Genomic DNA, 576,716 nt, shown 5'->3' on the forward strand with positions numbered 1-576,716 from the left:
GCAACTTCTGACTGGGTTTTTTGAGGGTATTAAGTGCATATGATGAAGTAAAAGTGCTGGACAGAAAATTCCAGCAACTTGGGAAGACAAATTAATGTGCTATAACAAAAAATGTGCAAAGGCCTGGAGTCAGAAATCCAAATATTAAGAATGCACTCAATCATTGAAGAAAAGTCAAGCCCTGAGTTGACATATTGAAGGATTCTAATAGCAAAAATACTGAATGATCCAGGAAACATCAAAAGAATTTGAAAGGAATACATAGAGAACTGGTCAACATTCAGCCATTTCAAGAGGTAGCAGGTGATCAAGAACTGATGGTCCTGAAGGAAGAAGTCCAACCTGCACTGAAGGCATTAGTGCAAAACAAAGTTCCAGGAATTGATAGAATGACAACTGAAATATTTCAACCAGCCAATGAAGCACTGGAAGCGTGCTGTAAGATGCCACTGAGTTAGCTCTGACCCATAGCAACCCGATGCACAATAGAACGTGACACTGCCCAGTTTGCACCATTCTCACCATGCACTCATCTCTCAGTAACAAGAAGAGATTTTTTTTTTGGTCCTATTTCAAAGAAAAGTGATGCAACCTAGTGGGAAAATTATAAAACATTATCGTTAATGTCACATGCAGAGCCATTGACTGGTCTCCTAGGGCTGTCACCAGGATGGAACAGCGCACAGGAAGCACTTGGCACACTCCTGGCCCCAAGGAAGGCCACAAACACACAGTTTTGCATTCATTCGTGCAATTCTTATCAGCTGTACACCTGCTCACACATCATGCTCATACCCTCCTTGCTGTGCCTCTCATGAGAGAATTTTAGGATCTACAATCAGCCACTCCCTTGTTTTCCCCAATCTGAATCACACTGCTTCCTCTATGAGGGATGCTTTTCCCCCTGGTCCTGGTATGTCTGCAACACCTCCTCATCTTTTCAGTCTGAGTTCAGGCATTACCTTTGGCTTGGACCCCTGAGCACACCGTGATCACAATGTCACTGTCCTCCTCCTGCCTTGCCCAGTCTGTCAGTAACCCTGGTCAGGGGTCCATGAACACGGAAAAAGCTAAGCCACAAGGCTCCACAGCTTTTCAGCTCAAGCATCATTGTAACTGATCCAGCGACCCCTATTGACTTGTTCCAGAAAAGAACATAAGTCTTTCTGGCTCCTTTCTACCTACAGAAAATTTGAGAAGGCTCACACAAGAATTTGACCATATTTTAAAAGTTAATTCTCATTTCAAAGTTGTTTTTTATATTACAAAGGATAGAAATTAGACATACGATAGTGTGTTTTTAAAACTATGAAATACTTCCAACAGACAACAGAGTCGGAGGGAACAGAGTCGTGCTCCCACTTACCCACCTCAGTCCCAGTCATTAAGATTCTCTGTTCTTGTTTCTTTTTCTCCACCCTGAACTTCTGCTACATTTCCCCCTTTTCTTGTTGTAGCTGATGTTTGTTTTCAGTAGAACTTTGAGACCAATCTAGTCTAGAAAATCTTTACTTAATGCTATTTTTTGGTCAAGGTTTACACCGCAAATTAGGTTCTCATTTAACAATTCCTACACAAAGTGTTTGCTATCATTGGTTACAATTTTTTGCAGTGTGTCAACATTCTCATTCATGTTTGTTTTGTTTCCAGCAATAGAACTTTATTGTTCCTGTGCTCTTTTATCTTTAGAAGAATTATCATCAATTTGGTCCTTAGTGTAGTCGTCATAGGTGGTGCTGTTATTGTTAGGTGCCATCAAGTCAGTTGTGACCCACAGTGACCCCCATGCACAACAGAAACACTGCCCGGTCCTGCACCATCCTCACAATTGCTGTGTGAGCCTGAGGTAGGTAGTTTATTATGCCAACCTGGCCGATAAACACGTGGGAGTAATTGAAGGGTAGAGAGATAAATGGTTTGGCGAGCCTCGCCTTTTTTGCCTCTTGCTCTTTGGTCATCGGATCAGTGTGAGGCTGCCTTGCTTGTTCTGTGCCTCCATTTGCAAGCTACACTACCTGTGGGACACCTAACCCATGAACTGTTGCTGTAATTTGAGCTTCCTTCAAGACCTGCTTTGCCACACCACTGGAATTTACATCTCTTGAGCTGGGGACTGTCGGACTCTGTCATCTGGCTGACTGTTGGTGACCTGCCTTGCTGTTTGCTGCCTGTGCCCGGATAGCCCGAATTGCTCTACAGAGGACTACCCAGCGGCCCTCAAGACTTGAAGGATTGCCAGTGTCTCACAACTGTCTCAGGGGAGTGAGTTGCACTGAGCCATTTGTACTGCTTTATAATTTAATTGTTTATTTCTTATGTTAGACATCTGTATAAATATATATAAAATTATTAGCATTCTGGTTTTATTTCTCTAAAGAACCCTAACAGTCCATTGTTGCAGCCCCCGGGTCAACCCCTATCATTGAAAGTCTTCCTTTTTTGCTACCCTTCTACTTTACCAAGCATGGTAGCCTTTTCCAAGGGCTGTTCTTTTCTGAGAGCATGCTGTTCTTTACGAACAGAAATCCTGGGTAACGTTTTTCTTGATAAGCCAATATATTATTTAATCAGAAGATAGCCTTGGGGGATAGTTTTGGTCCAAAATGTATGGAGTATCTTAGGTAGACAATCTCAGGGGAGTCCTCTAGTCTCAGCCATCCGAGTACATCTGAATTTTAAAAAATCATTTTATTGGGGGCTCGTACAACGCTTATCACAATCCATACATCCATCCATTGTGTCAAGCACATTTGCACATTTGTTGCCATCATCATTCTCAAAATATCTGCTTTCCACTTGAGCCCCTGGCATTAGCTCATTTTTTCCAGTACATCTGAATTTTTAAATTCTCATTCTTTCTACATTTGTATCCCCTCTATCAGGATCTATTTATCATGACCCTGATCAGAGCAGTTGACATTGGTAGTCAAACATCATCTGGTTCTTCCTGTCTTGAGCTCTTGAAGGTTATTAGCCTTGTAGACTCGTTTCTTCTCGGAGTGTTTGGCTTCCCTTTGTCTCCCCTGCCGCAGACAAGAAGGGATCCACAGCTGAATCTTGGATGGCTACTCAAGTTTTTAAGATCCTGGAGGCATTACTCCTTAAGCTAAGATGTAAAACATGAACTTTATGAACTACAGTATGCCAATTAATCAAATTGTCCACAAGACTGTCCTAAGGCTTCAAATCCTTTAAACTCCCGTGAGGTGACAGATTATGTCTCAGAGTGTTTGTAAATGCGTTGCCTATGTGCTTTATTATGTAACAAGTATATGTATGCGTACACATGACATATGTAGATATGCATACACCTATAACATATACATGGATACATGTATATACATATGACATGCTAAACCTGTACCTAGATCAAGAGGCAGTCATTGGGAAAGAACAATAGAATAGTATATAGTTTAAAATCTTGACAGGTGTGCGTCACAATTGTATCCTTTCGTCATACTTATCCAATCTGTATGCTGAGCAAACAGTCCAAGAAGCTAGGCTGTATGAAGAAGAATTTGGTCTCAGGCTTATTGATGAGGACTTGAGACACTTGCTGATGAAGATCAAAGGTCGAAGTCTTCAGTACGGATTGAAACTCAGTGTTAAGAAAACCAAAACCCTCACAGCCGGATTGATAGACGTCAGGACACACAGAGGAAAGACTGAACTTCTCCAGGATTTCATTTCTCTTGAATCCCAAATCAATAATTGTGGAGTCAAAACATCAAATGATATCTGGGAAAATCTAGTGTAAAAGACCTCTTTAAAGTGTTAAGTAGCAAAGATAGCTTTGAGGACGAACGTGTGCCTGCCCAAGCCATGGCATTTTCAATCATTTCCTGTGCATGTGAAAGCTGGACCATGAATCGAGAAGGCTGGAGAACTGACACATGTGAATTATGGTGGCAAAGAAGTACATGGACTGTCAACTTAAACAAACCCATTTTGGAAGAAGTACAGCCAGAATGCTCCTCAGAAATGAGGATGGTGAGATTTCAGAGCTCACATATTTTGGACGTGTTATCAGGAGAGACTGGCACCTGCAAAAGGACATAATGCTTGGTAAAATAGAAGGGCAAAACAAAGGAAAGAGGAAGACGCTCAACAAGATAGGTCGACACAGTGGCTGCAAAAATGGGCTCAAATATCCTTGTAATTGTGAAGATGGCACGGAACTAGGCCGTGTTTTGTTCTGTTGTGCACAGGGTGACTGCAAGTGGGAACAGACTGGAAGGCATCTAACAGCAATGGCTAGTGATTATGAACATGTTTTCATGTATTCGTTGGTTGCTTGAATGTCCTCTTTGGTGAGGTGTTTGTTCATGTCTTTTAACCATCCCTCCACCTCCTTAACCGCTGTTTAACTCAATTCTTTCTTTCTGTTGAATTTTTGAAGTTTACTAAATATTTCAGAGACTCAGCCATTAATGGATGTGCCAACTTGAGACTACTAAGAGTGAAGGGGTGGAGTTTAGCCAGTCAGGTCACTGCTTGAGGACCTCATTTGAGGCGCTACAGAGATAAATAGCCTGCTGGAGGTGGAACACACACACTTTCTGCTTGGTGTTCCTGATGACAAGACACATGGAGCTACGCTAGAGCCCTGGAGCTGGAGGAGCCACATGCGTATACCACCACTGGATCCACAAGACTTTCCACCCACTGGCCAATGATCTTCCTGCATTTGGCCTCATTACATGTGTTGTGTGAGTCTGATGAGGGATGTATAGACTGGTATCGGTCATATGGGGTAATAACAGACTTATGGACTTGATCTGGACTGAGCTGGGATGTTTTCTCAATATCCAATTGCTTTAGTATAAAAAGCTTTCTTATATACATGATTGTCTATGAATTTCTCTAGTCAACCTTGACTAACACAGTGGATTTATCATTCCTGAAGATTCCACCACCACCACTTCTCAATCTGTAGGTTTTATTTTCACTCTTTTAATGAGCATAAGTGCTTATTCTTAAGCTTCCAGTTATCTAATTTGTCTTCTACATTTGAAGTTGTGAATTTTAATCTATCATGAGAAAACAAAAAACTAAGTCCCATAATTTTGCCCCTAGGTTTTCTTCCAGGAACTTTAAAATTGCTTGTAAAAATTTTTATTTTGTTGCTGAAAATATACATATGTGTATCTAGTCAAATTTTACATGTATGTTGATTATATTCACAGACTGTACATTTCATCTTCCTTTTCTGAGTTGTTCTTCCAACCAATAATTCGCAGCCCTCTATGGTTCTCATATCATTTTTTGATTATGTCAACTTGTGCTTGTATAAGGGTGAAGTCCAACCTGTCAATCAGGTCAATGCTTGATCCTAACACCTAGGAGATACAGCCTTTTTATAAGACATTGGGGTCCTCCCCCCCTTTCTCTGACCTTTTGCCTTTCTGTTTGCTGGGACTCTGTGTCTGCCTCCAGGGGCGGTGTCATGTGGGCCACCTGAACCTGAGAGCTGCTGGTCGCCTACTGTATTTCCACTGACTTTGGATCCACTCAACTCCACACTCACTGGCCTGTGATCCTCCTCTACCCTGCTTCATCTTTCTGTGTCAGTGATCTGCAGCTCTGTGAGTCTGTAGAGGGCTCTGGCTAGCATCAGGCTCATAGACTTGAGTTGGGATGCTTTCTTGATATTGTTACATCTTGATATAAAGTTTCTTTTTATACACATGAGTGTCAGTGGTTCTGTTTCCCTGGACTACCCAGTGAAACACAAAGGGTCACACAGGCTCAAAGCCTATTTGAGCCTCGGTTTCTAGGGAAGTCCACTATTCAGCCAGCAAATACTTTTCTAGTGGTAGATAGCATGAGGCTGAGGATGGTTTCTTACAGCAGGAGTTTATGCTCCACTTCTGGGCATCAGGGAGTCATGGTGACATAGTGGTTATGCATATGGCTTCAAACTGCAAGATCAGCAGTTCAAAAGCACCAGCTGCTCCATGGGAGACAGATGGGGCTTTCTACTCCTGTGAAGAGTTGCAGTCTCAGAAACTCACGGTAGGGGGGGTGGGGAGTGCAGGGGGGCTTGAGGAGGGGGCGGACTCCACTCTGTCTTACGTATTGCTATGAGTCAGAATCAATTTGATGACTCTAAGTTTTGTTGGGGGTTATAGTCATCCTGGATGACTCAAGACACTCCAGACAGTATGAGCATTTCTTTGTCTTTGGTTTTCTGCAGTTTGTGTATTCTTTGTTTTGGCCTATGCTTGGTGTTCTCCAAGCTCCTGGATCTGTGGTTTGGTATCTGTCATCAAATCAGTGAAGTCTCATTATTACTTCAAAAGTTTGTTCCTCTTTTGGTGTTACAATTGTGTGTATGGTACACCTTTTGATTTTAAACTGTCCTATAGTTTTGCTGGATAGTCTGGATTTTTCCACCCCACCCCACCCAACTCCACATATCTCAGTCATTTTCCCTCTTTGCATTTCAGTTTGGGTAGTTTATCAACCTATCTTCAACCTGATGTGACTCCACCGTGACCAAATAATCTGATGAACTTATCAAAACATTCCCTGTTTTGGTTATAGTGTATTATTATCAAGAATCTCCTCTATGCATTCTTAATTGTTTCTAACTCTGCTTACATTACCTAAATGGTTTTGCATCTTTTCATTTTTCCTTTTAGATCACTTAGCATATATTTTAAATTGTCTGATAATTCTAACATTTGAATCAAGCTTCATCTCATTCTGAAGGCTTGCTTTGCTTTTAGATGTTTTACTTCCTTTGGCAGGCCTTGCAGTATTTGTTGCAAGCCAGACAAGCTGAAGGAGGATGCTTCAAAAAGTTTGTGGACATTTTTCATTATCTTTTAGTTCAATTTTTTTCATGGACTTTTTGAAGTCCACTCAGTGGGAAATGAGAAGTTGGTCTTGCTTCGAATTCAGCTTTAATACTTACGTGACACAGGCTCCAAATTATCCTAGTGTCCTTGTTTGTCTCTTCCCTGTTGACATTAAAGATTCACACTTTTATCCTTTTTTTTCCTCTTTGCTAAAGTCTAGCTAGAGGTTTAGCACACTTAGTGACATATTCAAATCTCAATTAATTTTTGCTTTAAAGGGGACTATGTATATATTTAAAGGTTAATATTTTATTTCCATATTCTACTTATGTCAGGTTTTTATCTTTTTCTAGGCTAAGTTGGAAGAGAATTTTTAAGTGCTATTGATATTTTTAATTTTTAGCACAATTACTTAAGAGCTTTGAGCACCACTTTAGCTAATGCCCCCAAATTTTAATATTCTACATTTTAATTTTCATTAGTTTCACCACGTTTTCTAATATTTCTTGTGTAATTTCTTCTTTGACCCCAGGCATTATTTTGAAGGTTGTTGCTCCACTTCCAAATATTTGATGACTTTTCCAGTTATAGTGCATTTTGATTTCTAGATTAATTCTGCTCTATTGAACAAATTAAATGGGAGTCCTCAAAAAGTTGATGGCAAAATAGAATTGAAAGTAAAAACAAAACGGTAAACATAATTTCTCAACATAAGCTTCATCAAATTCAAGACATTGTTTTTAATCAAGACAAGCCATTTAATCTATATCAGGGTTGTAGGAATTTAACTATGTCAATGCAATCTTTTTTTACATTATTAATTGAAGAAAAGGGTGCCTTTGAAAAGGTGTTTTAAGAAACCACAAAGGAGCCAAAAGGAGTCCATCAGGATGGTAAGTTGGGTGTCTCACGACTTCTCATTGGAGCTCTTGGCAAACCGTCCTTGTTTGATGAGGGATGAATAGGAAGGAAGGTGCATTCTTGTGATGAAGAACTCTTTGATGACGCTTTCCCGGGCATTTTTCTTTTAGAGTTAGTTGACTCTCTTAAAATACTCTCTTGATGTTATTATTCTTTGAAAGTCAACAAGTGAGATGCCTTGAGCATCCCTCAAACTGCTAATCTGTCCATTTTTTATTTGATTTAACCACTTCCACCTCTTAATAGTCATTGACTTTGATTATGCTGTTTTCAGGATACCAATGAAACCATGGTTTATCTCGTTACTCTTCTTTCAAAAAATGCTTCAGGATCTTGATCCCACTTGCTTAAAAATTTCCATCAAGAGCTCTGCTTTTGTCTGTACCTTATCTGTATGCAAAAGTTTGGCACCTATTGAGCAGTAAGTCTGCTCAACTTTAGTTTTTCAGGCAGAACCATGTAAAATGAAACCATCGAGATGTCTATGGTTTTTGTTGTTAATCATCTCTCCTCTTCAATTAGGACATGAATGTTTCTTTACAAATTCACATGATGGTCTGCCTCTATGAGTTTCATCCTCAACACTGTCTGGTTCCTTCTTAAAATGAGAGAATATATTGGAGTAAAAATACCATTTAAAAAAATCTTCAATTAGGGTTTTGTTTACTTGTTGATATTGGTAGGTGTCGAGGAGTCTGTTCTGACCCATAGCAGCCCCATGCACAACAAAACACTCCTGGTCCTGCATCCTCACAAGTGTTTCTATGCTTGAGCCCATTGTTGTAGCCAGAGTCAATGCATCTGGATGAGGGCCTTCCTCTCTTGCTGCCCCTACACTTTACCAAGATGATGTCCTTTCCTAGGAACTGGTCTCTCCTGACAGTGCAAGTTCCCAAATGCTTGAGACAAAGTCTTACCATCTTTGCCATACTTCTTCCAAGACAGATTTTTTTGGTCCTTTTAGTAGTCCATGATAGTCAGTAATTTCCTCCACCACAATTCAAATGCATTGATTCTGATTCTTCTCTGTTTTCCTTATTCAATGTCATTCACATGCACGAGGCTATTCAAAATACCATAGCTTGGGTCAGGCACACCTTAGTCCTCAAAGCAACACCTTGATTTTCAATACTCTTAAGAGGTCTTATGAAAACGGTTTGCCTAATGTAACGCATCTTTTGATCTCTTGACTGCTGCTTCCATGAGCATTTATTGTGGATCCATGCATGACAAAATCTTTTGATAACTTCAACTTTTTCTCCATTTATCATTGTACCTATTGGTCCAGCTGTGAGGATTTGGGTCTTCTTTACACTGAGTTCTAATTCCTACTGAGGGCTGCAATCCTTGATCTTCATCAGCAAGTGCTTCAAGCCCTCCTCGCTTTCGGCAAGCAAGGCTGTATCATGTGCACAATGCAGGTAAAGAAGCCTTCCTCCAATCATGATGTCACATTCTTCTTCATATGATTCTGCTCCTCTGATTACTTGTTCAGCATAGAGATTGAATAAGTCTGGTGAGAGGATACAACCATGCTGCACATGCAATATCCCCTGGTTTTGTTCAAACAACTGCTTATTGATCCATGCACAAGTTCCATAGGAGCACAATGAGGTGTCCTGGAAGTCCCCTTCTTCTCAAGCCTATTCATAGTTTGTTATGATCCACTTGGTTGAATGTCTTTGTGTAGTCAGTAAGACACAAGGAAACATCTTCCTGGTATTTGTAAGTCACCTTCACAAAGTACCTTTTGAGATACTGAGAATCTCGAGGCAATGATCTCCATTGTTATTGTTAGGTGTCATCTAGTAGGTTCTGAATCATAGTGACCATAGTAACAAACCACCACCCAGCCCCGCAGCATCCTCACAATTGTCTCTAGATTTGAGTCCACTCTTGCAGCCACTGTGCCAATCCATCTAGTTGAGGGCCTTCCTCTTTTTAACTGCCCCTCTCTACTCTAGGAAGCATAATGTCCTTCACCAGGGATTGGTTTCTCTGAACAAGGGCCAAAGTATGTGAGACAAAGTTTCACCATCCTTGCCTTTAAAGAGCACTCTGGCAGTACTTCTTCCAAGACAAGACTTGTTTGTTAGCCTTCTGGTAGTCCATGATGCTTTCAATATTCTTCACCTGCACAATTCAAACACATCTACTCTTACTCCATTACTCAGGTCAATAAACCCAGGTTTTCATAATGACCTGGTTTCCCTATTAATTTTGGTGTCCGCTTTGAGATACCTAGATGTCCCTCATAGTCACACAGCCAAGGATCACTTACTCAGAGGACATTCAATTGAAGCCCTCTGAGCTTCCATTTAGGGTTTCCCTATGAGCAACTTTAAAGTAAGTTCAGTTCTATGTCTGAGCTCCGGACCCTTATTTGTTGAACTCCAAGTCTACCTAAACTTTGTCTGTCCTAAGAATAAAGATGCCCCCACCCAAGACATTTCGATGGTCTTATGCATGAACTTGAATTTTCTTTGATAAATGTACTAGTTATCCATTGTTGTGCAATAAGTTACTCTAAAACATAGTAGCTTAAAACAACGAATACGTATTATCTTACAATCTCTGACGATCAGGAATCGGAGTGGGATGAGTGGTTCTGGCGGGCTTCCTGTCTCTAGAGGTTGCTGTCAAGCTGCTGGCTGATGATATGCTCTCACTCAAGGTTTGCATGAAGGAAGGACCCACCTCAAAGTTCACGGATTTATTGGCAGAACTCAGTTTCTTGCTGACTACTGGCAAGGGCTTCAGTCCCTGACCACATGGGCCTCTCCATAGGCTGCCGAGGTCTCCTCACAGCATGGAAGTTGCTTCCTCCCACCAAAAGAGATCCGAGTGAGCAACTGTAGGAGAGGTGCCAAACTTAAGCTAAAGACCCTTATCTTGATAGTGACAAGTCACTGATTCTGCTGTATGCTACTGGTAAAACCAACCAGCTTTGATATGGCATGGAGCGACAATCAGCAATTGGGGAAGCAAATGAGAGGTGAGCTTACAGGTTGTCTACTATAATAAAAGACGGCCAAAGCACTGATTTGCCAACAATCCTGTCTACCTGTTGGTTACTGCTGTCTGTAAGAGCTTTTTAATAAGATCCCTCCCTGTTAAGCTTCAGGAAGCCAAAGTTTGTTGGAAAATGGAATAAAAAGACAATGGAGCTTTTCCACAAACTTCTTAAAAGCCTCGTGGACTCAATCACTGGGAATGTAACAGACCTTCTACAACTCTTGCAAATCTGGTCAGAAGGCAGTGCTGTCCATGTTTACTAAGCATGCAGAAGAGTTCAGCAATCCACGTGGTCACACTTTCCCAAAGCTATCATTTTTTAAAGTCTAGTTCCGTTACTTGTGAACTTTACACCATATCTATTTTAAGACCTTTGAGTTTTTAGTGTTTGTCCCACAGCTGAAATGTCTTTCCCTCACCCCTTAAGCCCAGGGTTTTGAACATCTGAAATTGGAAAGAGCCAATACATTATGACTTCAGATATGGCCAACTTCATAAACATTCTATGTGTACTTGAAATAAATGTTTTCATGTTCAGCACATAAAGCTCATTAAATGAAGCTGGTTAATTATGCTCTTCAAATCTTTTATCTTTACTGATTTTTTTTCTTTTTTGGTCTATTTGATCTGATCTCTGTAGTAAAAATCTCCAGTATAATAAAGGTTCATTTTTCTGCATAAATTTGTATGCATCTGATAATACTAGGTGTATGTAAGTTTTATCTTCCAGGTAAAGTGAATCTCTAACTTTTATAATGAACCTAAAGTTACCTCAGGCAAGGAGCAATGAGGTAGGGGGAGAAAGAAGTGGAGAAGGGGATTGGGAGGAGCCAATTACAGAGCTGAAATGTCACAGATGGCTCTGTATGTAAGCCTTATCCCACTCCTTGCAAAGGGAAGATAATTACCGTATATACTCAAGTATAAGCCGATCCGAATATCAGCTGAGGCACCTAATTTTACCACACAAAAAAACTGCATTAAAAATGGCTGAAAACTCAGCTTATACACGAGTATATACAGTAGTCTTTTGAATGGTCTTAGATTAACAAAATAAACAAACCAAAAAAGTCCTGGTAGCCATTGAGCTAATTACTACTCACAGCAATACTCAGACAGACCTGCCACATAGCTTCCAGGGCTGTGATCTTTACACAAGTGGACTGCGGCAACTTTCTCCCACAGAGCAGCTGATGAATTTGCACCGCCAATCTTCAGTTAGCCCAGTCCTTAGACACTGCACCACTAGGGGTCTTGTAACCTGGATACACCCCAAACCCAACAAGCTTCCATCAAGGCGATTCCAACTCATTGTAACCTCAACCTGGTGGTTAGCTGCCTACCCACCACACTAGCCCAGGCTAGTGCTGACACCTTCTTTTCTACCAGGCCACAGGGAAGAGAGGTGTGTTCTCTCGCTGTCCCTTTCTGTGAGGAAGGGCTTGTTTCAGTGACCCTTCCAATGTGGGCACATCCCACTGGAGTCCCAGCTGGACATGGAGGCTTCCTATGAGAAACACCACCATGGGAAAACCGGGCTGGGACCTTTTCCTTCCATGCTCAGTGAAAAGCAGATGCCCAAGGCTTCCAAGGTCTTTGTTTCATTTTACTTTGAAGTTCTGGGAAACTTTGGTTGTGTGTGTGGGATACTCAGCAATACACAAAGGGTTTTTAAAAAAATATTTTAATGTAATCACTTGAGAGTTTTGTTCAGACGTTCTCTATATTGTTTAACTGTTTAGTTACCATCCACCCCTTAAAACTAAGCTCAAATACAGCTGCCTCTCCTACACTACTCAATGACCACATTCTGTTTTATACATAAGGGAAATTAACAGCATCTTTATGATTTCCATTATACTCTTGTTACCAGGTAACAACAATTACTACACACCATGCTTTTTTTTTGCGGGGAGGGGGGGCCGGCGGGGCGGGGGGCGGGCTTTACACTTGTTAATTTTCTGTTGTCCAAAAGAAAGCAACTCAATAAATGATCTTTGCTTTTGTCCTCTTTGGATCCCCATTCTTGTTCCCCCTCCTGTCCCAAGGAGAGCAGCAAAGTAATGGTGTATAGGCAGCACAATAATTCTTGTAGATAACGTGGCCTACTAATTTTTCCTTGGTTTAAAATTTTCCTTCAAATTTATGCCTAGAAATTCTGACCAGCAAGCCCTCCAACCCTCTCTCACTGGGATAGATGACTAGAGCATCACTTATTAAAACAAGGGGGCTCAAAAAGACAAGAGGTTTTCCAAAGGAGTCTTGGATAGATCCATTTCTCTAATTCAAGATATCATGCAATATCACCAATACAGTTATTGAACTTGGCAGTTAAGCAGACTGACTTGAGTAATTTATTAAATTTGAATAATTTTAAAGTTTTAAAATGAGATATATAATATTAAAACCCCTTTTTAAATGCTAGTCATATGATCAACATTAAAAAATATTCAAGCATTTTCCCCCTCACGTGAGACATTTGCTCAGTCTAGAAACATTAACAGGAAGAGTGACTTCAAGGTTATCTTCCTCAGGAAGGTGTAGGTGGAGAAAGCGGGAGTCAGGCTTGGATAACGGAGAAAAATGCGGACTAAAATCTATACAAAATGTGACTTTTTATGAATGCCACTTACAGTCTTCTATAGTCAGCTAGTCCAGTGTATTTCCATAGATGACACCCATACTCATCAGGGATCATAAGTGAATTCTAGCCCCACCCATCAGAAGATGAAACTTTAGTCAGTTTTATAACAGATAAAATATGTTCACAGAGAAAACAAAGCAAGATAAAAACCCCACCAACCAGAAAAGTTAGCTTCAATGAATTGTGCCAGAAAAACAATGAAGCTCAACTCTTACATTTGAAAACACCAACAACAACAACAACAACAACAACAACAGTATTTTGACTTCTGGGAGAGTCAGTCTTAGCCCCCCTCACCAAGAGGTTCCAAGCCAAGACATCAAGAAAGCAGAGAAGCTGCTTCTCCAAGCCAGTCAAGTGCACTGAGGAAGATATCCTGCTGCTTGCCTGTGCTCCTCATCCGTCCACGTTCTCAGACCTGCCTCACCACAGTAGGGGCTGGGATCCGAGACAGCTTTCCCTGAGAGCGGTTGTAAGTCTCTCAAGGACGCGACTGTGACAAGGAAACAAAATAACAAGGCAGCAGGATCTAACCTCAGCAGCCTTTCTGAGAGATGTCTAGTCCCGAGGACTTTGAGATCTCCAAACTGGTGAATACCTGTTCAAAAGGGGAAAAATAAACAAATGTGTTTACACATTGCTTAAAAAGAAACATTCATAATATCATATTAGCCGAAGGAAAAAAATACGTGTTTCCAAAGGAAGCAATTACTAATATAAATACTAGTGATGTACTTTATAATAGCCTTTTTTAGACTACACCAAATATTACCAAGAACAACAAAAATTCCTGCTTCCGTACCTCTCCGCAGGTGGGGTGAATTCCGATGGTGCTGTCAAGCAGCTGCTTTGTAAGACCACATTTCATTGCAGCTGCAAATCCCTGGGTAATTTCTCCAGCATTTGGTCCAAAGATATGAAAGCCTATCACCCGATCCTTTAATCCAGGCACAAAACAAAAAGAAGCCACATAGATCAATAGTTTGCATAAGAATCTATTCACTTGAAGTTCACAGTTAAAATTTACAGCATCTACTATAGAAAAAGAAGTCCAGTGCCGAACTTATCAGAGAACATTACCATGGGCCACTGTAAGACTCTGTTCAAGAAGCCAGTAAATGCACATCCAGAGTGAATTTGCACTCAAATTTGCAAAATCCAGCAATTTATGGATGGTTGGAAGGAGTTCATTAGTAGGATGTGCATTCCTAAATTATGCAGAAGTAGCAAATAACAACATAAGGAATCTGAATTTAAGTCCTCCACTGGGATAATTCTAAAAGAGCAGCTCTTATTGGAAATGCCACTATTGGTGAGGGAAGCCAGTGGCCTGGTTTCTAACAGGAGTGGTCTACCCTGGGTGGCCCAGAGAGGGTAGCTCCATGTGCCATCACTTCCCATGACAAGATCTCATTCTAGGCCGTCCATTCAAGTGCTTTGTCTTCAGATTGCGCTCTTTCTTGTGACTGTCAGTCAATGTGTGCAACAGAAGACAAAGAACAGAAAGGGGCAATGCAAGTTACAGGCATCTTAGACTCTTCACGGACTGATATTCTGGAAGAATAGAGGGTCAAAGCACCCCACTTCCTGGCCCTCCAAGGCAGTGGTTCTCAGGAAATGCAAAAGGTCACAAGGATGGGGTGTGGGCAAGTGAAAACAGCAATTACAGACCCCACTAATTGAATTGGAATGGAGGTAGTTTTAAACAGACCATTCCTGTGACTGGCCTGGCTATTAACATTTGAATAACACTGTAAAATTCAAAGATGCTTTAAGCTATCTGATGGGGATCCTGAAAAAGGATAGGAACAGCTGCAGCTCAGTGAGGAAACAGCTCTCCTCCCTATCACTTTCTTTCCTTAAAAAAAACAAACAACAAAAACCAACAAACACAGTTAAGCTATTGCAATCATTCCAATTCTCAGATCCACTGTTTCAAAGAACTACTATACTTAAAATCAGCAGAATAGAAGGCCTTTGTAAAATAAAAGTAAGTTATTTTAAGGTGGCATTTTTGAAGCAATAACCAAATAAAAAATATACTTGAAAAGTCCTATGTAAAAATAAAAGTAGCCAATATTTTTATCCATGCAGATTACTAAATGCTACATTATACTGAATAAGAAGCAATGAGATGATACAAACACAACAGAGACAAATAACTTCTACTCTACATAGTAATAGTGACATTTATGCAAGGAATTCCTTCTCTTTTTCACTTCTCAGTGAGATCACACACGGTAGCATGTTCAGCGCTTGAGAAAATGATTCAATTACTCTACCATTATTTCTGTGGAGATTATCTGCCGTATAGACTGTCCACAATGGGTTAATTAATCTCACGGTCCAGCTCACTATCTTCACTACTCAGGCAACAGCAACAACAAAAAAGCACATGCCAATTAGCTATCAGATATGACCTTCATCTTCTGTCATACTGAGAAGATGAATAAAGACCCCACCTGAGAATTAAATCAGATGATTTATTTTGAAACTTCATATAAATGTCCATTGCTGATGTTTAGTTATCTCTTTTTAATGTTTTATCTCCCCAGATATATACTCTTAAATGGGGAGAAACCAAGTTTTCATACTCTTTCATTATATATATTTTTTAAATCACAAGTTACAGTTCTGTTAGGTAGTTAGAACAGGGACCAAGGTGTCCATGGGACATGCTCAGAGATGCGCCCCAGACAGGAAGGAGTGTTACACCTAGGTGGGCGGTACACCTGGACGGGCCCCATCTAGGCCAGGTGGGCCTGATTCAGCCAATGGGATTGACCAGTACCGTGGACCATGCTCCCCAGCACGGGCCCTGCCCTGAAAAGCCAGATATTTTCTGTGGCGCACAGTCTCTCCTAGCGGCTCCTATACGCTTCATGGAGGCCGGGCTGCGGTCCGCACAGCTGTGCCTCCATCTCTCGCTCTGGCTTATGTTTAGTTTATTGCATCTATCCTTGATTTTCAAAACCCATGTGGATCACAAACTACGATGAGAGCAATAATGAACTAATTTGCATTTTCTTTCAAGATGGAATTGCTCATGTTCGTTATTCACCATCTTGCAAGGCAGTTCTGTGTCTTACAAGGCAGTTCTTTATTGCTCTCATCAAACTAGGCTTCAAAGTGAAATCTTTCTTGTGTGAAGCCAAGGACCGAGGTATTTCTCATTGGAGAAACGTTAACAGTTCCAATTATAAGTTGGCTACAATTGTGTTGTTCACCTCAGTTATAAAGAAGGCAAAAACTATTATAACAGATTATCCAACCGATTGCTTCTTCTCTAATGAAAAACTTAACTGGGAGTTAGTAACTAACAAGTTTTTGCTTTGTGTAAGCCTAGCTTTCTAGAGGTATTTTGACATCACCTTCAATTTTAAAAATGCACACAAACATATACCTAAACTGATGACCACAATTTTCAGATCATCAAATTCTAAATTGCCAACTCAGATATATTTGAAAAGAGAATAATTTCAATAATATATTTTGACTGAGAATTATTAAAATTCAATTAAAATCCACTTGTTCAACCTCATTGAATTTGATGGAGCTTCAAAAAGGTTGTGGACAAATTCCATTATCTTTCCATTTCCCTTTTCCACAAACTTTCTGAAGGCCCCTTATACATTATTAACTGGATAACAATCCAAACAATGTCTGCCTTGTTCTCAAAGCTATCTTTAAAGAAATGATAAAAGTACAAATACGAGAGCAAGAGTCACATTTTAAAATCACAGCATTTCAGCTTCCTACCACATCACGTACATTGTCAAGTCGATTGCAAATGATCTTTGCATAACAAGTGTTGTTGTCTCTGTCAGCGACCGTCCACTCGAGAGGCCAGAACAAAGTATGATAGACCTGGAAGACACGGAGAAAGGGGAAAGGCCAAGGTTAATGCAGATTCAAGCCACTCCTTGAAATACCGTTTAATTATATGAAGACAATATTCTCTAGAACAGTTTTTGGAAATTTAAAATTTTATGATTATAAATGTATCTGGTAGGGAAGGGTGTCTGGGCAGCCATGCAAGTATGTTTACCTTTGTCTGCGCTGCTGGCTACCAGCTCAAAGAAGCTATCATAGTAACTAAACCCAATGCTCACGCATCTGTATGAAACTGAAGACGCCCTCAGTCGTTTGAACCTGCTAGCCGCTCCTCAGAGAATGGCAGGCTTTCTACTCCTGTAGAGCCGGGGACACTCCCAGGCTGTCCTTACCCTATTCTACAAGGTCTCTCTGAGTCAGCATGGACTCGCTGGCAGTGCGTTTGTTTTGTATGTCTGCTTGGCTGGTGGTGTAGTGGTTGGCAGCCCGAGGGCCCACCAATGGATGAGTGTGACATGGGACATACAAGGGGGCTTCAAAAAGTCCCTGGAGAACAAAATAAGTAATGAAATTTTTCTATGAATGTTTTAAAATTCCATCATACATGCAAACAATGCTATGAAGAAACACGAGTGTAAAATCATCTCAAAACATGAATCAACCTGGATAACACTGTGCTTACTGAAATAAATACATCACAAATACCGCTTCTTCCAGTGTCCTGTGGCTCCAAACATTCCTACTAACCCCTATTTCTACCTTCTACTTCACATAGCCTTCTCCTTTTGTGTCTTATTGAGGGGACTTCCCAATGGACTTTGGGCCCACTGGAGCATCCCAAAATGACCTTATCTTGAAACCTATCACTTAATTACATTTTCAAAAACCAAGTTTCCAAATAAAGTAATACTCACAAGTTCTAGGGACTAGGATGCACAGACCTTTTTGTAGAAAAAATGTGAAACACTACAGTTGGCTATAATAAAGAGACAGGTAATAGCAACACAGATGGGGCTATGGAGAAAAGAAAACCCTCACATAATGTCTGTGGGATTATAAAACGGTGCCACTGCTTTGGAAAAGAGTCTAGCAGTTCCTAAAAAATTTAAGCATAGGTTTACCCTTATGACCTAGCATATCTACTCCTGAAGAAATGATAATGTAAGCCCACATATAAAAGTTCACAGCAGCATGATTCAAATTAGCTAAAAAAAAAAAAGAGTGGTAACAATCCAAATGCCAATTAAGTGATGAAAGGGCAAATAATATGTAGCAATCTTCATATGATGAAGCATTACTCAGAAATAAAAATAAATGATGTATTGATTCATGCTACAACATGAAAACATGCTCCATGAAACCAATCAGAAGACACACTGAAATCCACTCGTGCATAACAGAGGCATCTACAGAAACAGGAAGTAGCTGAACAAGGGTACAGAGGTACGGAAGTGAGGGGAAATTGAGATCGATTACTAGTAGACATAGAACTTCTCTTTTGTGAATTATAACTCAATAAGGCTATTATTTTAAAAACTGAGCTTTTCACTACTGAACCACACAGTAAATTACGATTACTCTCCTGAACAACTGTTTACTTTCTTTGGGACTGAAGGGTTATCTTATTTTGTCATGAGCTTAATTTTCCATAGATTAACCCCAATTTAATCCCCAAGTCTTTACTAATTATCTAAATCTTCTCTTAAGATATTTAAATATATCAAGTATCTTTTCAATTCCAAATTCATTAGGAAAATCTTCAAGGATCCTTAGCCCAGTTCCATTCAAAACAAACTGCCTGTTAAGACAGGCTCAAGGCCTCAATCTCAGATCCTCTTCAGCGTCCTGAAAACGTGCTGGACCTCTCTCTGGGCCTGTCTGTTTCCTCTAATGACCCCTATCTGTTTTGGTGGAGTCTTTGAGATGGCTTCCTAAAACAGGGTGCAGCAAAGTATTTTATCAAACTTTGAATTGATGAACATGTTCCCAGTCTCCTTTAGACGTAGGTGGTTCAGTAGAACAGAGACGTTTCCATCAGAAACCTGAAGGTGCTGCTCTAGGATTTATCAACATTTAGAGTTGCTATAGGAACATCAGTCATCTAACTATTGATCCTTTGCCCACAGCTCTAAGTGAATTAATCAATTTATAAAAATTTGTAAGATTTTCTATATGCCTTCATGTGTTCTAAAATGTCAAAATCCTATGTCTTAGAATGGACTTAGTATATTGTCATTCACTGAAAAAAATAGCACCCTTCCATGTTGTTGTGGTTAGGTGCCACCGAGTCAGTTTCAACCCATCCTGACCGGTGCACACCAGTACGAGACAATGTACACTCCTGCGCTAGCCTCCTAACTGATCCTATGTCCGAGCCCATCCTCACAGCCACGTGTCAATCCATCTCACTGAGCCCGCCTCAACTTCCGCATATAAGCTTTCTCTCCAGTAGATTTTATTATTTGTAACCCAAAGCTCCTAACTAATGCACTATACTTTACTCTTTCCCCATCTGTATGATTAGTTGTTACAGAGTGTTTATATGATGCTTAATTTCTAATTCTCCTAAAACAGAAACATGATTTCCTAAAACTATCATAGTAACTTATGAAATAAAACATTTCTGTGAAGATAAATGCTTAAATGAGAAATTCTTTAAAATTTAAAAATAAAGGTCTTACTTCTAGATTCTTTTTGCTATATACTTCAACGGCTCTCTCTTCAGAATATCCACAGCAACCATATTCCAAAGGAGTGAACACAGTCGTTGGGACATTGATATAATCACACTGTAAGATAAGTTATGTTATTTTATTTCATGACATTGTTTACAGAAAAAGTCTACTTTAAATACATTTTTTAAAAGGAAAATAAGTCAGTCTTGTTTAGTGTAACTGATTCACATAACACTAAAAATTTCAGGGAAATTATACTGTACAAAATTAGACTAGGAGAGAGTCTGACTCAGAAGAGAATCCGCAAACAGGCCCGAAATCACTGGATGGGATCAGATCCGCCAGAGTCAAAACTAACACATCTGGTCCCACGGGGATGCTCCTCTGCAGTGGGGCCTCTGGGTTCCATACCCGGGCATTTCTCTCAGGGAAAAGATAACGATGCCGGTGCGCTGAAAGCGGAGCCCATCCCAGAGCCATTTCACAGTCCTCGGGCTACTGAGCAGTAAGGGAACAGTGACCATCAGGGGGAATGGCATGTGTGTGGGGAACAGGGGTCTGACCCACTATGGGGGCTATAAAGGGGATGGGTTATCTTTCCATTTTTCACAGGTTCATTGAGATATAAATCACACACCACCTAATTCACCATACAAAATGTACAATTCCGTAGCCTTCCTTCTACTCAGATTATGTCCAACTGCCATCACATTTGAGAATATTCTGGGCCCCTCAGAAGCAACTCCATACCCTTTATCTATCATCCTCCCACCCTCTACCCCACCACCATCTCAAGTAGTCATAGATCACACTCTGTTTTCGACAAGAGTCCTGGACTTCCAGGTATGCAGAATCAGAGTGTAGAAGACCTTTAAAAGTCTCACGCTACAGACAGAACCCCCGCCAGACTGTGGGAGAACACAGCTGAGTGTCACCAGAAGACTGGCGGATGTGGTGCAGACGGGCAGCTTTTGCAGCAGCTCATGTGGCGGGGTCTGTGGGAAAGGACCGTGACTGCAGGCGGCATCCCTGCCAGGGAGGAGAGAGAGCCTTTGTGATGGTCAAGGTCAGGAGGCGGGCACACTGTTTCAAGTGCGTGCATGGAAAGAAAGCTGAATGTAGGTGACAGAGGAAGGGTGGAAGGCACAACTAGAAATGACAATCATTAACTACTGCCAGACCATGGCCCATTCAGAGGGCAGCACTGTGCACGGCACTACATGTCCCTCTAAGCCTTGTCAGACACAGGTGTTGAGGTCAGAGCTAGGCACCAGGAAAAAGCTACCATGGAATGGCAGGAAAAAGCGAGCAGTGCCGATCCCATTCTTTCTGGCGTATGATATGAACGCGGAGCGGAGAAAGACTGTGCCAAGCGGCAGGGGACAAGAAGAAGCATGCCCACAGAATTACAGCCAAGTCCCGCTCCGGAAGAGCATCTGATAAAGGCCTCCATCTGCTGTCGCTGACATCTCAGAACAGTCATGCCCCCCATTTCCAACTTCGGTGAGACCTGCTCCTATCAAGATTCTTGTTCTCACAGACAGAAGTATATTTAGTATTTAATGGAATTAACAAAATGTTTCATTTTGCCTGGCTTGCATAAGTTTCTATTATTTGTTATTCAAAAGCAAAGCAAAATGAACCACCACCACCAGGTGTATCCCTAAGTCAATGATAATGATTTATATCCAACATAGAATATTTTCGGTTGTTATAAAAACTGCATGGTCCCACAAAAGCTGTTGTGAATCATACAGTAGGAATTGTTCCAACTTTTACCTTACTTATTGAAACAAAAGGGAACAGTCTGCTAATAAGGAAGGGAAGCAGCTCTGGTTGCACAATGGTTACACCACTCAGCTGTTAACGGAATGACTGGCAAACTGCATCCACCCAGAACAACAGCCCTGGGAATCGGCTCCCCGCAGAGTAGGGTCCAGAGAGTCTCATGGGTCAACTGGATTAACTTAGTCTCCACATCCTCGTATATGCTAAGTAGCATCTGGAGTCTTGGAAGCTTGTGAGTGGACATGCAACATACAACTATCTCTACTTGTCTTGAGCAAGAAGGAAACCAACGATCCAAAGAAGGACCTCGTTTACAGGATCAGCTGCCTACTCAAACCATCCAAGGCCTCATCTCTCCAGGGACCAGAGAATTAGATGGCTCCTGGCTACCACCACCAACCATTCTGAGCAGGGACCCAACCCAATGGGGAAAATTTACAGAACACAACACAAATTCTTAAAACACAGACCAGATGTACTCTACCAATAGTAGTTACAGGAATCTCCAAGGTCACTGTCCTGGAATACCCTTTCAATGTTGAGCCGACACTACTCTCAGACTGGCTCAGTACAATCAACAACATTAGCTGTAAGCATGTGACACAGTGGCTGCAACAATGGGTTCACACATAACCATGATTGTAAGCTTGGTGCAACGGGCCTCTGTGAGTCAGAACAGACACCAGGCCCCTAACAATAATCATAGATAATACCCCCCAAGAAGTTCCTCAACTGACCTCCCTTTCACCTGCAACGACTTTTCCACACAGCTGACTCGCTGCTTCACCTGAACTTGATTCACAGTCGTTCCTACTGCTGCCTTCAGCTCAGATTCCTGTGGGAACCGGATGCTGCACAACATGATGGATGCAGCTAATGTCACTGAATGGTACATGTGAAGAAGGCTGAGATGAGTCCTGTGTCTTTAATTTCTTTCTCTGCAGCATGTGAGTATTACACACCTTTCTAATTGTCTTCCCTGTGATCAGCATGATGAACTTCCCAGGTAAAAGTACATTTTTTCGCCCAGAAAGGTCTTCATTCACTGCATGACAAGCCACGTGGTGTGGAGAAATGAGAAGCATACAGTATCTTATCAGGACTCTTTGTCAAAAATGTTGAAGCGCAGACAAATCCAGAATATGGGACATTGTCTCCTAATGTAATTGGGACTGTGGATGGCGGACTCATGGCTTCCCACGTGGCTTTTGGAGCTGGAGCCATGGACAATCTTGGGTGCATGACCCAGCACAACATGTTGTACAGAGTAGACATTGAAATGAAATTGAAAAATTAAATTCTACTAGTAAGTAGTAAGTCAGCTATAAATTATATCTATAAGAAGCCCTTTACGTGGAAATTAGCACACAAGTTTTATTTATGCTGATTTCTTAAAGTTTCATCTAGATATGTTCCCAAAAGCAATCGTGAGAAACTTACCTTTTGTAAACTGCCCGCAAAGAGTCTCCGTGCGAGCAGCTTGCCCGCCTGGATGGCTACAGGCGTGAGCTCTGGTTTACCCTCCAAAACGTCCCCCACAGCATAGATGTGGGGCACGTTGGTTTGTTCCACATCATTTACTGGAATTTTGCCACTCCTATTTGTTTGTCAGTAGAAAAAAGATACACACAGATTATGTTTTTATCCTGTATTATATTCAACCAAAATAGATAATTACATCCACACCCACACCCACACACAATAGAGAGAGAGATGCTTTCATGTCAGAGTCCTTACCCATCAGATCTAAACACTGATCAGAGAAGCTATCAAGGGAGAAAAGGCAAAGCGGAGATGGATTTGGAGTTTTTGACAAGCACATTCATTGCAGACATAAGAGTGTAAGTGTGGGGATGGGATGGGTGGTGTAAGAGGTGTACACATAATCATAACAAAACAATATTTAATGGTTCACGGGGATGGCAGGGTGGGGGAGGGGGAAAAAGAGGAGCTGAGATCAAAGGGCTCAAGAAGTGAAATTGTGATGCCAACTATGTGCATGTCCACTTGACAAAATGGATGTATGGATTGTTATATGTAAACGCCCCCAATAAAATGATTTATTAAAATAAAATAAAGGAAACACCTATATGAAACACACACATACACACAAGAGGAAAAAAGGTGGCTACCTACATACTGCTGGATGGCTAACACTATCCTAGCAAAAGACTAATGACAGAGCACAAAGGACCCCTAAGTCCTCCAGGCCCTCTAGCCATAAAAATTCTCTAACGCCAATGGCTTAGAAAATAACAAGGGTTTGTTTCTACAGCTCAACAAGAGGCTGTCTTTCTGATGTATGCGGTGTGGGTGCCTTGGATGTCTTCAGACTTTCCCCATAGTCACATTACAAAATTTTCAAGGAGGAATTGTTCTCCTTGCTTGACCAAGGGCTTAACATGTGACTCAAAATCAGACAGCAGACAAATATGTTCCCCTATCTTAAAAAAATTAGTTTACTGTAGGAGCTGCAGAAGCACACAAAAAAGAAATACTGATTGACTGAAGAGAAAACTGATAATAAATAGAGAGCTAGACCAGTGTTTATCACAAGATCAATGTGTTACTGCTGTGAGCTGCCGCGGTTCCTAGCTGCCATCTCTGACGGACAGCCAGCCTTTGCACAATGGCCCAGCCTACTCCTGTGCCACCGGATGGCTGGGCTGCATACAGGATCATTCTGATTCAGGTGGCTTTCTCTGGCTGATTCTCAGAAGAAGACCACCAGGTCTTTCTGCAGAGTCTGTCAGCGCTGCTGAAACCTATTCAGTACCATAAAAGCACGCAGGCCTCTGCTGACGGACAAGTGGGAGCTATAGGCCAGGAAAGAAACCTGGTCCCTGGCATGAGAGAGAATTCCACCACAGAACCATCACTGCCCATAAAATGCACTTAAACAGAAATTTCCAAGAGGTAATCTGTTATAAAGTGTTGGTTTGTGTAGTCATAGTTCCATGATCCCGCACAGACTTACCTCTCATTAATCTTGACACCGATCTTCTCCAAGCCCAGTTTTCTGGTACAGGACTCACGGCCAATTGCTAATAAAACCTGTATTTACAGAGATCAAAAACAAATGATCATCATTAGGAAGGAGAGAGAGAGAGAGCATTGTTCCTATGGGCATTAAAGGGATACTGACAAAGGAGCACAAATATGTATTCTAAGTAATTTAATATTTAAAATGAAATCGATGAATTTGTGAAAGACACAATTTACCAACTTACACAGACACAAAACCTGTGTAACTCCACATCCATTGAAGCAGCTCTAATCACAATTTGGAGCCCTGGGAGCCCAAAGAGTTAACTCATTCGGCAACTAGCTGAAAGGCTGTCAGTCTGAGTCTACTCAGGAGCGCCTTAGACGCAGTCTGGTGATCTACTTCTGAGATATCAGCCACAGGGGACCCTATGGGTGGGACGCTAGTCCACTCTGACACACATGGGGTTGCCGCGAGCCACGGGCTGACTGAACAGCAACTTCCTTTATTCACAATTTCAAATGTCTCATGAATTAAATCAAATCCCAGATGGCTTCAGCGGCAAAGTCTATTGAACACTTCAGTGAGAAACAGTACTAATAGTACCTAAACTCTTCTAGAACAAACAGTAAGAAGGGGAATGTTTTAACAAAGATAAAAAAAAAAAAAAGGGGAACTTTTGAGTCTTTTTATAAGGCCAACAAACCCTGATAGCAAAATCAGACCTGGTCATTTTCAAAAGAAAAACAGACTGATACACCTTATGAACACATACGTAAAATCCTTCACAGAATGCTACGGAAAGTTATGTATAATAATATACAAAAGGGCCATTATAAACAAGTGGCATTTGTCCCCAGAATTACAAAAATGAATCAATGTAATTCATATTAATAGAACAAAGAATAAAAAGAATAAAACCATTCCAATGTTGTTGTTGCTAGGTACCAGAGTGAGTTCTAACCACACAGCGACGCTAAGTCCACAGAATGAAGACACTGCGTGGCCTGCACCGGCCTCAGAAGGGTTCTCACGCTGAGCCACTGTCACGCATTGCATGTATCCAGCCATCTCCTGGAGGGCCTTCCTCTTTTCGCTGCCCTCGACTTTACCAAGCATGATGTCTTTCTCCAGGGACTGGTCTCTCCTGACAACATGTCAAGAGAGGTTGGCAGACTTGCCATCCTGGCTTCGCAGGAGCATTCTGGCCGTACTTCCTCCAGACAGATGTTCGTTCCTTTGGCAGCCCATGGTACTTTCAATAACCTTCACCAGCACCACCATTCACATGCATCCAATACTCTAACCTGCATGATTTCTGTTCTCAGGCGAATACAGGTCAATTTTTGCAGATGTCCAGATTGTGTTAATTTTGCTGTTTTCTTCTTTTTTCACATGTGCACGTATTAATCTAAACTGCCCCCACACACCGTAAAGCTATGTCCCAAGGGTCCTCAAGAGATTTCTGCCAGTCTAGAGGGTGGTAGGGGCCAGTGACCACCTGATAATCCAAGTTCTGTTTGCCAGAAGAGGCAGAAAATACCAGCCTACCAATGTGGGGGCGGTGTGCGCCTGGTGCATAAGCAAGTCTCCACAGGATGACAAACTGGCGGACAAACGGTGCTTAGCAATATCAATGAATACTAAATCAACACGCAAAAATAAACAGGTTTTCTATACACCAGTAGCAACCAAAGATTATGACACTTTAAAAAATGCCACTCATAACTACATTAAATTATATGCAATATCTAAGAATGAATCTACAGATGTTCTTGACCACTACAGAGACATTTATTAAACTTTCTTGACTGACAATCATTTAGACTATCTAAATCAGCGATTCTCAACCTGTGGGTCGCGACTCCTTTGGGGGTTGAACAACCCTTTCACAGGGGTCGCTCAAGTCATAACAGTAGCAAAATTACAGTGATGAAGTAGCTATAAAAATAATTTTACGGTTGGGGGCAGTCACCAGAACATGAGGAACTGTATGAAAGGGTCTCGGCATTAGGAAGGTTGAGAACCACTGCTCTAAATGAATGTTAAAAGATGTTTAAAATATGTTAAAAGATCTAATCAAAATCTCAACAGGATTGATCTTTTAAATTTTCGTTTTTACTTTGGCTTTGTTGATTCTCTTTTAATTATGCTTATTTTTAATGTTTGACAGTTATATATATGAAAGAGTATATAAAATGTAAGCTGTAAGTTAAAAATTACATTTTAAGAAATAACTGTTGTCATTCAAATACTAGTAGTTAAAACACTGTTCCTATCCAAAATAGACCATAATTATTTGTTTTGTCAGAGATACTTTGTATTTTTTTCAAAATGAAAAAACGCTTCATTGGTGTTTTGATTATATTAAATATTCCTTGTTTAGCTGGCATTACAAAGGGGGCATCAGTTTGTGAAAAAATTCCATGATCCATTAATTCCATTTTTCCATAAACTTTTTGAAGGCCCTCTCTATATTTCAATGGGGAAGCATAAAATACCTAATCCCTCGGAATAGTACTACTAATAATAGTTGGGTATATGTGCCTCCAGATTTTGTTCTCTGTACAATAATATGCACACGTTTATCAATATTAATAAAGTTTTACGGAAAACTGTTAAATGTGAGCAACCCAATTATCTTCATATTTATCATACTGTTGGAGTAAAATGTTCTTAAGTCTAATACAGTTTTTAAGCTTAATCTGTACTCATTTATGATTGCATCCATTTACTCTGTGTCTAAAACAAAAACTTACCGTGTTATATATGTCTTCAGTAGTTTCCTGTCCTTCAGTGGACTTGGCCACTACTTTCAGTTTTCCAGGTGAACCCCTCTCCAACTGTTGAATCTACCGGGATACATCATGTAAAGATGAGAGAAAATATACGGGTCACAGGACCCAGACATATATGTGTGTAAGCACATGTGTGTGCATGCACGTCTTAGACTGAGCAGTGAAGAAGACATCTGTCATAGCCACATTTTGAAAGTAGAGGATTCACCTGACTAATTCAGATTAGAGATCACCTGCAAGAATAAAGGCTGCTTCCTAGGGGATGGTTTGATAAATTGTGGGGACAGTGGTACCGTACCCTTAGTCTCAAGATGGGTCAGAAAAGTTAGCAAGAATATACATTTCGGTAGAATATCAAGAATTTCAAATTACAAGAAAAAACATTTAGAGAGAATATCAAAAATTCCGAGTTTTGTCCTTACTCTGTTGAAGTGTTTGAGGACTTCACGCAGAGATAACCAGTAGGCAGTTGTACAGATGAATGTGGCCTTTAGGCGCTATGTTTGAACAGGAGATGTAAGTCTGAGTCTTGTTAGCATTTAGATGGTATTTTAAACTATGAGCATACAAAAGACAACTGGGTAACAGTACGGAGAGAGGGGTCAGGGTGAGCGCAAAAGAGCTCCGATATTCACAGAGTGAGTTGACGTGGCGAGGACAGCCATAGGCTGTGGGCTATGAACACTGAAAGAGGAAGACAGAGGCAAAGGCACGACCACTGGACCCGGCAGTGGGAAATACGCTGGAGAGCTCAACAAGTGTGTTGTAATCATGGGACGGAGGTAGCCGAGAGCGAGCTGAAGGATGAAATGCAGGAAAGAAGGCAGCAGCAGCATATGCAGACTTTTTCTAGAGACAGGAAAAAGGGAAGGGTGGGGAGAGAGACACAGCAGAAGGAAGAGCCGGCGGGGTGGCTTACCGTGCAGACGAGGGTACTAGAGGGAGTGCAATGAGGCAGAGGGAGAAAAGTAACTGGCTGTGCACAGGGCAGTCTAACAAGGTGAGGGGAAGGGGAAAGCTGATGACAGGGTAAGCATGGGTCAGGCACACAGGCTGATGGTGGAACAGTCATTGTTAGAGTTTCCTGATGAAGACATGCTGCTTTATTTAATGAAATAAAAGTAAACCGAGACCAAAAACCCAGCCAGTGTTAAAGTCAGCTCCAAGGCCCGGGGCCCCGCCTCGATCTCCCGAGGCCTTGGCTGCTCAGGAGCAGACCGCCTGGTGGCTTTGAGGGGCAGTCCTCATCGTTAGCAATCCGAACTCCCCAAGAGCGCCACCTAAGCCAGCCAACAAACTCACTGCTATCAAGTCGACTGGCTCTCTGCGAGTCTACAGGGCAGAGAGAACTACCCTGTGAGGACGGGCAAAATGAAAAGCTAAGTCACGGCCAAGAGAGAAAGCACAGTGTGTGTCAGCTGTTACTCAGACTTACCATCACAGGTATGAATTTTCGTAAGAATTTAACACCATTTTTTTCCATGAAGGAGCCCACTTTCTCTGCCATTTCTTGATCAAAGCCACGAAGAAGGATGGAGCGCACCATCACGGTGACATCTAAGCCAAGGCCGGCCAGAAATCCTGCGCACTCCAAAGCCACGTAGGATGCACCCACAACGAGAGTTTTGCCGGGGCAATAACGCAGAGAAAAGAGGTCATCGCTGGGGAAACAAACAAACAGTGAAGATGAGGTATGTGTATTTCGATGTGCAATGGTCTTTCGTTGGGCGAACAGCAATTTGGTGTTCACATGAAGACATGCTCAAAAGAAACACTTCAGTTTGTCATTGTGTTTACGGTGGAGAGAATTTAAAGGAGGAAACATGCCTCAGATGACTCAGAAATCAAATGAATGAATGGAGCAAAAAAAAAAATAGCACAGATAGAAAATATTAGACTGTACTATGTGTGGTGAGCCGAAGCAAATCCACTGTCATCAGTTCAACACCGAGTCATAAAGAAGCCTATAGGACTAAGCTGAACTGCCCCACAGATGTGCGAAGGGCTGAAGTACTGGTGGCGTCGTGGAATTAGCAATTGGCTGCTAACCACAAGGCCTGTGGTTCAAACTCACTGGCTGTTCCTCAGGAGGAAGATGAGACTACCTTACATCCTATACAACATTTAGTCAAGTAAATCCTAAAAAGCAGCTCTACTTTGTCCTGTTGGTCCCTATGGGTTGGAATCTACTTAATGTAGAGAGTCTTTTTATCTTTACAGGAGCAAACGGACCTATCTTTCTCCTACAGAATGGCTGGTGGGTTCAAAGCACCCATCTTTCCAGTAGCAGTCAGGGCTCAACCACTGCACTCCAGGGGTCCTTCCCGTATGCGGAAAGCATGAACAGCACTTGTTCTGGATGTCCAGACATTTATGTCTGCTCCTCTGACCAATATTACAGTGAAAAATAGATTTCTGAGTCACTGTACTACAAGGTTGTCTTTATGACCATCCAGGGAAAATTCCTGTTTAATCAGAAAATTAGGAATAGCCATGCTTCTCCTGATCAGGCGATTCCCTATTATCACATAGAAAGTAAACTCTAAAGTTCAGTGTATTTACTTTGTTTTGCAAGCTAAGAGGCAAACTCCCAAACTATAGTCTAGTTATTACACAGAAATAAAGAGCACATTTTCCTATACATTTTTATAAATATACTTGTGATAGGTAGGTTTATTGTGCCAACCTGGCCAATAAAAACATGTGGGATTAATAAGGTTGCAGTTTGATTGGAGGGCAAAGAAATAAATGGCTTGGCAAGCCCCACCTCTCTCTCTTGCTCTCTGATGATGTTCTCCTCAACATGTGAGCTACACTACCTATGGGACAGCCAACCCATGGATCTTGTTGCTAAAGTTTGCGGTTCCTTGGAGACCTGCTTCACCACATTGCTGGTGCATACATCACTTGAGCTTGGGGCTGTTGGATCCTGTCGTCTGGCTGACTGTTGGTGACCTGCCCTGCTGTTTGCTGCCTGTGGCCAGACTGCCTACATTGCTCTACAGAAAACTCAGCTGACTGCTTCGTGACCTTGGACCCAGCGGCCGTTGTGAGTTGAAGGACTGCCAGTGTATTAACTGTTGCACGGAAGTGAGTTGAATTTAGCCCTCTGTACTGCTGTGTGGCCTGATTAGCTGTTATATTCCTTCCTGCTGTAATATCTATCCTCTTACATTTACAGATATAATCACAGGTGTCCTGGTTTTGTTTCTCTAGAGAACTTAACATTTTACCACTGAACTTATCCTTTATTTGCCTAAACTTATTTTCTCTTTGCATTATTACTTTCTCTTCATGGGTTGTATATACTTTTGCTTGCCATTAGTTTGAAGTTCTCATGGAATAAGGAAGAGTAAAACTAAGAATACATAAAGACAATACAGTTTAGAGTTAAAAGAGAATGTCAACTAGTTAGTAATTTTTAAAAACGACAAGAAAATAAAAACCATAATGAGATACCACTTCACTCCCACTAGGATGGACAAGATACAAAGAAAAAGGAAATAGCAGAAACACAAATTGGAACTGTTAGCCACTACAGCGGAGAACTGTGGAACATCGAATGGCAGTTCCTCAGAAATCTCAGCACAGAGCTACCATCTGTGCTGGCACCTGCACTCCTGGGATCTGGAAGCGTAGTCAAGCAGAGACCAGCGTTCACTGAAGCACTATTCACAAAAGCAAAGAGATGGAAACACCCTAATGCCCATCAGCAGATGGACACATAAGCAAAATACAGTCAATACCTACAATGAAATGCGTGACTACCTGCTTCCAGGAACAACTGCCTCCTCTGTCCTGTGATCAGAACTGAATGGTGCCCAGCTACCATTACAAAATATTTTGATCAAAGATTCCGCAGAATCAAAGATGCATATACAGAATTTCACAGTTTCATCAACTCCAGACTCCTGGAGCCATAAAGGCTGGATGAAGCCCTCAAACTCTTGCCACAAAATCTTCAAACCTTTAAACCCAAGGCATCCAGTGACATCATCTTAAACGGAACAACAATTTCCCTGAAGGAGTTTAAAAGAAGGACTGCCTTGAACACTAAGCTCTTTGAAGAACTCTCTCTGTGGGATCAGACTGACAACAGCAACTGGAAAGCTTAGATAGGGGCAGTGAGCTGATGTTAATGACGGAAGAACCCGAAACAGGGGTGAGAGCCGGTGCAACACTCTGAAACCACACACTGTTGAACAGGCGAGTGCTTCCCGGAGGAGACGCTCAACCATGCAAAATGCATTTGGAGAGACTGCTCCTGACTCCGACTCATGACTTCCCCACATGCACCGGATTAGAACTGAGCGCCACAGATGTTTCAATGGCTGAATGTTTGGAAGCAGATCACCAGAACTTTCTTCTGGGGTTCTTCGGGATGGACTCACACTTCTTAGTTTTCAGCTATTAGGTGAATATGTTCATCATCGAGACAATGCAGGGCCTCTCGTCTTACCTAGTAATACAGTATTCTTTATCTCCTGGAATTCCTAAATACCGTGGCCTTTCCCCTGTTGCTATGATAAAGTTTGCAGCAGTAAAACAAGCTTCTTGTCCCTTTTTATTGGTTGCCTTGAAAAGAAAACAGCAAACAAACAAAACATTTCACTTAGTCAACAGAATATCAGACACCCATACAAAATAGTTGTTACCCTTACAGAGCTTCAAATTCAACAGAACATGCAAATACTAGTGCAAAGTGCTGAGCAGTAACATAGAAGTCGTTATAAAATATTAAACAACAGACGAGATTGGGACGAGACAAGAAAGCTAGTCAAAGGACAGCTTAAAGAAGATATTAAAAATGATATTTTAAGGAGACATGATAAAAATGAAATTATTTCACAGAGGCACTCAAGACCAGGAAGAGAGAGCAGACAGGGATAGAGCCAGTGGATTCTGACCCCGGAGCCCTATTTTTGTCAAGAGTATGACTGTGCTTCATGGGTCCTTCAGTGACTCACGGGAGGCCTTTGTGGGCAGAACTGAACTGCCAACCATGCAGTGAGCAGCTGCGTGCATGTGTGTATAGGGGTGTGTGTGTGCATGTGCGTGTGTCTGCATGCACACATACAAGTATGAGGGTGCTTCACAAAGCTCGCAGGAGGAAAGAATGTTCAAATAAAAATTCCATTATCTTTCCATTCTGTTTTTTTCCATGAGCTTTATGAAGTCCCCTCATATACCTACTGATACACATCCAACAAAGAAAAACAACCCACACGTGTCATCTAGCAGAGTTCAACTCAGAGACCCTGCTGACCAGAGTAGAGCTGCCCCCGGGGGGTTCTGCAGACTGTCACAGCTTCCTCCCCTGCAGCAGCTGGTTGGTTTGAACCACTGACCTTTTGGTTAGTGGCCAAGTGTTTAACCACTGTGCCACCTGAGTTCCATCTATACACACAAGGGCCTGAAAGCAGTTGGTATTGGGAAACAGCAAGTGGCCAGAAGTAGCGGGAACGTAAGCTATGTGTGAGAGGAGAAATAGAGATTTCAGCAAAGTATAAAGTATAAAGAACCTTACATACCATCCTACACATACATCCAGTATCTGGGGTACCAACAAAGGCTGCCCCCTGTTTGTCTATGGTTAAGTACATAAGTAACTCGTAAATATATTTTCATTTTAAAAATTCCAATGTCAACGAAGGGGGCGGTAGTACCACATGAGGGAAACGGCAGAAAGCAGACCAGGGCAGGAGCTACAGAGAGTCAGAAACAGAGCCAGAACGTGGCAGTGCCCTGACATTCCTTCATTAACATCGCTACCTGGGGAAGTAACATGGGGCAGGCTCCATTAAGGAGACAATCTCATCCAACAAAATGTGCCCACTGTATCACAATCTGAGAAACACAACTTGCTGACCTGTATTTACCACTGTATCACAATCTGAGAAACACAACTCACTGACCTGTATTTCTACCATGGTTCATATGAACGACGTAATTCAAACTGGCTCATGAACTAATTTAAAGGGATCATCTCACACCTTTTAAAGTTAGAGATAACACAGGCCTCCAAAGTAACTTGTCATCCTATCAAAATCGTCTCACACCATGCCACAGCACAACAACAAAAGTATCAACTAGATTTGGAGGGTCCAATCCTAACTCCAAACTCCATTTTGTTGTGTCCAAAGGGGCTCACTTTCCTATGCACTGACCTTATAACAGAACAGCCTAAAAAGGCCAGAGCCCTGTTGTCAAGCTGCTCTGACTCCCGGCAGCTCCACAGGGCAGAGTAGACCTGCCTCCCAGGGGTTCAGCCTTGATGGAAGCAGACCACCACAGCCTTCTCTGAACAGCACTGCTGGGGTGGGACTGCCGACTTCCCAGTTGACAGCTGAGTGCTTTAACCACTGCCCCACGAGGGTTCCATTATAATAACGCATAAAAAATATATTCACAAAACATACGAATTTTGGTACTACGTGTCAATACCATACATTGGCATTCTAGTTAAGTCACGATTTTTAAAAGGATTCCACTGCTAGCATTTTTATGCAGCCTTTTGAACTATGAGCCTTTTCTTTTTTTAAGATGGCTGAAATCAAAGTGCAAATAATAGCTTTAAATAAAGTGTTCTTTAAAATGAAATTTCTTCAATTTTCCCAGGTATTTGGGATCAATAAACAGTGGAGGGTGTGCGTTAGTGATAGTCCTTAATGCCCAACACCGAATTTTACTTAAAGGTAGGTATATAAGCAATGATAAGGAAAGGTAATGATTAAACAAAAGAATTCAAACAGTACCTTTATTTTATGATCTGCAACAAATTCTCCATAGGAATTGACATAGGTCACAGCTTTTTCCCTCAAAGATGACTTGTAATGCCAATTTAAAGAGCCGATGTGCTTCTGAATCGCTTCTATCATGGTCTTCCAGTTGTGCTTAACTGGAAATACACAACTAAGTTGAAACCATAAAGTGAATTTACTTCATGGTAAATTATATGTTACCACATGAACCACACTACATACAGTTTAACACTCAAGAAGCGGATCGAAGATCATTTCCATTATAGCAGTTACGATGGTAACTTCTCACTATTTTTATAACACAGCATGTACAAAAGAGAACTGGGGAAAAGGTCCATGGCAGACAGACTGGGGAAAACGGTTCCTCGCGTGCCCTGATATGACGCGGGAAGACCGCCTTGACTTGGGGGCACGCCGGAATATTCTAATTAGGGGAACGGTCTGAAGACAGTGAGTACTGCCTTACAAGATCCTGCATACCACTCCACTTCATGTTCACCCACTAAGTTTTATCATCCCTAATAACTTATGTTTCTTTATAATAGCACGCTCACTGTTGCTAATATTATTATAATCATTTTATTGGGGGCTCGTACAACTCTTATCACAATCCACACATATATTCATTGTCAAGCACGTTTGTACGTTTGTTGTCATCATCATTCTCAAAATATGTGCTTTCTACTTGAGCCCTTGATATCAGCTCATTTTCTCCTCCCTCCCCGCCACCCCTCCTTCATGAACCCTTGAAAATGTATAAAATATTATTTTCTCATGTCTTAAACTGTCCAACAGCTCCCTTTACTACCCACTTTTCTGTTGTCCATCCCCCAGGGAGGTGGGTTATATGTAGATCCCTGTGATCGGTTCCCCTTTTCTACCCCACCTTCCCTCCACTCTCTAGGTATCTCCACTTTCACCACTGGTCCCGAAGTGATCATCTGCCCTGAATTCCATGTGTTTCCAGTTCCTATCTGTACCAGTGTACATCCTCTGGTCTACCCGGATTTGTAAGGTAGAATTGGGATCATGATAGTGGGTGGGTGGGTTGGTGGAGGGAGGAGGAAACATGAAAGAACTAGAGTAAAGTTGCATGTTTCATCATTGCTACACTGTACCCTGACTGGCTCATCTCCTCTCTGTGATCAAGGGGATGTCCAGTTGCCTACAGATGAGCTCTGGGTCTCCACCCTGAACTCCTGTCAGTCACAATGATATGGATTTTTTGTTCTTTGATGCCTGATACCTGATCCATCTACCTGATCCATCATATTTACACAGGCTGGTGTGCTTCTTCCATGTGGGCTTTGTTGCTTCTGAGCTAGATGACCACTTGTTTATCTTCAAGCCTTTAAGACCCCAGATGCTGTATCTTTTGATAGCCAGGCACCATCAGCTTTCTTCACCACATTTACTTATGCACACATTTGTCTTCAGTGATCGTGTCGGGAAAGTGAGTATCATGGAATTTTGATAATATTTTCTATGAGAAGTTTCAGTCATTTCTTTTTGAAACTGGAGTGAGATGAGACTGAATTGGGATTTCTCCTCATCATTCCTCTAACTCAGTGGTTCTCAATCTGTGGGTCCTGACCCCTTTGGTGGTCAAACAACCCTTTCACAGGGATCACCTAAGACCATCGGAAAACACATATTTCCAATGGTCTTAGGAACCGAGACACTACTCCTCTATCCGTCTCCAGGAGGGTTCGCCCACATGCAGATATGCCCACCTATGAGTGCCTGGGGTGAAGACTATTACCCATGCTACACCATGCTTCAAGGCAACATTTCATTTATTTGTAATTAGAAATAAATATTTCACAATATACAATGACATTGTTTTTGTGATTAATTACTATGCTTTATTTATGTTCAATCTGTAACAATGAAAACATATCCTGCATATTAGGTATTTACATTATGATTCATAATAGTTGCAAAATTACAGTTATGAAGTAGCAACAAAAATAATTTGATGGTTGGGGGGGGTCACCACAACATGAGGAACTTATGAAAGGGTGGTGGCATTAGGAAGGTTGAGAACCACTGCTCTGTCTTCAAGGTACAATTTATTTCATGGGGTTCACCTGAGGCTGATCCTGTGACAGAGGCACAGACGTGTGCCCAACGGGAGCACTAAACATGTCTGACTTTGGGTTCAAGGTGTAATCCAGCAAATGGAGCAAAGGCCACATCTGGAGACTCCCTGTCCATCCCTCCTAAGAGAGGCAAGCCCCACGGCTCATCAGGGAATGAGGGCGTTACAGTGCCTACTCCGAAAAGCATGCAGTTTAAAACTGATCAATTGCTTATTTCTGGGAATTTCCACATAAACTTCCCATGCGTGGTTACCAGGTTCTCCACTTCTACTAAGACTGTAGGAAGTGAAAGCACATGTGAGGAAGGACAGCCGTACACAGGAAACCCCCATGGTAGCAGGCCAACACTCATATATCGGTGCGCACAAATAAGCCAGCAAAGAGAAATCTGAGAGGAGAGGGGGAAAAAACACCCTCGAACAAAAGCAGGTAAGAAATGAAAATATCTAGGAATAAATGAAGTTTATAAAATTATAAAAGCCTACCAAAAAGAGTTGAGAGGACCTAAATAAACAATGACATCAACAACAGTTCAACAGTCTTCTTTATGGAAATAGAAAAATCAGTGCTCAATTTTCTAAGGAACGGCAATTTGGCCAAAGTCCTGAATCGCTACAGGCCTTTTTAAGAACAAAGAAGAATCCACACTCTCCGACTTCACAATACTGCCGCAGTCAAGACCGCTAGGTACTGGTTTCACAGAGACTTGTGCTGGTGGCGCCGTGCTGTCAAGCTGATTCTTACACTCAGCAACCCTGTATGTCACGGAAATGGGCACTACTCCCACAGCCACCAAAGGCCACTATGTCCTGGATATCCCTTAGGGGAAAGCCAGTCCCTTCTCTGACTCAAAGGAATGTCTGCCAGTGCTTCCCCTGAAAGTCAGTACACATATAAATGGCTCCCACAAAGCAAGGGTGCTGAGCAAATTGGCGAATACCTAGTCTCAAGAGTCTCAGTGGGTGCTTGCTTTCTGACGGAAAATGTAGTCTCACAGAAACCATGGGGGAAGGAAGAGAGCAGTCAATGTGAAATATGAACTTAATAGTCCTTCGTAATTTAACAAGGAGTCATGAGAGGGGAAGGGGGAAAAGGGGAGCTGATACTAAGGGCTCAATAAAAAGCAAATATCTAGAAAAGATTGATGGCAACATATGTGCAAATATGCTTGATGAATTGATATATGGATTGTAATAAGAGTTCTAAGGCCCCAATAAAACGATCTTTTAACTTTAAAATTTTTAAAATAAAATAAAAATGTGGTCTCAGAAATAAGAAACCAAAAGAGGGAAATAACCAAAGAATGCAGTCTGAGGCAGAGTAGTGGTCAAGAGAAAGATGAGACATTCTATCCTGACAGTTACAATCTCAAAAAACAAGAGGGGCAGTTCTACTTGGTCCAGCTAGCAAATAGAACCCAGCATCCCTGGTGGTACAGTGGGTTATACATTGGGCTGCTAACAGCAAGGATGGCAGTTGAAACCCACCAGCTGTTCTACAGGAAAATGATCAGGTTCTGCACTTGCTTCAAGATTTACAGGCTCAGAAACCCACAGGGATGGCCTACCCCACAGGACCTATAGGGTCACAATGAGCTAGAATCGAACTTGGTTTCAGTTTTTAAACCGAGTCCAACAGCATATTGAAAGAGTCAGACATTTTAACCAAGTGAGATATCTCCCAGGAATGGAAGGGTGGTTCAACACTAGACAATCCCCCAACATGATACACCACCAGATTAATCGAACAAACTAGTCTCTGTGGATGCAGAAAACGGCGTTTGGTACAATCTAACACCCTTGTGATGGACTGACAGAGTGGCTGGCTCAGACTGTTACCCATGCTATCCTTCCATTGGCTCTAGGGTCGCTATGAGTCGGAACTGACTTGACAGCACCTAACAGCCGCAGCAACATCCTTTCTTAATGGAGACCTCGGGAGATTGGGATAGAAGGGAAGCTCCTCAATATGACGCAGGGCACAAAGAAAAAGTCAACAGCCGGCTTATACTTCATGGAGAAAGACTCACAGCTTTCCCCTCGAAATCAGGAGCAAGACAAGGGTGCTCATTCTCACCATTTCTACTCACTCGTGTATTAAAAGTCCTCGGTCAGAGTATAAGACAAGAAAAATAAACAGAAGAAATATATGTAAAAACAAGTAAAATCATTTCTATACTAATAGGAAATTGGGCACAAATTAAGGGTAATGGCTGTAAAACTTGATTAATGTTCATTGATATCACTGTTACATATTTAAAAAAACACTTAATTTGGCAAATGTATTTCAAATCATTTTAAAGATGCAACGGCAGCAAAGAACAGCTGAACACCATATGGGACGTGTTTCCTACATTCAGGAGACGGTCCCATCAACTGGCCCACAATCAGTTTTAGTGATTCTGGGCGGCCACCATATTCACGGTTTAAGTGACTGAGGTCTTAAAGCTTTCAAGCAGTCAAAGTGCAGCCATTTCGCCTCTAGTCCTGCTGTTTGTCTGGAGCAGCAGAGGAAAGGGACAGTCAGGAATCCAAGGAGGAACGAGCAGGAGGAGTCTAACTGTCTCTGCGAACTGCCTGCCTTGTCAGGAGACCAATGCCTAAGCACGGCTAAGCCCCATTCCGTGTGAAGGCTACTTCTTAGTAGAGAACCCTCACAGGTCCTCATTGTTAGTCAGGGCGCACCCCACCTGCCATGTCCTGTATCAGAGCTATCTCCGCTGGGAAAGCTTTCTGAAACCCCCGCCAGCAACCTCTGAAGTGGATGCACAAAGCAGAGCCAATAGCTACAGTGTGCTTCACAATGAAGACACGGTCTTGTCTATCTCTTTCCAGCCTACTGACAGTGAATCAAAGACCAGCTAATCCGTGTGTACTGGACACGTCTCCACTTCCCATAAACCAAAGACATATAGAACACTGATGAAATAGGTGTTAACACAGCAAATGGATAAAATTCAAGTGACTCTTATTCTTTACAATTGAAACAATTCTGAACACAGTGACTACCGTATATACTTGAGTATAAGCCGAGGTACCTAATTTTACCACCCCAAACTGGGGGGCTTTTTCAGCATAAAAAAATGTGCTGGAAAAAAAAACCCAGCTTATACTCAAGTATATATGGTATTTGTTTAGTCCGCTATAGATTTGGGATTGCTTTAGCTAAAAATCCTTTCCATCAGCTGTCAGACCCATGAGAAAGGGTCATATTTGAAGTGTTTATCTTTGAGCCTTTGGTGCCGGGCTAGCATAGTGGGTGCTCAATGAATATTTATTAAATAAATTTGCATCTCAGTTATGAAGACGCAAACAGCAAGTGATAGAAACGTCATTCTTTCTCCTTTCCCCCAGTCTATCCTGTTACATGCACCTACTCACCTTGTTGATTACACTCCCAGCCAAATTTCCTGGAGTCTTGTAAGGCCTGTCCCAGCAGGGCAGCCTGATGCATCAGTTTCTTAGGAATACAGCCTACATTTACACAGGTACCGCCAAGACCTGCGAAAGAAAATCACACTTTCAATGGGGTGTGCGTGTGCGTGCGTGTGTGTGTGTGTGTGTGTGTGTGTGTTCTGATCTCCTCTGGCTTCTTTGCCCTGACATCAGCTGATCTTCCCATGGCATTCTGCTTCCATGTGGGGATCATTGCTTGATGGCAATGGCCACAGAGGCCACAGAAAACACTCATGGTTATGGGGATTCGTTGGGGAAGCTGATAGTTTACCACAAGTCAGGAGCAGTAAAGAGTATTAGATACAATCATTGGTCCACAGCAGCGTCTCTTTTCAACCAGCAGCCAAGTTACTGGCCCTCAGCCTCTCAGCCACTTGGTCCCTTGGTTTGTCTGCGAGCCAGAATGCTGGTCTGCTGCTCGGCCTCATAGTCCATTGGTCTCAGCACTGCTCCTCTGTTCTGTCCCATGGTCCCCATGCCAGCCTCTGGTGCCTCTGGTCATGGCCTCCACCACTTCAGACAGAGATCCATCCACTAGTGGTTCTTCTCCCAGTGGCCCTGTGTGTCTGAGACAGCTCTTCTACACAGAGAGATGGCTTTGATGGAGGTGTGGTTTTGTCTTTTGACAGACCATACCCCAAAAGAAACAAAGGGCGGTATAACCTGTCCATTAGGAAAATAGAGAACGCCTTCCAAATGGGATTACAACCACAGGCACGGAGGGTAAACTGAGAGTACACAACATAGGGACTATGGCTAGAAGGGTCATATTAATTGGCTACATCTCAGTGTGGTTTTACAGATCTACATGGTCGATGTTATTAAAACATGTAGAAATGACAATCACAGATAGTAGTGGAGCCAACACCAGACCCCAACAAAACTAACACAAGCTCTTAGTCCAAAGTGTCTAACCAAGAGTCCCCAGAGGAACTCCACGGATGAGCAAAATGTATGCTCTATGGATGTGTACCAGAACAGTTTCCAAAAACTCATTTAGTCTTAGGGATCAGAACTTGATTAATTAGATACATACAGCACCAAAGGCAAGACCCTCAGTATCCATTTTTTTTTTTTACTTTATATGGCTTTATGCCTCTTCTAAATTAGAATCTCTTCCACTTCAGGCTGCATAATGACATCTACTTTGAATCTTGAACAATATATCAGTCCTATATCAGTCAAAAGATTTTGGCAATGGCAGGAGTCTCTCTGGTTGCCAGAGAGTAGGCTATTTGTGGGCAGGAGTGGGACAGGAAGAATTGAGAGTGTAAAAAGAGGAGAAAGAAGAATAAAAGAGGTAAGGAGGGAAAATCTAAAGGCCAGTGTACACAGACTCAGGAGAATTTTATTAGAAAAAAATCAAGGTAAATTAGCTTTGCTGTATGAAATTCTCAGCTAAACTTTTTTTGTGTCAATTTAAATTTTAAAAACCATATTTTACCAAACAGGGTTCTGGGCAGGTAATAGCATAAAGACAGGACTTGCCAAGGTGTGGGCAAGCAAAGCGCAGGCAGAGGGCACCGGCGCCCATTGCTGTGCGGAAGGAGAAGGAAGCCTGGGGAAGAGCCTGCTGAGGGAGAGCGGCTGGACAGAGCCGTGGTCTTCCACAGTACGATGCAGCCCTACAGCCACCCAGCATAACGATTTCCATTTCACTTTCCTTCCGCCTCTGTTCTCCTAGTTCCCGAAAGTGGTCAAAACCAACCCAAAGACCGAGGATAATGTGGCCAGCTGGTCAAGAGCAAACAGGCAGCATGACATCTATGTGTCCTATTAAATACCCTGGGAAGGTCAGTAACCTAAAGTACACTGGGCAGTAGTGCCATGGAGCTGAGACCACGCCATCCTCTTCATTAAATTAGCTGTAAGCCTGCACATACACTAACTCAACAGACTATCATATAACCATTACAATCATCTTTGAAACTGAAGCACATATCCAGAAAAATGTCCACAGCAAACTTTGCGGGATACAATAAATAACGTGGTCACAATGACATGAAAATACGAGCATGCACACACATCACAACTGTTAAAATACTAGAGATTGTAGTTTTCCTTCTTGAAAAATTCTCTTTCCAATTTCACCACCTGTTAACTTTGCCATCTTAGACCAGTCCCTTAACTGTGCGGATAATCAGGAGGGTTAAAGACTATAATACAGATGAGCAGAGAGCAGTATCTATCACGTGTCCCCTAAGGTGCGTGTCAAACAGGCTAGGTCATGGTCCCTGAGGTTGTGGGGTCGCCCTCTGGTTTGTGGTCTGTCTTCATTTAACACATTGAGGAGGCAGGGTCAGTGTGGGGTGGGGTGGGGTGGAGTGTGCCCTAAAGTCACAAACTCAGAAGAGGGCAGGACTCAAATCACATGCAGACTCAATGGCACCCTTACGAAAGGCACATGCTATCTCAAGCCCTATCCTTGCTTGGGGCACATATTTTAGGGAGAAACAATCCGGGAGAAGAAGGATCTCACAAGCAAGGAAGAAGAGTCGGGATCAGCGCCTGGGGCCCCTGTGGGGGAGAGCTCCTAGACCCAGGGCAAGATGGACCACATTCTAGGGAACACCACACCCAGATGCTATAAGGAGCTGACATTCTTCTCCTAGGGCTGACACCCTAAATTTGGGCTTCTTGCCGCACAAACTGTGGGAAAATAAATTTCTGCTTGTTAAGGCCACTCACCTGTGGTCTGGTCTTCTTGTTAAAACAGTACAGGAAAAAACAAAACAAAGTACAGGATAACTAAGACAAGCAACACTGACACCAACAAAGAAAAGGAACTCACCCCAAAATGTGCCCTGAGGTGATGGGACCACAAAGTCTAGCACCATAACTTTCTTCCCCCAAATGGCAGCTTCCTGCAAAGAAGGTGACATACAAAGAGGGTGTCATTTTCCTGACATGCTCCCGATTTTCTTCTCCCCTAAAGGAACAGAGATTATGTTTGTGCGACAGGGCAATCTTTTCCCTTTCTTAAGCCGGTTATTATAATAAAATGTAGACGGCAAGATAATAGGGTTTGGGGTGCTTGTTTTCTCTTAAAGGAGAAGACATGCAATGTTGTGAACATTTATCTACACGTTTCATTTGTCTTCATACCTTAGCACACGAAAGGCCACCAGAACCACCGCCGATGACAATGAGGTCATAGTCATATGTAGACTCGTGTGACTCTTCCTGAAGGAGCGTCTGTAATAAACCACTCTGATGTGCCTACGTTCAAAGTGAGAGGAGACAGAAGAGAGCACAATTTGTTGAGATGCACCCAACCAGGATGCATTCCTTTTAAGATCTATGACCCACATAGGGCGGCACTGGAAATTTATTTGAATGATGCCCTAACCGGCTCTGGGGACATGTTTGTATCCAGCGTGATCTGATAGCGAGGCAGCTGTCAATCAAGTGCTGTGAAATGATAAAGTATCCTTTTTCAAAATGCTCTTTATTCTACTCACCTGGGCTATCCCCATCGTTTTCAGAAAACAAGTCTTACCCACCACCAGTTATATACATTTTAGTTTTACTGTTGTTTCATGAATGGATCTAATTTTACATCTGTATTAGAAACTTCCCACACAACTTTATTTTGTGTTTTCTTTCAGTGGTGGTGTCACGGGGGCTACACACCTGATCACCTTATCCATCGGCTCCCTCTTGTGACCAGAGGAAGGAGCTCGCTGGTAGTGACAAGAGCTCTATGCTGAACAGCTAACCCCAAGGTTGGGGCTCAAACCCACCAGCTGCTCTGCGGGAGGAAAATGAGAATTTCTCCTACTGGAAAGGTTGACCACCTCAGAAATCCATGGGGACAGTTCCACTCCGCCCTTTAGGGTCACTCTGAGTCAGAAATCTACTCAATGACAGCGATGAGATCAGAGGTAGCGTGGATGAGGTGAGAAGGTCAACAGGCAGGTGGCTTACCAACAGTTTGTTTTATTCACAATTGAGTTGCTTAACTCCATTACCCTGACTTCAGAAACACTACGCTGGAGTCAGCTCATCCTGCCAAGTACTATAACTGCTTTGTAATTCACCAGATACTGTACAGCCTGTTGAAACATTAGTACATAAGCCTCGTAGCAGCACCACAAGAAGGACCCCTTTGATGTCTTTACTCCCACTAGGATGGCTAAGATAACAACAACAACAAAAGCAAAGATTAAAAAGTGTGCATGAGGATCTGAAGAAACTGAAACTCGTCCTTTGTTGATGGGGATGCAAACTGGTACACCCTGTGAAGAGCAGTTAGTTTCTCAAAAAATTAGAAACATTAACAACCATATGACACAGAAATTCTCCTCCTAGATATATACTCCAAAGATTTGAAAGCCAAGACCCAAAGATTTCTATGCCAATGATCACTGCAACATTATTCACAACAGCCAAAAGGTAGACACAACCTAAATGCCCATCAATAGGTAAATGGACAAAGAAGAAATAGTCTTCAATGTCTTAGTCTACATAGACTACATAGTAGCCGTCATAGTCTACAAGAAACATTAGTACGCAGGAGAAATGAAGATCTGATACATGCCACAATATAGACAGAAATTGAGAACATTATGCTGAATGAAATAAATCAATCACAAAAGAACAGATTGATTTCTGTTTATATAAATGACCTCATTTATATATAAAAAATAAGGACATCTTAGTGGTTACTGGGGCAAGAGGGAGGGGGATCACGGTAGTTATGACTGCTCATGGAATACTGAAGTTTGGTTTATGGGGATAGAAAAATCTCACGAAGGGCCGGGCTATCACAGTCGATCAGTGTAACTGCTGTCAACACGTTGTGCACTGTAAAAGCTGAGTTGTAAAAGTTGTACAATGGAATTACAACAATGATGGGGAGTAGGGGAGAAGTTGAAAAAGATGCTTATATAAAAACAAATCCCTCATAAGTTTTGATTCGTAGTTTGGAAGTTTAGGATCATGGGTTCCTGGGACATCCTCGCTAACTGGCCTGCTTAGTGTTCTGATCTAAGTTCTAGTTCACTGTATTGTTCCTAGGGTCTTGGAACCTTGCACGCAGCCATCCAAAGCACAATAACTGGTGTCTATCTGCCTGCAGGGTGCGGACCGTGAGAGCCGAAGCTTCCCTGGGGAACTGCCTCCTGTTACGAAGCTCCAGGGACACAGCCACCACGCCTGCACATCTTGACCAGAGAGTCTAGAAAAGAACCCTGATCCAAAGGGGGAAACGCAGAAGAGACTTTCAAGTTTTTTTTCCGGAATTCAGAATTTCTGGACACTTAGAGGCTACTCAATGACAGCACACGTCATCAAATAATCTTTAAACCTTACACCAAAATAACTTCCTGAGTCTTACTCAAACCAAATTTAGCTGAACTAGCAAAGACTGTCCCTCAAGCATTATGCTCTTGGTAAGAGTTACCTGTGTGGGACCAAGTCGACGACAGTACCTTACAAGAGCATACAGGAACTTGCGGAGGCAAGGCAAAAAAGCAACCCTCACCACCACTGAGTCAACTCCAAATCATAGGGGCTTTTCTATGAATCCGTTCTTTAAAAAAAGAAAACCTCTTTATGAGAGTAGAAAGCCTTGTCTCTCTCCCACAGTAAACTTAAATTAACAGGGAAGAACTCAGAAAAGGAGGTGAGAATGGGGCCACAATGCGAAGAATATAATCAGTGTCACTGAATTATACATTAGAAAAAACTTGGTGTGTATTTGTTTTTGTTGTGTATGTTAACATGGACAAAACACACATGCACACCCCCCCCAAAATTTATAAATTATCAAGGGTTCATGAAGGAGGGAGGGTGGGGAAGAGGGGAAATGAACTGATGCCAAGGAATCAAGTAGAAAGAAAATGTTTTGAGAATGATGATGGCAACACATGTACAAATGTGCTTGACACAATGGATGCATGGATGGATGGATGGACGGACGGACGGACTGTGATCAGAGCTGTATGAGGCCCCACTAAAATGATTTTTTTAAATTTATTTTTCATATCCTCTTCCTAGCTTTTGAAGTTGGGTGTGCTTTTCCATATTCCAATCTTCCAAAAGACAAATGAAACTCTAAAAATAACTCCCCCCCCTACTTGTAAATACATTTTCAGATCATCTCCACAGCTCTGAACAAGACAGAATACTATCATCACCTGGAGAGTTCTGTCGCATCCACCCATATGCACTTTGTTCACAAAAATATTGGGCACGGTTCTCTGATTGCTGATCTCTGCCAGGACTTCTTGAACGGTGGCCCCGTTGTCTAAAGAATAAACAAAGAAAAACATGAAAAGGACCCCGAACTATTACTAGTTGAGCTGAAGTGTCACACCTCACAGAAGCTCACCCGCAAACCCTTGAAGAGTCATTACATTATATGAGTACATGCACTGATGGATGAGGGCACTGTGTGAGCGCATACACTGAGGGGTCAGGGCCAAGCTCTTCTTTCCTAAGAGGGAGATTATGTTTCCAGCAGGACTTGTGTCCATACCTTTTCCTGGGCCAGTTAATGCTCCGCTTGCCGACATTTACAAAATTCTAGTCTGTTCTGAGATCACCTCCCTGACCATGACTGAGCCAGACGGAACTGCTTCGAAGCTCTGTTCTGTCCACCACATAATCCCCTGCCCCTTCTCAACACCTGCCTATGTTAAGGGAGGACTGAAGGAAAGGAAGACTAGAAACTCAAAACCAACATGCTAAAAAAGCAGCGTGTTTCCTCATGTTCACACAACCTACACGTAGTAGAGACTACTTTCACTTATCAAAACTTAACGTATTTTACTAGAGTTGATAAGATCTATCTGAAATCCCTAAAATACTCCAAAGAAGGAGCTTCTGTGGTCTCTGCTTTCACCTCAAATACAAAATATATCTTTACAAATAATCTAAACCAGTCCCCAGTAAAATGATTTTTTAGAAATTTTATCACATATGGGTTCATTTTAGCTATGATTTAATATAGAACAGAGTAGCTCATCAAAATCAGAGATAAAACTAAACTGAATAGGAAAAATTAAAAAGAATCCAATTTCCCCCCTCCCCCCACTATCATGATCTCAATTCTCCCTTACAAATCTGGCTAGACCAGAGGATCTACATTGGTACAGATAGCAACTGGAAACACAGGGAATCCAGGACAGATGACTCCTTCAGGACCAGTGATGAGAGTGGCGATGCCTGGAGGGTGGAGAGAATGTGGGGTAGAAAGGGGGAACTGATTACAAGAATCTACGTATAGCCTCCTCCCTGGGGGAGGGACAGCAGAGAAGAGGGCGGGGGAGACATCGGACAGTGTAACATATGACAAAATAATAATAATTTATGAATTATCAAGGGTTCATGAGGTAGGGGGGAGTGGAGAGGGAGGGGAAAATGAGCAGCTGATATTAAGGGCTCAAGCAGAAGGCAAATGTTTTGAGAATGATGATGGCAACAAATGTACGTATGTGCTTGATACAATGGATGGATGTATGGATTGTGATAAGAATTGTACGAGCCCCCAATAAAATGCTTTTTAAAAAAGGAATCCAATCTATTAACATAACCAATAAACTCTATGCAGAAGCCATCATACATACCGATTTGATCCAGTTCCAAGATATTAAATGCAACTCCCAAAGAAGAAAAGAGTTCTTTAACCTGAAAGGAAATATAGGCATAGTAATGAGAGATGCCTTCCGTACATTTTCTTCAGGAATATGAGTTCTGCCCCATATGATAGTTTCCTATCCTGCCCACACCATGGTACTGTGGGTTAGGATTTGGGCTACTAATCACAAGGTCAGCAGTTCAAACTCACAAAACCCATGGGAGAATATGGCTCATTGCTCCCATAAAGACGTCCAGTCTCAGAAACCCTGGATATGGTTGTTTGAGTTGACACTGACATGACAGCAATGGGTTTGACACACACACATTCCCAGAATAATCTCTGCCAATCCCCTGTCTTCTTTTATCAGCTGGATCCTCAAAACACCAATCTAGAACCTGTCCCAAGTCTCGTCTGAACGCAAGGTAGACAAGATCCGATTGTCCACCTGGATATCCAGCAGACTGTTCAGACAGGGCATGCTCTACATGCAGCGTGTCTTCTTCCACATGCTCTTTCCTCTGCGTTTCCTTTCAACATCCACTAAGGCATTCGTCCATCACTTACCCATCAATGACCTACTCTGTGGCATTCACTGCTGTAAGTGCTTACAGTGTGACAATGAACAAGACACAGTCCCTGCCCTGGAGGAAGACAGATAAGGAAATGGACAATTTCATTATAGTACCATTCACTTAAGGAAGCACCGCCAAAAGTCGGCAGAGGAACAACGGCTTGGACATCACTCGAGAGTGGGTTAGAATGCAGTATCAGGCCCGGACTCAGAATCAAGAATTGAACCACTTTCAGAAGGCCACCCTCTTCCCACCCACACAGACACTTCCCATCCATCCAATTTATTACGAAGACTTAACGATTCTCTATTTTCAACAAACTGCTCTAGGTCCTCATGGCTGCTATCTTATTTCACCACCACCATCTACTACAGGAACTGACCAGGAACATCTAATAATGCTGTCTGCATCCACTGTTGTCCCTTTAAGTTCTACAAACTGCAGCCAAAGTGGGCCTTTAAACCAACCCACTTTTTACTGGAATACTTAGAATTCTTCAATGCTCTCGGTCCTCGAAATAAAACCCAGAGGTTCCACTTCTGGAGTGGAGGTGTGCAGGGCTCCATGGACCCACTGCTCTCCCAGACAATCACAGCTGCACAGGCCTGCAGGGGGCTACTGTCAGTCAGCACTGACTCAATGCAGGGAGAGGTGAAAATTCTAAAAACTACTCAGATTCTCTGCAAATTGTCCTAAGGTGATACAGGGGTAAAAAACAAAACAAACAAAAAAACCTGTTTACTCAGAGAAATCTAATAAAAATAGCAAGTCCAAGGCACTTGAGTGTCAACTAACTCCCCTGGCCCTAGATGGTGCTGGTTTTAGTTGCCTGGCATCATTCCAACTCCATCACGAGGCAGGGATCCAGGACAAAGGTCCACTTCAAGTGGACGTGGTCAGGGGGAAAATGAGCTTCCCTGTCCCCTCAGCTCCCAGCTAAAGGATTTGGTATCTCACCAGAAGGGCAGGCCACAATACTGCACAATCTCCCCACACCTCAACTCTGTGTGGCCAAGAGGCCGGGATCCCTTCTTCTAACCAAACCCTGCTCATAGGTCGCACCCTCTACTCCACCGGCAGAAGGTGGAAAATAGCAGGACCCTAAGGACCCTCGCCCCAGATTACTCCCAGGGTGAGACTCCACTCAAGGCGAGGCAATGCGAAAAGGTGAGGTGCTGCCACTGTTTACGGTTCTCAACCTGTGGGACCCCTTTGGGAGTCGAACGACCCTTTCACAGGGGTCGCATGATTCATAACAGTAGCAAAATGACAGTCATGAAGTAGCAACAAAAATAATGTTATTGTTATGGTTGGGGGTCACCACCACATGAGAAACTATGAAAGGGTAGCAGCCTTAGGAAGGCTGAGAACCACTGGCTTACACGGTCCCCGCTCACAAAGCAGGAGTGTTACTCTGATTTTAGTGGGACGCTATCTCAGCCCCAGCCACCGAGTGGAGACTCGCGCGCGTTTAACTATGGAAAGAGGCAGTCAGTAGGAACGGAGATCACTAAATTCTCCCAAAAGTTACTGTGAGGAAGTTCAAACCTAAGAAAGTTCTCAAAAGCCATGGGGATTTTGGTGATCAACAATTATGGGTAGGCTGGTAGCAACAACAAGAACCAAAGAGAGCAGGGGGAATTGAGTAACTAAAACTAGCCCTCCTCCAGTGAGCACAGACTTCAAAGAACTGTCCCAAATGCTCCCCCTGCAGAGAAGTCTGGGTTTAACTGGATCAGGCTGTACAACCTAAATCCCAGGGCATTGTGAAAACAATAATGAGCCTGCAACGAGTGGAACCTAAGAGCCATGTGTGACCAAGAGGCAGACAATTAATGAGAGGCATGCTAAATCTCCTGTCATCCACGGCGACCATGTGCACACCCAAGGCTGCACCCTCTAACAAGCAGCATGAGAAGCTTCCCCTTGGATTAGACATAAACCTTCCTGAAGCATGATACAAGAGCATTAACCTGTGTGGACCATAACAAACTATCTACAGCCTTCAGAAGAAGGGAATTGCAGACCACACCACTGCGCTCATGCAGAACCTGAGCAAGAGGCAGTTGTATGAGCAGAACAAGGGAACGTGCATGGTTTGAAACCAAGAAGGGTGCTTTACACCAGAGTCGCATCCTCTCCTCATCCGTATTAAATCTGTATGCTGGGCAGGTAATCAGAGAAGCTGGACTAGATGACGAACAACATTATCAGGATTAGAAGGCAGCTTACTAACAACTTGCAATATGCAGATGACACCACCTGGCTTGCTGAAAGTGAGGAGGACTGGAAGGGCTTGCTGATGAAGATCAAGGATTGCATGACTACTCAACGTGAAGCTAACAGAAAGGTGGGTGAAGGGAAACAACGGACAGTGCAAGACATGAATGAAATAACAATATCTAATTGATCAAGGATTCACAAGGATAGGAGGGTGAGGGAGGGGGTGGGGGGTGGAGAGGAGCTGATAGCAAGGGCTCAAGTAGAAAGAAAATGTTTTGGAAATGCTGATGGCAGCATATGTACAAGTGTGCTTGATACAAGTGAATGATGGCTTGTTATAGGATTTGTAAGAGCCCCTCAACAAAATGATTAATTTTGTGCAGATGCCAGATTTAACAAAGAAGTCATGATAAATATGTTAAAAGAATGAAAATACAAAAATAGACTTCAGGCTAGGAGAAGCAGTTCCCAGAACCTCCCAGGATTGGTGGGGAAATAGTCATAAAGTCCAGCAGACAGGCCTGGAATTATGCATGCTTTTTCAGGGCTTTTTTTTTTGGGGGGGGGGCTAGTTTTTAATCTTTTTTTGTTTTTTTCTCTTTCTAGCCAATCTTTTGTTTTCTTTTTGTTTGGTCTCTGTTACTGTTTTGCTTACCTACATAAGATGGGCATGGGAAGCAAGCCGAGGAGACAGCAACGGGACCAATGGTTCCAGAGGGACTTGGGGAGAGAAGGAGGCGGGGGAAAGGAAAGAAGCCGTGAAAAGGCAGGGGAACAACTAGAGAGTTAAAAGCAACAATGAGGAGGACATCGTGATCTTGGTGGTATTAGAGCAACAGCAAGCTAGCTGAGAGGTATTACTAAGAGGCAGAAGGGTGAGCGCGATGGAGGGGCAGGGGGAAGGTGAAAGGAAACAGCAGAAATATCTAGGAAGCAAAGTTATGGGCTATGGATAGAGGTATAAACATAGGTGTACACTTATGTAAATATATTAATTCATAAAAATAGAGATATTGGCTTATGTACATATATTTATATGGCAATACATTGAGAAAGTAGACAGACTTTGAGCCTCTGCTCTAGCCCTCCCTCAAAACAAAAACACTTTGTCCTAACAACCTTGCATTCTATGATGCTCACCCTCCTGACATGATTGCTGGAGACAAAATGGGTGCATAAGCAAATGTGGTGAAGGAAGATGATGGTGCCTGGCTATCAGACGATATACTGTCTGGGGCATTACACACTTGAAGTTAAACAAGCGGCCATCTAGCAGAGAAGCAACAAGCTCACATGGAAGAAGCACACCAGCCTGTGCAATCATGAGGTATCAATAGAATCAGGGAACAGGCAGAAGGACCCCCCCAAAAAAACCCAAACATGTTGTTGAGATGAGGGGGGTCAGAGATGAGACCAAAAACCCATCTGTAGACAATGGGACACTTTCTCACAGAAGGGTCAAAAGGAAGGGATGAGTCAACCAGGGTGGAGTCAACAGGGTGCAATAGAGCGCCAATGAAACACACAATATTCCTCTGGTTCTTTGAGGTTTCCTCAGCCCACACCCTGCCAACACTAACACGATCCCAGTCTTTCCTTTCAGTTCTGGCTATACCAGAGCATGTACACTGGTACAAATAAGAGCTCACAACAGGTCAGATAAACCCCTCAGGAACAGAATGGGAGTAGCAATACCAGGAGGGTGGGGGAAGGTGGGGAGAGAAGAGGGAATCTATGAGATGGACATATAACCCCACTACCAGCAGGGGCACCAATAACAGAAACATGGGTGAAGGGAGACAGAGGCTGGTATAAGATATGAAAATAATAATAATTTATAATTTACCAAGGGGTTATGGGGGGTGGGGAGAGAAGCTGATACCAAGAGCTCAAATAGAAAGTAAATGTCTAAAAAATGATGATAACAACATATGTACAAATCTGCTGGATACAATCGATGTATGGAATGTTATAAGAGCTGTAAGAGCCCCAAATAAAATGATTTTTTAAATGAATGAAACTAAACTAGGTTTAAAGAAGTAAAGGAAGGTATTATGACAATGCTTCATCCAACAGGAAATCTTGAAAATGAAGCAGTCCAAGGAAATGGTTTCACTACACACAAAGAACCTAAAGATTAGCAGCTGACTTCTTATCAGAACCAACGGGTACCCAAGGCAGGTGGATGAAGCATAAAATGTGCTGGTGGGGGGCAGGAGGTGGTGGTCACCTCAGACTTAGAGCCAGCAAAATGACCTACCAAAAAATGAAGGAGAGAAAGCGGTTTTGCAGCTCCTCAAAATGTTCACATTGGCTGTAACAGCACAAGGAGATGAGAAACGAATACCGCTGTACCAGGGGAAGAAATGAGTAGCAGATGGTAGCATAAATCCACAAGAACAAATAAAAGATATGCATACATGGCAAGAAAATTAATACATTAGTCTCCATCAGCATTAATGGCTTCTTTCTTCTCGTTTAGGGCTTCAAAAGACATAAAACCATATACAATGATGACCATAGCAAGGCATCGTTCGCTCTGCAGCCTATATAGATGTGATACAGGAAACGGGGAAAGACGGGGAAAGAGTGAACACAGAGGAAAGTTAATAAAATTCAAGTTAGTACACATTTGAAGCACACTGGTAAGTTAAGATGTACGCAAGTGCTAGAAAATTACTAAAGATAATACAAATTTCACATGAACCTTTTAAAGCCCCCTAGTAAAAAGGGGGGAATTTAAATGAATTAAAATGTTATGCTAGAATGCAAAATAAAAGCAACAGAAAATGAGGAATGGAAGATCAGAAAACATGAGAAATAAAAACAAATAGCAAGTAAAACAAAATGGTAGCTAGAAATCCAAATCCATCGAGATTCTGTGCGAATGAATTAAACAATCCAAATTTTTTTAAGGTCCAACTATATCTGTGCTGTCTGCACACTTTAGATTGAAAGGAGAAATGGACAATCTGCAATGATAGCCGGAGACTTCACGATACCACTTTCAATACAGGATAAAATGAAGCTGAAGGTCAAAAAAAGACACAAAACTATGACCAACTAGACCTATCTAAGGATCATGTCAGCCAACAGAATACACATTCCTTAAAGTACACATGCAAAACTGTGAGCTTGACACAACTTGTTACTAGCCTAACCCAATCGTTCGTGCGTTTGCTAGTTATTTCCCGTGGATCATGATTTTGACATTGTTAAGTTTCAAAATAATAAAGGTCTCCATCTTGTAAAGGTTCTAAGTGACTGTGCTTAGGATCAGGACACATTTGCCCACAGTCCGTCCGTGTTTCTCCCTGGTCCCTTAAAGGGAGCGTGCCACATAGCTGACACTACCCATCTCAGAGCCTCACAAACAGTCTTTCGCTTCACTGAAAAGCTCAGGGAACCAAGGATCCACGGAATGCTGTCGCCAGGTCAAGGCCAACCCAGTTTATCCCACAAGTGGGAAGGCTTGCTCCCGCGGGAGTGCCGAAGCTCGCGCAGAGCAAGGGCCCCGTGCAGTGGGCGCGATCGCACCCTCCGGAGCTGGCCTTCCCGAAGCGACCTGGCGCCCGGTGCAGTCCAGGGGTGCGCTCCACCCGGGGTGGGGCGAGGGGCGCTGGAACCCGGCGAGCCTGGCTGGGGGGCGAGGGGCCCGGAGGGCGGACGCGCCGCGCCTCGCCTACCCGCGCGCTGTGCGGACAGTAGCTCTTGCTGAAGATCATCACTCGGTTGTCGTCGATGAGACCCAGGACACGGCGCCGCAGCTGCTCGCGGGACTCTCCGGACAAGTGGCTGGTGTCCGGGGGCGACATGCGGGCTCGGCGCCCGGGGGGCGACGACTTGGGGGCGCCGCGAACGCCGCCCGGTCGGCGGTTGGGACCCGTGCCCAGTTTGCCCTGGCCAGCCGACGTCTTGGCGGGCGACAGCGGAGGCTGCGCCATGACTTCGCCGGGCCGGGTTTCCTCAGAGGCGGAGAAAGGGAGGGCAGCGGCCGCAGCACTGGAGGCGCGGGAGTTAACCACGGACACCAAACTACGCCTCGCCCTCCGGCGGCCGCTCGCCCCGCCCCCGCCCACGCCCACGCCCCTGCCCGGCCACGCCCCCGCCCGGCCACGCGCACGCGCACTGGGGCGCCGGTCGGTTCCGCGCATGCGCTCGCCGCTGGGCAGGAAGGGGCGGGGCTCCCGCTCTCCCTCCTCTCCCGCGCGTCGCTGCACCTGTGGTCGGTGCGACGCCGCCCGAGGGGCCTGAGGCAAGTTTCCACTCCGAAACGTCTCCACCAACCCCACAGGGGCGTTCTCGTAGAAGAAAACAGGCGACTTTAAGGACAGATGTGTCATGTATAAACTCACTGCCGTCGAGCTGATTTCGACCCTATAGAGCCGGATGGAACTGCCCTGGTGGGTTTCGGAGACGAACTCCGCAGGGGTAGGAAAACCTCATCTCTGACCGATCAAGCAGCATTTTGGATGAGTTTCCTAGTTGTTCAACCCCTCTGGTGACCAGGTAGAGTTTAAGAAGCTCCGTGCTAATCGGCCGTCCCCAAAACAATAAATAACAATTTCACTGGCACTAGGTCGCTTGCGACTGGGAAGGGGTAGTGTTTCTCAGCCCTATAAAATAGCTAGGAGTCGATAATCAACTATGTCGTGGCTTAAATATCTCATCTATGGAGCCATCTGCGGTCTATTCAAAATTAGCCCGATGGTCCGTCCCCGGGAGAGAGAGGTTTTCTATTCCTGTGAAAGATCTCGGAAACCCGCAGCGGCAGCTGTACCCTCTCCTGTGGGGTCGCCCTGAGTCAGCATTGAGCATCCTCCAACCCAGCCGTGTTCTGGTTCCTTGGAGAGGCCTTTACTGTTGTTTGTTGGTTTCTTTATGGCGTCCTCCCATCACTAGAAAGTCAGGTCTCGGGGTGGGGCTGGGGAGACTTACTGTTTTAATTCACAACTGCAAGGCGTGATGGGTGTTGGAAAGGTGAACCCAGCTGCCCTATTGGCCACAATGAATGTCAGGGCAGAGAAACGAAAGGAAAATTCACACGGAGCCCCCTCCCACCTTCTTATTGTTAGTTATTTATCTTCTCCATCTTTTCATCAATTTTACCATCGAGCTGTTTATTTTACTTATATTTTTCAAAGTATTTTTCATTGTACTGTTCAGATCTACTTTACCGTTTTTCTATTTTTAATTTCTACATTTACCCTCGTTAATTCTTTTGTTTAGCTTTCTTGCAGTCCACTTTGCTTTTTCCTATTCATAAAAATCGAACATATAATATATCTCCCCCTTGTTTCTTTTCGAAAAAATGTTAATTTTGCAAAAATAATACATGGTCATTCTTTTTCCAAAACCTCAGGCAATATAGAAAAGTAGGGGAAAAACTAAGACTAAGTTTAATACTCCCCTCTCAAATCTCAAATGATGAACTCAGTTGAACTCTTGTGGCTTTCCTTAGCTCAGATGAGCCAGGAAACAAGGTGATAAACTTAAGTAACAGCTTGTGTCTAGGTTGCCCTGGTACATTTGTCTCTTCAGCTGTAGCTGAAGTCCAGTAAAAATGTTTTTAAAAACTCTAGTAAAGAAAGTTAAAACTATCTATATTCAATGTATTATGACTATCCTTTCATGTATGTCTATAACATTTAAGCAGCTACAAACATATACGAGTATGTAAATTGTGCCATACAATCATGCTAATTTTTAAATGAAATATTAGAAAATTAAAAGAACTGAATCAAACTGGTGACGTTGTTTTTTAAATAATCATTCTTCCAGGAATAAAAGAAACTTTTTTTTATGTTTTCAGGCACCATTTCTAATAAAAATGCAGCCTCATTTTCCACCCTTTAAAGTACATTCAAAAACTGGAAGAAAAAACCCCAACACATCAGAAAGCCAACCGCACATATGTTGGATTTCTTTTGCTTTCATATGTATTCTTGCTAAAATGATGAAGGAGCTATCGTGACACTGTCAGGTGTTTGCTCACCACAAGGTCCACAGTTCAAACTCATGTGTCGTTTCCATGGGAGAAAGTTGTGACAATCTGCTCCTGTAAAAATGTACAGCCTTAAAAATCCTCCAGGGACACTATGAGCTGAAATCTATTCAATAGCAGTAATAATTATTGCTATAATTTTATTGTTCTTTTATCCATGTTCTATTAATTTATATTTCTTCCAGCTTATTTACTATGTCTATAAATGTTTTCCATTGTATTTATTCTATTAGTACTATTAACTACACGTATTTTTTGCTATTTGAATGTGGGTTATACACTACATTTCCTTTATTTTATTTTTGCTTACTTTCCTCGGCTCTGCAGCTTTTTTTAAATCATCAGATCACTTTCTTTGATCTTGTTATCTCTTCTTTGAAATTCTGTACCTTTTTTTTCCTGAGTGCCTTGTCCTTGGTTGGTGTTTCTTAAAAAAGATATTTTTTTCTCACGTTTTAAAAATCATAGAGGACTATTTGTGTGAGTTCACCCAAAGCTCATCTGCATGATTTGTCTGGGATATGTTTTGCATCTACAATTTGTTTATGTGTTCTTCTCATCCTTTTTAGTATCACGTATGTTTACATCCTGCAGTGCCTCCAACAGCTGTCACAGATTCAGCTTGGCCATCAAACTCATAGGCCACAGTCAGTTTAAATCTAATAACATGCTTAGACCTCTGTATAGGTGGACACAGGACACCATAATCCACATGTGCGGCTGCAGCTGAGAGACAAATGTATATGGGCCACCTTGACACTAAGAAGCTGTTACTTCAGTTTATCACCTTTGTGTGTGTGTGTGTGTGTGTGTGTGTGTGTGTGTGTGTGTGACACAGCCTGACTCACCTAAGCTAAGAGAAGTGAAGCCACAAGAGTACAATTTATTTCATCATTTGAGCAGTGTTGAGGGGGAGATTCGCTTCCTCCTCTCCAGAGTGTGAAGGCAGCTAAGGGCTAAGACTGAAGCTCTCCAGGGAAAGAAGAGCTACCTTCCCCTTCCCCCATGGAGTTTACCTCCCATGGAGGTTCGGAGGGTAATGAAAGTGCCTGCTCAAGCGGAAACTTCAAATTATGCCAGCTGCTCCCCTGTCTATGAATGGAGACCTTAAGTCACCTTGGAACAGATTCACCTTATTATCTCTGAGTGGTTTCGGTAAGTCATATAAATGCAAGGCAAGTAGGCACTGGTTTCTTTTCTCTCCGTTTCTGTGTTCTGTTTGGTTTTGCTTTGTTATTGAGACAGGGTATTAATGGATGCTTGCTTTCTTTTGCCTTTCCCTCCAATGAGCCCTTAGTAGACGGAGCCAGGGAAGAAGTGGCGGCAATTTTGCACTGGCTCCATGGGCTTGCTGAGAGAAAGAGATTGGGACTCTGAGGGTGCCTCTTATTGGAACCAGATCTTCTGAGAAATTGGCATGACATCACCCACGATCCCCTGGCAGGAACAGGTTGTAGTGGTCCAGAGGGGAATCCTCTGTAAGCAAAGAGCAGAGACTGGCTGAATCTATCTTGGTCCGGGCTCTCTAGAGGAACAGAACCAGTGTGAGAGACGAAAGTCATTGATCAAGTTGGCCTCAGACACATGCACAATGGATCTCAGTGCTGCCGGTTCCTGCACTATGGGGATCAGAGGATTGTTATCCAGAGGACTTTCATTGGCTGGTTTTTGGAAGTAGATTCACAAGCATTTCATTGTCATCTATATTAAGTCTGGAAGTTTTGTATTAACCTGAACAGAAACATAACAACACATAACTCTCCACTGACAGACATGTGGTAACCATATGTGAGATTCATTGGCTAGGAATCGAACCCAGCTTTTCTGCTTCATAGGCCAAAATTCTGTATTGAGTCCTCAATGCTCATATCCACGTATGGTGAGATGTATATGAAGAGAGAAACTTAAAGAGGGAGATTTATTTATTTATTTATTTTTTCTTATTTGGGATTTAATACATATATAATATTCCATATTTCAGTCACATCAAGTAGAATTGTACAATTATTACTACAGTTTCTGAATAATCTTTTTCTATTTGGACTCCTTGACATAGTCTCCCTTTTACTCCAAACCACCCCCGCCCCCCCACACTGCACCCAGAAGAGAGAGAGAGCTGTTTTGAAGAATGACTTGGGAAGCTAGCAAGTCCAAACTCTGTGGCTGGAAATTCCACCAGTCTGTGCCCCAAACTGGTAGGGCTGTGGTCAGGGAGTGAGAGGAATTCTGGTAGAATGTTCAGTTGTAGTCTGGAGGTAGAATTCTCCTTTGGGAAACCTCTGGTTTTACTTCTGGGGCCCTCAATTGATTAGATGAGGCCCAGCCACATGATGGAAGGTAGTCCACTTAACTTGAGGCCAGCTTGTTTTTGCTGCTGCTGTTGCCGTTAGTTGTGGCCAAGTTGGTTCCAATTCCTAGTGACCTCGCGGGCAGCAGCGCATACCCTGCAGCATCCTCCCCATTGTTGTCATGGCTGAGCTCATTGTGGCCGCGGTGTCAGTCCACCTCCTGAAGGTCTTCTTCTCTTTTGCTGCAAGCCTGATGTCCTTTTCCAGGGTCTGTTCTCTTCTGAAAGCACGCCAAGAGAACGTGAGAAAAAGCTTGCCATCCTCACTTCCAGAAGGCTGTGCTCTGTCCAAGACAGGCTTGTTCTCTTGGCCATCTAGGGTACTTTGAATGTTCTTTGAGAGTGCCGTAGTTCAAGTGCATTGATTCGTCTTCAGGCTTCCACATGCAACACCCACTTTCACATACATACGAGGCAGGTGAGAATGCCATGGCTTGGTCGGGCATACCTTTGTCCTCAAGTGTCATCTTGGCTCCTGAGCACTTTAAGGAAGTCTCTCGCAACTGCAGCCTTACCCAATGTGGTAAGTCATTTCATTTCTCGTCTGCTGTGTCCATGAGTACCCATTGTGGATTCAAATCACATGAAAGTCTTGACAACTTCAGTCTTTTATTTGTTTATCACGATGTTACCTTTTGGTCCAGTTTGGGGGATTTTTGTCGTCTTTATATTGAGTTGAAATCCATACTGAAGGCTGCAATCTTGATCTTCATCGGCAAGCGCTTCCCCTTCGCTTTCAGCAAGCAAAGTTGTGTCATGAGCATATTGCAGGTTATTCCGGTTATTGATAAGTTTTCCTCCAATCCTGACGCCGTGCTCTTCTTATATTTCAGTTTCTCAAATTATCCTCTCAGCACACAGATGGAAGGAGTAGAGTACACGATTCTGGCGCACACCTTTCCCGGTTTTAAACCACGCAGCATTCCCACGTTCTGTCGCACAAACTGTCTCGTGATCCGTGTGCAGGTTCTGCATGAGCAAGTGTGGTGTTCCAGAGTTCTTAAGACTACCCATGTTTCCGATGGCCCACACAGTTGAATGCCTGTGCGCAGTCAATAAAACACAAGTGAACATGTTTTTCCTGGTCTTCTCTGTTTTCAGCCAAGATCCATCTGACATTAACTGCTGTATTCCTTCTTCCACACCCTTTTCTGAATCTGGCTTGAAGTTCTGGCAGATCCCTGTCCATGTACTGCTACCACCATGGTTGAATGATCTTCAGCGGAATTTTACTAGCATGTGATATTGATGATATTGTTCTATAATTTGAGCGAACTGTTTGGTCACCCCTCTTTGGAGTGGGCACAAATATGGATCTCTTCCAGTTAGTTACAAATTTCTTGGCATAGGCGAGTGAGCCCTTTCAGTGCTCCATCAACTTGTTGAAATTTTTCATTTGGTAATCTGTCAATTCCTGGAGGCTTATTTTTCTCTAAGACCTTCCAAGCAGTTCATCTTGAACTTCTTCCTTCAGTATCATCGGTTCTTGATTATATGCTACCTTTTGAAATGATTTAATATTGACTAGTCCTTTTCAGTGCAGTAACTGTGTCTTTCTTCCATCTTCTTTTGACACTTCTTGAAGCATTCAATATTTGGCCCATAGACTATTTTAATATTGCAACTCAAGGCTTGATTTTTTTCTCCAGTTCTTTCTGCTTAGGATATGTTGGGCTTGTTTTTCCCTTTTCAGTTCTCTAACTCCCGATCTTTGCACATTTTATTATAATGCTTTGCTTTGGCTTCTTGAAAAATACTTTACTTTGTTTTAAATAAGACCAGCTATTTAAAAAAATAGTTTGTTTTTAAAAAGGTCAAGTTATTTAAATGTCGATCACATGTAAATATTTCAGAGCAACATCTACCCTCGTGTTTTATCAAACAAGTAGCCAAAATGACACATAAAATTAGCTATCACAATCTATCCCTTGCTAAGCTGACACCCCTGCACACCTCACAGTACCATACTTAATCTCCAAACAAATGTAATGACAATGTAATATAATGTTGTGTGCCAGTGAGTCAATTCTACCACAAAGAAACCCTACATGACAAAGGCCAAGGGTCCCACCGCTGCCTAGGATGTAATATTGTTGAGAGCAGGTTGCTAGGTCTCTTCCCTGTTATAGTGGCATGTGGGCCGGAGCCACCCACCCCTCAGTTACCTCAGTTATCAGAGGAGTGATTAACCATGGAACCACCAGGCTTCCTTGGCATGATTGAATTCTCCTTTCTGCAAGCTGTGCCCTCCAGACTTCACTGGGTACTCACACCACGTGTGGCTAAGGCTCTGGCCTTGTGACTAGGCATGAAAAGAGTCTCAGGCGAGAAACCCTGCCTCTGCACGTCCTTAGAGTTACAAACAATGTGGGTAGGGAAGATTTCGGGGCCGAGCTACAGGATGTCTGCCAATTGGAGTGAGTGCAGGATGAAAATAATGAAATGAGATGGGAAGGCGTGGGCACTTAACATCGTTGACTCACATAGCTGTTCTCTTATCTGGCACCCACATCTCTACTTCCCTGGGATCCCCTAAGCCCTGGGGCTAAGGCAGGTTCTCCTCCAACCCTCCTGGCTCAAACTCCATCTCTCTTGCCTCCCCAGAGCTGGCAGGACCCAGGATCTGCCAGCAGTGGGGATTCCTGCACGGATTCAGGGTGTTTCAAAGCATTCTCAGCAGCCCATCTCCACTTTCTGCTGGATAGCCAGTTTTATTTTCCACCCAGCTGGAACTCTGGTGGTGTAATGGGTTACTTGTCCGGCTGGTAACCAGGGTCAGCTGTTGGAAACCACCAGCCTATCCACAGGAGAAAGATGAGGCTTTTCTATCCGGGAAAGATTTACAGTCTCTTAAACCCACAGAGGCAATTCTTCTCTACCCTATAGGGTCACTATGAGTCCGAACGCACTTGATCGCAGTGAATGAGTGACTGTGGAGTCCTCCCCGCTGGAAGGAATTCCTCCATTTATCCGAGCCACGCAGAAGTCACAGTATGCACTTCGAAACCTGGCCACTAGATGGTAGCGGGACTTCTTGGGAAAAAGAGTTCTCAGACAGCTGCTTTCTCAGGGAGCTGCTCAGCTTCCAAGGTTCCCCAGGCGCTTCTTCCTCCTTGCTGTCCAAGGGCACGTACTGAGGGGAGGGAGGACAGCGACCACACCCCTTTTGACCAATGTCTATGGGCTGCCAACAGACAGCGCGCTGCCAATTTGAGGACAACCCTCACCCAACGGATCCCAGGGGAAGGTCAGAAGCCCAGGTCAGTTTCAACTCAGTGACTGCCTCTCCCGGGCTGGATTGACTTCCTTCTCCTTGACTTTATTTTCCCTTCCCTTCCCTATTTTTTCTTGCCTGCCTGCCTTGTTTTATCATTCAAAGAGATGACAACAGATTCCCTGGGGTAATTGTTATGAATACACATTGCAAAATGTCATGGGACGGGGCAGAAGTGCCAGTCAGGAACATCAAACAATTACAATGGAAATGGTTTGAAAATGATGAGGGCAAAGAATGTACAGATGTGCTTTATACAATTGTTGTATGTATGGATTGTGATAAGAGTTGTATGAGTCCCTAATGAAATATTAAAAAAAAAAAAAAGGAAATGAAGGGAAGAGGGAGTCTCTACTTCTAAAGAAGGTAGGGAAGCAATTCCGGAGAACCATCATCCTGAGCCAGAAGGCACATGGAGGAGTTGTCGAGTAAAATGTTCCAGAGACCTTGTTCTGAGGAGGGAATGATTTCAGACAAACAAACAACAAAGCACCCAAAAGTCAAATTAATGAAAAGTCATCACAACCCCTTTGACTAATTTTGAGCGACTTTGATTCCCTATTCTTTTGGAGATAGGGAGCATGGAATCCAGAGAAGTTGTTACTTTGCTGGAGTCTGTATTAGCGCTTTACTTCTCAACAGTTGGTTTACGGAAGGCTACTTTTTATGGTGGGAGCCCACTCCATTATGTGTCTCGATGTAAATTATCTCTCCTTGGAGTTGAGTCCCACTCTTAACAAGCAATGTGAAAAAGCTTTGCCTTCAAGCCCTGTGATTTTGAAAGTAGATTATGGTCACCACACATCTAGCCATCCCAAGGAGGGGCAGTCTTCCCTCTCAGGGACTGGCCTGGGTGAGTCATTAATGGAAATTGGGGTCTCCGACTCCTACGGAATCCTGAGTCCTGTCACTGCCAAGATGGTGTGGGGCTCCAGAACCAATCTTGCAAGCTTTTCAGATCTGCAGTGGTGAACATCTCTCAGTCACGGCCCCTGTCCTGCTTCCATGTCCCCGCGCCCAACTGTAATGAAATGATCTGCTGTCAGCCACAATTTTGTGACAAATTTCCTTAGCTTTCTCTATTCTATTGTTACAGGGCACCAAGGAGACCCCCAAATCTCAGATATAATTTAAGGAGAACATGTATTCAGCTTGAAACAAGGCAAAGACAAGATGCAGACAAAAACATCATCTGGACCAGGGAGATACAAGGGCACAATGGCAGAGATTCAGGGACCTATAAGGGCCCTCGGAGGGCAAAGGAAACTGCCACAGAGGCATGATCGGTGGCAGATGAATGCATCGCGGTTGCAGGTGAACTGCAGAAGTGGGAACTGGACTGTGATTTGGACACACACAGTATGCTAGGCAGCAGACCTTGGCAGTCAGGGCAGGACTCATGACTTTGTAACCCAGTATGGTAGTCTCCTTGAAAGACACGCCAAGGCAAGCCTCTGAGGGTGATTGCTTCTCCCTGGGCGGGTTAGTGGGGTGGAAGCAATCCACTCTCTAATGCACTCTGTCAGAGGACAAGACTGTTCACATCCTTGTTAACGGTCAGAAGGAATTCAATGGAGATTTAATAAGTGGGGGAGGGGGGATGGGAAGGGGGTCTCTTTAAACTGATTTTGGGCTTTCTATAGCACTTCTGCAAACCGATTGCTCAGAACTTCAGCTCCAATCATTATAATTAGCAACATGGCTGTGAATCCTTTGGACAGTACTATGGCCTCATGCTGATGATCTCCCTCATCCAGATGATTAGTCTTTGTTTATTCTGCGTCCTGTGTAAGACTTCATAAAGGGATCTTTATAAAATATATTTGAATTTAGGGGTCTTTCCCCCATCATAGGACCAGTCCACATGTATGCATTTCTATATCCTGGCTTGGCCATCTCCTCAGGAGACTTAGAGAAAGATTTTGAAGAATTGATCAATGTGATTATGGCATCATGTGGTCAACACAGGATGCAGAAGTGAAAGTAAGGACACAATAGGATATGAGACAGATGGATTTGTTAGGTAGCTAGATTCAGGGACAAGGTGGGGTTGTCCCTCCCATGCCTGCACAGTCCCCATAGAGGAGGTTGGAAGGAAATCAGGCTACCATTGGACACCTATGAAGACCCCCAAACTGAGCATGCTCAAATTCAAGCCCCTGAGCCAGGTGGGAGGTACAGGCAGCCCAAACTAGACCCAGGCTCATAACATCACCCAGGTGTGCTCAACCCAGCCATTGGGGTCAACCAATACCTTCAACCTCTCATTCCCCTAGCCAGTGGGTAGGCTAGTAATAAAGGCAGGAAGCACATTCTGGAACTCTCTTTCAACCTGTGCTCTCTCACCCTTCTTACTCTCCTGTTCTTGCTGGTGCGTCAACCTCTCTGGCCCCAGTTCTGCCTGTGTGGGTGCGCTGTACCATGAGGTTGCCCGTGTTCAGTTGTGAACTTCCATGCAGTTTCTGCGTGGCTTGGACGGCTTCCCAGGGATTGCTGATGCTCTTTGAGACTGTAAAACCTGAACCTTGTCCTGTACTTCATAAAAACCCACATGGATGACAAAATAGGCGGGCTTTGTTGTGAATGCTTTCATGGTGTGAAGCCAAGAATTGAGGTATTAGCCACTCAAGAAACCTTACAGGTTCAGGTGAAAGAAGTAGAAAAATTATTTTAAGGAGAAGAATGCCATCGTGCAGCCCAAGGCCACCAGCATGGCAGGGTACCAGCATGGCTCTCTCCCTAGAGGCCTGGGCTGGGGGCCTGGCTCCTTCCTCGTTGGCTCACAGTCTCCTACCAGCCCAGTGAAAGTCATTCCCCGGTTATGCTCCTCGGACCCTGCTCTGCATTGTCTTCTTTGCATGTACCATGGTTACATGATGTATTTGTGTGGTGATCTGATCACTGTCTGTCCCCTGCCCCGAGCCTCAGACCGAAAGCTCCAGAGTGGCAGGATGCAGGTCTGGCCACTCTCCATGGTGTCAGTTAGTGCCCAGCAGTGCTGGCACATGGGTGATACTCAGTGCCCATCTGTTATAAGAGACGCAACAGAAAGGCCAGCCCTGAGCCTTTGGGGTGGGATTTGTGCAATTATTTATTTTATTTCCTTTCCTTTCTCATCCCTGGACTCCATCTCTGAAAATACACTAGTCCCTTCAGCTTGCAAGAGCTAGAGAGATGCTCCCTAGTTACAGAAAGGGTCCAGAGGGAAAGAGTGAGCAAGGCTGATGTTTTAAGGTCACATCCCGTTTGTTGATGCCTTGGCTGCTGCCTGCTAAATGCAGCCACTCTGTGTCCCTGTCACCTCAATCTCAGGACACAAAGGGGAGCTGGTAGAGTTGGTTGCAGTTAACAGAAGAGTTCTGTGTGTTTGTGAGAAAAACTCAGGGCACTTTTTCCAGGCTTTCTGGGGAATGTCCTCAGCCCACTGCAGCCAGTGTTAGCCTCGGAGATTCGGTTTCTGTTCACTTGCAAACAATCTGTCTCCTTCCTCAGCAGCTGTATGGCAGGAAGTATGGCGGCTGCAGATGCGGAGTAAATTACCACAGCTCCAAGGGGTTTCTTCAAGTTCCAGTCTCTAACTGGGAAAGCCAGTGATTATTAATTATTAAAATCCTGGTGGCTCTTACACCACTTTTTTAATGTTTCTTATCCTAGTATGAGGCTTTTGAGCCATTTGGGGGGGAAATTACATTTTATTTCATTTCTTTACGAACTTTTCGAAACCTCTTCATAGGAGACACAGGGGAAATTGACTGGCAGGGAGTCTGGACGCATTCCCTGCCGTGGCGTTTCTTCTCTTTAGGGTATAAATGAAATCAACCAACAGAACACTGTACATACTGCTGCTTCACAAATGGAACAGATTTGTAGTGCGTCTCCGCAGATAGAACCGAAACGAAGCTGATAAAAGCGTCTGGAAGCACCTCTCTCATCAAGCTGTGATGAGGGCTGTCTATAAGCTCTGGGCAGAAAACACAAGCAACCAAGGAGCGCGTTTCTAAATTGCAAACGTTATCAAGGCAGGACTCTGAGAAAGATCTCGATTCCCAAAGGACACAGGACTGAAATCTCATGAAAGAGGAAGGCGTGGGCATCCATGAAGGGGCTTTCTCTAGACCCATGCTTCAGGAGTTGGGTGGCGCTTGGAGTTCGTCTCCATCCCACGACCATTTGAATCAATGCAACCTGCTCTCTAAGCCGGAAGGTCAGACATGCAGACTCAAGAACAGCAGTTATGGGAACTACCTGGGATCAACTTCCTTTTTCTTCTTTAAGATCACTTTACTGGGGGCCCTTATAACCATCCATACATCAGTTCTATCAAGCACACTTGTACATATGTTGCCATCATTATTTTCTAAACATTTACTTTCTATTTGAGCCCTTGGTATCAGCTCTTCTTTTTTCCTTTCCTCCCCCCTCCCATCCTCGTGATACCTTAATCAATGATAAATTATTATTTTCCTATCTTACACCTACTGCTGTTTCCCTTCCCCCACAGGTTCTGTTGTTCTCTCCCTGGGAGAGGTGGTGTGTTATGCATTGATCATTGCAATCTGTTCCCCCTTCCCCTGTACTTCCCCCACCTTCCTCTTACCCTTCTGGTATCGATATTCCCATTTCTGTTCATGAGGAGTTTATCTGACCTAGATTCCATGTGTCATGAGCTCTCAACTGTACCGGTATACATGGTCCAGTCTAGCCAGAACTGAAAAGCAGGGCTGGGGTCATGCTGGTGGGGGCTCAGGAAGTCTCAAAGAACCAGAGGAATATTGTGTGTCTCATCGGTGCTATACTGTGCCCTGGTTGACTCATTCCTTCCTTGTAACCCTTCTGTGAGGGGAGGTCCTATTGTCCACAGATGGTTTTGCAGTCTCTGCTCTGACCCGCCTCATTCTCAGCAATATGTTTTTATTTGTTTGTTTGTTTTGAGTCTTCTGATACCTGATCCCATCGACACCTCATGAGTGTGTAGGATGATGTGCTTCTTCCGTGTGGCTTTGTTGCTTCTGAGCTAGATGGCCGATTGTTTACCTTCAAGTCTTTAATACCCCAGATGCTATCTCTTTTGATAGCCGGGCAGCATCAGCTTTCTTCCCCACATTTTCTTGTGCACCCGCTTGTCTTCAGTGATCCTGTCAGGAGGGTGAGCATCACAGAAAGCCAGGTTGTTAGAACAAAGTGTTCTTGCATTGAGGGAGGGCTTGAGATCAAGTTTCTTATCTAACTGCTTCCATGCTGAGTCTTCCAGACTTGGGCCTCCCTTTTCTTTTCACTATGTTCCCTAAATAGTAACAGCAGGAAAGAGATTCCCCAAACTCAATCAGCAGAAGAACCCATCAGAGGAATCAACATTAGTAGTAAAATCAGAAAAGAAAATTTGAGTAAGTATAATGACTTCAGAAACATGCCTAAGGATCCAGCCAGCCAGGGGGAAGGAAACAATTATGCAAGCTTAGGAATCAAAGGCACGTGGTGTGTGTAAATAGAGCAGTCTGAAGTGGAGGCTGCGCGCCCATCCTAAAACCTCAAATAGAGTCTGGAATGCATGTTGAATTTTAAAAGCTGCCTTTCCTAATAGCAGTTCCTTTCACCTTGATAGACCTAACCACAACCTTGAAGGAGATGTTCTTCTTCCCAAGGCCTGGCCGATTCAGGAGTCCACAATCTACTCCCAGACGACTTTTCTTCTAGGGTCCAATGGATGCAAAATGGAATAGCCTATACCAGAATGACCAATAATACATCTTTAAAATGCCACCCCAGAAATGGGCATGACCAAGGAAGCAAATTTTACATCCGGTTACCTGAGAAGCTTGTCCTGTGACTGTCCTGTAATGATCAGAAGGACATGTGTGCTTACAATCATGGACCCACAACCAGTCATGGAATCCCAGACACAGTGATACCTTGGTTGTCGAATTCAATTCATTCTAAATTTCTGTTTCAGACAACATATTTTTTTCCATAAGAAGTAATGGAATCTTTTAATTAAAAAATATTTTTAAGTAATGAAAAATCAAAGCATTGGTTCTGAGGCCCAAGACTACACTTACAAATTCACTTCTCCAGCACTTTAAATCCCTGTGGAAGCTTTTCAGTCTTCTCACACATCACTGCCTTGGGTATGTTATCACTATCGAGTTGTTTTTGATTAATTCAAATCTCCACCTATTGGAAGGGCTAAAGTCTTTGCTTCGTGGTTAACGAGGTCACACCTTTTGCTACATTAACCCCTTTAATCACACTTTTCCTCAAAAGGTAGATAATGCTGCCTTAGCCACGTTGCCTTCAGCCTCCAGATGAGACAATCGGCGGCCTGTTTCTAACTTTGCAATGATTTCTTTCCTTAACTCTATTGTGGTTCTCGCAGTTTTCCTTCTTGGCTTTCTTGCTGGTATCGCGGACTTTCTTTGGAGCCATGGTTACAATATTTTATGCAAATAAAGTGCACAAAAACCCCACCCACAATGACGAATGTTTGAACGCACTTTCACAAGCGCTAGATGTCGTCTGAGCGAGAGCACCGCTTAGACTGTGGTTACTTTCACTTTAACCAGCCTGCCTGATGTGGCTCTATACCTATGAGTTGATTGATCAATTATGAAAAACAAAAACCTAATAGGTGAGATGATAGAAAAAAGAAGAAAGAAATATAAAGGTGAGTCAAAAAGTATTGCTACCGAGTTCTTCGTTCATAACATGCATGGGTTTATTCCAAACCAAGTGTGCTGAGACATGCCTTTGCAGTTAGTGATGGCTGCAGAGGGGCTGCCTCAGCGATGCACTTGTTTGAGTCTCCCTCGCGTGCCTCTTAGCTGAGAGGGTAAACCAAGTCATGCCCATTGTTTTCTTGTGGGTATGGTCTACTGAAAGACAAAAGACACACCTCTATCAAAGTCATCCCTCGTTGTATAAGAGCTACCCCAGACCCACCGGGGAAAATCCCAGGGCCGTCGGAAGGGAGCATGTTTTAAGATCTGTCCAAAGTGGCAGAGGCCAGAGGCGACAAAGACAGAGGCGAGGAGACCATGGGACAGAATGGAGCAGCAGTGCTGAGACAGAGACTATGAAACAGAGCAACAGGGTTTCCTGGCCCACAGAGACAGAAGCCATGAACGAGAGGCTAAGGACAAGAGGGGACAGGCAGACCTGGCTGCTGGCTGAGCGAGGCCCGGCTGAGGACCAATGAGTGCATCCTTACCGCTTTCTGATCCTGACTTAACTTCCCTGATCAGCTCCTGTAACAGTGGGTTTTGTCTGCCGACAAATGACTGGTTGAACCCAGCAGAGCGGTGGAGTGGCTGGAAGGCAGGGTCGGCGGCAGAACAGGTAAAGAGGATTCAGGGTAGAGCAGCATGTCTGACCCCTGCCTCGTGGCCACAGGGAAGCAGGAGGAACTCAGACAGGGCTCTGCACTGTTTTCCACAGTAACCTTTACGGTATACACTCCATAGCCTTGGATTTGGCCCTTTCAGACTTCTTTCTGCTCCCCAAACTCAAAGAACCTTTAAAGGAACAGGATTTGATTTCTTTCAGGATGCCCGGATTCCTGTTTTGATGTGTGTAAATCAAGAGGTCATAAATTCTGTGGGGAAGGGTCGAGTGATGGAGACACCATCTTCAGAAGTCCATAGACCTCGCTGGAGGATATGTTGAAACACGAAAGCTTGACATTTTGATATTTTTGTTTAATAAGGTTTTTTATTTTTGTAGTGATACTTTTTAGCCTACCCTTAATCAGCTAAAGATCAAATAAGTAATATGGAGACTCAAACTGAGTAGGACTATGGGTTATCTCTGAACATGACATAAAAAGACAAGGAAATAGAAACCAGAAAACAAAAGTTAAGGGACATGGAAGACAGAGCAATGGCAAGAGGTGCTAATTAGAAGTTCCAAATGAGGAAATAAAAGAAACTTTCTACTAAAACTAAAATGAGAAATGCATATATGGAACAATAGATTTCTTTATGCAACTTTGTGCCTTGGTTCTGTGAAAGAGGGAGAAAAGGGAAAGAGTGAGATTTCCTACCATCCCAACCGCCACGCCAGAGCCCTGGAGAGTGGTTACAGTTACTCTAGTTCTTTGGAAAAGCTAACTTTTGTCCAGGGAGGAAGCCAGTCCCTGCTGGTAGAAAATCTCAGCCATTATGCAAATAATGGAGTCACTAGGGAGAGGATAGACCGGTTTAGTCCAGGGAGTGAATTAGTCAGTCAAGCAACAACAAATCCACCCAGGAGGATGGAGTCACTTGTCTCTGTGAGTACCCATCCTACACAGGTCAGGGGATGCATATATTAAGCCTGAGGAAAGGGTCTGGCCCACAAGTAAGGGTCTGGCAGCAGCACCCCTCCGCCCCCCTCCTCCACACACAAAATGTTCTGATCAGAGCGCTGTATCCTGAGTTATTCCTATTACTTCTAAATTCATCCTGATCCCATGTTACTGTGCTAATCAGCCATCAAAATGTGCGTGTGGGCTCTGAGTTATGTCCGGCTACTACAGTGAATTGTTGAACCTAGCAGAGAAATAGCCAGTGCGGCGGGGCCTTGGTGTTAGAATTGGTAAAAAGGTTGGAGAGTAAAGCTATTTCTGCCATGCACCTCATAGGAATAAGCTTTAAGCTGATGCTGCTGGTGATTCTCATTTCTCTGAAGTTAGATGAGGGATAGCAAGATGACTACCTCATTACAGCATAAATGCTGAGATTGATAGTGCCTGTCAAGATATGAACATGATGATGAAGCAAGAGCTTCCGAGTTCTGAATGAAAGTCACTTGGAGCCTATAATTATATACCCAACCAAACTATTATAAAACTATTCTTCATTGCAGGGGCAACGTGAAGACATTTTCTAACATGCCAGAACACATAGGGAGCATAGTTACAGAAACTATCTAACCATCGAGACTAAGTTATTAGACTTGAAGGCTTGGGCCATAGTCTCAGGAACAGAGAGGGAGCATCTAGTCTCACTGGGAAAGCATGATGTATGAAAATAATGTTCAGAATCCTAGTCTGGCGCTGCTGTGAGGTAGATCTCGAGTGAAAGCAGAGGATACCAGAAAGATGCTCACTTGTATTTTGTTGACTATGAAAAGCATTTGACTGTATGGCTCAAAATAAATTAAGAATAACACTGAATAAAATGAGAACTCCAGAATACTTCCTTCACTGTGCTTATGCAGAACCTTCACAGAGATCAAGAGACAGTCAATGGAAGAGAACAAGGGGATTCTGTATAGTTTAGAATCAGGAAAGCCGTGTGTGAGTGAGGGCTGCGTCCTCTCACCATACTTAGTAAGTCTGTATGTTTAGGAAATAATATGAGCAATTGGACGGTAGGAAGAAGAATGTGATACCAGGGTTGGAGGAAAGCTCATGAGACACAGATGGCACAAGCTTGCCTGCTGAAAGCTAAGAAGACTTAAAGCACTTACTGATGAAGCTCAAAGCCTATCGTCTTAAGTAGAGATTATACTTCAAAGTAGAGAAAACAAATCACAACTGGACCATTAGACAACTTTGTGATGAATGGAGAAAAGATTGAAGTTGTCGAGGATTTCATGTTAGTTGAATCCATAATCAACACTCATGAAAGCTGCAGTCAAGAAATCAAAGCATTGGACTGGGCAAATCTGCACAAAGCAACTCTAAAATATTAAAGAGCAAAGGTGGCACTTGGAGGGCTACAGTGCCCTTGACCTGAGCTGTATCGTCAATAGCCTCATGTACACAGGAGCACTGCACAAAGAATTGAAACCTTTCAATTATGGTGGTGACAAGCATACTGACAGGAACATGAGCTACCAGAAGAATGAACAAATCTCTCTGTGAAAAAGTGTGTAGCCAGCATGCTCTTGGACATGAATGGCAAGCTTATGCCTAATGTTCTATTGTCAGGAGAGACCAGTCCCTAGAGAAGAGATCATCATGCGTGGAAAAAGAGGAAGACGTTCAGTGAGATGAATTGGCTTTATGACTGCAACAGTGACCCAAAACACACTCATCATCATGATTGTGAGGATAAGCGGGACTGGCAGTGTTTTGTTGTGCACGGGCTCCCCAGCAGTCAGAATCCACTCAGCAGCATGGACAATAGCAGCAATTTCCTTAGCAATGCAGAAACTTTACAAGGCAAAAGAAGCAGGATTCAGAGGTTTATCTTCACAGTAAGTCTCAAACTTCCGTTTGTCAAAAGGTGCTACAAACAAAGTTAACAAAAAGGATAGACTGGTAGAAAATGTTTGCAACATGGGATAAAAGATGAGTAATATCCAGAGCATGCAAAGAGCTCCTATAACTCAATAATAAACTTACCAAATACGTGGGCATAGGACATGAAATATACATGACCAACAAATAAATGTAAAGATGGTTACCTTTAGATATGATCTAGTCAGGAAGTTGTAAATTAAAATTAAAGTAAATTTTTTTCTTTCTCACACTGATTAAAATGAAAAATTAACCTCATGGAAAGGGTTCTTTCCCCCCTTAAACAAAACCGAAAAAGCTCCACTGGGCAGAGCGTTTGTAGTCAAATTTTTCCCATGAGGCAAGTATCAAGCAACTCACTCTGAGTTAGTGCACCCAGTGGTGTCACCTGGGAAGGTTCTCTCTGGTCACAGTGAATTTTTCATAAAAGCATTTTCACTTGAACCTAATTTTTTGCGATGGTTGATTTAAGAGATCAGCGTGAGGCTGTGAAATTTTGTTTCCCGCTCAGGAAAAATGCCATGGAAACTTGTGATGTTGAACACAGCTGACAAGAACAGCGCTGTGGGAAAAACTCAAGTGCACCAGTGGTTTCCTCACTTCACAAAAGGTGAGATGTCGATTGATGACAAACTTCATTCTGGATGTCCATCAACTTCCCTACGGGCAAAATGTCGACTCATAGTGCATTTGGAGTTCATTCCACCGGGTCAGACTGTTCATCATGCTTTCTACTTAGAGGTTCTGCACAGTGTGCGGTTAAAAAAAAGGCATAATTTGTGGCAGATGGGGGGACTGATTTTGCCACCATGATGATGAACCTGTTCACAGAGCCATCAACTATGTCAAGAGGAAGCGTATGAACAGGACTTGATGGTATTGAAATAAGAAATCTAAGCTGCACTGAAGGAATTACCAAAAATATGGCTCCAGGACCTGACAGAATAGCAACCGAAATGTCTCAACCAGCGAATGAAACGCTGACAGCACTCACCGGTCTGCACCAAGGTATTTGGAAGATAGCTACCTGGCCAACCACCTGGAAGAGGTCCGTGTTTGCCCCCATTCCAAAGAAAAGTGACCCAACAGAGTGTGGAAATTATGGAACAGCATCATTAACATGACCTGCAAGTAACATTTTGCTGAGGATCATTCAAAAACAGCTGTAGCATTGCGTCTTGACAGGGAACTGCAAGAAATCCAAGTCAGATTGCAGGAGAGGATCTGACATAAGGGATCTCATTACTGATGTCAGATGAACCCTGCCTGAAAGCGGAGAATATCAGGAACATGTTTACTTGTGTCTTGTTGACAATGCAAAGGCCTTCGAGTGGGTGGCTCATAAAAAAACAATGAATAGCATTGAGAAGAACGGGAATTCTAGACTAAATAACTGCTCCTGCAGAAGCTGTACATGGAGGAGAAGGCGATCCTTCCAAGAAAGCAAGGAGGTATTGCCTGGTTTAAAATCAGGAAAGTGTGTGCCAGGGCTGTATCCTTTTACCATGCCTATTCAGTCCACACGCTGAGCAAACACCCTCAGAAACTGGACCATCTGAAGAACAGGACATCAGGATTCGAGGAAGGCTTGTTAACCTGAGATATGCAAACAGCAGCCTTGCTTGCTGAAATGCAAACACATTTTAAGTTCCAAGGGCATTTTGTTTAGCAGGAATGAGACAGGGGTATAGACTTTATGGGAGAAGGGAGAAGCTCCCTGTCATCCGTGATCCAGTCGAAGGCAGACAAAACTTCCAACTCTGGAAGAGGTTGAGGCAAGACCTTGCATGCAACTGACCTGCTCTTCTGCTGACTGCTATTATCCCGGTGTGCACTCTGCCCAGCCTCCACTTGCAGCTGCTACTTGCACATGGTAGACCGGAGGTCGAGCTTCCCTCCCCCTGCTAATAGATGCAAAATGATAGAACGCTATTTTGCCAAGTAGTCAGTTAGAATTACCACTGGGCTCTCGAAGGAGTCGTGGCAATTTGTAGCTCCTATTACAGCCCAGTGCTATTTCCTTAAAAGTTTGCGTGCACATTTTAATGAATTCATAAAACCTGACTTTTAAGAGTCCCTAGATGGGAACAGGGTGTGAGGCAGCTTAGGAGCTTTGCATTTGAGCTACGTGGAGCTTGAAAGGTATTGCTTGTGGTGTTGCTGGCAGGGGTACGAGTGGTTCACGTGGGAGGCCGCTCCCAGGATTGCCCAGACAATCTCACTATGGACACAAGGGTCTGGATTAGCCGAGTGCCACGCCCTCCTGCCCAGCATCCCATATTTTCTCCCCTTACGCTGTGGGTCCTGAGTGCCATTCACATGACTACCCCTGCCCAGCTTCCAAGGGAGTAACGAGGCCTTGCCGCCCTAGAAAGGGTCCCCGCTTCTGTACCACAGCATAGTATTCAAATCCCACCACTGTCTCCTTCTAAGGAGTGACCTTGTGTGTGACCTTGGCCAAGTCACCTTCCTAGCTAAGCTTCAGTTTCTGAAAAGTGAAAATCACTCCTTTTGACAGGTCTCTCAGGATGATGTACAGAATAATAACAATCACCATTGAATGTGTTCTCTTTCCCAGTATTGTTCTAGATCCAGCATGGACATATATTCATGTAAACTCCCCCTGAACCTCGGTGTAGGCAGTGTTGTTATCCCTGCTTTAAAGAGGCGCAATCAGGCCCTGAGAGAATTACTATGGTGAAGATGACACAAATAGTTCAAGTGGGGTTGAAAGGCAGGGCTTCTCGCCCTAGAGCCGCGGTTCTCAACCTGCAGGTCACGACCCCCAAAGAGGGTCAAACAACCCTTTCCCAGGGGTCGCCCAATTCATAACAGTAGCAAAATGACAGGAAGTAGCAACAACAATCATTTTATGGTTGGGGGTCACCACATGAGGACTGTATGAAGGGGGTGTGGCATTCAGAAGGTTGAGAACCACTGCCCTAGAGCTTTTCTCTTAACCCTGCATCTCTTTGGCTCTCTAAATGGGGAGCACTTGGCACGTCACAGGGGAGCCCCCACATATTTGCTCCTTCACTCATTTATTCGCCAATTTCTTAGTACCAGTTTCTTGATGCCAGGCCCTATGTAGATGTCATGAATTCAGTGATGGATTTAGCCGGCAGGGTCTTTTTCTCTGAGGTTTCTATCTTAGTAGGTATGTGTGCATGAGTATGTGACAGTGTAAGTGTATGAAGGTGAGAGTGTGTGCATGTGTGACAGAGTGGATAAGAGAGATTAAGTACATGGTGGTTGTGAGAGGGAGTGTGTGTGTGTGTGTGTGTGTGTGTGAGTGTATGTGTGTGTGTGTGTGTGAGAGAGAGAGGTGGGGGGGTTCGCAGGGAGACTACCTGGAGACATGGGCATGCAGGGCTGAAGGAGCCTTGCTCTTGGCACCATCATTCTCCCCAGCTGACTGGTCCATGACTCAGTGGTTTCTTGAGCCACTCCTTTCTCTTCACCCTGAGACTTTTGCCCATCCATGTTCTTGCCTTGCTAGCCATTCAGTAAGGGGTGACCTTCTTGGAGGGAAGCCCTGGGGAAGCTGCAGGATGCCCCGAATCTTGGCTCCAGAGAGCCCTCTGCTGTTGTCCTCTGGTTGTTTAGTCTGCTAAATGACTTTCCTCTTTAGCATAATGGTTTAACGCTGGAGCTTACAACTCGGAGAAGCAAAAAAGGAAATTGGGACCAAAGAAGCTGATCCTGACTTTTTATTTGAGTCACTTATGATTTCCAGCTGGTCCGTGACATCTGGAAGTTTTGTTTTGCACTGGGAATTTCGTGGCTTTAAGGAGAGCAGGTGGGGACCTGAGCCAAGGGCCCGAGAACAAGAGAATAAGCTGCATTCTCTGGGCATGCTCTCGCCCTTTCTGCGGCTGCGTGGCCCCCACACATGCGAATGCAGCAATCCTGCGCCAGTCGATCTGGCAGGTAACAGGTGGCCGTGCTAAGAGGGTACTAGAAGAGGCCTTCATAAAGGGGTTCTCAACAAAGGGAGACGCAGGGCTGAATTCTGACAGGCGATGCACCAAGGCCAGGGAATGATGGTACTGGTCTAAACCAGTCTTGGCCATCCGCTCCCCTCTGGCAGGACCTGGGCTAGGAGAGGGGAGGTGACCCACCACTGAAACTTCAGGAGACAGCTACTGGCTCCTGAAATCGCTTTTCCTAGGTGATAGAAAGGAGCGGTATCACCACCCACGACCCCCACAACCAAAGGATCCCTTTATGCACCCTGTGGAGACACGGAACCTGGAGCTGAGGCTAACACCAAACATCCTACGGGCAGCGGCACCAAGCTGCTGAGCAGAGTGGGGAAGAAAGACAGGCCGAGCTGTTAGGTAGCACAACAGGGACAAGGGAAAGGGTAGAGGTGAGGGTGGGGGGTGTCCCCCTCCATGCCTGAAGGCCCCCTACAGGAGGCTGGAGAAGAATCAGGTGAGCCTCAGCCAGCCATAAAAACGTCTGGGCATGTGCCAATTCAAGCCCAAGCCAGGAGGGCAGTACACCTATGTGGCCCAAACTAGGCTCGGGTGGCCTTAATTCAGCCAATGGGATCAATCAATACCTTTGACCTTGCCTCCCAGCCAAAGACCTCAAATATCTGGACCTCGAGACTGCCTCTCTAGCCCTTCTGCTCAGCAATGCCACAGTCTCTCTGGCCTCAGGCTGCCACGTGTGGGTGTGCGGTTCCACGCGTGAGATTACCTGTGTTCAGTGACTGTAAAACCTGAAATTTCTTTCGTCCTTTTAAAAACCCACCTGGATCACAAACCAGGCTTCGGCGTGAATTCTTTCTTGAAGAACAGAGGTATTTCCCACCCGAGCAACCTAACAGAGCCATGACCCTTTAGCACATGCCCCACACGGGAAGGCTGACCTCAAAGAGAGAAAACTAGGAAGCCACTAAATGCTACATGCAGAACTCCTGATTTCAAAGGGGCCAAGCATGAATGGGCCAAGTGTATTACCCTCATGAGTATCCCTCCCTATGGAACCATGAAGCGGGAGAAAGGCTAGCCCTCAACCACCAGGACTTTTGAGCAGTCAGAGGGTTAGCTAGTAGGTGAGTGGGCACTTCTCACAGACTTGGATCTCTCACTTTGACACATTACGTCGGGTCTGCTGCATGACACTTCTTTAAAGAGCAAGGCAGACACTTTGAGGACCATGGTGTTCCTGGTCCAAGCATGACATTGCCAGTCACTTCATAGTGATGTGAAAGTTGGACACTGAATAAGGAAGACCAAAGAAGGATCGATACGTTTGAATTATGGTGCTGGTGAAGAATATTGACAGTACCAAGGACTGCCAAAAGTCTTGTTTTGTACGGTGATATTGAGGTTTGTCATCTTCTCTCCCCACAGTTGTGGTAAATTTGATTCCTTTGCTTTATATCTAGCGAGGTCCATTTGTATAGGCATCATTTGTGTTGAGGAAAAAGATAATTGAGGGAGGGTGGGTGGGGGAAGGAGGGAGAAGAAATGGGGAGCTGATATCAGGGGCTCAAGTGGGAAGAGAATGCTTTGAAAATGATGTGACAAAAAAATAAATAATAGCAGCGTATGTGCAAATGTGATTAACAGTGCTTGAATGAATGGACTGTGATAAGAGATATGAGCCCCCAATACAAGTATGTAATTAAAAAAAGATATTTGAAAAAGATGTCTTTGGTCTTGTAAAATTGTATTATGCTGTGTTAGTCCAGGTTGAGTAGAGAAACAAGTCCAGGAACGTTCATATATGTATAAGAAAGAGCTTTATATAAAGAGCAATTACATATTAAGAAAACACCCCAGCCCAGATCAAACCCATAAGTCTGACATTACCCCATGTGTTCGATACCAGTCTATAAATTGCTCTTCAGACTCACTTAACACATGCAACGATGCCGAATGCAGTAAGATCACGGGCCAGTGGGTGGAAAGTCCTGTGGGTCCAGTGGTGGCGGAAGCATCTCGGCATTGGCTTGGGTCTCCACGTGGCTCCTCCAGCTCAGGGCTCATGCTGCCATCAACATAGCTCCATGTGGCTTGTCAACAGGAAAGTCAAGCAGAGAGAGAGGGAGGAAGACAGGGGTTCCCAGAATCCTCAGGAAAAGCCCATGTCCACACAGAGGTCTCATTGGCTATGACCTGATTGACAGGCTAGACTCCACCCCTTTGCTCTCAAGTTGACAGGAGATGATGTCACTGCCACATATGTGATTTCCAGTTTTGTTTCTGTCACCAAGATCAGATTTTCCAATTATAGTTCCTTTTTGTTTCCAACTTTCAAATTCCATTCACCAATAATTTTCAACGTATTTTGATTTCATAGTTGATCAGTTTCAGACTGAAGAAATTGTTAAAATTCTTCCATGTGTCATCACTAGCTTTAGTGTTTGGCGTATAAATTTGAATAATAGCTGCATTAACTGATCTTCTTGGTAGATATTATTCTATCACAGACAGCGTTGTACTTTAGTATAGATCTTGAGATGTTATTTTGACTGTGGGGGAAAAGCCAGCCCCCACAACTAATCGCAGGTTCAGTAAGCGCAATTGTACGCTTGAGAAATATAAAGATTATTATAAAGTCATAGAGCATGAGTGAGATAGGAGAGAGAGTAAAATAAAGAAGTCAGACACATATCATGGTAGCATGCTCTCCTCAGCCCCGCTTGCTGGAGAGAGAGACTAGAAGCCAGGAGAGAGGGGGAGGGGAAAAGGAACAGGGGAGTGAGGATCAGGGAAGAGAGTACAGGAAGAGGAGAGAGAGAGAGAGAGAGAGAGAGAGAGAGAGAGAGAGAGAGAGAGAGAGAGAGAGAGAGAGAGAGAGAGAGAGAGGCGAGGGCTTATATATCTTTGGGGGACATGCAAGCCCACTAATTACAGGTAAAGACATACATCATGGGGAGGGGTTGTGCTATAGGTAATACAGTAAGGGGAGGGGGTGATCTAGGGGTTCATATGCTATTGGAAGGGGAGGTCATATGGGCACACATGTGACAAGATGGGCGGACCCTAGATTCATGATGGCAGCCTAATTTTGGAAGTCACTGAGCAGGTTTGACCTGTTCTCTGGCTCACTATAAAACCATTATCATTAGGGTGTAAACCTCACCTACAGGGACCAGACTCATGGCTGCAAGCCTAGGGAGAAGTAGCCCATGGTCCTTAATAGCAGGGAATGGGCCCTACTTGTGGTGGGACCAGACAGTAGTCTGGCAACTGCCTGCCTTCAGGCATGTCTAAGCATCTGACCTCCCACCATATGCTGGCAAAGAGCCTCTAATGTTTGGCATGTCTTTGGGGGAGAATAACCTGGGGGAAAAGTCTCTTTATAATCCCACATTTGACCATGAATGTGTTGCCATTTCTCTTGAATTTGCCGTTCCCTGTATAATAAACCAGAATGGCCAATACCAATCCATTTCAGCCATTAATTCCAGCCATTAATCCTGGATATTTAGCTGTATGTGTTCCATTTCATTCTCAACAACTTCCAACCTTCCTAAAGTCATACTTTGCACATCCCATATTCTGAATCTTAATGGGTATTTGCAGCTGCTTCTTCTATTTGGAATATAGAACAGCAACAAGTAAACATCACAAAATCTTCGCTACATTACGTCACTTGGGTTGACTCTCCTTTAAAGGAGCAGCTTTTCCTGAGTCGCATTTCGAGTGCCTTCCAGCCGCAGGGGCTGGTCACCTGGCAGCACGGTCTCACAAAATATCCTGCTGTTAATCACAGAGTTTCCAGTGCTTAATCCTCAGAAGTGGACAGCCATTCCTTCTTGCTTGGAAGCATCCTTGACACCTGCTCACCACAGAGACCCTGCTGATGTTTGAAATGGTGAGGGCATGTCTTCCAGCTTCATGGTAACATAGAAGTCACCACGGTACACCTCTGGTGGTCACATTACTAATGATGCTAAATTTGGCTCCGGTAATGACTGCCAGATCTTTTCATTACAATGTGCAATTCCAATTGTATTTCACTAGAAATCTGTCATGTGACTTAAGACCAGATGAGTATTTTGTTCCCTAACAACCTTCCACCCAATGGCTGTAGAATCCATTGGTGATTTTTGCCTGAATCGCTGAGGGTGGTGGTGGTGTAGGTGCCTCCCAGTTGCTTCTAACTCAAAGCAACCCTCTGTATAACAGAATGAAGGATGGGGGTCCTGTGGTGTCTCCACAATGGTTATGCTTGAACCCATTGTTGCAACCACTGTGTCCATCTAGCCGGTTGAGGATCTGCCTCATTCTCAAGGACTCACCACTTGACCAAGCATGATGTTCTTTTCCAGGGACTGGTCTCTGCTGATAACCTAGCCGAAGTCTCGCCATCCTTGCCTCTAAGGAGCATGGTAGCTGCACTTCTTCAGCAGTCACGGCACTTTCCACATTTTTCACCAGCACCATAATCTAAATGCACCCGTTCTTCTTCGGTCTTCCTTATTCTATGTCAACGTTTACTGGCGGTAGTGGCGGTGAATTCCTAATCCAGCATTTCTTCTGCTTTAATTTATTTTCTCTAGCTACTGTAAATCTTTTTAAAATTTTTGTTGTTGAGAATATACACAGCAAAACATAAACCAATTCAGAGTTTCTACATGCACTATTCGGTGACGTTGATCGCATCCTTCAAGTTGTACGACCATTTTCATCCTCTTTTGCTGCATTGTTCCTCCCACAATAGCATCTACTCATTGCCCTCTAAGATTCCCATCTGATCTTTTGTGTTGCTGTTGTCAATTTGGTCCCATATAGGTAATTCTTAAAAGAGCATAACACTCAAGGCAGATTTTTTTACTAGTTAAGCTAAGCTAATGTTTGATTTTAAGAATTTGGGGGATACAGACATTTTAAGAACTCTATCAGGGCAATATTTTCAGGAATGTATCCAACTTTCATGGCTTTGAAGTTCTGTTATACATTTCCCTCCCTTCAATCAGGATTCTAATCTTTGATTAAATCATTTAGTTCTTCTGGTCTCATGGCAAAGGAGGCAGTTGTTCATGAAGGCCATTGGTCATGCTTTCCACAATTTCTCCCTATGCCCGACTCTCCTTTCTCTGTTGGTCCAGGAAAATAGAGACAAATTGTCATATTTTGGATGGCCACTTGCAAGCTTTCAAGACTTCAAAGGTTACACACAAACTAGGAGGTAGAAGAGAAGCACTAAGCACGTGTTTGGGCCAATTAACTGTGATAACTACGAAACCATGGCCCTAAACCTCTACGTCCAAACCAAGGAACCAAATTTCAAGAATTTTTTGGTTGTACATAAACAGCCCTAGCAGACACTCTTTTGTCATTGTAAATAAATCACAAAAAATTTTAAAATAATTCATCTTTTTAACAGTAATTTTAATAATCAGTCATATAACCCTACCCTTAATCAACATGATTTTGCAAGCAGTTAGGCCCCCTTTTTGCCTTTCCTCCCACCTCCGTGATAACCACTAATAACTCTATACATTTGCCTTTTGCTATTTTTCTATATATACGAGGTTATGTTTGCCTATTATGTCCATTTATTGATACTCAACAAAACATGTTCAAGCTCCATCTATTTTGGAGCATGTATCAAGATGTCATTCCTCCTACTGACTTCATAGTTTTCATATTCCATTTATGCATCAGCCACAATTTTTTAATCCGTTCTCCTACTGATGGGCATTTGGGTTGCACTCAGCATCTTGTTGAGAAGTGTGCTGCAGTAAACATGGGACAGCCTAGTCTGCTCATGTTCTATTTCTCCTATCTTTGGAGTATGTTGCTGCATTGTATTGTATTTCTATTCCCAGTTGTTTTACGTAGTGCCATATCACTTTCTACAATGGTTGTACATATTTACAAGGCCACCAGCAGGGTTTAAGAGTTCTCATCACTCCGCACCCTCTCCAGCGTTTGTTATTCTGATGTCATGTGATTCTTCCTAGAGACCAGCTCCTCTGATTATTTTCTCAGCATACAGATCAAATTAGAATGGCGAGAAGATATAACCCTGATGCAAACTTTCCTTGATTTGAAGCCATGTGGTAGTCCCTTGTATGAAGCAACATGGAAAAACCAATCCATCCTCTCAGTATCCTCATGGCTGGTGAAGGGTATCATAATATAAATTCAAAAACACCCTGCCTGAGAGCAAAACGTTTTACATGGACAGATAATAGTCAGAGTGAACTCAGCGGAGGTTAAATTAATGTCAGAACTCAAAACGAAGTCAGGATTCCCGCTGTAAACTGCAGCCTTCCACAAGGAGGTGCTTAGAACTTAGGCTCAGACAGTCAACGAGAAGAACAAAATGCAAACAGCAGGTGTCGGCAAGTATGTGGAGAGACTGGAGCGCGAAGGGTGTTGTTGGTGGGGATGTAGAAATGGTGCAACTGTTAGACAGCTAGCTTCGGGACAAGTGGGTTTGTCTCCCCAAGGCCTGCAAAGGCCACATAGAGGGGTTGGAAAGAAATCAGACAGCAATTGGACACTGATGGGAAACCAAAACTGAGCATGCACAGACTAGAAGAACCCCCTAGGCCCAGTTAAAACCAATACCTTGGGCATACCCACTTTAGTTACATCACACAGGTGGGTCTGAACTCGGTCAATGGGGTCAAAATACATTCCACCTCGCCTCCCCAGCCAGAGGTGTTAAATATCCCAACTGCAGGAAGGCCAACTCTCTTTGTGCTCTGGTCTTGCAGCAGGTGGGAGACCTGAGGTATACCTGAGTCACCAGGGTATGCCCCCTCAAGGCCCTCATGCACTTGGGCTCTTAGTCTCTTGTATTCTTGACCTCTTGACTTCTTGGTCCCCAGGGATTCCCCAGATCCACACGCGTGGGTGTTATTTCCCATGTAGTTTTATTCTTTTTCTTAAACCATTTTATTAGGGGCTCATACAACTCTTATCACAATACATACATACATCAATTGTGTAAAGCACAGCTGTATATTCATTGGCCTCATTATTCTCAAAACATTTGCTCTCCACCTAAGCCCCTGGCTCCTCATTTTTCCCCCTCCCTGCTCCTCCCTTCCTCATGAACCCTTGATAATTTATAAATTATTTTCTCATATCTTGCACTGTCCGACGTCTCCCTTCACTCACTTTTCTGTTGTCCGTCCTCCAGGGAGTAGGTCACTTGTAGATCCTTGTAATCAGTTCCCCCTTTCCAACCCACCCTCCGTATACCCTCCCGGTATTGCCACTCTCACCACTGGTCCTGAAGGGATCATCCGCCCTGGATTCCCTGTGTTTCCAGTTCCTATCTGTACCAGTGTACATCCTCTGGTCTAGCCAGATTTTTAAGGTAGAATTGGGATCATGATGGGGGTGGGGGGAGAAGCATTTAGAAACGAGAGGAAAGTTGTATGTTTCATCATTACTACATTGCACCCTAACTGGCTGTCTCCTCCATGAGACCCTTCAGTAAGGAGATTTCCAGTGGCCTACAAATGGGCTTTGGGTCCCCACTCCACATACACACACCCATTCACAATGATATGATTTTTTGTTCTTTGATCCCTGATACCTGATCCCTTCAACACCTCGTGATCACATAGGCTGGTGTGCTTCTTCCATGTAGACTTTGTTGCCTCTGAGCTAGATGGCTACTTGTTTACCTTCAAGCCTTTAAGACCCCAGACACTATATCTTTTGATAGCCGGGCACCATCAGCTTTCTTCACCACATTTGCTTATGCACCCATTTGTCTTCAGCGATCATATCAGGGAGGTGAGCACACAATGATATGTTTTTTTATTGTTTGATACCTGATAATTGATCCCTTTGGCACCCTGTGATCACGCAGGCTGGTGTGCTTCTTCCATGTGGGCTTTGTTGCTTCTGAGCTAGATGGTCGCTTGTTTACCTTCAAGTTTTCATTTACGAACCCCTCATGGCTTCCATGCAGCCCTCAAGCTTTCTAGAACAGAGTGTACCCCTTGGATACTGTAAAAGCTGGAACTTGTCCTGTCCTTCATAAACTTGGTTGGATTACAAAACGTTCTTTGGTGTGAATTATTTCAGCGTGTGACGCAAAGAACCAAGGGACAACCCACCCCAGAAACATAACAGATCCACTCTGGAGGTCCCTCAAAAGGTTAAGAGAATTGCCATGTGACTCACCCAATTTCACTCAAGGTATACACACAAAAGAATTGAAGGCAGATACCAATCAAATAGACATCAATGTTCATTGTGGATTATTTACAATAGCTCAAAGGTGGAAACAACCTGCTTCTCCATTCAGTAAATGTACTAAGACACAAGGATAATTATACAGGCCATAAAAACCCCTTTTGATACATGGATTAAACCTTAAAGACATTATGCTAAGTGAAACAAGCCACACACGAAAGGAACCCATTTCTATGAAATATCATATGGTAGAGAAGGCACATACAGAGAGATAAAAAGTAACTAGTGATCACCAGGCTCTGGGAGGAAGGGTGAATGGAGTGTTATTATTTAATTGAGATAGAGTTTCTATTTGGGATGATAAAAAGAGGTCTGGAAATAGATACTTGTGAGGCGACACAACATTGTGGATGTTGCTAATGCCACTGACCAGTACCCACACTGCGTGTTTGTCAATTTGTCATCCTGTGGTGACCTGCGTGTTGTTTGACACTGGCACGTATGTCACAGTATTTCAATTGCCAGCAGGATCACCCAGGTGAGCAGGTTTCAGTGGAAGTTTGTGATGAGGAAGAGAGGACCAAGAAGGCACAGGCACTTGGCTCCGAGGCATCGATCACTGGAAACTTTGTGAGGAGCCGCAGAGCACTGACAGATAAGGTCCTGGGACTGGCCGGAGCCTCTCAGCATCAAAGGCTCTCTAATGAAGGACGAGGAAGCTCTTCTCCACGGATGGAGCTATGCTTTCTAGACTTTCTTTTGCTGATGGGGTAAGGCTTAAAAGGACGAAGTAGCCGCTTCCTTGGTCCCCAAATCCCTAGGGGGATTTTGAAAATCTTCCACTGAGCTGTTCTCTGCCTCAGGGGTCTCACTGCTTTCTCTCATCCACTTCTTCCTCCACCTCCCTGCCTTCCAATCTTACCAAAAGTGTGCTCCCCAAAGCTTCTTGTTTCAGGTAGCAATCCAGTGTTCCCCAGTTCTAGACGTCACGGCCAGTTTGGGGGTGTCTCAACTCAGATGAATGAACAAAGTCGTTGAGGCTGACAACAGCCATCAACATCTATCTGACTCTATGAGAAACCAGGTGAGTGCACTCCTCGGAAACGTATCGTCTGCGCGCACATCTTCTCCGTCGTGTATGTATAGCACAAAGAGCACACCCGAATGGCTTTAACAAACAGAAGGTTATTTTCCCACACTGAAGGAGGCTCTCAGGTCTGCGTTGTTCAGGTGTCCCTCTCTGTTAGCGCTGGGAGAAGGGTTTTGTTTCCCTAGAGTCCATTTCCAGGTTCCTGGGAGATCCCTGTGGTTGGGCAGCTATCGCATCCCATTAATGTTTATTCCCTTCTTTCTCCCCAATCTCAAAGGAGACTAACTGAAATGCCCTACAGCAACCCTGCCTCGTTAATATAACAAAGACGGCCCCTTCCCAACTGGGGCTCTAACCTAGTTAGGGCGCAATTCAAACACGGGAGTCAATTCTTTGTTTCCATAAACAGCTATTCACATGGGAATCCAGAGGGACCTTGCTAGGAACGCGCTATCTCAGCCTCAGGTTCTCGTCTTTGCAAAATAAAGATTTACTTTGAGAGGCACAGAATGGGGCCTTCCATAGAGAAATTTTATACCGACTCTCCCGGGAGGGCAAGCGAAAGAAATCACCACATTCGCCCCTGGGACAGGTTACAGGGCACTGTTCTCCTGCCCAGGTGCAAGCAGGGTTTTAAATATTAGCGGGGGTGGAGACAAAATTCTGTTGTAGCAAGGGTTTGTGGGAAATGTAGTCCCAGGATATTGCAGGGATTCAGGGGCTGCCCAGGGCACATCTCCATTTTCATTCCCTGGCTCCACCACGGAACGTGTAAAGGGCGTTCAGTGGGGTAATGGGGGCTGAGACAGAGCAATGACCTTTATTCTATGGGGATTTCAGAACCACCACCGTAAGGTAGTGAAACACCTTCCTTTTAGGTGGTTTTAAGGGTTTGAACAAGACTGTAGCTTATAGGGGAGAATAATAAAAATGAGTCATACGATGTGTCCGAGTGAAGGGGTGGGATTCAGGACAGGTACCTGAACCTGAACCAAACCAAACTCATAGCCATTGAGTTCACTGCGACGCAGAACAACCCTATAGCGCTGGTAAAACCGGCCCCAGTGTTTCTGAAACTGCAACTTTTATGGAGTAGAAAGACGTGTCTTTCTCCCAGGAAGTGGCTGGTGGTTTTGAACTGCTGACCTTGAGGTAAGCAGCTCAATGTTTAATCCCTAAGGCACCAGGGCTCCCAATCCAGAACATGAATTTTTAAGTAAGGAAACTAGCACCGAGCTCATCCCATGGACACACACACACACACACACACACACACACACACACACACTCCATGTGCACAACACACTCCATGTGCACAACAGCTAATTTGATGAGCTACCTATGGGTAATTTTAGGCCGCTGTGGCCAGTGAGGCTGGGTTGGGTTAATGATCAGGATTTGTGCCAAGACTGTGCCCTGTGAATGACCTCAGGATGGTTCTGATCGCCACAGCTGGCCGGGAAAGAAGATGATATGTTACAACAAGGAAATCATTAATGTGAAGAAGAGACTTGGGTGATAGGCGAATGAATTTCATGCACTGGAATAAAGTCTCTATATTTTAAAAAGGATGATGTGGTGTGTCAGAGAGTAACTTTGGAATTGGATTGGCCCCTCCTCTTACTTTCCCCGAGGAGCCCTGGTGGCGCAGTGGTTAAGCACTCTGGCTAACCAAGAGAAAGGTCAACGGTTGGAATCCATTTGGTGGTGTCTGGAAGAAAGACCTGCCAGTCTGTTCCCATGGCAATTCCAGCCTAGGAGACACCAGGCAGCCGCTCTTCTCTGCCCTGTCGTGTGGTTGTGGCTCATGGTAGCTTTGAGTAACGTCTCCCAGGGTGTCCTGATGTAGTTTTCTGTTTCTAGCACTCAGTGTGAATGTTGGACATGGAATAAGAAAGAGCGAAGAAGCAGCAATGCATTTGGATTGTGGGGCTGGAGAAGAACACTGAAAGCACCGTCAACTGCTGGAAGGACAGACAAGTCTGTCTTGCACCAAGTCCAGCTAGAGTGCTCCTTAGAGGCAGGGACAGGTCAGTAGACACCAGTCCCTGGAGAAGGACATCAGGTTTGGTAACATAGAGGGGCAGAGCAAAAGAGGAGCCCCTCTGTGAGCTGGCTTGCAATCCCGTGATGAGGTGGCCCAGTGTAAGAACAACGTGGAGAGGATGGCACAGGACCGAGCCGCACTCCGTCCTGTCGGGCATCATGTTACTTTGCATGAGAACTGACTTGATGGCACCGAGCAAGACCAGCCCTCCTTGGAGGGGTCAGTTCAAGGACAAGCTTGTTTCTGTGGATTTTTGTGGGTCGGGTTGGTTTTCCTTGGCATTGCCATCTCCCGAAGGCAGGCTCGGCTTTGTACAATGTCCGATTAGTCCCCAGAATCACTTGTTTGTCAGTTTGTTGTACTGAGGGGCTCAAGCACTGCTGTGAGGTGGGGAGCGACACAAGAGATCATTCAAATGTCCGTAGGATCTTCCATGGTGGACCAATTTCAGTGGAACTTCCAAACCAAGACACATTAGCAAGGAGGACTTCCATAAATACTCAGGGGGGAGGGGGAGGAAGGCTAGTGATAACCATAACAGCAGAGTTTCCAAAGTAAGACAGACCAGGAAGAAGGAAGAGGCCGTTGCAGTCTATTTCTGAGGGATCAGTTACTGAAAACCTTATAAATAGCAGCAAACCTTTGTCTAATTATAGTACCAGATGATGACCCTTCAGGTGGGAAGGCACTCGGAATGCTATTGTGGAAAAGCTGCCTCCTCACAGGAGAGTCAACCTGAAAGGTGTGGATGGAGCAAAGCCTTTGGACCTTCATGTTACGTGTCTGTCAGTGCTGTGCTGCACCCTGACTGTCTCATTCTTTCCTTGTGACCCTTCTGTGAGGAAATGTCCAGCTCTTTACAGATGGGCTTTGGGTCTCCACTCTGACCCCTATAATTTGCATCGATATGACTGTGTGTTTTGAGTCTTCTGATGTCTGATACCTTATCCCGTGGACACTTGGTGATCCCGCAGGCTGGTGTGCTTCTTCCATGTGGGTTTTATTGCTTCCTGCTAGATGATTGCTTATTTAACTTCAAGCCTTTAAGACCCCAGGCACTATGTCTTTTAATACGTGGGCACCATCAACTTTCTCCATCACATTTGCTTATGCACCCAATTTGTCTTCAGCAATCGTGTTTGGAAGGTGAACATCACAGACTGCCAGGTTATTAGAACAGTGCTCTTGCATTGAGGGAGTACTTGAGTAGAGACCCAATGCCTTCCTGCTACCTTAGTACCTAACATTTAAATATATGTACATAGACCCATATCCCTATCATTGTATGTTAATATATTTACATATGTGCAAAGTATTGATCACTTTAAATGGGATGGTTTACTAAGCTGGGAACGATGAGTTGAAAAGGAATGGTACCACATTAATCGTCAAATGAACACTTCATCAGTTATCTTTAAATACAGTCTGATACTGATGAAACATGCAATCAAGTTGCACTAATAATTACTGATGATTGGAATGTAAAATTTTGAAACAAAGGATTGGTAGTTTTGGTGCTAAAGTTAGGCTGGAGATTGCATGATAGAATTTTGCCAGAGAACCCCCCCCCTTTTCAATGACATAAATGGAGACCATCCTCATAGACCTCAGCAGATGAAATATGCAAGAATCAAAGGGACTACGTCTGTGGGATGATGCTATGCCCAATATCAGTAACCAAAACAAGGCCAAGAGTAACTGCGGAAGAGACCAGCAACTGCTCAGGTTGAAGCTGAAGAAAAAATTCAAAGTCCAGGAGAACTAAAATATCGCATCTGAATTTAGGGCTAATCAGGAAATTACACATGAGAAAGCAAAAGGTCATTAAGAAGATAGGAAAGCAAGAAGAGAACAATTTGGATGTTAGAGAAATTCAGAAACTTGCTCTTGAACATACCTAAAACCAATGAAAGAAATGATGAAGTAAACAAGTCAAACAGACCATTTCAAAGAGCAGGTGGGGACAGCAAAGTAAAGTGTGATAATGCAATTTGCAAACAAACACCTGGGATTAGAACCAATGGGGAAGAAAATGCTGAATATTCCACCACCTGAAAGAACTGAAGAAGAAAAAGAATTGCACTGGGAGAAACACTAAGGGCATGCCACAGAGCTGAAAGGGGAACAAAGCAATGAAGTCCCCGGGGAACATCAAAAATAGACTTTGCGGCCAGGGCACCCCATCAGACTGGACTGGAAACACTTCTAAAGGTCACCAAACAGTCCTTGAACTATTTATAGGCTTTTCTTTTTATGTCATTGTTTTGTTTTGGTTGTTGTTGTTTTGTTTTCTTATGTTGTTTTGTTTGGCTCTGTCTTGTTTTTGTGCTTATTATTGTCTCTGCATGTCTATCTAGGTAAGATAGGTGGGATAAATAATCTGAGGGGAAAACAACGTGGGGAGAGATGAGAGAGTGGAAGGCGGGGAAAAGGAAGTGGGTATTAACAAACCCAGGATTAAAGGAACAAGTGATCCAAAATCAATGTCGAAGAGGGCGTAGGATGCCTGGTAGGACTTGATCAAGGGCAATGTAACTGAGAAGGATTACTGAAACCCAAATGAAGGCCGAACATGATAGTGTGAAAAGAGGAAAATAAAAGGAAATAGAGGAAAGAACTAGGAGGCAAAGGGCATTTATAGAGGTCTAAATACAGGCATGTATATATGTAAATATATTTACATACAACAATAGGGAAATGGATGTATGTACATATATTTATATGTTAAGTATCAAGGTAGCAGATGGACATTGGAGCCTCTACTCAAGTACTCCCTCATCGCAAGACCACTTTGCTTTAAAAACCTGGCATTCCGTGATGCTCACCTTCCCGACACAATTGCTGAAGACAAAGCGGGTGCATAAGCAAATGTGGTGCAGAAAGTTGATGGTGCCCGGCTATCAAAAGGTATGGCGTCTGGGGTCTTAAAGGCTTGAAGGTAAAGGCTGATGCATCCCTGGAAACCCTCACTTGTTTGTGCTAAGAAATTTCAAAGGCAATTAGTTGGACAACTGACTGAAAGAGGTCCATTTTGGGTGCCCATTTCAAAGAAAGGTAACCCAATAGAAGGTGGAAATTATGAAAAAATATCATTAATAACACATTTAAGTAAAAATTTGCCAACTGTAATTCAAAACATGTGCAACAGTATATCACAAGGGAGTTGCCAAGAATTCAAGTCAGATTCAGATGGGAGGCATGCCATTGCTGACGTCACATGGACATTGGCCCAAAGCAGAGGATAACAGAAAGAAGTTGCGTTAGTTACATCATCTGTTTTCAACCTGAGACTGTTAAGAATGAAGGGGTGGAGTTCAGCCTGTCAATCAAGTTGCAGCTTTATGACCTCATTTGGAGCCACTAAGGAGATAAATAGCTCTCTGGAGGCGGGACACATACTCCCTCCCTCCTAGACATTCCTGTTGAAAGCCACATGGAGCTATGCTGATGGTAGCCAGAGCCTTGGAGCTGGAGGAGTCACATGGAGACCCATGCTAGTGCTAAGATTCTCCCATCTCCACTGGATCCACAAGACTTTCCACCACTGGCATGTGATCTTCCTACACTTGGCATCATTGTATGTGTTGCGTCAGTCTGAAGAGGAATTTACAGACTGGTATTGGGCATATGGGGTAATACTGGACTTAAAGACTTGATCTGGACTGGGCTGAGATGTTTTCTTAATTTTTCCTTCATATAAAATTCTCTTATACACATAAGTATAATGAATTTGTTTCTGTGAATTTGTTTCTCTCGTCTACACAGAATAAAACAGAAAGTTACTTATGCTTTCTTGACTCTGCAAAGGCGTTCCCATCGTTCACGATGTTAGTTTGTTATGATCCACACAATCGACATTATAAATGATGGAAAACACTTAAACTCATGCAGAACCCTGACAGAGATTGAAGCAGTTATTGGAACAAGGGAATACTGCGTGATTTAAAATCAAAAGAGGTGTGTATCAAGGTTATAACCTTACCATCCTTATTCAATTTACATGTTGAGAACATAATTTGAATATCGAGAATTCGGCAGTAGGATCAGAGGAAGGATCTGCACGCAGCCTTGCATGCTGAAAGCGAACAAACCCTGAAGCACTTACCGATGAGCATCAAACTATAGCCTTTAGAAGACATTACACCTTAATATAAGACAACAAAAATCCTTGCAAATAATGAAAAGTATGGTAAGTGGGGAAAATATTGAAGTTGTTAACTATTTCATATTTTACTGAGATCTAGAATCAAGTCTCATGGAAGCAGCAGTCAAGAAGTGAAATAATACATTGCCTTGGGAAAATGAGCTGCAAAAAACCTCTTGAAGGTGTTAAAAAGCAAAGATGTCCCTTGGAGAACTAAGATTCACCAAGGTATTTTAATTGCCTCATATGTATGGGAAAGCTGGAAAATGAATAAGGGTGACCAGGAAGGGTTGCTATCTTTGTATAGGTATTTTCCAAAGATATTTTTTCAAAGTTTTTAATCATTGAATGAAGAGCTGATTTGGTGCTCAGGAATACTGAACATCTAAGGAAACTACTCAAAACCAAACAGAACCCAAAGTTGACCAGTGACTGCCATGGGTGAAGGAGGTAGAGTTGATGCTTAGGGGACACTGAGTTGATGTTAATGGTGGTGGAATAATATGGGAAAGGATATCAATAATGGGTGCACAACACCAAGAGCATAATCAATGGCACTGACTTATACACGTAGAAGCTGTTGACTTGGAGAATGTTTTATTGTGCATATTTTGAACAATTAAAAAATTACACTCCAAAGCTCACATGGAGGAAGCACACCAGCCTGTGTGATCAGGAGGTATTGATAGGAAAATGTTGTGAATGAGGGGGAGTGTGGAGTGGAGCCCCAAAGCCAATCTGTAGGCAACTGGACATCCCCTTACAGAAGGGTTGTGGGGAGAAGACAAGCCAGTCAGGGTGCAGTATAGCACTAATGAAATAGACTGGTACAACTTTCCTCTAGGTGTTTAATGCTTCCTCCCTCCCAACTATCATGATCCCAAATCCCAATTCTACCTTACATATTTGGCTAGATGTACACTGGTACAGATAAGAGCTGGGAATCCAGGACAGATAAACCCCTCAGGACCAATAATGAGAGTAGTGATACCAGAAGGGTAAGGGGAAGCTGGGGAAGAGAGGGGGAACTGATCACAATTATGTACATATAACCCCCTCCCTGGGGGACACAACAGAAAAGTGGGTGAAGGGACACACTGGTCAGTGTAAGACATGAAAAAATAATAAATTATAAAGGGCTCCTGAGGGAGGGAGGGGAAAAATTGAGGAGCTGATACCAAGGACTCAAGTAGAAAGCAAATGTTTTGAGAAAGATGGTGGCAATGAATGTACAAATGTGCTTGACACATGGATGTATGTATGGATTGTAATGAGTTGTATAAGTCCTCAATAAAATGATTAAAAAAGAATTTAATATGAGGAAAAAATTACACTCATAACAATGAGTCCAAGGAGGGAGAAAATGTTCCAAAATTTGTTGTGGTAACAATTACATAACTCTTCTTTAGAAAGTTGAAATATTGAATTGCATACTATTTGGATGAAATACCAATAAAACTTAAAAAAAGAGAGAGATAAAGATCACAATAAAATTTTCATTAAAAACATTGAATAACTCATGGATTGCTAAAAGACAGAAAACAATCGGTTTTATAAAGACAGCCAGGATGCTCTTTCCGTGGAAGGATGATAGGCTTCTTTGGCTTTGGTCCTTCGCAGGAGGGTACACTCCGCGCATAAGGGCATCATGGTTGTTAGAGGGTAATGGAAAAAGAGCAAGGGCCTCATCGAGATGCATTGACACGGCGGTGCAGCCTAAACCCAGCACAGATTATGAGGATGGCGTAAGGTTCCATTCTGTCGGTGTGAGTGGGAAACCTGTCCGTGGGTCCTACCAACAACAGAATGATGCTTGCTTCCCGGTTAGTGAGTGCGCCTGTTTGTTGAAATGAAGATGAAATGGGCCAGGTAGCCTCCTCGACGGTCTCCCGATCTCACAATATCACCCTTGGTTCTGCTTCGACGGTGGGCTTTCCTGGGAGCACACCTGACCTTCACTACCTGCTCCTAAGACAGGCTTGTTGCATAGCCAATTCTACTATTTTCAGGACCTGCACGAGGCGCGCAGCCCCGCGCTACCTCCCCAGTTACCAAGGGGCAGGCGGACCCGGGACTACAGGTCCCACAAGCCCTGCGGCTGCGCGGTCGCGATTGGCTGAGCGTCGAGCAGTAGCCAATAGGACGTCGCTTTGTAGCTGTGTGCCGGTCACCAGGAAGCGCAGGAAAGTGTGGGGCTCCGGAGCCGGGTCCGGTTGCTTTGGCGCCGGACAGTGAGACAGGACGCCGCCGCCGCCGCCCGCCTCCTGCCATGGGGAACACCGAGAGCATCGAGGGCCGCAGGGTGTCCTTCGGGATGGACGAGGAGGAGCGGGTCCGGGTGCTGCAGGGCATCCGGGTGAGCGGTGCTGCTGGCGGGGCGTCGGGGCGGCTGGGGGCGGTGTCCGAGGGGGGGCCCCTGGGCTCGGCCCAGGGTCAGAACTGAACTGACGGGCTGGGAGAACTCCTCACCTTGGCTTTCGGGCACGAGGGGAGGCGAAGGCCACGAGTATGCGAGGGGACCCAGGGTCCCAATGCCAGTTCTGACGGCTGAGCGTTTCTGTGTCTTGAGCTTGCCTGTTATCCTCCCGCCCGCCCCTGCGCATCTTTCATGCGTGCCCCGAATCTTCCAGTGAGAGCAAGACCGCGCAGCATTTTCCACACCGCAGTCCAAAGCAAAATGTGTTAAGCAGATCATAGACTCTAATCCCCTTCTAACTCGCCTATTTCTAACCGTTCCGACGAAGAGGCAACACTTCTGTTTGCCTTGCTTTAAGGAGTTGTGGTCCCTGTTTACCTCTGACCACCTGCCATGCCAGTTACCCTGCCTTCCACTCCGCCCCCCAGCCCCGTCAGGAACCCCACAGACCTTGTTGTACCTTGAAGACGGCCTCTTGCTTCAAGCACAGTTCTCCAGCATTTCTCCTTTTTTTCACGGACTCTCATTTTAGTCTTAGCATTTACTTTCCCCACACCACTCTTGGAACTGCCTTCCTGTAAGCACACCAGCAGTCAGGGCTGCTTGAGAGGCTGCCCCCTGTATCCCCATGAAATAGCAGCCTGGGGAGAGCACATGCCTCACTCAGGCAGCCGGGGTCCAGCATTTCTTAAACATGGCGCGGCCCTGTCATTGTAGTGATTGCTCAAACATCATCTCGGCATCTCTCCCTGACAACTTAGTTTCCCACCTCCATGATCACATGTGTCTGTTATTATTTTATTTTTAAACTACTTTATTAGTTCAAACTCCTCAAGGCCAAGGCTCTTGTGTGGTTCCCTACTTTCGTCCTCAAAAGCTACAATTATAAAAGCAGCTCACATCGCAGTACATAGTGGGAGCCATGCATTGTGCTCTCTATCCTTCACAGGTGTCATTTAATTGTCAGCAGTCTGATGGATTAAGGAAAGCTGAGGCACTGGTAGGTTAATTTATGCAGGTCAGTTAGTTAATGAGCCAGAGCGCTGGGGTTAAAGTGAGCCAACTCCAAGTCCTGGAACAACCATGGTGGACATGCATCTGTGCATGGGACACGGTGGGGGTTGTGGAAATCACTGCTAAGTGAATAAATGAATTAACCTTAAGTGAGACAGACCAAGTTTAAGTGGAATGCACAGAGCTGGTGTAGATGAATTAATTAGGGAAGTGGCTCAGAAAAAAGACATCAGGAGGCAACATCTAGGCCCAGATGATAATTAGCCGTGTGATCTTGGGTGACCATTTAGGGTTTAAACCTCATTCATCTCATGAGAAAACAAAAACAAGAGCGTTGGTGGTAGCGGTGATAACTTTTGTTCCCTAGGATAAGATGAAGGTATATGGGAAAGTGTTTAGAAAAAGCGGAGTGTTTTGTATGGCTTTCTATGAGCCCAGCGTGTTTGGGGCTTGATCGGTATTGTTTGGCCTTATTAACCTGGCTTGCCAAATGATACATTGAGACGCTGGAACCGGAGTTGTCGTTCAGAATCGTCAAGGATCCATGTGGTTGCTCACCCACACTAGTCACCAGGTCTCCTGCCTTTAGGAAGGTTGACGGTTGGTTCAGTTCAAGTCTCCTAAGGCTCAGTGGAGATCCCTTAGGAGGTAGCTCCATCTGTGCTTACACAGGAACATCATTTTTAGTATTACATCAGACATTCATGTATGTATTATTTCTAGTCCCTTGGATTCTGCAAAGTATACTTCTCTTTAAAAGATGGCGGATCAGGCTTAAATATGGAGCGGGGTAAGGAGCCCTGGTGGCATAGTGTGTACACATTGGCTGCCAACTGCAAGGTCAGCAGTTTGAAACCAGCCTACCTGAAGGAGAAAGATGAAGCTTTCTATTCTCACAAAGACTTGCCGTCTCGGAAACCTACAGGGGCAGTTCTACTCTACTATTGGGTGGTTCTGAGTCAGAATCGACTCAGTGGCTCTGTGTGTGTGTGTGTGTGTGTGTGTGTGTGTGTGTGTGTGTGTGCGCGCGTGTAATTTGAGTTTTGGTCAAGGTACCACTTGAGTAACTTCTGGGATCTTACTCCAGATCTTTCAGCTGCAAAAATATCACCGTTTCTCTCTGCTTCCTGCTGTGCTGTACAAGACAGGAGGAAAAAGTGGTGACAGTGCCACCACCTGTCTTGACAGGGAGACTGGTCCTCCACTCAGTTCTAGCCAAGACTGTTACATTAGAAGGAAATCTAACTTTGATATCTGTTTGATCACAGCCTTTTCCAGGTGAGAAAACAAATCAGAGAATAACTGACCTATCAAGAAGTGAGGCTCATGACCCTGTGTTAGAGAGCCCCCACACCCCCTTTGGCTTGTGTGTCTTATTCGGCAGCGGGAGAAGCAGGAGATAGGAGGGTAATGATATTGAAGTGTTTTGATATAGGAAAAGTGAAGTTAATTGGCTGGCAAGCCTATAACTTGGTTGGACAGTAAAAATCAGTAGAAACGATCATCAGATTAACTGAAGTGTTACTAAAGTGAACAAAAAAGCCCCAAATCCATGGCCGTGAAGTTGATTCCAACTCCTCATGACCTTGAGTAGGATCTCCTAGGCTGTAATCTTGATGGGAGCAGGTAATCACATGCATTTCTCGTGCAGTGGCTGCGAGGTTTGGACCCCATCCTTGCAGTTAGCAGTCCAGCGCTTACCTAACAGCCCTGTAAAGGGAACAGATGAGAAATTGGTTTAATGGAAGGTTTACAGCAAATTTGAATGTTTGCCTTCACTGTGAGTCAGCATCGACTCGATGACAGTGACTTTTGCTTTTTTTTAAGAAGAGAAAAATAAAAACATAATGACTTCAGGAGCGTTATATAGAGACAGTAACTGGATTCCTGGTTTCTTAAGGGGATGACAAGGGAGGCTGGGGGGAAATGGGGAGCTAATAATGAGAACAAGACGGCAGAAAATGTTCAAAATCTGATTGATTGCTAGGGCTCCTTCCAAAATGTTGTAGTCCCCTTCAAACGAAGGCTTAGGGCCTTGCTTATCTACATAGTGATTTGCATGAAATTATACAGGGAGGTTAAGCCCTAACTCCTTGGAAGGTAAAATAAATTTAATAGATGCAAAACACTGCAATTATATTCAGCTCCTGTTTTCAGAGCAAGTTTGTGTGAGATGCTAGTCAGTTCGACTTCTTCCTCTGTTAAGAGAAGGCACACAGCACCATGTCTACGTCCACTTCGCGTCTTCAGCCCACGTAAGCAGCTATCTTTGAGGAGCCAACTGAAGTTTGTTGCTTCTCAGGATCCAGACTCCTGATTGTTCTTTACCTTCCTCCCCCTTCTACCTGCTGGGCTTTCTTCTGCTCCTGCTGTTCTTCAGCTTTGTCCTCCCGCTCCTTACATCCCTCGAATCTAGATCAGATGTGCCATCATCCATTCCTCAACGGAGCGTGATTCTGTACCACCACTTAGGGAGAAGATACCGAAGTCCCCAGTCCTACGTATAAGGGGCAGTCCCAGGACGCGCCAGTGCCAGGGAGGCTGTGCACTGGAAGACGACACAGGTAACTGCCACGCAGTCATCACTCGAGCAAACACTTACTGAGACCATGTCCTTGACAGGCACGCGACCTGGCCTTGCAGAGGCCACAGGAACCAACCACAGGACCGCTGCCTCCTGGAGATGTCACCCTAGATGGGAGTGTGGAGGTGGGGAGAATCTCAGACCATCGAGCAAAAAGGTGCAGGGAAAGAATGGCTAGGAAGATCAGAAAATAGGGGGTGCAGAGAGGGTAAAGGGTGTTATTCACCTGAAGAGGGGGAAGGACTGGGTCTTCTGAGGAGGTGACGACATGCAAGATAGGGCTTACGCCAGTCATGCAGTGAGTGTCTTCACGTGTTTATGCCAAGCACTGGGATGGGAGCCCTGGTGCCACTGCGGGTAAGTGTTGGACCGCTACGAGCAAGGCGGGCAGTTCAAGTCCACCCACTGTTCACGGAGTTCATGGTGAGGCTGTCTGCCCCCATCCACATCTGCAGGCTCGGAAGCCCTTCACAGGGTTCCCGTGACTCCGAATTGACTCGATGGCAATGGGTTGTTGGCCTAAGCATGATGCTGAGTGCTATGGGAGCGTCAGCTCAGGCACTCAGCTGGCTAACGAGTGGATTGCCATCTCCGGGTCAGTGGGAATAGGTTTGGTGACACTTAGACAAGGTCTGCAGCAAGTTAGTTGTTGGAGCTGGAAACTCACGCGTTGTCCATGTGCGCGAGGAGGTTAGAGAAGGCTGGTCAGTGGTTGAGGCCAGATCGTGGGCCCTGAATGCAAGGCAGGCCATTCTCCCATCAGGAGCGGAACTTTAGAAAGAGTTTATCTAGTAATGCTGACTTCTTAAAAAGAAATTATTTTTTCGCTGAGTTGTAGTTTATGTCATAAAATTCATCCATTTCAGGGATTTCTTTTTTTTAGTAAATTTATAGAATTGGACCACAATCCAATTTTAGACATTTATGTGATTCCCACAAGACATTTTGTGGCTCATTGTAGTCACTCTCCAGGTATGCTTTCTTAAATTCCCCTTTTCTGGCCATTTCATGTAGATGTACACACATAAGATATGATGTGTAATATTACACATAGTATATAATATTTGGTGCCTGGCTTCTTTCATCAGGGTAGTGATTTCGAGATTCATCCGTGTTGTAGCATACACCCATACTTTATTCCTTTTACTTGTGTATCCAGTCGTTTGAATGGGACAGTTCAATGGTCCCACTTTGGGCTACTATGAATAATGTGGCTATGAATACTTACCGGTATGTGCAAGGTTCTTGTTGTTTTTAGTGGACATATATTTTCACCTCACTGAGGAATGGGATTACAATTTATGAGATTGTTAGGAAAAGTTAACTCTAAATTGTGAAACTATTTTGTTATATCGAAAAGGTTTTGTTACATGGGCCATCTCAAAAATTGTCTCCATATATAATTCAGTGAAATTGATTCTAGTCTTAAAGTTGTGCACAATTCTCCCAATCCCTTTCCAAATCATCCTCCCCCCACACTCCCCACTACCCCCCCCCCCCCGCCCCCAGTCACATAAATATTATGGCTCCAAAGGACCAATACTTCCTTTGCCCTTCCTCTCCACCTCTGGTCATCCCGAATCGTCTTTGGCTTTTGTGTATATATAGTTCCTGTAAGAGAAATCGTTCAGCGTGGCGTTTCCAAACTTCACCCATGCGGTGGCAGACACAGGACTTCATTTCTCTTCATGGCTAAGTAGTATTCTGCTGAGTGGGTATACCACATTTTGTTTATCCAGTCATCTGTGGATGAGCATTGTATTTCTACCTTTGGCTGTTGTGAAAAGTGCTGCAAGGAGCATTGGGGTGCGTGCTAAACTTTTCTAAGGTGTCCTATCACTGTATAGTCACATCATCGGTATATGAGGGTACCCGTTTCTACGCTTGATCTTAGCCAAAAGGTCAAGAAGCGATGAGGGATCCTATTTCTGCACGTCCTCATCAATGCTTGTTATGGTCTGTCGTTTGGTGATAGCAAGTCCAGTGGATGTGAAATGGTACCTTGTCATGGCTTGACTTCACATTTTCCTAATAGCTAATGTTGCATATCGTTTCATGTGTTTGTTAATTATATATTTTCTTTGGGGAAATGTCCATTCAAATATTTATCCCATTTTATTATTAAAGTATAATTACTTATTTTGTAGATAAGTCTTCTACCATATTATGAGTTGCAAGTATTTTTTTCTAGTAAGGAAACCTGGTTTTTCAGTCTCCTGGTTTTTAAAACACAAATGTTTGTAATTTTGATCAGACTTAATTGACCAATTTAAACAATCTTTCTCCGCCCCCCCCAGTATTTCTTTTTTTAAATCGTTTTATTCGGGGCTCATACAACTCTTATCACAATCCATACATACATCATTTGTGTAAAGCACATTTGTGCATTCATTGCCCTTATCATTCTCAAAACATTTGCTCTCCACTCCAGCCCCTGGCATCAGGTTCTCAATTTTTCCCCTTCCTTTCCCCTCCCCCTCCCTCATGAACCCTTGATAATTTACAAATGATCAGTTTGTCATATCAGTTTAAACATTTTTATGGATTGTGGTTTGTGTCATAGCTCAGAAGTCTTTGTCTTACCCAAGACTCTGGGAGTTTTCTCCTAAGAACTTTACAAGCCAAACCAAACTAAAAACCTCCTGCCAGTTGTTGTTTAATCCATCCCAGCTCACATTGCTCTTTGGCACAAATTTCAGAGTAGAACTGTCCCCGAGAGGGTCTTTGTAGCCTTGATCTTTCTGAAGCAGATGGCCAGGAATATCTTCCATGGTGCATCTGGCTGATATAAGTCTTATCAGTGGTGTCCTGCTGGTGTCCCGCTGTACCAATGTTAAAACCTGGTCACCTTAGTTAGTAGCCTGGTGCCTAACTGTTTGCACCACCGAGGGACTTCTTAGAATTTTGTAGCTTTGGCTTTTCTATTTAGATTTGTAATTCATTTTGAGGCGCTCCGGGGGTTACTTGTTGGGCTGCTAACTCCAAGTGCAGCTGTTTGAAACCATCAGCCGCTCCTTAGGAGAAAGATGTGGCTTTCTACACCTGTGAAGAGTTACACTCTCAGGTCTGTCTGCTGACCTTTATGACTATCTCCCCACTGGGGCTCACCCTCCTGGCACAATCGCTGAAGACAAAATGGGTGCATAAGCAAATGTGGTGAAGAAAGCAGATGGTGTCCGGCTATTAAAAGATATTGTGCCTGGGGTCCTAAAGGCTTGAAGATAAGCCCCCATGGAAGAAGCACTCCAGCCTGTGCCATCATGAAGTGTCATCTGGACTGGGTAACAGGCATCAAAAGACCAATACCAAACAAATCATGAAAAAACATCACTGAGAATGAGGGGGCTCGGAGCAGAGACCCAAAGCCCATGGGTAGACAATGGAACATCCCCCCACAGAGGGGTCACAGGGATGGGATGAGTCAACCAGGGCGCAGTAAAGCTCTGATAAAACACACAATATTCCTCTGGTTCCCTGAGGCTTCCTCACTTCTCATGATCATGAACCCAGGGCTGCTTCTCACTTCAGACTAGACCCGAGCATGTACACAGGTATAGATAGGAGATAAGAGAATCCAGGCATGGGAATAGCGATACCAGAAGGGGAGGGGGAAGGGTAGAGAGGAAGGGAGAACAGATAGCAATGATTGACGCATAACCACGCACCCCCACCTACAGGGGGAAGAGCAACAGAAACCATGGGGGAAGGGAGATAGTGTTCGGTGTGAGATATGAAAATAATAATTTATAATCTATCAGTGGGTCATGAGGGTGGAAGGGAGAAAAGAGGAGCTGATAGCAAGGGCTCAATAGAAAGTAAATGTCTAGAAAAGAATGATGGCAAGGTGTGCACACATGCCTGATACAATTGATGTATGGATTGTAATGAGATGTAAGAGCCCCCAGTAAAGTGATCTTTAAAAGGTAAATAAATCAGATTTGAGTTGTCTAGGGGGGCAAAAATGAGTTGCAGTCTCAAAAACCCACGGGGGCCATTCCACCCTGCCCTATAGGGCGACTGGGTTGGCATCAACTCAATGACAGTGGGTTCTTTGGAAATCATTTTGAGTTCGTGTTTGCATATATTGTAAAGTCAGGTTCCACAATTTTCTGGTGGACTTGATAGGAAATACTGTAGGCTCTGTGGACCAGAGGGCCTCTCAGCTTTACTACTGCCGCTGTAGGGCGAAACAGCTGTTGGCAATATGTGAATGAGCGTGGCTGTGATCCAATCATGCCGGATTTACAAAACCAGGTGATAGCCTAATCCAGCTGTTTCACATGAACGAGCCAATGATTCTAAACTGCATTTGTTGAAAAGTCTATCCTTTCCCCGTACAACTGTCTTGGGACCTTCATGAACATTTCACTCACTGCCATTCACTCAGCTGCCCTAGAGGACAGAGTAGAACTGCCCCTGTGGGTTTCCGAGACGATTAATCTCATTTTCCTCCTACAAAGCACCCGGTGCTTTCGAACTGCCGACCTTTGGGTTAACAGCCCTCCGTGCGACCCCCTGTAATCAAGGCTCCTTTAGGAGCATCAGTGGCCTGAGATTACGTGAGTTTATTTCTGTTTCTCGCTTCAGTGCAGTTGCTCTGTATGTTTATCCTTAAGCCACATGGTCACAATTACTGTACTAAGTGTAGAAATACTGTTTTGTTTCTTCTGGGTCTTTCACAGTTTCATATCTATGTGTTTGTGTGTGTCATGTGTAGGTTCCTATGTGTGAATATGTACGTCTATATGACTTAGTTTGTCAATGTTTATAAAAGTCTTGGGATTTTGAAATGGGACAATTCTACTCTGTCTGAAAGGTCCCTCTGAATCAGAATTGTCCTGACAGCATTTTTGGTAGGTTGCATCTGTGGGTGACTGGGAGGAAAATTACCACGTTAACAATAATTCATGAACTCGTATTTTTGCATTTACTTCACTAATTTCCATAGCAATGTTTTGTAGTCAGCACACAAGTTTTGCAACTTTAAAAACACTTGTTTTCAAGTATTCTTTTTGATGCTATTATGAATGGAATTAAAAAAACTATTTTGGGGTTGTTAACCTAAAATGCTGAACTTTCATAGAAATACAATTAATTTTGTGTATTGATGTAGTGTCCTGCGACTTCCCAGGACTGGTTTAGTATTTTGGTGGGCTCCTTAGGATCTTCTTATGTAGGACCATGTCTGCAAATAAAGACCGCTTTATTTTTTTCCAATCTGGATGCCCTCTTTGTGTTTTTTATTACCGTATTGTCTTGACTACAACATGAAGAACCATGTTGAATAGAAATGGTGAGTGTGAACATCCTTCCCTTCTTCTCAACACAGACCACGATCAGTCTTCTGTCATCCACTGCAATGTTCATCGACCGCTTCTCGTAGCCGCCCTTGGGCTGCTGGCTTCCTCTTGATATTTTTAATCACCCCTTCCTTCCGTCCATTAGCCCCGTTTTAAATTTCAATGCTCTCAGGCAAAGATTGTCTTGTTTATTGCTGGGTTTAGCTTATTGGCATGTATATACTTGATTAGACACTTGTATTAATGAATTAACAGTATTTCTTCTAGCCACGCTGGCACCCTTGTGGCCTCTGTGCATGAAAACCTTACTCTCTTGCTTTCAGGCTTTAACCCAGTTGCGCTCCATATTCGTGTAGCACTCTTCCTTTTCCAGCCTGTTACTGGCTAGAGCCGCACCTTGAGCTCGCTCCGTTTCGTGCCTCAGCATGACTGCCGATGCCCCTGATGTTGCGGGACATTAGTTTTTCCTGTGCAGTATCCTTCTTTTGTTCTTGTTAGATATTAACCTGTACGGCTATTAGTTGTTCCTGGCCTCTATTCTTCTTTTGTGCGTTCGATGTTAACCTCTGTGGTTGGGATTCTGTCCCTCTGCAACGCCTGTTGGTGTTTTTTCCAATTGCGTAGTCCATCTAAGTAGCCGCCACTAGAGGCAGTGTGGTGAACCCAATCTGGGCAAAGACCTGGGCTTGAGCCCTGACATTTAGAGGGATACGTCTTCTCGGTTCTTTCCTATGTGGTGCACTGGTTCCAGCCCCTGTAGCTCAGGTCCCCCAAAATGGGTCACGCCCCAAGCCCTCTTCAGTCGTCTTCAGTTTCAGAGGCCTCGCTGCCTGACTGTGTGAGTGAGTGCGTGTGGCGAGGTTACACCAGAACATGGCAGCCTGGAAAGATGGGACACAGGTGGTCTTCTCTCGACAGCTTTCCACTGATCACTGCCGCAACATGAATTTCCAATCTAGCAGACTTCGAGTTTGTGCGCTGCGCCATTCTGTTTGGTGCTCCCCAAACACATCCCGTCTACTAACAGGTGTTAGGTCTTAGCAACCCAATTGGGACAAATTCGCCAGTGAAGCCGGACATTTTAGATCTCCCTGATGATCTGGATGACAGGGTGGTTTGACTGCCCGGTCTGCTCAGACATTCTCTGGCTTAGAATAAAGGGCTGTACACAAGCCAGGCTGGACACCATGCATAGACTCGGGCAGTTTTCAAGAGTTTCTTTGAATATTTCTTTTTCATCGTACAACAATGTCACCAGGAGAAATCCCAAATAAGACCCTCAGATAAGATTGTTCCTGGTAAGGTTTCAAAACAAAGTGCACCCCCCCCCCCCGCACTCCCCCTCCACAGTATATCAAAGTAGGAAGATAGCTTCTATAGGCAATGCTGCCAACGCCGCCTCCTAGCAATTTTCGGGCAAGGTTCTTAGACAATCTCATAGGGTGTCGTTTCAAGGTGGGACATTGAAACAAAGATCTTGGGAGGGACTTGCAGCTGGGGCCGCAGAGTATGGTGACCGGGTGCTTGCACTGCCGGTCTTCCAGGACAGACTATTGCTAGGGCCTCAGGGAGGGCAAACAGTACTATTATGGGATAGGGAGCATGAGCCGGGTAGCCAGTTCCTATTGGTTTGAGTTCCCTGCCTGGATGTTCATTCTCAGACTCTCGTTAGGTCCCAGGTGCTCGATCTGCACATGCCCTCATGGTCAGTTTGAGCTGCTTTATTGGTGATTATAGCTGTTTGGTAAGTCAGCTGGAACACAAGTTAACTTGCAAGGATGTGTGAGCTTAAGACATTCCAAATTGAGTCGATAACAGAATGTGGAATATGTTAGGGATCAGTATGTCCTGGCCTGGAGCCAGTGGGGTTGAGCAAATCTATGCATATACTTGCCCTCTGCCTGTTCTCTGAGCAGGTGGTTTTTGTTAGGTGCCGTGGATGCAGGGTGACCCGCTGTACACCAGAATGAAGCACTGCCCTGCTCTGCACCCTCCTTCTGCCCATTGTTCCGGCCACTGTGGCAGTTCACCTACAGAGGGCCTTCCTCTTTTTTTTTGCTGACCCTCTACCAAGCATGATGCCCTGCTCCAGGAAATGGATTTGATAACATGTCCAAGGTAGGTGAACTGAAGTCTGACTCTCCTTGCTCCTAAGGAGCACGGTGGCTGTGCTTGTGCAAGACAGCCCCGGTGCGTCCGCTCTCCTTCACCATCGTGCAGATCCATACGGGAGCAGCGGTCCCGGGCGTTCCTCTGTGCCCAGCACTTCGCCAGAGCCTGGCATGGGTCAGCAAAATGCTTGCTGCTATTACTTGAATTAATTACCAACATTTAAACAGTGACGAGGCTTCACCTAAGTTTAATTTGGCCAAGGGCTCAAGTAGAAAGAAAATGTTTTGAAAACGGTGATGGCAACAAATGTACAAATGTGCTGAACACGATGTACTTTGAAAAGAGCGCTATGAGCCCCAATAAAATGATTAAAGAAAGGAAGTGCTGGTCCACCTTCCCTTGGGCAGCCTTTTTCAAGAGTGAGGTGGCTGCCCTTGTCGCTGGGGGTGTGCTCTCCGGCTCATCACCGCGTTGTCTTGTAGTTTTCTCTCTTTCCTCCCAGGCCCACTTTTTCCATGTTGTTACCTGCCTGACCCCTGTGGGCATTTGTGTGTGCCACACTTGTTGTCAGTGGTCCCCAAAGGGTTTCTGGTGCCAGTACTCAGATTTATATCTGGAGCGAGCAGCCATGCGTGGATCTCATTTGAGCTCTCATAAATGTGAAGGACCAGAGAGGAAATTCTCCCAGGCACGGAGACAATCATTACACTCACAAGACAGCACCTCCACTGGGATTGAGGTGTCTGGTCACCACTAACAGTTTAAGATTGCCTAGAGGCTACCGTTTCTGGAAGTCGGCAGCATCCCTCACTGCCTTGGTTGCTCAGCCTAACACAGTGAGATGGTTTCCATAGGCGATTAGGGGAGCCAGGTTGAGAGAGGACCAAGCCCAAGCCAGACTCACTGCCATCGAGTCCCTGCTGACTCATCATGACCCCCTGTGGGTTTCAAAGATTGTAACTGTCTATGGGAGTAGACAGCCCCGAGGAGCTGCTGGTGGTTTTGAAGTGCCGACCATACATGTAACAGCCCCCCTTGTAACCACACCACCACCAGGGTTTCTTTGAGAGAGGACAGTGAGCTGTTATTTTGACTCTCCCAAGTTATCACAATCAGAAAATGATGCACTGGACACATGGAGCTGTGATTGTGTAGGCCTAGCTTGACTATGGAAGTCCTGTAGCCATTTCCTGTGGCCCCATGCTTCCCCACTCCTCGGGCTGCTGCACATACACAGGTGGTACCTGTGAGCTCACTCGGTGAACAGTCAAGTGTTCACAACTGAGGCCATGTCAGATGTCCTCTGGTGACAGAGGGAAAAGGGGAACCCAACTCCTCCCTAGTTCAAGACCTATTGCCAAGAGGCAGAGGTCAGACATGCCTCCTCCACCTTCTGCCCGTCCTTTACCCTATTCTGTTCCCCCCATGACACTCCACTTCTCTGTTGGATCCAGCAGTCTGTTGCAATGGCCACACAAAAATCAGACAATACTCATGATTCAGGGAGTTTATTAGGGAAATTAACAGGTACCACAATCCAGGACCACAAAACACTAAGATACAGCCGGTCTACAACAGCACCTTTCTCCAGCCAGCAGTCACGTCTCTCTAGTCTTCAGCCTCTCGGCCTTGTGATCGATTCCTTGGCTTCTGCTTCCAGGGGCCAGGAAGCCAGCTCGCTGCTTGTCCTCGGAGTCTCATAGTCCCAGCACTCCTGTCCTGTCTCATGGTCTCCTTGCCTTAGCCTCTGGCCTCGGCCTGGCTCCCTTGCCCTGTCCCATGGTCTCCAGTGCCTCTGGACTGGGTCTCGGCCACTTGAGAAAGAGATCTTTTACTTGCTCCACCGGAGACTCTTCTTTGATGGCCCTGGGATTTCCTTCCCCCAGCTGACTCAGTGGTAATGAGTTACAGCAGCTAAAACTGGCCCGTCCCTTCTATCAGTGTTAACACACACCCTATTTGCATAGCCCCGCCCCATCATTGGAAGGAGTTAGAGATGTGGGTAGAAGAGCCATATTCACTGCAACACCCTAATTCACGTAAACAACAGTGCTCCGCAAGCTGCCCCCATGTGGCTACTTCTCAGATGCGCCTGTATGGTAACATTTTAAAGGCTAAAGTTGTGTTAATGTTCATAAGGATGTTCTGTTAGCTTAAGCAGGAACATAGATGCTGCCCCACCCCACCTGGGACACAATGAAGCATCAGTGAGGTCAAACGTGACTTGAAAATATACTTTATTTGTCGTGACTTAGTCCCTCTGTAAAAATGACTACTTGTCACTCAAGAGTAGCTCCGTATTTCTCCTTCACTTGTTCAAGTGAGGTACCTCCTGATATTTTAACGCTTTATACACCTTCACCTTTATGAAAGACCTACCTTAGTATCTATTTCTGCTAATAGAAGGAAACCCGGAGAGGATGCTTGCTTTTATTAAAAAAGGTGAAAGGGAAACTAGCGTCTAGTGTGTGTATTGCAGCAAGCAAGGAGGTAGCGTACACTTGGGGAGTGGGTTGCCCACTCCTTCCCTGAGGACTGTAGTGTATGAATGCTCTATTTTATGTAGGCTGTGCATTTCTCATCATTTCTGCCTTTACGACATGTTATTTACTAGGTTATTTTTTAATAGTTTTATTAGGGGCTCATACAACTCTTATCACAATCCATACATTTGGTAGGTTAATTTTGGGGTCTGGTAATTCTAAAACGTATTTCCCATTCGTGTTAATTGCTGCTTCGCTCTTTGTGCCATCTCGGCTTATGAATGGTTTCATCAGAATTTTCTCCTTTTGGCGAGCAGGGGAAACATGTCATTGTTAAGTGCCCCGGTTTCAGATCTGAAGCTCAGACCAAGCACTTGATTTTTCTGTGGTCTTGTTAGATACCTGCCTTGACTCTGGTTTCTTCCACTGTTAGACTAGACTAGCCTCTATCCCCTAAGGAAATCACTTACCATATATACTTACGTATAAGCTGAGTTTTTCAGCACATTTTTAATGCAGTTTTTGTGGTAAAATTAGGTGCCTTGGCTGATATTTGGGTCGGCTTATACTCGAGTATATAGGTAAATGAAGGCCTGTTGTTTTTGTCATTCCTTTTAAACAGGAGTCCTGTCCCCAGGGATGGATTATGCAATAAACAAGTCAAGTGCGTTTTGGGGGCATCAACAAAACCAAGAGTACCGGTCGTCCAAAGCAAACATCCATAGATGCCAAGCAGATAGGACACATAAAAAAGCTAACCCTCTAGTGGAAGGGACCTGACAGGCATCAAGTGACATCGATACCATTTTGTGGCTTTTGTCTATGATGACAACTGCGTTTGCCTTCCCATTTTGGACCATTCAGGTGCAACCTTGTATGCAGCTCTCTCACGTCAACCACAGAAGATGTGCCAGTGGCACGTGTTCACTTGGCTTGTGAAGTAGCTGGTCCTATGCAAAGGGAGCTAAACTATGCCTTCCGAATGTGCATCCCCTGGCATTTGTGTCACGCTCTTCCCGATTGCTCTTGCCCACTTGGATAGGAGCTGGTGTCCGCAGTGGGCTCCGAAGATGCAGCATCAAAGACTGCAAAGTGAATGTGCAAGTTTTCAAGTATTATTTCAAGACAAAAACCACTCGCAGCGATCTGCAAAGGGTCTGCCAACAAGCACTGTATGGGAAACTAATGAAATTATTTCAAACTGCTTTGTAAGGATTGTTCTATGTGAAATGCCATGTTCCAAATAATTTTGTTTGTTCGTTTTAATCATTTTATTTGGGGCTTATACAACTCTAATCACAATCCATCCATACATCAATTGTGTAAAGCACATTTGTACATTCATTGCCCTCATCATTCTCAAAACATTTGCTCTCCACTTAAGCCCCTGGCATCAGCTCCTCATTTTCCCCTCCCTCCCCGTTCCCCCTCCCTCATGAACCCTTGATAATTTATAAATTATTATTTTGTCATATCTTGCCCTGTCCGACATCTCCCTTCACCCATTTTTCTGTTGTCTGTCCCCCAGGGAGGAAGTTATATGTAGTTCCTTGGAATTGGTTCCCCCTTTTTACCCCACCCTCCCTCCACCCTCCTGGTATCGCCACTCTCACCACTGAAGGGATCATCCATCCTGGATTCCCTGTGTTTGGAGTTCCTATCTGCACCAGTGTACATCCTCTGGTCTAACCAGATTTGTAAGGTAGAATTGGGATCATGATAGTGTGGGGGGTGAAAAGGGGGGATGAAGCATTTACTGTATATACTCGTGTATAAGCTGAGTTTTTCAGCACAAAAAATGTGCTGAAAAACTGGGGTTTGGCGAGGTGTAACATCTTGCTGGGGCACCCCTGAGGTAACGGGATGAGTGCCCATTATCTCGCAGGGATTGCCGTTTCTCCACTATTCATTCAAAGCCCCGCCTTTGAATATTTGTTTACTCATATCTAACCAATCCGAGCCATCCTATGACGTGTCTCTTTGAATAAGCCTTTTAAAGACTGTGTGCGAAGGATGTGGCATGAATGGATGTCATCTGGTCAAGCCCAACTAACCAAAGGAGGAACTCTCATGAACACTGACATAGAGTTAATAGCAAAGTGGGTTCGAGATGCATGGAAAGACATTCCAGAAGACATGGTGCGACGTGACTTCCAGAAATGTAGTATTAGTAATGCTATGGATGGCAGTGAAGACTGTGCTTTGTATGAAAATGACAGCAGTGATGGTGATGACGGCGATCTCAGTGAGGACAGCGTCTATGATGACCTCATACCAGCTGAAGCTCTGCATTAGGATATGGATGATGATGAGGAATCCAGTTTTGAAGGATATTAACTCTTTACATTTTAGCTTGGTTGCTGATTGAGCTCAGGGACTAATACTCTTAAGATATCATTGTTGATACCTATTTTCCACTTACTGTGCTGGTTTACTAATGTAAATGACTTGTCCTTTTATTTAAAATAAATATTTAAATACTTTACCCCACTGATGTCTCAATATTTAGTCATTTTATTTTCATTTGTTTTGATTATTGAAACTCACCAATAGCTTCTGCATTTTCCACCCTAGGCTTATACTCGAGTCAATCGGTTTTTTCTGGTTTCCCAGGTAATAATTAGGTACCTGAGCTTATACTCGGGTGGGCTTATATTCGAGTATGTATGGTAGGAACTAGAGGACAGTTGTATGTTTCATCATTGCTATGCTGCACCCTGACTGGCTTGTCTCCTCCCTGCGACACTCTTGTAAGAGGATGTCCAATTGCCTACAGATGGGCTCCACTCCACACTCCCCCTTATTCACAATGATAAGACTTTTTGTTCTGATGATGCCTGATACCTGATGCCTTCAACATTTCTTGATCACACAGGCTGGTGTGCTTCAAAATAATTTTTTTAAAACTGATGAATTTTCAAATTTCTTTTTGCTACTGTCCAAGTTTGCTTGTACAGTTTATTTTGTAAATGTTAAGGCATCCTGGCGGGGCAGCCGTTACAAAGACTTGGCTGTAAACCGTAAGATCAGCAGTTCGGATCGTTCAGCACTCTGGAAGAACCATGTGCCATTCTCTTCCATGAAGAGTCACTGTGAGTTGGAATTGACTGGATGACAGTATGTTTTCTAATTTTTATTTATTTTCAATTATTCATTTCTTTGCTATGGTAGAATCAAGTTTGAAAAATGGAGATTTTCTAAACAATTCCAAAGTTAGCTTTCTTTTAAAAAAGTAATGAATCAAAAGAGACCTCTCCCATTGATCAGTTGAGCTTAAGGGGTGTACAGTGTTGCATTCGTAATGTGAGTGCTGAAATTAATTCAGAGTAACACTATTACAGCAGAATTTTTCTCCAATTCTGCCTTTATTCTTTGCTGTACTAAATAATAATGCTGTGGAAAGTAGAAGAACCTGAGAATATGAGATTGTTGCATCTGCAGATCCCACGAAATACAGATCTTGCTTTGTGGTATAAATTCTTCTTCTAATGATGTACATTATTGAACGGAAAAAAGCCAAGTGATTGCCAACATCACGATGAACCATTTGAAAATGTTTGACAGAAATCTGGAAATAAACACATTTCTACAACCAGAATATTTTCCTCAGGTGCAAAGCTAATGGTGAAACTGGTAAGAGGGAGTGGGTACTGCACTCCCCATTGCTCATTTGTGTATGTTGTTTTGCTTACAAACTGTTGAGTCCTGAGTCACTTAATTCTTGACTTGTGCTACAGTCGAGTATGACTGATAACATGAAAGCAGTTCACAGAGATGGTATGTTGCCAGAGTTGACCAAAGACGTGGTTTTGGCTTAACCTAAGTTGTGGAAACACACATTATAATGGACAGTGTCAGTATCGGAAAGCCGTATTGCAGCGCGCTGCTGCTGTCGTAGGAAGAAATGAAGAATGTGAATTGCCACAAAATGGAAAATAATTTTTTTGTTGGGGGCTTTAGTTAAACTTACTGCTCGGTTTGCTCTATTTTTAGCAGGTCACGTGTCGAAATATGGTAACACAAGAAAGGACAGCCCATTGTCTATGTCTCAACAATGGGAAGAAGAATGAAATTTAATTGGTGATAAAATTCAACTAACTACTTTTTATAAAATAAAAGTAGCTTTAGTTGGTCTGCAGTTTCCATTACTTACATTTCTCCTATGGATAAACCTAAATACTATATATCGCCAACAAACGGAAACCTTGGTGAATGATTGTCATTTTGTACAGCTTAAAAAGTTTTCCCAGCAAGTCAGATACTTTATTATTTATGTGAAGCTTGCGAAATTGATTTTTCTAGATGCAGAGGCTGGTCCTATACCATCATACTGCCAATGTGTTAGGATGTTACAAAGGCACCACCCTGAAAATTTTGAGTGTATCTTTGTTTAAAAAAATAATTTTATTGGGGGCTCATACACCTCTTATCACAATCCACACATACATCCATCATCTCAAGCACATTTGAGTTTGCACCATTTTTTTAACCGTGTGCTGCACATTCACTTAATCTTGTAGGACATGGTGTAGTAGATTTTTGTCCATAAGGAACTGAATTTCTTTCCAGCCACTCCACAATTTTTTTGGGGGGGGCACTTCTCACTATTGAACAGTTCTAAGGACGTATTTAGGCAACAATTATTAAAATGCCCATCTAGTACCTGTTGAGAAGTGCATGCAGTAGCAACAAGTGTAATCCTAGAATTGTACACCGAGATTCTAAATGCCTTAGACTACTCCAAAGATGAGACTCAAGAAGGAGCTACCCAAAGAGACGCGACAGCAGCAAAGTGCCATCACTGGATTATGCACGCAGGATCCCTGGTGGCACAGTGGTTACGTGTTACTACGCTGCTAACTCCAAGGTCAGCATTCAAAACCACCAGCTGCTCTGTGAGAGAAAGAAAGATGGGATTTCCACTCCTGTTAACGGTTCCAGTCTTGGATACCCTCGGGCAGTTCTAGCCTGTCCTACAGGGTTGCATCGACTCGAAGGCCATGAGCTTGAATTTGGTTTGAGATCATGTATGAATTTACTTTGTTATATGGAATAACATTGCAGCATTTTTGCGGGGTGGTGGGGAACCAAACTAAGCAAATTTAAATAAGTGCATAAAAGTCTACCAGGCATTAACAGGGCAATTAAATAATTTAAGAGAAGATTTTGAAAACCCTTCAAAACAGATACTGCGAAAGCACGGATGACCAAGCAGCCTACCTCGCAGAAGCCGTCCAGGGAAACCGTGACAGTGCTCCAGGAATACTCCTGACTGCCGGGCATTTCCTCGAGCCTCAAACTGTGCCATCGTCAGTGTCCTTGAATCTTGAGTCAAAGAAGGGTGAGAGGGTAGGGAGTTCTTTCAAATAGATGTTCTGTCTTCCTGTGAATGGACCTGGTAAGAACTCCTGAAGGCATCCAAGAAATCAGTGCAGGCTCATATACAAACCTTGATGGAAAAGCGCCAGTTTCATTTTACATGAGAACTGAGCCTACAGGCTCAGGAAAGACAGCTTTTACTCACATGGGTATGTGTGAAGGAGTTCTGATTGTGAAGCGCATAAAACCTTGGGATAATACACAACCCACCAGCAGATACTCAGGAGAAAGATGAGACTCTCAGCTCCCATAAGAATTTACAACCTGGAAACCCAAAGGGGCACTTCTACTCTGCCCTGTCGGAGTCAGCTTGATGGCAGTGAGTGAGGTGTGTATGATTCTAAAATAAAATACTAAAATGATGGCAAGATATGTACAAATGTGCTTGATACAGTTGATGTGTGGACTGTTATAAGAACTGCACGAACCCCTAATAAAATGATTAAATAAATAAATGCTTTCCAATGTTGAAATTTCTTTATGCATATCCTAACTATATCGATCACAAGCCGTACAACAGAATGCTCATTTTTGCCACTAAAGATAGAAGCCCTCACTGTACATCAGGGCTTCAAGAAAGACTGGGTTCACTGAGCACCCAGTTTGCAGAAGGCTGTGGGTGACAGTGAAAGCCCAGCGTCCACATGCAGGGTCCCCACTTGGTTAAGCCTACGATGAATCCCACTGCCCTTTGACCAGGGGTGTGGGCATCCTTGCTATCAGACAGTGCATTAGAAAGTGGGCTAATGACAGATGTAGTTAGATTAAAATTAAACACCTTATCATTTGTTCTCCCTGTTAACCCTTTTTAAATTTGCTCTAGTTTTTATTATTTTCTGTGACTTTTTAACTGAGGGTTTCCTGTTTTATTTTGTTATTATGTTTTTTACATTTTTCTCTATTTGAAATCCTAGATAAGTAAATCTATACAAATAGTAACTTGATTAATATTTTCCTGGGGTTATGGCAGAGGAGGAAGGGGTGAAATGAGCTGCTAATGAGTACAAGGGAGAAAAAATGTTCTAAAATTGATCGTAATGATTGTACAACTCTTTTTACTATGCTTAAACTGCAGTGTATGATGTGTGAATTAGATGTTAATAAAACGTTAGATTAAAAAAGACTCCATTCATTATCCTAACTTTGTATAGAGGTAGCTATTGCTCAGCAGCTACATATGATAAAATCATCGAACAATTTGTCAGTGCAAAGAATAGGAGGAAATGTTTGTTACATTAGAAATGAAGGAGTTATCTCAAAACAAAAATATAGTAATTTGTTGTAATATTTTTCTGATTATTAAACATTCTTTTATGACATTTGCTGTATTCTGAAGCAAGCATCAAACTTGAAGTACCCCTCTAGTACATGTTGCCAAGCACATGCATGCTCTGTTTAAAGCAAAAGCGATCATTGTGGGAGAGCCACTGAATTTCACATTTATTATTAGACACCGACCGGTTTTCTTTATTTTAGACAATCTGGAATATTCTTTTTGTAGAAAACGTGGTCTACAGTAAAAATCTTAGTACCTCACATTTACAAAAAATGTTTCTAATCCAGCGCATCTCCTTCTGCTAAAATGGCGTACACTCCTTTGGTGCTCAGTTGCTACTGTGTTGCTGTCGCTGGTGTCCCAGTCTGTTGAAGCACCGTCTAGTCCTTGCTGTGTTGATGGAGCCCGTCCTGGTAGCCACTGTGCCAGAGCAGTCCTTGCTGCTGCTCCACTTGACCAAGCGTGATGTCCTCCTCCAGGGACTGGTCCCTCCTGGCAACATGTCCAAATATGAGACACAGTCTCGCCTTCCTCACTTCTGAGAAACATTTTCGTTCTACTTTCAAGACGGATCTATTTGTTTTTCTCATGTTTCTTGGCCAGCACCGTCGTTCCAACTTTAAAGGGAACGAACGGTTCTTCAGCCTTCTTTAGTCTTTGTCTAGTTGTCACGCGTGCGTGAGGTGACTGAAAACTCCGTAGCACGCCGGGAGCCCCTCGTCTTCAGAGTGACATCGTTGCCCTTTAACTCTTTAAAGAGATGTTTGCAGGCCTGTGTAATACATTTTACGACTTCTTGACTGCTGCTTCCCAGGGGTGTCGGTTGTGGGGCCAAGTAAAATGAAATCCTTGACAACGCCAATCTTTCATGTATTCATAATTATGTTGTTTATCGGTCGGGTTGTGGGACTTTTTATTTCTTTAGAGGTATAAATGATATTGATGCTAACTGTGATCTTCATCACTAAGTCCTTTAAGTCCTCTTCACTTGCAGCAAGCAAGGTGGTGTCAGCTGCTCCTTGCAGGGTGCTCATGGACTTTCAATCCCGATGCTTTGTCACATAGTCCAGGTTTGCATTGCATTGAGGAAGGCTAAGACAACACACAGGTTTGTAAACAAGGGGGGGCTACGCAGCGTAAGAGGAAAATGGAATGGAAAGATACTGGACCTTTTCAATGAACGTTTGGAAGCTCCCTTATGTATAATTCATTTTGTTAATCTGTTTCATTAGCACTTCATCCACATGCCATGCAATTCAATAATTCAACCAGATAGGGAAGAGTTGCACGGTTACCACCAGCACATTGGATTCTGGACCAGTTTCTCCTTGCTGTCCTCATGGGCCACTCATGTCTCATGAATGCAGGAGTCAGCAGAGTGAGGAGCACCGTCGATTATCAGTGCGAGGGCTCCCACGTGCCATAACCTGGTCCTAGGTGGTTGCTAAACAAAAGGTAGGGCCTTAGACCCACCAGTGACTCCAAGGGAGTAAGATGTTGTCCATTTCCTTAACGATTGCAATCTTGGAAACCCCGTGGGATGATCCTGCTGTCCTTTAAGGTCACTATGAGTTGGAATTGACTTGGGTGTATGTTTGGTTTTGGCTCACCAAATGTTTCAGAGTTCCTTAGTGGTGCTAAGGCTTAGGCATTGTGCTGCTAACCACAAAGTCATTGGTTCAAAGCCACCAGCTGCTCAGAGAGAAAGGCTGTCAGCACTAGAAACCCTATTACGGGTCCTTACAAGTGGATTAATTGGCTTTGGAGTTTTGTTAGTTTGTGTGTGTGTGTGGGGGTGTGTGTGTTTGTTTGTTTTTCTGCCTGCTGCTCCAGCTGTGAGCTTTGTGGCCCTCTTCTGGAGTGTTGATAAATTACACCCTTTCAGCCCCATGGCTCTGGTCAGAGTCCCTATTTTCAGTTCAGATACAATGTGTTGGCACTCCCTATGCAGCTTGTCTGTTTGCCTGTGGTAGTGATGTGCTCCGACGGATTCAGAACTCCGAACACACACAGAGCAGTGCAGCCTTAGAATTGCCCATTCCCTCTTTCTCTAAGTCAAGCTCGGCCTTGCGGCTCTCCCCCCCATCTATTGCTTCAAGACTTCTTGCAAAATGCACCTTATTTTCAAATGCCAACTACTTACAGTCTCACGTGTGTCCTTCCAGAGACTTCCAAAGTCTATATTTGCAAATGCACGCTCTGCTTTTTTACAGCACGAATAAGATGATGTTACATATCCTGTTCTGTAAAGTGCTTTTTCTACTTCCCCCTGCATCCAGTCATGCATCAGGTCTTTGCTGACTTACTTCCTTGGTTTATTTGAGGGCGCTTCAAAAAGTCCATGGAAAAATTCCATGATTTTTTAATTCCACTTTTCTATGAACTGTTCAAAGCCCGCTCATATTCCCTGTCCTTCACTCCCGCAACTGTCAGCAGTTTTCTGTCTGCTATGCAGATTTGCACCAGCATGGTAACTGCCCCGCCTTTTACCCCTTCAAGACCTGTTGGATCCTGCTAGATAAGATCCTGATTGAGGTTCTGCTCAGAAACAATCAATGAATCACAATTGACTGGAAAATAAGGTTCAGATTCCTTAACTTGATATGCGTGGCCATCAACTAGTGGAAACACCCCTCCCCTACCCCCATAGCCTTTCACTTCTTTATTTGCTTCCTGGGTGTCTTTTCCGCCAGCTGAACTCCGGGACTTCCTGAGCTTCCTCATTGCCTTCATCATTCATGCTGGTCCCCTGACTGGAAGGCCAAACCCACTTCGCCCCGTTTGCTTCATCCTGTCAGGCCTAACCCAGATGCACATCCCATCTAGCTGGAGCTACCGGTTTCCCTATAAAAATCCCTGGGCGCTGTTCCCACACATCTCTTAGCTGGCTTGTGTTCTGCTTGCTGGTGCGTATTCTCATCGTATATTGTACCCATCCAAGGAGATCACACTGAGTAAAGTTCGTGTCTGTTCCATACTGTCGGGCACTGGTTTAGTAGATGAACCTGGGCCTTTAATAAGCATTTACCTAATTCATGCAGACCACAGCGATTGGGCCCTAGAGATAGGTGGTGGTGCTGTCATATCTGATCATAGTGACCTGATGAACCAGGTACCGCCACCGCAGTCCTGCATCGTCCTCACGATTGCCCTTATATTGGAGCCCATTGTCGCAGCCACTGGGTGAATCCTCGTCAAGGCTCTTCCTCTTTTTGCTGTCCTTCTGCTTTCCCAAGCATGATGTCTTCTTTCAGGCTCATCTCTCCTGATAACATGCCCAAAGTATGGGAGACAGCGTCTCGCCATCCTTGCCTCTAAGGAGCATTCTGGCTGTACTTATTCCAAGACAGATTTGTTTGTTCTTTTGTCAGTATATGGTAAGTTCAATATTCTTCACAGCACAATAGTTCAAATGTATCAGTTTTTCCATTTTCTATATTCAGTGTCCAACTTTCACACGCATAGGAGGCAATTGAAAATACCATGGCTTGGGTCAGGCACACAGTAGTCTTTAAAATAACCTCCTGGCTTCAACACGTTAACGATGTCTCGTGCAGCAGATTTATCCACTATAATGTGCCATTTGATTTCTTGACTACAGCTTCCATGAGCATGGATGGTAGAGCCAAGCAAGCTGAAATTCTTCACAATATTAAACTTTTCTCCATTTATCATAATGGTTCCCTCTGGTCCAGGTGTGAGGATTTTGGTCTTGTTTACATGGAGCTATAATCCATTCCGAAGGCTGCAATCCTTGATGTTCATCAGCAAGTGCGTCCTTTGCTCATTTATATGTTGTGTCATCTGCATGTAATAAGCTTCCTCCAATACTGATGCCAAATTCTTCATACAATCCAGTTCCTCTGGTTATTTTCTCAGCATCCAGATTTTATGGTGAGAGGATACAACCCTGATACACGTCTTTCCTGATTTTTAAACCATATACTATCCCCATGTTCTCTTCACACAACGGATCGGAAACCACACAGTACCCCCTTGTTCTGTTTGTACAACTGTTCTGAAAAAGCAAAGCAGAATTCCTGCTGCAACAGAGTCTGTATTCTGGTGGGGGTGACCGGAACCAAGCCATGGACTAGAACCATGTCAGGTGACCATGCGGCTGTGATGAGACATGAAGCGGTGTCGGGGAGAGAGCATTTTTAGTTTCAGATGTAATACGGGAAATGAGTGATGCTCCCTTTGGGCCTGTGATTGCAACCTACTATGAATTTGGTTGGGTTTCCCCTAGAAAATTTTATTTCTGTTTATTGTTTTAGCTTTTGTAATAGTTGTCTCTTAGAGACTGTTGTGGGCTGTGAGGGCTTTGCCCTCACCGTGGGACGATCACCCTTTGCTCCGCACCTCTGTGGCTCGATGCATCCTGACTTGCACCCTCATAGCCTGGGCTTGGGCGGGTTCCTTAGGCTTGGCCTCCTCACCTGGAAAGTGGGCACTGTGTTGTCAGGACTAAGATAATCGGTACATAATGAGAACGGAAAGGGTGTGGAGCAGTGGCATCGGTAGGGTACTGTATGTCCAGTGTTTTCTACTGTAATTTTCCATGATGTTGGCCCCACACTGCCTGTTTCTATCCTGTTTGCCTTCCTGCTTTCATATCTTTCAGAAATGTAAACATGATTGGGACTGTTACATCAATGTAAATGCCGACTTTAAACTTATTTATTTATGAATTATGGACCAGGGCTTCTTAAACTTTTCCCACTAGAGACCCCTTTTTGCCCAGGAAATGTTTATGCGACCCCGAGTATTTAAGTATATAAACTAGGTATATAAGCCAAACATTTACTGATATTAAAGCATAAAGAAATTTATGTTAAACAATTCTTTGTTGCACATGTAATTTCACTATTTATTAAAGATTAAAGCAAGACTGCATAATAATTAGATGTGCCTTTTTTACATAAAGAATTAAATCTTGGTGGAATATTTGATACTGCAGGACGTAGAGCACCATCCATGCTTTTCAGAGACGATTGATATTTTGAGTTTATAATCCTCGATGCTGAGAACACCCCTTTGCATAAATATGCAGTACAAAATGGCAGAAGTATGTTTAGGGCCATTTCCGAAAGAGCTACAAATTCTGTCTTTATCATAAGCCAGAATTAGTTTATTGAATTTTTAGGAAAGTAATTTCTCAAACCTGTGTTGCATAGCAAATTCTTCTTGAACTTTTAATGGCAGATGGTTCATGTTTTTTACTTCATTTGAATATGGTTTATGAATCCAACTCAGTTTTTAGAATCAGTATTGAAGGAAATTATCTCTGAAACTGTGTCCTGCCCTTCAGATGACCGATTGTAATTTCTTTTTTAATTGTTTTATTAGGGGCTCATACAACTCTTATCACAATCCACACATACAGCAATTGTGTAAAGCACATTTGTACATTCATTGCCCTCATCATTCTCAAAACATTTGCTCTCCACCTAAGCCCCTGGGATCAAGTTCTCATTTGTTTCCCTCCCTCCCTGCTCCCCTCTCCCTCATGAGCCCTTGATAATTTATAAATTATTAGTTTCTCATATCTTGCCCTGTCCGACATCTCCCTTCACCCACTTTTCTGTTGTCCGTCTCCCAGGGAGGAGATCACATGTAGATCCTTGTAATCGGTTCCCCCTTTCCAACCCACCCTCCAATTATAACTCTTACAATTAAATCTTTGGGCAGGTTATTTTTAGTTTATAGTGGTAAATATATCTAAAGAACAATTTTTCTTTTCTATTCTTTCATGTCAACTTTTTTAGTAAAACTTTCAATTTTCTCTGAATATAATTATGTTATAATTTTCTTCCTTTAAGTGACATGTTTAAAAATAGAGGTTAAAATTTTGACAACAGTTTTGAAAGTCATAGTCATTATGAAAAAATTAAGAAATCAAATTTCTGTTAAAAATATAGCAAGTTTGTCTTTCAATTTCAACAATCTGTTTGAACTTACCCTTTCTGAGAGCCACCTTACCTCTGCATATAGTAATAGACTTCATGCAATAATCATGGCTTTAATGAAGTTAATGATTTTTAAAAATTATTTTATTGGGAGCTCTTACAGATATTATAACAATACTACCACCATTAGTTTCAAACATTTTCTTTATTCCTTCCTGTACCCTCAGGGAATCATTACTCCTGTTACTGTTTCTGAAGGGTTATCTCTCTTGGCTTTCATGCATCAAATGAACACACACAGGTCTAAAACAAAGACCATAATAGTAAGGGGTGGGGATTAAAGAACTGGAGGATAGTTATGTGTTTCATCAGTGGTATACTGCACCCTAAACTTATCATCCCTTCCATGTAGCCCTTCTGTAAGGGACTATCGAATTATTTTACAGGTGGGTTTTGTGTCTCCACTTTGTCCACGCTCCTTTGTGTCAATTTGATTGTTTGTTTTGGAACTTCTGATACCAGTTCCCATCAACACTTTATGATCACACAGGCTGGTTTGCTTCCTCCATGTGGGCTTTGTTGCTACCCTGCTAGATGGCTGCTTGTTTAACTTCAAGCCTGTAAGACCCCAGACACTATATCTTTTAATAGCTGGGCACCATCTGATTTTTTCATCATATTTGCCTTCAGCGATCATGTCGGGAAGGTGAGTATTATACCGTGCCACATAATCACACAGTGGCGCCCCGATCTTGTCTTGAGGTAAGATTCAAGTAGAGGCCCAATGTCCATCTGCTTCCTTGTTGTATTTACATATATATATACATACATAGACAAATATACCTATCTATATATTTACATATATACTTACTATATTTATACCTATAAATATAATTTTTACTTTTGAAGTGAATGGTTTTTATAGTATTGTGAAACAGCCTCTAACTGGTGATATGGTTTTGCCCACAAGTGCCCCCGGACAGATCATACAGTGAGTAACAGTGATAACTCCGTTGCTACCAACTTTAACTTTTGCTAGAATCCCACCATTCTCACCCACTACTGCTCCAGCATCCATTGTGCTGACCCACTGCATTTTTTCTACTGTAAACCTTTTGTGAAAAGTTCATCAGCTTTAAGATAGATAGCTTCCCCTCTTAGGTGCTCTTCCAAAGAGCAGCAAAACAATGCTTTATACGTGCTTCCTTTGTAAGCACATCTTCTACCTAGCAATAACTGTGCCATGCCAGAAATCGCAGGTGCTTCCTCTGAGTGGCAGACCTGGCAATATGCTGCTGGTTACTACCAATTTCAGAAATTCTTTTGAAAACATCATTTGATGAAGGAATTTTATGAATTTTGTCCCAACCCTGTCCCATGAACTAGTCATGACATTTAAATAGCATTAGGTAACATGAACACTCTTATTTTTGCAATCGAATATGAAGTTTTGTAAGATGGAAGTCAACACTTTTCATTGACGGTAACCTTTCTCAAGACGTTTTTTGTTATTGGATGGTTTAAAAAGTTGTTCGAAAGATTCCTATGGTGCACTACTGAGCACTGCATGCTTAGTGTTACACTGTCCTTTTAGTTTGGCTGGTTTCAGCTCCCCTGCAGCCAAAGCTTCATTACAAATTAAGCAAAGAGGTTTTTCCACACCATCATCATTATTAGAGGCACATCCATGTTGCAAAAGAGTTTCGACATATTATAACCCAGTGTGTCTAAGAGCAGAAGGAAGGCCATGGAGTTGGAAGAAGCCTTGGGAAATCAGCAGGGGAGGGTAACACAGCCAGTGTAGAGCAGGGTGAGGCTTCAGTGTGAGGTGAATGTGAGAGGAAGCTAGGAGAACACCGCAGGCGGGTGCCTGGCATGGTCTGCCTTGCAATGGAACAGCTTTCCATTTCTTGGTGAATATTCTGCAGAGCACGAATGGTATGGCAATCCCCGGGTGCCGCTAGCCTAAGTCCACCCAGAGGTGTCTCGGAAGAAAGGCCCGACAATTATGACCTAAAAATCAACCATTGAGAGCCCTATTGATCGCATCAGAATTGACTTGTGGTAGCTGTCTTTTGTTGTTGTTTTTTTACAAATAGTTTAATGTACCTTCCATTTTGGTCAAAAGACAAGAGATTCTATAATCTCTAAATACCAAAGTGACATTTCTTGTACTTTTGAAATATTTCTCAGTGGACTTTGTTGGGACTCTTCCTATAGAGACAAAACTCAAGAGAAAGTTGTCCCCAACAGTGCTCCCAGTGCCTGAAGTAGAGAGGCTGCACAATAAATATTTTTGGATATTGCATAAGGGAACACATATAAGAGACATTAACAAAGCGTATACTTCTCACTGATTCATTCTTTGAGGGAAAAATCACTTTAAATCAAATAATGTCTATATGTGTGATCACAAATGTGTATTTTAACTTGTGATTTTTCCGGATTCTTTTTGTTGAAGCAACTGATGTATATTAATAAAATTTTTGTAGAGTACATTGTGACACATTCTTTAATGCGCACATAGGAAAAGAAGTTTATTCAATAATTATCGAAGGAGCTCTGGTGGCACAGTATCTTACGATTTGGGCTGCTCACCCTGAGGTTAGCGGTGCGAGACCACCAGCGCCCCATGGGGATAGATGAGGCTTTCTACTCCCATAGGTCATTCCAGATTTGGAAATGTCCAGGAGCAGTGTTATCCTGTCTTATCGAGTTGCCTTGAGTCAGAATTGACTTGATGGCAGTGCACTTGGTTTTATAACCCAGTAGTTGAAGATTCCACTACATTGTCATCAGTATTTTTGCCTCTTTGGCCTAAATGTAACCACTTATCCACAATTGAAAAATACCTGAATATAAATCAATATTGCTAACAATATCTCAAGTAAATACTGGCAGTAATTTATGAAATTATATTTGCATTTAATTTTTTAAAATGATGTTCACACGCATGCAGCAGTGATGTAGAACTTAATGGTGACAGTTACATGAGTGTGGTTGTATAGTGGTTGCCGTTAGTGCATGCCGGTTTTCCTATTACCAACAAGATCAACAAGATCACTATTCAGTGAGTGATTTCTTCTCCCCCTCCCCCACCCATGTAACCACTAGTTACCATTCTTGTCATTTCATGCACATGAGACATGACAGTATTAGTCTTATGTGATTGATTTATTTTGCTCGACATATCGTTGCGGTTCCTTCCTGTTGCAGTATATTTCAGAACTTTGCCTTTCATTAATATCGACTAGTTTTACATTGTATGTTTGCAGCACATTTTCTATATCCGATCACCTATTGGTGGGTACCTGGGTTGTTTCTCCCTTTTTGCTATTGTGATTAATGTGCATTCATGTCTATGTGGGGTATCTTCAAAAAGTTCGTGGGAAAATTGGATGAAAAGATAACAGAATTTTTCCACAAGCTTTTTGAAGCCCCTTCATATGCCTGTCAGTGTTTTCCCTTTTATGCGCCTAAGACATGTCCTTAAGATTGAAATTGCAGCATCCTATGGCAACCCTGCTGTTTCCCAATTGTTGTGTCATTTCCCCTTCCCGTCGCCATGATTAGGGCTTTCAGTTAGCCCTACCCCCTCCGTTGCTCATTTTTGTCTTTGTTTTGCTTTGTTTGTATCTTAGCCAGACCAGTCGAGGTGCAGTGGTTTCTGCCTGTTGTTTGGGTTTGCATCTCCCTCGTGACGAATCATGCTGGGTTTCTTTTCTTGCACTTGCTGGACAATTTTGTATCTTTGGAGAAAGGCCCACCTATTCAAGTCCTGTGCCAAGATTTTTGTCGCTTTGTTAAGAGGACCATTTTGATTAGTCGTGCAGTTAGGAAATGGGGTCTGGGTTTCCCGGCACATGTGTTAAGACTGAAGGAGTGAGAGCTCTGTGCATCTGTGAATCACAGCTTGAGTGTGGGCTTCTCTCTGGTCTCCCCTGGACTGCACTTGCCTCTGACCTCTCCAATATATCTTTTCACCCAAGCGTGCCGAGCCTTAGCTGAGATCTGTGGCTGGAGAGAGGAGGGGAGAGAGTCTCTCTAGGGTCCCACTGGAGACTTGTGGAGGCCTCAGCAAAATGTGTCGTCGTAGTGAAAAGGATCCCATAATGTTCCCAGGAGGAGGGCAGTTCTGGGTTTAAGCCACAGGGTATTAGAGCTGGGGGGCACTTTATGAAGAAGTGAGGCAACTTGATCTTTTCAGATTTTGGAATGGACTCAGGGGAAGAGATGAAGGTTATAAAGCTGTGCACGAAACATGAAAAACAGCCCTTCATTCATAGTACATCGTAAGGGTGAACTATTATTTTTTACATGCTCACGTAAGTAAGCATGTTTTTAAGTACATTTCACATATTTTCAACATGGAGTATGAGTATGGGTGGACTAGAGAAACAAATTCATATGTGTGTAAGAGAGAGAGTTTTATACCCAAGGGCAATTGTATATTAAATCATCCCAGCCCAGGCCAGATGAAGTCAGTACGTCTGATATTAACCCACATGTCTGATACCATTGTATAAAGTCCTCTTCAGACTCACGCAACACATGCAATGACGCTGCAAGCAAGAATATCACAGGCCGGTAGGTGGAAAGTCTTGTGGATCCAGTGGCAGTGGAAACATCTCAGCACTGGCGTGGGTCTACACATGACTCCTCCAGCTCCAGGGCTCTGGCTCTCATCAGCATAGCTCCATGTGGCTTGTCAACAGGAATCCGAAGCGAAGAGAGTGTCTCCCACCTCCAGGGAGGAATATAGGAGTTCCCAGAATCCTCAGGAGAAGGTCATGCCCACACAGAAGCCTCATTGACTGTGACTTGATTGACAGGCTAGACTCCACCCCTTCGCAGGTTGACAGGAGATTAGGCAACTGCCCCATATGGGCAATAATTGATCTTTGTTTAGTGCTTTGCAGTTTCCCCTGTTTATTCTGCACCAACGCTTTATGAGTCTTGCTTCATATAATCCTCACAGCTGACTTATGGTTGGTATCATTAATTATTTCAATTTTACAGATAAAAAAGGCTGATTTAGTTGTAAGAAATCACTAGTAGGTTACAAGTTGGGCTGCTCACCACAAGGTCAGCAGTTCAACCTCCAGCCACTCCGTGGGAGACAGGTGAGGCTTTCTGTTCCCATAAACATATACTGCCTCAGAAACCCCAAAGGGCAGTTGTATATTCTAGCCTGCAAGGGTTTCTGTGATTGGAATCTACTCAGTAGTAATCTGCAGATTTGTTGGGTTTCAACCCAGGCCTGTCTAACACCAAAGTGAGTTTTTCATAGTCATTCCAGCCTTTAGAGAGATCCCAGTTCACAGTTGAGGAAAGCGGGTCCGCCGAGAAGCCTAATCCCAAGTCAAGCTCTCTCACCAGAGTACCTCTTCCTTGATGCACTGCTCGGGGTCTGGCTAGTCACTCCTTGACTCCAAAGGGCCTTGTTTGGCCAACTCACAGTGACCAGTGAGATGCTGGCACTGAGTTCTCACACACGCCTTGCTCTGGGCCCTCCCTTCTAGGGCTGTTGGTAAGGAAGCACTGCCCAGATGGTGTTTATTCTTGCATGACTACTATGTGTGTATGTATATTTGTTGATTAAAATATTACTTGCTGTATTTTGTAGCAACATTTAAAAAATAGTACACAGTTCTCTTTGCCAACAAGAATGTTGCCAATATTTCCCTTAACCTGTCACTTACCAAATTTTATGCCACCTGGCCTGGGATCAGTAAATTGGTCTCTGCTGCTAACCTGTGTGGAATCCTCCTGTTGCTTCCCCTTGCCCTGGGATCATATTTGAACTTTTAATCTTGGCCAGCCAGGCTGGTACAGCCTTGCCTACCTTGTGCCCTGACCATCTGGTGGTCTTTGCATTCTCACTCAGTGCACTCCAGCACACTGGCCTCCTGTCAGGGTCCCTGGACATGCCAAATTCACTTCTGAGAGATTTCGCACATGCTTACCCCTCTGCTTGGAAAGCAATCCTTTTCTCTTAGCCCTGAAGATGTAAATGTGGTTGGGCTTGTTGGTAATGACTGGCTTACTTGTGCTTACTTACTAATCTGTAGTGATCAATATGACACTTTTTTTCTTAAAAAATTCTACCAGGTATGGCTATTGTACATCTTTTTATGTGCTCATTGGCTATTTGTATATCCTCCTTTGAGAAACTCCTATTCATGTCCTTTGCCATTTTCAGTTGGTTCATTTTTATTATTGATTTGTAAGAGGAACCCTGATGGCAGAGTGACAGTGAGTTTGTGTTTTGAGTTTGGGAAGCGTATTTTATGTAGATTCGTAATGCAATTTCCTTTTCAGATACATGATTGGCAAATCCATTCTCCCATTCGATAGGTTGTCTTTCACTTCAAAAAAGACTTTATTGTGGTGAGAGATATATTACATAATATCTGCCAAACCCAGTGCCATCGAGTCAGTTCTGACTCCTAGCAGCCCTGTTTAGGGCTCCAGGGGCTGTCAGTCTTCATAAGAGGAGGCAACTCTGCATTTCCTCCATGGAGCCATTGGGGAGCTTGAACCACCAACCTTGAGGTTAGCAGTGCAATGCTTACCCAACAGTGCCTCCAGGGCAACTCTTATGTGTATGTATAGACATATATATACATGTTTCTGCATGTTGTAGTCATGTTCATATATCACACACAGGGGGGCATAGTTACACAGACTTCCTGGACTGGTTTACTGGATTAACGGCTCTACAACCACAGTCTGGTGGGCCAACTTAGTCAACTGACATCACATAGTTCATAGAGATACTTACTGTTCTGCTCCCAGTGAGTAGGTGCTCTGGAGCCATGATGATGACATGCTGGACTGCTAGCCCCAAGGCCAGCCATTTGAAACCACCCGCTTCTCCAAGGGAGAGAGAGTAGGCTTTCTCCTGTCAGAGAGCTCCAGGCTTGGAAACCCGCTGCAGCAGTTCTGCTCTGCCCTAGAGGGTCGTTATGAGTCTAGCCAAGAGTGTCTGGGGTCCTACAAGCTTGTAGACAGCCCCAATTGTCTCTGTATTCACCTGGACCAAATGAAAATGAAGGAAATCAAAGGCTCGCAAAAGAAAGCAGCCCACAAGACTAATAACCCACGTGAGCTGCAGCCTCTTCTAACCTGAGACCAGCGCTAGAGGCTGCTTGTCTGCCACCATCAACAGTTCAGGCCAGGGATACAAAAGAGGGCTCTGATGGAATGGAAGAAAAATGTAGCACAAAACAGAAGTTCCTAAAAAAAGACCAGAGCTCCTGGACCCACAGAGAAGAGGAAAACACGAGACAATTACCTCACGATTCCTTTTGAACTTGGCATAGAAGCTTTTCCTGGAGGCCACCTTGCAGCCAAACCATGAATTGACTTACAAGGTAAACAGTGGTACCTGTGAGTAGTAACGTGAGACCTCAATGTTTGCACAAAAGCAAAGGCAAGGATGGGAAGGGAAGCTGTCTCCATGGAAGCAGAGCAAATAGAATGGGAATCAGGATGCCTATACATGACAGTTGTAACAAATGTCATGGAAAATTTATATAAAAATTGTTAATGGGCACCTAATTTGCTATGCAAACTATTTAAAAATATATTTAAAAAAGACTAATACAAAGTAAAGAGACAACCTACCTACAAGGGAAAAAATCTTTGAGAATGATGTAACTGGTAAGAAACAAATATCTAAATTATATATATAGGAAATTTGTGTAACAGCACAAAAACCCGTAACCCAATGGACAAAGACTATGAACAGACATTTAACCAAAGAGGGTATTTAAATGGCTAGAAGCAACCTGATAAGATGCTCAGCGTTAGCTCTCAGATAAATGCAAATGTAAACTATAAAGAGAAACCATTTTATTCCTCCCAGGATGGCCAGTGAACCTTGGTGATAGCGTGGTTACGAGTTGATCCACAAGGCCAGCAGTTCAAAACTACCAGCAGCTTCAGGGAAGAAAGCCAGACTTTCTAACTCCTGTAAAGAGTGACAGTCTCAGAAACCCACAGGGCAGTCCTTCCCTGTCCCATAGCGTCACCGGGAGTCGGCATCGACTCGATGGCGGTGAGTGAGAGGATGGCCAAGCTTTGAATAACAAATTGGAGGGAGTGTGGAGAAATTATTGGAACCTTCACCCAGTGTTGGTAGGAGTGTACGGCCACTGTGGAAAACGGTCTGATGAGCCCCCAGAAAGTAGAGGTTGTGCCGCATGATCCAGCTGTTTCACTTCTAGGGAGATGCAGGGACAGTAACTTATTCCATGTGACTTTCAGAGCCAAATTTTTCTACCTCCAATCAAATGACCTTTTCCTACATGGGTGTGGACAAGAAGGTGGGGAAACACACTGATAAATTCCCCTCTGAGAAATAATTAACAGTATTCATTGTGATTGCATCCTAAAAAAAAAAAAAGTGGGGGTGGGTGGGAAAGGAAAAAAAAAGAAGAAACGTTACCTCACTGCCTTTGCCTCAATTCTGACTCATAGCGACCCTATAGGACAGGGTCGAATTGCCCCTGTGAATTTCTAAGACAGTTATTATCTATGGAAGTAGAAAGCCTCATTTTTCTCCCAGAGAGCAGCAGGTTGTTTTGAACTGCTGGTCTTGCAGTAAACAGACTAATGTGTAACCCGTATGCCACCACGGCTCCTGAGTGTCATCCTGCTGGGTATAAAATGAGCCCTCCCAGGAGCAAAGTGGGAAGATAACCACTCCCAGCGAAGAGACAGGAGTCGAGTGCGGCCTTGGGCCCATGAGGGGCCTGTGTCGTAGGTCTCCTTCACTCAACAGACAGCTTCGACATCTGAGAAGTGTCAGAGTAACAGTGTGGAACTCGGAACCAGAACATGAAACAGTGGGGGACTTCCCAGTCCGAAAAGCAAGTAAAACTGACTGCTTTGGGGCAGGAGACTGGCTGGTGAAGTGGGTGACTCTGGGCACTTGAGTGAGGGAGCTGGGCTTACTGACTCACCAGGGTGGAGCTGAGTGCCTGCAGGATGGGGTCTACTGGAGTGGGGTGTCCCTTGTCATTTAAGGAGCTGGGTTCGCTGACACAGTGGGAGCTGGGTGCCTTTGGTGGAGCGGCATGCCCTCTGAGCATTTATTAGCAGCTCTGAAAGAACTTTGGAACATGTCTTGACTGGACCACTCTGTTCTGGACATTTCTCACTGGCATTGTCACTGTTAATGTCCTTAATAAGCTCTTTAAGCATGGATATTATCTGTGAGTTCTGTGTGCCCATTGCAACGAAATAAAGAACATCGCGAAAATGTAGAGAATGCTGTGGAAGACAGAACGACACAAAACAAGAATGCTGAGAGCCACAGAATAATTGAGACCCCAGAGATCTTAACGAGTGACACCACACATAATGTGCATCTGTGTTCTTCGCAGGCAGCGCTATTCACAATAGAAAAAATGGGAATAACCTAACAGCCCACCAACGGAGGAGTGGGCAAGTCAAATGTGGTCATGAAGACAATGGAATACTCCCCAGCAATCAAAACGGGTGCCCCACACTGGGGAGCATGGATGCACCTTGGCAAAATATTATGTTGGGCAAAATAAATACTGTGTGTTTTCCCTTATGAGCTGACATGAGCAAGTACATGTTCAGAAACGAACATTCATTAGTGGTTATCAAAACCAATGAAACCAAACTCACTGCCATCGAGTGGACGCTGGCTCATAGTGACCCCATAGGACAGGGTAGAACTGCTCCTGTGAGTTTCTGAGACTGTGACTCTTTATGGGAGTGGAAAGCACCATCGTGCTGTTATTTTTGGTGATGGGAAAGGTAACCTTGAATTAGGATGAAGTGTACATAGATTGACAGACCTAAGTGGTATCATTGAAAATGATGCCTCACAAGAAAAAGAGGACCTATTTGTAATGGCTCTGGTGTATATAACTGTGAAACAATAGCAAAACAACCAGAAAGTGTGGGTACATATGTAGATACATAGGCATATGTGTGTATAGATATGTATATATGAAGAGGTTTTTTAAAAAGCTCATAGAAAATGAAATAGAGAATGGAATTAATCATGATATTTTTGAAGATTGTGTACATGCATCTGTGACACTTAAATTGATATATATAATAAAGTTCATAGGGGCATAGTTATGGGTACTTCTTAGATCTAGCCAGACATCTCCAGGGAGTAGATTTCCTGGTTTGAAGGATTGGGATCATAGTCTCATGGGGAATCTTGGTCAGTTGGTATAATACAGTTCTTAAAGCTATGTTCTACAGACTAATTTGGTGAGTCATATCAGGTCTCAAAAGATTTAAGTCCTAAAAGCTTGTGGCTATCTGAGATACAATTATTGGGCTCTATTTGTCTGGAGCAGAAGAAAAAGAAGGAAACCAAAGATTCGAAGAAGAAATTAGTCTACAAGACCTGGCCTTGTCTGTCCTGAGATCAGAAGAACTAGATGGTGTCCAGCTACGACTGCTCTAAGGAGGGCCAGAAGAGATGGGCTCTGAGGGAGCGGAAGAAAAGTGTGGAACAGAACCTTAAATGTCCTAGAAACAAGAAAAGAACAAGAAAACCAGATAGACTGAAGTGGTTTACATTGGAGGATTGCTGAGACTTTTGCCCTAAGATATTCTTCAAACCTTAAACTGAAACTGAGAAACGAACCCCTGAGGTTACCTTGTAGCTAAGGAACAAATTGGCTCACCATGTCAGGACTGCCCTCCTTTAAAAAACAAAACAAAACACCTGTATGAGACCAAACGATCAGCAGTGACTGTAAACAGAAATGTCAATGTATAAAACCCACACCGTTGACACTGAGCGGAGTCTGACTCCTCCTGTCCTTCAGGACCGAGTGGACTGCCCGCAGAGGGGCTCCAGGGCTGTGAGTCTGTACAGGTGCACGCAGCCGCGTCTTTCTCCACAGAGCAGTTGGTGGGCTTGAACTGCGGACGCTTAATCCACTATGCCACAATGGCTGCTTGGAGAAGGTCAAGGAGCCAAGGGGTAGGGAGAGCAGATTAATACAAACAGAACCAGCAGAATGGAAGAATGACATTGTTCCTGCGCTGTGAAGAGTATAACCAGTGTTACCAGACAGCTTGTGTGGAAATGGTTGACTGGGAACCTAGACTGCTCTATAAATTTTCATTGAAAACACAATAAAATTTTACTTAAAAAATAAAACAGTGGGATTTTTTATCTCACTTTCAGGGGATAACAGTTGTTGACTTGTTCAGCTCTGAACAGATATGTCAATGAGGATGTATGCCTCTATGTGCAAGTTAAGATGTACATTCAGATTTGTGAATGTGTACAAGCATCTATTTTTGTTCAGCTGCATTTATGTTGGTGTGTAAGCGTCTTCACAAGTGTTTGTATCTTTTTATGTCACTGAAATAAGCATTCTGTGATTTTTAAAAATCAGTATATCTGTGATGGTTAGGGATTAGGTCAACCAGACATTTCTGGGTCAGGGTAGGGCAGAGCCCAACCTATCGATGAAGTCACAGCCTAATGACACCAAAGAGGTGTCATTTTTTTTTGTATCAGAGAGAGAGAGAAAGAGAAATCGAGCAGAGTGAAATCCTCTTTGGTCCTTTGCCGTCTGTTGGAGCTGGATCTTTCTCAGTCTCCTCTTGTGTCACCTGCTGATCCCAGATGCCATCAACGGATGGCTAGTGATAAATTTCAACCGGCCAACTCTGGACCTCTGCGCCCACCAGCTTGTGCCCCCCTTGGTCTCTGCTTGGTGACTCTGCTTCCTGTTTGTCTGCTTCCAGCAGTCAGGAGAAGCCTGACTGGAACCGGACTAGACTTACCTATCGTCCCATACATTTTGCCATGTCAGTGTGTACACGCCTTACCTCATTCTTCTTGTGGGTTGTGTCATATTTCACAGAATGGATGGGGCTTTATTTCTTCAACCAGATCCTCATTGTCAGGTCTCTGGTGTTTTCAAAAGAGCCATGGTGAACATCCTTGAATGCTTCTTTCTGTGTGTGTATATTATTTTTTTTCTGCTAGCTAGCTAGAAGTAGACTTGATGATCATGCTTTCTGTCCGAAAGTAATTTTTTATCTCTTTCTAAGCTGTTTTATGTCTTGCACTTATTAGACATAAAACAAATATTTGCTGAAATGAGTGCTGAAGAGTTGTTATTCTGGGTTTATCCCTAGCCTGCTATTTTATCTCCTTAAGTTGTTTGGGGACACCCTCTCACCTGTCTGCCTTCCTGTGAAATGAATACAAGGTTTGGTCGTCTGGCCTTCATGAGGGAGAACCAGAGTTAAAGGAGCCAAGCAGCCTGTTGATTCCTTGCTGTCGGTGTGCCCCTGGCTGGTATAGCATTGAGCGAGCTGTAACTCTGCCCTCAAGGGCTTGATGAGCCATTAGGATGGAGCACAGAGGAGATGCTGCACGTCCCTAAAAGGCATACCTGTGATCACGAGAATTTAAGACTAGAAGACATGATTCTTGATGCTCTTAGCCAAGATTTCACGGAGATGGGTGCACCGAGAGAATCTTACAGGAAGGGTGAGATTGAGACAGGTGGGCATGGCCGGAGGTGGTGCATAGGGGGCATGGGTGCTGGTTCTTGGCAAGAGGACCACGTAGGGGCATGCAGAGGAGGTGAGAAAAGTGAGTGCTCACAGTCTACTGAGCAGAGCACAGAGCGGATTGGGAAGTGGAAGGAGATGAAGCTGAAAAGTCTGTGGAGGACATGCTGTGTTAAGCCTGGCATTCCAGGCGTGTGCGTGTGGCATTGACGTGATAGGCACTGCTGACCATGTGCTTAGTAGCCCACAGTGCCATCAGGTCTCCTTGGGTACGGCTAAGGGGAGTCTTCATTTCCAGAGGTTCTGATCTCCCCCGCTCCCTCTCTGACTCTCCCCACAGCTGTCTGATCATGTGGTGAACCGTATGAAGGGTTCCAGTCAGCCTTCGGAAGTGAAGCAGTCAACCCTTCCCCATAGCACTCCTCCTACACCTGCGTTTGATGCTCCAGAAGGCAACGCTAGAGCCCCTGCGAAAGGTATGTGGGCGGCAGTGATCCCACAGAGAGGCTTCTGTAGTGGAGGTGAGAGGGGAGCACACGCTTGTCAGAATGCATGGACTACGACTGACTGCAGCTCCAGGCTGCCCTGAGTGACGTGACTAGCTCCTTTCTGATACCGGCTTTCCGGGGGAGCACAGCTCCCCGGGTTTGATAAGGGCTGCAAGGGCAACGAAGTAGCACGCGGTAGTCAGAGCTCATGTGATTTCAGTCAGACTCTTCTCTCTCTTTCACTTTTCTCCATCTGTAAACACCGAGGCCGAAGGACTTGGTTTGATCACTCAGGTAAGAAGATGCTCTTAAGAACCTTTAAAAGAAGCATGACTGTCACTGCTGGCTTTGTGCAGTCCAAGGAATGATTGGAATTTTTGTGCTTTGGGCCAAATAAGCAGGAATTGAGTCAGCAACCTGGGGGTCAACCTTTGCATCTCTAACCTAAAGTGTATGTGGTCCCGGTGTAGCACCTGGCTCAGATGTTTCAGTCTCCTTAGGTTATTCTGATAGATCATTATCATCTGGGGAAACTTGTTAATAGAGATTCTGATTCAGTATATCTGAGGTGGGCATTCAGATGAACTGGGGTGAAGTTCCTGGTAGTGAGGCTGGAAGGCAGTCTCTGGTCCAGTGTCTCATGTCAGCACATGGTGAGAGATGAGACAGAGGTGTCCTGTGTATGCCATGTGCAGCTCTAGTGAAGGGGCCAGGTATGTAACCCAGGAGATTGGGTGTCCTGTGAGAAGGCAACAGTGGAAGTATGCATCGTTTCCAGGGTATTAAAGAGGAGAGAGTGACCAGCTACTTAAGAGAGAAGCCTCTGTGGAGATGCCCTTTGAGAGGCCATTGAAGAACACAACTGGGGGTACAAATGGTTTGAGCAGAGGCACAGGGGCTTAGTGCATCCTGGCCTGTTGGGGGCCTAGAAGCAGTTTGCTGTCTCTGGGTTACAAAGCACAAGGGGAGAGGGAAGGGTGTGTGGGAGAGGTTGCAGGAGACAGCTCATGGAGACTGGTATGGTATCCAGAAAGCCAGGCTTCCACCTCTGTGCACCAGGGCTCTCATCTCCAGCATTGCCCACTTCTGGGCTTCCCACACACATCTGAATCAATAAGTACCTGTTTTTGGACCTTGAGGTCTTTTTGACCATCAGCCAGTTAAGAGGCTTGGGTGAGATTCCCAAAACCCTTACTCAATGCTGTTGTTCTTCACCCAAAAGGGCTAACTTTCCAGATATTTCTAGCCGCAGCGAAGAATGACTGAAGAGGGCTTAAGTTGACCCAGTCCACCAAATCCCCCTGACTCATAGCTTCCCTGTAGGACAGAGTAGAACTGCTGCATAGAGTTTCCAAGGAAGACTGCCACATCTTCTCCTGCAGAGAAGCTGGTGGGTTTGAACCACCGACCTTTTGCTTAGAAGCTGAGCACTTAATCGCCGCACCCCCAGGGCTTTTCAAACTTGACCCAGTGTACTTTTAGAAACTGGACGAACTGGTTCCAAACCCAAAACCAAACTCACTGTCATCGAGTGGCTTTGAGTCCTGACACCCAATAAGACAGAGTCGAACTGCCCTGTGGCTTTCTGAGATGGTAAGTTTTTATGTAGAAAGTCTCATCTTTTTCCCTACGTGCTTTCAAACCGCTGGCTCGTGGTTAGCAGCCTATCTATCACTTAACTGACTACATCTTCGGGGATTTCATACCAACCCCTATAATAAATGTCAAAGGAATTAAAATAATGTGAAACTTAAAGCCATAAAAGTATAATTTTAAAAAGCTTATAAGTATGCTTACAAGTGCATATGCATGTAAGTGCAATATCAAGTGAAAAGCCTTAAGTTCTGATAAAAATGGTTAATAAGACTGTAAGAAATTTGAGACCACATAAAAGAATAGAGAAGGATTGATAAACTAGGAAAAAATAACAAAGTGTTAGTAATGTTAATATGTAAAGAGTTCTTAAAGATCATTAAGAAAGAGAGTAGAAAAATGTGCACCTGGTCATAAACATTTGAAAAGATTCTTAATGTCATTAATACTTATAGAAATATACATTGGTTAGCTTGAGTTTTCTAGAGAAACAAGTGACAATCATATATGGATAAGAAAGAACTTCCTATCAAGAAAGACATTTACATCAAGAGAGTGGCCCAGGCCAGTTCACCTCAAATTTATGAGTGGGATGCCACCTGGAGACTCTCAGACTCCCACAGCTGCGAGGGGATGAAGCGGGAAGCTGGGTGATCACAGACCAATTGGTGAAAAGTGACATATACCCAAGGTTGGCAGGAACAGGCAGGGCAGCACAGCCCCAGGATCAGCAAGGCATGAGCCACCAACCCTGGAGTCAGACATGCAGTCCAGGCAAGCAGGAAGGCATGGGGCTAGAGAGAGTTCAATGCTGCTCAGCGACTCTTACAAAAAGGCTTCACCTGATAGATAGGTTGGACTGTACCCCTGCCTTTACCGAGGCCCATCAAGTTGACATAATGGACAGGTTGGACTGTACCCCTGCCTTTACCCAGGCCCATCAAGTTGACATAATGGACAGGTTGGATTATACCCCTGCCTTTAACCTGGTCCATCAAGTTGACATAATGGACAGGTTGGACTGTACCTGGGTCCATCAAGTTGACATAATGGACAGGTTGGACTGTACCCCTGCCTTTACCCAGTCCATCAAGTTGACATAATGGACAGGTTGGACTGTACCCCTGCCTTTACCCAGGCCCATCAAGTTGACATAATGGACAGGTTTGACTGTACCCCTGCATTTACCCAGGTCCATCAAGTTGACATAATGGACAGGTTTGACTGTACCCCTGCATTTACCCAGGCCCATCAAGTTGACATAATGGGTAGGTTGGACTGTACCCCTGCCTTTATCCAGGTCCATCAAGTTGACATAATGGATAGGGTGCACTGTACCCCTGCCTTTACCCAGTCCACAAGTTGACATAAAATCTGGAGAGAGCAGAGAGGTTTGTATCCTGCAGGGAGGCGTAGATGAGTGCCACATTTCCTGCAGGAGACAGATAGGCTTTTTGCTATAAAGAAGGGAAATTCTACATAGAGTGAAACCAAATAGGGTAGATTGCACCTCAGTAAAGCCACTGTAAGCTAATAAGGATGGGGAAGTTGTAATGTTGACATAAAAACTGACAGCATGTATTTTTTATTCGTCATTGAGGACCTGGCAGCGTTACAAAAAGCACGTTCAAGGTTCTTCCCTCACAGGCCAGAGCACCGCCATTTATTCCTGTTCCTTCTGGAAGTGGTGGGTTGGAAGTACAACCAGTTCTGGAGGTGCCTCCTGGAAGGATTGAGTGTTAGGGTGTCTGAGTTCACTATTCCTTAAGAAGCCTTGGGAGTGGGGAGCATCTCCTTACATAGTCATTCACAAAGCCCTGTTCTTTTGTGTGACGTGGTTTTGAAATCGATGATGGACATGTAGACAGTTCAGAGAGGGTCACAGAAAGGTGATGCATGAGCTTTGACGGTAAGATAGTTTGGAAGGAGGAAAGCTAGATGGAGATGGTGGGTGGAGTAGTCACAAAACCTTAGTACCAACAAGTGGTGGAGAGGGTAAATTGGATTTGCTCAGAAATTCAGAATGCAGCCTTATTGTAACAAGTTAAATAGCTCAAGAAGACTAGAGATGCTACTGTTTAAAGTAGAAGTGGGTTTAAAATGTAGGTGTTGACATTTAGGATGGTGAATCTGTGGAATTGGGTGTCTAGAGTAACACGATGGAATGAGACCTCCCAGGCCCCCATTCCCAAACCTCACCTCTGAGACTCCTGGGGAAGCCTCCGTAGCCACCTCTGGCCTTTGCTTCCATGCTCGAGCAGTTAAAGAGTTGTGTGATTCATGGGGATGGAGTTGGAGCAGTGCTGTTGGCGACCGACCACACGCCAAGCAGACCCTCCAGACTGGCTGGACCGAGAGTTCAGGCTGCCTTGAACCACCTTCCTGCACGACTGCTGTTACCTTGTCGCCGAGCCCAGCATGTTACTGACAGGCCCTTTCTTCTCTTTCCTCTGTAGACTCCAAACCACCAAGCTCAGAAAAGAATGGGGCGCAGCACCCCTTGGGAGCAGCAGATCTGCTCAGGAGGTGAGACCCGGTTCCTCTCATTCATCCCTGGCCCTGTCCTCTGACTGACCTCCTCTTCCTCATGGGCACCCTTCCCTGGTCTGGTTGGCTTAAGGATGCACTCTGATATAGCTTAGCTTATTCAAGTCACGTGACAGCCCTCTGGTACAGGTACCACTGTTTAAAGACAAAACACCCAAAGGTGTTGGGGGAGGCAATGGGTATATCTGAAAAACGAGTTTAACAAACTGGGACCCAACAATTGAGTGAATGGAGTGTGTGTGTGTGTGTGTGTGTGTACACATACGTACCTGGATGGAGAAAGTGAGCCTGCATGCTTTGAACTGTAGTTGGCCGGAGACCTCCTGTCCGCATAGGTGATGGTCCCAGAGAGCCAGGCGCCCGTCTGGGAGAGGACAAGTCCTCTTTGCTGAGATCTTGTAAAGAGCAGTGGAGGGCACAGGCGCTGACTTTGCTGCTGGGTTGTGTCTGGAGGGGGGGCGTGCTCGCTCTGCGACTCTGACAAATACCCCCTCCTTCTGAGCCTTTACAGTGGCCATTTGAATTTCGGTTTTATTGGGTGTATAACAATTATTTGACGGCGGTGTCTGATTTTCTCTGACTGCAAAAGAAAGCAAATGAAGATCATTGCTTGCGTGCGCAAGGCTGATGTCAGAGGCAGAGGTCGGAGAGGCGTTCGCCCTTCAATCTCTTTACCAGTTCTTACTCCAGCTGCCCTTGTTTTCCCTAGAAAACGCAGTCGAACACGCCATGGCATTCTCTACGAGGGGCCTTCCCCAAATCCGGCGGAACATTTTTATTATTCTTTAACCCTTTTTCTGGGAACCTTTCAAAAGCCCCCTTATAGTTCTTTGCTGAGTTTGGTATTTGGTCAGAGGCCGAATCCTAGAGTACTAGAGCTGAAATTCTGAGCACCCTGGTTTGTAAAGTTGATAGATGGCAGTGACGGCCCAAAATCCATGCACAGAGTCCCCACATGGATGAAACCTCCCCGAATGCTTTCTGATAATTTACCCAAGGATGTAGATCATCCCGCCCTTAGGCAGAAAGCCTTGGAGAGTGGGTACCTCCACCCTGCTCTAGCGAGCCCAGAGAGGGGCAGTCTCTCTCTTGGGGCTTGCCTAGGTGTGTCCTGTGCATGTCGCTGTCTTGGGCTCATATGCCGGGTCCCTTGGTCAGGAGTCATGCCCTGTCAGTCTCACCCTGACTGCCTTTGGCGGAAGGCCTTCGACCAGTGGTTCTCAACCTGTGGGTCCGCGTCCCCTTTGGAGGTTAAATGACCCTTTCACGGCAGTCGCCCCGTTCATAACAGTATCAAAATGACAGTGATGAAGTAGCAACGAAAATAATTTGATGGTTGGGGGGGGTCACCACCACATGAGGAACTGTATGAAAGGGTCACGGCATTAGGAAGGTGGAGAACCACTGCCTTGGACCAATCTAGTAAACCTTCCTATCTGTTGATGTACACGCTCCAATCAAGGTCTCATTCCTGCTTCTGTAATTGTGATGTTCTGATGTGCTGCCAGTTGCGTGTTTGTGACAGGTTCCTTCGCCCTCCCAGGCCTCTTCTTCAAGTGTTGTATTTCAGCAAACCCTTGGGCGCCACTTTGACCCACTGTTGGTGGCATCTGGCATCCAGATGACGTGTGTGTCTTTGTCTCTTTTAAGACTTCATAAATGTTCTCTTTAAATTACCTTTGAGATCGGGTCTCTTTAATACCCCTTTTAAAATACCAGACACAATTCACAGACAGTACTTGATTAGGCAAGTAACAGAGGTGAGATTTCATGAGATCAGAAATGTTCAGGATACAACTCTTCTCAGCTGGCCCCTCTTCCTGGTCTCTGCCCAGAGGCACTCCACTTTCCTGCTCTGTGGACCAGAAGGCCCGCCCACCACTATATCCTGCTGATCCCTTAGGCTGCCCTGCTGCCGCCATGTCTGCAGTTTCTCACCACCTCTGCTGTGTCTATCGCCCTGCTCTGTGTCTTCTTCTGGCTTTAAGAGCCTCTTAGCTCAAGGATCCTGGGACCAAAGGATGCACTCCCTCTTGGTTCTTCTTTCTTGGCAGTCATGAGATCATGCTTTGGCTCATTTTAAGCCTAGCAGTATGGTAAAATGGACCAATCTCTGTGTTATGGTTCCATATACCTTATTTGCATGGTTATGTTACACAACAGTTCCATGTTATTTACATTATTGGAAAGCTCTCCAGTCCCCTTAGTGCGTCACAAGCACCTGGAATTTACATAGTTATACTCAGGTATGTGGTGGGAGTTAGAAATACTATGGCTAAACCAAGCCAAACCCACTGCTGGCAAGTCAGTTCCAACTCAGGCTCGAGTAGATCTGCTCCAGCGCATCTCTGAGACTGGAAGTCTTTCTGGAAGCAACAGCCACAGCCTCATCTTTCTCCCATGGAGTGGGGGATTTGAACTGCCAATCTTGTGGTTAGTAGGCCAATGCTTAGTCCATAGTGCTACAAGAGCTCCTCATGACAGAATTGATAAATCTAAGACAAATGGTGTCAGACTCGTCATCAAAAGGAACATTTCAAGATGTATTCTGAAATAGAATACTATCAGATCAACATACAATGAATAAGACCAGTTCATACCTACAAACTGAGAAACTTTTTTTTGGCAATGATGTATTGGATAAGGGACTAATCTCTAAAACTGATTGAGAACATCAACCCCGTAACAAGAAAAAGACAAACTATCGGATTAAAAATAGAGGACACGAGCAGATACTTCGCTGAAGAAGACATTCAGGTGGCCCCCAAACACGCAGAGAAATGCTCATCAACATTAGCTACTCAGGAGATACAAACAACAACAACAACAGAAAACAGCCAGTGCTGGTCACGGTAGAGAGCCTGACCTCCCGCACACCGATGGCAGGATTATACAATGGCACAGCTAACAGTACACCGTGGATGGTGCTGCCTTAAAAAAAATGTTGGGACTAGACACACAATGTCAGTAGTAGGTAGGTACCCTAGGGAAAGAAGAACAGGGGTGTCTATACCCAGGTTCATCAAGCCTCATTCACAATAATAAGGTGGAAACAAGTGTCACCAGCGGGCAAATGGATAAACAGACGATGGTAGATGCTCATGTGGGGAAAAGATGCAAAATGTCAAAGAACCAGGACAAATGAGCAAAACACCTCCTCCCGGATGAGCTTAGAGGACGCCATGCTGACTGAATTTAGTCAATCCCCAAATTATGAGACTAATGTAGTCCAAAGCCAAGAAAAGGTTTTCCCACGGCAATTCTTTGAAAGCTACCTTGGGGGAAAATCACTACCTACGGGGGAGACAGGCATTAACTAGGTTTAAGGAAAAGGCTATTGCAATAAGGGAGAAATCAGCCCAGAATGTCCAAGACAAAGGAAGACACTCTCAGGAGCATAAAGAGTAAAAGGCAGCACAGGTCAATACTGTTATATGCCCAGTCTTGTAATAAACAGTAGTAGTCACCTGGGAGTGGGTACATAAACAGCAAGCTGAATAGGGGCGGGGAGGTCAGTGAGGCTATACCCACAAATATGTATTTATTGGTTCACAAAAGGTATTCCTGCATGTATGTTTATATTTGCTGCAAATATTTACATGAATGTAATAAAGCATACAGAGCACAAAGTTGTGAAAAATTCTTAGCCATAACCAAACTCCTTGAGCCTAGGAACCAGGAACAACTCAGCAGGCAGGGAGGGATCAGAAAGAGGGACAAGTAGAGACTTGGTAAGCAAAGGGATAGACTGACGCAGTGGCTGCAACGATGGGTTCAAATACAGCAGAGATGGTGAGGACAGGGTAAGGCCAGGCAGTATGAAGTTCTGCTGTACAGGACCATCTTCTCAGGGGCACCGAAGTCACCTGGAGTGGCAGAGTTCCCTGAAATCATAGTCTCCACCCTATTTCAGTGAGTAGCCATCTCAGGTGCAGCTTGTGATCTCCCCCTGTCCAGAGCAAAGACAAGTGACCAGGAAGGACTAATGGACCCCGTGGCTACTTCTCCTGACCACACAGAAGGGGATCACAATAGGAGGTCCTGGATAGAGTGGAAGGATAACAGAGAACAAAACCCAAAATAATAGTAATGCAAAGACTGAGCCTCCTGACCTGGTGCATGACTGGGGTTCAAGCCTGGAACTGAACTCAGCCCTGGGAGTCAATTTTCAGCCAAACATTAGATTAGTGAAGAATACTACCATGAAGGGACTCAGTCCCTAGACCTATGAACCATTCAAGCCAGAGGGAAAGGGCAGCAACTCAGCAGGCAGGGAGGGATCGGGAAGAGGGACACGTAGCGACATGGTACACACAGGGATAGACCGGCGCTGTGGCTGCAACGATGGGTTCAGATTCAGCAGAGATGGCGACGGTGTAAGAGCAGGCGTGGTGAAGCTCTGTTGTACAGGGCGTTGCTCTGAGTTGGACCAACTTGGTGGTCCCGAGCACCAAGAGCGACGATGACGACATACGGTCAAGTGATAAAGCACGTTGGCTGAGAGGCTCCAGGGCCAGTGTCTTTGGGCTTGGACTCTTCCGTAGGTTGCCTCGGTCTGGTGTGTCCCATCACCGAGTACGTGTGACTGTGTTCCCTCAGCTCCTTCTGAGAATTTACCCAGCCAGCCTTTCCAAGACTGACTAGCCTAGTTATGTTTTTCCTTTTCACTTCAAAAGTTTAAAAATATTAACAGAATAGATATTAATGGCAGATTTAGAAAACATTGAAAAACCACCCATGGACCCAGCGTTTTAAGACATTTCCTGTTAATATTTTGGAGTAATTATTTTTCAGATCTGTTTTTCCCCCTGCTTAGGGCTATTTTTTAAAAAAAACCTACTTGTCATCACACTGCACACATAATTTCACATCTTGCTATTTTCACTTCGTATTATAAATAGCTTTCATTTGTTACACCTGGTCTGTAAACATTTCTAGAGTTAGGGGTTTTGTTTATTGCTTCATAGTGTTTGGATTCAACTTGTGGAAGGGCCTTCAAAATATTCCTGGAGGAATCCATTATCTTTCAATTCCATTTCCCGGAGAACCTTTTGAAGCCTCCTCACGACAGTGTCACATTTTCTTTAGCCCACGAGTGGTGGATGTTTACACTGCTTGCATTTCCCCACTATAATGATTAACACTGCTAAGAGCATCTTAGAGCGAGTATATTGTTTTTTCAATCTCTGTGTTTGATCATTTTATGGAGCAGAAGGCGAGAAACGGTCAAAGGGTAGGAACATGTTTAGGATGAAGAGTTGAGTGTCCGAGACAAAGCTCTGCTGCTATCTAAAACCTTCACAGTCTCAAAGGAAGCACGGAGTTTCTGAGCGGCTGGCACAGGGCGGGATCCTGTGGTTGCCTGTCTGAATCCTCACCTTGTTGCCTTTTCTACTTCGGTTCCTAATGTTGGATTATCTGGGCAGAGTAGGTGTGGCTATGTTCCTTTACCTTAATGCCACTGGTGCTTGGCTTTAAAGGAGTACAACAGTTGGTGGGTGGGTGATGCAGGTGACAGAGGACTGACCTTTCTGCTTGGTGGCATATGTCTTATGTGTCACATTAGCTTGTCCTTCCCTTGCTAGCCACAGAGCTCCACTGGCTTCCAGGTACCAGCCGCTCCTGCCAGCTCAAGGGAAACCTTTCCCTGATGCATTCTGCCAGTCATGCCATCTGCTTCTCTTCTGACACAGGTACGAGCAAGAGCAGGCCGTCATCCAGGATGAGATCCTGCAGCTGGCTCAAAGGGAGAGAGAGGCAGCCGCCAAGAACGTGAATGTGCCCCGGCAGCAGGAGGGGAGCAGCAGTGACCAGGAGAAGGAGAAGGCAGCCCAGATGGTGAGTGCAGCTCTTGCTGAAACGGCGTTTTATACTCCTACAAGCACCTGGGCAGCTGTTCACTGTGGTCAACTTCAACCTCTGTGGGAAAGGTACCCTTTGAAACGCTAGGCCCTGGGGTTCTGCTAGCCTTGGCTCCATTCTTGATTTGCTTTGCCTCCTTTGACATGGTTTTTGTTGTTGTTGTTGGGTTTTTTTTTAAGTCTCTGTGGGCCTCAGGCCTATACAGCAAGTAACTGGATCATTAGGCAGTCTTCTAGCTTTGAATCATCATCATTTCAAGTGCTGTGTTAAGTGCCTGTGTGTCCAGACGATGTGAAGGGAGAGAGATCCAAGGTTTGGGACTACACAGTTGAAGAGAGGACGAGCCTAACAGGCAGCCTGGGTGCAAGTTCTGTTTTTCCCCTTGGTGGCTGGGACACATTACTGAGCGTTGGTGAGCCTCAGGTGGTGTTGTTAGGCGCCATTGGGTCAGTTCCAACCCCTAGCAATGGTCTCTCTGCACGGCAGAACGAAACACCGCCAGGTCCTGTGCCATCCTCGTCATTGTTCCTATGCCCAAGCCAATTACGCTGCCAGTGTGTGCGTCTATCTCACGGAGGGCCTTCTGCTTTTTTTCTGCCCCTACATTTGACCGAGCATGCGGCCCTTCCCCAGGGACTGGTTTCTCCTGACTCATGGCAGGGACTTGAAGCTAGCATGAGGTCACCGCGCTGCCCAGCCACTGCCATTCGGGCTGGGTTTCAGCCGTTGTTGACTCGTTTGATTATTTTGCACAAATGGTTCTTGAGTGACTCCCAGGTTCAAAACATGCAGTTAGTCCATTAAGAAATCGTAGCTGAACCAGGTCTCCTGGAAATGCAAACAATTTAGAATCCTCGCCTCAGGAAACTGCCATTAGTGAGGGAAACAAACTCAAACCCCCAATTTTAGAAAACACTAAATCTTACTAAATCAACTACATGATTCCAGCCTATAGCTATCTCAAAAACGTCTTTTGAGGCCGTAAATCTTTCTGGGAGCACATAGCTTTATCTTTCTCGTTGGAGCGACTGGTGGGCTTGAACTGCCAACCTTGGGATTAGCAGTCCATTGCTGATCTAATAGCACCACCGAAAAAAGCCCTCAAAACTCACTACCACCAAACTGATTCTGACTCAGTGACCCTATAGGACAGGTAGAACTGCCTCTGTGGGTTTCTGAGACTGTACATCTTGATGACATAGACAGCCTCATCTTTCTTCCGGGGATCAGCTGGTGGTGTCAAACTGCTGACCTTGTAGTTAACAGCCCCACATGTCACCCTCTGTGCTACCCAGGCTCCTCAACAGCACCACCGGGACTCCTGAAATCACATGGAGATAAGGTTGGCATGATAGGGAAATGCAAAGAAGTGGTCAAGTGGATGAGATGGCCTCTGACTTGAGTCTTTTTTTCTTTCATTAACCAACTTTTTATTGTGGTTTCAGTGAAGATTTACAGAGAAATTCGTTTTCTATTAAACAACTCATATATGTTTTATTTCATGACACTGATTGCAAGTCCCTGTAATGTTACAGGAGTCCCACCAGGCTCCATTCAATCAGCATCTGGTCTTTTATTCCCCCCCTTCTTTTGTGTGTTGGTCTATGTTTTCCTCCCCTCCACCCAGGACTTGATTGCTGTCCCTTGTAAATCAGTCGCTGGTGGGAGCTGCTCATCACTCAGTCCTTTCTTTGGTCTTGGGCTGGTGGAGACTGAGATGCGTGTGGTCCAGACGTCCTTTGGAGCCAGTTTCCATTGATTCTCTCCACTCTTCTTTGCTCCGGATGGGATTAGCCTGAGCTTTGAAAGATTGGTGGCATCGGGGCTGAGGAACACGGAGGTGAGACACAGGGTGGGTGGAGAGAGGTATGACAAGCGAGCTGGTGGATTTTGAAAGTGGTCGGTACGAGAGCGCGGTGCCAGATTGTAGCAGGCATCGAGGACCTCAAGGTGTTACCCCATAAACTGACCTACAGTGGTCCTGTGAGAGCAGATGGGCCCTCAAAAGGTTTCAAAGATGGGAGCGATATGAGCCAACTGGGGTGTTAGCACCCTGTGATATCCGGGTGAAGGGTGAAGAATCGGTTGACGCTGTGAGACACCGGGGCAGGGACTCTGTTTCGCAAGTTTGTAACCCATCTGCAGGCAGACTCACGTCCAGTGTAAAGGACGCTCGTTTTGGAAATGAAGGGTTAATCTATCTGGAAGAAGCAGAAAACGTTGGCCACATGGGAAAGACATCGAGGGATGTAAAATCACAGCCTACAGGTGTGGGAGCTCTTCATTCTCACCTGGAACGTGTTAATTACAGAGAAAGAGAATTCACAGTTTCTCTTCCCTTTACCTCAAAGAGGAAAGTTGTGCTCTGTCCCGTCAGTGCTGTGCCTAGGAAAGAACTTCTCTTTGACTGGAGCCTAGGGGACTGGCAGGTACACTGGTGTGTTTGATGATGAATGACTTGGGAATAAAGGTAAAGCACCCTCCCTTGATGTTGTCCTAGATCTCCAGACGGATAATGCCCCTTTCGGATCCAAACTTTCCAGGAAATAGGGAAGGGAGTTCCTTCCTTCCTTTGAAAGGTATTTTGGGATGTTCCCACTTTTTGACTGCTCAGCGTCCATTTCTCCGTGCTGGTGACTCAGAGCGACCCCTGTGAGTTTCTGAGACTGTAACTGTTCACAGGAGTAGAAAGCCCAGTCTTTCTGGTGGTTTAGCACTGCCGACCGTGCGGATCGCAGACCAACACAGAACCACTACACCCCCAGGGCTCCTTGGGGTCTTGGCTTTGCCTATGAGTGCTAGACCTCTTCATCCCAGAGCCAGGAGCAGTCAAGTAAACGCAGCGTGGACGCTGCAGCACGCCAGTTTTAAAGAAGGCGGCTCCCTTTGGGCTGGTGTGGTTGGCAAGTGCTTTCCATGGTAAAACCCCTGAACTGGACTTGGGAGAATTTAAGTAACAGGATAAAGTTGCAGAGAAAAACCTTGAACAAAAAGCATGGAGATTTCCCTTCCAGTATTTGAGTGTTCCACCTGTAAGGTGAGCTTAGTTAGCAGCCTGCCGGGCAGAGAGCCCTTTTGAGGCTCCTACGGTCCCTGGATGGTGCAAACGCTTTGCACCCGACTGCTGACGTCTGCATTAGAGGTTCAGCTCTACCCAGCAATGCCGAGAGGAAAGGCCTGGTCATCTGCGCCCGTAAAGATTGTAACGAAGCAAAGACTGCGGAGCATGTGTCTGCTCTCCAGCACGTGGGGTCACCGTGATTCAGAGTCGACTCCGTGGTAATGAGTTTGATACTGAATTTTTCCGGTGTCTCATAGCACCTCCTCCCCACCACAAGGGGGCAGGTTGGATCCTGGAAGGGCCCTAACATGGTTAGAGGTTGTAATAGTTACTTAGATAGTAGTTAAGTAATAGTTAGGTTTTATGTCAACTTGAAGATGTATAAAAATGTCAGGGTGGAGGTCAACCTGTCAAAACCCTGGTACCGTCTCCTTGCGGGTGTGGACCCCAGGACCCTCCCTGTTTCTCTCTACCTTCACCTTCCTGCTTGCTGGCCTCCCTGAGAGATGCTGGAGCTCTGCCATGCATCCACCGATGTTGGACTCACAAGACTCTGCACCCACCGGCCTGTGAGCTCCCTGCATCTGCATCACTGCATGTGGCTACATGAGGCTGGAGAGGGACTTATGGCCTAGTATCAGACTGAGAGACTTGAGTGGACCGGACAGGGATGCTTTCTTGATAACACAAGTACTTCTCCGTATAAAGCCATTTTTTTCTTATAGGTATGTGAATGCCACTGGATTTGTTTCTCTAGTTAACCAAGCCGAACACAGTGGTCTAATGAGTTGGCTATTCATTTCTCCTTTGCTGTATTCTTTGGCCCAATGCGCATAAGCCCCAAGTCTCTGAGCCTGTAGCCTTGTCAGGAGGATTTCCTCTCAGGTGTACCGAGTGTTTGACATTTATATGCTTTTCTAACCGGGTTGCTTGTGATTGTAGCAGTACAGATGTATTTTATCCTCTTTTGCATGAGGGAATGATTCAGTTGCTTAGTGGGAAGAATTCATAAAACTAATGACAAGGAAATGTAATGATGTATATCGCCTACTTTGATTATGGAACTGTTTCTGTTCCCAGTTGGTGAGAAGTGATGAACTACTTTTTGGATATGTGTATGCATGTATCCCATCCATTATAAACTGATAGACCCCGAGTTTTAATGTGGGTGAAGGCCATATATGTCATTGGAGCCCTCGTGAGGCATGTCTCTCAGAACTTGCAGAGGAAGTTTGGTGTCTATGAAATGCCCTAGGTAGATTTGAGGAAGAGCAAAGCATTTGTTGGTTGAGTCTTGTGGTAGTAAATGTTTAAAAACCAAATAGATTGAGTAGCAGGTGAAGGTTTATATTGGGTTCATACGAGATTATTAAAAAGTACCTTTATAGAAAGTAAACATTTTCACTCATTTTTTCGTTTTGGTGAACAGCTCCTTTGTTTTAAATATATGCCCATTGTGGCCCTGTTTATGTTAAGCAATGGGTCAATTTTGTGATAAAAACCAATAATTGAAATACAGTTCATGTATTTGGGAAGATCCGTTGGGAGAGTTAAATGATCTCAGAATTGACAATACATTGTGAAACATGTTGTAACAGAGGTACAAGCAATGTACCAGGGAACTAAGGAGGTAGCAGTGATTGACTCTTCCTGGTGTGGCCAGAAAAGCTTCTAAAGGAGGTGACACGTGAACTAGATCTTGACGAACAAATTGAGGTTTGTTATGTGAAAAATAGGGGCAGAGAAATGATACTGTAGGGGCAACCGATCACAAGGATCTCCATATAACCCTCTCTCTGGGGACAAACAACAGAAAAGTGGGTGAAAGGAGATGTTGGACAGTGTAAGACATGACAAACTAATAATAATTTATAAATCATCAAGGGTTCACGAGGGAGGTGGGGTGGGGAGGGATGGGAAAATGAGGAGCTGATGCCAAGGGCTCAAGTAGAGAGCAAATGTGTTGAGAATGATGATGGCAACAAATGTACAAATGTGCTTGACACAATGGATGGATGGATGGATTGTGATAAGAGTTGTACGAGCCTCCAATAAAATGCTTGAAAAGAAATGATATTGCAGATAAAGGAAACTGCAAGAGAAAGGCTAGGTGTCGGGTGAGGATGTTTGCCAGGAAGTAGGTAGCAAATGGCAGGCAAGAAGGCAGAAGAGCACATTCTAGGCGTGGACATGGGGTGATACTCAAGTTAGGGGGTCCTTTGAGGACGTCTAGAAGGGGGCTTTCCTCAGAGGGAAGTTTTCACCTACTCAGACACACAAAAGGATCGTCTGCCTCCTAGGAAAAGTTTCACTGGTAGGCCATGATGTGGGGGTGTCCAGATCAAATTCTTCCACTGAGCTGGGGCAACTAGAGAGTGAGTCTGTACCTGGATATGTGCAGTAGACGCTAAGGGTTCAGGAAGAGGGGTTTGTTCCTCTCAAACTTCTCCGAGAGCATTCTGATCGATTCCATTTGCCCTTTCTAAGAAGCTGGCACCTAAGCTATGCGAATTATTTCACGATTTTAAGACAATATGGGAGTGTGTGAGTACTTAGGAGTGTGTGCATTGCAATTTTCTAAACTCATGAACAAAATGGATACTTTGATTTCGTCTTGTGAGAGCCACAGCTTTGCTACTCTATTGTTGTTAGTTACCAGGGAGGTGGGTCCAACTCCAGCTTACAGAGTAGAACTGATAGTCATGCCGTTCTGCCAAGCAACTTCTGCGTGGGGACTGGCCTCGTAGTCAGCCGACAGGGCCACCATGGACTCCTCTATCTCCATACTGCCTCCTGTATGTTTTCTAAGTCTTGTACTTCCAACTACATTTTCACATAAGCACTGTGGCAGGATCCCTTTGATCTTCCTGTGTAATGTTCAGCCAATGGTAAATGAACACACAGAGAAGAGACTGTTCATTAAATGGAAAATCTTGGCGGGAAAGGCTGAAGTGGTGCTTAATCCTTTGAAGATGACCACTCTCCTGCAGTGCTTTCTTTCCTCCACATCTCACCGCAGTGAGCTTTGGCAAAGAGCTGAAAGCAAGTACCCAGCTATTGAAGAAATCAGTCTAGGAGGCCTGGTGGTGTGGTGGTTATGGGCTGCTAACTCAAGGCCGGCCGTTTGAAGCCACCAGCCTCTCCAAGGCATAACGACAGTGCTTTCGAAGCCCTTAAAGAGTTGGAATCTTGGAAACTCACAGGAGTCGCTGTACCCTGTTCATAGGGTTGCTCTGAGTTGGCATCGACTTGATGAAAGTGAGTTTGGTTTTTTTGATTTGAGAAGAGATAACCTTGCAAAGGCCTGACCCTTGTTACACAATCAAAACAAAACAAAGGTGTGTGTATGGGAGAACTCGTTTATGATAATATGTCTGGAAGTCAACCAAATAGAACTTTACTTAATTCCCAAGAGAATGATATACCTTACTTTGTTGGGAACAAAGGAGAGAGTGAGGCTCTGGTAACTCCAACCTAAGTGTGTGAAGTACCTTACTACCTGAAAGTCAGTTGAAGCAACCCTGATAGCTAAAGCTACCAGGATAAGTAAGGCAGTAATGCTACCTGATGATGCTGGGGCAGGAGAAAGGTAGAAGGAAACAGAGGAAAGATCTTGGAAGCTACGCTATGAATAGAGGTATAAGCATAGGTGTGCACATATATAAATACTTTAATTCCTAAAATAGAGATATTGACCTTATGTACATATATTTATATGGCAATACACTGAAGTAGTGAATGGACTTTGGGCCTCTGCTCAAGTCCTCCTTCAATGCAAAAACACTTCATTTTAACAACATGGCATTCTGTGATGCTCACCCTCCTGGCACAATCACTGAAGACAAAATGAGTGCATAAGGAAATGTGGTGAAGGAAATTGATGGTGCCCGGCTATCAAAAGATATAGTGTCTGGCGTCTTAAAGGCTTAAAGTTAAACAAGTGGCTCTCTAGCAGAGAAGCAACAAGCCCACAAGGAAGAAGCACACCAGCCTGTGTGATCATGATCATGAGGTATAGACGGGATCATGTAAGACTCAGGTAACACATCAGAAAACTCAAAGAAAAACCATATTGTTGAGAACAAGGGGGGTTGGAACAGAGACCCAAAATCCATCTGTAGACAGTGGGGCATCCACTCACAGAAGGTTCACAAGAACGGGATGAGTCAGTTAGGGTGCAGTACAGCACCATTGAAACACACAGGATTCCTCTAGTGCCTTGAGGTTTTCTCACACCCTGCTAATGTGTCCCTAGTCCTACCTTTCATTTCTGGCTAGACCAGAGCATGTGTATAGGTTCAGATAAGAAATACGAGCTTAAGATACACAGAATCCAGGAACAGGAATGGGAGTAGTGATACCAGGAGGGTACGGGGAAGGTGGAGAGAGGAGGGGTTGAAGAGTGACCTGCAATGATCGACACATAACCCCCACCACTCCCCACCCAGGGGGATGAACAACAGAAAATTGGGGGGGGGGAGAAGAAAACAGTCGGTGTAAGATATGAAAATAATACTTTATAATTTATCAAGGGGTCACAAGGGTGAAGGGGGAAGGGAGGGACAAAAGAAGAGCTGATACCAAGGGCTCAATAGAAAGTAAATGTTTAGAAAATAATGATGACAACATATGTACAAAATATGCTTGATGCAATTGATGTATGGATTGTTATAAGAGCTGTAAAGCCCCTAATAAAATCATCTTTTAATCAAAAAAGTATTGCTACAAAAATCATAAAATTTGTGTTAAGCAAAAATGTCAAAATGGGATGTTACCATTTTACAGCATACCTTCTAATCTAGGTCTGTACACTTTTCTTTAGGTCTATACATTTCTGAAGGTGGTGGTTACACCTCTATCATCCTTTCTGCTTCACTTGGTCTCTTTGCTACCTGTGGCTGCTAATTTTAGAACTCTAGGGACCTGACTATCCTGGTGCCCTTGTCCTTATGTCTCTTCCTTTTGGAGGTATAAAGAATTGATAAAGAATAGAGAATTGACAGAGAATCTTGAATTTCTACTGGGTTCACAGTAGCAGCACCTAAATCACTAGTCATGAAGTGAAAGTGGAAATGAGATCATGACATTTTTAACTCTTCTCTTTGCTCGCTTCAGTCTCTTTGGGGCTTTGTTTGTCTACCTCACTATATCTTGGATTAGAATAGAGGCAGACAACTATTTATGCACAGGGCCAGGTAGGGAGCATTTTAGGATTGGAAGGCCGCGTATGGCTTCTGTTGCATATTCTTTGTTGTTTGTACAGCCCTGAAAACATGTGGAAAACATTCCTAGCTTGTGGCCATGCAGGCTGTGGGTTTGATTTGGCTTGTAGGCTGTAGTTTGCTGGTCCCTGCACTAGACAGGGCGATGCCTCACACTTTAATTTTTAAGTCTTCCTGTGTGCCTAGATGCCTCAGGAAGATAGAGGTTGGATCTCTAGACGATTGTCCCAGTTTCTTTATGGTTTTTATCCCCTGTGAGAGGTCTCTAGATGAGGTGGTACCTAATGCCCTATGTCTTCCGATCAGTAAAATGTGGATTTTTATGGAGATAGTCCAGGGAGTTCTATGGGAAGAGTCATGAACTTCCTTTTTAACTCCTGATTATTTTTCCATTTGACTTTTTTTTCCTCTCCTCCATCTCCTTACTCTCCCATCTTGGCCTCCTTGTAGCCTTCAAAGTTAGCTGCTTTCAGTATGAAAACCATTTTTTCTTGATTTTGATAAGTAGTCCCATCCAGTATTTTTACCCCATACAGTAGTTATCTTTATGAGATTGACTGATTTTGCTGAGCATAGTGCCTTTCAAATTCATTAATCATGAGGTGTTTGATAGTTTTATATTGTTTTTAGGGATGCATAATATTACATTGTATGTTCCAGTGCCTCTTTATTTAACATTTATTTAAATGTTTAAGTTTTTGAGCAAAACTTTTGAAAAAATAATTGAAATTTTTGGTTGTTGATAATACACACAGGAGAATATACCAAGTCGACATTTTCTACATGCATAATTCAGTGACATTGATGACATTCTTCAACTTGTACAACAACCCCCTCCACTGTACCAAACACAGTGTCCTTCTCTGGGGACTAGTCTCTCCTGATAAACATGTCCGAAGTCTGTAAGATGAAATCTTGCCCTCCTTGCCTCTAAGGAGCGCTCTGGCCTTACTTCTTCCACTCGTTGGTTTGTCCTTTGAGCCATCCATGGTACTTTCAATATTCTTCTCCGGCACCACAGTTCAAATGCCCCTGTTCTTCTTCAGTCTTCCTTATTCACTGTCCAACGTTCACAAGCACTTGAAGCAAAGGAGAACACCATGGTGTGGGTCAAGGGCACCTTAGTCCTCAAAGTAGTATCCTTGCTCTTCAGTACTCTGAAGAGGTCTTGTGCAGCAGATTTACCTAATGCAACATGTCTTCTGATTTCTTGACTGCTGCTTCCATAAGCATTGATTGTGGAGCTAAGTAAGACAGACTCTTTGACAACTTCAACCTATTGGTCTAGTTGTAAGGATTTTGGACTTCCTTACATTGAGTCGTAGTCCACACTGAAGGTTGTAGTCCTTGATCTTTATCAGCAATACTTCAATTCCTCTTCACTTTTAGCAAGCATGGTTGTGTCATCTGCATCCAAAAGTTAATAAGCCTGTCTCCAATCCTGATGCCACATTCTTCTTCATATATCTTGGTTTCTCTGATGATTTGATTGGCATATATAATGAATGAGTGTGGTGAGAGGACACAACACTGATGCACACCTTTACTGATTTTTTTAACCTTTCCTGATCTGAAACCATGCAGTATTCCCTTGTTCTGTTTGCACAACTGCTTCCTTCCCGATCCATGTACAAGTTCCACATGAATACAATGAATTCCCATTCTTCTGAAGGTCATGCCCAGCTTATTATGGTCTATGCAGTCGAGTGCCTTGGCATAGTCAATGAAACACATTTAGACATTTTCCGAGATCTGTCTGATATCAGCAGTAGTGTCCATTGTTCCATGTCCTCTTCTGAATCCACCCTGAACCCCTGGCAATTCCTGGTTAATGCATTGCTGATTACACACCATAAAAGCATGTCAAACTTATTTCTCAGATATTTTATGCAAAATCTAGGTGGAGGGAGGTTGTAAAAATCAGACATGATGTCTAGTATTGGACTGAGTTTTGCACCTCTGGCTGGATTGCCCCATATCTCAGCATGACTAGAATCATAATGTCTACATTGTAGGTTTATTGCAGAATGAAATGGGAAGACAAATAAACATAAACTACCTGATACACAGGTGCTCAACAGAATGCCATTGTTATTCTGTGAGAGAGTAATGGATGGAATTCTGCATGTTGGGGCCACAGAGCTGTGTTCCAGCTGACTTCTCCCACTCTAACTATTTAACTTTTTTGAGCTGTTTTCCTACAAAATTAGGGATAGAGATTACATTTTTATGAAAGTTAAACTTTATTTCTTCTTAGTCTTTTCTTCACTTCCACTCATGCAACACAGAGTTGATGTGAGTAGATTCTTGGAACAGCAGTGTATTTTGAGAGTAGAAAGGGGCAGGAAATAAGTGAGCGCCACGGAATCTTCTTCTAAAACCATTTCATTGGGAGCTAATCCAGACGTCATAACATTGCACATTTCAACCACATCAAGCAGTACTGTACACTTGCTACCAAATCAGTTCCTTCTTGAGCTCCTTGCTATCAGCTCCCCTGTAACACCGCCTCACTCTCCCCCAATCATGGAGCCATTTGATTATTTCTGAGAGATGCCCCAATAATGTGCACTCCAGGAAACCCATGCAGAAATACATTCATTTTGGGTGAATACTGTTGACATTTTCGAGGATTGATAGGGGCCGAAAAAAGCTCCACGAGATCAGCTGTGCCTCACTTACCCTTCTTGGCTCCTTTGATCATCTCTTCCTGGTGCCTAAACCTGGCTGTGCGTGAGGTCACCTGGGGAATGGTTAGAGATACACGTAACGGAAGTTTACATGGGAAGCAGCAACATTAGAATCTTCACTCGAATCTGTACCATCTCATGTACAATCTCATGGGATGCTGGTCCAGCAAGCCCAGTGCCTGCCCCTGGGCTGACTTAGAATGATGTTGACCTAAGAGTGACTCCTGGTCATTTTTGCTGTCAGGGACAACTGAGGGATGTGGAGTATTCCCAGCAGGACGGTGGCTCACCGAAGTCCTCAAGGAACACATATGTGTTCCGACTGAAGAATACTCCAGGTGATTCTGAGAATGCCTTCCACCTAAGCCTCCCCACTCCTGTCCCTAATGCAGATGGCTACTTGATCAATGGCTTAGTCAGACTGAATGACCTCAGAGAAATGCAGGTGTTCTTTTCTTCACTAAGAATAGCTGTGAAAGAGAATCAGCTGTCTAGTGTTACCACTCCCTGTGAGGATCCAGCAAGCTGGACTCAGCGTTTCCTGGGGCTGGCGGTCAGAGCAGAGGTGATGCCTTTACGACATGGTTGGTTGGTTTTTTAAAATCATTTTATTGTTGGCTCTTACAGCTATTAAAATATTTCATATATCAATTGTATCAAGCATATTTGTACCATCATTATTTTCTAAACATTTACTTTCTATTTGAGCGCTTGGTATCACTTCCTCCTTTTTTCCTCCCTCCACCCCCCTCCCACCCTCGTGACCCTTGATAAATTGTAAATTCTTATTTTCATATCGTATACCGACCGCTGTCTCCCTTTCCCCATGGTTTCTGTTGTTCTTCTCCCTAGGGGTGGGGGTGGGGTGGTTATGTGTCAATCATCATGATTGGCTCTCCTTTTCTACCCCCCCCCCTTTACATCTCTCCATCTTCCCCCTACCCTCCTGGTATCACTACTCCCATTTCTGTACCTGAGGGACTTATCTGACCTGGATTCCGTATGTCGTGAGGTAATATCTGTACCTGTGTACGTGCACCCATCTAGCCTGCAGTGAAAGGCAGGACTGGGGTCATGATAGGGGGGGGGTGGGTAAGAAAGCCTCAAGGATTGAACCAGAGGAATATTGTGTGTTTCATCAGTGCTATACTGCACCCAGGTTGACTCATCCCTACCTTGTAACCTTCTGTGAGGAGAGGTCCTATTGTCTACAGATGGGTTTTAGGTCTCTACTCCCCACCGCCCCCTGCCCCATTCTCAACAATATATTTTTGTTTGTTTGTAGTCTTCTGATGTCTTACTTGAGTCTTACCTGATCCCATGGATATCTCATGATCGCACAGGTTGATGTGCTTCTTCCACGTGGGCTTGTTGCTTCTCTGCTAGATGGCTGCTTGTTTATCTTCAAGCCATTAAGACCCCAGATGTTATATCTTTTGATAGCCGGGCATGACCATCAGCTTTCTTCGCCACATTTGCTTATGCACCCATTTTGTCTTCAGCAAATTCCAGGATGTTAGAACAAAGTGTTCTTGCATTGAGGGAGAACTTGGTCAGGGGCCTGAAGTCCATACACTAACTGAATGTATTGCCATATAAATATATGCACATAGGCCAATACCTCTATTTGTATGAATTAATATATTTACATATATACACACCTATGTTTATACCTTTATCCATAGCTTAGCTTCCTAGATTCTTCCTCTGTTTCCTTTTACCTTCCTCCTGTCCCACCATTACACTTGCCCTTCTTCTGCCTCAGTAATTCCTCTCAGCTAGCTTGCTGTTGCTCGAGCACCACCAGGATCTCTATGACCTCCATGTTGTTGCTTTTACTTCCCTGGTTGTTCCCCTGTACATGGCATTGTTTGCTCACCACTCCCTTCCTCCACGTTCTCCTCCTCCCAGGTCCCTTCAGAACCATAGGTCCAGCTGCTTTTTCCTTGGGCTTGCTCGCATGCCTATCTTATTTGGGTAGGCAAACCAATAATAACAGAGACCAAACGCAAAGACAACAAAGGATTGAATAAAACGGGGAAACATAACTAGCAAAAAGAAATAAAAAGCATATATAGTTCTAGGTCTGCCCGCTGACCTTTATGACTATCTCCCCAACCAGTCCTGGGGGATTCTGGAAACTGCCCCTCCTATTCTGCAGTCTATTTTGGGGGCTCCTCAGGGGCTTTGTGGCTTGAAGGGTTCAGATTGGACTCACTCCCACTATGTGTCCCCAGTATTGTCCTCTGGCTCAGTATGCCCCAGGGAGGGGACATCTTGGCCCAAGTTGTGGTCGGCCCTACAGTCCTCTCTGTGCCTTAGCAGCTCCGTGCAAGGACATCTTCCTCAGGGCTTGGTGTGCCAAAATGGGGTCTAGACCCACACTCTCCCTTTCGTTCTAGTGCGCTTCTGTGTGGGTGTGGCTGGCCAGCACCTCTCCCCAAGAGGCGACACAGCTATCCAGACTCTCAGCGCAGATTTGCCCTCGTTTCTTGCAGAAGCAAGTCTTCCTGTGTCATTAGAAGCATGTTGTACAAACCAAAGAAAACCGTCTCAAGGCCTTGTTGAGTGCCCAGCAAGCCTGGGCTTAGCTGCTTGCAGGAGCCCTCGAACAGCTCCCAGTTGGGCTGAGCTAGCAAACCTGTGGGCCGCAGGCCCGGAATTACCCCCAAGAAGCTTGTTAGTTTCTCATTCCACCTGCTCGTCCTTGGGTGCACTGCGATGGAATTCCCTGGCTGGACAAAGCTGTTTTTCCTTGAACTGTTTTAGGGAGGTGGTGGCAACCCTGGTAGTGAGAAGGACGAGGGTGAGGGTGTTTGTGATGGGCTGTGTGGGGAAGGGCTCCCAGGGGCCAGGCGGCTCCTCTTAGCAAGGTCATCGAGTGTGGCACTGGGTGAACATGACGAAGGTGAATCGCATCCTAGTAGCAAGAGGAAAGTGTGTTGTGTGTGTGTGTGTCTTTAAAAGACGCTGTTGCTCAGTGGACTTCCCGGCTAAAAGCGTAAGGGCTGTAGAACCTGACTGCCTCCGAAACATTGGAGCCTTGCTGTTGGAAGGATGACCTGGACACTTGATGCTTTGGAGTCTCTCCCAGCATCCCTGCTGGATCGATGACTAGGATTCAGCAGGACTGCCTGCCTCCGGCTCGAGTTGCCGCAGCTGTCCCCGTTTCCCCATCTCTGGCTGCCGTGCGGAGCTCAGGTGACCTCTGCTGTGTGCTGACAGAAGCTGGAAATTCTCATTAGCTGCTAACTTTGTTAGGCAAATAGCTTCTTGCGGTTCCATTTCTGGTGTCATTGCTTCTAATTAGAAGATTGCATGTCTACGAAAATGTCTGTTAGCACCAGGCTTGAGCTAAGGAGGCTGACAGCTGGGACTGGGATCTGGAGAGAACGGTGAGAGAAGCATTTTTCTCTTAAAGTTCTTGAAGGACTCTGCTGTCTGACCTTCATTAGACTTCTTGTCCTCTGGGAGCTTGGAAGGTCTTCTGGGGGAGTTGCAGGCTTCCTTTGAAAAACCTACCCCTGGAAATAGATCTATGTGTATAAATTTATAGGTTTAGTATTAAGGTAGCCTTGGACATTGAACCTCCACTCTAGTACTCCCTCAATGCAAGAACACTTTGTTCTATTAAACTGGCATTCCATGATGCTCACCTTCCCAACACAATCGCTGAAGACAAAGTGGATGCACAAGCAAATGGGGTGAAGAAAGCTGATGGTGTCCAGCTATCAAAAGATACAGTGTCTTGGGTCTGAAAGGCGTGAAGAAAAACAAGTGGCCATCTAGCTCAGAAGCAACACAGCCCACATGGAAGAAGCACACCAGCCTGTGTGATCACGTGGTGTCAAAGGGATCAGGTATCAGGCATCAAAGAACAAAAAATTTTACCATTGTGAGGGAGAGTGGGGAGTGGAGACCCAAAGCCCATCTGTAGGCAACTGGGCATCCCATTTCTGAAGGGTTGTTGGGAGGAGACGAGCCAGTCATGGTGCAGGATAACACTGATGAAACATACAACCTTCCTCTAGTTCTTTAATGCTTTCCCTCTCCACTATCATGATCCCAGTTCTACCTCACAAATCTGGCTAGATCAGAGGATGTACACTGGTACAGATAAGAACTGGAAAGACAGGGAATCCAGGACAGATAAATCCCTCAGGACCAAAATGAGAGTAGTGATACCAGGAGGGTAAGGGGAAGGTGGAGTAGATAGGGGGAACCAATCACAATGATCTACATATAACCCCCTACCTGGGAGATGGACAACAGAAAAGTGGGTGAAGGGAGACATTGGTCAGTGTAAGACATGAAAAAAATATATAAGTTATCAAGGGTTTGTGAGGGAGTGGGGTGAGGAGGGAGTGAAAAAAAATGAGGAGCTGATACCAAGGGCTCAAGTAGAAAGCAAATGTTTTGAGAATGATGATGGCAACAAATGTACAGATGTGCTTGACACAATGGATGGCTGTATGGATTGTGATAAGAGTTGTATGAGTCCCCAGTAAAATGATTAGAAAGATACTTTTATTGGGGGCTCTTACATCTCTTACCACAATCCATACATTCCTCCAATGTGTCAAGCACATTTGCACATATGCTGCCATCGTTTTCAAAGCCTTCTCTTCCCACTTGAGCCATTTCTTCCCACTCCCTCCCCTGCCCACCTGCCCTCATGAACCCTTGATAAGTTAGATTATTTTTTCCATATCTTACATCATCCATCGCCCCTCACCCACTTTTCTGTTATTCGTCCCCCTGGGAGGGGATTCTAGTTGATCCTTGTGATCGATTCCCCGTATCTACCCCCACCCTCCATAACCATAAAATGATATTTTTAAAAAAGAAAGAAAAACCTCCCCTTGAAGAGAGGGCTGCAGCAGCAGGGGGCGCCAGTGCCAGCCCGTGCGGTGCTCCTGGCTGAGGGATTTTTTAGGGCTTTCTTGTTCTGAGCAGGAAGAGCCCTGGTGCTGTTATGTTCTGAAAGGTCAGCAGATTGAAACCACCAGCCGTTCCTCAGAAAGATGGGCTTTCTACGTTCTGCCCTGTCTTGTAGGGTCACTATGAGTTGGCATGGACTTGGTGGCAGTGAGTTTGATTTGCTCTGAGCAGAGGAGCTTTGGTGGCATAATGAGTTACGAGTTGGGCTGTGAACTGCAGGGTCAGCAGTTCAAACCCACTGTCTGCTTGGCAAGATAAAAATGAGGCTTTCTACTTCATCAAGACTCACAATCTTGGAAACCCATAGGGGCAGTTCTACTCTGTCCTATTGGGTAGCTATGAGCCAGTACTGACCGATGTTAGGGAGTTTGGTTGTGGTTGTTCTGAGCAGAGGCTCTTGCGCTGGGATGGGAGGGAAATGGGACTTCCGAACTGGGGTCATTCCTTAGAATTCGAGTCATCTGGTCCACACTTGCTCTTATGGGTACCTCTAAGGACTTCAGCCAGTCAGAGTAAGCCACACTGCCAGCATCTGTACCAATATCGGTCAGCTCCCTGCTTGGTAAGCACTATGCCCATGGATTTAGTTGGGCTGATCCTAGAGTCCTGTGTTATTATGTTGGTCCTGCAAGGTCAGCAGTTTGAAACCACCAGCTGCTCCTCAGGAGAAAGATGAGGCTTTCTATCCTGTAAAGATTGATGGTCTAGGAAAATGACAGGCAGTTCTACCCGGTCCTATAGGGTCCCTGTGAGTCAGAATGGACCTGCTAGCAGTGAGGCTGTTTTATTCCCGAGAGCTCGGGTGACACTAAACTGGGAGCAGCCCACTCTCTTCGTTCCCCCAGCATTCCAGCAAGGGGGGGCGGGGATTGGAAGGCAACATTTCAAATCATTCACCTAAGCCTTTGAGAAGCTGCCATCTTGCCTTTTTGTGGAAAAAATGACTGAGGATTGTCAATTAAACTGATGCGCTTATCCTCTTGGGTACATTCCATGGATGGCTTCCAGCAAAGTGAACAACCAAAAGGGGGCTATTTGGACAACAAACTAAAAACGTGGGGAAGAAAATCTTGACTTTTTACCCTTGCTCGTGTGTCCACCCTGGCTGATGGGTGTCCAGGATTCATGTTCTTGGATCAAACAACATGTGTATTACCGTAACTAGGAGTCTACTTGACTGGGAGCAAGTAGCTTTCCCAGATGAGAAGATTCTCATGAACAGGACGTCTAGGGGCCGGTAGTCCAGGTTTGAGATAGCAGCTCACTAAGGCCAGGAAGGATTACCTCCTCCCCCTCCCTCCTTCTCCTCCTCCTTCTCCCTGCTCTCTCTCCTCTCCCCCACCCCTCACCAGCTCTCCTCCTGGTTTAGGGTGGTGACCGTGCTTCTAGGCAGCAAGCCAGTTTTCCAGTTGGGAAGAAGGCCCAAAGGCTTTTCCTGGTGGCGTTGTGTTACTTTATATGGTAGCGATACCATTCCCAGGGACTCACATGGGCAGAATGTGCAGAGCCGCCACTCACTGGAAGGGGTTGGGATCATTCATCTTTGCCGGGTGCATGGCTGCCCCAAAGGAAAATTGGAGTTCTGTGATTAAAGAAGAGGCGTGGTCGGTGGCAGCTTCCGTAGCCCTGGCGGCAGAGAAGGACCAGATGCAGCTGCCTCTGTGAACCTGGGCAGGCTGTTTATCTTGTGAGAGCCCTGGTTTTCTCCCTTGCCAAATGGCAGATGGCTGGGATTCTTAGGATGCTTTGCTGACATGGTGTAAGTAAAGGCTCTCACCAAGGGCCTGGCCGATGGAAAGCACTAGCAAATACTATTTCTTTCTCCAAGTCCCCCAGAATGCCTGAGAACGGAACAGGTGACGAGCCCAAAGGTGAGATTTGGCACCGATTTCCCAGCATATTGAAAAGAGGTAGGGCTGGTTGGAGGGCAGACATGGCAGCTAGGACTGGGCTGGTCATGTTTGTACCATGCTTCCCCGTGCCGCCCAGTTTGTCGGAAGTCTGGTCCAAAAAAGTCCCATGGATGACCTCATTCAAAACCACACCATCCAAGCCCCTGGGCTCATCCTCTTCTGACGCCCAAGGTGAACCTGGAACTCCTGGCGATCACTTTCCAGGTTTATGCTCTGCTCTGTGACCAGAGAGGAGTCTTTTCATCCAGCGAGGGCTTGTGGGAAGGTGGAGGGAGTGGGCAGCTGCTCCTGGTCGGCTTGACCCGATGTCAGTGGAGCCAGTGTAGTCCACTTGCGGCAGTCTTCCTCCTTGTCTAATTCCGCCTTGGAAAGACACTAGGGGCTGGTTCTCTGCCAGGACTGGGGAGCAGAGGCTGGCAGCGAGAGGGAAATGTTGATGAGCGTAGACCTGTAAGCCAAGGCCGCCTCTGTGATTCCCACCATGAGCTCTGCCCTGCCCACAGGGGAAACACAGCGGAGTCTCAGCGGCCTCCCCGGTCTCAGTCTGTGCTCTGCCTCTGTGTTCTTTGTACTTTCCACTATTGATTTTACACCCTTCCCTAGTAGACTCAGCCTTCTGTTTTTCTTCTTATTCTTGTTCTGCCTTGATCCCTCCCTGCCCTCCCCTCCCCTCCCCCACCCGCCTTTCCCCACACCTACACCCAGCCTGTGATAGTTGGTGTTTAAGTGCTCTCGGACCGGATTAACGGAAGAACCTCCGTTCTTGGGGCTCCCAAGTCTCAGACAATGTTGAACATGGGGCCCTTTCTCTAGTTGACTGGTCGGACACGATGTCGGCGCCTTATCTTCACGCTGACACACACTGGACATTAATAGAAATGCATTGCGAAGGTACACGGGTGGAATTTCAAGCAGCTGTGCTGGCTGGTGCTTTCGGGAGCCTATTGTGTGCTTAACCTCTTCCGCAGAGGGCTTTGATGAGCAATGAATGCGACTGTTAACTCCTAGGCAGCAGGGCATGTGTCAGATTTTCCTACTCGTTCCTTCTTTTTTTTTCTTTCAATTCATTGCTGTTTCCTCAATCTTCACTCTAGTGGAGTGGTTTTTGCTGCCTTAGGATTTTTTAATTTAATCCATTACTGCCTGAGCCGTGCTCTGACGCTCTGCTGGGCACCGAGAGGAGGGCTGAAGGAGCCTTTGTGGTCCGCCGGGTGGCCCAGTGGGCGCTGGGAGAATCTTACTTTGGTCAGAATTGCATAAGCTCAGGTTTCTTCGCATGGCACCACATCACATGGAAGTTGCTTTTACATGCCTGGGCACCGGTCTTTCTCGCCAGAGTTCTAAAGCTGCGGGAGTTGTTTTCTGTGTTCTTTCTCTTCTCATCGCCCTCTCCCTCCTCAAGAGCTGTTGGGGAGGCCGTGAGGCTCGTGATGTACAACCCGGAGAAAAATGAGTGGGTGACCAGGCGGATGTTTTAAGAGACTCTCGTATCTGCAGCTCATCTCTGCTGCTCACCCTCCTGGAGACTGTTGTTTGCCTTTAGTTTTTCTAGCTGTTGAGCCGAGATAAGGAGTCCTGGTGGGGCAGTGGCCAGGCGCTCAGCTGCTAACCCAAAGGATGGCCATCAGAACATGCCGGCCACTTCTTAGAAGATAGACGTGGCAGTAGCTTCTCTAAAGACTGTAGCCCATCCCTGAAAAATCCTGCAGGGCAGCTCTACTGATGGGTCAGGATCAACTGTTGGCCACAGGTTTTTTTTTTAAAGTGGAGCTAACGATGCCTACACAGTAGAGGGAGTAATGAGGTCTAAATGCAATACTACTTTAGCGTCTCAGAAACATCTGAACTGCAGGAGGCCTCCAGCACAAATTATACATGTATTTTCTTAGTGATGCTTGAAGCTGACAAGCATTCATTACTGTTAGTTCCAGATCCTGTTGCTCAGCCTTCTTTCAGCATGGCTGTTCTTTAACCTTCCAGTTGGTATTGTCCTGTTGACTATGTCGGAAACACAAAACAAAACCTCCCTCCACCCCATCCCTGATCACTTCCACGAACCTGTGTTTGTTATGCCTCATGCCTCCCTGCCAGATTCTTGAACTCGGGCGGCTCCTGGCTTCCCCGTGCTCTCCTTTTCTGGCTGGAACTGCACTGACAGCCGATTAGAGCCACTGCTGCCCTCCCCACTCCCTCCATTCCTGGGTCCTTCCTCCATGCCTGCTTTGGCAGATGTCAGCCGTGGGTAAACCCTACCATCTGCTCTCTCTGCAACTGGGCCTGGGCTCCTGAGGGCCTCTAGAAAAAGCTCCAAACTGGGTTGATTGGCTCCACTGCTAGCCATGCGTCCTGACCTCAGCAGTGTACGCCCACACCGCCGCTGGCTAATCCTTTTATTCCTTCCTGATTGAGTCCTGATCGCGCCCAGTGTTCCCATTCTATAACCTTTTCAGTCTCAGTTGTTTTAAATGCTCGCCTCCCCACTCCCTCCCATTTCTGCTCAGCCGGACACAGTGAGGCCAGCCAGCATGGGCTCTCCGGAGGTCCTTGCCTCTCCACTCTTTCTCTCTTACCTTCCAAGTTTTCTTCTTCCTTTTAAAAGGCCCTGCTTCCATTTTCTAGTGCCCCACCTGGGTCCATCCGCTTTGATGTCACCTAACAACAACAACTGTAACACAAATACCACCAAGGGGTGACTTTCCAGTACAGAATTGTAAATTCTCACAGTTTAGGAGGCTAGTGATCAAAGGCAGAGCCTGGGTCCTAGGGGAAGTCTCCTTTTGCTCAAGGGGAAGATTCTTATCTCTCTCAGTTTCTGCTCCTTAGTTCCTATCTTTCCCCATTGTGCTTGCTAGGGTGTCTAATCTTTCTGTATCTCAGAAGTGATTAGGTTTAAGACATACTCTCTGCTGATAAGGGTCTCATTAACATAACAAAAGAAACCCGTATTCAAAATATTACTTTCGAAGATATAAGGGGTAGGATGCCAACACATATTTGGGAGGGACAAGATTAAGTTCAAAGCTGGTACCTTACCTGTTTGTGACTCAAATCTAGCCCCACCCTATCTCCTGTAGATCTCTTCTGTTACTTCCTGGCCGCCTATGCTCAGTTCCACCAGTCTGAAACCCAGACCCCTGTGCCAAGCAGTTCTTTAGTTTGCCACCTGGCATTTCTCTTTCCTTTGTAACAAAAAGTCTTGGAATCCTGTTAACATCATACTCCTGTTCCTTCAACTCATCCCACTTTGAATTTCATCAGCAGCTCTTCCAGTTCACCATGATCTTCTTTTCCGTGAATGGGATGACTTTCTTTTCGTTTTCTTCCTGCCCAGCATTTCCTTCATAGGGCTCTCTGACGCCATGGATCTAACTCTCCTTCAGACCCTTGATTTCTGTTGACCTTTGTCATTTAGCTATGCTGCATATCCTTCAACACATTCTAGCTAGCCCTTCAGCAAATAGTTAACTGAGGGCTTACTGTTGTCTGTACTTGTGGGGGTATGGAGCGGACACATCCCAGGTGAGCTGGAGCCTCTGGTCTAGTTAGAGAAACAGACATTGCACGTGCACAGTAGGGACCGAATAACTGAGACTGAGGTCAGGAAAGCTGCTCTGAGGCGGGGCCACTGGGGCCCAGGGATAGAGGACGAGTGGGGATTCGACCAAAACCAAAGAAGAGGAGCAGCCTGCACTCGGGTGGAAGCGGCTGATTAAAGGCCTTGGGCAGTTGCGGGGGGTGTCGTGGCACCCCCAGCTGACCACCTGCACCTTCACTGGGGGAAGAATCCGACTCCACAAGGATATTTCCCACGAGGAAGACGGAGGTCACAAGTGCCTCTCCCCACCAACCTTCCTTATCCTAGTTGACACCATCCATCCAGTCCTCCCATGCTTCTCTGCTGCGCTTGATAACCCATTGCAATGGCTGCATAGACCTCACAGCTAATACTTAGATCGATGTGGCTTATTAGGGAGGCGGACAAGTTTCCAAGTCAGGATTAGAAATGTTAAAGATACAGTTCTTGGGCTGGATTGCCTTTTCTCAGCCACGCCTAAAGGCACATTTGTCTCTGGTCCTTGGTCTCAACCCCCTTGGCCTCTTCCCTGTTTGAACAAGTGTTACCAAACTCCATGAGCGATGCCCAAAGCCATTCTGCTTTACAAACTCCGTAAATTGGGAAGGCCACTGCTCTCTCGTGTTCTGGCTCTTGGTTCTGCTGCTGCCCAACCCCTCCTTTCGGGTCCTTGGGTATCACTGCTCTGTTGGGATGGGAGAAGCTGAATGGAGGGATCTCAGCAGTCTGAAATACATGCTTTCTTCCTGCCTCTTCTCTTCCTCCTTCTGAGATGGGCCACTTTGTATCCAAAGGAATGCAAAAGGGATCAATGTCTTCCTTAAAATGCCACACACCCTATTCGCATGTTCCCCTCCATTCTATTGCTGGGAGTTACACAGATTATGTATCAAAGATCCACACTAAGTAATTCAACTGCACCACAGCAGGGAAGAAGGTAGTGAGTGAAGAAAACTAAGAAATGATGTAGACCAGTGAGCACGGGCTGGCCATGAAGAGTCTTGTAGGCTTGTTGGTCAGATCGGCTTGGTCTCCACCTTTACTCCATCCTAAATGGTTGTGTTCTTGTCTCGGACTGAGCTGCTGGAACAAAGGCCCCCAAACACAGTGATTTATATAAGAAACTGCCTTATGTCTCCCTAGTTCCTATAGCTGTCCAGGAGGAGGCCTGGTTGCACAATGGGTTACGCATTGGGCTGCTAACCATAAGTCATCAGTTCAAAACTGCGAGCCACTCCTCAGGAGACAGATGAGACTTTCTATTCTCATAAAGAATTTTAATCTCAAAAACCCACTGGGGAAGTTCTACTCTGTCCTACAGAGAGTCACTGTGAGTCAGAATGGACTCACTGGCATGAGCTTGGTTTGGTAGTGGTCCAGAGAGAGAAGGGTAACCCAGTATTGATACTGCCAACCTCAGCCTCTCTGGGACCAAGGTGGTTGCTTCATTTCCCAGCCAGCAGGAAAGGGGGGAAAGAGACCAAGTGACATTCATCCATGCCTATTCAACTATCTTAAGGTGGAGGCCTGGGAATGGCCCTTGCCTTTTCTGGACCTGGCTTATTGGCTAGGAGGCAGTCAGGTAGCCTCCTCTAGCTGCAGCTTGTCCAGAAAATGTTGCATGCCCAGCTGCAATTCTTTCACAGTGGAGGAGAAGAATGGGTTTTGGGGCACAATTGGCCGCCTGGCAGTATCGTGTGTGATTGCTTCATATACCCTCATCCCAAAGGCTGCCATACCTATTTTTTTTAAAAAAAGAATCATTTTATTGGGAGCTCTTACAGTTCTTATAACATTCCATACATCAATTGTATCAAGCATATTTGTACATATATTGTCATCATCATTTCCAAAACATTTTCTACTTGAGCCCTTGGTATAAGCTCCTCTTTTTTCCCCCTCCCTCCCCTCCCCTCGTGAATCCTTGATCAATTATATATGGTTGTTCTTGTTTCCTGTCTTACACTGTCCATTGTCTCCACCCACATCGCCACATCTGTTTTTGACTTGACCTCTGCTCCGGGGTTTCTATTTGCTGGTTGGAAAGATCCTTCATGATGCTGCCAAGGGCCTCAGACGGAGCTCATACAGACCAGGACCCCGGCCCAGCCTCAATCACTTACAAGCACTTTTATTTATTTTTATCATTTTAAGCTTAGTTTATTTCCGAGCCATGAGTTTGTGCTTCTTCAGTTTCTGCAACCTCCTCTTCTGGTTTGGGAACGATCTGTTCCTTCTCAGTCAGGATCATGTCAATGTGGCAGGGGGAGCACATGTGTGGACTGATCCGTCCATGAGCTCTGTCAGTCAGGCGGCGCATCTTGGGGGCTTTGTTCACCTGGATGCGCTCAATGACCAGATAATCCACATCTAAACTCTGAAGTTTAACATTACTTTCTGCATTTTTAAGCATGTGAAAAATTCAGCCCTCTTTTTGGGCCACCGGCCCTGGGTCCAACCCCACTGTTTGGCCTGGGCACATCTACCAACGCCACCATTGTACCCTCGGAAGGGCACACCCTGCTTCTGCAGAGTGACGTCTTTCAAGCATTGTGTGGCTTTTGGAAATGCATGCTTTTGGTGGCCTGGGCAGTTTCACGGGTGTTCTTGAAGTGGACCCAGAGGTCCGACCCTCTTGATTTGCAGGATTTGGTAGGGTTTTCTGGGTCAAGTGAGTAGTGAACCATTTTGGCAGGTCACCCACCTCAGGCTGCTACAGTTAGAGCCAAATACTTTTACTAAGTGAGAACTGATACCACTTCTTCACATGTAATTGTAAAGACACACAGAGACCCAACAGAAATGACAGTGATAGCAGTTGTGCCCCCCCCATCCCCCCACCCCCCCAGCACTCGTAAGATGTGTCTGAGGAGCAGGGGGGCAGTGCTGCTGGCCTTGACTTCATTCTCTCGTGGTCAGCTGGCCTCCCAGGCAGCTGAACTAGGGGCTTCCACTGAACCCTCAGACATGTGCCTCCGTGGTTTTGAAGATCATTTGTCAGGAGACGGAATGTAGCAAGAGATCCAGCTCTGCCTCTGGCCATCTGTCCAAAGTGAGGCCCTAGCCAAGCCTCACAGAGGGGATGGTATTTTCCAGCAGATCAGCCGGAATTGGAAAGCCTTCAGGGAAAGCCCTCTCAGGAATTTGGAATGGGATGAGGAGGATGAGGACCTGGGTTGGGGTCCACTCTGGCCTGGCCTTTGCCTTGGCTGGGGAGAGTGTTGCTGGGTCAAAGTGTTCAGGGGTCTGTGCACCCATGAAATGAGAGGCCCCTGAGTGACTGCCAGGACTCTCTCCCGAGCCCTTCCTAAACTTGAGCAATCCTACCCAGTTTCAATGTTAATCCCCCCTCCCTGAGCCTGGACTTCCCAAGCCAGCCCATTAGCACTGCCCCATCTGTCACCGTAAATAGGGAATTCTAACAGGTGGGCAGGCAGTCCTGCCTATACTAATGAGAAATCTATGAAATGCCCCTAGGGACTCCAGCCTTTGTTCTTCCTCTGCTCAAAGACAGCTGTCCAAGGGCAGTTGGTGCTCTGGGCCGACCCTAGCATGACCCCCCTGACCTGCAGAGGCTCCCGGAGGTGGGGAGGGAGAGAAATGGTAGCCGAGGGGCTCTGATCTCTTTGGCCCTCTCGCTTTCCCAAGAGCCACCAGGAGGGCCGGATGTGCGCTTTCCTTTGCTCCAGGTTTCTTGTTGGGGGTTGGTCCTCTCCCTGGCTTCTGATAACGTTTCTTTGAACACAGAGGGCTCGCTCCTTAGTAAGCACTTGCCTGCATCGGTTCCACTGGCCTCTTGAGCTTTCATCCCCAGAGATTCCGGATTCTTTGCCTTTCCCAAGCTGTCTGGCTTTGCGCAGACCCAGATGTTTAAGGTGCAGAAGTTTTTATGTTGTTACTTCTAGCTGCTGGAATTGGGAGCCAGATTTCTTACAAAACAAACCCATTGCCTTTGCGCTATTTCCAGCTCATATCGACCCGTCGGAACAGAGGAGAACTGGCACCCACCGTTCCCATGGTGGTATATCTCTATGGTAAGCAGAGTGCCACATCTTCCTACGACATGGTCATAGTAGCTGAGGGCTCGACCATGGTGCCGCCAGGGCTCCTGTGGAAGCCTGAAAGCACAGTTCACACCCCACTACGGGACTGGTCGTGCTTAGGGAAGGCTTTCAGCCCTAAAATGGCATGGGCAATCGTACCTCATCCCCTAGATAGATTGGTGTAAGGCTTTCTTTAGCTAATATATGTAAAATACTTAAACCGGTGCCTGCACAAGACTGAACCTAGCAAATTATTCAGAGCTAAAGGGACCATATCCAGATCCCCCGAGCTGGAATCTGAACAGCAACTAACAGCCGCAGCAGCCACTGCTTTATCACACACTCCTCTCCCCATCTCCAGTCGCTGCCCAACTTGGGGAACCCTCCTGGAAGAGTGCTTTCTGTGCGCTTGAGTCTCTGAGTAGGAATTTTCAGGTATGCTGCTTTCCACCCAGCTGAACCTGAACCTGGGGTGGGGGGTGGGGGGTGGTGCCCAGCTGGGGTGGAAGTAGGTGGCACTCTGGGCCCAGAGTTTTGAAATTGGGCTGCGGCCTTTTGCTGTAGCTGGCCTCAGAGAGGGCAAGCTCTGGGTGCTTGAGCTGCCGGCCTGGGGGTCAGGGCAGGTGAGGCAGAAAACCAGGTGCTGCTGATCGCTTCCAACGATTTTGATCCGTCACCTAGCGGGTTGGGTAGTTAGTCTAGCCAGAGAGAGTCCAAGTGAGCATTGTGAATGAGATCTGAGGCCACATCTTCTTGGCGCTGCAGATGGAGTCCTTGTTTTGCAAGCAGTCTCTCTAGGCTTGCTTTCTCACCTTTTTGTTTTGCAGTTGCACTGCCAGGCGCGCTGCGTGCAGAGCCCACTAGGTGGCAATACTGGGCCGCTAGTTGGCTGTGAAGCAGTGGGCCTGGAGTGCTGGGCTCTCCTTAGAGGGAAGGGAGGACTCTGCCCACCCCTCCTCCCTCCTCCCTCCTCCCTCCTCCCTCCCCCACCCCCAGTTGTGCTTCATTTATGGGAGTGTAGCCTTGTAACTGTGGTGACAGACTGCATCTAGTTGAGAAGCCTTGTAAGCCCTGTTATCCTGGGCCTGGTCTCTGACCTCTCTACCTTTGGTTGGGAGAGCCTAGGGCTGGCCATTTGTCTGTCTTCCCACAGCCTCTCTTTGTTGTGCCTGCCTGCAGGGGGTGGGTGCCGAGCTGGGGTTGTAGAGCCCTGATGAGTTAGAATGGCATCTGCTTCTTCCGGCCTTCCTGTGGGGGGCCGAGGGGGAGGGCTCCCCTCTTCTCTGGCCTTGCCCTATTCCTTGTCCAGAGAGGTGCTGATGGCTGGACACGTACACTGGAGAGTGTAGGGGAGAAACGGGTTAGGCTGAGAGAGCTGGGGAAATGTTGGGGCTTTAGGATGGGTTGGGCTAGGGCGTTAACTCCTCAACTACAGTTACTTTCTTCCCACCCTTAGTCACTCACGTTTCAAAGGCCTGGGCTTCAGACCCAGTTCAGAGCTGAGTCTGTGCACTTTTTCCATGGTTGGCAGACTGGAGGGAAGGCAGCATTCCTTCCACATGCGGCTCTCTCCGAGGCCCCCTTCCTGTGCTTTTCCTTAGCGCCTTTTGCAAAGGGAGCCGATTCAGACTTTCTGGTGGGTGCTGGGGCTGCCACGGTGGCACCCAAGGACATTTTGTCAGAGAGAAGAACACGGAGGCATTGGCGAGTATATTGGTGGCTTAAACTTTACATGGCAAAGAGCTATGGGTCTAAGAGAACCTCCAGCAACATTTGAATCCCGCGGCTTGTTCCTTTCATTGAGAAGCTACAGTATGGTGGTGGGGTGGACCCTGCTGTCTTGCCCACCTGGGGTTGGAGGAGGGGAGGGCGGGCACAGGGAACCAGGGGGGCTGGCAGCAACTCATTCAGGTGACTGTGCGGTGAGCCTGTTGCAGCCTGCCTGCATGCCTGCCATAGCTGGGCTGGCGTCCCATTGCAAACACCGGGCGCCAAGCATCCTCAGCTGTATCTGGGCCCTTAGCATTCTTCTCTCAGATAGCCATCAGAGGCCTTCCTGCCTCCACACCCACTTGTCCTACTGGCTCCTTTGCCAAATGCCTCCCAGGCGGCCTTTCTGCAGCAGTGGGCCAGGGGATGCAGCCCTTTGCCATTCTGCTCTGTGGCCATGAGCACTGGTGTGTGAGCCTCAGCATATACATGCCGATGAAATTGGGTGGCCCGCAGAAGCTCAGGGCTGGACGCTCTTTGTGGTAGTCTAGGTACTTTAAAGAAACAAATCCACAGAAACTTATGTATAAGAGAGTTTTATATATAGGTTAAGTGTGCATCAAGAAAACATCCCAATCCAGTGCTGCCCAAACCCCCAAGTCCAGCATAAAACCATTAACCCATATGTCCAACACCAGTCCACAAAGTCCTCTTCCATCTCACAAAACAGAGGCAGTGATGCCAACTGCAGGAGGAAAGCCGAGTCTGTGAACATGTAAACATCTCAGCACTGGCAGGGATCTCTACACGGCTGCTCCAGCACCCAGGGCTGCATCAGGGTAGGTCCATGTGGCTTCTCCTTAGGGATGTCTTGCAGGAAGTGAGCCTTGCCAGCTGAAGCAGGGAACTGGCTAAGGCAGCTGCACCCTGGTCAGACCATCACAAAGCAAGAGACCCGAGAACTAGAAAGGCCAGGCTCACCGAGCCATTTTATCCCTCAGCCCTTCAATTAAACCCACATGTGTTTAGTGGCCAGGTTGGCACAATATACTAAGTCACTCTTCCTAAGGGAGGCAGGGAGGACAAGCATGGCAGGTCTCACCTGTGCTGTGCAAACGATGCTTTGAAGACCAGGTACCATTCCAGGTGGAATGAGGTGTCCTACGAGAGCTATCCACTCCCACTTTAAGGAGTTTGTAGCAGCTTAGACATCCCCATGGGCTCTGGTCTGTAATCTCTGGTTTATAGGTAATTAAAGGAAGTCACCTATTCTGTGTTCGTCAATAAAAGCATTGTAGCAATTAGAGATCCAGCTCGTTTAATCCTCGTCTGAGAAGAGGGAGCCCACAGCCATTCAGAATCCATTCAGAAAACAGGGTTTCCATAGCTGGAAATCTTTATGGGAACAGACAGCCCCACTGTTCTCTCGTGGAACTGCTGGTGTGTTTGAACCACTGACCTTGTGGCTATCAGTACAGTGCTCCCCCCACAGTGCCACCAGGGCTCCTTAGAGGAGGTTGTGAATAGGAGAAAGATCCCCAACAAATCTCAGCTCTGTTTCTTAAATAACTTGTATGGCGTTGGGCAAGTGTTTCTGAGCATCAGTTTCTCCATCTGTAGACTGAGGACAGTAATATACCTACTTCACAGAATTGTTGCAAAGACTGAATGTAAAAAAAAAAAAAAGACCGAATGTAAACATCATTAATATGCACAGCCGTGTGCTACTTGTGGACTCATTCCCATACATGAGATAGTGCCAACAGCTGACTTGTGGTCAGCACATTGCTCACCTGCAACCTTTGGACCACGTGCGCATCCCCTCTGGAGTCTACGATTCAGTCGCCCTAGGCATCCTCTGTTGCAGGACCACTGCCAGCCTCCGAAAGAACAGCTTTTTCTAAGGTGCTAGCTGTTGGCAGAAGAGAGAACCAAGGAAAGGATATGAGCCTGTCCAGGAACAATCTTCCTGACATTTCCTCTCCAAAGTAGGCGACTTCTAACACTCAGCTGCTAAAGTGAAAATCCTGCATGCTCACCGTAATTGGTTTTCAGGGGAGATTGATTTTTGCCCATGTAACTGCTGCTAGAACTCTGATGTCTCCCTCCTTAGGGATCCTGTACCGCCAGATGAATTTTGTTTTTAGCTACCACAGAGTCCGTCCACCACCGTTCTCTAAGGATGAGTTTGGGAACCCTGGAGATGAATTGGTTAGGCATCTTCAGCCTTTGGCCTTCATGGCTAGTACCTTAGACAGTCCCCACATTAGAGAAACAGACAGGCAGAATGGGACCTGGTCCTTACGAGTATATGAGACTGCTCTCTGTCTTCTCGGTGATGGTAAAGAGTGGTCCTCTTCTATAGTCCTGGGGAAGGGGGCAGCCAGAGTCAGAGCCCCTCAGGTAGGTGATGGTTTGGCAAAGTGTGGGCCAGCTGTTCCCATCCCAGAGCAGACAGGGCGAGGAGACTAGACTAAGTGAACTAGAAGACAGAAGGAGTGCAGGGGGAACATAAAGGTTGAGTAAAATGCTTCTCTCAGCTCTCTCTTCTCCCAGGTGTCACCTGCCTGGAAGGCAGCAGACCTGATTTAAGTAGGGAAGGAGATGTGCGGTGTTAGTAACCTATATGGGCTCCAGAGTCTAGCCGGCTCCCCGCTGTTGGGGTGTGGGGGAACAGGCCTAGGGAGTTCAAGGCTTGAGTGACGGCCATGTTGGAAAGACCTTGGACAGTTGTCATGGGATATGTCGGTGTACGCCATGGAGCCGGAGGGCCATCTCCGAGGCTCTACAGTGCGCCTTGGCACCAAAACATGTCGGCGCACACGGTTCCTTGAAGCCCTGGCGTTGCAGTGAGCTCCCCAGGGATTCTGCAGTCTATCTGTGCTTGAGTCACTGTAACTCTTCTTTTTTTGGCAGCCCGATTATTTAGATCTGACAGGTAGGCACAACTGTCTCATTAGATGCAGATAGATAACAAGTGGAGCACTCCATTTTTCTAACAGAAGGAATGCTGGCAGACCTTTATGTTCACAGTTGATTGAGTCAGAATTTGTTGTCACTGCATTTATGAAATGGGAACAAAGTCATGACCCCGTACTACTCTGGATGTTCTGTTGCAGGCATGTGTGTGTGTCGGGGGCGGGGTGTGTGTGTGTGTGCCCACGGATTCATATGCATGGACCCGGCCAGGTGCTTCTCCTGTCTTGTCTGACTTAATCCTCACATGGTCACGGTGAGAGTGGGACAGGCTCACCCCTGTGCGACAGGGGATGAGGCTTAGGCAGGTTCCCTAACCTTCCTTCCTTCCTTCACGTTAGATGGCCCAGAGGTGGTGGGGATAGAGATGGCAGCAGCGGGCTTGCGTTATTTTGGAAAGGCTACAGATGAACATTGTTACAGTGTTTTCTTTGGCTTACAAAAGAACGGCTGGGGGAGCTGTAGGCCACTGGATAGCTGGGGTCTCTTGCAGGCCAGGGTGCTGGCTCCGCTGGGATTTTTGCCATTTCTGGTTTGTAGACTATAAGCCGGTGAGGAATGGGACTTTGATTTCGCCTGCCTTATTCTTTCGGGATTGCATCCTTGTGCAAGCCTCATCTCCTTCCCCTCTGGCATTCCTTCGAGCGCTAGTGGCCTGGATGAGCTGGGGCAAGTTACAGACCTTTCTTGGGCTGTGGTTTCCTCATCTGGCACCTGACACCTTCACAGAGTATCAAAGTGCACTGAGAAATCACGCATTCACGTATTAATCTCCCACATATTGTTTGAGTGCTTTCAGTACCCCTACTCTACTCTGGGGCGGCGGATACAGTTCTTACCCTTTGGCACTTGTGTTCTGGCTCTGGGAGATAAAGGGTAAACCAGTAAGAAATGGTTGAAGCGGCAAGTGTCATGAGGTGATGGAGGGTAATGATGGGCAGCTGTGCTCCTCCTTTCTTCTTGTTTTGAGATAAAAATTCATGTCATAAAAACTTAACTATCTCCAAGCATACAGTTAAGTGGCATTTATAGATTCACATTGTTGTTGTGGAGTTCAATCTAGTTACAAGATGCTTTCATCCCCCCGTCCCTCAGACACCTAGTCCTAGCCAGGTGTGCCATCTCGCACAGGAAGAGGGAGCACAAGCAAGCGCTTTCCAGGGGGAGGGTGGGAGCAGCAAGTACAGGCATTGTCTCGGGAGAAGAGAGGAAAAGCTAGGAGGCTAGACTGGAGCCCAGTGTGGTGGGAGGGCTGTGGGAAGGGACAGGAGAGAGATTTAGGCTAGCGGGCCAAAGGAAGGAGAGGGTGGGGATACGAGGCCCCGTGACATTCTGGCTATGTGACAGGAACCCACTCTAGAGCCTTCCTGTTGGCCTCATGCTGGTCACTTCTTGGCATAATCAGAGTCTGGTGATCTGCATGGTGATTTGGTTTATGGCGACACGAATCATGTCGCGTGTGTTGTTGTCCCCTGTATCTAGGACACTAGTAGCATTTATAGATGTCTATCTCTCTCCCCCTTCTATTTCAGCATGGGACCTTGTTCATCAATCAAACGAACAAACACAAATTCATGTTTTCCTGGATAAAATTGCAAGTTATACTTGGGGGCCCTGCTGAAAGAAAGAAAGAAAAAAAGAAAGAAAGAATCTATCTGGAGAAGGCCCAAGGAAAGGACGTAGAGTTAATAAAAGAGGAATTAGTTGGTTGTGCAGCAAGGGATGGGAAGAGAGAAAGAAGAGCTTCCTTTAAAAATCAGTTTATAAGGCAAAGGCTGCATTGAGGGAAAAGAGGGAGAACAGAGACTCACTCGCCAAACCAAACTAGAGTTGAGTCGGGAGGTACTGCTTGAAGGCTGAAAATAGGAAATGCTCCCCTACGTAGTGCTTGGCTCTGCCACCATGTGGTACCGTCTAGAAACCCAGCTCAGTGTTTAGGAAGATTTAGCTCAAAAGGTGCATACTTCAATACCTTCTAGAGCCAACTAAATCCCAGGAAGGAATGGGGGAAAAAAAATCCAAACAAAACCCAAGAGAGCCTGTTGAGAGTGGATAGCTTAGGCCCTTTCTCAGGAGCAGCCTGCTGCTGGGTGAGTATGGAGACCCAGGGGTGCCAGAGCTGGAGATAAGATATTAGATATTAATTCAGACTTACAAGGAGGAAAAAGCTGAAGAAAGTTGACAGAATGTTGTGTACACAAAACAAATCATAAGGCTAACTGGTTCCTCAGCTGGCCCAGTTAACAACTTCCAGTTTGCATGGAGCCTGGGATCTTTTGGCAGGAACGCAAATTTTGCATAAGATTTTGGCATGGGATTTGGGATCGGCTGAACCCTTGAGCTGCCCTCCTTTGGGTCTGCCGATAACCTCTAGTTTGTCCAGTATAAAACAAACCACCCCCAGCTGCTTGCTCAGTGGGGGAGGGCGCCCTCCCGCTGACCGGGAAAGCAGCCCTGGTGAGGCCCTCTCTGTGCCAGCAGTGCCCATCAGCAGGTGCCACCCCACAGCTCCTGAGGCGGTCTGCTATTTCTAGCTTTCCTGTAACTTCATTAACCATGTCCACCTCCTCGTGACACTTGTCTGTATGTTTAATTATGTAAATGGCATTACCAATCATAGTGGTGTTGAACTACATCTCATTTCTCACAGTAAATCAGAGCATATCACACTGTGTCTTGTTGACTATCTCTTCAGACTGCAAGCAGGCTCAGTGGAGTGACCGCTTTTCTTTTTGTGAAAAAAATGGATGTCTCCTTCAAAAGGATCTCATGGGATGATGTGGGATTACGGCAAACTGCTGAATTTTTTCCCTGTAGCTCAAGATGTGTGTTATTTTTATTTATGGTTTTGGTGAAGCTTTACACAGCAGATTTAGCCCCCATTGAACAATTTGTATGCATACGATTCAGTCACATCGGTCAACATTCTCATTATTTCCATCTGGTTGCTCTGTTTTCATTATTCTAGCTTCCCTGGCCAGCACCCCTTTATCTTCTTTGTGTCAGACTAAATGTTGAATGTGTGGTCTTATATATAGATATATTTTCTAAAGCTTCAGTTACTCACTCGTATTCTTTTATTTTTGTGAGCCAATCTGGGAGTGGTGGCAGGATAGGCATTCCCTGAGTTACAAATGAGACCAGTTCCTCATTGTGTCTTTAAGAATATGTAGGTCAGTCCGAAGAGAGGAGCACGTGGTTCTTACTCAGTCTCATTTAGTACAAGAAAAGACTGTCAGCCTTTTCAATGATTTAAAAGTTACGCACGCAGCAATCGAAGGTGATTAAGTTGGGTTGGGTCAGTCATTTTAAAGTAAGAGGAAGTTTACACGACAGTAAAGCAGGCCATCAGTGATGACAGTGCCCAGCTCAGAGGCAGCCAGCCGTACTCCTATGAATGGATGTGGCTCTCCAGTCTGCCAGTAATCCAGTCTCATGCATCAGGCTTCTGAAAGGGCTTGCTAGGCTGCTTTTGAAGCTCCAGTTGTAGGACTTTGTAATATTTCCATTCTGGTTACTCTGACAAATCACTCAGTTGTAAAATTCTGGTCCATTCTTGTTTTGCTTGGTTGACCATGAGAAGAATCAGTTTGAAGCCCTTTCAGAAGCCCGAATAATTTGTAACTGCGGATGAATCTTGGATTTACCAACCCAGAGGGTATAGTCCAATTAAAACAGTGGTTTTACGGGGTGTCTCTGGACCAGTTAAAGCCAGGCATTATGGTGATTGTTTGTTTTGGAACCAAAAGGGGTAATCTTGATAGTTTTTCTCAAAGGACACTTACACCCACCCCCTACACCCTGCTGTCCTGATCTTCACCCTTCAGACATCTTTTTGCCCCCCAAACTCAAAGAATATTTAAAAGGAACATGATATGAATTCCCAGAGGATGCCAAAATTGCTCCTTCGTGTGGTGTAAATGGAAGCCTGCAGGATTTGTGTGTGTGTGTGTGGGAGGCACAGAGAGATGAAAACACTGCCCTCAGTATATCGACCTATAGGGAGGGGATGTCATAAAACTATAGCTTTCCATTGTGCTATTTTTGTTTAATAAAGATTTCTGTGGTTTTGTAGCCATATTTTCAACTCATCCTCGAGTAATTATTTTTGTCATTTTTATAAAAGTGAGACGATACAATAATTGTCCTTCTGTGATTAGCTTGTTTCCGCTGCAGTGTGGGCTCAACATAAGGATTGTGAGGATGGCATAGGACCAGGCAGCGTTTTGTTCAGTTGTGCATAAGGTTCGGTTCAGTTACAGCTGACTCGATGGCACTGGCTTAGGCTAGATCTTCTAGAGAAGTAAAACCAATGATGCGCGCGCACGCGCGTGTGTAAACTGACACGTAATTACTCAGTGAGAGTAAAATTGTCTCTCTGGGTTTCCGAGACTATAACTCTTTATAGAAGAGAAAGCCTCATCTTTCGCCCACAGAGCTACCGGCGGTTTCAAACCTTGGGGTTAGCTGCTTAATGGGTAACCACTAAGTCCCAGAGTTCCTATATGTTATATTTTAAAAAAAGACGCAGAGTTAGAGAGGCAGGCACGTTCCAAGGCTGTGAGTCAGATGTCAGGCTCTCGACTCTATTTTGACTCAATTAACTACAGACCACGATGATCTCAAGATCAGCAGGTCTGCTGCAAAGGCTGCTAGGTCTGAGGTAGACAGTCTGCTGATAACTCCTAGGACTGGCAAGCAAATAGCAGTCTGCTGACACAAGAATAAAGAACTGGAAATTGGAGGGCCAGCCAGCTGCAGGATCCAGAACCAGCAAGAAGCCAGCAAGCTTTTCCATAGTGTCCACTTATCTTGGAAACAGGCCACACCACAGAGAAACTTCGTTTTAATTTTATTTGATCAGGGCTGATTTGATGTGCGTACAAAGAATTGACTGCTCATAGCAGATCCCATCATGGAGGTGATTCTACTGTGTTAGATCATACCATGGAAGATTACTAGGTCTTAAACAGCCAAACCACTGAGAATCAGCCAAGCTGAGACACGACTTTAATTGTCAAAGGCACCTCACAACACCACCAAACAATGGCTAAGGATCATGAGGGTTCCTGATGTTTGCTGCCCTTTGAATGTCATCTTCGATGCAGTGTCTGCTCATGTCCTTAGCCTACTTTTAAATTGGATTGTTTTCCTTGATGCTGTTGAAGTTTTCTGTGTATATTATTAGAAACTAGACCCTGGTCAGATATGTTCCTCCCTGATGGGTTCTTTTTCACTCGATTGATCATCTTTGGATGAGCACACATATTTAATTTTAAGTAGACCCCTGGCTTCAGTTGATCTTTCATTTGCAGTTATGTTTGATAACCTATTTCTGAACAAAAATTGGGTACCATAGTTTTGCCCCTTTGTTTTCTTTCAGGGGTTTTATAGTTTTAGGTTTAATCTTTAGGTTTTTAATCTATTTGAGTTAGTTTTCATGTATGGGGTAACTTATGGATCCTATTTCATATATAAAATCATTTTATTGGGGACTCATACGAGTCTTATCACAATCCATACATATATTCATTGTGTCAAGCACATTTGTACATTTGTTACCATCATCATTCTCAAAACATTTGCCTTCTACTTGAGCCCTTGGTATCAGCTCCTCATTTTTTGCCTCCCTCCCTGCTCCTCCTCTCTCACGAAGCCTTGATACTTTATAAATTATTATTATTTTGTCATATCTTACATTGTCCAATGTCTCACTTCACCCACTTTTCTGTTGTCCTTCCCCCAAGGAGGGGGTGATATATATATCCTTGTAATAGATTCTCCCTTTCTACTCCACCTTCCCAGTATCGCCACTCTCACCACTGGTCCTGAGGGGTTCATCTGTCTTGGATTCTCTGTGCTTCCAGTTCCTATCTGTACCAGTGTACATCCTCTGGTTGAGCCGGATTTGTAAGATAGAATTGGGATCATCATAGTGGGGGGAAGGAAGCATTTAAGAACTTGAGGAAAGTTGATATTTCATCATTGGTATACTGCACCCTGACTGGCTCATCTCCTTCCTGCAACCCTTCTGTAAGGGGATGCCCAGTTTCCTACAGATAGTTTTGGGTCACCAGTCTGCACCTCCCTCATTCATAATGATAATGATTTTTTGTTCTTTGATGCCTGGTACCTGATTCCATTGACACCTTGTGATCACACAGGCTGGTATGCTTCTTCCACGTGGGCTTTGTTGCTTATGAGCTAGATGACCGCTTGTTTATCTTCAAGCCTTTAAGACCCTAGATACTATGTCTTTTGATAGCCGGGCACCACCAGCTTTCTTCACCACATTTGCTTATGCACCCATTTTGTCTCCAGCGATTGTGTCAGGAAGATGAGCATCATGGAATGTCAGTTAAATAGAACAAAGTGTTCTTGCATTGAGGGAATACTTGAGTGGAGGCCATCTGCTACCTTAATACTAAACCTATAAATATATGCACATAGATCTATTTCCCCATCTTAATATTTCAATATATTTACATATATACATGCCTGTATTTAGACCTCTATAAATGCCCTTTGCCTCCTAGTTCTTCCCTCTATTTCCTTTTACTTTTCTCTTGTCCCACTGTCATGCTCAGTCTTCATTTGGGTTTCAGTGATTCCTCTCAGTTACATTACCCTTGATCAAGCCTTACCAGGACTATTTCATTTCTTTTGGAATAGAAATCCATTTTTTTGCTAGAACCATTTGTTAAACTGTTTATTTCCCATGTAATCAAGATTTTTGACATATGTTTGTGTTTCTCTAATAAACTAGTTCATTGCATACTCCATTTTAGGACTTGGCTTTAATTCTCAAGCCACCAGTCAAGTTAATAATTTAAGTAGTCTTTAAAATGAAAGAAGGGAATGAGTGGGCAGGTAGGACTGTCCTCTCGCCTATAGTGTATCAAAAGAAATGCTGTGAATCACAACCTTACCCTTTAATTTGCTCAGTGACTTACCCTACACTTCCAGAAAGTCTTTTTCCCCCCTATCTCTCCTGGATTTCTTGTGATTTTTAGCTCATTTTATTGTATTTTTTTATCTTCACTAAAGAATAATAAGTGGGGAGACCCTAGAATGATAGTGATTGTGAAAAAGTATGGACAAACTTAAGGGCATACAAACATGACATAAATGCATCATCAAACACTAAAGCATATACATACCATAAGACAAAATAGATGAATTTCTAATGTTTGTAATTAGAAATAAATATTTCACAATGTATAATTATGTATTGTTTTGTGATGAATCACTATGCTTTAATTATGTTTAATTTGTAACCATGAGAATACATCCTGCATATCAGATATTTACATTACAATTGTTAACAGTGGCAAATTTACAGTTATGAAGTAGCAATGAAAATAATTTTATGGTTGGGGTGTCACCACCACCTGAGGAACTGTATGAAAGGGTTGCGTCATGAGGAAGGTTGAGAACCACTGCTCTGTAGCACAGGCTTAAATATCCAAATGAAACAGAGAAGGATGGCAATCCTAGACTCCTTCAAAGGAAAGGATAAACAAGTAGATGAAACACCGACTAGAAGAAGAAATGTTGCAAAAATAGTGACTAGGGAGGCATATGGAGCTTGGCCATTTAGAAATTTTGTCAGCATTGTTCTGATTGGGGCAGGAACAAGTTCATTGGTGCTGCTCACCCAGGACTACCCCAGCACCCACACTGATCTTCCCCTTATTCTCGCCCTCCTGCTGACCCCAAGTATGGTACCGCCCTTCCCACCCCCACAATCTGTGACTGGTGAGGCTCCTCTCTGTGCTGCCTGTGCTTTACCTGAGGGTGGAGGTGCACCCCTGCATTTGGAGATACACATTCCAGCCTCTCCCTTAGGCAAGTAGGAAATCTCTTCTGGCCCAGATACCTTGGCCCTGTTGGCTCCTCCACTGGAAGAACTAAACAAGGGCCTGAACCCCTAGTTTTCTTCTTCTCTTTTTTTCCCTTTACCTTTTTAAAAAAAAACCTTTACCTAGTTATTCTTATTAACTTTTTCTTTTAATCTATTATTTTTCCACTTGCTTTTTTTTAAGCTCCTACCTAGTTTTTGTTATATTATTTTGCTGTCTTTTAAATATTAAAAAATACCATTGTTAGTCTTTTGTTGCTGTTGTGTGGATTTATTTCCATTACTCTTTTCTTTTTGTGTCACAGGGCAGGAGACATCAACTGTGTCCACACTGCCCATCTACAACCGCACCTCCTACAGCCCCATCCACTGGGCAAGTGCCACCACCGGCTCTTGCACCACCAGGTCAATGACACAGCGGCTAACACCAGCCCAGCTCGCTGTCAACTAGTCTATACGAACAGTGGAGAGAGAGCTGTGCACCCATTCCCATTCTCTGTCACACCCACCAGGAGAGGTGGTGACACTTTAAGTGCTGCCAAATTAGTGAGCAGAGTGACACACCCACACAGCCTGCTCTGATGGACTCAACACAATAAAGCAAAACAAAGCTTTGATGAAAGACACCAAACCAAAACTTGTATGAAACACACCAGTGTACAGTCATTAATCAAATACACATATAACAACACTACAATATCCTAGAGACGACAGACAACAACCTCAGTTCACAAAACAACACCAACAACAAACTAGACTGTGTGACTCAAGGAAACATTCAAATGAATGAGCCAGAACACTTGCTGAGGTAGAATTGGCAGTGGAACCCTCCAAGTAAGGATTTAAAAGGATTCATATTTGGTACGTTCAGTGGTTTGAGAAAAACATTAAGGAAAACCAAGACTAAACGCTGGAAGAGTTAATGAGAACAACGTAAGAACAAATGACAAAAGAAATGGAAATTTAGAGGCCATAAAAATAGCAAGTAGAAATGAAAATGATCAAAACTCAGATTTTAGAAATAGATAACACCTTAAAATCGCAAAAGAGTAGAAATGAAGGAAAGCATTCATGAGATAGAAGGGAAAATCAATCATAACTGATCTGTTTTATGAAAAAAATTAAAGTTTAAAAAACAACAAAGGGAAAAGCTAAGAATTGTATGGAAAACCACAAAGAGAAATAATTTTTGCATGATCAGAATTCCAGAAGAGGAAGAGACCCTCTGAATAAGTAGGCCCAGAAAAGTGTCAGAAGAATGTTGTCATAAAAGATAAGAAGATATGCATATACGAAGCTCCATGAGTGAAAAAGAAGGGACCTCTCCTAAAGAAAATCATCTGAGATAAGATATAAACAAACTTAAAAACAAACAAAAACAACCCTCGATTATGAGAGACTACTGCAGTTCACGCAAAGTGAAAAATTACCTATAAAGAAGAACCAGTATGACCAAGGTTTGATTTCACAGTAGAAACCCTGCAGCAAGACGGCAATGGGATGACGTCTATAAAACTCTGAAAAGAAAAAGGCTCTCCACAATTATATACCCACCACAATGGTCCCACAATTGTGAAAACGAAATTAAGATAGATTCAGATAAGCAGACATTAAGGGAATATGCAAAAACCAGTCTGACTTTACAAAAATTATTAAAGGGAGTTCTTTTCACAGAGAACCAACAACATCAGACAGCAACCTGAGGCTAACACACATGACAGCATCACTCAGAAACCAACGCCAGTTATAGCCTACTGCCTTTGAGCTGAATCTGCCTCATAGGGACCCCGTCTAGGGTTTCCAAGAGTGCGAATCTGTACAGTAGACGGTAGAAAGGTTTCCCCTGTGGGGCATCTGATGGGTTTAAACTGTTGACTTTGAAGTCAGCGGCACAACACCAGGGAATCAGACTAGGGAAAATAATAATAAATTACAAGGTAACTTCAAAGAGAAGGAATTAATCTTCTCACTACAATAAAAAAGAAGGAAATCACGAAGGCTCAGTGAAAATGAAAACAGCCCTTGCTAGCTTGAAACTGTCTTGAATTCTTCTGCAGGTGGAAGCTCTGTAACTATACTAATTACTTCCTCATTTTGCTTTGTAGGGGTCACCATTCACAGATTGGTAATTTTGGCTTCCTATTTTCAGTCTTATAGGTTTATTTTACTAGGAATATTTGGAAGGTTTAAACATGGGAAGGAAATAAATTTCAGGCTAACCTCAAAGAAAATAAACATTCTCGTCAAAATGAAACTGAGGAAAATCATGAGCATTCAGTAAACACTAAACAACAATATTAAAGAAATTGATAAGAGAATTGATCAGCAAAATGAACCCAGCACGGAAAATTCTATAAAGAAATCAGTACCCCCCACATCATTGCCAACAGAATGACAGCAATAAATATTTGTTAATAATGACATTGAATGTGAACAGATGAAATGCACTAGACAAGAGACAGTACCAGGAAGGATAAGACAACAGAACCTTCACCAGGCTGCTAACAAGAAACACACCTTAGACAAACACAAAAGCGCAATACAAATCTAAGGATGGGAAAAAATACCAACCAAAGCAGAAGCGAAAACATTGATTCCTGGTAAAATAGATTATGTGGTAAAAGCCAGCATAAGATGAAAGGAAGGACATTATATAATGATTCAGCGTCCATATAACAGGATAACACAATCATAACAATTATCTTTACAACCAATGAAAGATCCTCGAAATACATACAGCAACCTTTAACAGAACTGAGTAGAGGAATAGAAATCTCAAAGAAGTAGGATACTTTAATGCAATACTTTCCATGACGACAGAAGAATAAGAAACTCAACAAAAGCACAGAAGAACCAAGCAACACAATCGACCAGCTTGAACACAGAGGCAAACACCGAACACTAAACAATACAATGTTCATTTTTTTTCAGTGCACATGGAATATTTCCAGAAATAGACCACATGTTAGGCCACTAAGCAAGTGTCATTAAATTAAAAAAAAAACATTGAGATAGTGTAACTATCTTCTCAAATCAGATTACAAGTCAGCAATGGGAAGATCAAAGAAAAGCAATTACGTACGCGGAAACAGAATAACACCTTAAAAAATATACTAGATAATAGAAGAAAAAGTTAAAAACATGTTGCAAATTCATTTAACAAATGACAATGAAAACTACATAGTAAAACCTTTGGGACACAATAAAAACCATGCTCAGGAGGCAGTTTGTAGCCATAACACGTCAAAAAGGAAAGAGAAGAAATCGAACTTTAACACAACAGCTCCAATAATTAAGAGCACCAAGATACGCTTATACTGACCAGAAGAAAATGACAAAGATTGGAACAGGAATAAGTAAAAATGGAAACAGAAAAACAATAGAATGAATCAGACTTGAAATTGATTCTTTGAAAAGGTAATAAAACTGGAATTTAACCAAATAAAACAGGGTCTGATAGAAATAGCATGAATAAGAAACGAAACGGATAATGCTACAAAGAATCGGAAATAAAGGGTAATAACGGAGTACTGTGAAGAACTGTGCTTCCACACATTTGGAAACCTGGAAGAAATGGATATACACTACCTCCCTAAACTAACACAGACCGAAGCAGAAAGCTCTAGTAGACTCAACAAAAGAGAGTGAGCAGGTTATTAAAGTTCCCAATCATGGTGATAAAAGATGAAGCCCAGACAGCGTCACAGGCAAATTCTACGAAGTGGTCGGGAAATAACACCCCCAAACAGACCAATTCTGTTCAAACTATTCCAGAGTATAGAAAAGGACAGGACACTCCCATATTTATTTGGCATACCCCAAATAGGCAAAGATATCACTAAAAGAGAATTATTGTCCTCCTGAACACAGATGTAAACACTCTCAACAAATCCTAGCCAATAGAATCCAATGGCATATCAAAAAACTCATACATCACGAGGAAGTGGAATTTATACAAATGATGCAAGGATGGATCAGTGTTAGATAAACAATTTGAGTAATACACTGCACAAATAAAGCAGAAGAGCCACATGATTATGTCATGTGAGAAGGTATCTGATATGACAGAATCCCAGCCCTGATCCTGATAAAACTCAACAAAATAGGAAACCCCAAACCCTGCTATAGAGTTGATTCTGACTCATGATCTTTGTGGAAGCAGGCGGCCTCATGTTGCTCTGTGAAGGACATGATGGTTTTGAACGCCCGACTTTATGTTTAGCAGCACAATATCTAGCCTACAAATCACCAGAGCTCCTTCATAAAGTTTTGAAAGAAAGCAAATTCCTTAACAAAGTATAGGCAAATATAAAAAACTATGGCCAATATTAGTCTTAATGGAGAAAGCACAATATTTCCCTTGTGAATGGGTACCATACAAGGACACCCCTTGTCACCATACCTATTTTTTATTGTATTGAAAGTCATAGCCAGAAAACAAGTCAAGAATGGGAAATAAAGCCACCACTTTGGCAAAGAAGAATGAATACAATCTATTTGCAGATGATGTGGCAAGAAACTTATTGGAACGAATTGAAATTTTCAGGGTTAACAGATCAACATAAAAAACCCAGTTGATTCCTTTACACCAACAAAGAGAACTCTGAATAGGAAATTAGGGAAACAACACGGTTGACAATCGCCACCCAAAGAATGAAATGCTGGAGAATAAATGTAACCAAAGACACAAAAGACCCATACAAAGGGAAGTCCAAAACACGACTACAAGAAACCAAGAGACCCGTGTAAATGGGGAGAATAGACCATGTTCATGGGTAGCAAGCGATTTATAGATAGAATGCAGTCCCAATCCAGCTTTCATCATTATTCTTTAAAATGTATAAGATGGAAAAACAAGTAGAGAGGAAAGAGAGCTCTGGATAAGCAAAGGACAAAGTAGGCGGCCCTAGACCTCCTGATTTCTAAACCTACCACACAGTCACAGTTGTTCAAACAACCTGGTACTGGTACAATGAAACACATATAAACCAGTGCAACAGTATTGAGAATCTAAGACATATGTTCCCAAACTTACTTGGCCTACTGTCTCAGGAAAAAAAAAATTAGCTCCCCACTGGGAATTAAACCTTTGTTCTATAGTCTATAATCAAGGATAACGTGTGGGTATCTGCTTTTGCAGCCCCCTGGATTATTTCAGCAGCCCCGAGGGCAATACCGCTTGCTTTGGGGAACACTGGTCCAGAATTTTATAAATGTGTTCACCTGTGGTCTGCTGATTTTGCTTCGACTGGGGGTGGGAACCCACTAAATAGGAAAAGATAATGTGTTTAATAAATAGTGCTGGCCAAACTGGATATCCTTGTGCAGAAATATGAAATGCAGCCAATAGTTCATGCAGTATACAAAAACCAACTGAAGAGGGATGAAAGACCTAACTGTAAACTCTAAAATATAAATATTGTCAAAGATAAACTAGGGGCAAACTTGTGTGGCATAAATGTACTATTAGGCATAACTAAAAATGCACAAGCAGCAGAAGATAAACTAGATGACTGAGACCTCCTGAAAATTAGACCTTTAAGCGCATCAAAAGGTTTGACCAGAAGAGTGAAAAGAAATTTGGAACAAAATTTAGCAACAATATTTCGGACAAGTGACTAATTTCTAAAGTTTAAAGTAAACTTCAACACTTCTAAAACAGAAAGGTTATGGAGCAGCAGCTCTCAACCTGTGGGCTGCGACCCCTTTGGGGGTCGAACAACCCTTTCACAGGGATTGCCCAATTCATAACAGTAGCAAAATGACAGTTATGAAGTAGCAACGAACATAATTTTATGGTTGGGGGGTCAGCACCACATGAAGAATTGTATGAAAGGGTCGCGGCATTAGGAAGGTTGAGCACCACTGCTCTAGAGAATCTCACTAGAATGGGCAAAGGGCACGTATTAGATCCTCACCAAACAAGATATTCAGGCAACCAACAAACACCTGAATGAAATTCTCATATTAGTCAGTCGATGCCAATAAAAACAACAATGAGATATCATTTCACCAAAGCATGACAAAGCAAGTTAGAAAAACAAACAACGGAAAATAACAGATGCCATCTAAGGTGTGGCGGGTCTGGAGTACTCATTGACTGCTGGTGCGACGTGGTAAAGGAAGAAAACACTGTGGCATTTTGAATAAGTTAGAAATAGAACTACTGTATGATCCAGCAGTCTTACTGCTCTGTATGTATCCTACAGAAATAACAGCCATGACACAAACAGAAATATTTACACCTGTGTTCACCGACCGCTCTTCATGATAGTGAAAAGAGGGAAACAGGCTGAATGCTAATCACAGGGTGAATGGATATGCAAATCATGATATGTGCATACCACGGAATACTCCACAGCGTTCAAGAATAACATTGACTCAGCAAGGCACTGTGCACATAACAGGATGGATCTGGAGGGCATGATGCTGAGTGAAAGTGATGACTGAATCACCAAAGGACAAATGTGGTACGAGCCCACCATGATAAAATGTCAAGAAATGATATTCATGCAGAAAGAAATGGGTGGGAGCCGAAGGGAAGGTAACTCACCAAGGAAGGTAGATATGTATTAACTCAGGTGACAGGGAAGGCAGCATGCAATAAAGGGAATGGTCAGCCCATGCTGCGATGGCAATAATCCACAGTACATACATAGACACACAAGCTGAACAGGTCGGACATATATAGTTTCATGAATAGAATAAAGGACATAGGGGGGAAAGTTAGGAAAACTTCTTAGCCACAACCAACACTTTTGAGGAAGTCACTGGGTCTGGGGGCTCAGGACCATCATCTCAGGGGACATCAAGGTCAACTGGCACAACACCATCGACAAAAACAATGCACTCCATCTTTGGCTAGTAGCATCTGGTGTCTTAAGCTTCCCAGCAACCGAGTAAGGTCCAAATATAGGTCTTTCCTGTCCAGAGCAAAGGAAAGGAAACCAAAGGCACATGGCGTCAGTAACGCACAGAACTAGTGGACCACCTTCCATGACTCAGGCCAGAAGAACTTACTTCCACTCAGCACCACTGACCCGTCTGAAAGGGGTTACACTAGAATGTTCTGGACAGAGTTGGAGAAAATTGTAGAACAAACTCAAAACTAGGCTTAGTGGTCAGTTAGATATTGGTGGAGCCTCCAAGTAGATGAGCTCCTTAATATCATCAACCCTTTGACACCTGCAGGGTAGTATTCCCCCAGGACCATGGTCAGAGGCAGGAAGGAATAGGAAAGATGCGAAATGGAAAAGGGAGAAATGGGATGCAGCTGTCAGTGGCATGAAACAAACTGTTTACCCATTGTTCAATAGGAACCTGATTTTCTCTGTACCTTCATACAAGTCGCAATAAAAAGTTAAAAACAAGCAAACATACAAAGATAACATTACTTGGGGCTATTGTATCATCCCACCCCTAAATAATTTAGCACATAGCTCAGCACCTAAGAGCAATGATCTTCTTGTACACAGCCACAATAAAATCATAATCTAGAGCTTTGACATTGATTTAGCTACTATATAGTCTCTCTACAACTTTTGTTGTTGCTGTTTTTGCCCCAGCAGAGCTTGTTGTCAAAAGTGCAGGGCTTAGTCAGGACCATCCGTTCCACATGGCAGTGCCTCTCTCAAACATGCAAGCAACAAACTCGCTGCCATAGTCGGAACTGACTCATGGTGACCCGATCAGACAGGGTAGAACTGCCCCTTCAGGTTTCTGAGACTGATTCTTTACAGGAGGAAAATGTCCCATCTTTCCCCAAGCAGGGGCTGGTGGTGTCAAACTGCTGACCTTGCAGCTCACAACCCAACACATAGCCACTGCACCCCCAGGGCTCCTTGTGCCTCTGAGTTTCTTTTAATCTAATAGCATAGTTAGCTGGGTTTTTCTCCTGGTCTTTTACGACATTGTCATTTTTGAAGAGTCCAAGCCAGTTGTTTTGTAGAATGCTCTCCTTTGCTATGTATCTTCTCTTTTTCCCAATCTCTGATTCAATTTAAACATATTTTTTTAAACTAGCATACAGTTGTTGTGGTGTTCTTCGTGGGATCACATCAAGGTTTAAATTAGGGTCTCCCAGATTTCTCTATCCTAAAGGTATGCTTTCCTCTTAGAAATTAATCGGTGGAATATCTTGCTTTCATTCAGTTATTTTTCATCCGCTGATGATTCGTACCTATTAATATGCTGGTGGGTGTGAAATGTTGATTTTACATTTCTTTAGTTTTTTTAAAGATCTCTTGTGGCACAGTGGGTTATTAGCTGGCTTGCTAACTACCAGGTCTGCAATTCGAACGCATCAGCCGCCCTGTAGGAGAACGATGAGCGTTTCTGCTCTGGTAACGACCGGCCGAGGAGACCCACAGGGCCAGTGCTGCTCTGCCCACGGCCAGAAGTGATCGGATGGCAATGAGATTTTTTAACAAATTGATAATTTCTTCATTTTTGGGTTAGAATTATTCTACAAAAAAGAGCTTTGCTTTCTGTGACCTCTATTATTCAGTTTGTATCAATATAGATTATGATATCTGCACAGCTTATTTTAAAACTAACTTGTTTGTTGCTCAAGTCTATTTATATATAATAAAATTTATGTATGTTCAGGTCGATAACTTTATTAAATGTAGATGTCATATGACAATCTCCTCTGTTAAGATGTTAGAACATGGTTATCTCCTCAGAAGTTTCTCACAGGTTTTTTTGTAATGGCATATTTGAAAACACATTTTTCAAATCATGGATTTTTTTAAAATCATAGATTTATAGGTTGTTACCAAGAGAGTAGATAGAAGCTCTATAGACCGACCCTACACTGAGTTTTCAATAGTGCATCAAACTAGGAAATGGTACCGTGCTTACTTACAGTTCTGATATTTTATCACATCCGTAGCGTCCTGTAACCATCACCACTATCAAGGCAGAAACCAGCTTGACTAAACTGTAGAAAGCTTGCCTCCACCAACCCTCTGTTGTTCTCTAGTTAGAATCTACTTGTCATAAAAATTTTCCAGTCATTATCTTGAGAATCATATTAGGTCATATTATATAATTTTATTTCAATCATCAAACGAACTTTTGAAAAACTCAAGAAGTAAAGGAAAGGTTGTTGCCTTTATCTGTATCTTTATCTTTTCATTGTTGTGTCTTTGTGATGGGCTCGGGTCCATTCCTTTAATATATCCTTTCTTCATAGAGAACTTTCTCTAGCTGTTCTTTTAGGGTGGATTTGTTGGCAACAAATATCTTAATGTTCCTTTATCTGAGAATGTCTTCTTCTTTAATCCCAAAGGATACTTTTACTGGATATAAAATGTGAGCTTGGTAGTTGTTTCATCTCAGCACTTGAAAATGTTAACACTGTACCTCCTTCTGGCTCCATGGTTTTTGTTGATAAGGTGCTAACACTTCAGATTTTTTCTCTATACATAAGTTAGTGGTGCTGTGCTTTAGTGTGAATTTTATTTTTTTAATTCTGCTTACAATTCATTCATATTCTTGAATTTGTAGGTTTATGTCTTTGGCCAATTTGGGGGTATTTCCAACTATTATTTCTTTGCATACTTTTCTAGACTTGCCCTCTTACCTTCTCCTGGAAATAACCCAGTGGAATAACCCGATGTTAGATCTTTTGGTGTACTTCCACTGTCCCGTGAGGCTCTATGTATTGTGGTAGCATCAGAAATCTCCTAGATTTCTTTGGGACAAGAACCAGGGTCAGCATAAAGCTGGTGACTGTGAGGTGGAGGTTACCTACACCTCCACTCTCCAATTTTTCTCACCATTTCTGACCAGCCACAACCCCAGTCCCCAAATGAAACTTTCTAATTAGCTGAGTTCAGTCATTTGTTGCCGTGGCTATGCAGAAGTTATAAACGGAAGTGTAATTGTATTTACAGTTAAATTATGTAACAGGAATAACGCGGTACAACTTGAGATTGGGATCAGAAAGCTTGTTGGCAAGTCTGGAAGGTTTCCAGAGTGGAGAATATATCTGTCCCCCTTCAGTGCAGGTCAGTTTTCTCAGCCCCTCTCAACCATGCAGACAATCAGGCCTTTCTTGCTGCTATGGAATGGCAGGCTCTTCTTTCTGTCATGCATACCCCCTCTCAGCCATGCAGACTTTCTCTTGGCCACAAACATTCCCTCTAAACCCTACAGACTTTTCACCTTTGGCTTACCTGATATCGGCTCTCCGCTGCTAACAGACCCAGTTCAATCCCAGTGTAGTACTTTGCTCAACCCTTAACTGCTTTCCTAGCCATTGGTTTCTGCCACCACCAAGGACTCTACTGCAAGGCCCTGTCCAGGGCTCTAACTGTCTTCAGTGTTACAGTCTTGACTCCTGCCAGCCCTTTATAGGAAGGTCTTCACCCAACACCCCTTCTTTCTCTCTCTTTCTGCTTTTTCTCTCTTCTTGCCTCTCTGAAACCTGTGGGGGTGACTGATTTTATAAGCTAACTCCTTATAAATTTCAAGACACAGCCCTCCCAACAGGGTCACAAACTGACCAGTCCCCACAGTGGACTGTGAGGCATTCTGTTTACATAGTAAAATAAGCAATTCTTATAAGGTGTGTAAATTAGACTAATCCTATGGTAGATTGCAGCCCAGTGGTTGGCAAAAAAGTATCAAACCATCAAGTTATGATCACTTTACCCAAGAAATGTAAGTCAACATGGACAAAAGTGGCAAACCGTGTGGGGTAGAAAACAAGGACAAAAATAATCCCTCAAGGTTTAGAGGAAATAATCTCTCAAATTGTTTCTCCAAGAACCCAGCAAAAGCAATCCCTCCACCATATTTATTGAATCTATATATTAAGCAAGTAATCCCAGACACTGGACTTTCTGAAGTAGAACAGAGTCAAGATAGTAAGGAAAGCTTATTAAAAACTTCAATATACAGACTACACAAGTTGACTTGCTGAAAACAGAGAGACTAAAACGACTTAGTAATGAAAATCAAAGACTGCGCCTTCAGTAAGAATGATACCTTCACATAAAGAAAAAGACCATCTTCACAGTTGGACCAGTATATACCGGAGCCCTGGCGGCACAGTGGGCTAGCACGGGGCTGCTCAGCAATTGAGACCCACCATCTGCGTCCTCTGCAGGCGAACGAGGAGGCTTTCTACTCCATTAAAGATCCACAGTCTTGGAAAACCACAGAGAGTTTTACACTGTCCTCTAGGGTAGTTTGATAGCAGTGAGTTTGGACCCAGACATAACACCATGCTAAATAAAGGATTGCAGTTGTCAAGGATTTTATTTTACTTCTATGCATAGTCAATATCCATGGAAGCAGCAGTCAAGAAATCAAATGGCATATTGCACTGGATAAATATGCTGCAAAAGAGCTCTTTGACATGCTAAGGAGCACAGATGTCACTTTGGGGACTGAGGTATGTGGGACAATGGGATTTTTGGATACATGCATAGTAGCCATTCTGTACACATGAAAGCTGGACAATGAATAAGAAAGCCCAACCCAGAAAGATGCTTTTGAACTATGTTGGCAGTGAATACACATTAAATGTACACATATTGGACTGCCAGAAGAATGACCAAATGTGCTTTGAAAAAAATACGGCCAGACTGTGCTTGAGAAGAAAGGATGGGAAGACTTCATCTCTTGGATACATTATCAGGAGAGACCAGTCCCTGGAAAAGGACATCAGGCGTGGTCCCCAAAACTCCACACTCACTGCCATCGAGCCAAGCTGATGCAGAGTGACCCCCTGTGGGTTCCTGAGGCTGCAACTGTTTTTAGGAGTAGAAAGGGCCCAGTCTCTTTCCCTTGGAACTGCTGGTGGTTTTGAACTGGGGACCATGTGGATCGCAGCCCAACACATAACCACTATACCACCAGGACTCCCTCAAGCTTGGTCGAAGGTCATCAAAAAGAGGAAGACCCTCAGTGAGATGAATCGAGACAGGACAGTGGCTGCAACAATGGACGCAAACATAGTAACTTGTGTGGCCGGCCCAGGGTCCAGTAGTGTTGCCTTCTCCTGTATACAGGGTCACGACATACAACTCAGCAGCTCTTAATAACAGCGTGTCAGTGCACATATCTACCGAGGGGTAGTCTTGACTTGTGGAGGTAGCTGTGAATATGCAGCCACACTGATTGTTTGCTGATGAGTCCCTGCCACCGGTAAGGTTGTAAGCCTTTTGGTTTTATTAGAAAGACATGTGGAGGAGGTAGTTTCATAGTAACACTGTTGTGTGTGTGTGACTTAGGACTGCTTTTATTCGCATGAGACCGAATACACAAGTAGCAGAGCCTGAACAGCACTAACATGCATTATCATCTTGGCCGAGCAGACTGACGGCAGCTGATTTTGGTGAGTGTGCTGGCCTATCTGTACCTGGGCACAGTTCTGCACAATATGTTGGCCTTCCCCCGATGGCCACGCGGTTTCAACTCCTCACACAAGCATCTCAAGCAGGGACAAGTGTCTGTCTCTTTTTCCAGGGAGGAAATTCTTTAGGGACTTATTCACAGGTCTCATTGACCAAAACCAAGAAATGTGAGTCTCTCAGACCAATGTGTGGAAAGGAGATAAGAGAACACAACTCACTCCTGGGATGAAGGAGGGGCCTGCCTTTCCTGAGATTCAGCGCTTGCACTTCTTCAACAACCTAGGATCCGATTGACATGAGCAAAGGTAGTGGAGCTGGGGGAATGGTGGTTGGAGCGCCAATGGACCATGCATATCCAGGATTATTACAGTAAACGTGGTGAAAGAGGCCGAGACAGATATCCTTGCATGGAAGAACTTAGACTCCCATGGCCACTTCTGAGTTTAACAGCTAGAAGCTTGAGGCTGTGTGGCTGAAATACAAATATGAGTCCTTACCGCCGGTTCCACACGGCACCACTAAATGTCTGAAGTTTTTGTCTTTAAAGGTTCTTCCCTAGAAATGCATCCTTCGGAGTACTGTTGCTTCATTCTTCTTGCTAGAAGACGGAACTGCGTCTGCTAGCCTCAGGCGTGGAGATGGATTCTTGCAGTGAGATTGAGCAACTGGGTCCCCATCCAGCAGTCAAAGCTGGAAAAGGGAATTACGAGACTCTAGAAAGAGTGACGTCAAGAAGAGGCAGACCCGAGTGCTCCATGCCCGTGCTAAGGTCTCAGTTCTTCAGGTTTCTCTACTCTCTCCCTCGCTTAATTCTCTTTCTTTTCTGCACTCCTGCCCATTTCTCTCTCTCTCTTTCCTTTTCCAGCTTCTTGCAAACTGAAAGCTGGAATTTGAATTTAGCACCTTAATTTCTAGGGGTCCAATTCCTTCCTTCCTTTCCCTTTCCCCCCTGTGCTGCAAGTCCTGTTAGGAAGCCCTGTTGTTTCCCCTACGAGGGTGGAGAGGAAGAGGGCAGAGGAATGTCCTAGGAGAAATGAGAACCAGATGTCCGGACTGCATGCAGGGAGCTGTCAGCGGAGCTGCTAGCAGGGGGAGGCCAGAGAAGGCTGGTATTTGCTGGTCAGATTCATTTGTGTGTTTAATCTTTCTGTGGCTTTACTAGTGATCATGGAGCAAGCAGCTCCCAGCAAGGCAGTGAACAACAAGGCGATGATTAATTGCCCTTTTAAAATGATAATTATGTCACTCACCAGAACCCGTGAACATTAATTCTCGATTTGCAGAGTGAGTAATTGAATAATGAAGGGGCTGCCTGCCTGTTGTGCTGTACTCTTGCCCTTGCATTTCTACAATGCCAGGCCTTTCTGTCCCTCAGTCTTGGGACGATGCCCACCTCCTCAGTGAGTTTAGTGCCTGGCTCGGCCTTGCCTTCTGACTTCAGGCTGTCTGGCAGTACTTTTTATGGACAGATGGGAGGGGTCTGGGTTCATGTTTCGTGTTTTGGGACAGGGAGACCAGCCCTTTCTGATTCCAGTCTGATGCTGATTTTTCTAAGCTGGCCTCAAAGAGCGAAAGGCCACTTGAGCGAACTAAGCAAAAAGGGCGTGGCATGACTGGGACGTTAAAGGAAAGTCCCCAAGGTAAAGGGCAGGCTGAAGAAACAGCCCTTGGAGAAAGGCATGAGGGCCAACTGTGTTTCTATCCAGTAGATGTTGAGTCCTTCCCTACGTAGTAAATTTCCAGTGTTATAATTCTGTCATTTCATGCTGTTTTCAAATTTCTGAGCTAGTTGTACCCTTGGTCAGTTTGATTGCCTATTTCACCAGTTGGAAATAGAATATTCCGCCCCTGCCCACCGTCCTCCAATCCATAGGCTCTTATTAGAATGGGAAATGAATGTCGGGGCAGGTACATAAAACATGCGCCCTCTCCAAGTGCCATCTTCTGCCTTTTGCTATTCATCTTTTCTCTACTGTTGCCCCAGGAAAGAGTTTATAGGGAGAAATGATAGTTCATCTTCTGGGCCCAAAGATCTGTGTCCAGAAAGCTCTGTCTCCCCCCCCCCCCCATGGGCTCCATTTTGAATGTGTGTTCTTAATTGTTGGTCTTGGAGTACAGGGAGTAGTCATGCTCTTTGGCTTGGCTATGCCTGAGGCGCCCACGGAAATCATGTTGTGTGTGGTGCTGGGAGTTCATACGCAGATTCGTGGCCATCTTAGCCCAGGCGTGTAATAAAGCCTTTGTCTTTCAAGAAACCCAGTGGGGGTCCTGCGACTATGTCCACTCCTCTGCATCTTGCCACCAAAAGAACCACGAACTCGATTTGCTCGTCTAATTGTACTGTTGACCCACCGGCTTCAGATCATGAGGAAAATTGCCACTTTGTATGGAGTCACATTCAGTTTTCCCCACTCAGTTCGTACATGCACAGGTTTATTCCAAACAATGTGTGTTTACAGATGTTTCTCTTATCGGTGAATGCCTGCTGTCAAGTTCTGTCAGTTAATATACTCGTCTTAATCTCAATAGGGTACCTTAAAAAAAGTGTGTCTTCATCCTGGCCCACCAAGCCCTAAGGACGATAGTCCTGCTCAGAGCAGACAATGCACAGAGAGGACCATAGGGCCGGCCCCACCATGAGACACGGCATCCCTCACTGAACCATAGTGCTTTGGGGGACAACACTGGAGAGACAGTACAGGGATTATGCCCAATCTGACCCCATCCCACTGGGGGGAAACACTAGCAGTATGCAACAGAGCAGCAAGGGGAGCAAAGTGATGAAATCCCCTGGGAATTCCAAAAATAGACTAGAGACACTGCGGCACCCCATCAGACTCATCTGGAAAACACTTGTGAAGGCCAACAAACAGACCTTGAACTATTTATAGACTTCTCCATTTTTGTCAGTGGCTTTCTTCTTCTTATTTTTTTGTTGTTCCTGTTGTTTTGGTTTTGACTTCCTTTGTTGTTGTTTTTTTGGCTTTGTCTGGTTTTTGCACTTATTAATGTCTCTGCATGTCTATCTAGGTAAGATAGGCGGGATAAATAATTCGGAGATGAAAAGAATGGGACCAATGGTTCCAGGGGGATATGGAAGAAGGGGAGGTGGGAGAAAGGAAAGGAAAAGGGAACAACAAGTGAACTAAAATCAACAGAGAGAAGGGTGTAGGATGCCTAGTGGGGCTTAATCAAGGACAATGTAGCAGTGAGGAATTACTAAACCCAAATGAAGGCCGAACATGATGGTGGGACAAGAGGAAAGTAAAAGGAAATAGAGGAAAGAACCAGGAGGCAAAGGGCATTTATAGAGGTCTAAATACAGGCATGTACATGTTTAAATATATTTATATATAATGAGAGGTGAATAGATCTATATATTTATAGTTAAGAATTTAAAAAAAAATTTTTTTAAGAATTAAGGTTGCAGATGGACATTGGGCCTCGACTCAAGTATTCCTTCAACACAAGAACACTTTGTTCTAACAATCCGGCATTCTGTGATGCTCATCTTCCCTACACGATCGCTGAAGACAAAGCGGGTGCATAAACAAATATGAAGAAAGCTGATGGTGCCTGGATATCAAAAGATATAGCATCTGGGGTCTTAAAGGCGTGAAGATAAACAAGTGGCCATGTGGGTCAGAAGCAACAAAGCCCACATGGAAGGAAGCACACCAGCCTGTGTGATCATGAGGTGTCGATGGGATCTGGTATCAGGCATCTAAGACTCAGAACAAAATCATACCCAGTGTGAATGGGGGTGGGAGGGCAGACATAGAGTGGAGACCCTAAGCCCATCTGTAGACAATTGGAAATCCCTCACATAATGGTCACAAGGAAGAGATGAGCCAGTAAGGGTGCAGTATAGCACTGATGAAACACACAACTTTCCTCTAGTTCTTTAATTCTTCCTTCCCCCCAGTATCATGACCTCAATTCTAACTTACAAATCAGATTAGACCAGAACATACACACTGCTACAGAGAAGAGCCCGCAACACAGGTAATCCAGGATAGATAAACCCCTCTGGGCCAACAATGAGAATAGAGATACCAGGAGGATTTAGGGAAGGTGTGGGGGGAAAGGGGGGACTTGATCACAAGGATCAAAATATAACCCCCTCCCAGGGGGACAAATAATGGAAAAGTGGGTGAAGGGCAACAGAGGACAATGTAAGATATGGAAATAATAATCTGTAACATCAAGGGTTCATGAGGGAGGGAGGGTAGAGGAGGAAGGGGGAAACTGAGGAGCTGATATCATGGGCTCAAGTAGAAAATGCTTTGAAAATGATGGCAGCATATGTGCAAATGTGCTTTACACAATCGATGAATGTATAGATTGTGATAAGAGATGTAAGGGCCCCCAATGAAAGTATTTAATGAAAAAAAAAGTGTGTCTTAAAAAAACTCTGATCAAAACTGACATCTGAGAAGTTCTGCTGGGCTAGTTAGGTGAGAAGGCTATGACAGTGTGTGTGTGTGTGTGTGTGGGGGGGGGTAATTCCAAAGTAGTGATTTTTTTTAATGGTTTAAATGTATTACAAAAGTGCTGTGCAGTTTTCTTCATTCTTGTATCAGTTGTTGTTAGCTCCCCAGCCTCCCCTGTCATAACCTTCTCCACAGTTCATTGCCATCAAGTCCATCCTGCCATGGTGGGTTTCTGGGACTGTAACCCTTTACTGCGGCAGAAAGCCTCCTCGTTCTTCTCGGTCTGTTTAGCTAGTTGCTGTCTCTGTAGACTTACCTATGCTGGATTTCTATAAAGAAAGTTACACACAACCAAAACAACATCAACAACAGCAAGATAAAACAGAGATAAACTTCAAATTAAAAAAACCCCAAATAATACAAACTACAACAAAGTTAACATTGGGTCAAGAGGGAAAATAAATGATGTGTTAAGTTTTAAGCTAACTATCTACATTTAGAAACCTTGTTAAGCTTTGGACTTCAATTCCTGAGGTCAGCAGTTCAAAACCACCAACTGCTCCAAGGGGAAAAGATGGGGCTTTCTAATTCCTTAAAGAGTTATGTCTTGGAAGCTCACAAGGGCAGTTCTACCTGTTGTACAGTGAGAGGGAAAGCTGCAGTGATCCATTTTCCATTGTACTCTGAGGATAAAACTATTCACATTTCTGGCTGATGGTCTGAGGGAGTTCAGTGGAGACCTAATCTGTGTGAGGAGTCTGCCAATGGATTTTGAGCTTTCACTATTTCCATAGCCTTCTGTAAACCAGGTGTTCATAATTTAAACTGCAAGACAACTCCCTCCTCTGCGCTTGGATTTTATTATTTGCAATTCTTGGATCACAAGGCCTGGTGTGCTGCTTCTGTGTGGGCTTAACTGATACCTCACTTAGATGGACGCTTGTTTTAAGACAAGCCATAAGACCCCAGAGACTATACTTTCTAATACCTGTACACAATCTGCTTTCTTCACCATATTTTATACCCATGTTTCCAGGGATTACTTCATGAGGGCAAATATGGAGCAGGGCCAAATCATAGGAATGGATTGTTCTTAAATTAGGGCTTACAATGAAGTGTGAGCTCAAAATCCATTCACATACTTAAACTTTATATGTATCCCTGGTCCACTTTAGAAGCAGCATTATTAGCTTCTTGAGAAATAATATCGGTAACCTGGAGGGGACACTCAGTATTTCTAATAATATTACCAGTTAATCTAGTCAGGTTCTCTCTAACTGCACGCCCCACCTCTGGCATGAGTAATTCAAATTACTAATGAGTAAAGAAAAACATGCATTTATATGAAAGCTTATTGGGATAAAATATATGGAACATTCACGCATATAGATTAAAAAGGTAAGTGATTGAACACGGCTTGAGAAAGCAGAGGGAAGACAGAAGGCAACATTTTTTATAACACTTATTCACTGTGCCTTAGAACTAAGAAAGCAAAGAGAGTATGAAAATAGCAACTATATGTTGCCTTAGGTTGTCAGTTATTGGGCCACCTTGAAAGCAGGATATTTTAACCCAAGTCCAGTGATTTTTAAGACCATGACATTAGGATAATAATCTTTCTTTTCACCTGAGAGTGTTTTAGGCTTAGGTTTAAGTTAAGTTCGGTTAAGTCCAAAGGAATGTTTCAGTTCCTTTTATCTGCAACAAGTATGTTTAACATACAGTCCAGTTCATTTAGAAGGGCATCCAAGTCAGATTCTTCTGGCCCATAAAGAATGCTGTACACTTCAAAGAGCTGAAGTCTAAAGTCCGGGTAGTCTATAGCACAAGGCCTGGTTCTGCAAGGGCAGACGTTTAGTCAAAAGTAACATGATTAGCAACATACTTCCGGGTTGATTCTCTCATAGGGGTCTATACAAGTATTGTTAAGCAGATTCCTGACACCTTAGCGGGTCACGCAGGTAGGTGTCGTGGGGTGGCACAGGCTAATAATGCACAGATGGGGGGCATTTGGGCCAGGTGGGCAGGGTGTGCAGGTGGGGCTGGGTGACTTGGCAGGCAGGCAGAGGAGGGGCTGGTGCCATGGTGCCCATGGGTCAAGGCTGGACTGTGCAAGGAAAGATGGGGGGGGGGTGGTGTGGCCCATGTGAGCGGTGGCAGGAGGTGAAGAATGCCAGGGTAGAGCCAGGCATCTCGGTGCAAGGCTGCACACCAGGGTATGATGATGCATGGGAGTGGGGTTGGGTGTATGTGGATAGTGCCAGGTGGGGGGTGGCATGCAAGGGACAGTTGGTAGCAGTGGTGGGTGGGGTGGGACACCAGCTGGGCAGACGCCTCCTGGTCAGAGGCATCCAGGGCAGGTTCCCAGCAGGCAGGCATTGACGGAAGGGTTGGGTTTCTGCCCTGGAGTGGAAGTGCCCTTGCACTGGGTGGCAGGAGCTGTTAGCTATTTGACAAGGGTCACCAGAGGCAGGTGCTGGGCTGGGTGGGTGGGAGGGAGAGGTAATAGAGGAGGAGAGGCTCCTCTCTGAGGATCGGGGGTGGGGTGGGGACGGTGGGATAGTGTGTTACAGGGGTGGGAGGTGTCCGATTGACAAGGGTCACTGATAAATGAGGAAGGGAAGCCATAGCAGTACAGGTGGCTCCCAGTGGGTCACACAACTGATCTGCCATGTGTGGAGCTGCATTCTTTTCTCACCTCTGGGAAGAAGGGAGGGAGAGAGGGAGGAACCCAGGTTCACTTAGCTCTAAAGTTGTTCTCCTGGTTTCCCCTCTCACTCCGCCCCACTTCCCCCACCCCTCTGTTGAGGGGATCCCTTTGTGCTTGTCATCATCCTGGAATTTCTCACATACAGTTTTTGCTTGTTAGGTACCAGGGAGTCTCTCCAACTCACCGTGAACCTATGCAGGGCAGACCAGCACACTGCCCAGACCTGCACCAGCCTCACAATTTTCCCTTGTGTTTGAGCCCATTGCTGCAGCTGTTTTTTCATTCCATCGTGTCCAGAGTCATCTATTTTGTCACCCCACTGCTTTGTAGATTATCATAATCTCATGCTGAACCTTAACTATAAGTGATTCCAGGATTTTCTGATATTCCAAAGAAAGGAGGAAATTAAGTATTCTAGAATTCCATTCTTAAGATTACCCATAATTCACTGCGATTCACATTGTCAAATTGGAATGTTTTGGCATAGTAAATGAAACACAAGTAAAAATCATTCTGGTGTTCTCTGCTTTAAACCAAGATCCATCTGACATCATCAATAATATCCCTTGTCCCACAGCCTCTTCTGAATCCTGCCTGAACCCGTGTCAGCTCCCAGTCAATGTACTGCTACAACCGTTGTTGGGTGATCTTCAGTGACATTTTAATTGTTTGTGATATCAATGACATAGTTCTATAATTTGAGAATTCTGTTGGGACACCTTTCTTTGGAATGGGTACAACTGTGGATCTCTTCCAGTCAGTTGGCCAAGTAGCTGTCTTCCAAATTTCCAGACATACATGAGTGAGTGCTTCCAGTGCTTTGTCGGCTTGAAACATTTCACTTGGTGTTCCAGCCATTCCTGGAGCCTTGTTTTTACCTAATGCTTTCAGCGCATGTGAACAACATCCATCAATACCACTGGTCCTTGCTCACATGCTACCTCTTGAAATGGTTGAATGTCTACTAGTTCTTTTTGTGTACATGATTTGTGATTTCCTTCCATCTTCATATGATGCTTTCTTTTTTTAAAAAAAAATCATTTATTGGGGCTCATACAACTCATCATAATCCATCCATCCATGTGTCAAGCACATTTGTACATTTTTTGCCATCATCGTTCTCAAAACATTTGCTTTCTACTTGAACCCTTGATATCAGCTCCTCATTTCTCCCTCCCCTCCCCGCTCCCCACTCCCTCTTGAACCCTTGATAATTTATAGATTATTACTATTTTGTCATTTTTTTATACTGTCAGACATCTCCCTTCACCCACCTTTCTGTTGTGCATCCCCAAGGGAGGAGGTTATAGGTAGATCCTTGTAATCGTTTCCCCCTTTCTACTCCACCTTCCCTCCACCCTCCAGATATTGCCACTCTCACCACTGGTTCTGAAGGCTTCTTTTGATGAATCATTCAATCTTTTGCCCATTGATTCTTTCAATATAGAAACTCAAGGCATGAATTTTTCTTGTTTGTTTGTTTTCCAGTTGAAGCTATGCTGAGCGTGTTTCTCCTTTCTGGTGTTCTAACTCTGGGTCTTTGTTCATTTCTTTTTTTATTTTTTATAAGTCATGTTTTGGGGGCTCATACAACTCTTATCATAATCCATACATACATCAATTGTGTAAAGCACATTTGTACATTCATTGCCCTCATCATTCTCAGAACATTTGCTCTCCACTTAAGCCCCTGGCATCAGCTCCTCATTTTTACCCGCTCCTTCCCCACTATCCCTTCCCACATGAACCCTTGACACTTTATAATTATTTTGTAATATCTTGCACTGTCCAACATTTCCCTTCACCCACTTTTCTGTTGTCCGTCCCCCATGGAGGAGGTTATATGTAGATCCTTGTAATCGGTTCCCCCTTTCTACCCCAACCTCCCGGTATCTCCATTCTCAGCACTGATCCTAAAGGGATCATCGGCGCTGGATTCCATGTGTTTCCAGCTCTTATCTGTACCAGTGTACATGTTCTGGGCTAGCCAGATTTGTAAGGTAGAATTGGTATCATGATAGTGGGGGGATTGGGGTTGGTGGGGAGGAAGTATGATAGTGGGGGGGGGGGAATATGGGGGAGGAACTAGAGGAAACTTGTATGTTTCGTTGTTGCTACACTGTACCCTGACTGGCTTGTTTCCTCCCCATGAACCTTCAGTAAGGGGATGTCTAATTGCTTACAGATGGGCTTTGGGTCCCTACTCTGCACTCCCCCTCATTCACAATGATATGGTTTTTTGGTTCTTTGATGCCAAATACCTAATCCCTTCGGCACCTCATGACCACACAGGCTGGTGTGCTTCTTTCATGTGGGCTTTGTTGCTTCTCAGCTAGATGGCCACTTACTTACCTTCAAGCCTTTAAGATCCCAGATCTTTGATAGCCGGACACCACCAGCTTTCTTCACCACATTTGTTTATGTACCCATTTGTCTTCAGCAATCATATTGGGGAGGTGAGGGTCTTTGTACATTTCATGATCATTTTTTACTTTGTGTTCTCAGCGGCCCTGTGAAGTTTTCTGTTTCTCTCTTTGACCTCACGTCATCCATTTGTCTTAGCTACTCTACAATCAAAAGCAAGCTGCAGGCTCCTCTGGCATATACCTTCATCTTTTCTTTACCTTGGAAAACTTTTCATTTTCTTCATGAATGATATTCTAGCTGTCCTTTTTCTGTCGTTAGTGTTTAATGCATCAGATCTGTTCTTGAGCTGATCGCAGTTCCAGTGGGATGGCCTTAAGGTCACAGTGTGGCTCTTGCGGACTTCAGCCTAAACTTAAATATGAGCGACTGACGATCTGTTCCACCGTCAGCCCCTGACCTAGTTTTAGCTGCTGATACTGAGCTTCTGTATTGTCTTTCCCTCAAATGTAGTCAGTTTGATTTCTGTGTATTGCATCTAGGGAAGTCCATATATATAATTACCTTTTGTGTTGTTGAAAAAAAGGTACTTGCTATGAACGAGTTGTTGATCTTACAAAATTCTATCATGCGCTCTGCAGTTTCGTTTCTATCACCAAGACCAGGTTTTCCAACTATTGTGTTCTTCTCTTTCTTGCCAACATTTGCATTCCATTTGCCAGTAATTATCAATGCATCTTAACTGCATGTTTGATCAATTTCAGATGGAAGATATTGATAGAATTCTTCAATTTCTTCATCACTAGTTTCTGTGGTTGGTAATAAATTCGAATAATCGCTGTATAGGTTAGATTCCCTGTATGACCTAGACGTTGTTTTTAGATGCCATTGAGTCAGAGATCGAGTCAGAGACCGACATCGTATCATGAAGAGCCCTGCTCTTTGAGGTAGATTTTGAGGTTTCCTTTCTGGTGACGGGAGCAATGCCAGTCCTCCTCACGCTGTCACTCCTGGCGTAGTAAGCCAGATGGTTTTCTGATTCAGAGCGACCAAAACAAATTGATTTTAGTTTGTCAATCCCTAGAATATCAATATTTATGGATTCCATTTCCTACTTAGTGACTTCCAAGTTTCCCTGGTTCATACTGCATATATTCCATGCTCCTGTTATTAATTGATAGTTTCAGCTGCTTCTCGTTGTGAATGAAGATCCTGGAGACCTTCCTCCTGCAGGCTGTCCTCTGGCTCTATCCCTGTGGTTGACCGCACTTTGAGAAGGCAGCCCTGCCTCAGTCATTTTGAGTGCCCTCCCACCTACAGGGGACTATCTCTTCTGACGCTTCTGGCACGACCTTTGACAATATTTTGCTATTATTCCTGAGATTTTCCAATAACTGATAATGCCTTAATGCTATCCATAGGATTTCAGTGGTTAATGCATCTGAAGTGGACAGCCTATTCTTTCTTCATTGTCTGTTCTTAGTTTGGAAGCTTTGCTGTAACCTGTCCACGTTGTGTGACCCTGCTGTTTGCAATACCGGTGACACACCCTCGGCTCTGCAGCAACACACAGGGCTCCCAAATGGATCAGACATGCGGTGGCTTTTCATTAGCATCCACAGTTTGCCAGTAAGAGATGGTTGTGTGCAGTGGAGTGCTAGCCGTGACCAGGATCAGGCCCACTCTCCTGCCATTTTAGACACAGGCAGGTTCTCCAGCCCATGTTGAAATCAAATTCATGATAGTGGCCTTGTCACGGAGCGTGAATCAGAAATGTAATTCAGTACTTTTGGGTAGTGCCCACCCCAGCACTCAGATCGGTAGGGGTAATAATCTAGGGAGAATTTTCGTTCTCTATTGGAAGACACCGTGCCTCAAACGAAGAAAAATCTTGAAACCTGCTCACAGGTTCTGTTGCAGCTGGTGGGTTTGCTACCCACAAATTAGAGGGGGTTACGAATCCATGTCACACTTCCAGATCTGCGGTTTCCTTCTCCTTGTGGATTTCCCTCTCCACTCCCCTTCAGTCATGCAGGCCTCAGCGAGCCCTCTTCTCTTTGCGTTGCTTCCCCTTCAAGATCTTGAGCCATGCAAATCTCTCTCTGGCCATCTTTCAGCTGCCTTCCTCTTCCTGCTTAACCGTTGCTCCTGAAACCCTTTCCTCTGATGGCATTGTGAAGGTGCCTTGTTCTCCAAGTTCACAATGGCCTCTTTCCTTGTCTTCCTACCCAGACCAGACCCCTGGCTGCATATTTCAGGTTGCATTTCTACTCATTTCAGCATTGATTATTTAATTACCTCCACGATCCTCCTTATAAGGAGCACTAGTGGCACAGTAGGATAAGCACCAGGCTTCTAACTGTACAGCCTGTGGTTCAAACCCACTAGCCACTCCTTGGGAGAAAGGAGAGGCTGTCTGCCCCCGTAGATCTGGAGCCTTGGACATCCTAAGGAGTGTCCGACTCTGTTCAACTCGATGCCAGTGGGTCTGGTTTCATTTTGCCTTGTTTCTGCTTTTGGTAGCCAAACCAAGAGATAGGATTTTGGTTTTGGTTGGTAGAATATAGATTGCTCTATAAATGTATGCTGTCCTGTCTTAGCCAAGCTTCCCCCTACACCGACATTCCACTTCATTTGAGCCCAGCAGTTCTCATGCACCTCTGTCCCTTCCAACCATCTTTCAGTCGTAACTTAAAGACACTTTTTCTCTGAACTCTCTCTCTTCCTTTCACATTAGTTTTTCTGCCACTTGGTTCATATCATTCCCTCTCTCACCTGTGATTTGGACTGGAGATTGGGTTTCCTCTGAGACTTTGAGCTGCCATTTTCTATCCTCTTGCTTATATTTTTATTTTCTTTGCTATTCCTCATAGACAGTTCCTTTAGGTTCTATCATTTATCTACTTGCTTATCTTCTAGCACTCCCAAGCACTTTGATTCTTTTACCGCCTTCTAATGATCTAGAACCTATGTAGCTTTCTTTCCTGTAATTATGCTTACATTTGTTGAAAATGTTCTTATTTTGTAACAATTTTAGGCTTCCATGGAAGTTACACAATTGTAATGTCATATGCATTTCACTGATTGTCTCCCAGTAATGGCACATTGTGATAAGCATTGCACAGGCTTTTCAACCTCAGCTTATTAAGATTTGGGGCTTTGTTGTTGGGGGCTGTCCTGTGCACTGTAGGATGTTCAGCAACATTTTGGGGTCTCCCCACCAGCCACCAGTACCATGGCCAGGTGTGGCAACCAACATTGCCTGCATATATATGGTGTTCCTGGTTCCTTGGGCGGACAAAATCATACCCTGTTCAAAATGACTGTATGAATTTTTATTACTGCTGTAATAAATGAGTATAAATTTAATGACTTTAAAACAACTTGACCTTATTATTTCAGCATTCTGAAGGTCAGAAGTCTCAAAAATGTGGCTGGATTCTTTCTCAGGGTCGTCCTGGGTTATAATCAAGTTATTGACCAAGGTTACAGTTTTTATGTTAGAGGCCCTTGGGGAGGAATTCACTTCAAACACATTCAGGTTGTTGAGGAAATTGGTTTCCCGTACATTCCTTCCTGTGGCGTGAGCACGGATGATACAGTGGTTGGGTCCTTGTGCTTCCAGTCCCTCGGATTCGCTCTTCTGCTACCAAAGGGAAACCAAAGTTCTCTCCCTTTAAGAACTCCTCTGACGACATTGGGTTCATCCAGATAACCTGGGATACTTCCAGCGTCCTCACAGAGACGAGAGTGTGGACCTCTTTCATAGACCATCCTTCGTCCCCTGCACACTGCCGCCGTGCCACGATACAAGCAGGCCATTGGCACAAGCGGAGTCTACCGTGAACTACACTCGAGGCTCATTTGATGCGTTTTCACTTATGAGGCCACTTCAGAAAGTCCGTGGAAAACTCCTTTCTCTTTCAGCTCTGTTCTCCCCTGAATATTGTGACGTTTACATTTTGGGGTATATCCCATCGCCAAAGAAGCAATCCTGACTCCTGGTGACGGTGGAGGACGGAGTGGACTTGCCCCACAGGGTTTCTGGGGTTGTGATATTTAAAGAAGCTTGCTTCCATTTCCGGGTCCTGCAGAGCGGGTGGTGCTTTCAATCCGCTCTTCTTTCAGCTAACAGCAGAGGGGTTTCCCACTGTGCACTGGGGCTCCTTTCCGATCCATTGGTTCACTTGATTTTCTTGCCTAGTCGTGGAACCAGGACCACAACTCATTAGCCCCAATGAAATTCCCCTGGGAACATTTTGCCAGTCCCGGCACCACTGAACTCTTTTCTTTTTTGATCATTTTATTGGGGGCTCGTACAACTCGTATCACAATCCATACATACATTGATGTGTCAAGCACATTTACACATATATTGCCATCATCATTCTCAAAACATTTGCTTTCTACTTGAGCCCTTGGTATCAGCTCCTCATTCCCCTCCCTTCCCTGCTCCCCCTCCCCCATGAACCCTTGATAATTTATAAATTATTATTTTGGCCCTATCTTACACCATCTGACATCTCCCTTCACCCACTTCTCTGCTGTCCACCCCCCAGGGAGAAGGTTATATGTAGATCCTTGTAATCTGTTCCCCCCTTTTCCCTCGCCTTCCCTCCACCTTCCCGGTATCACCACTCTGACCACTGGTCCTGAAGGGATCATCTGCCCTGGATTCCCTGTGTTTCCAGTTCCTATCTGTGCCAGTGTGCATCCTCCGGTCCAGCCGGATTTGTAGGTAGAATTGGGATCATGATAGTGGGTAGGAGGGCGGAAGCATTCAAGAACTAGAGGACAGTTGTATATTTTGTCATTGCCTCCCTGCACCCTGACTGGCTCGTCTCCGAGGTGAGAATGCTGTCGCAGTGGCCTGGAGCCCTGATGCCGCAGTAGGTTACTAATCACAAGGGAGAAGAACTGTTCTGGGGGAGAAAGTGGAGATTTTCTCCTTCATAAAGAATTACACTTTTGAAACCCCTGAGCAGTTCCCCTCTGTCCTTGGGGTTTGTTAGGAGTTGGAACTGACTCGAGAGCAGTGAGTTTGGCTTGGAGTGGGACATGGCATCATACAGTATGAAACATTTGAGACGGCTTTTAGTTCCTTTTGTTTGATGCCCTCGAGAGCAATCCAGGTTGTTATGTGTGTCCAGAGTTCCATCCATTTTTCCCCCTAAGTCGTATATCACTGTGGGACATACAGCGGTTCTTTCTCCTGTCACACCAAGGAAGGTTGCGTTCTTTCTAGTTTTGACTTTACACATAAAGCTGCTACATACATGCATGTAAGCAATTTTGAGTCAACCTATGGCTGACGGTATAGGAGCTGACCAGACCATTTCCCAGCGTAGTTTGTAGCATTTGACAGATATGTAAAAAGAACTGCTATAAAACAGAAACTTTTCTTAAGTGAAAATATCAAAATGGGAAGCTATTTAGTGAAGCATGTCTTCAATGTAGGTCTATATGCCTCTGAAGGTGGTGTCTCCATCCCGTTAACCTTCCCCAAAGAATTCTGGTTCTTTGCTTTACACCATGTCAACCAACAGTTTTGGCCTCCTCGAGAGACGCAAACCTCGTTCCTTTTCAGTGTTCCTTGCATTTTAGAGATAAAGGAGTCTGAAGGGGAAAGATCTGAACTATAGAGTGAATATTGTTTTCCAACAAAGTTCTCCGAAACAGTCCTTGCTACCCTCCAGGACTGCGCAGGTATATTGTTGTGATGGAAACAATTCCTCGGTGTAGCTCTCCTGGCCTTTTGTCACCAGCAATTTCCCTGTGACAATGTTGTTTTGTTTGAGAACACCTATCAAGATTGTGCCTCTGGAATCCCCCCAAAGAGTTGCCATGACCTTCCAAGCTAACCGCTTTGGCTTGACTATACTTGGCCCAACACAGCCCCTCAAATGCCACTGTTATGGCTCGGCATTTTTTTTTAAGATTCCTTAATAAGATTCGAACAAGTATATTACTGAGAGAACTTGTGTGCAGCCATCCACTGATGGCAGAGACGTGCTTGTTTGGGATAAACCTGGATATAGGAATGGGAACTCTAATAATAATACTTTTTGTTTTACCCTTGTACATTTTTTTTAATGACCATGTTTCTAGGTATGTGCTACTTTGGGTTGACTAGAGAAACAAATTCATAGACACTCATGTGTATATAAAAGGGTTTTATATCAAAGAGTAATTGTATGTTAAGAAAACATCCCAGCTCAGTCCAGAACGAGTCCATAAACCCGATATTAGTCCATATGCCCAATACCAGTCTATAATTTCCTCTTCAGACTTCCGCAACACATGCAATGACGCAGAATGCAGGAAGATCACAGGCCAGTGGGTGGAAAGTCTTGTGGATGCAGTGGTGGTGGAAGTATCTCACGCCTTTACTCTTAATAGTCTCAAATTTACATTAGATTATGTAACTATCACAAGGTATTTTTAATTTTTTTTAACATTTTAAATTCAATCATCTCAAAAAGAGTTTTACAATGGTCGTATTCAATTCTAGAACATTTTCTTCTTTCTTATAGTCATTGTTATTAATGTGTTTTCTTTCTAATTGTGGCAAAAATGCACACAAAAGAACATCTCCAAATTCCACAATTTCTACTTGCATAATTCAGTGTCATTGATTACATGCTTCATGCTGTACAACCATTATTGATATCCTTTTCCAAATTATTTTACCACCATTGACATGAACTCAATGTCCCCTATGCAAACACCCTTTCCCTTCACCTATGATTACGTTTGGTTAAGTTTGGTTTCTTTTTTCCCTCCCCTGTGGTTTTCTTGATATAGTATTAACACATTATATACTTCCATGTTTAAATTGCTTTTAAAATGTGTTGTATAATCACAATCAGTTCTAGTGCTCCCTCCCCCCTCCTGCATTCAGTGTTTGCTCCCTAAATCCCCACACTCTCCCTATATCCCTCCCATCCTTTACCCTCTTCATCCCCTATAAACCCTTGCATCCGTTATCATCACGATGTATCTACTCCTGTGCTTCACAAACTGGGGAATCCAACAGAAACAATAAAACAACAAAAGGTGCTAGGGATAAAATAATAATAACATAAAGACAAAAATACAAATAATGAGTAAGAAAGAAAAGATACCATCAATATTTAAAAAGCAAGGGAAGAAATATTTGTCATGAACAAGTAAGAAATACTTGCACCTAGAATAAGTTCAGATTGGGTCAATAGGGAAGTCAGCTGACCAAGTATCAGGTTTGATCCAGCATCATCAAGATGACAGTGATCTCTATCTGATAGTGAAGCTGTTCAAGGTCCTTGCCTGTGGCTTGAGGGGATCTGTCAGTGGCTTAATCTGACTACATCCTCTGCAGATGGGTTTTAGGCTCCCAATGTCCTCCATAGACATCTATAAATTGGGTGTTCACAATTTAAGCTCTGATAATTTCCCCTCTGTCACATTTGAATTTTGTTATTGTCATCTTTGGATCACACAAACTGGTGTGCTTCTTCCATGTGCACTTAGTTGAATTCTTCCTTAGCTGGCTTCTTGTTTGATTACAAGCCTTTAAGACCCCAGACACTATTCCAGTTGATAGCCAGGCACCATCTGCTTTCTTCACCACACTTTGCTGTCGCACCCTTATTTCCAGTAATCATTTCATGAAGGTGTATATTGAGCAGGGCCATGTTATCAGAACTAACTGTTCTTGGATTGGGGCCAGAGTTAAGTGGGAGCCCAGAATCCATCTGCTTGTCTATGAGTTATGCACAACTCTAGTTTATTTGGGCTGTTGTATTATGACAAAGTATAAATCCCATAAGATCAACTACACCAATAACAGCAACAAACCAACCAGCAAACAAACAAAAACAAGCAAAAGCCAGGAAAACAAAAACCCATAGAAACAAAAAAAAAAAGGGGGAAACATGTCAATCATCCCTGTGTGGCATAAGGCTGTTTGCACTGAAAACAGCAACCAATTTTCCAATGACACAGCACTCTGGACACTGTGATCACAGTGCCACCGTGAGCTGCACCCCATGAGGTGTTGCCCTGCACAGTTCCATCTCCCCCTCGATTGAGCTCTGCTTACCCTAAGCACGGGGATTGGTGTCGGGGGGGAAAACTTGCTGTATCAGTTTTTCCAAGTGCAGATCCCTTCCCAACGGATCAAACCCTGCCACATCAATGCACGGGGCCTGCAAGGGACTAAATATATCGTGATTCTGGGTCCGTTTCCTTCCATCAGACACCCACCAAGCCAGGGGTTCCCCCAAAGACCCAAGGACTACCCCATCCACAACCCCGTGGCAGCCACTCTGCTTCTTCTCCCATCAGAGTACTCTAGTTCTCAGTCCAAGGGTACAGGCAGCTTTGGGGCAAGGCTCAAGTTCATCCACCCAGGCCTCTGTGTTCAGTGCTGATTACCCTTGTAAATTTTGTTGAGCTTTGTGTGACATTACATCACCAGGGGCTGCTACAAGAACAGACATCTATCTTGGAAGAAGTACAGCTAGGATGCTCCTTAGACGTGAGGATTCTTAGACTTTATCTCATGTACTTTGGTCATGTTATTAAGAGGGACATTCTATACATTGGACGGTGTAAGATATGGCCAAAAAAGTAAATGATAATAATATTTAATATAATAACAAGGGTTTCAGGGGGGAGGGTAGTAGGGGGATGGGATAAAGTGGGGCTGATATCAAAGAGTTCAAGAAGAAAGAAAATGTTATAAAAATGATGGTGGTAGCAATTGTATAATTATGCTTGATCTAATTGAACTATGGATTGTTATAATTTCTATAAGAGCTCACAATAAAATGTAAAAAAAAAGGGATATCCTGGAGCAGGATATCATGCTCCTTAAAGTAGAGGATTATCAAAGAGATCGGTAGATACAGGGATTAGCTCAAACGCAACAGCTGTGAGGCTAGCACAGGACTGGGCAGTGCTGCTCTAGTGCATACGGTCGCTATGAGTTGAGCTGACTCAATGGCCCCAAATAACAATGACATGCATGACATCGCCACTTTTTCTATATCCTAGCCAGTACTAAAGTGTCTTTTATTTTAGCTAGTCTCATAGCTGTGTTGGAACTCTGTTGGGTAAATGTTGAATTGTAAATCATAATGCAAGTGGGTCAAACCCACTAACTATTCCATGAGAGAAAAATGAGGCTGTCTGCTGCCACTAAGATTTGTAATACTAGAAACTCTATAGAGCAGTGGTTCTCAACCTTCCTGATGCCGCCACCTTTTCATACAGTTCCTCATGTTGTGGTGACCCCTCCCCCCCATCCATAAAATTATTTTTGTTGCTACTTCGTAACTGTCATTTTGCTACTGTTATGAAGCGGGCAACCCCCATGAAAGGGTCATTCGACCCCCCAAAGGGGTCGCGACCCACAGGTTGCTATGGGTTGGGACCAACTGGATGGCAGTGGGTTTGAGGTGTGTTTGTTGTTGTCTATTGAATACGTGTATTTGCTCTTGTGGCAGTCCATGGTCTATACAGTGTTCTTTGTCAACGCTGTAGTTCAAAGGCATCCGTTCTCCCATCTTCCTTATTTATTGTCCAACATTTGCATTCATACAACGCGATCGAAAATACGATGGCTTGGATCAGATGCACCTTAGTCCTCCAAATGACATTTCTTACGTCATTTTAAAGAGCTCTTTTATAGCACTCTGCCCACTACAATGTGCCTTTTTTATGTCACAATGCAGCTTCTATGAGCGTTAATCCCATGAGGCAGACTGTTCGTTTGAAGAGAGGATGGCAAGACTCTGTCTCACTGGTTGAATATGCTGTCAGGAGGGACCGGTCCCTGGAGCAGGACGTCCTGCCTGGTAAAGGGAAGAAGAGTAAGACTCTTAGTGAGATGGATTGACCCAGGGACCCCAAGCTGGGCTCAGACATGGCAGTGATTGTGAGGCGAGTGGTGCCGGACCAGGCAGTGTTTGCTTCTGTTGTACACAGCGCCACTAAAACACAGAATGCAATGCACAGCCATTGAGTCCACTCAGAGTCACATTGAACCTGTATAGGGTTTCTAAGACTGACAATCTCTGAGGGAGCAGGCCACCTCAGATTTCTCCTGCAGAGCAGCTGGTGGGTTTGTACTACTAAACTTGTAATAAGCAGCCCACTACCTAATCCATAGCTCCGCCAGGACTCCTTGCAGGGTTGCTACGGAACAGAAAAGAAAGCAGCTCTCTTATTCCTTTCCTTAAAGGGTTAATAGCTCTCAGACTCAGGCTCCAGCAGCATTGGGTCCTGGGCAGTGCTGGCTCTGGGTTTTGCACCTTGGGCGGGTGGGCAGCAGAGGCAGGGTCTGTAAGGCAGAAGCCCTGCTCTCTTTGGCGGGTGGGGCTGCATTGTTTCCCTTCCTCCCTGCCTGCTTCCCTTGCTCCATTCCTCAGGCCGCCTTCTCAGCTGGGTGTTCCTATTATCTGCGCCTCCAGCTTCTATCAGCAACTCCAGCAGCAGCGGTGAGGATTACTGTACGCTGGCCCCTAGGGGTTTAATAGGCCTTCACACAGGGTCCAGATCCGAGAGCGCCCTGCTTCATGTAACCTCGCGTGGACACCACGTGGCACATCCCTCTACAGGGTGAGAATTCTGTCAGTGCAATGTTATTTTTTTTGCTTGTTAATTAAAAGAGAAAGCTCAAGAACAAAGGCGCCGTGTGTTACGTTTATCCACATAATTCTGTTTTCCTTCGCTTTTCTTCACTCTGTCGTTCACTCTTTTTAAAAAGCTTATCATTTCCTTTCTGAAGAACCTGCCTTAAAATTTGAGCAGACTTTCTACAGATAAAGTCTCTTCATTTATCTTCACAAAGTACAGTTTTTGACCCCTAGAACTTGAAAAATATTGTGCCTTTTCCTTCTAACATCTTGGTTTCTGTTGAGAAATTCTCTGTCATTTGAGTAATTATTGTGTGTAAGTAACGTGTCCTTTCTCTCTGGCTACTTCTAAGCTTTTTTCTGTGTCTTTAGTTTCCACAAATTGGGTTCTGTGTTTGGCAATGTATTTCCTTGAGTTCATACCTATTTGAGGTTTGCTTAGCTTTTTTGAATCTGTAGAGTTTTCTTTTGCTAAATTTGGGGTGGTTTAAACTGTAATTCTGCAAGTATGTGTTTCTGTATCACACTTTCTCTTCTTCTAGTATTCCAATGTTGTTGTGATTTTAATTCCGAATTCTTATTTTAAGAGAAAGAGATTTTATTTACATAATTAGGAGTCACATTGGCACAGTGCTTATGTTTTGGGCTGCGATCAGCAATTCAAAACCCAGCTGCTCCTAGGGAGAAAGATGGGGCTTTCTACTCCCATAGAGAGTTAGTCTCGGAGACTCACAGTGGCCCTGTCTTATAGGTTGTTGTTAGTCTGGGTAGACTAGAGAAACAAATCCAGGGAGACCCATATGTGTATAAGAAAGAGGTTATATACAAAAGCAATTGAATATCACAAAAACATCCCAGCCCAGTCCAGATCAAGTCCATCAGCCCGATATTAGGCCGTATATCAGATACCAGTCTAAGTGCAATGAAGCCAAGTACAGGAAGCTCACAGGTCAGTGGGGAAGTCTTCTGAATCCAAAGGTGTTGTGAGCATCTCAGCACTGGCTCAGGTCTCTACGTGGCTTCTCCAGTTCCCGAGGTCTGGCTTCATCAGGGTAGGGCCATGTGGCTTCTCCTCAGGGATGTCTCGCAGGGAGTCAGCCTTGTCAGTAGAGTCTCCAAGGGAGTGAGCAGAGAGCCTCTCCCACCTCCAAGGAGAAAAAACAGATCTCCCAGAATTTTCATGAGAAAGGCATGCCCACATCGAGGCCTCAATTGGCTATGATCCGATTGACAGACTAGACTCCAGCTCTTTACTCTTAATCCTCTCAAGTCCCAAATTGACACCAGATTATGTAACTACCACAGTTGCTATGAGCCAGCATCGACTTGATAGCAGTGAGTTTGGTTTTGGTTTTTGGATTAAGGGTGTTCCTATCACTTTAAGAGGTCTGCTGCACAAGATTTCTTTAGAATATATATATATATATATATATATATATATGGAGCACTTCTACTCCACATCCATGGGGTCAAGATGGGTCAGAATGAACTGAAAAGCAATTGGCAACACTAACAACCACATTTACACTCCTAATATTTCTTCTTCTGCTGTTGCTGCTTCTACATCATTTTATTGAGAGGTTCTTACAGAGCTTATGACCATCCATAATTCAATTGTATCAAGCACCCTTGCACATATGCTGCCATCATCGTTTCCAAAATTGATTTCTTATTCTTAAGGTGAATTTTGGTGGTGCTGTGGCTTCGGCACTGGCTTGCTAATGGTTAATGCTAAGCTAAGGGCTTAAGCACAAAGCTGATGGTTCAAACCCACTAGCTGCTCCAAGGGAGACAGAAGCACTTGCCTGCTGCTCCTGTAATGATTTACAGTCTGGGAAGCCCTATCTAGGTGTCACTGTGAGTGGCAATCAACTCACTGGCAGTGGGCTTGATTTTTGGTTTATTTCTTATTGGGTTCATTTCGTATTTCGCTGAAGCATTTTCTCAAATAGTTCTTTAAGAAATAAATGTGTACATTGTAAACGTTATCTCTTTATCTCTGAAAGCATATGTTGTATTTCAACTAGTATTTTAGGCTTCAAGGGCAAATGAACTTGCTCTTTAGCACTTGAAGAATAGTGTTCATTGTCTTCTGGCATCTGGTGTTGCGAAAGAGATCTTACAGCATTTTATTCTTTCCACTGCTGTTGAATTTTCCCAACCAGCCTTGAGTTGCTCTTGGTTGTATCTCCTTTGGTTTCCCCATTACAACTCACATGTCCTGAAAGCAGGGTCATTGTCCTTTCGTCTTTGTTCTCAGCGCCTGTTACCCTGGTGACCCTCAGCGCCCAGCACTGTGGTGTTGGTTCAGTACTCAGTGAAGTGGACATCCAAAATGTTTCCTGATGAACAGCAGTAACGTGGGTGAAGGGTGACAGTGGGCGGCATAGGAGATGAAAATAATAATACTTTCTAATTTATTGAGTGTCCATTAGGGGGGGGAGCAGATCTGCTACCAGGGCTCAATATTTTGAAAATGATGATGACAACATATGTACAATGTGCTGGACACAATTGATTGTTGTAAGAACTGTAAGAGCCCCCAATAAAATAATTTATTAAAATTAAAAACAAACAAAAACCCAGACAAGCCAAAATCACTGCCATTCAGTCAATCTTGACTAATAGCTACCCAAAAAGACAGGGTAGTTTATGGGACTACCTACAGGGATGGGTTTTCAGAATTGTAACTTTTTACCAGAGTAGAAAGCCTCATCATTCTCCTACAGGGAACCTGGTGGTTTCAAACTGCTAACCCAGCGGTTAGCAGCCCAATAAATAACCACTATGGAACCAGGACTCCACAGGTTGAATAAGTATAGTAAAACGATAAGCACTCTAACGCACACTTTTCCTGCTTTAATTTACGCAGCGTTCCCTTGTTCCATTAGAATGACTGCCTCCTGTCCTAGGTGCACATTCTTGTTCTGTTTTCAGCAGCATGAAATGTTCTGGAATTTCCTTTCTCCTCAGTTTTATCCACACAGTCCAACACCTTTCCATAGTCAATCAAATACAACTAAAAATATTTCTGGTATTCTCTGCTTTCCGCTCAAATCTGTATAACATCAACCATAACACTCCTCTTACCATGTCATTTTCTGAATCTAGGAATTTCAAGTAGCTTCCTATCAAAGTAGTGCTGTAATTATTTTAAAATTATCTTCAGCAAAATTTTATTTGCATGTGCTATTAATGATATTGTTCAATAAATGTATGTTTGCAAAAAAAGTATTGATTTGAGTTGAAATGGGGGAAACAGATATGTCAAGAGAGGCCTGTAAACTGATATATGCTATCCTCCGAGGGTGTTGCTTATGGGTGGTGCTAATTATTTTTTTGATACTGAAAATATTATACTGATATTTAACTGCAGAGAAACGTGCTTAGCTTGGGGAGTTTAGGACTGGGGAGCACAGTTTCATTCTTCAGGCATGCTAAGTTGTTGTTGTTGCTGTTTTTTAATGATGGTGGCCGTGGCTGTGACAGTGAATTTGCTCACCAGGAACTTGGCTTATGGTCTGGTAAAGAAGAAAGACTTAGAAATGAGTTGCTAAAGTAATGGCCAACCACAGTTTAATTCTCAGTGCTGTCATTTATAAGCAGTGTCTTATAAAAGAAGGTACTTGATCGGTTTTTTTACCTCAGTTTTCTCTTGCATAAAATGAAGTTAGTAATTCCCATCTCTCTGGTATTGGAAGCATTAAACAAGACAGCCTATATAAAGCAGTTGGCATGTAATCGGCCTTCAGTGAATCTTAGTTGTTTTTTTTTCCTTTTCGTATGAGTTAAGAATTGGGCAGATCAAATTTTCCCATCTCCTTAGAATATTTCAGGGACTCATATAACACAAAGGCAGAGGAATATAGTTAATCCTTGAAGAACACCACTGACTTCTAAGATTCTATGATTTGGTGATATTTTTTAAAGGAAAGTTCCCTTTTCAAGCTGAGACTGGATTTTCATGTCAAGTGCCTTCTTATTTGGCGAAGTAGCGGAGTACATTGAGGGTTAAGTACTGACCGTTAATGCTTACAGGGTGAGTGGAATAGCCGTGCGAGGGCTCTCCAGCTGTAGACAACCAGGCCAGGCATTCATTAGCTCTTTGGTTCCTCTTCTGAGCGGCAGGTCGCTGTCTTCCACCTACCAGAGAGAGCATTTTCCAGGGAAGCCAGCGTGGTTTAATTGCCCTCTGTCTGAGCTCTCCATGCCTGTCAAGACGGGCCTTCTTACTATGAGCTAAAAGAACATACATGTGTGTGCACACATACGTGTAGAGCAATGACTGGCATGACTATTTCAGCTTGGGTTTTATGAGCGGTATGGGCCTTCATGCAGATAGAAGGGGCTGGTGGATCTGCAAGGAACATTGCCACTTGACAGTTTGCTCTGAGATCATCTGACCCCGGCTCTTCTATCCTTCGTTCTCTTGGAGCCACTTCTTACCTGTTTCCAGTAGAATGCTCAGACATTTGTTTGGGATCATTTGGAGGTGGGGGTGGGGGTGGGGTGGGTGGGAGATAACAGGCAGATTTCTCAGAAACAAGTGTTTCCTCTGGGGAGATAGAACTTCCTCTAGTACAACTATGGAGTGTTTGGGGGTCAGGAGGACTCGAGGACTGGTAAGCTTCTGGGGCAGCCTCTGTCTCAATCATAGTCCTAGGTCTGGGATCCTGCTTCTTATGTGGTTGATGGTAATGCCTTCCATCAGCCTTGTCGGTAGAGCTGTAGAGAGGCTTTCTGCCCATGGTAGACTTTTCTGCACATGTACGTGGGGCTTTGGGCTGTGGATCCACTCTCACTCAGGTTTCTCTGTCTGGCTGAAGTCGAACATGCCTGCCGTATTGCCCATCTCCTTCAGTCTCCCAGTGGTCCAGAGAAAGGAGGAGGGGGTATACAGAGTTGGGCCCATAGGCGTCCCCTTTAGTGGCAGCTCTATGCAAGCTGCTCTCACGGATTTTTTTCCTCTGGTCTGTCTCCTATGTCTTGCCCAAGCCTGAGGCTTCCAGCATCTCAGAGACTTAGGTGGATGAACGACATCTTCATTCTATACCACCTGGAGGTAGAAGAGTTAGGGATGGCTTCTGGGCCACAGCTTTCACCAGGGAGCTTCTCCACTGGGCGTTGTTCCTGTGGCATCAGCTTCTGAGCATGTACAGCTGGACAGATAGGTAGACAGATGGCTTTCCATCCGTTGTTTTAGGTTTTAGTGGGAACAACCAAAGCTCCCTTCTTTTGCAATGAATGTTAAGACAGATGATGATTTGGGAAGGGATCTTGTTGAAATAACACAGGAATAAATGAACTCCTCACCCCACCCCCGAGGAAATAGACATGTAGCCCTTTTTCAATGTCTTTAAAATGCTGAAAAATATTTCGAGTCTCTAGTTTGAGGTTGGGAACCTCTTACATTTGTCTGTTCCAAGCCTCTTTCCCCCACTTATTTGTGAATAGAAAATGAGGAACACCAAATGTGAGGAATACCTTGAGGCTTTCAGGGACTTTTATTTTTTGAAATCATTTTATTGGGGGCTCTTACAGCTCTTTCACAATCCATGCATACATTCATTGTGTCAAGCACATTTGTACATGTGTTGCCACCGTCGTTTTCGAAACATTTTCTTTCTACTTGAGCCCTTGGTATCAGCTCATTTCCAACCCTTCCCACCTCCCTCCCTTATGAACCTTAGATAATTTATAAATTATTATTTATTTCATGCTTTACACTGACCGCTATCTCCATTCACCCACTTTTCTGTTGTTTGTCCACCTGGGCGGGGGTTATATGTCAATCATCGTGACCTGTTCCCTCAGGGACTTTTTATTATTGCTCATCTTGGGCCCCTTTTCCTCGAATATATTCTGGTAAATGCATTTGAGTTGAGGGCTGGAGACAACTATTGAAAGTTTCATGGACTGCGGAAAGGGCAAACTGATCTGTCTTGATAGAAGGCTCACCAAAGTGCTCCTTGGAGGCAAGTATGATGAGACTTATGACATGCTTTGGGCATGTTGTCAGGAGAGACAAGTCCCCCGAGAAGGACATCGTGTCTGGTAAAGTAGAGGGGCAGCAAAGGTGAGGCAGGCCCTCAATGAGGTGGATTGACACACTGGCTGCAACAATGGGCTCAGGCATAGGAACAATTGTGAGGATGGCACAGGACTGGGCAGTGTTTCCTTCTGTGGTGCATAGGGTTGCCATGGCACCTAACAACCACAAAACATGTTCATTAAAGAAGAACAACACCCCCCCCCCCATAAAATCCCATAAGGGTTTGTCTCTCCCAGTTTCTCCTCCCTCACTCCCATTCCGACACTCTCTTCTACCCTGCTCTCCCCAGGATCACTACATAGGCCAGGTCAATGAGAATCATTACGGACTTTCTTTAGCCGTACCCTCCTGTGGGCTAGAGACCATCTTGACTGGCCATCTTCTACCCTCCCTGCATTGACCCTGGTGCAGGGACACTTCCTGGGGTGGTCAGTTGCTGTGGAAAGGGAGGGGAAGGAGAGGGACAGGGCAGCTTTGGTCCAGGGTCTGACTATAGCCCTCTTTGTCAGGAGAGGATATTAGGAAGAGATGTATAATATTTTCACAAATGTGCCTTTTCCTTCTCAAACCCTGCGCTGTATATTGCTAATGTGTATTTAATGACTTTTCACGCACACACACACACACACGAATTTTTGCTTCATGGTTTGAATAACAGAATTTTAATGGAAGGCATGGATGGGGGGGGGGGAGGGACCGAGTGTCATGTGGGAGGTTCCTTGAGAATAGCTCAGTAGAGATATGGGGCGGGGATTCGCCTTGCCTCTTTGCCAAGGTGTGTGCACAAAGTGTGTGAAGCACCCCTGAAGAATGAGGCCCAAGACCTCCCAGTCAGAGAGATTTTTAACACTCCACAGGCAAATGGAACTCCAGAGTGCTGACTTTCCAAGTGGATTTTATTCTTTGAACATCTATTTAGAGGCAGACAGAAAGACATAAGCCTGTTAAAACCTTGCTATTCTTAAACCAACAAAAAGTGGCTTCCAGAAAGCTGAAGCTCAGCTGAAGCAAACCTACTAGGTTTTATGTTGTCAGTTGCCCTTCCCTTGCTTTCCAAGGCAACCGCAGTTTGATCTGGAAACCAAATTTGCCCATTTTGACTGATGCTGCGTTTTCAGTCAGGCTGTCTAGAGAAACAAACCCAATGACAGTCATCTATGTGTAAGAAAGCTTTATGTCAAGAAGTGATTATACATCAAGAAGGCAGCCCAGGCCAACTCAAGTCCATAAGCCTGGTGCTAGTCCATCAGTGCCCTCCGACTCAGGCAGCCGCATGCTAGTGATGCAGGCTAGTGGATGGACTGGGAAGCAGGAAGGTCACAGGCGGGCGCAGAGTTGCACGGATCCAAAGTCAGTTGGAAACATGGCAAGGCTCCGACAGCTCTCAGGGTCAGTGGCAGAGTCCCCGCCAGCAGGAAGGCAAGGGAACAGAGACGCACAGGTTCCCAGGGCCCCTGCTTATAAGAAGAGCACACCCCAAGGAGGCATCACCAGGCTGTGGCATGATTGACAGTTTGGAGTCCAACCTCACACTTTCATAAAAAGCCAAGTTGACATAAAATCATCTAACTGCCACATCGTATCACTGGTGACGATATTCTGCCATTGTGACGCAAAAGGTTAAACAGTGGGCTGGTCATTGAAGAGTGTGAGGTTTGACCTCACCAGCTACTCCATAGGAGAAAGATGAGTCTGCTCCCCAAAACAACTTCACCCTTGGAAGCCGTATGGAGCAGTTTGCCTCTATCCTATTAGTTGGAGTTGACAGGAAAGCAATGGGTTTTAGTGGATTCTCTTTTTTCAGGCTGTTTTCCTTTGTAGCAAGTTTCCTTGAACAAGTTTGCAAGGGTGTGAATATTCGCTCGTGGTTTTCTGAAAATCTAAAGCTCTGTTACTGAGTAGTTCACACTCTACCTTTGTGGGTTAATTCCTGCATCATCACACTATCCTGTAGCCTCTTGATGGTGGAGCTATGTCTAAGTCACCCCTCTGTCTCCCACGGTCTAGCACACTAACTCCTGAACTCTGATGGTTATGGAGGGCCTTTGATATTAACAGATAAAAGCTACCCAGTCACCAGAAAGAGGAGTCTGTGATGGGCCTTGTGTAGTTCAGCCTGGTGTTGCTTCTTGCTCTCTATGCGCCTCTTACTGCCTGGTTCATCAGGACTGAAAAGACAGAAATATTCTGAACATACAGAGTTATTTTAGTCACTGGGCAGTTGCTCCTGTATCCTGGAACGTTCCACTGATTATCTACCTCGGGGTAACAGAAATCTCTGTTTCAGTTTCGGTGGAATGGACTCCAAGGGCCATCGTGTGTTCCCAGGGCTGGTAGGTCTTCCTTTCCTGTATTCATGCACCTGCCACCTGGAGTTTGCTTCATTGCATTGCTTACCTGGTTGCCTTTCCCATTACCGGGAAGTACAGAGTTCTTGAAGGCAGAGTGGTGTTTTAGTCATCTTCAAATTTCCCCTAGCTTTTAGCCAGGAACGTGGTGGGATTTCAAAAATTAAATCAAAGTATTGAGTGGATGAATGAATTTTTTCTTTAGCAGCACTCATTGAATAGGTGAGGGTACAGTGACCCATAGAATGTATGTGCAAGTGAGGGTCACCAAGAGAAGGTCACAGATGAGAACTGGTAAGAGAGGGTCTGAGATACCTTGACATATTAGGCAACCCTTTCACCATGTAATGCCTGGGTCTCCATGCTTTACTTACCTGTGCTTTGATAGTCATCCTTTGGCACAAGATAATAAAAGATGGCCACAGTGGTATATGTAGTTGGAACCAGAGGTGGGAACAACCTTGTACTGATTCCTGAATCGGAAATTGACACAGACTACCGTGGTGGTGTCCCCGAGTCCTTGTGATGGCCATTGCTACAGGCTTGAGTGCGTGTTTGCTATATTAGGGCAGAGTTTATGGCCAATAGGTGGTGTTTCTAGGTCACCAAATCTTGAGAGGGAAGGACTGAGAGAGCAAGCTGGACAACAGAACAGTGAAATGAAGAAAGTGCACACCCAGAATTCCATCATTTAGTGAGAGAGAACACAGAGGACACCTTGGAATGGCTTTCCAAATACACATCAAAGTTTTAGATTGTGCTTTATATGCTGCTTTGCCAACAAGGTTTACATTCAACCAAACTTGTGGCTAATTTTCCTATTAGTAAATAAAGAGGAAGCTTCAAAAAGCTTGTGGAAAGATTATTTTTAATTCCATTTTTTTCAAGAGCCTTTTGAATTCTTGTAGAGGTCTATATTGTCATTTTAAAAGGCTATTTAAGATTTTATAAGTTAATATCCGTAACTTCTTTAATAAGTTTCCTTTATGTTTAATATATTTTCAGTTTTCAATGCTGAAGTTAACATGTGCCAAATATGCATCTACATTTTTTTGCTGCTTTGGCCCGTTATTCCCTTCAGTCTGCATTTCTAGAATTAGCATTTCTTAGTCAAATGATATGTGCATTAAAGATTGTGACAGATTGTTAGATTATCTCTCGAAAATTATTTTTTCCTCACTCAAGGGAGTGCTCATTTCCCAACATTCTTGTGAGTGCTGTCAGTCTTTTAAATTAATCTTTGCTAATCTGATGAGGAATATTACCTCAGCATTTTCAGGTCTTGTAAATTATGGACTAAGTGAAATCGCTTTCCATCTGTTGATTTTCCTTTGTGAACATCTTCATTGAGATTTGACCCTCCGGACCCCGTGGGTGTGCCTGCCTTATTGATTCCTTTCTCTCCTACACGTTGCCAATAACTTTGTAGTTCTTGGCTTCATTAAAATCTGTGATGCCCTCGCCTCCAGAACTTTAAGATTTATGTTTAAACAATTACCCACGCACACAATTTTACAATAAGTATTTTGTAGTTTTATGGTTACCTTTAACTCTTAAATTTACTTGTAGTGGAATAAAGTTGGTGGTCCACTTTTTCCCAAAATGGATTAGTAGTTGTCTCGGTATCATTTTCAGATTAAAGTTATGCTTAGTTAATTGTCCCCTTGATTTGATACACTCTCTTGTCATAAATCCCCAAGTTTAGTGGAGGCTGTTTCTTTGTTGGTTCACTCCTTTCGTCGCCCACTCCAGCAGCTCCCTTCAATGTATTCAAAGATGCTTGAACGTCCCTATTTCATTTCCGTGAGTAAAGTCTTAAAGGTCAAAAGTCACAATGTTTTCCTAATATACAATTAAGGTTCTCCATCCCATGCTGTTCCTCATCCAACCAATTCCTACCTTCGTCCCTAGTTGACTATTATTAGTCATTTCTTGTGTGTTTCTTTCAGAGATTTAAAAATATGCATTCAAATTGGAGATGCCCTCACAGTAGAGTGGTATATCCAGGGTGCAGTAGAGCACTGATGAAACATAACTATCCTCTAGTTCTTTAATATTTCCAACCCCCACTATCTTGGCCTTAGTTTTGCCACACTCATCTTGCTAGACCTGAGTATGTATACTTGTACAATCAAGATCTTTCTATGCATGAAATCCAAGATAGCTAAATCCCTCAGAAATAGTAATGGGAGTAACGATTACCTGGCACCATGGGAAGAAAGGGAGGGAGTAAGGGGCTAAGGAGGAACTGATAGCAATGATGAGTTTATAACCCCACGCAAGGGGAATGGACAACAGAATTGTAGGTGAATGGATACATTGGATAGTGTAAGAGGTGGCAAAAAAAATTATATAATACATTAAGGGTCCATGGGAGTGGTAGGGTGGAGGATGGAGGGGGATAGAGGGAGCTGCCAAAGAGTTCAAGAAAAAAGAAAATGTATTGAAAATGATGACAGCAATTGTACAATTATGCTTGATCTAATAGAACCATGAATTGTAATAATATCTGTAAGAGCTCCGAATAAAATGTTAAAAAACATACAAAGTGCATTCAAGCAAGAGCGAAAATTTAATTCATTTTCACCCCTTTAACACATGTAATGGCATAATGTTCTGTACTTTAAAAAACTTAACAATATCTTAGATTTCTAAAAGGGTTTAATGAACATAGCTATATAATGTGTTACATTATCTTCTAAGACAAAGCCTGACCCATTCTTTAAAAAACATCCTAAAAAAATTTCCCCTTATTCTTGTATCGTATTCATTCTGTAAAATTTAAGACTTAGTATTTCTAGTTGAAAAAATATTTCAATTTTAACTGATATCAAAGTTTATAGTTTCATTTGGGGGAAAGTGACACTTTTGCAATTTTGAATGCCTTAATGTTTAAAGATAGAATTAGTTACATAAGCCTTCTGTCATACTGATTTGTTTAATCATTCATCAAATATTTACTTACTAAGTTCCATCTAGAGGCTGGGATCAAGCTGTGACTAATACAGACATGTTCATTTGCCCTCCTTGGAGTCTCTGGGTGGCGCTAATGGTTAACACACTCAACTACTAAACAATGGATGGCAGTTTGAGTTAACCCAGAGCAACCTGAGAACGTAGGCCTGCCTCTCTACTTCTGAAATTCTGCCACTTCAAACCCTGCTGGACACAGTTCTATGCTCTCTGAAATGCTTTGGGTTACCCTGAGTCAGAATCAATAAAAGCTGCTTTAAAGCATTTACACTGGGGAAGAATATGAGAAATAACCAGGCAATTATACATTGAAATGTTACGGAGAAGGAATGTATACAGAGTATCCACGAGAGAAATACAAGGTTGGGTTAGGAGGAAAAATGGAGAGATTGTCAAGAAAGAGATCCACAATTAAGTAATGTAGAAGTTGAGACCTTAATGGTGGAGGTAGAGTGCAGGTAGAGTGGGTAGGGTCAGAGAAGTGAATTTAAGGCTAGAAGGAACAACTTGAACACAGGCCTGAAAGTGGGAAGAAGTATACAAGTTTGCAGTATTAAAAGATTCTGGATAAGACAGGCTGGATGAACTAACTGGAGGAAAAACAATGGGACTGACAGTTCCCGGGGGACTTGGGATAGGGGGAAGTGGGGGGGGGGGCTAAGGAAGTGGTGTTAACAAACCCAGGGACAAGGGAACAACATGGGATCCAAATTGGTGGTGAAGGGGAGGTGGCAGGCCTGGTAGGGAATCATCAAGGGTAAGGTTACGTAAAGAAGAGGTATAGCTGTAACCCAGGTGGGGCCGGAGCATAATAGTGGGGCAGGAGGAAAGTCAAGGGAAATAGAGGAAAGAGCTAGGAGACAAAGGGCATTTATAGAGGTCTAGACAAAGACATGTGCATGCAAATATATATATGAGGATGGGGAAATAGATCTATGTGCCTATATTTATAGGTTTAGTATTAAGGTGGCGGAAGGACTTTGGGCCTCTACTCAAACACTCCCTCAATGCATGAATACTTTCTTCTCTTAAATTGGCATTCTATGATGCTCACCTTCCCGACACAACTGCTGAAGCCACAATGGGTGAACAAGTAAATATGGTGAAGAAAGCTGATGGTGCCCGGCTATCAAAAGAGATAGTGTCAGGGGTCTTAAAGGCTTGAAGATAAACAAGTGGCCATCTAGCTCAGAAGCAACAAAGCCCACATGGAAGAACACACCAGCCTGTGTGATCACGTGGTCCCGAAGGGATCAGTTATCAGGCATCAAAGAACAAAAAATCATATCATTGGCTGCACACCTCCATGATACTATCACTGAGGACAAACGGGTGCATAAGCAAATGTGGCAAAGAAAACTGATGGTGCCCAGCTATTAAAAGAGATAGTGTCAGGGGTCTTAAAGGCTTGAAGATAAACAAGCGGCCATCTTGCTCAGAAGCAACAAAGCCCACATGGAAGAAGCACATCAGCCGTGCGATCACGAGGTGCCAAAGGGATCAGGGATAAGGCATCATCAAAAGAAAAAATCTTACCATAGTGAATGAAGGGGGAAGTGAAGAGTGGAGACCCAAAGCCCATTTGTTGGCCACTGGAGAACCCCTCACAGTGGGGTCTAGGGGAGGAGATGAGTCAGTTCAGGGTGCAACGTAGCACCGATGAAGAATACAGTTTTCCCCCAGATCCTGGATGCTTCCTCCCCCCCCAACTACCATGATCCAAATTCTACCTTGCAAGTCTGGATAGAGCAGAGGTTGTACACAGGTGCATATAGGAGCTGGAGGCACAGGGAATCCAGGGTGGATGATACCTTCAGAACCAGGGGTGTGAGGGGCAATACTGGGAGAGTAGAGGGTGAGTGGTTTGGAAAGGGGGAACTTATTACAAGGATCTACAAGTGACCTCCTCCCTGGGGGACTGACAACAGAGGAGGGGGTGAAGGGAGATGCCAGATAGGGCAAGATATGACAAAATAATAATCTATAAATTATCAAGGGCTCATGAGGGAGGGGGCAGTGGGGAGGGAGGGGAAAAAAAGAGGACCTGATGCAAAGGGCTTAAGTGGAGAGCAAATGCTTTGAAAATGATTAGGGCAAAGAATGTACAGATGTGCTTTATACAATTGATGTATGTATATGTATGGATTGTGCTAAGAGTTGTATGAGCCCCTAATAAAATGTTTAAAAAAAGATTCTGGAAGATGAAGCACAGGAGCATATTAGTAAGAATTGAGGTTGACTAGATCAGAAGTAGGTGCAACTGTGAAACCAAAATGAAAGAGTTTTAATTCTACAAACAATAGAAAACAATCAGACTGTTGAAGCAAGAAGAAATAAGAGGTATCTATCCTCTCTTTCGAATTCTGGAGCTCTTTGGAGCTCCCTGACATGACCAGCCCACTTCTGGGCTTCTTCCTCACTGCAGGTTTGAGGTTCAATTTTCTGGTCTGTGTAGTCAGTGACCCACTCCACACAGTCGAATGCCTTTGCATAGTCAATGAAATACCAGTAATAATCTTTTTGGGATTCTCTGCTTTCAGCCAAGATTACTGCGACCGTTGTTGTATGATTTTCAGCAAAATTTTACTTGCATGTGATATCAATGATGCTGTTCTATAATTTGAGCCCTCTGTGGGGTCACCTTTCTTTGGAATGGGTACAAATGTGGATCTTTCCCAGTCAGTTGGCCAAGTAGCTGTCTTCCTAATATTCTTGCATAGATGAGTAAGTGCTTCATTAGCTTGTTGAAAATTCCAGTTGGCATTCAGTCAATACCTGGAGCCGTGTTTGCGGTTAATGCGTTCAGTGCAGCTAGTACTTCTTTGAGTACCATTGGTTCTTGATCATATGCTACCTTCTGAATTGGTGAAATGTCGACTAGTTTTTTGTATATTAACTCCGTGTATTCTCCCATCTTATTTTGATGCTTCCTGTATCATTTAATATTTTGTCTTTACAATTTTTCAGTATTGCAACTTGAGGCTTTATTTATTTTTAGTTCTTTTAGTTTAAACATGCTGAATGTGTTCTTTTTTTTTAACTCTCAGTCTTTGCACATTTCATTATAATATTTGACTTTGTCTTCTCAAGGTACCCATTGAAATTTTCAATTCAGCTCATTGACATCATTTCTTGAGATGGCTTTAGCTAGTCTACTGTTTTTGTTTATGCTACTCTCCTATTAAAAGCAAGTTTCAAAGTGTCTTCTCATTTTTGCTTTGATATTTTCCTTCTTACCAATCTTTTTAATCACGTTTTGCTTCCTTCCTGAATGATGTTCTTATGTTCTCTCAGCGCTCATCAGCTCTTCTGTAATTAGTGTTCAGTGCATCAATTCTGGTCTTGAGAATATACTGGAAATTTAGACTGAACAGACTCAAAGGCATATTTTCCCTCCTGTGGACTTGTTTTCATTTTCTTCACCTTTAACCTAAGCTTACCTATGAGCAATCGAAGGTCGGTTCCCCAGTCAGCTCCTGGCCTATTTTTAGCTGCTGATAGTAAGCTTCTCATTGTCTTGCAAACTTCTATCATGCGATCTCTGGCTTCATTTCTATCACCAAGACCATATTTCTACCTACTCTTACTTCCTCTTTGCTTGCAACGTTTGCATCCCAGTCACCAATAATTATCATTGCAATCTTGATTGCATGTTTGATCAATAGACATTGGTAGAATTCTGTAATTTCATCACTGGCTTTTGTGTTTGGTGCATAAAATTTGACAACAGTCATATTGATTGGATTCCCTTGAATTTGGATGGATATGATCCGATCATAGAGTTGTATTTAGAGATTGATTTGGAAACATCTGTTTTGACAGTGTATGCAAAGCCCTTTCCTCTTGATTTTGTCATTCCTGGCACAGTGAACCATATGATTTTCTGAATCAAAACGGCCAACACCAGTCTACTTAAGCTCACTAATGCCCAGGGCATCGATAGTTATGCATACCATTTTAATTTCGACGATTTCCAGTTTTCCTGCATTCATATTGTGCACATTCCAAGCTCCAATCATTGATAGATTTTTACAGCATTTTCTTCTCATTTTGGGTCACGCCCATCAACAGACAAAGAGCTGGGAGGCTTCACTTCCCTAACGTCACCGTGGCCGACTCCACCAGCTCCGCTCCGAGAAAGCAGGTCTGCCTCAGTCACATTTCGAGCATCTTCTGACCTGAGGGGCCCATCTCCTGCGACGATCTCGGACCATGTTCTGCTTCGTTCATTCGGCTTTAGCATCACACCATGTTCTGAAGTTATGCATAAGGTTTTGAGCCGGCAGCCCATACCTACTTCATTGTCTGTTTTCAATATAGAAACTCCACTGAAACTTGTTCACTTTTGGTGATCCCAGAGCCTTTTGAAATACCAGTGACATAGCTTCCAGTGACAAGCCACCACCGTGTGACCAACAAATAGACAGGTGGTAGAATGGGAAGTCAAACAAACTGACCAAAACGGATCCTAAAAGTTTTCAAAGCGAGGAATATATTAGTTACTACTTGAAACAAGCAGCTTAGAATGAGGAGGGATGGTTTCTTTTTTCATCTTGAAGTAATTTTGTCTCGTAGGCCATATGATCTTTGTTCAACTGCTTAACTCTCCTGTTACAGCGTGCATGCAGCCATCGACAATACCTAAACAAAGGGACTGACCAGAGGTGGGATTCAGCTGGCTAGCTGGTTTGCCCCTGTGTGGCAGAACTAATATCTAATATTTTGTTGAGTGTGGTGAACCAGTTCTTAAAATGGCACTCGGAATCAGGGTTCTTCTGTAAGGTGGGCGGCTGGGCAGCTGCCCCAAGTGGCAATCAGAAATTTACATTCTTTACTCTTTTTTAATGCCCATCTGTCCAAGTGTGTCTTCTAATGTCCATTCTGCTCTAGTAATGGTCATTCTGTCTATAGGTACAAAAAAGTAGATGGAACTATGCTTGCAATATTTAGCTATTCATTTCATAAAATTCATTATACTTTTGAGGAAGTACTGTTTTTATTCCTTTGCACTTGTTACTTCAGTACACAAATATAAATGTAAAGTTAAAATATGCCAACAACCAGAAGGTGACATGCTGTCATTCATTTCAGCTTTGTGTTAACCCCCAAATTCCCATAAGATAAATGAAGGAATTACAATTCCTGAAAGTGCTCAAAGAGCTAAAAATTTTCTCAGAACAATTTGTAAGTACAGCATAAGCAGAGAGGGGATTTTCAAAGGTGAGCATAATCTGTTCAGAGAAAAGAAGCCGTCTAACTATTTCTAACATAGCACACACAACAACGGTTGTCTGATTGGCCCACCGCTGAAGGAATGAGCTCCTACTCCTCCAGTGGAAAGGCGGTGATGGATAAATCACACAGATAAAAGTGAAGACGATTGCAGGCCAGTTGCCAATAAGAAGCAATCGGGAAGAAACTTAAATAACAGTTTTATTGTTTTGTATCCATATTAATATTTCCATTAATATTTTAAAACTTCTTATAGCATAATCTGGTGTGGGTACCTCTTTTGTTCTTATTTAAGTATTAGCTATATGAAACAATAAACTACCTTTCAGTACCTCTTTTTTATGTACTTAAAGCAGTCACTAGGGAAGTGAATGGGTTAACTTATTGGAAGCCCACCACTGAGCATGGCTGCTCCCAAAACACGCTATTTCCCAAATCACGTGGCCAATGTAGGGCTGCAGTTTGCTGACGCCTGGCTTCGAACAACCTGTTTTATCTCACAGTTTATATGGACTTAGCTGGGCCCTTTCACTCGGGGTCTCTCAGAAGACTGCAGTCAAGGTGTGAGTTCAGGCTTGAGTGACTGGGCCTCGCTCTGCTTCCACGCTCACTCCGCTTGTCAGCAGAATTGGATTTAGGCTCAGGTCTTCCCACTTACAGTTTGGCAGCTTGTTTCATCAGTGGTAGCAACAGCTATGAAGCCACTGTCTTGTGTAACCTGATCCCATTACTTTTGTCACATGTTTTTTATTTAGAAATATGTCACTGGGTCTACCCTACAGTAGACGGACTTACCTTTACAGGCGCTTGAATACCAGTGCACAGGGATCACCGAGGGCCATCTTTGAAGGCTGTATGCTCAAGAGGGAAAGAAAGAGTTTCCTGCCAAAGTGAGGCCGTGTGGCGCCCAAGCCTGTGGACCTAGTATTCTAGGCTAGAAGATTAATCTAACGTGGCAGGACTTGGACTTTATCCATTGATGCCAGGACCTCTGAGGTTTCCTTTCAGGTATTTGCAGGTGTTTTTTGTGCTTTTCCCTACTACCACTGGACTGGGGCGGCAGGAGGAAGAGCTGTGCTTTCAGTCTCAGAAGCCAAATACTCAATCCCTGTCTTGAAGTTTAGAGAGCTGCATGTTTATAACCTTGTCTCTTGGCAGGTTTTCTAAATATAGGCATCATACTGGCTCTTTTAAAATCTATTTAGCCATGTCCTCAGTCCTCCATGACTTCTTGGAAATATTTAATTTTCTGGAATGCATTTGACCACTTTCTGCACACACATTTGAAAGGACAGATCTGATTTCCATCTCATTCCTTCTCTATGGCAAACAGTAAATCCCTACATCTGAGGTGGGGGGGGGGATAATTGGGTTGATCCCCATCATGTCTGCTACTACGAGATGTCACCTCAGTCGAACCATGCTGTTGTCGTGAGCTTGGATTTTCACATCTTGTTAAAAGGAGATGCTGGCCCTACCTACCTTGTCTGCACTGGGTTGTTCTTAAGGATCAGATAAGATCAGGGTTGAGCGAGCAGCTTAGAATCAATGCCAATAAGTTATATTGTTATTATTTTAAAACATACCAGAGCGGTTTGCTGTTTTAAGAAAATGTGGGGTAGACACATCTTACATCTGTGAGTTTTCCTGGGGCTGAACTGTCTATGCGCTGTGCTCCCCGGTGAGAGGAAGGGCTGAAAAACAATACTGAGCAGCTACTCAGTGCTGTCCAAGATGAGGGGACTTCACCTTTGAGAAAGAAATTATTGTTTCTAGCTACAAAATCAGAAAGAGGACATACCAGCAGTTCAGTCGAGACTAGCATTGATCCCAGGACTAACCCCATTTAGGGTGGCTGAGCTGGCACATGGTGAATCCAGTGGCCGCCCTGCCTGGTCTTGCTTTCCTGGTAGTGCTGGGTCCCTGTGACAATTTGAGAGGCATGGGACGGGGCTAGACAGGGACCGGGAAGGAGGGCGTCTGCTCTGAATGCACCTGAAAGGATCGATTAATGGTAGGATAGTATCTGTGCCTGGGGGATCTTCCAGGGAGCTTTACGTTCTAGATCTTATTTCAGAGTTCGCATCCAGGTAGGAGACTAGCTTGGGGAAAGGCCAGATCCAACTCAGCTTTTGCAGAGTATAGGATGGAGCTCCGCCCCCCCCCCCCCCCCCAGTAATTGTTCTGAATCCAGCCGTGGATATACTTTGCTTTGTTAGGCTTATTGCACCAAGAATACTGATTGAAATGCGTGTGACTTTTATGATGTAGTGTTTCTGGACTGAGGTACATTTTTCAAGGGTGGGTTTTTGGCCTGAAAGCCTAGGGTGGTAAAGAAATGAATACAGGTGGGGAGCTCTCTCTCAGGAGAAAGCAAGAGGAGGAAAGACACGGGTTTGGAAAGGGTTGAGGTCAGCTCCTTGTCAATACCTCGCTTTGCTTTTAAGGTCCAATTTGTCTCTGCTGCAGTGCAGACAGGAAGGAGTGTATGCATCTCACCCAAACTTAGGGAGACTTTCAGCTCGTTGATGATGAGCTTTTGAAAAAAGACAAAAATAAGCTAGTTACTAAGCCCTTTTATTGCAGGCTTATGTTTTCAACAAAGCTATCTTACTATTTTCTACCTGATTCTTAAATGTTGGTGTTCCCTGGGGATTTATCCCATTTGTATTCAATAGACATTTTCTCTCTGAGTAATCTCCTTCCGTCTCATGATTTCAACTCTCTTCTGTATGCCAGACTCCTAATTCTGCATTTCCAAATATATACTGTAGCACGTCCAAGACGGAACACTTTATCTTGTCTCCCCAATCTGTTTTTCCCAGTGTTCTTGAGCCGAGTGTACAGCATCCGCATCCCCCTTGGAGTCTCAGCTTCAAGCATCCTTGACTCCTTCCTCCCTCGTTTCAGAGACCACAAAGCTGATGCATTTTCTCTCTCAAAATCAACCCCTTTTCTCCTCCCCACCTAGCCATTTTCCTGGTCTAGGTCTTGTTATTCCTGAAGGCTCTTAACTCTTAATTAATCTTCCTGTCATTACTTTTCCTTTCCTTAGGATCCGTCTTCCATTCTGTCCTAGAATTATTCATAAATGGTTTTGCTTCTCTTCTGGTCAAGAATATATCGTGTGTTTTATCTTTCTACCTGTGGCATCTCCCAATCCGACAGTGTAGCATTGAAGGTACTCCACAGTGCCTCTGCTGGCCTCATCTCCAGCTGATTCCCCAGGAGGACACACCTCCCCTTGTGTCATCACCTTCAACTCCTCACCATTTGCAGAAAATCCAATTCTTTCATTCTTGTTCTGTGCTTAGGCGCCTCTGGGTAGTGTTGGTGCTTAGTGCATGTGGCTACTACCTGAAAGGGTGGAGGTTTGAGTCTACCCACACATACTTCAGAAGAGAGCTCTAGTGATCTACTTTTGAAAAATAGCCAGTGCAAATCCTATGGGGCACAACTTACTCTAACACACAGAGGCTTGTCATGGTTTGGAGTCAACTCAATGTGCCTTCCGCTTAGACTGTGTTTTCCCTCCCCTTCCTGGGGAAAAGATGTCTGTTCTCAGCCAGCTCCAGTGCCACGTCTCGATAGCCTTTCTTGATCTCCTCCTCTTCTGCCCCCTCTCCTTCCTCCCTTTTCGGCCTCCCCTTCCTTATGATCATTCTCCTTTTCCTCTCATTTCCCCCACCCCTCTCTCTAATTTCTCCCCATCAACAACACCCCTGCTCAGGGCTCTCAGAGTACTTGTGTGTCTGTGTGAACCACGTACTTGAAAAATACTTGCGGGGGATGGGGAGAGAGCTAATAGAGAGATGCAGTGTGTAGCAGCGTCCATGACCAAGCATGGCCAGAAAGAGCCCGCATTCAGGAGGCTGTACAGATCACGGAGTCCTTGTTTGGCTGTTTGTGTGTAACAAGCTGGAGTTCTCACAGCCCACACTTTCCTAATCAGCTGTCACTGGTAAGGAGAGCCTGTCTCCCCTAAGGAAGGGTCTAGCGTCTGGAGGCTTGCTACGCTGGAAGATGCTGCTATGGGCCTGACAGGTTGCTGGCGAGAAGTGCTTGAAGGCTCAGGAAAGAGGAAGTCCACACCAGCTCTTTCTGGAACTGGTCCTGTAAACAGACTGACCACAGCCTCCGAGGCATGAATAGAATGCTGCTTTCAATGCTCTAAGGGCACTTAGCCTTTCAAGGAGCCCTGTTGGGAATGCTTTTGTAAGGCCAGAAGGCTTTTGAACATTTAACAATCACCTGTGCTCTGAGTGAGTTTGGTTTGGGAGCTTAGCGCCCTAACGCCTCTGCAAAGCCTTGCCAGTTTTAGTGGCTGTAGGCCGGAGGCAGCAGAGCCTTATAGACAGAGCAGTGCAGTTCTGTTGTTTTCTCTTTATAAACAAGTACCTTGGGGGTTTGCCAGATAGATTTCCTTCATGCCTTTTTGTTTGTTTGTTTATTTTAATGAAAAGCTCTCCTGGCAGATGTCAAAAAGCCACTTCTAGGTCATCGATAGCCTCCTCTCCCCTCCCCATACAACAACACCACTTCCTCTTCCATGCCAGCTGACTGTGCATTTCTCTGCCCCACATCTGTGCAACCGTCCAGCAGATTCCGTATTCTGCTGAAGCCCTAACCTTTGCTCTGTAAGCAGCCCCTCGACCCTTGAGATTTGTCAGCAGGCCACAATGAATAGGCAGCCTCTTCTTGAATTTGTTAGTAGCTTGGTTTCCTTTCTTTCTCTGATGAACCTGATGCTGCTCCGAACTACCTCCCCGGAGCGCAAGCCTTTTTAGGGCATGGTTGCATCTCTCCCGTGCGCTGTGAATCTGTATCCCAGCTGTCCCGAGCTTCTCTCAATGATGGCGCTTCAAAAAGTTCGTGGAAAAATCCTGTTCTCTTTCTATTTCATTTTTCCCGTGAACTTTTTGGAAATCCTCCCTTCTTCTTTGCCCCTTACTGTCTTCTTCTCCTCCTTTTCTTAATGCCACATTTCCTTATGGAAATGCAACCAGTCCCTGCATATCTAGGTGAAATGCGACCAGGTGAGCAGTTCAAAATCACCAGTCCCTCCTTCTACCCCCATAAAGGGTGACAGTCTCAGACACTCCCGTTTTCAAGGCTCGCTGGGAGTCTGCATCCACTTGATGGAGGAGAGAGTTTGCACACTGTGTACTCGGACAGTTCATCTCCTCTCTCAGAATCTCTGTCCCCACCGTCTGGGGTGGACCGTTACAATCGTAGGGTTTCTATGGCTGGCTCTCATAAGAAGATCCACAGGCCTGCAGTGCAGTGACTTATTTAATATGACTCTGCTAGCCATAGCCTTTGTTACGCCTCCCCAACAACTTTCACTTTCCTGGTGGGCCTGGGTGAGAAGGGGGGGGGGGAGAAATGCTGACTTGGACAGTCTGATTCGGCTGTGAGTGATTGTTACTAGGGTTACTGGTAATTGCCATCCTTATGGGTATACAATCAGCTGTCCCCAAAGCAGGAGGGAGGGAGCCCACTGCCAGCAGAAGAGAAGAGCCAGGGGGAAAGTATGTTTTCTGGACAGCAAGGTCCCTGCCCATCGAGGATCCTCATTCCAGGAGACAGCTTTGACACCAGAGGAGAGGCAGTGGAGCAGCACCCGCAGAACCAAGAGCCAGGGCAGGAGACACAGTGGTGGGCTTCCTGACCCACAGAGCAAAGACAGCTGAGTGCTGCTTTGTGGAGGCCGATGGGTGGAGCGGGGTCCTTTAGGCACTTAATGGAGGAGCTGGATCTGCTAATGCTGGAGCTGGAGCTGAGCTCAAGCCTTCAATTGACAATGAGTGGAGTAACATGACCTTTGGGCATGTATTGGAATCCCTGAAAGGGCTTTGTAACATTGCCTGAGCAGGACAAATACCAGGCCAAGAGGCTGGGGACCAGAGAGAGAGAGGCTTGTCTTCAGACAAGGTAGAGGAGAAACTGCTCTGACCGAACTGTATTTACAACCTGAATTGTCCTATTAAACCCCACACTTGTGAGCACCTCCTGCGAGTTCTGCATGTCTTGGCAATGAATTATGCTGTGGGAAGGATGGGTTGGCATCAGAATAGGATATAAAGGATGGAGAGTGGAGGCATTTCTGACCTTTGCTTTGTGGCACTTAACCTTGGGAGCTGGATGAGGTCAGAAATGATTCCTCACACTGTTTATCCAAGGTCTTTTTCTATATTGTCTTAGTCTGTTCAGCAACTTGGAAGCCTCTGCTGACTGATGAGTGGTGGGTGTGCGTGAGGGTCTGTTCAGCAACTTGGAAGCCTCTGCTGACTGATGAGTGGTGGGTGTGCGTGAGGTGACTTGACCAGGAATTGAGTCTGATCTTCTGAATGGAAAGCGAGAATGATGCCACGGAGCCATCAATGACACATCTCCCCGCATATGTCATTGCCAGGTACCATTGAGTTGGTTCTGACTCATAAGGACCCTGCATACAAAAGGCCAAAGCACTGCCTGTCCCTGGGCCATCCTAATAATTGTTGCTGTGCCTGAGCTCATGGTTGCAGCCATTGTGTCCATCCCTCTCATCTAGGGCCTTCCTCTTTTGTGCTGACCATCTACTTTACCCAGCTCCATGGCCTTGTTAATGAGAAAACGTCTAAATCAGAGCCTGGCCATTGTGCGTATTTGCCTTAGAATGGGTCTTCTAAAGAAGCAAAACAAAGGGAGACAGTGGACGGTGTAAAGATATGAAAATAAAAAATATTTATTAATTATCAAGGGTTCATGAGGATGGGAGGGAAGGGAAAAGAGAGGAGCTGATACCAAGGGCTCAAGTAGAAATGATGGCAATTATATACAAATGTGCTTGGTATAATTGATGTATGGATTGTTATAAGCTGTAAGAGCCCCCAATAATATTATTTATTAAAATTTAAAAAGAGAAGTAAAACCAGCAAAGCTTTTAGATAGTTGTAGAGGCTGACAAGTCCCACGCCCATGGATCAGATGTCAGGCCAGAGACTTCTCCTGACTCATATTGCCAACAGGAAGGATGGACCCAAGATCATCAGGTCAGATAGCAGGCTCTGGGTCATAGACTACAGAGACTAAAGAATCCCCACATCAGCAAGTAATATGACAGGCTGCTGGCCCAGGGTCCAAAAAGCAGAAATCCGATGATGAGCGCCCAGTTCATGACCCAGAGTAAGCAAAGTAGGCTTTTCCAGAACATCCATATATTATCAGTATAGGCCACGTCCTCATGGAAACTCCCTTTCAACTTCTTGGCTGCTCATAGCAAATCTTAACAGGAGGTGATTACCGTGTATTAGGTCTTTTTATGGGAGATGACTACATCTTAACTGCCAAACCAGAGAATCTTGGCCCAGCCAAGTTGACATACGAGGGGGTGTCCAAAAAAAAAACACCCTGGAATTCACCCCACCCCAAAAGTTATATATGTAAATTAAAAAATAAGACAACCTTCAAAGTACTCTGTATTACACTTAATTCATTTGTCAAATCTGCGATTCCATTTTTGGAAACATTTTTTTCAAACTCATCTGTTTGGATGGCTGAGAACCTCCCTCATTTTTTTCTGTACCTCTTCTACGTCATCACATCGCTGTCCTTTCATGTTCCTCTGCATTCGAGGAAACAAAAAGAAGTTGCACAGAGCGAGGTGAAAGGTGCTTGGGACAAGAGAGGCATGCTGTTATTTGCCAAGAACTGGCACACTGAGATGGCTGCATGAGCAGGTGCATTGTTGTGGTGGCAAAACCAGTCCTCCATCTGCCACAAATCAGGCCCTTTTGTTTTTTAGTCATGCACTGTTCTGCAATTTATTCAGAATCTCTAAATAGAAAGCTTGATTGACAGTCTGACCTGGTGGAATGAACTCCAAATGCAGTACAGGTCAACATTTTCGTTCATTCGAGAACTTGACAGACGTCCAGAACGAGGCTTGTCATCAATCAACATTTCACCTTTTCTGAAGCAACAAAACCACTCATACACTTCAAACTGGTCAACATCACAGCAGTTTCTGTGGCAATTTTCCCGAGCAAAAAACAAAATTTCACAGCCGCACACTGTTCTCTTAAATTAACAATCACAAAATAATAAGGTTAGAATGAAACTGCTTTCACACAAAAATTTTTTTACTGTGACCAGAAAGAACCTTTCCAGGTGATGCCACTGGGTGCACTAACTCAGATCAAGTTTGTTGATGCTTGCCTAGCGGGGAAAATGCATACTGCGAAAGCTCTGGACAGTGGAGCTTTTTACTGATGTTTGGGGAGGTACCCCCTCGTACAGCATGAATCTTCAGTGCTCATAAATGTTTTTCTTTCCCCCCCCTTTCATGTAGCTCTTTTCTGATCTTACTGACTAGAAGGAAACTTTGCCTCTCTAGGATTCTTATGCATTTGATTGCCTTTAGGGCTACAGGTACTCTCCACATGTACTATAATTATTATAAGTGAGCTTTATTCTTCTATAGACCAGGAAACTGTTAGCAAAGGGGCAATGGGTAGTGTTTGGCCCTTTGTCCTGCACAGTGCCTAGCCCAGTGCCTTGCCTGGGTTGGTGCTCTGTGAGTGCTGTTGAGCATATGGGCATTCTACTCAGAACTTCTAATATCAATCTTTCAACAGTGATCAGATCCCCATGGAGACAGCCTGCCTGCCTACTTGTCTTTCATTATGCTTATTACTAGCAGTGGTTTTGCTATATATGCAAATGTATTTTTAAGAGGAAATAAATGAAGGCGTAGGCCTTAACATGTGGGTCCCAAAGTTCTCTAATACAAATCGCCATGGTAACATAGTGGCCTTCACATTTTACCTGTTAAGAAGATGAATGCTCCTATTGACAGTGGAGAGTGGATTAGCCACCATTGTCCATTGTTGTATGAAGCATCCCTTGTACTGAAAGACTGTTCTTCATTACCAACAGACCTTTACTCAGCAGGTGATGCATTAGGCGGCAGCCCTGGTTTCTGCACCACCCTCTTGCCTGATTCTATTCTCTGCTTTCCAGGGACTAAAAACCTTGTTTCTCCTGAAATAAATCTTATGACATTACCAAGTAGGCTGTAAAATAGCCCAGTGTGAGCCGCTGGCTGGGCTGTAGCAGTGGGGCTGGGGGCTGCACACCGCACTGGGTTGGTTCCAGGCCTACAAGAAAACTAGAGACATAGGAACATATCAGTAAAGCTTAAATGTAGCACGTCAGTTTGAAGCTGCCTGTATGACATCAAATGGCTCTGATTGATCTTCTTTTGACTTTTGTATCCACTAGCAGCCCACACCTAGTGCTGCCTGTTGATGACAAACATTTACCTCTCTCACTGTATAATTGGCCTGCCCGCGGAGTTCCTTCTATACTGCAGCATGATGGAAAGACAGAGGTGTAAGGTACTGTTTCTGGCTGGTTTGTTTTTTTTCAGATTACTATTGGTCACAAGTTATATTTGATCACAGAATACACTGCAGGCACAGTAGCCCTAAATGTTGGTAGTGACCCAGGAGGGCATCACTCCCAGGGGTTACTCCTTATTCCTGGAGTTTTGTTTTTCCTTTCTGGCTTTTCAGACCAAAGAGTGCCTTGTTAGTCAAGTTTCTGGATGTTGTGTAAAGTTGGTCCAAGCTGATAGGTACTGACAAAGCTAAAATAGTCTTAACAAATCAAATCACGGATTGAGACTTTATCTAGGATCTGTGAAGCTGTAATTCTTTATGGGGAACAGATAGTCTTGAAGAGACAGCGCTTATGATTAGCAGTTCAACACTTAGTCGACTGAGACACCGTAGCAAAGGACAAATATATGTCCACCCTATGGGTCCTTCTCACTAACAGGCCATGCATACAGTAGTATGACAAACTCAACTGTGTTTGTCCCCTAGTGTTAGGCCATAGACTATAGATGGGCGTTAGACTATAGATGGGCGTTGACCATCAGGTTGTTGTTTGGTGATATTGATTTTGTTCCAACTCATAGCAACCCTGTGCACAACAGAATGAAACACCTCTCGGTGCTGTGCCATCTTCAGTGTTTTCTATGTTTGCGTCCATTGTTGCAGACAGTGTGTCAACCCATCCCATGGAGGGCCTTCCTCTTTTTCTCTGCCCCTCTACCAAGCCTGCTGTCCTTTTCCAGAGACTGGCCTCTCCTGGTAACCTGTCCAAAGTGACTATCGTAGAGGTATGGAAGCCACTAGCCAACCCTGCACAGTCCAAAAGAGAACAGCCCTCCTTAGCCCTGAATATCTGTGAGACGGCCGAGATGCCTCATCTCATAAAGGGCTTTTATGACAGATGAGTCTCTGAATCAGCGGTTCTCAACCTTCCTAATGCTGTGACCCTTTAATACAGTTCCTCCTGTTTGGGTGACCTCCCAACCGTAAAATGATTTTCGTTGCTACTTCATAACTGTCATTTTGCTGCTGTTATGAATCAGGCGACCCCTGTGAAAGGGTCATTTGTCCCCCAAAGGGATTGCGACCCACAAGTTGAAAACCGCTGTTCTAAATAGATATCCAGATGCTTGTCAGAGAACATTTGTCTCGGCATGCTCATGGGGAAATTTGACCTCCTTAGTCCGGAGTCATTTTGGCATAGAGACATCCAAGTCCATCACGCTCAGATTGAAATTCGTGCTGTGCCATCAGCTGGCTTTCTGAACCTTCTTGGACTTTCTTTGAAGGAGAGCTGTCTGTTAAGGAAAAGCAGACTTAGGAGCCTGGGAGCCTTTTGTTTGAACAGTAACCTGGGCCTTGCACCACCCTAAAGCAGTGCTTCTCAACCTGTGGGTCATGACCCATTGAGGGACAAATGACCTTTTCACAGGGGCCACCCAATTCAAAACAGTAGCAAAATGACAGTTATGAAGTAGCAAAGAAAATAATGTTATGATTGGGAGGTCACCACAACATGAGGAACTGCATTAAAAGGTCACGGCATGAGGAAGGTGGAGAACCACTGCCCTAGAGGAATCAGGATGGCTTAGGGCAAAGCAAAGGATTCCTAGTGGCATGGTGGGTTAAGGATCGGACTGCTAACCACACAGTTGGCAATTCAGGTCCTTTAGCTACTCCTGAAGAAGGGTGAGGCACTTGGCACTCATAAAGATTCACATCTTGGAAACTCTATGGAGTACCGTATATACTTGTATATAGCCGAGTTTTTCAGCACAAAGAAAGTGCTGAAAAACTGGGGTTCGGCTTATACACTGGCCAGTGGTACCCCAGTGAGATGTAACATCTCACGGGTGATTTCCGTTCCTCCGCTGTTCATTCAAAGCCCCGCTGACACTGCAGGGCTTTGAATGTTGGTTTACCCACAGAGCTGTCCTATGACATGGACGGCTCCAATTCGCAGAAGCACCCGTGGTGGTTCATGTACGCCGGCAGCTGAACTGGTAAGGATGTGTCTGTGGCTGCGCTCCATCTCTCCCCTCTGGTCTCTGTGTTAATTCACATCCTACATTTCCCACCCTAGGCTTATGCTCGAGTCAATCAGTTTTTCTGGTTTCCCAGGTAATAATTAGGTACCTTGGCTTATATTCAGGTCGGCTGATACTGGAGTGTTTACGGTAGTTCTCTGCCTTGGAGGGTTACTGTGAATAGGAATGAATTTGATGGAAGTGGGTAGTGCAAAGAAACTACTTTGGGGACAGATCTGGTTCTCTACTAGCACTGAATTACTGATAAGGGGCACAGTTTGAGGGAATGTCCAGCTCAAGCTGACATGTCTCCAGACTGTAACCTTGCTGTACGGCGCCATTGCATCCTTCTCCTGGGAACGACCATGCCCCTCTACAGAAAGTACTTATTCTACTGAGAGCTCTTTAACTTCTTACTTTGGCTTCCTTGGTCACAGTGTAGAGTGTCCTTAATATTTGTTTTTATTGGTTGTAACTTACACAGAGTGTACCTATCTTATATCTGCATTTTCATACATTTTATACAGGTACAATTACCACTTCAATTCACACACAGAATAGCTCTAGTATCATAGAAAGTTCTCTTGGGTCCTCTCCTTTTAGTAGTCCCTACAGATAACCATTATTTTGACCTTATAACCATGGATTGTTTGTGCGTATTGTTGTCATTCATATAAATGTAAACACGTAGTGTAGTGCTCTGTTCTTTCCTGCTTCTCTAACTGTATATTAAATTCATGAGTTTACCTCTGTTGTGCTCATATTTAGCAGTAGTTGGTCATTGAATCATATTCATTAAATGAATATATCATAATTTTCCAGTCTACGTGATAGATATTTAGGTTGGTTCTAGTTTGCACTGTTATTAATAATGCTACAATTAACATTTTTATGTATGTGTTTTGTGGACATAAGTACCATACTATCTTGGCATAAGTCCAGGAATGAGATTTCCAGGTCTCAGGGGATATATATCTTTGCTTTCGTAGATACTACTAAACAATTTTCTGGAGTGGTTATACTAATTTATATTCCTTCTAATAATATTTGAGAATTCCAAGTACTTCACATTTATACCACTGCTTTTCGTTGGTGTTGTGAATTAGGTAGGGTGTTTACATTTCAGTCCATCAACTTAGAATATAACAGTTTAAGCCACTCGTCAGCCTCCTCCCCTCCTGTACACTGTGCTGCATCTCCCCTCTCCTGATGTCTGTGCTAACCTCTATGGACCTCCATCCCCACTTCACCCAAGTCAACCCTGTCGACCTCTGAGCCCATCACTGCATCTTCCTTCTCTTACCCTCCCTCTCTCGGGAATCGCCAGTGTCTATTCCTTCCCTTGACAACATTTCCCACTGGTTTGAATTCAGTATGCAAGTCTTTGTCTTGGATCTTATCCTTATACTAGAGGTCTCACACAATATTTGTCTGTGCTTTTGTGATTGGCTAACTTCACTCACGTAATGTTCTCCAGGTACAGCCATGTCATGAGGTGTGTCATAGTTTCCTCCTAGATTTTCAGAGATGCCTAGTATTCCATTGGGTATATGCATTAAGGTTTCGTTATCCAGTCTTCGGTTGGCGAGCATTTGGGCTGGTTCAAATTCTGGCTATTGTGACCAGTGTTACAGTGAACATGGGAGTGCGTACGTCTGTTCTTGCTGGGTCTCTTGCTTCTCTAGGGTGCCAGGGCTACTGCTGGATTTCAGGGCATTTCCATTCCCAGCTGTTTGTGGTAGGCCCATGTCACTTTCCACAATGGTTCCACCAACCCCGCTGTTTTCCTGATGGCTGTTGAGTGTTGAGTATTTTCAACTGTTTATCATTTAGGTATTATTTTCTTTTATGAAATGTTACTTCAGGTTTTAAGCTCATTAAAAGTAATTGCTCTTTTTCCCTCTGAAGTTACAGGTCTTTTTGAATGGACTCCTTTACTGCGCTTGCACTCTGACTGGCTCGTCTCCTCCCCATGACCCTTCCATAAGGGGATGTCCAGTTGCCTACAGATGGGCTTTGGGTCTCCACTCCGCACTCCCCCTCATTCACAGTGATAGGATTTTTTGGTTTTTGATGCCTGATACTTGATCCCTTTGACACCTCGTGATCACACAGGCTGGTGTGCTTCTTCCATGTGGGCGCTGTTGCTTCTCAGCTAGATGGCTGCTTGTTTTAAAATTTATTAAGGCTTGCTTTGTGTCCTTACCAAATGGTATATTCCAGAGAATGTTCTATATGCACTAAAAAAATAAGATGTATATTGTACTGTTGTTGGGTGAAGTTTTATGGATATGTCTGAGGTCAAATTGATTTATTACATTGTTTAATTTTTCTGTGGCCTTATTGAGATTCTCTATTTTATGTCATTTCAGATTCATTTAATAATGACTCCTGTTGTTATTGTAGTATGGTCTATGTCTTCAACTCTCCTATGAGTTTTAATAATGCATATGAGGATCTTTTATTTGGTTTATTATGATATATTATTATTATTTGTTTATTATGTTTATGCTTTCTTTAATCGTAGGATTAAATTGGCTTTTTCCTTGAAGTCAATTTTACCAGATATTAATATTGCCACTCTTACATTTTTTTACTACCTGTAGCTTGATATATTTTGTCCTTCATTTTATTTTTAAACAATTTTTGTCTCAAGTCTAAAGTGTGTTTCTTGTAAGTAATATATTGATGGGTCTTTTGTCTTATCCAATATGCTACTGCTTGCCTCTTGACTAGTGCATTTAATTCATTTACATTCAATGTCGTTATTGCTATATGTGGATGTACACATATTTTGCTGTTATTTTTTGTGTATGTTTTTTGTGATGTTAATGGTTTGTTTGTTTTCAGTACAGAGTTCTGTTTGTTTGTGAGTTTTTCCTTTTTTCCCTTTGCTGCTATTTTACAATTTACTAACTCTCTATGATTTTTTTTATTGTAATGAAGCTTTCCCATTTTCTTGATATTTATTGATTATGAGTTGGGCTGTGAACTACAAGGTCAGCAGTTTGAAACCACCAGGTATTGGGTATCCCGCCGGGGGAGAGAAGAGGTTTTCTCTTCCTCTGAAGGGCTACACTCCCCAAAACCTGCAGGGCAGTCCACCCTGTCCTGTCAGGTCATTAAGAGCCAGAACGGACTCGATGGCAGTACGTCGATGGACCCAAGGTTGAGATCTGTTCTCTCTTGCAAACTACTTGACTTTCTTCCCACTCAAATATGTGTATCTATGTTTTCCTTGATATGTCTTTATTGCAGATTCATATCTCTGGCTCCCGATGTCCAGTCTTTTTTTTTTTTTTTTGAGGGCTGTGGGCTCCCACAGGCCAGCGGAACTTGAGCTCTCCCCCAGTGTCCAGTCTTATATGTTTGTTTTATTTTGAATATTGCTTCACATCCATTGATTTCTTTGTGGTCATTTCTCATATGTTGTTCTCAGGTTTACGTCTGCTATTGTTTTTTATTCTCTGTCCAAATAACTCCTCTTTGCATTTTTTGTAAAGTTGACCTTTTCTCTTCTTCAAATTTAATTTTTTCTTACTCTGAAAGACCTTTATTTGCCCTCATAGCTTAAGGATTATTTTGCTAGAATATAAAATTTTTGCTTGACAATTTTCTTTCTGTCACAGCTTTATGTCATTCCTCTGTCTCTTGCCTGAACAATTTCTGCTTGCACAATTTTTGCAGAAAAAAAAACAACACAAAAACCTGAGCTGCTTCTTAATGGTTTTCCCTTGTAGGTAGCTTTTCTTTTTTCCCCCTGAATCTTCTCTCAGGATTCTCTCCTTGTCCCTGATATTTGAAAGTTTGACTATAATATGTTGCAGTGATTTTCTTTTGTAGTCTATCGCGTTTGGGTTCTTTCCACTTTTTTTTTCTCAAATAATTTTATTGGGGGTTCATACAACTCTTACCACCATCCATCCATCCATTGTGTCAAGCAAATTTGTACATTTGTTGCCATCATCATTCTCAAAACATTTGCTTTCTACTTGAGCCCTTGGTATCAGCCCCTCAATTTTTCCCTCCTTCCCTGACCCTTTCTCCCTCACAAACCCTTGATAATTTATAAATTATCATTATTTTGTCATGTCTTACACTGTCTGACATTATCCTTCACCCACTTTTCTTTTGCCTGCCCCCAGGGATGGGGTTATATGTAGATCATTGTAATAAGTTCCCCTATCTACCTACCTTCCCTCCACCCTCCCGGTATTACCACTCTCAACATTGGTCCTGAGGCATTCATCTGTCCTGGATTCCCTGTTTCCAGTTCCTATCTGTACCAGTGTCCATCCTCTGGTCTAGCCAGATTTGTAAGGTAGAATCTGGATCATGATAGTGGGAGGGGTGGGGAGCATTAAAGAACTAGAGGAAAGTTGTATGGTTTTTCATTGCTATGCGGCACACTGACTGGCTCATCTTCTTCCTGTGACCATTCCATAAGAGGTTGTCCAGTGGCCTACAGATGGGCTTTGGGTCACCACTCCACACTCCTCCTCATTCAAAAGGATATGATTTTTTGTTCTTTGATGTCCGATACCTGATCCTATCGATACCTGGTGATCACACAGGCTAGTGTGCTTCTTCCTTCTGGGCTTTCTTGCTTCTGAGCTAGATGGCTGCTTGTTTATCTTCAAGCCTTTAAGATCCCAGATGCTCTATCTTTTGATAGCCGGGCACCATCAGTTTTCTTCACCACATTTGCTTATGCACCCACTTTGTCGTAAGTGATCGTGTCAGGAAGGTGAGCTTTATGGAATGCCAGTTAAGTAGAACAAAGTGTTCTTGCATTGAGGGAGTACTTGAGTAGAGGCCCAATGTCCATCTACTACCTTAATACTAAACCTATAAATAGATGTATATAGATCTCTTTCCCCATCATCATATATAAATATATTTACATATGTACATGCCTGTATTTAGACCTCTATAATGCCCTTTGCCTCCTTGTTTTTTTGTCTCTATTTCCTTTTACTTTCCTCTTGTCCCACTATCATGCTCAACCTTCATTTGGGTTTCAGTAATTCCTCTCAGTTACATTGCCCTTGATCAAGCTCTACCAGGCCTCCTACACCCTCCTTGCCATCAATTTGAGATCATTTGTTCCCATGTCCCCTCTGCCATCCCTTTTCCTTTGGCCCCCAGAACCATTGGCCCCGTTGTTTTTTTCCTCCAGATTGTTTATTGTGCCTATCTTATCTAGATAGATCTGCAGAGATAATAATATGCACAAAAACAAGACAGAGCAAAACAAAGCAACAAAAGAAAACAAACCACCACCAACAAAAAACCAGTGCCAGAAAAAACAAAAGCCTGTAAATAGTTCAAGGTCTATTTGTTGACCTTTAGAAGTGTTTTCTGGTCAAGTCTTATGGGGTGCCATCCCCTGGCCCCACAGTCTATTTTTGGTATTCCTTGAGGACTTCGTTGCTCTGTTCCTCTTGCTGTTCTGTTGCACGCCCTTAGTGTTTTGGGTCAGTGTGGTGGGGTTAGATTGGGCACAAATCCTACACTGTCTCCAGTATTGTCCCCCATAGTGCTATTGGTCAATGAGGGGTGTCGTGTCTCATAGTGGAACCGGCCGTCTGGTCCTCTCTGTGCTTTGGCTGCTCTGAGTGGGAATCTCATCCTCAGGGCTTGGTGGGCCAGGGTGTGCTCCACTCTCTCTTCTCCCCCCTTCATTTGCTCCTGTGTGCTCTGATCAGACATGTCCCTCTCCCTGAGCTGTAGCTTCAATGCTGTCTTCTGAAATGAATTTTTCTGCGAGGAGGGGGGTTCTTTCTACTTAGAGAATATTTATTTTTTCTTCTTTTATGGTGTTATGGACGTTTTATTCCAGGCGTTTATGTACTATTTTGTCTACAGACTTGTGTTTGCTGCCTTTCCTGGAATCCTGATGAGATGTCAGCAGTTCCTCTGGGTAGTATCCCACACAATTCCCCGGCTTTCTTCAGACGTTTTTCTCTCTTTTCTTTGATCATTCATTTTATAGATTTTAAATTGAGAACTTTTTCTTTAAGCTCACAAATTTTGCCTTTCAGTGCTTGAATTCTATTGTGTTGCCCTTTTAAAGTGTTGCCTCATTCTGTTATTTCATTATTAACACTGTTTTTCTTTTTGTTGTTCAGTGGTTTGCAGTTCTACCTTTAGCTTGCAGCTCTACTTTTATTTTTTTTTCCCTGTAACTATCTCAATTTTTATCTCCATCAGTTGAACTTATGTGAACATCATTCTTTGAATTTCTTCTCTGGTAGCTAAATGCCTTTTCTTCAGCAGGCGTTTGTTTGTGGTCGGTGTATTGGTCACTTGTTTGTGTCAGCTGTCTGTTTCTTTAGATCCTGTGAGATTGATTTCTGTCTCTGAAGCACTGTGATGCAACTGTTAGGTGGTTGGCTCCCCGGTTGGGTGGTGTGGAGACAACTGACTCCATCAAGTGGTGCAAGAAAGGGCAGTGGAAACAATAGAGTAAAAAGCAAACAGCAACAACAACGATAGCAACAACTTGGAAAAGAACAGAGTGAAATAAACTTGTGAACAACCACATGAAAATAACCCTACAGACAGCTGTCCAGCATACCTGGAGCCAGCAGTCGCCTTTTCTTTCTGACACCAGTGTGTGCGTGTTTCAGTCCGTGTGTATCCACCTATGCTTGAGGGCGGAACCAAGCATCTTTTTTCATCAACAGCGACTGTAGGAGAGTTAGGGCTTATTATTTCTCCCTCTCTTATGTCCTGTTTGTGGCTTATTGGGAGAGAACCACATGAAAAAAAAATGGCTACCTTTTTTATTTTTTAAGACTCCTGTCCTGTGGTTGACGTCTGTGGATATTCGGAGATGTGAGTATGAGCGTTGGTTTCTCCCCTGTTGTGAATGGCACAATAAAGGACGGTAGCAGGGAAAAGAAAACTAGCCAACCAGCTATTTTTTGTCAAAGCCTCTGCCAGAGCTTGGTGCTGGAGACACGTGGGTGGTCCCAGCCTCTGATGTCTGGAGTGCTTGTCTAGGCACCCGGGAGGCAGCCAGGGGAGACCCAACATGTTTCGTTTCAACATGCTTCTTCCCTTACTGTGCTGCTTTCCTGCCTAGCCTGCACCTCTGCCAGGCTGCCCCCGCTGCCTTGTGTGTGCAGAGGTAGGGCACAGCCAACTCCTGGGTGCTCCAGGTTGGTCCAGGCACTGCCTATTCATCTGGAGGGTGTGGAGAACCAAGGGGTGCCCACATCTCTCTCATTGGCTCTGCAATGTGGTAAGAGCCATTTTGCTGGCAGTGGGCCAGGAGGTAGGTCTGGGGAGCTGGTCTAGCCCTCCAGACACAGTTGCTCGATCCCAGCATGCAGAGAATTGGAGAATCACTGACAACTACTTGTGCATTCTGCTGCCTGAAATGCACATAAGTGCGTGTGGCCCACTCACCTGCCTTTACCTCCGAGAATTAGGGCTCCCAGTTTCTCTGCTCACTTTCTGACTGCTTTGTGTAGAGTGAGCAAATCGTACATGTGTCTACGCTGTCTCTTTTACAGGGCACCTGGAGATCTATTTTGAATTCTGTGCTATGTATACCCAAGAGCAGAATCGCTGGGTCTCTGGTAACTCTCTGTTTAACATTTTGCAAATCCGTTAGGCTTTTTTCCAAATTGACTGCGCCACATTATATTCCCACGAGCAGTGTATGAGGGTTTCAGCTTCCCCACATTCTACCTGTACTTCTTGTTCTGCCTTTGGATGATAGCCATCGCCCGGAGTTTGAATGGTATCTCATTGTAGTTCTGACTTGTAGTTCCTTAGTGACCACTGTTGCTGGACATCTTTTCATGTGTTTGGGCATTTGTACATCAGTTTTGGTGAACTAGCTCGTAAAGTCCTTTAACCATTTTTAAATTGGGCTATTTGCCTTTTTGTTTTTAAGATGTAGGAGTTTTTTATTCATGACACTAGACTCTTATAAGACATGATTTGCGGATGATACCTTCAGGACCTGGGGTGTGAGGGGTGCTGCTGGGAGAGCGGAGGGCGAGTGGGTTGGAAATGGGGAACTGATTACAGGGGTCCACGTGTGACCTCCTCACTGGGAGAGGGACGGCAGAGAAGGGGGGTGGAGGGAGACTCCGGATAGGGCAAGATATGACAAAATAACGATGTATAAATTACCAAGGGCACATCGGGAGTGGAGAGCGGGAGGGAGGAGAAAAAAAAAAGAGGACCTGATGCAAAGGGCTTAAGTGGAGAGCGAATGCTTTGAGAAAGATTGGGGCGGGGAATGTATGGATGTGCTTTATACAATTGATGTATGTATATGTATGGATTGTGATAAGAGTTGTGTGAGTCCCTATAAAATGTAAAGAAAAAAAAAGAATGACGAGGGCAACAAATGTATAAGGGTGCTTCGCTCAATTGATGTATGTATGGATTGTGATAAGAGTTTTATGAGCCCCAATAAAAATATTTATTAATTAAAAAAAGACATGATTTGCATAACTGTTTTCCCTTTTTGTAGGTTGTCTTTTCATCTTTTTCATGATATCTTTTGATGCACAAACATTTTTAATTTTCATTAAATCTAATTTATTTTATCTTTTGCTGCATTTGTTTTTGGTGCCCTATCTCAGGACCCATTACAAAACCCAAGGTAGTGAATATTTCCCCTATGTTTATTCTGATATTTTTGTGGAGTTAGCACTTACATTTATGCTGTTGATCTATTTTGAATTAATTTTTGTGTGTGATGTTCAACTTCATTCATTTAATGTTAATAATGCAAATGATCCTTTTGTTGAACAGACTATCCTTACCTTATTAATGGCCTTGTTATTCTTTTCAAAAAATCAGTTGATTGTAAATGTAGGGGTATGTTTCTGGGCTCTCACTTATCTTCCATTGATTTGTTTGTGTGTCTTTCTACAACAATATAATACTGTCTTAATTATTGACTCAATTCAGTATCTCCACATGGACCAAGAAGCAGTCATTCAAACAGAACAAGCAAATGCTACGTGGTTTAAAATCAGGAAAGGTGTCTAACTGGGTTGTATTATTTCACCATGCTTGTTCATTCTCTTTGCTGAGCAAATAATCTGAGAAACTGGGATATATGCAGAAGAATGCAGAATCTGGATCGGAAGCATCTTACTAACACCCTTTGTTACACAGATGACACAACCTTGCTAAAAGCAAGGATGACTTAAAGCACCTACAGGTGAACATCAGAGACTGCAGCCTACAGTATGGATTGCATCTCAGTCTAAAAACAAAAATCCTCCTAACTGAACCAGTAGAAAACAATAAAATGGAGAAAAGACTGAAGTTGTCAAGGATTTCAGCTCGCTTGTATCCACAAGGCTCATAGACGCAGCAGTTGAGAAAACAAATGCCACATTGCATTGGAAAATCTGCTGCATGAAACCTCTTTTAAAATGTTGAAGAGCAGGGATGTTACTTTGAGGACTAAGTCGTGCCTGACCCAAGTCATGGCATTTTCCATCACCTCCTTTTACCATACTTGTTCAATCTATATGCTGTGACAATAAATAAAGAACGGAAAAGAATTGATGTGTTTGAGTCATGGTATTGCAAGTACTGCTGATTGCTAGAAGAACAAACAAATCTGTCTTGGAACGAATCCAGCCAGAAGGCTCCCTAGCAGTGAGGACAGCAAGACTTTGTCTTACATACTTTGGACATAGTATCAGGAGAGCCCAGTCTCTGGAAAAGGACATCGCACTTGGTAAAGTTAAGGTCAGCAAACTGAAGGAAGGTCCTCAATGAGGTGGATTGACCTGTTGGGTATAACAATGGGCTTAAGCATGACAATAATTGTGAGGATGCTGCAGGACCAGACAGCGTTTTAAATTAAATTTTAATAAATCATGTTATTGGGGGCTCTTTTTTAAACATTTTATTAGGGGCTCATACAACTCTTATCACAATCCATGCATATACATACATCAATTGTATAAAGCACATCTGTACATTCTTTGCCCTAATCATTTTCTTTCTTTCTTTTTTTACATTTTATTAGGGGCTCATACAACTCTTATCTCAATCCACACATATACATACATCAATTGTATAAAGCACATCTGTACATTCCCTGCCCTAATCATTCTCAAAGCATTTGCTCTCCATTTAAGCCCTCTGCATCAGGTCCTCTTTTTTTTCCCCTCCCCTCCCCACTTCCTCCTCCCTCATGAGCCCTTGATAATCCACAGATTGTTATTTTGTCATCTCTTGCCCTATCCGGAGTCTCCCTTCCCCCCCTTCTCTGCCATCCGTCTCGTTATTGGGGGCTCTTACTGCACTTATTACAATCCATACATCAATTGTATCAAGCACATTTGTGCATATGTTGCCATCATAATTTCCAAAACATTTTCTTTCTACTAGAGTCCTTGGTATCAGCTCCTCTTTTTCCCTCTCCCTCCTTCATCCTCCCACCCTTGTGAACCCTTGATAATTTATAAAGTATTTTCATTTTCATGTTTTACACCGTTTGCTGTCTCCTTTCACCCACGTTTCTGTTGTTTGTCTCCCAGGAGTGGGATGGGTGGGTGGAGGGCAGATTGTATGTTGATCATTGTGATCCCCATTCTCCCTCCACTTCCCCCCACTCTCGTGGTATCACTATTCTCATTATTGGTCCTGAGGGGCTTATCTGTCCTGGATTCAGTGTGTTGACAGCTCTTATCTGTACCAGTGTATATGCTCTGGTCTAGCCGGATTTGTAAGATATAACTGGGGCCGTGATATTGGCGGCGGGGAGGGGGAAGCATTAAAGAATTAGAGGAAACCATATTAGTGGGTGCCCACCTTCCTGATACAACCACTGAAGACAAATGTGTGCATAAGCAAATGTGGTGAAGAAAGCTAATGGTGCCTGGCTATCAAAAGATATAGCTACTGGGGTCTTAAAGGCTTGAAGATAAACAAGTGGCCATCTAGCTGAGAAGCATCAAAGCCCAAATGGAAGAAGAAAACCAGCCTGTCTGACCACAAGGTACAGAAGGGACCGGTTATCAGACATCAAAGAGCTAAAAACCATATCAGTGGGTGCCCACCTCCCTGATACGATCAATGAAGACAAACGTGTGCATAAGCAAATGTGGTGAAGAAAGCTGATGGTGCCCAGCTATCAAAAGATACGGTGTCTGGGGTCTTAAAGGCTCGAAGATAAACAAGTGGCTATCTAGCTCAGAAGCAACAAAGCCCACATGGAAGAAACACACCACCCTGTGTGACCATGAGCTGTCGAAGCAGAGAAGGCGGCGCGGGGAGATGTCAGACAGTGTAATATATGACAAAATAATAATAATTTATAAATGATGAAGGGTTCATGAGGTAGGGGGGAGTGGGGAGAGAGGGGGAAAATGAGCAGCAGATATTAAGGGCTCAAGCAGAAGGCAAATGTTTTGAGAATGATGATGGCAACAAATGTACATATGTTCTTGACACAATGGTTGTATGTATGGATTGTGATAAGAATTGCGGCTTTGTCGATGTGCTCTGGCTGGCTCATCCCTTCCTTGTGGTCCTTCTGTGAGGGGATGTCCAATTGTCACAGATCGGCTTTGGGTCTCCTTTCTGACCCCCCTCATTTGTATCCAAATGGCTATTTGGGATTTTTTGATACCTGATCCCATGGACACCTTGTGATCATGCTGGTTGGTGTGCTTCTTCCATGTGGGCTTTGTTGTTCCCCTGCTAGATCGCCATTTATTTAACTTCAGGCCACCAAGACCTCATATGCTATCTCTTGTAGCAGCCGGGCACCATCAGCTTTCTTCACCTCATTAGCTTACGTACCCATTTTGCCAGACAGTGTTTTGTTCTACTGTACACAGTGTTGCTTTCAGTTGGAACCGGTTTGATGGCACTTTAACAACAGCAACATGGTAAGTTTTAAGATTGCGAGATGTCAATCCTTAATTTTTTTCTCCAAGATTACCTTGTCTATTTTGGTTTCATAGCATTTCCATAGGAATTTTTAGGATCATTTTATCAATCCCTCCCACCCACCACCCCACACTCACATACAGCAGCTGATATTTTGATAGTGAATTTGCTGAATCTGTAGATCAATTAAAAATACTTTTCACTTATTTCTCTGGCCCAATTTTAATTAAATTTTGTATAAAATGTCAAGTAGTGATAGCCATTTACCACACATATTACCCTTTGCTTGCTAAATTTCAGGAGAGCCTTTGTCATTTATCAATTGACTTTATAAGTGTGGGCTTTATCTGGACTCTATTCAGTTTAGTTCTTTTTTTTGACAATCACTTTTATTAATTATCATAGGTTTATGTTGTTATCAGGTGCCATTGAGTCAGTTCTAACTTAGAGTGACCCAGTGTTCCAGGAATGCAGCTCTGCCCTCTGGCGCCATCTTCACAATTGTTCTTGTGTTTGAGCTCCTATAGGTTTATAAGAAGTCTAATGATGTGCTTTAATTTGTCCTCCAATATTGTCTGTTTCAAAACTATCTTGGCTTCTCTAGGCCTTTTGCATTTCTGTATCAATTTAGAATTAACTTATTAGATTATAAACTGTAGATCAAATGGAAATATTTGATATTTTAACACTTTGAGTCTTGAAGTTTATCCGTATGAGCTTTCATTTGTTTAGTTTTTCTTTGTTTTCTTAGCAGCGTTTTTTTCTGTATAGTGATTTTACATATTTTTGTTCAATTTGTTAGGTATTTTATATTTTTAAGTACCAATGAAAATGGTATTACTTTTTCATTTCATTTCTTATTTATCACTATTATATAAAATAAAATTGATTCTTATATATTGACATTGTATCCTGCAGCATGTGTATTTTCCTCAGGTTGTTTACATTCAAAGCTGTGTCATGTGCTAATGATGGTAAAGTTTGGAAGTTTTGAAAATTTGAAAACGTTACCTATATTCTAGTCTTATTCCACTGTTGCTTTGTTGCACTGGCTGAAACCCAGTGCAGTTTTGAGTGGGGATTATGATAGTGGACATGTTTCTCTGAATCCTAAACTTAGAGGAGAGATATTTAAAACCTTTCCATTCAGTATAATGTTAACTGTCGGTTTTGACAGCCTCTTCTGTGTTCTATTAGCGTGGTGAATTACTATACTAGGATAGAGGGAGGTCAGGATTATTGAGCTATGCTTTACATGAAGTAAAATTTTGTGTATCTTTCTTTGAATTTTAACAAGTGTGTACAGTCATGTGCTCATCATCATAGTGAAGATAAAGGACATCCCCCTCGCCCAGAAAGTTCCCTTGCGGCCTTTTGTAGGCAATCCTTTTCCCACACGGCAGCTGCTCCCAAGCACTAATCTGTTTTAGCTTGCCTTTATCAGAATGTATAAATAGAGTCGTTCAGAAGTAGTCTTTTGAACCTGCATCATCTCTCTTTTATGTAATGCATTTGAGATTTATCTTTGTTGTTTAATGAATTAATAATTCATTCCTTCTTATTGCTGAGTGCTGTTCTATTTTACGGATGTACCTTAGTTGTTTGTTTGTTTTTTTTTTCAATAACCAGTTAAAGGTTATCTGGGTTGTTCTCAGTTTGAGGCAGTTTTGAGTACAATTATAAACATTTGTATACAGGGGATTTTTTGTGTGTAACTTTCCTCTCACTTTTCTTTGGTAATCAAGTAAGTAATAGTGGGATTGCTGAGTTCTGTGGTAGGTGTATTTATTACTGTATAAGAAACTGCTAAACTGTTTTTCAAAGTGGCTACTGTTTAGCATTTTACCTGCAATGTATGAGAATTCTGTTTACTCTGCATTCTTTTTAGCACTTAACATTGTTCTTGTTTTATATAGTATTGCTGGCTTCAATTTGCTATATGTTCATTAATGCTTCAAAGATCAGTTATCTAATGGATCTAAGGTTCATGTTTTAACATTTTTCTTGTGTTATTTATTAATTTGTCATTAGTTTGGTAAATGGTATTTTTCAGAGAATTGTTCAATTCATCTGATTTGTCAAACTTTTAGGTGGAAAAAGATTAAGACATTACTTAAAACTATTTTGTATGTGAATTGTGAAGTTTTATAGAGTATATCAGTTTTTCGTTCAGCAGCTCATACACATTTTGTTTCATTTCATTGATTACAATCTTCACAGTGGAACACCACTAATCCCACTTCCTTCCTGTGTTTCCCATTTCCATTCCTCCCACGTTCCTAACCCATCCTGCCTTTTGAGCTTTGCCCTTGGTCAAATGCTGCCTTTTTTTATCTCAGATGGTTGGTTATTCTAAGACATGTGTATCTCCCTCAAACTCTGCCTGTCATCAAATCAATGCTGACTCATAGTGACCCAATAGGACAAGGTAGAACTGCCCATGCATCTAAGACAGTAATTCTTTGCAGTTGAAAGACCCTTCTTTCTCCTGAAGAGCCATGGATAGTTTTGAACCACTGCCCTTGCAGTTAGAAGCCCAGTGTGTTACCAATATGCCACCAGTGTACCTCTCTAGTTCTCCGTACAGACCTGTGTATTATCTGGCTGAAAACTGAACCTAGAAGATAGATTCAGCTCCAGACCTAAAGGATGACAATAGTCTCAGTGTTTCATCATCTCTATTAAACCAACTCTTTTAAGATTTTGAAGTGTTTTTTTTTTTTCCTCCTCTATCCAGACCCTTCTAACACGATCCCTTTGGTGTAGTTGATAATGGAAACCGAGCACCATCCAGTTATTCTGGTCTCAGTGTTGTGGAAGCTGGGATTCAAAGACATTGATTTTTTAATATGTGTAGGGTGTTTAGTGATATGTTCATTTTTAGTTATTCTTGATTTTGGTTACACATATTTGGTTATTAATTTTGGCTAATAATTCATTGTTTTTTTAATTCTGTTTTTCCATGAATTATTTGAAGCCCCACCTATATAGTTTTCCACATTTATCTGCCCCCACAATATTTTCTAAGAATCAGCATTTAGCTTTTTAAATTTTCTTAATTGCATCTTTTTTTCTGTTAAATTGATATATATTCTTAATTATTTACTTAATTTCTCTTTGGAATTATTTTTCAATAATGGAAGGTTTTTTAGATAATTGATTTTAAACCATTCTATTTTTCAATTATAGTTTTTACAGCTGTAACTTTAAACATAGCTTTTGATGCATTCCATAATTTCATAGCATATTATTATTCAGCACAAAACATTTTATAAATGTATTGTTCTTTTAAAATTTGAGCCATGGATTTTCCAGCTATTGGAGGGGGCAGGGGTGGCAATAGGAGTGGTATCTTTCTGTAGCTGACTTCTAGTTTGGTTCTTGAGAACATTCTTTATATGATTTAAGTCCATTGAAATTAATTAAACCATGATTTATGATCTAGTATTTGGCCTGTTCTAGAAAATGTTCCATTACCCTTGCAGAGAATATGTTCTTTTGTAGTTCCAAAGCATATGTCAATTAGAACAGTTCATTAATCATCCTATTCAGATTATTTATCTTTACTAATTTTGGGGGGATGGGTCTGCTATTTGTTTTTTGGGGGGTCTGCTATTTGTTACTGAGCAAGTGCTCAGTCTCTAGTTATGTTTTTGCTATGTTTCCTTCTTCCATCTGCCAACTTTTGTTTTAAACAATATGATGGTACATTATTGGATATGTATAAATTTTGGGTGTTAAAATATATTCTTGTTGATATTATTCTTTTGTGTTATGAACACTCCATCTTAATTTGTAGTAATACTTCTTGGCTTAAAGCCGACCTTTTCTGGTTTAATATAATGACATTAGCTTTTTTGGTATTTGTATAGTATATGTTTTCAAGTGTTTTGTTGCCTTTCTAATCAAGGTGTGCCTTTTGTAAATACTATATATTTAAATCCTCCTCTTCTCTTGAATTCCATGTTACCATTTTCCAGACAATGCAGTATATTTTCCCTTTCCAGTATGGTTTATTTCTTTCTAACAATTCTGGGCTTCCATCTGGATCATTTCCTTCATCTTAAAGAACTCTCTTGAGGATTTTTTGTAGTGATGTGTTATCCCCACAGAATGACTCCCTTCACAATTTCTAGCTTTGGTCGCCTTGGTAATACACATTTTTGAGGAGCCCGCATGGTTTAGGGCCATCGTTGTCAATCTTCCTAATGCCGTGACCCTTTCATACAGTTCCCCATGTTGTAGTGACCCCCAACCATAAAATTATTTTCGTTGCTACTTTATAACTGTCATTTTGATACTGGTATGAATTGTCATGTAAATATCTGATATGCAGGATTTATTGTCATTGTTACCAATTGAACGTAATTAAAGCATAGTGATTTATCACAAAAACAATATGTAATTATATATTGTGAACTATTTATTTCTAATGACAAATGAATGAAATGTTGCCTTGAAGCATGGTGTAGCATGGGTAACAGTCTTCATGCCGGGTACTCGTAGTTGGGTGTATTGTATCTGCTTGTGGGTGGACCCTCCTGGAGACAGATAGAGGAGCTGTATCTTGGTTTCTAAGACAGATGGTCATAGGTGACCCCTTTGAAAGGGTCGTTTGACCCCCAAAGAGAACCGTTGGTCTAGGGGTTACTCATTGGGCTGCTGTCCACAGGGTCACCTCTTTGAAACCAATGCCTACTCCATTTCAGAGATTCGCAGTGTCAGAAACCCACGATCTTATTTGTGTTTGAGGAAGAAGATTATCTTTGGTATTTGAAGAAGGTTCAAGAGCAGGGTAAGTCTGGAGGAAGGAAGAGTAGTTAGGGGCTGTTCTAATGTAAAAGCCAGCTAATGTGGATTGAACCAGAATGATTGGTAAGGAAATAGTATGAAATGGTTTAGAAATAGTTTATAGGTAAAATCAAGCACATTTAGTAGTTAATTAGAAGGAGGATTTGGAAAAGGAGGCATCAGAATTGCTCCCAGAGTATGATAAATCCAGAGTGCAATATGGCACTGAAGAACCAAATAATTATCCTCTAGGTTTTGAATAGTTCCTCCCCTTACTATTATGGTTTTATTTGTTTTACCTTGATAATCATGTTAGATTTGTGTATGTTCATTTGTATATTTAAGATTGTTTGGTGCATGAAAGTCAAGATATATAACCCTTCAGAAACAGTAACAGGAGTAATGGTTCCCTGAGGGTATGGGAAAGAGGGGTGGCGGGAAGCAGGAGAGTGGGGAGCTGATAGCATTGATGGCTGTATAACTCCACTTGATTGGATAGAACAACAGAATTTTATGTGAATGGATATACTGGATTGTGTAAGATATGGTACACACACACACACAAATCCTATTATAAGGGGGAAAAGGGAGGGCTCCTGGGATGTATGCTGGTGGTTGGAGGGATAAAAGAGAGCTGATATCAAGGAGTTCAAGAAAAACGAAAATGTTTTGAAACTGATTGTGGTAGCAGTTGTACAAAACTGCTTGGTATAATTGAACTATGGAATGTTAGAATATCTGTAAGAGCTCCCAATATTTTTTTTAATTGCTCCCAGACTGATGGGCAGGGAATTCAGGAAGATAGAAAACTTTGGTTTAAGAACACTTAGTTCTGATAACATGGCCCTGCTCGATACTCACCTTCATGAAATGATAGCTGAAGATAAAGAGTGCTACAGCAAAGGATGGTGAAGAAAGTAGGGGGTGTCTGGCTATTTATTGGAATAGTGTCTGGGGTCTTAAAAGTCTTGTATTCAACCAAGCAGCCATCTAAGTAAGGAGTCAACTAAGCCCTCACAGAAGAAGCACACCAGTTTGTGTGATCCAGAGATGATAATTACAAACTTTGAGTATGGTGAAGGGAAAAGTATCAGGTAAAATTATGAACACCCAATTTATAGAGCACTACGGAGGACAGTGGGAGCCCAAAATCCATCTGCAGAGTATCAAGTCAGACTGAACCAGTGGAAGATCTGCTTTAGCCACAGGCAAGAGGCTCATACGGCCTTGCTGTCAGGCAGAGACCATTGTAACCTTGAATATGCTGACTCGAACTTGATACTGGGCCAGATGACCTTCCTAAGTGTGCAAGTATCTCTTACTTGTTCCAGGACAGAACTTTCTTCCCTGGCTTTTGGAATGTTAATGAGGGTCTTTTCTTTCTTACTCATTATTTGTATTTAGTCATTATTATTATTTTAACCTTATTTCAAATTTGATTTTCATTGTTTCTGATGGGTTGGTTTCCCAATTTGTGACCCACAGGAGGAGTGGATGCATAGTGATAATAACTGATACAGTTGATAGGGGATGTAGGGATGGGCATGGGTGCTAGGGAGGGGAGGGGAATTTCGGAATTGGGACATGAAGACGGGAGCGGGAGGGAACACTAGAACCTACTGACTGCACAACTCATTTTAACGGCGCCTTAACCATGGGGTGATGGGTTGTTCTAAAATGGATATGGTAATGATTGTACAGTTAGTTCTCCTTGATTGATTGAATGGTTGAACTATTGAAGTGTATGCTATGTAAATTATGTGCCAATAAAACTGTTAAAGAAAGGAAAAAAGAAAACCTTGGGAGACATCAGGTATGAATCTTTTGGGTGGGGAAGGGGGTGTATACAGGTTTGGACAATTTTGAGAAATCAGTGTTAAGTAGGGACCTGCAGATCATGAGAGAAATCTGGGTGGGAAATCTAGCCTGGGATTACCAGGTATAACCATCGGAATCTGTGGCCTAGGTGTGCTCATGTATGTGCAGGGTGTAGACATTGATGCTGGGACAGACCTCCAAGGAGCCCAATGTCTAGTAGGTAGACAGAGGTGGATGGAAATGAGTGAGGGTGATTTTTTTTTCAATACTTAGCTGTAGGGGGCTAAGTTAAGAGTGGAATATGCATACTGGAAAAGTTTAGTCAAGTTGATTTTGTTTTCCAATAAAAGAGATTCATGTCCTTTTAAGTGCAGATGATAAGATCTTTGTGGTAAGATACAGGAAGGAGATCCCAACATAGCCAAACCCACTGCCATAGAGTTGGTTCCAATGCATCATGATACTGCAAGGCAGAGAACTATCCCAGGCTTGCCAAGGCTGTCCATCTGTACTGAGGTGGATCGCCCCATCATTCTCCCACAGAGCACCTGAAGGGTTCGCCCTGATAATCTTTCATTAACAGCCCTGCACTTCACTCACTGTGCTGGCAGGGATCCTTACAGAAATAGAAATGATAGTTAATTGAACAAGAGTGTGAGAAATTGGGAGGACCAAGTTCAGCCATACAAGTGGAAGAATTCACCTTAAATTACATTCTAGATTGTACCTGTTGGGAGAAAGGAGACCAGGCTGACAAGTTTCAGGTGACTCTGTAGATTTGGGTGCAGGAAGTGGAGGGTATTTTTTACCTTCTGTTTTCTCTTTAGAGAGGGAGGCTTGATTGGAGGATAAGCGTGAAAGAGTACCGTCTGCTATCATGTGGCATGGGCAAGAACGTACCGTGACAAAGTGAAGTTTGCCAGCATCTTAGATGCTGAATGAATAGGGACCCCAGTTTGTGTGGCTGTGAGGCTTTTCTCTGCCTCCAAATAGATGTAGACTCCTAGTGACCCTATAGGACAGGGTAGAACTGCCCCAGTGGGTTCTCAAGGCTGTAACTCTTGACAGGCACGGACAGCCCCATCTCTCTCCATGGAGAAGCTGGTGGATTTCAACTGCCAACCTTGCGGTTAATAGCAGCCCACCGTGTCACCCCTTAGGCCACCTGGGCTCTTTACGTGGAGCTTAGAGGAGGGGAGTGTAGAAAGTCAACTAGTATTGGAGTTTCTCTCACTGCTGTTGAGTCTATTCCAACCAACAGCGGCCCATAGGACAGGGTGGAACGACCCCTGGACGTTTCCAAGACCGTCATTCTTTACAGGAGTAGAAAGTCTCGTCTTTCCCCGCGGCTAACAGTTAGTAGTCCATTACATAAGTTTAGGCCCAGCCATTTCTCTCCCGCCAGGATCCCAGATGCTAGCAAGAACACAAAGAGACAAGTGGAATGACCACATGGAATCCAAAGTTGACTTGGTGAAATAGTGAAGCTGGAGTGGAGACTTTTTACCTGTGGTCTGCCCCTGGGCAGGAAGGGGGCTCTGTGGCCTAGCACGGGAATGGCAGCAGTGGCCTCTCCCTGGCCTGCAATGCTGCTACCTAGCGGACCAGAGAGCTTCATGGAAGGCAAAGGCAGGAGGCTAGCCTAGTCGGCCACCCCAGCAAGGCTTAGGCAGCGGTTCTCAACCTTCCTAATGCCGCGACCCTTTCATACAGGTTCCTCATGTTGTGGAGACCCCGTCCCAACCATAACATTATTTTTGTTGCTACTTCATCACTGTAATTTTGCTACTGTTATGATTTGGGTGACCCCTGTGAAAGGGTCATTCAACGCCCAAAGGGGTCATGACCCACAGGTTGAGAACCACTGGCTTAAAGCAAAAGGGTGTCTGAGCTCCTAGTACTGCTCCAGAGCACAGGGAACATTGTGAAGGACAGCCCCTTTGTTGCTCGGGAGGCACAGTCACCCCGCCCACTGCAAGCTTGTGCTCACCTGACTGTTCAAACGAGCTTCCCGCCTTTTCAAGTAGCAGGAGAGCAGCCTGGTGGCTCAGATCTGGTACCACCTGTCTACCCAGTGTGGGGAGGACACTAGAGGTCCCAGCGCTCTTTCTCTGGTACAGCAAGACTTGGGGGAATGTAGACTGCTTCCTAGCACCAGGTTGTCATCTGGCCATGTGGGTGAAGAAGGCGAGCCCTGGTCTTGGCAGGGGGCGTTGCCCTTCAGCAGTGGTCAGCCCCGTCTCATCCCCCTGAGGGGTGCTGTCCACCACCACTCTGAACTAAAATGCCTGCTGCTTGATAAAGACACCTGTCACCTGCTCATTGTGCTGTTCCGTGCTCCATGAAGCCACCTCTTCAGGAGAAAAGGAGATACCATTCCAAACGTCAAGTGAAAGCAGAGGTGCTCTGGTTGGCACTGAACTGGGGGGCCCTGGGGCTCTCAGCCCCATGCTCTGAGCTGCAAACCTACCAGGGAACTTGGCCTGGAAAGCCTTAACCTGAACTGGTGACTTCCAGGGAGAGGATATCATACCTCTTAACCGTCCTTAGATTCTGATACTGAGAACCTCTTTTCTCCCTTGGCTTCACAGATGCCATTTTCATCTTATTCTTCTGCCTTGATAGCTCCTTAGCGATTTCTATGTTCATGTTTTGTATTGTCCCTGAAAATTACACCTCGTCTCCTGGTCTCCCTCCTTAAGCCCCAGGCTGTGTGCCGGTGGTCTGCTTGATATCTAGACCTGGGTGTTTCATAGGTCCTGAGACTTGGGACTTGGCTTGGTCTCTACTTTGGCCCCCCCCCCCCCCCCGCCTCTCACCTGGCAGGGATGAGGCTTATTCTTTGTTTCTTTCCTAGTTTCAGTTAACAGCGGTGCTATTTATACATGTTTTGTTTTGTTGTTTTGTTGTTGTTCAAAGTCCCTTCTCCCTGCCTTGGCACAACAACAGGGATTGGCTCTTGTGTGTCACCTTGCGTGTGACACTTAGGGGCACCCAGTCATTGGGGTGGCAATAACAATAAGAATAACCTCACAACCTCACTGTCTGAAGACTCGCTGAGTGTTACTCCCTGTACTTGATATGTCTTGCCTCAAAGATGGATTAACTAAAATGGAGCTTTGCAAAGTGTTTAAGGTTTGCACTAGCCCCTGGCCACCGGGAAGAGCATGGGCAAGCACCGAGAACTTCCAATGTGCCAGACAACAAAGCAAACCCATTGTCATGGAGATTCCAATTCATAGTGACCTTATAAGGGCAAAGGAGATCTCTAGCTTCCTAAGGTTTCCAAGGTTGTAAATCTTTACAGAAGCAGACTGCCTCATCTTTCTCCCTCAGAGCTGCTGGTGGATTTGAACTGCCAACCAAATGAGCAGCCAAATACTTAACCCACTGCGCTACTGGAATCCCTCTAGGGTGTGCCAGCTGCTGCAATCACCTTTTTGAGTGCTTGATACTTTGTGGGGATGAGCCTTCCTCGTGGTGCAAGTGTGTCAGTTGCCTGAGATTGTATAGCAAAGGCTCTAAATAGGACTTGAACTCCCTCCTATACGCTGCCTAATGGATGAGTGAGTAACTGAATGGATGAGCAGTTAGCCCCTACCATCCTCATTAGCCCACCTGTGAGCTTGAGAGTGGGGAATATGTCTGATGCTCATGCGTCTGGCACCGGGTACGTGCCTGAAATATGTTAACAGGAGAAAGTGCTTAGAACATTGAACTTGGAATCAGATTTTATTCCCCAGTCCTTTTGCCTTAGAACTGCTTCTCCGCGTCCTTCCTCCTTTTGTGTTGTGTTAAAGAAGAACTCCGCGGCCCCCAACCCCCGGTAGAGTAATTAGATAAGCTGGCAACACTCAGTCCAACAGTGTGCATGTTTGAACTGTGAACAACGTTGTGGTACTGTAGGGGATTTTGCTGGTTCATCTTTTTTGAGCTATAAAGTTGATTCAACAAATCAACCAGAGGAGAGATGGGGTAAGAGAGAAGTCAAGGCGCATGAAGAGCTTCCGGGAGAAGAAGCCCCAAAGGGACAAGGATTTTCCTCCTGGGTCAACAAAGCCTTCTCTCAGAGCCATCGCCTGGATGTTGGCTACTAGCTTCCTAGACTGTGAAAGCGACCCATTTACAGGATTCCCATTACAGCAGCACTCAGTGAAAAATGCCGAAGAGTGTGGCTGGGGGCTCCCAGAATGGATGGGAGCTAGAGCCTCTAGCTTGGACAAAGGCTGCTCAAGGGCCCAGGAAGCAGGGGCTCCTGTTGTGTCAGGACCATCAGGTCAGAGTGCTCCCCAGAACAGGACAGGGTGCAAGCCATTGAACCACTGGTGCTGCTGCTCTGGATTGTCCCCACTTCAGTCACATCTGCTCTTGGCAAGGAGGGGAAAGGTTCTCTTTGGGAAGGGGAATGGATGCTGGTGGTTAGAATGTTTAAAAGTGTATTCTCCAGCCCCTTTTATCCAGGCTCTGTCTGCATGTCTTGCCAAAGAACATGTTTCCCTGGGTGCTTTGCTCTCTGTAGGCCTTCTTTCATGCTAGAGACTGATAGTCTATATTCTCCTTTCTTTCTTGGTCAGTCTAGTTAGGACTGTATAAAATATATTGATCTTTTCAAAGAACTGACCTTTGACTGCTAGTTTTTCTCTATTGTTTGACTGCTTTCTATTTCATTGATTTCCACTCCAGTTTTTATCATTTCCTCTCTTCTACTTATTTGAATTTAATTATCTTCTCCCAAAAAGCTGCTTCATGGGAAACCATACATCATTAACTTGGCACCTTCTTTTCTAAACTCATTTCTGTTTAATTTGAGGAGAGCTGGACCACAATGGCCCGTCTCGCCTCTTTCGCTTGTTCTTATTTTTTTTTTGAAGTCCATTTTTACTAATAGCAACCCTGTAGGACAGATCAAACTGTTCCTTGGGGTTGCTGAAGGTGAGAATCTTTGTCCAAGGAGACAGCTTCATCTTTCTCTCTTGGAGCTGCTGGTGGGTTCGAACTTCTGGCCTTGCAGTTAGCAGCCCGACACATAATCCACTCTGCCACTAGGGCTCCGGTCTTTTCTAAGAAAGGTGTTGGAAGCTGCCAAGTCCCCTGCACCAACCATTTGAGATATCTGTCACACATTTGGCCCTACATACTTGTAATTGAGGGGCTAGCCAGAGATCTGCATAGAATTTTTTTTATAGAGGATGTGGGGATATCAATTCTGGGGTACTCCCTCTCCCTGTGCTGTGATAGCCCCGAACTCTAGGTTCTCTGTTTCTCCTTGTGGTACCAACTGGGGCTTGTTCTTAGGCCAAAAGCCCCCAAATGGTCACTTTCCTCATTGCTGTTTTCTCCTTCCATGTGCTGATCCCCTCCAGCTTCTGCCTGCCTTTGGGTGTTTTCCAGTGATTTTGGAGGCTCATTTAAAACATATTTTGTCCATAATTTGTACTTTGTATCTGCAGCAGGGCTGGTCTGGTTGGAGCCATACTGCATGCCTGTACTGCTAGTTGGCATCGTGCCAACTTGGTCAGCGATGCTCTGGAGCTCGGACTCGATGCTGGGAACTAAAAGGAGATCTACAGATCTCTCCCTCTTGGTAGCTGCAGGCCTTCTCCCCGGTCCAGCTCTGTGAAGGCATGCTGTTGGTTTTAGCCAGGCTTCCTGCCTTGTGGCTTCAGCTGCTTCTTTTGTCCTGAACATCCCTGTCATTGTTTCATACTTTTGCTGGGTGCCTGCTGGGTGCTTGCTGGCGCTCTTAGGCACATGCACATCCCTGTGTTTCATACCACCTTGCTCAGCATGCCTTCCCGTTGTTTTTTCCTTGATGCCAACACACTGGTACCAGCACGCTTTCCTTTTTTGTAGTGCTTTCGCACCCGTTCATTTCTCTTCAAAAGAGGACCTTGTCACGGCCAATACTGTTCTTTCTGCCCTCACTATCTCTCGTCCTCACCATGTTGGGGACATGCGCTTCTTATACTCTCCTTCCCCTCCCCCATCATTAAAATCCTAACCATTGCTGCAAGTGTGACCTTAGGAAGAGACAGTGGCGAGTATGAATACCCCTCATTAAAATTACAGTGGCTCTCTGCTACCTGTAAGATGGAAGCTCTCATCCCATAGCATTCAGGGGCCCCTGATCTGTTGCCCCATCCTCTCCTTCTGCGCCATTACTCCTCCTTCCCTTGAGCCTTGGCCACACATAGGACAGACCATTCCTGTGGGTAGACTTTCCCACGCTTCAGCTGGAGTATTACCTCCTCTTGCCCATTCCATGGTCATTAACAGGCTGAGTTGGCAATTCCCTTCTCCACATACCTTTGTGATAATGTTGTTGCTACCATATGATGGGTATTTATGTTTATCACTCCAGCAACATTGACGGGCAAGGCCTTGTCTCATTTGCCTGTGTTCCTAACACCGGGTCCAGAGCAGAGTTCAGAAGGCTGTCGGCCCAGAAATCCATAGGCATCAAGACCTGACTTGGTAGTTAGCACTGTGGAATATTTGTATGTGTACTGTTGGGCTCAGCAAATGTACTCCGTGCCCATCGAGCTGAGAGACTGATTTATACTCAAGATGTATACTTTAAATTAATCCAGAATCCCCATGAGAAAGGCGAGACTCTTTCCAATCCCGAGGAAGTGAAACATTTAGTCATCTTTGACTATCCTCCCACCCCCGCTTCCTCCGAAGGGAGAACAATGTGTTTGGCTTAAGGTCCAGAGGGACCATGCTGTTGATCTTAACTAAGTGATGAACATGCACCACGTGTGCTGTGGCGGGTAGGGGTGGGGTACGAGGGAGCAGTCTGTGGGTGTTTCTGCTGCCTCGAGCCCTTCGTATAGAAAGGGCTCAAATGTAGGATAAATGCTTTCTGATGGTATTTCAAAGCATTTGGCCAACCGGTGCTGATGAAAGAAGAGAAAAAGGAGAGTTATGATTATTGAGTTCTTAAGATGTGCCAGGGGCTCTTAGTTCATGATTTTGTAAATCCCACCACACTATAGAGAGAGAAACTGAGGCATAAAGAGGTAACACAACTTTTCTGAGATCATACACTGGCAAAGTACAGTATTTGAATCCCAAAGACTTCCTTTATACACTGGTAAGGTACAGTATTGGAATCCCAAAGGGAGTCTTTTTGCCTCCAATGAACTATTGAGTTACCTGGCTTGTGGCAGGCATTAAATGAAATTCCCCTCTCTCTTACTCTCATTCCATGTATCTATGGTCTGTTTTGTCGTGGGTTGGTCGTATCTGGAGACCAGAGTTGAGGATCCAGGATCCGGTCAACGTGGTCAACAGGGCAAGGATGCCTTTGTATGCTGGCTCTCTCTGCTGCCTCTCCTTTACGCCTATAGCCTCTAGCTCAGTGCTAGTCATGCAGAAATGGCTTTTCAGTATGTGTGGAAGAGATGATGAAAGCTGGCAGAATTCTCCCTGCAAACGTGGGCTATTTGTTTCCTGCTTTAAGGATTCTGAGCTGTGAAGTCCTTAGGGCTTGCTTGACAAAGAAGAATGGTCCTTTTCTTGCCTCTGCCAAAAGAAAGAAAAAGGGTGAGTGGAGAGACTCTTGGAGTCTCTGCCCTCATCTTTCAGTGTGTTTTACTTATTCCTTTCCCAGTTAGTGCCTCCTGGTAGTCTGACTGAGGGAAAGAGGAAGGGTTGTTGTAGAACCAAAAGCAATCAGTGCCAGATTCATGAAGGCCACCGCACTGCTTCTCAGAGGAAGAGTTGACAATGGGAGGGGGCTCCACCGTGCCAGCTCTGCAGGGATGAGGGTGTGCAGTAGCATTTTGCTTTCCTAGCCACAGGGTCTAGTGGTGTTCATGAAAGGAGAAGAAATAGCTGGAGACATCGATTGGCCATTAGAATGTGGAAAGCTTGAATCAGGAAAATTTGAGGTCTTAAAAAGATGGATTGCATAAAGATTAATAACCTAGGCATCAATACTGAAAGACAGCAACAGCGGCCATTGTGAATTGGACACTCGTATGGCCTACGAGGCTGGGAATGAAAATTTAAGAGGAATGTCATCACAGTCATTCCCCCAAAAAATAGTTCCAAGAGCTATCCCAAAATATAACTCTGCTAGGGTTAGGATAACATCCACACGCCTACCAGGAAGACTACTTATAAAACTATTATTCAAATTTAAGAACCAATCACTAAGGCCAAAAATGAAGAATTTGAAGAATGCTACCATTCTGAAATTGATCGAACCATTTGATAGAAACTCAAAAGAGAGAAACAATCAAAAAGGACTAGTAGTTTGAAAACAATAGCCTGCATATGTACAGAGAGACCTTAGAACAGTGGTTCTCAACTTGTGGGTCACGACCCTTTTGGGGGGTTGAATGACCTATTCACAGGGGTCACACAATTTATAACAGTAGCAAAATTACAGTTATAGCAACAAAAAGAATTTTATGGTTGTGGTCACCACAAGATGAGGAACTTTATTAAACGGTCGCAGCATTAGGAAGGTTGAGAACCACTGCCATTGAGAAACTCAGTATCATTAGTCAGAACAAGGTCAGCGACTGACTGCAGAACAGACCACCAATTGCTTATGTGCAAGTTCAAGTTGAAGCTAAAGAAAATTAAAACAAGTTCATCACCAAAACACATGACCCAAACCCAGACAAGTTGTAGGATAATGTCAAAAAGATCATTCGTGGGAAAGTCATTAAGAAGACAGAAGAGGAAGGAAAGGCCAGAGTGGATGTCAGAAGGAAGTCTGGAACTTGCTTTAAGTGTAGGCTAGCCAAAGCCAAATGCAGAAAGGAAGTACAGGAGCTGAACAAACCCCTCACAAAGACAAAGGTAACGTAAGTATTGTAATGACATGTGTAAAGACCCAGAGTTAGAAGACGGAAAGAACATATTCAGCATTTCTCAGGTTGAAAGAAAAGAAGAGAAAATTCAAATCCAAGTTTCAGTATGGAAGGATTCCTTGGGCTGCTGCAGAAAGGACGAATCTGGGTTGGAAGAAGTACAGCCAGAATGCTCCTGAGCGCATTCTAAAGTAAGGGAGGGTCGGAGAAAAGGGGAGAACAGTCAAGAGATGGTTGACTGGCATAGTGGCTGCAACAGTGGGCGCAAGCACAACAACACCTGTGAGCCTGGCACGGGACCACCGTGTTTTGTTTTGTTCTGTTGTTCATAGGTTGCTACGAGTTGGAACTGACTCAGTGGAAACTAACAGCAGGAACGGTGTAGGAAGCATCAAAAGAGGAGAGGAAAACACAGAGTCGTTATTTAAAAGAATCAGTCCCTCTTCAGTCACTTTTGGAGGTAGCATATAATGAAGAGAGTATGGCCTCACGCGCTACTCAAAACATTGGCAAGAAATAAGACACCGAGGGTTGACAAAAAAAATTAATGGAGATATTTCAACAAACAGAAGCAGTGGGTTTATTAACATGTTGAAAGGCGACTGGATAGTAAACAACAACTGAGCATCTGGACAGAACCTTGAAGAGTCTGCTATGTTAGCAGGCAGGATATAGAGAAGAAAACATTTCTCTTTCCTTGACCTAGTTACAGAAACTTTTGGCTTTTTCAAAAAGAATTTATACCTTCCCTTAATGATTAAAATCTTGCTATTATTATAGGTATTAATGTGTGCATTCTAAAATAGTTTCTAAACAATATTTTTCAGAGCAGTTTTGTCAGAACAATATACGCAACGTCTTGCATGTAATATTTCTTTAATAAAGAAATTCAAATTTAAGATCCAATGAAATTTAATAAAGATCTATTGTGAAGCAGTGCGTGAAGATGGAATGAATGTGGGTTTCACAATCCTATAAATCTGAGTTCAACCCACCAAGCCTTGAGGACAATATTCTCGCTCAGACAAGCCAATCCACAGAGAGACCCGACATCCCTCACTGACCCATAGCCTACAGGGGACAACAATGGAGACACAGTGTGGGAATTCGGCCCAATCTGATCCCACCACACCGTGGAAAAACACTAAGGGTGTGCAACAGAACAGCAAGGGGACAGAGCAACAAAGTCCCCAGGGAATACCAAAAATAGACTTTGGGGCCAGGGCTTGGCACCCCAACAGACTTGACTGAAAAATTCACCTAAAGGCCAACAAATGGTGAACTAACTACAAGCTTTTCTTTCTTGTTGTGTTTTCTTTTTGTGTGTGTCATTGGTTTGTTGTTGTTGTTTTGTTTTCTTTTGTTGCTTGGTTTTGCTCTGTCTTGTTTTTGTGCATATTATTATCTCCACAGGTCTGTCAAAATAAAATAGACTGGATGATCAATATGGAGGAGAAAACAACAGGACGGACAGTTCCGGTGGGACATGGGAGAGGGGAAGGTTGGGGGAAAGATAGTGGTGTTAACAAACCCAGGGACAAGGGAACAACAAATGATCCAAATTGGTGATGAGGAGGGTGTAGGAGGTCTGGTAGGGTGTGATCAAGGGTAATGTAACTGAGAGGAATTACTGTAACCCAAATGAAGGCTGAGCATGATAGTGGGACAAGAGGAAAGTCAAGAGAAATAGAGGAAAGAGCTAGGAGGCAAAGTGCATGTATAGAGGTCCAAATAAAGTCATGTACATATGTAAATATATTTATATATGAGGATGGGTAAATAGATCTATGTGCATATATTTATAGGTTTAGTATTAAGGTAGCAGATGGACATTGGGCCTCCACTCAAGTACTCCCTCAATGCAAGAATACTTTCTTCTATTAAACTGACGTTTCATGATGCTCACCTTCCCGACACAATCACTTAAGGCAAGGCAGGTGCATAAAAGCAAATGTGGTGAAGAAAGCTGATGGTGCCCAGCTATCAAAAGATATAGCATCTGGAGTCTTAAAGACTTGAAGGTAAACAAGTGGCCATCTAGCTCTCAATCAACAAAGTCCACATGGAAGAAGCACACCAGCCTGTGTGATCACGAGGCGTCGAAGGGATCAGGTATCAGGCATCACCAGAACAAAAAAATCATATTGTGAATGAGGTGGGGAGTGCGGAGTGGAGACCCAAAGCCCATTTGTAGGCCACTGGACATCCCCTTACAAAAGGGTCTCAGGGAGGGGAGGAGCCAGTCAGGGTGCCATGTAGCAAGATGGAACATACAACTTTCCTCTAGTTCCTAAATGCTCCCTCCCTCCCCCTCACTATCATGATCCCAATTCTACCTTACAAATCTGGATAGACCAGAGGCTGTACACTGGTACAGAAGGGAACTGGAAACACAGGGAATCTAGGGCAGATGATCCCTTCAGGACCAGTGGTATGAGTGGTGATACTGCGAGGGTAGAGGGAGGGTAGGTTGGAAAGGGGGAACCGATTACAAGGATCTCCATATAACCTCCTCTCTGGGGGATGGACAACAGAAAAGTGGGTGAAGGGAGATGTCGGACGGTGCAAGATATGAGAAAATAATAATTTATAAATTATCAAGGGTGCATAAAGGAGTGGGGAGCGGGGAGGGAGGGGAAAATGAGGAGCTGATGCCAAGGGCTTAAGTGGAGAACAAATGTTTTGAGAATGATGAGGGCAATTAATGTACAAGTGTGCTTACACTATTGATGTATGTATGGATTTTGATGAGTCATCTGAGCCCCCAATAAAATGATTTAAAAATATTTGAGTTAAAATCCAGCTTGGTCACCTCCTAGCTCTGTGATCTTGAGTTCAGGACCCTCACCTGACATCTACTCAGAAATGAAATTTATAGTACTGAGTATCATTTATTGAATGAGGCACCCTAATGTCATAGTGGTTTGCACATTGGACTGCTTGCCACAAGGTCAGTGGTTCAAAACCACCAGCTGCTTCCCTGGAGAAAAATAAGACTTTCTATTCCCATCAAGGATTCATCTCAGAAACCCACAGGGCAGTTCTGCCTTGTCCTATAGGATTGTTATGAATCAGAATTGACTCGATGACAATGGGTTTTCTGGATTATTTGTTGGAGTATATATAACCTCCTATGAAAATTCTCAAAGATCATAACAACATTGTTTGAGGTGGCCTTATTTATGCTTAAGGGCATATTGGTGGTGCATTGGGTTAAGCATTCTGCTGATAACTGACTGTTCGGTGGTTTTAACCCAACAGCTGCTCTGTAGAAGACAGACGAGGAAGTGTGTATCCAGAAAGATTTTCAACCATGAAAACTCTATGAAATAGTTCAATTCTGTCTCCTAGCATCAACTAGATGGCAAGGGGGTTAGCCCTGCTTTTGTTGAAACTACCAGTCCCCCCCTTATTTTTACAACTGTGTCCTATATGCATGAATAATTAATTAATGAACTTTCAAAGTAGAAATTCCTTTCACCATGCATTTATTAAGCGTATACCTACCTGCTAGGTGCCATGCTAGGAGGAGGGTTATAAACTGAAGCAACTCACAGCTGCCTCTATAATGAGCTTCTGTATTTGTATGGGGATCAATAACTATAGATCAATTAGTAGAATAAGAACATATATGTCCAGTGAGAATATAGATGAGGGGAATAATTCTGCTTGGATCGGGGAGAGAAGAAAATCTATGTCAGTCAAGGATCTTGCTTGCAACCATAGAAACCAGCTTTGGCTATGATTTTTGTTTTTTTTTGAAAAAGAGAATTTATGGGAGGAATGTTAAAGGCTGGCTGTATTGATGTGAGGCTGAAGGACTAGAATGGGAATGGGATAGAAGCAAGGGAGCTCCTAGAGGGACTTAGGTTATGGATCCATAGCAGTTGTATCCTCCTGGTACCTCTGCTACTGCTGCTGTCACCGTGGTCCCCATCAGTCCCTCGACTCATTGTCATTTATATGGAACAGCAACTGTGTGAGTCTGTCAGGTGCCTCCTCAGACTAGTCCAGAACAAAGAATGTACGGATTTCTGGCCTTCACTGAGAAACATGAGAGCATCCAATTTGGAAATAGGTCAGTGTCTCCTTGTGGACTCTCTGATGCCTGGTTTATTGGGGTGCCAAAGGGAAGGGGGTCGGTGGTCCTAAGACACACACACTGGGTTAAGGTGTGGTTTGGGCAATAAGCTTATACCTCATTCACAGACTAAGCCTCAGGATTGAGAATCCGTTTAGGCTGAGGAAGGATTTGGCCAAATGCCCCTGGGCCTGGGCTAGAGGGCAGCCCCTGTGCTTTGGCAGGAGCCAACCTTCAGTTTGCCTGTCTTGTTTACACACCTTCTCTGAGCTGCTCCCCTTTGGAGCTGCACCGCGAAGCAGCAGGCATGGGAGTTGGATCCCCAGCGCCTCTTCTCCCTCTTCACCGCCCTCTCTTCAGCCTGCACATTTAGATACACATGGAAGCTTGGCTGTTGGTCGCCTCTTGCTCATTGTAATTGGCATGTTGTTAGCCTGCACCTGAAGCCATGCCTGCCTCACTCACGGACAGGGATTGTGTGTTTCCATCATTATTTTTAAAAGGTGTTCAGCTAGAAAATTGCATATCATTTCCTCTGCAGAGGTTTGTTCCCGCTCGCCTTTGTGAAGCATGCAGCTGTCATCACCACGGTGGACGATCCGCGTGCCGCGTAAGCAAGAGCACGGTGCAGGAAGAGAGATAATCAGGCCGGCCTCTTGGGCAGCAGCCTCCAAGTTTGGCTTTCATGAACTGAATTTTAAAAATATATAAATCAGATCATATCAATCTCTTGCTCGAAGCTCTCCAGTGGCTCCCTACTGCTCACAGACTGCGGACGCCCTCCCAGCTCTGTCAGGGCCCCCGCACTGGCCAGCTCACTCTTCCTCCCACCCGGCTCCTCTCCGCTCATTATGTTTCAACTACACAACCTGCTCCTGTCCCCTGAACATGTCACATTTGTTCCCATTAATGGGCTTTACATTGGTGTTTATGCTTCTAGGAATTAACCTCCTCAAGATCTTGGTTGGCCTGTCTCCTTATCATGTCGGCCTCAGCTCAAACATCACCTCCCCTAGAAGGGTCTTCTGTGGCCACCCAGAATAAATTAGTGCCTGCCCCCATTGTTGGCCCATCACCCCAGGCTGCCTAGCCGGGTATCACTGCCTGGAATCCTACTTGATTAGTTTGAGTTCATCTAACCACCCCCTGGAGAGTGTCAGCTTGGAGCTAGCCAGGAATTTGTGTGTCTCTTACCTCATCACACCCCTCATCCCTAGAAGAGTCCTGGCTGCACAGAATTGCATGTTCTTGATGGGCAGGCTGGACAAAAGAATGACATGCGTGGCAGGGATGTGCAGAAGCCCAGAGCAGTTATTTCCCGAGGAGCTAGGAAGTGGTGGACACTTAGACAGGAGTTGGTGGTGTATGAGCGGGTTTGGTGTGCCTGTCCATACCTGGGCTCAGCTGTTTTGGCTGGGTCAGGCACACACTGCTGAAAGTAAGCCAAACTCTATGATCCTGGGCCTGGAAAGGGAGCAAAGAGGAGGTGGTGGTTTGGAGGGGAGGGGGAGTCGGGGTGGGGTAGGGTGTTGACTGTGTTGTGTTCCCTGTCTGCAGAGGAGCAGCTTCTTATCCCTGGTCAATTATTGACCTGTCTTCTACTTTTACATGGGAATTTCTTTTTAATGTACAAATTTCAGTTTAGTAAATGCAAGTGTGACAGAGTCAATTAAAATCCCCAATCAAAACCCACCCAGCAGACCAAGAATAAATAAGGTCATACAGTTCATAGGTCACATGCCTGACTCTCTTCTTTTTATCTCTTCCCTCCCTGCAGCACACGTTTAGTGACCCTTACCACGTGTCGCTCGGTGGATTCACGTTCCCTGCCCTCAGGGAGGTTATGATCTATGACCATGTTGGTGACAGATGAACAGTTTAGTGTCGTGCAGGTCAATGAACTCTGTGGTGAACGAGGATTGGAGGGAAGATCAGGGAAGAGTGCTTGAGCTGTCTAGTGGTCTAGAGGAGGTGCTGGCTTTTGCATTAGGCTCTCGTTAGGTGACAGGTTCGAACCTCAGACACCTGTGCCCACCCCACCATCCCACCACCACTGTAGGGGCCTGGACACCTGAGTGGTTATGTTTCAGTTCCAATCCTTATTCTTTCTGTGCCTGAGAGCAAAATTAGAAACGGCAAGGGTGATATCAGGGCTTCTTAACCCAGTCTTATTGGGAAGTGTGTGTGTGTGTGTTTTTTTTTAAAGCAGGTAGGTCTTTATCGTTTCAAAAGGTTTTTTTGTTTGTCTGTGTTTTTAGCAGGAAGGTCTTTATTGCTCCTGGACTTTATAGTACCAGGAACTTTTGACTGTGCCACATACGTGGGAAACTATTCCTGTGTGCCTCGTTTTCCTCCTTTTAAAATGTTTTAATAATAGTTCTCTGTGGCAAAGGGCCCAGGTGGGGCAGTCGTTAAGCACTTGGCTGCAAACCCCCAAATTGGTGGTTCAGACCCACCAGTGATTTACTCCCACCTGGCGATTTTCTCCTGGTTGGAGCCACCAGTGACCTACTCCCAGAATGATTGCAGCCTAGGAAACCCAGTGGAGCAGGTTTCATGGGACACAGCAGCACATTTATGGGGCTGTTGTAGAAATTAAATGAACATTTATTTAATTATTTATTAAATGTAATAAGTGGCCACTGCTGCTTTTATGAACATGTTCTGTTTCTGTTTCATTAGACTTCTTCAGTTCTCTCTCTCTCTCTTTTTGCTATGACCTAAGATACTTTTCACCCTGACCAATATGTAGGTATTGCCTAGAGGAGCACTGTTGCAGAGAGCCTGGAAATCACTGGATCAAATGTGTTAGACACAGAGAGATTGGCACCAAGACTTTCCCAACGTCTTATTGTCTGTTTTTACTTGGGGTCTCTGATGGAGAGCAGGTTCGGGTTGCCTTGAACACCGTCTGTTCTGGGATCCTGTGTTCATCCAGGGTTGACCAGAGAAACACAGCTAAAGACACTCATGCATGTGTACAAGAGAGAGTTTTATATCCAAGAGTAATTGTATGTTAAGAAAACATCCCAGCCCAGGTGTGGGGGTGGGGGAATAGTAGATACCTACCTGAAATTTACACATGAATGATCATAGTAATATTTTTGATAGTCAAAAATGGAAACAATGCCCATCGTTAGTGAATAGATGAACAAAAGGTGATTTAGCCATAGGCTTCAGTATTACTTGGCCATTAAAAAACAAGAAGTATGGATATGTGCTGCAGTGTTGAACCTTGAAAGCATTGTGCTAAATGGGGGGGGAAACAGACACAAAAAAGCCACGAAATACCTAGAATGTGAAAATATTTAGAGATAGAAAATCAATTAGTTGTTTCTAAGGGAATCTAGGAAGGGAAAGTAGGGAGTACGTGCTAATAGGTTTGGGGTTTCTTTTCTGAGGGTGATGAAACTGTACAAGGATTAAATAGTGGTTGTTCAACCTTGTGAAATATCCTAAAAGCCATAGAATTGTAGACTTTAAAAGGATGAGTTTTTCTTAAATCATTTTATTAGGGGCTCATACAACTCGTGTAACAATCCAGACATACATCAATGTGTGAAGCACATCTGTACATTCATTGCCCTCATCATTCTCAAAACATCTGCTCTCCACTTAAGCCCCTGGCATCAGCTCCTCATTTTCTCCCCTTTCTCCCCCCACTCCCCCATCCCTCATGAACCCTTGATAATTTATAAATTATTATTTTGTCATATCTTGCCCTGTCCAATGTCTCTCTTCACCCACTTTTTTGTTGTTCAGCCCCCAGAGAGGAGGTTATATGTAGATCATTGTAATTGGTTCCCCCTTTCCATCCTACCCTCCTGGTATCGCCACTCTCAGCACTGGTCCTGAAGGGATCACCTGTCCTGAATTCCCTGTGTTTCCAGTTCCTATCTGTACCAATGTATATCCTCAGGGCTAGCCAGATTCATAAGGTAGAATTGGGATCATGATAGTGTGGTGGTGGTGAAGCATTTAAGAACTGGAGGAAAGTTGTATGTTTCATCGTTGCTACACTGCACCCTGACTGACTCGCTCCTCCCCGCGATCCTTCTGTAAAGGAATGTCCAATTGCCTACAGATGGGTCTTAGTTCCCCAACCTGTATTCCCTCTCATTCACAATGATTTGATTTTTTGTTCTTCGATGCCTAATACTTGATCCCTCTGACACCTCATGATCACACAGGGTACTTCTTCCATATAGGCTTTGTTGCTTCTGAGCTAGATGGCTGGTTGTTTACCTTCAAGCCTTTAAGACCCCAGATGCTATATCTTTTGATAGTTGGACACCATCAGCTTTCTTCACCACATTTGCTTATACACCCATTTGTCTTCAGCGATCATGTCAGGAAGGTGAGCATCATGGAATGCCAGTTTAATAGAACAAAGTATTCTTGAAATGAGGGAGTGCTTGAGTGGAGGCCCAGTGTCCATCTGCTGCTAAAAGGATGAGTTTTATGGTACAACGGGGCTTCAATAGTACATGGAAATCATCTACTATCTTTAAATTACTTCCCCCAAAACTTTTGGAAGCCCTTCATCTAAGTTATATCTTTAAATAATATCATAATTTAATAAATATACAAACATTTTTAAAAAGAAGACTAGTCCAGTTACTAAGGAGCGGCATATTAAGATAAAGAATCTGCAGATATAATGAGGAGGAAAAACCACTGCTAAGTAGTCAACATAAGATAGAAGTCGACATATAACATTCTATAATGTCTCAGTTCAAGCACAGAGATTTTCTGAGATCATCTCAAAGTCATATTTGTCTTAGTGATTTGCTTTTTTTCCATTAAAAATCAGCTATCCAGTGTGGTTGCTGATAGACATTTTCTTTTCTGGTTGAGGGTTTAACAGTAAAATTTTGATTGCTATTTACCCTATATACTTAAGTATAAGCCCACCTGAATATCAGCCGAGGTACTTAATTTTACCACAAAAATTGCATTAAAAATGTGCTGAGAAAACTTGGCTTACACGTGAGTATATCTGGTATTTTAATTAAAGAATGTGAAACTGGTACAGTTTTTAGTGCTTTATATGCATCATCTCATGCAACCTTTCACAACAACCTCATGAAATTCATTTAGTATCGATGGGTCATCATATGGATTAGGAAAATGATGTTTTAAAAAGGTCTGACTTGACCAAAGCCACACAGCTAGGAAATGATAGATCTGGCATTCAAATGTAAGTTTTTCTTGCTCCCAAAGCTGCTCTTCAATCACTATATTATTTCTTAAAATTAGAGTAATACTATCATTAATCTAAAATAAGATTTGTGTAGGCCATAATCCCTCATGGATCTTGCAGGCTCTTTGAGATATTGTTATAAGCAGAATTGATCTTTCTAAATACACAATCCCATGCTCGGTTACTCAAATAACATGTGGGAATTTGTTAGAAATGTAGGTAATTTAGGGGCCATCTCTGATTTACTTATTCAGAATCTGTATTTTATCAAAATTCCCAAGTGATCCCAATGCATTCTAAAGTATGAGAAATACTGATATAACGCATGTTTCCAGAGATCCTCGGTTTGATGAGTAGTAAATGATTTTATATTGCTGAAGCACATAGCCCCCCCTATTCTTTTCTTTCTTTATTTTTTTAAAAAAATCATTTTATTGTGGGCTCTTACAGCTCTGATAACAATCCACACATACATCAATTGTATCAAGCATATGTGTACATATGTAGCCATCATCATTTCCCAAGCATTTATTTTCTATTTGAGACTTTGGTATTAGCTCTTCTTTCTGCCCCCTCTTCCCCACCTCGTGACACCTTCTAAATTATGAATTATTACTGTTTAATATCTCACACTGACCACTGTTTCCCTTCACCCACGTTTCTGTTGTTCCTCCCCCTGGGGTGGGGGTATTATGCATGCACCATTGTGATAGGTTCCTCTTCCTTCTCCTCCCCCACCCTCTCCCCCTCCCCTCCTGGTATTGCTACTGTCATTTCTGTTCCTGAGGGGCTTATCTGACCCGATTCCATGTGTCCTGAGCTCGTATCTGTACAAATATACAGGCTCCAGTCTACTCAGAACTGAAAGTCAGGACTGTCTTCATGATGATAGGTGGGGAAGGTAGGGGGGGGGGAGGGAGGGAAGCCTCAAGGAACCAGGGGTTTCATCAGTGCTATATTGCACCCTGGTTGACTCATCCCTTCCTTGTGACCCTTCTGTGAGGGGATGTCCTATTGTCTACAGATGGGACTTGGTTCTCTGCTCCAAACCCCCTTGTTCTCAACAACATGTTTTTGTTTGTTTGTTTGTGGTCTTCTGGTGCCTGTTACCTGATTCCATTGATAACTCATGATTACAAAGTCTGGTGTGCTTCTCCCATGTGGGCTTGTTGCTTCTCTGCTAGATGGCCACTTGTTTAACTTCAAGCCTTTAAGACCCCAGGCATTACATCTTTTGATAGCCGGGCACCATCGGCTTTCTTCACCAGGGTGAGTATCACAGAATGCCAGTTTGTTAGAACAAAGTGTTCTTGCATTGAGGGAGGGCTTGAGCAGAGGCCCAAAGTCCACCCACTTCCTCAATGTATTGTCATGTTAATATATGTGCACAGGCCAGTAACTCTATTTTTATGAATTAATATATTTACATAAGTGCACACCTACGATTATACCTCCAGCCATAGTTTTGCTTCCTAGAGCTTTCCTTTTACCTTCCTTCTCCCCCACTATCACGCTCACCCTTCTTCTGCCTCTTCATAATTCCTTTCAGCTAGATTGCTGTTGCTCCAACTCCACGGGACTCTCTACAGGCTCCTCATTATTGCTTTTAAATCCCTGTTGTTCCCCTGTCTGTGGCATTGTTTGCTAACCACTCCTTTCTCCTCCTCTCCCTTCCCCCAGGTCCCTCTGGAGCCATTGGTCCCATTGCTTTCTCCTTGGGCTTGCTTCCCATGCCTATCTTATATGGGTAAGCAAAACAACAATAACAGAGACAAAACAAAAAGAAAACAAAAGATTGAATAAAAAGAGAAAAAAAGCAAAACAAAACACCTCCACCCCCGAAAAAAACACGCATATTTTCAGGTCTGTCCACTGACCTTTATGACTATCTCCCCACTGGTCCTGAGGGGTTCCGGGAACTGCCCCTCCTAGCCTGAAGTCTATTTTGAGGCTCCTCGGGGGCCTTGTCACTTTGCTTCAGTTGCTGATCTGTTATGATCCCTTTTAGGCTCTCTCTATTGTGGGGTGGTCAGACTGGACTCACTCCCTGCCGTGTGTCCCCAGTATTGTCCTCTGTCGCGGTGTGCTCCCTCGAGCTGTTGTTGGACCTACAGTCCTCTCTGTGCCTCTAGCAGCTCCGTGCAGGGCTGTCATCCTCAGGGTTTGGTGGGCCAATATGGGAGCTAGTCCCTCGCTCTCTCTTTTTCCTTCTTGGTTTGCTTCAGTAGGGGTGTGGCAGGCGGAGCCCTATCCACTACTGTAGGTTTAGTGTTATCCTCTGTAGCACATACTTGTAGGGAGGGAGTCAGTTTGGCTTTGATTGGGCCCAGGAGACTGAGGGGCCTGAGCTCTTTCTCTGTGTCATTGGTAAGAGTGGTTTCGGGGACTAACTGTGGCCTTCTGTGGTGGTGGGTCAGGCTGCTGTGTAGGCTAAGTGTCCAGGTGACTCAGTGGCCAGAGGCTATGCAGGGCCTTGGAGGGTGTGCTGATGCCCAGGACGGGGACTGTAGGTCTGCTACTAGGCGGAGCAAGCCTGCAGTCTGCAACATGGACTCAGGTCTGGTCTGGACTGTCTGACCACAATTTGCATTTTTAAAAGACTCTGTGGAGCCCAAAAGTGGATGAGCCAGTTTTTGGCTTTGGCTGTGGCTTTCATTCTCTGATTTTTCCTCTTGTGTTAAAATCCTAGCCTGTGCTCTAGGGATTAGAGTTCTGGCTGTTTTGTTAAGCTAATATTATGCTAATAAACCAGGACCAGGTTTCTGGTGGCTTAAATTCAAAGTTATGCAAAGGAACACCGCTTGGAATTGTGTTTAATTTTTTTTCTTTTTATAATGGGCTTGTGGGGCCCCTGTTATCAGGGTTGTGGTGCACTGTCCTCCTGGGAAGGGCTGCCAGATTAGCTGAGTGGTTTGTGAGGCCGCCGTATCTGAATTCTCCCTCGGCTTCACTCTACTGTGTCACTTCTGGCTTTCCTACACAACTATGTCATGGGTAAATATACCAGGGCCTTCTCAATTGCTGCAAATTAGTGACTAATTATCTAAAGTTACCCAGGCTGGCAGGCACAAATCTGGGGAGAGAGGAAACGGGGAAGGCCACTGAAGTCACTCTGTTTCCTGCCCTGCCTAGTGGTGGCCAGGAATGTAAAGTCTGAGAATGCAAGGATGGCAGAGAGGGAAACGGGGTGTGAGGTCTTTTGGCTAGTTCTTAGAGGCTCTCTGAGATCCTGGGATGATGCCTAGCTTTCGACAGAAACCTGGGATAATCAATGCATGCTGCAAGTCTCCTGCCTTGGTTGTAGAAGGTTGTGGCGGACACCATCCGCTGGATCTGGTGATGGATTGGCAGAGCCTGTGGCAGGTGTGGTGAACTCAGAGCCTTTCTGTGAGTTCTCAAATCGCTCAGAGCGCGAGATGTGAACCAGACCCTAGCACACGGAATCTAATTTTAGCACTCAGTCTCCCAATATTGGCCTCCTTACCTCTAAAATTCCTGATCTAACATCAGGAGTACTGGGCAGGTGATTCTACCTGGATGCCATCTTGAATCCTCCCTCCTGAAACATACAGTTTGGAAAATAATACAATAGCCTCATATTAGTGTGATGTTGGTAAACTAAGAGTCTGGAAATCTGTGTTCATAGTCCTATCACTGACCATTTATTTATGTGTTATTTTATGAGTCCTATTGTATCGAAATATAAAGTGAGTGATTTCTGTCATTGATGCTTATTTTTATTTTCTTTCATAAAAAATACCTTTGTGAATTAGGTTGGGACTTTTATTTCAGATCATCAATATTGTATTCAACAGTTTAAACTACTGATCAAATACCCTTTCAGCTTACCCTACTTTTTTGGTTGCTCTTTTCTGTTTTGTAGATTAGTATCGTCTCCTTTACGCAAGTCAATACCTGTCAGTTTCTAGTCTAAACACAATAGAAAAAAATCAAAATTTCCCATAATTCCAGCATATTGGCTCATAAATTTAATTTCTTCTGGAGTGAATTTATATTCCATGCGTTAATCGTATTTGGCTTTTTAAAGCATTTCATCTCTTCACATATGCAGGGACTTCAAAGTTTGTGGGAATAAGGAATTAAAATATTACAAAATACAAAATTTATTTCTCAACATAAGCTTCATCACGTTCAAGACACTTTTGTGAGCAAGGATACCAGCCATATAATCTAGTCCATCCCTAAAGAACTGAGAGTCCTGGAATTTAACTAAGCCTTTGCAGTCTTTTTTTACATTATTAATTGAAATAGATAAATGCCCTTTAAAGATATTTTGAGATTAGGAAACAAAAAAGAAGTCAACGGAACCAAATCAGGACTGCAAGGTGGATGCTTAGTGATTAACCATCAAAGGTCTCTTACACATTGCCCTGTGTGATGAGCGGAATGAGCAATAGCATTGTCACAGTGGGGAAAGACTCTCTGGGGATGCTTCCTGGGCATTCTTTCTGCTGAAGCTCTGGCAAACCTCTCAAAACACACTCATAATCAGCAGATTCTATCATTATTTGATCCTCCAGAAAGATAGCAAGCTAACTGCTTTGAGCATAACTACTAGCAGTTGTCATGACCTTTCTCTTGACCCATCAGCTTTTTACTTTGACCCGGCCACTCTCACTCCATTGTGACCTTTACTTTGATTGTGCTTTCTCCACAGGGTCAGAGCAATAAAGCCATCTTTTATCTCCTGTTACAGTTTTTTCCCCAAGAAATGCTGTAGGATCTTGATCTCACTTGTTTAAAATTTCCATGGAAAGTTCTGCTTTTATCTGCAGTTGATCGGGGTCCAACCATTTTGACACCCCACTGAAAGAAGAAGGGTTGCCGAACTTTAATTTTTCAGTCAGAATCCTGTATATTGAACCTAGTCTGTGGTGTTGGCTATTATTTTTTGCTATTAATCTTTGCTCCTCATCAATTAGAGTATGAGTAAGATTGTTTCCACTCAAATTGATATGATCTATTACAGGTCTCATCCTCAAAATTTTCTGTTCCTTCTTAAAGTGCACTATCCATTTTAAAATCAGTTATCTGCTGATTTCACTGGGACACTATCCCCATAAACTTTTTGGGAAGTGTTAATGACTTCACCATTTTTCTACCCTAGCTTCACTGTAAATTTTATGTTTGTTTCAATTTTAGCAGAACTCAATTTGTTCTGATAGTGTTTTTTTCAAACCAATGTCTTATTCTTAGTGCCTAAAAACCAGATCCTATTTATGTTATAACAAGGTGGCGTTATTTTTATTTTGGTGGAAAAAAATGTGAAACCCATGCATTATTTTTCCCAGAATACATATTTTCCACAAACTTTTTGAAGACCCCTCTACATGAGATTTGGTTTGCAAATGTATTTTGAGTGGAAAGGTTTTTTGTTTGATTGTTTTAATCTTGTTCTGCTTTGCTGAATTTTCTCTCTGAATTTTGCATGGTCTTTTCTCTTTGTTAAACATTTTAGCTGTTGCTTATACCTGCTAATGGTGCTAAGCAAGGTTTCATGTGGCTTTCTGAGATAGGATTGGTCAGGAACAGATTCTGGTTCACTTGTTGCCTAAGAATACATCTGGGCCCCAAGATACTTAGGATTGCTCACAAACAAACAAACAAACAAACAAACAAAACACACTGCTGTTGAGTTGATTCTGACTCATAGCAACTCCATTGTTGGGACTGCTGAGTTAGTTCTGACCCCAGCTACTCAATGCACAGCAGAAGGAAACATTGCCCTCTCCTGCATCATCTTCACCCTATGCTTGAGCCCATTATATAGCCACTGTGTCAATCCTTCTCCTTGAGAGCCTGCCTCTCTTTCACTGCCCCTCTACTTTATGATGTCCTTCTCCAGGGACTGGTCTATGCTGACAACATGTCCAAAGTATGTGAGATGACGTCTCGCCATACTTACCTCTAAGGAGCACTCTGACTGTACTTCTAATACAGATTTGTTTGTCCTTTCAGCAGTCCACGGTACTTTCAGTATTCTTAACCAGCACCATGATTCAAATGCCTCAATCCTTTGGTCTTCCTTATTCAATGTCCAATTTTCACATGCATATGAGACGATCGAAAATACCAATCACGGCTTGGTTCAGGTGCACCTTAGTCCTCAAACGTCATTGCTTTTCAATGCTCTTAAGAGGTCCTTCTAGGGGAGGGTGGGGGCAGAAAGGGAGAATCAGTTACAAGGATCAACCTATAACTCCCTCCCAGAGGGACGAACAACGGAAAAGTGGGTGAGGGGCGACGGATGATGTAAGATTTGAAAATAATACTCTAACTTCTCAAGGGTTCGTGAGGGAGGGCAGACAGGGAAGGGAGGGGAGAGAAATGGGGAGCTGATATGAGGGGCTCATGTGGAAAGAGAATACTTTGAAAATAATGATGGCAGCCTGTGTGCAAATGTGCTTGAAACAATGGATGACTGTATGGATTGTGATAAGAGATGTTAGAGCCCCCAATAAAAGTATTTAATTAAAAAAAAGAGGTCCTTCCTGTGCAGCATATTTACCCAGTGCAACATGTATTTTGATTTCTTCAGTGTTTCTTCCATGAAGACCATCTCACGGTCTTCCTAGCACATATGACAATGGGAAGTACATCTGTGTGCCTGTCATTGTAGCGAGCATTCATGAAAGCAGAGACTATCTCATGTTCCTTTGACAGCCCAAATCTTTTTTAACAGTATTTTTCACATGGTATACCATCAATGAGTAAGATTTTAAAAAATCATTTAACTAGGGGTTCATACAACTTATCACAATCCATACATACATCAATTGTGTAAAGTACATCTGTACATTCATTGCCCTCATCCTTCTCAAAACATTTGCTCTCCACCTAAGGCCCTGGCATAAGCTCCTCATTTTTCCCCTCCCTCCCCCCTCCCCCCTCCCTCATAAATCCTTGATCATTTATAAATTATTATTTTGTCATATCTTGCCCTGTCCAATGTCTCCCTTCACCCACTTTCCTGTTGTCCGTCCTCCAGGGAGGAGGTCACATGTAGATCCTTGTAGTTGGTTCCCCCTTTCCAACCCACCCTCCCAGTGTTGCCACTCACACCACTGGACCTGAAGGGATCATCTGCCATGGATTCCCTGTGTTTCCAGTTCCTATTGGTACCATTGTACATCCTTTGGTCTAGCCAGACTAGTAAGGTAGAATTGGGATTATGATAGTGGGGCTGGGGGTAGGAGGGAGCATTTAGAACCTAGAGGAAAGTTGTATTTTTCGCTGTTGCTACATCACACCCTAACTGGCTCGTCTCCTCCTCAAGTCCCTTCTGTAAGGGGATGTCCAGTGGCCTATGCATGGGCTTTAGGTCTCCACTCCGCACCCTCCCCCTCATTTACTATAGTAAGATTTTTTGTTCTAATGATGCCTGATACCTGATCCCTACAATATCTCGTGATCTCACAGGCTGGTGTCCTTCTTCCATTTGTTGCTTCAGGCCTAGATGGCCACTTGTTTACCTTAAAGCCTTTAAGACCCCAGGTCAGCTTTCTTTGCCACATTTGCTTATGCACCCATTTGTCTTCAGCGATTGTATCATCGAGGTGAGCACACAATGATATGATTTTTGTTCTTTGACGCCTGATAACTGATCCCTTCGGCACCTCGTGATCAAACAGGCTGTTGTGCTTCTTCCATGTGGGCTTTGTTGTTTCTGAGCTAGATGGCCACTTGTTCACCTTCAAGCCTTTAAGACCCTAGACACTATATCTTTTGATAACTGGGCACCATCAGCTTTCTTCACCACATTTGCGTATTCACCCGCTTTGTCTTCAGCGGTTGTATCGGGAAGGTGAGCATCATAGAATGCCAATTTAATAGAAGAAAGTATTCTTGCATTGAGGGAGTACTTGAGTGGAGGCCCAGTGTCCCTCTGCTACCTTAATACTAAACCTATAAATATATGCACATAGATCTCTTTCCCCATCCTTATATATAAATATATTTGCATATGTACTTGTCTTTATCTGGACCTCTATAAATGTCCTCTGCCTCCCAGCTCTTTCTTCTATTTCCTTTGACTTTCCTCCTGCCCCACTATCATGCTCAGTCCCCACCAGGATTTCAGCAATTCTTCTTGGTTACATTACCCTCAATCATGCCCCACCAGGCCTCCCACACCCTCCTCACCACCAATTTGGATCACTTGTTGTTCCCTTGTTCCTGTGTTTGTTAACATCACTGCCTTTTCCCCCACCTCCCACTCTCCTGTGCCCCCTGGGAACTGTCGGTCCTGTTGTTTTCTCCTCCAGATTGTTCATCCAGCCTATTTTATTTAGACAGACCTACGGAGATAATAACATGCACAAAAACAAAATGAGCAAAACCAAGCACCAATATGCAACAAAACAACAACAAACCAATGACAAACAAAACAAAATACATCAAGAAAGGAAAGCTTTTAGTTAGTTCAAAGATTGTTTGTTGGCTTTCAGGAGTGTTTTCCAGTCCAGTCTGTTGGGGTACCACGCCCTGACCCCAAAGTCCACCTTCAGCATTCCTTGGGGACCTTGCTGCTCCATTCCCTTGCTATTCTGTTGCACCCCATTAGGGTTTTGCCTCGGTGTGGCGGGATCAGATCGGGTGCAATTCCCACACTGTGTCTCTGATGTTGTCCCCTGTAGGGCTATGGATCAGTGAGGGGTGTCATGTCTCATAGTGGGGTCGGCTGTGTGGTTCTCTCTGTGGACTGGCTGCTCTAATTGGGAACATCATCCTTATGGCCTGGTGGGCCAGGTTGTGCTCCACTCTCTCCTCCTCCCTCTTCATCTGCTCCTGTGTGCTCCTATCAGATATGTCCCTCTACCAGAGCTGCAGTTTCAGTGCTGTCCTTTGAAATAAATTTTTCTGGGGGGAGGGGAAGGTGTCCACTTAGTAGTTGGGATTGGGGCCAGCCCCCCAGACCTCTTCACTGGTTCCCTACTCCACACCAGCATGTTGGAGTACATTTTTAATCAATAAATCAGTTAAACCTTCGTAGACTTCCTTAATTCCAACAGCATGCTGAAAAATGCATGTGGTGTGGCTTCTCATGAGTACCATGAAGTAGGGTCTAGGTATAGAGAAATCTAATATTGACTCTTGCATTCATTCTGTCATTTAGAAGGGCATACTTAAAAATATATATTGTTGTTAAATATGAAGGGACTTTGAAAAGATCATGGAAAACTTGACTCGTAAGAAAATGGAATGTTTCCCATACAACTTTCCTATAGTTCCTGAATGCTTCACCACCACCACCCCTCCACTACCATGATCCCAATTCTACCTTACAAATCTGCCTAGTCCAGAGGATGTACACTGGTACAGATAGGAACTGGAAACACAGGAATCCAGGGCGGATGATCCCCTTAGGACCAGTGGTGAGAGTGGCAATACCGGGAGGGTGGAGGGAGGGTGGGTTGGAAAGGGGGAACTGATGACAAGGATCTCCATATAACCTCCTCTCTGGGGAACAGACAACAGAAAAGGTGGTGAAGGGAGATGTCGGACAGGGCAAGATATGACAAAATAATAATTTATAAATGATCAAGGACTCATGAGGGAAGGGGGAGCAGGGAGGGCGGGGAAAAATGAGGAGCTTATGCCAGGGCCTTAGGTGGAGAGCAAATGTTTTGAGAATGACGAGGGCAACGAATGTACAAATGTGTTTTACACAATTGATGTATGTATGGATTGTGATAAGAGTTGTAGGAGTCCCTAATTTAAAAAAAAAAAGAAAATGGAATGCTTCCATGAATTCTTTGAAGGCCCCTCATATATGTTTTCCACTTTCACCATTTTGAATTGTACAATTCAGCAACACTAATTGCATTCTGCATGTTTTACAATCACCACTCTTTTCAAGTTTTTTATCACTCCAAATAGAGAGTAAGTATCCCTTAGACAGTAACTTTCTATATCACATTTCCTGAAATCCCTGGCAACTCTTAATAAATTTTGGTCTGTATGCATTTGATGACTTTAGATGTTGTCTATGGATGGGATCATATGATACTTTTCCTTTCATGGTTGGCATTTCACTCTGTATAGTGTTTTTTGAGGTTCATTTATGTTGTAGCCTGTGTGAGGATTTGAGATCTCTTTATCGCAAATATTACACTGTACATAGTACCAGTGTTTTGTCCATTCATCTGTTGATACGGTCTTATTTTCCCTTTGGCTGAATGAACATTGGTATACAAGTATCTCTTTGAGTTCCTGCTTTCATGTTGGTAGGTATATATATAGGAACTCTGGTAGTATAGGCTGGAACTCTTCTCATTGAGCTATGAGTGGTTCAAATCTGCAATGTCAGTGATTCAAATCCACCAGCTGCTCCATAGGCGAAAGAAGAGGCTGTCTACTCTTATAAGGATTTATAGTCTCTAAAACTCAAAGGGGCAGTTCTATCTATAGGGTCAACATTAGTTTGAATCAGCTTGATGGCAGTGAGTTTTTTTTTAACTACCCAAGAGTAGAATTGCTAGGTCACATGGTAATTCCATACTTACCTTATATACTCCTGTATAAGTCAGAATTTTCAGCACATTTTTAATACCCATTTTGTGGTAAAATTGGGTGCCTCAGCTGATCGTTGGGTCAGCTTATCCTCAAGTATATATGGTAACTTTTTGATAAACCAGTAAACTGCTTCCCACAGTGTCTGCACCATTTTACATCTCTACCACCTCACCAATTTCTCTCTTCGCTCACGAACACTTTTTATGTCCATTTTCTTGGTGCCAGCCATCCTAAGTAGGTGTGATTGGCATCTCCTTGTAGTTTTCCATTTGCATTTCTCTCTGGACTATACGTGGAGCTCTGGTGGTGCTGTCAGCTGCCTCCTGGCCTGCTGATGTCCAGGGTCGTAATTCAAGCCCACTAGTCACGTCTCGGGGAAACTATGATTATCTGCCCCACAAAGATTTACAGCCTTAGAAACTCCCTGTAGGGTGTCTTTGAATAGAAACCGACTCAGCAGCAGTGGGATTGGTTAGGTTTGGCTTTTGAACATCTTTTTCATGTGCCTTTCCCCATATGCCACTTCCTGTCCATGGCTAATTATTTGGGACTTTCTTAGAAATCTGAGACAAACATTTAGTGTTTAATAGTCAAGGAAGCGGAAGAAGCTGACTAATTTGTGATGGAGTGATCGTTTTGGGGGGACCTGGTTCGGGTTGGGCTAGGTCATCGCTGTCATAAGGCTTTCATGCCAGCCAGAGAGAGACTTGTCATTACTTTCTGCCTTGATAATTGGATTGGCGAGTTGTGTTACATATTGATGTTAGGTAGAAGGGAGCCTTTAAACTGAAATGGAGGCTCAGTATCCTCATTATTTCTTCTTATGTGGCCTAATAGCCCCTCTCCCTTGAGGAAGCTGTGTATGGTTGGAAATCTTTCTTCTGGGTGTTAGCCTGGCATCCTATTCCTGACCAGTAAACATCCGTGTTGGTGTGGGGCCATGAGGGTACAAGCTGAGCAGTTAGTTCTGTATCCTTCCTCCAAAGGAGGCTTCCAAAGACATCAGTGGGATGGGTGCCCGTACACAAGAATGACTCTCCTGTTTGTCCCAGAGAATAGAGCGTGAAAGCCCTCATGGCCATTTTGCTTTCAAATGTCACTTGCCTGCTTGCTTGGCAATCAAAAACAAAGAAAGGAAAGAAGGAAAAAACAGTCACTGTCAGAGAGTCAGTCCTAACTCATCGTGACTCTGTAGGACAGTCGAGCTGCTCCTATGGATTTCTAAGACTATAACTCTTTATGGGCGTAGAAAGCCTCATCTTTCTCCCAGAGAGCAGCTGGTGGTTTGGAACTACTGACTTTGTGGTTAACTGTGCAGCACATAACTCACCAGGCTACCAAGGCTTCTTGTTTGGGCATACTGGCCAGAAAATGGCAGCTCCAGAGCCCAGAGAGAGATTTCTGAACCGGCCGCTTCATTGAACCCCACTGGTTTGTCCTTCAGATGCACAGGTGCTCCAGCACGGACTAGCCATTCTTGAACTTGGGGGCCACAGCTTCCTATGAAAACAGCTTCCTATGAAAACTCCACTGGTCATACAGTTGGCACGTGGCTTTTCTGAAGTGTTGGCATTCTAATGGAATTATTCCAGGAGGCTTCTCGGTCATTTTTGTGTATTTTAAAGTCACTTTGGAGCCCCCAGCTGCTCTTTCCCCATTGTATAGCTAAGGAGGAAATACACAAGGAACCCATAGCCACTTGCTGCAGCTTCCAGGCCACTCAGGGATAGAAGCAGCGCCAGGTTGAACTCGCCAGTTTCCAGCCTGTCGCCAGTGTAAGCTGGCAGATTTCCAGGGGAGCAGTGCTGGCCTCCCTTCCCTCTGGACCTTTCCTCTTTTGCTGGGTTCTCCCAGGTTCTTTCTCGAAGATGGTCAGCTCCTCATTACTGACCACCCTGCTGCTGCTTCAGAAAGATTTCATTGCGAAGGGAATAACATCACCAAGGGAATGGGCTTAAAACAAAAAGTAGTTCCCGTCTTTTCCTTAGTTTTTAATCGTTCACGCCCATGTGCAGACACCATGTTGTTGGAGTATCATCCAGTTGGCTGCAGTGCATAGCCACTCTATGCAGACGGCACAGTGGTTTAAAAGAAAGTAGGACTTTGAAATCATCTAGTCTGAGGCTCACAGTCCAACTAATTTGTTGACTAAGTTCCTGACCTTCGGGTGTGAAAATTTGTGGAGTCAGGAGCCCAGAGCTCCGCCTGCAACACAGTCAGCACTTCGCCTGGACAGATGGCAAGCAGATGGGCTTATTCCGCCACACAAGCAGGCACCCAGGTTGCTGTGGATCTGGGCAGTGGAGGGAGGTGTTGTGCTGGGCGGAGGCTGGCCTGGGGACCATGTCCCAGAGAGACTCTGGACCCACGGATGGCTCCCTGTTGTATGACCCTGTCTTCTTTCGCTCGGGTTTCTTATCGCCTTCTCAGAAGTCCTATGCGGTGGGCACTTCCTTCCACGTGTACACTTTTGACCTAAATAAATTGTTCAAGGTATTTTAGGGTACAAAAGAGCCCCCTCAAATCTCAAATTTAATTTTAAGGACAACAGTTATTAAATCAGTAAATTTATTAAAGCAGTAAAGGACAAGATAAAGACAAAGACACATTATTCTGATGAGGGAGACCATTAGCACAAGGTAGTAATAGTGCCCAAGGGTTTGCAGCGATTCAAAGATTTAAAAAGGACATGGGAGAGTAAAGACATTATAACGAAAGAATGATTGATAGAAGATCAATACATCACAGTTTACAAGTGGGACTATAGAAGCAGGGACAGAACCATGATTGAGACACGAACATTATGTTAACAGATGAGTTTATAAGATTGGCTCAGGGCTTTCCGATCATGGTTGTGGGACACTAGTACCCTAATTCCATGAACAGCACACCCAGACAAAGTGGTTAAAGGCTATGCTTCATGTCCCCAGGCTGAAGTAGGGTGGTGACAGCAACCTACTGTATAATGTACTTTGCCTGAGGGCAGGACCACTCACACTGCTGGCTGATGGTCAGAAGGGATTCACTTAAGGCTGAATTTACATGGAGACTCACACATGGATGTTATGCTTTCACTGTGAACTCTTGCCTTTTGCCTAACTCAGTGCTCAGAAAGTTAAACTCATACAATCCCGTCTTCTGATAATAGATTTTTGTTAAAAATCTGTTGATCATTTACAGGCTGGAATGCTTCTTCTATATGACCTTATTGACATATCTGAAATAATCATTTCAATACAAGCGTTTAAGAGTCCAGACACTCTTCCTTCTGATAGCCAGGCACCAGCTGATTCCTTCACCACACTATTGCTAAGGTGATCTTCTCACAAGGGCAAGGCCACATTATGATAACTAATTGTTCCCAGATTAGAGCTTACACCTAAAAATTCACTCATCGCTGTGGACACACACACACACACACACACACACACACACACATTATTAGCTCCCTAAGAAGTAATATTATAAGTAACCTTCTAGCAATAATAACATCATTAGCCTAACCAAATATATGGAGAAAGAAAATATATAAATGTAAAGGAAAGCCTTTGGGCTGAGATACATGAAAAGGGTCACTTACACAAGTGAACAAAGCTTCAGAGAGGGTACTGTGTAAAAATAGTGAAAGAGGCACACGGCTAAATTTCAATAACACTCATTCAGTAAGACAGGATTATTAGCCTGCAGAATTTAAGATGCAGCGAAGAGCAAAGTCTATGAAAATTTACAGTAGGTCTGAAGTTGCCAATTATCGGGCAACCTCAAAAGTTCGACCGAAGCCCAGTGACTTGATGACTTTGAAGTCCATGACCAAGGGAGATCTGTCCGCTGCTCCTGCCCACACTGGGTGTTTCGGCTTTAAATCCACAGGAGTACTCGAGCTTCTTTCCCCCCCGGAACAGGTGTGTGTAAGGTAGGGTTCAGTTTCATTGTAGTAAAGCAGCCATTTGAGTCCTTGTGATGCGAGGTGTGAATCGTGCTGTCCTCCTTGCAAAAATAAACATCTGAAAGCCAGGTCATCTTAATGAATGACCTCAAAGGCAGCAGAGAAGCTTGGTTAAGAATACAAGGACATGTTTTCCTTCTGGTTGTCTACAATAAGCATATTGAGAGGCGGCGTTCAAGCTGTCTTCCAGTTTACCCACCAACAAAAGTGAACTCCCCTGCACAGACAGAGGGGATGCTGGTATATATAATTTGTGTGTGTGTGTGTGTGTGTCCGTGTGTCCTCCCCTCTCATCAGGAAACCCACTGATAAGGGTTGTAGGAAAGTCCACTAAAGTTGAGTAACTGCTCGGCAAAGCCATATTGGGGAAACGATTTGGTCTTTCCTCCTTTCTCTCAGAAGGAAGAAGCGGAGGCGAGGCCTCCTCACAAGGGCGAGTTTGAGTTTTCTTCTTTCTTGGAGTCTTTTCCCATAAATGGACTGAGCGAGTGAATAAAACACACCACTCTGAACACAGTCGTCTACTAGTTTCCCTGGACTATTGCCCAAATACCAACTAGCCATCAGACACTAGTTTTTGTTGTTGTTTGTCACATTGTTAGGTTGTTTCTTTTTTCTAAGCCCCAAGGTTTAAAAAGAGCATCTAGGGGCAAAAGGCTGATATGGGTTACCAACAACAAAGCCAAGCCCAAAGTTTGAAAATAACTTACAAAGCTGGAATAGTAAGTACTATGAGGCATTGTTCATATCTAAATAATGCCAGTAGTCACATAATGTGAAAACCTTAGGTTGTATATGAACCAGGAGATGAATACGAACACTCAGTCATTTACTTGTTAAGACACAAAACTGTTGAGTTGAGACTTAGCAGGAAATCTCATAGCTATTGTACTTTGTAAGCCATAGCTTAAATCTCATTAGCTCTCCTATGCACTTAAAAAAGTGAATTTGCTAAATCACTAATTAAAGCTTTCAATTTGAGAGATCTAATATCTATAATCATTAGTTAGAGAATATGGGAGAAATGAGCAATGTAGTTACTTCTATGCAGAAAATATGTTGGTTAAGCACTCACAATATTTCCACATAAAGAAACTTATAGAAACAATTATTTAATTTAGTGACTAATTTAAATTTTGGTGATATTTGGATTATAGTTCATGAACTCCCTAACATTCTAGAGTTCTAGAAATCTTGATTTAGTTTGTTGAAAAATTTTGGTCAGATATCTTAAGTTTACAAAACAAAAGCTTATTTGTAGGTGAAAAAACTTGATGTGACCATGACTGAGATAGTTACTTTATTGTGCCAACCTGGCCAATAAACACATGTGGGGTTAATTGAAGGGCGGAGGGATAAATGGCTCTGTGAGCCTCGCCTTTCTAGTTCTCTGGTCTCTTGCTTTGTGATGGTCGTCCTAGGGTGCAGCTGCCTTAGCCAGTTCCCTGCTTCAGCTGGCAAGGCTCACTTCCTGCAAGACCTCCTCAAGGAGAAGCCGCATGGACTTACTCCGATGCAGCCCTAGGTGCTGCATCGTGTGTAACTGCCATGTGGAGATCCCAGCCCGTGCTGAGATGCTTACATGTTCACTTATTTGGCTTTCCTCCTGCAGCTGGTGTCTAGTGTGTGTTTTCTGAGATGGAGGAGGACTTTGTGGATTGGTGTTGGACATATTAGATTATTGGGTTAGATTTGTGGGCTTGGGCAGCACTGGGTTGGGATGTTTTCTTGATGCACATTTAACCTTTATATAAAGCTCTCTCTTACACATGAGTTTCTATGGATTTGTTTCTCTAAAGTACCCAGACTAACACAATGACTAATTTGTAATCATATATACATTTTTATCCTCCTACCCCTCCACCCCGGCTCTTACCCCCTCGCCCCACCAAGTATTATTCTCATAATAATATATAAATTTTAAGTGAAAGACTTGCTTGAGAAATTTCAAAATGAATACAAAGTCCAACAAAGTTAATTCTAGGTCCGAAGGACTGTTATACAAAAAATATCCTTGCTTGATAGAATTGATGTATGGATTGTTATAAGAGCTGTAAGAGTCTCCAATAAAATGATCTTTTAATAAAGAAATAATAAAATGATATAACAACCAACCCAACAACTATATGTATATATACATATGTATATCTTAACACACAATGATTAATCTTATTCTTAAAATCCCGGATATAATGTCAAACCTTCAAGTTACTAAGGTTCTCACTCTCTTTTTTATTTTAATCCCAGCTGTATAAGTTTTTCAAAAATCATTTGCACTGGCTAAATATATTTTGACCTGATAATTCACACTTACTTGAGTTGATCATCAGTCTGAACTTGCCGTGGTGTTTGGTCTACCTCCCTTACTCCCCTTTAAAGACTAGGGACTCACTGCTCTTTTGGTAGCACCAGGGTGGCATCTTATGAATGATCCATCAAAACGGATCTAATATCACCACGTCCTATATTCTATACCAAAGCAAGTAAAATTCACCTCCTTTCAAGCCTTCTATAATGGCCCGCACCCCCTCATGTTAGCCTTCACTGCTTTCCCCCTTCTAGAACCACCGAACACGCTGCTCTGAGACAAAACCACTTTCCCCCTTAACAACAACAGCAAATAAAACGCTCTCTTTCAGCAAGTTTGTTTTCATTTTAACTTTTCAGTTCATGTTAAAACGTTTTACTCAGTTCTTAGTGGTCTTCATTCAGTAATGTAGAATGTAGTATAGTCATTTCACGTGGGGTTCCCACCCTGTACGTGACTGTATATACTGTGCACACATTTTAGACTAAGGAAGAATCCCGTCTAGACAGCTTAATTTGAAAAGACATTGAAAAATTTTTTTACGTACATCTTAAACCTGTAGGTAAATGGGTAGATTAAAAGAAACTCGTTAGCAGTTGAAACCATTAAAATGATCATTTATTAGGTAAAAAGGATGATCACAAGTTGTAAATATCTATTCTAGCTATTAGATAAAATAGTAAGAATAAAATGTTATTTGATTAAACAATTTCCTTGGATGTGTTAATGAATTTCTGAGCACAATAAGTCTAGACTTCTCCAGGCCCAAATCATCCAAAATGGATGATTCTAGGACAACCATGTCTGGCGTAGAATAATACAGAAAGTTAATTTTTTAAAAAGCCACAGAAGTTAGGTGAGCAACAAGATAATAAGGAAGTAAGTCTAAGCTACTTGGCTAGCCAAGACGTTTAGAATTGTCCTGAGTTTTCAATACCCTGGAGTAATGACCTATGAGCATGAGCCTTTTTCAAAATCACGTGGCTTGCTGAACCTAAATTGCCCTTGTTTTGGAGACCAGGCGATCTAAAGAATGGGTTATATCTTCAAATTAGTAATAAAGAAAACATGTATTTTTTTCTTATTTCAATGGCAAAAATGAAATTCTCTGTTAACACCATATAATATGAATGCTCCCCCTCCAACAATTAAATCATCACACTGTCAGATGAGTAAAATTTTGACAATATCAAATAAATGTATCCTTCATGAATCCTTTAAACATTATTCTTAAACATCTCTTCTAACGCTTTAAAGGAAAAAGGAACACACTTTTTAGTAGACCTGACTGTAGATGTCCTTCCTTAACAGGAGACTGACTTGCAATGAAAACAAATATTTGTTAATGTAATAGTTAATTTAATAAACTTAGTAAATTACTTAAAGATCGTAAAATTATCTGTGTGCCACAAGACACTACTAAAATATTTAAATCGTTTTCAGTTTTCTTTCTTACCCACTTTATCCAAATTTAGCTCTCCAAGATTCTTTTCAAAAGTCTGCATTTTATTAAACAACAACTGGTTATTGGGTTGATTCTGACTCATAGCAACCTCACAGGGTAGAGCAGAAACTGCTTTCCAGGGCTTCGAAGACTGCGAAACCCAGGGGGAGCAAGCCCGGCCGATCTTTCACCGGTGTCCACTTGACTTGGGCTGCTGACATTTGGGTGGTCAGCCAAATCCTTGACTCAGTGTGTACTGGGGTCCTTTCAGACTGACTCTGAGGGAAGACATTCCCTCCCCAGCCCCTTCAAAATTGATTTCCCCGAGGCCAAATGAAACTCAGACTGTAACTTTTCTTCCATAGCCTTGTTTCTTTAAAACTGGCTCAGGTGAAGAAAGAAAACAATACAAAGTTGGTTTTAGTTTCAAAATCACTTCTCTTTTTTTTTTCCCTAAGGGAAAAACACAGTCTGTAATAGCTAATTGAAGTTGCTTGTAAAGACCTAGATTCTCAGGTTGAGTGTTTATATATATTCATTTAACCTGGAAAAAAATATATATATATTCAACACACACCAAACTCACTGCCACCAAGTCAGTGTCAGCTCATAACGACCCTTGGACAGAATAGAACTGCCCCTTGGGGTTCCCGAGACCACCATTCTTTAAGGGAGTAGAAAGTCCCATCTTTCTCCCTCACAGTGGCTGCTGGCTTTGAACTGCTGCCTTTCCAGTTAACTGCCCAATGTGTAACCACTATGCCGCCAGGGCACCTACACACACACACACACACACACACACACACACACACCCCTAACAAAATGAATCCTTTTATGAATCTTTCATAATATTAAGACAGTTTAATTCATAAGCATATTTGTCATGAAATCAAAACTGAGCTCTTTGAAACAGAAAAAGTGTAGTTATTTCATCTTATCATAGCGCCTAAAGGTAAATTGTATATTTTATAAACATTTTGTTTTATAGAAAGGCCTTGTGATACCAATCAGAAATTTAATAGGCTTTTCTACAATGCACCCTTTAAAAGGACTAATTAAAGATCACAAAAGGCAGTTTGTTAAACAGAGTGGGGAAAGAAATGCAAAAAATGCAAAGAATGTTCATTGTAAGGTTGAAAGAGAAGCTCATGGTGGACTCTCATCCACCAGTTTTTACTGGTTCACAAGTTTAAATCATCCACCCTTCTGCACTTGGTCTTCACTGCCAGTGGGTGTCATTTGGGGTGTAAGTCGAATGCTCACTCTCACAGACTATCACACAGATGCCTGTGTTTCCCTTGTGGTATTGTCACGAGGATTCACACTAACTACACAGCACGCTCAACGCAGTCCAGCATTCTCACAACCACACAGACACGCAAAGGTAGCTACCTGGCTTCATGTTGCTGCAGTTAGATTAACCTGTTTCAAAATGACTAACGTGTTTTTCCCCAGGTAGCCTGCAGTATTCTAATGGGTCCTGGGTAACAGAGTGCCAGTCGAGAGGAGACGTTTTACCCCCCAAGGCTCAAACACAAACCTGTGTCCCAGACAAAAGGGGAGCTGTCACTTGTCCCAACACTGTTCACAAAGTGCTTGCAAAGTTGCAGCATCGGGGATGCGGTGCCTTGGATATAGATGTGCATATATACACTCCCAGACTCATCGCCATCAAGTTGATTCTCGCCCTACAAAACCGGGCAGAAGGACGCCGGTAGGTTTCTGAGACTAACTTCTCCTCTTTCCCCTGAGAAGTGGCTGCTGGGTTTGAACTGCTGGCCCCGTGGTTAGCAGCCCATAGCATTGGCTCTTTGAGGAAATAGAATCACCTCTCTCAAACATCCAAATCCAGACACAGCAAAACCAAGTACTGTTTTCTTGGTTTCTCTGGGTCACAGAAAGAACCTACCACATCATCAGGATGCCTCTTTATAAAGACATTTATTTTTTGTTACCCCCACAAGATGTGCCCACAACAGTGTGAGCCCAGAGCGCCTCCCAAAATTGGAATGATCTCTGATAAATGCCAAACCTACCTTCAGATGATATCTGGGCCACGCCAAGCCAAGGCAAACAAAACCAGACCCCCATAATGAAACAGCAAAGGCAGTCGAATGTTTGCAAATAGGAGAGAAAACGAACTTTTAACCATTCACATCTGAGAAAACATATAGAAAGATGAATAAGACTTAATAAAGTTTCTAAAAGCCTCAAAATACAGGTTTATTAATTCCAAGAAAACTCGCTTTGTATGAATCTCTAAGGCATTATGGAAAGGTGAAGCAAATCCCCCCTTTCTCTGGCACCAGTGTCCTTGACCCACATTTAATCCCCCGGAGATCCCACCAGGAAAGACAGCTGTGTTAGACAGAGTTCTCTAGTTTAACAAAACCAGAATGCTAATAATTTTTTATATATTTATACAGATAGATGTATAACATAAGAAATAAACAGCTAATTAATTTATAAAGCAGTACAAATGGCTTAGTGCAACTCCCTCCCTTGAGACAATTGTGAGACACTGGCAGTCCTTCAAGTCTTGAGGGCCGCCAGGTAGTCCTCTGTAGAGCAATTCAGGCTATCTGGACACAGGCAGCAAACAGCAAGGCAGGTGGTCTGACAGTCCCCAGCTCAAGAGATGTAAATTCCAATGGTGTGGTGAAGGAGTTCTCAAAGGAACCTCAAATTACAGCGACACAGTCCACGGGCTAGGTGTCCCACAGGTAGCGTAGCACACTGATCCGATGATCAAAGAACAAGAGACAAGAAGGATGAGGCTCACCAACCCATTTATCTCTCCACCCTTCAATTAATCCCACATGTATTTATCGGCTAGGATGGCACAATCAACTATCTCAGCAGCTTTGGAACTCTGCCAATGACATCATTGGTTTTAGGGGACAGACCGAAAGTATTTCAGTCTGAAACAGGAAAAGACAAGCCACATTGACTGGATGAGGGAAGGGCAAGGGAGGCATGGTGTCCGAGGGTTTGCAGAGATTCGGAGACTCATAAAAGGACACGAGGGAGTGGGGCCCAGGAAAATGTCGCAAAGCATGATTGACAGCTGATGGGTGCTTTGCAGTTTATGGGTGGGTGGGACTATAGAAGCAGTAATGGGTCCAGGATTGGGGCTCGTATATTATGCTAGAAGAGCGTGCACAATTGGTTTCAGGGTCCTCTGGGCAGAGCTGTCCATACATGATATACATGACCGTGGGACCCCAGCACCCCAAATTCTAGAGGCACACTCAGGCAAAGTCCCTGGAGGCGATGCTGCTTCTCCCCAGGTGTACTAAGGGAGTGACAGCCACTGACCTTCTCATGCCCGCTGCCTGACAGAATGAATTCCGCTGGTCAGAATGAATTCCGTGGAGGCTGAATGTCTGCGGAGACTCCTACATGGATGTGGGGCTCCTGCTGTAAACTATTGCCTCTTGCAAACTCAGTGCTCAGTAACATAAAGGTGAAAACAAATACCAGTTAAAAGTAGTAGGGTTGGGCTTGCCCCCCACATCGGCCAGGCTGCAGATGGCCTGCTCTTTAGCTGAGCCCCAGATTTTCCAGAAGCTGGTTGGTAGCCATGGCCGTGCTTGCACCCCAGGAATTCTGTACCTCCAGGAATGCTGGAGCCACCGGCCCAGGTTCTAGTGCTCTTATAGTCACCCATAGGGGGCTCCTCCTTCACATCCATCTCCCCTCCCACACACACTCCCACCGAGGCAGGCAGTCTGTCTAAAGAAAACAAGGCTGTCTTGGAATCCCAGCATTCCAGCGCGGAGTCTGAGAAGGGGCACAGGGTGGTGGCCAGTGTAAAGACTCCCTGGCCAGCAGAGCAGCCCTGGCCCTCTGAGCCACCCAGGCCTCCTAGAGCAAAGCCTCACTGGCTGCATGCCTCTCCCAGGAGGGCCCAGCTTCCTCTTCCAGCAGCGTGCCCTTCTGAGCAGTTATCCAGCCCCCTGCTGTACCCCCGTTTCCTCATCAGTCTCATAGGGGACCACAGCAGACTGACGTATCTCATAGGCTTGTTGTAGAGATCAAATGACACAGCATGCGTGGGAAGCACTTAAAACAGCCCTTGGCATGTTAAAAGCCTTCCGGAAATTCTAGTCATTTCTGTCTGTAGTAGTCAGAGGAATTACCCACCTTGAAGGATCATTGTGAAAATCAAATACAACATGTATCAACTCGGGCATGCCAGAGGTTTCTCATCCATGGTGGCCACCATCCTTTGTGTTAATGTTGTTGCTATTTTATTGTCCTGATGATTCAAGGAAGAAACCCGAGATCCTGCAGGCTTGGTGGTGAGTACACGTTGTCAGGCAGGTTTTTTCCCTTCTGAACCCAATCTTTGTTCTCCCTCCTCTAGGCCAGAGATCTGGACCACATAGAGGCTGAGCTAAGACGCCATGACACCTTCTATAAGGAACAACTGGGGCGCATTGAAAAGAAGGTAAGGTTTCTGCTGGGCTGGCTTTCTTCCGCCACAGATCTTAAAGCCATCTGACAGAATCCACCACCATTGTCACAGGAGAGGGGGAGGACCCGTCCTGCTGGGCGGCCCTCCCTCTTGGACCCCATTCCCCCCCCCCACCGCCCATGGATGGCCCCATGCCCCCCACTGTGTTCCACAGCAAGCACCCAAAGCCCAATTGTTCAACAAGTTGCAGTCAAAGAGATAATTGGTTTTTAATTGCCTTGGTTTTTTTTTGTTGAATTCCGCTGGCTCTGTTATAGTTCAATTTTAGAGAAAAAATCACTCTCACCACAGGGCGGTGCTGAGAACCAACATACCTTCCTGACTTTAGTTAAGCTGCATTGGATAAAAATAATAATAACGTGAGGGCTTGCTATACAAATATATTAAAGTTATATTATTGATCTTCTCCAGGGAGTTGGAGAGATCAAGGTGCATCCTGCTAAACACTGTCTGCTTTTCTGAGGCTAAGCCTTTGAAATGAAGGAGACTTAAAGACACACCATCACGCCTCTTCTTTTCTTTTTCCTCCTCTAAGTCGGCATCAACTCTCGATAATTCATTGGGTAACCTGCATACTCTTTTGGGGGGGCAGGGGAGTGAATGCTTAATTTGGTGATCATGCCAGATTTTTCTAAGAAAAGGCTTAAAACGTGGGAGGGACCGGTTGGGAGGGTAACACAAAGTATTCACCCTCATGCCCGAGACTATATGCCAAGCAACCGAGCCCTTATTGCCGCTTATTGCAGGCAGATTTTTGCAAATCATTTGTCACGGTCTAGAGCTTTGACAGTTTGCTTGAGGGGCTTGATTTCCATAGAGGTTTTTCTCCTGTGGCGAGCCACTGTGAAGCCTGTAGAAACATGGATTGCTGGATTTCCAGGCTGTGGGGACAGGTGGGGGGAGGGGGGCCCACCCTCTGTAGGGTATTTGGGGGCTGGTGAGAACCGATGGGACAGGAACATGAAGTGCTCATGGTGACCTCCAGGAAGGCCTGGAGAAATGGGGCGCGGTGCATCTGGGAGCCAAGGACAGAATTGGCCCTTCAGCCGCAAATGCTGTTTCCTGCAGCAGTTTCCTAGCATAGGTGGGGCTAGAGCTTGTTGTGGCAGGGACTGTGAATTGCCAGCCTAGGAAAAGGGTAAGAAATATCCACCAGCCATAGCTCTAATTAGCACAGACGTCCATATGTTCATGAGCATGGATTTTTTGTTATTATATGCACAATTCTCTGGTCTCCTGCTGTGCTCCTCTCCTGTTTTTCTCTGGATTTGGCGCCTGGAAGCTTGTGTACATGTGTGTTTTTAGCGTAGCTTTCCTGCATTTTCCCTCCAGGAGAATCTCTTCCCTTTGTCCCTCTCATCTCGACTCCTTAAAAACATTCTCTGTAGTGCAGAAGGAGAGCGAATTCCCCTGGAAGAGCACTCTTCCTAGTCCGTCCTTCCCCATAAAACACAGTCCCAACTTCTGACATATGCAGATGCTTTACAGGGAGGTTTTCCTATGTGATTGTGAACAGTTAGTAAATGCTTCAAGAAAGGTTTAAAAAAATTATCCCCCCACCCCCAGACTCTTAAACACTAGCATTGTGCTAGCAATAGTGATTTTTTTTTTTTTAAAGAAGAAAGATCCAGTTACATCCCAGGAAATGGAGATTGGTGAGTGCGATTGGGGGATGAGGAGTCACCAGAAGACCAGGGAGAGAAGAGACATGCTAATCAGGCTTAATTGTATTCGTTTTGGGAAAGGTTTTCCGTCTTCACCCTAGATAATTTTATTCTTGTGATGACTAGGAAGATGGGAAACACAGCGTCTGACTATCTTTTTTTATTAGCTCTTGCTTTTATATCATCCCACTTTCATTTGTTGAATGCTCCCAGACCTTGACATTTCCAGCTTGAGTACACACTGCTTCGGGATCTTCCAATCACCAAGCTCCTCTCCTTCCTCCCCCCACCCCCACCCCTAGTTCCTTTTTAGTTTAGAAATAAATGGTGGAAGCCTGGTTGGAACAGCTGCCGCCTCATCCTTGACCGAGGACCACAGCTCAGTGTGGCCAGGGTAAGACAGTAGGCTGACAGAGGCCAGTCGGTGGCTTTTGGAAGAGATGTGCTAGGTCCAGGGGCCTCTTGGCTGGAGTCCTGCTGCCCTTCCTCCCTGAGAAACGTGTGTGTTCTGAAGTACTGTCCCTGCCCCCTCCTGTTCGCGGTGACTGGCAGTGGGGGCAGCACTCAGAGATACAGAGGCATGGTACAAGAAGAGGAGCCTTTCCGCATGTGCCGCGGCGTCGATTCCCTAGGTGACTTCTCTCGAGTGCAGAAATCACATTTTGTAGGACTTCAATACTTGATAATCTCTCTGAGTAATTGTTCCTCATGCCCACACAACAAGACCTAAGTGAAGATGATTTCTTTCCTTTCGCCACAGAGAACCATGAGCTCCAGAGGGAGGCAGGAGCCCCGTGGAGGGAGGGTGTTGGAGAAACTGGTGTTCACAGACAGGCTGGCATGTTCAGCTCAAAGAGCTTGGGCCAGTCTAGGGGGGCTCGGGCTTGTGAGCGGCTTCAGCATCATGATTCTGTTCTACTGCAAGTAACAGGCCTCTTTAAAGACCAGTGTTGTCATTGGGTAACGGAGAAAACAGTATGTTTTTGTTTTTCCAGGTGTCTCTCCCCGTTCCTCTTACCCGCTGCCACCCCCACCATCTCTGAGCCTCATGGGGCTGGGGCGACACATCTGCTGAGTTGTTCTCTGCAACTTCTTGAACCCCGTTTTCTCTTTCCCGATGCCCTCCCTCCTGGTTCTTGGAGAGGGATTCACTCACAGTGTGACCAGACAGCCATTGTAAACCCCCGCCCCCGCCCCCCGTCCATTTGTTTTTTTAATTTTTGTTAGTTTGTTTTGGCCATTCTGATCAGTGTGTATGATATCATGTGGAATTGCCATTTGCATTCCTCCCCATGAGGATGAGTGAGCTTGAGCCGTTTAATGTATTTGTGGATCACTGGGTTATCTTATCTTGAGAAGTGAAATTGCTTGTATTTAACCCCCCCTCCTCTAAGCACCTTGAATTGCTTTTGTTTTTCTGACCAAGAGCTGTTTGTCAATGAGGAGACCGGTGGGCCTGGGCTAGGCAGGGGCTTGCTGAGTGCGGTTAGGGGATGGCCATGTACGGCTGGCAGAATCTGGTGATAGTCTATCTTTAGTAGATAGAGGCCTCAGTAGAAGCAAAGCATTGGGAGGAAGGGTGACTGCTGGCAGGAGCAGTGACACCTGAGAGGGAGGGGGCAGGAAAGGAGATCAACGTTCTTCAACAAAGAGCCCTATACTTGGAAAGAACACAAAGTCTCTCTGACTCAGTCTTGAGGCTAGGCTCTAGAAACACCTGCCCACTCCCCCGCTTGGCAGAAATTATGATTTTAAAAGGTGAAGCAAGGCCCCATAAAGAGATTCTGGTTACAGGGCATCTGCCTCCTCCTAAGCTGGTGTGGGGCTTCTCAAACTCTTTCAGCCTTCTTTCAACTAGACTGACTTTCTTAAGGCAGGAGCCTGCTTTCTGAGCCTTTCCAGGCCCAACCATCTTATTGTGGTGGTTCGGTGCCGTGAAGGCAGGCCCAGTTGACAGTGACCTTCTGTACAACAGAATGAAACTGCCAGACCTACAGAACGAAATCCACGTGAGAGCAATGAATGGAGAGGCCTCTTTTATGAAAGGAGGAAGAAGCGGATAAAAACGTAACATAAAATAGAACCGAATACTTCCATGTCAGGTTCTCTCCGGATTGCTTTCCATACATCACCACCATTTCCTGAACAATCGGCTTTAGTTTTAAAGCCCCCATTTCAAAGATAAGAATGTAAACAGCCTGCTCAAGAGTCATAGACTGTTAAGTATTGCGCTACAAGGGAGAATGGGGTCAGCTTGACTTCAAGGGTCCCCTGTTCCTGCCGCCCACTTGGCTCCATCTCTAGCTGTGGGAGACAAGCTCTGGGCAGGTCAAGGCTCTGCATTCAGAGAATGTATTTCAAGTCTCTTCAGAGGCACTCGGCACCACAGGGGTCTGTTGTAAGGTGGAAAAAGACTGCGCTGGTTAGGAAGAAACTCATCACTCTTAACACCAAGAGAACTGAATCCAGAGGTGGTGTGGCTAGGGCCTGCGAGTGTTTCTTTGTCTCCTGTCTCACTGCCATTGCGCAAGTCAGACTCCTAGCCGCCCTCTAGGACAGAGTGTGGGGCACTCTATGCCATAGGAGGCAAAGTGGCAGCTCAGACCAGAAGAGGATGGGCAAGAGGTTCTGGGAGAAAGCTCTGCCTGTGGTAGGTGGCAGAGCATCTCACCTTTCTGGCCCAGCAGTCAATGCAAGGAGATGGAAACAATTCCACAGCCTACAACTGTCAGGCATGTGGGAAACATCCAGTGTGAACAGCCCACGACCCAGGCTACTTTGCATGGACCCATTTTCTCCCACTGCCTAACCAATAGTGCCCCTTGCTAGTCATTCGAGGCAAGCGCTTTAATAACCACTGAGAAGGTTACCCCACCCACCAGAGAATATCAACCAGAGCTAGGTATTTTGATAACATCTATTTCAATATGTGTTCATGTGCACGTGTGTGAGCGTACACACACACACACTCCCCATTGCGTCTGAGCTAGAAACACTGTGATGTGACCGAGGGCCATCTCTTGACCAGGGAGCACCCCTTGGCTGGGAAGTGCACAAGTCATAGGCCCCTGTGCTTAGATGGCTCCATAGCCTCATGGGGTTCCAGCTGAGTGCCAGCTGTCTTGAGCACCCTGGCCCCCTGCTGACCCCACCCCCAATCAGATGACCTCAGGCCGTCCAGAGCCACAGTCTGCCCTCTGAGAAGACTTGCACTCCTCCTCACCCTTAGACCTTCCAGAGAAATGGCCTTTCCCCTGACACAGCTCCCTCTTTCCCATCCCCTCTCAGAGACCATCTGAATCGCATGAGTCCCACCCCTCTTACCTGGGCCACCTGAATGCTATTACTTCAGCACAGTCAGCTACCGTTAGCCCACTCCTGCCTCCTTAACCACATGTTCTCAGTCTCTTATCTCCTGAAGCCCCATTCATTGGACCCTCGCCTCTACTCAGTCTCTATATAAACTTAGTGCTTTCGGTCCAAACACCCAAATGGGTAAAGCCACTCGCTCCCAGGGACTGCTTCCAATTGCTCAAAGGATCTCAGTCCCGCACGTTCTTGAACTCTCCCAGGACAAAGTTTAGACACCCCCCCCTCTCACACCAGATTTTTTTTCCTTCTTTCCTCCCATTCTTTACAACAATATCGTGTTTTTATTATATATCTAACCATCAGTACTATCCTTTTGTACCCTTTGATTCAAATATTTTTCTACCATTTCTATAATCCTTAAGTCAGCAACGCCCTCATCTCCAGGCAACCCCTCATTTAAACCGCCCCAGGCCACTCAGAGCATTGCCCCTGTCCCCTGGGCCATCCCAATAAAAGGTGCCAGTTCTGCTACCTCCTCCTGGGGTCCTTCTCAGAGCCCACTGCCTCCTGAGCCGGAGTGAGTCTCACTTCCTGCTCATCCACCTACCCTAACCATTCTACTTCCCAAACTGCAAGACGCCTGGTCTCTTTCAGCACAGCCCTAACGAGGCCCCTCACCTCTAACCTGGCGTCTACCAAACCTGTACCTGCCAGTCCAAGCACCCAAATGGGTGGAGCCAATCGTTCCTAGGCACTGCTTCCAATTGCCGAAGTAATCTCTACCCTGCCTCTTCTTGAACTTTCTCAGGACAGAATTTAGATGCCCCCCAGCTTCTTTTTATTCCCCCTTCTTTAACTCACCTAAAATCAGCGCTATTGCTTCTTTTGTTCTTCTTAACAAACATTTCCACCACTTGTACAATCCTCAAGTTAGCAATACCCCCATCTTCCAACCAGCACCTCATTTAGACCACCCCAGGCCATTCAGAGCAATGGCCTGCCCCAGGGACTGTTCGGACCCCTTCCTCTCTCCACTGGAGTATAACCATAAAAGATGCACAGCTGTGCCATCTTCTCTCTGGTCCTTCTCAGAGAGCCTTGGTATGAGCCCCACCCATTCCACACCCACTCAACCCCAGACTTCCCCGAGAGACTTCTCATTTCCTGCGGGCCCCCTTGGCCCCCTCACCTCCACGCCATTGCAAAGGCCTAGATACATTCCAGCCACCCCAAGTACCTGCTAGGTAGAGTCACTCACCCAGAGATTGTAACTGATCCTCATCCTTGGTGTTTCCAGCCTAGGTCCTGAACCCACCTGGGTTCCCACCCTTCTCCTGTCAACACACCTTTCTCTCACCCACACCAGATACACTGTGGCTGTATACAATACTCCAACAGCCAGCATTGTGCTCAGTGGGGGAAAGCTGAAAACATTTTCCCTGAAAATGAGAACCAGATAAGGATGCCCCGTATCGCCACTCTTATTCGACATCATGCTGGAAGTCTTCTCTGGAACCATTAGACAACAAAGAGAAATCAAGAGACAAAAAGTAAACTCTTATTCTCTGCTGATATGGCTTTTTGCTATTTGCAGATATGATTCTATACAGAGAGACCCCAAAGACTTGGAAACAATCGAGGGGTTTTGCAGAGTAGCAGGATACGGGCCTAACAAGCAGAAATCAATTGGGTTCCTGTATATCAGTGAAGAGAGCTCCAAAAGACACCAAGAAGACAATACTGTGTACAGCAGCCCCACAAAAGATGAAATACGTAGGAATAAACCTAATCAAAGAAATAACAGACCCGTACAAAGAAAACTACAGAGCACTGTTACAGAAACCAGAAATGACCTCCATATTGGAAGATTATCATATGTTAATGCATAAGCAGACTTAGTGTTGTGACAATGTCAGTGCTTCCTAAAGCAGTTTATAGTTGCAATGCAATCCCAACCCAAATTCCAACTTCATTCTTTAAAGAAATGGTAAAACGAATGACCAACTTCATATAGAGAGGGAAGAGCCATAGGATAAGAGAAAATTCCTTAAAAAGAAGAACCAGGTAGGTGGTCTTGCACTATCCATCTCCCAAACCTACTAAACAGCCACGGTAGTCAAAATAGCCTGGTACCGGTACCGTGTTATATACACAGAACAGTAGAACAGAACAGAAAACTCAGAAGTAAATGCCTTCACCTACAGACAACTGATCTTTGACAAAGGACCAAAATCTATCCCATGGGCTCGGGCCAGCCTCTTCCACAAATGATGTTCACAGAATTGGATTTCTTTATGCAGAAGAATGAAATAGGACCCATTCCTCACCCCATGCACAAAAAATGAACTCAAGATGGATTAAAGACCTAAACGTAAATCCCAGAGCTCTAAGGATCATCAATGAGAAAATTGGGACAAACTTAAGGGCCTTATTGCAGGACATAAACAGAAAACTAAATATAATAAAGGAAGCACACATGGTAGAAGACAAAATAGATGACTGGGACCTACTAAAAATAGAGCACTTTTGCACATCAAAAGACTCCAACAGATGAATAAAACGAGAGACCACAAATTGGGGGCAGAGGAGCTTAGCAATAACATAATGAACAAGGGTCATGCTATCAAAATCTATTGAAATCTACAACACTTCAATAAAACATAACAAATGACCCAATCATTGAGTAAACGGAGGAGGGGCAGCATGCCATTTGGGGAAAATGTTCAAGATTAAGCATAAAGACCTCCGATGTCAGAATAAGGTTGGTGTCATGCCCCTCATGGAGCACTTTTGGCATAGTTTATATCAGCCCTTGGTGACCCAGGTCACCAAGAATTGAGACTGGTCTTTCGAGGTGCACAAGATCCAGAAGGATCCTATTTGGAATTCACCCTAAGAGCACTTGACTTTAACCACACTGATAGCAGATAAAAGGAACTGAAATATTCCCATGTGCCTAAGGCTAAATTTCTATCCAAGGACATGGATGTGGGAGTCACTGGACTGTGGTACACAATTCTTGCACTTACGGTGTCCAATAAGTGGCAACTCAAGACTACCAGTTATGTGATACTTTCATACTCCCTTTGCCATTTTATGATACGTTTAGCCATTTTATGATACATCCTGCCTCTGTGAATGAGCATTTTGAAAGCTTTAAGAGCCCCAATAAAATACTTCATTAAAGACAAGTTTTGCCCTATTCCTAAACCTGATTGTTAGTGTAAATTGTGTCCAGTCTATACAAATCAACAATCCATGTTTTATGTAAAAAATGCATGCATACTTTCTTTTTCTCAGCAATGTTTTAAATTCTATATCACTGGATAAATTAGTAGTAAAATTAAGTGAACTATTATATTTACCATGGGAATAATTTTAATAATGTTCTTCAGCAAAATAGTAATAATGTTTTCAAAGTGAACCAGGGACATACATAAGCCACAAATGGATTTTGAGCCCACAATTAATCAAAGCCCTAATCCAAGGACAATCCATTCTTATGACATGGCCCTGTTCCATACCTAACCGTATAAAGTGATTATTGAAGATAAGGGTCCTATAGCAAAGGATGGTGAAGAAAGCACATGGTAGCCAACTATCAGAAAGAATAGTATGTGGGGACCTTAAAGGTTTATCTTAAAACAAGCAGCCATCTAAGTGAAACTTCAGCTAAGTCCACACAGAAGAAGCACACCAGTCCATGTGATCTAAGAATTGTAAATAATAAACCCCAAACCTGGAGGAGGAAATGGTATTAGAACTTAAATACTGGAAACAGGGTTCCAGAACGCTTGGAATGACAGTGAAAGCCTCAAACCCATGCGGATTATTATGCCTCTGGTGAGCCCGCTGGCCGTGGACCAGAGAGGGGAGGCCGCGCTAACAGAGAGGGCACCTTGTAGCATACATGACTGTACTTGTAGGTAGGTCACAGGGTGACAACTTGTCATTGTTCTCCCTCTTGATCCAGCATATAATTGCCCTCGTTTTAATACTTTCTGCTTTGTTTTCAATTGAGGGTTTACCTCCTTTCATTCTGCCATTGTTGGGCTGTTTGTATTTTGTCTTGATTTTGTATGTTTTTCTGAATAAGAAACCCAGAGTAGGGAAACCTATAGAGACAACAACTGGATTAACAGTCTCAAAGTGAGGCTGGTGGGAAATGGGGAGCTAACAATGAGTACAGGAAGAAGAAATGTCCTAAAACTCATTGTGGTGATTGATGGGTTGCACAACTCTTATGAATGAGATTCAACCAATAAAGTGTATGATATGTGAACTATATGTTAGTGAAATTGTTTAAAATAAACTAAAGTTTAAAAAGTTAAGATGGACCATACCAAGTGCTGGTAAGGAGGAGATTAACCCCGACTTGCACACACGCTTGGTCAAGGTGTGCACTGGCCCAGCCACTTTGGAAAATTATTGGAAGAGGCCTTCAAAGAGTTCGTGGAAATCTTCTATGACCTTTTAATTCCATTTTCCCACAAACTGTTTGAAGCCCTCTCATGCATGATCTGTGACGCAACATTCCCTATGTAACCACAGTGTGTCCATATGTTCACCAAAGACTTTCTCTAGGATACTCACCGCAGCACCCATCATAATAGCCACGCAACAGTCAGACATCAGAGCTGGTGGACAGGACTGAGAATGAACAGTCTGTATGTTGGCGTCTACAGGCAGCAATGTATGCATGCCATGCATGTAGGAAGCACGTAGATGCCATTGACAAATTCTATATGGAACAAAAGAAACTGGACATGAGAGCATGCGGATGATCTGTTTCCCTTTATTTAAAGTTCAAAAACAGCGTAACGAGTCCATGGTGCTAGAAAGTCAAGTGTTATTCTCTGAAGGAATTAGTGACTAGGAAGGCATTTGAGGGGCTTGTATGTGTGGGTAGAAGTAAGGGTCCATTTCTTGAGCTAGGTACTAGTGACAAAGGTGCGGTCAGTTGGTGAAACTTCATCAAGCTCAGCTCTTCGAGTCTGTGTGCTCGTCTGTCAGCCCACTGCACTGAATGAGAAGCAGGGTGGGGCGGAGGGAGGCAGGGCGGCACTGAGAACACTCTTGTACATCTTGACTGCTGCCCTTCCTGCCCACGCCGATCTCTCTTCTAGCCCGTGGGGCCCTGAAGGGAAAGCTAGAGGACGCCCAAGGCCGCGTGTGTGCATTTTGTTTTCTCCTCTCTTTATAACTGTGGGCAGATGCTGTTATTCTTTTTTCATCAGTAAAGAAGCCAAAAATGAGAGAGTTGACGTCTCTTACCCAAGGACTCGCTGCCACAAGGTGGCAAGGCCAGGCCATGAACCTTGGTTTGGTTGCCTTCGGGCTTCTTGGATCTTGCCTTCTCTGAACTCCTGTGACCCCAAGTGTCTGCACTCTGCTATTGGTACTGGTCCATGTCCAGCCCTCTGTGGTGAGTCACACCAGTGAGTGGGGCGATCACCCAAGAAACGAGGAGAGCACAGACCCACTTGTCCTTATTTGCTAATCTAATCTGTGGAGAACAATTCCATAGAGGTTTCACCCCAGGTAGTAAAAGCAGGTGAAACCACTCCTTTCAGGTAGCCTTGCTTAGTGGGTCCTTGATCCTTCTGAGGGATTGTAAATTCCAGGAGACTTTGGTTCCGTAGCAAGGTACTATGAAGTTGGAAAGAAGACAGGTGCCCACCATACCTAAAATATCAATATCTTGATGTGGTGAAATTATTAGCTACCGATAGGCAAGTAAACACAAGTAAGCTTGTGCTAACCTGACATCGTGGTAATCCAACACTACCAGTGGATATATTGTGCTCACAGACTGTCAGAGGCTCATTGTGGAACAGAGGCGACTCACACAATCTAGTACAGCAAGTGCCGAAATACCTCCAAGACGGGGACACAGAGCTGCAGAGTGTCAGCCAGCATCCTCTCCACACCCATGCTGTCCTCTGCCACAATACCTCGCATACATTCAAGGCTCTAACCACCCTTGGGGCAGCGAAAAAGAGGAAGACCTTGGACAAGATGAACTGACGCAGTGGTTCACACCGAAGCATGACTGTGAGGGAGCCAGGACAGGGCGGTACTTTGTGCCACTGTACACAGGGGTTGCTTCGAGTTGGAACTACTCGTGTTGTGAAGACGGGCACAGACGCCATACACTTTCCTGGCAGAGAGCAGATGCTCAGAAATGTCCGTCTGGAGGAAGAAAGGCGTGCACAGGCCTGAGCAGGAGACAGTGAGGCAGTGTTGCTTCCGAGGACACGGAGGAGAAGGCTTCTGCTGGGAGGGCCTCCTGGTGGACGCTGTCTTTGGAGAAGGATCAGGATGTCTGTGAATAAGCAGTGGGGTAGCCTAGGGAGAAAGGGCTTCCGGATGGAGGCAGCCCCCTCCATCGAGGTGCTGCATGTGCGGGGAAGGAGGTGACAAGATGGTTAACAGAGTCTTGGGACCAGATGGTGAGAGGTCGTGGGTGACTGGTTGGTAAGTGCAGCCTCTATTTCAGATAATGTTGGGGGAGTTCTTGAAGGGCTATAAGCAGGAGAAAGAGCTGAGCTTCAATGCCCAGCAGAATAACGGTGCTATTAAGAAAATGGAAAAATTTCAAGTGAGCCACTACACTTGCGGGAAGGCAATGCGTTTTCATCTTGACATGCTGATGAGATGATTTAGAAGTGCCGGCCCTGGAAGTCTGTGCCGTGCAAGTGAAAGTCCCTCCCGTTTCATGAGCATATGCTATGTGCCTGACACTTTGCCTTACGGTGGCACTTTGGCTTCTGTTATCACTCACCCTCGCAGCAGCTCTGCAAGGTAGGTTTATTACACCTTCTTTCACAAATGAAAGGACTGGGAATGAGGGTCAGCAGAGCGGCTGCCAGAAGCCGCACAGCTGGGAATGGAGTCAGCTCTGCGGTGCTCCAAAGTCAGTGCTCCTCCCGCTGCCTCAGGAAGAAACAATTCCAGAAGGATGTGGTCAGCGGGGCCAAAGAGAACATCGGGATTAAGAAAAAGGGCCTTTAAAACTGTTGTGAAGGACACAAGGGCCATGTTGAGAGAACCTCTTCAGAGTTTCAACAGAGGCGGAGGGGAGATTACACACTGGCGTGAGGGCCCGCGGTGCATGGGAGAGAGGTGGCAGGCAGATTCACCGCCTCTGCAGCAAAGACCATTAGCGGTTTCAGACGCAGCAAGACTGAACTATGAGAACTGATGTAAGGAGAATTCCTTCTGAACCTCGGAGAAGGGAGGTCATGGAAACTGGGCCCAGACCCCAAAGGGGGTAACAGAGAGTATAGGGGACACTGTCTCTTTATTTTAGAGAAGCAGCTTCAGAGGGCACAGTGGGGTCGGGCTCTGGAAGAGTGAGGGCTGCCTTGCTGGAGGATTCTCCCCTCTCCCACCTCCTTGGAAATGGCCACGACTCACTTCCACCTGAGTTGGGAGAGTTATTTTATTTTTGTGTGTGACAGGACCAAAATTAGAACGAGAGAGAGACTTGGAGAGGGGCTCATCACCAAGTATCCACAGCAGAGACCCAAACAAGCTTCCCTCCAGAGAAGCCGCAGGAGCTATTGTAATTCCCAGGAGGCGCTGCTAGCACTGAAACTAGTGCAGCAAGAAATTGGCCCGTGTGGAGAAAGGGCCCTCCTTCTGATCATGTGGAGCGCATTGTCCTAACAATGGTGAGGTAACTGCTCGCAACTCACAACTTTTGGACATTATTGAGTTCAGATGACTTAAGGCTAACCCCCCGCCAATTACCCCCTTGTCCCACTTCTTGGTAATGGCACCTTAATAAAACGCACCACTTTCTAGGTCCTTGATATCAAAATTATAAATGAAATAGTATGAGGTGGTAACCCCCACAAACCCAAATTCAGCTGGACAGAGCTGAGCTTTCATAGAAACTTGTTCTGAGTTAGTGCACCCAGTGGTGTCTCCTGGGAAGGTTCTCTCTGGTCACAGATTTGACAAATGTATTAAGTGTAATAGAGGGTACTTTGAAGGTGATAAGGTTGTTATGTAAAAAAAATTGAATGCATAGCTTTAGGGTGGGGGTGGGGGAAAATTCAGGTTTTGCGGGGGACCCCTTAGTATTTTGCTTAGAAATTTGTGACTGCCTTAGCAAGAATTAACTTTCTTGACTGTCCTGTGGGCCCAGATCTTTGATAAGAGTTATCTGTGAAATAAGTAATACAAAGAAAATGAGAACCATTGATCTAATACAATTATTTTTACAGATAAGAAAACAGCCCCACAAAGTTATGAACACGTTTAGATGTAATGAAGTGCTGGGAGGAGGCTGCTGCTGAGGAGCCTGGTGGGGGTTAATGCATTGTGCTGCGATACTCATGGTTGACAGTTTGAAACCACCAGCAGCTCCATGGGAGAAAGGCTGGGCTTTCTACTCCACAAGTCTCAGAAACCCACCGGGGGTCGCTACAAGCCAGCATTGACTTGATGGCAGTGAGTTTGGTTTATTTGGGGGAAGGGAGTGTGCTAGGAGCCCAGGACCATAGTCTCAGGGGACACCAAGGTCAATTAGCATAACAATTAGTTATTAAAAACAAGGCTCTATATTCTACTTTGGTAACTAGCATAGAGCTCTTTAAGGTTAGTGAGCAGCCATCTAAGAAGCAGAGTGAAGATAATTAAAGACGCATAAATATAATTATCGTATATGCTCGAGTATTAGCCGATCCAAATATCAGCCAAGGCACCTAATTTTACCACAAAAGCTGCATTAAAATGTGCTGAAAAACCTGGCTTATATAGGAGGTTATGCGGTAGCCGAAGGGGCCAGGCAAACATTAATGTCCACAACCCGGAGAGTAGAACAATTGGATCAGTGTTCCAAAGTGGGTGAGCCTGCCCCCTGGGGTGCTGCAACCCTCCAGGGAGGCTGCACAAGCAGGTGCTGTGAGGTGCCCTGGAGCCAGTCCTGACTCATAGCAGCCCTACGTGCGAAGCACTGCCTGGTCCTGTGCCAGCCTCACGGTTGTTCTGTTTGAGCCCCTTGCTGCAGCCACGGTGTCAGTCCACCTTGTCCAGGGACTTCCTCTCGTTACTGCCCCTCCTTTACCAAGAATGGGGTCCTTTTCCAGGCTCTGTTTCTCCTGACAACACGGCCAAAGCATGTGAGACAAAGTCCCACTATTCTTGTTTCCAGGGAGCAGTCTGACTGTACTTCTTCTGAGATCAACCTGTTGGTTCTTTTGGCAGTCCACAGTTCGGTCAATATTCTTTACCAGCACGGTAATTCAAATGCATTTGCTCTTTTTAAAAATTCGTTTTCTTGGCATATACTTCATGTATCACACAATCTAATCCATCAGTCATCTTTAGGAGATTTGTGCCGTCAGCACCACAATCAATTCCAGACATTTTCTTCCCTCACCCCTGTTGTTAGCTTCCATTTCCCCCATCCTCCTCTGCCATACCCGTAGGCAATTATCTACTCACTTGCCACCTCTATAAATCTACCTCCCTGGATTTCATGTACGGAAATTCATACAAAACACAAACAGGAAGCCCACAGACATACAAACAAACCCCCAACAACAATGAATAGACGAAACATAGAAAAACTTTAACCAAAAAGGAGGCAGAAAATATTAAAAATTGCTACAACTTTAAAGTGAGGCACAAGGAGATCAAATGATAAGATATTACATTTTAACCTGACCACATCGGCCATCTTACAACACTGTCTGATAGCAAGGCCATTCGCATCCCTAGATAATGGTCAGAGGAATTCACTGGGAGCTTGCTCCATGTGGGGACCCTGCAAATGGATTCTGGGCTTCCGCTGCCATCCAGAGCCTCTGCATGCTGGGTGTTCACAATTTAAGCTCTGATCCCAGCCCTTCCTTTGGATCTGGAGTTTATTACTTACACTTCTTGGATCAGGTGCACTTTTTCCTTGTGGACTTAGTTACCACCTCACTTCGGTCTGCTTGTTAAGACAAACCATTAAGACTCTAAGCACGATTCTTACTGATAGCGGGGTTTCTTCGCCACACTTTGCGACAGCACCCATACCTTCAGTGATCTCACCTTGGAAGTAAGCCTGGGCATGCCATGGTCTAAGAACTAATTATTCTTAGATGGGGCTCGAATTTAGTGCGAGCCCCAAATTCATTCAGACATCTATGGATTATATACGTCTCTGGTTCACTTAGGAGATACTAGTATTACTTTTATGATAGAAAGCATTATCAATGATCCCCCTGGGGCATCAGGTAATTTTATTGATAGTGTCAAGAGATTAGCCAATGAGAAAGACTTTAAAACACTGCAGAGAAAAGGAAGTTAGGTAAGTACAGGCCAGCTTCAGACCACAATCCATGAATTGTTGACTTGCATCGATTTACACTTAAGGGACCGGACACATTTACACAAAAACAATGACTATTGGTGGCAGGGAAAACCTTTCAATAACACGTTTTCTGTAAAGCAGAACCACACCTAGCAGATTAATACATATTATAAGAAAGTGGGGCACTAAAACAGTAAATAGACGGTCGTCCCGACACCTTACTTTGGGCACCATCAAAGCAAAAGATAGGAACCAAGTCCAGCGACTTCCAGCTCTCCAGGGTTGGGATGGCAGTCATTGCTTCTCACAAGGCGGAGACTCCCCAATGTGAGGAGTCCACTATCCTGAGATTATGTCACTGATGCCATCATTGCCATTGCCACCAACCCCACCAATCTCTCCACCGCCACAGTCTCACCTTCCCTGCTGCGTTTTGTTTCCAGCATGTGTACTAAACATGTTTCTTTGCTTCAGAGTAATATACTTTGAATGAATTTTCCTTCTTTATCTCACAATTGCCTCTGAGGTAAAGCGGGACTAGAAACCACAACCTCTGTTTTATGTTGGAAGTGCTGTTGCTTTCATGGAGCCAGGCTGCTTTACCATAGAAATCTGACCCAGCTGTTGCTTCTGCTAGACATGGTGCCTTATTTATACCAGTTAAGTTTCATAGCAGCATGGAATGGGAATGGGGTACAGAGGGACTTCAAAAAGTTCACGGAAAAATCCCATGATCTTTCAACTCATTTTTAGTGAACAGTTTGAATCCTCCGTATGAATATCATGAATGAAAACACTGACATTCTGAGACGTTAAGGAATGACCCAAGGCCTAACAGGTACCACACAGCACATCACAGAGTGAGCCAGGTCTTTCTGAGTCTATCCAGAATATGTACCATTTATAGAAAATAGGAATATTACTGGTTCCGCTCCCATACAGTCTGAGAATTAAATTAATTAATACAATATTACTAAGTCTCTGGCTTTCTGCCTCCAAAGTTGGCTTTGCTCCCAGTAGCTAACATTTATCGAATGCTTTGGATGTGGCGAGGCACTAGCGAAACGCTTTGCCAGGATTGCCTCCTTTGACCTTCAGAATCACCCATTGAGTGGTATAGTCAAAATAACAACTGACATGTGAGCTCTGCCTGCGAAAGGGCCAGATGTTTCTAAGCACACGGCCATATATTGATTTTGTGTATCCTTAAACAACTATCCTAGGAGGTTAATACTACTACTCCTCCCGAATTACAGAGGAAGAAACAGACTTTGAAATTTGCAGCACATGAATGATTCGAGATCTGAAAAGCACTCAAAATTCACTACCCATAAGCCCCAGGACGCTAGAGTTGGGGTGTCAATTATTTACCGAGTGGAGCAAGCACTGGGTCAGCTACTAAGGGTAATGCTTGAGTCCATATTTAAAATATTTACCATGAGGTTTATTCAGGAGAGTACAATAAATAGTACAGTGAACCTTTATATCCTGTCTCTGTTTATACTTTGGCTACATTTTCTTACCTTTTTCCCCTTTTTTTTCTCTCTGTTTGGTTAAGTACCTTAAAGCAAAGTGTCCATGACGGTTCACCTCCAGATCCCCATCTGTGTCCACATGCATGTCCAAAAAGCACAGTCATTTTCTCACATGACAATAATTTTGTGATATCTCTGGAGAGAATTAGCAGTCATTTCCCTGATTGCCTCAAAAAGATATTTTTCCGAAGTTGATTATCATTTCATTTTGGTCTAAGTTCAATTCAACAGAGTCACATTGCGTTTGATTGCTTAGCTTTTGTCCCCAGAGCAGACCTTACCTCCTTGTCTCCATGCAGTGGCTTATTGCAGACTGTCTGAGATTTTCAGAACTTGCTTTGCTTGCATTGCATGGAGCATGGTCCCAAGAAGTAAAGGTAAATGCTCTAAGGAAAAGAAAATACATATCTTGTTAGGTGAAGTGAAATTACCATACAAGGTGTTTTCCTCCTAAATGGAGTTGTGCCCCCCCCCCAATATGTCAATTTTGGCTAGGCCATGATTCTCAGTATTGTATGCTTGTCATTTGTTTTGTGACTTGATGTAATTATCCCGAGTTAGTTGTAAATCCTAACCTCAATGATCCTAATGAGACAGGATTCGTGGGGCTTCAAAAGTGAATGTTAATGAAGAAGGATACAATCAACAGGTTAAGGTTGTTTATTGTGTCGATCTCTTTTGAGATATAAAGGAGATTAAACAAGCAAACCAAGATCACAGGGTTCAACCACCACCAAGAAAGAAGAGCTGAGTGCAGAGCAGGTCATTTGGACCCAGGATCCCAGTACTAGATAGCTCCTAGATCCAGGGGAAGCTCAATGCCAAGACCTGTGCAAGTCTCCCAGGAATGCCAGGCCCACAGATGGAAAGGAGACGAGACTTTCCCCCAGAGCCCACCAAGAGAAAGCTTTTCTCTAGTACTGTGGACATGTTACCAGGGAAGACCAGCCATTGAAAAAGACACCATGCTTCATGAAGCAGTGGGTCCCCGAGAAAGAAGAAAACCCTCAATGAGGTGGATTGACACAGTGGCCCCAACAATAGGCTCCACCATAACAACGGTTGTAAAGATGGTGCAGCCTGGGGTGTGACTTCATTCTGTTGGAACCAACTCACTGGCACCTCACAACAACAGCCTTTTAAACAATGGCAGATTAAATTTCTGCTTGTTAAAGTCAGCCACTAGGAGTATTTCTGTTATGGCGGCACCAGAAACCGAGACATAAGTCCAAGGGTTAACCTCAGCAGATAAACTGCTGCTGCCGATTTATGTCATTTCCCCCATGAATGTAGCTAGGGCCCTTTTAACCACACGCGCAATGATTTTCTCCTCGTGAGGTGCTTTCTGCATCATTCCTGGCAGTGGCTGCATTAATATGCGGTGTTTCCTGCCCCCAAGGTTATTGTGTGTGGCTCCTCCCCCGGTACATTAAGTCTCCTACAGAGAAACGTGCAGGTTGAGAAGAGGTGCCCTTCCATCAGCTGTGCAGGTTACAGCCTGTCCCTGCTGGAAAAGACCCAGATAGACAAATAGTTTTAACTAAATAGGGATTTCTTGAGCCCTCCCTGGCCTTTCTGTTCTGATCTCCCCCTTCAAGCCCTGAGCAGTGTGGTATGACCAGGTGAGTCCCACTTCTACTTTGTATCAGCCTTTGGCACCTGGTGGTATGTGCTGCTTAGCAGGTTGATATTTGGCCTCTACTGGGGTTGACCAAAATAAAGGTTTACACACACACACACACACACACACACTCACTCCACTGGTGACACCGTGTGGCTTTGTCTTTCACGCAATTCTCACTTGTGTGCTTCCTTTGTACTCCTTTTATAAGTAGCAAGCCCCTTGCTCATATCTCACTTGAACTGAAACCTTAACCTCCCTGTGTGTGTGTGGGGGGGGGGAGGAGGGGGTCCATCTTGCCAGACTTGCTCCTGCAGCAGGATGATTCTTTCTGAAGTTACCGTTGCATTCAGAAGAAAGCTCAACCTGGCCTGCAGAGCTCTCTATGGCATGGTCCCAGGCCCTTTTCCAGTACCACCTGGCCTGCTCTCTAGCCATATGGCCTCCCTTATTTGGCAAGCACTACCTACTTTAGGTGGTTTGATTTCTCCTTAACCTCCTCGGCTTTCGAAGGCAGCAGGACATTTGGCCATGCCATATAAATCCCTTTTTGCCCTCACAGTTCACCTGTATGCTTGATATGTACTTGACAGATACCATGGCTGAAGGGCAATCAAGACAGGTTACCACTTAGACCAGTGTGGAGTCCAGGCCCAAGTGAACAGCAGACAGAAATTATTCCTTGGGTGTAACTGAGTGTCGCTTGGTCCCAGCTAGACCAGTATTTCTTAACCTTCCTAATGCCACGACCCTTTAATACAGTTCCTCACGTTATGGTGACCCCCCTCCCCCCACCCCAAACCATAAAATTATTCTTGATGCTTCATAACTGCAATTATGCTACTGTTATGAATCAGGCGACCCATGTGAAAGGGTCATTTGACCCCCAAAGGGGTTGAGACCCACAGGTTGAGAGCCGCTGAGCTAGGGGGAACAAAGACCTCTTGGCTCCAATTGTCGTTAGAAGCTTGGCATCATGGGAGTTTCTAGCCATCACCTTGGGGGTTACCAAATCATTGGGCAGCACTGCCTAAAACAAAATTGCGTATGTCTACTTTCTAAGTAGCACGTGTGTTAGTCTGAGTTTTCTAGCGAAATAAAACAAATGACACTCACCTATATGACTTTTATATAAAGAAATCAGCCCAGTCCAGCTCACATTCATGGGTCAAATGATAGCTGGGGACTCAGAATTGCTGTCAGATAAATCAGGCGGGCAAAACAGGAAGCTGGGAGATCACAGACCAGTGGGGGCAAGGTTGTGTGGGCCCAAGGTCAGCAAGAACACGGCAGGATGCCACAGCTCATGGTGTCGACCGGTCACAGGGCCTGACAGAAGCACAATTCTGAGGAGGGCACAGGACTGGCCAGTGTTTCATTCTGATGTAAATATGGTTTCCACCCCTTGGAACCGACTCAGCGACACCTAACAAAACCAACAACAGCATTGCCAGTGTGAAGTGGTGAAGCGATATCTCACCGTTGCTTTGATTTGCCTTTCTCATATGGCTCATGGTCATGAGCATTTCTTCTCATGTTTGTTGGCCATTTTGATGTCCTTTTTGGTATGCTGTCTGTCCATGTCCCTTACCTACTTCATAATAGGATTATTCATCTTGTTGTTGCTATATTAAAGTTTTCTATAGATGCTTGCCAATTTCCCCCCAGTCCACGTTTTCTCTTTTCACTCTTGTGATAATGCTCCTTGATGCACAGAACTGTCACAGTATTAGTAGGTCCCAATGAACAGCTTGGTTTTCTACTGTGTTTCCTTCGTTGTCTTTTATCATTTGTCTTTATCGCTTTTGGATTTACATTTAGATCTTCTATCCAATTTCAGTTCATTTCATACAAGGGGTGGAATATAGATCCTGTATTATACTTTTCTCGATGGGGATCCAATATTTCCCCGGAATGACTTTTGGCCCATTGTGGAAGATCCGTAGGTGGATGAGTTGATTTCTTGGCTCTCTAGGCTGATCTGTTGGTCTATGGATCAATCATTGAACTAGTATCAGGCTGTTTTAACTATTGTGACGGTATAATGGGTCTTCAGGTTGGGAAAGGAGTAGTCTCCTACCTTGTTCTTCTTAAACCTTGAGTTGCAATCTTGAAAACCTCTGTGGGCAAAATATTGAATGATGCGGGCAGCATCTGAAGAAGATGGAAAGAACCCACAGGGACACTATCAAAGAGAACTTGTCAACATTCCACCATTTCAAAGAGGTCGCATATGAGCAAGAACCAGTGGTGCTGAAGGAAGAAGTTCAAGCTACACTGAAAGCATTAGCCAAAACAAGAGTCCAGGAATGTATGGAATACCCATTGAAGTGTTTCAACAAGCTGATGGGATAATGTGGTTGATATACATGCGAGTAAACTTAAAAAAATACTTTCATTGGGGGTTCATATAGCTCTTATCACAATCCATTATGTCAAGCACATTTGTGCATTTGTTGCCATCATCATTTTCAAAACATTTTCTTTCGACTTGAGCCCTTGGTATCAGCTCCTCATTTTTTTTCCTCCTACCCTTTCATGAACCCTTGAGAATTTATAAATTATTATTACTTTTTTCATGTCTCACACTGACTGATGACTTCCCTCACCCACTTTTCTGTTGTCCATCCCCCTGTGAGGGGTTTATATGTAGATCATTGTGGTTGTTTCCCCCTTTCTCCCTCCTTGTTTGGGGTGCTCTGGTCGTGGGAAGGCTGCCTGAGCTGCCTTCAGGCCACTTTCCATCTCACTGCATGGTTCAGCCTCAGTGGCGTCCTCTCCCTATGATGCGTGTGTACGGTTCACGTTGGTGACCCAAGCATAGCGCATTTGTTCTCTGCTGCAGAGTAGATGCTGACTCAAGACGCTCTGAGGATGGAGCTGAACTGCCCCTGCGGGGTTCCGGGACTTTAACTCTGTACGGGAGTAAAAAGCCTCATCTGTTTCCTTCAGAGAGACTGGTCATTTCAAATTGCTGACCTCGCAATTAGCAGCCAATCATAACCCACTATGCCACCCTATTAATTGTAATCTTATTAGAATAACAGAACTGTTGCTTAGCTTTTCAGCATTTGTTTGGATTCTGATTCTGTTATTTGGCCAACGTACTACAAAGGGGGTACCTGTCCCCCACCCCCACCCCAAACACCAGAATTGTGTTGGGCGGAGCTGAGCTTTCATAGCAACTCGCTCTGAGTTAGTATACACAGTGGTGTCGCCTGGGAAGGTTCTCGCTGGTCACAGTGAATTTGTTTTGAAAAGTTTTGCTCGAACCTAGCTTTTTGTGATGGCTGATTTAAGCGAACAGCATGCGGCTGTGAAATTTTGTTCCTGCTGGGGGAAAATGCTGCAGAAACTGTTGTAATTTTGAACACAGCTTCCAAGGACAGCACTATGGGAAAAACTCCAGTGTATGAGCGGTTTTCTTGTTTCAAAAAAGGTGAAATGTTGATGGATGAGAAACCTTGTTCTGGACATCTGTCATCTTCCCTGAATGGATGGAAATGTTGACTCTGTGCTTTTGGAGTTCTTTCTACCAGGTCAGACTGTTAATCAAGCTTTCTATTTAGAGCAGTGGTTCTCAACTTGTGGGTTTTAACCCCTTTGAGGGTCAAATGACCCTTTCACATGGGTCTCCCGATTCATAGCAGTAGTAAAATTACAGTTATAAAGTGGCAACGAAGATAATTTTATGGTTGCGGGGTGGGGGGCGGGGATCACCGCAACATGAGGAACTGTAGTAAGGACCGTGGCATTAGGAAGGTTGAGAACCACTGATTTAGAGGTTCTGAAAAGATTGAGTAACTGTGTGACCAAAAAAAGGCCTGATTTGTGGCAGAAGGGGGACTGGTTTTGCCATGACAATGCACCTGCTCACACAGCTATCTCGGTGTGCCAGTTTTTGGCAAAAACAACATGTCTCTCTTGCCTCCCACACCTTACTGACCCGACCTTGCTCCATGCAACTTCTTTTTGCTTGCACAAATGCAGAGGGCCATGAAAGGACAGCGATTTGAGGAACTCGAAGAGGGGAAGAAAAAACGGAGGGAGGTGCTGTCAGCCATCCCAACAGATGAGTTCGAAAAATGTTTTCAAGAGTGGAATCACAGATTTGACAAATGTTTTAAGTATACATTTACTTTGAAGGTGATAAGCCTGCTTTGTTAAAATATTTAAATGCATAGCTTTGGCGGAAATTCTGGTTGGGGGGTTGGGGTGCCCCCTCGGAGTTAACTTTCCTCTGAGCTTCATGTCACCTGTTAATTTGGTCAACATGCCGCCTCCACCTTCATTCAAGCGAGCCAAGCAGCAAGGAGCAGGCCATGCTATGGTCTATTTGCTTATCTTCTCTCACAGGCATTTTCAGAAATCGAGTTGTGCCCATCTGGACGGCATGACCAGCAGAAGCTCCTGTTGTCCTAGCAGCTTAGGGTCTAAAAGGGAGGACTGCAGGTCTGGTTGTGTTTTCCATGGGCCCAGGTCTGGCTACTGGTCGCTTCCTTTCGGAGTGCTCACGGAACAAGGAATTCTGCCAAGGTTCAGTGTCAGGTTCACCAACCCAGAGTGTGCAAAAATCTCCCTTTTCTCCCTTTTGATAAATGGGACATGTCCTCATCTTTGGCATCTCCCCTTTCCCACTGAATGTTGAGATTGCTAGCAGCAAGCCAGCAGTCTTCCCTGTTAGTCCATTCAGAGCTGAGACGTAATTCATCTGGATCAGAAGATTTGAATTCATTTAGTGTGACAAGACGTTCTCTCACAGTCTCGGCCCCTGACTCTCCTATCAAGGTTTGCTCCACACTTCTCTCTATAAAGATTGCTCTCCTTGATAGAAAATGGGAGTTTAGTACTTTCTCATCATCTGCTAGCTGAGCATCTTTCATTCCAATATGGACCTATCCTTCTTGTTCCTATTGCTCCTAAACCAATTTTAACCCCCCCCCCCTTTTTTGTCCTTAGCATTTTCCCAAAAGGCTCATCTGGTTCTGAGCCTCAGCCCTTGTGCTCCTGTTCTTTTATGCCGGGCCACCTCCTAATGCTGCCAGCTGGTTCTGTGTCCCTGCCCTCAGTCCGATGTAGATGCTTCTATGATGCACCTTGTACGGGCATGTTGAGACCTTTCAGGTTGGCAATTCTCAGCAGTTGTACGAGCTTATGATCTAACAGTTCTCCCAAAGTATGTAGCAGAAATCATCTCTGAATGTGTCAAATGATAAGCTTCCTTCCTTCCTCCAGGATTCGGATACACCCTCAGAAAGAGTGTGTGTGGTCCCCATCACTCACCCCAGGAGCAGTGAGAAGGGCGTGTGTGAGTTTATTTATTTATTCAATCATTTTATTGGGGGTTCATACAGCTCTTATCACAATACATCCATATATCCATAGTGTCAAGCACATTTGTACATCTGTTGCCATCATCATTTTCAAAACATTTTCTTTCTATTTGAGCCCTTGGTATCAGCTCCTAATTTCCCCCCTCCCTTCCCTACCCTCTTTCCCTCACAAACCTTTGATAATTTATAAATTATTATTTTTTCATGTCTTACACTAACCAATGTCTCCCTTCACCAGTGTGCGTGATCTTCTGTACACCAGGACTGTACAATTCCGTTCAATGATCATCCATAGTTATATTTCCTAGAAATGTTCCATTTTTCTCTTGGGAGACTTGTTTCCCTGGCTGTCCTCTCCTTGTAGAAAAGTGGTCCTCAGCTGGGGATTTGGGGCCTCCAGGGGACATCGGGCAATGTCTGAAGACATTTTGCTGGCCATGATTGTGGTCAGAGGGAACCTGCTGGTGCCTAGTGAGGAGAAGCTAGGATCGTTGTGGAACATCTTACAAGGTACCATGGCACAGCTCGCCACAGAAAATTGTCCACCTCAGTGTCAAGAGTTCTGAGAGGGAAAGATGGTTCTTATACCTTGTGTGCATCAGAATTGCCTGAAATGCTTGTGGAAAAAATTGCAGATGCTTCTGCAGAGCCCTGGGCTAGGCTGGGGCCAAAGACTCTGCACTGCAATGGGCATACACTGGCGATTCTGAGACAAGCGTTTCAGGACCCATTGTTTTCGACTCTTGCTTCATAGTCTTAGCCTGAAATTCCTGGAAAGCGTTCTTTCTGGTATGAAAGTACAAGTACTTCCATGTTTGGATTCTTCCTTTCCTGAGCTGCCAGGTGCTTTCTTCCTGGGTGGCCTGACTTAGCTCCAGCACCCTGTTTCTTTGGAAGCCCCAGGATTTCATCCCTCTTGTCTAAAACCTAGGGCCATGTGAGACTTCCTTTATATGAGTAAACAAACAGTCCAAAGTCCCACCCCATCACCACTGGCGGTTCCCTGTGCTGTGATCTGCTCGTGGAGAACATGAGACATTTCTGTAAAGGGCCAGGGATCCTTCTGAACCCCCCTCTGTTCTCCACCTCAGTTCCTGTCTCCTTTGATCTAGAGCAGCAGGAGCATTTTAGAGGGTTTTTATTCTCAGGTGTGGCATCTTAGGAAAGGCATGCATTTTCCTGTTAGGACTGCAGGGGAAGCTCATGATTTGGGAACAATTGAACACGGCTGGTCATTGAGCGGGGCTGCCTGCTTCCCCTCACCGCATCCCATCAGTGAACACAATGAATGGATGATAAAATGTTTGGGGATGAAAGACATTTTCAGCTGTTCGACAAATAAGTAGAGAGAGGCTTTGGCAGCCCTGGCATAAGAAATCATGTCGGTGCTGGGAAAAGACCCCAGTCATCTTTTCTGTGCTTCACGGAACCCCCACGAGACCTGCTGGTTTCTCAAGTGCATTCAGCACAAGGTTCATCTCCTCCCCCCCCTCCCACCCCCTTCTTTCTCCTGCAGCCGTGTCTCCACCTTGCTTTATTTGTTCGTTCTTTCAAGGGCATAGTCACCGCATGCTTCACTGATATGATGCTGGTGTTGGCAGAGTAAGAGCCAAAGAGGAAAGACTTCGTTGTCTGGGGTCAGAAATACTCCCAGTGCCTGGAGTTGCCTTTCCTTTCCTACTCCTGTTGACTCAGGGATGTGAGAGGCCATTTCAACTAGTTCAGGTTGATCAGCCACAGAAGCCTAATCTACGTGGTTGCCTTCGACAGGGGCACAGTGATAAGACCTGGCTTTATTTGGCCTCTGACATCCAAGCCCAGTCCTCACTCCTGTAGAGCTTTCATGGCTTCTGCCTGAGGCCAGTGGCCTCGCTACTCTCTTCTGCCTGCATCCGGCTGACCATCCCTAGCCACCACCGTCCAGGAGTCCTAGGCACTACATCAAGGAGGTGTTTCTGGCCAGCACATAACTCCTAGAAGGCATAATAAGAATATGACCATGCTTATTGTCCTGTGGGGACTGGGAATCCCAGAGAGGGTCGGTAAGTGGCGCAAAGCTGCACAGCTTAGTAAAATGGCCTGGCTGATGTCCAAGTCTTTATTTTTCCTGCACCATTTGAGCTATGGCCGGTTTGCCTTTTCAAACAGACTGCATGGCCAGAAAATAGACTTTCAGAACAGAGTGTGGCCTGCCACCCGCCCGGCAGGGCTGGGTGTACTGCTCGGTTTATTTTCGGTCACCGGGCAGATAGTGAGCCCTCTGGACGGATGGTTACCCTATCCCATGCTTGTGCTGCTTTTGCAAGGAGCTCCCAGCACCTCAAGACCGTCTTCCTGAGACAGCCTTTGGAATGAAGCACTTTTGTTTGTGTTACTCACAGACTGTGTGTTCGTCTGGGATGACTAGAGAGACAAATCCAGGGAGACGCATGTGAGTAAGAAAGAGGTTTATATAAACTACAAGATCAATTGAATATTGAGAAAGCATACCAGCCCAGTTCAGATCAAGTCCATAAATCCGATACTAGCCTATATGTCTGATACCAATCTATAATGTCCTCTTCAGACTCATGAAACACATGCAATGATACCAAATGCAGGGAGATCACAGGCCAGTGGGTACAATCTTGTGGATCCAATGGCAATAGAAGCATCTCAGCGCCGGCAGAGATCTCCACATGGCTTCTCCAGTTCTCCAGGCACAGGGGTCTGTCAGTATAGTGCCATGTGTCTTCTCAATAGAGTGTCTCTCAGGGAGTGAGTCTTGAGTCTTGTCAGTAGAGAGTCTCCAAAGGAGTGAGCCTTGCGAGCGTTGCTTGTCAGCTAGGATGTCTCACAGGGGCTTGAGCAGAGAGAGAGAGAAGTGTCTTCTGCTTCCAAGGAGGAAAAACCAGATCTCCCAGCATTCTCAGGAGAAGGCCATGCCCACAAAGGCCTCATTGGCTATGATCTGATTGACAGGCTAGACTCCACCCCTACACCCTTAATCCTCAAATTGACACCAGATTATGTAACTACCACAGACTGTGTATGTAACATGAGATAGATTTTTTTTAGTGTTCACCTATAACATGGTTTCTGCTCCCAGGGATCAGTTAGAGCAGTGGTTCTCAACCCTTTTACAGGGGTGGCCCGATTCATAACAGAAGCACAATTACAGTTATGAAGTAGCAACGAAAATCATTTTATGGTTGGGGGCTCACCACAACATAAGGAACTGTATGAAAGGGTCGTGGCATGAGGAAGGTTGAGAACCACTGAGTTAGAGTGTTAAACGTGAAAGGAAGGGGACCTGAAAGAGACATTAGGAGCAAGAGTAGAATCATTAAGGTGGGAAAGCCATGGAGTCAGAGGTCAGGGAGCAAATACCTGAGTGTGGGGAGATCAGCCAATGTGAGGCTCAGAGACGCAAGCAGGACAGGTGGTCAAGGCAGCAGCATCAGGTGACTTAGACCAAGTCCATGTGAGATCCTGGCATTCAGCTGCCGTTCTCTACCAGGCCACTCTGAGAGCTCTTCACCTCACATGAACCTGCTTCCATGAAACTCTGTCCCTGGAGATCAGCCTCCCTCTGCTTCCCTGCCGTACACTGTCCCCCACCCTCCTCACTCCAGGTCCGAAAGCCCAGTGTATCGTCTCCCTTTTCTTTCCCTCTACCATTGCTCGTGTTTCTGAAACTTTGCAACCTGCCCACCCTTTCCACCCCATTGCCTCAGTCCAGCTCCGCCTACTTCTTGGACGAAAGCCGTCGTCCCTTCATGAGCTTCTTGCTTTCCGTGTTCCCCCTGATAATGTGGATTTCTCACTCCCTCCAACAGACCCTGTCATATCACTGCTCCAAACGTTAGTCCTCACCCAACCACCGGTCTTTCCTGGGCCACCCACGAGCCCCATGCCATCCCCCAACAGAACTTCACCTGTGATGCTTCAGCAGCCGCTGGTGTGCCTTCAAGTGGCTGTTCCTCCTCGTTTGACTTCCGCTTCTCTTACACTGCCCTGGGTGCACCTGGCCAATGCCGTCTGCCCTTTCGGCCTCAGCTCAGTGTTTCCTGGCTCCCACCTTGGCCCCCACATCCTGAGATGATCTGTCTCTTGCCCTGATTTGAGATCTGAAGGTCAGGAAATGATTCTTAGTCACACAGCACAGCACCCGATGTGTCGAAGTAAGAACGGGTGGGGGGCTGTGTTCTGAGGGCAAGTCCCCGCCCCATGTGGGTCACAGCCCTGAAGGAGCCCAAGGCCCCAGGTGTCTCCCAGCAGGGATGCTAAAGAGGAGGCTTCTGATTAGCAACAGCTCCAGCTCATCCCTAGAAAGCGAGGGCTGTAGAGGAGGCATGTGAAAAGCTGGCGAGGCACAGGCTCACTGCATAGCAGGGTGGCATTGAAAAGCCACAAGAGACCCTTCCCTTGTTAACTCAAAATATCAGCACTAGCGGTGGAAAGAGTTTTGAAAGAATGGAGTTCTGCTTTTAATTAAAGACCCAGGCTCCTAATGAGGCATCGTACTATTTATGACACCATGCTTTTTTTGTTGTTTGTGTTTAAAGAAAGAGATTTATATTGAGAAAAATGGCTCACACAGTTGTCGAAGCAGCTGGTCCAGTTTGGTTCAAGTTTGTGTGTCATAGACAAAAGCTAGAGGCTTTTCTGGACGCGGGTGGCTGCAGGGACGAGGAATCCAGAAAGCCAGGGCCAGGAAGATAATAAAGCCGGCAGGGCCAAGACTGCAGGCTGGTGGAGGCAGATCAGGCGGGTCCAAGGCAGGCAGCTTGCCAGGCTGCGAACAGCCACATGGCTGGCTGACGACCCAAGCCCCAAGGAACCAGGTAGAGAGAGGCTCCAGACCAGCAGGAGGAAGAAGAGAGCCAGTTCTGTGTGTCACATTGTGTGACATCATCTCTTCATGGCACTGTTCTTTATACTGTTTTAAATAAACTTAAGATCACTTTACATGTGTTTTAATGTTCTCAGAATCCTACAATCACAGATTTTATACACTGCTGCCAAAAGATTAGATACTTATCCAAATTAGAAGGCTTAGGAGAGGGTCCCATACTTTGTTTTGTTTGAATATAAGAAGTTTATGCATGCTCACACACTCTCTGTAAGGAATGTCACCTTGAACGCTTAAAAGATTCTAGGCTTTCTGCTCTTCTCCTGGAAAGACTAGAGGCTGTTTCATGACGCTTATTACAATGTTCAGATTCTCCAGTTATTTATGATATAATAACGGCAGCGAAAAGAGCCTCGATAAATGGATTGACACGGTGGCTACAACAGGGGGCTCAAACATAACCATTGTGATCATGACGCAAGACCGGGCAGTGCTTCATTCTATTGTACATAGGATCCCTATGAGTCGACACTGGTTCAACAGCACCTAACAGCAACAGACAACAAAGGCATTTGTTAGGGTTCTCTAGTGAAACAAAACCTGGAAAGTTATGATTATATATGTATAATCATATATATACATGCAGAGGGCTCAGTTCAACTCACTTTCATAGAACAATTAATATACTGAAAGTCTTTCAACTCACTACTGGTCCAAAGTCAAGGAAGCAGACAGCAGAGTTGGCCTGCAGGCAGCAGACAGCAGTGTGGGTCAGCAACAGTCAGTAGCGCAGGAGTGTAACGACGCAGCCCCTGATGGGGTCTCAAGGTCTAGTGATGTACGCACAGTGACACGATCCCCCAGCAGCGTGGCAAAGCAGGTCTCAAAGGAACCTCAAGCTCTAGCAACGCACACAAGGCTACATGATCCAAGGGTTGGCTCAGCCCACAGGTAGTGCAGCACATGGTGGAGGCAAAGAATGAGTTCAAGCAGCAGCATACCAACCCAGTCACCAGGGAGAAAGAGAAGGGATGCTGGCCTCAGAAAGTATTTATCTCAGTTGCCCTCCAATCAAGCTGTGACCTGATTAAACACTGTCCCCTTGTTCCTATGGAGTCATGGTTGGCACAGTAATAAACCCAACTATCACAGGTAGTTATTAATGAGAACACCAGCTATAGATAAAATACAAGCTAACATAGAATCTGCTAATTTACTGGTGGCCACTGGCTGTTAATTGGTAATTTTGCCTATCCTGTAACAATCCCGAACACACTGTCATTGATTGGATGCTGACTTATAGCAGCAACCTTAAAGGGCAGGATAGAACTACCCCTAGGAATCTCTGAGACTAATTTTTTTTATTGGAGTAGAAAGCTCTGCCTTTCTTCCCAAGGAGCCGGTGGTGGTTTTGAGCCACTGACCTTGCAGTTGTCAACTCAGTGTTTTTCCGCTGTGCCACCAGGGCCCCACCTGTAATAACAGCTAATGTTTATTGAATCTGTACTCTGTGAAAGAGCCTGTGCTTAATATTAGCCCATCTAGCCAGCCATTGTGTGGTTACTTGAATGCTTGTTGGATGAATAACAGGAGCCCTGGTGATGCAATGGGTTAAGCATTGGCCTGCTACTGGAAGTGCTGTGATTCAAACTCACATCCTGAGGGAGAAAGAGGAAGTTGTGTGCCTCCCATAAAAGTTCATGATTTTGAAATCCCTAGGGAGCAGGTGTACTCTGGCCTATAGGGTCATTATAAGTTGTAATCAACTCACTGGCAATAAGTGGGTGTGATTGAAAGAGTGAGCAAATGAAGGCAGTTCCCTGCAGGCTCTGGGGACACTGGCATATATATATATATATTTGGCTCTTACAGCTCTTACAACAATCCATTCATCAATTGTATCAAACACATTTGTACCTTGTTTCCCCCAAAGTAAGACATCCCCCGAAAATAAGACCTACTTACAGTTTTGCCTCTTACTGAAATATAAGGCATCCCCCCAAAACAAGACCTCCCCAAAAGTAAGCCCCCCCGAAGCTACCACAACTCTGGACCATAGTGGCGGGCGCCACAGCCCAGCTCACTGTTGGCCGCAGCGCAGCTGGAGTGGACAGGAAGTGTGAGGTCTCTTTAAAACAATAAACAATAAATGTGTACCGTATTATTCTTCTTCATGAAAAAATAAGACATCCCCTAAAAATAAGACCTAGAGCATCTTTGGGAGCAAAAATTGATATAAGACACTGTCTTATTTTCAGGGAAATGGTACATATGCTACCATCATAATTTTCAAAACAGTTTCTTTCTGCTTGAGCCCTTGGTATTAGCTCCTCTTTTTCCCCCTGGCTTCCCCACCCTCATGGACCCTGATAAATTATTATTATTTCCATATCTTACACCATCCATTCTCTTTTTGCCCACATTTCTGTTGTTCATCTCCCTGGGCTGGGGGGTTTATACATGTCCCCTTTCTCCCCCCACCTTCCTCTACCCTCATGATATCACTACTCCCATGACTGTTCCTGGGGGTTTATCTGTTCTGGATTCTGTGTGTCCAGAGCTCCTATCTGTACTAGTGTACATGTTCCAGTCTAACCGGATTTGTAAGGTAGAACTGGGATCATGACAGTGGAAGGGGGGAGTGGGGCATAAGAACTAGAGGAATATTGCATGTTCTGTTGGTGCTATGCTGCACCTTGGCTGACTCAACCCTTGTGACCCCTCTGTGAAGTAATGTCCAACTGTCTGCAGATGGGCTTTGAGTCTCCTCTCCAACCCCCCTCATCTGCATCAATATAGTTGTTTGTTTGGAGTCTTCTGATACCTGATTCTGTCGATACCTCATGATCACACAGGCTGGTGTGCTTCTTCCAGGTGGGTTTGTTGCTTTCCTGCTCGATCAAGCCTTTAAGACCCCAGACGTTATATCTTTTAATAGCTGTACACCATCAGCGCTCTTTACCATAGTTGCTTATGCACCCATTTTGACTAACACTATCATGCTGGGAGGTGAGCATCACAGAATTCCAGGTTATTAGAACAAAGTGTTCTTGCGTTGAGGGAGTACTTGAAGTGCCTGCTTTCTGATCAAGTTTTTACCAACACCATATCTAGAAGCAAGCCTAACTAGTATTATGGGTGTGGGGCAGGCCCTGCTGGCAAGGAATGGAGAGTTCAGATGATACAAAAAGCAATAGTAAGGTCTTTGGGCACAGTCTTACTGTGAAAATTGCTGGAGTCTAGTGAGAGGAAACTCAAGATAATTTGCCAAAACTCCTGGGACACATGCCTGCATGTGGGAACTAGATGTGAGGTAACAGATTAGTCTGCCAGAGATGTGACAGTGCTGTGTTGTCATTTTTTGGTATTTGTATTTTGTGACATTTTAAGTGTGGTGAAGTATGATTGCTAACATTTTATGTTTTGTTGGCAATATTTTATAGAAATACCTCACTCCCCTCACAAGCATGTGATTTGAAGAGCACGTTGCTGGGCGGCATAGAGTCAGTTCCAACTTAGAAATGTAAGTCAAAAAGTATTGCTCAAAGATCAGAGGCACCTTTATTAAACAAAAATGCCAAAAGGCAAAGCTACTGTCTCTCCAGATAGCCTCCACCTATGGCTGCACGCTTATTTTTTTAAATAATATTTTATTGTGAATTAGGTGAAAGGCAGTGCTTCCCGCTCTCTGCCTTTGCCCTTCCCCCTCGCCATACTTGATCTGCAGCTGAGTAAATCATCAACGAAGCCGGATTCTATGAAGAAGAATGAGGCATCAGCGTTGGAGGAAGGCTTCTTAACAGCCTGGGATCTGCAGAGGACACCACCGCACTTGCTGAAAATGAGAAGAACTTGAAGCACTTGCTGATGAATAGCAAGGACGGCAGCCTTCAGTATGGATTAGCACCCAATGTACAATTGGACCAATAGGGGGCATCACGATAGAGGAAATGACGTGGTTAAGGATTTTGTCTTGCTTAGATCTGCAGTCAATGCTCCTGGCAGCAGCAGTCAGGACATCAAATAACACATTGTATTGGGTTAATCCACCGTGCCAGACCTCTAGAGTATTAAAAAGAAGGCAGGTTACTTTGAGGACTAAGGTGTACCCAACGCAACCATGATATTTTAAATGACCTCATATGCATATGAAAGTTGGGCATTCATCAGGGATGACTGAAGAAGACTTTGTGTATTTGAATTGTGGTGCTGGAGAAGAATGTTTAAAGTACCATGGACTGCCAAAAGGGCAAACAAGTCTGTCTTGGAGGAAGTCTGGTCAGAGAGTGCTCTCTAGGGGCTAGGATGGTGAGACTTCACATTTTGGACATCTTGTCAGGAGAGAACAGTCCTTGGAGAAGGACTTCCGGGATGGCAGAATGGAGAGGCAGTGAAAGAGAGGAAGTCCCACAAGGAGATGGAGTGCCATCGTGGCTGGAACATTGAGCTTCAAGCATAGCACCAATGGGGAGGATGGTGCAGGACCGGGCAGGCTTTAGTTCCATGTGCACAGGGTTGCCACGGGTCAGACTGCCTCAATGATACTTGACACTAACAACAACCCTTCCCTGAAGAAACCCGTGGTCTTAGATTTACATCACATTTTCAACATCGCTGAGAGATTCACATTATGTTTCTTTTTAAGAACTTTGAGGTTGGAGAACAAAATGAAGTCGGAAGGGGAACCATCAGGATTGTGGGGGCTGAGCTAAGGTTTCCCAGTGAAATTCTCTTATTCTCCGGCATCATCATGATAGGGGGGAAAAAATCCCCCAGGCAACTTTCCAGGCCTTTTCCTTACGGATCAGTTTTCCATTTTCTGTTAACTTCTTCATAAGAAGTCCTTGTGACTGCCATGTGTCCTTTGAGAGTATGTATCCTTGAAGCAATCACCCCTTTGGGAGTCCTCCAGACAGTCAGCAGAACCGCCGAGCCAGCCGCTCAGCCCTGAATTTCAGTGGCCCAGCGGGCTTCCGTGCAAGTCCCTGTTTTGATTGGATAATGCTCTCTGGATCACGTTGGGAAGTCCATAAACTCGTCTTCATGTGCTTGGATCTTGCTTGAAAGGTGGATGGGAAGGTCAGCCCTTGGAGCTGGCTGATCTTCAAGCCACCCTTTTGGCGTCCATTGAACCAGAGGCTTGCTGAGGCCGAGATGCTTGCTTAGAATTAAAACGCCAAACCACGCGAAACCCCAGCTCAGCAGCTGCCACGTTTGTGGTAATTCTTTGGATTTCTTGCACCAGTTTTGGGTCTCAGCCACAGTCTTGAAGCTGGTAGTCTAACCCCTCTCCTGGCTCCTCTTCCAGTTCGTGCCAGCCTCCCTGAAAATGCTCGCTTCATCTAAGAACCATTGCTTCCTGTGGGGTCACATTCCTGCAAACTTGTAAAGCTTCAAGGATTTGGGAAGATGACCCGCTGCGTTTGCTTGTGTTTCTTAGTTTAGTATTAGCCCTGACCTCAAAATTATTTTTGAAGTCACCTTCCCAAGACTAAGACAAGTATGTCCTGGACGGGACTTGTCTACAGCCATCCACAGATCATGGAGACATGTTTAAATATGTTTTGTTTGGAATAGACTCATGTATGTATGAACTGGAAAATTATAAAACCCTCATCTCTGGACCCCATGTGATAGGCTGTGTTTTCTCGTGGGTAATATTTATGAGAGCATATGGCCAAGTCGTCCTCTCACTGAGAAAGCAGCTGCATAGGTTTGCACTAACAACATTTTGATCAGCAATCAAATACAGGTATCATTTTCCAGTGCGCTGCTGTATCCTCTAACCACGTTCCCCCCTAAAGAGCTGTGATGCTTTTCATTAGAACATGGGATTCACTTCCTAGAAATTAATTTTACAGCAGACTCTTGATAGGATGGTTGTTAGTCTAATAAGGTAAACAGTTCCTTTATATTATGATTATTAAATCATTTTATTGGGGGCTCTTGCAGCTCTTATCACAATCCATACATGGATTGTATCAGACACATTTGTATATAGGTTGCCATCATCATTTTCAAAACGTTTTATTTCTGCTTGAACCCTTGGTAACACCTCTTTGTTCCCTTCCTCCCCTGCCCTCCCACACTTGTGGACCCTTGATAGATTATAAATTATTATTACTTTCATATCACACCATTTCCTTTCTTTTGTTCATTTTTCCTTTTTTGTTCATTCCCCAGGGGAGTGATGTGTTATACATCAGTCATTGTGATTGGTTCCCCTTTTCTCTCTCCACCTTCCCTCTATCCTCATGGTATCACTACTCCCATTACTGTTCCTGGGGCGTTTATCTGTCCTGAAGTCCACGCGTTGAGTGCTCTTATCTGTATCAGTGCACCTGCTCTGATCTAGCTGGATTTGTGAGGTAAAACTGGGCTCGTAATGGTGGAGGGTTTGGGTGGATGCATTAAAGGCCTGGAGGAATGTTGTGTGTTCTGTCCCTGCTGTCCTGTACCCTGGCTGATGCGTTCCTTCCTTGTGACCCTTCTGTGAGGAAATGTCCAATTGTCTAAAGATGGTCTTTGGGTCTCCACTTCAACCCCCATCATTTGCATCGATGTATTTGTTTGTTTTGGGTCTTCTGATGCCTGATACTTGATCCTGTCTACACCTCGTGATCACACAGGTTGGTGTGCTTCTTCCATGTAGGCTTCGTTTCTTTCCTGCTGGATGGCCACTTGTTTAACTTCAAGCCTTTAAGACCCTAGATGCTATATCTTTTAATAGCCACACACCATCCGGCCTCTTTACCACATTTGCTTATGTACCCATTTTGACTTTAGCTGTCATGTCGGGAAGGTGAGCATCACAGAATTCCAGGTTATTATAACAAAGTGTTCTTGCATTGAGGGAGTACTTGAGTAGTGAGCCAATACCTTCTGCTACCTTAATACCTAACAGTTAAGTGTGTGTACATAGACCTATATCCCTATCCGTATATATTAATACATTTCCTTATGTGCGTGCCTGTATTTATTCCTCTAAAAATGTCTTTTGCCTCCTAGTTCTTTCCCCTATTTCTTTTTACTTTCTTCCTGTCCCACTATCATCGTCAACCTTCATTTGACTCTCAGTACTTTCTCCCCCCTACACTGCACTTGATCAAACCCCACCAGGCATTCTAGGCCCTCCTCCTCATCGAACAGGTCCTTTTAAAATATTGACTCTCAAATGTGTAAATGATTGAAGGAAGAATACTAATTATAGGAGAGATTGAAGAAAACTGAATAAATAAAAAATTTTAAAGGAAAGCAGAAAATCTTATCAACAGATGGAAGAATATAAGCAGTGTAGAATAAGAGAGGCATCAGAAGGGGTTTGGATAGGAAGAACATCTAGAATATGAAAACTTTTCATCAGTGAAATATGAATTATCAAATGCTGAGTTCTGGAGCCAAATATATATATATATATACAGAAATGTAGGCATCTGCTTATTCTTCAAAGGCAACTCAGAAAGGATTAACCAGAAATTAATGAAATGTTTCTTTAGGAGGTGGGCAGAAATGGGATTGAGAAGTCAGGGAGGCATAGGGCATCTCTGAATTTATTTTTCCATAGACATCTCTCCTTTTGAACCGTCTTCATGTTGCTCTTATGCAAAAACTCTATCAACAAGGATCGGGTTAATGCACATAACTTTCCAAACGCAGACAGGTGCAGTAGCCCATCTGAATAAATAGTGGTTCAGTGTCAGTGTTAGGGAGGCCCCAGGGGGTTCAGTCCTTGTGTTTTGGTATTCTTGGGAAACAGAATTTGTCCAAGAGACCCAGCATGTGGCAAAGCATGGGAAATTTTTAATACACTTGATAGAGGGTCAAACAGACAACTCAGGAGAGAGAACTGGGCATCCACCTGTCTGGTGGGCTTCCCTTTTTTTCCCCCTAACCCCCTCAGTGAGGGCCGTTTTTTAAACATGCATTAGCTTCTTTGGGGTGCTTTTGCTGGTCAATTTCTCATCCCCAACACCAGACTCCCTTTCCTCCCCCCCCCCTTTACCTAACTAACAGTAGAATTCTTATTCCCGTACAGGACACTATTCCTGGCCAGTGCTCCTCAGGCTCAGACACCACTTGTCTGTCTTTGGAAGTTTGCATGTTGCTATAGTGCTTACAGGTTTCAGGAGAGCTGTCAGGCTATGCAGACTAGAAGAAGGCCCAGTGATCTATGAGTTCAAAGTCAACTAATAACACCCCTGTGGCCAAATAGAGAACAAAACTCAAAATGATAAACAAGACCTGACTTCCTGGTCGCATCGATAACCCTGAATCTATGGCCCTTAGTCAGCCTTCAGGTCTGGCTATTAACTTTCCTCCAATGCTCAGTTTTCACCTGAACAATCGAAAAATGCCCGCAAGTGGAGGAATAATGCTAGGAAAGTCCACACATCTCAGAATAATTAAACATTTGAGCTATAGAGGATGGCATTCACCCCAGGACAAAGTCCAAAAGTGTTAGGGAACAAGAAAGAGAGAGGCAATGAGATGTGATGATACATTGTAGGATTGCGTTCAATGTATATGAGTTGTTGAATATAAAACTGCTCTGCTCTGTAAACCATATATACATATTGTTTACCTTGTGGCTCACAGTGATACAATTCAAAATGGATCATGGGGTGGTGGAAGACCAGGCAGCGTTTCGTGTCACTGTGCAGGGGATTGCTGTGAATCAAAATGCTGGCAGCTACCACCACCCGCAGCAACTAGATATCATCAAATAGGCAGCATATACATTAATTAAGGTGGAATTATGATCTGGGTAAAATGGTCAGGCACAATTCACCCAACTTTATCACCAAGTACAACTATAAACTCTGGAAATAACTCAGGAGTTATTTTATAATAGAACTCTGAAAGGAGAAAGAGGGTGTCAGACTGACTGGGGACAGGAGGATTAGAGGAATGTGCTAGTCTGGGTCGACTAGAGAGACAAACTCATAGACACTCACGTGTATAAGAAAGAGCTTGATAGAAAGAGTAATTGAATATTAGGAAAACATCCCAGCCCAGTCCAGATCAAGTCCATACGTCTGATATTAGCCCATCTGTCCAATCCAGCCTCAGAATTCCTCTTCAGACGCATGCAGCCATGCAGTAATGCCAAATGCAGGAAGATCACAGGCCATCGGGTGGAATGTCTTGTGGATCCAGTGGCAGAGGAAGCATCTCAGTGCTGGCAGGGGTCTCCATGTGGCTCCGCCAGCTCCAGGGCTTTGGTTCCATCAGCGTTGTTCCATGTGTCTTGTCAACGGGAAGATAAAGCAGAGAGTATATCTGGCCTCCAGTGAGCTATTTATCTCTGTAGCACCTCCAAATGAGGTCATCAAGCTGCGCCCTGATCGACAGGCTAAACTCCAGCCCGTTCACTCTCAGCAGTCTCAAATTGACACCAGATGATGTAACTACCACAAGGAACAACACAACAGCATGCATGCCGTACAGTTTCCACCCTGTGAGAGAAAAAAAACTCAGCTCTACCTGATTGAAAGGGAGGTCCAACAACAATATTGGGCGGGGCCTACCAGCACCAGTGAGAAGGAGCTAGTGGGAGCCCCACTGTTATCACTTGCTCCTGAGGTCTTGAAACTTCCCTCCCTGCCTAAGATATGCAATAGCTCAACAGCACTGAGTAGGGGTGGGTTGGGGGTAGGGGGGCCCAGCCACAACAAGCAACCCTGCTCAGTAGACTAGATAACTGTCAGAGACACCCTTCCACAAGTGTCCTAGACATGCTCCCTGTCCCTTGAAGGCTGGAGCCTCTTCTCCCTCACCTTGAGACACTGGGATTATGTGACACCTTTCCTTTGGACACTTCCTCAGGAGGGTTAGTCGCTAAAGGAGGACATCATGCCTGTTGAAGTAGAATGTCATAATCGGTGATCTAGGTTGCCACGGTAATTCCAGTTAGCACAACAGCGTCAGCCGTGGACTCAAACATACCGGTAATCGTCAGGATAATGTTTTGTTCTGGTATAAACCCGAAGGCAATTGACAACAACAGAGACACTTATAAGTCTGTCCCTGGCAGGAGAAATCCCCCAGTTGTGGGGGAAGCACTTTCTGTACCCCTGCCCCAACCCCACTCTCCAGGTAGTTCAAGAGGGACCAGCACAAGTGCCAGGGGCTTCAGATTCCCCCAGCAGACCAAACCAGTGCAATTGTTCCAGAAGAGGAGCAAACCTAAAAAGAAGAAATCTATACCTAGACTCATACATTTGAACTTTAGGAAACTGAAGATAACGGGAAACAAACCTTGAAAGAAAACCAGTGTATTCGATAGAAAGTATTCTCAGTGATGGTAAACTAAGAATTGCTAGCAGACCTATCCATAAAAATCAGCTGGTTTTGGACAGAAAGAACATCAACAAGAAAGAATGAACAAGGGAAAAAGCAAACACATGATAAATGGCGTATGAGATTGTTCGCCTCATAAATTAATAAAATAATAATTTCTGATGGTTGAAATAAAAAGTTAAATCATCTCATGGAGGGCTCGGTGCATTTAGAAGAAAAACGCAAGGCAAATATATTACACAGTGAGGAGGATAAATGTACCTAAGGGGAAGTAAGGTTCCCCTACTTCACATTAAATGGTAAGACTGTGATACCAATAGGTTGTGGTAAGTTACATTTGTATATTTTAGTGCTGAGAGCAACCACTACGATAAGTATATGAAGAAAGTTACTCAAGAAAGCTACAGTTCAGGTAAACCACAGGAAGGGAAGAAAAGAAAAATAGAGACTGAGAGAAAGACAGTAAATAACATTATAAAATAGTAAAAGTCAGCTCTAATGTGTTAATAATTACCTTAACCCTATAGCACCTGAATTTTTAATTTCAGGAAAAAATTTTTGTTTTTATTCTTTACTTTCATAGTTATCAATATATATTTTACTCTATACATTTAATTAAACGTTACAAAAATGTCACGCTCAGCGTTATAGGGTTAAAGGTAACCCACTAATTAAAAAGCAGAGCTTGCAACACTGGGTTAGCAAAAAGACTCCCTACTGTCTGTAGGAAATTTACCTCAAATGTAACATAAGGATGTCAGAAGTAAAAGGGCGAACCAGAAAGACACCATGCATACACTAACCCCCCCAAAGTATCAAATAAAGAACTAAATGATAAAAAGGATCAAGCCACCTAAACAAAATATCATAACCAATATGCAGACCAAACCACAGAGTCTATAAAAATGGAGCAAGAACGAATGCAGCTCAAAGGAGAAATAAGCAAATCAACAACAACATAAAAAATCTGAATGACACAATCAACCAACAGTGTCTAATTGGCACCTATATAGCAGTCTGTCCAACACAGAAGGATCCTGGTAGTATAGTGAGTTATGTGTTGGGCTGATAACCATGAGGTCAGCAGTTCAAGCCCACCAGCTGCACCATAGGAGAAAGATGAGATTTCTTGCTCCCTTAAAATTTTCAGCCTCATAAACCTGCAGGGGCAGCTCTGATCTGTCTTATAGGGTCACTATGAATTAGAGTCAACTCAATGGCAGTAAGTTTACCCAGCAACGGCAAAATACATATTTTTCCCAATCCCTGTGGAACAGTCATCAAGATAAACCATATTCTAGGCTAGGGTTGGGGAATGGCTGGCCTGTTGGCTATATAAGACCCACAAAACTCTCCAGACCAGCTGACAGCACAAGCCTTGCTAAAGGGAAGCCGTTCTGGCTATTACATTAGTTAAATGTTTAATCAGCACGAGCCGAGAATGATGTTATAAATATCCAAATGGAACCTTGACAGAAAAAAGTTTCCCTGCCCCTGTCCTCGGCCGTAAAATAAACCTCAACAATTTGATAAGAATTGAAATCAAGTTATCACAATATGCAGAATCGAGCCAAAGCAATGCTGACAAGGGAAAATAACAGCAAGAAAGGCTTTCAAATCAATCATTGACGTTTCTACCTGAGGACACTCAGACGGGAAGAGTGAAATAGCCCAAAGAAAGCAGAGGGAGGAATGCAAAGAGAAGAAATCAGTGGAGCGGTAAACAGGGACACCACAGAGAAGCGGAATGCAAAGAAGGCTGGTTCTCTGACAAGATCAATTCAATTGTTAGACCTGCAGTAAGACCAACAAACAGAAAAGGAGAGACGCCAAGTCACCAAAATGAAGAGTGAGGCGGGGCCAGTGGCTGCATCCGCAGTGTAGTGGGGCAGCCAAGCTGGAAGCTTTAAGTTACTCAAGGCCACGGGAGCAGAAAGCTGCATGTAACAGTGGGCCTGGTTACGTGGGCACTTGTTTAGGAGGTCATGAGTGACCAGCAGCGACCACTGTCCCTCGGGATACAGACAACACTATGCTAGGATGGCATTTGCGAAGGCATTCAGTGACTTGTTTCGTATCACCTCCTTCACTCACACGCTTCACTGGGCACAGGGTTCTGAGGGATTGAGGCTGGCGAGAAAGGGAAGACTGATTCAGAACCAGACAGTGGCCATATAGGTGATCAGATTCTTGGCACAGGACTTAAAGTGTGGGTCAGACCTTTTGCTCACCTTTCCTGGAAATCAGACCACAAACCAGGAAGAGATCAGGAAAATGCCAACTCCATTTTTGTTGACATTTAGGGCATGCCTGGTACCAGTGAAGCACGAAAACCCCAGGTCAGGAGGGGATGGAGGAGGCTCGCTGACTGTGGGTCAGAGTAGTTGTGAAAGTGGGTTGAGCCACTTAGTCCTGCAGAATCCCAGGGAAAAGAGTGAGGACTGAAGGCTTCCCAGGAAGCCATGGAGCACAGTCTGAAAACAGAAGGAATGTTTAGGAGTTGGGATAAGGAGCATTTCCATCCTCAGTAACCAAGTGGTCCTGGCACACTCTCCGGAACTGCAGGGTGATGCAATGTACATCCTCTGTGGAGGGCACCATGCACCTCCACCCACCCCCCAAAATCCCTGCCTTTAGGTCATCAGAGGTCTGTCCAACTGTATGGACCTCTGAGGAAAGACCCAGAGAGATTGAGTCTGGGGGCTCCGTCATAAGCAAGAAATTGGGAATAAAAAGGGAGAGAAGCTGAAAAGCTACGGACTGGTGCCTCCAGAGCCTGCATTTTCTCCCTCTGACGCTGTACGCCATCTAATTATGGAGTGTGTGGGAGAGGCATTTTTTCCAGGCATACGAAATCTCCGAAATTTTAGCCTCATAACCTTTCTTAAAAGGCCGCAAGAGCATGCGTTCTCTCCAAACCAGGGGCCAAGCCAAGAAACAGGAAGAGCTGGCGTCTGGGGTTAAGAGCCCCAGGGCAGCCAAAGAATGAAGAGGTCTCGGGACTGTGATGATGTCGCCTGGAGATCACTGGTGCCATGGGGAGAAATGACAGAGGCTTTGGGGGAAAGGAAGGCATCAGCCAATTCTTGGACCCCCTCACCAGCCACACATTATGAGAGGCTGTTGAGAGAGTAAAAGGTAGAGATGAAGAAAGTCTAACAGATATTAAAATGAGGGAATGATTTATTCTGGGGGGTGGGGTAGGGATCAGAAAAGGAAATGTAATTTTGGCTCACCACATGGCTCAGCAGCAGGCAATATTTACATAGTCGCAATAATGGAAAGACTATTGATTTAGCAAAAAAATGTGTAACAAAACTTCTGTGGGAAGAGAACAGAAGTGCACTCACCCCTCGTTGCCCATCACAAGAAATCAATCCGTCACTTCTCTAACCGGGGGACTCACAAGATAGCGATAAAAACATATCATTTAAAAGCCCAGAGGTGCCCATCAGAGCCAGCGCCTGAGAGGATTGAAAGCGGGTTCCCTGGGGAGAAAGGTGGCAGTGGGATAGGGTACTGCTCCTTCATGTGCAGGTCTCAGCACCGCTTGACCATTTTCAATGGCGTTTGTGCACATGTTTCTTGTAAAATAGAAACTCAAATTCTTTAATAGATAGGCACTCAGAAAAATAAAAGACAAAGTACCATGGGAATATGTGGGAAGCTCTGGAAGCTATCTTGAAGGACAGTATCCCAGAGGCAGTGTCTCTCTGCTAGAATGTAGACCATAGATTAAAAAGGGTTGGGTGGGGCGGGTGGGGGCACAGCAGATAGGGCAGCACATACAAAGGCTCGGGTGCTGCAGCAGACAGATGCAGGAGCAGCCGCTGGAAATAAGGGCTCGGGTGATGCCCAGCTGTGGACCGACACATCCAGACCCCCAGGCGAGCAGGTGATTGAGTCAATGACAACCTAGTAGATGTGGAGGTCTTTGAGCCTGGGGTTGAACAAGGTGAGGCACCTGAGAGAGAGGTGGGACATTCACCTGAGAGATGAGGATGCTGAGTGGGTGGTCCAGTGGCAGGTGGATGGGTGGGCATGGAGCCCTGCAGGACTGAAGGTTGACTGTGGCCTAGTTAGGACTCTACTTTCTCATGGCCCAAGGGAGTTCAGTGGCAAAAAGAGGGACCCTACTGCTTGGGCCTTGCTTACAGGAAAGGCCAGGGTGAGGTAGGTTGGGTGTACTGTGATCAAGGCCCTGTTCCAGTCACACCTGAGTTGGCACACATTGCCTGCATTGCTTTTGCATCTCTCGTGCCTCAAAGGTTCTCTGCATGCCCCAGCAAGGCCATTCTATGGGAATCCTGGGAAGTTTGATGGCTGACATCACTTCTTATGTCTTCTTACAAAGAACAGGAAAAACGAAATGATGAATTTAGGGACTTGTGTGTGTTGAAGTACACACGGTACATACCCTCCTGCCAAACCCCATTGCCTCCGAAGTGGCTTGGTGAGCCACAGACCTCAGAGAGCTTGGGCTCTGGCACACCCACGCATAGATACCTGCTGCCTCACTGCCTCAGATTCCAATTCTGATGGGTCCTGGAGGATTTCATATGAGGCGAGAGAGGCCAGGATAAGTAGTAGCTCTCCCTGTAGAGAGAGCCAGAGCACCACTTCTAGCAACGGGGCACATCGGTGTCCAAGGCAGCACTGTTCACAATAGCAGATGAGTGGATAAAGAAAGCACACAACATCCGTGCAAGTGCAACATGACTCAGCCCGAGGGGGAAGTGAAGTCCCGAAGCCACAAGCTGGATAAATCTGGAAAACATTCTGCTAAGTGAAAGAAGTCAGTCCAAAAAGGACAAGTAAGTTCTCACTTAAAGAAACCATGAGAGCCCTCTTGGTGCAGTGATTGTGCATCGATGGCAGCCACTCCGTGGGAGACTGGGCTTTCTAGCACACAGTTACGGCCTTGGAAACCCTCGGGGGGTCACTGTGAGTCAGCACTGACTCGATGGCAGTGAGTTTATATAGAGAGATACATCTCTAGAATAAGTGAATCCATACGGTATATACTTGAGTATAAGCCTACCCAAATATCAGCCAAGGCACCTAATTTTACCACAAAACTGCATTAAAAATGTGCTGAAAACCTCGGCTTATACACGAGTATATACGATAATCACAAAATTAGTCGTAGTTAGGACGGGGAGGGGGGTAGGGAGGACCAGGAAGTTACTGTTGAAGGGACTCAGCTATTTTTTAGGGTGATGCAGATCTTTTGGGAATGGATGGTGGTGATAGTTTCGCAGCATTGTGTGAGAATTGTCACCGATTGTACATTTTAAAACGGCAGGATTTGGGGTTATATATTGGTACTTGCAGGCACGTACACACACATTGAATACCTCACCTGAGATGGTAACAAGATTTTGAGTTGTTCAACTGAGAAATTTCTTTCCTTTTGTCCATGCCATCCATCTAGCCTCTCTTGTTATGTACCAAGCAACGGGCAGGGAGCTGGAGATACAAAGGCGAGTAAGATGTAGAACCTTCCTTCTCTAATTGGCCACCCAGGGTCCAATAGAGGAGCCAGGTGCATTACTCATTGACCACAGTGATGCTAAGAAGTTTAAATTCAGAGACAAAGGTGTCAATCTGCCTGAGGAAATTTTGGAAGGCCACGTGTAGCAAATGGTTGGCCTGCAAGGCAGGTCCTATTTGGCTCTCTGTGTATATTTCCCAAATCTTAAAAATAAATATATTTGTTTATTTAAATATGTATTCACCTATTTTTATGTAAATAGGAGCAGACCGTGGATAGTGTTCTTGCCAACTCTTGATTGTATAATTTTATATCCTATATATTTTATATATGATAGGCATCTTTCTCCGATAGTGTTAAATAATATATTTTCCTTTTTAAAAACCAGTCTAGTGAATTTATTCTTGAGATGTACCATAATGTAGCCAACTCTGCCCTTACTGATGGTTCCTGGGTTTTGGCAATTATAAAGCAAGCTGTCATGAAGATCCGGGACACGCATCTCTGGGTCGGTAGTTCCCACATGGCTCCCGGTGACCTGGTAGAAAGATGCATTGCCGGATGGATCGTGTGCTGTCTTCACAAACCCTGGTGTGTTTGAGTCCATGTTGAAGCCATTGTGTCTACTGCATTGAGGAGTTCTGTCGTTTCACAAGCCCTCTTTACCAGTTTCTAGCCACTGGTCTTTTTGAATGATGTGTCCAAACCTGAAGTCTCATCATCCTTGCTTTAAAGAACATTCTTATTGGAGTTCACTTAAAGCTAATTGGTTCATTCTGCCGGCAGTCCATGGTATATTGCCTATTATCACCAATGCCATAATTTGAATGTATTGAATTTTCTTCTGTCTTCATTTTTCATTCTCTGCGGTTCCCAGACAATCAGGTGATTAAAGCTTCTGGCTTGGGTCAGTAGCACCTTCATCATCAAAGTGACATATTTGCTCTTTAAACCTTTAAAGAGAGCTTTTGCAGTAGATGTGTCCAATGCAAGACATTGTTTGATGTTTTGACTGCTGTTCTGCATACTTATTGATTTCCATAGGATAAAATATGCTCATTAAAAATGCCAATACACATTGCCCTCTAGAAATGTTTTGTGGATTCACCCTGCCCCTCATGAGCCATATTAGCCCGTCTGTTTTTGCCAATCGGATAGACAAAACCTACCTCAGTTTTATTTGCAGCTTTTGGAAGACTAGGGAGGCTGAGAGTCTGTTTGGACACGTATTGGTCGTGTGTGTGAGTAGGATCTGCAGGTAGCAATGCTGGGCTTAGGGAAGGTGGAGTAGTAGGATAGGACAGGAAGGATCAGTAGCCCAGGAGATGTGAAGAGGCACAGCGCTTTCTGGAAGGGCTGTTGCTTTGTTTATGTCTGGGTGTGGGCATCTGGTGAAGCCGTGAAGCATAAGCTTGGTTCTTGGCTAGATGAGGAAATGACTAGAGTGGCCCACCAGTTGGGGCTTTAATCCTGATTGTGGTAAAGGGCCATGTATCCATTTCAAAACTCCCCATGTTGAATGTTTTCTTGCTTCTGGATCTGCATGTGTCTTTCTTATTTCAGTTCGTGACCAGCTCACCCCTACAGATGCAGTAGGTGCCAGACTCAGAAGAGTCAACAAAGCCTTAGCCCCAACTCTCGGTCCCTGAGCTCCTTAGAGCTCCACGCTCTCTCTTCTGATAATAGCAGACAACATGAATGACCCACTCCCAAGCGTAAGAGGCAGGGTACACTGGGTAAGACAACAGTTACAGAAATGAACCCCGGGTTCACTTCTCAGCCCTGCATCCTACTAACTAGTGCTATGGGGATAGGGGTGTTGGCCATGCCATTTCTCTTGAGCTTTGAGTTCATACACAGAAATGTTTCCCCATAGAGTGGTTAGGATACAATAAGCATGCGGCAAAAGTGCTATGGGTATTCCTTATGGTGAAAGTAGACGAAGTCTTGGAGCTCTGTGTGGGAGGTCCTCTGCCGTATATTTGAACTCTGACCTCAAATCTTCAATTTGTTTATTTAGATGCGTGTATACTATTATTCTTGTGCAAGTCACCTCCTGTTGTCATGACCCATATAAGACTCATATCAGAAATGATCTCCTTTTACTTTTCACAGCAATGCATTATAGACTGGCTCGCTGACCTGGAGTCAGTGCTGACTCGTAATGCCCCCTGTGGGTTTCCAAGACTCTAAGCAACTGTATGCAGGGGTAGAAAGCCCAGTCTTTCTCAAGGGAGCTGCTGGTGGGTTTGAACTACCAACCACGCTGATCCCAGTCCAACATTTAATCACTATACCACCAGGACTCCATTATATACACACGCGCATAGATTTGGACTGTATACACATGGGGTCACCATGAGTCAGAGATGACTTGACGGCACCTGGTTCCGTGTGTGCTGTGCATTCATGTACGTATGCAGGCATGCCTGCATGCATACACATTCTACCTTTTAGACAAGAGCCTTACAAAGGCAACATCTCCTGCTCAGGGCAGCATAGCAGGTTTCCGGAAGACCCCAGACTAAATCTAATGACACCAGTCCCTATCTTTTTGGAGGTATCTGCACTCTGCTATATAGAGGACTCCTTGGCAAAGGAAGCTGGTATGGTAGGGGCGAGGTTGTTATGTGCCGGTAAGAGTAGCAGTCTTCAGAAGGCACTCCCATAGCCTTCCACACAGGCATGTGCAGCTGCACGGCCAGCCTCCCTACAGGTCCTGCACCCCTGGTGCTGGCACCCCTGCTCGTCCTCCTTTGGCCATAAAGAATGCCGACCTTCCCCACTAAGACTGCAGGCTGTCGTTTTTTAACTCAAAACCTGTTTGCGTTTGGTTTTTTTCCCCCCACTTCTAAGATATTCCTTATTAGCTGTATGTGCCGAGCTTTATTTGTGGATATGAAAACAGAACCTTTGAGAAAATACTTTTTCTTAAAATCCCCCAAAGGTGAAGCCCATGTTAGCCCCTGTGTGGGCCTTTTCAGTCCTTGTGACATTTCCTGTTTGCCTTTACACAGCTCAGGGAGCAAATACCCACTGAGGGGCTACAGCCCTCTTTCTCTTGTAGCTTCTGGAATTCACCTCTTACCGCAAGAGCAAAACACTTCTTTGAGTACATTATTTTCTTTTATATCAAACATATAAAAAATTTTCTCTGGTGGAGAAAAAGCACAGGCAATATAACTAGATGTGGTTCTTACTTTGCTCGTTGGCTAGCTCTTCCCCTGATCTTCTCTGACTATAAAATGGAGCAAGGTGCCAGTGTGAAACAAAACAAACATCTGCACGTGATGAGTCAATTCTGACTCTTAGTGACACCAGAGAGGGTAGAATTCTCTTTGTGGTTTTTCTGAAGCCAGAAAAATGATGAGAGTAGAAAGCCTCTACTTTCTCCCACAGAGCGGCTGGCGGTTTCAAACTGTGGACCTTGGAGTTAGTAGCTCAATGCCTAACCCACTGTGTTACCAGGCCTCTTGCTTTGGAAAAGACAAGCATCTTTGGGTTGCTCAAGGAAGCATCTTTGGGACTGGTGAATTCCTGTTCCTATAGGCTAATTAACATCCTGCTCCAAGGTAATTTTTTCCTGGAATGTTGTGTAAAACATTTAGTGAGCATTTACAAAGAAACTAAATTGCACAAGGGTAAGTTTAAATACATATTATAAATATCAAAACGGGAAACTATTGTTTCTCAACGTACCTGCATTTAGCTCTGTACACTTCTAAAGGCTGTTTTTCTCTTTCTAACCATTCTCTGGTAATGTAGTAGGTTAAGCACTGGTTTGCTAACCACATGGTTGGGAGTTCAAATCCATCAGCTGCCCTAGCAAAGACAGGGGAGGCTGTCCTGCGACTCAAGAACACTTTGTTCTAATAATCTGGCTTTCTGTGATGCTCAGCTTCACAACACAATTGCTGAAGACAAAGTGGGTGCAATAAGCAAATGTGGTAAAGACAGCTGATGGTGCCAGCTATCAAAAGATATAGCATCAAGTTCTTAAAGACTTGAAGGTAAACAAACAACTATCAAACTCAGAAGCAACAAAGCCCACATGGAAGAAGCACACCAGCCTGTGTGATCATGTGGTACCAAGGGATCAGTTTATCAGTTACCTGATATGATTGCTGAAGACAAATGGGTGAAGAAAGCTGATGGTGCCCAGTTATCAAAAGATAATAGCATCTGGGATCTTAAAGGCTTGGAGATAAACAAGCAGCTATCTAGCTCAGAAGCAATAAAGCCCACATGGAAGAAGCACACCAGCCCGTGTGATTATGAGGTGTGGAAGGGATCAGATATCAGGCATCAAAGAACAAAACATCAAATCATTGTGAATGAGGGGGAGTACAGATTGGCAACTCAAGACCCATCTGCAGGCAACTGGACATCCCCTTACAGAAGGGTCGCAGGGAGGAGACGATCCAGTCAGGGTGCAGTGTAGCAACAATGAAACATACAATTTTCCTCTAGTTCCTAAGTGCTTCCTCCCCTACCCCACTATCATGATCCCAATTCTACCTTACAAACCTGACTAGACCAGGGCATGTACACTGGTACAGATAGGAAATGGAAACACAGGGAATCCAGGACAGATGATCCCTTCAGGACCAGTGGTGTGAGTGGCAGTATTGGCAGGGTGGAGGGAGGGTGGGGTGGAAAGGGGGAACCGATTATAAGGATCTTCATATAACCTCCTCCCTGGGGGGCAGACAACAGAAAAGTGGGTGAAGGGAGATGTCAGACAGTGTAAGATATGACAAACTAATAATAATTTATAAATTATCAAGGGTTCATGAGGGAGGGGAAACAGGGATGGAGGGGGAAAATGAGGAGCAGATACCAAGGGCTCAAGTAGAAAGTAAATGTTCTGAAAATGATGATGGCAACAAATGTACAAATGTGCTTGACACAATGGATAGATGGATGGATGGACTGTGATAAGAGTTGTATGATACCCCAATAAAATGATTTTTTAAAAGAAGATATAGCGTCTGGGGTCTTAAAGGCTTAAAGATAAACAAGTGGCCATCTAGCTCATCAAAGCCCACATGGAAGAAGTACACCAGCCTGTATGATCACGAGGTGTCGATAGGATCAGGTATCAGGCATCAAAGACCCAGAACAAAAAATCATATCAATGTGAATGAGGAGTAGGGGAGTTTGGAGTGGAGACCCAAAGCCCATCTGTAGACAATTGGACATTACCTTACAGAAGGGTCACAAGGAAGAAACAAGTCCATCAGGGTGGAGTATAGCATCGATGAAACACAACTTTCCTTTAGTTCTTTAATGCTTCCTTCCCCCCACTGTCATGACTCAATTCTACCTTACAAATCCAGCTAGACCAGAGCATGTTTAGTGGTACAGATAAGAGCTGGAAACAAAGGGAATCCAGGACAGATACACCCTTTGGGACCAATAATAAAAATAGAGATACCAGGAGGGAAAGGGGAAGGTTGGGGAAGAAAAGGGGAATTGATGACAAGGATCGACCTATAACCCAACCCCATCCTAGGAAAATGGACAACAGAAAAGTGGGTGTAGGGAGAGAGCAGTCAGTGTAAGACATGGGTGGGAGGGGTTAGAAATTATCAAGGGTTCATGAAGGAGGGAGGGTGAGGGAGGAGGTGAAATGAGGAGCTGATATCAAGGACTCAAGTAGAAAAGAAAATGTTTGGGAAATGATGATGGCAACATATGTACAAATATGCTGGACACAATGGATGGATGGGTTGTGATAAGAGCTGTATGAGCCCCCAATAAAACGATTTTAAAAGAACAAAAGAAAAAGAGGAGGCCACCTGCACCTATAAAGATTCAGGCTCAGAAGTCCCGTGGAGCAGTTCTTACAAACTCACTGCCCTCAAGTCACTTCCAGCGCATGGTGAGCCTGGAGGACAGTAAAACTGCCCCTGTGGGTTCTGAGACGGACTCTTCCCCGGGGTGAAAAGCCCAATCTATTTCTCCTATGTCCTATGTGGTGGTTGTGAGTCAGAATCGACTTGGTGACAGTGGGTGAGTGGGTGGTGGAACCCTTCTCCAAAGAGCAGATCTGCTCAGAAGCACCCGCTTTGGATTTTCTTTTGTAAGACACCCCAAGGAGACGAAAATACACACACTACTGAGAGGACTTATCTGCAGCCTTCCACTGATCGCAGCCGCGTCAAGCACACTTTGTTTAGATACATTTGTGTAGGTAGGCACTGGAGCCAAGTGGCATTACTTTTTGACTAGTCTTTGTCCTTTATATTGAAATGAGCTAATTCACATATTTTGCAATGAGAGAGGGCATTATTTTACCTTATGTAGTAACAAATACTACATATGTAGTGAGCCGTATTGTCTCCACAAATGTTAGCTATCTACCAACATTTTGAAGCTGCTGTAAAATTAGAAATTGGAATTCACAGGAATTGACAAACCATGAAGAAAAACCATCAGTGTGAAAGAAAGGAGAAACAAAAGCAGCTTTAATACTTTCTTCGAGAAGTGACAATAGGCATTAAACTTGTTTCCAAGGATTTTGGGTAGCAAAGAGGGTTCATGGAAAAAGTAGAAAGTTTTATTGAATAGTTTGCCACTTCCTTCTATGACTCCCTCTTTGGTTTTCTTAAAAGTTACATACATATATATTTATATAACTTAAGAAGCTTAACAGGATGGGCTAAATTGTAGTGTACCATGGGTGATTCCAAATTTTAGTATTCAAATTTTAGTTATTCAAAAGTCCATTCTCTTTGGGGCACATGTAGTTTATTCAGTTACTAGTGGCCTTTCATCCTTTAAACCCTGGACTAGCTCCACTCCACCTTCTTGTGCCTCCGCTGCTCACCATGGAGGGCTGCTCGCCCCATTGTGCCGAGCACCGCAGTGTCGGCACACACGCCTGGGATAGGATACTTCAGCCAAAGTTCATTTTAGTCCATGTATTTCAAAATCAGTGGAATCTCCGTTTGAAAATATTTTGTGGAACATTTCCTGAGAAAAATGTAATTGTTTGTAGTAAAAGCATATGAATTATTTCAGCGAGTAGTATAAGATAATATGTGTGATTTCAGGATGACAGAATATACCTAAATAAACTATCATAACTCTGGCAACATTTTGTCTGTTTTAATACGCTCTTTAAAGAGAGCTATTGCTTATTCTTGAAGTGGAGTGGAGGGCTACTACCGAATGACTCCTCACTCAGTAAAACGGAGCAGAGCTTGCTTGCCCTCTGTCGCCCTACCGGGTTCCTTTTCTTAGGCCCAGGGCCAGGCACTGTGTCGTGCTGCTGTCCATGGGGTCTCGATGAGTCTGAACTGACGGCACCCCACAGTAATTACACTATCAAAGTGATAACGAGGAAGTCCGCCTCACTGCTATCCAGTCTGTTCCAGCTCATAGTGACCCAATAGGACCAAGTAGCATTGCCCCGTGGGTTTCCAAGACTGAACATCTTCGTTGTTTGTTGTTTTTGTCAGGGGACATTGGGCAGTTGTGACACATAGCAACCCTGCACCATCCTCACAATTGCCCTTATATTTGAGCCCTTTGTTGCAGCCACTGTGCCCGTCCGTCTTATCAGAGGTCAACCTTCCTTGCTGCACGAAGCCTCTGGAGAGTGCTAAAGAGAGACAGACGAGGACAAAGGTGTGCCTAACCCAAGCTACGGGATCTTCAGTCGCTTCACATGGATGTGAAACTGGACAGTGAGTAAGGAGGACCACAGAAGGGTTGGTTCATTTGAACTTGGGTGTTGGCGGAGAGTCTTGGAAGTACCATGGAGTGCTAGAAGAATAAGTCTGTCTTGCAAGAAGTACAGCGAGACTGCTTCTGAGACACGAGGAGAGTGAGACTTCATCTCTGTAGTCGGGACATGCTATGTGAGAGTTCAGCACCTGGAAAAGAACATCATGCTTGGTCAAGTGGAAGGTCCGTCCGTGAAAGGGAGGAGGACCCTGAGGGAGATGGTCTGACACAGCGGTGTAGCGAAGGGCTCAAACACAGTGCTCGTGAGGACGGTACAGGGCCTGGGCAGTTGTTCATTTTGTTGTAGGTGAAAGCACTGTCAGTGAGAATTGACTCCGTGGCATCTAACAACAACACCAACCGGAATAAGACAGGAGTCACAGATATGCACGGTCAGAGTGTAGGCTTCTAGAACGTGGACCACGAAGACCATGGTCTGCACCTCACTTTGGTGAGTAGTAACTGGGGTCTTCAGAGGAACAGCGCTTGAACTCACTCTACTTGAAGCAAAGAAGAGGGAAGAAAATCAAAGGCAGTTGGAAACTAAAGGAGCAGTAGAGTCACAGCATCCGTGGCCCCAGGACCAGAAGAATTAGACACCCGACTCCACCACCAGCTACTCTAGCATCCCACAGTCTCCAAAAGACTGGAGGGACCTCCCAAGGAGCCCCGTGGTATAGAGGTCATATGTTCAGCTGTAACCTTAACGTCAGCAGTTCAAAACCACTAGCTGCCTATCAGGAGAAAGGTGAGGCTTTCTGAAACCTGCAGGGGCAGTTCTGCTCTGTTCTTTGGGGTTACTATGAGTCAGAATCAACTTGATGACAGTGATTCCTTCAGATGTTTTGGTTGTTGTTTGTTTGGGACACCCCCCCCCCCCGCCCTGCCATAGCTATGGCCTTAGTCACCCTCCCAGCCTGGCACTGAACCCCACCCCCCACCTCCATTTCAGTTAAAAAAAAATACCCAACAACCCATATAACTATAAGGTGAACAGTAACCCCAGGGGGGTACAAACTCCAATCAACCATAGGAGATCAAAGGGGCATCATTTGCCCAAGGATAAAGCTTAGACAGCAGGAAGACGATAAGAAAGGGCAGGAGTAAGCAGTAAAAAGACATGTGAGAAGAGTGCTGTCATATTATGGGGATTGTGGTCACTGTCAGGAAACAAACACGTATAAACTGTTGAATGGAAGACCAGTTTTCTCTCTAAACTTTCATCCAAATCACAATGGAAAGTAATAAAACAACACAAAAAGCTGAAGTTAGTTTGAGGCTGCTAAATTTTATTGACTTATTTAAATGCTTCCTCTACGAATATTGGTGATATACATTTATTAAACACCTAAATTTAAATATTGTCATCAAAGCCCATTCTGTTTAGGAAAAGAAGCTCTTTACTCAAGACTTGTAAAGAAATAAAGTTACGTGGCACAGGAGAAGCATGCCAACCCTGCCTCTACTTACAAAGGCACGCCTCCCACACTGGTACTTTAGAACGTCCACCAAATGGACTCGGGAGCGATGCTTTAGAATACATCTTCTGCATTTATATTGAAGAGCAGGAAAAATGAGTTCCCTCCGATTTCCTTCCCCGTCCACTTTGGTAGGCAAACTAAGTTAGGCTTTCAGCCTCACATATTTTATAAGATGCTTGCCTCTTTTGAGTTATGTCTTTTAACTACACTCACGTAGGTTCAACTGTTCTGAGAAGGTTATAAATGAACATCCTCAAAGCATTGCTGTGTAGACCCAACAAGACTAAACGTGCATCATTGGTCAGTCTGCGAATTTCCAAGTGCACTCGACCTCCAGCTCGCTGCGGAGACAGATGGCCTGGGGAAGGAAGTGGCAAATCATTCAAACGCCTAGATTTTAGCAACTTGTTCCTTTGTTCCCTGGTTCTTTCTGGGACCAGGAAAAGGTGGCCATGACCGGTTTGTTTTCTTCCACCTCCAGCTGCATTGGTCTCAGACGCCCTTGACACAGACTCAGAGGCTGTGTGGCTGTACTGCCCAGGCTACGTGAGGACGCTTCAGATGACTCATGGGACATTTCTACTATCTTTTAACACCATTTCTCTATAAACTGTTTGAATCCCCCTCATGGCTCAAAGGGACCAGGACCACTCTACCATCTGAGTTCAACCATCACCAGCACTTGTGACGCCCCCGCTCAGTGCCAGGCACTGGGCCAGTTGCTGGAGAGCAGTGGTCGAACCTTGTGGTGGGTCGATGGACTGATACTTGCAGCACCGTGTAGGGAGTGCACCCGTCGTCAGCAAGGCAACTCATTGGAGGCCATGCTTGGAAGCCTTCCTGAAGGAGAAGACATCGCCTCTGCCTTGAAGGACCGCTGAGTGTTTGCATTTAGTCATAGAAAGTGAACATGCATTGGATGCTCAGGCTAATATACCAAGGGCTAGTGAGAAGCCTGGGACATGGCTTCTGCCCACAGGAGCCCTGGGTCTTAACCATTGATGTGATGTGTGGTGTGGCACCTGCTAGAAGTCCCTCTGGACTCTATGGAGGGGTTCTACTTTCGCAGAGGATCACTAGTGAGTTCAATACTAAGCCTTATTTGGAGAAGTGTCAACATTCGATAGAAGCTGGAGCTGAAGTGGAGGAAGATTTGGGAGCATGGAAGGCCTGGGCATCCAGAGGTATAGGGTCCACAGGGTACAGGGAGGATAGGGGATGCTAGACATGTTGGGTCGGGGGAAACCTGGAGGCCTGGCCCCCACCCAGCATGTCTAGCATCCCCTATGCTATAGCTTGAGGTGGTGAGAATGGAGTGGGAACAACAAAAGGTGGTCAGAGGATAGGTAGGCTGACAGTGCTCATACACCTAGGCTGACTGTCTGATCCAAACATTCGGTATTCATAGGATTCAGAGGAAGCTGGGAGAGTGAAGCTTGGCGTTCACGGAGAACCAGGGACATGCACCCAGGTGCTTTGCTCCTGCACCAAGGCGGGGTGTGTGTGTGTGTGTATGTGTGTGTGTGTGTGTACAGTGTGAGCAGAGACTGGTATGTAGCTGTCATTAGGCAGCATTCCCAAGGCTCAGTTCCGTGGAGTGGAGTCAGGTGCCTTGCTTGGTACATGCAGGTCCATGATCAGTGTCCAAAAGACTGTCTAGTGGGAGTAAGTGGCTCTGGTACTGAGGTCAAAGTAGAGGTTAGAAAGGGCAGTGGATGCTGGACAATTAGAGGCCCCCTCCTCCACTTCTCACAGAGAGCATCCTCTCACTTAAGATGGATGGCCTCCAGCAACACCTGCATTTTGGCTAGCTTCCCCTGCTACCTGAGTGTGGTCGTTAGATAATCTGGTGTCCACTTGAGACTATTAAGAGTGAAGGGGTGGAGTTTAGCCTGTCAATCAGGTCGCAGCTTGGTGACCTCATTTGGAGGCGCTACCGAGATAAATAGCTCACTGGAGGCCAGATACACTCTCTGGTTCGTCTTCCTGTTGATAAGCCACGTGGAACTATGCTGATGGAACCAGAGCCCTGGAGCTGGAGGAGCCACAAGAAGACTCACGCCAGCACTGAGATGCTTCCACCACCACTGGATCCATAAGACTTTCCACCCATGCATGGCTGAATACTGTGCTTTTTTATCCGTAATCTACACAGCCAGACACCATCCCACAGTATCGTCTCCCCTTACGTACTTCTGGTTTGCTGTGTCTTCTTCATGACAGATCATCTGTAAAGGTGAACACAAAGAAGAAAAAAAGAGAGGAAAAAAAAGACTTTCCACCCAGTGGCCTGTGGTCTTCCATTGCATGTGTTGCGTGAGTCTGAAGAGGAATTTATAGAGTAGCATCAGACATATGGGCTAATATCGGACTTACAGACTTGATCTGGACTGGGCTGGGTTTTCTTAATACATGACTACTCTTTGATATAAAGCTCTTCCTTATACACATATGAGTACCTATTAACTTTTTTCTCTAGTCATCTCTGACTAACACACGGAGTGTCTCTAGAACCCCATGTTGCTTGGTCCATTGGGAGGAGAGGGTGGACCTGCCTGCCTCAGGATGGTGCTACTACTAATTGTTTGGAGCGGGACTCCTTACACACTTAAAATGTACTCAGGGCTCCGCAGAGCTTGTGTTTCTCTGAGTGTTAGTCTTCCATCCTTGAAATGGCCACTGTTGATAGTTTTCCAATGGAAGAATAGCATCGAAAAATAGTTCACTTATGTATATTAAAGCCACAGAAATAAACCTTTTCCATATACACACCGTATATCCTCGAATAGAAGCCAAGTTTTCCAGCACATTTTTAATGTAGTTTTTGTGGTCAAAATTAGGTCTCTCAACTGATATTTGGGCTGGCTTATACTCGAGAATATACTATAACCCTTTTAAAGAAAAATATCTTTTTCAAAACAAAATTAGTAGGAGAATGGTGTTTGACATGCTTGTAGATCTCTAAAGAGCTGGTTTGATAGGAGACAGCTGGACTCTGAACTGTGTCTCTAATTGCTTGGTCGAAGTATATAGGGGAAACCTGGCCTTAGCACACAAGTGATTGAAAAAAACCCTTATGGATTCCCGGATGGGATCTCAGACTTTGAGACCACTTCCCTAAGAAGCCCTTTCTGAAGGCTGTGTGCTTCTCAGATCAGTGATGGGCTTCCCCTTTCTTGTTTCCCCATCAGGCCCTGACTGTCACTGGCCCTTGAAAGCCTGCTTCCCTCTGCTCACAGACTGGGGAGCTGGCTCAGCCCTTCTTGACCACGTGCTGCCCTGAACGCTCTCCTCTCTCCTTCTTTCCCTCAGCCCAGGAGGCTGCTTGCTTCTCAGCGCGCCCTTATGTAGACAGAAGGGGTGTAGAATTATGAAGGAAGGAAATATTCGCCCCCTTCCCTTCTGTCTACGCACTCCCCGAGCTTTCAGGAGTTCATAGGAAACCCAGGATGGAAGACGCACTTTCTCACCTGAGTCCTAGCCCCCCCTGTCATCACTGGAGCAGGCCTCCAGGTGTTTTTGATCCTCCCTTCCCCTCTCCCTCCTCCCAGCCTTACTCTCCCAGGGCCCTGAGGCAATGCTCGCTCTCCCACTTGTCAGCGGCCAGAGCTTTGCTTTCAACCCCAGCGCCCCCTTTCACTTGGGGCTCTTTGGCATAATAGGTTATTAGTATTCATAGGTTTTCACCTAGAACTGGCCTCACGCTCCTTCTCATTTTTTAATAGCAGGAAAATGTAACCTCCCCAGAGTTTGGTAAGAACCATCTGTCCGGAGTCTCTCCAATTTGGTGTCTGCACAGTCTGTGTAAACTTTCTGCTGCTGCCTGGCCTTCATGTGGTTCTTATCAAAAGCCTGGCATCCTGGAACTGCGTCCGCCTCCCAGGGGACCTGGATGACAGTCTCAGCACTGCCATTTCCTCTACGGTGTGACCTTAGAAAGATACCTGTCTCTTCTAGCAACATTGTTTTTCAGTCTTTACAATGGGCAGCTTCTGTGTGACAGGGTAGTCACAAGACAAGAATGAACTTTGCACCCCAGGGCAAGTGCTTTATAAATGGAAACTTGTGTTCTTATCATTGTTTCTTGCTTATTTTTCATTAAGAAATTTCCTGACTTTTTAAGTTGAGTGCCAGGAGCCCTAGTGGCATAGTGGTTACACAACAGACTGATAACTGCAAGGTCGGCCGTTTGAAACCCCCCTCTGCTCCATGGGAGACAGACGGGACTTTCTACTCCCACAAAGGAGGACAGTCCCGGATATCACAGGGGCAGTTTTACCCTGTCATATAGGGTCGCTGTGAGTCAGCATGGCCTCGGGGGCAGTGAGTTTGGTTGGGCTTTGGTTTGAGTTGAGATCCACTGTTTCTATCAGCATCATGGAAGATCTAGAAGCCTTTCAGCTTCTGGGGTTATGCGTGAGGAGAGAGGAGTTATGTGAGAGAAGCTATAAAACCAGTACATGGCTAACAAGCTGTGCTGAAGACCCATGAAGATGACCCCAGAGAGCTTGGTTAGGGGCTGGTATTCTGGGGCCGGAATTGGGCCTGGAACCAGGTGTGATGGCCCTGGCCTCTCATTCCCACCTGCCTGAGTTCTTAATTTCACGGGACCCAAGACACTGGAAAAACACCAGTGAGGTCTGCGTGGCACTGATTTTCCCAGGAGTCTCTGGAAAACACTCTCTTCTGAGCCAGCCACGCCTCCCAAACATCCTGAGAAAGGCAGGCAAGTCGTTTGCTCCAGCCTTCCTCGCCAGAGCATCTCCTGCCTTCAAGACTTTGGGCTGAAGGGGGACATACAACAGTGTGAGCCTGGTCAGAAAGGACTGGATGCCATTTCCACGTCTGTTCTTGCTTTCTTCGTGTTACTTTTGTGTAGCTGCCTTCAGGTTGGCCCCCAGCTCATGGTGACCCCAGGCCGGGTTGTTGGAAGTAGATTTCTTGGCATGTTTTTCCTAGTCTTGAGTAGTCGGGAAGCTCCACTGAGACTTGTTCAGTCTCACAACAACACACGCCCCTCCTCTGGCAGACAGGCAGTGACCGTGTGGGAGATGCCCTGGCTAGGACTTGAATCCGGGTCTCTCCTGTAGACGGTACGAATTCTCCCAGTGAGCCACAGTACCCCAGGCTTGCTGTTCAAGTCCAGAATCTCGTGAACGCAATTCCCAGCCTCTCCTGCAGCACTGAGGCCATGTGGCCAAACCTGTCACAAGTGTCTGTGCTGTATGAAGGTTCTGGGAAGGCTCCTAGCTCAGTTGGGATGCACCCTCTTGACCCATTCCCACCCAGCTCAAGCACCCACACCCACCACAGAGAAGCGACCTTGATGCTGGGAGCCACCACCCAGGATGTCTGAGTGGAAGGATTGCCCTGTCACTCGGCACTGCTGCAGCTTGGCTTCTCCTGTGAGAGAGAAAGCGCCGTCCCTGCTGTCTGAGCCACTGCTACGGCAAGTTTTCTATTAGCTGCAGCTGGATCTAATCCCAGCTGATAAAGAGCCCCTAGAAACGATTCTCTTATCCAACATCCGAGCTGAGGCACAATTAAGAATTCCCTTCTGTTGAATCTAATTATATTTATGCACTCAGCCATTCCTCATTCAGCAGATATTGTATTACCCTTACTTACGAGGTACTATGCCAATGGCCGCTTTCCACTTAATATGTTGAAAATTAATAAGAGATATATTCATTGCCCCCCCCCCCCACACACACACACATTCTTGGTTTTGAGGCTTGTCACTTCCTATGTAAGATAAGACTTCCGGTTTCTTCCCTAGGCCACCGGTTTCTTAGGCCCCTGTGCAAGAGGATCACCCAGGGGTGGCAGGAAGAGGCAGCAGTTGCGCTGAGGCTGCTAGGGGGGGGCAGAGCAAGCACGGAGCTAGGAAGTAGAGGCAGGCGATGGATTTGGTCTGTCTCGATCCCACTGGATCAGTCCTGAATGTCTGTTGTGTGGCTGGAACAACTTTGTTTAGGAAACAGGCAAGCTCGCTTGTTCTCCACCCCTCTGCCCTCCCTGTCCTCTCCCTTCAGAGGCTTAACCCTTGGAACGTTGAACTTGTCAGGGTCCAGAGAACAGGAGAAGTGCGCCGCCCTGCTGGACATGGAAATCACCAGCGTTTTCTCAAAGTCATTTTTCCATCAGGGACAGGAGTGCATTTTCAGGGCGGACAGAGATAAAGGTTTTCCTGTGTTTTGTCTCGTCATTACTGATGGGGTGGCTTTTGTTTCACTTATTTATGGTTTGTATGCTTCTCTGTAGATGGAATCCAGGGTAGCTAGAGCTACAGGCGCAGTCATGGAGAGGGCCATTTGCAGGGGAGGATGGGGAAACGGGGCGCGAACAGCAATGACTGGGAGAAGAAAATGTCCAGAAATTGCTCATCGGGACGATGGCACCAATCTGCTGAATACGATCTAGCAGTTGAATTGTATGGTAGGTGAAGTATGTGCCAACAAACCCACTTTAACAATTAACCAGAAAAATGAATGAGTTTGCACAGTACTGCCTACAGCCTCTCTCAGCCTAGGGTGGGGTTCCGCTGTTCCCCTCCGCAGATGGCTGAGCCAGGACGTAAGCCTGGCAAGGCACTCATGTGTGAAATTGATCAGAGGATCAGCCGGGGACTTCCATCCCCCAGAAGGAACGCCGACTCCCCCAGCACAGTGCTGATCAACGGGCCGCTCCCCTATGGGGAGGCGGTTAGCTCATCTCTAAAGCGGGATGTCTCGTCCGTTCAGTGAAACATTTCTGAGAGCGTGCTCTGAACCAGAACGCAAGGAGACAAGGAAACATGTTCCGCAACTTGCCAAGAACTCACGGCCTCGTGAGAATCAGACAGGTAGCCATTGTGTGTGAATGCAGCAGGGAAATGTATGCTGGAAGGGCCTACAAAGTGATCAGCCTGCTCTGTCAGTGAGGGGGTACCCCACCCTCAGACCCAGGGACTGGTACCAGTGGGGTAGAGATTAAGAAGGACCTGCAGCAGAGGGGGCTCCTGGGAGCATCACTGAGGACTGGAGACCATCCTGGAGAGGGGGTTTGGAGGAATTAAGCCGGAATGGTGATGGAGGGCGGGGCGTTTCAGTGGATTCCATGTGTTTGGTGCGAAGAGACCAGGGGTGATAGCACTTGGGCGTGGACAGTTCAGAAGCACGTCGCCTTCTGTTCTGTGCTCGTCAGACACTGCCATGGCTCCTTCTGGTGACTCCCCCGTGTCACTGTGCTGCTCACCCGCCTCATCAGAAGGGAAGGCACACCTGCGCTGTTTACCTCCGCAGCTCCTCGAGGGCCTATGTTTCCCTCTGGGGAGGGTATTCCCTCGCCTCGCCACTCCCCGTCTCTCCCTCCGCCTTCCTACAGAGTGCCGGCCCTCCAGGAGGATTGGAACATCATTTGTGGGAAAGTGTCAGTTGCCACAGCAACCTCGGGGAAGGGCTCGGTGAATTGTCTGCAGGCTGTATTTCGACCGAGGGGCAGCCTGCAGCCAGAACCTTCCCGTGTGTCCACAGGTCTAGGGGTGTGCACGGTGGCTTTTAGTCCTGAGGCTTTGCAGACAGGGCATTTCCCCAGTGGCAACTTGACCTAGGGACAGAGGACAGGCCAAGGGGCTTAAAGGTGCTCTGGCTAGGTGCTGGGTGAACCTGCCTGGGGCTGCCCTGGAACCTGTGCCCGCAGCTAGGCAAGTGGATCCTTCTCCTGAGGCCACCGGGAGGAGCCCTGCTGCTGGCTGCGAAGCGGAGAGCTGTCAGCAGCGGGTGATATGACAGCCAGACAAAGACTCGAGTCTCCAAAATGCCCAGCCCTGCCCTTTCTTCCCTGTCTAACTCTGCCACCCAGGCCTGTAGTGCCAGGCGTCGCAGCACACAGCTCCGTCCCCATCGGTAAGGAAGGGGGGTGGTATGCTCCGTTAGGCCAGGTCCTGACGTGTCCGTGTAGCTCAGGGGTCCCGTGAAGCTTCCTTGGAGTGGCAGAGGAGGCTCGGAGGCTCGGTGGAGGAGACCAGGACTGACTTGGAGTGTCACCCCCTACCCCCACCAACTGCAAACCAAGCAGCGCTGCTTATCTGGCTCCAAACGACACTCCGTCTAACAGCAGCTCTTCTGCCTGAAAGTTTGAAAGCCACCGAGCTAGACACTCTTTCAAAATTCTTACAATTTTTTAAAAATTTTGCCGTTGCAAATAAGTGCAACAAGACCCACAGGATTCCCAGCGTTTCTCTGATGCAGCAGCTCTGCCGTGGGGCGCTCTGTGTTGCGCAGTCATTGCCCTCCGCCGCCGCGGTGTTCCTTGTCCGTTCGCACGAAGGCCCTGCCACCTAACGTTTCTATTTGATCTTTCAAGTTGCCGTTGCCAGTTTGATCCCATGGAGAACCAAGCCAGACCCACCACCATCGGATCGGTTCTGGCTCATTGTTACCGCCCCGACAGGGCAGACCTTTCCAAGACGAGAAACCTCTAACAGCAGACCGCCTCCTCTTTCTCCCGTGGGGCAGCCGGTGGGTTGGAACTGCTGACGGGTGGTTAGCAGCCCAAGGCTTAACCCCCTGTGTCCCCGAGCTCCTTGTTCCCACCTAGATAAACTTTACAAGGGCAAAACCATGCTTCAGACAGATACCAAGTATGTGCCTGGGCAGTGGTTCCCAAGTATTTCCTCTCTCTAACGCAGAATAGACTCATCGCCAATAGGAATGAGTCTGACGTTGACAACGGGGTCCACTCATGCTCGATGGGCTTACAAAGGGAATGGCTGGCTCTGACAGGGGTTCTCAATGTGCTGGCTGCGTTGGCTATGGCTCACGGTGACCTTGAAGGTGTCCATACGTTTGCCAGGTTATGATCATTGGGCTGTTTGAATCCACCTGTAAGATAATTGGACAGCCCCTCTCCGAAGGCCTTCAAGAAAGGGTTGAGAAATCCAGGGTGCAGTATAGCACTGGTGAACCCCATAATTATCCTTTAGTTGTTTAATATTCCCTCCCCTTTACTATTATGGCTTTTGTTTGTTTTACCTTATTAATCATGTTAGATTTGCGTATGTTCATCTGTATATTTAAGATCATTCGGTGCACGAAAGCCAAGATAGATAACCCTTCAGAAACAGTAAGAAGAGCACTGGTTCCCTGGGGGTACAGGAAGAGGGAGTTGGGGAATAGGGGGCAGATAGCACTGACGACTGTGTAACCCCACTAAAGGACTCGAACAACAGAATTGTAGGTGAATGGATACATTGGATCGTGTAAGATATAGCACAAAAAAAACCAACCCCAAACTATTAAACTGTTATTGAAAAAAATGACAATAAGTGTTCCTGGGGTGGGGAGGGGTTAAAGGGGAGCTGATATCAAGGAGGTCAAGCAGAAAGAAAAGGCTTTGAAACTAATTGTAGTAGCAATTATATAATACTGCTTGATGTGGTTGAACTGAGGATTATCATGATATCTGATTAAAAATGAAAGAAAGGGGGGGGGGGCGAAAGAGGTCTTGTGCAGCTGATTTGCCCAGTGAAATCCGTAGTTGGGTTCCTTGCTTGTTCCTTCCATGAGCATCGATTGTGCATCGAAGTGAAATGAAGTCCTTGACAATTTCAGTGTTTTCTCCACTTATCATGATGCTGTTCTTGGGACAGTTGGGAGGATTTGGGTTCTCGTTACATTGAGTTGTAATCCATACTGAAGGTGCAGTCTCTGGTCTTCATCATTAAGTGCTGTAAGCCCTCTTACCTTTCGGCAAACAAGGTTGTGTTATCTGCATATTGCATTTGTTCATACACTTTCCTCCAATCCTGATGCCCCATTCTGTACCTAACCCAGCTTCTTAGATCATGTGCTTAGCATACAGACTGAATCAGTACAGTGAAAGGATACACCCCTGATAGCAGTTGTGAAGAGATTTGAAAGAACAGATTTGTCGTTGTTTGGAGGTGAGTTTGCACATCCAAAGGACAGAAAGACAATCAATGCAATGGGCCAGTGCAAGAGGGGACTCAGAGCAGTAGGGAAGACGAGTAGGAGAACCGGGCCCAGATCGTGCACTGCCAAGTTGTGCGCTGAGAGCATCGGAGCCAAGCCGGACTGGTCAGGATGAGCACGGACGTGCAGCTCGCCGTCTTCGCCAACATGCTGGGCGTGTCGCTCTTCTTGCTTGTCGTTCTCTATCACTACGTGGCCGTCAACAATCCCGAGAAGCAGGACTGAGTGGCGCTTTCTCAGCCCCAGGGTTCCAGGACCTAGTCTGAGGCAAGATGGAGGGGTCAGGGCCCGCCCTCACCCTTCACTTCATCCCTTCTACCCCTCGCAACATACACAGCAACTACACCTGGAGCTTTCCCAACAACTTTTATTTCCTCAAAGTCTTCCTTAACCCCATGGAACAAGAAGCTGCCACTGAACAGGACCCACTATAGGGGCTGCTGGCTTTTCTACCCCCAATATAAAAACATAGATACATATTTTTGTGGTTCCACACCCCAAAAAAAAAGAGTAGGAGAAGTTTGAGTTTTTGTTTTTTCTGGAAGAGATGGGAAACTACTGGAAGTTCTATGTCAACATAACTTTCCATTCTGGAAAAATTGTTGTGGGTGCCCTGCGGGGGATAAACTAGTAGGACAAACCTGGAAGCAGTAACACCTGGAAGTAGTGGGCCATTGTTTGCCATCCATCTGGACAGTGATGGTGATTTGGATCATGAGGGAGGATGATAAAAAACAGTTGAACTTGAGCTTTATTATGGTTAGAGATGATTAACTGGTGTTCTAAGAGATTCTGTTCAGAAGAAGAATGGAAGTAAGCGTTTTAGGCTCTTGTCCTAAACCACTGGGCTGTGGCATAATGATAGGAAACAGGATGGGCTGAAAGAGACTAGGAGGAGAAGAGGTGAACTCAGGAGAGAGAGAGCAGTTTGAGGCAGGAGGAGGGGAGGGTTGTGTTGTTAGGGAAGCGTGTCTGATTCTAGTGGGAGTGACTGAGTGTAAGTGAGGACATAGAGCCCCCAGGAGAGAAACCAAAAACCCAGCACACTGCTGCGAAGTCAACACTGACTCATAGAACGATGGCAATTCCAGGACTGAGGTCCTGGAGAGGCAGGAGCGCTGGCTTCAGGGGATCCCACACCACATGTGGACACACACACACACACACACACACACACACACACACACACACACTTGACACATAAGATTGTTAGCTCCCTGAGGGTGGGCCTTTGCCTGCCTGCCTTGGAAAAGCCAGTGGGCCCAACAGAGTAGCATGTGCTCAGTGAATATGTGTTACCAGGAACAAGGAATGAAGGGCTCTCTGGTCTTAGTGAAGGCCTTTTCAGGGATAGTCCGTATTCTCCTGGGCCCTTACTTCCCTGTGGACGCAGTAGAAGCATTTGGGGAAAGAGGGAAAACCTGGGTGTGTCAAGGTCACAGGGGTTCCCACCTTTGTTCCAGGACTCAATACCATGTCCTCTGACCATCTGCTCTGTAAGGCTTCCAGTCCCTCGATTGTTAAACACAAAAGTTAATATAGAGTCTCTGAGGGTCTCCCAGCTCTGTGTTCCAAATCTGACCACCGTACAAAACCGTGTACTTCTTGAGGCACACAAGGGAGCAACAGGACGCTGCTGGTAACAATAGCTAATATTTCCTGAGTTCACATCGTGGGTTCGCCTCACAGTAACTGTCCATGCAACAGACCAGGAACCAAGCACAGAGTGAGGTGGGCTTTGGGAAGGTTCATGCTGAGTTAGTTTTGTAGGCTGATCTCGAACCTTGTCTCGAAAGCAGACTGCCCTGTCCACATCAGTCTGGCAGCTTGTCCTCTTCCAGAACCTTCTCTCAGGGTCCAGCTCCAACCCTGCTGCTGAGCCACGTAGGTCTTCGGATGTCTCGTGTGTTCTGGTGCAAGACCACCTATGTCAGTGGGCATTTGGGAAGCATCAGTACTGGCAGCCATGCTAGCATGTCCCTTTAAAATCATTTTACTGGGGGCTGGTACAACTCATCACAACCCATACACCCGCTAGTAATGTCCTTGGCTCACAGGCTCAGGCCAGCTACGTCCTGGTGTCTGCTTACTCAAATCGGCCCCCAAATCCCCGCCTTGAACCAAACAGGAGGATGATTATTTTGTTCTTGTCCCATCTCACTCACTCCTTCTCTGGAGACCTCCTGGCACGATCCTGGTTAAGTTACCTCCATCCACGGGCCCTGTGTCTCAGGGGAAGCTGGCCATTCTTCAGTTGAAGAAAAAAAGAGACAATGGGACCTGGGTGAAGGATTGTGTAAACTGCCGCCACACTAGGATTCTAAGCTCTAGCTATCAGTTGGCCAAGCCTCTAATCATCCAGCACATTCATCTGCAGTGTCCCCAGCAAGCAGCCCCTGGCCGTGGACCTTTCCCCCTTAGTGTACTGTACACAGCACTTCACAGCACAGCCCGTTGCTTTGTTCTAGAGCTCTGCTATTTAGAACTTTCTGATGGGTCCTCCCTTCTGTAGGCTCTTGTTCTCACCTCCACAGGAGGCATTTTCAGAAACTCAGTCTTCCAGGTTACCATCTCGCAGATTTTGTTCCTCTTAGATTTGGAGGCCTAGAAATGAACCCTCTGCTGCAAAGCTAAGTGTCCATTCCTTGTCCCTGACACTTCTTTCTCCTGTCTTGTCCGTCGAGGGGAATGGAGTTCTGATTAAGAGAGATTTCCCTTGTCTCATATAGCTCTTATTTCCTGAAAGTCTCTTTGGCTGATTTGTATTTAATTGAGTGATCTCTAAGCCCTGAATAGAGATATGTGTTATCATCCGCATTCCTGCATAACGCACCTCCTCCCCCGTGACTTCGTGCCATGGAGGCGTCTGCCATCCTGAGTAACTCATTCATATTCCGGCCATGATCTAGCTCCTGGGAAACTGGCAGCGCTGCTTTCGGTGCTCTGGTCTGCCGTGGAGGCGGTCAAGCTAGATATTGAGCATGTCTAATAGTTTCCATTTTTTTTTTGCCCAGGAATTCTTAATAAAGGCCATTAATCCAATGAGCCTTGGATCTTTATTATTATTACAGAAACGAAAGTGATGCCAAGGCAATCATAGCAGGGCTCAGGTTGGAGGAGGGTGAGTGTCTAGAGCCAGCAGAGACCTCTCTAGAAAGACACTGAGCTTCTCTCTGGGGAGGCGGTTTAAAGGATGGTTTGGGTGGGGGCAACGGAACTGATGTAGTCGTTATGAATTGGGCTGCTAATCTTGTGATCAGTAGTTCGATTCCATCAATTGTCCCTTGGGAGAAAGATGAGACTTTCTACTCCCACAAAGAGTTACAATCTCAGAAACCCAAAGAAGCTGTCCTCCCTGTCCTGTAAGGTTGCTGTGAGTCAGAATCAACTCAATGGCAGTGTGTTTTTTGGGGGGGACTCCCTCTGAGCAAAGATGCAGTGACTACCCCAGGGGTCATGCACACCCTACTCTGAGGATCTAGGAGATGTGCCCCGAGAACTGGTACCTGAAAGTTGTGAAACAGGGGGCCAGCTTTGGACAGAAAGGTACACTTACCCTGATCACGTTGTACCCTGCCTGATGGCCTTGAGGGAGCACTTGACTGTAGGACACCTTGCCTGAGATCCAGGTGCTGCTGCTGCTGCTGCTGGATGTCTGACTGTTGTGTGGAGGGTGCCTGTGAGTTCACCCCTCAGGCCCCACCAGCCAACGAGTGTTTGGGAGGCTGAGCCTAGTGGTTACTCGGCCACATTTGTGTGATATTGACACCTTGGTGGGTGGCTTTCCTCAAAGAGAGGAACCGCTGTCCTAGTAAAGCCTCCCTCTTTAAGGATGAAGGCTATCGGTATCTATGTTTTCCTCGGGCACAAAATGGGACTGACTACTGAAGAGCCCCTCCACCCACACCCTACACCCCCAAATGGCAGGAACTGGCTGTAAGCGCATATTAAGAGCCCTGGATTCCAAGGAGATGAATCCACAGTCTTTTCTGACAAATAACTCTGCTGCTCCTGGGCGGATGGAGGCTTGTGAGCTGCCTGAGCCTCAATAAGACAGAGGATAGACATGATGCTCAGACAGCCGGCAGGAAAGGCAGGGAGCCATAGTGAAGAAAGCAGCTTGGCTGGAGCTGCATTGGAAGAGTAGAAGGGAAGGGGCAGGAATAGTCCATTCTAGCTACCAGTCTCCTGAGGCCTGTGCCCTTGCCAAGGTTCTCTGTGAATGTCACTTTAAGAAAAGGAATGTGTGAGAGAGGTCAGGGAGGCAGCCGGGGTGGGGAGGGCCGATTTTCCTCTCCTACCTGGGGAAAGCAATCGAGTGAGCCAACTGATGATCTAGATCAGGGGCCCTCAAACTTTTTAAACAGGGGGCCTTTTTAAACACTGTCCATCAGACCTGTTGGAGGGCTGGACTATAGTTTTTAAAAAAAACTGAACAAATTCCTATGCACACTGCACATATCTTAATTTGAAGGGAGAAAAAAACAAAGCGGGGCAAAAACACCCGGCGGGCCGAATAAATGTCCTCGGCGGGCCGCATGTGGCCTGCAGGTCATAGTTTGAGGACGCCTGATTCTAGACGATGTTTATAGACCAGTGACTAAAGGGGCTTTTGGGTATTGTTCTCCAAGATGCTTGTGGCCAACCTGTAGGCAGGACTGAACAGACCGAGTGTAGTTTCAGAGCAGAAACAGCACTATCTTCGTGTGGGTGATGGAGAGGAGCGATTTGGGCACGCTGCCAGGGTTGTGGAGTGAGCGGTTCTTGCTTTCTCATTCAGGTATTGCTTTAATTTAAAAAGTGACTTGTGCATATGGTAAAATACAAGTACTTCTGGCCATGTAAGATCGAGTACCTCTATTTGGTCAACTCTAATCCTACTTGGCCCAGAGCAGCTACTGATAACACTTTATTGTGTATCTGTTCAGAAATTTTCACAGCGGATTCAAGCATATATTTTACCCAAGTAGTATCCTGTATTGTTCTGTAAAGCTTGCTTTTCCCCTTAATAATATGTGTTAGAGTGCCTTCTCTCTCGTTATAGGCACCTATAAACCTTTCTCATTCTTGTTAATGGTTGCATAGCTAAAAAATCACAGATTCTTCGTGTTGGAAAGAACCTTCGAATCAGTGTGATCTAATTGGCTCATTTTCTAGAACCTGGAGAGCAGAGAGGTCTTGCCAGAGGGCATAGTGAGTTAGTGAAAGGCCAGGATTCCTTGGAGAACTCTTTAGAGGGAAGTGCTTCAGGAGTGGCCTGGTATTGGGGGGATGAGAGATATAAATAGCCATTACTGGCCAGCTTCATCAGTATCATCAGCTACATTCACCCTTCTAAGCGGTTTTCAGCTGGGAAAGGGCAGGAGGAGAAAGCTGTGGGGGAAAGGAGTGGGGATTGGAAAGAGGAAATGATATCCCTTGTGTATGTGGTGAAGTTGAGTTCACAAGAGGTTTGAGTGGAAATGTCATTTGAGCCAGTAGAAATGAGTGTTTAAGTACTGGTTACAGACTCCCTGCCTTAGCCGACAGAACAAACTGTCTGCCATGTGGAGAGCAAGCATTTGGATAGAACAAGATTTGGGGTGCATTATTCTATAATTCTTATTAGGCACTGCAGTCTATCTTGTTGGGGGTGTGGTGGGGGGAGAGAGATGTTGCTGTGATTGGCTACCAACTTATTTCTTTGCTGTATTTGCCTCCCCAGTTCCCAACTACTGCATACAGCACTCTACCACATGGCATAGGTCTGTCTGTAGGAGAGAGGAATGAACGTCTTGTAAAGGGATTTAATTAAGGTCACACCTGCATATGGTAGCACAATTGCCCACACTAAAGACATGTCAAAAGATGGGACCTCTTGCTTCTGAGGTGCATAGGAATAGATATTCCTATGGAATAAGCGCACAGGCTTCCAAGATGCAAGTGAGAGTCACAATGGCCCTTCAGCTGCCCCCCAAATCTGTTGCTCTGACTGATTCTGACTCATAACGACCCTGCAGGACAACTGGTACTGCCGCACAGGGTTTCCAAGGCAGTAATCTGCATATAAAGACGGTTGCGTCTTTCTCCTGCAGAGCCGTTGGTGGGGTGGAACTACTGTCTTTCAGTTAGCACCTTAACTGCTGTGCCACCCGGCCTCCCTGGGTTGGCCCTTAAAGACGATCTTACTCCAGCCGGCATCTGCGTGCTTCCAGAGATGCCCATTTATTTGATAGGGCACACGATATGAAAATATATGCGGAACATCAGTTTTACATGGAGGTTTGGGGGGGGGGAATGCTATTTCTATACTAAAGCAAACACTGACATTATGCAATAATTTGGAAAATTCAAGTTTCTTTTTCAGGTAAAACAGGCAATTTCAAAGCAATTTATCCTTCCTTGCCAGAGGCAACTTGAGGCTTTATTCGCCAGACCCTGGAGGGTATGAGTCCTTTCCCCTCTACAGTGTGGGACTTAGGAGAGACTTGTTTTATTTGGGTTGGGTTTTCTCCAGAAAACAGGCCTTTATCTTAAAGACGCACTTTTAAGGACTAAAAGCAGGAAGCTGGCAGGGTTCTAAGCAGTTCTGGGCTCTGCTTTCCTCTGGGCTAGGCTTTCCTTGCTGCCTACTACCTCGATTCTCCGTTCCTTGCTCTGTTTTCTCTGGCCAACCAGAACGTCTTTCACATGTCTTTAGTTTCTTTTAGCCCTCAGCCCCTCGGATGACTTCCTTTTGTGGTGCCTAGATTGCCCACAGGCCACTGGCCTCTCTGCTTATCCCCAGGGAGAAATCAGATTGGCTCAGCTATTTTTTCACATCAGGTCATTGCTCACCGCCCAGACGAAGGACTGGCTGCCTTTGGTTCTATCAGCCAGAGTCAGAAGTGCAGGATTATCTCCTACGAATCGTGTTCCTTTACTTAAACCTTCGCTCTGAGGAGCGGGACCATTGATCCTAAAAGAAGATCTTGGCCAGTGTAAAATGATTCTGATCCAGTTCGCATGTGGCGCAGAGAGGAGACTGAGGCCCCTGGAAAGGAACCAGTCAGTGTCCACCCCCACAGATCAAAACCCTAAGCCAACTCATGAGCACCCACCTCCTTCCTGGGCCCAGCTAGTAGACATAGCACTTTTTAACTCTTCAGAACTTCGGGCAGTGTAGACTCTCCCGACACAAACATACATTGCCTGCTGTTGATCCTACAGGACAAAGTAGACCTGACCCATAGGTTTCCCAGGCTGTAATCTGTACATCAGACTGCCGCATCTCTTTCTACGGTGAAGCAGCTGGTGGGTTCAAACCACTGACCTTTGGGTTTGCAGCCAAATACTTTAATCACTGCACCACCAGCCCTCTTCCATACAAACAAGTAGCTGAGAATCAGGAACAAATGGAATGGGAGGGGAGAAAGGAGTGGGACCTGTGGGGCACATGTGCTGTCGTGTGGTCAGCAGAGCAGCGGCTGCAGGCCACCCCTGCTATTCTGCAGCGGGATGAAGACCACGCTGGCCGTCTTCTCTGCAGGCGAAGTGCATCGACGCTGGCAGAGTTCCAAGAGCCATTAATCCTCTGTGTATCTCCCAGGGCTGTGACCACAGACAAGGTTCTCATCGCAAGAATGTCATGCTAGCGGAGATAACAAGTCTGAATTCCTTTTGTTCTTCTGGATGAATCAAGTGGTGAGGCTGTGGGTTAACATGCTGGAGAGAGGGTACGACTTCTTTAACTGGGACAGTATTATCAACAGAACAGATCTGCTCTTTATCTGATTGAATCTGTTCATAGCCTCGGCTCACTTTGGAACCGAAGGACTTTCTAAACACCCTCTATTCCTGGGTGGAGAAAGTGGAGAAAACTTGTGGTTTTGAAGCATCTTGCCTTTCCTAATCCCTGGCTCTGTGGCCCTGGACAACTTTCCTAATCTTTCTGAATCAGTCTTCTCATCTATAGTGAGGAGATGATATTTCTAGGCTTTCCTGCTTGGTAGGATTTAGTGAGTCCACTTCACCGCTGCCTGGAGAACGTCTGTGTGGAATGTTCTTCCTCCCCCCATGGCCCGGATAATTTATCTTAGGACACAGCTTAGGCACTTAGGCTCGGAGCCTTCTTGGAGTCCTGGTTTTCCTCCCTTGGGCGAGCCTCTGCTTCGTTGTCAAACAGGACACAGAGGACCCGCCTTCCAGGATTAGTGCAAGAGTGGCCGACAAGGCACAGCAAGCGCCTTACAAGGGGCTCCCGCCTCGGAGGTGTTCACGCGCTCTCATTCTTTATTAGAGCTTCCATAGGGTCTGTTCCTTGGGGAATAAAGACTCTCAGACCTACAGGGCCTAGGACTGCCTCCATAAACCTTTCTCACAGGGGAGCACCCTTCCAGTCTTCTGGATGACCAACACAGTTCACATTTCCCCTCATTTCCTTCAGAAGCCGTACGAGGTCTAATTGCATTTCATTTGGAATGAGTGCATGTGTCTGTGAACTGGAACCTAACAGCAATCCTTCCCCGCCCCCAACACGTTTATTGGCACATAATTTACATATCATACAATTGAGTTGTTCAGTCATATCAAGGGGAGTTGTATAATCACCACCACATCTATCTTAGACCCTGCCCCCCCCCATGGTCAAATTGCTTTTAAAATAAGTTGTGGAATCGTGATCAGTTCTAGTGCTCCCTCCCTCCTGCAGCCTTCCTTGTTGGCTCCTGAAATCCCCTTTTGCTCCCTGTCACCCAACCCCCAGCCCTGCATTCCCTAAACACGTTGGATCAGTTATTATCATTGTACATTCACCCCTCCTGTGCTTCACAGCTGGGGAACCCCACAGGAGACAATGGAAATCAAACTGCACTAAGGTGTTTAGGATAAACTCATATTAGGATTAAGACAAAAATGGAAATGATACTAAGAGGGAGAAGACCCCAACATTCAAAAACCCAGGGAAGAAATTTTTGTCATGGAGCAACTAAAAGATACTTGCACCCAGTACAAATTCAGGTCATGTCTGACGGGAGGTCAACTGGCCAAGTATCGAGTTCAATCTAGCACAATCAAGATTACAATGGCCTAGTCGTGCTTTTTGACTTTTATGTAATCGTGAGCCAGAGAGGGCCGTAATGTTAGATGTAACTCTTATCCAAATTCATAATGACAGAAAAAGCTATCTTGAAACCTAGAACTCCGACAGTGGCTGCGGTGCAAAGCCCACGGGTAGCTCTGAGCACGTGTATGTTCTGCATTAACGATGGTTCTGTGGAGCGCTAGAACTGCCACCTGCCATCAAGTGGACATGATCCGACGGAGAAAGCCAGTCCCTCCCTGACCGCCAGGATGCTCCCACTCCTTTGCAGAGGCCCGCCCTCACAAGTAGCCACTTAGAAGGCAGAGAGAATGACTATTCTTTAAGACTTTGAAATAGCATCTCATCGTTTCTGCCAAGATTTGGGTGATGTCTAGACCATTAGGGTATCCACTGTAGGATGGTTACGTGCTTGAAGAGGACAACTTGAAGTTGGTAGTCAGCCGTCGTTTCTTGGCCTTGTGTCTCTTAGGCATACCAGCTCAGACTAATGTAGCTCATATTTGCACCTGAAAAGAATGTCTGTCTGGGGGACAATCTCTGCCTTGGTCATGAGAGCTTGTCCCTTACTCTAACCCAGGAAGGCATGATACAGTAGAGCTGGGATACACCCTCTTAATCTCAGGCCCAAGGAAGCTGCTTTTGCACCTTCGCCCAAGCTTTTAGCAGTATTTTACTCTTTTGCAATAGTTAGTTGTTCATTATAGAACATTTATGGGAAGAGGTCACATCAATGAGGACTCAACTTTGCATGTAAAAGAAAACACAATCCTAAATGCTTAGTGGTATCAAAAGAGAGTCTAATTGGCCTACACAACCACAAATGCCAGGGACCTGGCTTTAAACACATCTTGATTCAGGAATTCAACAATATCTTGAGAGCCCTTCTTTCTACGGTGCTTCATCAGGATAGGCTCCATTCTGAGGCTCCACAGGGTGGCCCTTGGCAGTTTAACGTTCATAATATCACAGTAACCCAGAAGCATGAGCGCGCTTTCCCATCAGAGGAAATCAAAGTCCATAATGGAATTGCATGATGCTAAGGGCTCAGAATGAAATCACAGCCCTGTGACAAAGACCTTCAAGGCTGGCTGGCTCAGTCTTGGTTTCTGGCCATATTACCTAAAGTTCTTGGACTGAAGAAGAGAGACTGGGTCCCCAGAGGTAATGAGGGTGCAATTACTAGGAGGAATAGAAACAGAGGCAAAAGCAACCGCTGCCACTATACTAGTTGACCACAGGATGGAGGAGTTTGGCTTTTTTCCTTAACCAGGATGTTAGCTTCACATTGCGACATCTGTGATGTAGTGGCTCATCTGCAATGACTCCTACTCAGTATTCAGGGGGAGGGAAAGGCCAATGTATTTTCTCCCCTGGTGTATTCTCAAACTTGTTGATGGATGCAATTATGTAGTTTAAGAAAAGATTTTCGCTCTCATGCCAGCATAGATCACAGAGATAGAGGCTGGCAGGACCGAACGACGATGGACCACTGAACCCAGCCTGCCAATCGCTGGTAAAACATGAAGGGTCTGAGCAGCTCTTGGCCTACTGGCAGCTTTCTCTCTCAGAAGTCTGAAGAGAAATGAGAGAAACTGTCACTGAAGAGTTCATTCTGAGCCAAAAAGGATCGGAAGCCCTGGATCACTCTGGCCACAGTGCCTGTGCCTCATTAGAGGCTCGGGATAGCTCTGGGAGGAGAGGCAAGATGCGAAGACACCCACTCTCCTTGTAATAGAGATTCAGAAAAGAAGGGAGAAGGAAGAGCCGTCTGAGGACTGCAGATAACCACCCAATCCTAATATCCTAGTTTTAAAAGGGGAGCAGAGAGTGCATACGGTCTGCCTAAGAAGCTTGCTGGCCTCTCCTGGCAAATTTTTCAGTAGGTAACTGCAATAATGGCCTGGGAATGCTGCGCTGACCCTGGGGGCGGGGCGCTCAGAGGGATCACCGCCGTCACCTGTCTTCATTCACCAGATAGTCCCGAGCACCTGTGATGAGCACAGCATTTCTGTCTTCTGTTAGAACCTAGTTCAAGAGCAGGAGAAAGCACGGCGATGGCCTCTGCCCCGTCTCGTGCATCCACTTCTTTAGTAGCCTCCTCGGTGCCTTGAGCCCCAGGGACTGGCAGTGTTGTACTTCATGCATGCCACCTGGCAGTGGAAAGCCCTCCGCAGTTTCCCACCACATTTAAAATAAAATCCATATTCTTCATCATGGCTGATAAGGCCCGGAAGGTTGTGTTCCCCTCCTGACCCCTCCTGCCATTCTCTCCCTCACTTACCTTCTTCCTGGTCCTCGAGCACAGGCCTCATGTAAGACCTTTGTGCTTGCTATTCCTCGGGAACCCACTTTCCCAGATCGTTCTCTTTCACGGGCCATTTAAATCTCCCCTCCCCTCCCTTCCCTCGCCACCATATATTACCCTGCTTTATTTTCTTAATGGCACATAGCAATGATCTTAATTTTTCTTGCCTCACTCCACATGGGCCATGTGCTCCTCAGGGGCACCTTGCTGGCTCAGGGAGTCGGAGAAGCCCTCAGGAGAGTGCAGGAGTGTGTGTGCATGCCATCAATGGTGGACATCAAGGTGCTATCACCAGGGTACCCCTGGCCTGCAGTGAGACACGGGAAGGTCTCTCTAGTAACCTGCTCCTTTCCCCCCTCTTTTTCATAGCCTGTTATGTTCTTTTTATAATATTTTATTTTTGCTGAGAATATACACAGCAAAATCAGACCAGTTCAATCATTTCTATATGTATGAGGGAGCTTCAAAACATCATAGGAAATTGGAATGAAAAGATAATGGATTTTTTTCCCCTGAACTCTTTGAAGTCGCCTTATCTAATCCAGTGGTATGGATTATGTTCTTAAAGTTGTACAGCCCTTTTTCAACGCCCCTTTTCAAATCATTCTACCTCTATTAATGTCAGTTCATTGCCCCTAAAATTTTTTATCTAACGTCTTGTGGTACTGTTGTCGATTTGACCATGTGAGGATCATTCTCTAAAAGAACACAATGCTCAAGCTAGACATTCTTTTCTAGCTAACTTATTGCTTGGTTTCAAGAGGACTCCAGGGCGTTAAGGTGTAAAGATTTCCTTAGGGTAAAAATGTTTGGGGGCAGGTGACAAGGATCATCCACTTTCAGTGGTTCCATAAAGATTGGATTCTATGAGAATTTGAAATTCTGTTCTGTATTTCATTCTTTTTGATCTGGATTCTTCTATAGACTCTCTGATCAAAATATTCAGTAAGAGTAGTGGGGACCATCTGATTCCGGTCTCAATGCTAAGGCAGCAATTGTGCATGGAAGTAGTTAGGCACGCCTTCTAGTTCCTTATTCAGTTTCCTATTCTTCCTTCTTCGCTGTTACTCCAAAGAGAGACCAACTGTTGCACTTTGAATGTTTGTGTTTGCAAACTCTTAGGACTCCAGACACTAGGCAGCAAGCTAAGAGAGAGCGGGAAACATGGCAAACAGTATTAGGTCAGCTGACTGCACCGTTCTCTGAATATTGTGTTCCTTTTTATGGTGTTCCTACTGTTTCTTGCTCGGCTCTTTTCTTCTCTGGTCTTTCCTGTGATCTCCAGGTAAGATTCCCACTCCTGATCTCCTTAGCCATCTTCAGACAACTTCCTTGGCAGAGGAAAGGAAGTACTACTTTCTCAGAGACTCTTCCAGGAAGGGCAGCCTAAGTGTGGTGGGCCATTTTCCGAAAATGGCCAGCACAGGTGGTAAAACTAATGCCGTGGACCTACCAGCACGGAGCAGCGTGCTCTGATGGGAATCTACAAGGAAATGATACTGGAATTGAATTGTGTGAACTAGAGTAAAGTCTGTGGAGAGCTGCTTCTGAAAGAATGCACCTGAGGGAATTCCTGAGGGAATACCCCTTCTTCACAGAGGTGCTGCTTCCCGATAGGCTGCGGGCCGGCACTGGACAAGGTAGGAATGTGCGTGCCGGTTGGGAATGGTCTCAGTTTCTATAAGTTCTGCGGAGTTGCGTAGCTGCAGACAGACTCAGGAGACTCGAGAGCAGGTTCAGCGAGCCTGCCAAGATGCCCAGGCTTTGCTCGAGAAGGTGATGGTGAGCTATGGGAAGTGTTTTGGCAGAAGGGCAGCAAGATTAAAGTTGGGCATGTGCTCGCTAACAAAGATACAAGGCTATCCTGATTGTCTTGAGAGCAGACAGAGGATCTTGAATGAAGTATCTGAGAAAGGAAGACAGAGTTGAAAAGAAGGGACTTTCCATGTTTCTAACAGAGAACACCAGACGGTGGTCATTCTCAAGGTAAGGAGGACGTGAAGAAATGACAGTCTAAACGATGATTGGAGTTACTGAGCTAACAGAAAATAAGCAAGATCGGGCACTGAATGCGGCGGCATGCATGCCGAGGAGCCTCTAGGCATTTGGGGCCACACGCAGTTGAATCTCCCAGACGTTCCTTACTAGAACCATGGCTTGACAAAACCAGCACTCAGTTTTCAATGGACACTTTAAGACTCTCAGACGAACACTTCCAGTTTAGATATTTAAAATTGTGAACTATAACAGTAGCGGTCTGAAGTAGCTTAGACTCCTATTCTGTGTTTAGTGGGGCTGAGGACAAGGTTTTAGGTCAGGTGGCTAAAAGTTCAGATAATCAGGTTTGGGTTTTTTTTTAATTCATTTTATTGGGGGGTATTACAGATATTATCACAATCGATAAATCAATTATGTCAAGCAAACATACGTATGTTGCCATCGTCATTTTAAACCCATCATCTTTCTACGCGAGCCCTTATTATCCACCCCTCTTCCCCCTCCCTCACCCTCATGCACCCTTGATACATTACATATATCGATTTCATGTCTTATACCATCTGCTGTATCCCTTCACCCATGCTTCTGTTATTCATCCTGCTGGGGAAGTGGGGTTATACATCCATCACTGCTATCAGCCCCCCCTCCTCCTCTTCCCTTTCCCTCATAGTACCATTTTCCCCTTACTGTTTCTGAGGGGTTTCTCTGTCCTGGCTTCTGTGTGTCAAAAGCTCTTATTTGTACCTATGTACCTACTCTGATTTAGCTGGATTTGTAAGGTAAAACTGGGATTATGATAATGGGGGGGATCGGGATGTTTTATAATAAGCCTTACTTACCCTATTGGATAGATACTAAGAAACAGGTCCTAGAAAAGGCCGGCGGCATGATCACAGCCTAGGAGACCCTCAGGGACAGTTCTCCTCTAGCTGGTAGAATCACCAATCGTTCCAGTCTACTCTGCAGTTGTAGGTTTGGGATCTGCAACCTGGTCTGTATGTTGGGTGTGAGAAATAGAGAAGGCCAACAAAAGTTTGGCCCAACAAGGGAAACTCCCAGAAGAAGCAGGCTTGGTGGGAATTGAAGGGCAAGTTTCATGAAGGAGGAGGAACATTCAGGACAAGTAAAAGCTCTCAAACCCCAGAGCAGTGGTTCTCTACCCTCCTAATGCTGCGACCCTTTCATATAGTTCCTCATGATGTGGTGACCCCCAACCTTAAAATTATTTTCTTTGCTAGTTCAAAAAAAAAAGAGAGAAACAGGTCCACATCAGCTCAAAGGAGTTTTCATTCTTAACTGGTTCATATTTTTATTAATTATTTAGGCAATGTTAGAAGCATTATGGCTGTACTTCTTCCAAGACAGATTTGTTTGTCCTTTTAGCTGTCCATGGTACTTTCAATGGACAATTTGTATGCACTGATTCTTCTTCGCTCTTCCTTATTATTCATTGTCCAAATTTCACATGCATGTGACGTCCACCTTTCCTGATTTTTTAACCATGCAGTATTCCCTTGTTCTATTCCCACACCTGCCTCTTGGCCCATGTACAGGTTCCACATGACCACAACGAAGTTCAAGTATACATCCCACTCTCATGGCAGGAGTGAAAGGTTCTGATGACATAACTCAATGTAGGCCACAAGAAGAGCAGCTCGGGGTCTTTGGAGAAAGGTGATTCTTTAGATCTTAGAGCACGCTTCGTTTCTTTTGTTCATTCATTCATCCTCCCTGTTAGTACAGTCCTAATATACTTCCATAGCCCCCAGGAGCCAGGCTCTGTTTTCCTGTTGCAGATGAACAAGAAAGCACCTAGAGCCCCAGAAGCTGCTGGCAGCCAGCCCCTAGCTGTATGGAGAGCCAAGCTGAGGAGGAAACAGAGTAAAGAAGATAGAGTGGGAGTCTTAGCTAATGCATTGCTGGGCTTAGGATTTCTATATCCAGTAATTTTCTCTCTAATTGTTCAGACCACCTTCGGTCAAATTTTCTATTACTCGCAACCAACAGTGTGTGCACTGTCACAGTGATGAATCTTTCTCCGAAGAGCTCACCAGATCCCATCAAATTTGCCATTGAAATGTAGCAGGAACAAATGTTGGGCTTTTTTACTCTGTTCCAGGAACTTTACTGTATGAGTGTTCGTAGCGACATGAAGGAGGCTTTTACCACGGGTTTGACTTGGCATTAAGCTCAATGTGATATGGAGCCAGAGGTAGACCCGATTTTAATTCCAGCTTTCTACCTCTGTGAACTTGGCAAGTCAGTCACTTGACCTTTCGCCATTTATAAACTAGACACAGCAGCTCCCTTTCAAAGACTGAAAGAATCAAGTGAGATCCTGGGTGCCACTGACCCAGCCGAGGGCTTGTGGGTGCTGAAGAGACAACCAGTGGTGGGAGCGTGGGAGTTATGCATGTATACTTTCAGATGCGAAACCCCAAACCAAAAGTCTAACTCGCCCGACCAATAAGGAACCATGTGCGCACCTGTAGGGGCGGCCTTTGTTGTGGACTTCATCCCCAAACTCTGCCTCTGTTCTGTGTGATCCTCTTGGTTTTGCAAGAGACACCTTCTGTGTCGCGCAAGTTCCCATCACTCTCCAGTCCTGGGGCCAAGCCATGGGAGTTCACGAGGTTGGCTTGACCTCAGTCACATACTGCATACAGACCTAGCTAGCTTATTTTTCTAGAATTAGACGGATTCCACAGCAAGTGATTTGAGAGAAAGAAACGGAACTGATACTACAGCAGCCAACAACCATCTCAAATGAAATTTCCCCCAAAGCTTATGTATTTAGCTTTGGCCATACGGGGATAATCTATATGAGAGAGAAGCTTCCTAGTTAGACTGTGGGTTACAATGACGTGTACTCCCTTCTGCAACCTAGACCAGCTGACGTGCTTCCAAAGGAGTGACACTAGGATTGGGGGGGGAAGTTTGAAGCCGTGTCATGTAAGGAACTGTTCAAGAGCATGTGGTGTTGGTCAGAGAAGACTTGGTAGCATCATGATAACCAGAAGGTGACGGCTCTTCCCCATTGCCAACCAACCACCCTGCCATCCCAGTGATTCCTTTTCATAGTGGGCCCATATGATCGACTGGAACTGCCCATCGGCTTTCCAAGGTTATAAATATGTATCCAAGCAGGCTCCCTTACTTTCTCCTGTGGATAGGTAGTGGGTTCCGACTCCAGACTTTCCACCTGGCAGCTGAGTGCCCTAACCACTGTGACACCGGGGCTTCACTGTCTATGACCACATGAATGAACAGTGCATTCCTGAATGCTTTCTGTGTCACCGGGCACTTATTTTACTGAGTTCTCCACAGCATCACTTAAGGGAGGGAGGGGCCACTTATACTTGGCACACACTCCCTATTGCCCATGATAGATGAGGTAGATGGGGCCCAGGAAGGTTCAAGAACTTGCCAAAAGGCCCAGGGTTTAAACTCCGATGTCCAGCCCAGGTTTCTCTAACCTTATAAATGGTTCTCAACCTCAGCTGTTAATTAGAATCCCTTGGAGAACTTTCTAAAAATTCTAATGTCTAGATCCCTCCCCAGATTAATTACATCAATCGGAATCTCTGGGGAGGGACTCAGACATCCTCTCAAAATTTCCCAGGTAAACTCTCAGGTAGAGCCAGGATTGAGGTCCACTGGCCTAGAGGGTAAACATGGGGCAAGGCCCACCACACAGCTACGTTCAAGAACTCCAGGAGAATGTCGAGTACGTTAAGTTGAAGGTATAAAACTACAAGACACTGATGAATTGAAGACAGCAGGACCCACCCAGAGCCTTCAGGAAATAAGAAATACAAAACTATCAAAACAAAGCACATTTGAGTCCTACACTCTGCACACCCACTCGTCCTATGAGCTAGCTGGGGGCTTGGTTGATTGCAGGTTTGTTAAGAAGCTGGTATGGGTGGGCCTGAGGTAGTCTGCATTTCTCTGAAGCTGCTGGTTGGTGAATACAGCCATACTGCCTCGGACTGGTCACACTGCTCTTGTGTCAAAAGCTGGCTCACAGCTCAGTGTGAGGGGGAAGTTCCAGAGGAGTCAAGGGATCCAGAATTGTTTCCTCCTTTGGAAACTTCCCGCTCCTGGGAGTCATCAGAGAGGGACTCAGACTTGCTCTCAGGATGCTCAGAGCCCAGAGCCTCACCTGTGAAGTAGCATGTCATGCAGCAGGCCTGGAGAGTGGAGACATCTGCAGCAAACACCTCTGGCTGAAACCTACAGCCCCTGAAGGCGTGTTACACCGAGAAGCCTACTATGTGTCCCCTTGGCCTCACCCTCATTATTCAACCACCTAAGGCCCAGCCATGGGAGCTTTCCAGCATCCCGATGGGGATTTTTCCTTCTTTTACTCTTTGTTGCAGAGAAATGTAGCAATTCTCAGTATCAAGACCCCTGTATGGTTTACGCAGGGTCGTATCACCAGTAAGTAGCAGAACTAGAACTAAACATCATGGCTTTTGATTCCCCGACCCTTTTACTTCCTGTTGTACTAAGAATTTTGTTTTCAAACTATTTGGATATGCATTTAGAAAAAGGTGTTTTTACCAAGGCAAAAAGAAGAACCCACAAAAACACCTCACCAGCAGCTTGAGAGGTGTGGCTGTTGCCCTGCATTTCTGTTAAAGCTGCTGCACTGCTGACTGGCTGGCCGACTGGTGGGGGTGCTCCGCTCCCTCCAATCCTGCAGTAGGATGATTAAGGCGCTAGATTACCTTGTCAATACTGTTTACTCCAAGCACACCATGGAATTCTCTTCCTGTCTATCCGCACATGGCTTCTGTCCATCTTCGTTAACTGTCAGCTCGTTAAAGCTTTCTGCCGCCCTTCTACTTTACTACCCACTCCCTAGCCTCCGTTTGGTTCTGTGAAACCACATCCTGGTTCACAGACCCTGGGCCCAGCTAGGTGATTTTATTTTCCCTACACCATAGCAATTAGGGAAAAAATGAATAGAGCACTTTAAGTGTAGCTTGGATCGTCATCTATCTAACAGACTTTCTGTGAAATTCCCATGAAATTCTGAAAGCACAGTAGACCTTGTGGCTTGGACAAGCAGCTTTTATTGGGAATCACTAAGATGGTTTATTTAAAAAACTACATAAACTGGCCAGCCTGTGTTGGTCAAATTGTGCAGTTGGCTTTTTTTTGGGGGGGGGGGGTTTGTTTTGTTTTTTAATGGGTGTGTGCCCTATCCAGTGAACTCTAGGCTCAAAGACATTGTGTGTGTGTTTGTGTGTGTGTGTGTGTGTGTGTGTGTGTGTGTGTTTGAGCATGCTTCTTCAGCCTGTGGCACGCAAGGCAATTGCTCAAGCACGCCAAAAGGTGAGATTCTCTTCCCACAGGCTACATGTCTGAGCTACACTCAGGGAAAAATCGCTTGTAGATGAAAGATCAGAAGTTCAAAACCACCAGCTGCTCCTGGGGAGAGAGAGGGGGCTCTCTACTCCGATAAATAGCTACAGTCTTGGAAATCCACAGGGGCAGTTCTACCCTGTCTGACAGGGTCTTTATGAGTCAACATTGACTCAATGGCAGTGAGCTTTGAGTTGGAGTGCTTTATAGAGGACAAAGTCTGTGTGTTCACATACATACTCATATACCGATGCTTTCATTTTTTATCTACCTTATAAAAAGAGAATAATAAACCTCCCTGTCCAAATACATGCACCCCCCCCCCTAAAAGCTACCAGAATGTAGGAAACCTCAGCCCAACTCATGTCTTGGTAAAAGCATGGTCCATAAACCCTAGCCTTGCACTTCTCATTGTGATGGGGGGAGTGGGGTGGTGGTGAGGGGGAGCATGGAAGAATCTTTTCGCTCTGCCTTTTCACAGATGCAGCTGCTAATAGGAAGGGTTTCATCTAAATCCACCCTTAGGAACTGGCTAGTTAGCACTGGCAGGACAGCAAGATGTAAATGACCGTAGGAATGTTAAGAGACAGGGCATTGAAATGAGTGGGGTGTCCTGGAGGAGGAGGAGGAGGGCACAGTGGGCTGTGCTCTATGGGGAGATTGTTTTGCAGCCAGATGGAGGGTGAATTCAAGGAGGGTAGCACAGGGAGGGGAGATACACCAAGTATGAAGTTGAGCTTCCATTAGGTCAAGTGCAGCGCTCAAGGGCTGAGCTGGCATACTACTAGTGAGGCTAGGGAGAAGGAGACAGTTAAGATCCAGAATTCGCCCAGGACGAATTCCTTAATTCGTTCTTCTAGTGTGGGCTTGTCAGCTATAGTATTTGGCCCAGCATTAGCAATAAAGGGGGAAAGATCCTGAACTCAAGGAATCCCTAGTGTAAGTTGGGAGACAAATGTATTGCGATGTGTTGTAAAAGGTGCTGCTCATATGTTATGTCTTAGTCCAGAGCCCTGAGAATGGAGTGATTAATTTTGCCTGAGACTTGGGAGAGAGATGCGATTGCCCAGCAGTTGGGGTTGCTCAGTGCCAATGAGCACATGCCAACTCAGAGCAGAAGGAAACACTGCCCAGCCACGCACCACCTTCACGTTGCTTAGTTTGAGTCTACTGCTGCCAACACTGCGTCTGTCCATCTTATTGAGGGTCCTCCTCTCTCACTGAACCTCTGCTTTCCCAAGCCTGCTGTCCTTTTCCTGGGCTGACCTCTCCGGGTAGCATGTCCAAAGTATGTGTGACAAACTCTTGCCATCGTCACTTCTAAAAAGCATTCTGGTTGTACTTCCTTCAAGTCATCATTCTTCTGGAAGTCCATGGTACTTTCCATTTCCTCCACACAGCATAATATAAATGTATCAATCCTTCGGAGGTCTTCCTTATTCATTGTTTAGCTTTTCATGTGTATAGGAGGTGATGTATAGGAAATACCATGGCTTAGGTCAGACACACCTTAGTCTTCAAAGTGACATCTTTACCCTGAAACATAGGCCACACAAAGATCTTGTGCAGCAGATTTGCCCAATGCAATAATATGTCTTTTTTGTTTTTGTTTTGCTTTGTTTTAACTGCGGTTTCCATGAGCATTAATTGTGGGTTCAAATAAGATGCAATTGTTGACAGCATGGCTCTTTTCTCTGTTTATCATTTGGTTCAGATGTAGGGATTTTTGTTTTCTGTACATTGTGTTGCTGTCCATACTGATGGACTACATCAGCCGTTGGTCTTCATCAGCAAGTGCTTCAAGCCCTCCTCACTTTCAGCAAGCAAAGTTGTGTCATCTGGATATCACAGGTTGTTGACAAGACTTCGTCCGCTCCTGATGTCCCATTCTTCTTCATTTAGTCCAGCTTCACAGATTATTTGTTCAACATACGGACTGAATCAACATGACTAAAGGATACAATCCTGATACATACCTTTTCTTATTTTAAGCCATGCGGCATTTCCTTGTTCTACTATGGCATTCCCATTCTCCCCAGTAGAAAGATGTTACAGTAAGGTCTTAAAGCATGACTGTGGATTTCTCGGGCAGATAAGGGAAGAATTAGCGGAGAAAGCCATGCTAGAGCAGGATGGGGACCTCTACAATGGCAAGCGTGTATCGGAAGTAACCTTGGCTCAGTGTAGTGGAATATAGAGCCTGTCAGGGTCAGTACCAGGAACCTTGGTGGTGTAGTGGCTACTCATAAACAGTTACTGTCTCAGAAACCCACAGGGAAGTTCTGTGCAGTCCAATTGGGTTGCGATGAGTAAGCAGTGGGAAAGGGTCAGTACTGAGAGAACTGTATTAAAGAGGGCCAGGTCTTGACTGGAGCCTTTGCTAGTACTCTGCTGACAGACAGGAACTTTGAAAATTATCAAGGGAGAGATAGTTGAGTATTTCTGGAAGAGCAGAGTGGAGCCGGGGAGCAACACAAGTGTGTGGGGGCGCGGTTGTGGGGGGGACAGTATAGAATATGTATCACCATGTAGTCATCATACTCCTCCCGGCTTACACTCTTTCCTCCCAATGAGCCAGTGTGCTTTAAAAAACACATAGCCCCACCGATGAGACCCTCCCTTGGCTTCCTTCTGTTCTTCGAATGGAATCCAAGTCCTTACTCTTGCCTAAAAGACCCCGTGTCAGTGTGACCAGGCCCTGCCAGCTGACAGCACCATTCTCAGCCTGGCAACGTGGAACGGAAGCTCATTTTCCTCATCCACAGCCTCTTAGTTAGCCATGCTCGTTTCGCTCTTCCAAGAATCTGCCTGCCATGGTCAGGATCTCCCCCTCCCCCAGCTTTAGGGACGTCCCTCCTTTAGACCCCTCAGACCTCTGCTCAGCTGTCACACCCCAGCAGAGAGGCTTGTCTGGTCAATCTGTTTAAAATGCCACCCTCATCTCATCATTCCCCACCCCTGTTACCTGCAGCATTTGGGTACTTAGTACTGAATGAGCTTACTCATTTATTTGTTCATGTACACACACTGCTAGCTCTGTGGAGGTATGCACTTCATCTCTTCTGTTTATTGTTTTCCTCCGATTAAAAACCAGAGTTGTTGGTAAATAGTAAGCACGAGGTAACTGTGTTAACTGAATGGCAGGAATGAATGATCTATGCTGTGCTTGGCAACGTGTCAGTGTGTTTTATACATTATTCTATTGAACCTCCAAAAGATTTCTGAAACAGATGTAAGCATTTTTCCCATTTGGCCAGTGAAGAATCTGAGATTGTGGGATAGTAAAGTTTCCCTCTTCTACAGTGTAATCAAGTACACTTGATTCCAGTCCTTTCGAGACTCCAGTTGAACATCAGAACTTCTCGAATGTTGAAGGGATGATAGGCGTGGCCATTGTACAAAGTGCTATGGTGCTACCTCAAACAATTGGGATTAGAAATTCCACATGATCCAGCCATACCTCTGTGGACATATACCCTCAAGAAGAAAGAGCCACCTGGAATTCTGTGATGCTCATCCTCCTGACATGATAGCTGAAGACAAAGCGGGCACATAAGCAAATATGGTAAAGAAAGCTGATGGTGCTCGGCTATGAAAAGATATAGTGTCTGGCGTCTTAAAGGTTTGAAGGTAAACAAGCGACCATCTAGCTGAGAAGCAACAAAGCCCACATGGAAGAAGCACACCAGCCTGTGTGATCATGAGGTGTTGATGGGATCAGGTATCAGGCATCAACGAGCAAATTATCATATCATTGTGAATGAGGGGGAGTACGGAATGGGGACCTGAGTTAGTTTATTGTACCAACTTGGCTGATAAATACATGTGGGGTTAATTGAAGGGCCAAGGGATAAATGGCTCGGTGAGCCTTGCCTTTCAGTTCTCGGGTCTCTTGCTTTCTGATGGTCAGACCAGGGTACATCTGCCTTAGCCAGTTCCCTGCTTCAACTGACAAGGCTAACTTCCTGCAAGACATCCCTGAGAAACCACATGGACCTATCCGATGCATCCCTGGGTGCTGGAACACACTTGTGGAGACCCCTGCCAGCGCTGAGATGTTTACACATTCACTGACTCAGCTTTCCTCCTGCAGTCAGCATCATAGTGTCTGTTTTGTGAGATGGAGGCGGACTTTGTGAATTGGTGTTGGACATATGGGTTAATGTTGGACTTGTGGGCTTGGGAAGCACTGCGTAGCGATGTTTTCTTGATGTGCACTTAATCTGTATATAAAACTCTCTCTTATACATGAGTTTCTGTGAATGTGTTTCTCTAAAGTACCCAGACTAACACAGGACCCAAAGCCTATCTGTAGGCAACTGGACATCCTCTTACATTATTAGGATCGCGGGATGGAGACGAGCCAGTCAGGGTGCAGGTGTAGCAATGATGAAACATACAACTTTCCTTTAGTTCTTTAATGCTTCCTCCCCTCCCCCTTTACTATCATGATCCCAATGCTACCTTGCAAATCCAGCGGTAACAGAGGATATACACTGCTACAAATAAGAGCTGGAAACAGGGAATCCAGGACAGATAGACCCTTCAGGATCAGTAATGAGAGTAGCAATACCCGGAGGGTAAAGGAGAAGGGTAGGGAGGAAGGGGGAACCGATCACAATGATCTACATATAACCCATCTCTGGGGGTGGACAACAGAAGAGTGGGTGAAGGGAGACATCAGACAATGTAAGAAATGACAAAATAATAATTTATAAATTATCAAGAGTTCGTGAGGGAGGGAGGGGGAAAAAAAGGAGGAGCTGACACCAAGGGCTCAAGTGGAAAGAAAATGTTCTGAGAATGATGATGGCAACAAATGTGCTTGACACGGTGGATGTATGTATGGATTGTGTTATGAGCCCCCAATAAAATGCTTTTAAATATAAATGAATAAACTTTTGAATGCAGAATTGATGGTTTGAAATATACCCCCTCGCACACATATACCCTAACACACAATTCACACACACACAAACACACACACAATTCACATACACACACAAAATTTAACATTAAGTACTACAAGGGACTAAAGGGCCTGAGACTAGAGGTCATGGGCGGGTCAGCATGCTGAAGTCAGAATAGCAGAAGGGTGACTTGGAAAAGGATAGCCACTGTGTGAGAAACCGAATCAGCACTGCATTCTGGAGAGTGAGAGAACCTGGCCCTGAGCACAGGTAGCCATGCTTCTGCCCGAGGAAGAGGAGATTGTGGAAGGGAGGCATTAAGGAAGGGTGTGCGAAAACATTCTCCTCTAGACCACCCTCCCTTCAGACACCAGCCATAAGTCCCAGGATGCCCAGGGTCGTCTTCAGTTTACATTAGCTGGTTCTATGTCCAAAGGTCCTTCTAGAGTCCCTCTGGCCCAACAAGTCCCTGCATGGCTCAGAGACCTCAGTACAATGCTATACTTAGGATTGTAGTTTTACTAGAGGGAAGGGCCACCTATGAGAAATAGCCAAAGAAGAGTACCCGGGATGGAATCTAGGAGGAAGCCAAACATGAAACTTCTAATCACCCGCCACACATGGTGTCTGGGACAGCGTTACCTTCTCCTCGATTCCATGTGTTCCCCAACCAGGGAAGCTCACCCCTGCTTTGTTGTACAGGATTTTTATTGAGGATGTGTTATCTATACAGTGATATCCCTTGAGGTTGCCTCCAGTCTCCATCATCCCCTCCCTGTACTTTGACCTGCTATAGCATGACTCACAGGCTTAACCATCTCTCTGACTTAGCCTGTCCCAGTCCTGAGCCACATCATTCGCATAAACTCTCAGGTACAGTCCAAAGAATGAGTCACGAATAAGCACTGCCCACCTCCAACTGAGGAAACCGCAGGGGTTTAGAAGTCACCTCCCAGGAAGTTGAGACAAAGGCCAGAGGTGTCCTTGGGATGAGACCCAATTCTTTATTACACAGAGGGACTCTGGGATCACAGGGTCCCCGAGGGGACTGAGTGGAAGATCGCACTGGCCAACGCACATTCTTTCCCCCTTTTTTCTTTCTTATTGATTGGGATTACTACACATATTAAATCATTCCATAGTTCAATCACGTCCAGCCAATGGTACCTTTGCTACCACAATCCGTTTCCAAACATTTTTCTATATATGAACCCCTTGATGTCATCACCCCTTGACCACCCCCATCCCCCCAACACCTCTGTACCCACCTTTTGCCCAAATCCTTATTCTACTGGCTGACTCTATACTTTCATCAGTACTGGTTTCCATACCCTCCAAAACAAACAAACAAAAAACATACAATGTAATTTCAAGAAGGTGACCCCCAGTGACATAACATTTCTCAGATACCCCTTCATATGTACACTCTAACACCACACAAAACAATCTATTCCCCAAATACATACCAATTAGAAACCAGATCAGGTCTAGCAAGCATCCTAGGGGGTATCTGCAAGTTTTAACTGTTCAAGTCAGGCTTATGCCTTTGACCTTCTATATTCAACTCAACAATGCACTCTGTTTCATACCCACTTTCCTCCTGTCCCTCAATTGTGGACAGAGGGAGTTCACTGGAGGCTTTCGTCCTACAGAGTTCCACGAATGAATCTTGGGCTCCCACTGTCAAGCACAGCCTCAAATGTTAGCCTTATCACCTTCACAGGACTCTGCAGCACACTTAATGCGTTTGTCAAATCTGCGGTTCCAGTCTTGGTAGCATGTTTCAAACTCACCTGTTTGGATGGCTGACAGCACCTCTCTCATTTTTTTTTTCTTCTTCACCTCTTCTACATCTTCAAACTGCTGTCCTTTCATATCCCTCTTCATTCATGGGAACAAAAAGTTGCATGGAGTGAAGCCAGGTGAGCCAGATGCAAGAGAGGCATGCTGTTTTTTGCCCAAAGCTGGTACACTGAGATGGCTGCGTGAGCGGATGTATTGGCATGGTGGCAAAACCATTACCCTGCCTGCCACAAATCAGGCCTTTTTTGGGTCGCACTCGGTTATTGAATCTTTTCAGGACCTCTAAATTGCTTGATTAACATCTGACCTGGTGGAATGAACTCCAAATGCTCTACAAATCAACATTTTCCTCCATTCGGGAAGGTGACAGACAATGAGAATGAGGTTTGTCGTCAACTGACATGTCACCTTTTTTGAAATGAGAAAACCACTTGTACAGATGAGTTTTTCCCATAGTGCTGTCCTAGTAAGCTGTGTTCAACATCACAACAGTTTCTGTGGCATTTTTTCCCCAAGCAGGAAGCAAAATTTCACAGCCTCATGCTGTTCTTTTAAATTGGCCATCACACACACACACAAAAAATGAGGTTTGAGCGAAGCTACTTTTACCAAAAGAAATTCACTGTAATCAGAGAGAACCTTCACAGGCAAGGCCACTGGGTGCACTAACTCATAACGGGTTGTTGGATGCTCAGCTAGCAGGAAAAATGCATACTATGAAAGCTCTGCCCGGCAGAGCTTTTTTACGGGGGGAGGTGGGGGGGTATTACCCCTTGTATGCTATATGACACTCTTCACTCTGCTCCCCTGTCAGGGGAGCCAGCCCCTAACAAATCCTCACAGGCCCGGCAGGCACAATTGTACAGTGATAATATATCGAGATTATAGTAAAGTCATAGAGCATAAAAGAGATAGGAGAAAGAATAAAATGAAAGAGTCAGGCACATTTTATGGCCACCTCAAGCCCACCTGATGGTCCACATGGAGATCTGGAAACCAGAGAGGAGCAGGAGGGAGCCAAAGAGGGGAAGGAAGACAGGGAGAGGGGTCAGGGGGAGAGTGGAGAGGGAGGACAGGGCCAGAGAAGGGACTGGGAGAGAGAAAGGGGGAGAGAGCATCTTTATTGTTTTGGGGCTATTTGTAGGTAGCTATAAGACATGCATTTTCAGTAGTTACGTACTTCACAAGGTGAATGGTAATCACAGTAAATCTCTGAGCTCACAGGTGAGGAAACCCAATACCAGCATTGGGGGAAGACATGAGGAGGGATGGGTGCCTCCGTGGGTGGAGATAACCAGGGAATGTCTGTCTCTACAGGGAGACAGAATCCACCAAGTGCTCACTTCAAGGAAGCCCAGCTTTAAAGGGAGAATCTGTGGAAACGATAGTGAACACAGGAAAATGTACTTGGACTATATCTTCAACTGACCAGAGTGGTGGCTTTCCTAACCATGGACTATTAGCCTTCCAGATTCCCTCCGTACCAATCAGGGATAAGTCCCAGTTACATCTCCCTCAGTGTTAGTTTCCCACACTCACCCATTAGAAAAAATCAGGATCTTTTAATGTAGTGTTAGTTAGCCTGACACAGAGGAAGGGCACACAGCTTCATTTTAAGTAGTTTGTGTTATACTAAATATTTAAGTCAAGCTATACGTCACATGGTATCCTTTGATCCATAGATCTAATTGAAAAGTGCAAATTACATGGACTTGGAATTGACCCCAAGTGTTATTTCACTTTTATTAAGAACTGAATAGCAGGCAGTTCCAATTCGTTATCTTAAAAATCAGTCCGGAGTCCCAGAATCACCATCTATTTAGTATGTCATTGTCCCCCTCGCAGTGACATGACAGGTTTTGATCTGTTGGGCAAGGATCTTCACTTGGAAGAAGATCCAGCAAGTTTCCCCCTGGTACCACTCCCCATGCTTAGGGTACGCAGAGCTCAATCGAATGGGAGATGGAACTGTGCAGGGCAACACTTCATGGGCTTCGGCTCAAGGAGGACCTGTACGCACACAGACTCTGCAGACCGACAGTGGCCAGAGAGCTGCGTCATTGGAAAAACTGGTAATGTTCTCAGTGCAATCACCTTACACTCCAGGAGGATGACTGACCATGTTTTACTTTTTTGTTTCTATGGGTTTTTGTTTTCCTGTCTTTAGTGGGTTGGTTTTTGAGTTTTTGTTGGGTGGTTGGTTGGTTGCTGTTGTTGGTGTAACTGTTCTTAAGGGGTTTGATTTTGTCATATTACAACAGCCTATGTAAACCTGAGTTGTGTATATCCAATGGACAAGCAGATGGATTCTGGGCTCCCACTTAACTCCAGCTCCAATCCAAAAACAGTTAGTTCTGATAACATGGCCCTACTGAACACTCACCTTCATGAAATGATCACTGAAGATAAGGGTGCTTCAGCAAAGTGTGGTGAAGAAAGCAAGTGGTGCCTGGCGATCAATTGGAATAGTGTCTGGGGTCTTAAAAGCTTGTAATGAAACAAGGAGTCATCTAAGAGAGGAGTCAACTAAGTCCACATGGAAGAAGCACACCAGCTTGTGTGATCGAAAGATAACAATAACAAAATTCAAATGTGACAGAGGGGAAATTTTCAGAGCTTAAATTGTGAACACCCAATTTATAGACGTCTATGGAGGACATTGGGAGCCTAACACCCATCTGCAGAGGATCTAGTCAGATTAAGCCACTGCCAGATCCCCTCTAGCCACAGGCAAGGGCCTTGAACAGCTTCACTATCAGATAGAGACCATTGTCATCTTGATGATACTGGATCAAACCTGATAGTTGATCGGTTGACCTCCAGCTTGACCCACGCTGAATTTATTCTAGGTGCAAGTATTTCTTGCTTGTTCTATGACCAATATTTCTTCCCTGGCTTTTAAAATATTGACATTTGTCTTTTCTTTCTTGCTTATTATTTGTATTTTTATCTTTATATTATTATTATTTTATCCTTAGCACTTCATTTGTTTTTGTTTTTTATTGTTTCTGTTGGGTTTTCCAATTTGTGAAGCACAGAAGGAGTACACGCATAGAGATAATTACTGATGGTCGGGTTTATAGGGGATGGAGGGGAGGAGGGCTGGGAGATAGGGAAGGTGAGAGGATTTGGGGGACAAATAATATATTCAGGAGTGGGGAGGGAGTATTAGAACTGATTGTGATTACACAACTTATTTGAAAAGCAATTTAACCATGAAAAAAAAGAAAGAAAGAAAATGTTCTAAAATTGAAAAAAATCAGAAATAATTCATGGTAACTCATTCATGATCATTAATATGTACCCACCTGGCCACTGCGGTCCATGTACTGTGGTCCTTGGAAGTCCCTTAATATCCAATTCATTTTCAATTAGACCTTATCTTTTTTGTCTTATTCTGTAATTTGTAGATCTGGATTTTAAAAACTCGGGTGATAAATTAATAAATTAGTATAACTTAATAGCTGATAATATAGTGGAATGCTATATCTGAGAAACTAGAGCCGATGTGATCGATCCCGTATGATGTTCTGAATCACCGCCCCCACAGAACCCCAGGAAGAGGCCTAAAAAGACACACACACACACAATGTGATGTTGGGATGTGTTGCAGTCTGAGCATTCCATCCAGGTAAGCTAAGGGACATGCAGGAAAGTGGGGTTTCACTCTCCCGACAACAGCAACAGACATAATCAACTACATTAATTTTTAGGACATTTTTAGCAATAGTTGTTGGCTAAAGGACTAGTTCTAGCAGATTGGGTTTGGGTGCAAGGAGCAAAGAGATATAACTGAGTAATGTGAAAACTTGGATTGGTGTTCAATAACTAAGTGTCGAAGGGAATAGACTAGAGCCAGAAGGATGAAGGAGGGAAAAGTAGTTGATCAACTTCATAAGTTTGCCAAGAACCAGTTGTTGAAGTACTTATGAAAATTAAAAATGTTTTGAAAATGATGAGGACAACAAATGTACAAATGTGCTTGTCACAATAGATGAATGTTTGAATTGTGATAAGAATTGTACGAGCCCCAGTAAAATGATTTTTTTAAAAAGAAAATTTAACTTTTTGTTTGAGTTGTAGCTGATTATATGTTCTGATGTTTTGAATGGTTTGTATTACATTTTCACACTATTTTTAAAATGTTCATTTTTATGGTCTATTATTTTCACGTAGATTCTTTCTTTAAATACTAACTCGGTTCTTTTTATCTCCTCTAAACTGAGCTCTGAGAAGCTTTAAGTAATTAGACTAACGAGTTCACAGCTGCCCCAGATGACCAACATTTGCCGGTCCTGACAGCACTTTGGCGCTGAGTTTGCCTCTCTTCAACCTGTTTCTCGTTGACGTGGTCGATTCACGGGAGCCTTCACTGGCCCTTTTCCAGCAAGCACTAATTTTCCTGGGAATCTCACCTTGGCTTTAGGCATCTATGATAATAGGCTTCACATTTTTCTACATGTAGTCATGTACTGTCATTATGTCTCCTCCACATGTCCTTTTAATTTATTGTCTGTCTACCCCAGCGCTGGGGCAGTGAGGGAGGGGGGCTGGGTGGGGGACAGCTGGGCATGCAAGGTAGAGCAGGGCACCATGTTGTAAGTGAATGGGTCTTTCCTTGGGCCCTGCCTCAGTTGCTCCCTGTGACATTCTAGGCAGGCCCCTTTGCTTGCTGATCCGAGTGAGGATTCCCACTGTGAAGTCTTGTTGAGGGGGTTCATTTGCATCGTCAGTGAAACACAAGTAAACATCTTTCTGGTATTCTTTGCTGCTTTGAGTGAAGATCCATCTGATGTCGGCAGTGTTATCCCTGCTTCCATGTCCTCTCTGAATCTGACTTGAATTTCCGACAGGTCATTGGCAAACCACTGTGTAAATTATCTTCAGCGAACTTTCACTTGTGTGTGAAATCAGTGATAAGTGTTTGCATAACTTTGCATTCCGTTGGACCACCTTTCCTTGGACTGGGCAAGAATATGGATCTCTTCCAGTGGTTGGTCAAGGACCTGTCTTCAAATTTCTTGGCATAGCTGAGTGAGCATTTCCTATACTGTATCCATTTGTTAAAGCATCTTAATTGGTAACTTATTGGTTCTGAAGCCTTCTTTTTGTCAATACCTTCAATGCCATTTGGGCTTCTCTCAGTAAAATGGTTGAACATTGCCCAATTCTTTTTGGTTTAGCAGCTCTGTGGATGCCTTCCATCTTCTTTGGATAGTAACTGCATGGGTCAGCAATTCATCCAGGGAATCCTTCAAAATTGCAACTCAGGGCTTGGATCGTGTTTCCCAGTTGTCAGCTTGACCCCCTGCTGGTTTCATTCTTCACGCAAGCCGTTATGTTTCACCTTGTCTCCTCAAGGTTCCCTTTGAGACCTCTTGTTCAGCAGCTTTACTGGCCGTTTCTTCCTTTCCCTTTTCCTGTTCTACTCATGTTCAAGAGCAAGTTTCAGAGTCTCTTCTGACAACCATTGTTTTTTTCTGTTTTTACTTTAATGATCTTTTGCATTCGTTGTGTATAATGTCTTAAATATCATTCCACAAATCCTCTGGTCTTCAACCATTGGTATTCAATCATCAAATCTGTTGAGATGTTCCCTAAATTGAGGTGGAATATATTCTATGCCACATTTTTATTCGTGCGAGCTTTCCTAATTTTCTTCAGTCTTAACTTGAACTTGCAAAGGAGCAATTAAAGGTCTATTCCACTTTGGGCTCTTGGACTTGTTTGGACTAACAATATGGAACTTCCCCAATGTCTCTTTTCACAAATGTAGCCCATTTGATTCTTGTATATTCCATTTGGCAACTTCCACAGGTGTAGTTGCTGTTTATGTTGAAAAATGTTATTTGCAGAGAGTTAAGTTGTTAGTCTTGCAAAATTCAATCCTTGGCCTATTTTGGTCACCAAGACCATGTTTCCAAACTCCTGCTCCTTCCTCGGTTCCATTTTCATGTTCTACTCACCAGGAACTGTCTATTTATCTTAATTGCATGTTGGAGTAATTTCAGATGGGAGACATTGTTTAAAATCTTCAGTTTGCTATCTTTGCCATTAGTGGTTGGTGTATAAATTTTAATAGTCATATTAACTGGTTGTTAGTCTGGGTTGACTAGAGAAACAAATTCATAGACACTTATATGTGTATAGCAGAGAGTTTTATATAAAGCAGTGGTTCTCAACTTTCCTAATGCTGCAACCCTTTCATAAAGTCCCTCATGTTGTAGTGACCCCCCCAACCAAAATATTATTTTGTTGCTACTTCATAACTTTAATTTTGCTACTGTTATAAATGGGTGACCCCTGTGAAAGGGTCATTTGACCACTCAACGGGGTCACGGCCCACAGGTTGATAACCCCTGATATAAAGAGTAATTGTATATTAATAAAACATCCCAGCCAAGTCCAGACCAAATCCATAAGTCTGATATTAGCCCATATGTCTGATACCAGACTAAATTCCTCTTCAGACTCACGCAACACATGCAATGATGCAGAATGTACAGGCCAGTGGGTAGAAAGTCCTGTGGATCCAGTGACAGGCACTAGTGTGCGTCTCCACGTGGCTCCTTCAGCTCCAGGGCTCTTGCTCCATCAGCGTAGCTCCATATGGCTTGTCAACAGGAATGTCTTGCAGGGAGTGTGGGTTTGGTCTCCAGGGAGGAAGACAGGAGTTCCCAGAATCCTCAGGAGAAGGCCTTGCCCACACTGGGCCCTCATTGGCTACACTCCTTTCCTCAAGTTGACAGTAGATTATGCAGCTACCACACTAGGTTTCCTTGTAGTTACGTGGGTTTTATCACTGACAGGGTTGTGTTTTTGGATAGATCCTTTTGGACAGTGAATGTGATATTCTTCCTCTTCCTTCCTACTGTAGGCCAGCTGATGATGAAGTTCCATATGGCCAATACCACTCCGTCCATTGCAGCTCACTGGTGTCTAGAATATCACAGTTTATCCTTTATATTTCATTTATAATGACTTCCAATTTTCCTATAGTCCCAACCTGCAGACATTCTGATTATTGATGGTTGTTTGCAGCTGTTTCTCCTTAACTTGAGTCATGCTACATTAACAAAGGAAGATGCTAATGCTTTGCTCATCCATGTCAGTCATGTCTGTTCTACTTTGAAGAGGCAATTCTTCCTCGGTCATATTTTAGTGCCTTCCAAAATGAGGGGTTCATCTCCTGCCACTGTATCAAATAGTGATCCACCAGTATTCATAAGGTCTTCAGTGACTAGTTTGTTTGAGTCTGGAAGCTCCGCTGAAACCTGCTCACTGTGGGTGACCCTGCTTGTATCTGAAGTGCTAGCCCCAGTGTCACAGCACCACTGCACCACCAAACCGAAGTCACTGCCATCAGCTGTCCCTGTGGGTTTCTGAAACGGTAACCTTTTACAGGAATAGAAAACTTCCTCTTTCTCCCAAAGAGTGGCTGGTGGTTTCAAACTTGTGACCTTTCGGTTAGCAGCCTGAATCGTAACCACTACACCACTTCAATACAGCATGCCCAAATGCCAGCTGGTTAAACTCACTGGTTAAACCGCTGGTTAAACTCACTGGTGTGGGGGAAGTCTGAGAAGTCCTTAAACGGGCATGGGGCGTTCACTGGGTGCCAGCACTGTTGTGAGCAGTCCGTGTGCATGCACTCTCGTTCATTTCCCCAGAGCCCTGTGAAGGAGATGCTCGTACTGTCCTTTTACAGACAAGAAGCCGAGGAAACACACGGGTATGAGCACTTTCCTATGGCATATGCACTAGTGTGAGATGGGTCCTGGTCCAATTCAGACAGTCCAGTTCCAGCAGCCATACCGGCCATTGGTGCCATAGGCCGCTGCTCCATTATCCTTGGTTCTTCACTTTGTTTGTTGTTAAATATCAATTCCTTCTTAGAATCTTTATTTCATGTGACACCATGATAGCCTGTGCACAGACAAGCAGTGACTACATGCTCATGACTGGTTGCCGTTTGGAGGTGCTCCAGCTTAGAGGGTGCAATCAGGAGAGCTGGCAGCATGGACTGCGTTATAGTTATCAACCTCGCATGCTGGCTTTACACCAAGGTGTCTTCCAGGGCGGATGCACGCCCTTGTTACCTGAACATGTGGCGCTTACGCATCCTCCCTCCTGAACTTCCTGTGCCCGGCTCTTCTCTGCTCCAGGAAGGAGCGCAGGGCCATATCTCTGGTCTGCAGCAGGCTCCTAGTCCCCTTCTCACCACCCCTCCCCGCGCCATCTCTTTTGATCTCTCAGACACAGGCCCTGGAGAAATCAGACAATAAGAAAACTGCTTGGGAAATCATCACAGAAACACCGTGACTCTTGAAACCCACAGAGGCCGTACTCACACCTTCTTACTCACATTATTTAATTCTTAATGATAGTTTAATTAACGGAGACTGGCTCTTCTGGCTTCAGAAATGCGTGTGTGGAGCAGCTGGAGGGGGGGGGGCAGGAGGACGGTGTTTATAGGACAAAAGAAAAGACTTTGCAAAATGTGGAATACTGAAGAGCCTGATGGGAAAGAAAATGACCCAGCAATAGCAGTCTGCGACCATTGGCTGCTAATTAATGTGTGGACATTCAAGACAATGCACTTGAGAAAGCTTTTCCAGTGGGTTCTGAGTGGGTAAGAGAGCTCCTTTCCGGGAGCCAGCACGCCCAGTGCTTCTGCAGGGCTTTGTGCCCTCCCAACACTGGCGAGCTACTTGTGAAGACTTGGACTTCATTTTGCAGACAGCTGCCAGAAGGTTATTTCTAAGATACACATTTATTCTGTCATTTTCTTGCTTTAAAAAGCAGCCTTTAACTCCCAATTCAGCCTGCATGTGGGATCCTCCGTCTTCTGGGCGCTGATTCTCTTTCCAGCCCATCTCTTACCTTTGACCTTGTGCTGCAGCAGCACCACACTCGGTGTCACTGCCATGCCACACAGCCCAGTGCTCCCTCATACCGCTGCTTCCATCCTGAAGACCCTCCGCTCATTTCTGTCCAACCAGGAAGACTAGGTCCATTCAAAATAGACATGCCACTTGGCCATAATACATTCCCCTTCTAGAATGTATTCTCCGGCTAGACTCTCAGTTTCCAAAGTTGTAGACGCAAAGATGCCTATTGTTTAGAACATCGGAAAACTAGGAATACTGTTACATGTCTACAGATGAGGAACTGGTTTAAGTGAATTAGAGAATATCCCTTCACACAGTGGAATACTATACAGCTGTGTAAAAGATGAGGTCTCAGAGAATTAAGTGAAAATGAAAGGTGTGGTTCTTTGTATCTACCAACAACCACAAACTCAACTACCATCAAGTTGATTCCAACTCATAGTGACTCTACACAGGGTTTCTTGGGGCCTGGTGAAGCTTTGTAAGAACAGACACCTTCATCTCTCTTCCTGGGAGCAGCTGGTGGGTTGGAGCCGCTGAATGGCAGCTAGTAGTCCAACAGTTATCTGCTAGCACTATAGCACTCGTCCAGTACATAGAGGACACTGTGTGTTTCTCAGATGTGGGACACGTGCACTTACTTGTATATGCACAGTGGAATCCATCAAAGGATGCACAGCAGGAGGAGGATGGAGGACAGGGAGTCCAGGCAGAGGAGGTGCTTACTTCCTACTCTGTCCTTGCCTGAACTATCTTTCGCTTGTTTTTTAAACCATGTTTAAGTATTAGGTTTTTAAAAAATAATTTTAAACGCTTTTATGGGCACTTCATCCACATATCATACAATTCACTAGTTCAATCATATCAAGAAGAGCGGTACAATCATCACCACAATCAATGTTAGAACATTTTTTTCTCTCTTGTACTCATGGTTATTAATGTAACTTTCTAAAGATGGTGGCATAAATATGCACAACAAAATATTCTCCAATTCAACAACTTCTACATATATAATTCCGTGCCATTGATTGTACTCTTCCCGATGTACAACCATTATTGATATACTTAAAAATAATTAAATTTTTTATAAAACATTTTATTGGGGGCTCTTATAACTCTTATAACAATCCATACATCAATTGTATCAAGCACATTTGTACATTTGTTGCCATCATCCTTTTCCAAACATTTTCTTTCTACTTTAGCCCTTGGTATCAGTTCCTCTTTTTTTCCCTCCCTCCCCAAAATAATTCTTAATGTAAAAAAGTCTAGGCCTTGATGGTGTCAGCTCCTAGGAAGCCCCTCTGAGCTGACGGTTTATATTGCTCTGTGTCAGATCCAGCTTCAGCATCCTGCTACAGCTGCAGGACCCTGCCTTGAAAGATGCTCTGTCACCCAGGATCGCCAGGACCATGCAAGTGGGTCATGTTTCCTGCTGAATCTCCTGTGCTTAGCAGATTTTTCATAGGAATGTTTATGGCAGAATATCCCATCTAGAATGCCCAAGTCTCCCTGAATATGTGGTCAAGGAGTCGGCTAGTTGTGGGACCACTCCAGAAAAAAGGGGTTGGTGCACCCTTCAGCACACTCAGGAAGGCCCTGTGGACAGGAAGACCCATGAAAACAGGAGTTAATTCACCTCTCCCCAGTCTATGGCTAAGGGAGCAAAGGGTGGAGTCAGTTTCTGGTAGTCTAGCCCTTGGGAGTCTGCTAAGGCAGATTGGAGGTGAGGAGCGAGATTTGGGTCAGGACAGGAAGAGGGTTCTCTGAGTCAGATTAAGAAACAATAGAGGAAGCTACAGTGGGGGAATTACAGCCCCTTCTTGCCCTGCACGTATTTCCTGTGACAAATCTAGCTGACCGCACGTTCAATCTGAGCTCGCCATCCAGCCCAGCTGCTTGCCAAGTTCACACAGCCCAGGCTGCAGTCACCGAAATGGTATCTAGAGCAAAGGCCTTACGGCCTCCTATCAGCCCACAGAAGAGGAACATGGAGGGTGCCTGGAAGACAGTGACCACCATTGTCAAAAGTCAAGCAAATATGTTCACATGCTGATGTTTTCCAGGAGGCAGGGGGGGAGGAGGAAGGAGAGGGAGAGTAAAACACTGGCTAGAGGGTAGATGCGTGTTAACTTGGGTAAAGCGGAAAGCACCACCCAATCAGAGGGCAGTCAACCAGAGGAGGCAGGGGAAGACACTGACAAGGGCCAGAGTCAAAGGCAGCAGAGGAAGCCGTACTATGTACACAATCCTGCAGCACAGTGATGTAGGGGTAGCTGTATGCATGCACACACAGCTGATGGACACAGGAGTACCTCCACAAATATGGGCTGGATGAAGGATGTTTGTACCTGTGTGTTGATATTTGTGCAAATATGTCCTTTAGTATATATAATACAGTAAAGCTCAGAAGGCCAGTTGTGAAAGTATTATAGACATCAACAAACACCTTGAGGGTACAGTAGGCCACTGGCCCTGGGGAACACCGAGGTCAATGGTGTAACAGTCCACAAAGACAATGCTCTACATCCTCCTTTGGCGAGTGTGACCAGGGCCTTAAGAGCTGGTCACCAGCCATCTAAGTGGCCACTGCTTGTCTCTCCCAGTCCAAAGGGTAGAAGAATAAAGAAAATCAAAGAGGCACCAATCTTCATGACCCGAGACCAGGGCCCTGCCACCACTAGACAATTGAACAAAATTCAAAATCATAAAGCAAACAACAGTAACAACAAAACAGACTTACTGGTTGGGTTGAGGCTGGTAGAACCCCTGAGAGATGATAGCCCTTCAGGTCTGGAAATGAAGTCACCTGAAGGACACAATTTCAGCCACACAGTAGACAGGTCTGTAAGAGACCAGTAAGCCTAGGGGTGTACACACACCTTCGAGCAGTGGTTCTCAACCTTCCTTAGGCCGCAACCCTTTCATACAGTTCCTCATGTTGTGGTGACCCTAACCATAAAATTATTTTCGTTGCTACTTCATCACTGCCATTTTGCTACTGTGATGAATCAGGTGACGCCTGTGAAAGGAACATTCAAGCCACAAAGGGGTTGCGACCCACTGGTTGAGAACCTCTGCCTTAGAATGATCAACCATCTAAAATGGCACACCTTGGTGACCGTCACATCCTCTGACTCTAACCCTCTCTCTGAGGACCAGCGTAATCAATCCTGATGATTTCTCCTACAGGCCAAGCTACCTGTGACATGGTGGAGAGGAGAGAGCCCAGCATGCCTGCAGGTGGAACCTCACCTCCAGGTCACAGGCACCTAAACAAGCCTTTTAACCAACCTTGCAAGCTTGTGCCAGTCACTGACTGAGCCATGCCAGTGGGAGGCACCTGGAACACCAGTTTGCTAATTGATAAAATAGACTCAGAACCCCTTCCTGAGATTCTAGGAAGGGAGTGGCGTGGCCCAGCATGTAGGCGGTAGACTCTGTGTGGCATTTGCTCAGGCTTCTTGCACGAACGCTGGTGAGGTCCTCGTTGCCTGCCTGTTTCCTCCTGGTACCCTGGCCTCTTCCTGTCTCAGGGCCCACAAAACAGCCTCTCACAAAAGAAGTTAGCTGCCCTCATATATTTGTCCATTTGTAAGCTTTCCTCCCATCTGATGGGACGTGGGCTCAGGAGATGGTATGAATGTTGATCTCCTTGGAAAGCTGGTGAAAAAGTTGGGGACATGACACGGGGAGAGCTGGGTTCTGGGTCAATGTGGCTTTGGACTCACCTCTCTGATACAAAGAAACTAAGTATCCTAGGGCCACACAGAGGGGAAGCCAGGCTTAAGTCCTGGCTCTGTCTGTGTCCTAGGCCTGGGCTCTCCCTACACAGACCTGTCTCTATCGGTAGGACAAAGAGCGTTGGAACTGCCTACAACACCGGGCCAGTGACTGCTGTGCAGGTGAGCACGTGGTTATGGTAGGCAGCAGAAGGTATTCGCCTGGGAATGCAGACCCTTGGGTTTTAGTGTTGATGTCGCCACTTGCTCTGTGACTTGCAGTCGCTTCACTTCTTTGGGCATCAGAGGGGATCTTTAAAATAGTCATTGAACCATATCACCCCCCCCCAAGTTTTTTTTAAGATAATGTTTTAGCCTTCGCAGGCTTTGTAAATTCTGTCGCAAATCCTCAACTTTACTGCTGTAGCTAAAAGTAGTCCTAAACCATGAACAGGGTGCCTCTCTGAAACTGTGCTTACAACCCCAGGCTGGACTTGCTCCTGGGTCCTGGTTTGCGGAGTTCTGGCCCTGACTAGCTGATCTCGTCTTCTCTCAGGGCTACTGCAGGACCCCCAGGCATCAGTCTCTGCATATGGTGGACTGGAGCCCTCTCTGTGGCTTCATCGCCAGTCTGCATTGACCCTGGGTGCTTGCGTCCCAGGTGGGAGCCAGGTTGTGGTCGTTGGTAGCCAGTCTCTTTTTCTCTCTCTGTCTAGAATGCCGAGATGTATAAACTGTCTTCACAACAATTCCACGAGGCCGCTTCCAAAATGGAGAACTCAATAAGGTAAGACGGCGTTTCTCCTCCTCTGGCAGCTGGCACTGTGTTTGGAGAATGCCTGCATGCGCCCTGAAACCTGCTACCTCCGGCCCGATTTCAGACTTCTGTCACCACTCATTGAGCCATCTGCTCCTGATTCTCTCACCTGGAGCCATGGCAGCCAATGGTGCTCCGTAAGTGACCAAATCAGCCCTCCACCCTGCAGCAGCGCCTCGGTAAACTGAAGTGGGGCTGAGGCAGGTGACACAGCAGAGGTGCTTTCAGACCCGTCTCTGGGGGGCAGAGGCGGCCTTTTGTATTCTAGGGTGGGAGCAGCTCCCAAGAGATGACAGAGAAGGAGGTGGTGTGCCTGGCCATCTCCACGCCCTTGCTTTGTGGAGATGCCTTCTAGAGCAGCCTACTTACCTCCCACTTGCCTGTGCTAAGCAGCCCTTGTATCTTGGCACCAAGGTGGGGCTTCGTGAAGCCTTGCCTGAAGTCTCCCAATGGGTTCTCCGTGCCTACACCCAGAGCACGGGTTGTACTTCAGGGTACTTACCTTGGTGCCCTGGGTTGATCTTTATCCCTCAGGGATGGTCACTCTCTGAATGTACGATTGCCAGCAGGATAGGTGGGGGAGAACTTCACTAGGCTCTGCAATCCCACCCCTGCCCTGCCACTGCCTGGCTAGGCACCTTGGCATGAGTCCCTTCCCCTCTCTGGGTCTCAACTTTCCCATCTGCAAAACAGAGGTGATACCCCCTTGAATGCTCTAAATGATGGAAAGAAGACCGACCGAGGATACCACTGATTGTTGTTGGTGATTAGTGTGACTGCTGGACTCAGATCCCCATGGTCAGCAGTTCAAAACCACCAGCAGCTCTATGGGAGAAAGACTGGGCTTTCTATTCCCGTAAACAGTTACAGTCTCAGAAACCCACAGAGGGATCCCTGTGAGCCAGCATCGACTCGATGACAATGAGTTTGTTTGGTTATTAGTAATGACTGGCATTTATATCACTTTACAGCACAAGGTTTGGTACAGAACAGAGCAAATTCGAGTAGTAAACTGATCAGTATGTCTTTTCCCAACTGGGTTAAACAGGAATATGTGCAAAGTCGGAAATTATTTTGTTTACACCCTCTTAGGTGGGTGGAGGGCCTTGATTAGATTTCTTGGATTAGCAAATGACTAAATTGCGTTGTGCCGTAGAAATAAAGCACATTGCTGTCAGCAGTAATAGTGGGGAGTCTCCTTCCAAGTCTATGGGGGCCCTTAACAACGTTCGAGAAAATCAATAGGTTACTCAGATAGTAAACTAGCGCCCCATGTATTCATCCATGCATTTAGCACACACGTATTGAGTGCCTACTGTTTTTCAGGTACCATGCTAGGTACTGGAGATATACAAGACAGCTTCAGACCCTGCAGCCAGTCGCTTACTGCATTTGGGGGATAACAAACAATATTTTTTAATTAATTGCACAAGAAGCAATTACCCCGTTACTTAATTACAGTAATAAATGCCACGAAGAAGAGTTGGAATTAAAAAGTAGATGTCAGAGGAGCCTGACACAGACTGGAAGGTTAGGAGGGATTCGCTGAGGGAATGGCAGGGAGAGGAGAAGCGGGCCAGAGGAAGAAAAAGCCTGTCAAACAGAAGGCTGCCGCGCAGTCACCGTCCCGAGGCAGGAAGCAATTTCGCATCTTCCAGCAATGGGAAGGAGGCTCGTGTGGCTAGAGAGTAATGAATATGCTGTGAGAGCTCCAGCAAGTCCACAGGAGCCAGATCGGCAGGATTTTTTTTTTCTTTTGTACTGCATTAGAGACTTTAATTTTGCCCTAAGAACAGTGAAATACCATTTTCAGCTTTATTTGCATCTAAGGTTATAAATTCCTCTCTACACCCAGATTTAGCTACACTCTCCAAGTGTTGGTGTATTTTTATTATAATTCAGGTCAAAACTTTTTCTAATTTTTATTCAAATCTCTCTTTTGATACAAGCTGTTTTGAAAGGCATTGCTTAATTTCCTAACATTTGGGGGTTTTCTCACTCTTCTTACTTTTGTAACTAATGTTGACTTCAATTGCACTGTGACTAGGGAACATCCTCTAAATTTAATGTCCCTTGAAATGTGTCGAATATGCATTATGACCCAGTACATGGCTTGTTTTGGTAAACGTCCCCGGTGTGCTTATCAACAGAATGGGCCAGGCAATGCTGTGTTCTATGCTTGGCAGTTTTAGTCCGTCAGGTTCAAATGTTCGATATCTTCCCTGATTTTCATGGGTCTACTTGTTACTGTATATACTCGTGTATAAACTGAGTTTTTCAGCACATTTTTCATGTAGTTTTTGTGGTAAGGTTAGGTGTCTCGGCTGATATTCGGGTCGGTTTATACACGAGTACATACAGCAGTTATTGAGAAAGTGTTTGTGTCCCATTCTGATTGTCCTGGTGGCATAGTGGGTTATGGATTGGGCTGCAAACTGTGAGGTCAGCAGTTTGAAATCACTAGCTGCTCTGTAAGAAAGATGAGGCTTTCTCCTTCTGGAAAGATTTACAGTCTCAGAAACTGAGATAGTTACAGTCTATTGGGCCAACCTGGCCAGTAAACACATGTGGGGTTAATTGCAGGGCGGAGAGATAAATGGCTTGGTGAAGTCTCGCCTTTCAAGTTCTCGGGTCTCTTGCTTTCTGATGGCATACGGACGGGCTAATGTTGGACTTGCGGGCTTGGACAACACTGGATTGGAATGCTTTCTTAATATACACCTACCCTTCATATAAAACATATATATATATATATATATATATATATATATATATATATATATATATATATGTATATATATGAGTTTCTGGGGATTTATTTTTCTAATTTACCCAGACTAACACATTATGGTACTAGGAGAGAGGTAATGGAGAAACAAATCATAAAGATGGAGAATGGATGGTGAGGTAGTTAGTTTATTGTGTCAAACTGGCCGATAAACACATATGGGGTTAATTGAAGGGCGGAGATAAATGGCTCAGTGTGCCTCGCCTTTCTAGCTCTCGGGTCTCTTGCTTTCTGATGGTTGGACCAGGGTGCAGCTGCCTTAGCCAGGTCCCTGCTTCAGCTGGCAAGGCTCACTTCCTGTAAGATATTTCTGAGGAGAAGCCACGTGGACCTACGCCGATGCAGCCCTGGGTGCTAGAGCAGCCGTGTGGAGACCCCTGCCAGTGCTGAGATGCTTATACATTCACTGACTCGGCTTTCCTCCTGCAGTCGCCATCACTGCCTCTGTTTTGTGAGATGGAGGAAGACTTTGTAGATTGGTGTTGGACATATGGGTTAATGTTGAATTTGTGAGCTTGGGCAGCAGTGGGTTGGGATGCTTTCTTGATTCACACTTAACCTTTATATGAAACGCTCTCTTATACATGAGTTTCTGTGGATTTGTTTCTTTAAAGTACCCAGACTCACACAGATGGTTGTCTTCTGCCTCTTGGTAGTGTTTCTTCTTTGGTTGGCCAGAAGTCAGATGTGTCCATGAAGTTTACTGGGTTATTTTCTGGAAAGAACATGGGAAGTTAAGTTTTGATTGTTATATTTGGTTGTAGTCTTTTGTTACTCCTGTTTAAAATGGTGAAAATGAATGTAATTAATGTATATTTTGAGCTCAAGGGTAGAAATCGCCATGTGTATTTCTCAGAAACCATGATGCTTAAGGAAAATGGCTGGCAGAAGGTCAAAATGCCTGACAGAAAGCCTGGGCCTGGTTTAATGCTCTCAGAGACCTGATCCCATATTTTTGTATAAATAAAATAGTTTAGATAAGGATTTAAATAAGCTAAATAAGGATTGAACTTGACTTTTTTAAGAGTTGAGTTTAGTATCTGATTCTATTTTTGTTTGTACTAATTTCTTCTACTTATTATCAATAAAATTATTTTTGGAAATGTTTATTGGGAAGTATGAAAATAGAAAGTTTGCAAGCCCACTTGCTTTCAGTCATTAAAGTTGATTTTTAGATGGGTTTAGAACCACACCTGCAAAGAAAACTTTGAAAAGAATGCCCCACCCAGTGATTTGGAGTACTCGGGAACCAGTGGTCTTTGTCAGAGTTGGAAAAAATCTGGAACCATGAAGAAAACTCCTCTCTGGACTGAATGTTAAAGGGAGCCTGTGAGCAGGCTGAAATGCTTGCTAGTGACCACCTGGATCTCCTTGTTGAGTGAAAGTGGGAGAAATGCAACAATAAAGAAACGGGTTGAATTTGGCCACTGACATTTGTGGACTTGGTTTACAGGGAAAAAGAGGAGAAGACGAGATCGGGTTAACTGGTCTGCAGTTCATGACCTAGCACGAGGGGACTAGGCTTGTTGAGTATTGGTGAGAGCCCACAGTCTAAGGGCAAAGGGACCAAAGGGCACCCTGGGAAGGCTAAGTGAGGCAGCCCTGATTGAGTTGACCAGAAGCCAACCAGATAGAGCTTTTTGAGCCTGTGAACTGGTGTGTATTTTTGTTGCTGACTTTATGGATGGCCTGTCCGGATTTGACTTTGCTTATGGATGCAGACTTCACAAGATTCCAACTGGAATGAAGACTCTCCGTGTTGAAAAATATGATTGTCTCCTCAGAACATTGGGTTTGGTGTAAGTGGACAGTATAGAAATTGGATACCCAAAATTGGGGGGATAGAGGCATGAAGTGGTTGGCTTACAAACTTTCATATGTGGGGGAATATATTCATAGGATTATAGGATTGAGGTATAGGTGTTACTTAACTGCAATTATTAGGCTAAAGAATTATGTACAGGTGCCAAATTGGCAAGGGGGTAGATTGAGATAGTTAAAGTTTATTGTGCCAACCTGGCCAATAAACACATGTGGGATTAATTCAAGGGCAGAGCGACAAATGGCTCAGTGAGCCTTGCCTTTCTAGTTCTCGGGTCTCTTGCTCTCTGATGGTCAGATTTGTTTCTCTAATTTACCCAGACGAGCACAGAAACCAGCAGGTTTCTGCCCTGGAGGGCAGTTGTGCCCTGCCCTTTAGGGTTACAACGATGCAGAATCAGCTTGATGGCAGTGAGTGGAAGAGTCATAGGGGCAATTCGACCCTGTGCTGAGAGGATTCCTATGACTCTGTGACTGTGAGTGAGTTTGATGACTCTCCTTTTGCTTCTATCAAGTTTTGTTTTTTATATTTGTAATCTGTATTATTGGTATATACAAATGAAAATTGCTACACACTGCTAGTATACTTGTCTTTTTATCAATATGCGGTTTTATTTGTAATGATGTCTCTTGTCTTGAAATCTACCTGGACAGTTGTTGGGTTACTCAACCTTTCTTTTGGTTAGTGTTTGCATGTGAGATCTTTTTCTGGCTTTTCACTTTCAGTCTTTCTGTATCCTTATGTGCAAGATATGTCTTTAATGGCAAATATTATAGCTGGGTTTTGGTTTTGTTTTTAATCTTGTCTGACATCTTTGGTTTTATAATTAAAGTATTATTATATTTACACTTTAAAGATTTTATACTTTAGGTTTATAACCTTAGTCCTTCTGTTTGTTTTGGTTTGTACTCTGCTTTATGGGTGGCTTTTTTCTTTTTTGTTGCTGCCTTTTGTATTAAGTATTTTTATTGTTCCCATTCTCTTATATTATCTTGGCAATTATGCATTCTTATGGTATTCTTTTAATGGTTAGCCTGGATATTATAATATGTATCCATGACTAATTAAAGTCTAATATATATTATTTTTATCACTTCCCAGGCAATGCTATGAGCTTTAAAAGGCCTTAATATTCTATACCCTTCCTTTTTGTGTAATTATTTTCATACATTTAATTTTACCTGTATTTTAGACTCCATAAGACAGCATTATATTTTATATAGTCAGATTTCATTTCTCTTTCCCCACATATTTATCTTTGTTCATATTGTTCTTTTTTTCTTTCTTTTTAAGAAATTTTATTAGGGGCTCTGACAGCTCTTATAACATTTCATACATCAATTTTATCTAGCATAGTTGTCCATATGTTGCCATCATCATTTCCAAAACAATTTCTACTTGAGCCCTTGGTATAAGCACCTCTTTCCCCCCCCCCCCTCTCACTCTCGTGAATCCTTGATCAATTATATATTGCTATTACTGTTTCGGATCTTATACTGTCCATTGTCTCTCTTCACCCACATTTCTATTATTTATCCCTTCGGGAGAGGGGGTAGCTGTATACCTGATCTTGTGATGGGTTCCCCCTTTCTCACCCTCCCCTCTCCCTGACCATGCCCCTACCCTCATATCACTACTCTCACTACTGTTCCTGAGGGGTTTAGCTCTCCTGAATTCCACGTGTCAAGAGCTCTTATCTGTACCAATGTGTGTTCTCCGGTCTAGCCAGATTTGTAAGGTAGAACTGGGTCATGGTAGCGGGGGGAGGAAACATTCAGGAACTAGAGGAATGATGTGTGATTCATCCATACTATACTACACCTTGGTTGAATCATCCCTTCCTTAGAACCCTTCTGTGGGAGTTATATCCAATTGTCTAGAGATGGGTTTTGGGTCTCCTCTCCAACCCCTCGTTCACTTTGATATAGTTGTTTGTTTTGGATCTTTTGATCCCTGATACCTGATCCTGTCCACACCTCATGTTCACACAGGCTGGTATGCTTCTTCCATGTGGGCTTTGCTGCTTCCCTGCTAGATGGCTGCTTGACTTCAAGCCTCTAAGACCTCAGACGAAATATCTTTTGATAGCCGGGCACCATCTACTCTCTTCACCACATTTGCTTATGCACCCATTTGTCTTCAGTGATCGTGCTGGAAGGGTGAGCATCAAAGAGTACCAGGTTATCAGAACAAAGTGCTCTTGTGTTAAGGGAAGCCTTGCGTAGAAGCCCAAAGCCTGCCTGCTATCATAATACTTAACATATAAATTTATGTACATTACCTCTATCTATTTAATTATAAATTAATATATTTACATATATACCTATCTATAAATAGGCATATAAATAGCTTTTAACTCCTATTTGTTCCCTCTATTTCCTTTCACCTTCCTCCTATCCCACTATCATGCTCACCCTCCATTCAGCTCTCAATATATCCTCTCAGATACAATGCTCTTGATCAAACCCCACCTGGCATTATGCTTTCCCCACCATCAATTTTAGATCCCTTTTGGTTCCTTTGTCTCTGAGTTTGTTGGCTCCTCCTCTCTGCCCCACTCCTCTCCCATGCCCCCCCCCCCCCGGAACTGCCAGTCCCATTGTTTTCTCCTTGGGATTGTTTGTCCTGCCTGTCTTATATAGGTAGACATAGGGTGAAAGAAAAGGAAAAACAAGAAAACAAACTGAACAAGAAAACAAAATAAAACAGTAGATAGTTCCAGGTCTATGTGCTGACCTTTATGTATGTTTTCCAATCATGTGTGATGAAGTGCAAAACCCTGTCCCCCAAGTCAGATGTCTATTTTCAGTATTCCTTGGGGAGTTGGTTACTTTGTTCTCCTTGCTGTCCTGTTAAAACCCATTCGTGTTTCACCCCACTGTGTATGGGGCAGACTGGGCACACTTTCCACACAATGTCTCCAATGCTGTCCCCTGTAGCGCTATGGGTCAGTAAGGGAACATCGTGTCTCCTGGTGGAGCCAGCCCTACAGTCCTCTCTATGCACTGACTGCTCTGAGCAGGGATGTCTTCCCTGGGGCTTGGTGGGCCATGATGACTCTCTGGCTCCTTTCTGCTCTTAGTTCACTCCTGTGTGATCTGGGCAGACCCACCTTTCTCCCCGGCTGTATCTTCAATGCTGTCCTCTGTATTGCCTTCCTCTGGGGAGAGGTCAACATCGCTTGGCCTGCGCTTCTTCTTCACTCCTTCCTGCACTCAGTGTTTCTTTCTGAGATCATGGTCCTTTTGACTTTAGAGCTCCTTTCAGAACTCCTTTGAATTGACGTTTACTGGTTCTCAATATTTAGGTTGTCTGGGATATCTTTATTCCACCTTCACTTTTAAAGAAGGTGCTGGCCACTTCTTTTAGCTCTTTGAAGATATCTCTACAGTCCATTTGATATTTACTTTTCTCTTTGAGAAAGTCACCATCCCTATTGTTAATACCACATTTAAATCACTTCTGCGTTCTTTTACTATTTCCACTCTGTCTTGGGTTTTCCGTTGTTTTACTGTGGTGTGCTATGCTGTGGGTTTCCGTCCTTCTCTCCTTTGTGCAGTTCTTGTCTTGATATCACGGTTGAGTTTTGGAAGTTGCCCAGCCATGATTTCTAAAATGGAAACCTTAACCTCCTTTATCTCTTGGTTACATGCATTGCTGTGACTCATATCATCGATGCTCTGTTTGTTGTTCTGCTTGTTATCTCCATGCTGTTTGTTTTTTTAATCACCATGAATATACTAATTATAGATATTTTAAAGTCTGTGTTTCAACAGTCTAATAACTGGTCACCTGAGGGTCTACTTCTATTGCAGTTTTTTGTGCAAGGGGAGGGGACGTGGATCTATTTCTTGGTGTGCCTGATAATTCTTGTCTGAATATCGAGATGATGAAGAGAAATTAAAGACGCTCTGGACCATCCTAAAATGCTGGCCAACTGAATGAAGGCAGATCTTAACTACATGAGGGAGTAGGTTGCCTGGAGGTTAGCTGCAGTTTCTGTAAAGTTCAATCTACTTTTCTTCCTTCCTGTTCTTAGGTGTCGCTAGCCAGGACTCCTCTTTCTTGGTAACCCCTAAATCCCTGTTTCACCTCCCCAACTCTGGAGACTTCTGAAAACGGTACTGTGCTTCCCAGTAACTTTTTACTTGACTACTTAATCTCTTGCCAGACTAGCTCAAGAATTTGACAAATACTTTACAATACAAGGGGAGCTCTTGAACCTCTCCCCTCCAGAATCTTGACTCCTGACGTCTTGATGGCCTTGGCAACTCAGACCCCTGGAGATTGTTGTCTCCATATGTCCCTGGAGATTCCCAACATCTCTGCTGCTTCTCTGCCCTCCACCCCGCCCCTGCCCCTCTCTTCAGGCACCCACCACAGGCCGCCGCCAAGGAAAGTGGCACCATGATGAGCACACACTTCCCGGCAGTTCCCTAAGACAACTCATTGTCTGAGATGCTTTGCTTCCTGAGACACCGTCAAACATATTTTTAAAATCCGACTTTAAAGTATTTTCTCTAAAGGGAGCATAGGTTTTCCACAAGTTCCTCCATTATGGCTGGAGGCCGAGGTTCTGACTTAACCTTTGAGGGATGATTTTCATTTGCCAAGCAGTCAAAGGGCGTCCTAAGCCAAGGCGTCAGTAATGTCTAAGGCAACTTACCTCAAACATGGGTCATTATTGTAGCCTTAGACATTCGTGGCCTGGTAATGCCTGCCACATATTTTTGGTACCACCAAGATTTACTGAGGCCCGGGCCAAGCCTAGCATATACACAGAATCTCAGAAGATTCTGCATAGGATCCACAGAGTGCTCCCAACCAAGCAGAAGAATTGCCACCGAAGCTGCCTCTCACAGCTCGAGTACTTTTGTTTAAGAAGAATCCTATTTCTGGGAAAGAAATGAATATCAAGAACAGCGGTTCTCCGACCTGTGGGTCACCACACCTTTGGGGTTCCAACGATCCTTTCACAAGGTTGCCTGATTCACAACAGTAACAAAATGACAGTGATGAAGTAGCAATGAAAATAATTTTATGGTTGGGTGTCACCACAACATGAGGAACTGTGTTAAAGGGTCACGGCATTAGGAAGATTTAGAACCACTGATCAAGAAGTAGATATATGCTCACGTATACACACACACTCACTCACAAAAGCACACACGCCTGCCTGCCTCACGTCTACCTCACAACAGCACATCAGGCAGAATTGTCCAGGTTTTCTGAAAGAAGTGATTAAGATTCTAGGGAATAATATCCTGCACTTACTGTGTCACGGCTGTGTTTTATAACAGCCTGCAGTCTTCGTCCTCTGGGATTCCTTCAGAGCCGGACTTAGCTTTTCATTGTCAGGAAACGTGTATTGTCCTCACCTTCCCTCAGAGAGCCATCCCTCAAGGAGGGTAGAACAATTGAGTTGAAGGAAGAAGGTTATTAACTATTTCCTGAAATTTAGTCATAGTGCTCTGAGGACTTTGACCCAAGGACTCCCTTGTTTGGAACCTGCCAGAGCTGAACTGCTATGGTATGCTTTGACTCCAAGTGGAAGAAGCCCTCCGTTATGAGTTGGTTCTGACTCATGGTGACCCTACAGAAGAGAGAACTGTTTCCATCACGTTCCTGTGATGCTCAGAAATGCACAAGGGAAGTTCTGCCCTGTCCCATAGGCATTGACTCAATGGCAGTGAGCTATTATTTGAACCCTAAATCACACAGCTTTCTAAACATTGTTTAACTCGTGGAATGTTCCAGTAAGATATATACATAGCGTACTTCTCTTTTAGCTAATCTTTTAAAACAACCACTTTCTATTCAGAAATTTACCAAAATATGTTTTAATTATATATTTTTGGTGAAGTTAGCAAAAGTCATTTAATACATTCATTAACAAATTATAGATCCAGTTAGTGCATTTGTTTACCAGTTCCTGACCACTGAGCATGGGCCAGCTGTCATGCCAGGGCCATTTACAATACCTGATCTCTAATCTTCGCAAGAAGCTTAAGGCAAAGGCCTTTTGTAACCCTATGTTAAAGATGTGTAAACCAAGGTCAGTTATTTACTTTCCCACCACTCTGTAAAATAGGGAGAGTGGCAGGGCCGACTTCTCTCAGGTTTCTGGGAAGATGAGATACAAGAGTCTGCATGGCTAATGCTTCAGAATGCACAACCCCGGTGGCAAGGACAGATTTGAACCTAGATCTGTATGAGTATAAACCCAATCCTTACTTCTATCCCAAGTTACCGCTCTCTCTCTTAAGACAAGGGGACTACAATTGTGCTAACCAGGTGACTGACTTAGCTCCCAGGCTCTCCGGGCCCTTCTTGGGTAGCATTTCCTTCCCCTGCAGCCCATCACTTCTGTGTGTGTCTCCAGCTGAGAGGCCCTCTCCAGAGTCTGTTACTGCCATCGGGTGCTGGCAGAGTACAGTCTATGCGAGGTTCCAGCAAGGGAAACAGGTGCGTAGAGAGAGTATTGATCCACAGAGGTGAAGATTTGTGCAGTTCGGGGGCATGGAACTCCAGAGCCCACACTACTAGACCCCAACGTTTTCTCATGGGCAAGCCCCAGGCGGACTCCATGGGGAGCAGGGTGAGCTTGCCATCACAGAGCCTCTGTGGCTGCCTCTGTAATACGAAGGTGGGTGCTTGTTGCTGCTGTTCCATCCTGAGCGCTTGGCCGACTTCAGCCACGGGCCCAGCAGTGTGCTCCCATTGAGCTCTGTGGTCCATCTTGCTTCCCGGCCGATGCAGCCCTCAGCCAGCCGACGTCAACATCCACATGAAACCTCTTTGCCATACCTGGACCGGACGCATTCCAAATACGTGGCTTTACATGATGAGACTCCGTGCTTTGTCTCTTCTCTCCGCACAGGCTGTGTTCTGACTAGAATGCCCTGTCCCGTTTCTCCTTACAAGTGATAGTCCCCTTTCAAAAATCTAACTTAGGGGTCTTTTGTTTCTTGTTAGAATGGATGCTCACCAGCAAGCACAAAGAGCAGCTGGACTGATGACTATTGCGTGGAAGTTAGGGGTCGGAGTTAGAAAACAAAGAGTTGACTTTTGTCCAGTAAGCATCCCCTTGACGGTGGCTTCAGAGAGCGGCTGCACCCTGGAAGAGGGCCTCAGAGCTTGAAGGGTGAAGTCCTTATGCTGCTACCTGGTGCCTGCCCCCAGTGAGAAGACACTGACAGCCACCTGTCTCATCCCTGAAGGGTGTTGGGAGGGAATGATGAGGTAATTTATCGAGCCTCTACCCAAGTGTCTGTCACTTGGGAAGCACACAAAGAAGGGTACTTACATCCTACTCTGAGTTGGAATCGACTGGGGGGCAGTGAGTTTAGGTTTTGGTTTGGTTTGGTGAGAAGATAGAAAGTGGCATTTCAGTGCGTGACTGGGGTAGACGGCAGAAGAGAGGGCACACTGCAAGGTCCAGGGAACGCATCCCATGGTTGCCTGAATCTGGAGCCAAGGCCGAGGATAGGAGAACCGGGACCTGACAGTTCTGCTTTCGGAGACGGTCATTTGCGTGCACATAGCTGTGGACAAGAAGGACCCTCGCCGCCTGTCCATGAGTCAGCGGACAAGCAGACTGCACCTAGCCCTGGTTACCAGCCCACAGGGAAAAGTGAGCCATCGGACTAGGTGAAAAGCAAGTGTACTTAATCTGTACACATACAGGGAACACACATGCACGCTAGATCTTGTCTGTGGGCGTGTATACGCTTATGCAGAGAGAGAAACCAGTTAGAAAAGAAACACTCCAAAGGGACAACAAGCGTTCCCTCGGGATTGGTCAAGGGAGTTCAGCATCCTTGGGAACTGTAGCTGTACCTGAAACCGTCCAGACTGTAAATATATGCGCACGCATACGCATGCACGAAGGGACCGAAGAACGTTTGTGGGAAACTGTCACGGAAATGTTCCATGAGCTTCTTGAAGCCCGCTCATGTGTGCTCGTGTACACGCGTGAGTGCAGGTGCACTACTTGTGAATGCACTTGTTAAAACGAAGAAGATGGGACACTTGCAAGGAAAGGAAAGGTAATGACTTACCTCACAGGAGAAAGGCTTCCGGTGTGGCTGGAAGTTACCTCACCAAGCTAAGCTCACACCGGCTGCCCGGAGCGGGGAGAGTTGGCCCTGGTACCGGGCCTGGAGTTGTCTGAGGGTGTGCGCGTGAGGGAAGGCGTCCGTGATGGGTGTGCGCATATGCGTGTCAGTGTGCCTGTGTCAGTCTGTTAGCGGAGTATCTGAATGAGTGAATGTGGCAGGTCAGCCCTCAGTGGGCCCACAGCCGCTGGTGGTTCCTGTGGAGACGCTGGTCTGCCTTCGCCCCAGAGTAGGGAGATGAATCAACAACAAGAGATGAAGTTTGATGTCGTCAGTGGAGCTTTTTTGCTGGCAGGTATATTCCCCCAAGAAGGAAGCAGCCGCTTTCCTGGAGCTGATGAAATTTAGGAGTTGGCCACCCACAAGGGGCAGTCCCACCCTGCCCTGTCACGTCACCACGAGTCAGATTTGGCTCCGATGGCAGTGAGCTTGGTTTAGGGGAGAAGTATACTGTTTTCCAGGAGCCCCCGGGTGCTGTCAAGGCTGGGAGTTCAAACCCACCAAGAGGCTCCATGGGAGAAACCCGAGGCTATAAGATTTGCAGCCTCAAAAACGCCACATCGGGCCTCTTTGAGTCAGAATCAACTCCATTTTGTTTTGTTTTTTATAAACTGTTCTCCACGCTGCTGCTGGGCACTGGTGTGTCCTTTGAGGCGGAGCTCCGGAGCGTGTGGAGTCACGGGGCGACAAAGACTCGCGCACAGATTCTTTGGTCCGTTGACTGGAGAAGACGCGAGACTACCAGTATGTGCCAACAGAAAAGAGAACCGACCTGAATTATTGTGAGCCTCGAACCTTGGGGCAATCAAGCCTTCAGTTAGCTCTCCTGGCATTCAAGGAGAGATTAGAACGTGTGACCAAAGGAAGCTCTCCGGCTGTTATCTTCCTCTGGGCATTTTCAGAGAACGCGTTGGCATTACTCTGACCAGGGGCGGCATCCTCCCACCCTCGGCCCTCTTGCGCCACAGTCAACAAAAGGCTACTTCCTTCGCATCAGCCCTGGCGTTCTCTGGTCTCCTCGGGCTGGCAAACAGCAGGCCGCTGCATTCCTCCCAATCAGTTTCTAAGTGGGGTGATCTTGAACCCTGTTTAGAAGAGAGGCTTTTTCTCCTTCTGGTGACTCATCCATACCCCCTGCTCTGCAGCGTGGGCAGCCACCCGCAGAATATAATCCGCACGGGGGTGGTTTTTATGTGCCTCGTAGCCTAGCCTCCTAATTTTTCTTAACCAATGGCTACTTGGCATGTGGCCTCCGTTCAGGAAACCTTTGCCGATGCTGTGTTGGAGCAGGTGTGGGGGCGGACAGACAGTCTGTTCCCTTGGGAGCAAGTCAAGAAGGCTGCCCCTCCGCCCGCTGTGTCTCTTCTGTCCTCACCTGGCCGACTTGCCTCTCTCAAGCCCCCTCTCAAGCATCCTTTCCTTCTAAAACGACCTTCAGAATCCCCCCTGCTGGTGCTGAGAAAGGTATAACCAGGTCCCCGTGTGTCCTCCAGGTTCCCCGGCTCCTCCTGGACACCCAAGCAGCCCTGCATTGCTGCGATTTGTTCCAATATAGCATCCTACGAGATGACAGACGGGAGCCGTGCCTGCTGTGTGGGCAGGACCGCGTTTTAGTCATCTTGTATCCTCACGATACTCAGCTCTCAGTGCCTGTTGAGTGGTGGAAAAGCCGCAGTGCATGGACGAAGCACCCCCTGGCTCACCCTGAACCTTTCATTCTGCCAAAATACAGAGACGCATCAGAGAGGATCTGGCATTTGACGGGGCCACTGTGATGTGGAGGGCGCTGCTCTGCAGACCTGGTACGGCAGAGGCTCAGGGTGCCTTGCTTTGTACGATTGTCCTGAAAGGTGGGCACTGGGTTGGCCGCATCTCGCACGCATGTATCCAGCTCTGGGCAGGCAGGCAGGTTCTTTCTGTATGAAGAGCCTGCGCTGACTACTAAAGAATGTGGAATTCATCCTACAGGCAGGGACGAGTCACATGGAAGCTTTTACAGGGAGAATTTATATGCTCCACACTGGTGCTTTCAAAGCTAACGGGGAGGATTTAGGAGAATGAACGGAGCAGCAGTGATTTTTCAGGTGCAACAGGAAGCCTACCAGGGAACCTGTTGCGGCGTAGTAAGCAGGGTGACCCCGCCTTTCATTCATAACCACTGCCTCCTGGGCCCGGGAACTTGGGGCCCACAGGCCACTGAAGCTGGTGAAATTGTCAACTCCAGCTTGACCTCACAAAGAGAAGCAGCTCCAGCCACCACATTCGGGGTGAGTTAATTAAATGTTCCACTAGTAGGCCTGTGATAGTGTTACACATACCCAAATGGCACTTGGCAGAAAGGTTTCCTACCCCTGTTCTAGGGAGAAGGCCTGAGCAGGGCGGGGCTAGCTCTCACAAAGGACAACAGAAAGTGACCAGGGACAGTAGCCCAGAAGACCAGGTTCTCAGCAGTGAGGGCAGGCTGATTCTAGCAGGACTCTAACCATTGGCCTCGTCAGCTGGAGGGTAAGAGAAGGAGGGAGGTGGGGCGGGACAGATCCTGGAAACGCCACACATACACCCACACCACCACCACCACCACCCCTGGCGCTGGGATCTGGGCTGAGAGGGAGGGATGGATGTGAGCGCTGGGGTTGTGTTTATTGCTCCATAACTGGCCTGGCCCCTGACCAAGGGGCCACAGAGTCATGACTCTTCACATGCTGCTGAGTCTAAAGTGCCCTATTCTCTCACTGACTCTCCACTGGATGTAGTTCCCACAGCGGCCGCCATAAGCTTAAGGGACAAAGCAGCGTGGGCAGCCTCAGCCCCGTCCTTTCTTAGTGCTCAGAGATCCATGACTCAGAAACTGGGCTTAGAGGTGGCAATTTGTTAATCCCCTCCCCTCAACAAAGACTGGAATGGCATTTTATTCCCAGCTTATTAATTGGTTCACTTTGGGAATAAAGCCAGAATCCCCAAAGGGAGTGATGGGGGCACTTTTGTTTTCTTTGGAGTCTTACATTTAGATTAGCTTCTGGGGATTAAATGTTATTACAGTAGAGGGATTTTTTTTTAATCAATAGGAGGTGACAGCTTAGCATAATTTCTGGTAAGATTTATTTTTCCAAGTACCATTGCCTTCACCCCTGTTCTTTTAAAAGTTGGTTAGATGTCATCTTATGCTTTTCTGCTTTGGGAAGAAGTCCTTTGTCAGAGGCAGGTACTTTAGACCTGCCTAACTTGGCATAGCAGTCACGCATTAGGCTGCTAATCACAAGTCAGCAGTTCAAAACCACCAGCTATTCCTCAGGAGAAAGAGGAGGCTTTTGACTCTTGCGAAGAGTCACGGTCTCAGAAACCTACAGGAGTCCTTCTACCCTGCCCTACGGGGCCGTTCTGAGTTGGCATTGACTCGTCGATGGCAGTGAGTCTTGAGTTTAACTACCCTGAAATCAGAAAAACTAGATGGTATACCCTAGATTATCAGTTCTTCTCATCCAGGCACCATAGATGCACCCGACAGAGAGAGCAATATGGAAAAGAATCCCCAATCTCTAACAAAAATGAAAGTCAACCCCCTAAAGCAATTGAGACTAAATACTGCCCTGTGATAGTCTTCAACTTTTGAACCTGAACCGATCCCTAAGAGCATTTTAGCCAAATACCAGAGTGGCTCACATGGTAGTTGAGGTGACTTTATGTCGACTTGAAGATGTGAACGATGGGCTTTCTACCCCATAAAGAATGGCAGTCTCGGAAACTCTGGGGGCAGTTCTACTCTGCCTTATGCAGTCACTGTGAGTGGGCCTGGTTTTGGATGGGAAGGTGTAGGAGAAGGATAGGGGTTAGAATCTGACCTGTCAATCGGCTCACAGCCTGATGTTGCTTCCTTGTCTATGTGGTCTGCTTAGAAGGTGGGACCACTGGGAACTTCCCCCTATCTCTTTGCCCTTTCACTTTCCCCCTTGCTGGGACTCTTGCTGCTTCCAGGGGTGGTTCCTTGTGGCCCCTTAACCCTGAGGGCTGTCAGCCCCCTGCCATGTTTCCACCCACTTGGGAACTTGGGAGCCCGTGATCCTGCACTCCCGGCCTGTGATTTTCCTGCTCCCCCCACCCGCTTCACCTTTCTCCGTCATATGCCTGCAGCAACATGAAGGTGTACAGGGCTCCGACCAGCACCGCTTCTTGATATAAAGCGCTTGCTTACACAGGTGAGAGCCACTGGATTTGTTTCTCTAGACAACTCAGCCTAACACAGGTTACCGAAAGGACTATCACCCGTGAGTACTTTGCATTTTTATGAAAAAGCACAAATAAAGCCAAATGGTCAACAATTGCTTTCCAACAAAGATGAGCATGTAAGAGGGCAGGAAACCCGCTTAATGGAACCAGAACCACCAAACAGAAATAATGAAAATGTTCACGCACGGGAATGGAGGCCACCACTTTCCCTGAGGAACGTGTGTAGAAATTGTTGGCTCTTCCGAAAGCACAATAAACTATCATACAGAAACGTGACTACACATACAACATGAGTGTGCGTCCAGAGTTCATGGGAAATGGAGTTAAAATATAGCAATTCTTCTATGAACTCTTTGAACCCCATCTTATAGCTATGCCTGCCACCCCTGCAGGTAGATATTTGAAGGGGAACATGTGCCGCTCCCCCCCCCCATCTTTTGTTTTCTTCAGCTTTATCCTGCCAACACTAACTTAATCCCATGAATCTTTCAAGTTCTAGCTCCCCTGTTAGAAGTGGGGCTCTGTGAGCCAGATCATGCTGACCAGCCAGAATGCTGGTTTAGTCACCAACCCCTCCCTTGTCTGGAGATGGGGCTCCTCCTGACAGCACACTCACGGGACCCACTGCCCCAGAGGAACTGCTGTTGTCATTGTCTTGTTAGCTGTACCTTCTGACGACTTGTCTAGAGCTTTTGTCCCCCTAGCCTCCATGCACTGCTACCAAGTGCTCTGCTTTGGCTTTGGATTCGGGCTTTATTCCAAACATTTGATTTCAGAGTGCATTCTGAACACTGTCTCCGAGCCTCCAGATTCTCTGCCCCCTAGCAGATCCACTACCCCTCCTGTCTTCCAGAAATGTCCTTCTCCATTGTCAATGAACTCATTGGTGAAATTAAGCTGCACGAGGCTGAAGCTAGACCACCAACAGAGACCTCCCTTCAGGTTGGCCAAGTCAAGGTGTGTGCAGTGAGTCACTAGTTACTAGCTTATTTCCCTGGATGTCCACTTTTTGGCCAGGCTGTACATGAAAGATCTTAGCCAATAAAGGCAGGCAGAGGCTGGGGCCGTAAGGCTCTGGCATGTCCCCGGTCTCCTAGACAGGGGACCTTTCAGAAGAGAAGCAAGTGAGTGGAATAACATGTTTCCAACGGACTGATTCTATTCCTATTGATTTCTTCTCCCTTTTCTGTGTACTCTGCAATTAGCACCTTTGCTCAATCTAACTAGAATCTTACCTGGGCTCTGCCTGTATTTTATGGAGTTTACCTGCAGTCCCGGGAATTGCATGTATGTGGCCTTTAGAACCGTGTTCTTGTAGCTCCCACAAAGGGATGGGCTAGGACGGTGCACATAAAAGGATCCCTGGTGACTCGAGTAAGTACTCTGGGGCCAACTGCAAGGTCATTGGTTCAAACCCACCAGCTGCTCCAAGGAAGACAGACGTGACAGCCCATTTCCTTAAAGATTCCAGCCTTGGAGACCCTGGGGGCAGTTCTATCCTGTCCTATAGGGTCACCTTGAGTCTGAATTCACTTGATGACAGATGAGTGAACGATGCAAAAAAGGTTTGTTAAAAAACTCTTACAGAGATTGGATAGCAACTGTGCAAATCAGGGACCTGTGGCCTCCAGGGGATTGTTCAGTGTGCCATTCTGCTAAGCTTAAAAGAGCCGATCTTGTAAAGGTGGAAGGGTACCTCACGACCGTCAAAAAGAAGAACAAGGACTGTCCTTTAGACCTGGTCTCCTGTGCTGGGAACCTCCGAGATCCTGGACACATAGCTCTGGCAGCAGCTCAGGAAGCCAGAACTAAGACTGGCCCAAGGGGGCTGTGGTGGGCTTCCCCGCCCACAGAGCAAGGCTGCGGTGGGGTCGCTGACCCAAGGGACAAGAGAGCCTTTGGGCAGGAAGTTCCCGGCAGAGAGGGTTGCCTCCCGGCACTTCTTAGAGGAACTGAGAGCTGTGACCCTAATCTGAGCTAGGCAGACTGGGAGCAGGAGCCAGCAGCAGGCAAGGCTGGGCGTGAGGCCTGTCTGCTTGCAGGCATGGCGGAAAAGGAGCTGACAGGCTGGAAGCTGTCCTAATTGACGCACCGTCTCTTATCCCTGTTGCTTCCAAGTTGATCCTGGTCCTGGATTATAACCGTTACCTCCCTAATAAGTCCCGTGGTCGTTTAGTGTGGTCGATACATTCGTGTGGCCTTTACAACACAGTATCAGACACAGCCGAGAAAGGAAGAATGACTGGTGTAGGAAGGGTGGAGGCTCGTCTGACGCCCGTCACGTAGGTATCGGCTCTGGGTTGATGGCGGTGATTCCTGAGCCTCCTCGTTAGACCAGAGCGGAGCCCACCGTGGTACAGTAAGTACCAGCTGACAGGCTTACGTAAACTTAAAGACGGTTCCCTGCCAGTCTTCCAGTGCCTCTCATTCTTGAGGAGTCCATAAAGCTCGCTCACAGGGGCTGGGTGGTCTAGGCCAGTGCTTGCCAAAGTGGGTGAAGCCCTGTCCTGCGGGTGCGGGCGCCACGTAGGAGCACTGCAAAGGCGGCCACTTCTCCTTTCTGCTGCATGCTGGGCTGTAGCACAAACGGTTTTCTTTGCTGATTAATCTTTTTTCATTTTTCCTGGAAAGGTGGTATAGTAAGCCAAATGCATTTGGGAACCTGTGGTCCTGACCAGGGTTCTAGACGCACACTAGGGCTCTCAGGCCACAGGCAACTCTTTGGGTCCATACGCGTGGCTCTGAAATAAAACGGAAAACGTTCAAAGGCTATTACTCAGATCATGGTGATTTCATTGTCTTGTGAAAACATACTGATGGCTGCGGAATCATTCTGAAACTGTCGTGAGGGCCAGGGCCGCTTCTTCCACCCCACAAGCTTGCCAAGCCCTGGTCTGGACCAACTCGGAGTGGCTTTGGTTTTCCTTGGTGAGAGTCAGTGCCCACAGAGTGGGGGTGCTCCCCACCGCGAAGGCTTTCCCTGCGTTCCCTTGGCTAGCATCTGTTCTGACTTTGGGAGGTAGCAAAGCATAAGAGAAAAAGACCTGGGCTTTGAAAGCAGAGAACCCCCAAGCTGAGGCCGGGTTCTGCCTCTGGGTTGTCGTGGAAAGCTGCCAGCACCCCTCCTTTGGTCTCCTCCGTGAAAGAAGGCACCTCTCCGTGGTAGCTCTCATGGTTTTGTCCTTAGGGCCGAATACAAAAACCTACGGTAAACATGTATGCTAGGAGGTCCGCGCCTCTTCTTTTTCATCTGTTGGGGAACCGAGCCTGCTGCGGACCAGGGACTGCAGTTTCTCTGCCGTCCAACCCATCACAACGGGACCCTTTCCCTGCTTGCCCTCAACATACCTCATCCTGCCTGCGCCTGCCCTTCACAGTGCCACAACTTGGGGTGCCAAGCCTGAGAACCCCAAGTTGTGGGACTGTAGAGTGGAGGAGCGGAGAATCAGAGGAAGGCCTTCAACAAGATAGAAGGGCAGTGTGGCTGCGAGAACAGGCTCAGGCACAGGAACATGGCAGGGGCCCTGCAGGACCATGCCATGCTTGGTTCTGCACAGAGTCACCACAGGTCGGACGGACTCGCTGGCACCTCCCAACCCCTAGCAACACCCACCACCACGGCTGCACGCCAGGCCCACAAAGAAGTCCACTTAACGGGAGTCAAAGCCTTGGGGATATGGTTGCCCCGTCACCTTGGGTTTCCCAAGGTGAGTTTCTTCTAAATTCCCAGGGATTTACTAGACTCCGCCCATTCCTTGGTATTCCCGTATGCAACTAAACAACAGCTTAGTCTTTCCTTTCGGTTCCGGGCCCAGCACTGAGGCACTCAGCACTTTCCGAATTGATCTGAGTAGTCACAGCTGACTGGGGTTCCTCAAACACACCCGCTGGTCTCCACGGGATTGATTCCTGGAGGTCTGTTCCTTGTTTCAATTCAACCTCATTCCACGAGGCTGCTCACTAGCCTCGGCTGTGTGGCCCTCTCACCGCTGGCCGCTTTCCGTCTCTCCAGCATCGTATCAGGTGGACGTGCCTTAGTGAGACTCAGCCCGCCCCCCTTCCCCACCATCAGCCTCAGGCCACACAGAAGGAGTCCAGCGAGCCCAGCCCTAACCACTCCCATTCTGAATCCTCAGTGCCTGAGTGGGTTTTTGGGAGAAAATGTGTCTCATTAAAACCCATTTTTATTCGCGAAAGCAAGCTTACAGGCTTCAGGTGTTGTCTCCACCTGAAAAGAGGGGCCATGACAAACTGCTAAACAGCAGCCAGAGGGAATGACCGAGAGGCCTGCTGTGTGCGCCTAAGTACCTCCATGACCCGGAACACCTGCTGTAACGGGCAGACTTGCCCATCCTCGCCTTCCCTGACGAGGGAGCCTAGGCTCTTCAAGTCACTGGGATTCAGTGGCCTAAGGTTGTTCTTCCAAGAAAGGATGGGGCCAGGATTCCGCCCGCCCTCCTTCTCTCTTCATGGAGTGTATTCTGACTTGTAGCGAATCCATAGGACAAAGTCGAGCTGCCCCTTTGGGTTTCAGAAGCTGCAAATCTTCACAGGAGCAGAAAGTTTCATCGTCTCCCAAGGAGCACCTGGTGGTTTTGAACTGCTGACCTTGTAGTTAGCAGCCCAAATGGCACCCTCCCAGGCCTCCAAGGCTCCTTGTTTCGTCCCCTGCAACTTTCTAAAACTCTAGTCACTAAAGTGAATTTTATAGAACAAGAGAGAGGCTGGCGCAGTGTCTGGGTGGTGACTTGCTGCTGGTGTTGTTGGAGAGGAAAGAGTTTATCTCAGACCCACCGCTGCATCCTTCCTACCTGGGGGGCGCCTCACCTGATAGCCTGATAACACTGTGTTTGTAGATCTGCTTGTCGGTGTGGTCAGAACCTTAGGTTGTGGTGGACCTAGGTCACTTGCCTTAGAATCACATGGGAGATTGTTGAAATGCAGGCTGCATGGTCCCACCCTAAGAGTAAATCACCGGGAGACTTCGGAATCTGCATTTAGCATGAGCTCCCAGGTGATCATTATGAGCCCTGAAGTTTGGATCACCTGCTGAAGTGAATGGGTTCTAGCCAACGTGTGAATCCAGTCCTCAGAAACACCCCCCAGGGGAGGGGAGGGGAGGGGAGGGGAGGGTCACTAAATCTTAGGCAGGCTTCTGAGTCCCTGGAGGGTGAAGGGAGCTGTGGCCTTTTCCTAAAGTGTGAGGTACCACCCTCCCCGCGGTCAGGGTCCCCAGAGAACTTACTAATTAGCCTGGATTCTGGAGAGCTGTGCCCACACTCCCATTTACTCCTGTTCCCCCAAAGACAGACACCAGCTCCGTCGGCTGCCCATAGACCTGCCCTGCTGCCCAGCTGGCTCTGCAGTGGGGCATCTGTGCAGCCACTCTGCTTCCCACCCCCACCATCACCCCCAGGGAGTCATTGCTAAACAAGCCCAAGGCAAGCAGACCACCAAACCGCCCACCTCCACCCTGATCCTGCAATAGCCGCTTGGCAATGTGAGGTCGCTGAGCCCCTGCCCTCTAAGGGCCCTGGATATCTGGCTCAGAGAGGGCCATTGTTCTGCTGGAAGTTGAGCTGCTCCTGGAAAGAGTAGAGGGGGCTCAGAGAGGGAACTCAGAGCCCTTGACTAGTGACTCACATCCCACCCCCAGATGGTTTCCTCATCTGGACCAGGAGGAACTTGGCCATATGATCTCTAAGGCCCTTCCAGAATTTAATCTCTGTCCTCCTGGCCTTCTCCCAGAACCAGTGGTCTGTATGCCTTGTAGGGGCACTTTAGCCCCCATTTCCTACCATTTCCATGGCCAAAGTTATAAGGATCAGCAAACTTTGGGAGGAATATTAGATTTTATCTGGGTCAGTGATAGCACCAAATACTCAAACCAAACTCACTGCTGTCAAGTCCATACCGATTCCTAGTGACCCCACAGGACAGGGTGGACCCGCCCGGTGAGTTTCTGAGACTGGGACTCTTTACAGGAGTAGAAAGCCCCATCTTCCTCCCAGGAACAGCTGGTGGTTTTGAACTGCTGACCTTGTAGTGAGCAGCCAAACACATAACCACTACACCACCAGGGCCTCTTGGGTAGGTGATAATAAAAGGAGTTAGTTCTTCAGTTAAAAAAATGTTTAACTCAAAATTCATTTTAAATGTTTTTTAAACATTCATCAATTCTAGACAGCGGTTTAACCTGTTCCTAAAATACTCCCCAACAAGAACAATAGCAATACTATTTTTTATTGAAAAAAACGGGCTTTTTAAAAGGTTTTATAAGGAATGAATACAATCTTTAGAAAAGTTTTGCTATTTTTGTTGACCTTTTACAGAAAATTCAAGAAGAAATGCAGTTTCAACACACACACACACACACACACACACACACAGTAGATTGCTTCCATTCCATGTTGGAATTCTAGAACTGTGACTGTCGTCAGTCTGTTTCCCAGTCAAGGACAAGGGCTGTGAATATTCCTCCAGATTTAAGGTCTGAGAAACTGGATTGAACCCAAAAGAAATCAGACCAATGGAATGGAAATGTGCGTGGGCCTGTGGTGCACACATCAGCTTGCTGCTACTGAAGGCAGCATGCGGATGCTCAAGACAGGACACTCCCGCCAGCACACTCCTCCAGGTCGCTGTACTCACTTTTGTCCTCAGAAATGACTCGGTTTTCTAAGTTCTTTCTTTGAATTTCACAGGGTTATAGGAATTACCTTCTAGACTTTTCCATTAGGACCGCAGCCAGGAATTCCTGGGAGTTTTACTTAGGCAAACAAATGATTACCCCTCCCATTATTCTACAAACAAGCCCCTAATCAGTGAATTGGCTAATAGCCCTTGCCTTCAGGGTCATTAGCCCTGACAGACAGCTTGGCAGTGCTCTGCGCACGCTCGATGGATGTCGCTGTCACTGAGCACATCCACTGTCAGGCCCTGCTGTGGAGTCAGATGCTGGCTCACGGCTGTGCTTGCTGCTCCCAACCCCCCCCCCGCCCTTTTTAACCCTGCGTTATCTTCTCAGGACCCAAAGTCCAGCCTCAAGTAGCTTTTGAGATTCCGTCTGAAATGAACGGGGAGAAAAAACATCACAAAGATCCATACACTTCATAGAAGAAAACCCGGTTTTTAGGAAACATCATTCCTTGTTGTTAAAGACAGACCTACGCAGATGGGAGACTCCTTTGCCGAGGGTGTGTGCCAATGCCACAGGGTAGTTCTTTCAGTCACCGTGGCTGCCACTCACCTGGTGTGTGCTCCTGCTGCACGGTGCCTCTGGGAAGACTCTCCCTCTTGAGAGGAAGCAGAGGGTGTTGAGTGTGTTGCAGTTGTGTCCCTCCTCCCTCGGCATCTTTCCCCAGCCTTTAGGGGGCCTGCCTCCCCCAGAGGAGCAGGTCCGCTGGACTGCCAGGGACTGTGACCTGCAGGTGCTGTCTCTGCAGCATCGGCCTGGCCACCCTATGCCTCACAGTCACAAGTCTGTAAGCCACAACCCCCCAACTCCAGGTGTGATGACAACATGGTGGTGGGTGAGCACTAATGTTTCAGCCTGAGCAAGACTGTGCAGAGGGAGAGAGCAAGGCAGGAAATTACTGGGCTCGGAAGGCGTTTTGCATTCAGGTTTTGCTGCCATGCAAATTCTTGCCACATCAGCGCAAAGCCATGTGCAGCTTAGTCTAAATGCCTGTTTAAGCAAAGGCCAAGAGTCTGTTTGAAGATATAAAGGGGGGAAACAGGGTTTTCACAATACAAAGCGTATAGCCGGTGACACATGTCGAATTTGGGGTGCTTTCCACGTGGTCAACACAAGGAAAGCGGCATTTATTCATTCAACAGTAGCAGAAATGTATCTTGAAGAATGAAGGAAAAGGACAAAAGATGATTATACAGCACAGTAATCTTTGGCATGAATTAAGCGAAACTGTTTAGGAAATATTAAGGATGGAATTATTGCACCTCCCTCCCCAGTATTTGTCGTTAAGTTCTAACCTCTGCCTGGGCTATAACTCCATGTGGGAATGAGGGGTTTGGGTGAGTGTCAGGATTCCTGTATCTTGAGTCAGCCTCCTGTGAGACTTGAAAGAGCAGTGAGAGAGTCTGGGCAGGACACAGGAAAATCTTCAAGGAGCCAGGAAGTGAAGCTGCCGGACTTTCCGCAAAGTCACAAGGAGCTTTGTCCTGGAGCCAGCACCCACATTGGACGTTCCTTGAAGCCACCCATCTGCTTTTGGTGTCTCTATTATCTAGGGCTGCACTAGATAACTAAGACAAAGGAGTGGAGTGGTTACACACTGGGCTGCTAACCACAAGGTCAGCAGTTTGAACCCACTAGCTGTTCTTTCCAAGGAAGATCAATGATGCGTTCTGTACCTGTACAAACGTAAGAGTCTTCGACGCCCCCAGGGCCGTTCTACCCTGTCTGTCAAGTCCGTGCAATAGGGGTTGGAGTCAGCAAGGTGAGAGATAGCTCAGGCAGGGCGCAAACTGCCCAGTGCACATGCATTTCTTTTGTGTGTGTGTGTGTGTATGCACGCGTGTGTGCACGTGCGCATGCATTTCAAATGAAGGAACCATGCTGATGTGTGACAACTGCACTTCTGCTTTTGCTTAGGGCTGGTGCCACGCGTTGGGCTTGTAACCCCAGGGTCAGCAGTTCGAAACCACTAGCCGCTCCAAGGAAGAACACAAAGGGTTTCTGCTCCCACAGAGCGTTTGGTCTTGAAAAGCCCCAGGAGCAGGGCTAGTCTGTCCTACAGGGTCGCTCTGAATCAGAATCATGAGGATGGCAGGGAGACTGGCTTGGGGAATGGAGCAGGAAGCTGCATTTTCATGGCCTCGGGAGTCCACACAAATGGAAAGACCTTGGCAGGCTCTGATACAGGAAATAGGGACTTGACTGATACAAAGTCTGGATTAGACACAATATTCCCAAACCTGACAGTCACCTGCATCTAGGATCCCACTGCATGCCGCCTCAGCCCTGAGTCCAACAAGCCCTTCTCTGTGCACCGAGCTCCAAGAGGAGCCCTCTGGTGGGTTGAGAGCCTGGTGGAACCTCCTGTTACGTATGAGCGCTAGGATCCGGAGCAAGTCACACCCCTGCTGTGAATCTGAGTTTCCCATGTGTACAGAAGGAAAGTGAGACTGCGCTGGCAAGGATCTAGCGAGATGATGCTTCTATAACACCTAGGACAGAACTCTGGTGGAGCTATTGGGTAAGCATCGGGTTGCTAATCACAAGACTGGTGGTTCAAACCCAGCAGCCACTCTTTGCGAGGACACTGAGGCTGTCTGCTCCCGGAAAGGTTAGCAGCTCTCAGGCACCCTACGTGAAGTCACTAGGCGGTGGAATCGACTGATGGCAGTGCGTTGCTTGGTGGCTTGGTTGGAGGCTCTGAGTTTGGCCCACAAAACTCTTAGCCCTGTCTAGATACTGTCACCACTGGTCACACTTGAAAGGAGGAACGTCCAAATGGAGGCATGCTGAAAGTGCATGCCCTGCCCGCTGGATTGCAGGGGGCACAGATGACAAAGTAGCTCATGTAGCTAGTCTCATGCTGATTTTATGTTGCTGTAAGATTGAGTGTGCATATTTGGTTAAATAAAACACATGTCAGAACTGGTCTTGTCTGTCTCTTTTCACCTGTTCAAACTGGCTACTAAAGGAAAGCAAACAACTGTCATCAGGTGGATTCTGACTTATAGTGATCCTACCCACAGTGTCTACTGAATGATGTAAAGTTACGAACATAGATTATTACATCCTTTGTCTACTGGGTGTGTTGGTCGTCCCTTCTTATCTTGTCCCCTGCCTTGTGTCCATTAGCACTGAGCAGAACAGCATCTTCAGCCATTTTTATCCTGACCAGCCATCCCTCCCACCCGGGATCTAACTCCCGACTCTGCTTTCACCCTCTTCTGCCCTGAGTTTGTTGCTGTTAAAACCAAGTTTGCTTGTTGAGAATTAGCCCAATCTTGATCATCTTAGATAAATGGCAAGACATCAAAGTCAGAAATTAAACGAAAAAGGTTGGTGAATGAGCTCTCTATAAATTCCGCATGGAAAAATTTTGTACATAAAGTCAAGGTCCTAAAATTCCTCATCCTTCTTTATCAAGAAATACCAAAGAGGATGGTGGAGTTTGTATGGACTTTTTTTTTTTATCGGAATCTCTTAGGAAAGTAACAAGTCGGGAGGAAATAGTTATACCCAGTTTCAAACAATGGTTAAGTCCCTTAAATATACAAACCCCGAAACCAAACCCACTGCCATCAAGTCTGTTCCACCTCACAGGGCCCAAGACTGTACATCTTTACAGGAGCAAGCAATCTTATCAGTCTCGCGAAGAGGAGCTAGTGGAATTGAACTGCTAACCTCATGATTGGCAGTCCAGTGCCTAACACACACAGATTTTCTGAATCAACAGCAGTGGCCAGTCACCTAGGAAAACACACACACACACACACACACACACACACACACACACAGCGCTCGCAGCAGAGTTCCCGGGGAAGACACCCATGGCACATCCAAACCAGAGCACAGTCCACCTGACCCACGATGACAAAGAGGTGCCCGCGAGGTGCGGTGCATTCCTGCCTATCAAATTGTCAAAAATGGAAACATCACTAAGATCCAGTACGCAGAGGGCAGGGATAGCGGCCAAGCCATAGGCTGTTGAGAGTATAAATTGCTGCCATTTGGGGGTGGGGTGGGGAGTTAAGCAGTGTCAGGATTTTAAGTTCACTTGTGTTGTTTACAGGATGTCTGTGGAAATGAATCAGGCTCTGTTCCTTAAAGCATTGTTTGCAGGAACAAACGCTAGACACGTGTGCAGCGTGTTCTGCTGGAGGGGTGTCCAGGAAGTGTTGGTGATGATGGAGAGAGCATGTGGGATCCAGGAAGGAGGCCTTCATTCTCGCTTGCTATTTCATATCATTTTGTTATGATTACCTTTTGTGTTCTCCTAGTGTCTTCTTATTTGACCTCTCTGGTCTCTAACATCCACTGGGATTTCTACGAAGAACTCGCGGGCAAACTGTGCGATGACAGAGAACAGGAGCACGGTCAGCAAGTAGTCACGCCGACGAGAACTGCTCAGGGTGGTTGCTTACCAGGACACATTACACAGTTTCAGCTCTGCTAATAAATGCCCAAAGGGGCTTACCACTCTGCGGTGGCTCTCAGCTGGAACCTCCGTTAGTCAGGCAGCTCAGCTTCCTGAATTAAGTTCCCAGAGGCCGCCCGCTCTGGAGCCAGCCTCCTGCACGGAAGCACTCTGCTTAACTTGCATGGCGGATCCAGCAGCCCATCCCTCTGTCCGTGCTCTGACCACGGGTTCTGCAGCCGCTCCTCTGACGATGGAGCCCGCGTTTCGATTCAGGGCACAGGGGTCTTAGGTCCAGAGGATGTGCCCCACTCCTGCTCTTGCTGGTAATGAGATCCCTCCTCTTGCTTCTCAGAGGGCTCATTTTGTATACAGCAGATTCCTGTCGGCTGCTACTCACAGGCGGATCCTATCAGCATCTTCTCCCACCTTCTTAGCTGATCCAGGCAGGGAAAGGTCGTTTGGTGGGAATTAGAGACTTTGGCTACAAGAGTCACATTAAATAATGTACTGCCTCTGTACCTTTGCCTGTGGGCTATTTGGACCATGTGATCGTCATTTGGTTGGATCCCTTCATGATGTCTCTTGTTTTCTTTTTTTGATTAACTAAATGCCAAAATATTGAGCCATTTCTAGCTCCGGGCAACCCTATAGGACAGAGTAGAACTGCCTCTTCAGTTTACCAAAGCTGCAGATTTTTACTGGGGTGGAAAGCCTCATCTTTCTCCCAAGGAACCACTGCAGATTCAAACTGCTGATCTTGAGGTTGGCAGGCCAACACATAACCCACCACACCACCAAGGGACCCTTAGTGTTTAATGAAAATATTTAAAAATGAACATTTTCCCAATTAGTCTCATAGGAGGAAATCGAGTCATGCAGAGTGTGGGTATGTGTTGTGCTTGCACAGATTCACTTCTAGAAACAGCTGCAGGGTCCCTCTGACCTCGACTTTGTACATACTACATGCTGGGCTCCCCTTCAACCCCACTGTGTACAGGTGCACACACTGAGGGCTTTGCTCAATACCGTTCAGGTAGAAAGGGGCAGAGGGCAGAACCTTTTCTTCAGAGCCCCCTTTCCTTCTCCATTGTAATAAGAGGAAGTCACCAATGAAATCCATTGTCCCTACAGGGTCAGAGGCCAACTTTTTGTCAAGTTGGGGCCTTAAGAACAAGTCTTTCGCCTCCCATCCGCTGTGATTTCAACCACTACATACCACCACTTAAGCCACTGGCTCAAGTAGACAACACCTAACCTGATATTGAGCTTAACCTCCATTCTAAATAAGAAATATGAAGCTCCTAAGGACCACTGAGAAGCAGCCTACGTAGGGCAATCTACCATCGGGCCTTTGTGAGAGCCTGAGATTGCTGTTGGGGAGCTAGACATGCTGGTGAATTTCCGTGGCTGGTCTGAGAGGAGGCTGGAGGAAAATTATTCCGTACGGTGATTGTCCCGGGAAGTGTGTGCGCTTTGGAGGCTCCGCTGTTGACCTTGGGCACACTGCGCTATCTCTGTTAGCCTCGGGGCCTTCAGAGATAAAGTGGGTGTGTTTCCTCATAGACCTCCTGTGAAGATTAAACAACTCCTTGCAGAGCTTCAGCATACGTTAGCTCATTCTACCCACGTCCTGGGGGCTCAGAAGCCACACATGGATTGTTTTTTGAGTCAGTGGCCCCTCAGCACTGTTCTGACACAGAGCCTATGAGGTGGTGATGTGGGTTTTTTTCTTTTGCTTTGTTCGTCAACTCTCAGACTGACTCCGATTGGTAAGAATGTGGACAGAACAGGAGGCATGTAAGCTTAAGAGTTTGGGAGGAATGTGCGGAGAGACTTGTGTTTTTGTCAGGTTAAAATTACAACCCTTCACCCCACTCCCCACCCCCACCCCAGTGCTCCAGGCCACGGGGGTTGGGGGGATCCTGTGGACTGGAATTTTAAAGGTGTCTTCTCTCAGAGCCACTTGACTGAGCAAACTAGGGATTCTCAGACCATGGATTTGGATTCCCCAACCTGCTTCCTTGGGCTCTGACAGCCGAGGGCCTGGAGCCCCAGCACACAGAGGGCAGGTGGCCATGATCGTGACAGCACCAGGAAAGCAGGGTGGAAGCAAACAGCTCTTCTGAGGCAGGCCAGTTATTGCTCTCCCTCCTCCTGGATAAAAGTCCAGATCCCAACAGAATCCATTTCCTTTGGGGAAAATGGACAAGAGGCTTGTTGAGCCTTCTGACTATTGGCCCAGAGGCAGGAGCAAGCATGGTAAAATTATGCACCAAATGGCCCCTTCTTCACTATGTCTTTCCGATGAGGTGAAGGATGGTGCCAACCTGGGTTCCAGCCCCAGGCCCACTGTGGGAAAGCCCTGTGCCTTCGGCCCAGCTCTGCACATCTGTCTCCCCACAGCCGACGTCTCTCGTGAAATGGGAGCCGTGAAGCGCGACGGGTCACGTGCCTGCACGAGCGTTTGTAATATGCGGTAGTAAGCATAGCTCCTGGCGCAGAATAAGGATTCAATAAATAATAGCTGCCCTAATGTATGACTACTATTGGCTCTGTTGGAATCTAGCATTTAGTTCAGCGGCTTCCAAGTTTTCATTCTTGTGCTGTCAGCTGCATTGAAGAGAACGATGCCAATAAGGCTTTAAAATGAAATGGCTCTCATAATTGGAGCTGCAACCCAAGTGACGAAAGTGTTCCTGTGTTTAGTCAGGGAAACGTCTTCCTTCTGGGGCCGTGCCATGTGGCCCGCAGCCACGGCTTCTCTCACCCTGACAGCTTTCCCGAGGGCCCTCCTCCCTCATCGCGTCCTTCCTCGGTGGTACTCTGGAACCCTCAATGCCAATCCCTGTGCACGAGGCTCCCCCAGAAGTGCTACCTCGCACCACGAAGGGCAAGGCATAACAACTAGTGGCAGGGACATTGTTCTTAGGGATTTTATGGGGCTAATCAAAAACGAATGCTACAGAAAATTCATAGAAGCCTGTATTAAACAAATGTGTCAAAATGTGGAGTGACTGTTTCTCGACATACCCTCCTTCTAGGTCTGTACTCTTGTGAAGGCTAACCTTGCCCTGAGGAAGAACGACCGCACTTTGATTTACCCCAAGTCACAGTGCCTGCTTTGTCCTTCTCTGGGGCTCAAATTGTGTTCTTGTTGAATGTGTACTGAGCTTAGGAAACAAAACTTAGGGGCAAGATCTGGGTCATCAATTAGATGGAGAAAGGTTTCTTAATGCATTTCACACAGAACAACCCTTACTACCTTGGAAGAACGAGCAGGGGTCTTTTCGTGATGGGGGAAAAAAAATCCTGAAGACAAAATGGATGCATAAGCAAATGTGGTGAAGAACGTGAAAGTGGATGGTGCCCGGCTATCAAAAGATACAGTGTCTGGGGTCGTAAAGGCTTGAAGTTAAACAAGCAACCATCTAGCAGGGAAGCAAATAAACCCACATGGAAGAAGCACACCAGCCTGTGTGGTCATAAGGTGTCCACGGGATCAGGTATCAAATGATCCAAAACAAACCATTATATCAATGTGAAAGAGGGGTGTTGGAGTGGAGACCCAAAGCCCATCTGTAGACAATTGGACATCCCCCACAGAAGGGTTACAAGGAATGGATGATTCAACCAGGGTGCAGTATAGCACTGATGAAACACACATAATTCCTCTAGTTCCTGAATGTTCCGTCCAACCCCATTCCTGTCACCCCCTTTCCCCCCACCACCACAGCACTACCACAACCCAGTTCTACCTTAAAAATCCGGCTAGACCAGAGAACACACATTGGTATAGATAAGAGCTTTTGACATTTGGAATTCAGAACCGATAAAACTTTCAGGAACAGTAGTGGGAGTAGCGATATCATGAGGGTAGAGGGATGAGGTGTGGGGAAAAGAAAGGAGGAACCCATCACAAGATTGGATACATAGCTCACCCCCAGGGGCACAAATAATAGAGATGTGGGTGAAGGGAGACAGACAGTGTCAGACCCAAAATAACAAAAATATATAATTGATCAAGCATTCACGAGGGTGGGATGGTTGGGGAGGAAGGGAAAAAGAGGAACTGATACCAAGTGGTCAAGTAGAAAGAAAGTATTTTGGTAATATTGATGGCAACATATGTACAAGTGTGCTTAATACAATTGAATGATGGATTGATTAGTAAGAGCCCCTCCCCCAATAAAATGATTAATTAAAAACTAATTCCTCAGCACAACTTTCCTGGCCTTTTTTCTCACCAATACAATTTTCTTCAAGTTTCTTTATAATAAGCCCCCAAGATTGTCCTGTGTCTTATCAAGCTCACCCTCGTGGGATCCCCCAAATCAGTAAAAAGACATGCTTGAACACATGGGGGTGGGGGGAAGGCCTGTGCATGTATTAACTAGAAGCCTCATAACATTAATTTTTTACTTACTTTCGTAGTCTTCCCTGAACTTCTTACTCGGTGGGTAACTTCTTGCTCTGTGAATTCCTCTGTCATGTGTTCACTCACTGAAGTGTTTCCGTGGACGGGAAAGAAAAAGAGCACTCTTGTATCTCTCTATCTGACCTTTTCTATGATCCAGGCAACCCGGCACTTGAAAATATTGTGTATTATAGCGACTTCCAGACAATAAAATTGAGAGTCGCTGGAGGTAATGGGCTTGCCCAGGATCATGTAGCTCATGAGTGGGAGAGGCAGATTCTAATCCCAAACAATCTGCTTCAGAATCTATCACAGAGGAAAACGTGGCTCGGGGATGAAGCTTGCATGAAACTGGAGAATTTTGAGCACTAGGAGTCTAGGTTTTATTTTAGCACCTTGGAAACCGTCACAAGGGTTTTGGCTTTGAAATGATCTGATCAGATCCATGTGTCAGGATGAGCACTCTAAAGTATGGTGCCTGGGTCTGAAGCCTGTAAAGACACAGCTCTCCATCTGATCCTGGTGCAGCTGGCTACTTTTAAATCCAAGTGCAGGAGATTCTATCTTCCTTTTCCTAATTTCATACTCATTTCAGCCTGTTGTTGCAACCTGTCTCTGGCGGGGTGGAAAGGGGGGGGGATGTGTATAAGCCAAGAAAAGAATATCTAGAAATGGCTTCCTGCTAGACAGCCACTGGCTTGTGTCAACTGTGAACTCATAAAACTGTGGAATTTTATCTTTCCCGTAGTTGGGCAATGATCGCAGATGAGAGGCTGAAAGGGCACGAACGACCATTTCACAAACACCCCCCAGTGTACAATTACTTCATGGACTCGCTGAAGAAATTGGTAGGAACTTCTGTTTGGGGAACCGCCGTGTTAAGTAGCTCCTTCAAGCGCTCCTCCTAATTCGACGAGTATTTATGGACTTCCATCGTGTATGAAATGGAGCCCAGGTGGTAGAGGGCTTAGCACTCCGCTGCTAACTAAAAGGCCAGTGGCTTTAACCCGCCAGCTATCAGTGGGGGAAGAGGTGGCCGTCTGTCCCTGTAAAGGTGTCCAGCCTCGGAAACCCATAGGGAAGGTCTCCCCTGTCCTATAGGGTCACTGTGAGTCAGAGCAGTGCGGCTGGTTTTGGACTGTGTACAAGGACCCTTTCCCTCTATGTTTCATACCCATCTGTCTTTCTCGTCTTTAATAAGAATAATTTTAATATCAACTAGCGTGCTAAGTCCACTTGATAGGGGAAGACGGGTCTCTTCAATAAAGATGTGAAAATTAGATTTCCTCATGTAGAAAAATGAAACAGGAAACGTGCCTCACCCAAACCAAACGGGTTGCTCTCAAGCTTCGTCCGACTCATAACCTGACAACCTGAGAGTTGAAGTGCCCCATAAAGGGTTTCCAAGACTGTACATCTTCGTGGAAGCTGACTGTTATCTATTTCTCCCGCAGAGCAGCTGGTGAGTTCAAACTGCTGAGCTTGTGGTTACCAACCAGGCACTTTAACTGCAGCTCCCTGGGGCTGCCTTCCATGCTTCACACTGTCCACACACAAAAACAAACCCAAAATAGATTAAGGACCTAAAATGATTAGAAGATCTAGCAAGGGCAGTGCTGTCTGACCGAGGCTGTAACAATATAACGGACACACAAATAGTAAATAAATAAACAAGATAAATATTTGTTCATCAAGAGACTAATAAAAAAGTGAAAAAGACAAGCTACTGATTGGGAGACTATCTCCAGAAACCATCTATTCTACAAGAACCCAATGACCAAAATATGAGCATTCAAAAGTGTATGGGAAAAATCCCATCGTCTTTCCATCCCATCTATCCATGAACTTTTTGAAGCCCGTTTGTAGATAGAAAACCAACAAATAACAAAAGACAACCCAATCATAAAATGGACAAAGGATTTGAATAGATACCTCACTGGTATCCAAATGGAACATTCAAATGACTGACAGACACATGACAAGATGCTCTCTCTCTGGCCGCAGACATCAGGAAGATGCAAATCCACCCCACTGCTTTACTCCAATAGGATGTGCGCCGATAGAAAAATCAAAGACCGTGACAAGGCTTGGAGAGGATATGGGCACTTTGGACCCTTATCCCAGGCGAAGGGAATGCAAACTCGTCCATGTCCATGATGGAGTCAGTGTGGCATTTCCTCCAAAACTAGACACTGAGCCGCTGTCGTTAGGTACCATCGAGTTGATTCTGACTCCCAGCAACCCCAGCTACGATGGAACAAAGCACTGCCCAGGCCTGGGCCATCCTCACAACCAGTGTCGCGTTTGTGCCCATTGCTGCAGCCACTGTGTTCATGTCTTTTGTCAAGAATCTTCCTCTTTTTCACTGCCCTTCTACTACGCTATGGCCCAGGAATTCATTTCTCATTCTCAAGGTAAATACGCAAAATACTTGAAAGCAGAGATTCAAAAAGAGATGTGATCTCTACCTATATAGGACAGGCAGGATAAGCAATCCTTGGGAGAAAACAATGGGATCAGTGGTTCTGGGGAGACATGGGAGAGAGGGATGTGAAGGAAAGGAAAAGGGGAGCCAATAAACCCAGGGACAAGGGAACAACAAGTGATCTAAAATCAATGGCAAGGTGGGCATAGAATGCCTGGTGGAACTTGATCAAATGCCATGTAGCCAAGAAGAATTACTGAGAGCCGAATGAAGGTCAAACAGGATAGAGGGACAGGAGGAAAGTAAAAGGAAATAGAGCAAAGAACTAGGAGGCAAAAGACACTTATAGAGGTATAAATACAGCCACGTACACATGTAAATATATTTTATATGATAGGGATATAGGTGTATGTACATATAGTTATATGTTAAGTATTAAGGTAGCAGGCGGACATTGGGCCTCCACTCAAGTACTCCCTCAATGCAAGAACACTTTGTCCTAATAACCTGGCATTCTGTAATGCTCACCTTCCTGACATGATTGCTGATGACAAAAATAGGCAAATGTGGTGAAGAAAACTGATGGTGCCTGGCTATCAAAAGATATAGCATCTGGGGTATTAAAGGCTTGAAAATAAACAAGTGGCCATCTAGCTGGAAAGCAACAAAGCCCACGTGGAAGAAGCACATTAGTCTATGTGATCACGAGGGGTCAACGGGATCAGGTATCAGGCATCAGAAGACTGAAAACAATCAATGTAAATGATGGGGGCTGGAGTGAAGACCCAAAGCACATCTGTTGATAATTGGACATGCCCTCACAGTAGGGTCACAAGGAAGGGATGAGTCAGCCAGGCTGTAATATAGCACCGACAAAACATGCACAATTTCTCTAGTTCTTTAATGCTTCCTCCCCATCACTATCATGACCCCAGTTCTACCTTACAAATCTGGCTAGACCAGAGCATTTGCACTAATACAGATAAGAGCTCTCAACACATGGAACCCAGGACAGATAAACCCCTTAGGAATAGTACTAGGAGTAGTGATTCCATTAGGGTAGGGGGAAGGTGGGAGAGAAGGGGAAAAAGGGGGGAACCAGTCACAATGATCAATGTATTACCACCACCACTACCACCCTACAGGGTGACGAACAACAGAAAAATGGGTGAAGGGAAACAGCGGGTGGTGAAGATATGAAAATAATAAGTTATAATTTATCAAGGGTTCATGAGGGCGGGATGGTGTGGGAAGGGAAAAAAGAGGAGCTGATATCTAGGGCTCAAGTAGAAAGAAAATGTTTAGAAAAGGATGATGGCAACATATGTACAAATGTGCTTGATACAATAGATGTATGGTTTGGTATAAGAACTGTAAGAGCCTGCAATAAAATGATTTATTAAAATTTTAAAAGAAGATGTGTACACTGATGTTCATGGAAGCCCTACTCACAATAGCCAAAAGGTAGAAATAACCTCAATAAACTCCAAATCCATCAACAGACAACAAGACAAACAACATCTAATACATTCATGGAATTCAATACTAATCTGGCAGGGAAAAAAATAAAACAAAATCTTCATTCTACAATAAATATGAATAGAATTTGAAGGCATTATACGGAACAAAATAAGCCAATCCCCAAAGGACAAATATTGTATGATCTCATTTTATCTAAATAAAGAAGAGGAAAATGTGCAGACACCAAAGTTTATTAGTGGTGGGCAGGGGCAGGTAAAGGTGGTTGAATGGTGAAATCACATTCCTTAAGAGTGGAACTGCACTGCAAATTATTTTGATTGCTGTCAGGAAGCCCTGTATCTGTAAAGAGCTGAACTGACAAAAGTGTATGAGATATACTTATGACAACAACCAAAGCGAAAGAGAAAGGGAGCCACCGAGGCTGCTTACGTACAGCCATACTCCTTGGGGGATTTGTTTGGTTCCTTGGTTTGGAGAGTTTGGGAGTCTTGGCTTACTGGTACACCCCATAAATTGGCCTAATACCATGGCTAGTGCTTCTGTTCTTCCTCCTACTTCATGTGTGTTGTCTGGAGTCTTGAAAGCTCAAAAGTGACCAGGCAAGGCACAGTGATTAGTGTGTATTTACTGAGAGCAAGGGAGGAAGGAGAAGAAGCAGGCCATGAAAGATGAGGCTTCATGAACAACAGGTACTATTAGCGAACATTTTGATCAAGGATTCCCTCGAAACAGCCTGATGCAAAGCAAGGGTGGGGAGCAAGCCAGAACTTCAAATTCTCATGGACACCAGACTGTTTGGAGCCATGAAGGTTGGATGAACCACTGAACATATTACCCTGTAAACTGTAAGCCAAAAATACTATATATACTCAAGTATAAGCCAGCCCCAATATCAGCTGAGGCACCTAATTTTACCACAAAAACTGCATTAAAAATGTGCCGAAAAACTTGGCTTATACACAAGTGCAAACGGTATCCCTGAAGTCATTTTTTTTAAATGACTCACTCTGGTTTGGGGAACAAACAAACAAACCGAGCAAACACCCTACATTGATCGTTGTGCTCATTCAAGAACTATCTGATGGGATAAAATGGAAAGCTATAGCATTGGAGATTAAATAGGAACCTGAGCAGGCGGGGGTTGATGTTAATGTTGGAGAAACAGTTCATAGAAGGTGAGTGAGAATGGTTGCACCATGGAAGAATGTAAGCAGCGTCGTGAAGTTATACCTCTAGTGTGCTAGTGTGAGCCCTAGGTGGGGCCACAATGCTCAGGGATTTGCCAGTTAAGATATAGAAATCCCCCATGATGTGACCTAACACCGTATGCCATGAGCAGCCAGTCAGTTATAAGACTAGGGTAGGGTGCAACAACCTTATTCAGATCCTAGCTCCGTTGCAGTCAATTTCAAGGATTCTTCCTCAGAGGTACGTACGGACTGCTTCCAACATAAGTAGATTCTGTGGAAAGCTTGATTGCTTTTTTATTGGGTCTGGACCATGCTTCTGGCTCATCTTTCTGCAGTTTTTTTAACTTGAGCCAATAGTTATATACTTGCTGATCCCAGGAGTCATCAACAGTCTGCCATCTAACCTGACCTGCTGACCTGGTATGCATTCACCTCTGCAACCACAAACTTGTTGTCTTCTTGCCAATCTTGGTTTCATCAGCCCCTGCAGCTACTCAAGTCAAGAGAAGCCTTCAGACTTGGAACCTGCCAGGCTTTCTACGAGTCTACTTCTTCAACTTAGGTCAGGCACACCTTAGTTACTTTCAGTACCCTAAAGAGGTCTTGTGCAACTCAGGCACCTAATGCAACTAGTCTTCTGATCTCTTCATTGTTGATTCGATGAGCATTCATTGTGAATCTAAGCAAGATGAACTGCTTAACAACTTCAGTCTTTTCTCCAATCATATTACCTCTTGGTCCAGCTGTGAGGATTTGGGGTCTTCTTTACATTGACTTGTAATCCACAATGAAGGCTAAAATCCTTGATCTTTATCAGCAAGTGCCTTTTGGCAAGCAAGGTTGTGTCATCTGCCTATTGCAAGTTGTTAATAAGCCTTCCTCTGATCCTGATGCCACATTCTTCTTCATATAATCCATCTTCTCTGATGGAAATGATCAGTATACAGATTGAAGAAGTACAGTAAGAGGATACAACCCTGTCCCATACGAACATCAACATGAAACTCGGTTATCGAAAGTATTAATTATCTGGAGGATCAGGTTTTTCTCCATTGATTTTTTTCAGATTTTGGAATAATTTTTAAACTCCCTAGTCCCACTCTCAGCTGACAAAATAATAATAAAGAGAAAAGAAAGTCTTATTGATATAAGCACATCATTTTGAGTATATCCAGGCCTATCCAGTCTCCACCCTTCTTATTTGTTTTATTTCAAAGTAATTTCAGTGCCGTGGAAACACAAGAACAAGACAAAGGATCCTTGCATCCATTAACCAAGACCCCTTAGTTAAGTGGTTCTCAACCTTCCTAAGGCCGCAACCCTTTCATACAGTTCCTCATGTTGTAGTGACCCCCCCCACCATAAAATTATTTTCATTGCTGCTTCATAACTATAATTTTGCTACTGTTATGAAGCAGGCAACCCCAAAGGGGTCACGACCTACAAGTTGAGAACCGCTGCCTTAGTTGTTTACATTTTACTGCATGTGCTCCATCGCCTCTTCTTCCTTTATAAAAAGAGGTTCCTCATTTGATACAGTGACTGGGCACCTCTAAGGCCTGCAATCCATTGTGTATCTCCATTACCCACCCAGCCCTTCCATTCAACATCAATTAAATACGATAACATCCTCATTCCACCTGCTACCCTAGTAACATCTCTTTATACCCTCTGGCCCAGGATCCTATCCCAAGATGTGTTGTATTTGTCATCATGAGCCATCAGCCTCCTTTAATATAGAGTAGTTCCTTAATCTCCCTTTGTCTCTTAGGACTTCGATGCTCTCCGATCTCTCTGCCCAGCAGCCTTTCATTCTGTAGGGTGATCCTTAAACGTGATCAACCTATGTCTCCTCATGACCAGGCTCAAGCTGTGCCTTGGCATGAAGTCCCCAGAACTGGGGCGGTGGTTTTCCCAGTGCCTCACCCCAGACTCCTCTGCCAGGATGTTGACATTGACCCCTGCCACATTGGCATTGGTTTGGTCTCTCCACTGGAAAGACCCACTCCCCCTAAAACTGGTATTTTCGGGGATATCTCCAATATCATGCTAGTAACTCCCTTAGCCCTCCTCCCAGCACCCTTCATACCTCCTGATGCCTCACCCCTGCACCGGCCATCACTGATTGCCAAGCGGTAACTCTTTCCATCACTGCTTACACGTGTATCAGTTGATCTTCTGAGGCAGAGTTCCCCCGTCTCTCCCATTCCTTGAGGTCATCGCTGATTTGTTCAGGCGAGTAAGGAGTCATTGGGGCTACTGTACACATGACACTCTCATTTTGTTGGGCAAAATGCCCTAGGTGTCACCCTAACATGGATTCTTCTGGCATCCTTTGGACATATCTCTTTGTTCCACAGCACGCCGCTTCTTCCTGGGGTAGGGCATTCCAGGATTATGTTGTTCTTTCTCTGTGCCGACCCTGTTGGAAAATAATATGAGAAACCAAAGCCTGATGCTCTATCAAGATGCTCTATCAATGTGCACTCAGGAGCTCCACAGGAGCCTCTCCTGAACCCTGGTGGCCCTGTGGGATACAAGTTGGACTACTGACCACAAAGTGGGTTGTTGAAACCCACCAGCTGCTTCTCAGGAGCAAGATGAGTGCCAGTTCCTGCAATGATTTATAAGTCTCAGAAACGTGTAAGGTTGCTATGAGTCAGAGTAGACTCCATGGTAATGGGAAGGCTCCTGCATCTACATGTTCTAAGTGAGTAGAACTAGGAGGAAGCATGTGTGTACACACAAACAGACGTATCTCTGCACATACCCTTGTGTGCATTTCCATATCTCTTGGTGTATGTTATTTTTTTAAATCCCTGGAGGTCATATTGACACTTCCAGTTCAACATCCCACATATTTAGAAATTCTTTCTCAGGGAGCTAGGAAACTGACACCGATGCTATTTAAGAAATATACCCATTTGCTTAATTTGCTCTGTGGAACCAGTTTCTCAATCATTCTGGCTGCCTTTTTACCAGCTACCTTCCTTCCACCATCCCCCACCTGGCACTGCCTCAGCTGTCAGGCCCTCCCCTGGGCCCGGTCCACCCCATCCCACTTCCCCACATGCCAGGGGCCAGCTTGGCCTCACTGCAAGGGGAAAGGAAGATAGGAAGGAACTGCTTTCACCATTTGTTTTTGAAAGTAGTCCAGGGTCCTTCTGTGCCTTGAGTTGATGGGAGTGAGAAAATCTAGACATAGCCTCTTCTTATCATTACATAGCTGTGGTTTACCAAGTTACTTCCGCTTTCTGAGCTTATTTTCTTCCCCTGGGGTCAGGCCGTGTCAACAGCCTTGCTCAGCTCCTGCCACCTTCCCCAACCCTGATAATCAAACTTCGAGAAAAGTGGGTCTGGCCCTAGCTAGGCAGGGATGAGAGGGTACAGAGATGGCACAATGGCTCCCCCCTCGTCCTTGATGGTCACTTGTCAGTGCGGGAGGAGGTGGACCTAAGGAGGATTTGCTGTGGTGTTCCCGGCAATGTGGGGAAGTTGGACTGTCATCTTGTGACTGGAGGGCCACCTCATCTGTAGGCTTTCCCAGTTGTAGTGTGAGTCCACATGGGTGGGTATTCCCAGCTACGTGAGTTCTGTTGACTCCTTTGTCTGTTTGTACTGCAACCTGGCCCAGCTCAATCCACCCTAACAATGAAGGAGGGACAGGCAGACCCGAATTTCAGGCTCTTGATTAGATGACCCCCGATTTACTCACGAGGAGACTGGCGTGATTTTTCATACAGTTCTGTGTTTCTGAGTCTCCTTGGTGGAGACCAACGGGGAAGGGGAAGGACAAAGGAGTAGGGCCCTCTCCAAGCACCCACCCCAGCCCTGTGCTCCTCTCTGTTCATTGGGACTATGTGTAAAACTTGAGCTGATAGAATCATTTTACAATTTAAAACCCAGTGAATAAAAGCACTGTTGAGGATGGGCGGAAGGGATCCGGTTAGAAATTGCCCTTCACCTTAGGGTCAGCTTGGGCATCTTGATGGGGACCTGGGGTGGACAGGGTACAGGAGGGGTTCTTGTCAGTTGTGGGAGGCAGTTTGAGGGAGGCCCCAAGTAAGAAGCAGAGGCGATCACAGTGGTGCCACAAAAAAGGCTATCTCTGGACACTTGAGGGGCTTCCAGGACGTCCCCAAGGTCTAGATCCTGAGTCTGGGCCTGGAAGGAGCCTGTAACAAGCAGGCGTCAAGGAGCATGCTGGTGAATTTGGAATATAAAGGACTCAAAACTTGGATTTGCTTTCTCGATGCTAAGGGCACACAGGAAGTCCGAGTGTGGAAGGATGGATGGATGAGAGGACCGCTCACTGGAAGGGCTCGAGCGGAACAGACGTGGCTCCTGCCGTGCTGTGGCCCTGCTGCCCATTTGAACTACTGTCTTTGGGGTTTTCGTTCTTGGCTTACCAACTGAGCCCGGGGTTCCTTCTCTCCCTGCCCCATGCTCCTTGAGGGATGCCGAACTTCTCCCGATAGCTCCCAACATGCCACCCGGCCTGCCTTGCCCTTGAGGGGCAGGCCTTTGGGACCCCCGTGTTTAGGGTATTACCGTCGCCCACGCTGTTTCTTCCGGTGCTGTGGAGCACAGCCTGGGACTGGCCAGACGTGGGTGGGCCGGGAGGGGTTGTAGGTGGCCTGGAAGGCCACTCCTGAGCACATGCCCTCTCTTCTGTCCATCCAGCAGTTACTGAGCCCCTGCAGCTACGAAGGGCTCCCGGAGGCCCTCATGTCCCATCTTGGGATGGGGTGGAAGGTGGGCCAGGGCCCTGATGGCAATCCACTGGGCCCTGGGAGTATGAGGAGGCGCTGCAGAGAGTGAGGGGGCAGCTAGCAGCAGGGAAACGAATGAGCTCAGCATGCGGGGAAGTTGGAAAAGACTGCACTGCCTCCCTCCTTCAAGGCAGTCACAGCTTTTAAAGAGGCCCTGGGTGAGCCGCTTGGACTGGGCCCTCAGATTCAACTCCCATGCCTAGCCATGCCGGCGCGTGCTGCATCGGTTGGATGGGCTCCCCAAATATATAAGCCTCAGATAACTCGGCCCATCGATTTACTGAACAGCCACTTCACATTCAGTTTGATGAAAATGCAAACAACGATGTTGAAATGGGGTCCCCGCCCTGTACGGCTGTCGGCACGCAGGTCCAGTCTGCCCTGCGCAGATGGGGTAGCGGTCAGCATCAGGACCCACAGAAACACCGCTCCCCCTCTTCTAGGCATTCGGACGCCGAATGAGTGTTTCTCTCCAGCCAGACCAAACAGTCGCAAGGGGCCCAGGGAAGAGCCAGCTTTCCCCTGCAGGGTCACATGGTAACTTGGAAAGGGAGCAGGGAGGAGACTGACCAGAGAAGCAAGGGTGGGGCCAGGATGCAGCCCACAGAAATATGGGCAGCACTGAGAGGAGGCCAGGAGCTTCCTCCTGCCTGCAGCGATGGGGTGCCAGCTGTGTGCAGCACTGATCGGTGGTAGGAGTGAGTCTGGGGTAGGGAGTTTACAGGCCAGAGAAACCACTCAGTGTGCCACAGACCCCCACCATCAGAGGGGTCTACTTGCCTCCCACCCATCTCTGAGACCACGGAACCTGTAGAGTGTCCTCTCAGAAGGCCAGTAGGCTGGCTTGTCAGGCCAACTGAGGACCACGCCACATTGGCACAGGTCCTGAGGAAATGTGTAGGCTCAGGAGACAGCCACAGGCCCTCCATGACAAAGCAGGAAACACAAGTGGAGAAGCTGCGAGAGACGGTACAGAGAAGCAGGAGCCAAGCTGTGAAGGGCGTAGTCTTCCATGGAAAGGGAACTTGATTCTATCAAATAGGGCTTAAAAAAAAAAAAAAGCAAAGGATCAGAAACTGAGGAGCGGCTACAGTCCAATTATTTTAGTCATTTTGGTGGCAGAATCGAGGGCAGATCAGAGGGAGCCGAGGGACCATTAGCAAGCTATGGCAGAATCCAACTCAGAAAGGATGGGATTCCAAATTAGGGCAAGAGAGACAGAGAAGTTTGAACAGATTCCCAAGAGATTTCAGAGCCAAATCAATGGGATTCTGCCTTTCATGTGTCCCCTATGAGGGTCTTCCCAGATTCGGGACTGTCCCCGCCCTTGTGCCTCCTTCCACAGCATTGGTTGTGTTTGTGATTCTCCCTCTGCGGTGTGTGGTTTTCTCCACGACACTGAGAGTCTGTGAGGGCCAGGGCAGGCCTTGGTGTGCTCACTGTGGCCCTGCTTCCGTCCTGGTGTCTGGCTCACAGCGAGTGCTCAAAGGCCGGTGGTGGGGGGTGCGGGGATTGGTGAGCAGAGGCCACACAAACCCAGCAGGTGCAGGGGCTAGGGCAGGAGGGGCACCGAGGCATAGAGTGTTAGACCGGGGGCCTCCAGGGAGAAGAAAGCATGGGACACGCTGTGACTTCTGGGTGGGGTCAGACGGGATTGAGAGGCTAGTGGAGCCCTTGGAAGGGATCCAAACATAAAGGTCAGGGGAGCCGACTTGGCGGGGTGCTGTCGGCTCTCAGGAGCTCGGAGTGGAAGCTGCTGGAACCCCTAAGGAGGTCTGAGAAGATCCCCCAACCATCACCATCTGGAGGGCAGCGGGAGTTTCTTGTGGGCTTGGAAGCCGCTCCTGGTCTCATGAACAGTCACACCAGCCTCTACCCTGCACCGGAAATGACAAGTGACCTGTCCTGCCCCCACGCCCACCCCAGGCCCATTCTAACCCAGAACTGCACAGGGACAGGAACCAGGGCCTGGGAACCAGGGCGGGGCTAGGCCGGCCACCAACTGTAATTTGTTAAGGTGAATCAAGCCACGTTTCTTTTTGGTGAGATTGGGGTCTTCTTCCGTGGACACAAACCAGGAAAAATCCTGGGTGGTTTTTGTACGGGGGTATCTGGGTCAGTCAGCTAGGACCTGGACCCCAGTTTCCACCAGTACCTCCTCTCTGGAAGCTAGTGCCACCAACTGGGTTCGAGGGCCCCAGGTTCCCTTCTCCCTATGGCCCTAGGACGTTTCTGAGGTAGAATCACCCACCGTCATCCTGGACTGTAAAGAAGAGTACTCTGGGCATTCCAAGAAGGGGGCAACTTCCCTGAGACTCTCCAGGGCGGGTGAACAGTACACACAGAAGAAATCTGCCTCAGCATCCTGAGCACCCGAGCCCATCCCTTGGGGGTGTCCCAGCTGTCTGCGGGCATCTCAGCTTCCCCTCATGTAGATGGGCGTGGGATCCAGCCTCAGCCCTCGCCTGCATGTCATGTCACAGCCAGTGCTGCGGTGTACCTGTCTGGGAACCCAACCTGGCCCTTCTTCCCGCCGAGTCCAGGGATTTCGGCCTACATAACTTGGCAGGTGTGGCCGCTACTGAATCTCCTGTCAACTCGCAAAGGGGTGGAGGCTAGCCTGTCAACCAGGTCATGGTTAATGAGGCCTCTGTGTGGGTATGACCTTCTCCTGAGGATTCTGGGAACTCCTTTCTTCCTCCCTGGAGGCGGGAGACACTTTCTCTGCTTTCTCTCCCTGCAAGACATTCCTGTTAACAAGCCACATAGAGCTAGGCTGATGGCAGCCAGAGCCTTGGAGCAGAGGAGCCACGTGGAGACCCATGTCAGTGCAGAGATGCTTCCATCACCACTGGATCCACAAGACTTTCCACCCACTGGCCTGTGATCTTCCTGCCTTCGACATTATTGCGTGGTTCCATGAGTGTGAAGAAGTGTTCATAGACTGGTATTGAGCAAATAGACTAATTAATATCAGACTTGTGGACTTGATTTGGGCTGGGCTGGAATGTTTTCTTAATCTACAATCATTCTTTGATATAAAGTTCTTTCTTATACACACATGAGTGTCCTGGATTTGTCTCTAGTCCACCCAGACTAACAGCAGGTACTTGCCATCCTTTGCCATGGGCCTGGGTGCTCTTCTTGGTTGGCATGGGTGTTCTTACACCTTGGGGGCAGCAGCTGGAGGTGAGAAGGGATGTGGTCTGGGAGCCAGGAGAGGTGTTGAGGTGTGGGAGAAGTCGAGAAGCGCTGCAGCATTTGCTGGGGAGGTGATGGCCCTGAGGATGACACTGAGGTGCCGCCAAGTGTGGCCCTGAGACCACATCTAGCAGCAGGCCTTCCTGGGCCCTTGGGCCTTCAGGCTGTGGAAGAAAGCACCGATTCCACCTTAGGGCTTGCGGGGGGGGGGGGGGTTGGGGCGGGATGGGGAAGTACCCTCAGGGGACACTCAGCAAGTATGTGTGCCCAGAGTGAATGGCGTAAAGCGCGGCACAGAGCCATGGAAGTCTTTAGTCGGGCACAGCAGAGTTTTACCCTGGAGATGGCTCCATGTCCGGAGAGCAGGTCACGGGACAGGCAGCCAGAGTTGCGCAGACGAGAGAAAACCCGTGCCAAGGGAGCTGGGTCAGGGTGGTGATTCAGAGGAGGCAGTGTGACCAGGTGCTGGGAACCAGGCTAGTCAGCACAGCTGAGGGGCAAAGCACAGACCCGGGACCTCGTGTGCTACAGGACTGGGGGTTCACAGTAGATTCAGAGATCGCAAGAAGGCGGGGGTCCAGGTGGAAAAGGAGGACAGGGACTCAGGAGTGATGGGAAGTGTCTAGAAGATGCCTAGGACAACCTGGGAAGGGGGTGGGTGGGTGGGGGGAGAAGTAGCCACCTCAAGTCTGTGGGATCCTGGGGCCTTCAAGGAGTGATTCACTCCGGGCAGTAACAGAGAGTTACGGGGTCTCGCCTGGCTTCAGGATCCGGGGGTTTGAGCATTGTAAAGCTGTAAGATTATGCCCCCCATTGTCTCCTGCAGCTGAAGTAGTCTCCCATGTCCTGTGCTCTGAGCCTGGTCCACTGTCCCTGGAGACCGCAGATGCTGGGTGACCACTGGGGGCTGGGGGAGGGGGCGTCTCTTATGAGCAGAGAGAGGCCCAGGAACTGCTCCGGAGGCCACTGCCCTGACCTCTCTACCCCATGACTGCACCCTCTTGTTAACCATCAGAGATAACCCTATCCTTCCTCAGCTCCAAAGACCAGACCGCACCAACACCATGGCCATCTGCATGTGCGTGTACTTGGAGGAGTTCTTAGGCGAGTCCCCATCCTTTCAGTTTAACAAAGAACTCTGACAGGAATGGCCTTTTCCTCATTCGTGCGTGTGCATGTATGTGTGTGTTTAAGAGAGAGAGAATTGGTTGCAGTCCCCAAAGAGACCCTATCGTAAGGCAGCCTCTCCTTCATTGAATAAGTGGTAGCCAGGGGCCAATTTGTGTTTCATTTCCTCTTGGGAACAAGAGCATTTCCTCAGCACTCAGTACAAGTGCCATCTCCCCCGTCTGTGTCTCTCAGAATAGCTGACTTCTCTGCCTAACGGGTCAGGGACAGCTGGAAGCCAGCGGCTAGTGATCCTGCGAGGCACGCGGATCGATGGTGGGATCTTCAGGCTTGACTTAACCAGACTGACTGGCATTTCATCAATAGCAGCCAGTTAACCAGTCCTTCGTAACCAGCTGTTCTCAGCGGCAGCCCAGCCTTCATCCCAGGTTAAAGCAAAACCTCCCCTGAGCAGCAAGATTGGCCCTGACGAAGATGAATGTCTAATTCACTCGGAATCTCCTTACTGCTGCCTGCAATAAAAAGCTTGCTCCGTCTATCCACCCCCGCCCCTGCTGATGTTTCTCTGAAATTAAATAGCAGGAGGATATATAATAGCCCAATTCCACACCAGGCCAATATTGTCAGATTGATGTCAGCAGTGATAATGGAAGAAGGATAAGTTGATGAGATTTCATTTATTCGATAAAGTAGAGCGTCCACAGTGGATTTGGGAATGCGCTTGTGGAAAGGCCTTGTGCATATTCGGCTATAGAAGTGAGTCTGAGGGAGACGCTAGACACCTGGGCTTCACAGGGGAGCCCCCGGGTGGGGGTGGCTAGACCCCACTGGCATGGGACCCACACAGGCCAGGCAGAGATTCTGGGCTCTCTCTGGCCCCAGGGCCTCACAGCGTGCTCTCTTTGGGTTTTACTGGCCACTCTGCCCTTTGCATCAGTTTCAGACGGCCATCAGCTCTCCAAGCTTCCTTCCCCGCCCCTGCTCTGCATCCCGGCCTGATCATCTAGGCCTCACTGATCCTCCTTTCTGTCGCCAGCCCGCCTGCATTTATCACTGCTCCACTCTAGCCCCACTGAGAGTCTGGGGCAGAACGGTGGCTTGGAACAAGGTTTATGTATACTCTGGGTTGTTTTCTCTCTAGAATAGGCAAGTCTCTCCTCTAAAGGCAATGTGGTGATAGTGACCACGTAGGGAGGAAGGGTCTGGGCAAAAAAATACACCAGCCTCTTACCCCGACTCCATTGGCTTTGGGGAGTTCAGTGAGCATCTCTGAGAATCAGCATCCCCATCTGCAGAGCGGGGACCCTGACATCTGGCTCACACAGCTGCTGTGGCAATGTGTCTGTCTACCTTCCCAGTTACCATCTCCCGTCAACCTTTCTTGTCTACCTATACTCTTAAAGACATCCTCGCAGTAGGTCCTTGGCATGTGTTGGTCCTCCGAGTAGCTACAGCCACAGGCCTGCTCCAGGTAGTGTCTCAGAGGAGAGGGGGTTTGCTGCCACTGCTGCTTACTGATGTGGACATGTGCCCTTCACCACTTCTCTTCGCCTGATCTCCACCCCAAACCTTTCCCACCAGGGAAGGCTTCCCGGGGTGGGGGTGGGGGCCCAAGGAAAGAGCTGTAGATACTTGACATTACAGCTCATCTATTCCTCCTGTGGAAAAAAGAGGCAATTGGAGAACCTCCGTTTATCTGTGAGAAGAGACTGTCCTCACTTCGGGTGGAAGGATTGGAGGATGATATGCAAACCCTTCACCAGACGGTAGACACTTACTGACATGGAACTAACTGGTGGGGCTGGTAGGCACTGGGCCTGCCAGCACATCTGAGGGAGGACTTCCACCCTCTGGATCAGAAATGTTGCTATTAATTCAATGGCTTCCTAGTAATGGTCTGTCCATCCATTGCTGCCAACCCTGCCTTCTCTCTGTACAATGGGTCCACTCTCTTCTCGACATGATCACCTTCCTATGGACTGAGGTTTTTCTTAGACTCCCCTTTGGCCCCCAGCCTCACCAAGGTGTCTTCTCCAGGCAACATTTTTGGTTGCAAGTGACGGAGACCCAACCCAGTGTAATGGAAGGCAAAGTCGGGTGTGTTAGCTTACATACAGGAAAGCAAAGAACGATTCTTAGTTTTGACTCTAGACGCTCAACTGGCACGAGAGATGTGTGTGCTCTGGGAGGTCCAATGATATGTCTTCCCACAGTTTCCAAAAAAACATTTCCCTGAAGGGTCATCTTTGCCCCAGCCCCCTGAGAATCTTGGCATGGTGGTGGCCCAGCCTGGATCCCACGACTAAACACCTCCTCGGGACCAGGAAGGCCTGAGCGCCCTGACCCGCAGGGGGAGGGAACCCGAGGAAGAGATGATGTTGGGCTTCCTGGGAGGCTGCAGACTCTCCTGTCTTCAGGTTCCTCATCTCAAGGCTGAGGACGCCAGTGACTCCAGGGGCCGAGTGGATGAAATGCCATCCTGCCTGTGTGTGCGACTGAGAAGCTGCGTTATAAAAGGGCACCCCCTCCCGATATTCCTGTGTGACCGTGCTTCAGGGCCACTTAGCCTGAGCGCTCTGTTCCAGACACAGCTGCCTGCCCGTGGTGTGCACAGAGTACAAGGGTGCAGACCTGGGCCCCGCCCGCCCAAGACTCCAAAGCCTGGGAGGAGACGGACAAGCACACCGTGTTGGTTGAACATAACAGAGCTGTGGCTGCAGCCCCAGGGAGGTCGCTGCTGTTTGGCTAGAGGATGGAGGGATGGAGATCAGAAAGAAGACAGGCCAACGGACGGTGTCCACAGGTTGCAGGGTGGGCCCGTCGCCCATGACTTGGCAGAGCCCCGCGCCGAGACTCAGCCCTGAAACCTGGCCCTGCTTCTCAGCCTGTGAACCCCGGCAGCTGCTGAGTCACTGAGCTCCTGTCTACTTCTCAGCCACGGCTCACGTAGTTCCCCCTCCTAAGATGCTCCTGCGGATTGGTCATTAACTCAGATCCCGCTGAGCCCAGGGCCCCGTGCGTTGCACTCACCCAATAAACACGTGTGTCGGCTTGCTTCCTTTTGTTTGAAACTATCTTGGTGTTTTTAGATATCGGTGGCCTGCTTTCTGTTCTAGAAAACAGACTGATCTCCGTGTAGAGGAGGATGGGCTGGAGGGAAGGGAAGGAACCATTTGAGGCAGTTGCCATGAGGACAGAGACAAGGCACAGAACAGAGGGTGTCCAGCAGATAAAGCTTGGAGACAAGTGTGTGTGGGTGAGGTGGGAGTGCACGGGACTCGGGGTCGCCGGGCTGGCGCGGCCCTATGGACGCTGCACATGCAGGAGCAGGCACCACTACACAGAGCAGTACCGGCTCCGTGGGCTGTCCACTGGGAGCTGATGGGTGGGGCGGGGCTGGAGCCTGGAGTTGGTCTGCGTGCATACTCAGAAGAGGGGGGGGGACTGGGGAGAGAAAGGCCCCCTGGTACTTTAGGGGCAGTGTGATAAGGGAAGAGAAGCCAAAGGGCTGTGACTCAGGAGAATAAGAGTCAACAATGGTTTGAGTTCCATAGACTCTTTGGAGGCTTGGATGTGTTTTTCATGGAGAAAGGGGAATGGTGAAGGCACAGAGAGCAAGGTAAGGGGACGGCGCTCCAGGTGGAGCCAGGACAGGTCAAAGCTGGGCCAGGGATGCCCCGATGAAGGAGCTCGAGTGGGGGGTGCAGGCAGACAGACCCCAAGGCTCCTCAGGGAGTAGAGGTGAGGGCGGGACATGGGGTGCCAGGGGAGCGGTTGGAGGGGAGTGCTGGACCCAGGGAGGCAGAAGATCTCCAGGGGACAGTGTGGGAGTATCACTGGGCCACCCGGGGAGGGACAGACAGGTCAGCTAAGTGCTGGAGAGTGGATGTGGAGGCAGACAGGCGAGTGGCTACTTGGGAGCGGGGAATGGAGAAAGAGCGTAAGTCTTTGAGATAGGTGCAGGGGTGGAGAGGGCCAGGGGCACTCATTAGAAGGAAGGAGGAGACATGGAAAATGACCCCCAGATGTCGGATTTGGAGACTGGCAGATTTCACCAAAGGAGGTGACTGGAGTGGAGGTTCAGTCCTGGTGGCTCCCATAGAGGGCTCGGAGGCACCCGAGCGGCCTTCGGTTGTGCAGATTCAAGAATCCTGAGGTTTGTTGGCTACGTGGGTCATGAGTGCCTAGGGAGCTTTGTGGGAATGAGCGTGGGACTGAGGGGAGCAGGAAGTCTGGGATGGCTCTGATGGGGTGGCTCAGGGGTCCACCTCACACAAAACAAAATGTGAGCACGGGGCCTGCTGGGAAGGGAAGATGGGGCAGAGGCCAAGACTGAGTTGGGGGTGGGAGAAAGACATGCAGGTACTGCAGGTGTGGCGAGCGATGGGGAGGCGGGGCCGCATGCACAGTGCAGGCTGCCTTTCTCATGTCCCTACCATCCTAGACAGGAATGGGCTCCAAAAGCCAGCTCATCCCCAGCCTCCCCTCTACCTGGTCGTACGTGCTGCTGGTTGTCACGGAGGGGGCGCTGTGTGCATTTTGAGTCCTGGTTCATGTTGTTCTTTTTTCTAAGTACGCTTTTCCATTTTCTCTGTCGCACGAGCAATGATTGCGTTATTTAAAAACCCAACCAAGCCCCCTGCCATCGAGTCTATTCCGGCTCACTGGGCCCCCGTGCTTTGTAGAGCAGAGCATCCCCCAAAGGTTTACCAGGGCTTCTGATCACCAGGTCTTTCTTCTGCCGTGCCCCCGGGTAGATCCTGTCAACCCTTCCATCAGTAGTTGAGCGCAAACCACTCGCTCCAACCAGAATCTCGTAGAGGGCGCACTCGAGGGAAGCGGGTGAGGGGTAATGAGCTGCCCAGAGAGCATCCCAGTGCTGCGCACGTGGGGCTCCATGCTATGAAATTTTCCAGTCTTTCTGCTCACACGGCTTCTTTAAGGGGCCCTTTGGCTTCTGGAGATGCTGAAGGTGCTTCTGTGAGATTAGCGGCTGTGATCTGAGCAGATGAAGCAGTGCCAGCTCTGATAGGAGCTCCAAGTGCCCTGGTCTGTAATGCTCATGCCCCATTCCCAGAGTAGCTTTGGAGAGGCAGGGAAACACTGGGCAGGCACCCTCTGCGGTGGCGCAGAGCCTGAGCGCCAGACTGCTGGCAGCCTGTGAGGTGCGGTGGAGTGGTGCTGGCCGTGGCAGCCAATGGCAGCTGGCAATGCCAGCCTCCCCACAAGGGCAGCATCTTTCCTCAGCCACCTCTTGCCTCCCTGGGGTTCCCAGAAGCCTCTGCCGATGTGGCTGTTCCCATCACACGCGTGAGGCAAAGGTGGGCCGGCGAATTGCAATGACGTCCTTAGCATGGCTGCTCAGACCTGAGAGATTCAGACCGTGCGTGGCCCCGGGGGATGCCGACCCCGGGGGATGCCGACCCCTCAGGGAGCTGAGCCCACAGAGGACTTGCTTGCCAGGGAAACGCCCCCAGGTCGGAGGAGAAAATGGATTCCGATCTCGCAGAGTTCTGAGTACACTGTGAATACATTTATCCGGGTATTTAAAAGGCAACTGTTCCCAAAGCAGACGTTTCTGGAAGGCTCAGGTTTGTGTGCGTTGTCAAATGGTGGCAGCGGGCCACTTGGGGAGTGGCTGTGTTTGGAACAAGTGCACCTTTTGAGAGTTGTGGGCGCCCTGTCTTGCCCCTGCAGAGCCTTTTTGGAGACAAAGCGGATGAGATTTCTTCCAGTTGACACCAACCTATCATTCTTTCTCCTCGTGTTGTTCCTGAGTCATCCCAGGGGATCGCAGCCTTCTCTGTTCCAGGGGTGACACTGATGTGAATGGGTCAGGTTTCCCATGCCCCAGTTTCTCCTGCACTTGGGGCTCAAAATGCACTGGGACCTATAAGAAGGGAGAAGGCAGGGATGAAGGGGCAGGCTCTGTCGGGTCAGGGGAAAACGAGCAGCTCATTTGCAACCCTGCAAAATATGAGGTGGAGTTAAAGTATTGCTACTCGGGCCTCACTTCATACAATACTGGTGTTTAAACATGGGCACGGTGCAATATGCATTTAGGCTGTCAGTTGCCAGCTTGGGAGTTCAAAGCCACCAGCCACTCTGTGAGAGAAAGGGGAGACTCTGTTACAGTCTCAGACACCCTATATAGCCACCCTAGGACGCAGAATTGACTCTGTAGCAGTAGGCGTGGGTTGCCTGTGATCCATGGACAGCAGCCAACAATTCACTCAGTAATGTACTTGTCTTTGTCGCCTAGGCGTGCCTTCAAACACATGACCCACTCAAAACGCCAGCTTTAAAGGTCACGAGGTCAGCTCTACCAGCCAAAAGGTTACCGTGCCTGTCTTTTGGGGGACGATGCCCAAGGGGCAATTTTGATAGATTTATCTCGAAAGACATAAGACAGTCACAGGGGGTTATTATGAAGATGGGTTAAGAAAATAGAAAACAAAACAGAAGGAAGAAAAACTTAATAGAAAACGACATGGGTAAGGAAAAGGCCAGGAAGCACAGAAGTGTTTCTTTTCTTCCCGTCAAGACCACGTACCTGCTCATGCTTTGAGGGCAGCAAGGCCACCCCAGAGTTTCGCTGGGAAACCTTACTCCATCCAGCCTCCAGCCCGGATCTTGCCCCCCAGATTTCTTGTCATTCCCCAAACACAACGAAACACAAGTCAGAGGGTGCCAGCACTGGCCTTGGGAGACATGGGAGTGTGACGTCTTCAAGACACAGGACGCCATCTCCAGACGTGAGGCCACGCGGAGAACCTGCCGCTTCCCATTTTGACATTTTGGTTGAATACAGGTTTCTAAGACTTGGTGGCAACAGTTCACTTTCTCATTGCGGAGTGGGTGGCGGTGCACAGAGCAAATCCAGTCAACAGTGCGAACACATTTTGTTTCATGTCTGTGATCACAATCCCCACAAAGCAACCTGTGTTTCTCACCTGTTTTTCCTGACTCTTCAACTCTTCTCAACTTTGGTCCTTGGAAAATAACACCCTTTTGATTTCGAATTTTTTATTGTGCTAAGGCAGTGGTTCTCAATCTTCCCAATGTCGCGACCCTTTAATACGGTTCCTCATGTTGTGGTGACTCCCAACCATAAAATGACTTTTGTTGCTGCTTCATAACTGCAATTTTGCTACTGTTATGAATCATCATGTAAATATCTGATAGGCAGGATGTATTTTCATGGTTACAAATTGAACATCATTAAAGCATAGTGATGAATCACAAAAACAATATGTAATTATATACTTTGAAGTATTTATTTCTAATGACAAAGAGAAATGAAGGGTTGTCTTGAAGCATGGTGTAGCATAGGTAACAGTCTTCGTGCCAGGTACTCATATGTGGGCATATCTACATGTGGGTGGACCCACCTGCAGACGAATAGAGGAGCCGTGTCTTGGTTCCTAAGACCATCGGAAATATGTGTTTTCCGGTAGTCTTAGACAACCCCTGTGAAAGGGTCATTCGACCCCCAAAGGGGTCACGACCCACAGGTTGAGAACCACTGTTCTAAGGCGTGCGCCCTCTGTGGGGTTACTGTTCATTGTAAGATAATACAGAGACCGGCTCTCGCCTTACACATCAAACAGGCTCGAGGGGGTACGATCTGCAGAAGATAACACACAAGGGATAGCCAAAGTTAGGGCACAGGGGTCCCTGCAATATAGACACTCCGGGGTCATGAATTTTATTAGGGGCACACTTAAATACGTTCCCTGCACGTAGCTTGTGACACATGACAGGTTTACACAGAGGGACAGTTCACCATGTGAAGGTTTACAAAGAAGCATGAACACATCAGCTGAGGTATTCAGAGACTGGAGGAGAGGACAAAGTTGAGAACATGAAGTAACTGATAAGTTAGCAGTCCACTGCTTTCTGCAGCATTAGTCAGGGAGCAGGAGGCAAGTGTCCATTTATCTCAGGCAGAGAAACAGGCCAGCCATTGCTTCCTCAGCTCCCATGGCTGAGTCATCAGCATTCTCCGCCGGCCATGAACTGTGAAAGGTGGTGGCCCTGTCCCATTTGCCTAAGGAGTAAACAACTGTCCCCCTACTCCCCCCCAGTTCATACTATAGGCCTGTCTATTGTTTGGCTGAAAAATTGAGCTACAAGTGTGTTTGGGGTGGAGGTGAGAGGTGGCAGTTAGATTTTATGTCAACTTGCACCTGTGTGAAAGCGTAGGGATGGAGTCCAACCTATCAATCAGGTCACAGTCTGATGATGCCTCCTTGGGGGTGTGGCCTTTTTGAAGGAGGGGCAGTGGGAATGTCTCTCCTCTCTCTGGCTCTTTGCCTTCCTGCCTGCTGGGAGTCTGTGTCTGCCTCCAGGGTAGCCCCAGGTGGGCCATTGACCATGGGAGCCAATCTCCAAGCTGTCCTCAGTGCTCTGCGTTGTTTCCACAAACCTTGGATCCATGTGACTCTGCTGCACCCACCAGCCTGTGATCTGCCATGCGTCCCATTTCACCTCTCTGCATCGTGGGCCTGCAGCTGCGTGAGTCTGAAGCAGGCCCCAGCTAACGTCAGACCCAAGAACCTGAATTGGACGAGACTGAGATGCTTTCTTGATATGAAATGCCTTGTATGCATGCACGTGCGTCACTGGTTTTGTTTCTGTGGACAACTCAGCCTAACACGGGGGGTGAGTTCCACTCTGGTCCTAAGGGATTCCAGACATCTCTCTCAGACCAGGAAGTCCAGTCTTTGTGACTTTGAGTTTTGTTGCATGCTTTGATTCCCCTCGGCCCAGGATTGTCTAAGGTAATGCTTTCAGAGTGGTGCGTGATGGGAGCCAGGCACCATCGCCTTCTTCTGGTCCCAGAGTCATGGAAACTGAGGTTCACACGATCCTTGAGTCCTTTGGACTAAGTGTTTCCACAGAGCTTTCATTTCCCTCACGCTTCTAGACTCCACGCGACGAGAGACCAGGCATGTCTCCCTAGGTGGCACTCCAGGCTTTGAAGTCCCCAGTAGCTAGCTCCTCACCAGCGGGCTGGGTTGTGCCAGCTGACCTTGATGTCCCCTGAGATGATGGCTCTGGGCCCTCAAACCGAACCACTCACCCTTCCAAGTGGTTGACTTTGGCTAAGAACTTTTTTTCTCAATTTATTTTAAAAATCATTTTATTGAGGACTCTTACAGCTCTTGTAACATTCCACACATCACTTGTATCAAGCATATCTGTTTTCTAAACTTTCACTCTTTATTGGAGCCCTTGGGATCAGCTCTTTTTCCCCCTCAACCCCCCCCCCCCGTGACCCCTTGATAAATTATAAATTATTATTGTCTTCATAGCTTACACTGACCGCTGTCTCCCTTTACCCACGTTTCCGTTGTTCATCCCCCTTGGGGGGGGGGGGGAATCTAAGCAGGTTTCAAACAGCTTTGCCCTCCGCATACCTCACTGTACTCAGGGATATATCTGCCGCATGTGTACCTACCATGGTAGAACTGTCACCTGCGGAACATACCTATTTTTAGGGCCGGAGTCATATTCTTCTCACACCTGTAAGCTTGCCTGTCCATCTGTCCACTTGCAGATCGTTGTTCTTACCGTAGCTGCAGGCTTGTGCACGTAGACACAGCACCGACCTCTCCCCCTCGTGCCTTGCTCTGCCCCGGCCACTGTTGCCGGACCTCCCCTCTAGTGCAGATTGCCTTCGCATGGGTCTGCACACTCGTCCGTGGTTTAGCCTCCTCTGCCCTTTGTGGGAAAACCTTCCCTTGGTTTTGTTGTTGTTTCCGTCGCAGTGGTCTCTTGTCGTCGTCGTGCGCTGGGGGTAGACTCGGTTCCCTCAGCATCACGGCCTCCAGTTCCTTCCACATCAGGAGGGGTGTCACAGACGCATCCTTATTATTTTCTAATGGTTGACCATTTTATTATCTTTTGCTCAAAACCACTTTATTGGCAGCTGATACAGATGCCATGTTGTTCCAGTGTTCGATTACATCAAGCAGGATCGCGCAATCAGTTTGGAAACATGGCTTCTTCCCCCGCCCCCACTGCACCCCCCGGGACCCTTATTCTACTTGCTGCCTCTGTCGGTTCAACAAGCCTGCGTTTCATCTACAGAAAAGAAGAAACATGTGATAAAAATTCAAGAAGGTGACCACCAATATGAAAAACAAAAACAACAAAAAACCACAGATCATGTTGAGAGCCAGATCAGGCCTAACGTGTATCAGAGATGGGATCCACTGACATGGTTTTAACCTTGATCTTCTCCAGTCATCTCTCCAACACACTGGTTTGGGAACCAGTTTCCTCCCATCCCTCTGTTAGGGAAATCACGGGGGGTAATTCCCTATGTGTTCCCGCTGTCACCCCTCACAGCGTGCAGAGCACGCCGGTCTCTATAGGTCCATCTGTTGATGGGCAGTTAGTTTGTTTCCATCTTGTTTTTATTGAGATGTTGCTGCTCTGAACTGATGCGTGCATATATCTAGTGGTGTTACAGTTATTGCTTCTTGAATATCTACCTGGAAGTGGGATTGCAGGATCATCTGATGTTGCTATTTCCAAATTTTAAAAGAAGCACCATATTGTTTCCCACTGTGGTTGTGCCATTTTATAATCCCACCAGCAGTGTACAAGAGTTCCAACCTCTCTGTACCCTTGCTGGAAGGTGTTGTGTTCTGGTTTTGTGTTGTGTGTGTGTTTAACTTTGCTGTCAGTGTGTGGTGAGGCAATAGCTCCTTGTTGTTTTGATTTGCAGCAATGATGTATTTTATCGTTTTTACTTTCCCTGTGCCCTGAGGTCTCGGTCTCCGTTGCGCGGCCCCAGAGAGTAAAGCTGGAAAGCCTAGAAATCTTGCTCCAAGAGGACATGGACGTTTGGGACGCAAACCCAGGGCTCCTGAATCCTCAAGATCCTGTTCCCCAGAATCTTCTTTTCCACTTAGGCCAGCGAGCCTCTCACAGTTACAACTCCAGAAGAGGCCTGTCTTGACTGACCCTGGGGTTCTCCTTGAGTGAGTCCTCTGACAGTGGTCTCTGTTGAGTGATGCCGCTAGCCCCGGCCCCCGCCATGGGACAGCTGCCAAGGAGGAGGTCACCCCCTGAGGGTAGGGGGAAATACTGCTTCAAGTCCAAGTCCGTGCAGTGGGGGCCGTGGGTAGAGAACTTCAGCCTGGGCAGGCGTACAGTCGAGAGGAGCAGTATGGTGTGAGAAGGAACAGAAGGGAAGTCGCCGGCGTGTAAGCTTAGCTGTGGATGTGATCGGGACAGGAGCCAGAGAAAGGCCACGGGACAGGAGCGTGGTGGGAGCTAAGCCGAGGGTCCACCTGCCAGCTCGGCTCCCACCACCAAAGCCTGGTGAAAATACGGAAGGAACACGTCTGCAGCCTTCCCAGGATGGGGAACCAGAGCTGAGACAAGGAAGGGAGGGAGGGAGGGAGGGAATTGGAGAAGAGGCAGATGACTTAGCATGTTCCAAACGAGGGAAAGAAGTCGGAACGTGGGACTAGAAACAGTAAACCAGCAGTAGCAGCATCTTGCCTGAGATGCCACGCGGATCTGAAAGGCTGGCTGTCCTGCAAGGAAGATGATTTTGAAAAGGTCCACAATTAGATGTATCCATGCTGGGAGGGTTTTTAATAGGTTTCTCTATGTAGAACCTTTTCGACATGGATACGTCCTACAAGCATTTAGGGTGAAAGGGGAGGTGACACTCCCCATGCACGCACACACAAGCACCTTCCGGTCTGTCTCGTTCTTGCCTCAGTTGGTTTTCGGACACGCCGAACAGCAGCCATGGGAGAAGAAGAGTCAGTCTTGCTTGGAAAAAGGGGGCTCTAAGCACCCCATGTGTGTTTCAGGCACAAAGACGAGAGGAATCTCTTTTCTGGTAGGTTACCGCTGGTCAAATCCCCACCATGTGATCTCCTCAGGAGATTCCTCTGGGACCTAGCCCTGCCCATGTGGAACCCAATCATAATTTTGATCTCACAGGTCACCCTCCCTGAGGTCCAGTGGCATTCTTCTGCCCTCCTCCTCCCCGGGAGGGCGCGCTGTCACGTGAGTGTGTTTGTCCAAGCCTGATCTTCAACCAGAAAAGTCACCCCACTCCCCTTGTCAGTGATGGAGGGGTGAACGAATGACCAAATTCCGACCAATGAGAAACCAACAACGCGTGTGTGTGTGTGTGTGTGTGTGTGTGTGTGTGTGTGTATTTCTCCAGTCGATAAAAAGTGACAACACAGAGGCCACCTGCTTGTTGCAGTCCTGGGCTCTGTGGCTTGAGGGGCACCTGTTTGAAGCTGCCCGTCGGTGGCCGTCTTGACGAGAGGAGACAGTGGGCTTAGGGATGAGGGGACAAGAGGAGATGGGTGTGGATGGCAGCAAGGAGCAGGTACAGCCATATGCAGGCGCCCATTTCCAGACTGCTTCTGAGTGAGATCATTAAGGATGGGGCGTCTTACTTCCTAACCCATTGGATCTTCCCTTAGTTAATGTTATTAGCTGATACATTTTGTTTGCCAGAAGATATCTTAAAATAATAACCAGTCTTTGTCTGTTCCAAGCATCTACTCCATGGCAGGAAAGAAAAAAAATTTTATTAATGTTTCAGATAACGCTGAATCAAGAGAATTATTAAACTATAATTCTCCCCCTTTCACCCTCCGAAAAAAAAAAAAGGCAGAGCTGAGTGGGAACCTGAATCTGTTCTGCAGAAGTAAAGTTATGCGCAGAGCATAATAATGACTCTCTTCATGGCCAAGAAACTTGAGGAGTGATTTCCAAATGCATTTATCATTTTAAAACGCCTCTTAGCCACCCGCAGCCCTGAGCAGTTTGTAACAGTGAAAGACTAGTGGCAGATATCCACGTGGTTCCCTGTTCCACTGCGAAGGCCCCGTGTGACTGTGGCCTTCAAAACAGTTTCAGGAAAAGTGGATCCGTAGAAATGCCGTGACTCAAACCATGTGGGCCACAGATCCGAGCTGCACCCCTTACTGGCTGTGCAGCCTGGGACTAGGTGCTTGGTTTCCCTAGTCCTCAGTTTCCTCATCTGCACAGCTGGGCACCAGACCAACCTGGTTGTCATCAAGCTGAGTCAGTCTCATGCGGAGCCCACGTGGCTCCGTAGAGTTTTGAAGGCGATGACTTCTGGGAAGTAGACCCCTAGGCCTATCTCCCCTGGGTGGCTCCAAACCCCTAATCTTTCTTAAGCACGGTCACATTTGTGCCACCCAAGAACTCTTGGTTTGTACAGTGGGGATGATCAGTAGCAGCCCGGACCACATCCAGGTGATAGGAGCAGACAAAGAAGCAGGTAAGCACCCAAGTGCAGTAAGCGTTGTCGCGTGAACTGCTCTGGGGGTGCAAAGGGAGGGAGGTGCCATGGGAAGAGGAGTCCCAAAGAAGACAAACCACTAAATATTTCCCAAGGGAGCTTGGGCGTTAACCTCAACTAGAAGGTTTCCCTTTTCTGGTTGCTTGCTTTTATTTCACATTTTGAAAGAGAACATATTCGGTGGGGTGGGGGCCGGGGAGCTCTGGAACTAACTGTAATTACACAACTTATTGTAAGGCAGTTTAATCGTGGGGCGGTGTGTGTGTTCTGGAATTGATTGTGGTAATGATTGTACAATTCTTGATATGATTGAGTCACTGAACTATTGAATTGTATGATATGTGTGACATGCTGATAAAAAATGTGAAAAAAAGATAAAGAACATACTCAATTTTTGGTGGGTTCTGAAGTACTTTGAAAAAAAATCAAAGTACCCCCAAAACAGTCCAGTGATTACCTCAGAGGTATAAAATTCTGAATAGTTCTCATTTCTTGCTCAGACATTTCTGTCGTTTTCAGATTTTCCTCATCATCGAGCATCAGCTTTGAAAGCAAAGGGGGTAGCCCTGCCAAAAGACACTCCTCTGTACAGTTTATACACACGCGGTATAAGGTCACAGGTACATGAGAACAACATGAGAAAGTCTGGGGGAAGGACTGAGTGAGCACAGTGAGGCAAGCCAAAGTGGGCGCCGTGTCCTCATGGGGCACCAAGGGAGCGCCTGGAGGTCCCCGCCTACAACCCCGCCTGCTGGCTGGGGGTCTGGGTGGCAGCATGAAACCTCTGCGTTGTGGTCCTCTCCCATCTAGAGCCCCTCTCTCTTCCAGCATATCCCCCGAGGGGTTCTCTCTGCCCTACGATTCCTCTCTCACCAAAATGTGAAAGGTAGAGGGGCAAGCAGAGGTGGCCAGCGGCCCTTTGCGCAGTTCACAGCAGTGGTCAGCTGGCCCGGGGCCATCTCTTCAAGGCTGTTTGTCCTGTCTTTGCACAGACCCCGGCCGTCCAAGCCCGTGTGCTCCGCCTTGCAGGCCCAGATCCTCCAGTGCTACCATAAGAACCTGCAGGAAGTGCTTCTGTGCTCCGAGCTGGTCAGGGCCTACCAGCGCTGTGTCAGTGCAGCCCACAAGGTAAGCTGAGGGGAGGCTGGGGGGCTAGGATCCCTTGCTGCCCTGCAGCTTTCTGCCGAATCAGCACTCCCCAGAGCTAGGTCTCCTGCCCCAGGCCTCCTCAGCCACTCTCCTGAGGTCACACTTTCCTGCAGAGTTTAGCCTGGTGGGCGGGGCACCACCTTCAGGGTCCCTGACCCACTGAGGACAGAAGCGGGAGCAGTGCCTGAGGTGGGGTGCCAAGCCCAGGATTGTTGGAGGGGGCAGAGAGGTGGGAGTGTGTGGCCCTTCAGGTAGAATGAAGGGCCCTGCCTGGGTCCCTTGTTCCCACAGGCCCTCGGTGAACCACATGGGCAGGCCAGAGGGCCACCGGGAACAGTGCCTTCCCAGGAGGGGCGGCCAAGCAGAGCCTGTATTGGGACACAGAGGGAACCCAAACCCAGAATGCCCTGTCTCGGTGTATGTGAGCCCTGCCTGGCCCCCCTGTGCTGGTCTGAGGGGTACTCGAGGGCCTGCTCCACAGGGTGCCTCTCTCGTTGGACTAGGGGGGAAGTCCCTGGGGTGGAGGAAGCCTGGGGACCTTGGCTTCCAGCGCCAATGGTGTCTCCAACGAGCCCAGCCAGCTGGGCAGTTCCCAACCAGCTGGTCTCTGGTCCTCCCTGAGACTTGACCCCAAACCAAAGCTGAGCATCTTCAATAGAGCACAGGACTCAGAGCAAATCAGCCTCCTGGTTTTTCTGGACCCTCATTCAAATTAGAAATGGCTTTTCGGCACCAGTGTTTTGGTTTGTTCTCCCAAGTCCCCAAATTTAAGAGGAACATTGAAGGGCAAATGGCTAGTGTGGGCTACCCCAAAAGCCAAGAGAGCCAGAGACCGGGCAGAAATATCGCACACTGCTAACTGGGCGCTAGTGTGCTCATGCCTGCTTACCGGAACCGTGCTGACGGTCACGAGGTAACTCGTGTGTGCACTTGAATTAGTTCATGCCGTTGGTAAACCTGAGAACAATGTAGGTCTTTATAGGAGCTGGCAGCCTGGGATAGCTTTGGCTTGAAATAGCTTGTCAGCAAAGTTTTAGCAGCAATATTAGTCCAGATGTTTGAAAATAGCATTTAAGATCAAGGACAGTAAGTACCGTGAGGTGTTTGTCTGTATCTTAAAAACCAGCAGTAGCAACAACATTCGGTAAAAGCCTCGTTATATCTAAGCAAGGACATCAATATGGACATTGAAACACTCATCCTTTCCAACAGAAAGCTGTCTCCTTGGGACTTAGCAGGAAGTCTTACTGCTACTCTACTTTTTAACCCGTAGATTAATTTCATTAGCTTCGCCAGTCATGCTGAATTTGTAAAATTTGCTAATAAAACCAAAAACCAAACTCAATGCCATTGAGTCAATTCCGACTCATAGCGACCCTATAGGACAGGGTGTAACTGCCCCCCTGAGTTTCTAAGACTGTCACTTGTTACAGGAGTAGAAAGCCTCATATTTCTCCTGTGGAGTGGCTTGTGGTTTTGAACTGTTGACCTTTATGCCATTGGGCTCAATCTGAGAGCCATGCTATTTAAAGCCATAAGTTAAACCACTGGGACAGATGAGAAAAGTTGTTACTTATATACAGAGAATACTCTTAAAATGCCCTGATAGTTCCAAAGACTTTATAGAAACATTTAATATATTTAGTGACTGATTTCTATTCTTGACCATTTTTGAGTCAGTAGTAATTCATGAATCCTGTCACCTTCCAGAGTTCTAGAAATTTTGATTTCGACTGGTAGACTCCAACCTCATGACATTAGTCTTCTATTAAGTCCAATATAGTCCCTCCTTTTTTGTGTGTGTCAAATGTCTTAGCAGGTCAACAAAAGTGACAAAACTTGATATGGTGATGATTAAATCATTATAGATGAGGCTTGATTGGGAAATTCCATAATCAAGGAAAAACCAAAGTTAATTTAAGGTCAGAAAGAATGTTAGACAAAAAGAAACATGTTAAGACAAATCTTATTCCTAAGAGTTTTACGTGTTTCATTTTGTTCCTAAGTTTTATCACTGAAAAACTGTTGAAGTGATTCACCTCAATCGTGTCTAACTTCTTTCAGCCATGCCCCTGGTCCTCCCTGGTCCCACTTCATTTCCACCGGCCAAATCTACTTAACCTGGTAATCAGTATTTACTTGAACTGATCATCATGATAAACATGTGGGTGAGGGCTTTTGGTCTACTTCGCTTAACTCATTTTAGAGACTGAATTTACTACTATTTCAGTTGAAAGCACTGTCACCACTGTGACATTTTGAGGTGTATGATTCTCCAGGCTTTTTCCATCTGATAAATCCACTCAAATTGGTCTAATATCATAAAAGTTTTTAAACATCCCATTGTTTCTTGTTTTCTAAGCCAATGTCACTAACGTTCACGTCCCTGCAAACTTTCTACGACTTCCTGCACACTCCCAAGTTTTGCCTTACTGTCTTTCACACTCTGACACAGACAAAACTATTCTCTGTTTCTTTCTTCAAAATACAGAAACATTATCAGTCATTTGCCTTCCTTCTAGCTTTCTGACCCATGCTAAAACTTTCAGTTTTAAGTTGGTCTTCATTCGGTCGACTAGACTAGACTAAATCATTTCACGTAGGCTCATCACCCTAAAATGATATATGTTGATAATTGAATATGATACACAATTTAAACCAAGGAAGAACCTTTAAGGTATATAAATTTGAAAGGCATCAAAGTTTTATTTTTTTTTAATCTGAAGTATATAGGTTCAAAAGAAACAAGTTAGAGATTAAAAGCAATTAAAATTATAACCTACTAAGTAAACACCAGCCTTTTCAAGACTGGGTGGTTTGGTGAGCCCAACTCCACCCTTGTCTGGGAGCCTGGTTGTCCAAAGAACAAAGTAACCTTCAAGCCAGCAATCAAAGAAAAGTTTATTTTAATATTAAAGCTCTTCTCTAAAAAACCTTTAATAGAGTGCTCAGACTAGTGAAACTTTTGAGTGTATTAAATGAATCAATCCTCAGTGACTTTCTGTACAACATATTCTTTAACATCTAATGCAAGTTACGTGTAAAGATCCAGATTCTACATCAGAATGGATCGTCTTACTAGTTCCTTATACCTTTGAGAAATTTAATTCATAAGTATGCACGTGTTATAAAATCAGAGTTGAGCTCCTAATGAAAGAAAATCTATCCATGCTTATAATCAATAGCATCTGGAGGTAAAAGCATACTTTTATCAGCCTTTCTACTTTTGAAGACTTGGTGGTACCAATTCAAAATGAATTATACACTCCTTAGAAGGATTTTCCATTTAAAATTATTTTTTTAAAATCAGTTTGTTAATGGAGGGAAAATTAAGCGCAAATAGAATCTTCCTAAGGTTAAAACAGATCTTCAAAGTGAAGGGCCCTCTGCCTCACGGTCAACCTGTGTGCAGCTTCCAGGTGGGTGCTGCTGTCTGAAACCGCCTTGTTTTTGTCCCCTGGCGGCTCCCAAAGTAGTCCTCCCACCCACCCTTTCCTGCTGCAGGTCACCCCTCTTGCATGCCCTTCAGCCAGTACTGGTTCGAACCACAAAGGAAACCTCTAAGCGTAACATTCCCAACACAGCACAAACACACCAAAGTATCTGCATAATTGGACACTGTTTTAGTCAGGTTAGCACCGTTAGAAATTACTCAACATCTTCTCGAACGGTAACCACCGAAGGCACACCAACCTGTATTTTATCTTAGAGAGCTCAGCTGTCATTCCCTACTACTGCTCTGAGTGATACCACCGAAGGGCACACAAAACCCCCACGACAAGAACAGCGACACCGCCGTGTGTGTGTGTGTGTGTGTGTGTGTTCCAAGAACTCACTGCCATCAAGTTGATCCCAACATCTACTGACCTTATAGGACGGGATAGAACGATCCCTGTGGGGTGTCCAAGATTGTAAACATCCACTGCAGGAGGAAGCTTCATCTTGCCCCTGTGGAGTGGCTAAGTTTGAACCGTTGATCTGGGGGTTCATAGCCCAGTGTGTCAACTGAGAGTACCCAGAGCTCATTGAAAACGCAAACGTCCACAAATGAAGAGTTTCAGAACAGCGCACTGTGTTCCTGGCTTCCTCTGGGTCACACAGACTCCCCTGCGCCACCAGAGCCCCTATGACTGGGAGGCAGGTACATGGATAGATGTTTGGCACTCACACCAGGCATGTGCAAAACGAACATGACTTTGGAGTTAATCCCCAAATAGGAGTGACCCTGTTAAATGCCAAAGCAGAACGCCAATTGTCAGAAGCTTCTGGGTCTGCCAAAACCTTGGCTGACAAAGCCCGAATGAACTGCAAAGAATGCAGTCAAGGGCACGTCCGCCAGTCAGAGACAAACAGAATGGCGAGAAAATGAGTGGCTTTTTAACAACTCCTAGCTGAGAAAACACACGGCCAGATTTAGTAAAGTCTCGGAACACCCTGAAACACGGAGTCATAATTCCCAGTGCTCACCTTGGCAGAGTCTCTGAGGACCCATGGAACTGCAGGCTAAGATACCCCTTTCTCGGGGCCCTCCTGGACCACCTGAATGCAACCCCTCAGCCTAATGGCGGAAGCCTGATTTGTCTGGCTCCTGGGCAGAGAGCACTTTCCATGCAGTTAAATGAGAGGGCAGAGAAAGAGCTGTGGGTGAGGCGCAAGGGGCTGTGTGTCAGGCATCACCTCCAGGGGCAGGCAGGCCCTGGGCACTGTGCCACCTTCTCACTGGTTTCCCGCCGCCCCCAGGGAGATTAGGTGAATGGCAGGTTTCCCATGAGCTGGTGCCAACTAAGGACACCTTCTGCGAAGGCCTGCTCTCAGGGCACAGAGAGGACAAGACAGTCCCAGGTCATCGGGCGGGAGGTTGATGTGCAGACATCCTTGCTTCTTGGCACTGGAGCGGCACCATCTACAGGGAGCTCTGGGGGCAGGGTACCCTGAGTCCCTCTTGGTACACCTCGTTGGAGCTGAGACCAGGGCTGGGGGGTTTCTGGGCAGACTTGGACTGTGATTGAGATGTGACCTGCTCTCCTCTGTAGGGGTAAGGAGCAGCTAGCTTCCCTGGCCTCGCAGTGACAGCTCCGAAGAAGGAACCAAGCCTGGGAACAGACACCCGAAGGCCACAGTTTCACACCAAGCCCTATCTGTGGGCTTAGGGACCAATGTTCAAAACAAATAAAGCAGATGTCTCCGTGTTTGGTCATTCTCTCTGCTGACAGTCACGACTGCTGCCCACTTGGTGTCCAGCCCCGAGTGGGGCAGCAGTGAGGTAGCGGTGATGAAGCTCAAGCTGCTTGCCGGCCCAGCCAGGAGGCCAGCCCCAGGAGCTCCTAACTGTCACAGCACAAATTCCCATGACCCCCAGCACCACCGCCATGCACAGTCGCAGGGAGGGGGTGGCAAGGGTGGACATGACTCCTCCCTAGGGATGGGGCAGAAGAACAGGCAGGCCTCCCGAAGGCCAGGCCATCTGAGCTCAGCACAAAGGCTGAGAGAAGGCTTGGTGGGCAAGTCAAACTCGGAGGCCATGAGGATCCCAGCCAGAGGGCAGTGCAGGACATGACATTGTAGTCAGCGAGGGTGCAGGTATGGGGACTGGGTGCCAGGCAACGGTTTCTCTTGGAACTGCCCACGGGTTCTGATGAGGGGACAGCACATCGAGCCTCTTCGTGGTGTCTCCCTGGATCCCGGTGGAGAGTGAGTGAAAGTGGATCCAATCAGAAGCCAGATGTGGCAGGAAGCTCAAGGACGTGACACTTAGCGAGGGGCTTTGGAGCTGAGTGCCAGAGGACCTTGAGTCTGGTCAGAAGGCTGCCCATGTATCTGGCTGGGTGACTGGGGCCTGTGATTAAGGAGTTCATGGACGGAGAGGGGCAGCGGATGGACCAGGTTTGGGCTGTACTCACTTCGGCTGACCTCTGAACACTGCTCTCAGCCCTACCTGGGGAAGAGTGCCCAAGGGGCGGTGATGTGGCCACGCAGCTGCCTGCTGGAAAAGCAGCTGGAGTTTGGGATGAGATCCCCTGAGAGCTGTAACCAGACGTGGAGAGAGAGAGGGAGAGCGTTCAGAGATGACGCACCCAAGGCAGGCAGCAGGCAGAAAGGGCTGGTGAGCTGCAGAAGCCTGGCGAAGTACCACTCACCACCAGGTGCCTGGAGTCTCCCTCGGAAGGCTCTGGCCTACCCTCCTCATCGGGAGCTGTGGCCCTCAGACACTGATCCTTCCTATCCACATGTCAGCCTGGGGAGAGGAAGCAGAGACGTGGGGCCTGGGATTGAGGGTGGGCCCTGTCACAGCCTTCTCCCCCAAACCTCCTTTAAAATAACGGGCATTTCCTCCAGTCATGATTCTCCTGGGTGGTGCTGGAACCAAGGGCTCGTCTGATGGGCGAGGTGGCCCAAGTGGCTGGACAGAACACTTCCATGAGCTCCCGAAGAGCCTTTCCCCCATCTCTGTACAACCTCAGGGTCCCAGCACAGCTAGAGGGAGCATGCCCCCCGGCTCTCATGCGGACTCCCATTTGCCTCCTTTCTGCACTGTGGTTCCTGTGGAGCTGCAGCCTGGAAAGGTCTGCATCGGGCCGAAGGGAGTGAACACTTCTTTGGCTTTAAGGTGAATGAGGTCACCTATTTTGGAAATGGGTTGGAAAATGTCCTCAGCCCTCAGCTTCCTGGGCCTGGCCTGCCTCTCTCTTCCACAAAACAAAGCATAACTCACTGCCATCGGGTCAATGCCAACTCATAGTGACCCTGTAAGACAGGGTAGAGCTGCCTCTGTGAGTTTCTGAGACTGTAACTGCTTAGGGAGTAGAAAGCCCCATCCTTCTCCCACAGAACAGCCGATGGCTTTAAACTCCTGACCCTGCAGTTATCCCACTGTGTAACCACCACGCCACCAGGGCTCCTGCCTGTCTTCCACGGGGCCCTGAAATCTAGGCCTCCCCTCAGCTCCCCAATTCAGGCATTTTGTTCAGGGACTTTGCTGGATCTTCAAGAACTTCCTCTTGGTCATAAGAACAGAATGTGCCTTCAGTCTAGCTAGTGTTCAAGGTCCCACCCCTTCTTCCTCAACTCCCTCCCTCCTTCCTCATCTCCCCTCAGGAGCTCTGGTAGTGTAGTGGTTAAGAGTTGGGCTGCGATCTGCATGGTGGGCAGTTTGGAATCCCCAGCAGCTCCTGTAAACAGTTACCGTCTCAGAAACCCACAGGGCAGGTCTCTGTGAATCAGCGTTGAATTTAGTTTGGTTTGATCTCCACTCTGGCCCACCTTCTCTTTTTAGACTATCAGCTACCCTTCCTGCCCAGCGGAGCCCCTGCTCTCCTTCCAGCACCTTCCAAGACACCCACCCTCTTCGGTCAGCTCAGGACAGCAGCCAGAAGGGCCGGTGTCTTCTAAGCTCCCTCTGCAGCCCAGACAGGGAGGAGTACTTGACTGGCTAGATCCTCCTCCCAGGATCCAGCGCACTGCTCAGTGAATGAGTGCAAGAGGTCTTGATGAGATGGCCGGTGCCAAATTCATATTTGTCCTGGGCCCACGTGCATCTGCACGGGACCAGAGTCTTGCTACAAAAGAAGTTCTAATGATGTGGTCTGGGTTCGCTTGGGAAGAGGAGGCAGACAGGGAGTTTGTCGGCGCATGTACCTCCTTAGAAGCCTTGGTTCTACCTCCTGTTCGCTGCCAAGCTAGCAAGCCTCTTGACTGTCACCTGCCGTTCCTCAGCGAAGGGAAGCAGAGCCATACAGAGAATTCCTAGAATATCTGCCTCTTCTTTGAGTAGCCGGCCTTCTCTCTTTGCCAGTGGACTCCACCCCTGCCCTCCCAAGGAGGGTGGGCCCCAGAGAATGCAGCATGGGGCGTGAACTTGAGTTAGCAGAGCCCCACCTCTAGGGAGTAAAGTCTCTGGGAATGGAGTCTCTGTCTTTTGCAAGCTGTGAGCATGCTGCTTAGTCACCTCACTGCCCGGCCCACCTGCCTTCCGGCCAAGCCAGCCAGGAAGGCCTGACTCCTGCGAAGCTGAGGGGTCCCGGTTTACCCTGGCCCAGGTGTAGCAGCCTCCATCGCTGCTACAAGGAACAAAAGGGGGAAAGCAGGGATGGGCATTTGTAACAGGGCAGAGAGGGGCCTGCTTGGGGAGACTTCGCCAATAGTGGCCCTGGAGCCTTGGTGCCCAGACAATGCTTTGGGGAGGTAGGAAGCTTCCTGGGACCAGGTGAGTCAAGAAGTGAAGCCGCCGACACCGGCAGCTAACCTAGTGATCTTGGAAACCCAGGGATTCAGGTGTCGGTCTAGCACCTGCCCCTTCCCTTCCAGCAATCCTCACCAAGTTCTGCTCGAGCGTGGGAGGGACCCGGGCTAAGGGGTTCCTCTGGAAGGGGATCTTCCCCACAAAAACCCCAGCATCCAGGCCGGACCGGGGATCAGATGTCTCTCTCTCCATTGGGGCCAAGGGGGTGGGGTTGGAGGAGAGGGATCAACTAATGACTGCCCGTGGCATGTGTCTCCTCGCTGTGCCTCAACACCAGAGGGAGCATCTGCCCGCACACAGTAGGTCTATGTGCACACGACCACATTTGTACACATGTGTTTTGTCTGTGCCTATGTCTTGTGCACATGTACCTCTATGTCAATGTCCGTACACATAGGAATACATGCACATGCATGTGTAAAACAGGGAAAGGAGCGGTGTCGGGACCTGTGGAATTTCGGAGGGACTCATGAGACTTGACATCAGCCAGACCTCCATTCTCCAACCTTTTGCCACTCCTGATACCAGCCTTCCCTCCCACAGCAGGGGACTCAGCTTAATAATCGGTTGCAACTGTATCTCCAAATGCTCCCACCGTCCTTCTTGTTAGTGGTTCATTGAGGAACTAGCCGAGACCAGGAAGCATTCAGGCGAGGTTCCCCTTCTTCGAAGCACGGCAGCATAAGCTCTTGGTTGTTCCCAGTCATGCAGGCCTGCCTGGCCCTGCTGTCTGTCACCGCCGGCTCTGCTGAGTACCGCCGGGGCCTGACACGATCTCCAGTGGTACAGCCCTTGATCCGTGTAGCAGTTCTCTGAGAAAGCTCCTTACCCTCTCTCCCTTTTCTCCTGCCCTGTCTCTTTGCTCTTTTTGTCTGACGAGCCTATGTGGGCTGGCTACAGATGAGGAGGCTTCAGAAAATTCACGGAAAGACGGAATTACCAGATGGCAGAGACTTGCGGCAAGATGGCAGGCTGTGCAGCAGTGCCCCCCTGAACCTCTCAAACAAAGACAGGACACAGACCATGGCTGATGATCTCAGAACGTTGAGCTTCAGGGGGTGGATTGAATACCAACTAGGAGAAGATGAACAGAAGCGGCGAGAGAGGGGAAAGATGGATCCGGTGAATTGTCAACTGACCTGAGACAGCATGGCCACTTTGAACTTGGATAAGCAGTGTTTGACCGGGACAGCAAGCTGACAGCGTAAAGGCTAGTGACCAGAAAGCTACAATATTCCCCTTGTTCCCCACACCCTCCTGGCGACCAGAAGCATGGCCACCTTCACCCACCCACTGGCTGCTGATTACCCTTCCTACAAGGCCTGCTCTCTGGGATGTTGGAGCCGAGGCCTTGGGGAAGGGCTGCCAGCCACTTCTGCTCCTGAAGATGTGTGAACTCACCTTATCGGACCAGAAGGAGCAGTGCCGATGTTAGGCCACGCTTGGGTGAGGAGGAACAACTTCTACAATTACATGTCCTGCCCCCAGCTGCCTTCCAGGCAAAGACCTTGTGGATAAGGCACCCTGAACCCAGATACCCATCAGGTCAGCACGAACACTGAGTAGGGCAGGTGCCCCATCTCCTCATCCCTCCCTGCCCCACCTCCGCCACAGTGAGCTCTGTGGCTGGACCAGGGCCCTGTCCCCACAATGTCCTCCTCGCTGGGCCACTGCTTTTCAGAGTTCCTTTTCTTTTGCGCCCCTTATTTATTTCCCATTCGTTCTCTTTTCCTTTTGCTGGTTCTGTATCTCTCTTTTGTCTCTTCCCTTATTTTTTTCCTTTTTCCTCTAATTAGGTTTTTTTTTTTTAGTCTCTTTTCTCTATTCCCTGACCTTTTTTTTCCTTCACTTTTTAAAAGTTCCTTATTGCTGTGGTTCGGTCTTTTAATTAAAAAAAAATTTTTCCCTCTTCCCCTTTGCTCCTTGATTTGGGAGACAGCTACCGTAACTTTAAGTCCTAACCATCCCATACCTTCCATAGCCCCCCCATACCGGGCTAAAACCACTACCTGCTCCTATATCATTTGATCAATAATAGACACTGTCCCAAACCAGCCAAACCCACTCTTAACTGCATTACACAAGCCGAACCCAATACACACTCACCTTTTGTATCACACCCAGTAGGAGATTGGTGGTGAATAAATAAGAACACAATATATAATCACCAATCAAGTATAAATACAATACCTCCACAATGTCTTGTTAAAAAGACAAAGGAAAGATCCACGTGTGTGACAGGAGAGACTCTGAAAATGGTCCCACCTCAAAGAGCGCCTAAGGAAAGTGGGAGACATGATGACATCAGTGCGCTGAACAGAAAATTTCAAAGGGCACCTTGAGAAAGAGTCAATTATTATAATAAAATGTGCAAAGACCTAAAATTAGACAACCAAACAGAAAGAACACCCTTAACATTTCTCAACCTGAAAGAACTCAGGGAAAAAGTAAGCCTTGGGTTGTAATATTGAAAGATTCTATGGACAAAATATCGACTGACACAGGAAGCATCCGAAAAGATGGAAGGAATACAGAGTCACTGCACCCAAAGAACAACGCCACATTCCACCTTTTCACTTGCTCAGCATCTGAGCAAGACAAGGGTGCCAAAGGAACAAATTCAAGCTGCACTAACAGCATTAGCCATAAACAAGGAATACCGATGGAAATGTTTCAACAGTTATGAAGCTTTGGAAGTACTTGCTCATCTATTCCAGGAAATTTGGAAGGTGGCTACATGGTCGGCTAAGTGGAAGAGATCCATCTTTGGACCCATTCCAAAGAAAGGTGACACAAAAGTGTGCTCAACGTATAGAACAATATCATTGATATCACATGCAAGTAAAATTTTGCCGAAGATCATCGAACAATGGTTGCAGCAGTGCATTGACAGGGAGCTGCCTGAGGTTCAGGCCAGATTCAGAAGAGGATGTGCAACAAGGGAGATCATTGATAATACCAGATGGATCTTGGCTAAAAGCTGAGAATACCAGAATGTTTATTTGCGTTATGTTGACTATGCACCGGCATTCGATTGTGTGGGTTATAACAAACTATGGACAACCTTGCTCTGTGGGACTTGTACATGCTCGTGTGGAACGGCTCAAAAGGCAGTTGTGCATGGCCCCACAGGAATGGAAGGAATTCCTGGCCAGAAAATCAAGTGAACAGCAGGGAAGGGGAGCGGCTACATTGTAGAGAATACACTGATCATTCTGTTGGTGAGTATGGTGGGTGAATGGGGAGCGGGAACCTCACATAAAAAAGAGATGCTAAAGAATGATTTCACGGAACCTAGGGGGCCAATGGACCAGACTCTGTGTTCCTATGTAGATACTACAAAGACATTTGTACCCAACCCTGGGTCAACCACACCATGGACTGAGTCCATGATGACCTTGGACTCTGACCTTGCAGGCAGCATGGCATAACCTATGGGCTGCACCAGAAGGACTTCACATGGAGGGCTGGCTGAATGAACTGAGCCCTGCCTCAAAGTTGTCTGCACCCTTAGACTGAGGACTGGGTACTCAGACGGGAGAGGAAGCAGAGTGACTGCCAAGGGGCGATGGAGGTGGCAGTCATTGGACCATGGAGGGAAAGCCCAGCATGGTGGGTGTCCAAAGGAAAGGGACCCAGAATCACTGTGTACTTAATACCTCAGTGGCCACCTCACAGTGACATGACAGGTTTTGATCTGTTCGGTAGGAATCTGCACTTGGAAGAAGATCCAGCAAGTTTCTCCCTGGCCCCAATCCCCCATGCTTAGGGTACACAGAGCCCAATCGATTGGGAGATGGAACTGTGCAGGGCAACACTTCATAGGCTTCGGCTCAAGGGGGACCTGTACGCACACAGACTCCGCCGACCGACAGTGGCCAGAGAGCTGCATCATTGTAAAAACTGGTGATGTTCTCAGTGCAATTGCCTTGGACCCCAGGAGGATGACTGACAGTGTTTTACATTTTTGTTTCTTTGGGTTTTTGTTTTTCTAAGCTTTCCTGTTTTCATTTGGTTTGTTTGCTGGTTGGTTTGTTGATGTTGTTGTGGTCGGGCTTGTGGGGTTTTGATTTTGTCATAATATGACCGCCACGGTGAACCTGAGTTGTGCCTATCCCATGGACAAGCAGATGGATTCTGGCCCCCACTTATCTCTAGCCCCAGTCCAAGAACAGATGACATGGCCCTGCTCACGACTCACCTTCATTAAATAAGGGTGCTACAGCAAAGTGTGGTGGAGGAAGCAGATGGTGTGGCCCCTGCCATAGTACCTGGACCTCACCCCAGGAATGTGTGTGCATAGTAGCTTTTCCCCTACACACCTTAGGGATACACATGGCAGCCAACTAAAAAGGAGGGAAAAAGAGAAAAAGAAAGAAAAACAGACATGGGTAGCGGGAGAGCAGGGCACTAACCCACTCAAGGGTAGGGTGTTGTTTATATCTCCACAGAAGAGGAAGAGGGGGACCAGACTTCAACTCGGTGCGCCAAGACATGAATGGCACATGCTGGCATGAAGCAATAAACCAAAAGAGAGGTCTGCAGGGCTGGCCCCAGTCCCAACTACATGGACAACCCCACCACCCCCACCCGAAGAATGCACTTCAGAGGACAGCACTAAAGCTCCAGCTCAGGGAGAGGTGAGCATCTGATCAGAGCACAGAGGAGCAAATGAAGAGGGAAGGAGAGAGCGTGGAGCACATCCTGGCCCAACAAGCCCTGAGGATGCTATTTCTGCTCAGAGCAGCCAATGCACAGGGACCATAGGGCCGGCCCCACCATGAGACATAGCATCCCTCACTGACCCATATTGTTACAGGGGACAATACTGAAGACACAGTGCAGGAATTGTGCCCAATCTGACCCCACAACACTCGGGGGAAATACTAAGGGCGTGCAACAGAGCTGCAAAGGGAGCAAAGCAATGAAGTCCCGAGGAATACCAAAAATAGACTTTGGGGCCAGGGTGTGGCACCCCATCACACTCAACTGGAAAACACTCATAAAGGTCGACAAACAGACCTGGAACTATTTATAGGCTTTTCTTTTTGTTGTTGTTGTTATTGTTGGTTTTCTTTTGTTGTTTTGTTTTGCTTTGTCTTGTTTCTTGCTTATCATTATCTCTGCATGGGGCTTGATCAACGGCAATGTAACCGAGAGGAATTACTGAAACCCAAATGAAGGCCGAACATGATAGTGAGGCAAGAGGAAAGTAAAATAAATAGAGGAAAGAACTAAGAGGCAAAAGACATTTATAGAGGTCTAAATACAGGCATGTATATATATTTATATGTTAAGTATTAAGGCGGCAGACTGACATTGGGCCTCTACTCAAGTACTCCCTCAACACAAGAACACTTTGTTCTACTAACCCGGCATTCCGTGATGCTCACCCTCCCAACACAATTGCGGAAGATAGAATGGGTGCATACACAAATGTGAAGAAAGCTGATGGTGCCCACTTATCAAAAGATGTAGCATCTGGGGGCCTTAAAGGCCTGAAGATAAACAAGCGGCCATCTAGCTGAGAAGCAACAAAGCCTACATGGAGGAAGCACACCAGCCTGCGTGATCATGAGGTGTCGATGGGATCAGGTATCAGGCATCAAAGACCCAGAATAAAAAATCATAACAATGTGAATGAGGAGGGTGGAGAAGAGACCTAAAACCCATCTGTAGAAAATGGGACAACCCATACAGAAAGAAGGGTCACAAGAAAGAGATGAGCCAGTCAGGGTGCAGTATAGCACCAATGAAACATACAACTTTCCTCTAGTTCCTAAATGCTTCCCCCACCCCCACTATCATGACCCCAATCCTAGCTTACAAATCCAGCTAGACCAGAGCATGTACAGTGGTACAGAAAAGAGCTGGAAACACAGGGAATCCAGGACAGATAAACCCCTCAGGACGAATAATGAGAGTAGGGATACCAGGAGAGGAAGGGGAAGGGAAAGTTAGGGGGAGAAAGGGGGGCCAATCACAATGATCTATATATAACCCCCTCCCAGGAGTACGGACAACAGAAATTTGGGTGAAGGGAGATAGTGGAGACATGAAAAATATAATAATTTATAAATTATCAAGGGTTTATAAGGGAGGGTAGTAGAGGGAGGAAAATGAACTAATACCAAAGACTCAAGTAGAAAATGTTTTGAAAATTATGATGGCAACATATATACAAATGTGCTTTACCCAATGAGGCATGTATGGATTGTGATAAGAACTAAGAGCACCAATAAAATGATTTTTTTAAAAAGAAAGCAGATGGTGTCCAGCTATCAATCAGAATAGTGTCTGGGGGTCTTAAAGGCTTGTATTGAAGCACAGAGCCATCTAAGTGAGAATTCAACCGAGTCCACATGGAAGAAGCACACCAGCTTGTGTGATGCAAAGATAACAATAACAAAATTCAAATCTGATGAAGGGGGAAGTATCAGAGTTTAAATTGTGAACACCCAATTTATAGAAGGCTATGGAGGACAGTGGGAGCCCAAAGCCCATCTGCAGAGTGTCTAGTGAGATTAAGGCACTGACAGATCCCCTCTAGCCACAGGCAAGGGTCTCTTCCAGCTTTACTGTCACATAGAGATCTTGTCATCTTGATTATGCTGGATCAAACTTGATACTTGGTCAGTTGACCTCCCTCTTGACCCAACTTTCACTTGTACTAGGTGAAAATATTTCTTGCTTGTTCCATGACAAAAATTTCTTCCCTGGCTTTTTAAATACTGATGGCAGTGTTTTCTTTCTTGCTCATTATTTGTATTTTTATCTTTATGTTATTATTGTTTTATCCTTACCATTTTATTTTGTTTTTTATTTTTGTTTCTGTTGGGTTTTCCAGTTTGTGAAGCACAGGAGTAGCTGCATAGAGATAATAACTGATATACAGGAGTAGGGGTGGGGGGAGGGGGAAGAGGGTTGGGGGAACAAACAATGGATATGGGAGGGGAGGGAGCACCGATGGTGACTACACAACTCATTTGAAAAGCGATTTAACCAGGAAAAAAAGAGAAAATGTTATAAAATTGCTTGTGGTTATGATTGCACAATTCAACTATTGAATTGTATGATATGTGGGTTATGTGCCAATAACAAAGAAAATAAAAGAAAGATTTCATCCAAGTGGCCCCGGGGGAGGCAGTTGTGTCAACAGAACAAGAGAATACTACGTGGTTTAAAATCGGGAAAGGTGTGTATCTGGAGTGTATCCTCTCACCTTACTTATTCATTTTGTATGCTGAACAGATCATCAGAGAAGTGGGATTATATGAAGGAGGATGTGGGATCAGGATTGGAGGAAGACATCAACAATTGGTGAAATGGAGATGGCACAAGCTTACTTGCTGAGAGTGAGGAGGACTTTAGGCACCTGCTGATGAAGATCGAGGACTGCAGCCTTCAGTGTGGATGACAAGTCCATGTCAAGCCAACCTTCTCACAACTGGATCAATAGGTACCATCATGGTAAATGGAGAAAAGGTTGAAGCTGGCAAGGATTTCATCTTGATGAGATCCATATTCACTGCTCATGGAAACAGCAGTCAAGAGATCAAATGGGTAAATTTGCTGCTTGAGACCCTTTAAAGTGCTGAAAAACAAGGAGGTTACTTGGAGGACTAAGGTGTGCCTGACCCAAGCCATGGTCTTTTCAGTTTCCTCATATGCATGTAAAAGTTTGGCACTAAATCAGGAAGAGCGGAGAAGAAGCAGTGTGTCTCAGTTGTGGCGCCATCAAAGACTAGTGCTGTGGACTGCCAGAAGGACCATCTGTCTTGGAAGAAGTACGACCAGAATGCATTCCTTAGAAGCAAGAATTGTGAGACTTTGTCTTACACACTTTGGACATCTTCTCAAGGGAGACTAGTCCCTGGAGAAGGACATCATGCTTGGTAATATAGAGAAGCCGCAAAAAGTAGGAAGGCCGTCCATGACATGGGTTGACTCAGTGGCTGCAACAACGGGCTCAAGCATGGAGACAATTGTGAGGATGGACCAGGCTGTGTTTTGTTCTGTTGTGCCTGGGAGTCACTGTGGTTTGGAACCAACTTAATGGCACCTAACAACAACAACATCTCAGGGGGAACAGATAATTTCAATTCACAGGCATAAACAAGACAAGAGTGGCTCAAGCAAGTGACCAAAATACAAAGTCAAAAAACCTTTCTGAGAAATAAATGGCATTGGAATTACCTAATAGGTAATTCAAAGAATGATATTTAGGTAGTTTTAGTGGTTTGAGAGAAAGATCAAGAAAGCTGCAATGAAATCAGGATCAAGGAAAACACAGATAATGCTTTAGAAGGATTCAGGAAAACACTACAAGAACAAACAAATAAATAAAGAGTTAGAAACTATGCGAAAAGCGTAAATGGAAATTCTGAGGAAATCTAACACTTAGATTTTTGATAGAGGTGCTGTATTGAAAGGGCAAAGGAATTGAATTTGATTAATGGAAGATGGAATTAGTGAGCTGGAAGAAAAAGCTCTTTGTACTAATCTGGTAGAGGAATGATCATATGTTAAGAAAGCTTAGCGTTCATGTGAGATACCATGAAAAAGAATGACATGCATAATTTGAATTTCAGAACAGGAATAGACCAAAGAGGGGCAAAATTGTCAGAGGTTTGTTGGAAGAAAAGAATTGTGATTATTGTGGCAGTTACATAATATCCTGTCAACTTGTGAAATGGTAGTCCACCTGTCAATCAGGTCGTAGCCAATGAGGCCTCCCTGTGGGCATGGCCTTCTCCTGAGGATCCTGGGAACTCCTGTCTTCCTCCCTGGAGGTGGGCCACAGACTTTCTGCTTTGTATTCCTCAAGACAAGACACATGGAGCTACGCTGGAACCCTGGAGCTGGAGGTGCCACGCGGAGACCCACGCCAGCGCTGAGATACTTCTGCCCTGTGCACACTGTTGGAGCAGCTTTGGCTGTTGCTGGACAGGGCTCAGAAAACCCAAATCTTCCTTGACCCTGCTTCAGTGGGCCATTTTGCTACCTGGCAAACACTAAGAAAACTTGAGTGGTTATACTGATAGTAATATCTAAAACTTCAGCCTTCAAGGCAAGCATGCTATTAGTAATGAAGGGGCCACACATGGGAGAGACATGACCATCTTAAACACGGGTCACCCCCCGCCCCGCCCCGCCAGGAGCTTCCAAAACCACGGAGCAGACTGACAGGTTGGAGAAGTAAAATGGGCACGTCCACACCCACCAGTCTCACATTATGCATGCCCTCTGCCCAGCAATTGCAGCTCTAGGCACTGGCTGTAAGGCTTAGGTTCACAAATTTATTTGGCCTCCCTGCCTCTTAAGAAGGAAAAAAAATTACTCAATCCACCCCCACCTCCATCCCCAACATTTAAAAACGTTTTGTACTATACCCCATAATCCGTGATAAATTGTAAGTATCTGCAGCCCTGCTTCTGCAGCCTTGCTGGGTCATTCCAGTGCACCCCTGGGGGGAAGGATCACCCACTTTCGGAAACACTGTCCGAAGGAAATGATGTCGTTCCACCTCCATGTGCTGGCGTTCACGCAGCTCATTCCGACACAGGCCCGCTCAGGCTGCGTGGGGCAGAGCTCGCTGACTCAGCTCTCCCACGACCTCCAGCAGTTCCTGATGTGCTCCACGCCTGGCTTTCTCACGTGTAAAATAGGGCAGTCACAGAGCCAGCTGATGACAGGGTAAAATCCACACCTGGGTAGCAGGTGGAAAGGATGAACACCCGGCTTCATGGCTTGCCTTTGAAGGGTCCTCTCAGTTCCAGAGCTCTGTTGATGAGTGAAACGAACCAATCACCAAAGGACACATATTGTAGGAGCCCACTGATAGAAGGAAGCAAACACACAGAAGCAGGTTGAGGACGCACAGGGACGGGAACAGACTGTGGACACTGCCAACAGGAAAGCGAGGTGGAGGGCAAGGGAGAGAAGATGAAGCAACGGCCTGGAGTGTTGGTGGGGGTTCCCCTGGGTGCAAGGAAGATGGCAGATCACAGGAGGGAGAAGAGAAATCAAGGAGCACATGAAGGGTGAACCAGGGTGCGATGTGTGTGTGTGGTGTGTTGGTGTGTGTGTGTGGTGTGTGTGTGTGTGTGTGGCTCATTAGCGACAACGGTTGAATTCAGAGTTGATGAGCCAAAATGTAACACATTAGTGTCCCATTCTGAAAACCCCTGGGTTTTTAAACAACAAAACACGGTGGCAAATAAGTTCATTTTATTTACTGTATCGTGTTTGGATATGTAAGGGACTGCATTTATTGTGTTTAGATGTTTTGGCAGGTATTTCCACAACCTAGGGCTATTAACTTTGTGTGAAAGCCCTGGAAATATGAATTTATAAGTGTCCTTTGGGGCCCTCAGAACCCGTGGTATGGTTTTCCATTTCTCGTGGGGAAAAATCTGTTCGGTTCTCGAACTTCTCGGTACTCAAACACGAATTCGGAACACCTCGGGTTCGCTGCACTTGGGAACGCGGGACAGAAACAACAAGCACCAGCTGCCCCTTTCCTTGGAAGAACGAAGGTGACTTGTAGCCATGTAGAGATACCTGCGCACCCCTGGGAAAGGGTCAGGGGCATTAGACCTCAGAAACGTGCAGTGCTTTCCTCTGGGGATTCAGACGAGGGGTGTATTTTCTGTTTAAACACGCATCTGTATTTTCTATTTCCTAAAAGGTCATAAAGCAACTGTCACGGTGTTTGAACAGTCACCAGGTGATTCCTGGAGAGATGAGGTGGACATCGCCCCCCTCAGAGTTCCCGGGACAGCGTCTGGGGTTTCTCAGAGCCCTGGCAGAGCTGGGACTTCCTTGAAAGAATGCCCTGCTTTCCTGGCCTGCTGAGCAGGGGAGGTGAGGGTGCTGTCCTGTCCTGAAGGCCCAGCGGCAGAGGGCAAGGCAGGAGTCGCAACAAGAGCTTGGGGATGGTAGCAGTCAGGGTCAGCTCCTTCATTAGCACATGCTGCCTGTGCCGACGTCCCCCAGCCGTTGTGCAGCACTGCCCACGGTGGCCCTGGCGACGCAGGAGTCAGACAACTGGCCTTCAGGGAGCCTGGAGTTCAGTGGGAGATGCAGACGGCAAACAAGACGTGACAAACCACCGCACAGGGACACTATGGAAGTAAATTATGGACATGAGAAAGTAGAAGAGTGGGAGAGCCAGCACAGGGCCAGACAGAGTCCCCTCCCTCACCCCTCCACACACACAACCTGCCCTGCACCCTGGGAGATTCAACACTCAACACGGGCTGCTTCAAACTCCCTGGTTCCAGAACCAAGGACCAAATCCACCAGGCACGCCATTCCATACCTGATAACCTGCCTCATTAAATTTAATGGGCTGGTTATTTCTGTTACATAAACATCAACTAATTATGAAAAACATATTTGCTGAAGTCTGACTCTGGAATGGATGAACCAATTACATGGTTATTAAACCTCAAAACACACCCAGCGATGCAGTGGGAGCCAGACCGGCAGTCGGGAGGGATGGCTTGAGAACTAGGGAGTTGGAAGCATTGCCCTTCCCGCCTCTTAGAGAATGCCCGGATCTGTTCTGCCTCCAGGTGCTGGCAGACTGCAGCCCTGTGCCAGTCAGGAGGCTTTAGCTCCAAGTGACAAAATGTGGGCTCAAGCCGGCATAAGCAATTACTTTTCGTGTAACTGTCGCCTAGGGTTCAACGTCCGGCAAGGCGGGATCAGGAGCTTAAACAGCGGGACTGCAGCCTTGCAACTCTGCTTTCCTGTTTCCTTCGCCCTTGAACTTCACTAGATGCTCCAGTGAGTCTCACCTTTCAGGCGAGCCCCTCGCTGAAGTTCCAGTCACACGTGGATGTTTCAGGGCGCACGGGGAGATCATATCTTGCTCAAGAGCTAACGAAGCAGTATTGGAAACTCTTCAGGGGAGACCAATGAGCATAGGAAAATAAGCTTTAAGCCTGGATGAACCGTCAGAGAAATGTTAACCAAAACCACAAGAAATGCGCCACGTCCCAGTTCAATCGTTGCGTTAAAAAGGGCTGCCGGCACTAAGTGTGGGGGGGAGTGGGGGCTCTGGCGCTCTCAGCCATCGCTGCTGGGAAGGCGGATGAAGGAGCCGGTTGGCAGTGTTGCGTGAGCACATGCTCCTGTAGCCCTGGGGGGGGGGGGGGGGGGAGATGCTCAGGAGCGTCAGTAGCTCGTGTGCCCCTAGAGTTTTGTCTGTAATCGAGTCCTTGGAAGCAACCCAAAGGTCCGTGGAGCACCGAAGGGTGAAAGATCACGGCTGCTTACAATGAAGTACTGCTCGGCCATGGAAACGAATAGACGGCAGCGCCCTCAAACAGCACGGATGCGTCTCACGGACGCGACGCGACGCGGGAGGAGCCGGAACAGCGTAGTGCACACTTAGTCACTCTGCTGCGAAAGCAGTCACCGCAACAGAGCCGCCGACGCGGGGTCTGTCGGGTGGAGGGTGAGCAGGGCCTGTCTGGTCCTTTGCTCAGGGCCACTCAAGGCTGCTGTCACTGTTTTTACTGGCGGTTACACATGTACATGCATGGGTCCAAGTGTGCCTAGCTGTATTTTTAATCTCCATACTTTATTGTATGCAAATAGAATGAGAACTAAAGGCAGGGAGTTGGGAGGACAGAGAATGAGATGAGGTGAGTTGGGGAGAGACCTCAAGACAGTGTTTGTGGAAATATCTCCCCAAAGTTATTGGTCGGGGTTAAAAAAAAAAGAATTAAACCCAATGCAAAACTAGACAGAGGATAGGAACAGTTCAAAAAAAAGTATATTCCATGCCCACCAGACACAATGAAAAGACGCCCAACATCATTAGCCATCAGCCAGTGGAAATCAAAGCCAAAATGAGATATCAGCTCATTCCCACTAGAAGCACCCAGATGCAAGCAACACCTGGAGAACAGCAAGTGTGGCAGCGGGTGTTGAGACCCTGGACGCCCATCCGTTGTTGGTGGGGGTGCGAAAACCATCTGGCAGTTCCTCAGAAACTAGGGCTGTTCTGCCAGATGATTAGCAATTCCACCCTCGTAAATGCCCTTGAGAGCAACATGCCCACACCCATGTTCATCTCACCACAGCACACTATCCGCTGCAGCAACAGGATGGAAACAACCTAGGTGCCCAGCAGTGGAGGAATGCCTGAGTAAAATGGCACAGACGTTCAATGGAATACTACTCCGCAATAAGGAAAAGTGAGCCCCCGAAATATCTTGGATGAACCTAGGAGATGTTATGCTGAGTGAAATAAGTTGATTAAATACACACACACACACACACACACACACACACACGGGTACCCCCCCCCCCTCCAAACCATAAGTGTGCTGGGCGTAGGTGAGTTTTCACAGTATGTAGTTTTCCTGCTAGGTGAGCCTCAAGCTACTCACTCTTAGTTAGTTAGCGCACCCAGTGGTGTCTGCTGGGAAAGTTCTCCCTGGTCACGGTGGATTTTTTTGTAAAAGTTTCTCCGAAACCTCATTTTGTGTGATAGACAAGAGATCACCATGCAGCTGTGAAATGTTGTTTCCCGCTCGGGAAACCTGCCACAGAAACTGTTGTGATGTTGAACACAGCTGACAAGGACAGGACGAGGGGAATAACTCAAGTGCACGAGTGCTTTCCTCGCTTCCAAAAGGGTGAAATGTCGACTGATGACAAGCCTCGTTCTGGTTGTCTGTCAACTTCCCGGAAAGACAGACACGTCGACTTGTATTGCATTTAGAGTTCGTTCCACCAGGTCCGACTGTTAATCAGGCTTTCTACGTAGAGGTTCCGACAAGACAGCATAGCAGTGCTTGACACACTAAAAAGGCCTGATTTGTGGTAGACAGGCGACTGCTTTTGCCCCTGCGACAGTGCATCTGCTTACCTGACTATCTCAGTGTGCCAGTTTTTGGGCAAAAAACAACAGGCCTCTCTTGCCCCGTGCACCTTACTCACCTGACTTTGTTCTGTGCGACTTTTTTTGTTTGCATGAATGCAGAGGGACGAAAGGACAGCGACTTGACGATGTAGAAGAAGTGAAGAAGAACAAACAAGCGAATGAGGGAGGGGCTGTCAGCCATCCAAACAGAGGAGTTTGAAAAATGTTTCCCAGAATGGAATCGCAGATTTGACAAATGTATTAAGTGCAATGGAGACTACTTTGAAGGTGATAAGGTTGTTTTGCAAAAAATTCAAATATATAACTGTGAGGAAAATTCCTTTTTTTCAGGGGGATACTGCCATATATATATATATTCCTTACTTTTATAAAATGACATGAGCAATATACTGAAACTCATGCTCATTTGTGGTTACAGGGAAGAGGGAGGAATTCATTCTTCATACATGCTTGTTAGTTTTAGTGATAGGAAAGGTAATAGCGAATGAGGATGAAGTGTACAGTGTCTATGGCATATAAAATATCACAATAGCAAAAACAACCCAAAATGTGTGAGTGTGCATGTATGTAGCTATCTAACTATGTGTGTGTGTGTGTGTAGACAGAAAAGGTCTTCCAAAAGTGTGTGAAAGAACTTAATTTTAATTCCATTTTCCATAATCTTTTTGAAGCCCCTTTATATGGGTGTATCTATGTGAGTATATGCACATATATATCACAATAAAACCTATAGGGGTACAATTACAAATACTTGTTAGACATAAGCAAACACCTTTTGGGATTGGAGTTTGGATGTGAAGGAGTAGGACCATAGTCTCAGGACACGTCTTGGTCAGTTGGCATAACATAAAGTTCAGTTCTACGTCTTCGTTGGATAAGCAGTATCAGAGATCTTCAAAGCTTTTGAGAGGCCGTCTAAGATATAAGTATTAGTCACTACTTGGTCAGAGGAAAAGGGAGAGAAAGAAATCAAAGACTGAAAAAAGAAACTAGTTTACAAATAGACATGAGCTATGGCCTCATCTACTCTGAGACCAGAGAAAGAGATGATGCCCAGCTACTATCAACTCTTCCAAGCTCTGGACCAGCGATTCTCAACCTGTGAGTCGAGACCCCTTTGGGGTTGAACGACCCTTTCATGGGGGTTGCCTAAGACCAGCGGAAAACATGTATTTCTGATGGTCTTAGGAACTGAGACACCGCTCTATCCCTCTCCAGGCTCCGCCCACATGCAGATAAGGCGATCTGGTGAGAAAGAACTTATCTCAACCTTTGCACTAACAAGATGGCTTTTTACACAGACTGTCACAAAATGTGGCAATGTCGTTTACTGTTGTTATATTAAGACTGTGACCCATGCTACACCATGCTTCAAGACAAAATTTCATTTATTTGTCATTAGAAATAAATATTTCACATATATAATTACGTATTGTTTTTGTGATTCATCACTATGCTTTAATGGTGTTCAATTTGTAGCCATGAAAATACATCCTAGCTATTACCCTGAAATACTCCTCAGACTTTGAACTGAAACTAACTGCTGAGGTCGCCTTAGAAACAAACGAACTAAACCCAACACCACCCAGTCAATGCTGACTCATAGCAAGCCTACGGGACAGGGTAGGACTGCCCTTGTGCGTTTCTGAGCCTGTAACGCTTTACAGGACTTGAAAGTCCGTCTCTCTCCCGTGGAGTGGCTAGAAGTCCCGCTGGATTACAGAGAAGGGAGTTACCATACCATTTGGTGGGATTGAATGCTTACTCCGGGGAAATCAGAGAGACCGGACGCAGTGGCCGATCAGTGTGGTCACAGCAAAGAAAATACCAGCGGGAACTCCAACGTGGAACAATGTGTGAGCTCATCCCCTTCCCCAACTGCCCTTTGCCCTCTCAGGTGCCTGGCTTCCATTTTAAAAAAGGTATCTAATTACTAAAATATAGGTTCCTTGTAAAAAAAAATCAATGAACCTGAAAAAAAGTGAGTACTACCTGGAGGGATGGAAAGATACCAAAGGAAGTCTATCTCCCGAGTCCCCAATGTCCAGCCAGTTTCTGTTTGTACTTTCAGAGACTTTGCGCAATGTTACAAGTATATGCACACCTGCGAGTTCTCTTGAAAGGTACAAACCATACACTATGCTGTGCACACACACACACACACACACACACAGAGTCATCTTTTAGTTTGGGGTCCTAGCCTACAATTTTTATACAGGTTAGTCGGTGTCATTGATTACATCATTCACAAGGCATGAATATATCCACAGCATTTATGTTCTCGTTGTTCTGTTTCCATTCATCTAGTTTCCCTGAGCCCCCTTATAGCATCATTTCTTTTAAAGTAATTATTAGCACAGTCCTTAGGGGTGATGGTCATTATTTTTGGAACAATTATTAATTTGAACAATGTAAAAGTTTACCAAGCAAATTAGCTTCTCATTCAAATATTGATACACATTTTGTTTGTGACATTAGCAGCAACCCTCTCAACGTACCAGCCCGATTCTCACTTCCTTTGTGGGCTCCCTGCTTGTGTCTGCCCATCTTACCGGTCTCTTCCTGCCTCGTGAATATTCATTGCTTTTGAGTCAATTGTTATTTATCTAGTGGCACAGTGGCTGGGCACTCCCGAGGTGAATGAGTATTTCACAGATGGTTCCATGTTGGAGCTCTCGCGTCGTTTTCTCTGCTTTGACCACAGTCTGATTCCCCTGGAGTAACCAGAATCCATCCACCCAACAGCATGGTCCCTCCCTTCTTTGCTGCTCTTCCAGTCGCTCCAAGGAAGAGAGTTACAGTCTCAGACAGTCACAGGGCAGTTCTACCCTGTCTGATGGGATTGCTCTGAGTCAGCATTGCCTCGATGGCAGTGAGTCTAATTAGTTTGCTTTTTTGTTTAGAAAGTAACAGTGCCATATTAGGAACTCAGTTTTGGGATTGGACAGTCAGCGGTACTCACAGCAGCCAAGGTCGTTAAATTCTTCCTCTAACAAGGTCAGCTGTTGGTGGGCACTCACACAAGACACAAATAGCTTCACTTTTTTGTCCAATCAGAGAAGTCTATCTGTCCACTTTGCTCTTCCCACTTTGCTCTTTCTGATCTTATTTCTTTTGAGTCTGACCATCCAGCCAAGCCGTTGGCCGTGGACCATGGATCAAACATACATCTCTCCTTCCAAGCAAGATGAAGAATCAAAGGCACTGCTTGAAGTTCTGCCACGGGGAGGATTTGGCTTCACCATTGACCTTCCGAGAGAATCAAGGAGAGGACCAAGAAGGGTTGCTGCTGTCCACTGCCCAGTGATGCCTCCATGTCCTACAGAGTCACCTGCTAACCAGGCACACGCCCCCTTCCTCAGTCAACAGCTCATGAAGCCATCCACGCAGACTGGGGGCGTGGAAATCATGCGGCCGGAGTGGAGTCCAGAGGCATCCGGGCCACTTCCTCGGGTAACTTGCCTGTGACTTTCTATTGGAGCCCTTGGTATCAGCTCCTCTTCTCCTCTCCTTTCCCATCCCCTCCCACTCTGTGACCCCTTGATAAATTATCATTGTTTCATATCTTACACTGACCGCTATCTCCATTCACTCGAGTTTCTGTTGTTTGTCCCCTTGGTTGGGGAGAGGGGGATTATGCCTTCATCATTGTGATCGATTCCCCCTTCCTCTCCCCTTCACCCCCCCGCCCCCCGCCTTCTCCTACCCTCCTAGTATCTCTACTCCCTTTTCTGTTCCTGAAGGGTTTATGTGACCTGGATTCCGTGTATCGTGAGATCTTATCTGTGCCGGTGGACATGCTCTGTTTTAGCCAGAACTGAAAGGCAGGACTGGGGTCATTGATAGTGGGGCGTGAGGAAGCCTTAAAGAAGCAGAAGAATATTGTGTGTTTCATTGGTGCTACACTATGCCCTGGTTGACTCATCCCTTCCTCGTGACCCTTCTGTGAGGGGATATCCTATTGTCTACACATGGGTTTGGGGTCTCTGCTCCGACCCCGCTAGTTCTCAAATATATATAAACCCTTCCATTTAATGATAAAGTGCTGTTGTGCATAGCCAACTTTATGACTCAGTGGGTCGGACAACATCCAACTCATGATGGATGCATGGGGAGTTGGTGGCCCATGGTTAGGCGTTTAGTTTCTAGTAGGGCCCAATAACAAGCCCAAAGCAGTTTGTCAACAGAGGACGGGTTATCTGGAGAGAATGGTGGAGCTTTGCTCACAAAGCCTAAAGGTTTGCACTGCATTTTAACAATGGAGGTTTGACCAGCACCCCAAACAGTGCCTCTATCTGCCTCTGACATTTCAAGTGCCATTGGACCAGCTGAATCATGTGCCCAAGTGGCACTGGCTGGCAGAGCAACCTGGGCATGTTGCAGAGTGTTCTCTTGTTCTGGGCCTCACTCAAAACCAGAAGTTTTTCAACTCATCTGATGAGTAGGTTGTGATAGCACACATCCAAATGAGGGATATGTTGCTGTCAGGCGTTGTACATCCTTTTCAGTTGTAGGAGGGGCCAGATGCAACCACCTAGCCTTCACTTTAGAAGAAATACCTTGTTTCAGATGTCTTGTTTCATATACCACCTAGAAATTTCACTGAGGTGGAAGGCATCTGAACTTCTGTTAGGTAAGTTTCCTGTCCTCCAGCACACAGATGTCTTACTAGATCTTACTAGGTCCAGTCAGCATGCTTTCATTGATGCAGTGGGCCAGTGGGATGTCTTGTGGAAAGGCAAGGCGATCAAGGTGCCTGCCAGCTCCGTTAGGACGCAGAACTGGAGAGCGGTAATGTTTTTGAGGTGGGACAGTGCAGACGTGTTGCTGGTCTTCTCAGCTGAATGTAAACTGCTTCTGGTAATTCTTCAAAGCAGAATGGAGAAAAAGTCATTTGCCGGGTTGAAAGGTGCATACCAGGTAGCAGGAAATGTGTTAATTTGCTCAATCAATGAAGCCTCATCTAGGCAGTAGCCGCAATGGGATTAAGTTCATATCCATTTGCTCTTTGCATCAGCCCAATGAGTGAGTTGAAGGGGGATGTACTGAGAATCCTCCCCCCTCGTCTCTGTCACTCCTTCAAGGGTACGATGTTGCTCTCTGTATTGCAGCGCAGTGCATATACCGTTTCCAAGGCAGGGGAAGTTCTAGTGGCGCACACTTGGCTTGGCCTACTCCACAAGGCAGGAATCCCGTGTGGGCTCTTTTTGCTTCCGGCTGCTGAGTACCTCATCCAATTATGCATTCTGGACCTGGAACAATCGCAACGATATGAATTCAGGGACTCGCTGTGTGAGGGACTAGTCGGACACAGACCTGAATGAAGACTTTATTTGTAACATGACATCAAATACCTCTCGATTCTGATGAGTCGTAGGCCACAGTGACATTTTGGGTACCTAGAATTAGCACCAGTTCAGAACCAGTGTCCCTTAAGCAGCCAAAATGCATAGTGTCTCTCATAAAAGGCCATCGGAGACTAGGAGGAAGGATAGCATACAGAATCTTTCATCAAGGTTCTGGTCTCCTGTTCGTTCAAGGGACTGTGGGCCTGTAAGCTGACTTACGCCTGGGATTGAATGGGGGTCCCTGCCTTTATTTTGATGATCAAAGTTAGACGGTCTCTCTCTTGACCTGGGGTTCTTCCGTGCGTACAGCTCAAGCGCATGGTTAGTAGATTTCCCGCTCCAAGGGATGGCGTGCCGAAGAAGTCAACACTGTAAACCCATGCCGTGTGGTTACAGCTTTCCTCCCTCTTTGCAAAGACAACACTCCTGTGAAGCTTTGGGGAGCCACAAAGGCACAGCGTGAAGCAGCGATTACCATTCATTCATACCGGAAGATTGAGCTCTCCCCAAGTATAAGCTATAAAACAATACCAAATACTACGAAGTAGCACCTAGAGTCCCACAGATGTAGTTCGAAGCTATAGTGGCTCGATGCTGACCCGTTCAGTGTAGTTCCCGTGGAAGGAGCTTGGCAACACCACTCTCACTGCTGGGGGGACACCAAGGGCTCCCGGCACAGCGAGCAGCGACTGCTAGCTGCGCTTTTTAAAGCCTTTTTTTCATAAAGGTGGAAATCCTCTCCAGCATTCTTTTGGTGAAACAGGTACTAATGTAGGTCCATTGTAAAAATGTAAAGCAAACTTTCAAAAAGCAGGGGATCTCTGCACTCATAAAGGACTCTGTTGTCCATGAGGGTGACCCCTCGGCCCCTACCTCCCCAGGGCTCCATGGACTCCCTTGTAGTTGGGTGTCTTCATTCAGTAGGGTAGCTCTCGCTGCTCTAAACTCTGCTGTCCGTAGATGGACATCATAAGAGTCTTCAGGCTGGTGAAGCTCCCGTGCTGTAGTAAGAGATGTGTCCTCTTGGCCCTCTGTGGGTGGCTTGAGGCCCAACTTATAAGTCTATTCGAATAGGCCAATTTCCCTAAACCTTCGGATACTGTCCTGTGCAGTCTGTGATGGCAGATCTGGTACTTCAACTTGATTTTCTGTTGACCACCGCGCAATGCATGCTTCAGGGAACCAACCAAATAAACGATTTCCTAACTGCTTGAGCTGAAGCACTGAGGGAAGAATCTGTCTTAGCGGTCTCAGATCCATAAATCAGATCGGTCCACCTTGATGTCCCTTGCATCACTATCCTATCCCTGAAGAGTTATTCCCATACAATCCCCTAGCTTTCAGTTTGTATATATGAGAAGAGCCAAACTGTTTTTGTGGAGCGTAGCTCTTCCTGGATGACATTTTGTACTTTGCTCCTTGGGGCACCCTGGAACTTGTGTGGTTGTAAATCTAGAAGCAAAGATGGATGACGGCAGTGAATCTTGGGGACACCAGCAATGTCTTATATAGCATCTGCCTTCCGCTGTGTCCTGTGTGCCGCTCAGATCTAGATCTCAGATAACGACTTATCAGGCACAGCCGGTCTAACCTCATCAGATGGTGGTGTAAGGGATGCGTGCTTTACGATGGTGCATGGCTCAGTAGACAAAGATGGAGTAATCTGCAGATGGGAGCGCAAGGGCTGGTTCTGGTTGCAGAAGTGATTCAACAGAATTTGGGGCTCCCTGGGAAATCCCCTCGACCATGAACAAGGGATGTACACAGCCTTGCTTACCTGCAGACTGCATTAACAGTAGATCATTGCAGATGCAATTAGGTTAAGATTTAGCCTCCTATCATTTGACTTTCTTTATGATCCACTTAAATTTGTTCTCGTTTTTAATATTTTCTGCTTTTGTTTTGATTGAGGTTTTTATCTGTTTTACTTTGTTGTTAGTGTTAGTTTTTGCTGTTGTTTTTGTTTTTAATGTTTTTTTTATATATGAAATGCAGGATAGGTGAATCGATAGAGACAACAACGGGATCAATGGTCCCTTGGGAGTATGGCAAGGGAGGTTGGGAGGAAACGAGGAGCTAGTGACTATGAGTATCAGATTGAAGAGAATGTTCTAGAATGGATTGTGGTGATTACTATACAACTGATTTTTGAGGTGATTGATGTGTATTATATGTGAATTATGTACCAATGAAACTATTGGGGGGGAGCATACAGCAAAAAAATTTTTTTAATTTAATTTGGGAGCTCAGTGTCTCCAATTTCCTGCTTGTCTGCCCTGTACCATATGGCCCTGTACCAAATCGCAGGATCCCACTTATTCCAATTAATGTCTTCACTTTAACTTCAGACATTGTGGTAGTTACATAGTCTGGTGTCAGTTTGGGATTTTGAGAGGATTAAGAGTGAAGGGATGGAGTCTAATCTGTCAATCAGATCCTAGCCAGTGAGGCCTCTGTGTGGGCATGGCTTTCCCCTGAGAATTCTGGAAATGCCTATATTTTCCTCCTTGGAGACGGGAGACCCTTCTCTCTCTCATGACTTCCTTCGGGACATCCCTGAGGAGAAGCCACTGATGCAGCCTGGGAAACTGGAGAAGCCACCTGGAGACCCCTGCCAGCACTGAGATGCTAATAACACCACTAGATCCAAAGATCTTGTACCCACTGGCCTATGATCATCCTGCATTCGCCATCATTGCATGTGTTCGGTGAGTCTGAGGAGGCCTTTATAGATCAGACATATGGGCTAATTTGGATTGATGAGCTTGGACTAGACTGGGTGGGGGTGCTTTCTTAATGTACAATTACCCATTATAAAACTCTGTCTTACCCACATATGTGTGTTTATGGATTTGCTTCTCTGGTCCACCCAGACTCACACAGACATGATTCAAGTTCGGGCACTCAGAGGGAATTGTCATGTAGTCGCTGTTGTGGCACACTCGTCCACACTCACCTTGTCTGCACGTGGTTTCGGTAAATCAGCACAAAAGGCCCAAGTGACCCGTTTCAGCTCCATATGGGGCACTCGAAGCCTGCAGCACATCCCCCTCTGTCACTACTTTGTCCAGTGAAAAAAGCACTAACCAACTTTCGTATACGTTTCATGGTGACAAAACTGTAGAAAAGTACAAGTGTGCAATCACCCAGAGCCTTCTCTCTCACAAAATTCGACCCAATGGTGGTTATCTTTTGTGTATTTCTGCTGTCACCTCATGCCACGGCTTAGCTGTTGTTCTTCGATGCCATGGATTAGCTGTTGTTCTTGGATGCCACGGATTAGCTGTTCTTAGATCACAGCGTTGGCTCCAGCTCATAGCAACCCCGTGTACAACCGACCGAACCCCCCCCCCCCCCGCCCCCGAGTCCTGCACCAGCCTCACCCTTCTTAGCTCGTGGCTGCAGCCACTGTGCAAACTGTCCTTCTCCGGGGACTGAGCTCTCCTGGTAATGTGTCCAAAGCATGTGCGATGCAATCTCACCACCCTTGTTTCTAAGGATCATTTTGGCTGTACTTCCTCCAAGATCAATGTATTTGTTCTTCTGGCAGTCCACAATATTTTCAATATTCTTTGCCAGCACTGTAATTCAATTATGACGGCCAGTCTCAACATCAGACCACCTCTTCCTTCCTCCGAGCCTGATCTTTGCACGGACGCTTCACTGACACCTGCTCACCGAGGGCGACTCTGAGGCATGCGTTTAGCACGGATGACAAACCGACAGGCAGTGGTGGCAGGGATTGGTGCCCTCTTTGTTACTGGAGGCAAAGTCATCCGTGCCCTTAGACAAGCCACCCAAACTTGAGATCCAAGGTAGAAAACTCATCCTAATGATTTTGTTCCTGTGGAAACACCCTTGGGAAGAGAGATGTCAATCCACAGGAAGTTTGTCTAGGAGCAGAGCTCAGAAGAGTGGAAGACTTTTCTCTAAAGCCATCAGAGAGACAATTTAGAGATGTTACCCTAAAATCTGGACTTCTACTCTTCTGTGTGTTAAGGACATCCACTGTGTTATTCTGGGGAGACCAGAGAAACACATCCATAGACCCATTCATATGTATATAAGAGAGAGTTTTATAGAAAGGGTAATTGTACATTAAGAAAGGACATCCACTGTGTTATTCTGGGGAGACCAGAGAAACACATCCATAGACCCATTCATATGTATATAAGAGAGAGTTTTATAGAAAGGGTAATTGTACATTAAGAAAACATCCCAGCCCAGTCCAAGTCAAGTCCATAAGTCCAATATTTGCCCATATGTCCAACATCAGTCTATAAAGTCTCCTTCAGACTCATGAAACATATGCAATGATGCTGAGTGAATGGAGATCACAGGCTAGTGGGTGGAAAGTCAGTGGCAGGAGAAACATCTCAGTGCTGGCAGGGGTCTCCACATGCTCCTCCAGTTCCCAGGGCTGCATCAGGGTAGGTCCATGTGGCTTCTCCTCAGGGATTTCTCGCAGGAAATGAGCAGAGAGAGAGCAGTGTCTCCCACTTCCAAGGAGGAAAATCCCAGAGTTCCCAGAATTCCCAGGAGAAGGCCATGCCCACACAGAGGCCTCACTGCCTATGACCCGATTGACAGACTAGCCTCCACCCCTTCACTCATAATCCTCTCAAGTCCCAAATTGACACCAGATTATATAACTACCACACCCACTATTTCTTTTCTAGCAGTATTGGATGACTAAGGCAGGGAGTGAAGCATGGGACCAGTGGTAGGGCTGTTTGCAAGAGTCCCCCCCTCCCCTACTTTGTTCACCCAAGCCATGTGGCAGTGTGGTAGCTGGAGCCAACTAGGCAGTCAACCGGAAGTCCATACTCTGATGCTGGTCCATAAATCCCTCTTCAGACTCATGTAGCTGCACGCTGGTGATGCAGAACTTTGAGCGAGGAAGCTGGAAGGTCACCGGCTGATGAGTGCACACTCACGTGAACCCGAGGCTGGTGGAAGCAGGGCAGGGAAGTGACAGCTCTCAGGGTTGGTTGACCCACTTGGGGCTTCCTTTCCAGGCAGGCAGCGTCCCAGCAGGCAGGAAGGCAGAGGGGGGCCAACAGAGAGAGGGTGGTTTCCAACTTTCCTTCCTCATAGAAAAGCCATGCCCCCAAGGAGGCATCATCAGGCTGTGACCTGAGGGACAGGTTGGGCTACTCCCTTACACTTTCATAAAAATTCAAGTTGTTCTGGTAACTGCACTTGGATTTTCTTTGGGGGAAATGACTGCCTCAAACCCAGCCTCGCTCTGGAGAGGTCGCTGATTGACACTGGCAGTTGGGAGGAAGGCAAATTCCAGGGAATCGGGGAGAAGACTGAGTCAGGTCCAGAAGTGCCTCCTTTTTCAAGTACTGCTGACGGAGGGGGTGGCGACGGGGGTGGAGCAGAGATCCAAAACCCATCTGTAGACAATAGAACAATCTCTCCACAGAGGGGTCACAGGAAAGGGACGAGTCTCCAGGGCCCTGGCAGGTCTCAGCGTGGCTCGCCAGCAGGAAGGTGAAGGCATAGAGAGAAGGGGAGGTTCCCAGGACCCTCCTTATGAGGAGGCCACACCCACAAGGCATCGCCATCAGGCTGTGACCTGATTGACAGGCTAAGCTCCATTGCTACACTTGTATATATCTTCAGGTTCACATGAAATTATGTATCTACCACGGGCACACAGGAGCAAAACCCACAAAAGAAACCCAGGGGAAGGAGGCTGACCAGTGTCCCTGTGATTCACTTCCCTTTCTGTGATGTGGGATGAGCACCTGACCACAAATCGAGGTTCAAATCTCCCGTCTGGGGCGGTGCCCCTCCACCTACACACAGGCCTGCTGACTCTCGGTGTGGAGGCAGGTAAAGGGGCTAAGAGAGCAGGGTGAGGGGCACAGGCCTGAACTAAGATGGGGTGGGCTTGGGACACAGGATGAGCCGCCACCACCAGCTCATGAGCGACTCTTTATTCAGCGTCTTCTCACCAACAAATGGTCTATGAAGATTTTTCCTTGTTCAATTGACCGTGGCTTCTTTCTTAGCAATTCCTTGGGGGTTTTAACGCATCCGGATTCAACCCCTCCGCCAAGTACCTGTGTGGAAGGTAGGCCTTCTTCTCAACCCAGACCGAGCTCACTGCCCTTGAGGTGATTCGGACTCATAGAGACCCTTTAGAACCAAGGACAACCACGCCCTTTGGCTTACTGAGACTGGACATCTTTAGGGGAGTGGAAAGCCTCATCTTTTCCCCACGGAGATGCTGGTTTCGAATTGCTGACCTCATGGTTAGCAGCCCAAGGGGGAAGCCACTGTGCTGCCAGGGTTTCTGCCTTTTCCTGGACCCTTCCTTAACTTTTGGCTTCCTCTTTTGCAACTTTTAATGTATAAAAGTTCCTAATTTTAATGCAGTCAAATGTATCAGTATTTCTCTTGACTTAATTTTTAGCCCCTTGCTTAAGAAATCCTTAGGTTTCCCAAATTATAAAGTAACCTGCCCTCTTGTCTTCTAAAAGGATTCCAGGTTCTTATGTCAAATGCATGTTTTGAGCCCCTGGAGTGGATGAGTGCCCATGATGGGAGGTAGGGGCTACTGGAAGGTGTTAGGAACTGAAATATGTCTCCCGTAAATACCTATCAGCTCGGCTCATGATTCAAGGTATTAGACAATTGCCCTCCATTTGGTGATCCGATGGAGTCTTCTCTGTATTGTAAACCGTCTGTGATGCTGATGAGGCAGGATTAGTCATAGCTATGTTAATGAGGCAATATACAATCTACTGTATATTGCAAGTTAGATAGGCTGAGTTCTTTAGAGAAGCAAAACCTGTGTGTGTGTGTGTGTGTGTGTGTGTGTAATTCTCTATCAACAAAGTAGCTAATGCAGTTGTAGAAGCAGTTAAACCCAGTCAGGTTCAAGTCCATGGGTCAAATATTAAGCCAGAGGTTTTTCCTGACTCAAGGAGCTGCCAGGGGCCAACGAACCAGCAAGCAGGAAGCTTGCAGGCTGATAGAGGCAAAGGCACCTAAATCCATGGTCAGTAAGTGTGGATCATGACTGTAAAGTCCAACAAATCCAAGTGTGCAGACAACATGACCAGCCACATACAGCTCTCAGCATTGGCAGACTGAGGAGCCAAACACAGGATGGGAGCTAGTAAGGAGTGAATTAGCTTCTCCACAGTGTCAACTTGTATGAGTGAGCCACCTCCCCCCGCCCCCAATGAAATGTCATTTCCATTGTATTAAGGCTGTGACTTGATGAAGCGGGCAGCCACTGCTTGTCTGTGAGTTTGTTGCACTGTGGTGGCTTGTCCGTTGCTGGAAGCTATATACTGGTATGTAAAATGTCAGGAAGGTCACCTGAAGCAGGCAGGTTCCACAGAGCTCTCTCACTGAGAAAATACTATGATGAGGGAATTGGCAGTCCACTTTGAATTACTCACTAACAACTTTGTGCACAGCTTCAAACCATCCTCGGATACAGAAAGGCCTAGGGGATAGAAACAGAGCATTGTCCGAGAGGGTTCCACATGGGTGAAGGGGACAGCGGATGGTATAAGATGTGAAATAATAATAATTTATAATTTATCAAGGGTTCATGAGCATGGGAGAAAAAAGAGGAATCGATACCAAGGGCTCAAGTAGAAAGAAAATGTTTTGAAAAGGATGGTGGCAACATGTGTACAAATGTGCTTGACACAATGGATGTATGAATTGTTATAAGAGCTGTACAAGCCCCCAGTAAAATGATTTATGGGGGTAAAAAGATTAGTCCTGAAGACACTCAAGTATGCCTGAGGAAGAGCTGTCTTTCCAAAGCAGAACCTACTGTAACAGGAGTTACAAACAGGAGTGGGGTGAAGCCTTATGGGAGGAGCGTCTTCAGGATCTTCATGTGATGCTGGGTTTGATTCAAAATGGAACAAAATCTGGAAACAGCTGGAAAAAAATCTACTAATAATTAGAACTTGGAACGAACAAAATATGAATCTAGGAAGATTGGAAATCATGAAAGTGAAATGAAACACATAAAGGTTGATGTCATTAGGCATTCGGGAACCGCATGGCCTTGAATTGGCAATTTTGAATCAGACAGTTCTATGGCTGACTATGCTGGGAAGGGAGTCACAGTCATCATCAAATAGGACATTTTAAGATCTAGCTTGAAATGCATTGCTCTCTGTGATAGAATAATACCTATCTACATAGAAGGCAATCCAGTCACTACAACTATTATTCAAATTTAGGCACTATCCGCTAATGCTAGTAATGAAAAAATCGAAGAATTCTATCAGTGTCTTCAGTCAGAAGGTGATCAAATATGCCTTCAAGATGCCTGGATAATTATCGGCAACTGGAATGCTAATGTTGGAAACAAAGAGGAAGGAGCAGTAATTGGAAAATACGGAGATCGTGACAGACTTTTGCAAGATCAATGACTTTTTCATCACAAATACCTTTTTCAACAGCATAAACAGTGAGTGACCATACACATGGACTTCTCCAGATGGAATACACAGAAATCAAACTGACTGCATCTGTGGGAAGAGACGGTGAGAAGCTCAATATCAGCAGCTAAACCTAGGCCACAGGCCGACTGTGAAGCTCCGTCAGTTGTTCACCTGTAAGTTCAGGTTAAACCTGAGGAAAATGACACGTCCACAAGAGCCAACATAAGACCTTGCGTACATCCTACCTACATTTTGAAAACATCTCAAAGCCAGATTTGAACAAAGCGTTGAAAAAATAACGTATTATAAAGAAATGTGCAAAACCATAGAGATTTTAAAAAAAGAATAAGCTCAGTATACCTTAAACTGAAATAACTGAAGGAAAAAAATCAAGCTTCAAGTTTCAATGTTGAAGGGCTCTGTGGGCCAAATATTGAACGATTCAGGAAACATCAAAAGAAGATGGAAGGACTTCACAAGGGAACCAAGCCATGGACTAAGCACCGTGATGACCTTGACTCTGACCTTGCATGGCATAACCCAGGGGGATACACCAGAAGGACTTCACGTAGAGGTCTCCTGAATGAGCTGAGCCCTGCCTCGAAGTTGCCTGCACCCTTGAACTGAAGACTGGGGTACTCAAGTGGGAGAGGAAGCACAGAGTGACAAATAATTTAAAATGGGCAGAAGGCATGAACCAAAGTGTCACCAAAGAAGATATGCAAGTAGCCAAGAACATATGAGGAAATGCTTGCTAACACTAGCCGTTCAAGAAATGCAAATCAAAACGTTGGGACTAGAAATGCCACTACTCACTAACTGCTAGTGAGCTGATTCTGACTCATAATCTCCAGTGGGGGAAGTAGCAATTCCCCTTGGGCTTCTGAGGCTGTAAACCTTTGTGGGATCAGAAAGCCTCCGCCTTCTCCCACAGAATGGCTGGAGACATGGAATTGTTGACCTTGTGGTTAGCAGCCCAACCTGTAACCCCACGCCACCAGGACTCCAAGGAATACCATACGACACAATTCCTCCACTTGGTGTGTACCCTAGAGAAAGAAGATCTGCAGCAGAAATAGATATAGGCAAACTCCTATTTATTGCAGCACTATTCACAATAGCAGACAAGCTCCATGTCCTTCAGAGAATAATGATGAGTCTGAGAAACACATCACAACATGGGTGAGCCTAAAGGACATTCTGTTCAGTGAAATTAGCCAATCACAAAGGGGCAAGTATTGTAGAAGGCAACTACTGTAACAAGTCAAGGAAACATTTTCACACTAGTTACTGGGGGGTGGAAGGGAGGAATCCTGCTGGAGTGGTCAAGGGAACCAAGCCATGGACTAAGCACCGTGATGACCTTAGCTCTGAGGATGAAAGATGGGGCATTCTACACCCTCCAAGAATTACGGTCTCAGAAACTCACAGGGGCAGTTCCACCCTGTCCTATGGGTCGACATCAACTGGATGCCAGTGGGCGATGATGATGATCAGAAGAAGGGAAGGAAGGAGGGGAAATCACAGGCTAAAGGGTAGCTGAGTGTTCTCTTGGGTGAAGGAGAAGCAATAAGAGGAGGCTGGCAAAAAAATAACGAAGGCAGGGGAAGACACCGGGAGGTTTGTAAGAGTCAAGGCAGCAGAGGAAAATGTTGTTACGTGCATCATCCACGACAGGGGTGGTCTACAAGTAGATGCTTGGGTAGGCCTGCAGGCTGAACAGGTGTGGGAGAGAGAGAGCGGGAGTAGGCCCGTGAATATATAGGTTTGACAGAGGATATTTGTATATGTGTGTTTACCTTTGCTGCAAACATACCCATACATGTGGTAGAGCACATAGCAGACAAAGTTATGAAAACTTAGACATAACAAAAACCCTTGAGGACATGAGTTGCTCACTCTAGAGATCAGGACTGTAGTCTTGAGGGATATCAAGGTCAATCCTACTTCAGTGTGTAGCAGCGGAGGCCTTCAAAGCTTGTGAGCAGCCATCTCAGGTGCAACGAATGGTCTCTGCCTGTCCAGAAGAAGGAAGAAAATGGAAAGACGCGTGCAAATGAATGAACCATGCAAACCTCAGACTCCATAACCTGAGAGCAGACAAACAAGAGGTTGCCCAGTGATCACTACCACCTGCTCCGAAAAGGATCACATTGGCAGGTCCTGAAGAGAGGGAGAGAAAAATGTGGAAGAGAACTTCAAAAATCAGAAACATTGTCAGGCTTACTGGTCAGAGAATGGTGGGGCCCTAAGACTATGGTCTGTGGTCAACTCTTCAGGTCTGGAACTACCCCAGTGTTCGAATAATGGGCATTTCAGATGAGAAGGGTACGTGACATTCACTCAAGGACAAAGTCCAATGGGGTAGGGGAGAAGGAAGAATGGAACTAGGAAACACAGGGAGAAAGTAGGATAAGTGATGGTACATTGAAGGGATTCAATGGGTAGATTTAGGCAAAATGTGTATGCACTGTTGAATCTAAAAGTGATGATCTGCTTTCATACATCTCCACCTCATTCACGATGTTTTTTTGTTTAAAGAACGGGTGTGTTGGACCTTATCATATGTTTTTTTCTGTGCCAGAGCTGATCATGTGGTTCTTTGGATCACTGGTGTGTTGCGTTATATTGATTGACTTCCCTAGTCAATCCCACACTCCACCACGGTGTGTTCCTCCCTGAACATGCTGGTGGATTCTGTTCACTTGTACTTTGTCGAGGATGTTTGCATCTGTATTCCACAGAGATACTGGCCCGTCATTTTCTTTTCTAGTGATGATATTTGGTTTAGGTGGTAGGGTCATGTTTGTTCAGTGGAATGAATTTAAAAGTTTGGCCTTCCTTCTCTATCTTTTGGAAGAATTGAAGCAGTGTTGGCATCGATGTTTCTCTAAATATTTGGTATGTCCCAGTGGTAGTTCCCTAATTGCCCCAGGAAGCCGTCTAGTCCAGATTGGTTGTTGTTGGGAGGTTTCTGATCATGGAGTCAAATCTCTTCACCTGTTATGGATTTCTGGTGCTCTCTTTTCATGAATGGATTGGTGGGTTGTGTGCTTTTAAGAGTTTGTGCATTTCATCTAGGTAGTACCGTTTATTTCCATAAGTTAGAATTATCCTTATTCTTATTGATCCAACTGGAATGACCCCTTTTCATTTATTTTGATTATTTGCATCCTCTCTCTCTGCTTTTGTCAATGTAGCTTAAGTTTTGTCCAATTTTAAAAATCTTTTCAGAGAACTAACTTCCGGTTTTATTGATTCTATTGTTTTTCTTTTCTTTATTTTTCGTATTTTATTTATTGTGCTCTGATCTTTGTTATTTCTTCTGGTGGTTTAGACTTAGTTTTCTCTTCTCTTTCTGCATCCTGGGGTTGTTGAGTTAGGCTATTGATTTGAGATCTTTCTTTTTCATTCATGTAGGTATTCATTGCTCCAAGTGATCTCCTAGGTGTTGCCTTCAGGGCACCTTATACATTTTGGTATGTTGTGTTTTCATTTGACTCTAAGGAATTTGAGGTTCCTTCCTTGACCCATTGGTGGTTTATTAATGTGTGGTTAATTTCAATATATTTGTTTATTTCCCAGGTTATTTTCTCCCTGTTTTTGATTTCTGGAGCCCAGGTGGCATAGTGGTCATGAATTGGGCTGCTAGCCACAAGGTCAGCAGCTTGAAACCCCCAGGTGCTCAGTTGGAGCAAGATGAGGCTTTCTACTCTTGTAATGAGTTATAATCTTAGAAAGCCCTGGAGTAGATCTGTAGTATTGCTATGAGTTGGAAATTGGTTGCTAGATTTCCAGCTTCACTTGATTGTGCTCAGAGAAAATATCAAGACTTGCTTTGTGGGCTTACAGGTGGTCCTATATTGGAGAATGGTCCCTGCACACTGAAGTAGAATGTGTACTGTCCTGGTTTTTTGGGTGGAGTGTTCTGTGTCTATCTATTTATTCTTGGTGTTTTATACTGCCATTCAGATCTTCTGTTTCCTTGTTGATCTTTTCTCTAGGTCTTCTGTTCAATATTAAAAGTGGTGTAGTGATGTTTCGTTCTGTTATTTTAGCACTACTTATTTCTCCCTTCAATTCTATCAGTGTTTGCTTTGTATATTTATGTATCCTGGTGTTGGGTGCATATATTTACGGTTATTGGTTAACTGACTCATAGCTTTATAATGCCCATCTTTATTTCTTCTGACAGTTATTGTCTTAAATTCTACTTTGATGATAAGATTGCTACCTTAACTTTCTTCTGGTTATTATTCAAATAGAATGCTTTTCTATATTTTAATCAATTTTTATCCTTGTGTTGAGTCAGCATGATCTTTGTTGTTGTTAGCTGTCCCTCAGCTTTCCCCGACTCACGGAAACCCTTGTGCACAAAAGAACAAAGCATTCATCTGTCTGGTTTGTACCATCTTGTTAAATAATTTGTTATAAGTGTTGTGATCTTGGGGGTACTCAACTGCTTTGGGGATGTATATTGATTGCCCCCACCCACTAAAACGAAACATACAGCTACCTCTTGAGCCTACAGTCCCATGTAGGGGTGAGCGTTTTCCTCGAGAGACATGCAAAGAACCTTCACCCCAGCCTCATGACACTGGGTCCATGTGGGGTGCAATTCTGTGTCCATCAGCAGAGGAATTGGCAGACAGAGGGGCCACAGTGCGTGGGTGGGGGGTGACTACAAACAAGGAAAGACACACTGACTACAAGAACAAAGTAGGTGGTCCTTCACAAAGGGAGGAGAAAAGTCTGGGTTATCGACTGTGATTCCCACGTATATAACCAACGCTCCAAACGGAACACATCAACACAGCCTACCATTTAGAAAAGCAAGGTCAGGTTTCAATGCAGAGAGGAGGGCAGTGACTGCCTCAGGGGAGGTGGGGAGCCCTCGGCCCTTTGTCCCTGGTAGGTGAGCTCCTGGTGCAGGTGTGACAACCCCTCACAGTAAAAACCCTAACCAGCGGAGCCAAGCCCCTACCCACCCCACCCCCAGCCCTGCCTTTTAGTGGCCTCCGTGCAGTCAGCTCCTAGGGTCCTCTCCACCTGGGATCTGTCTCCAGCGCGGTTCCTGACAGCTGGGTGACTCTTCCTCCCAGGTGCCCCCTCTCCTCGCCCCTGCTCGCTCCTTCCTGCCCTAGGTGCAGGGCCCTGCACACCACGCCTCCTCCCCCTCCGAGTGGCTTGGGCAGCATGCAGTCAGTCCATTCTTCTGGGGCCGTCACGGGTTGGTAGATGGTGCGCCCTTACATGCCAAGGGTCTTGGGCCAGAAAGCTTCCCTGTGCGTCCAGTCGCGTCTCTCCCAGTCCTGGCCCCCGGGGGTCGCGGCGCCCGTCCTGGGGCTCCGCGTGCCCACTGACAGGCTGACCCTTGCTCTCCGCCCGCGGCGCTCGCCCCTGTCCCGGGCGCCTCGGTTTACCCCTCCAAGGACCCAGGCTATGCTCCAGGCTCTCTATGCCCGATGCTTCGGTCTTCGAGGACAGCCTCGCCCCCAGGGTCGCGGGCTCAGGTCCGCTCCGCTCCGGGGCTCCCGGGACCGCCCCGCCGCGGCCCCAAACGCCACGCCATTTAAGGAGGGCGGGAGCCGTCGCCCTTTAAAGCGGCGCGGTGGGCCCAAGCGCGCGCTTGGCGTAGGGCAGAGCGCCCCCTGCAGGTGGGCGCCGACTCCGCGACCCTCCCCTCCGCGACCCGCCCCCGTCCCCGCCCCCCGCGGGCCCCCCTCCCGGACCCTTCGGCGGCGCATGCGCTCGGCGCGGGCTCCGCGGGCGGCGAAAGCGAGGCTGGCGCTCCCCGGCAGCCCCGCGCGGCGCCTCGGCGCGCCCCATTCATGCTGGGCAGCGGCGGCGCGCGGCCACGCAGCGGATCCCGGGCGCAGCGGCCTCGGCGTCGGCCTGGGCGGCCTGGGCGGCTTCGGTGGCCACGAAGCGGGACGGGGCGGCGGCGACAAGGAAGGCGGGGCGCGGCGATGGCCGGCGGCGGGGCGAACCCGGGGGCAGCCCGTGAGTACCGGGCCAACTTTTCCCCGCGGCGCCGGGGCCGCCGGGGCGGGCCGGGGTTCCCGGCGGGCGGCTGCCGAGCGCCTGGAAGAAAGGGATGCGCTGCGCAGGACGGCGAGCGCGGGCCCCGGCAGAGGGGCGGGGGCGCCCTTGGACTTGCGGATCTGGCCGCGGCCGCTGGCGGGGCGCCTCGCGCGCGGCCCCGGGCGGGCAGGGGGTGTGCGCGGCGGCGGCGGCCGGGACTGCGGCGAGGGCGTCTCTTGGAGTGCCTGCGCCGGCGAGCGGACGGCCGTGCGTCCGCGTGTCTGCGCGTCCATCTGCGAGGTCGGATGTCCCTGCGGCGCCTCCCGAGGCATCCCGGTGCGCCCGGGTGCGATCGGGCGCGGCCGCGCGGCTGCGGCGCCGACCGTGAGCGTGCCCTCTCTCCGGCGGGGCCGGGCCGGGCCGGGCCGGCCGGGTTGAGCCCGGAGGCTGGGCGCCGCCGGGCCCGGCGAGCTCCGCACCGCTTGCAGGGGGGCGGGGGCCAGAGGGCGGTGGGGGGTGGGGGTCTACCCCTTCCTCAAAGGCTGGAAAGAAAAGTTTGCTGGCGGCTCCATCGGGAGGGCCCCGCAGGTCCCCATTCCTAGGCTGGCGCCTGGACCCGCTGCTTGAGCCCCGCTGGCTGCCTGCGCGGGCCCGGTTGGACAGGCCGAGCTGGTCTGCGGGAGCCCACAGAGGATACTGGCAGGGCTTGCCCCGGCCCCGCTGTCCATGACCTGCCTTCTCGATGCTAGGGGGCCGGTTGGAGCTGCTTGTTTGCAGGAGACCCAAGCCCGCACCCGCCTCCCTGCAACGGTGGGTGCTAGGATTAGGGAGGCCGTGTCCCTACTTGGAGAGAGGTGTGCAGCAGTCCGTGGAGATTGCCGGCAGCCGGGGCCGCCTGCTCGCACGGCCTCCCCAGGGTCAGCCCTCGGAAAGCCCCACTTCCCTTCAGGCTTCCGATTGCTTCCCGAGCAGACCCAAGGCCTAACATGCCGCTGGACCGCCAGCCTTGGAGAAGGGAACTGGGGGAGATTCCAGGTGTAGCCCTGAAAAGGGAGGTGGGAGGAGCCTGAGTGGTCTGAGCCCCTGGCAAGGAAGGCGGTGGGGGAACTGGAGCCCACCTTGGCTCACCGTAGTGGTGCTGGGGCCATGCCCTTGGAAAGAAAGGGGGTGGGGGGTGTAGACTAGGCCTCTGTGCCCCTCAGCCTGGGCTCCTGTGTCTTTCCGGCTCCCTGCATCCACACAGCCGGCACCCCCTCAAATGTCTTTGTGGGCTGGGGCTCAGCCTTTGCTCCTCTGGTCCCTGGGGACCATGCCCCAGGGCTCCTTGGCTACACTACTAGTTTTGGGTATGCAGGAGAGGCCATGTGCTGGCTCCAGGGATGTCAGGACAGCCCAGCCCTCTGGGAGTCCCAGCCTGTCCAGAGGAAGCCCCATTCCTGGACGTCTGCCTCTGGGGTTCTGCTTCAGATGCAGGTTCCGTAAGGTATTTCAGTAGAGGGATTAGCATGATTGGAGGTCTGGCTAGAAGAGGCTGGCAAACCCCTGTGGTGGGTGTGCTTTGGGATTGGGAGAAATGAGCGAGCCCGAGGACAGAGAAGGTCTGGGCTTTGGAGACCCCCGATGTGCCCAAGTCATCGTCTGGCCTTGGTGATGCCGGGGACCCCCATGTTCAGGGCAATTCAAAGCAGTGGGCTGGGCAGAGAGGGCACCTGAGGGAGCTGGGTGCAGGGCAGGAGTCAAGAGGCCCTGGATCCTGATCCCCTAGGACTTGGCTGCTTGGGAGAGCAGGGCCACTTAGGACCATCTCCCCGGCCCAGAGGTGACGGGGCCTCACACCTACCCACATTTCTCCCTTGGCACAAGGGTCCAAACCTAGGCAGGCCCCGAACTCACAGGGGTGTCGCTGGACTGGGCTGCTAGTATACTTGGTGCCTCTCCCCTCCCCTCTGAGCATAGAAGATCCAGTGGGGGGGTGGGGTAGGGGTTCAACTGCCCCTCTCTAGAGAGAGCCCTAAAGGCCTTTGTCTCAGGTAAGAAGCAGAGGTGCTGTGGCCAGACTTGGTAACGGTCGGTGGGCCTTAGCTCTCTGTGTTCTCTGCTCCACTGAGCCTACCCCCCCCATCCACCCCCCACCCCACCTACTACAGCCCTCTGCTGTGGCCTCCACCTGCTTAGAGCATGGCTTATCACTCTCCCTGGCTGACTCTCAAAGCAGCACCCCATACCAGCTCAGCTTCTCCTGTGCAGTACGATTGGCTTCCTGGCCCCTCTGGGGCTCCTGCTCTTGCCCTGTGCCACCCAGAATGGTCCTGCCTGATTCCCAGCTTCTTGTTTCTTCCAGAACCGGTGGAGAGGTCCTCCTGGGTTACCTCTCCAGACCCCAGAGCTCCAGACATGGAGGTTCTGATAATGTATGTTCTCTCCCCTGCCATCCGCCTGGTCCTTGCCAGCACCCAGCTCAGCTCAGCTTTGGAATGAAAACAATTGTTTCTGGGGAATAGAGCCAGTAGGCTGGCCAACTGGCTCTTTAGAAGTACAGGATTCTGTCCCTGCCCTGTGGGGCCAGCTGGGCATCTTGAGCCCCCAGCCTGAGGGTCTTCACGGGTCCTGGGCTCAGCTCTAGGTGTGGGACCCTGCTGGGACAGCAGCCCTGTGCCCAGGGCAGCCCTTTCCCAGCACCCTTTGCTGGGCCGGCCCCGGACCTGGCTGGAGTTTGGTTGACAGCTTCTTTAGTTAGGCTCTTCCTGGTTCATGTAAAAAGTAGGGCCTGTAATTGCATTAAGGAGTGTGTAATTATCCTGGTGGAGGGGTGAGCCCAGCCCCTTGTAATTGCAGGCCTGCTTTGAACTGATAAACGGTGAGTGATTCATGCTTTCTCTGGGCTCACACCGCTTGCTCTCAGCCCAGCCCTGTGGACTTCTCCTCTAGCCCCGATCCGCACTCTGTGCAAGGCTCCACATGGCCAGGACCTGCTCGCCTGCCTGCCTGTCCAGAGCCCCTAGAGCAGCGGTTCTCAACCTGTGAGTTGCGACCCCTTTGGGGGTCGAATGACCCTTTCACAGGGGTCGCCCGTTTCATCACAGTAGCAAAATGACAGTGATGAAGTAGCAAGGAAAATAATGTTATGGTTGGGGGGTCACCACGCCATGAGGAGCTGCATGCAAGGGTCTCGGCATGAGGAAGGTGGAGAACCACTGCCCTAGAGGCTGCTGACCTGGGGAGGAGTCTGGGTGGAGGGCTTCGGGAAGGCACCTGACTGCTTGCTGAGAGAGTCGGAGCTCTCCAGCCAAAGCCCCTTACTTCTCTCAGTCTCCCCGCTCTGGCAGTGGTGCACCCTTGGGCGTTTGCTGGGCAGGGGGTGTGGAGAGGAGAGAATGGGGAACAAGACCCTGCTCTGCCCTGGCTGGCCTCCTCCATCTTCTTCCTCATCTGGTCATTCGCACTCTCCCTCACTTACGTGGCCCCTCACTGAGGCCTCCCCGGGCCTGGCCTGGCCCTTCGGCTGGATGGCAGGAGGCTGCGCCTACACAGGCCCCCCTTCTGGTGCTGAGCTCTGTAACCCACGAGGAATGAGAGGTAGGGGCTGAGACAGAAGGAGCAGCTGCCTCTGCTCTTGTGGTCCGGGAAGAGGTCTGGGCAGAGCTGGGCAGCTCGCTGCTTGAAGAGTGGAAGGCAGAAGTCCATGACTCCCGGGGCCTGAGGTGGAAGGGTGCAGCAGGCAGGCCCTTGCCCCCTCGGTGCAGACTTCAAGGGCTGTCAGTGTCACTGTGGGAAGGCCTGGCAGCCTGTGGGGCAGGTAGGGCAGTGGGGGCTCCCTGCCTGGGCTCTGGAGAGACATTCATTTTTCAGGTCTAGCCTTCTCACCTGTAAAGTGGGTCCCCAGCACCCTGGGCTGAGCTCACCCACATGGGTGAGCTTCCCCCTCACCCCAGCCTCCTGCTTCCATCCTGTCAGCCTTGGAGGGAGGGGGAGTCACCCAGCAAGGCCACAGTGATCAAACCACACTTCTGGTCCCAGCACCAGGCTGCTGGCTGCTGGATGGGGCCGGCGTGGCCAGAATATAGTGCCAGAGATGGGAGGGGCATGGCCATTGAAGAGACATAGAGGTGAGGGTGCTGCCCAGGTGGAGCATGGGTGGGATGGGGAAGGTGAGAGGTGCCCAGAGTCCCATGTGTCAGGGCATGAGGGGTGCTCAGGTCTGGGCAGGGTGGATGTATGTTGGGGGTTGGGGTCTTTGAAGGGTGGGGTTGGCGGCTCTCCATCCCTGCATTTTTTCTGGAGGAATTCTTTCAGAGAACAGAGGCCCTGGGTGGGTGGTCCAGAGAGCCCAGGGGGCTTTCAGTGATCAGAGTCGGTACCAGGCAGGTACCCCTTGGCTTGAGGTTGGTGACTGCAGGTGGAGGTGAATGAAAATTGACATTTGGGTCTGGCAAGGGCCAGGGGCAACTAACCAAGGAGGCCATAAGGTGGGGAACCTATGAGAGTTACCCAGATGCTAGTTCCCCCTCTCCCTACCCCAAGCTGGGAGCTGGTGCTGTGTGGGCCCCCTTGGCAGCTGATCTGTTTTGCCAGGCAGCCGCGCCCACACACTGCATCTTGTGGGCAGGCAGGCCTTCCCACCCTGCCCAGTCCAGGCCACAGGCATTCTTGATGGGGGTCTCTAGGACCGTGGGCACCCCCTGGTTTCTTAGGGCAGGGAGTGGTTCAAGGGGAAGTGGCCTTCGTGCCCCCTGTCCAGTTGTAATGGGGTAACAGTGATCCGCGTGTCTACGGCAGCCTCGCCTCTCCTGCAGCTTGGCGCTTGGCCTTCAGGCTGCATGGAAGGCATGCTAGAGCTTGTTCCCGAAGCTGAGGGAGGCCCGGCGTCCTGATGCAGAAACCCACAGCTCAAACCTTCTGCCACTGAGTGGCTTCTGACTCATTATAAAACAGGGACCCTGCCCCTTGGCTCTCGACCGAAGCAGCTGGCGATGGTTCTCTGTAACCATTGTGTCACGAGAGGTGATGGCCTCCAAGTTGGTATGGTGGTGAGGACCCAGACCCAGTCATCCCCCTCCCGGCCCTGTGCCCATTTCTCTATTCCACCTGATGGGGGTGGGGTGGTGGAGGCGGACTGGGCCTCTCCAGGGCCAAGAGCTTGGTCTTAGGGCACACACTGTGTACCCTGAAGTGTGCAGGACCCGAGACCAGCAATGTGCTCTCTGCGCTGTGGGACCCTTGTGGCTGGTGGTTGTGACATTGGGGCCGTGTGTGTGACATACCCGCCCCCATCGGTGGTGCACAGTGAGAGTTCATAAATGCTGTGTGTGTGTGTGTGTGTGTGTGCACGGCATACCTGCATGCGAGTGTGCACCTGCCGGAACATGAATCTGTGTGCCTGTCGGTCGCCGTGGGCATATGCGTATGTCTGTCCTCTGCGTGTGCATTTGCCTCGGCACACACATCTGGTATGTGTGTGTTTGCCTCTCTCATCAGGTGCCATCACGTGAACTTATGCTCGCCATGGTATGTGGCCCTGCTTGCTGTGACGTGTTCACGTGGGTTATGTGCGTGATCCAGCACCTGCCTTCGAGTCGGTGCTCAGTGGTCACCATACATGTTTGTCCCCATGGTCACTCGAGTGTCTCTTGTGTGCGCTTGTGTCTGTTGGCCACCCGCTCACCCTCGTCTCCCACTCTTCCCCACAGGGCTGAGCCGACCAGCCCCATGAAGCACGTGTCTGCAGGACCTCAGCGCCCCGGCCCCACGCCCTGGCCCGCCATGCTGCTGCCGCCCCCACTGAGGCCACCGGTGCTCCTGCTGCCGCCGCCGCTGCCGCCGCTGCTGCTGCTGCTGCTGTCACTGTCGCTGGGCGGGGTGTGGGTAGAGGCAGGGTCCTGGGGGGCCGGGGGTCTGCAGCCTGCCTTCTGCACCTTTGTAGCCAGCGACTGGGGCCTCACCCACCTGGTGGTGCATGAGCAGACGGGGGAGGTGTATGTGGGGGCGGTGAACCGCATCTACAAGCTGTCGGGCAACCTGACCTTGCTGCGGGCCCACGTGACGGGCCCCGTGGAGGACAACGAGAAGTGCTACCCGCCGCCCAGCGTGCAGTCGTGCCCCCATGGCCTGGGCAGCACGGACAACGTCAACAAGCTGCTGCTGCTGGACTACGCCGCCAACCGCCTGCTGGCCTGTGGCAGCGCCTCACAGGGCATCTGCCAGTTCCTGCGCCTGGACGACCTCTTCAAGCTGGGCGAGCCCCACCACCGGAAGGAGCACTACCTGTCCAGTGTGCGCGAGGCGGGCAGCATGGCCGGGGTGCTCATCGCGGGCCCGCCCGGCCAGGGCCAGGCCAAGCTCTTCGTGGGCACGCCCATCGACGGCAAGTCTGAGTACTTCCCCACGCTGTCCAGCCGCCGGCTCATGGCCAACGAGGAGGACGCCGACATGTTCGGCTTCGTGTACCAGGATGAGTTCGTGTCGTCCCAGCTCAAGATCCCCTCGGACACCCTGTCCAAGTTCCCGGCCTTTGACATCTATTACGTGTACAGCTTCCGCAGCGAGCAGTTTGTCTACTACCTCACGCTGCAGCTGGACACGCAGCTGACCTCGCCCGACGTGGCCGGGGAGCACTTCTTTACCTCCAAGATCGTGCGCCTCTGCGTGGACGACCCCAAGTTCTACTCCTACGTGGAATTCCCGATTGGCTGCGAGTACGCCAACGTCGAGTACCGCCTGGTGCAGGATGCCTACCTGAGCCGCCCGGGCCGCACGCTGGCCTCCCAGCTGAACCTGCGGGAGGACGAGGACGTGCTCTTTACGGTGTTCGCGCAGGGCCAGAAGAACCGCGTCAAGCCACCCAAGGAGTCCGTGCTGTGCCTCTTCACGCTCAGGGCCATCAAGCAGCGCATCAAGGAGCGCATCCAGTCCTGCTACCGTGGCGAGGGCAAGCTCTCGCTGCCCTGGCTGCTGAACAAGGAGCTGGGCTGCATCAACTCGGTGAGTGGGCCCGAGACCCCCACCCCCTCCCGCCACACCCTCCTGCCGAGGACAGCCAGCGCGGGGCTCCACCCAGGCACAAGGGTGACCTCCGGATCGCCTGCCTGCCTCCATCCACCCCCTGACCCTGGGAGCAGGGGGAGTTCACAGATGGGGCCACCAATGCACAGAGAGGGGAGATGACCCACCCCAGGCTGAACAGAGGGTGTGCGAGGTGTGTGTGTGTGTCTCCCCATCCCCACCCACACGGGGCTAATTCATGTTCTCCACTGGAGGCCAACACCCCTCCCTCCCTGCCTGCCTGCGCACGGACCCGGGCATTCGCCTCTTGAGGGTCCCGTCCCGGCTTTGCTCACCACCCAGTGAGTTAGTCTGCTGTGACCCCCACGGGCCCCTCGGGGCTTCTCTGCCTCACCCCAGAAAAGGGGGTTCTCCCCCTTTACCCAGAGACCAGCTTTGTGCGGGGTGGCACGCGTCAGACACACAATGCTTGGGCACGGTCTGCGGGGAGTGGCCACCATGCAGGCTGTGAGGTGGCCTGAGCGCAGGCCTGGACCACCTGCTTGACATGCCGTCCTGTCTTAGCTGTCACACTCACTCCAGCCTCTGAGAAGCTCCCTGGCCCAGCTCCCCTGTCCATCCACAGCCTCTGCCTGGCCTGTCCCACCTTGCTCCCCTCTCCCTCAGGGACCTCACCTGCCCACGTGCTCATCTCCTCACCACCAGACCCTACGCTGGGCCTTGCAGGTGCACCCTGAGCCCCTCCAGCTGACCCACCTCCTCTTCCGCCCACTTCCTGCCCTCCAAACAGTCCTGGTCACGGTGCAGGGCCTAGCTTTCCAAGGGCTGTGACCAGGTGCATGCCTCCCTCCCCTGACTTGTCTTCCTCAGGGTGAGAGCAGTCCCTCTGCCCTCCCCTCCTGGGGACCAGTCTGACGCCTGCGAGCAGTGGGGGTGTGAGAGGTTGCCTTGCCTGGCTGGGCGTGCTGGGTAGAGCCTGGGCAGGCTTTCCAGAGGGCTGGCTTGGCTGCCTTTGGAGCCGCATGGGCTCCCTGTAGCTGCCTCCCCATCGGGGCTGAGCCTTCCTGGCCTCTCCTCCAGGGGAGGTGCTGAGGGCCGCCGGTTGGGCAGGAAGCCTGTCTGTCCTGTGGCCTCACCCTGTCCCTCCTCATAGCCTCTGCAGATTGACGACGACTTCTGCGGACAGGATTTCAACCAGCCGCTGGGGGGCACGGTCACCATCGAGGGCACACCCCTGTTTGTGGACAAGAACGACGGCTTCACTGCTGTGGCGGCCTATGACTACCGGGGCCACACCGTGGTGTTTGCCGGCACGCGCAGCGGCCGCGTGCGAAAGGTGGGCCTGGTGGGCGGGGAGGCTAAGCCAAGGGAACGGGCCATGCTGGGGTGCAGGGTGCGCCTGCACGCAGGAGAGGCTTGCCCCATGTCCCTGGTTCATGGGGAACTGGAGGTGGGCCTGCCAGGTCCCTGGCTTCAGCCTCCCAGAGGCAGGAGCGAACTCCTAGCAGTGGGCATGGTGGCTCTATTGGGGACACACACCGGTAGGTGGGAGTGGGGCACAGTCAGGGGCTTGGCGCCCAAGCCTGGCAGATCTGGTGTCTGCTGAAGCAGCATCTGCTGGTGGCAGGGGAGCCTCGCACACCCTGCCTGTGGAGACAGCAGGCCGAGGGCAGGGCAAGGGCACTGCCTCCCCTCCCCTGGCCACTGGCGGAGGCAGAATAATGCAGGGGGCGGGGCTGTGGAACAGTGCAGAGACATCCTCTGGCCAGCTCTGGTGGCCCCCCAGGGAGGGGACACTGCGGGAGGTTAGCTTGGCTCTTCCAGGCTGGCCTGCAGGGGCAGGCTGAGCATGGAGTGAGGGGAGGACTGTAGGGGAAGTGAATCCCTGGGGGCCACACCGGATCCTTGGTGGGCAGGGGACCCCAGGGAGTTGAATATCAGCCAGTAGCATGAGTGCTGACCTGTCTCTGGACCATTGTCCTGGCAGTTAATTCCTGATCCTGGGAGTCCTGGGCTTAGCCTGCTCTCTACCTCCTGCCTTCTCTCCCCCCTCCCCCGCCCTGTCAGCTGCCTATCCTCTGACCTTGGGTGTGTGGAAGGCTGGGCTGCTGCTGCAGGTGTCCTGGACCACAGCAGCAGTGAGACTGAGCAACTTTGGGCCCCCAGCCCCCTGTCCTCGCCAACCTGGGCATAGCTTTTACGGGATCCCCCCTCAAGGAACTGGAGACTAGGACCCCAAGATTGCAGGGTTCCTTCTGGAGCAGGGCTGGCTGTGCTGGTGGTGGGCAGAGGCGGGGGTGGGGTGGGGTGTGTGTGCAAGGTATGCTGATGCCTGTCACCCACCAGCTTGTCTGGAGGGGGAGACATAGGTACCCAAACTTATTTGGTCTACCACCCCCTTTATAGAAAAAAATATTACTCAGCAGCCCCCCCCTTCATGCCCCCCCAATAAGGGAGGCAATTAAAAACTTTGCAGGATAAAGTGTGGGTATCTGCTCTGGCCCCCTCCTGGGGTTGCTCCAAAACACCCACTTCCTGCAAGCCTGGGCTGGGCAAACAGGTTTGCTTGGTCCGCCCACCCTCCCCCCTTCCTCTTTTGAGGGCAGCTACGGAGTCCTGCTTGGCTGTGCCTCCCTGCCCCCCACCCCAGCCCCCATCATCCATCATGTCAGCAAGTGAGACCCAGGCCTGGCGCATTAAAGTAGGGTTCTGACTTCAAGGGGCAGTCCTAGAGGGGGGGCCGTGGAGGGAGGAGAGCAGAAGCCAGGCCTCTCCCAGTGTGTGTGAAGCTGATGGACAGCTTGACTACGCCTGACCCGTGCCCTTCCCCCTGTTCCCTGGCCTGAACCAGCCCCCCTCGCCCAGCCTGTTTGCCTGGACCCTACCTGCTCAGCCCGGGACCCTGGGCCACCAGCCCCACCCTCACTTTGCCTATGTGCAGAATGCCTGAGCAGGAAGCAGTGCCTTTCCTGGGTGTGGGCCAGCTGCCCCTGGGCCGGTGGGATCTGAGAGTTGGGTAAAGGGTGGTGCCTGCCTCTGGTGCTCTCCTCTTGTGTGGGCCCACACATGTGCTGGGCCCTGAGCGCAGTGGTCTGCTGGACGGGGTCCTGTTGGGACTTGTTGGCTAGTTTGCTCATACCCTGGACACATGCTGATCTTGAGCAAGCAGGTGAGCTCCGAGGCGGCTCCCAGCTTTGCCCTCACCTGCTCCTTGGAGACCCTGGAGCCTCAGGTGTCCTCCTTGCTGTTGTGCGGGGGGCTGCGGGGGGTCTGGTCAGGTGCTCTGTTACGGTCTCATGAGCAGATGAGCTGGCCACCGCTTGGGTCACTGTAGCCAGTCCCCCTTGTTGCCCCAGTCAGTGTCAGACCTCCCTGTTACTGGGGACACGGAGAGGCTGGTTTCAGAGGCTGTGGGTCTGGCTGCTGCCTCTGCCCCTCGTGGAGGGGTTCTTGGAGGACAGGAAAAGAAGGTTAAGTAGAGTACCTGCTATTTCAGCGACCCCTCCCCTCTCTGAAGAGGGTGGGCCCAGGGCAGCCCTCCCCGAAGTGGCCCTGCCCGCTCCTCCCTCTGCTGCTGGGCTGGAGTCCCCATGGGCCTGGACGCCATGCCCACTTAGTTCCCTTCTGGCTCTGACCTGCCCCGGAGCTAGCTCCTGTGGCTGGCATCTGGAGCTCAGGTGTTGGCTGGGAGCCTCCCAGCCAGCCTGCCCTCTCTACTACCTCTGTTCCCCGTGGTCCTGCTGTAGCAGGTGTCTGGGTTCCCCACTCAGGGCATCTGCAGGGGGTGGCCAGACCACAGTGGGCAGGGCTGGAAGGCAGATGCCCCTGGCTGGTCTAAAGCCTGTCCTGGTGTGTAACTCCCCATCCTCCCCCTCCATCAGTCACTGCACCCTGGTGCTTCCCCCTCGCTGCCGTCAGCAGCCTCTCCTGGCCAAGGGCCAACCTGGCGGGTAGAAAAACTCCCTGGTCCGACCTAATTCCTCCTGTAGCCCTGGGACCAGGCCTGCAAGCTGGTGGAACTGTGGGCGTGGGTCCAGTGCCAGCAAGGGTAGCGGGGTCCTCTTAGGGCCTCCTGCCTCCTGAGTGGCCTCAAGCCAGTCGCAACTGGTAGACTGTGAGCTGGGTCTGCCCCTGCTTCCAAGTGTATGGGACACTCTACCCTCCTGTACCCTGGAGCTGATGATGGAGACCTATGTGCCTAGCGCTGAAAGGCTGTGCCAGCCACCGCTGACCCCCCCCCCCCCCGGCCTCCCATCTTCCCAAGCTTGGCTTTCCCCACATGAAGGAGCTCTAGGGAGTTGGCTGGCATTGAGCCACGCCCCACCGAACGTGCTGTGTGCAGTTGTAGTCGATTGATTTAAGACCTGCCAACCTCAGCTGCTAGGTCGCTCTCCCTGGCTTCCTCCGGTTCCCTTTCCCAGAGGCCCCACCGGTCCCTCCAAAGGAAGTGGCCTTTCCTCCAGCCATGGCCACTCTCCCTGACTGGAGCCAGTCCTGGTCTCTACATAGTGAGGATACCTCACCTTGCCAGCTCAGGGCAGCAGGGGTCCGTGGTCCTGATGGCTCTGTTCTGGGCAGCTCTGTCCATGCTGGGGGGCGGGGGTCACTTTGTTTATTTTTGCAGGACTGGGCTAGGAGTTGCAAACTCAAGGAAATGTACATTGAGTTGAGGCCTTAGCCGCAGTGGGTACTCATCCCCAGGACCCTTCCCTCCTATGGCCTTGGCCCCTCCCTGGAGAACAGGCAAGCCCTGTCTGCTTCAGGATGACTGGTGTTCCTTCCTGGACTGGGCATGTGTTGGGGCCTTCCTGCAGCAGCCTGGGGATGGGAGCTCAGGCCAGGGCTGTGTAGATGGAGGACTGGAAGGGAGACCATTGTCCTGTGCTCTCCCAGCCGGACTGCTGTTCCCCTGTGCATCAGTCGGGCCCATGAGCGCCAGATCCTGGGCTGTCTGCTCCCTCCTGGCCAGAGCCGCTGGTGTCTCCTCCAGGCCCGTATGGGGTTCTGGGAGGTGCCCTGGGTCCTGCTCGCGCCTTGTGCTGGTTCTTTGGGTCTCATGTATGATGGATGATGACCTTCTGGCTGGCCGCTCTGTCCCTTGCTCTCGAGGATCTTGATAGCTGCCGTTTTCTCAGCCTTCAGTTCCCCCTCCCCCCCCCCCCCCCCCAGGTGCTTGAGCCCATGGCCTTGTGCTTCAGGAGCACCTGCCAGTGCTAGGTTTGGCCTGGGCTACTCTGGGGTCAGATGTTCTAGCCTCCAGCGGCCTGCCAGACTCTAGAAGCTTTCCAAGTGGTGTAAGATGATCCTCTGTCTCCCTGGCCTGGTCGTGACCGTCGGCAGGTAAAGTGGCACACCGGAGACTCAGTGGCATCATTGTCACATGTCCCAGCAACCCAATAACCCTGGACTGCCGCCTGCTCCTCACTTCCAGCTTGCTGGGCATGTGTTGCTGAGTGTGTGGGGGTGGCGGGGGTGGGCTGGGGCAGTGGCAGGGGCAGGGGCAGGGGCAGGTTGGCCCAGCCAGGGAGAGCTACCCCTCCTGCCACAGTCTTCTCAGAAGGGCAGCCCAGCCTCCGAGTCTGAGGGTGTCGTGGGGTAGGGGGTGCCCGCAGGGACCTGGGACAGCTTTCTGACACTGTCCTTACTCGGTGTTGCCTGAGCATCATGTGGAGCAGGGCCGGTCCTTTGTTGTGGGTATGGCTGTGTCCAACACTGGCTTAGAGGCTGCTGCTTGCATCTCTAGCACCCGCAGGTTTGCTGCGTGTGGTTTCGAGGCCCGGTTCGCACAGGGACATGGAAACCCCAGTGGATCTCTGCTTACTTGCCAAGGGGTGGTCTGCTCATGTCTTTCCAGGGCCCTTGCTGCTGGGTGGTCTCAAGGCCCTTGGGTGGTACGTATGGTTCCCTGCCCCACCACTGGTGTGCCTGCACCCTGGGCTGAGGGTGCGCTGGGCTCTTTGTGGACCTGCTGTGTGGCTGCCTTCTGTGGTGTGTGTGTGTGTGTGTGTGTGTGTGTGTGTGTGTGTGTGTCCCAGCCTGAAGGCAGCGGAACCTGGCTTCTGCTCTTGGTGTGGGAGGGGTGGCCAGTGGACCTCCTCTGCTCTAGGCCAGGGAGCTGATTCCAGTGCCTTTGAGAACACTGATTATAGATAGCGGCCCGTAGTCCTGTCCCCCCGCCCCCCACTCCTCCTAGAAGCCTCCAGGATGCCCCAGCTCGGCACATAGCACCTAGGACCTCGCAGGGGGTCATTGTCTCCTGCTTAGGTGTGTACCAGTCAGTGTGCGAACTACTCAAGGGAAAAAGCCCCCAGACAGCACCGGCCAACCTTTTCCCTGTGTGTGCCCTGCTTGGCCCTGGTGTCTCCAACGTGCTCCAAGTGGCATGGAGCTCTTGAGATGGAGGCCAACTGATGGCTCTGGAGGTTGAGCTACCCTACCTTGAGAGCAGGTCAGGTAAGCATCAGGCAAGGGTGGACAGCATCCTTGGGCCCCCAGTGTGGCCCTAACCAAGCCTGAGGTAAGGGCAACAGATCCTTGGCCCCGGGTGGTCTTTGGGGGGCCCTGAATGACTTGAGGATCAAGCGATGTCAATACCTGGTTGATTGTCTGACCCAGCCCCACTGCAGTGGGTCAGGTAACAGCCTCCTGGGTCCTGGCTGGAGAGGGCGGCTGCTGGGGTCCTCCACAATGTTGATGGAGCTCATCAGGTCCCTGGCCCTGACCAGCCCTCTAGGACCATGCTCTCCCTTTCAGCATGGTGTGTACGGGGGGGGTGTGATTCTGGGATCCAAACCATGTTTTAATTACTCAATTACTGCAGAGAGGAAGTTGCTAATTGCTTTTCCAGAATCCTTTTTCTCCAGGCCTTTCTGATGATGGGCGTGGACCTGGTGGGTGGGGGAGTGCTCAGACTTGTCCCAGCCAGAGGAGTAGGGGTCCTGGGGTGGGCGGATGGTGCCCGCAAGGCGAGGATGTAATGCAGGGCTTAGGGAGTGGGCCTGGCCAGGCCTGGTTGGGCTCCAAGTCCCTCTGGCAGGTCTGACAGCCTACTGGACAGATGGGGGGTGTCCCTCTGCCTTAGAGACCTGTAGAGACCACCCTGCTGGTGTCCAGGGAGGGTCTTGGCCATGGGGTTAAAGAATGGCTGTGACACTGAAGCCTGGCGACAGGACGCATTCCCGTCCGGAGGCCGGGTGCTCTCCTTGTCACTGGGCAGATAGGGCAGGGTGCGCCCTTTCCAAGTTGGGGCCAAGTTGGGCAGCCCCCTGCCTCTGGGCGGCTAGGGCGCGTGCCGTCCTTGGCAGGCAGCCTGGAGAGCCCCAGACATCCTCCCTGCATCCCGCCTGCCCACACCCGGAAAATGAGCCCTTTGTTGGCTCTGGGCTGGGCCCACAGCTGACCTGGCCGGGCTGTCAGCTGCCAGCCTGCAGCATTGGGCATAAAGGGGGCTGGGCACAACCATGTGGGGCCCTCCAGGACTCAGAACTGCCCACCTACATTGACTCCTGCCCTGCCCTGCCTGAAGAGAGGCTGCGAGCCGCAGGCCGGCAGTCTGAAACCCCCAGCAGCTCCGCGGGAGAAGGACTGGGGGTGGGGGGTGGGCTTTCTACTTCCATAAACAGTGACAGTCTCCAAGACCCACAGGGGTTGCTGTGAGTCAGAGTTGCCTGGATGGCAGCGAGCTTGGTTGGAAGGGCACTGAGTGGAAGGAGGAGAGGTCCCTAGGTTGCCTGGCCTCCTTGTGTCTGAACAGAGGGGTCAGGTGGTGGTGCCTGAGGTCGTGGTGTTTGTTCAGGAGGGACCTTCCCAGTTCTGTGTATCCAGACAAGCTTTGTGTGGCCCTAGAGACAACCCCGCCCCCCCAACAGGGATGTGGACAGCTGGGTCCCAAGGTGGACTCTCCAGTTTACAGACAGGACAGGAAGCCCAGGACGAGGGGCAGTGAGATGGGTCTGCACCAGTGTACTGGGGGGATCAGAGCGGGAGGTGGGTGATTCTGGGGTTGGCTCAGCCTGTCCAGGCTGGTCTGGGCTGGCCAACTGGACGGCACTCCTTGAGCCAGCTCGGCAAAGGTGGTTGAAGGGAGAGGCAGAGGGTCGCCGGGAGTTCAGCCCAGAGACCTAGCCACAGAAGGGTTTCCATGGAGGTGGGAGCGGGTGGCTGTGATATACGGGTGCAGGGGTCTCCGAGGTTGGCCTGGAAGGTACTGGTGAGGGAGGTGACAGATAGCCGGAGTGGGTAGAGGATGCCCCTGTTCTAGCAGGTGGTCCCGGCTGCTCAAGATGGGGGGTTTGTCCCAGCTGGTGGCCCTTGAATGGACAGCTGTGGGGCCTTGGCATTCCAGCTCTGCGTGTGTTTTATTGTCCTTCAGCCAGCCAGGCCCCCCCGCCCGACTTTTCCACTTCTTCCTGCAAGACCCCCAGCCTGCCTCCCCCGGCTTCTTGGGTCAAAACTGTGTGCCGAGGACCATCTCCCTGTCTCTCTGTGCGCCCCACCTTCCTCCTGGTACTTAGAGTGAAAAACCAGGGTGGGAAGCAGCCCCCTTTCTGTTGGGATTGGTCATCTTCCGTTAGGGGATGTCCTGGGACTGTCATGCACCTGTGGGGGAACGCAGGGTCCCTGCTGAGTCCTGGCAGGTGAACGTGCACGCACTGGGCCCTCCGCTCAGTGCACCTCCCTCCAGGAAGCCTGCCAGGGCCTCCCAGACCTGCCTATGTGTGGGAGGGGCAGGTGGTGGACAGATGGGTGTATGGCAGACAGACAGCTGGACGCATGTGCCTCAGCCGCTTGCCCGCCGCAGCTGTCGGCTGCCACCTGTCAGCATCGGCATGTTGTGTGTATGGGGGGGGGGGCACAGGCGCGGCAGCATTTCAGAGCCTGGGGCCAGTGACAGGAACTGCTTTTTCCCACCAGGGCCATTCCTGGGTCCAGAACCTGTGAGCTTGCTGCCCTGTCCCCCTAGCCAGCCTGTTGCCCAATGAATGAGATAGACATGCACCCCTGGGTGGGGTGGCCGCCTTGGTGTGAAACCCACAGCCCAGCCTGCCTGGGCCCCCAGTAGACTGCTGCCCCATGGTGGGCAGCCCATGTGGTCTGGTGGGAAGGAGTCTGGCAGGGCGGGACTGTTGGGGCCCAGCTAGGAGGATGTGGTTTTGGGCAGGTGGGTTGGGACTCTTGGCGGCTGGCATGGTGGGAGGCAGGGGGAGACCCCCAGTGTGCTTGGACTGGAGCCTGGGGGGCTGGAGCTCTCTCCTCCTCCAGGCTCCAGTGTCGGTGTCTGTCCTGAGGCTTGCTGTTGTTGCCCTGCCCACCTCGCTCCCTGCCCCGTGGCTGGTCTGCGCTGCCCAGTCCTGTATCCGGGCTGCTTGAGTTTGGCAGTTGCTTGCCCTGGTTCCTTCATGCCCTTTGTGCTTGAGGTCCTGGGTTGGCCCTTATTTATTTCTCGGGCAAACCCAGGAGGGACGTTAGGCAGGGAAACGGCGGTACCCAATGATGAGGTACCTCACCTGGGCATCACAGTTGGGTATGTGTGGGTCCGAGTGCTCCCGGGTGGGATAAGGTTCTCCTCCCTGTCCAAGAGTTGACACAATTGAGGGGTGTGAGTGTGTGTGTGTGGCTTGCTCGCTCTTGGATGACCTGGTTGGAGGGCCACATGGAGCAGCGCTGGGGAGGGTCACAGTGGGCAGGCCCCCAGGCTGGTGGGGTGGGCCCTTACTTAGTCCCTGCCCTGGGTCCCTCCGAAACGCTCTTCCCCAGAGGTCTGGGCCAGAGCCGCCTTTGTGGGCCAGCCCGCCCCCCTCCCAGCCCTGGTTTCCTGGGCCTGGTTTGGTTTAAGCCGGCTTGGCGGGGAGGCAGCTGAGCGGATGTGGGGGGCTGGCTGGGCTTTCAGGAATGCGGCCCTCCCACTCTCCACATGGCTGCCTCTTTGGCCGAGCTGGGGCGGGGGAGGGGAAAGGGGAGTGAACTAGGGACACAGTGCCCCACCCTGTTGTCCCCACTGGCCTGTGAGCAGCAGGGCTGAGCTTCGGGCCCAGCACGCTGCTGAGAGCGTAGTCTGTCACCAAGTGGGGAGTGACTCGGGAGGGAGGGCCCTGGGGGCCCTGCCCGTGGGAACCCGCCTCAGGATGGGCTGGGCTGGACCCGCCCCGTGAGCCCATCTCTGGAAAGCCCCCTGGGTCTCTCTGTTAATTAAATACATTTGTTTGGTAAAAGCAACTAAAAATACTTGCAGCATCACAAGCTGCGGAGGAGAAGAGCCGGCTAATTAGCGGCCCGGCTCGTTTGGGCTCTGGAATACATTTCCATGCCGATGAGACGCCCGTGTTCCTCCACTGCCTTCTGTCAGGGTGTCCGCCACCTCCAGGATGTTGGGCCCCTGAAACCCATCACTGCCTCCCCACCCAGACCTGGCAGCCCTTAGCCCTGCCAGCCACCCCACCTCCCCCCTCCTCTGCAGACTGGACTCCCCAGGAGGGCTGGGTTCTTGCCCTGGGCTCCTGGGCCATTGCCCGGAGCATGACAGTGCCACCCAGTGGTGGGCTGTGGTGGTCCTCATCCCCCACAGGTTCACCCTGAGCTGTGGCCAGGCCTAGCCCCTGGTGTCCATCCTGTCCTGGGCCTAAGATGGCCCTCCCTGCACTGGCTCTAGGTACCTTGGGGGTGGGAGCAGGGGCAAGCCTATGACTGAGCGGATCCTACTGTCTTCGTCTCACAGGGTTTTGGGGGCTGCTGGGGGAGGTGCTCTGGGCTCCTACCCTGAGTGGGCTTGAGGTGGGAAGGGAGTCTAGCCCCACTGAGGTAGGTCCTGCTGCCCACAGTTCCTGGTGGACCTGGAGAACCCCAGTGGCCGTCCAGCCTTGGCCTACGAGAGCGTGGTGGCACAAGAGGGCAGCCCCATCCTGCGGGACCTAGTCCTCAGCCCCAACCGCCGGTACCTCTACGCCATGACGGAGAGACAGGTGCGTCCCCCATCGGTACCTTTGGGGTCAGGGGTGGGGATGGGAGGGATGGGCTCAGGGCTGGGTGGAGGGCCCAAGAAGGAGTTGGGGCAAGGTCATGTTAGTTGTGGACTGACTCCTGCCAGTGAGAGGCCTAACTTAAACAGTGGCTGGCCCTGGGGGTCCACCTGCTCATAGTGTCTGTCCTGGGCATGTTCTAGCACCAACATTATGGACACTCATCCCAGCCCTGCCTTCCAATAATCCTGGGCAGGGCTCGGTCAACCCGCTACGCCAAGGGCACGTAGACACATGAGTAGGATCCAAACTCTGCTGTGCCTGGAGGATTGGGAGTGGAAACTGAGCCCAGGCCCTGCCCAGACTCAGCCTAGACCCAGCCGACCGGGTCAGACCTTGGGCTACGGGGCTGCAGGGTGGGGCCTTCTGTGGGCCTGTGGAGGTCCAGCCTGCCCAGCCCTGTGCTTCTCCTTAGCCTGGCGCCTCTTCTGCCCACCCTGTGGCTACAGAGGGAGCCCTGCAGGAGAGGGGCTGGGCCTCCTGGCCCTCACCTGCTCTGCTGACAGCCAGGAGCTTGGTGGCCTGGTGGGCTCCCTCTCCCTCTCCTTATTCTGCTCTGAGGGCCTCAGGACCAGTGGGGTCAGCTGTGTGGGTGCAGCGCCCCCCCCCCACCCCGCAGTGCCTCTTTGGCCTGTCCTGGTGCTTACTGGATTGCTCAGGGCCATGGGGAGGCCACACCATGAATTGGCTCTGGCTGGGCTCTCTGGGCGCCACACAGCTCTGCATCCCCCAACTGTGCCCAGGCTCCCCAGGTCTGGGGGTGTGGCCTGAAGGGGATCCTGATGCTGTGGTCCCTCCAGGTGACTCGAGTGCCCGTGGAGAGCTGTGTGCAGTACACATCATGTGAGCTGTGCTTGGGGTCCAGGGATCCCCACTGTGGCTGGTGTGTTCTCCACAGCATGTGAGTCTGGACCGGGCAGGCAGGTAGTGGGGGTCGTGGTCCCTGCCTGGGGGGTGTCACTGACCTGGGAGGGCCCCAACCCCTGGGGTGCACTGTCAGAGGGGTCACACTCCTCTGAGCCCCACTAGGGCCCAGCAGACAGCTGCAGTGGTCTCATGTCAGCTCCCTCTAGAGAAGGAGGGGCCCCCAGCGACATTTGTGTCACAGGCTGAGGCTTGGGGGCCTAGCCCTGTGCTCTCAACCCTGCGCCAAGAGCCCTGAGCCCTGTGTCCTGTGTCTTGTATCCTGTGCCCTGTACTCTGCGCCCTGAGTCTATGCCCCGAGCCCTGTGCCCTATGCCCCAAGCCCTGAACCCTGTGCCTGTGCCCTGTGCCCCAGTTGCTCCCGGCAAGACGATTGCGAGCGAGCCAACGAGCCCCAGCGCTTCGCCTCCGACCTGCTGCAGTGCGTGCAGCTCACAGTGCAGCCACGCAACGTCTCCGTCACCATGTCCCAGGTCCCAGTAAGTGCCCCCCTGGCCTTCGCCCTGGGAGGGAGGGGCTAGTGGTGGGGAAGCGAGACCCTCACCCACTGGTTGCCCTGCTGTGCTCAGCTTGTGCTACAGGCCTGGAATGTACCTGACCTCTCGGCTGGCATCAACTGCTCCTTTGGAGACTTCACCGAGTCTGAGAGCGTCCTGGAGGACGGCCGCATCCATTGCCGCTCGCCCTCCGCTCGGGAGGTGGCCCCCATCACCCGGGGCCAGGGTGAGTGCAGTGCAGCCTGTGTGGGGGACAGAGGCGTGGGTTTGATGGAGAAGCCTGCAGGTGGATTGCAGGGCAGAGCCTGCAGGGCAGAGCCTGCCTGGTCTTCCTAGGGACCACAGAGCTGCGGGAAGTTGGAGGGCAGCGAGCATGAGGTTGGTGGCCACATGAGAAGTGGCCTCTGCTCAGAGGGTGATGGACGGGTGAGTCCTTGGTCCCACAACAGCTGTGATCCGTCCCCCGTCGCCTCCGACTTGCCTGAGTGCAGGCCTAGCCAGGGGCGTTCAGCCCCACTGCCCCACCTGTCCAGATGCCAGATGTGGTCCAGGCGAATAGGCAGTGGGATCGGGTGGGCCACCTCAGCTGGGATGGGGTCTGTCCTGCCAGGGGCAGGTGCTCCGTGAGGCCATGGAGGATTTCTTCAGTGCCTCCTCCCCTGCTCTGGGCCTCAGTTTCCTCATTCACTGAATGGGGGTTGTTAAGCAGGGGCCACGGGTCCTAGGGTGGGGGGGGGTGTCCTGCTGGCCTCCTCGGGTCTGCAGCGGCCTGTGCCTTCTGGCAGGAGACCAGCGGAGAGTGAAGCTCTACCTGAAGTCCAAGGAGACGGGGAAGAAGTTCGCCTCTGTGGACTTCGTCTTCTATAACTGCAGTGTCCACCAGTCGTGAGTTTCCCGGCTGCGCCCACCTTGCCCACCACCCCTGTGGTCCTGCCTGCTGTTGGCCTATTTGCCTCTGGAGCCGGAGACAACCCCTCCCCTCCCCCCTTACACAGCTTATGTCTGATGCAGGCTGGTGACTCTGTACAGTCTGCGGGAGCCGGGCAGGAACTGTGTGCAGGCTGAGGGGCCAGTGGGCAGAAGTCAGACATGGGCCAGGGTGGGAGAGAGAGAGGGTCTTGCGACCGTGGCACTTAGGCATGCCACACACAGGGACCTCTGACCATTAGGGTGGTGGTGAGGGGGGCGGGGTGTTGGGTAGCATGTAAGCCCAGAGCAGAGACCCTCTGAGGGAGGCGGAGGTGGTGCGTGATGGGAGACAGACAGGGGCCTGAGGGCAGGTGGTGGAGGCAGGTGGGGTCTCCAGGCCACCCTCTGCTTTGCCTTGTCACACGGCCCCTGGCTGCGCTCTCACGTGGCCCGGCTCCCCCTCACAGGTGCCCGCGGCTCTGCCCATGTCTGTGGGCACCCTGCCGTTGGCCTGGCCGTAGCACGTTGTTCCTTGCCAGCCCATGGCAGGTGGCCTGGACCGAGCCCCTCCACCAGCACGGCTCGGGTGCAGCACTTTCAGGGACGGTCGTAAACATTGGTCTCTGGTCTCCCCGTGCACGGCAGTTCCCTGGGGCACGAGGGGGCTGCACAGGGGCTGTTGAGCGTGGGCCAAGGTGGGGCAGACTCTTCCTGCTGGCCTGCTGTTAGGGCACCGCGGTGGGCTGTGTACATGAAGGGCTCTGTGTGGAGCCCTTGTGGGCTGAGCTCGGCAGAGGGGTTGGCGGTGAGTTGCTCTAGGGAGACCCGTAGTGCGTGGGGCGGAGCCACAGGGCCAGGGATGGTGGGGAGCGATGGCTTCCACCAAGGGAAGGGTTGCCCACAGGCCAGAACAGGGCTCCCCAGGCCTCACCCTGGCCCTCTCTCCGTAGCTGCCTGTCCTGTGTGAAAGGCTCCTTCCCCTGCCACTGGTGTAAATACCGCCACGTCTGCACCCACAACGCTGCCGACTGCGCCTTCGTGGAGGGCCGGGTCAACGTGTCGGAGGTACACACCGGGGGTAGGCTTGTCATCAGCCGTGAGCGCTTGGCTCCCACTGGGTGTGAGCCGGGCGGGCTGCAGGAGGAAGTTGCCCTGTGCCCTGTGTGGAGGTGGCACCTGGCACAAGACCTAGGGAATGGGGAAGGATGAGCCTCCGGGGACCTGGGCCCGAGGACAGCTCTTTGGGCCAGGCCCAAAGGACACTCCTTGGGGCTGCCCTGGCCCAATGACTGCTGGTCTGCTTGGTGAGCTCACTGGCCCTTGGGGGAGGGGGAGGCTGGATGAGAACTAGGGGCCGGGTAGGCCAAGGCCTGCTGTCCCAGGCTGCTCCTGGCAGACGAGGAGGGAGACGCTCGTGAGGAACTCACAGCGTGTTGGCTGCCTCTTGGCGCTGTTTGCAGCGCTGCATGGTAATTGATACTAACGAGGTAGTAATTATTTCTGAGCCTAGGCAAGGCACGGACATTGTGTATCATCGGAGGTGGCACTTCTCCTGGGGCCTGGGGCACTTAGGACAAGTGGAGGGCAGGTCCCGGGCCAACTGGGTGGGGTAGGGGGAGGTGGACCCCTTAGGCAGGGTCAGGGCCATGTACCATTGAGGCCCCATTCGGCACCCCCGGCTCCCCCAGAGAAGCACAGGAAGTCTCCCTCCCCTCTCCGTCCAAACATGCAGGCTTCCCTGTCCATCCCAGAAATGGACTGCTTCTCACCCACCCGCCCAGTACCCAAAACAAGCTCCCCTGCCCTGCAGCCCACCCTTGGATAAGCCCATCCCACCTTCTGCAAACTTCACTCTCTTCCTCCTCCCACCCCCTCCCCACCAACCCATGCCACCATGCTGTCGCCCCCACCTGCAAACAGACAAAGGTCCCTGCACCATGTTGCCAGAGACCCGTGAGAACGGGTATGGGGTTTGGAGGCCCCTGCCCCTGTGAGCAGGTGGTCAGCAGAGATGACCTGGCTTCCACAGCAGGTGGGGTGGGGCAGCTCAGACTGAGCTGTACCATTGTTGCATTGGGAGCACCCCTGACCTGAAGGCGGGAGCCAGAGCTAGAGACAAGAGGGTCAGTAAGTAGACTTGCCATATCTGAATGCTGAATGAGCCCCGGTGCCACAGTGGGTTATACAGTGGGCTGCTAGCCACACAAGGCCAGCAGTTCAAAATCACCAGCCACCCCCTGGGAGAAAGATGAGGCTTTCTATTCTTGGAACGAATTTCGATCTTGGAAACGCACAGGGGCAGCTCTGCCCTGTCCTGAAGAGTTGTGATGAATCAGAATTCACTTTGAAGGCAGTGGGTTTTTTTGGGTAAAACTCCTGGATTGCTACTGGCTGATAGTTAAAAGGATTAGTACCTGTGGAATGAGTTCATGTCCCATCCTGTGTCCCCCCTCCCCCAAGACCTGTCCTGGATCGTACTCTCCCTCCTCCCCAGACCTTTATAGTAACTCCTACTCGTCTCCACCTCCCCAGGGCTCACGCATGGCGCCCTGACAGTCTTCCTTCCTCTCTGGGGACGAGGGCCGTGGGCTTCTGGTGGCACTGAGATTCTGACCTGTGCTGTGTCCTGGTTGTTGCCAGGAGGCTCCTGTGCCCATACGGGTGGGCCAGACCCCACCATGGTGCCCTGTCTCCCCACCAAACCACCAAAAACCAAATTATTGCCATTGAGTTGATGTCAGTTCATAGCGACCCTGTAGGACAAGCCAGCACTGCCCTGTGGGTTTCTGAGATGGTAACGGTCTACAGGATGCATAGTCTCTTCTTTCTCCCGCAGGGTGGCTGCTGGTTTCGAACTGCTGACCTTTTAGTTAGCAATCCCTATGGCCCCAGGGCTCCCTGCAGTCACTGCTGATTTGGTTGAGAGTGTGGCAGCAGGTGCTTAGCCTCCTACGGGCCACTCTGGGGCCTGGACTTGGGCCTGAACAAAGCTCCCAGCCCTAAGCTGTCCAGCGTGCCACTGAGACCCACAGAGGGCCGGCGCCCACGTGGTACATTGGGCACGTTGGGGTTTGTCTGGAGAGAAGGCAGGCAAAGTTCTGCTGGCCAGAAATCGTTGCCTGTGAAAGAGCAGGGTAGCCAGGGGTCACTGGAGGCCTTTCCCTGCCTGGAACTGGTCCTGGGCACCCTTGACTGGACCTGACGGGCGAGGGATGGAGGTAGTTCCTTCCTGGGTGGCAGCACCTGCCTCGAGCTCTGCAGCCTGCTTACCCACGAGGAATGCAGCTCCCGCTGATGTGGCCAGCGGCCTTGTCCTGGGCTGCACCTCTTACCTGGCCCCAGCATGTCTGTGTTTGGTGTGTGTGGGGGGGTGCTCCCCAGCGCCCGCACACCTCTGCAGAGCTGCCCGGCCCCACCCTCCTAGGAGCTGTGGCGGCGGCAGGGCCTGGGGACAGGCCCATTTCAGCGGCATCTCTATTTAAAGCCCTGCTTCTCGACTCCTTCGGGACCGGGTTCTCCGCGGCTGCCGCCGGCCGTGCTGCAAGGCAGTGGGCCCGTTGCATCAGTTATTGTTGCCGAAATGTGGGCCCTGGAGGCCGGGGTGTTTTTCTGCCTGGCTCTGTCTATTTTTACTTGCTCCCTGGCCCCCAGGGGGTCCTCTCGGCTGCCCCTGCCCCCAGAGCCTGCCAGCTGCAGGCCAGATGGGGCCCTCTCCTCCCCAGGGCCACACCCTGCCCACCTGAAACGGGGTGTGCGGGCCTGAAGGGGGGACCCTGGGCAGACACAGCAGTGGGTGCCCTGCCTGGGGGAGCCCAGCTGAGTGGAGGCCTTATTGCCACAGGACTGCCCCCAGATCCTGCCCTCCACCCAGATCTACGTGCCTGTGGGTGTGGTGAAGCCCATCACCCTGGCGGCTCGCAACCTGCCGCAGCCTCAGTCGGGCCAGCGTGGGTACGAGTGCCTCTTCCACATCCCGGGCAGCCCGGCCCGTGTGACCGCGCTGCGCTTCAACAGCACGAGCCTGCAGTGCCAGAACTCCTCCGTGAGTGTCCGCGCACGCATATGGTTTGTGTGTGGGGTGTGGTGCAGGGGCCACTTCTGACTCAGGTCCCTGCCAAGGTGCAGGTGGGAGGGGCGGAGCCACCCAGACAATCAGGTGTGCGCGTCTTACTCACTGCCGGGTTGGTGGCTGGACGGACAGGCGGGCGCATGGGCGGGACTCGGCAGCAGTCAGCTCGTCATGGGAGCCATGTCTGCTGCCTGGCACCGCCACCCCCAGAGAGCTTGCAAGCGCTCAAGTCGTTCTGCTTCCCTGGGGCCAGGTGCGGAGTGGCCCGGTGCTCGGGGCCTGTGCGCCCACACGCCAGCAGTCGGGTGTTGCCCATGAACCCTCACCTAGTGTCAGGCCTGGTAGCCGCATGAGGTGGGGGACGAGAGGGAGCGGGCTGGGGTCGGTTCAGGCCAGGAGGCCTGAGTTCAAGTCTAGTTCTCCTTGCACACTTTGACCTCTGGAAGGTCCCTGCGGTGCGTTGGGCGGCTGTCCCCCAGCCTGTCTGGGAAGTAAGTGCCCAGGAGAGCAGGGACAATGGGTGAAGTCATGGTGGTTTGGGGACATCACCTTCAGCATTTGGCCGTTGCTCAGGCCTAGGCTGCCCCACCCTTCAAGACCTCAGGGGGCATTGGGTAGGCAGGGTCTGGTGCCAGCTACAGCCTCCTGGCCCCCAGCCCCCCAGGCCTTCCTCCCTCTCCTCCACCTCCCCCCTGGCTGTCCTTACCCCTCCCAGTCTCTGGGCTGCCGTCCCCCCTCTTGCTGCCTCCTTCCTGTGCTGCTGCACACCTTCCCTCCTTGCCGGGCCCACATTCATCTTTCCTGTTTAAAGGGAAACGAGTATCGGGGAAATTTGATAGGATCCAATTAAATTCCAGCAGATAAAATCATGATAAATTGCCAGCCACCCCCTGAGACGCTGGCCTGCCTGTCTCCGCCCCATCATGGGAGGGGTTGGGGTTATCCCTTGCAGGAAGTGGGCGCTCGGGGGTCCCAGGGGTAGGGTGGCCCCGACCACAGAGGAACCTGTGGGAGCAGAGGGAGGAGGTGGGGAGGCCTCCCTCCGTAGAGGAGGGGTTGCTGGTGCCTCCCGGCAGCAGGAATGGGCTGCAGTGCACCCCTGACACGCTCCCAGGTGTGGCCTGTGGACTGAGGGCTCTATACTACGGGGGTGGCCCCCTAGACATGCAGGGTCACCCTGCAGGGGGAAGAGGGGGCGGGGCCTGCGCTTCACTTGGAAATGTGTCCCACTCAAGCCTGGTTCTCCCAGCATGCCTTGCGGGCAGCCAGGTATTCCCCCTGGGCTCCCAGTGAGGGGAGGCACTGCAGGTGTGGGAGCCTGGGCAGCGGCCATGGGGCTGATGTCTTAAACGGCCCTCTCCTTGCCCCCAGTATTCGTACGAGGGCAATAACATCAGTGCCCTGCCGGTGAACCTCTCTGTCGTGTGGAATGGCAACTTTGTCATCGACAACCCTCAGAACATCCAGGGTGAGCTGGGGCCGGCCCCGGGCACTGGGCTGGGTGTGAGCTAGTGAGCTGCACTGACTGACAGCCCCCTCCACCCCCTAGCACACCTGTACAAGTGCCCCGCCCTGCGTGAGAGCTGTGGCCTGTGCCTCAAGGCCGACCCTCACTTCGAGTGTGGCTGGTGCGTGGCCGAGCGCCGCTGCTCCCTGCGCCATCACTGCCCCACCGATGTGCCTGCCGCCTGGATGCATGCCCGCCACGGCAGCAGTCGCTGCGCCGACCCCAAGATCCTCAAGGTATGCAGGCAGGACGGGGCTGGGCGCTGTGGCCCCTGGGGGTGTGGACATCCCTGCCGTCCCTGGGTGGCCCTCAGCACAGGGTGGGTGGCGAGCAAGTGCTGGGCCCCCGGTTGGGTGCTAGGCCAAGCCTCTGCCCTCCCACAGCTGTCCCCCGAGACGGGCCCGCGGCAGGGGGGCACCCGGCTCACCATCTCGGGTGAGAACCTGGGCCTCAGGTTTGAAGACGTGCGGCTGGGTGTGCGCGTGGGCAAGGTGCTGTGCAGCCCGGTGGAGAGTGACTACGTCAGCGCTGAGCAGTGAGTGCCGGGTGGGGAGGGGAGCTGGGGGTGTGCAGGGCTCCTCCACTGGCCCGCCTGGGCCCCCCGCCCTCCTGCACCTGCTGCCCACTGAGGCGCCTTTGGTCTGCAGGATCGTCTGTGAGATCGGAGATGCTAGCCTGGTGCGCGGCCATGACGCCCTGGTGGAGGTGTGCGTGAGAGACTGCTCCCCGCGTTACCGGGCCTTGTCACCCAAGCGGTTCACCTTCGTGGTAAGCCCTCCCCGGGCCCCGATGGGAGGAGGAGTAGGGGCAGCAAGCCAGCAGACCAGCCTGGGGCCAGGGGCCCTGTCCTCCTCCCTGGTGGCCCTCTGAGCTGGCACATCTCTGCTCCTGCTCTTCCCCACTCCTGGATGCTGTCTTCCTTCATTCACCACCTCGTCCCGGGTGCAGTGCCAGTGTCTGCCCATCTGGACCTGCCCCAGAGGCGGTAGTAGCAGTCCTGAAGCCCCGGGTGCCTGCAGGCCAAGCAGGGCTCTGGCCCCGAGGGGAGGGTCTTCCTGGGAGCACCATCCACTCCCTTTTTGCCGCAGACCCCGACGTTTTACCGCGTGAGCCCAGCCCGGGGGCCTCTCTCAGGGGGCACGTGGATCGGCATTGAGGGGAGCCACCTGAACGCCGGCAGCGACGTGGCTGTGTCCATCGGCGGCCGGCCCTGCTCCTTCTCCTGGTATGGGGATGCGGACGGGGCACAGGGGAGCGGGGGGGGGGGGGAGGGGGGGGGACCGTGGCTGTACTTCCTCCTGGCTCACATGGTGGTGTGCCCCCCTGCTGTTGCCAGGGAAACGGGGCTGTGGAGAGCCTGGCTGGGGTGATCACTATGGAAACCCCGAGCTAGAAGAAGGTTCCCATGGTGACAGGGGCTACCTCCAGAGCAGAGCCAACGAGGGGCAGTCGGGTGGGGCTGGCTGCTCCTGGGCTTGTCCTCTCTCTCCTCCCTGTGCTGGTGGGAGGGGTGGAGTCTCTGGGAACACAATACGGATTTTATTTTTTTTGAGAGAGAGAAAAGGGAAATCCTAACAAAAGCCCGAGGTTTGAAGTGGGTAATTGTAGATTAGGGTGATAACGGGTGGCCCTTTAAATATTTCCTCACAGTAATTACCTTTTATCAGCACTCATCACGGTGCTTGCTGGGCTGTGCTCAGAGGCGGTGGCAGGGGCGACTGGCAGGCGGTGGGCAGGGATATCCCGATGCCTGAGCCTCTGAGGACCTCCCCCTTCCGGGCCACCTCCTAGGGCCCCTCCCGGCCCGCCGAGCGATGGGGCTGAGCCGTCTTTAGGGTGAGGCATGGGCCGGTTTCCTCCCCTGTGTCCGAGAGCTGTGGGCACCTGCAGCGCTGCCTGGGGGCCTCTGGGAAGCCTGCTGTGCCAGAGATGCAGGTGTTGCAGGGGAGGAAGCACCGAGGCGGGTTTGCAGGGCTGCGGGGGGAGGCCTCAAGCAGCAGGGCCTCCTCTGTGGCACTTGTCTAGAAGGGACTCTGTCCGGGCTGTGGGCCTTGGGGAGGCGACCAGGGGTGGGTTGGTCAGGTCAGACGGGGTGGTGCAGGGGAGCCGGGTCACGGGGTCGGGCATGGCAGGGCCCTCCACAGCCAGGAGGTGGTGGGCCTTGGGAGTGGGGCGTGGGAGTGGGTCAGCAGCCGATGTGCTGGAGCTCAGGGGTCCACCCCCCCTGCCTGTTCCTCGTCTGCCTCTGCAGGCGGAACTCCCGGGAAATCCGGTGCCTCACGCCTCCCGGGCAGAGCCCTGGCAGCGCTCCCATTGTCATCAACATCAACCGCGCCAAGCTGGCCAACCCCGAGGTGCAGTACAACTACACCGAGGACCCCACCGTCCTGAGGATCGACCCCGAGTGGAGCATCAGCAGGTGCAGCGCCCGTCCCGCCCTCCGCAGCAAGCCTGCCCACTCCCCATGCTTGCTGAGCTCAGGCCCCCTCCCGGGGGGTGGAGCACAGCTGTCCTCAGCTCTGTTCCACCCCACCGTGGTAAGGGCCCATGGACTTACTGCCGCCCCCTCTTCCAGTGGGGGCACCCTCTTGACAGTCACCGGTACCAACCTGGCCACCGTCCGAGAACCCCGCATCCGGACCAAGTACGGGGACGTCGAGCGGGAGAACGTGAGTGCTGTCTGAGGCTTGCTGGCCAGTGAGGCTCTGCGTGGTCCCCTCGCCCCGCTCCTACCCATGACCACTGAGAGGCCCCAAGCTGGCCCGCGGCCGGCCGTCGGGACTCTGCCCCTTGTTTCCCGGGCCTGGGCTGCGGCAGTGGAGCTGCTCTCCTTGGCCCACCTGCTTCCTACGCAAACACCCCCCCGCACCCCTGGGAGGGATGATGTCCCTCAGAAGGGTGTGTGCCCCCCAGTGCCTGGCATGGGCTGGGGAGGTGGGCCCTGTTTTGGAGAAACTGACTCCCCCTCAGAAGGGGCAGGCAGGGGAGGCTGGCCCTCAGCTGCCCTGGAGACACTCCGAGCCTTAGCTCTGCTGTCGACTGTGACGGGGTGTGGGGAGGGGGGTGTTGTGGCCATCGTACAGGGCAGGGTGGCCCAGCACCCTCTCGTGTGTGCACAGAGCTGCACGGTGTACAACGACACCACCATGGTGTGCCTGGCCCCGTCTGTGGACAACCCGGTGCGGACCCCGCCCGAGCTGGGCGAGCGTCCAGACGAGCTGGGCTTCATCATGGACAGCGTGCGGGCCCTGCGCGTGCTCAACACCTCAGCCTTTGTGTACTACCCCGACCCCGTGCTCGAGCCCCTCAGCCCGACGGGCCTCCTGGAGCTGAAGCCCAGCTCCCCGCTCATCCTCAAGGTAGGTCCCCATGGGTCACGGAGTGTGCTGGGTGGGTGGCCTGCCCTGGGCAGTGGGGAGGGGTGGAAGCTGCTGGCAGGGCCTTCAGCCTGGTCTCCCCCATGCAGGGCCGGAACCTTCTGCCACCGGCCCCTGGGAACTCGAGGCTCAACTATACAGTGCTCATTGGCTCCACACCCTGCACCCTCACCGTGTCGGAGACGCAGCTGCTGTGCGAGTCGCCCAACCTGACCGGGCAGCACAAAGTCACGGTGCGTCCAGGTCCCCACTGTTCCCCACCTGAGCCATCACCACCCAGCTCTGCTCCCAGGACTCTCCCACCCCAGCTCTGGCTTGCATCCAAACACTATACCCATCCCAGTGTGGCCTCGGAGCCCTGGTTCTGCTGGCTGGACTCCCAGCCCTGGCCCAGCCTGCTCCCTGTCTCAGTGCCCCCCAGCTTCGCTCATGGGGTAGGTCTGAAGGACTGTGGGTGGGCATTTTGGTGGTAACTAAGCTAAGGTGACCAGACACCCCGCATTTGGCGGGACAGTCCCGATTTTTAACAATTTTTCTCATGTCCCTTGGCGTTTTAGAAAAGTCCGATTTTTTGAAAGAATCCACGACAAGCTAAGGTATATGGTTTTCGGCTGCCAATTGGCTATTTCACCAGGATATGAGTTTTACCAATGTTAAAATCTAGTCTCCTTATCCTAAGCCCACTCCCCACCCCCCAACAGGTGCGAGCAGGTGGCTTTGAGTACTCCCCAGGGGTGCTGCAGGTGTACTCGGACAGCCTGCTGACGCTGCCGGCCATCGTGGGCATTGGCGGGGGCGGGGGCATGCTCCTGCTGGTCATCGTGGCCGTGCTCATCGCCTACAAGCGCAAATCCCGTGACGCCGACCGCACCCTGAAGCGGCTGCAGCTGCAGATGGACAACCTGGAGTCCCGCGTGGCCCTAGAGTGCAAGGAAGGTGAGCATCGCGGGGGGTGGGGGGTGGCACAGGGCTCGAGGAGCCGGCTGCCGTCCCTGCCAGGCACAGGCAGGCAGCCGGACCTGCTTCGTTCTGTGTGTGCTGGCCAGGACAGCCCTGGACGCACATGCCTGGGCTGTGGTCTGGGAGACGTGGGCGGGTCTCTCGTGCTCCGTTCCTCACAATGGAGCAGGCGTGCCGACAGGTCCAGCTGCCTGGATTAGGAGGTTGACCTGAACCTGCTGTGGCAGGCCTGTGAACCACGGCTCCCTGAAGGATGCTTGGTGGGCCCTTTGTCCAGGAGGCGGCTGGGCACAGCCTTTTTGCCTGAAACGAGGCTGGTGTGAGCACCAGGGATATGGCCCATGTGGCTGGGCAGCAAGGTTGACAGGCTTTGGTCAGGCGTGGTGCCAGCTGTCCTGCTTCAGCGAGTTGGACCCAGGGGCTCCCTCTGGGCTGTGCCAATCTCACCTCAGATGGGCTCTTCTGCAAGGCGACAGCTCATCAGCCTTGTGGGCCAGAGGGGCAACTCTTGCCCGGCCCAGTCAGCAGAGGACTGAATGGTGTGAACACAGCTTGGGGGAGTAGAGGAAGCAGGTGTGAGGCCAGGCAGCTGGGATCCTCGGCAGGCCAGGTGCAGACCTCAGTGGTCTGGGTGGAAGTGAGTCTGGGAGGTGCAATCCAGGGAACCAGGCTCCCACAGGGAGGCCCGCAGGGCCCATCCCCAGGCAGCTGGACCTGACCGTGGCTGTGGCACTGGAGTTCTGGGCGGTGCTGCTGACTAGGGTCGGGACAGTAGTATAGTCTGCTTAGAGTGGGGTGGTGGTGGCAGGGGACGGAGCTGTGCACTTGATGAGAAGGGATTGGTGCAGCAGTGTCAGGGTCCTGCCAGTTTGACTTCAAGTCCGATGCAAGACAGTCTGATGTGCAACTGGAAAAGCTGCCTGCTCCGGCCTGTTCTCTGGGCAGTGCATCTTGTGGGGGCACTTCGGGACCCCTGCAACTTCACAGCCTCTGACCCTTACCCAGGAGCTGAACAGTCATGACTGCTGGTGCTACGGCCAGTGGCCAAGGGCCAGTTGTCCCTGGGTCTCACAGATGTTGGCCCCTTCCACCTTACAGGTCTGGAGGCAGAGGCTGGGGGCCATCCCTGTCCTGGGTGAGGAAAAGGAGTCAAGTGGGGCCAGGCATGCCCTCGTCCTTGGTGACCTCACAGCCAATTGACTGGCATTATGCTGCTGTCAGGGCTGCCAGCAGAAAGCCCCAGGGGATCCAGGCTCTCCCAGCATGCCCAGTCTCTGAGCGCCGGGCCCAGGGATGCTTCACAGAGGCATGAGTGTTGGTTGACTTGTTGGCTGTCCTCGTCACACCAGGGTGGATGCAGAGCGCCTGGGTACAGACCCTGTGGGCCGGCTCTCCAGGATCCATGGTGGCTGGGCCGCTGAGGAGTCTGTCCCCCAAGGCTGCAGGCCCAACGGCCTGTATCAGTTGCCGCATGTGGTGGTCATCATGGCTGGCAGCGTGGCCTGGCAGGGCGGAGACAACCGAGTACTTAGCAGCGGTGCCAGGAGATGAAAGGCTCCGGCTTTTAATTAAACCTGCCAGACGTCTCCACAGAGCGGCCTGGCTCCTCTGGCTCCTGATCAGATAGCATGCTCCTCAGTGGCTGCAGGGCTGACACCTCACGGAAAGCTCCGCCTGGGCATGCTTGCCGGGCCTGGGAGCAGGCTGCCTGGGAGGGCCCAGGGCTCATGTCAGGTGTGCAGAGAAGCTGCAGGTTTGGGGATGGCCTCTGTAGCTGCTTGCTCAGGGCCTACTGTTCCCTGCTCCCATCTACGGGCGCCCCCTCCCTTCCCAGGCCACTGATGCACTAGGGTGTGCCGGGGAGGGGGCCCAGGGGAGGCAGGAGCGGCCGGCCACCTGTTACTGCTGGTGTGTGAGCTGCAGGAAGCTGACCCTGGGCCCAGCCTCCCAGCGAGTATGTTTCTCGTGGTAACCCAGGGAAGCAGAGGGCCATTGCCCATGTGCTCGAGAGCTGGGCACACGCAGCCCCAGAGAAGCGCAGAGGTGTCTCTGAGATCACACAGCCAGTGGCAGCCCAGCCAGAGCGCTCGTGGCTGGGCTGAGCGGGCTGGCTCACCAGGGTGTGCAGCTCTGACTGGTGTCTGGCCCACAGCCTTCGCAGAGCTGCAGACGGACATCCACGAGCTGACCAGTGACCTAGACGGCTCCGGCATCCCGTTCCTCGACTACCGAACCTATGCCATGCGAGTGCTCTTCCCCGGGATCGAGGACCACCCTGTACTCAAGGAGATGGAGGTGGGCTGCTGGATGCGTCTGCTCAAGGGCTCCTGGGGGTCCCAGGGGCAGGCTGAGCCTACAGGTGAGGGGAGAGCTAGAGGCAAGACCTAGACCAGCCAGGGCCTTGAGCCATGCGCCAGGGCAGAGCCGGTGGGTGCTGCTTCCAGGGGAAGCTGGTACCCAAGGACTGGCAGAAAGAGGGCCTGGCCCGGGGCAGGGCCAGCAGGGGTCATTTCTGCAGGCTTTTCCAGCCTGGCTCTGTGGGCTCTGTGGTTACTGGAGGCTTGGATCTGCCTGCTTCTGGTCTCTTGTGTCTTACCAGCAGCCCCTAGCCCTCTGTGGTGGGGCTGACTGTGTCAGGGACTGCTGGGCTCTGGGTCTAGGGGAGGAGGGTGGAGTGAGGCTGTTAGGGAGGTGGGATTTGTTCCGTGGACATGGGTAGTGCCACACCCCACGAGGGGTGCTGGCACAGGTCCCAGCAAGTCTGCGCTGGGTTTCTCACTCTGGTCTTATCGTTGCTGGGCTGCGCTCTCTGGCTGAGCACCTACAATCTGCACCCTTTGATGTCGAGGGCCTACTCCTGCGGGGCTCTGTGACCCGGGGAGTGCTCTTCCCAGATGAACCCAGGGCTTTTCTGGGGCTCAGTCCACGGCTCAGGCCCCCCTAGGTTCCTGGGAAGGGTGCTGGGGTGAAGTGTGTAGTCCGCACGTGGTACTTAACTGTCCTGTCAGCTCTCCGGTGCATTTCCCTATCTGCCTGTGCCTGCCTGTGGGTCTGATGGGGAACTCCCAGGCCGGGCAGCGTTGGTGTAGGTGAGAGGGGGCAGGTCTGAGACAGGTGTGCGTGTGCCCACTTATGGGCTGTGCAGCCCTGGTGGGCAGTCCCCTGCCTCTGTCTGAGAACGGAGTGGGAAGGTTGGTATGTGCGGCAGTGGCCGTGGTGAGAGCACTCTTGGCATAGGGCAGTGAGTGCCTCCGCCGGGAGGTGGGCTTCCTTGAGCTGGGGCAGGGCAGAGGATCTGGACCAGACCAGCAGAAGCAGCGCCTCCCGCTGACTTCTCCCTGCTGTGCTCGTCAGGAGGGTGAGCTGCCTGGCAGGGCTGTCTCAGCAGCTGGGAGCTTATCCTGCAGAAGGATGGTCCAGGCTCCGGGTCACTGTGCTCACACCACCCGGAGGCCGACCCTCTGGCCCTGCGCACCGGGCATCGGCTGGCCTGTGTACATGCTCCTTGACCCGGACTGTCTTCTGCCTCGCTTGGGGCTGACTCCGGGGTCTGAACGCTGATGCCTTCTCAGGTGCAGGCCAATGTGGAGAAGTCCCTGACACTGTTTGGGCAGCTGCTGACCAAGAAGCACTTCCTGCTGACCTTCATCCGCACGCTGGAGGCCCAGCGCAGCTTCTCCATGCGCGACCGCGGCAACGTGGCCTCGCTCATCATGACCGCGCTGCAGGGCGAGATGGAGTACGCCACGGGGGTGCTCAAGCAGCTGCTGTCGGACCTCATCGAGAAGAACCTGGAGAGCAAGAACCACCCCAAGCTGCTGCTGAGACGGTGAGTCGGAGCCTGCGGCCCTGGGGAGGGTGGGCAGGGGGGCAGCCGAGCCAGCGCTGCCGGGGCACGAGTGTTCACGCCGAGGACCAGCGCCCGCAGGTCCAGGGCCCCGAGGGCTCATGCCATGGCCCGGGGCTGGACACTCAGTGCTGCCCTGCATCCTCGTGGCCGCGCTCTGGCTCCAGAGCTTGCAAGCTGTAGCCTCTGTGCTGTGGAAACCCAGAAGCCATAGACAGGGAGGAGAGGAGTGGGTGAGGGGGCTGTACTGCAAGGCTTGACGGTGTCCTCCCCCCCCCCCCAGGACCGAGTCGGTGGCAGAGAAAATGCTGACCAACTGGTTCACCTTCCTTCTGTACAAGTTCCTCAAGGTAAGCCGAGGGCGTGGACAGGCCGAGATGGGTGATGTGTGGTGGGGGGGGACGCTCCCAGAGTAAGGGGTGTTGAGGACAGAGTGAGAGGTGCAGACAGCTGATGGAATCCCTGGGGGCCCAGTCTGAATTCCCCGAAGGGCATGTCCTTCCCCTCCCCCTTAATGTCCTCAAGGCATTCATTCTCACCAGCCGAGGCCTGGTGAGTACCTGGACCCCTGGGGGTAGCCTGGGGCACTGTGCCTGGCCCATGGTGGAGAAGAAGGGCCCCGTACAGGGCTGGGCCCGAGTCAGGGAGAGGCTCAGAGGGGCTTGTGTGAGCAAGCTGTTGTGGAAGGGGGGTGCCAGCCAGGGCTCAGGGAGAGGCTGCACAATGGCTGATCCATGAGCTGGATGTGGATGGGTCCAGGGCTGTTTGGTGTGGACTCCACGTAATGCTCATGGTGGTTGGCTGCCTGCCCTTCAAGCGCTTACTTAGAAAGCTCCAGGTCTCTGGAATCTTGTGCCCGGTCTGGAGGCTGGCATGGGAAACCTGTGTCTTTGTGAGGGGGCAGTGCTCAGCTTCAAGCCTGGTATTTGCTGCATGCTGTGGTCCTGGGTTTCTTTTGTTGGGTGGGGGGTGGGGGTGGGGGTGCCACTGGATTAGTGGAAGTGGGGGTTGGGTAACCCTTTGGTGGTGTGTAAATCTGGGGGGGCAGGGGCTGTGACTACATAACGGTGACCCCTCCCCAATCTCATATGCAAAGAGCAGGCTGCAGAGTGTGGCTTGGCAAAGGGGCACTGGGTAGCGGTGGTGCCCGAGAGTGGGATTGAGTGAGGTCTGCGGAGGGGAAGGCCGGAGCCAGGGAAGTGTCTCAGACATTGCGCACAGTGGGAGAAAGGCCCTGGAGAGGACCAGCAAGTGGCCGAGGGGAGTGAGCGGAGGCAGGAGGAAGTGAGGCACAAAGTGATCTTGCTACTCCCGGAGATGGTGTGTGAGTGACAGCTCCCCAATACGTGACAGTCCAGGTAAAGTTAGGTACCAGGGGCTTCAACAAGTTTATGGAGCAATTGAAGGAAAAAGTAATGGAATTTCCCCCACGAACGTCTGGAAGCCCCCACAGAGCTCACTACGTGCTTGTGAACTGTCTGTCGACCACAGGGCATGCCTGGAGGGGGCGCTGAGCTGCCCCAGTGTGGTGGGCCCCGCTGGCCCTGGACCTCCCTCCGGAGGACGGGGAGCAGTTAAGCAAGTTGGTGTTCTGTGATGTCAGGCCACTCTTGACCCTGCAGCTTGGCTGGAAGAGGCTCCCAGCACAGGGCCAGGGAGTGGGTTTTGCGATGTTTGGGGCCAAAGACTATTTGTATAGGTTTTAATGTATTTTCCTTTTAAATGTAAATTAGCTTCTTAAGGGCTGACTCTTTGCCGGTGAGTTTTTGAGTCTCCCTCCCGTAGAACTGTTCTTGCTGAGGCCAGCCCACAGTTTGAGACCCTAGTACCATTGAGTCAAAGTGCAGAATGTGGGGAATCTCAGTAGAAGACACAATAGTCTTCCTCTCCCTTTTCGTGACCAACAACCAGGCGGGCAGGGGAGGGTGTGTGTCAGAGGTATTCCAAGGCTGATGGTAGCAGGGGACATGAATCCAGAGGCTCTCTCCCATGTTTATCTTCAGCTCGCCCGATGATGTCTTTAGACCAGTTTCATTATGTCCCGTACCCAGAAGCCCATGAGACCTCTTTGCCCCTCCCTCTTTGGTTTACAAATACAAAGTTAATATGGCTCAAGTCTGTATCTTATTCAAAAACCCCTTCCTAAAACTGCTCTCACTGTGTGTGACAATTTCCTTTAAGATTTTAGTTTCTGATCAACCCTTAAAGTTTTCTTTACCGGGACATATACCATATTTTTAAAGCATGTGCGAGTTCTAAGTGTTTGCAAACCCCGCACGTGATTTTTATAAGTGCGCTCTCTCAATATTTTTTTATATGTTGCTGGCTTCTCGTTTTTTTTTTCTCCTGTACAACAGAGGATTTAGTCCTCTGGTCCTAGGAGCAGGTATGGGGAGGAGTGCGGAAGCCACGAGGGTGGCCTGAGTGGGCCAGAACAGTCAGTGTCCATTGGAAGAAGTGGGCCAGCATCAGAGTTCGGGCCTTGAAGCTCTGCTGCCCCATCCTCAGCGCACCCACTGGAGGCTTCAAGCAGGTGCACTCTCAGGCCATCTCAGCCGGGGAGTCTGGTCTCTCTCGTGCCACAGAGGAGGGCTGACCCAGCTGCTGGAGTGGGGACTCTGCCCAGGTCTGGCATGGGAGTGGGCAGGGAGAAACACAGGTGCCACCCTCTGAGGGGAGCGATACCGCTCTCAGAGTTGACCACTGGCCTTTTGATTTTCTTTCTAGATGCCGTTTTTAAACAATCCAATTGTTTCTCATTCTCTTCCTTCCAAACAGCATAGCTAGAAAAGTAGCCTATGCTCGTTGCAGCACAGCGCCGTGGGGTGAGGGGGAGAACCCCCTCCCCTCCCTTGGTCTGGAGGTCAATTACCGTCGGTGGATTGGGGTTTGTCTTTTCGGATTGCCTTTGAAACGGAAGCAAGTAGCTGCCGGCAGCGTCTGATTGAACATTAAGAAGAAATCACTGAGCTTTGCTTTCTCAGGGCAACGCTTGCCCCCATCTTCTGACTTGCTGATGCTCTGTCGTGGGGTGGGGGAACTGCTGCCCTGCAGGCGGCTGTCAGGAGGGTGCCGCCCCTACCAGGAGCTGCTCTCAGCACCCTCTGGTGCAGTGGGCTTTGTCTGCTGCGCTTAGCTAGGTAGAGTTCCAAAGGGGGATTGCAGATGACTGGGCACCTACTGCCATGATGTCTGGCTGCCAAACGGTTCTCCTAAAAAGGTTGTTCGTGTTTGTCTTCCTGCCAGCGGTGTATGTCATTTACCCACGCCTTTGGTAACAATTGCTAATCAATCTTTTTCATCTTGGCCAATTTGATAAGTGGGACTGGATAGCTTGTTGCTTTAATTTGCATTTCTTTGATAACCAGTTGGGCACCTTTCATCCGTTTGATTGGACAGCTATATTTCTTTGCTCATTTTCCTAGTGGCATAGCAGGAGTGCCGACAGGTCCAGCTGCCTGGATTACGAGGTTGACCTGAACCTGTGGCAGGCCTGTGAACCACGAGCTCCCTGAAGGATGCTTGGTGGGCCCTTTGTCCAGGGGCTGCTCACTGCAAGGTTAGCAGTTCAAAACGACCCGCTGCTCCATGGGGGAAAGATGAGGCTTTTTCCTCCAGGAAAGAGTTACACGTCTCAGAAAGTAACATGGGCAGTTCAACCCTGCCCTGTAAGCGGTGCTGTGAGCCAGGATCAGCTTGGTGGCATGGACGTTGTTTTGTTTTTAACGTTGTTCTTTCAGGATGGTGCAGCCGCAGAGGGTTTTGTTCTGTCGCACGTGGGACTGCTGTGAGTTGGTCCCAGCAACGGTGGGAGTTTTCTGTTTTTGTTTTTTTGTTTGTTTTAATATGAATCTTCAATCTTCTTGAGCTCCTGGGTTGGCTGAGAAAAAAGTTTTGTTGGTGTGTAGTGTGAGGCAGGGATCTGACTCAATGTTCCTCGTGGTGTCATGACATCATGCTGTTCTTCTGCCTGGAGAAGCAGCACTTTCCTCAGGCAATCCCAGCAGAGCCTGGCTGCAGGGAGCCAGTGGGCATGAGGCTGCCTAGCCTCCCTCATCACTGGGCCCAGTGCATTGCCTGGATTGGGCCCTTAGATTCTGGGCCTCTGGGCTCCAGGCTCCAGCATCTGGTGATGCCTGATAGAACACAGGGGTTAGGGTTAGGCTACCCCAGAGATGAAGGCTACGGGACAGGAGTGAACCACCCGGCCAGCCTGGAGCCTCTCCAACGAGGCTTTTGAGTCAAACAGATCTGGGTTGGATTCTTTTACTGCGCGGCTTTGGGCCAGTGAATCCACCTCCCTGAGTTAGGGAAATGTAGCTACCTGCCTTTGTATCTCCCGCCGCGTTTGGACAGGGTGCCTTCAAGCAGGTGCTTGGTCTTGTGAAATCCCAGAAGGCTGTTCGTTCTCTTCCTACCACGCTCTCTGTTTCTGGAAAAGGCCACTTTATTGGCTCCGTGCCTTCACCTGCACCCCCTCTTTCCTTTCTGGGCCCTGTCGGTGAAGCCCAGTTTGAAACCGAAGCCGCTTCTGTAGTTCAAGGTTTGGGGATGATCTATGCGTACGGCCGCCCCTTGGCAGCTGCCACTTTAGCTGCCGCGCATGCTGACAGGAGCCGGCAGCATCTGGTCACAGGGCAGAGCATCCCGCTGCTCCGAGCCGGCTGCGTTGCTTATTGCAGCTCATGGGCCGCAGAGGCACTGGCGTCCGTTTCAGTTGTACTCTTCTCCCTTCTGTAACCACTCAGACCAGTGTTTACGTCTGATGGATGGGCAAGGAAGTGGAAGGGCTTCCAGCCTGTGACCCTTCTTTTGTCCTTTCCCCGCGTTTTCTCTGCCCAGTGTAACACTCACCAAGAAAAAGATGGGGCGCGCAGTTGCGCAGCCCGCCTTGTTAGACCAGCGACGGCATCCCAGTAACCCCCTCCCCGCCCCCCAATATGGCTTTTCTTGTTCTTTTTTACCTTCTCCAATCCCTCCCTCCCACCATCGCCTTTCAAGTCCGCTGCTTTTGTTGTGAAAACCATTTTTCGTGGGTGCTTTTTTCCCCTTTCGCTTTATAATGTGTGCTGATGTGTTTACTTACCTACCTGAGACTGACTCACTCATGTAGCTGAGCGGCTTCATCTTCCAAATTCCTGCATCTCATGAGGTCGCGATTTCGTTCTTGTGATGCACAATGTTCCAGTGTGTGTACACACCTGAGTTTGTTGCCCCATTCCTCCACAGTGGGCTTTTGGCTGTTCCCAGTTTTGCTGCAGGAAACACGGGTGTGCGGGTGTGTGTGCTTTTGCTCTGTCCTGGGGGGCAGATACTGAGTAGAGAGATAGAGTCTTCAGATGCGTCTGGTCACATTCGCTTCAGGAAGCGCTGTACTGTTTTCTGTAGTGCCTGTGCCATTCTGCAAGCCCGCCGGCAGCGGAGAAGTGTTCCAGTCCCTCCACACCCTCTCCAGCACTTGCGATTTTTAGGTTTTGCGTTTGCTTCTCAGACATGTCTATGTGGGGTGGTATTTCGTCCTTGCTGTGATTTGCATTTCTCTCGCAGCTCATGATCAGGAGCATTTCTTCACAGGAGTGTGGCCACCTGTATGTCCTCCTCGGGGCATTGTCTGTCTCTTCATGTCTTCTGCCCGCTTTCGGATGGCACTGTTGGTGATTTTCTTACTAAGGTGTTGCGGCTATCTGTAGAATTTTGAGATGAGCCCTTTAGCTGGTAGATCATTGCGGAATACTTTTCTGTGGGCGCTCTTTTGTACCCTCTCGGTGAAGTCCTTGGAGGCACATAAATGTCATACTCTTAGGTCCCAGTGCTGTATTTTGTCTCCTGTGAGTGTTTTGCGTTCGCTTTCCTAGTGTATTTGTGCCTTGTATTAGGACCTTTAAATTTGCCCCTATTTTTTCCTCCTTACAACTAATGACAAGTGTTGATTGCTATGGTTCTTATATTTATGTCGTTAATTCATCATGAAGTTCGTATTTGTACAAGTTGGGAGGCGTGGTTCATCTTTTTGTAGGTGGCGGTCCAGCTTTGCCAGGAATATTTGTGGAAAAGACTCTCCCTGTTTAATGTGTTTTGGTCCTTTGTAAAAGAAAAAGCAGGTATCGGTAGCTACTCAGTTAGGTTTCTGTTCTGATCCATTGGTCTACATAGATATTGTTGTACTAATACTAGGCTGTTTTGATAACTTCTCTGTATATTGTGCTTTGAAATCATGGGGTGAGAGACTTACTACTTGTGTGCTTTAGTTGTGTTTATATAGCTTGGAGTTCTTTCCTGTCCTTATGAAGTTGGTGACTCGTTTTTCCATTTCTTTGAAGAATTGTGCTACGGTTTGGATCAGAATTGCCGTGAATTTTTAGGGTTCTTTCCGTAATATGGACATTTTCGCTATGTTGTCTTCTTATCCATGGGCTCTTGGAAGAGTAGAGGTTGGGCTGCAGTCCACAAGGTCAGCAGTTCAAAGCCACCAGTGCTCCTCGGGAGAAGGACGGACCTGCCTGCTCTTGTAAAGACTTACCGTCTCGGAAACTCACACGGGCAGTTCCATCCACCCTGTCCCTTAGGGTCGCTATGTGTCTGCAGTAACTTGATGGCAGTGTATTTGCTTTTTCAACTCATGACTAGGAAATATTTTTCCATTTATGCAAGTCTCTTGGCTTCTTGTAGAGATGTTGTATAATTTTCTTTAAAACTTTTGTTTCTCTGATTTATTCCCAAGTGTTTTATCTTTTGGGTAGTTATTGTAAATCGTACGGTTTTAATTTCCTTTCTGAGATTTTTTTCCCCTTAATATACAAGACTCGATTTGATTTTTGTATGTTGATCTTATACCCTGCTACGTTCCCACACATTTTGCTTAGTTCCAGCAATTTTTTAAATGGAATCTTCAGGGTTTTCATGGTGTCCACAAGGATAGTTTTGCATCTTCTTTGCCAGTTTGGATTATTTAAAGTCCTTTTAATGCCGTACAGCTCTGACTGAGATTTCCAGGACTAGTGAATCTGAGTGGCTCTCACTGGGGCCCTGCGTGGTTCCGGCTCAGAGAGGGGGTGCTCTCACTCGGTTTTCCCCATGGTTGAGCTCACATACATTGTTGATCTTACATACATTGTTAATCTTACATACATTGTTGATGTCACATACATTGTTGATCTCACATACATTGTTGATCTCACATACATTCTTGATCTCACATACATTGTTGATCTCACATACATTGTTGATCTCACATACATTCTTGATCTCACATACATTGTTGATGTTACATTGTTGATCTCACATACATTGTTGATCTTACATACATTGTCTTTATTATGTTGAAGGATTTCTTTTCTGGTTCAATTTTGTTGGGTGTTTGTCTCAAGAATGTATGTTGAATTGCATTGAATGCAGTATAGTAGCTTGTTCTGTATTCTAGAATCATTTGTGTGGAACAAGTGTGAATTCCTCTCTAAAGGTTTGGTAGAATTTCTCAGTAAAACCCTCTGGTCCTAGACTTTCTGATATTGGGAGATCTTTAATGACCACATCTATTTCTTTTCTTGTGTTATAGGCCTGTTAAAGTTTTCTACATCAATCTGTGTTAATTTAGGTAGGTACTGTGTTTCTAGAAATTTTCCCATCTCATCGAGGTTTTCCGATTTGTGGGAATACAGATTTTTCATACTATCACACAATGTGCCTTGTCGGGTTAGGCTGGTTCTGCTGTGATGTCACACATTTCATTTCTTGTTCATACGTGCTTTTTCTCCTCGTTAGCTTTGCCAGTGGAGCATCGCTTTTGTTAATTATTTAATTTTTTTCTTTTATTTTCCAATTCTTTTTTTTCCCCTGCTCTAATATTTATTGCTTCTTTTCTTCTGGTGGCTGAGGTTTTTTTTTCTTTTGTTGCTAGTCTTATTCTAATTGTTGTAGGTGTGTATCAATGATTTTAATTTTAGCTTTCTAACTTTCTTATGTGTGTGCTTGTTGCTATAAATTGCCTCTGACAACTGCTTTTGTTCTTATTTGTTTCAAAGAAATTTTTAATTTCATGTTGTGTTTCTTCAATTAAAAATAAGATGATGTTCACTTTCCATGTGATTGATTTTTTTCTTGGTGCGATCTTCATGTTGTTGATTTGTAATTTTATCGCATTGTGATTTGAAGAGAGTTTGTAGTATTTTGATATGTTTTCGTTTATTGATCTTGCTTCGTGGCCGAATGCATGGTCTAAACTGGAATGTGCTTCATGCGTTCTGGCAAAAATGAGTATCATCCTCTCGTTGTTTGAAGTGTTCTCTGTGTCTTAGAAAAAATGGAGTTGATTAATTGTGTTATTTAGTTCTTCTGTATCTTTGAGATTTTCTTTCCAGTTGATCTTTACTTGAAATGGATGTATAAAACCTCTCACTGTACGATGTGATTGCCCATGTTTCTCTTCAGCTCTATACCAGTTCAGTGTGCTCTGGGGGTCTCCCATTGGGTGCAGAGATGTCCGTCATGGCTGTGTCTTCTTTGATTATGGTTTTCATAATGGCTTCTGGTTTTTTCACTATTAAGTCAGAAATTAATATTGCTACTCTTGACTTCTTCTGGACTACCATTAGCTTGATATATATTTTTTACCCACACTTTGATTTTGTATGTTTTTGTCTATACATCTGAGATGTTTTTTGTAAGCAGCATATTTATGACTCATGGTTTCTTATAATACTGGCCTCTGTCTCTTAACTAGTGAGTTTTAGTGTAGTGTTTTAAGGTTGTGATTTATAGGTATGATTTTATTATATGTGTTTTTATGGCATTAACTGTGATGATTTCATTTTATTTGTGGATGGTTCATGTCAGTTTTTTCTTGTCTTACTGTTTAATAAAATTTTATGGTCTTTTTCTTTTTTTTGAGATTCTAGCATTTTATTAAGGTTCGTATTTTTTATTGTTTCCCAGTTAAGACAGTGGGTTGTCATTTGCACACTACTCAGTTTCTTCTTCCATTTGACTGTTTACTGTCAACTCCATTCCATTACTTTTGGTGTCTTCATTGCAGAATGTTACCTGTCGTTCCCTATTTGAACCGTGGGTTTGCTTCATGTTACGTGTCACTGAAGTAGAATGACTTTGGCTCGTGGTCTGTTGTGGATTCTGCATATCCAAAGCACTCCCTTTATTGTTTTTTTGTAAGACTGGTCTTGGTTTTTATAAATTCTGTAAGTTTCCCTTTGTCTGAAAATGTCTTAATTTCTCCCTTGTGTTTAAGGGGTAATTTTGCTGAATATAGGAATCTTGGTTGGCGGTTTTTACCTTTGAAGGTGTTTGTATATATTTATTCATTGCCCTTTGCCCACATGATTTCCATGGAAAAATCTGGGCTCATTCATAGTTTGCTGCTTTGATGGGTCATGATCCCTTTTCTCCATGTTGCTTGGGGCTCCTCTTCCTTTGATGTATTAGAAAGTTTGACTGCCATGTATCAAAGATGATTTTCTTTTTATTAACTCATTTTATTGGGGGCTCATACAACTCTTATCATAATCCATCCATACATCAATTTTATAAAGCACATTTGCACATTCATTACGCTCACCATTCTTAAAACATTTGCTCTCCACGTAAGCCCCTGGCATCAACTCCTCATTCCCCCCCCCACTCCCACCTCCCTCATGAACCCTTGATAATTTATAAATTATTATTTTGTCATATCTTGCCCTGCCCGACATCTCCCTTCACCCACTTTTCTGTTGTCTATCCCCCAGGGAGGAGGTTATATGTAGAACCTTGTAATCGGTTCCCCCTTTCCAACCCACCCTCCCTCTACCCTTCCAGTATCACCACTCTCATCACTGGTCCTGAAGGGGTCATCTGTCCTGGATTCCCTGTGTTTCCAGTTCCCATCTGTACCAGTGTACATCCTCTGGTCTAGCCAGACTTGCAGGTTAGAATTGGGATCATGATAGTGGGGAGGTGGAAGCATTTAGGAACTAGAGGAAAGTTGTATGATTCATAGTTGCTACCCTGCACCCTAACTGGCTTGTCTCCTCCCAGAGATGATTTTCTACTGGGTCAATTATGTTTGGGTCTGTGGGCTTCTTGGGTGTTTATTTTACTTTCTGTCATAAAGTTGGGGAAGTTCTCTTTTAATACAGTTTTTGGACTATTTCCTCTGTGTTACTTATTCTTTTTCCATTCTGGAATGTTTATCAAGCAAATTTTTCCTTCTGTTAGTGCCCCAGAGAATTCTTAAGTTTTCTTTAAAAAAAAAAAATCATTTTATTGAGAGCTCTTACAGTGCTCATTACAATCCATGCATCAGTTGTATCGGGCGTATTTGTCCATACGTTGCTATCATTCTTTTCTGGACAGTTGCTTTCTATTGAGCCCTTATTATCAGTCTCTCCCTGCCCCCACCCTCATGACCCCTTGATAGATTATAAATTATTATTTCCATGTCTCACACCGACCACTGTCTCCCTTCCCCCGTGGTTTCCATTCTTTCTCCTGGAGGGGTGTGTGTGGTTGTGTGCTGACCAGTTTCCCCTCCTTCCCCTCCTACCCCCCGTCACTGTCCCATCTGGTATCTCTCTTTCCATTCCTGCTCCTGGGTTGCACATGTCCTGAGCTCTTATCTCTTATCTACGGCTGTGTACATGTTTCGATCTAGGCCGAAGTGAGAGGCATCACTGGGGTCATGGTGGTGGGGGTGAGGAAGCCTCAAGGACCCAGAGGAATATTGTGTGTTTCATCAGCTTTACTGCACCCTCATTGACTCATCCCTTCCCTGGGACCCCTCTGTGGGGGATGTTCCATTGTCTACAGATGGGCTTTGGGTCTCTGCTCTGATCTCTCTTGTTCCTAACCATATGATTTTGTTTCCTTGATTGTTAAGGGTCTTCTGATGCCTGTTACCTGGTCCCGATGGCACCTCATGGTCGCACAGGCTGGTGTGCTTCCATGTGGGCTTGCTGTTTCTTGGCTGGATGGCCGCTTGTTTAACTTCAAGCCTTTAAGATCCCAGACATTGTATCTCTCAATAGCCGGGCACCATCTGCCTTCTTCACCACATTTGCTTATGTACCCATTTTGTCTTCTTGTGTTGGGAGGGTGAGCATCTCAGACTGCCAATTTGTTAGAACAGCGTGTTCTTGTGTTGAGGGAGGGTACGAGCAGGGGCCCCCAAATTTTCCTTTTTTGTTTTTGGTCTTTTTTTTTAATAGATCTTTTTGTATTGGGGCCTTGAGAGATTTCTTTTTGGGATGACTGATTCATGTCTCCATTGTTTTGAGTCTTTCGTCTAGTGTTTTTGAAGCTTTACCAGTTACAAGATTTTAATGTTTGCCTTCTGAACTCCTATTTTGGGATGTTGGGTTATGCCTAGATTTTTATTTGTCAAATTCCTCTTGTAATCCTCTCCTGAGTTCTATCTGCTTCAAGTGTTCTATTCGTTCATTTAAAGCAACTGAGGATCATTTCTCCAATCGCCCTCCCAGGAAGTTCTAAAGCTTTACCCTCATCCAAGACAGCCTCAGGATCTCTCTCTGCATGTGCTCCCCACTGCTGGGACATCTTTGCTTGTTTTCTCACGTGCACAGAGATTGGCAGTTGTTTCTGACACAAGATGTTTTTCCGCGAAGGCCAGCACTCTCCTCGCACTCTGGAATAGTCCGGCTGGCTGGGTCCCGTGCCAACAGCCTATTCTGAGCAGGGGCTGATGTCAGGAACAGCTAAACACTGCCCTTATCCCAGGTCCCGGCTTTGGGGCCGTTTCTGCATGTTTGGGGAAGTGTAGACCAATGACTGTCACGCAGGGTGCGAAGAAGACAAATATCCAGCCCACCAAGCTGTCTTTGCTAACTCTAAAGAATAGAGCAGGACCCATGGTCTCTTTAATTCCTTAGTTAATTAATTCTTTAAATTCATTCCCCCTGTGAGTTGACAAGTGGGTTATGTCTCTTTATACCCTTGGACCATGGGAAACTGAGGTTCAAATTCTTTCACACCATTTTTCCTTAAGTAGGTATACCTAGTCTTTCTCCTCCCCCCCTGCCCCCGAGGGTGGAGTCATCCCCAGTGTGCCGAGGACTGGGTGCTACTGCCCTCCGTGTGACCACGCCCACTCCCGAGATCTAGGTGGGTTTGGGGGTGAGCCCCCAGCCGGCTTACATCGGTCCAGTCTCACGGGACACACTGTGTGGGCTGCCTTTCTCAGCCTCAGGGCTGCTGGGAGCTGGTGGATTTTCTGGCCAAATTCAATCACAGTTGCCCCTGTCCAGCTCGGGCAGCTCATGCCCCTCCTCCAGTCTCCCACCCCCCACCCCAAGTGTGTTGGGGAAGAAATACCCCAAATTCTCTATGTTGTTAGTCCCAGGGCTGGTGCTGAGGACTGGGTGAAGAACCATGAATCAGCTCACCTTTCCCTCTCTCTCCCCATGGAGTCCTGGATCACTGTGGACAGAGGCAGCTCTGTGGGCGGCCTCTTCTGGCAGCCAAGAATCCCAGGTGTTTTGGGTTTATATTTTTGTTTGTTTCTTAAACTGGCTTCCATCGTCTGAATGACCAGACTGCTTCTGTACAGAGGAGCCCCAGTGGAGGAGTGGGTCCTGTGTTGGGCTGCGAACTGCAGGATCACCAGTTCCAACCAGCAGCCACTCCAAGGGGGAAGACGGCAGCTATCTCCTGTGTACGGAGCTGCCGTCTCAGAAGCTGCAGGACTCGCTCTACCCTGCCCTGCCCTCGAGGGTCACCAGGCGTCGGCATGGACCTCATAGCAGCGAGTTGGGGGGGTTGGAAGTAGTATGGGTTTCTGTTCTCTGGGTGAGGGTTAGAACTTGCATTTGGGGGACTTTGCTGCTCATTCTGCTTGGACAAGGTGTTACAGAGCTTTCCAGAAGGTAGTCAAATGTGTGGCTCCCCCGCAGGGTTGTTTGCCAGGGTCTGCTGCCCAGCTTGGCTGGGTATGCCTCTCAACCTGCCAGGTGGCCTGCCGAGGCTCTCCTGTGCCTGGGCCCTGGGGTCTCGTGCGGGCAGGAACCAGGGACACGGGTGACGCCAGGTCCAGTCCAGGGGAGCTCCGAGTGGGCAGCTCCGGAGCGTGTGGACTCTGATAGGGCCTGGGGAATCCTTTGGGCGGGACAGGTGGGCCTTCACCCACAGGCAGCTTCTGCTCTGGAGTGAGTGTGGGGCAGCAGCCCAAGCCTCCCGGTGAACGCGATCATTTCGGGCTGTGGCCAGGGCTGGGCAGTGCAGCAGAGCGGCTGGCCTGGGATGGCGTTTGTTCTGTTCGCCTGTCTCCAGTGTGTTCTGGAAGCAGCGTGGGCCTTTGCCTTGCTCCTCACGTCTGAGCGAGTGTTGGCACCCAGGACTGTGGAGGGGAGACCTAGGGGGCTGCCGTGAGGCCCAGCCTGACGCGCACCCTGCCCTCAGGAGTGCGCCGGGGAGCCGCTCTTCATGCTGTACTGCGCCATCAAGCAGCAGATGGAGAAGGGCCCCATCGACGCCATCACCGGCGAGGCCCGCTACTCGCTGAGCGAGGACAAGCTCATCCGCCAGCAGATCGACTACAAGACACTGGTGAGCGAGCGCCGCCACCGCCACGCCAGCCCCTCCCTCCTGCCCTGCAGCCGCGCCCCCCCCACCCTCTCCTCTGTGGGGCCTGATGGTGCTGCCTTACCCTGCCCGCAGACTCTCAACTGCGTGAACCCCGAGAACGAGAACGCGCCCGAGGTCCCCGTGAAGGGGCTGAACTGTGACACGGTGACGCAGGTGAAGGAGAAGCTGCTGGATGCTGTGTACAAGGGCGTGCCCTACTCCCAGCGACCCAAGGCCGGGGACATGGACCTGGGTGAGCCAGGCCAGGCGCGCCTGCGGGGAGGGGGGGGGCTGTGAGCGGACACCGCATGCTGAGCCAGTGGAGGCAGCGGAGCGAGGACTGGGAGGACAGGGCCGTCTGCAGCTAGCTAGAGGGGGGCTGAGGCAGCCGATGGGTGCTCCCAGGCGAGTGAGGGGCACTGTGGAGGGGCCATTCTCCCCTCCAGGGCGCTGGAGGGGGAGGGACCTGGAGCCCAGGGTAAACAGGACTGACGCCTGGGAAGCCAGGGAGACATGACCCTGGAGAGGGACCCTCAGAGGAGCTGGCTGGGAAGGGGGGAGAGGCCGCGGCATCACAGTGTGTGTGCTGCAGGGTGTGGGGCTTTTCAGAGGTGGGACTCCTGCCTCCTCCTTGCTCTGGTGCCAGAGGGCTCTCCGTCCCATTGTCCCCTCTCCCCGCAGAGTGGCGCCAGGGCCGGATGGCGAGGATCATCCTGCAGGATGAGGACGTCACCACCAAGATCGACAACGACTGGAAGAGGCTGAACACGCTGGCTCACTACCAGGTGACTGCCCTGCGGGCCGCCCAGCACTCTCCCCAGGGCCTCTCCTCCCCCGGGGACTCCGTAGTAAGGCCAAGGCCCGTATGAGCACCCTCCCCAGGTTTACAGCTGGCTTTCAGCTGGCCCGGAGTGGGGGCAGGGCCAGAAGTCAGGTGTCCTGGCGTCCTGTCCACACCCCGGAGGGGAAGCTGAGGCTCAGAGTAGTGCACGCCCTGCCGGTGTGGGATAGGAACCCAGGGAGACGTGGGGCGGCTCTGTCACCAGTCCCAGTCAGCGGGAAGCGTGGTGGCATCTCCCGGCCCTCTGCTCCCAGGTGACAGATGGGTCCTCGGTGGCGTTGGTGCCCAAGCAGACATCTGCCTACAACATCTCCAATTCGTCCACCTTCACCAAGTCCCTCAGCAGATACGGTGAGTGCTCATCAAGGCCTGTCACTTAGACACTGGGCCTTGGGAGGTGGCGCCCCTGGCATGGCCGGCGGGTTCCCGAGAGGGTGGGGTTGACAGGCGCTGACAGACGTGTGCCTGCAGAGAGCATGCTGCGTACGGCCAGCAGCCCCGACAGCCTGCGATCCCGCACGCCCATGATCACGCCTGACCTGGAGAGCGGCACCAAGCTCTGGCACCTGGTGAAGAACCACGACCACCTGGACCAGCGCGAGGGGGACCGGGGCAGCAAGATGGTTTCAGAGATCTACCTGACTCGGCTGCTGGCCACCAAGGTGGGCCCCGGGATCCAGCGGGGACACAGGGGCAAGACGGATACACTGGAGCTAAACCCATGGTCCTCACCCTCCCCCAGCCCCCCAGCACAGGGAGGTGGGACCCTAGGTGTGCAGGAAGGGGCCATGGCGTGATGGAGCCTGGAGCTGTGCTGCTTGCCACCCCAGGGCACGCTGCAGAAGTTTGTGGACGACTTGTTCGAGACCATCTTCAGCACGGCGCACCGAGGCAGCGCCCTGCCGCTGGCCATCAAGTACATGTTCGACTTCCTGGACGAGCAGGCTGACAAGCACCAGATCCACGACTCGGACGTGCGGCACACCTGGAAGAGCAACTGGTACACAGGGAGAGGGACGTGGGGCAGGTGACCCTGCCCTGTTCTCTGCAGGGGAGTGTGTCCTGAGCACAGGGTTCAGTAACACGCTCTCTGTGTGTGTAGGTGGCTGTGTTCCTGTTTTGTCATACGTGGTGTGTGCACGTAAGCACATGTCTCGTGAGCCTGGCCGTGCAGCGTGTGGCCTGGGGCATGTGGCTGTGTGTGTGAATGTGTGTGACCTCGTATATGTGCACACGTGTGGTGTGTGTGTGACTGGGCTGCCATGTGTGTGTGTCTGAGCATGCGTCCTGCCTTCTGGGTCATTGGTGAACTGAGAGGTTAGGACAGCCTCTCTCTGCCTGTCCAGCAAGAGACAGCCCCCAAGCCTCTGCTGTCACTCTTCGAGAATCCTTCCCAACTCTGGGCCACAGCTTCCTCATCTGCAGTGGCGGTAGAGTCAGTAAGGCCACTAGAATAACAGCTGACCCCTTCCCCACAATTTGAGTGGGACACTGAGGCCCAAGGGTGGATGCTCACACTGGTGAGGAGGCCTGCCTGGCGAGGGCTGGCCCAGGGGACATCCGATGACCCTGATCCCACTGCCCTGCCCGCAGTCTGCCCCTGCGCTTCTGGGTAAACGTGATCAAGAACCCGCAGTTCGTCTTCGACATCCACAAGAGCAGCATCACGGACGCCTGCCTCTCGGTGGTGGCGCAGACCTTCATGGACTCGTGCTCCACGTCCGAGCACAAGCTGGGCAAGGACTCTCCCTCCAACAAGCTGCTCTACGCCAAGGACATCCCCAACTACAAGAGCTGGGTGGAGAGGTGCGGGGGGGTGGAGCTGGGGCGGGACGGCCGGCAATGGAGTGGGCCGGTAAGCAGGCAGGGTCCAGACTGACTTCTGCCCACAGATACTATGCCGACATTGCCAAGATGCCGGCCATCAGCGACCAGGACATGAGTGCGTACCTGGCCGAGCAGTCACGGCTGCACCTGAGCCAGTTCAACAGCATGAGCGCCCTGCATGAGATCTACTCCTACATCACCAAGTACAAGGATGAGGTGAGCCTGGCTGGGGAGGTGGGGTGGGTGGGGCCTTGTGCAGGAAGTAGGCAACACTGGCCTCAGCCCCACCGGGTCTCGGGCCCTCTGCCGATTCCCATCTGTCTATGTGTCAGGGGTCCCTGGCTTTGACTGGGAAGGGGCTGTTCTGGTGGACCTGAAGGGGAGCTGACGGCACCCGCTGACTGCCGTGGCCCTACTTTTGGCCCAAGCATCTGGGAATCTTGGAGCTGCCTTGGGCGGAGGAGGGAGCGGGGGACTGCCGAGGGCAAGGCCTTCACTGGTTGACCAGGCTGTGGGGTGGGGGACATGGCAGCGCAGCCACAGGAAGCGAGTGCCCACAGCAGGGGCGGGCGGGGACAGGCTTAGGTGTCCACGGCCCCAACACTGCCAGATGCTGCAGGAGGCTGGCAATGGGAAAGGGGTGTCCCCGGGGCTGGGAGGAGGGCAAGATAGCGTGAAGAGCAGAGTCAAGGCGGGGTCTCAGCAGGGAGATATACCGGGATGCGGGTGAGGAGGCGCCCGTGGAGATCCTGGTGGTGACAGAGATGGCCCTAAGGAGGAAGTGAGCACAGGTGGCTGCCCAGCAACACATGGTTACTGGGTCTCCTTCCTCGGAGAAGCTAAGTGAGCCGCCAGCCAGCAGGAGCAGTGGCCCATCTGGGAGAAGCCCGCAGCCCACGGCATGAGAGCAAGAGCTTTGTGTGAGGAGAGGGAGGTGACCATTTGAAGTCCCAGAGCCTGAGGGCAGAGACCTTTGGGGGACATGGACTGACAGCTGACCTGGGTAGAGGCCTTGGCTCAAGACCTGAAAGCCATAAAGTCAGCCTTGGCCCGAGACCTGGAAGCATTCAAGCCATGGGGTGTGTCTGGGGGGGCCATGACTGTGCCCTTGGCACCAAGGGTGGGCTCAAGAGCAAGCCACCCACAGCACCCTGCCCTTGGGGTCATAGGCACTGTCTCAAGAGCAAGCCACCCACAGAACCCCACCCTTGGGGTCGTAGGCACTGTGCCCTTTAGAATATTGCCCGCCCCACGGGTGGCCCTGGACAGGCCCGTGACCCCCACCACCCCCCTGCCCCCCAGATCCTGGTGGCCCTGGAGAAGGACGAGCAGGCGAGGCGGCAGCGACTCCGGAGCAAGCTGGAGCAGGTGGTGGACACCATGTCCCTGAGCAGCTGAAGCAGTAGCCAACCCCTTTGCCTAAGGCAGGGACAGGCAGCGTGGAGCCGGCGGGCCAGGCCGGCGCTAGGAGGCCCCGTGGCGGCCGCTTGGCCCTTGTCTCGGGGGTTTCCAGTGGTGTCCAGAGCTGCAGGACCGTGGTATTCCGTGAAGCTGACTCCGTGTCTCCATGGACCAAGTCCTCCGACCTCCGCCCCACGTGGAGCCGGCTTCGTCTGGGTGGACGGACGTGCCTGTGTTTCTGCTTCTTGTCTGTGCACCAGGGAGGGGACGCAGACAGTGGGCTTGCTGCCCATTGGGCTTCGTGGGGAGTGGAGGAACATCGAGAGTGAGCGGCAAGGCAAGGGCCCCGCATTGCTTCGGAGGCGGTGGCACCCCCATGGGTGGAGCCTGGGGCCTGGCCGGATTGACACCTAGTGGAGGGAGAGAGAGGCTAAGGCCCTGGGCTGGGTCAGGATTAGACAGCACTGCTGGGCCCCCTCCCACCATCACCACCCCGATTCACCGCGTGCGTGCTCCCGCGGGTCAGGCCAGAGTGCTGTTCCCCTTCCCAGAGGTGCCCTCTAGCCTCCCCTCCTATGGAGGGGCCCTGCTGCCCTGGTGACCTCAGGCTGGGTTCCCGAGCTCCTGTCTGTCCTCAGGGCTGTGCCCCTGGAGGCCACCGCCCCGGGCTCCATCCAGGCCCCCTGTGTGCACGCTTGTTATTTATTGCTCCCAAGCCAGCCCCTAGCCGCCTGGGAGGGTGTGTGAGTCCTCCTTGGCCATTGAGCTCCCCGGGGCAGGGCCCCCTTGCTCACTGCTGTCCCCCTCCTTCCCCCCCTCTGTTGCCTCTGTCACTCACTTCCAACCTCCCCTGCTCCAGTGGCTTCCAGTCTGGCATGTCAGCAGAGCCCATCTCCTCAGTGGAGTGGGGGTGGGGGGGACATCTGGGGACAGTAGTTTTATTTTAACAGAGAAAGAAACCCTGCCGGATGCATGGTCCGGTGAGAAGGGCCAGGACCCTTGGCTGTGCCCTGGCCTGCGCCTCACTGGGCTGGAGCCCAGGAGCCAGTGAGTAGAGACTGCATACCAGCTTCTCCCCACCCTCTTCCCAGGGAGCAAGAATGGACCTGTTTTTAATGAAAGAAAGACCTGTAAATATATAGATATATATATATATTCACATGCGGCTCCCGCCTCTGCCTCCAGCCCCAGCGGAGGGTGTGTACGGTCTCTGGAGGAGGAAACGGTGACAGACCATCCAGAACGAGAACTTTAAAGGCAGTGGGAAGACTTACCAAACGGTCTGGGGAAATCAGAGCTGTCCCCATGGGTCCCCCCTGCCCCACGCCCGGACCACAGGGCGGCCGTGTGCCTGCCCCATTGGACTGAGCGGGTGGGGGGGGTCCTGCCTGCTGGCCCGGCTCTCGGGCGTGAGCCTGTGGGTGACTGCATGACTGTCCTAGCGTTTAGTCTGAGTTGATCTTTTTAAACCTGCAAGTGTCGGTACTAGAGGTTGTTAGACCTTTTTTTAATGGATTTTGGTTTTTTTAAATTAATGAATTAGTCACTTGTGACAGCAAACAAGCGGCCGCCCTTCTGAGTTCACTCCGATGGTACTAAAGACCCCACGGCTTTAAGGGACAGCTAACTGTGGCCGGGCCAGCCTGCCCTCGGCCCAGCCCAGCGGAAGATCACCCCCAGGCTGCCCCACGCAGCCCCTCCTGAGCTTGGGAGCTAGCGCTGACCTCGGGCCCACTGGAGCTGCCCCGCATGGAGGCCAGGCCGTGTGAAAGCAGCACCTGTCTTAGGAAGCCCCTGGAACTGGGGCGACATGGACTTCTGCTGCAGGCTGTAGCTCCCTGTCCCTGGGGCCCAGAGCAGAGCCAGGCTCCTGGTGACCAGACAGCCTGGGACTCAGTTTCTGCTCCTTTTGAGTTTCGCTGACGGCCTGTTGCTGGGGCCCCCTCCTTTTCCTGCTCTGATGCTCTCTAGGTAGGCCTGGGTCAGAGCGTCAGTTTCCCCTACAGGTCTTCCCTGGACACTGGCTTTGAACAAAGCCGCCTGTGCTTCCAGTGCCACCACGGTCAGGTCGGAGTTCCCCGGCGACCACCCTATCCAGAGCCCATCCCAAGCCCCCTCCCTGCCGAAGCTTCGCACTGAGGGGTGGGCATTCTGCCCAGCTGACCTTGTCTGCATGGGCCTCCCTGCAGTTGCCCCTCGGAACCGCGGGGCCCTGGAGCACACACCTGTGTCAAGTCGCAAGCACTTTAGCAATATCTGTTTACATGCGTTTAACAAGCCGATTCTGAACCGGCTGGCCGGCTCCCAGCTCAGCAGGCCCCAGGTCCCTCTCCAGCAGGCCCAGGGCCAGCTCTTCTCATTAGCCCCCACGGGGCTGTAAAGCCCCCACTCCACCCCCCATTTGCCTTGCTGTCTCTTTTGGGTGGACCTTCATTCAGTCCCAAGCCCTGGCCAGTGGCCTGGGAGAGGGTCCCGAGGGAGTGAGTAGGCTTGAGGCAGAGTGGTCAGCGGGGGGGGGGGGGGGGGTTGGTGAGGACCCTGCAGGCCCACTTCCCTGGGCCAGGCATGTGGAGTCTGGGTGACAGCGAGGTGCTTTTGAGGCAACACCCTGGCCCACCCAACACTGCTGCTACTGCCCGCCCTGCAAGAGGGCCCACTGGGTGTCGGTGTCTGTCTTGCCTGACCCCTTGCTTTCCTGGACCATGTTTCAGGGGTACCCCGAGGATAGCACACCCTAGGTTTGGGAACCTAAGGCCTCTCAGGAGGCCCTGATATACCTCGAGCTTGCCCTGCACCCCCGAGCCTGACCCGGGCTGCTGGCCCCTGCCATTCTCCAACCTTGACTCAGGGGCCAGGGCTGCCAAGGAGCAAGCTGGGGTGCCCAGTGGGCACTGCCTGGTGCCCCCCCCGCCGCCGCCCCTTCCCACCCCAACTCCGACGTGCTGGACGAGGGAACTGTTTCCACCAGGGAACCAAAGCATCCCTCACTGCCCTGCTGGCGTGACTTCCTGAGAGCCTGTCTGGTGGCCCTCCTGGCTTGGGGCACGATGGCTTAACGTCGTTGGTGCTACACAGCTAGAATAGATGTATTTAGAGAGGATTATTTTTAAGACAAAGCCCACAATTAGCTGTCCTTTAACGCCGAAGACCCTCACCCGCCAACAGAGCAGCCCGCCGGCCTCTGCTCTCTCAAACCAGGGGGTGGGGGTGGCAGCAGGGGCCCCGGCTGTGGGGGCTCTCCGCCTCAGAGGGTGTACATACACGGCGATTTCCTATTTTACTGTTCCTCAGCTTTAGTACTTGTAAATAGACACACGACGGAGAGATTAAACATTTTTGCTACAGTGCCTGGCTCTGGGCTTTTCCTTGGGGGGGGGGGTAGTGGTGGGTGTGTGTGTGACAGCCAGGTCCCTGTGCAAGAAGGCCCTGGAGAGCAGGCAGTCTGGTACATGAGGACTTGAGGCCAGCAGGTGTGGGCACACTTGGCACATGCCTCTGAGGGCAGGCCCTGAGGCTGTGGGAGTGGGGGAGTCGGGGATACCACTTCCTGAGATGTGGAGCTTCGGACTTTGCCACCCCCTCTCCCCAGAGCCCTGACAAGCCAACACCATGGGTCCCCAGGCCTCATTGTCTTGGAGAGCGCTCCGTCAGTGTGCGGACTGGCCACCTGCTGGGGCGTGGGCCTGCGGGGCATGCTTGGCCCAGGCTGTGTCAGAGGAAGAACCAAACACCTGTGTTGGGTCCCTCCCCAGAGATGCAGATGGGTTCTTGGCCACCCGGCCTGAGCTCTGGATGGCATCCTTGGAGGTGGAAGTCTGGCCCCTGAGGTGAAGGCACACGCACCTCCATCTGGGAGAGGACCACCTCCCCCCACCAAGGGGGTGCCCTGGGGCACCTGGGGACCTGGACAGCAGGGCAGTGTGACTTCCTTTCCCAGACTGGGTTGACGGGGCGGAGTTGGTGGGGAGCTTTCAGCCAGGAGCCTAGTGAGGGAGACTGGCCCGTTTCTTCCCAGAGTGCTTCCCAGCACAGACCCCTGGTCTCGGGTATTTGTATAAGGGCCACAAGTGACCCTGTGCCGTGGGCCTGCTGCTTCCAAAGCCACAGAGGAACCCCCCCTCCCCCCTTCCCGGAGGACAGACCTGGTGCTCAGAAGAGACCCTGAGGCGCATGGGATGCACTGTGGGCCTGGGCAGGCACTCAAGACTGACTGATGGTCTGACTGAGCAAGCAAGGGCTTAGCGCCATGAACCCCCATCAGCCTCAGTCAGGAGCATTCGGGGGGCGCAGCTGAAGGCTGAGCGGCTGTAGGCCTGCGGGTACCCCTAGGCAGAGGATACTCGGAGAGGGCCCCAGGGTCCCCGAGCACACAGGTTCCTCTCCACCTTTCCCTCAAACGGGTGGCTCTTCAAATAAGGCCGCGTCTTACAGCCGGCCCGCAGGCTAAGTGCTAGGCTCAATTACTGCAGAGAAGGCAGTATAATCACGAAATTGCATCGGAAACAAATTTAGCAAAATGCACCGTTTGTGGTGTGACGGGGCCTCCTCTAGGGCTGGGGCCCTGCTCACCTTCCGGCCCAATCAGCCCTGCCTCAATTACCCCGCCTGCCAGAACCCAGCCTCAGCCTGACAGCTTGGAGACCGTGGCCGTCTGGGAGCGGAATCAGGAGCCTGTGTTGATGAGCGTAATTGCCTGTGAGCGCTCTCGGGAGAGCGTGCTCTGATGAATGCACTTGACATGTCAGCGATGGAATCCAGGTTGCTCCAGGTAGGGTGGGTTGGGGGTGTCTTGCCGGTGGCAGAGGGGCAAGGGCCAGGGTGGACCAGGCTGGCTGGCGGCATGCGACCTCTGTGGCCCCGGTGGGTGTCAGTCTTTGCAGTGTGGCCCAGTTGGGCCTTGCTTGGACCCAGCACACGTGGGTAGCCCTCTCTCTGGGCCAGACCTGGGCCTGAGTGGAGACCCTGCACCGGACACAGTGCTTTCTAAGATTCCCACAGCCTCCTAGGGCCTCCAGTCCCCTCAAGGGTCCCACAGCCCTCGGGGAGTCTCAACCGGCTGCCCTGGGTTGCCAGGAGAGGGGCCGTCTCTCATGCTCAGTGCTGCCCCGTGCCCCTTCCACTTGCTGCCTAGTTTTCTCTACATTCATCAGAAATGAATGGCCAGTATTGCTGGCCATGAATAGGTAGCTGTACAAAACAAATAAACAGATAAATAAAAGGAAAACGGTGATTAGATTCTAGCAGCAAACTGGCCCGCATCAAGGTTTCCTTTGATGAGATTTCTGCTAGGCGGGGCTCACGTCTCCTGCCGCCACGTTTTGTCCCGGCACATGTGTTACTGTTTGTTCGTAGGCCCTCTCTGACCCTTGAGCTCTGGGGCACAGCTGACCCCTGGGGCCCCGGTCACCCCCAAGGCTCCTTGCTGCCACTGAAGGCCAGAGGCTGGTGGGGGAGGTCAGGAGCAGTAGAGGGGCTCAGGGGAGACTCCCCGGGCTCCTGGCAGTGCCTCCTCAAGGCCCTGGCTCTCACCAGCCAACGCCTTCAGGCCGACTGCCTGCATGTGGGCAGTGCTGAGCGGACAGACATGCGCCGGCCACTCCCGTCGAACTTGGTGCCTTCCTGGGGGGGTGGGGGGCGGTGGCAGTCGGGGGACAAAAGCAGTATAGTCTAAGAGAGCCTGGACGATCTCACTGTCGGCGGAACAAATGAATTAAAAAGTAATTTTCAAGACACAAACTCTCTTTCATCGGTCTTTGAATGTGGAGGGAGGCAAGCCGACCTGGCTGGGACCCCAGGTCTCTCGGCTCTTCTAGAAAAAAAGGAGACACACTAGCGCCCCTCGTGGGACCGATGGATGATAGGGTGACAGTCTCCACAGAGATGGCGTGTGAGCTATCTGCAGGTGTGTCTGCTGAGCCTGTAGGGCAGTGGTTCTCAACCTGTGGGTCGCAACCCCTTTGGGGGCGTCCAATGACCCTTTTACGGGGTCGCCTGATTCATCACAGTAGCAAAATGACAGTGATGAAATAGCAACGGAAATAGTTTTATGGTTGGAGGGGGGGTTACCACCACATGAGGAACTGCATGAAAGGGTCACGGCCTGACTCCAGACATTTTATATAAACGGAATTTTATAATGTGTGGTCCTCTTTTCACTTAGCACATTTCCGAGGTTCATCCCCGTTGAAGGCGCTATCAGTGTTTCATTTTTCATTGCTAAGTAATAATATCTCGTGTGTATAGGCCAGAGTTATTTATGGACATGTGGGTTGTTTCCACTTCGGGGCTGCTAGGAATAATATTGCTGTGAACATTTGCATATGCCTCTGTGTTGCCATACGTGTTCATTTCTCCTGGACTTCTCCCCAGGGGCAGCATTTCTGGACCCGTGTGCTTTACTTTCAGAGGAACAGTGGGGCTCTTCCACAGCCGCCGCACCACAGAACCTTCTCAGCAACAGTGTACGGAGGCTTGGTGGTTCCGTATCGTGACCAACGCGCTTGGGTTCGTCTATCATTTTTTATCACAGCCATCCTAGTGGGTATCTCATTCTGGTTTCGATTTGCATTTTCCTAATGACTAAGGATGTTGAACATCTGTTCATTTGCTAATTTGGAGAGCTGCTTTGAAGAAATGCCTATTCAATTCTTTTGCCCATTTTAATTGGGTTTATATTATTGAATTATAATTATTCTTAATATATTCTAGATAGTAGTCCATGATCAGATACATAATATGCAAAAAATTAAACCATTTTTTATTTAAAAATTGAAGTTTTCTTTTACCCTTTATTGTGGATCAGGTGACAGTTTACAGAGCAGATGATCAGTTTTAGATTCAGTTCCTCATCAAGCCTCCCAACGTCTTGCCCGTTTCTGCCATGTTTGGCTTATCTTCCCCTGGTTGGATATTGTCTTCCTTTCCGCCCAAATGGACACCTGTCTACCTTCAAGCCCAGGGCTGAGGAGCCTCTTTTCTGGCCAGGACCATTTGGATATTTATTATATCATTCTCAGGCCATATAAAATCATCAACTTAAAAATTAGCTTGCTGTATTTGGTCAAACATTTAATTAATTCATCCTTAATGTGGTGGCTGAAACCGCTTCTCTTTGGTGAGAGAATGAGACGAATTGATGTGATGGGATGTCTAAGGCGGTGGGGGGTGGGGTGGGTGATGGATCTCTGGCAAGAGAGACTGGATGCAGCAGGCAGCAAAGTACCTGGGGGAAGACAAAGAGACTGAGCTCTGGGAAGCAGAAATATTGACTATAAGTTCTTCTATTTTACTTTATTATTTTTTTTCATTTTATTGGGGACTCATACAACTCTTATCACCATCCATCCATACATCAATTGTATAAAGCACATTTATTCATTACCCTCATCATTCTCAAAACATTTGCTCTCCACGTAAGCCCCTGGCATCAGCTCCTCATTTCTGCCCCCCTCCCTCCCTGCTCTCCCCTCCCTCTAGAAGTTCTTTTAAAGCCTTTCTCTCACTTGGTGTGATGGGTTTTTTTTTTCCTTCTGAAATTATCTTTATTTTGTTTTACTCTTTCGTGAATCGAAAATTCTAAGTTGAGTTCTTTTCCTCCAGCAATGTAAAGATAGGAATCTATTATTTCATGGCTCAGATTTTACTCGTAAGTTGTCTAATTGTCTTCCGTAAAGTTGCTGTTCTCATTTGCTGCCTATTTGTAGCGTCTTATTTTCATCTTCCACGTTCTGCTGCTGCAACGCGGCGTCTCCCTGACCCTTCAGCTGCGCACAGCTGCAGCAAGCAGACTGTGCTGGATGCCCCCCTGGAGCGGTGAGCCCCTTCTCCGGCTTCCCAAGGACTCCAAGGATCTAATTCCCTGCGTCCACTACCTGCGGTTCTTTCTGAAAGAGCTGCAGTGCTTTGTGCAAAGGGCGCTGGCTGCTGCACCGTGGAGGCCCTCGAGCTCCTTTGTCTTTTGTCTGATGCTCATAGGCTTTGACCGCCGTGCCTCCCAGGAATGGCTCGGGGGATGCGCGGCTGATACTTTTCACGTGGCAGTGGTGGGGTTGCCCTTCTCTCTACCTCAGGTGTTTTCCATCCTCTCTGCTTTTCTTCCTTCTTCGAATGTCTCATCCCTTCATGGAGGATGAGGGAAGCCAGGGAGCTTCCCTCTGCGGCTCCCATGGGTCATGCTGGTTCGATCCGTGATTTAAACCAGGAAAGAACCGTGTTGACAGTCATGACGGTAGGGGCTCCGGTCCAGCTTCTGACAGTCCCATACGAACTACAGGGCCCCGTGGTGGCGTTTAATAAAACACGGAACCGCCGCAGCTGTCCCAGAGCTCAGGTCGACCTGTCACAGCCTCCCCTCTCTGTCTGCAGCCCCACACGCTGTGCCTGCCAGTCACGGCATCTGAACCGAGAACTGCTGAACGTCGAGGGGTATAAGGTTGAAATGTTCTTCAGCTTAACGGCCTCAGAGTTGGCACTGTCCCCTTCTGACTGTCTGTCCCCCCAGCGCTCCGCAGGGCTGCTGGGGGGGGGGGGTCACTGCTTAGACATCAGTAGGAAACAAAACGGAGCCGTCCCCACAGACAGAATGTTCTGGGTTTTGGAAGAGGAGCCCCAGCCACTTCTGTGGTGCGTTCTCAACCCGCTTGATTAAAGGGCTATTAAGTGTCTCAGGTGGGGGTCCTTGAGGCCTGATAGGCCACCATTTCTGCATTTTGAAATCTTGCCAGCTGAACGGCTTCCCATAGCAAATGATCCTCAACGTGTTTCCCAGGGTGATAATAGATCAGAGTTGGGAAGGGATTTTCCCCACAGTTTCATGCCAGGGAGCAGTCCCAGATCTGGCGTGAGGGATCGACTACTGCTTCTGGTTGTGAGGTAAGCGCCACGGCCACTGAATTCTGGAGACTGAGCCGCAGGATCCAGGGACCGGAGGCCTCTTTGTGTCTGAATCCTTAACCATTTACTCCAAGGCCACCTCCCCAGTGAGACTTCCCGGACCACCCCTGTCCCTATCGCGTTCCTCCAACCTGGCCTCAGGCCTGTTGCCTGTTTCCCTAAAGCCCGTCGCCCTAGTCTGCTATTCTTCTTGACGCTGTTTGCCCGGGTCCCTGCTTGATCTTCCACACCTGGCGCCCAGGGAGTCCTCGAGGAATATTTGTTGAATTCATAGGTGCATGTCTAGTCTGTGGTTTGGGGGGATTGTTGTTGTTCGGTGTTTAGTCCTGTGTGCGCATGATCCTCCTTTAGATGGGAGCCTTTCAGTCGGCTGAGCGGGGCGTGCATTTACGCCACAAGTGTGCCGAGCTGCCTCCCCTACCCCGCCGCACCGTGGGGCACTTTCCCGAGGAATGGTTTCCACAGCCTGTTTCTGGGGCATTACGCAGGCATTTGACTGTCCTTCGTCATAATGGGCATCTCTGCTCCTCTCAGGGGAGGGCTCCTGACCTTGGGGAAATCGTGTGCTTCCTACTACGATGGGCATTTCTGACTGTGACTCTCGCCCACGGAGTTCTGGGCTCAACTCCGCGCACCCCCATATAGCTGCCATGGGCTTTGGGCTGGGAGATCCCAGGGATGCCATGGTGCTAAGGGTGCTGCCGTTTTCTTTCCTTGTGCTGCCCTGTGCCTTTTGACTTTGTGGTTCCTGCTCTTGAGACCCGGAGGCTGTTTGTCCCTCAAACCAGTCTGATTCCGGGCTGCCTTTGACCTAACAGTGAAGCAGAAATGTTGGTGAGCTCTATCGGAGGTGACAGTCTCAAGACCCTTTGCAGTTTTTTCTTTCTCTTGAGCTCTTCCTTGCCGCCATGAGAACAAGCTGGATTGACTGTATGGAAGATGAGCGACTGCCTGGCGAGGAGGACACTTTCCCAGCTAAGGCCATGCAAACTCGCGTGTGGCTTGCCAATCGCAAACACAGGCAAGCCCAACCAAGATCAACAGAGCTGCCTCCCAGCCCACAGTTGACAGCCGCTGCATGGTGCCCTGCTCAGACCAGAAGTAATTAGGTGGCTTGTGGTCCTGCCGAGCAGTAATACATGTTTTGAATGTAAGCCATTAAAATTTTCCCCCCTTTACTTTGTGACTGTGAACTGGGTGCATGTTTACAAAGAAAGGCAGTGTTTTGCTCACTGTTTCATGGTCATTTTGCTTAGCAACATTGACTGCAAGCCCCACACAGGGACCCCATTCTTCCTGCTGCCTCCCTGCATTGGCTGCCTTCATTTCTCCTTCTGGCTTATCCCTTCCTGCCTTCTGGGTTTTGTCCCGGAGCAAATGCTGCCCATTTGATCTCGAGTGACATGATTGGACCTGGAGAACATTACCTGGGGTGAAGTTGGTCAATCACAGAAAGACCAGTATTAGATGAGACAGCTTCTCTCAGGGCGAATGCAAAGACAAAGACAGGAAGTGGCGCTTAAGCAGTCACTCAATCCAACCTCACAAGCAATAGAGTGATCAGAGTTCCTAACTCGTATAACCTGTCTATCCCGTATAATCTTCCCCTCCCTTATTTGTACATCATAAAGACTACTTCTCCAGGGGAAACCTATTTCAGCAGGGGAGAGCTCTTTGCTAGGAGGGGAGAAGAAGAGGACCAAATAGTCAAGCCATGTGGACCATGATCATCTCTATGGGGTGGACACTCCTACACTGGTCTTCAATACACTTTGGTGGAGATCCATGACCCAGAGGGGGTGGGGCATTTGGGTTAGCTCAAAAAAAGATGAGTTCACCTCTGTTGGTGGGGAGAGGACAATTTGCCCTTGGGAAGATACTTGACATGGCCTCTGTGGCTTCCCAGGGATGAGAATCTTCCCAGTTAATGGCTAATCATGCATGTTCTTTTCAGCCCTTACTGACCCGGATCTCATAGGCTACTTGGACTTTGTAGATCTTGTTTTCTCAAGACGTACAACTGATTACATAGGCCACTCCTGAAAGATCTGAGGGTAAAAACCTACTAAGCGAAGCAGACTTCACTTTAAACACACTTGCTGCAGATTAAAGGAATGCCTTTGGACTTAATCCTGTATGACCTAGGGAAGAAGAAGACTGCTACTCTAAGGTCATGGGATTGGTTGCAACCTCTTGCTTTTGGGGATGAAGACGACCATATATTTGACATGATCAGGTTTTCTTAGCTTTCTAAGATCTGTCTTAGCTCTTCAGACATAAAGGATGAGTGTTATTGAACTTTGTACCCTGTGTCTAACTCCCACTATTTTTTAAAACAGGATTCAGTTGCTTAAATTCCTAAGATGTATAATGGAAATTACTATGTCACTTAGTCTTAAAAGCTTTCCCATAAATCAATATTCTCCCTATCCCAACAACATTCTAATTTCTATTTTAGTGGCTAGTTTAATGATACTATTCATAGAATTACGAAGGCCCCGTAGAGGTCACTTACACTATCTCTCAGGTCACTCATAATGCTTCCACTAAAGTGGAGCAGGGAGCTATAGCTAAGATAGCTACAGATGAAAGAATGAACTGTGAGGACCCAGGTCTTGGGACATTGAACCCTGAGTCTTCAAGGTGCAAAACACCCTCCTAATGCCATGCCAGAGGGATGCCATGTGGAAACCCCGCTAGGTGACCTAGGTTGTACCTTAAACACCCCTGTACCCTGGGGACTTCAGACTGAAACTGTCAGGTGTGGGAAGCAGAAGACTGCTATACTATGATAGGTAGGTTTATTGTGCCACCCTGGCCAATTAGGAACATGTGGAATTAATAAGCTCGCAGTTTGGGGGGTAAAGAGATATATGGCTTGGTAAGCCCTGCCTCTCTCTCTTGCTCTCTGGTGATCGGACCAGCATGCGGCTACTAGTTCACTTGTAAGTTAGCGGCTGCTAGTTCATTTGTAAGTTACACTACCTGTGGGATAGCCAACCCATGATCCTGTCGCTGGAGCTTGAGGTTCCTTGGAGACCTGCTTTGCCACGCTGCTGGTGTATACATCGCTTGAGTTTGGAACTGTTGGATCCTATCGTCTTGCTGACTATTGGTGACCTGCCCTGCTGTTTGCTACCCGTGGCCGGACTGCCTGAATTGCCCTCTGAAAGACTCAGCTGTCTGCTTCCTTGACCTTGAACTGAGCTCTCTGTACTGATGATTGGACTAATTAACTGTTATAGTCCTTCGTGCTATATATATCTATATAGATATGGATAGATATATATAATCCTAAGTGTTTTGCTTTTGTTTCTCTAGAGAACCCTGTCTAGCACATATGACAAGAGTATTGAACTGTTGGTAGGCAGACATTTACTAACTACTTCTATTACCGACTTGCTGTATTAAGATATGTATTAACTGGAAAAAAAAGTTATTCTGCCAGACCTGTGTCTGACATTGCCAGTGATATTATTGTAAGTTTTGCTTGACCACCAACTCCCATTGTTTGTGCAAATAGCGTTCAGTCACATAAGGATTTATTCCCTTCACGTGAGTGATCCGTGTTTTGCGATATGTAGTTAGCCTACACTTGATCAATCTCCCTTTCTCAATAGTGTTTTAAAAGTAGTACCATGGGATAATCAATGACACTAAAACAGAAGGTCCTTGGGCTCCAGGGAGATGATCAATTAGATTTGCTATCATAAGTTAACATGGAGGACTGCAAGGTGAAACTGAGGCAGATTAAAAACTTAGATCCGGGAATGGATTGGGGGCTTATACTTACTCCTAGCTCAAATATATGAACAGTTCTTAAGTCATGGCCCTGCATGCTACTCACCCTCATGAAGGAAACACAGAAGATACGGGTGCCAGAGCAAAGTGAGGTGAAGAAATTAGATGGTACCCAGCTATCATAAAGACTTAAAGGCTTGTTTTCAAACAAGCAGCCATCTAAGTGAGCCATCAACTAAGCCCCCATGGAAGAAGGATACCAACATCCATGATCCAAGGATTGTAAATTATATAATCCAAATCCAAAGGAGGAAATCGTATTAGCGCTTAAAGTAGGAGATTCTAGCTTGCAGAAGGTTATGGCTGACAACGGAAGACCAAAATACATTTGCAAGATCTACACAGAGAATAAGCTTCTGATGATTTCCCTAATCATAATCGAGGGACGAGAATGACCTGGTGATCACACAGAGATGGTGGAGAGATCACACAGAGATGGTGGAGAGATGACTATAGTAGATTAACCTGGCAGCTCTGACATGAATGGATAAAACGCTGCCACTAGATCTCCCTGCTGATACACTTTGTGCTTGATCTGATTTTTAATTTTAATATTTTCTGTGTGTTTTTTTTTCATTTGGGGGCTTATTTCTATGGTATTTTGTCATTGTGGGCAGCCTTCTTGACTCACTGGTATGCGTTTTTCTGTGTTTTATGGAATATGAAGCCCAGGATCGTTGAATCTACTAATACACGAATATAATAAGAGTTCCTGGGAGGATGGGGCAGGTGGTGACGGGATGGGGAGCTGATATCAAGGAGTTCAAGAAGGAAGACAATGTTTGGAGCTCATTGTGGTGGTGATTGCACAGCACAGCTTGATATGATTAAATATGGAATGTATGATGTCTGGAATCGCGCCTAAGGAAAAGGTTTGAAAAACACAAAAACAAATGGATTTCGAGTTCACACTCAAGTGTAAGCCCTGACCTAAGAACCCCCACGGAAGATTTACTGGTGATAAGGGCACAATCGCAGTGTGGCATAGACATCAGATGGTGCCTGACTATCAGAAAGAATGGTGTCTACAGTGTTAAAGATTGTCTTCAACCAACCAACCATTTAAGTGAGTGACAGCTAAGCCCACAAGGAATAAAGTACATAAGCCTGTGTGATCCGAGGATTGTCAATGGCAAATTCTAAGATCAAAGGAACGGAAAGTATTGGAGCTTAAAGTCGGAGTACTTAGTTTCAGAAGGCTATATATGGCTGGCAGTGAAAGCCCAGCATCCCATAGACAGGGTACACCAGAAAGTGATTTATTGTAGATATAGTTAGTTTAAAATGTAACATCTTATTGGCTTTCCTTTCTAATTCATCCTGGATTATTTTTTTCTAGGGCAGACTGGAAAGGGGAGAGACACTCTAGTATCTTTTGCAACTGGGACATGGGCTCATGACCTCATTGGTCAGAGGTACCGGGCCCACGCCCCAAGGAGAATCCTCCCGGAGGCTGCAGCTTTTGATGACCTGGCCTGTGCAAATGCCTTGCTCAGTGATGGCCGTAGTGCGGTCCACACCAGGCCGATCCTTTGGTCTGACTTTGGCAGTGGACCTGGCTGTGACTTTTCCTGCCTCATTCCAGTTTTCTCCTGGTTCTCCAGCCTTCCTGGGGAAATGGTGAGCTAGCCCCTAACTTCAATGAAGGTAACTTCTGTTGCTTACACTGAAGAATTGTTATACCCTGGTTTCTCTTCCAATCGTGTACATCTTTCACTTCTTCCTTAAGACTTGTTGAGCAAGTGACACCTGTCACCACCTCTAGGAGAGGCGTCCCATCCCATGGAATCTAGTCACTCACGCTATAGGTGACCAACAAAAGCATGACCTCCACGCGGATACCTGTGGCTCACATAGAGAAAGTCAGCTTCAATACTAGGCACCAGTCTCCTGTGGCCAGCGGGTCTCCCTCTTCAGCGATCGCAGGGAGGTGGTCTGCGTACATCCAGCTTGCGTGCAGGAAAGACCCTGTTCCCTCCCTACTGGGACCCGATATGGAAGTGGGGTTGCCCAGGTGCTAACACACAGGCTGAGCCAGGCAGTTCCTGGGAATGTTGACCAGCTCAATGGGTTCCCAGATCTCCCGTTGCTATGGGATATGCTTGGGGCATAGCACCCCAGAAAGGGGGGTCAGCCACCCCGACTCTTATCCCAGCGAAGAAGTCAGGGTTCATTTTGGGGTCCCAGAATCATGATAGACTCCAGGTCCTTGGGTCTGAGATGCTTGGCAGGTTAAAGAGGTTTCACACCCAGTCACCATTTGCAGTTGGAAGAGAGAGGATCAGGGAGAACTGGGGAGAACGTTCTGGATCTGTGTTACTCCTGGAAAGCAAAGAGATGTGGCCCACATGCTGTCCATTGGGACGTCCTGGAGGTCCTGCTGCAGCTGCTGGGGTCCTCAAGGTGGTCCCCCAGCCCGGGCTGGCTCTTTTTGCCCTCCCAAAGGCCTGGAAACATAGCACTCCATCCCCCAGAGTTCTGCTACCTCTACTGTTCAGTCCCGTTCACATCTCAGCCACGCCCTCCACGTTTGCTTAGGACTCCAGGGGTCCTAGAAATAAAGAGCTTCGCAGGGCGAAGGAAACTGGAGCCCCTGTCTTTTCCTGCAGCAACACCTTTAAGTCTGCCTCGGAGCTCCCTCATTCCATAGGCAGCGTGGTACATACCCGGGTGACCTATGGGAACGCACGTGTGCGGCATTCCATAGTCTGGACACATCCTCCTGTATCTTCAGAATTGGGAGGCACACCAACGGGAAAGTTGTGTATATGTGATTCAGTGATTGAATGTTGAACATCGGTACGTTGCTGAATCTTGGCGCATCCAGTTCCTGATTGATGATGGCTAGTCCTTGAACACCTTCCAAAAGGCATAGGTCCTTCAACTCAACTGCAGTCCACTCCTCTTTCACAGAGCCCTTACCCCTGGCAGGACTTGACCCTTGACTTCTCGCCCACTCTTTGGGTTCTAGGGATTCATGGTATGTGAGCGCACAGTTTTCTGATACTCTCTTTGGCAGTGAGCTCTCCAGGCACATTGGCAGTACAGTTCCTCTGTCTACAGGATTCCACTCTGCTGTGAGATTTTGGCCCTAAATCACTCTCCTGACCTTGCCTCATCCAGAGTTCTCAGGTACAAACACACGAAAGCTTACTCTGTCTGATGTTGTCCCAACCAGATGCCCTCCCGACCCTCCAGGAGGCTACCCAACCACAAAGAGACCCAAAGGTGAGTCGCGAGGCCAGAGAAGACACCGCTGCTGTCCCTTGACTTTTTCTTGAGGCTGACCTGAATACCTGCAGCATTCCTGGTCCCCATGCCACGGTGGGAGCTGCTGCAGCGGGGGATGCCCCTGCCAGGGACCCGCTCCTTTGTGTTTAAGGCTTCCTGGCTGAAAGCAGAGAACACCAGAAAGATGCTTACTGGCGGTCTAGTGACAATGCCAAGGCATTTCATTGTGTGAATCATCGCCAACTATGGGTACCGTGGGGAAGAATGGGAATTCCAGAACACTTCATGGCGCTCCTGTGTAACTTGTACACGGACAAACAGAACAAGGGGATGCTGCGCGATTTCAGATCCAGAAAGGTGTGCGTCAGGATTGTTTTGCCTCACCAGACTTATTCAGTCTCTATGCTGGGCAAATAATCAGAGAAGTTGGATTATATGAAGAAGAATGTGGCATCAGGACTGGGGGAAGGCTTATTAGCAACCTGTGATATGCTGATGATAGAATCTTGCTTCAATCAAAATGGAATCAGGTCAATTACAATTTTTATTTTCTTGAAGTCATTCTTCCCGAAGCTCTGGGTGTTTAAATTGGATGTTGCTATGGACTTGGGTTTTCACTTCATCATCACCCTGGAATTTCCTTTGCCTCACTCTTGTGTTTGACCCTGACTGCCCCAGCGCTTCCTGATGTATGCCCACAGGCAAATGCAGCACATTTTCCAGGAGGATCCTTTGGAAGTCGACTTGGGGGAGGTGACATTATTGAGGCCATGCAAGGCAGAAACGAGCACTGGCAGTATGGTGGCTACACATTGGGCTGAGACTGCAAGGTTAGCAGTTTGAAACCACCAGCCACTTTGCTGGAGAAAGATGAGGCTTTCTACTCCTGTAGACTGTTACAGTCTCAGGAACTCATAAGGGCAGTTCTTCCCTGTCCTATAGGGTTGCTATGAGTTGGCAGGGACTCAATGGCGGGGAGTTGGTTTGAGTTTGTCTGTCTGCATGTTATGCATGTAGTTTGCACTAGCGCTCTAACACAGGTTTGTATTTATGGTTGTCAGGTGTCATTTGGTTGGCTCCAACTCATGGTGATGTTATGTGTAATAGAACAACACACAGTGCAGTTCTGCGACCTCTATGATGGTTGAGTTTTTATGATATTTGAGTTCACCGTGGTGGCTTTCATGTCAAGCCCGCTCATTGTCAGTCTATGTTTGTACTTGATATTTTGTACTTGTCAAATTCTGGGTAGGAATCCATTTCCCCCTTTGTATCATAGCGTCCTTATCTTCTACTTTCCAGCCACTATTGTGAAGTCAACTACCACCGGCTTCCGGACCCTTCGCGTGTGGACTGTGTCAGCCATCTGAGAGGTGTTTATGATCATCTCTTTGACTTGATTGTTCTGACATGTTTTGATGATCTGCCTTGGCATGGTTTTGTAAATATTCTGTGGACTTGGGGCATAGCAGGGCTTCTCAATGTGCAAATGCTTATCCTTCAATTACAACGCTCTCTTTTATCATAATTTTCTGTTTCATATTCCCTCTTCTCTCCAAATTTCTATGACTTGTATGTTGGACATCCTGGGTGAATTATCTAGTTTTCTTACCCTTCCCCCTTCTTTTATTTAATTCTCTGAAGAATTTCCTCAACCTTACCCTCTGATCATCTTATTGAATTTTTAAACTTACGCTTCCACATATTCTTGTAGGTTTTCCCTCATCTCTCAGAAGATACTAATTCTTATTTTCCTTTGGTGTTTTCTCTGCTTCTGTGTCTCTGTGTTTTATTCTCTAATATTCATCTTAGAGGATTTATTCAGTGAAGCCAGGTGGTCTACTCATATTTAAAAGGGAGACCCTAGAAGTTTGTTACAAACATCGTATTTGTAAGAGTCTCAGCTAGGAATTGCTCAACTTTGCATTGCTAGTAGACTGATTAACAAATGGTATGTTCACATAATGAAATACTACCCTCTATAACATCAATGACTCTCAGAAATAAGTTGTTAGACCACGGATTAGACATGACCTATCACACTTGCATGAGTCCACTGACATAGAAGCATACAAAGAGGCAAATGAATCAATGCTATAAGAAACCAGGATAGTGGTTAACCTTGTAATGGGGACATGGCTTGTCTTGCTGACATATTCTCTTTCTTGGTCTGGTACTGGTGACAGACGTCTGTTCAGTTGGTGAAAATTCACCAAGTGGAGCTCTTATAATGAGCCCATTTCTCTGAATATCTATTATACTTCAATAAAGTTAAAAATGGAAGCAGAATCGTGTGCTGGGGGTCATGTGCATGTATGACTTGAAGAGTTCTGATCCTCATAGTGGGTAATCCCCTGGGATCCAAGCTGCAGGATGCTCCTGATGTCCCTACCTGTAGGTACGGGGGAATCTTCCTGCTCTGGTAAGCCATTTTATCTGTGGAATGAGGGAAAGGGTGTAGGGAAAATATGGTTCAGTGGGGACTTGTTCATATTCCCTCTTGCTGAGATCTCAATGTATTTGAGAGTCTCTGAATCACCGTCTTCAGAGAAGAGCTTTGTTTTGGGTTGATTGACCTGCATCAAACCAGACTCGCCCAGGGACCTGGTGTCTCTGGTTCTTTGTCTTTCTGAAGCACAAGTTGGATTGATTCTTAGTAATGTCCCCCATCGCTGCATCCACCAGAGTTCTGTATCCCTGCCCTCCCTGCTTTTCTCTTGGTGGACCGCCTGTGAGTAAGTGCAA

General features: G+C 46.8%; 4 protein-coding genes and 1 non-coding gene across 5 annotated transcripts; 4 read left to right on the forward strand and 1 right to left on the reverse strand.

Annotated features, from left to right (window-relative positions):
• Nucleotides 1–12,441: 12,441 nt before the first annotated feature.
• Nucleotides 12,442–54,179, reverse strand: TXNRD3 (thioredoxin reductase 3). Its single transcript, XM_075550253.1, has 16 exons — nt 53,849–54,179; nt 47,354–47,414; nt 45,923–46,032; nt 42,888–43,001; nt 42,574–42,646; nt 39,708–39,827; nt 34,220–34,362; nt 31,924–32,039; nt 28,900–29,125; nt 27,426–27,518; nt 24,658–24,734; nt 23,121–23,277; nt 19,899–20,006; nt 17,155–17,250; nt 14,186–14,320; nt 12,442–13,981 (listed from the first exon to the last, which is right to left on the reverse strand). Exons 1-16 carry the CDS (start codon nt 54,104–54,106, stop codon nt 13,919–13,921), a joined length of 1,950 nt encoding a protein of 649 aa, XP_075406368.1. The 5' UTR covers nt 54,107–54,179; the 3' UTR covers nt 12,442–13,918.
• Nucleotides 54,180–93,592: 39,413 nt separating this feature from the next.
• On the forward strand, nt 93,593–469,559 carry CHCHD6 (coiled-coil-helix-coiled-coil-helix domain containing 6). The gene is made up of 8 exons (XM_075550254.1): nt 93,593–93,777; nt 132,775–132,910; nt 136,972–137,041; nt 142,756–142,900; nt 300,635–300,718; nt 403,118–403,188; nt 464,206–464,341; nt 469,396–469,559. The coding sequence occupies exons 1-8, from the start codon at nt 93,691–93,693 to the stop codon at nt 469,399–469,401; spliced, it is 735 nt and encodes a 244-aa protein (XP_075406369.1). The 5' UTR covers nt 93,593–93,690; the 3' UTR covers nt 469,402–469,559.
• LOC142449632 (small nucleolar RNA SNORA15) lies at nt 356,478–356,612 on the forward strand. The gene has a single exon (XR_012784761.1). It is a non-coding gene; the product is annotated as a small nucleolar RNA SNORA15 (small nucleolar RNA).
• LOC142449028 (dolichyl-diphosphooligosaccharide--protein glycosyltransferase subunit 4-like) lies at nt 364,450–364,563 on the forward strand. The gene has a single exon (XM_075550796.1). It carries the CDS (start codon nt 364,450–364,452, stop codon nt 364,561–364,563), a length of 114 nt encoding a protein of 37 aa, XP_075406911.1.
• Nucleotides 469,560–506,099: 36,540 nt separating the features above from the next.
• Nucleotides 506,100–561,391, forward strand: PLXNA1 (plexin A1). Its single transcript, XM_075550255.1, has 32 exons — nt 506,100–506,287; nt 511,996–513,286; nt 514,461–514,643; nt 524,125–524,265; nt 525,123–525,223; nt 525,602–525,725; nt 525,816–525,969; nt 526,529–526,628; nt 527,603–527,717; nt 530,494–530,694; nt 532,093–532,189; nt 532,271–532,464; nt 532,612–532,763; nt 532,876–532,996; nt 533,317–533,453; nt 534,480–534,647; nt 534,804–534,897; nt 535,348–535,587; nt 535,695–535,838; nt 536,307–536,541; nt 538,718–538,860; nt 540,138–540,394; nt 540,696–540,762; nt 553,814–553,960; nt 554,072–554,231; nt 554,660–554,763; nt 555,074–555,170; nt 555,291–555,481; nt 555,650–555,819; nt 556,413–556,625; nt 556,712–556,862; nt 557,949–561,391. Exons 2-32 carry the CDS (start codon nt 512,015–512,017, stop codon nt 558,042–558,044), a joined length of 5,769 nt encoding a protein of 1,922 aa, XP_075406370.1. The 5' UTR covers nt 506,100–506,287; nt 511,996–512,014; the 3' UTR covers nt 558,045–561,391.
• The last annotated feature ends 15,325 nt before the right edge of the window (nt 561,392–576,716 follow it).

This window comes from Tenrec ecaudatus, chromosome 5, assembly GCF_050624435.1.
Source record: "Tenrec ecaudatus isolate mTenEca1 chromosome 5, mTenEca1.hap1, whole genome shotgun sequence".
NCBI lineage: Eukaryota > Metazoa > Chordata > Mammalia > Afrosoricida > Tenrecidae > Tenrec > Tenrec ecaudatus.

Excerpts from the sequence above, each read along its gene's own strand:
- PLXNA1 (XM_075550255.1), top strand. The coding sequence starts at position 512,015 with ATGAAGCACGTGTCTGCAGGACCTCAGCGCCCCGGCCCCACGCCCTGG. Across the intron at positions 534,648-534,803 it reads CCCGAGTGGAGCATCAGCAG|TGGGGGCACCCTCTTGACAG; the intron begins GTGCAGCGCCCG and ends CCCCTCTTCCAG. Across the intron at positions 556,863-557,948 it reads TCACCAAGTACAAGGATGAG|ATCCTGGTGGCCCTGGAGAA; the intron begins GTGAGCCTGGCT and ends CCTGCCCCCCAG.
- LOC142449028 (XM_075550796.1), top strand. The coding sequence starts at position 364,450 with ATGAGCACGGACGTGCAGCTCGCCGTCTTCGCCAACATGCTGGGCGTG.
- TXNRD3 (XM_075550253.1), bottom strand. The coding sequence starts at position 54,106 with ATGGCGCAGCCTCCGCTGTCGCCCGCCAAGACGTCGGCTGGCCAGGGC. Across the intron at positions 46,033-47,353 it reads CTTGGAACTGGATCAAATCG|ACAACGGGGCCACCGTTCAA; the intron begins GTATGTATGATG and ends TTTATTCTTTAG. Across the intron at positions 42,647-42,887 it reads GTGGCCTTTCGTGTGCTAAG|GAAGCTGCCATTTGGGGGAA; the intron begins GTATGAAGACAA and ends CCTTCTTTGCAG.
- CHCHD6 (XM_075550254.1), top strand. The coding sequence starts at position 93,691 with ATGGGGAACACCGAGAGCATCGAGGGCCGCAGGGTGTCCTTCGGGATG. Across the intron at positions 142,901-300,634 it reads AGGAGAAGGCAGCCCAGATG|GCCAGAGATCTGGACCACAT; the intron begins GTGAGTGCAGCT and ends TCCCTCCTCTAG. Across the intron at positions 300,719-403,117 it reads TGGGGCGCATTGAAAAGAAG|AATGCCGAGATGTATAAACT; the intron begins GTAAGGTTTCTG and ends CTCTCTGTCTAG.